This window comes from Misgurnus anguillicaudatus, chromosome 20, assembly GCF_027580225.2.
Source record: "Misgurnus anguillicaudatus chromosome 20, ASM2758022v2, whole genome shotgun sequence".
Lineage (NCBI taxonomy): Eukaryota > Metazoa > Chordata > Actinopteri > Cypriniformes > Cobitidae > Misgurnus > Misgurnus anguillicaudatus.
The window spans coordinates 34,804,502-35,340,615 of record NC_073356.2 but is presented as its reverse complement, the minus strand read 5'-3'; the positions used below and the strand labels follow the sequence as shown (position 1 = coordinate 35,340,615).

At 36.7% G+C, this 536,114-nt stretch overlaps 13 protein-coding genes and 2 long non-coding RNA genes across 27 annotated transcripts in view; 7 read left to right on the top strand and 8 right to left on the bottom strand.

The window, feature by feature from the left end:
- Positions 1-3,516: 3,516 nt before the first annotated feature.
- zc3h12ab (zinc finger CCCH-type containing 12Ab) lies at positions 3,517-16,461 on the bottom strand. Its single transcript, XM_055219356.2, has 6 exons — positions 16,307-16,461; positions 14,972-15,508; positions 11,808-11,947; positions 10,653-10,887; positions 10,470-10,570; positions 3,517-6,256 (listed from the first exon to the last, which is right to left on the bottom strand). The coding sequence occupies exons 2-6, from the start codon at positions 15,472-15,474 to the stop codon at positions 5,310-5,312; spliced, it is 1,926 nt and encodes a 641-aa protein (XP_055075331.2). The 5' UTR covers positions 15,475-15,508; positions 16,307-16,461; the 3' UTR covers positions 3,517-5,309.
- A 2,417-nt stretch (positions 16,462-18,878) lies between these two features.
- Positions 18,879-28,687, top strand: oscp1a (organic solute carrier partner 1a). Its single transcript, XM_055219355.2, has 11 exons — positions 18,879-19,020; positions 22,125-22,154; positions 22,445-22,599; positions 22,961-23,128; positions 23,306-23,386; positions 23,520-23,623; positions 23,815-23,943; positions 25,482-25,545; positions 26,027-26,172; positions 26,403-26,463; positions 27,899-28,687. Exons 1-11 carry the CDS (start codon positions 18,909-18,911, stop codon positions 28,016-28,018), a joined length of 1,170 nt encoding a protein of 389 aa, XP_055075330.2. The 5' UTR covers positions 18,879-18,908; the 3' UTR covers positions 28,019-28,687.
- A 604-nt stretch (positions 28,688-29,291) lies between these two features.
- lsm10 (LSM10, U7 small nuclear RNA associated) lies at positions 29,292-30,723 on the top strand. The gene is made up of 2 exons (XM_055219354.2): positions 29,292-29,436; positions 30,218-30,723. The coding sequence occupies exon 2, from the start codon at positions 30,224-30,226 to the stop codon at positions 30,581-30,583; it is 360 nt and encodes a 119-aa protein (XP_055075329.2). The 5' UTR covers positions 29,292-29,436; positions 30,218-30,223; the 3' UTR covers positions 30,584-30,723.
- A 4,128-nt stretch (positions 30,724-34,851) lies between these two features.
- eva1bb (eva-1 homolog Bb (C. elegans)) lies at positions 34,852-39,795 on the top strand. 3 transcript variants are annotated; one of them, XM_055219352.2, is made up of 4 exons: positions 34,852-35,064; positions 35,131-35,184; positions 38,131-38,244; positions 39,301-39,795. In XM_055219352.2, the coding sequence occupies exons 3-4, from the start codon at positions 38,178-38,180 to the stop codon at positions 39,711-39,713; spliced, it is 480 nt and encodes a 159-aa protein (XP_055075327.2). In that variant the 5' UTR covers positions 34,852-35,064; positions 35,131-35,184; positions 38,131-38,177; the 3' UTR covers positions 39,714-39,795. The 3 variants fall into 3 exon arrangements, with proteins under 3 accessions (XP_055075327.2, XP_055075328.2, XP_055075326.2); XM_055219353.2 differs by lacking the exon at positions 35,131-35,184; XM_055219351.2 differs by having other exon boundaries at positions 34,853-35,184.
- Positions 39,796-41,729: 1,934 nt separating this feature from the next.
- thrap3b (thyroid hormone receptor associated protein 3b) lies at positions 41,730-57,696 on the bottom strand. 2 transcript variants are annotated; one of them, XM_055219350.2, is made up of 11 exons: positions 57,612-57,696; positions 52,117-52,263; positions 49,144-49,911; positions 48,124-48,660; positions 47,863-48,038; positions 46,292-46,403; positions 46,117-46,192; positions 45,093-45,253; positions 44,665-44,953; positions 43,953-44,099; positions 41,730-43,012 (listed from the first exon to the last, which is right to left on the bottom strand). In XM_055219350.2, exons 2-11 carry the CDS (start codon positions 52,236-52,238, stop codon positions 42,767-42,769), a joined length of 2,634 nt encoding a protein of 877 aa, XP_055075325.2. In that variant the 5' UTR covers positions 52,239-52,263; positions 57,612-57,696; the 3' UTR covers positions 41,730-42,766. The 2 variants fall into 2 exon arrangements, with proteins under 2 accessions (XP_055075325.2, XP_055075324.2); XM_055219349.2 differs by lacking the exon at positions 57,612-57,696 and adding an exon at positions 55,067-55,326.
- A 3,597-nt stretch (positions 57,697-61,293) lies between these two features.
- On the bottom strand, positions 61,294-105,913 carry map7d1b (MAP7 domain containing 1b). Of its 4 annotated transcripts, XM_073858593.1 has the most exons (19): positions 105,559-105,913; positions 87,518-87,712; positions 86,235-86,303; positions 85,572-85,592; positions 81,891-82,054; positions 81,699-81,807; positions 77,790-77,894; positions 73,725-73,844; positions 71,729-71,871; positions 71,304-71,434; positions 68,202-68,436; positions 67,592-67,872; positions 67,354-67,513; positions 64,662-64,766; positions 64,537-64,587; positions 64,406-64,454; positions 64,181-64,259; positions 63,865-64,091; positions 61,294-61,843 (listed from the first exon to the last, which is right to left on the bottom strand). In XM_073858593.1, the coding sequence occupies exons 1-19, from the start codon at positions 105,623-105,625 to the stop codon at positions 61,833-61,835; spliced, it is 2,322 nt and encodes a 773-aa protein (XP_073714694.1). In that variant the 5' UTR covers positions 105,626-105,913; the 3' UTR covers positions 61,294-61,832. The 4 variants fall into 4 exon arrangements, with proteins under 4 accessions (XP_073714694.1, XP_073714696.1, XP_073714695.1 ...); XM_073858595.1 differs by lacking the exon at positions 77,790-77,894 and having other exon boundaries at positions 105,559-105,912; XM_073858594.1 differs by lacking the exon at positions 85,572-85,592 and having other exon boundaries at positions 105,559-105,912.
- Positions 105,914-110,407: 4,494 nt separating this feature from the next.
- On the bottom strand, positions 110,408-116,318 carry stpg1 (sperm-tail PG-rich repeat containing 1). 3 transcript variants are annotated; one of them, XM_055219339.2, is made up of 9 exons: positions 115,786-116,318; positions 115,597-115,638; positions 115,402-115,508; positions 115,209-115,307; positions 114,918-115,097; positions 113,198-113,309; positions 111,381-111,549; positions 110,834-111,024; positions 110,408-110,732 (listed from the first exon to the last, which is right to left on the bottom strand). In XM_055219339.2, exons 1-9 carry the CDS (start codon positions 115,874-115,876, stop codon positions 110,659-110,661), a joined length of 1,065 nt encoding a protein of 354 aa, XP_055075314.2. In that variant the 5' UTR covers positions 115,877-116,318; the 3' UTR covers positions 110,408-110,658. The 3 variants fall into 3 exon arrangements, with proteins under 3 accessions (XP_055075314.2, XP_055075315.2, XP_055075316.2); XM_055219340.2 differs by having other exon boundaries at positions 115,778-115,853; XM_055219341.2 differs by lacking the exon at positions 115,597-115,638 and having other exon boundaries at positions 115,402-115,531; positions 115,786-115,867.
- Positions 116,319-116,684: 366 nt separating this feature from the next.
- On the top strand, positions 116,685-124,162 carry meaf6 (MYST/Esa1-associated factor 6). 2 transcript variants are annotated; one of them, XM_055219343.2, is made up of 8 exons: positions 116,685-116,844; positions 117,398-117,513; positions 117,593-117,680; positions 117,771-117,816; positions 117,961-118,150; positions 121,664-121,693; positions 122,010-122,043; positions 123,771-124,162. In XM_055219343.2, the coding sequence occupies exons 1-8, from the start codon at positions 116,755-116,757 to the stop codon at positions 123,783-123,785; spliced, it is 609 nt and encodes a 202-aa protein (XP_055075318.1). In that variant the 5' UTR covers positions 116,685-116,754; the 3' UTR covers positions 123,786-124,162. The 2 variants fall into 2 exon arrangements, with proteins under 2 accessions (XP_055075318.1, XP_055075319.1); XM_055219344.2 differs by lacking the exon at positions 121,664-121,693.
- A 2,794-nt stretch (positions 124,163-126,956) lies between these two features.
- On the bottom strand, positions 126,957-161,826 carry fhl3b (four and a half LIM domains 3b). Its single transcript, XM_055219342.2, has 6 exons — positions 161,669-161,826; positions 137,313-137,504; positions 135,392-135,566; positions 131,285-131,454; positions 130,198-130,384; positions 126,957-127,613 (listed from the first exon to the last, which is right to left on the bottom strand). Exons 2-6 carry the CDS (start codon positions 137,466-137,468, stop codon positions 127,465-127,467), a joined length of 837 nt encoding a protein of 278 aa, XP_055075317.2. The 5' UTR covers positions 137,469-137,504; positions 161,669-161,826; the 3' UTR covers positions 126,957-127,464.
- Positions 141,946-146,843, bottom strand: LOC141351545 (uncharacterized). The gene is made up of 2 exons (XR_012359837.1): positions 143,399-146,843; positions 141,946-142,786 (listed from the first exon to the last, which is right to left on the bottom strand). It is a non-coding gene; the product is annotated as an uncharacterized lncRNA (long non-coding RNA).
- Positions 146,877-149,866, top strand: LOC129437082 (uncharacterized). Its single transcript, XR_012359836.1, has 5 exons — positions 146,877-147,210; positions 147,751-147,815; positions 147,899-147,932; positions 149,092-149,154; positions 149,572-149,866. It is a non-coding gene; the product is annotated as an uncharacterized lncRNA (long non-coding RNA).
- Positions 161,827-164,534: 2,708 nt separating the features above from the next.
- Positions 164,535-174,969, bottom strand: LOC129454760 (uncharacterized). Its single transcript, XM_073858591.1, has 13 exons — positions 174,295-174,969; positions 170,309-170,452; positions 169,851-170,021; positions 169,335-169,438; positions 167,831-168,983; positions 167,579-167,676; positions 167,361-167,411; positions 166,859-167,240; positions 166,585-166,761; positions 165,566-165,695; positions 165,374-165,459; positions 165,112-165,230; positions 164,535-164,974 (listed from the first exon to the last, which is right to left on the bottom strand). The coding sequence occupies exons 1-11, from the start codon at positions 174,482-174,484 to the stop codon at positions 165,444-165,446; spliced, it is 2,616 nt and encodes an 871-aa protein (XP_073714692.1). The 5' UTR covers positions 174,485-174,969; the 3' UTR covers positions 164,535-164,974; positions 165,112-165,230; positions 165,374-165,443.
- Positions 174,970-176,700: 1,731 nt separating this feature from the next.
- Positions 176,701-182,413, bottom strand: rragcb (Ras-related GTP binding Cb). Its single transcript, XM_073858592.1, has 7 exons — positions 182,005-182,413; positions 181,174-181,377; positions 180,740-180,939; positions 180,274-180,388; positions 179,200-179,335; positions 178,836-178,991; positions 176,701-178,520 (listed from the first exon to the last, which is right to left on the bottom strand). Exons 1-7 carry the CDS (start codon positions 182,188-182,190, stop codon positions 178,339-178,341), a joined length of 1,179 nt encoding a protein of 392 aa, XP_073714693.1. The 5' UTR covers positions 182,191-182,413; the 3' UTR covers positions 176,701-178,338.
- A 479-nt stretch (positions 182,414-182,892) lies between these two features.
- trappc9 (trafficking protein particle complex subunit 9) lies at positions 182,893-493,600 on the top strand. 4 transcript variants are annotated; one of them, XM_055219332.2, is made up of 24 exons: positions 182,893-183,035; positions 183,781-184,379; positions 188,182-188,327; positions 188,572-188,697; positions 191,530-191,556; positions 194,578-194,699; positions 196,984-197,109; positions 198,968-199,184; positions 208,109-208,252; positions 236,917-237,043; positions 240,634-240,779; positions 280,779-280,864; positions 291,904-292,030; positions 294,100-294,232; positions 300,097-300,248; positions 321,139-321,165; positions 322,107-322,259; positions 332,715-332,833; positions 354,374-354,516; positions 367,995-368,105; positions 381,974-382,127; positions 394,397-394,487; positions 490,672-490,895; positions 491,288-493,600. In XM_055219332.2, the coding sequence occupies exons 2-24, from the start codon at positions 183,796-183,798 to the stop codon at positions 491,462-491,464; spliced, it is 3,462 nt and encodes a 1,153-aa protein (XP_055075307.2). In that variant the 5' UTR covers positions 182,893-183,035; positions 183,781-183,795; the 3' UTR covers positions 491,465-493,600. The 4 variants fall into 4 exon arrangements, with proteins under 4 accessions (XP_055075307.2, XP_055075310.2, XP_055075308.2 ...); XM_055219335.2 differs by lacking the exon at positions 191,530-191,556; XM_055219333.2 differs by lacking the exon at positions 321,139-321,165.
- Positions 493,601-505,989: 12,389 nt separating this feature from the next.
- The window catches only part of kcnk9 (potassium channel, subfamily K, member 9), a 61,098-nt gene continuing 30,973 nt past the window's right edge, over positions 505,990-536,114 (top strand). Inside the window, exon 1 of the mRNA XM_055219604.2 lies at positions 505,990-507,478. Within this exon, the coding sequence (XP_055075579.2) occupies positions 506,902-507,478 (577 nt within the window). The 5' untranslated portion in view covers positions 505,990-506,901. The remainder of the gene's footprint in view (positions 507,479-536,114) is intronic.

Sequence of the window (536,114 nt, the reverse complement as noted above, 5' to 3'; positions counted from 1 at the left end):
TCTACGAGTCCGTAGGGGGTCCCATCTGTTATTTTTATGCCCCCGAAGTGTGCTCATCAGCACCCCCTTTGTGCACTGCTGCTAGATGTCGCCTTGGGGTTCTAAGCATGCGTCAAAACCGCCGCCATCTTGGAACAGGGGTCTTGTGTCATAGGAAGTAGCTAGGTAAACCTGCTATCTCCGCCTGTACTTCGAATTCATGGATGATGCCAGACTTTTGTGCTGCATATGGATGTTAGGCCTACTAGCACTATGCATTATAGTTAGAAAAAGTAGATTTTCAAAATATCAAAACTTTATTTTTTTCTGGATTCTATGCTAAATACATGTCTGACATGATGTCATCAAAGTGTGGACTCTGAGGAGGTCCACAAGTCCGGAGTGTGCCATTTGGGACAGGGCCATAGACTGACGCTGCCTATTGGGGCTGACATATCCGTACGGCCGCCATCTTGGATGGGTCCCCAATGGACAAATACCTAATGACATTTTGTTTATTTTAGCCCAGAGACATTTAAGTTAAAGTCAAAGTCTAGAAGCCACACAACACACCAATGCTCTTTTTGTAGAGATGTGACTGTATTGTGCACAGAGGCAAACTTACAATCATATGTGCAGAAAATAAAGTCAATATTTGAGTCATGTCAGAGCTTTTTAACATACACTGACATGACAGACAGGTTAGATTTAGCCACAGATAGTCTCAGCCTTAGATTTGACGCATATGTAAAGTACCACTGGCTGAACATCTGATGCATAAGGCCAAAGATATTGAATATAACACTATTGAGCACTGCTATTACGGTGCAAAAAGGACAATGCAATGCTCAATATGGCCGTTTTGGTGATTGAAGTCACGCCTTCCAGTTAAAAGAACCAATTATCTATCGATACAGACTGATAATTATCTGGGGGAGGAGCCTAGTACAGAATTGCATTAAAAATATTCCCCAACATAACATTACTGAAAACTGAGCCAAGATAAAAAATTATCTGAAGGAGAAATTGAGATACACCCCCTCAGTGGGTACAAGAAACCAGTGGGTACCTAACAAGACGGGAAATGTGCGTCATTTGGTGTTGTAACAGCTCTTAGGCCTAAAAACTTTTATAATAAATCCCAGAAGTCATTTACACAATCATGCGTTTATACTGACAAGATAAACAAACTAAGTAATTTGTGTTTGTACAGCGTTATCGTTCAACAATATGGATTAAACCAATTATTGGAGAAAGTTGGACAGAAAGAAGGGAAACAGTATAAAAAAAACAAAACTATCAGAAAGGTCAATGATGTAGTATCCAAAGTTTGGGACATTTTTTAAGGTGGTAAACCAGAGGAAGTGAGCATATCTGATACTGCTATGGTTTTAATCTGTTTGAATGTGATGTCTGTCAGTTTTTAACACAAAAAAACCCCTGCAGATAGGTTGTGCTAGTTTTAGGAAGTCTACTGAACATGAGAACTTAAGTCATGATCTCAATGAATCATTGAAACCTAAAAAGAAATGCTGTGTCATTTCTCTGTTAACCTTTGTAAGCAGCACATGCTCTGTCACATGGTAATTATTAAAAGAAAAGAAAAAAATTGTCGTCATAAATCTGGAACAGGCAAGCTGATTTCAATAAAAAACTTGACTTCCTCTTCATTTACAAGGAACAGAAACATTTCCGCTGATAAGCGTGTTATCAATCAGGACATCTGATGTTCTTCTTAACAAAGTTTATGACGTTTGGGTGCTTTGCGTTAAAATCACACACTCACAAAAATCATCTGAAATGACAGAAACAAACTTTTTTTAATTGTAACCTGATTATTCACACAAAGAAAAGCACATTTACAGAATTTCAGATTAACAATTGTAAGCAAAAAAACCAGCACTAAAACCTAAACAGGACGGAAAATTTCGATATTGCTCAATGATGGTTTGAGAAAGTCATGAGATAAACGTGACTATGAATAAGATGCTGAAATACATAGCAATGTATTGGCTAACATTTTGTATGTAACTTCTAACCAAAATCGGTTTCAATTACCATTTCTGTCATTGTAGCAAACATAATGAAATGGATGGTTCAGAGTAAAACAAAACAACAAATACAAAAACCATCACTAAAATAAATCTATAGGCTAGTTATGTTTGCACTCTTGTTTACCCACCAAGATGATTTTACTTTATGAACTCAATAAGGACCTGTGTAAGATTTGTTATTGTGACAAAAAATATATGATAAAAAGCATGATATAAGAAAATCATAATTTACAAAAAACCTTTTATGTTTAAAGTTAAAACTTAAAAGTTAAATGAACTTGAATTTACAATTCATTTCAACTTTTTGACTAATAAGAAATTGAATTGAAAGTAGAATTAGTTATTTCAACATAATTTTAATAATTAGTAACTTCATACTAATCAAGAAAGTTGAAATTAAGTGTAATTTTAAGTTAAACTTAAAAATTTAAGTGTAACAATGAATTTTTACAGTGTATAAATTGAATTGAACAAAAACATACGATTATTCAGTCAATTATCCTTAATCAGTCAATATTAAAGACTAAAGGTTATGTTTTCACAGAATGCTCTTTACATTATATATAGAATGATTTGTTGTAGTAAACAGTAAATCACAATAAATTACTTTAGCTGGGTTTTTCACAAATGATATCAAATTATGTTTTTCTCTTTAAAGGGGTCATATGTGAAATTTTTTTAAGATGTAAAATAATCTTTGGTGTCCTCAGAGTGCGTACGTGAAGTTTTAGCTCAAAATACTCCACATATGATAAATTACATGATGTTAAAATTGACACTTTGTAGGCCTGAGCAAAAGTGTGCCGTTTTTTGGGTGTGTCATTTAAAATGCAAATGAGCTGATGGAATGCAAACACTGATCACAATGATGGTGGTTTGTTGTAATTGAAACTCAATTGTGCTGTCAATATTTTTTTCTCTATCTTTCTCTCTGCACTACATTTTCAGTGCCGTGGTTGGATAGTGCAAATAAGGGGGCGGTATTATCCCCTGCTGACATCACAAGAGGAGCCAAATTTCAGTGACCTATTTTTTCATGCTTGCAGAAAATAGCTTACACAAATATTTTTTTACATTTTCTAGGTTGATAGAGGCACTGGGGACCCAATTATAGCACTTAAACATGGAAAAGTCAGTCTTTTACCCCTTGATGTCACACAAATACACCACTAAAAATAACAAATTAGGGACAAAAACGAACAAGATTACTGTCTAAAATGTGCTTTCTTTGCTCGTGGACATTTAACCAATCCATCATTTACGCTATATACTGTACAGCATGTACACAAGGTTGATTTTTAAAGAAAGTCAATGATTTATGTGAAACTCAACCTTCAAAGTTGACACACGTGCCCTACAGCCAATGCTTTCTAAAGGTTTGGCCTGTTCTAGCTTGTTTTCACACACGTACACAGAGAAAGATTTATATTTAAGGTCACACTGAATGATATACATTTTTATTTGACCAGAACACAAATATGTTTAGATAAATATGCAATTTATTTATTTTTTAGTTTTTACAAAACACAAGCATACAGATAACATATTCAGATTTACATGTTGCAAAAGCAGTTTAATGAAACAATGGCAAAATGTTGCCTACACAATATCATAAACTCCCTTTCACTTCAATCAATGCAAACTAATAAGGGCACTTAAAAGTCTTTAGTGTCCCTTATCTATACCGTTCAACTTCTGATCTGCAATTTTTGGTATTTACATTTGAGAACTTTTGCATTCTGTATGATATTTCACAAGTAAAAAGCAATAAAAAAATACACCAAAGGGTGTGTACACTTCTACCGTTCTGATAGATCAGATCAACAAATGTTAAAGCACACAGTGCCAACACATTTAACTTAAATGGTACTGCAGATCCACAGAACCACAATTCATTACACACAAAATACATTGTCCGGACATCACCTGATGTCATTTTTTTGCTAAAAAGCTGACAAAATTAAATATTAAACTTTTGAGAACTATAGTCAAAAAGGAAACACCTTGTTGGTTAATGCAACCAGTGGTTAATTTACCAAATACATGGGTGATTCTCACGAAACCAGTGAAACACCACGGCACTAATGATTTTAGCTTTAAAATGTGTAATATAGTAACATTAAAAAGCATCAGAATTAACACAATACTGTGTTCTACCTTGCACAATGTGTGATTTCAACGTAAGAATTTATAATTGTAAATTTTATATAATTTTCTGCTGAAATTCTCATTACCGCAATGTGTCCGACTGTGTTGGAACATGCGCTATGTTGTAATTTAATCAAATTAACACAAAAATATTAAGAAAAATAAATAAATGGATGTTTTGCTAGACTACTTTAGATGACAGAAAAAAATATTTACTAAATATTCATGTATAATAATAATGAAGAAAAATTAGGAAAATGATGTGTCCATGCCTGATGTTCTCATCCTCCGCAACACTTTTTGAGAACAGTTTAAGCACACATACAGAATTTTAATAAAGTTTGATTTTGAGTGACCAAGCACATGGACCAGTTACTTCAAGATGGCTACCAGGTAAGATCATTTTTTTACAGTTAATTTGAAATATTGTCTTGTCAGAATGCTTACACGACATTTTGATTATCATTACCGCAACAGATGCTTATTAAAATGTTATTTTAATTAATAGAAGCATAATACTTTGATTTTAAATGCATGTGCAGAATCTCCAAATTATGTTCTTTCAGGTTTGTCATGTCATTTTGAAAATATGTCAGTGTTGATGTTTTCTGACTGTTGCGGTAATGAGATTTTTTAGGACAAATTTTTTAAATTATGTTACAAAAAGTGTTAAATGATAAGTAAAAGTTTTTAAATTAATGTTCCCATTTACTCCAGACTTTGTTTTTCAATGCCTGGTGGGAAATAAAGTAAATTTAAGCAATTTTTACATTTTCATGCTTGACATTTTTAAAACCAAGTTTTCGTGAGAATCACCCACATGTAATAAAAATACATTCAAAAACCTTTAAAATAGCTTAAAAAGGTTTAAGACACGATTTGTATCAACAGTCCATTGTTTAAGATTCATTTTTTTATACAAGTTGGCATAAAAATGCCTTCATCATTATACTGTACTGTATTTTGTTTACTGCAACAAGACCTGAGCAAACATGATGAGTTTTCAGCTATGTAGGATTTTGGACCAATGAGGTTTCACTGTGGGTGGTGCTATCCAGTAGGACACAACAGACATAAAAACTAAAAGCTCCAAAAGTCTTAATAACATTGACTAGTCCTTCAACTTTATTAAAAAGCTCCACCCTGAGATTGAAGAGTCAAGATCTCTGCAGCAAGTCTTTGCGGGTCGAGGATGTAAGGAAACATTTCCATGGCTCGATCTACAAGACGTGAATTGAAAATTGCCAGCAACTTTTTCCTCACCTGCTCCCTCTCGGACCACTGAGGATTGGGCTGGGAATGAGACCAAGGTCCATGTCCTCTTTCTTCCTGCACTGAATTGTGGGACGCTGGAGGATAACCACCATAATGATCGGACCAGTAGCCATGATGAGGTGGAGGAGCACTGCTGTGATGAAACGAATACTGTGACATGTTGACGGATGGGTAAACCGGACCTCCTCCGTATGAATGATAGCGAGGTTGAGAGTAACCTCTGTGTTCTGGGTTGGGTAAATTGGGCAAACCCATGCTGTGGTGCATATTGCCTCCATTAATGCTTTGAGATTCATGGGAGCAGCAACTGCAGGGTTGTCTGTTTGCTGGAACGCTATGGTGCCGCCCACCGGTGGATGGTTTGGACTTCCTGTGGTCGATTTCATAGTGGCGCTCAAGCTGGGGTGCTTCGGGTAATTGACTTTCGTAGGAACCTAAACCAGAATCCAAAAACTCCTGAGATCCGTAAGTATAAGAGCCCAGACCTGGCGGTGAATGGCGGTGTTCTCTCTTCGAAGAAAACTTCTTCTGAGTCGGCTGAGGGGCTCCTTTGATGACGAGTACGTTTTCGCTAGCGTAATTTTTCATGAGGGATCCGCTCGGCTCCAGGGTTAGTTTGTGTTCCAGAACTTCCTCTAAAGATGGACTTTGACTGTGTCCAACAGAGTTCGACTGTGGTTTGTGAGGTGCGGCTGAAATTTTGGCTTTGTCTCGCAGCTCGTCGGCCAGGGCACGCTGGGATTGCTTGCTTCGCTCCGGGTGATGGAATTTACATTTGATTCCGTAAGTGCACTTCTTTCCTGCAGTAAGAAAAAAGAGGGTTCAGCTGTGCTCATAAAAATCATAAACACTTTGCAATCCTATACTCATATAATCAAAATACACAATACACAGTTTATTATAAGGTTTATGCCTTACAGAGGATGTTTATCATTTTCAGAAGACTTTAAGATGTTAAATAAATCTTTGGTATCCCCAGGGTACGCATGATGTGAAGTTCTAGCTCAAAATACCCAAAAGATAATTTATTATAACATGTTAAAATTGCCACTTTGTAGGTGTGTCCTTTTAAATGCAAATGAGCTGATCTCTGCACTAAATGGTAGTGCCTTGGTTGGATAGTGCAGATTAAGGGGCGGTATTATACCCTTCTGACATCTCAAGGGGAGCCAAATTTCAATGACCTATGTGTGCAGAAAATGGTTTACCAAAACTAAGTTACTGGGTTGATCTTTTTCACATTTTCTAAGTTGATTGGACCCAAATACAGCACTTAAACATGGAAAAGTCAGATTTTCATAATAAGTCCCCTTTAAATACAAGTAATTACAAGTAAATTTTTTCATTATTTTTAGCACTGCCTGATGAATCTGTCTGCCATAACAGATATTTACATATATTCTGCACGATAAAATAACACAAATTATGCTCTTTAAAAGTTTACACACCCATGTTCTTAAAGGATTAGTCCATTTTCTTACAAGAAAAATCCAGATAATTTACTTACCACCATGTCATCCAAAATGTTGATTTCTTTCTTTGTTCAGTCGAGAAGAAATTATGTTTTTTGAGGAAAACATTGCAGGATTTTTCTCATTTTAATGGACTTTAATAGAGCCCAACATTCAATACTTAACTCAACACTTAACAGCTTTTTCCAACGGAGTTTCAAAGGATTATAAACAATCCCAAACGATGCATAAGGGTCTTGTCTAGCGAAACGATTGTCATTTTTGACAAGAAAAATGAAAAATGTGTACTTTTAAACCACAACTTTTTGTCTAGGTCCGGTCCAGCGCGACCTAACGTAAATGCGTAGTGACGTAGGGAGGTCACGTGTTACATATATAAAACGCACATTTGCGGACCATTTTAAACAATAAACTGACACAAACAACAATGTAGGAACGGTCCTCTTTCAAAACACTTGTAAACACTGGGGCGGAGTTTCGCGTTCGTCCTCTTTGACCTCTTGACGTATTGCGTGGGGTCAGCTGGCGCATCACGACCGGATCTACATGACAAGAAGTTGTGCTTTTAAAGTGTATATTTGTTATTTTTCTTGTCAAAATGACAATCGTTTTGCTAGATAAGACCCTTATGCCTCGTTTGGGATTGTTTATAGTCCTTTGAAACTCCGTTGAAAAAAAACTGTTAAGTGTTGAGTTAAGTATTAAATGTTGGGCTCTATTAAAGTCCATTAAAATTAGAAAAATACTGCAATGTTTTCCTCAAAAAACATACTTTCTTCTCGACTGAACAAAGAAAGACATCGACATTTTGGATGACATGGTGGTGAGTAAATATCTGGATTTTTCTTTTAAGAAAATGGACTAATCCTTTAACTCTTTCCTCGCCAGCATTTAAAAAAAGTTGCCAGCCAGCACCAGCTTTTTTATGATTTTCACAAAAGTTTAATGCTTTTCAGAAAATTTTCTTCTTTAAATATATAAACATACAAATATATAAAATGAAAGAACAGACCCTTTGATTTCAAACAAACAAACAAACATTTCATCCTATTTCATTTGTTCTCTTTTATCAACTCTCAAATATGGGTAGGTTTCTTCAAAAATACCAAATTTTGAGCAAAAAGCTGAGATGATTGGATTTTTGTGAAGGACTTTTGATAGAGATCACAATCAGAGCAATGATCAAAACATACACAGAGTTCTTACTGTTTTCCCTATGGGGTTGCTTTCAGGTTTTTTAAGTTGGGTAAGAGTGCCACCTGTATTATAGATTCCCAGAAAAACTCATCATTGGCAGGGAAGCCTTTTCTCTTACAGGTTTTTACAGACGCTAGGACACATTTCTCAATACTTAGGTTACTTTTGCTAAACTCCTCACACAGTTCTTCTAACCAACTTTCAGCTTGCAAAGCAGTTCATTTCACATTCAAAATGCACTAAAACTACCAAAACACTTTATTCAGGTCTCAAATCAAATCATTCTTCCAGAACACTAGCAAAGGTTGACAGCCGACAAACACACTTTGTTATCCACAAAACAATGACCTAAAAAAACACTAATAACATGTAGCATTATACAATGTTTTCTTGTGTAAAACAAGGACGCATCTCTGTTTATAATTCACTGCAATATATGTTACTGGAACGAATCATACATGATGTAGAATTCTTCAATATTTTATGTCGTTTATTTCTTTACTTTTTTGCATTGCGTAATTCCAAAATACCATAATTTGTATACACACCATTCACTGATACAGATACAATAGTAATGCTAATCTACTCTGTAGACGCTGTGGCTGGTCCAATTGTCAAATAGTTTTATAGAATTTAATTTTAAGATTTAAACTATATTTCATTAAAATATTACTGAAGAAATATAGCAAATTGCTGTGTTATTCAGTTTTGTATTATGTTATTGTTTTGAACATAAGTTTAACAGTTTTAAAAACAGTATGTAAGCATGTGCAAATTGGCCGCTACGTACAAAGAGTTTTGGCAGTTGTGTCCGAGTGAGAAAAGAATTCATGAAACTTGAGAGATGTAGTCATTGAATGCATTTTGTGCCAAAGCAATGATGATTGATCCTCAGTTTAGCCCACATAGACTTCTGATGTGCTAACTATGTGAAGAGTTTTGCAAAAGCGACCCAAGTATTGAGAAATGTGTCCTAGCGTCTGTAAAAAATACCTGTAATTAACGAGTTAACTTGTCAAGCAGGGAAAGAGTTAATATGGTGTGTTGCCTTTCCAAGAATCTGTTTGCATGTTTGTATGCTTCGACTTTTTATGTTTGAAAAGTGATGCTGCCTGAGGTGCTTCACAAAATAACAATGTACACAATTTGTGCTTTTCAAATGTTACTTAATGCAAAGTATTTTTTTATTTATATTACTTATTAGGGTGGTTCCCCGGACAGAGGTTAGCTTAAGCCAGGACTAGGCCTTAGTTTAAGTAGGAAATATAACTAGTTTTAACACACATGCCTAACTAAAAACATTACTTGTGTGCATTTTGAGGCAAAACTATGGAAGCCCATTTCCGCCACATAAGAAAAAAAATCATGCTCTGATAAATCATAATTATGAGTTTAAAAGTAAAAATTATGACTTTTAAAGTCGAAATTATGAGATAAAAAGTCAAAATTATGAGATAAAAAGTCATAATTATGAGATAAAAAGTCGAAATTATAACTTCAAAAGTCATAATTATGAGATAAAAAGTCGAAATTATGACTTTAAAAGTCATAATTTCGACTTTAAAAGTCATAATTTCGACTTTTTATCTCATAATTATAACTTTGTATCTCATAATTATGACTTTAAAAGTCATAATTTTGACTTTAAAAGTCATAATTATGAGATAAAAAGTCATAATTTCGACTTTTTATCATCTCATAATTATGACTTTTAAAGTCATAATTTCGATTTTTTTATCTCATAATTATGAATTTAAAGTCATAATTTCGACTTTTAAAGTCATAATTATGATTTATCAGAACGTGATTTTTTTTCTTATGTGGCGGAAATGGGCTTCCATACAAAACAAAGGCCACTGATGTGTTTTAAAATATGTTAGTGCAAGTTGTTTTCCGTTTGGATAGCTCTTACATTTATTTTAGTCTAGGACTAGTTTAATCCCTGTCTGGGAAACCACCCAATTAAGTCTTAACTTTAATCTTTATTAAAAATGTTATTCTCTCTTATTAAAAAAAGCAATGCTAGCATCTTACAGATTATGTTTTTATAAGCATTATGTCATTGAATCAAATTGTTTATTTTTTTTTAATGTGTATTGTTATACTGGTCACATACACTTTGCAATTAAATATTTTTGAGGTTTGTTTCCTTATTTTGCTAGATGTTTCACAGAGGGTTTCCTGTACACATGACAATAAACTCCTGAATCTTGAATTACAAATCTCAAGCAGAAGTAAGAAGAAAAAAAAACATGACACACCCTGATGCTATTTAAAGTTTGATTTCTACAACAAGTGACTGCAAGACCTCGAAGCTACTGCATGCAAATCAGCACGTACTCACCGTAAGGACACGGCTGCTTCTTCGGTAAACGTGGAGTCTTCCTCAGAAAGTTGTCCAGGGTGGGACCATGTCTTCCCAAGGGGTCATCGGGGGGCATAAATCTATGCAAACAAAATGTGATTTTCTTAATTTTGCATGATTGACATTTGAAAAAAAAAAAGAAAGTTACGCAACATTACTTACTTATCATTGACGAACGAGTACATTAAAAGCCTCTCCTCGATGAAACGTTTCCATTCTGGACGTTCCCCCTGGAGATCTCGATAGGTGTCATTGGACACAATGATGCCGTCGGAGTCATACGCCAGCTTTACTATGAAACGGTCATCGTAGCAGACCACACGTTTTCCGGCCACCCTTCTGGACGGCGTGAATACTAGAAGTTTTCTCCTCTCGAGATCTCGTAGTATGTGCTGATCTGAACAAAAATATTTATAAAAACTCTTACGTCAGAAGATATTGTGCAACAAAGGGCTTTTAATTTAATCTTAAAGACCCAGCGGCTGCTACAGTCAACTTGCAAGAGCAAGTGTTATGTACACACGAAGTCTTTAAGAACTATGTAACTTCATTATCTCAGCAACAAACAGTGATGTATTATTTGCATTTCATTTGATTAAATAAACATTTCATTGTGTTCTTTTAATCTTGATTGCAATGTTTATCGTCTAACCAACTGCAAACAAGACATTTATCTATTGGCGTTTAATAACATGTTCAAGGTAAAACATTCAAAGCATTTCAATGAATTAACTTCTGGTTCCCACTGATCATGTGCCAATATTTACTCATTACAGTGTTAGTTGATTTCAAGGTAAGCAGGAATTCACACATTTGTTATGAATGTTTGCGTAGTAAAATAGCGACTGTTGAGAGATCACAACTCTGTTAGTTGTTTTTACAAACGTAAGATTGCATCATGTACCCTCAGCCTCTTCAAACTTTGCAATAATTGACATAAGATCAAACAAGCTGATAGATATTACCAGGTAAAACCAGCAGATGCCACAAGCAAAGCATTTTCACTGTCTGCCACTGCGTCACTTATTATTATTACAAGGAAGTATTCGAGGTTTCAAAAACCCCAGGTGCTTCCCAGATTATCTCAAGACGACCTCTTTTAAAAAGCCACATGAAGAATAATCAAAGAGGGGTTTTCTGCATTTCCACTTTAATATACAAGACGTCTACACTTCACTGGCTTTTTAGGAAAATATACTTATTTTATCCATCCATTCAGAAAAAAACAAATTTGCATAGATTATTTCCTGTTTATACATAGTACATACCGATCTAATTTACAAAACAAAAGGTTGCTATGTTTATCTTTTATCATACCTGTAATTGGCACATCAGGTCGTGGTTGTTCTTTTCTCCAGGAAGGCACAAACACTGTGATGTCAGTGTGACCTCGCTCCAGGAAAAAATTCACTGCTAACTGAATTCCCAGACAGGAGAAAACTTCCTTGTTCCCATGGCTAAGGGTCAAAGAAGGAAGTTCTTATCAGATTATTTCATTTATACATTTTATGTACAATAAAGTTGTTTTAAGAGTGCATCACAATACTCAAAGTTTTCACATTTAACTCAATTTAGGGTTCTAATGACTTTAAACATTTAATTCTGTTCAAAATAAATATCCTCAAATGAGTTGTATTTGACCATCTGTCTATTTGTCTTAAAGATCATCATCCAGCATCATAAAGTGGACTTTTTCCCTTTTCAGAGAGTTCGCATTCGCAACGTTTTATTTTAATTTGAACAGGAATGATGAATGTCAAAAAATTCACGTTTATACCAAACTTTGAGGTGGCATTCAACTTCTCTTATAAGTCAGAAATGAATCAAGCATTGCATACAACCATTAAACTTATTTTTCTTTTAAGGAGTCGGACAACAAGTAAATAACTATAATTGGACATCTGAATGAAACAATAATAAAGTGCTTTACTATATTACACTCGTGAATAACAACAATTAGGGCTGTCACAATGATTAAATAATCGTATTATCGTGATTTTTTTACCTCATCGTGATGATTTCAGATCACCGCAATGATTGCACATCTCTCTAAAAACACAAGGGGGAGCTGCAGGATTTTTTTTAGCCACTACAGGCATGTGGTCCAGAACTAATATGATCCAGTACTATGATAGTTTATTTTGATTGCATTTTTATTTTCAATTATTTTTCAAACACTTTATTGTGTTTATTTCTTATGAAATAATATATATTCATTAAGTAATTACTGATATGTGTTATGTTAACTAATTTTTATTATTTAAGTATTAATGTTCACTGCTAGGTAAACCTTCCAATATATTTCATTTAAATAATCACAATAATGTGTGAAAATCATTTCATGAACAAATAAAAAAATATGTAAATTAAATGTCAAAGCAATAAAACAGTCAATAATCGTCTTAATCGCCAAAGCCCTAAAACAGGCAATTAATCGTCACAATTAATTAGACAATTAAACGTCAGCAAAATTTCATAATTGTTACAGCCCTGACTACAATTATATTTACGCATTAGAAATACTACTGTGACTAAAGACTTTACACATACTGATGGATTAATCATTACAGAAATACTCAACAATACTGTTAGTTTAGGGCAGCTGTGGTATAACCCATTGCTTGGTAGTCTAAAAAAATTGTTTAAACACTGTATACAAGTCTTGAAATGCGTCATTCTTCAAGAATGTTTAAAATTATCCCAGCCCCACCTCATGCTGTTTGTAAAGTGTAAAAAGCTGTAATCTAGACTTGAATATAATTTCTTGCCTTAACATTTGTTGGGTCATTACATAATTTTTATACAAAAGTTCGTTTTAGTTTTAATTACTTCACTATAATTATAAAATGTGGAAAATATTAAATGATAAGGAAGTAGTAAAAGTGCCCAAACTAACTGGTAAACTTCCCCTACAGACCAAAACCATACAATAATCTTTTTTTAATGATTTTCCAAACAAAGAGAAATGAGTTCATCCTTATCCACTAATAAGTGCATGAACTAAAAATAAGAATAGAAATGGGCAGTGCCCTAAAACCAGACAGCATTATGCAATGCTGTCAGGCCTGTTCTAGTCTGAATGTACATACATTCAACTACAGGATAACAAGTGTGAGAGACGAAAAAAACCCTGATTTGCATATAAGATTATTTGCATACAGGAGTCATGACAGCTACAGGAGCCTGCAGGGATAAATCTGGACTCCACTTGCAAACACAGGCAAAAATGCAAAGTAGGGGAAATTAAAGAGAACAGTTTTAAAGGATGGTGTAACACACGTGCAAGTCAGATGATTTGTGATTCAGTCTGTCATTTTTTGTGATTTAGGGTTTTCTAGAAAAAAAATCCTCCTACATAATGCAAAGCACAGTGTGTGAAAAAATAATCGTGATACATGTGGACCACAAAACCAGTCATGAGTCGCACAGGTATATTCGTAGCAATAGCCAACAATACATTGTAGGGGTCAAAATGTTCATTTTTATTCCAAAAATCAGTAAAGATCATGACCCATGAAGATAGTTTGTAAAAATGTCCTACTTTAAATATCTCAAAACAGATTTATCATTAGCAATAATGACTTCATTTGGGCAACTTTATTCAATACTTTTTTTGGAACCTCAGATTCAAGATTTCCAAATAGTTGTATATATAGTTGCCAAATATTGTCTTATCTTAATAAACCATACATCAATGGAAAGCTTATTATTAGTCAACTTTCACGTGATTTATAAATCTCATTTTCAAATAAATTCCCATTATGACTGGTTTTGTGGTCCAGGGTCACATATTTAATATTGACTGAGTAGGGTCACGTCAAAGATTAAAATTAATATAAAATGAATGATTGAAATCAAACTTTGATGCTCCAAATCTCATTAAATTCATACTTTAGCCTGGATTTCACATTGTTACTCGATCCTCTGTGAGTTTCTATCGGAGCAGGAATAAAACATAGTTCCTCTAACTTTTAAAAAGAAAATGTTTGCAGATTCTTGTTGTGCAAGAATTAAAGTACATGTGCTCAATCTTCACTAAACGTTTCCAAATAACTTCCTGATTTATGGTTCAACAGACGGAAGAAATTCCCATGAATTATTAAGAAATGATTATCTCCACTGAACGGAGCATGCTATTCTTTATCGGTTTTTATTTAGTTATATAATATGCATGACTGTAACTGAGCATGTAAGTATACAGTAAGTCATGGAGCTTTAAATAAACACTAATCAGGATCTGAAACCGAGTAACCACCACCTGTGACTTGTTTTAGATCTACATTTGCATTTTACTTCTGGAAACGCGGCCTTTTAATGACAGGATCACTGAACGCTCTCAATTATTGTTTTAATTCATTAACTCTTTCCCCGCCATTGACGAGTTAACTCATCAATTAAGAGAAAAAGCTTCCCTGCCAATGACAAGTTTTTCTGATGTAATATAAAGAAAAGACAGCGATGTACCAGTACAGTAAACTCACCTCATGGCTACATTACTTCCATCTATAACAATCGGTCTGAGGGCATCTTCATCTTCTACAAGCTCTTCTGGAGAGTTACGAGAGTGTGTCTGGGCAATTCGGGCCTTACTGCTACCATCCCCACGTGGAACCAGCACCGGGGATCCCGTGGGTTCCTCAGTTTCTCCACCAGCCTGTATTAGCTCTCCCAAAACTTTATTTGTGTCTGCACTGAGGCCGAGTTTCAGGAAGGCAGCGCGGACCTGAGTCTGGGAAAACCCCAGTTTGAGGAACAAGTCGAGCTGGGTCTGAAACTCTGCGGCCAGTTCTGTGGACTCATCAGGAGTCGAGTTGGGCTGGTCCGGGTCCATTTTAGAGTTACAGGTAACAGGTGGGTCATAAACAGCCACGGGGGCTGTAAGCCATGGGGCGATGTCGTTTGAATGTACTCTATTGAACGGTTTAGACCAACAGGAATCCAAAAACGTGTGTAACGCTGGAATGGTATTAACTTCAGCACTCATTTCTTCATCTGGGAAATGTTCTGGTCAGTCACTCCTGTTTAATATAAAAAAATTTTTGATCAGTTTGTCAAACAAACAACATGCAGCCAATTTGTGTTATAAACTATACATTTGCGTAATCGGCTATAAAATCAAATTAATGTTATAAATAAAATTCACACACAATTATAATTATAATATATATATAAATATAAAATATATATATATATATATATATATATATATATATATATATATATATATATATATATATATATATATATATATATATATATATATATATATATATATATATATATAAATAAAAGATAATCGTCACTAACTCAAACTTATAATTAAAGTTGTATATAATCAATAGATTTTAACAAAAGTTTAAATACACAATCAAATAGTCATCAGTATCAGTATGACAACCGTATAAGCCAAATGCACATTTAAAAACATAATTTGATCATGTGTTTTTATGCTGAACGTGAAGTGTTAAATACTTCTTGATAAATGTGTAAAACTGTTAACTGCAAGACTCATAAAGATTACAAAACCACAACACCTACACTAGATTATTACAATGTAACGTATATATTTTCTTTAATGTTTAATTTAAATCAACAAAGTGTAATTTAAATTAAATTGCTAACGTTATACTCTTTAATTTTTACGATTTCTCTAAAAGTTTTAATAATATTTCTACATAAGACCACAATTGAAATAATTATTTAACATCCGACTCAGATAATGAACAATATCAACACATCGCAACTTCCGCTGTCCGTTATTGTACGGATAAATAAAGTCTTATAAAGTTAATTGTGTAAAATAAAACGAGACGAACCTTTAGTTTAAAATCCCATTTCTGCGTATGTGTCGAAGTTTCGAGCCGCTGTCTCTGTATCTCTGTCTCTGTTACTGAATAAAGTTATGCTTCTGTTACACCGACAGCTGTGAAGTACCGGAGAGTGACACGCGACACGCCTTTATGAAAGAAAACAAAACCCGGAAATAAGTCACGCGTTTCCTTACGTCACCGACTTTTATTATGTAGCGCAAAAATAAATAAACAAACAAACGATTAATTTATTATTTACTTTATATATTTTTTATATTTTACTCCTTAATGTTATTGTTTATTTTATTATGGGTCTTGCTATTTTATTTAGGTATCTGAACTGAAAGTTTGACGTACCAAAGAAAATGTCATGTTTCTTTATAACTTTATCGGATTCAGATAAAATGAAGTAAAAAGAAGTAAAAAAATAAAAAAAATTCCCTGATCTAGAATCTGTGGTAAAACATAAAGTTTCTCCAGAAAACAATATAACCAACTCAAGAACAGTGAACAAAAAAAAGATATAAATCAGAATCTAAAGTATATAATATATATATATATATATATATATATATATATATATATATATATATATATATATATATATATACACACAATTGATATATATATCATGTACACACTAGAAAATGTAATGTAAATAACATAAGATTAACAATAAAATTACTTTTTGGTTATTTTTATGATGTTGTTTTAATAAAGCATTTTTAACACCCCGAAACATCTTAAATGAAACTTGAACAAAAAGCAAACAATGAATAGTATGATCTCATTTATGGAGACCTAAAACTGAGAATTTCACTTCCTCAAATAGAACTTCCTCAGTCACATTGAGTGCCTTCCTTGGTGCTTTAAAAAAATTTCACACTACAAATTTGTTCCATCAAACCCCTCGCCTACAGTTACAATACATTCACACTTTCGCATTTAGTGGATGTTAATTTGGGGTCAAGACATACAAATGTCACAGAGATAACAAGGACAGAACTTTGAACATTTAGCTATGTGTTAAAAGTAGTTTCCTTTGTGGTTAAACAGGGAAACCCCTGTTATAACAGTGATTGGCTAACAGAACCTGCAGATCATCTGCCTTTACCACAAAACAAGATTTTTCCATAAATAACAAGCAAGTAGTAAATGACAAAGCACTGTGAATCATGTTTGTGCATTTCATTTTCGAGCAGAATTTGACTGACAGGAAGTGTTCGTGTGGCTTTTATCACACGTAGGGTATGCAGAAGTCAAAATGTGAAGGTATTTTACTTTTTTATGTGTTACTTCTGAAATGTTTCCGAGTCTTGTGATGGAAACAAGAAATATCACTTATTCACCTTTAAAGGCTATAAGATTCCAGGGCACAAATAATAAATCACCATATGTGTCTCAATGAAAATACAGTAGTGAAATAATAAACAAAGCCACTCATGTTCATTTCTTCAGAGGTCACATGAATCTATTAAACAAAAGCAGTTTTTTTAATCAATTTAAGGGTGCAGTCTGCAAATTATTGACTTATTTCTCTGAACCTGAACAAGGTAATGTTTTCGATATAAATTACCTGAAAGGTAACAACCAATCTGATTATGCATATATTTTGCAATGTTAAATTTTATAATGTATTTTCGGTATTATATTGGAATAATTATACCTGCTTGTCTTACCCAAGCTCACACTTTGTTGGCATTCAGTATTATAGGCCCTTTTTTGCTTGTATTTCTGTATTATCTCTGATATCTGTCTTGGAACCCTTGGGTCCCTGAGAGGCACTATATAAATCAAATGTTTGAGTACTTTATGAACCAGAGAAGATCATAATTACACTTACACGACATGGTCTATTTGTGTCAATGTTAGGATCAAGGAGGTCATCATCATGAACCTGTTTGTTGAGCAACAGCTCCCTCATCTGGAGTCACTTTAAGCAACACTATCACTTCTGTTTCACAAGAAAACTCTCAAAACATAAGCAAAGGTCTCTGGACACTTCCAGTTGTTATTGTAGGACATGTGCAAATCAAAAAATCTAATGCCTGCTGCAGCCAGTTGGCTGGGCAAACCCCATGTTTGATATATTAGAGGAGATGTTTTCGAGTGCCTGTTGCTTTGGTGTGTGCCAAGAATTGATTTAACTGATAAGAAGCTTATTTACTGTTTTTGTGGTTTGGAGATTTGAAATGCAAAGTTGAAGCTACAATGTTGTTTATCTTCACATCTACAGAATAAATGCACCGTTTTATGCTCAGATTAGCCTCTTACCTCTTGTACCCATTCATTTTAAAGACAAATTATTTTAATGAATCATTATTAAGGAATTAAATTATATAAGCATTCCTGAAAAGTCGAACATTGTTGTATGCATTTATACAGTGTTCGCACATGCGCAGTGACTCAGCGAAGGCATTACGTGACGTCATACAGGGATCTCCCTGATCAGTCTCGCGACTGGCGCATTCCGTTGCTATTACAAACGCTGCCGATTAAAATAAACGAATATGACAAATGAAGAGCGCATATAAATAGATGTTTCATTCATTAATAATCTGAATGATTAGATAATAATCCCAAAACTTTACTAGTTCTTATTGAAGGCATGTCTCAAAAAACGCTTCCTTTGCTTATAATAAACCTCGGCGGTGAAATGCTGTATATTCTGGAGCAGCGCCTTCGAGCGCAGGATGAACACGATGATGAAACTCAGAGAGGTAAACGAGAGAGTAGATTCAAACCCCATGTAGCTGACTAGCAAACTTAATCCCCTTTTTAGAAAACTACATCAACAGCCTGTGTTTTCGCATATTCGTGTGGTTTATTAATTGGCACAATGAGGATAAAGAGAGAGGGAAAACACATTTTTGAAACCCACTTGTTAACTGTTTTACCCACAAATTATACTGCTCATTTATTAAAGAATTATTATTTTTATCTGTTTAAATTAGTCTTCAATGAGATCTTGAAGTTTGGTATTCATTCCAGTTTAGATTTGCATGAAACGAATATGATGCACTGTGTTATTGTGTGTGGCGTTAAAAGGGCAAAACTGATCAAACTGATAAAGCCCCGCCCACAGCCACTGACTGACAGTCTTAGGGGCCGATCACACAGAACCTGTTTGTGGCATTGGTAGGCACATTTTTTCACATGGTTTTCTATGGACAGTTAGCGTTATCCGAGCTGTTTATCTTTGCGAATGCCTTGCGGGAGCGCTCTGAGTGGAAAAGCGCCTGATAGCATTTGCGTTCTTCCATGGTCCAATCAAATGAGGGGAGAGGCGGGCCTTCCGTTGTGGTGACAGAAGTTTACCGTTTTTTAACTCACTGTCTCCTGCATTTGTGCACCTCTTACCTTTGATTAAGGTCAAGCAAGGGCCCTCTTTTTAAAATTCCAACAGCAAAAGAACGCTTCAATATTTTATTGACAGGACAGCTGCCTCGGTGGTTGCCTTAGCCATATAAAAGCCTCGCTGCATTGCTCTTTTTTAAAGTGACCAAAAAAGGCAGTGCCGCGCGCCTTGCGTTTATAGGCGTTTAAAACGCGTTTGGTGTGATCGAACCCTTACATTACCATTGTTTGGGTTAACACTAGTTACAAGTAGCGTGCATTACGTAATAATATTACTTTTCTGAAGTAACAAGTAAAGTAACGCATTACTTTATTAATGTACACATTCATATTTAAGTTATTTTATAAAAAAGTAATGCAAGATACTTTTCAGTGTAATTAATTTGACTTAAAAAAGATAATGTATTGAATGAAACTAAACATAATCACGTAGATGAAGCGCGAAAATGACGTCATGCGGACGGCGCGCATACGCGGACGTCCCTAGTATACTTTCGGCTTAAGGCTGTCAATAAGCATTTACCCTTAAATACTAAAGTATTACCTTAGGTCTGCCATGCGTTGCTACAAAATCCTTAAGTCCCATTTTCCCTTAAAATAAATAATCCCTAGAGAAAAGTGATGCGCATTTATTAGGAGAATAGTGGTTTGATCGTCCGTGAATCTAAAATCCTTCAAGTTCGAATTACTTTGAGGTTTTATACATGCGGCACTTTACAGTCTGTTATTTGTGATGTTTCGTTGTACACAAATCCGCCGTCTGTTGATTTGTATATGCTGTGAGATTTTGTAACTAAAAAAAGAGAGATTTTGTAATTATTGCAACCGCTTTTCCGCTGCCATGTTTTGGCAGAGACTACTGTAAAATACTTAGTATAAACACTTGGGTAAGGGTGACAGTTAAAGGTGCTCTAAGCGAATTCACGCGTTTTAGACCATAAAACATTTTTTGTTACATACAGCAAACATCTCCTCACTCTCTACTTGCTACCTGACCGCTGATCAAACTGTAAAAAAACGCGATCTCTGTAGACAGCCCAGGCTCCACAAATGGCAATAACAACACAGTGGCCAAACCTAGCACAACGAAACATAACAAAGTGTTCCAGCCAATAAACGACAAGAAGGATTTGGGGGTTGGGCGCGTTCATGAAAGCACGGAAGGGAGAGGGAGGGGCAGGAGTTAGCTACGCTCCGCTTGTTTGAAAACAGTTCAAACATCAACAACAAGTGACGTCTCACAGATTCGCTTAGAGCACCTTTAAGACATTTGTTGCAACGCTCTTAAAGCAATCTCTTACATCAGGGATTTTTTTCTCCCTCAGGGAAACCCTCACTTAAGGAGTTTCATGCAACTGGGCACAGAGCTTGACATTTTTGTGACTGAAAATATGGAAATATGACCTCAGTAATAAAAAATACTCGCAAGACCTGAAAAAGGTGAAGCCTCAGCCAAGTAAGAAAAAGTAACGTAAAAGTAAAAGTTACTTTTTGGGGGAGTAACGTAATATTGCAATGCATTACTTTTAAAAGTAACTTTCCCCAACACTGTATATTACCATAGTACGCCGCCTGTCATGTCTTAAAGGAATAGTCTACTCATTTTCAATATTAAAATATGTTATTACCTTAACTAAGAATTGTTGATACATCCCTCTATCATCTGTGTGCGTGCACGTAAGCGCTGGAGCGCGCTGCGACGCTTCGATAGCATTTAGCTTAGCCCCATTCATTCAATGGTACCATTTAGAGATAAAGTTAGAAGTGACCAAACACATCAACGTTTTTCCTATTTAAGACGAGTAGTTATACGAGCAAGTTTGGTGGTACAAAATAAAACGTAACGCTTTTCTAAGCTGATTTAAAAGAGGAGCTACATTTTATGGCGTAATAGCACTTTTGGGAGTACTTTGATTTCTCCCATTATGAGAGAGAGAAGGAGCGGACTTTTCAGGTGAGTCAAAGTACTCCCAAAAGTGCTATTACGCCATACAATATAGATCCTCTTTTAAATCCGCTTAGAAAAGCGCTACGTTTTATTTTGTACCATCGAAGCGTTGCAGCGCGCTCCAGCGCTTACGTGCACGCACACAGATGATAGAGGGATGTATCAACAATTCTTAGTTAAGGTAATAACATATTTTAATATTGAAAATGAATAGACTATTCCTTTAATAGTGACATAGTATTGTATTCACAGGAATCAGATCTATTATAACTGAAAATGCTTAGTGTCTGTTTTGGGAAGGGAGTGAGGAGCAGTAGCTCACTTGCATTTAAAGGTACAGATACAAAAAAAATGCTTCCGCCCAAACGAGCATGCTTTAATAAATGATTTGTGAGGATATTTTGAGGAAAAAACAACACTTTCTGGACACGCCTGAGACTTATATTACATCTTGTAGTGCCACGGGAATTCAGTTCTGACTTGAAATAAATGTTCCTGTTCATCTTCTCTCTGTTGTAGGTTGTTGGACAGAAGATGACAGAAAAAGAGGTGCATAAGTGCCTTACCTTTATGATTTGATCCTGTGGTTGAACACTGTGTACCTAAATCTTGTTGATACCTGTTTAGATTCCTGGATTTCACTGTGCATGACAACAATGAATATAAGTAAACTATAGCAAAAAAAAAAACACATGAAATAGCTAAAATTAAACATTTATTTATACAAAATAATGACATATTGACAGAAATGTTAGCCTTCATTCAGTTTCAACATGTACGTCACATAGCTGTGTGGTGGTAATATTTCCCTTTTCTCAACTTTCTGTGTTTTTCTGTAGTTATAAATGATATAGTGGGCACTATGTTCAGTAAGACTTTTCTAGAGGAGATTTTAAAGCCTCAGGATGTGTTTACTCATCGAGCTCTACGGACAGTTCTCACACGGATTGCGCACGCCTCCATCATGTGCCTCAATCCAGCCAGTATGGACAGGGTACGAACTTAACCCAACCTTATCCTGGACACTAAAAGTGTGGATCGCATTTCATTATGTATCTATGAAAAACAGAGGAATTCACAAGAAACAATAATTACACATTCGACCAATGTTTACTTCTCAGGGGCATATTTTATAATTATACACATTATTATACACACAATTGGTGGAATTATTATTAATTCAAAATAAATAAGTGCATTACAAGCTATACATTTCAATCAGTATGTGCATTCCCACCACTTAGCTATAGGAACATAATATCTCTAATATGAAATATCAAGTTAGTTCATTTAGATATTTATGTTAAATGACAGTACTGCTATCGTGTTAAATAGTATACTTGTCTTTACTGTAGTTGTATGATTTGATGACTATGGCCTTCAAGTATCAGATTATTCTGTGTCCACATCCACGAGATCTACTTCTCATCACCTTTAACCACATGGACAGCATCAAAGACCTGGTGAGGAAAAGTCCCAACCTGGTTAACCAGATCAACGAAGCCCAGCGACAACTTATAGAGGTAAAAATCTATTGCCACCCATCGAGATATTCAGGGTCAAGGTCTGAAGCTGTCAAATCTATTGTAAGATGTTTTGTATTTTTTCTTTCATCCATCCAAATGAATATATCAGACATTATGTTTCTTAATCCAATGCTATTGTTACTTCTTATAGTAATGAAAAGCATTGTCTTTAAGGTGTACACACCCCTATCTGATGGTGAGTTTCAACTCATCCGACAAACGCTTTTGGTTCTCTTTCAAGATATGCAAATCAGGGTATGTGGCTTTTTGTTCTGTGAGTTTGTAGTGAATCTCTGCCAAATTGTACGCTTGTATGCAAATCATTTCATGAAATGTCTTGGAAAAACAATCAAGCGTATTGACGGCTTAAGATGTTTTCTTTCACCAGGTGTCAATTTTCTTAAAACAACAAATCCAGAACCCAAACGGACATTTTGTGCTGCCAACTTCAGGGCCTGTCCCATACGGATTTGAGGTTCCAGGTCTAATCAGGTAATCTGGATGTCAAATTATTAATGCAGTACTCCCAAATTCTTTAGCAGTTGTTCTTGGTAAGAAAACATTGAGGCTTCTTGGAAAAAGATTGACATCTATACACTTACACACACCCTCAAACAAACAGTGTCACTACGTTACATTAAATTTTCTTTTTCTTAAATTCCTTAAATTCCTTTGTCTTGCAGGTGGTTTAACCCTAAAGGTAGAGAAGTGAGGAGAGCAATGTTTCCCAATGGAGGAAACTACACAAAAGCTGTTCATCAGCCCTCATTTGACCTCTTTGGAGACAGGGTGACGCGTTTGGGCACTAACATGTAAATATAAAAACAAAGCTTGAGGTTAAAAATAAAGGTGCTTCATGATGCCATAGAAGAACCATTTCTGGATTAATGGTTTTAACATCCTTTCCACAAAAAGTTCTTTTTTATCAAAAAAATGTAAAAGATAAGAAAGAAATGGTGGTTATGGCATCATTGTGAAGAACCTTTTAGGCCCCTAAGCAATTCCAGTGTTATGGAGGTGACATTTTCAGCCAAAAATTTAAAGTTCACATTCTTTCTGATCCCATTTTTTAAACCCTAGTTAATGTGTAATGTTGGTATAATAGCATAAATAATACCTGTAAAATGATAAAGCAGTTTTTCGATAGAGGTTCGCCTTTAAAGCCTACAGCGAGCAGCCGGTTTGGACTTCAGCTCTCTTCTTCCTGCTTTAATGACATCAGTAGAACAGTTTTTTTACTAAACTCCGCCCACAGGAATACGTCAGTCGCCAGCTAAGCTAACAGCAAACTAAGCTGCTGTCGAATCACAGCACACTAAACAAACTACACAATCAGAACTCGTTACGTATTTCTGAAGGAGAACAAGGAAGACATCAGCCTGTTTTTAGGACAGTAAAAAACAGCACTATACAGATAAGTAAATTGTGTGAAAAATACAAAGTTTTTTTTACACGTGAAACATGAACACATGTTATGTTGCGCACCGTAAACACAATCAAAGCTTCAAAAACACAGAAAGAACAGGAGCTTTAAATATAATTTCTCAGAGAGTGTATTTATTACCAGTATATTGAACCATCTATTTATATTCTACTAAACCCCTGATGACATCATGAAAATATCAGTCTATACTCATGTTTTTAGTTTTAGATGAGGAACGTGTGACAAAAAGGTTTCTGTGAATTAAAATGCACAAAACGGAAGCAATAATCCTCGACAAACGGAGAAGGGACAGCTCTATAAAGACCAAATAATCATTATTTTATTTAAATTTTCATATTTAATATAAAAAATTTTCACATTTATGAGGAAGAAACAACATTATGGATGTGACATTTCTCCATTACAGATATGATCATTCTAAAAGCTGTCCTTGCCAGGAAAATAATTTGATAAAAACTCTTAAAGAGACCTCACATTTTTATTTAAGACATTAAATATTGACATCTGAAATATCAGAATAGTTTTAAAGCATTTGGTAAAAACTTGGCATGGATTTTGGAAAATTCAATTGAATCAACAGAATTGCTCAGCTTTATTTTTAATAAAGTGTAATAATGAAAAAAATAAGAATAATATTGTATTAAAGTATTATAATTATTTTAATTATATACATTATTGCATCTACGATAATTATTATATACAATAAAAATATGTTGAATATTAAGTAAACATATACTGTAATATCAATACATATAATAGATTATAATATCAACATTAAAAATTATAAAAAAAATATTCATTTCTTTCTTTATTATATACATATTAAAAGTCACCTCTTTGAATTATTGTACTGCACTGAGATTTCTTATTTCATGAGCATGTAAATCTCCATTTGCTTCTTTATAGGTACAGTGGAGCCTCACCTGAAAACTCAATCCCATCAGACAAAAGTACCAGAAAGCAAAAGCAGGTAGATCTTCACTTCTTAGAGTTTGGTGGACATTAAGTTACACTAGTATTTTAACATTTAACATCAGCATTGCAATTAATATTGAGATTTAGTAAAGAGGCATTTAAAGGGGATATATCACAAGATTTTTTTTAAGATGTCAAATAAATCTTTGGTGTCCCCACAGTAGATTTAGCTCAACATGACATATAGATCATTTATTATTATAGCGTGTTAAAATTGCCAGTTTGGGTGTGTCCTTTTAAATGCAAATGAGCTGATCTCTGCACTAAATGGCAGTGCCGTGGTAGGATAGTGCAGATCAAGCGGCGGTATTATCCCCTTCTGACATCACAAGGAGAGCCAAATTTCAATGACCTATTTTATTATACAACTTAAACATAGAAGAAGTCAAATCTTTTATGATGTGTCACCTTTGAAATGTGAGGACATAAAGGTCCTCTGGATGTTACTGTATATTTGTTTGGATGTTTGTGGACAGGTAGAGTCTGCACACAACCCTCTGGCCACCGAGGAACTGAACTTGCTGGCCAAACTAATGGGTGGGATGAAGGTACAGAATCTCTCAAAAGTGGACGCTGGTTACAAAGTGAACCTGTTGGCCTTGGAGAAAGAGGATGAGGGGGTGTAAGCATTACTAATCCAGATTTAATCCTGCCATCTCTATTATTATATACCCTAGTATAATTTGGGGATGAGCACTGTGACTTATTACCTAGTAACCACCTAGCAACCTCCCAGAACACCTTAGCAACAGCCCACAAGACCCAAGTAGAGGTGACTATGAGCAAGCCTTTAACTAAGACTCAAGGTAAATATGTTAATATAGTAAGTGACTCTCTCAAACTCTCTTACAGCTGTATTTTGGAAGGGTTGGAGCAACAATCACCCAAAGTCATCAAGATACAGGCCATACAGGTGACGTGTGTACTTCACAAACCTGCAGATCCTTGTGTTTTTTTTATTTTGTTGCCCATGGCAAAGAATGTTACGGGTGTAACGAGTGTTCTGAGTACAGTTGTATTTACTTAGAAAGGGTTTGCCCCAGGACAACATTAACATTAACCATTCAGGTATACAGTATATGCTTTAATTCTATTTAAATACATGTTACCTGCAAGTTAAAACTGAAAGCATCACGCACATGTTTGTTCAGCTGTACATTAATGATTTATGAGTTGCCACAATGAACGAGTGTTAGCAGATATAGGCAGATATGTTATGCTTGGGACAAAAGGCATCATACACACTGTGGTAATTATGGTTAACAGTCATGTAACAAGTCCAATATTAAAGGGACAATCCACTTTTTTTGAAAATATGCTCATTTTCCAGCTCCCCTAGAGTTAAACATTTGAATCTTACCGTTTTGGAATCCATTCAGCTGATCTCTGGGTGGCGGTATAGCACTTTTAGCATAGCTTAGCACAAGCCATTGAATCTGATTAGACCATTAGCATCGCGCTTAACAATAACCAAAGAGTTTTGATATTTTTCCTATTTTAAACTTTAGTCTTCTGTAGTTACATACTGACAGAAAATTAATAGTCCCCTTGGTTACTTTCAATAGCAGGGGACTATTTTCGGGCAGTGCATAATATCACTACACCTGCTGCAGCCATGTCACAACAGCAAAGTCCTTAATTATTACGCCAGTTGGATAGTATAGTTCCTAGCCATATCTGCCTGAAAATCGCAACTTTTAATTTTCTGTCGGTCTTAGTACATGATGTAACTACAGAAGAGTCAAGTTTTAAATAGGAAAAATATCAAAACTCTTTGGTTGTTTTTTGTGCGATGCTCATGGTCTAATCAGATTCAATAGATTATGCTAAGCTAAGCTAAAAGTGCTAGCGCCAGACCCGGAGATCAGCTGAATGGATTCCAAAATGGTAAAAATCAAATGTTGGAAAATGAGCCTATTTTCAAAAAAAGTGGAAAGTCCCAAATATACGTAAGCAATATACATAAGGTACGAGAGCCGTACATCACACGTAAAGTCACACTTATTCACGATACAATGCAGCCTCATGTAGCTAATTGCTTTTATTAAACTTTTACCACACATAACAAATATTAAAGCAAACAAATATGTATCAACGCAACTTTCATAAGGTAAAATCACTAAAGGCCTTCCCTCCGCCAGAAAAAATAGTCCCTATTGTACTATATTTGTTTACATTGGGTGCTGCAGAGTGATACACAGAATCATTCAGTGCAGCGGTCATAGCTGTGTTTTTATCATAAATATAACACAGCTATTGACCAATCAGAATCAAGTACTGGAACTAACCATTTGATAAATATAATTAGCACATTATTCAGTTTTTCACTTCATCTTCTGCGGTTGCAGGATGAGTTGGTCAGTACTGAACTGGCCCATATAGCAGGAGAGTTCACAGAAGATGGAAGTCAAACAAAGGGAACTTGGAACAAAGGAGATGACTTACTGGCCATGATGGATGACATCTAAAGGACAGGAATTTGGAGAAGAATATGGATTGTATACAGAAGCATGTGTTGAAAAGATATGGATGGTCACCATATGTTGTTTCTGGTCCTAGCAGGCCTAGCATAATAGCTTCTTAATTAACCTGTTTCTTACTGTGCAGCAGCTAGACTAACCACCAAACCAGCACTAACAATCAAACCGTCCTCAACCAGTTGTTTTGGGGTCTGTTTTTGTTTTGCAGTGGTCTGTTCAAACATCTAATCCAGTGGTTCACAACCTTTTTCACTTCAAGACCCCCTAGTTGCCCACAACAATATTTGAAGGCCCCCCCACTCACTCAATTTTTTCAGAATAAAATTTACTAGAGCTTGGAATGACTAGACATGTATATTCACTACTAAATGGCCAAAAAAATAAATATACTGCTTTTTGCTTGTTATAGCTAATTTTAATGCTTGTTTTGTCAAATTTTTTAAGTAAGTCATCTTGAGGCCCCCTTGGACATCTGCTGAGGCCCCCTGTGGGCCCCGGCCTTCTGGTTGGGAAACAATGATTTTATTGTTTAAGATTTCTTAAAAGATAGAAACATTTTGGTCTTTGTTATATTTTATAACAGAGATTTGGTAAACAAGTCCACCCAATGAAACAACACTGCACACCCTTACTGTTACAGTAGTGAAACCATGTTTTTTCTTATAGTAATTAATACACCAAAAAATCATGGTTACTACACTTTTACTACAAAAATTTTTTTTTAAAAAAAAGGTAAAAAAATGTACAAAAAAAGTACAAAAAAAAAAACAAGTTAGATTTATCATTCATGCAGCCTTGATTATGTAATAAAGACTGAAAGGTAACATTTAATTTGTTAGATACATACTTTTAGGTTTTAAATAATCTATAAGAAATAAACCTATAAATGAGAAATACTGAAAAAGAATTGTGTCAACTTGCCCCGGTCTTCCCTGTAGGTTTTTTATTCATGAATCTGTCGTTAGAGGGCGCGCGACAAACAGATCCCGTATTGAACGTTTTGACCTGTTGATATTAGAGAAAAAAAATGACTACAAACATAAAAAAGTGAACGAGGGCTGCTGTTTTCTGGATAAAAAAACGCAAAACGTTTACATTTTTTAACCAATTTCAGTGATTAGCGATCTAGAGTACAAAAACGTTCTGGCTTCTGTTACTTATTCATTGTTAGGATTTTTTTGTTGTTATACGGAAATGTTTAAATTCACGCCTGTCAACAATTAAAACCAGTTAACAATTAAAACCTTACATTGTGGTTTTTATTAAGAAAAACGACGGTCTTGCCCTGTCCAATATGGCGTCGTCTGTGTATGGGTTCACGTTCATGACGCAATAATACTGCGCTGCACAGAAGCGCGCCAGTGTGATGTAAACATGTGGGCTTATGTCAGACTCTACAAAAGAAGGTAACTACAGGAATATTTTTATTTTGGCATGTGTGCGTGTATATAATGATGGTCTTACAAAGCACAGTCTGTCCGATCTATTGCAACATTGCTGTATTTTAAGCAATAAAGTTGCATGAATGCTGGCAAGTTCCGTGTTTGCACGCCGTTTTAAACTTCCTAAATAAACCTAAATATTTTAGTGTAATTTAAATTATATAGTACTTTATATGTAAAGAACGACTCAAGTATCCATATTTTATACATTTTCTGAAAATGATTTTCATATTGGCAAATAAAAAAATAATAATTTCACAAAATGGGATCATGTATCAACAAAGAGTGTCAGAAACCTGTAATTATCATCGATTATTTTATATATGATTAATTGTCGACATCCAAACAAAAATGAACCATGGTTTTATTACAGTAACCACGTTTTTACTGTGGTATTTGTAGTAAAACTATGGTAATTAAAAGGTAATAAATCTGCAAAATAAGCATGTTTAATTACTATATATTTACTGTAATGAAACCATGGTACATTTCCTAAGGGAATTTAAATAGTAGTAACATGAATCATGTTGCTGTCAGTTGAATCAGTTGTGTCTATATCAAGTTTTTCTACTTTAACTGTTTAACGTAATAAGGAGAATGTGGTTTTCAAATTGCACACTTCTGAATAACTATTATTCCATAAAGACAGTTGAATGACAGCTGAATGGTGGCATCTTGATGGTATGTTTTCGTATTTTATGTGTTTGTGTGGTAAAGTTTGACTTTAATATCTCTGTGCACACAGGTGAGGATGGACGTGACTCATTCGCTCCGTGAGCGCACCATCGCTGAAAACAGTCTGGTGGTCCTGCTGCAGGGTCTGCACGGCCAGGTGACCACCGTGGACCTGAGAGACGAGAGCACGGCGAGAGGACGTGTAATTAACGTGGACGCCTTCATGAACATCCGTCTGGAGGAAGTTTTGTACAAAGACAGGCGTGGACATGTGTCCAGCATGGACGATCTCTTTATTACGGGTCGAAACGTGCGTTACGTTCACATCCCAGACCATATGAACATAATAGAGACCATACAGACTCAGCTCACCAAAATACACCGTGTGCGCAACTTCGGTGGTGGAAGGAAAGAATACTCGAAGAAAACAAAATAGAGATGACTTTTGGGGATATTATTTTGTAAATTAAGTTTTAACCAGACTTTAGTTTTGCAATGTTGTGTTGGAAAGGTTTATATTCTCTGTTTACTGCCCCCATGGTTTGAAAATGCAATAAACAAATTACTTCAACCAGAGGTTTGTGTTGTTCCTCACGTATCATTACTTTTAATATTTGTTTTGCTTCTTAGTTTGTCAACTCAACTCCAGTATTTCATAACATGCAACACCAAACTGTTGGAAAAGACATTGCTTTAATAAAAAAACATTAGTAGTAAGTTTGTTTTGCAGTCAGGAAGTTTTAGCGGCATCTAGCGGTGAGACTGGGAATTGCAACCAAGGCTAAAGGGGGTCGCACACCGGACTCGCGGCGCCATTCTAAAAAAATTAAACACTTTAGCCGTTTCTCAATACCAAGTACGCCAAACTCGGACTTGTGTCCTTCGTAGTTCGAACTTGCAAGTACAGACTCGGAAGAACGAACTCCTGACGCGAAATGCATTCTGGGAAACTTCGCTGTCATAAGTCCACACAAGTCTCCTCTGATGCATCCTCGATAAAATGGGCGGATCAAGAACACATCCGGGGATTTTATGTGAACTTGGGCTTGATGTGAACTTTGATTTGGAACAGTACTTGGTCCGCGACTGATGACGTTTCACAAGTCCACAAGAACACAAGTACAGACAAGAACGCATATTGAGAAACGGACATTGTTTTCTATGAGTATACGCACACCGGCGCCGACAGGTGGCGCCTGTCTGCGGCGCCCAGCTATGACTCAGGAAGTTTCTCAAATCCTTGTCGTGCCAGAGAGCGCCACTCACATAGTGTAACATTAAATAGCATCATATTTGTCCCAAATTATTAACAATGAACATTGTCTGCTAACGTATGTTTAGCATTTTGAAGTAGACGCTATCTGACTAAGCTTGCGCCATTTAATGTGAACTTCCGGTGTACGATACCTCCGAATTGTCCTAGACGCGACGTGGCGCTGAGCTGCGCATCCGGTGTGCAACCCCCTTTAGTCCACAGCTCACCCCTCCCTTTTGAAATGTATAGTGAAGTTACGGTAGCCGCCACAAGACAAAAATGTAATCGTCTGAGACCACGTAGTGACAAAATGCGCTCATATATTTCTAAGGTTGATTAAATTGATATAGTGTTGTTTATTTTAATCTACATTAACGTGTCATATTTTCTAAAATAAATGAATATTTTTCTGGTTCCATATTTATTTTAATAAATCAGAAATGTCTCCGTTGTGTCCCGCTGACAGGTGTGGTGAACACGTACAGCAGGTGACACAAATTATGGGTCCTCCAAAGGCTATATCGTCTCATTTCAGCTCTCTTCATGGACCTTGGAGGCTGCCACCTTCAAAGACCGAGTGCTCGACTTCTAAGGTCCCGTCCTTAGAAGGTCGCAGCCTTTAAATTGGGACACAGCTACTGTTTCGAAGCGCTCAAAACACCTAAATATGGATGCTTTTGTTGTTGAGCAAAACGACCCAAGAAAATAAGTCTAGTTTTTAGATCAAAAATATCAAATTTAAATGATTTTGTGAAATCTGCCAATGGGGTAAGCAAAAAAAACTTGAACATTTTTCTTAAACACAAAATTCAAGAAAAATTCAAGAAAATGTTGATATTTTTACTGAAAACAAGACAAAAATACTAAGAAATATTTTTCTTGAAAATAATTTTTTTTGCAGTGTGTGTGCATTGAAAAAAATAACTTTCTTTCTTGTTTTCAGTAAAAATATCTAAAAATTCTTAAATTAAGATGTATTTTCTTAATAAGCAAAATGACCTAGTAAAATAAGTCTAGTTTTTAGAAAGAAAATATATAAAATTTAAGCGAACTTGTGCTTAAAACAAACAAAAAAAATCTGCCAGTGGAATATGAAAAATTTTCTTGAATTAAGTGTTTATGAAAAAAGTAAACTTATTTTAACAAAATTTGTTCTTATTCCATTGCCAGAATTTTTTGCTTGTTTTAAGCACTAATTTACTTAAAGTTTATATTTTTTGTCTTAAACTAGACTAATATTCCTGGGTCATTTTGCTCATCAAGACATCTTAATTTTGGAATTTTTATATATTTTTACTGAAAAAAAGACAAAAAAACTAAGTAAGAGTCATTTTTTGCAGTGCGGCCATCACACTTCAAAAAATGATTTTCAAGAAAACATTGTCTTAGTATTTTTGTCTTGTTTTCAGTAAAAATATCAAAAAAATCTTAAATTAAGATGCTTTTTCTTGATGAGCAAAACAACCCAAGAAAGTTTTTAGACCAAAAATATCAGATTTAAGTGATTTTGTGTATTGTGTGTTTTGCTTACCCCATTGTTTGCTTGTTTTATGCACAAAATCACTTAAATTTGATATGTTTGGTCTAAAAACTAGACTTGTTTTCTTGGGTCGTTTTGCTCATCAAGAAAAAGCATCTTAATTTGGGAATTTTTGGATGTTTTTTACTGAAAACAAGACAATTTTTTTTCTAGAAAATCATTTTTTGCAGTGCACTAGTAGAAACATGGCGGCGACTTCCATGTATACAGAAGCCCACGGTGTATGTAGATAAAAACGGCTCATTCTAAATTAATAAAGACATATTTGTTTATTATGTAAGGTCTTTACACACCACTGTATACATAGTAATGTATATTACATTCCATTACTGTCAATAGATCCCACTATACATTTTTTTATATCCTCCTAGAAATTTTACACATTGCACCTTTAAATACGCAGTTCGAAAATGTATCCTGAAGTTATTATAGTGATCCGTACTAAAGGAATCTGAATGACTTTTGTCTCCTAAAATATCTTTTTGTTTTTGTTTCAGTTTGTGGTCAGTGTGGCAAGAGATTGTGTAGGCTATATCTAACTTTGGAGCAATAATATTTTGCTTCCGGTATGCAACAGGTTTTTCAGTCACCACATAATCACCGGTTTTAAAATGACTCAACCCTCATCATTGTCCATACACAGACCACACTCGCATGAAAACAAGAGGACTGGTAAACAATAACATTACACAACATGAAAATGATACAGCTAGAAAACTGAAGGTGCTACATATGATGAAACTTGACTCTATCAGCTACAATGCATGTCATTTACCTATCAATTTCAAAGCATAAATAAACCTTTTACACTAACAGGTGCATGTCAGATGCAGTTATTTCAACTTTCAAGTTTATACCCACATTGAGCTGTCATGTACATGTCCTCAATTTCCCAGCATGCACCTGCCCTAAGCAGGATATTGCCCATACTGAAGCCATTAAGCCAAACAGCTGCTTTATCTCTTTCATCAGGCCCTTAGGAAGCAAGAAGCATGACTCAGTTTACTTTCAAAGACAGCAGTTTTTAAATGGCTAGAAAAGCTCAAGATGACACACGGCTTCTCTTCAGGTTACCTCTCTTCAGACAGGAGCACAAAGAGCTCTTTAAATCTGATGTTAGCCTGAAGCAGACGGCCCTCTGCACACGTTTCCTGTTCCACCCCATCGGTTTAACCCTAAAAACACAAAGATCTCTCTGGTGTCGGACGTGTAAAACCTCTAAGGTTGGATGGTTCGCCTTTTTCAAGCCTACACAGGCTGAGAGAGACACAATTTGGGTGTCAGAGTAAAAATCTGAATGTTGAAAGAGACGATAGATATGAAAAGAGGAAGGTTGCAGGAGTTTCAGTACACATTTGTACCTAAAAGGTGATTATTAGTACCTCAAAGGCACATGTACCTCAGAGCTATATTGGTTCTTAAATGGTACATATAGGAACTTTTTAAAGGGTACCATCCCAGTGACAGCTTTTTTACCTTTATTTCTGACACCATACAATGAACACAAAATATACATATGTACAGAAATGACAAAATAAGGTGAAGTTACATCTACAAGTATAATAGGTTTAGGAGTTTTAACAAATCATTATGAAAGAGGAAGGGTACTGGATGATGCCTCGGTTCACTAAAGACCCAGGGTATGCATTTAAGGGTTAAATATTAGCTAAAATATATGGCATATGATTTCTTTATAATCCTCTGTATTGTATTAGTATTGATGCCTATTAGTTTTGGATTTGTGATATAATTTAAAGAAAAGACAATTATCATCTTCAAATTTACATGCATGGACATGAGGAAGAGGTTGAAATGGATCCGGTAGCGGTTGTGAAATGCGGCCTGGGATGTAAATTCTCATGCCGTGCACCCCTCCCTTACTATATTTTCTCCTCTGACAGGAAACACCTCCCTTTACCCAAACTGCTTTCCTATGGTCTGGTCTCAGGGAGAGAGAGAAGCTGTGTTTGTGTATGTGACCACAGAGGGCCGCTTCTGTTGCTGCACTTTTTTCACCCGGCGTCAGACTCAGATATGTGTGAAAGGGACGTTAAGGAGAGCGTGTGTCTCTGTTCCAGCTCGTCCGAAAAACTTTAACGCTCCTGCTTCATCTTCTGACGTGGTGAGGTCACATTATCTTTGCCCTTTGGATATACAACTTATCTTTCTGACAGTTCATGTGTTTTAGTTCTGAAAGTTGTGACCAACACAGAGGAACAGAGATGATGATTTGTTTGGAAAGGTAAGACATTACATTTTTATTCCAGATGTCTAGATTCATTTTTGTTAGAGGTCTAAAACATCCAAATTAATCTTAAAGTTGTCCTGATTTTGGTTGATGTCCTGAGGGTAACATTATAATGTAAAAAGTGAAAAGTTGGATCAACTTAAAAAGTTACTTCAATTGGTAACACCTAAAAAAATAAGTTAAGTATTTTTAAGTATTTAAGTTGAATAAACTAAAATATTTTAGGTGTAACCAACTGAAGTAACTTTTTAAGTTGATCCAACTTTAGACTTGTCCCTGTTGACCCTGGGACATCAACTTAAAATATTACATCAACTGGTAAAACTTAAAAAAAGTTAGTTTTTTCAACTTAAAGGACACATTTCACCAGACTTTTTTAAGACGCCAAATAAATCTAGTGTCTCCAGAGTACATATGTGAAGTTTTAGCTCAATAAAGATAATTTATTATATCATGTTAAAATTGCCACTTTGTAGGTGGCAATAAAAATGTGCCGTTTTTGGGTGTGTCCTTTAAAATGCAAATGAGCTGATCTCTGCACTAAATGGCATTGCCTTGGTTGGATAGTGCATATTAAGGGGCAGTATTCTCCCCTTCTGACATCACAAGGGGAGCCAAATGTCAATGACCTATTTTTTCACATGCTTGCAGAGAATGCTTTACCAAAACTAAGTTACTTGGTTTTTTATTTTTTATTTTCTAGGTTGATAGAAGCACTGGGGACCCAATTATAGCACTTAAACATGGAAAATAAATATTTTTTTAAGGTGTTACCATTGAAGTCATATTTTAAGTTGATCCAACTTTTCACTTTTTACAGTGAACTTTAAGTATTGATTTTGTCTTTCACCAATGCATTTGCATAAAGGATATTTTAAATTGGCTTGTTGAGGAAAGGCGAGCTATACTTTTTAACAACTATACCTTCAGTTTTTATGTGTTGGACAGAAAAACTGGTGAAAAAGTACTTAGATTGAAGCCATCTAAACCATAAGACACCAAAATATCATAGAGACTTGGCAGGAGCCAGTAAGCAATCTTTATAATATGTAAAAATACTTTAATGGCAAAACTAAAATCCTGAAATGTACCATTTTAGCTTTTTGCTGACTGAAGGCTTTTAAAGATGGGATTATGTACAAAAAGCACAAGATCAGCAATTTCCCAGGCATCTGCAGGCTTTTGCAAGTTTGCATTTCTGGGAAAGTTTAGACAGGTGGTTGATGCTGTTTCAGGGCTGTCTGATTTACTTTCTCTTTAATAGGAATATATATGTGGAGTTTATGGCATACGTCCCACAATAATCTGTGCCGGGAGCAAAACAAACATGTTGACAAGCTTTAACTGTAATTATGATATCATAGTTTGGCATTTGTTTGTTGTATAAGATTGTTGCTTGTGTTTGATAAACCTCAACGTCTATCCTCAAAACTTTAACAGAATTATACAATATCACTGATGTTGTGTCTAAGCGGAGACAGGAATATATCTGCTGACAATGATTGAAATTTGACTGTATTTTCACAGAAGAAGATTTTCTTATTTTTGTCTTGCTTGCCATTTCAGAGCTGATGAGATTTGGTTTTACAAAGTTCCCAGATATTTTTTGCTTTTAAAATTGCTTAAGGGAAATATTGCACCTGGAAAGTTCAGCCAAAAATGAAAATTCTGTCTTAATTTATTCTTATGTTGTTCTAGACCTGTATAATTTTTTTATTTTTTTAATGAACACAAAAGAAAAAATGATAAATGATGATAAGCTGGTGGAAAACTTCTCTTTAACTATCCCTTAAAACTTCCACTGCTGGTGATTGAGGTTGCCAGGTATTGAACCTCACAATCAATATCCAGTAGGACAATCATTTCTCGTCGTCCTTAACCTTTTGACATTCATGATCAATTATAAAAAAAATAATCCCCAAAAATCCAAATCGTTAGCTGGTATTCACCAGTGATTTCAATATGCGGTAAAAATGTGGAATCACTTTGAGTTTGGCCAATCAAATGTTAATATAACGAACAAAAGTACTTTAGTGTACTTGAACATGTGCCCTTGTCCTGCCAAGAGTGTGACAGATAGAGATCAGGGCGGTGTAGATTAAAGTACACTGTAATTACAGGCCTCGAGAGGAAACAAACAGGAAGTCAATAACAGGAAGTCCTCCGTGATCTCTGTGTGATTTCAGCCACCGTAGACTTTATAGTGTGGGCGCACACTGGTAGCCACTTCATTATTTTTCCAGTAGATTTTCCTCACTTGATGTTCAATGGATTTGTGCTCCAGATTCCCAGAGACTCATGTTACTCCAGCACATGGCGGCTGTTTGGGAAATCCTGATCCAGATGTTAAGCTTTAAACCCCCATCCTCTCTTCTTTAATGGAGAGAAGTGACACAATCTGGAATCTTCCCAGTTTCCCAGGGAAGAGTCCCACGCAGACCCCGAGCAAACATGTGAAAGTAGGAATTCTGTTCCTGTGGGAAAAGCAGAAAGTCTGTGGGAGCAGAGAGTGAGGCTCGGGTCAAAGCAATGACAACAACAGCAACAAATGGCCCGTGGGGAAAAACACGGATATATTACTGCTTTTCTCTTAAGGGTAACCGAATGGCACAATTAGAGCAATTTCAGCTTTAGGGGCCAAAGTAAATAAGTTGGGAAGTATTTGACGAATTATGCATGTGTTTGCTAAGAAAAGTCTCATTATTAGTACTGTTCACATGCACGGGTAACCCTTGACCTAAATGTTACTTAAATCACATTCAAAGTCGTTCCAAACAAACTGGTTTATATTTATGCATTTGGCAGATGCTTATATCCAAAGTGACTTAAAGTTGAACCCACAACCTTTTGTGCTGCTTATACAATGTCTCCTGAGCATCAGGAAGATTTACAGGCTGTTGTGCAGTAAGTGACTGTGATTTATGTATTTGTTTATCACAGGAGCTAAAGACGATTGTGGGATACAGTACAGAAAGTTTGGATTAAAAATGAACCCGGTTCGGAAAGACATGGAGCTGCTGAGTAACAGCATGGCCACTTATGCCCATGTCAAAGGTACAACAAAACATCACAACATAAACCTCTTATAACTCATTCACCGCCATTGACGAGTTATCTCGTCATTTATTAGTTCATATTTAACTAATAAATATGCCTTTCTGGACGAATTTCAAAGTGAAAGTGTAATACCTCTTTTATCCACTATATAAAAAAACTAATTTATCAAAAACGGAAGTTTAAAAGATTTAATGATTTATTTTAACTGCCTTTATGTTTGATAGTCATTCTGAGTCTGATCTCTAACATAAATTCCTTTACAAAAACGCAATTTTTTAAGCTTTTTGCTCAAAATGTTGTATTTTTGAAGGGAAAAATCCATATTTCAGTGGTTAAATTAAGTAGAAAAAGTAAATATATAATGAAAGTTTTTTCCCCATTTTGTTTGTTTGTTTGTTTGTTAATTGTTTGTTTGAAAGCAGAGGGTGTGTTCTTTAATTTGATATAATTTGTATGTTTATATATTTATAGAACCTGCAAGGAATTTTGTGAAAATTTTGTTAAAATCACAAAAATGCAGGTAGGCAACTTTTCTCAAAAAGGCTGGCAGTGAATGAGATAACTGTTTAGTGTAAAGGTCAAAAAAGCTAATCTTGAAAGGTGTCATTAAGAACTTTTTCAAGAAACCTTCACATCCTCAACCAAGAACAAAACAAAAATCCAATCCAAGGACTAAGTGTTCTGTTTGATTTGGCTTCACACCTTTGACTTCATGAGAAATGGCTTAAATATTTCCAGTTGAAATGTTTTGATTCACATTTTACTGAATTCCTGGAGGACATTAATACAAAATCCTTACACTATAAATACTGGGTTATTTTCAACGCAGTGTTGGGTCAAAAGGGGACAAATCCAATCCATTAGGTTAAATTAACCCAAATTTTTTTTACATTTGACCCAACAATAGGTTGAAACAACCCAGCTGTTGGATTCATCCCTTTCTGACCCAATAATGAGTTGAAAATAACAAGCATTTTGTAAATTGTGTGAACGTTGTGTTTTGGTTTAACTCAAGTTCAATGTTACAACCTCTGCATTTCCCCCCATATACAGCCAACATGGAAAGCTTTGCGCTGTACTTCATGCTGGGTGTATGTTCTGGTCTTCTCCTGGCTCTGGTCCTTCTCATATTGGGCATCACCTGCAGGCCACGGTCAAAGGCGAAGACACCCGACAAGAGACACCTTAAAGAGTCCAGTGAGGAAGAGGAGGACAAGCAAGAAGACAGTGAGGAACTGGACGATGAAGATTTAGAGCTCCCCACGGTTACCGTGAGCCCCGCCGCGAGCGAACAGAGTCAGCTGACCGGGACTATTAAAAGCATCAATGTGTTCACTTCTGCAGAGGAGCTGGAGAGAGCCAGGAGACTGGAGGAGAGAGAGCGAATCGTTCGGGAGATCTGGAGAAACGGACAGCCGGATATTCTGGTCACAGGCACGGGCACGCTGGGCCGAGTTCACTATTAGGTTGTTTTAAGCAAACTTGTGTGAAATGTACCTCCACGGTTTTATTGAAATGATTGAGATTTGATTTGCATACTGTTGAGGTTTCTGTTTCATTCTGTAACATTTTTATTCTGTCATCATTTTCTCATCCTCATGTTGTTTTCTTTCTGATGAACACAAATGTTGATAAATGATGGTGAACACACAGCTGATTGTAACCATTGACTTCAATAGTAGGAAAAACAAATACGATAAAATTCAATGGGTACCATACATTTTGTGCTTCCAATCAATCATCAAAATATCTTCTTCATCATTCATCACAATACTTCCATAATATTTGTTTTCCTACTATGGAGGTCAATGGTTACAATCAGCTGTGTGCATACCATTTTGTTTTTAAATATCTTCTTGTGTTGTTTTTAGAAAGAAGTATTCATACAGATTTTAAACAACATGAGGATGAGAAAATGATGACAGAATTTTCATTTTTTGGGGAAATAACCCTTTAATGGTGCATTTAAGATCCATACAGGTTTGTATATCTATTTTAATACACATTTCATTTTTAATAATATTTGTTTATATATTTTAAATGCTTTTGTATTTTCTATGTATTTTTTTAATTATGCATCTATAGCATTTTTATCTGTTAAGACAACTTAAGGTAATTTGATTAAAATTTTACTTCTGGTCCATGACGTGTTACACCAAAAAGAATGTGAAGCACAAAGCATTGTGGGATAAAATACAAAGTATTCTCCGCTCTATACTACACTATTTGTCAAAGACAAATTTTATTCACGTTCTCCGTGACTACAAAATTTTATATATGTACACTGTACACTATACTACATACTCTTAAAGGGGACATTACACAAAACTTTTTTAGGATGTCAAATAAATCTACACTCTAAAAAATATTGGGTTGTTTTTAACCCAGGGCGGTGTAACTATTGGACAGAACACATTTCTGGGTTAAAATGACCCAAATAATGGGTTGTTTTAACCCAACTGCTGGGTTATTAAAACAACCCAATATTTTTATGGTTTCCCAGAGTACGTATGTAAAGTTTAGCTCAAAATACACCACAGATTATTTATTATAGCATGTTAAAATTGGCACTTAATAGATGTGAGAAATGATGTGCTGTTTTTGGGTGTGTCCTTTAAAATGCAAATGAGCTGATCTCTGGATCGTTAATAAATGCAGATTAAAGGGCGGTGTTATCCCCTTCTGACATCACAAGGGGAGCCAAATTTTTTCACATACTTGCAGAGAATGGTTTATCAAAACTAAGTTACTGGGTTGATCTTTTTTTTTACATTTTCTAGGTTGATATAAGCACTGGGGATCCAATGATAGCACTTAAAAGATGGAAAAAGTCAGATTTTCATGATATGTCCTCTCTTCACGATGCCATAGATGAAACATTTTTGGCTGAAAGGCTCCATACAGAACCTTTGAAATCCGAAGAACCTTTTGGTTTCAAAAAAGCTACTTTAAATAATAAAAAGGTACCCAGACAGCAGACGACTCTGGGCCGGATCTGGGACAAAGTCAGTGGATCCGGCCCAGTTCTGGTCCATAGTCGTCTGCTGTCTGGATAAGTATTCTTCCAAGAACCTTTGACTGAATGGTCCTTTTTGAGGAACCAAAAATGGTTCTTCAGGCTCTAGACTGCCACCAAATTTGAAAGTGTGTCACTGAATTTAACATCCAGTCGCACATGTGCGACCAGTTAAATTGACATTTTTTTGTGATGTGACACTGAATTTGAAACCGCACATTGTACTTTCTGCATTTATCATAAAAGTATTTATTAGTAATACAGTGGAAATTAGTAGAAATGTGAATATTTGGTTAGCATGTTGATTTACGGTGCGTGCACCTAAATTTTCTGGTTGTGCCCATAACATTTTCAGTTGGGGGCCACTGTGCTCCTAGTGAAAAAAGTTTGTCTGGAGCCCTGTTCTTCTATAGCATTGCATTAAACACTTTTTAAAAATGAAATGTTGATGAAGCTGAAAACAAGATAACTTGGATGGGTTTTTATTTCAGATTCACCATGGAGATCAAAAGCACTGACTGAGCAGTTTGTACATGTTAACAGAAAAATCACAGGGTTACAGTATTATCATCTTTATAGACTACAGACAGCAGCACAGTCCTACAAGCTCATTTTATACCTTGTCTGTACAGTGCAGCATGCACAAATAAAAAAAATCTCATCAAATATGACAATGGCAAAATTTACCACAATCAGTCATTTTAAACACCGGTGATAACTATTTGGTTGGTTTAACAGTATTTTGTTGCAATAAATGCATCGTTACAAGCAAATTCTTGCACGTCTTTGAAATGTTACACTTTAAAATGGGATGAATTATCATCTAAAACTTTTTTTTTGCTTGACATAGAAAAGCCAAGTAATTACATTTCACAAAGCTATGTGTCTCTTTCGCATGTTTACGCTGAACGCTATCATTAGTCGCGTCATTCATCAGCAAAAATGTGTTTAAATTAGACGTTAAATATACGAGAACCAATTTAGTAAGAAATCTGTACATTAAAAAAAAAAAATAGGTCAAGTACACAGTGTACCTACAATGGGACTCAAAATACTAGTCAAAATAAAAGAAGGGGGAAATAATTCATGTTTGCATTATATATGCGTGCATTACACAAAATAAAAAAGCAAAATACAAGTTCAACCTAAGGCACAGGTGTAGTTTTTTAAACAAAAATTAATTTGCAATCTAGAATGATTAAAGCCAACATATGCTGCTCATACAGAGACATCCTCTGCAAGGTACCTTTTCCTTTAAAGACCAATTTCATATTTACCCCCCAAATTATTTTTACAATCACTCAAAGAAAACATCAAAGACCCCCTACACCCTTAAAAAAAAACATATAAAAGATAAAAATATGAAACAACGATGTTAAATCTACGCATAAGGTGATGCATGACAGACAATTAATCCTTCTCAAGGTGTCTCATGTCACACTAGCTGCTGTTGAGGACAGACATAAAGGACAGACAGATGAAGATAGATGCTAACAACAATGTCTATGGCTTGGAAGTAGGGCTGTCCCCAGACTTGTCATCATCTTTAAGGCTATGATCTGCACTGCTGTCTGCTATTTCTCCCTCTTCGGTGGTGCCCGGGAACATGTCGTGGGTCCATTTGGGGCTGCCGCCGCCGCTGCCACCCTTGCGAACCATGAATGTACCCCTGGTGCGCGGGAAACTCGCTCTGCCACGTCCCCGAGTGTCCAACCACTTCATCTCAGCTTCCTTGTCTCGGTCATCATGCTGCAGTCAGAAGAGATCAAATGGGAGGAAGGCAAAAAGTCAACCATTCATTTGATAGGATCAAGCCCAGTTACTACATGCTGTTAAGAATAGGATTATGAGAATACAATATCAGATTTTAATAAATCATCTATAAACTCTGAAGGTTTGTCAAGGTTCCCACACCTTAGTTAACTTCAAATTCAAGGACCTTTCAAGGACTTTCCAGGTCCAATACCCTCAAATTCAAGGACTAAATGTGGGGACACATTTCAAGTGAGAGCAAGGTAACATCGTGTTACCTTTTAAGATACATTGTTACAGTTCCCTTTCGAGGGAACATGCGCTGCGTCACTGCAGTGACACTTTGGGGACGCCTCCAGGGGTAAGTGCGTCTGAATGTGTATATCAAATTCAACCAATGGTGAGGCTTAACGACAAAGACAGGGTGACGCGAGAGCCAGGAAGTATATCACTATCTGAATATTACCAAAGACGGCGTTACAGGGACGCAGGAAGTATGGCAAGGGAGACGCAGCGTCTCGTTCCCTATTTAGGGAACAACAGTTACATACGTAACCAGAGACGTTTTCATGTGTCAAACACAACTATGAAAAAAAGCATTTTGGTATGAATCAACATTCCCATACAGAAGATATAAGCATTTAAAGCGAACAGTTTAGCACGTGTGCTTAAAAAGTCTAGAATTTTATGATATTATCCTACACTACACAGGGAATAATATGGATTTTTTTCCCAGAAAACTTCTTGCATAAAATAGATTCAAGCACTTTCAATGACCTGTATCTATGTATGTATATTTTCAAAAACTTCCCAGAGCCCTGAAATTTTTCCCCCAGATTCACAAACTTTCAAGGATTTCAAGGACCCGTGGGAACCCTGGTTTGTAAGTATAAGATGAACCCAGAAACGAGTGCATAATTGCAATATTTCAGCTCACCTGGAAGTACTTCCGACTTTTAGGGGTGTATTCTGGGTCCCACTCTTCCTCCGGGGGGCGTGAGGGACCGGGCATATTCAGAGGATTATTACCAATGTTGTTGCCAGGATAATTTCCTCTGTTCCATCCTCTAGCTCTTATTCTTGGCTACAAATGCAAGAGGACTACAGTTCAAATAAACATCATATAGTAGTGCGACAAACACAGAGGCTCTGTCCCAAACCCTAGTGTGCATTTAAAAACATCACTGTGCTCGCTGAATTGGCCATGACGCTGACAAAATTTGGCCAAATGGATTGCATTTAAACTGTTAAACTATGGTGCAAAGATCATAGGTTTGATTCCCAGTAAACATGCATTGAATAAATGTAAACCATCAAGCTGTTTTGAATAGAAAAAGTAAAACAATCCCAGAAGTGCAATGCCAGATAGATGCAAGGAAAATGTTATTGCAAATACGTTTTTATTCAGTTTTGAAAAGCATTCATGCAACAAAAATGTACTATTTCACACATTAACAAAATGTGCTTACAAGAACAGAAAGCAAAACACTGATGTTGTGAAATAAACTGAGGGTTAATCTCTTATTATTTACGATGTAGACGATGAGGTAGCTCACTAAGTTTTGGAACAGAGTCAGAACAAGTACAAAAAAAAACATAATTTAGGCTCAATAAGTCATGTCACTGTTACATAACGCTAAAGCACTTACAAATCCACGGTCATAACCCCCACGACCCCTGTCATATCCTCCACGGTCGTACCCTCCTCTGCCCCTCTCATAACCCCTGTCCATGTGACCCTCATAGTCACGGGGGCCACGCTCCATGTGCCCGGGGAACTCTCTGGGCCCGAGACGGGCCTTGTTAAAGCCTCCTCCACCCTCCATTTGATCATCCATGTGATAATCCCTCACTCGGTACTGACGAGGGGATGGAGAGGGAGAGGAAGATGAAGACGAGGAAGATGAAGGAGAACGCTCTCGTTTCTTCTTGCTTTTCCTTTAAAAAGAGGAGAACGTAGTTAAAAACAAACCAATTTATCACAGACTATGAAATGTCACAGAGAGCTCTGTCCTGAAAAAGTGATGTGGCCAAGTTCTGTGGGATGTTGAACAATACATTTCCACTAAACACATACTTTGATTTCTTGTGTTTGGAGGATCTTTCAGGGGAGAGATCATGGCTGGGCGTGCGTGACCCAGCTGAACTCTTTCCTCCGTCTCTTTTTGGGTCTTTTTTACGGCGTTCAATGGCCAATCGAAGGTCCAATGAATCGGCGTCATGTTTTTTACCATGATCCTGTGGAGACACAACAAAGTCCCGAAAAGTTAATACATTTTCTTGAATTGCAATAGTGTAAAGTCATTTTTCTTATGCATGTCCCTGAATTCAGCAATAATGGGTTTCTATGACCATGTTCATAATAAAACCTTATAAGGAAATAAGATCATTTTAATATGACATGAAAGCCGGAAGAGATACTTGTCACTCTTGAAACTACAATAAATGCAATCGTGTGTTGAACCTAAATTCAGTTGAAGGTAAATAATATGAAACTTAACTAGATTCAATAGCTCATATAAAATGAAAACAACCGTATGAGAACAGGCAGATTTCTATGACCGAGAATATCAAACCCCAGCTGAAAAGCGCCACCTTTTGGCCATCTTTAGGAACAAACTCAAATTTAATCTTTGTGACCCTTTGACCGAGTTAATTCATCTCAGAATATAATAAAGATACTTTTAGTACTGTGATGTATTAATGTAAAGATATAGGATACGTTGACTTGACAGAAAACTGCACAGATCTCATTGGAAAGCAACATGCTCCATGCTTCCCCATACTGATAAGTACTGAGCCCTACTGTTTTCATACAACACATTCTTGAGGAGATATACTTACTATGATATCGATTAGCGGTCCAGTGGACACAGGCTCAATAGTCACTTCCATTTGTTAAGCCATTTTGCTTGGGCAAGTACGCGCCCATGATTAATCATACGACAAAGGCTGAAAGGTGAGAGCGTAACGCTCGGTAATACAAGACTGAGATCGGGGGCTCTCGTGTATTAGCATTATACACTTCATAGCACATTTCTGCTGTTTCAGCTGGTACACATTTGGGCAGGAATTTCAGATTTGAAAACTCTCTGTGTCACCTTGTAGCCGCTCTCTTCAAAATCCTCAAACAGCTGAGAGTGCTTCTTAAAAGCACTGGGAGACACATCGATTCGTCTGTGGAAAAACATACAGAAAGATAATAGGATTAAATATAATAAGATTAAGACGATAATCAGGATTGTTTTACACTTATTTTAGGTATTTTACACCTACCTGTGGATCTCGGGACTCTTTTTCGCCTTCATGGTTTCCATCTCTGCAGCTTTTCTTTGGTAAATTCCAAATCGCTCATTCATAGTCAATCCAGCGGACTGGAAATGTTGCGCTACATTCATATTGAAAAGTAAACAGTGATTTATCATCAGATAAAACCATGCATAGAATTAAACGTGAAGAGTTAAGTTCACTCAAAAATGAAAATAATGTCATTAATGACTCACCCTCATGTCGTTCAAGAAAAAAAATTTGTATTTTTGTCTTGTTTTCAGCAAAAATATCAAAAAATTCTTAAATCAAGAAGTTTTTTCTTGATGAGCAAAACAACTCAAGAAAATAAGTCTAGTTTTTAGAAAAATATCAAATTTAAGTGATTTGTGCATAAAACACTAAATTCAAGAAAAATTTGCATACCCCATTGCCAGATTTTTTTTGCTTGTTTTATGCACAAAATCACTTAAATTTAATTTGATAATTTTGGTCTAAAAACTACACTTATTTTCTTGGGTCGTTTTGCTCATCAAGAAAAAGCATCTGAATGTAAGAAATTTTAGATATTTTTTACTGAAAACAAGACAAAAATACTAAGAATTTTTTTCTTGAAAAACTGTTGCCGCGTAAATAAAACACGGCAAAAAATTAATTTCTTACTTAGTATTTTTGTCTTGTTTTCTGTAAAAATATCTAAAAATTCTTACATTAAGATGTATTTTCTTGATAAGCAAAATTACCTATGAAAATAAGTCTCGTTTTTAGACAAAAAATATAGATAAATAAATAAATAAAAAGTAAATTAGTGCTTAAAACAAGCAAAAAAATCTGCCAATGGAATAAGAAAAATTTATTGAAATAAGTTTACTTTTTCATAAACACTTGATTCAAGAAAAATTTTCTTATTCCATTTTTTTGCTTGTTTTATGCACAAAATCACTTAATTTTGATATTTTTGGTCTTAAAACTAGACTTATTTTCTTGCTCATCAAGAAAAAGCATCTTGGTCTAGGATTTTTTGGATATTTTTACTGAAAACAAGACAAAAATATTAAGAATTTTTTTCTTGAAAATCATTTTTTTGCGGTGTCAGACCTCCGTTCATCTTCTGAACACAGTTTAAGATGTTTTATATTTAGTCCGAGAGCTTGTTGTTGACCCTTCATTGAAAATCTATGTACAGTTTCCATGTCCAGAAAGGTAATAAAAACATCATCAAAGTAGTCAATGTGACATCAATGGCTCAGTTAGAATGTGTTGAAGCCTAAAAAATACATTTTGGTCCAAAAATGTTAAGTAATTGGTTCAATTGATTCGAAGCTTCGAAAAGCTTTGTTTCTCCCATCACTACCTTTCTGGACATGGACAGTATTCCGGACGTAGATTTTCAATGAAGGGTCAACAAGCTCTCAGACTAAATCTAAAACATCTTAACCTGTGTTTGGAAGATGAACGGAGGTCTTACGAGTTTGTAACGACATGAGGGCGAGTCATCAATGACACCACCTTCATTCCTGGGTGAACTATCCCTTTAAATCACCTCACAAAAGCGACAGACCAGTTTAGACTGAATTTACCTTTAATATGATGTACTATGGTGACTATATGGTGAGCAAAGAGCTCTGAAGGGCTCCTGCGAAGCTGAGCAGACTGAACATGTTGAAAGATTGAACGAAACTCCTCGTGATCTTTTTTACCCTGGGACGAAAGTTCCCGTGATAAACGTCTCTCTTTAGCTAATGCACCTGATGAGCTGAACACAAGGAAGAGAGAGAGAGTCACATACTTGTACAAGGTACCAAAGCAAATAAATATGAAATCAACAAAACAAAACATACCTTTCTCCTTCATCCGCGAATGCTTTTATGCTGAAGTTAAACTGTGGGTCTTTCTTTCCCGAGGATTTAGTTAAGGGCGAGACCTCTCTTCCGGACGGAAAAAGTGGCCTGCTTTTATTCTCCAGTACTCTGGAGGGCGATAAAGCAGATGGACTTATCTTGCTTTTCTTCTTTTCTTTCTTCTTGGCAGCCTTTTCTTCCTTTCTTGCTTGCTTTCGACTGCGATAAAGTTCCTCATCCAGATCCTCCTCGACGTCTTCGTCCCATTTCCCGAAACGCTCTTCGGCTAAGTTTCGCACGGAGAGTGGGAGTTTGTCCTTGTATTTGGATTCTTCCTCGTTCTTCCTGTCTTTCATTTCCTGGCGGTACTCCTCTTCCTCTGCGTCCAGAAACGGAAGACCCTTATCGGTGTCCGACGCGTTGAAAAAGCTTCTCGACTTACCGACCATCTTCTCGTTGTCGGCGTCGCCTGAGCTTAAAGCCTCACCTCTGCCATTATCCCTGTCTGGCAAGGGCTTTTTCTTTTCTGCCAAAAACCTGGGATGAGCGATCAGACATAAATAAAAATTGCATGTCTAGGAGCAAACTGTATACAGAGTATGTCATAAACACACTATCCTTTGAATAGTCACAGTAAGACAAGAAAGGTTATTTGCAAAACAAAACACCAAATGACAATGAAATACATGCGCAAACTTAAGATTCAATTTTGCAGCAATGCAGACACCACTCATCAGGATGGGTTTTTTTCTTCCATACTTACTTCATTAAAACTTTATCTCCTAAATTATGGGATTGCAAACAACCTCATAGCACAGGAAAACTTCCAGCAAGATTTGGAATGATATTTGAGTTTGAAATTAGCTGGTTTCCATTATAAGCTCTATTCTTCCAAGGATCTGTGCTGCTGTACAAACGCTAAACACATTTAAGAGAATTTGTTAAAAACTGTCTGCCAGGAGGACAAAGGAAAGAGAGGGAAAACATCCGAAAGCCTAAATGAAAGAAAAATCAACATACTTTTTGAAAGCGGTCGAGATGGATGCCGATTTGTCCCCTCCCTTATTATCTTCCTTTGAAAAGAAGCCAAAGCCGGATGAGGCTGACGTCTTTGGTGGTGGGCTTTTAGTGGCAGGGCCGACGCTTCGCCAAAGTGGACCGCCATTGCCAGAGCCTCCAGACAGGGACACTTTGATCTCTGTAGGACCACCTGTAGATGCTGCATTGCCTGAGCGCTTGGGGCTGGCACCGTAATCACCTAGGCCTTCCCATTTACTAGAACCTTCCTCTGGAGGGCTCCCTCTAGGCTTGGACGATTCCTTGGCAGCCGTCTTTTCCTCGCCAGGTGAACCCCTACCCTTGCCATCTTTGGACTGGGGTCTTTTGGAGCTAGAGCTGCGTCGTCGTGGGGACGAGGAGCGAGAGGAAGAGCTGGATCGTCTAGAACGTCCAGAGGACGATCTGTCGGAATGACGAGAGTGACTTCGGCTTGCTGAACGTTTTCGTGGGATAGAGCGAGAACGAGATCGTCCCCTTCTGGGACTGTGAGAGTGGTCGTACGGCTGCTGTTGGTCTCTGTGGCCGTGCCAGTTGTTGGAGCGGTAACCGTAGGGGGCGCCACCACCTCTGTGGTAGTTACCTCGTGGGTAGAAGCCACGCCCTCTGCCCCGGTGGTACTGGAAGGGTCTCCGGTAGCCACGAAAACCACGGTTGTACCCACGATTGCCCTGAAAATCTCTGGAGGGATAGTTCCTCTCTCTACTTGGTGAACGGGACCTTGATCTAGAACTGTAGGATCAGAAAGAGAGAACAGTGTTGAAGAGACACATAAGTACATGAAAGAGATGCAGATATGACTCATGACCACTTGGGGGCACTACTGAATCAGTTATTAAAGGGATAGTTTAGGCAAAAATAAAAATTACCTCAAACTTTACTCACCCTCAAGCCATCCTGGATGTATATAGTTATCTTTTTTCAGACAAACACAATCGGAGTTATATTAGAAAATGTCCAGGCCGTTCCAAGCTTTACAATGGTAGTAAATGGCGCCCCTGATCCGAAGCCCAAAAAGGTCCATCCACCCTTCACAGAAGTAATCCAAAAAAAATTCTTACAAAATTGGATTGATTGCCCTTAGAAGGCCTTTATTAGTCCCCTGGAGCAGTGTGGATTACTTTTGTGAAGAATGGACGTACCTGTCTGGGCTTCGAATCAGAAGCACCATTCACCACCACCACAAAGCTTGGAAGTTTGTTATATTTGCAATGAGCGAAGAATGACCGTTCAGAAATATTAAATGCTTTTCATGATAAAGTGCTATATCATTTCCTGTAAATTTCAAAATGCACAACAGAATAAATGTTGTAATCATGTAAGATGGAAAGGCATGTCTAGTTTAATATTATGCCTGTTTTTATCAATTATTAACAACAGCCTGGAGCAGTGTGGATTACTTTTGTGAAGGATGGATGGACTTTTTTGAGCTTCGAATCAAAAGCACCATTTACTACCATTATAAAGCTTGAAAGTATGTAGTATTTGCAATGAGTAAGAACGACTGTTTAGAAATATTCAATGCTTTTAATGATAAAGTGCTATATCATTTCCTGTAAATTTCAAAATGGCAACAGAATAAATGCTGTAATCATGTAAGAACAGGGAGTTATAAATTGACTTTATGTCTGATAGTTGAAGGAAAAGTATATAGGCCTACTGTTGAACTAGATTGTAATCTATTTATGAGGACAATAAAATGTGCAATAACACCATATATTATGCCCTATATACTGTATATTGTGCATCATTGTAATAAAGCACTATATAAATCAATTTGATTTGACTTAATCATAACATTACGTTACAAACATTAACCCCAAAACATCATTTAGATAAAATGTGAAAATCAATGGAAACTTTCAAAAGAGGACCTGCAACTTGAATAAACCACATAAAAACCAACCCGTGAAGCTTAACCGTCTCCATCTACGACCACCAATTTCCGGGACACGCACCAAGAGCTTATACAAAGGTAATGTGACCCAAATACACATCAGAGAGCAACGTCTTTGCATCTTTTCAATGGAAAATGTGAAAAAATGTAACATTATTGACCAGCGTGGACTGCGGTAGTTACATGCTACGCTGTGTGAAATAAACAGGCTACGGAAAGAGGTAACTAACCACCCCAAGCTAGGGCTGTTATGAAATTTGGCTGGCGGTTAATTGTCTAAGAAATTGTGACGATTATGACGATAAATTGTCTGTTTTATTGCTTTGACATTTAATTCTCATAAATTTTTTTCTTTGTTTATGAAATATTTTTCACACATTGTTGTGATTATTTAAATCTTTTGCAAGGTTTGCCTGGCAGTAAATATGAATACACATAAAACATATTTAAAAGTAATCTGATACTGTCTCGTTTATACAGGTGTTGCAGCTCCCCCTTGTGTTTTTTAAAGAGATGTGCAATCATAGCGGTGATCTGAAATTATCGTGATGAGGTCAAACAATCGCATTAAGACGATTATTTAATCATTGTGACAGCCCTACCCCAGACGAAAGGGAAAAAATCACCCCACCGCTTACATATAGTAAAAGAACAACACAAAAAATTTGAATGAAGAAGAGAAAGAAGCAAAGTTTAGTAATTACAGGGTGATTTCTATGTGAATGTTTATTGACTTTATAAAGTCAAGGGCAGGAGAGAGGACTCAACTGCAGCTGTTTTCTGAATGATGTGTTATTCTCTGCTCTGTGACCTTATGGTGGATTAAAATCACCCCGTGTTACCAAGCTGCATGTTAAGATTGGATTGGGACGTTGGCAAATGTGAGTACCAACAGTCAAATGAATCTTATTAAAAAAACCTCGTTTTCTTTAAAATGTTATAAATATAAATACAAGTTACTTTCCCTCCATCCTCCCCAAAATCTACACCTACTGATTAAATCTATTTCTGAATACAGCTAATCCCTGGGATTTGTTTACCTGTAGCGGCGCTTTCTGGATCTTGAACGAGATCGGCTCCTTGAGTGTGAACGTGTATAGGACCGCGATCTAGACCTGGATTTAGACTGGGAATGAGACCCAGAATTCGGGGGCTTGGACATCTTTGTACTCACAGTATGTTTAGACCTGAAAAGAGACAGTGTTAATTATTACTGCAAAACTCTCAGTTAACTTTGCAGCAACATAAAATACAAGGTATATGAACCACATGAAGTATAACTGCAATCAAAAATATCTAAATCAATAAACTCCTAGAGACCCCACCATAAAATGTGCGATAAACCTTTCAGTCTTTTTAAAAGGCAAGTCTTGGTGTACTGAAAATTTCTAAATCAAGCCATGTTAAAATATTTTGCTCATATGTTAAAGCATTTTGAAATAGCTAGCAAGCCTCAAAAACATTAAACACCAAATGTAGCATTTTTCATGTCTTGCGTTAAAATAACCTTTCACTATTCCCCATCGAACTGGATTTCTTCAACATTTGCCTAAATCTCCATACATGCCTCTGTCAAAACTGGACTCATGAGACCCATTTCATCAGTATGAGAAAGTGGTTTAAAGGGGACATTCCTCAAGACTTTAAAGGTGTAGCAGAGGATTTTCTCGAATTTTAGAAAAGAACCGCCTTAGCCACTTTTTAAAAAAATGCAATTGCGCAACACTCCTGATTGACAACTAGAAGGACCAATAGTCTTGATGATCCACCCGGAAAAAGAAAATCCTCCGCAATACCTTTAAGATGTCAAATCTTTAGTGTCCACAGAGTATGTATGTGAAGTTCTAGGTCAAAATACCATATAGGTAATTTATTGTAGCATGTTAAAATTGCCACTTTGTATGCGTGTCCTTTAAAATGCAAATGAGCTGATCTCTGCACTAAATGGCAGTGCCGTGGTTGGATAGTGCAGATTAAGGGGCGGTATTATCCCCTTATGACATCACAAGGGGAGCCAAATTTCAATGACCTATTTTTTCAGACGCTTGCAGAGAATGGTTTACCAAAAGTTATTAGGTTGTTCTTTTTTACATTTTCTAGATTGATAGAAGCACTGAGAACCCAATTATAGCACTTAAATATGGAAAAAGTGTGATTTTCATGATATGTCTCCTTTAAATCTTGCAAAGATTTAATGTCTCCACCTTCATCTTTCCTTAAGTTCGACAGACAGACAAACAAATACAGCAGTATTGATTGTGGCTATCTGAAATAACTCACAGTAACACGAAAGTCCTCGTTTTACGTTAACTTACGCAACTGAATCAAAAACAATATTTGTCTTCAAACAACTGCGCTTCAAAACAAATGAGATAACAGCAGTCAAGTGTATACGTTTTACTTGACCTGCTCTATGGACACCAATATCTCAATATTTGTGGTTACAACTGCAGACGAATAGGTCTACTTTTGCAATGTGTGCACAAGAAAATTAAAAAAGCTAGCTAAATATTAATGAAAGACAACACAGAGTATACAGAAGCAGATAACCACAAGGATGAAACACAGGATGTAGTTTGCGACATGTGCCGGAAAGCCCCCCGGAATTGAGAGAGGGGTATAGATATCTAAACGTGCTAGGTAAAACAGACTTCCTTTAAATATTTTGCAACTTATTATTTGCAATAATCAGGTGGCGCACTCATGCATTATATCCGCCGAAGTAAAATAAAACAATGCAGATATATTAGTAGTTTGATATATTATCCACTACTGGTTAGTAATGGTCACATCTCTTTTACAATCAGCTTGCACTGCAGTGGAGCTAGCAGATGAATGCCCTACTTTGCTATCAGCATTATTATTAAATTTACTTAGTAACATAAGAACCCTAGTTGTATTGATCTTTAGTATTATTCAGTATGGGATAGATATCAGGGTGTGTCATTTTATATGGTCTCTGTATTTGCATTAGCAGCAGCAGAAGCAAAAACTGTCAACAGCTCTCATTAACCAGTTCTTCGGGGTTCTGTTTTTTTCCAATCTTGCAATCCAACCTAACCAGTACAAACAGTTTCTGGCCCGTCCAGGAAATACAGTGAAGACATTTGCATTAATTAAATTATCCGCTCAGTGGCTGTGTGTCACAAAACCCAGATAGCCTACTAGTTTTTAAAACATGTGATGCCCTACAATGCATACTAGATAGGCAGCCTACCAGAATCTTAAAACCACACAAATCCTGCAAGTCCCTAAAATGTTGTCTACACAAAGAGCAAAACTGCTATTTAGGAAGGCAGCTTAGTAGGTGCCCAAAACATGGCGTCTACTCTACATGCAGACAGCTCAGACAGCTTGAGATGCCCCAAAAAGCAGTTCAAATTGGCATTAAGTGCCTGACTAGGTAATCTAAAATGAGGGAAGGTTTAGGAAAACCACTAAACAATTTTACAGCCATTATACAGCAATAAATAATGGAGTATGAGAGCACTTATAAAACACTTTCGTTTTCACTTTATTTAAACTAAAGGGTGGAAACACAATGGGTGAATTAAAAGCTTAAGAAAAACTAACAACAACTGCAACTTAACATTAACGTTACGCAGTTCAACAATCCATATTTAAATTCAATGTTTTAAAATTAAAAAAATAGAAATTTAAAAATTATATTTAATAATATATACATGACATGCAATACAACCTCGAATGAGTTAAGGCATAATTCACCTCAAGATTAAACGACATCACTATTTATATTACACATTAAATTACCTTACAGTGTTAAAAATCGAAATTAAACTGTGATGCTATGCTGCTCTTAGCCGCTATGCTAACACTCGCCCCTATTAGCTTACATGACGCTGCTTAAAACGAGCGAAATCAAATTACAACATAAATAAATTATCGTTAAACAAAAACACGAGTGTTGAAAAAGTAACACGGTAAAAATCCTAACCGTTAAAAGATGTAAATGTGGAAAAATTGGCTTACCTGAAGGGCAAGTCAGATGCGATTAGCGCGAGCTCATGGACTGAGGCGAGGCGCGCACGCGACGGAGAAATTATATTAATCGATACGAATCAGATTGTGTTTATATTGATCTGTTTTGCAACCATATAATCTCATGTTTCAGTTGTTTAAGGTCTGGGCCTGAAATGTGTCCGTTTGCTTTCGGTCTCCTCAGCAAACATTAAGAAGATCTGCGGAGGGACTGAGCTTCCTGAACCTACCTCAGTCATTCACGCATGCGCATACGACAGACTCTCTCTCTCTCTCTCTCTCTCTCTCTCTCTCTCTCTCTCTCTCTCTCTCTCTCTCTCTCTCTCTCTCTCTCTCTCTCTCAGTTACACATAAATCAAATCAAATAAATTAGATACACTCTCAGTTTAATTAGGCCTCAAGCCTAATCTTTCCAAAATAATAACCTATAGGGTAAAACTGTGAATTCTCTCGTTTCCCAAAACGTAAAAAATAATTTTGAAAAATCTCTCTTAATGCAGTGCACTTTATTACTTTTGAGCTTTCAATGCAACATCTCCACGTGGTAAAGACGCAGAGCCTCCATACACACCTGTCAAGTCTTGTCATAGTGACAGCTGTATTCACACAGAAATCTGTCCAACCCCATGCAGCACTACATAGAAGCTATAACCACATGAAGAAAAGTTTGCAAGTAAAAATACTACAAAAAATTGATGTATGTTTCTATACATCAGAACCTATAGGTTTCTCATAAAGGTTTCCAAAAAAATAAATGCCATTTTGGTGGTTAATCTTTGGTGGTAAACTAATTGGGTCTGTCTGCAATGCAAATGCATTTCCTGATTTTGTTCCAGGAAGTTCAAGACTGTCTGATCCCTTGTTATAATGCAATCTAATTTCTCTTTTATTTCCAGTAAGCTAAACAAGTTAAAGAGTTTATTGGAATTAAAGATGATAATTTATAAGTGGTATTACATGTCTGCCAGCTGCTATTGTAAAAATAGCTTTTATAGGCCAGAGAAAGTTTCAGCTGCAGATCTATAAAGTGTGCTGCCTATGTAAAAGCTCATGTCATTATATCTTGTCTTTTCTCCTTTTTCACTTATATTAGAATAAATATTTTAACTCTGTTGCTCTTTAAATATATATCATGTCTCACGTAACTAGTGAAATTGAGTTTGAATTATTGCTCCACGACATAGCTCTGCATTCCTGACAGACACGTTGATGACCTGTTTGCATTCCCAATCTGATTTTAAGGCTGTGATGTGGGCTCAGTTCGTGTTGTAATTTATGATTGGTCTGTGAAACTTACTTTGTATGTTTAGCAGATGGGAGAGCACGGGTGTTAGCAGCGCAAATCATGAGTTTGATCCCAGGGAACAAACATAGGCTATATACCGACTTGTAATGCACTGGATTAGTCACTTTGGATAAAAGTGTCAGCCAAATGCATAATGTAAATGTAATGTAATTGTATATATACTACAATAAAACAACACTTTTAAACATAAAGGTGCTTTAAAAGTTCTTCACAGTGATGCCATAGAAGAACCATTTCTTTCATACCTTTTTATGATATTTTATGACCTAAAAAATAAAAAAATTCAAGACTCCTCCCTTAATGCTCATATATGCATATGCGTGTTGAAGCATAGGGAAGCAACATAGCTATAAAAACAATCAAAAGCACAGTCAAATGTCTCTGTAAATAAAAAAACAAAAGTCTTCTCTATTCGTTTTTCTGTTGTCTAAACTCCTCAGCTAAACATGCAAAACTTATAAGGTGGGTTATTTTAGTGGAACATTTCTGGCTTCCTCATTTTGTGGTTTTTGCATTCTGCTCGCAGTATCATATTTTCAGCTCTTTATTTCACACTTGACTTGAATTATGCACCAGAGCTCTATGCAATTTTTTAAAACTATGTTTCTTTTTCTGTGGTTTTATTGAGCTGCCATTGTACTAGAAGCACATCACATTTTCAATAGATCATAACAGGCAAGACATCTTTTTGATATTCTGGTGTAGCTTTTTGAAAAAACAGAGCATGACATGAACAATGTACAATGCAACAGACAAAACTAAACAGCAATAAAGAAAGAAAAATGCCATATTTACTAAAAGCTAACTCAATGTTTAATAAGACCAGGAACCAGATCGTATGCAAACATGATAGAGCCCTACATCATTATCATATTTTATACAACAGGCCTGCTGAATGCTTTATTCTGATTGGTTGAGAAATGTTCTGTGGGTATGCATTATTTTTTGATAAACGCACACCTGACCTGTCAAATGTCTTAAAATTACCACCAGAGCAATGTAACATGGTATAAGCGTAATAATTGACTCCTTTATATGAAAATAATGCACACCACGATGTAAGGACACTCCGCTTCGTGCGTGCCGCATGACCACATTTGGTGTGCATTATTTCCGAATAATTCAATGGACTGCCATCAATTATTCCTAACACAATCACTCTCAAATAAAAGAAACAAATGAGAAATTTAAGAAGAGAAACATGATTAAAAACAACAAGATCTAACTCACCTCTGCCGTTCACTGGTGAAAACAGGAGAAAATGAAAGTGAATTTAGCTCGGATGCAGTGTGGCGGGAACAAAGAACTTCCTGTCTACTATACTATGATGTCAGAAAGCACAAGAAAACAGTCAAAGGGTGCAAAAGCTTTCACCAAGACATTACTTTTAAAAATGTCCTAATATGTACCATTTAGGAACAGATAAGTAGGTGCCAATATGGTATTATTAATAATAAGCACCCTTTAGGTACAAATGTATATTTAGTACCTTTATTTTCTGAGAGTGTATGTCATGTGTACACTAAATACATGATACTGTTAGCTCATATAAATCGTTTCATACTACATTTCTACGAAGTTATTATATTTAGTCATTCATACTTAGCATAACTAATGTGTTCATATGGCACAGCTGGCAATCCCAGCCTGCAAGCCACATTTAAACATGCAGGGTTTATACCGTCCAGCAACACACACAGACAAAGAGACAAATGCAAATGAACACCATGAAAAACAAACACACACAGCTCTTACACACCCATGCACACGTTTACTGTCACATACACACAGCTTTTAAAAGAAAAGGAACCAAACCAGCACCAAAGCTACCAGTAAATATTCAGTTAACCTTACAGATTTTAATGCACTATGGGAAACAATAAGCCTTATACTGTTTTCCTGGTAGCAATGAAACAACATACTATTTAAAGGTCAAAGTTTAAAGACAAATATGAACTTTGCATCCAGATCTGTGGCAGTCATCCAGGTGACACATTTCAGCAAATACTACGCATTACTTTGAGAAGAATAACATTCACTGGAAACTTTGCAATGCAAAGCACATGCAATAAATATAAATATGTTTAACCCTAGCAGCGCCGAGAAAGGAATAACCATAGGTTGCTAACCTAAAAAGAAAATCTCTTTAGTATCTTATTTGGTTTTCTTGGAAAGCAACAAGATTACATGGGATCAAATGAAGTGGTTTGGCAAAGTCCCCTGCCTCTTAGATTTCTCTCTGGAGACACACCATCTCCTAAAGATGTATTCAGATTTCTCATATAGGTCACGCATTCGATTCCTAATGCACTGTTAGTCGCTTTGAATAAAAAACATTTGCCAAATGGATAATGTAATGTTTTATTGTGCTCATATAGTCTTGTTTGTGTCTGTTTCTACATAGAAATAATAAAAAAACAATCCGAGACAAAGATGATACTTAACTAAAGCATAACTGAGAACTTCAAGCTATAAAAAAGAAACCTTTAAGCAATAAAACTGTCGTCTTGGTTATTCAAAACTAATACAAGAGGTTTCAGTGTCCCCATGAAATAGACTGTCACTCATCTGGATCCTGTTCTTTAAGACGGGATCCTATTCGCTCCTGTCAAGTGAATTTAAACCAAGCTGGCAGTCCCAACCCTGAACATAATTCACGCTGTGTCTGTTATCACCTACCTAAAAATACAGAGCTAAAGCTCATAAGTACACATTGGTACCAAATGTTACATATTAGGACCCTTTAAAAGGGTACTGCCCAGTGACAGGACCATTTTTATATCATTTCCTATCCTATCCCTATTCTATTCTATCTTATTCTATCCTATAGCTATACTTAAAGTAAAAAAAATTGTTTTTGGTTTATATATTTGTAACCCTGCCTGTGAAAACCTTTTTTGTGATTTGCTTCATAAAATCATCTTGCATAAAGTAAAGAACATTCTGTGACAATACTTTGATATCTAGTATTGACTAGGTCAGATGTTCTCAAACTGGGGTCCGGGGCCTCCAGGGGGGCCCCAGTTTTATGACATTTTATAAAATACATTCATTTATCATGAATTCTGTGTAATTAAACCTAAAAAAATAAGGCTACTAACCAACAGCACTACTTTTTATAACGTAATATGTTTTGTTTAATTAAAATGTTAAATTTTAGAGCAGTGTTTTGTCATAAATTTTCTTTGGGGGGCCGCGAAGGAATGCACCGTACACAAGGGGGGCCGCATGTGGAAAAAGTTTGAGAACCACTGGACTAGGTCATCTCCAGTGTTGGGGAAAGTCACTTTTAAAAGTAATGCATTACAATATTAAAGGGGACATATTATGAAAATCTGACTTTTTCCATGTTTAAGTGCTATAATTGTGTCCTCAGTGCTTCTGCTTTACCCCTTAAACTCTGGAGAAATCAAAGGTTGATGAGTGGTTAACAAACCACCAATCTAATCTACCTTCAAATCTGATGTCAGATATATGTTGTTATAAGACAAACAGAGGTGTTGACCAACATTGTGCAAAACCAGGTTCTCCTATCTGATTTGGGCTTGAACTTTGGCCGACTCACTGTAACCCACCAGAGAGACTGAGACATGATCACCATAAACATGTAGAGATTAGTGCTCAATCAATATGGGGTAAAAATGCAAATTCTGTCATTTTTTACTGTCTTTGTTAAATACAAAGAAGATATTTTGAAGAATGTTTGTAACCAAGCAGGTCTGGGGCACCATTGACCTCCATAGTAGGAAAAATAATACAATGGAAGTGAATGGTGCCCTAGATCTGGTTATTAGCATTTTTCTAAATTTTTTATTTGTGTTCAGCAGATAAAATGTATACAGGTTTGAAAGATTTCGAAGATAAGTAAATGATGACAGTTGTTTTATTTTTGAGTGACCTTTAATACCTGCATGGTGGGACTATACCGCCTCCTGCTGGCTACAAAAGCAAAATGATTCTCTTGATGTAGATCCTGATAGAAAATCTATCTATTTTCTATTGATAGAAGAATTGTCAATCGGTTTTATTCTGTGTTAGGCTTTGGCACATACAACAAAATGGGTAACACTTTACGATAAAGTTGTATTTGTTAAAAATTAGTTAATGCATTAGCTAACATGAACTAACAATGCACAATACTTCTATAGCATTTATTAATCTTAGTGAATGTTCATTTTGGCATTTAATAATATACATTTATTAAACCAAGCATTATAACGAACCAACATGAATAACTGTATTAACTTACTATTAACTAACATTAACAAGAATTAATACATGCTGAAAAACTATTTTGTTCAGTGCACTGCAAAAAATGATTTTCAAGGAATTTTTTTTTTAGTATTTTTGTCTTGTTTTCAGTAAAAATATCCCTATTCTTAATACTCTCTCCTAATGAGCAAAACGACCCAAGAAAACAAGTCTAGTTTTTAGACCAAAATGGGGTAAGCAAATTTTTCTTGAATTTAGTGTTTAAGAAAAATGTTTTTTTGCTTACCCCATTGGCAGATTTTTTTTGCTTGTTTTATGCACAAAATCACTTAAATTTGATATTTTTGGTCTAAAAACTAGACTTATTTTCTTGGGTCGTTTTGCTCATCAAGAAAAAGTATTAAGAATAAAGATATTTTTACTGAAAACAAGACAAAAATAAAATAAAAAAATCCTTGAAAATCATTTTCATCTTAATTTAAGAATTTTAGATATTTTTACTGACAACAAGATAAAAATACTAAGAATTTTTTTTTCTTGAAAATAATTTTTTGCAGTGTGATTGTAAAATGCATTTACTAATGTTTATTAATATAACCTTATTGTAAAGTGTTACAACAAAATAAATATCCTGACACTAGGTATGTCATGTTTCAGAGGATTAATTTTGTATACATGACCTTAAAAATAAACGCAAACACCCTTTCATAAAGATTTATTCCACAGGTCTGTCATATTCAGGCAAATATACATTAAGATACAGTATATCACCCTCTCCACACGTTAAATAACGCAATATTTCAAGACACACTACTTAAAAGAACAATAACAATACATCATAACAACAACAATAACAACAACAATAATAATCAATATCATAATGATAGTCAATTTCCAAGTTTTATCTTCTTGCTAAAATTCATTATATAGAGACTCATTTAAGGTGCCACATAATCGGCAGGTGACTTCTTAAAGAAACTTGACAATGTTGCACCATGACACACAGTGAAATAGACAGAGACTTTCTGCAAACGGTTTATAGAAGTGTATAGAAGTGTTCAGTTTTTAGGTTCTCATTTCACTTTCTCAAAGTGCTTCCACAGAAACGTTTGTTTTCTGCTGTGCAGTGTTTTTAGTCTGTTTGTTTGTTTGGCACACGTGACAGGAGGAAGCAGGCGCTCTTCTTCAGCGGTAACGTAAGGCTTCTCCTCTCTCGTCTCTTCGGAGGGATTCACGCTTTCACAGAACCTCTACAGGAGACAAAGAAAGTACAATAAAGTAATGTCTCTAATAGAAACAAATATTATAACATTAGTAAGAAAGCCATCATCAGTCTTCTGGTCTTGCATGCTGATTGGTCGATAGCTATTCACAAGACCTCTTCATCTAGTTTCTATGAGCATCACTGCACCACATCCATAGTTGATGAGTATGTTTTTATATGTTACCCTGGACCACAAAACCTCTGGGGTAAATTGAAATTTAAATATCATCTGAAAGTTGACTATATCAAGCTTTCGATTGATGTATGGTTTGTTAGGATAGGACAATATCTGGCCGAGATGCAACTATTTGAAAAAATAAATAAATATAAATACTAAAAAAATTACATTTAACGTTCAAATGACGTCCTTTGCAACACATATACTGCAAAAAATGATTTTTAAGAAAAATGTTATTAGTATTTTTGACTTGATTTCATTAAAAATATCTAAAAATTCTTAAATTAAGATGCTTTTTCTTGATGAGCAAAACGACGCAATAAAAAAAGTCTAGTTTTTAGACCAAAAATATTGAATTTAAGTGATTTTGTGCATAAAATAAGCAATAAATTCTGCCAGTGGGGTAAGCAAAAAAATCTTGATTTTTTTTTAAACATTAAATTCAAGAAAAATTCAAGAAAAAATTGCTTACGCCATTGGCAGATTTTTTTGCTTGTTTTATGCACAAAATCACTTAAATTAGATTTTTTTGGTCTTAAAACTAGACTTATTTTCTTGGGTCGTTTTGCTTTTCAAGAAAAAGCAGCTTAATGTAAGAATTTTTAGATATTTTTACTGAAAACAAAACAAAAATACTAAGAAGATTTTTTCTTGAAAATCATATTTTGCAGTGTATTACTAATGATAAATACATTTTTTACATATTTACGGTATGTACAAAATATCTTCATGATCTTTCCTTAATTTTTGGCATAAAATTATGTCAGGAAGTATATCTCTGAATGATAGTTTATCTTTTATATTGGTAAAGTATGGCACTTTGTTTCAATATTGCTGCAGTGCAGGGTTAGTCAACTGGTGGTCCGCGGGCCAAATGCGGCCCGCCAGTCATCTTTATCCGGCCTTTATCAGATTTGTAATCAGCATGGTTACTTTACACTGTACATGACAAATGACGGCCGATGACCCTGAAAAAATGTCCTTATGGAGAGTCACAAAGGGGCTGTGTGGGGTGCCGACCATCTGAAGGTGCGTAATTTTAGTTTCCAATCTGAGCTCTGGATGCTTTAAAAAAATTTACTTGTGCGAGTACACGCATGCAACACATATAATAAGTAAAAGTATAGGGGTAAAAGTTTGGCCCACATCATATTTACATTTTTTAAATCTGGCCCTCGAAGAAAAGTGGTTGAAGACCCCTGCTGTAGTGTATGCTAGCACAGTACATACTTTAGCCTATTATAAAACGGCTGAAATTCCACAAGGGGGCGTATTTGTTCCTCAGACGTTGCACAATAAACATGACATCAGAATATATTCATTATAAATCGTGAATGAAAAGTGAGATTCGAACGAATGTCCGTTAGTGAACTAATTGTATACACTATTTATATCATAATTCGGTCAGAAACTTCAAGATTGTGAGATAAAGAAATCGTTTTAGATAAAAAGGCTTGGATATTCCATTTCCTTGGACTTTTGGGGATTTATGAACAATTTGTTTTGGACAATTTCACCGAAGCGGATTAAGGGAAGATTGTGAAGGTAAGTAAATATCCTAAATCGGCGCCGCCCGGTTCAGGTAACTAAGAACTAGATTACAGTTTTATGACTGCTAAAAATCATATTGTGCTTTGTGTGTGCGCTTAATGGAATCCCGAAAGTCTAAGCTTTACAACGATGTGCCACATGACCGTATATTTTGAAGATTTAATGCTTCAAAGTTACAATGACGTAATGCAGCCTCAGGTGCAAGGGAGGGGGTGTGCCGTGTACGGCACAGTGTTCCTTATCAGGTTTTAAGTGCATAGCATACTATACAATCATACCTGCCACATGCTGGGGTTTAATAGGCCCCGCCTTCATCCTAAATTCTTCCCCTGCCTCAAAGGCCATGATTGGGTCGGTCGGTTGACCCTGCCCATTGTTGCTGCTGCCACTACGATTGGACAGCTTGATGATTTCCTCATACTGTGCTGCGTCTCCATTGGATGACAGTCCATTCTGATGCTTGGTGGGCTGGACACCATTTATGACAGGGGACGAATCCCAGGGGCTGAAAGGACAGAAAGCACAGATGATCGCTCAAATTTTTGATAGTTTGGACATTTTCCACAACTTTGTAATGGACAGAGACATTTTTACCTTGTTTTAAAGTCTCCCTGTGATTGGTTAAAACTTGCTGCAGGAGTATGAAGATTGTCTGAAGGATTTTTCTGCATTACTGAAAAACAGCAAAATAACAGATTTGAATTATATGCGACATAAAACATCATATTTACTTTTCAAATCACAGTTCACTAAAGTTAAAAATGATCATAAGTGTATGCAACATTTAAACCTTGAAGAACTGAAAGATTTCATGTTTACCGCTGTCAGAGACTTTGCCATTGACCTGGGCTGGCGACCTCACATCTTTCTGCAGAGATAAATAAACCAGGTTAATATTTCTGTCTGTCTTCGTTTATATGCACGTATGAGATTGAGCAGACAGTTCTCACCTGTCCACCTGTGTCACTCTTACGTGTCCTCTTCATGATTTCTTCCAGACGCTAGACATGTGAACACATAAAGATTAGTCACAGATGATCACAAATAAGACTTTGTTTGTATCTCTCTTGTTTACCTTCTTTCTCTCCAGGCGCTCCTGTTCCTCCTTTTGAAAATGTTTCTCGCGCTCTATTCTCTGTTTTTCTGCTTCTTCGCGGGCTTTAGATTCGGCCTCCTCGCGCTGCAAAAACATGCGTGAGCTTATATTACCCATAATCCATCACACAATACACATTGAGATATATGCATTTAGCAAACGCTTTTATCCAAAGTGAGCTAAGGTGCATTCAACATAAATCTGATCGGTATGTGTGTTCCCTGGGTATCAAACCAATTGCACAATGCTTTACCTTTTGGGCTACAGGAACACAAATTACCCATATGTTCTATGATATACAACACTTATTATGTGTGTACAAAAATGGAGAGCTTTTAAAGGGACACTCATTTTCCAGCTCCTCTAGAGTTAAACATTTGATTTTTACCGTTTTGGAATCCATTCAGCTGATCTCCACGCTAGCACTTTTGGCATAGCTTGGCATGGTCTATTGAATCTGATTAGACCATTAGCATCACGCTAAAAATAACCGAAGAGTTCGGATATTTTTCCTATTTAAAATTTGACCCTTCTGAAGTTACATCGTGTACTGGATATTTTCTAGGCAGACATGGCTAGGAACTATACTCTCATTCTGGCGTAATAATCAAGGACTGTAACATGGCTGCAGGAGGCATAGTGATATTACGCAGTGCACGAAAATAGTCCCCTTGGTATCTTTTAATTGCAGGGGACTATTTTCAGGCACTGCGTAATATCATTGCGCCTCCTGCGGCCATTTTACGGCAGCAAAGTCCTTGATTATTACGCCAGAATGAGAGTATAGTTCCTAGCCAAAAATACTAAGAACATTTTTTCTTGAAAATCTCTTTTCATTTTTCTTCAAAATCGTAACTTTTAATTTTTAGTCTTAGTACACGATGTAACTACAGAAGAGTCAAGTTTTAAATACGAAAAATATCAAAACTAAGCTTGCGCTATTTAATGTGCACTTCGGGTGTACGAAACTTCTGAGTTGTCCTAGATACGACTCGACGCGGCGCTGCGCGGTGCTGCGCGTCTGGTGTGCGACCTCCTTTTGGTCATTTGGCTATGCTAAAAGTGGCACCGCCAGACCCGGAGATCAGCCGAATGGACTCCAAAACGGCAAAAATCAAATATTTAACTCTAGGGGAGCTGGAAAATCAGAATATTTTCAAAAAAGTGGAGTGTCCCTTTAACAGGCATCTGATTTGATAGTAAGTGCAATTTAATCTGAGCATTTTGCAATCCTGCCACCAGGGAGCAGCAAAGTTCAATTGTGATTAAAGATATAAATTCATGAAACATCCGACAAAATATACTTTAACTGCTTATGAAAATATGGATTATACACAATTTACAGAAAATACACTGCAAAAAAAGATTTTCAAGAAAAAATGTTCTTAGTATTTTTGTCTTGTTTTCAGTAAAAATATCTAAAAATTCTTAAAATTTAAGTGATTTTGTGCATAAAACAAGCAAAAAAATCTGCCAATGGGGTAAGCAAATTTTTCTTGAATTTTTCTTGAATTTAGTGTTTAAGAAAAATGTCCAAGATTTTTTAGCTTATTCCATTGGCAGATTCTTTGCTTATTTTATGCACAAAATCACTTCATAATCAAAATATCATTTTGTCTAAAAATTAGACTTATTTTCTTGGGTTGTTTTGCTTATCAAGAAAAAGCATCTTAATTTAAGAATTTTTAGATATTTTTACTGAAAACAAGATATTTTTCTTGAAGATATTTTTCTTGAAAATATTTTTTTGCGGTGTTAAAGTTCATTACAACTGCAAAGTGCAAAGTATAAATTCAGGCCCCGTGCCATGAGGGGTCAAAATGGGGCGTTGCCCCCTCAAATGTGATTTGTGCCCCCTTAGTTTATTTTTGGTATTTATGGCAAGATTTAACAACGAAGCTTTACGAAAAGTTAACTAATTGAAACTGTATTGTGTGTTTACAAGATTACCTGAAATAAACAAAAAATATAAAGAAGGTTTTGTTATTTTCTATTTAATTTATACACAACAGCATTAATAAAAATGAACGCTGCATTCAAAAATCTGCCAAAATCAAGTAATCTGTGTGTTTTTTGGTTTAAAGTTAAGCCCCTTAAAAATTTGATGTACCCCCTTGGTCATTTTATTCTGCAGCCGGGCCTGTATAGATTTATCTTGTGATATCCAGACATGACAAGAAGTTCAATCGGCTTTTATATAACAGTAAATCATCTGATTCTGTGTCACAGTTTAGATCTCAGAAAATCATTTTTGATACTGCACAGACATCCCCAATCTTTCCAGAGAGCCAGAGTCGGCCCCATTAAACCCATTCTGCATTATTAAATCAAAGCACACAACTACAAACAGACCACGGTGATGTGACATGTGACGTGATGGGTTGTGTGTTCAGTGACGTGACTGCTCTAAATGTGTTTCCACTGGCAATGTGATAAGCAGAGGTTAATAGAGACTGTAGATAAAACAATCAGATAAAAGTCTCAATGGCTGGAGGTCTGATGCACAACGCACATGAAATTAAAAACAAATCTGAAGTCGTTCTGGTTGGTTGAATCCTACATGATTTTCAGCAGACGTGAAAGTCTTGCGATACACATCTGCCTAAAAATAAAGCTGAGATGTAATTGGTTGGGGTTCAATATCCTCTGCTTCCCATGATGCATTGCTCACCTGTCTCTGAAGGCGCTGGTTTTCCTCCTGCTCGGCTCGTGCTCTCTCCTGCGCCTCTCTCTCCTCCTGCAGACGTTGTTGCTCGGCCATGAAGCGTGCTTCCTCTTCTCTGCGCCTCCTCTCCTCCTCCTCACGCCTGGCGTGCTCCTCGCGCATCTCCCTGGTTGAAGATAAAGCAGTTTAAGTGTCCACTCATAGATTTATGTCTTAAAAATGTGCATCTGTTAGACCGGCTGACCTGCTCTTCTGCTCCTGTTCTCGTCTCTCCTGCTCCTCTCGCTCTCTCTGCTCACGGGCCTGACGTCTCTTCTCTGCCAAAACCCGAGCCGCCTCCTCCGGGTCATTGGTACCGGCTGTCGGCTTGGCGACTGAAGGGCTCGGCTCGGGAGAGAGGGAACGCGAAGGTGTGGCGGACACTGTGGCCTCCGGTGTCTGAGGAGTCGTAGCGATTGGCGGATTGGCAGTGGTGGGCGTGGCAGGGGCAGAGGAGACGGTGATGTCAGGAACATTGGGGGTCTTAACAAAAAAGAGAGAGAGAGGATGAAATCTTTTTATAATATACATTAAAACTCATGTGCTAAGTTCATAAAACGTTTATTTTTCGGTTGGTTAAACATACTAAAAAGTCATTTTGAATACTCATTTTGAAAAAAGTTTCCAATTTTTTTAAAGATACATTTTCAAGGTTCATAAAGAATACCGAAAAGTCAAAATATGTACCAAAATGATTGTGAAGTGGTCCTTTAAAACTGAGCATCACATACTAAAACAATAAAAGTCAGATTTATCTGGCCCTTTGACATCATGGCCTGTCTGCTGTGGTCGTCATGACGATCAGACTCACTCTTTGTGTCCTTGGGAGGGTTTGCCTGAGCGGGCTCCTTTGTTTCCACGGCGACGGCAGCTACGGCAGGGGCCTGTACCCGGGCAGGGGTCTGAGCTCGCTTGGGCCTGGTTTTGGTGCCAGGAGGGGTCCGGCCTGAAGATGAGGGGGGCTTGGAGGACACGGTGGGGTTGGGTGAGAGAGGGCGACTCCTGGGCGTGGCAGGTGATGATGTTCTGTTTTTAGGTTTTATATTTGAGCTAAGAAGAAAACAGACAATATGTTCATTAATTTAGCAGACATTTCTATAAAAAGCAACCTTAAATGTGGAAAATGTACACACTTTGTACATTTAACAAAAGCTACATTGTTTCATGCTCTAAATAAGACGTAAGTGGTGCTATCTTATGTAAAAATTGCTGGTTGATGCTAAAGTCCAACCATATGTTTTATTATATTCCAGTTCCTAAATATGGGTCAGAATTCATTTAAAGGTGTAGTGTGTAATTTTTAGAAGGATCTCTTGACAGAAATGCAAAATAATATACAAAACTATATTATCAAGACCTTTCATAATGAACCATTATGTGTTGATTACCTTAGAACGAGACCTTTTTATCTACATACACCGAGGGTCCCCTTACATGGAAGTCGCCATTTTGTGCCACCATTTTTCTACAGAAGGCCTACACGGACATTTTTTTACTAAGTTGTCTCCGACGATGACATGCTTGTCCAGTGGCGGCTAACGTAGCTTCTCTATGTGTTTCAAAAGTGAGGGGTGAGCAGTGGACTGAGCCATTGGTTACAATTCACAACCTCACCACTAGATGCCGCTACAATTTACACACTGCACCTTTAATGTACATCTATTTTGACCAGCGTATACCCTCCGAAACTGACCTCTACCCAACAAACCACAATTTAAGGTATTATTATCTCTAGCAAATACTACAGACGGTTAACTTTATCCCTAATAGTAAACGTGATGCTTTCCTTACAAAGCACAACAAATAATATTTTGCTTGGCTGTGTCTTTGTGTTTTTGCACTTCCTTTAGCTTTCAAAATGACAAGTTAATGCTTCAAACTTGTTGCTTTGTGTCTGGTTAGAACAAATTATGATTTTTCACAGATGATGCCGATTGCCAATTTTTTTAGTCAGGCAGGACATAGGCAGCTCATAATGCAACTCTAATACATTAATAGTTCATTTATCACTTTTAATTTATCATTGAAGTAATGGAGCTCTATTAAAGATCGAACAGCTTGCTGGAGCCCCTGCTGGGCTGGATCAGAGCCTCTGTTTGCTTTGCGAAAAGACAACATTTAATCTCAACAGAAACAGATTTGGAAACGCACCACTTGGAGATAAAGAGCATGTGGTGTGCGTGTATGGAACTACACTGAACAAAATTATAAACGCAACACTTTTGTTTTTGCCCCCATTTTGGATGTACTGCCAAATTCTCTGTGACGCCTTTGAAAACGGCTTTTGGTAGAGAAATGAACATTCAATTCATGGGAAACAGCTCCAACTGCACGCTCCCTCAAAACTTGCGGCTTCTGTTGCATTGTGTGCAGTGTGATAAAACTGCACATTTTAGAGCGGCCTATTACTGTGGCCAGCCTAAGGCACACCTGTGCAATAATCATGCTGTATAATCAGCATCTTGATATGCCACACCTGTGAGGTGTGAAGCGAAGAGCACAGATTCTGGCCTAGGCCCTGTTTACATATACATGGTTATTTTGAAAAACTGAGATGTTTTCTTTTGTTTGCGCCCTTCATTTACAGGGCGTTAAGGCAGTTAAGGCAGCCAACGTCACAGTGTGCCCCAGAGCTTGCACCTACACCAAAAAAGCAACCTTGTTCAAAAAAGGAACAGCAAGTGATTTGTTGCTGTTTTCGGGATTCTGATTGGCTTTTGTGGGCTTAAACTTCTTGTTAAACCCACCTAGAGGTTTGGCATGCTCTTGGCGGGATATATACACGGGTACGTGTCAATGAATACTTTTCTGTGTGCACAAAGTTATTTTTGAAAACGGAGAGGTTGAAATGGTCCATTTATGAAAATAGCCACTCACGTGTAAACGTAGTCCTAGTCCACACAAACATTTTTTACGCGATTCGGCCGTTCATCCACGAGAAAACACAGTATCAGGGCACTGAAACCGAACATTTTTGAAAACCCCTGCCAGGGTGAGGATTTTAAGAAACGCTGGTTGCAGTGTTGTCGTGTAGACAGTAAAACCTTTGACCAAAATCACTTTTGTTAGGCTTCTTATTGGCCAAGGTGGCTGTACGATTTGGGTTATATCGCCGTCTGCTGGTGTGGCATGCTCTTGACAGCGCTTGATAACGTGTTTTAGCTCTTTTTCATGTGAACAGAGATTTCTTTTAAACCGAGCATGTGTGGACAGGATTTTTTGGGAGGAAAATCTCCGGTTATAAAAATACCCGTGTCCGTGTGGACTAGGCCTTAAGTGGGTCGCACACCGGCCGCGCAGCTCAGCGTCGTGTCGAGATGCGTCTAGGACAACTCGGAGGTATTGTAAACCGGAAGTGCACATTTAATAGCACGAGCTTCGTCAGATAGCGTCTACTTCAAAATGCAAAATATACGTTAGCAGCCAATGTTAATCGCTAATGATTTGTGACAAATATAATCTTATTTAATGTTAAAATATGTGAGTGGGGCGACTGGGATTTGAGCAACTTTCTGAGTCACAGCTGGGCGGCACGGACAGGCGCCACCTGGTGGCGGCGGTGTGCGTATACTCATAGAAAACAATGTGTTCGATTTTTTTAGAACGGCGCGGCGCTGAGCTGCGCGGCCGGTGTGCGATCAGCTTTAGACAGATTTGTGAACAATATGCGAGAGAAATACATAGAAAAGGTCTTTGAGGTCAGCTCATGAAAAATAGGGGCAAAAACAAAAGTGTTGCATTTATAATTTTGTTCAGTGTACTTAATCAACGGGGGAAAAGATTGTTGCCAGAAGTGAACTACATCTGACCATTTTTTTCTGTATAAATAAAGTAAATCAATTAATTTTTATTCTTATTTAAGGCAGTTATGGTGCAAGTTGTGTGTGTACAGTTTGTGTGTATTAAGTGTGATTTACCTGCTGTCTGTTGTTGTTCTGGTGATGGACTCAGACTGTCTCTTCTTCTGCACTTTCTCTTTAGTTAAAGCGCTCTTCTCCTTTATGTTCTCTCTTTCTTTGTCTTTCTTTTCTTTCTTCTTCTTTTCAAGCTAGATGAAAATAGTAATGCAATATTTTAAATCCAATTAAGTAATTTTTTATATTTTTGTTGCATACTTTCAAAAAATGTGAACTGGGAAGGTATCTTTCAATTAAGAATGATATCGTTTTACATACCCTGCTGAAAAACCAGCCTTACCAGCTGACAAGCACCCACCAGGCCAGGCTGGTAGACTGAGACTGATTTAAGCTGTTTGTTTTTGTTCAACAGGGTACTACATCATAAAAGCAGGTAAAATAGTTTTTATGACTTTAAGAGTGTGTTTTAATGTGGTTCATTTTACCGGTGCAGAGTTGCGTCTGGGTTGGCGCTGTGTGATGTCAGGTGTGCTTGCTGAGACTCTCCAGCGGTCAGTATTGTGCTGGTGAGGATGATGATGAGAGCAGGCGGTCAGAGGAGATGCTGATGCAGACCGGGAACACTGATCTGAAATTAAACGGAGATCATTTGACTCATATATGCTCAAAATGTTACATATACAATTATCTACTCAGTCTTGAAAATTATGTACCTATTGTCACGTAATTTTTTATTCTTTTTCGTGATACTGTCACGAATTTCCGCCTTTTTTTTGTGATATGTTTCATTGTCACGTATTGGTTACTCAACTGCTTTTTCCTATTTTCAAACCATTTTCGCTTCTGTTTAGGGTTAGATTTGATGTTTGCGTTAGGATGTCGCTTTAAGTATTGGTTTATACTATTTTTTTCTGATTCATTTTTTTATATTTTCTAAATTTTAAACCATTGTCGCCTGGCATTAGGGTTAGAGTTGGGTTTGGGTAAAAATGTCATTTTATGTAAATCTAACCCTAAACCGAAGCGACAATGGTAAGAAAATAGGACAAAACAGTTGAGTAACCAATACGAGACAATAGCTACGTTTACATGGACACATTTTGCCTCCATCGGATTAAAATCCTTCCGATTAATAAATCCTATCATAGCGTTTACATGAACACTTAATAATGTGATCGGATTGATGTGCGTGTTTATATGACACAAGATTTACATCAGATTTGATCATTTGACATGCGCACATTGCACAAATATAGTTTCACGCTGTTTCAAGATTTGCTATGTGTCTCAGCTGATTATGAAGCAGCAGCAAAAACACCCATTCACGTGTGCCCAAAAAGCGTATTTTACTTCACGCAGTGCTGCAGAGACCGTTCGCGAGAGCGAGTCCAAACACACGCGTTTGTGGATCAGAGAATAAATCATGGACTGACCGGACAACGCTGTCTTGTATCACTTTATGGGGAATTGAAGGATAATAGGAACAAGATTAACAAGACAATCACTTCTTGTGACTTCCTTCAACAAAACAAACTCAAGTTATTTGCGTCACATGTCATTACGGCAATTCTAGGTCATTGCACGTGTGCATATGCTCCACCACACTCTCGTCCTGTAGGTGGCGGAAATGCGCCTTTCAGTGGGTTTACCAACCGCCATTAAAAAAAGAAAAGATTGCACATGCGCAGAGCGTCCCAGTTTCAGTTATCCATCCGATCAAGTGTATACATGTCCTTTTGAGCGGATTACAAACGGTATAAACCACCCCTAACAAGCGGATTAGATTTTTAATCAGATTTGCACTTTTTAGTCCGATTGAGGTGTTTACATGGAGCATTTTTATTCAGATTGATAATTTAAACGGATTACAAATGTCCATGTAAACGCAGCTAATGACACATAAACAGAAATTCGTGATACGATCATGAAAAGAATCAATAAATTACTTGACTATAGCTACGTAATTTCGTGTGACTGGGCTGACGATTATCTGAATGTATGGGCATGATGGGAATGGCATACTAGCACTGAACTTAACGTAATTTTTTATTTTAAGCTAGCTGCAGCTTTGATTTTTACATGGGTAGTGTATCCCACCTAAACATGCTGCATGTGCAAATTAACTAGATTTATTTGGTTAATTTTTTTATTTGTAATGTTTGGGCAGGTAGAAATTGCTCCTTAAAGTACTTTCTATGTCACAAGCATGATTTAACCATTATCCAATCACATTACAGTGTTGACCCATTGGATCATGTAGTCAAAGCTGGTGCGATTGGAAGGAGGCGGAGCTGAATTTGCATATTTATTGTTGCTTGAATACTAAATGGAGCGTAGTGTTACATTTAAGCTTTTTTTTATAGCATAAAGAAAATTTTTTCACATGACAAACACTTAAGATAACGTTTTTTTTTATTATTTAAGCGCATGTGACAACGTAGCTCGACATCCTGATGTGATTCATGTATGTAGATAACTCACTGGTGTCGCTGCTGTTCTGGAGAGTGGCCACGCTCCGACTCCGAGCCAGAAACGAAAGTGTCGGAGTCATCAATCTCTCCACGATACGACTCTCCCACGGGCTCAGACGCAAACTGCGGGCTGACACAAGAGGGCGATGTTAGCATCCACAAACATGAACGCATACAGTACAGCACGTCACTCCACAATGGACCTCAGATGACGGTAACCAATCAGAGGACTGTAACAAAGAGCTTGATCAATCAGTGCAAGCTTTGATTTGGTTGGCAGTAAAACTCTGGATTTGTTTTGTATCACTTTACACCAAAATGTTTTGTGATGCTGGTGACAGACACACAGCACAGGCTTGCACGCACATAGACTTCACAAGCTATTGAAGTGTGGACCTCAAGTTTTAACATTATATATAGGAGACACATGAGACAACTGGCTACTGTCACTCGGGATGAAATTTTAAGCAGGCCTAGAAGGTTCAAGTTTACTTTTCTCTAGGTTGCATGCTGTGTTAACATTAAAAAACAACATAAAAATGAGGTCACAATGACAGATTTGGGTTTGTGGAGATGAAACGGAGCGAATTTCTTCTTTCTGCATGTGAAGAAGCTTCAATAAGAAAAACATGTGAAGATGGCGGAGATGAATCTGTGGTCTCATCTACACTCCTCCACAAAATCTGTCTTTAATCCCACGCTTCTTTACTACAAACAAACACACACACATGACAACCACGTAACGTTTCAACTACATTGTGTATTTAACTATTTTATGTTCTCTATGTATCGTCACACATAAGTATTAAGGTCAAGCTCTGGTCTGATGCTTAAGAAACACAACTAAATTTACAACATTTCGTGACGGACGGTCACCGGCGGTTGCTAGGCAACAGCTGCCTTCCTCTCCCCCACTGCGGCAAAATGCGCTGTTGCCTGAACTACTGTAACAAATGGTTTGATCACCATCTATTTTATAGATTCATTCGTCCAAACAGTATTCAACCAAAATAAATGCACAAGACGCGGAAACTCCAGGAAAATTCAACCACAATTGAGGAACTACTAGAATATATATTTTGTATATTTAACTATAGTATCATGTTATATCTCATGTCTCATTTCTAATGATAGAGTAGATTTCACCAAACACACTCATTTCAGACCATAGGGATACAGTCATAAACTCTCAATGCTGTAATTATTTATGTGTGTTGCGTAGCCATGATTCTGCTGAGATGTCTTATGTCAGCGTTCTAGGAAACCTTTCATTTCGGGCAGAGGAAGTTTTCAATGCTTTTTCAGAGTAGCAACTGTCTTACCATAGTATTGTTGCAGTACATGGTAGTCGGTATATAGAGCTTTGTATATATTATAATATACTGAGTGAGCAGGATATGAGATGAGACGATACCGTCGATATAAGTATGATCTGAAATGACCCTCCTGTGCAACTGAAGCTCTTCCAGAAATGTACACTAGTAAGGTCGGATGTAAACTTTCCAATCAGCTTGCATGTTGTGCAGATGCATATTTTTAATCAGGGAGGAAAACCCTATCTTTGAATTTTATTTTAATCATACCCTGTTTTATTTAAGGTGATTGTGACATGAGTATTTCACTTGCCCCTACTGAAAAATCCAGCTAAAACCAGCCATAAGTTGCTGAGCTGGTTTTAGCTGGTATTGCTTGTGTAGCAAGCTGGTCTAGCTGTGTTTTGGTCACTTTTTAAGCTGGTCTAGCTGGAAGACCATCTGAACCACCAGCTTGACAAGCTTTGTCAGGCTGGGAGGACCAGCCTAAACCAGCTACTGCCACCTTAAACCAGCAAAAACCAGCTATCAGCGTATGCTGGACTTAACTGGATTTTTCAGTAGGGCATGCACTGCAAAAAATGATTTTCAAGAAAAAAATGTCTTAGTATTTTTGTCTTGTTTTCAGTAAAAAATATCTTTATAAATACATTTCTTAAATTAAGATGCTTTTTCATGATGAGCAAAACAACCCAAGAAAATAAGTCTAGTTTTTAGACCAAAAATATCAAATTTAAGTGGTTTTGTACATAAAACAAGCAAAAAAATCTGCCAATGGGGTAAGCAAAAAAATCTTGAACATTTTTCTTAAACACTAAATTCAAGAAACATTCAAAGAAAAAAATAGCTTACACCATTGGCAGATTTTTTTGATTGTTTAATGCACAAAATCAAGACAAACAAGACAAGACAAAAATACTAAGAAACTTTTTTCTTGAAAATCATTTTTTTTTTGCAGTGTAAACATTTATTACACATAAATAAAACCCAGATGTAAATTTTGTTCAATATCACCCAGTCCCATTTGACAAAATCTATACTAGTATACTGTATGCTACTGCTGGTTAGTGTGACACCAAAACTTGGGTCGACAATACATTATTTGTTCAAATTAACTAGCTTTATTCTTGTTGTACAGACCTACAATCTAAAAAATGCTGGGTTACTTTAGACCCAGCGTTGGGTCAAAAAGGGACGAACCAAACCTTTTTGGGTTGTAATTTAACCAACACATTTTCATGCATAAATAGCACAGTTGAAAAGACATGCAATACATACGCAAAAGTCCAATTTTGCATGCATATGATACACCAGTCCTTCGCGTTCACTTATTAACACACTGCAAAAAAAAGACTTATTTTTGTCCTGTTTTTCACATTTGTAAATCAAGATGTATTTTCTTGATGAGCAAAATGACTGCCAATGGAGTAAGAAAAAAATCTTGAAGATTTTTCTTCAACACTAAATTCAAGAAAAATTCAAGAAAAATTTGCTTACCCCATTGGCAGATTTTTTTGCTTTTTTTATGCACAAAATCACTTAAATTTTATATTTTTGGTCTAAAACTAGACTTATTTTATTGGGTCGTTTTGCTCATAAAGAAAATACATCTTAATTTAAGAATTTTTAGATATTTTTACTGAAAACAAGACAAAAATACTAAGAATTTTTTTTCTTAAAAGAAATCTTTTTTTGCAGTGTACAATGACATCCTAACCCAAATCCCAAAGCTAACCCCAATCCCAAGCGACAATGGTTTAAAAAATAGAAAAAATACCAATACATAAAATGACACAAAAACATGTGTGGTATTAAGCAAACGTGAAAGTGTATAGTATAATATGCATGCAAAATTTGACTTTGGTGTATTGCACGACTTTTCAACGGTATGCTATTTATACACATTTGATAAGAAAGGGTAGAATTTAACCTATGTTGGGTTGTTTCAATCTGAAATGCTTGATTGTTTTAACCCATTGTTGGGTCAAATATAAACATTTGCTGGGTTAATTTATCCCAGCGATTGGGTTCGTTCCATTTTGACCCAATGCATTTTTTTGTGTAAACTAATTAACATAAACTGAAATGCTTATTGTTACAAAATGCATACTATTTTACATACTGTTTACAGTAAATAAATCATAGACATATTCAGTAGTGTGCAAAGCCAGATACGTTTCACAACCTTTTAAACGTGCACGTAGTGTTTACCTACTATAATAATTTTTCAGGATTAGTTAAATTAATTCAATTAGATCAGCCACTTTACTTAAGATCATATTAGTCTAAAATGCAAATATTGTTGATCCTATTAAGCATTGCAAGTCCTTAACAATCACTCTTCATCTCAAGTTATCAGTCCATTGGTTATTATTATTTCATAATTATATTATGACTTATCAATGATTTTCAGATCACACGCTCGCCACCTTCACCACGAGTTACATCAGAGTGAAAATGCTCAAAAATGAACTAAAAGGAGATATTTTACCACTTACTAGACCACAGATAAAAACCATTACAGACTATGATGTAACAAATGTAAGGACCAATCAAAAAGAGCACAGAAGTAAACGATTACCCACGATGCAACACAAAAACAGGGGGGTGGTGAATAAGGAAAGTGTGAGAATGACCAATCACCAGGCACAGGCTCAAGCAAGCAGGCCACCAAAAAATGAAAAGGAAAATTAATTCATGAAAAACTGAAGAACCAAAACACCAGACGGGGGTTTGGGGGAGGTCAGCCGCTCCGGTCTTACTTCTGCAAGGTGAGTTCCACAGCGTGGCCGAAGACTTGGACAGCCTGTTGCTAATGACAGACTCCGTCTGCCGCGGCAGGTTGACCGTGGAGGCCGAGCATCTGCCTGCAGGGCGCAACACAGAGAGCACAGCGTTCATACCGACACCGTGAGCGACGAGAGAGAGGGCCAAACACTGGGTGATTCCCAAAACAACTGGAGACTCATGCAGTTTGATCAGGGGAAAAGCTGGAGGGGCCGTTCATACTTACATAAACCTGACATCATGTAAGATGAAATTTCATACCATGCTAAACACCATTTAAAAGATGATATGCTTGTTCCCGTTTAAAATTCTTTATAATTACCTTGAAAACATTTCAGACCGGTACTCTCACGTTAAATATCTGGATAAACATAAATCAATAAGGACCGAAATAAAACCATTACCACACTAACATAATGTCCATTCCCAGACTGATTTAACGGAAGTCGCGTTATAGTCACGCAAAATTAGACTATTCATTCGTGTCCATGGCACAAAACTCACCCCTTCTTCGCGCCTTGAGCACGAATGTCCCCTTCGTGACACTCAAATTTCTATAAATAGTTGGAAGTGTTGCACGACTTTTTTTATGTGTCATTTTATGTATTGTTTTTTCCTATTTTCTTACTTTTGTCACTTGGAGTTGGGGTTACTGTGGGTTCACACCAAATTCGAGTTCAACGATTTGAGTGATTTGCTAGATTACATACAATGCAAAGACGCGACCAGACGCGTCCTCGCGTAGGGCGATGCAAATGACGCGATATGAGCGGCGCGTTTGCTGCGAAAACACACGCTATTCGACTCAAACGCGTCTTCGCCCAAGTTGAAAATATTCAACTCAGGCAAAAATTCGCAGGACACAAAGTTAAATCTTGCGAGTAATCTAGAGCGAGTAACATGATGCCCCGCGTTTGGTGTGTATGTAGCATAAGAATCAATTTGTGTTCACTTTTTAGACATCCAAACCCCAATTCTAACACCGACTCCAGACGAGAATAGTTTTAAAAGCGAAAGAAAAACATGTAGAAACTAATACATAAAAGTACATCCTAACCCAAACCCCAAATCTAACCCCAAGCGACAATGATTTAAAAATAGGGAAAAAAGGAGAAAACAATACATAAATTGACACAAAAAAGAAAGTCCTGTCACAAACACGATAAACTATTAATAGAAATTTGTGCGAGTGTCATAAAAAAGACACTCGTGCTCAAGGCACAAAAAAAGCAGAATTTTGTGCCATGGACACGAATAAAACGATAAAATTTTGCGTGACTATAACACAACTCTCTATGAGATCATGTTGTTAATTCCCATATTTCTTTTTGTGTGATTATAAAGTTTACTATTCTAAATTATTACTGACTTGATTGACAGTTACACAAAATTTACAAAAAAATATATTTTGATGTTAACTGGCTAAATGCTGATCATTGCAAAATGTTCAATTGTTGTCTGATTTATCAGGTTAGCCAATGGCTCAGACACACAACAACATTTACATATTAATTTTTAATCATTCCTATCTTAACCTTTATGATTGATTATGTAATTGCGGGTACATTTGGTGTCCAAAGTTGGATCTCATTTCTTAATAACTGCGTACATTTTCGTATTGATACTCAAACTTTTCACGAAAACTTTGCTAATTCACAACACGTGCATACACACATGAATTCATTCTTATACTCGCTCTTATGTTTGTGAATTTGGTTTTAAGGTAAAGTTCTCGTTTCGATTTGGGAGGTTTTGCTGTCGGTGGGGTCCGCCGGAGTAAATTGTATTGGTAATAAAGAAGTAGCCGATATGACATACGATAACAAAGACCTTTAATAACTTCACCAGAGATGCACATTTGTATCTAAAATAAAATAGACATGATGCCTGGATCAAGTTATTGACGTTTGGATTTCTCATTACATTTATATTACGTTTACATTAGGCATTAAACAGACGCTTTCCTATAGATTTAAAAGTGAAGAAGCACAGCGTGAAGAATTGTCATTACAAACATCTTTATGTGTAGAAAAAATTATATAGCCTATATAATAATATACAATATGTAACATATTATAATGTAAAATATGATCATGTAAATGCTGTATCAACATTATTATATACATTATAATTATAGCCTAGTATTTGATTATAGAGGCCTATGTGATTATTGCGTACATGTGATATAAGTTGTTCTTGAATTTTTTTTGTTAAAAACTTAGTTTTGTTTGTGAAAACGTCTGTATGCATATTTCACGCACAAATTCGTCCATTTTTTTTTTGCATTTTCAAATGGTTACATTATTAAGTATTTTTAGTATTTTGGTACTCATCATGATTTCGTGTTGTCTGAATTAGTGTCAATTCTGTTACTGTCAAACTTTGTTACCAAGTTAAGAGTAACAGTGTTGACAGTCGTGTGTGTTAGGGCTGCATAACAATTAATCGCAACTAATCGTTTGCAGAATAAAACTTTTGTTTATATCATATATGTGTGTATATTGTGTGCAAAAAATGACTTTCAAGAAAAAAATTACTTAGTATTTTTGTCTTCTTTTCAGAAAAAATATCTAAAAATTCTTAAATTAAGATGCTTTTTCTTGATGAGCAAAATGACCCAAGAAAATACATGTAGTTTTAGACCAAAAATGTCAAATTTAAGTGATTAAGTGCATAAAACAAGCAAAAAATCTGCCAATGGGGTAAGGAATTTTTTCTTGAATTTAGTGTTTAAGAAAATTTGTGCTTACCCCAATGGCGGATTTTATGCACAAAATCACTTACATTTGATATTTTTGGTCTATGAACTAGACTTATTTTCTTGGGTCGTTTTGCTCATCAAGAAAAATCATCTTAGTTTAAGAATTTTTCATATTTTTACTGAAAACAAGACAAAAATACTAAGTAAATTTTTTCTTGAAAGTCATTTTTTGCAGTGTATACATATTATTATATAATTTATATTATATATAAATATGAATACTTATTATAAACATGTATTTTTTTCTTAGAATATATGCATGTGTGTATATTTATATATACATAGTTATTATACATAATACACACACATATATGATGTAAACAAAACAATTATTCTGTAAACGATTAGTTGCGATTAATCGTTATGCAGCATGGACACTGACTAATTTGGGCAACAGAAAAATCACGATTTTCATCTATATAAGACTATATATATTCATTTATATAAGAAACTATTATATTGTTATGGCCTGTAACATCTTGTGATCCATGACCATGAGTACCAACTTTAAAAAAGCTGATAAAAATAATGAATTTGGACGCCAAATGTACCTGCAATTACATAATCACCCTTATGTATTTACAATCATAAACCAGTAATAAAACCAACGTCCATCGCCCTGTGCTGTCACCTCACATCTCCCATAACATCTCTTTGTAACACCTCGGTCGCAGACCTCAACCTAGAGTACAACATCCAGCACAGCTGCTAAAAACTACAAACATTCGTCAATGGTTTCAAAGGAAAGAAAATAAGAGAAATGATGTTGATGCCAATGATTAGCAAGTTCTGTGGTGGTGAAATTATCATAAGATGATTTTTCCACTCAGACCTCGGTGTAAAAAGATTGAATTAAACTTAAAGCAGATTACAAGGCAACGAAATTATAATGAGGGTGACGACTGTTATCCAACTACCTACAACAAACACAGCACTAGCTCAAACTCAAACTCGTCCTTACACAATGAAAACAAACTAATCATCCATATAGACACAGAACAAACAGAACTAACACATATGAAGTTAAATATAATGCTGTTTGTATCGTAGCACCAGATTTACTTCAGGTTTTGTTCTCATACTTTAGTTGTAATGATGTTTGGTTTTAACCAATGACACTTACTCTCTCTACGTGAGGTCTGGTTTAACCCGCCGGCCCATGACCACCTCTGCTGACGGATCTCTGCCCAGGTTTTTTTGGTTGACCTCTTAATAGCGGATTCATATCTCTCCTGTAGAGAGAAAGACATTGATCATGACTACCCCAGTTTTATATAGTGAAGTTCTTATAACATTTATTTATTTGTTTCCACACCTTGTTCTTCTCGAGTTTCTGTCTCTGTTTCTCCTCCAGCAGGGCTCTTCGTTTTTCCGTTTTCATTCGCTGCTGCTCCAGTTTCCTCCTGCGTTCCTCCAGCTGGCTTTCACGTAAACGTCTGGCCTTCTCCTCCTTCTCCAACCACTGAGCTTTCTTTGTCGCTGGGAGAAAAGAGAGAGGAAAAGCGGTGATGCTGTGTTTTTTGTCTTTCATTGCTCATTAATGGAGTTCCCAGTTATGTTTCTTCTCAAATACCGAACAGCATTCTGACACGAGCGTTCAGAAAAAACACAAAGGGAGGACCCAGCTTACAATTTTAAGTTATAAAAACGTTCCCGTAAAGTTTCACTTAAGTTTAAAACATTTATTTTTTAACATTCTTAGAATGCTTAAAACGTCCAGTTTTTTTAACGTTGTATTAATGTTATTGGTTGGTTACAAGAACATTATTCGAAACGTTTTTAGATCGGTTCAGTCTGTTGTTAGATTAATGTTCTAAGAACGTTTATAAAAACGTTAGTAAAAAGTTCAATTCGTCATTATATTAATGTTCTAAGAACTTTTTCCTAACGTTAATAATAAGTTATAAAACGTTTTAACATTTTTACGTTTAATGTTTAAATGTTCTTAGAAAGCTTATAACGTCTAGTTTTTAGACGTTGTATTAACGTTATTGTTGAAGTTATTCAAAACGTTTTTAGATCGGTTCAGTCTGTTGTTAGATTAATGTTCTAAGAATGTTTATAAAAACGTTAGTAAAAAGTTCCATTCATCATTATATTAATGTTCTAAAAACGTTTTCTTTACGTTCATAATAGGTTATAAAACAATGTTTACACGTTCTTAAAACGTCCAGTTTTTTAGACGTTGTATTAATGTTATTTTTTGGGTTATAGGAACATTATTCAAAAGGTTTTTAGAACGATTCGGTCTGTTGTTAAATTAATGTTCTAAGAACGTATATAAAACGTTTTTTAAAAAGTTTCATTCGTCATTATATTAATGTTCTAAGAACATTTTCCTAATGTTCATAATACGTTATAAAACAATGTTTAAATGTTCTTAAAACGCTTAAAACATCCAGTTTTTTAGATGTTGTATTAATTTTATTTTTTGGTTATAAAAACGTTAATTAAAATGTTTTAAGAACAGTTCGGTCTGTTGTTAGATTAGTGTTCTAAGAACGTTTATAAAACGTTATTAAAAAGTTTCATTAGTCATTATATTAATGTTCTAAGAACGTTTTCATAACATTCGTAATAGGTTATAAAAACAATGTTTAAACATTCCTAGAACGCTTAAAACATCCAGTTTTTTAGACGTTGTAGTAACATAATTTTTTGGTTATAAGAACGTTATTTAAAAAATGTTTAGAAAAGTTCAAGTCCGTTGTTATATTAATGTTTTAAGAATGTTCCACTAACAATACAACTATAACGTTTGCAATGTTAACGTTCTAAGAACGTTACATTCCTTACACAATGTTAATGTTTTCAATGTTATGTTTTTAGAACATTCTGCTATCAATGCAAAGCTAACATTTTAAGAACGTTTATCAATTGCAGATAACATTAGGGAAATGTTCTACTACTGTTATTGCAAGAATGTTTTTGATAACTTTAAGATAACCTTTAAGGAACATTAGCCAAAGTTTGGGGAACGTTCCCTGTTAGCTGGGGAGACGCAGACTGGTTTACAATTAAAAACCAATCAAAGTTCTTTATTTAAAACTGCAGGCGTGCTGGGCGACAGCTGGTTGCGTTCTGCTCGCAGGCCCGACTTAAAGAACACACAAGACATCACACTGTGGTATTTCCTGTTTTTCAGTCCCTTAACCACACATCTACACACACAGCAGGCCAGATGGGATTTGTGCTGAGGAACTACTTTCATTCAAAATATTGCTTTAGAGCCACTGTATTTACTGAAATATCAACTGCTTTATATCAAATAAAAAGAAAAAATATGACATATCTCAAAGCCAAAAAGGCTCCATTTAGCAAAACCATGTTATTCTTCATGAATATAATATATTATACTGTAATAACTCTGTTTATATTATTGAATATTAACGTCACTTTAAGGTTTCAGTTGCTTTAAAACGCTACTGAGCTTAACGCCGTCCGCTCATCCTATTAGTGTTACACAATATGATTTAGAAAAAAACTATTTTAGTCTGCACATTCATTCTTAAAGCTAAGATAGGTTTAGTCAGACACTGGATTTGCAAAACTTTGATTTTTCTAGTCTGAGCTACAATAAACCCATTCAATGTCAGACTTTAGATAACACAGTGGTTTATTTCTGGAGCAAACGGCGGGTTTATCTGCCTCTCTGCAGCTGAAGCGAACTGATTGTCGAGTTAATGGCAGACTTTATTATTAATCTGAGACAGATGTCGATCTTTAATGATGTGATGTCACATTTTAACTCTGTGCCTAAGGGTTTCATCAGATGGTTAAATGTGGAGATTGTAAGACGCGTCTTGATTTATGAAGGCTGATGAATATAGAATAGTGCTGGGCAAAGACCAATCGCGACCAATCGCATACAAAACGAAAGTGATTCCCGGCACAATATATGAGTATGTGCTGCGTGTAATTATTATGTATAAATAAATACACACACATTCATGTATGTATTTAAGAAACATTTACATGTTTATACATATTTATTTATATTTTTATATATTCTATTAAAAATAAATAAATAAAAAATTATATATAAGTAAAACAATTCTGAAATGAATATATGAATGTGTGTGTGGTTAAATATACACAATAATTAGACACAATACACGCACATATATTATGCAAAAAATCACTTTTATTTTGTATGTGATTAATCTTTGCCCAGCACTAATAGAAGTTATAAAATATTAATGTATTTTAAAATCTTTTGTTGGACCGGCCTATGTTATTAGGGTGCTTCCAAAAATGTTAAATACTTTTGCGTTTTGTGGTTATTTTAACAGTGCACACGCGAAAATGACACATCAGCAAAATGACTCAATGTGCAATAAAAATTGTTTCAATTATTTGATTATATTTTCAGTTACAAATGAGAATGCAGAGTACTCCCCCCTCTATAACTGGGATAGATATGCAAAGATATGCAGAGATGCTGCAAAAATGGATGCTTTCATGGAGCAGAGGTGAGGGATGGCTATATAGAGACTTCTTCGTGCTGATTGGTTCGAAAACATGGCCATGATCCTCCTGAACTTAGTTAAAAAAATTAAATTAATTTTTTAAATTTATTTTTGGACCTTTATTTGATAGTATGTAAAAGGAGGACAGGAAATTACAAGGTGGAAGAGGGTTAAGAGATCATCAAAGGACCAAAATGTGCATCTGCACCACTTGTCAGAGCACTGCCCACTACACCATAGGCTCCGACATTCATTTTATTTATTAAAGAAGAAAATTGAGAAACCAACGAGAACAAAAAATGAAAATTGATTTAATGGCACCAAAGAACCCAAAATAAAAACCGCTTTTGTGATGAAAAATGAATCTTTGAAAAAGAAACTGCATCACTTAATGATGATTTCTGAAACTGGGGACAAATAAATACTATTAAACAAAAATGGCCTCAACCAAGTAAAACAAAAAGAGCTAAGACGCAATGCACATGAATGAATGTAAATGATGCAGCGGATGAGATGACCGATCTTACCTTGCTCCTGCGTTTTCTGTTCTGCAGCAGTGAACACAAACCACAAGCAAATTTGTCAATCACATCAATCACTGTTTAAAAGAAAGCGCTGATTTCACGACATATGAACGAGAAGCATCTGCTGCGTCCAGCATCAGTACCTGTTAGCCATGTGCTGGCAGTTTAAAGGGATAGTTCACCCAAAAATCAAAATGTTCTCACCCTTAAGATGTTACAAATTTGTATAAATTTATTTGTTTTGCACAAAGGAAGATATTTTAAGCAATATTTGTAACCAAACCGACTTGACATCCATAGTATTTTTCTTCTCTAGTATGGAAGTCAATGGTGCTCCTGTTTCCAGCTTGACTACAAATATCTTCCTTTGTGTTCAGCAAAACAAAGAAATTAAATCAGGTCTGCAACAACTAATGGGTGAGTAAATGATGACAGATTTTATTATTTATTATTTTGGGTGATCTATCCCTTTAATTTTTTAGCTCACATGGGAATTGTAAATAATTTTGATTCGAGGTATTTACTGTATTACAGCTTCAATGGCTTTAACTTTTTCTTTTGGTGTACTTTAGGTGCTACTAGATTGATGTTTTGTGCAGGGTGACCGTATCATTAACTCTACAGGGCTGAACTTGTCCCAGGATAACAGTTGTGTTTATGTCTTACCCAGATATTTGGCTCTCTCCTCCCGTCTCTTTTTGGCTTGTTTCTGACGTTGCTCTGAACTCATTCCATCTGTTGAATAAAAAAGCAAATCGAATATACTTTTAAAGTCTCCTATGCATAGACTCTTAAAATAAATGCCATACAAGAACCATTCAGTGAAAGGTTCTTATAAAAGGTTTCACATTGATTTTAATCTTTGTATATATTGTGTATTGGTTACGCTAATTTTGTTGCATTGTAAAATACACGTTGCATGCTACATGTTGCACAAGTATTTCACATATTTTTAATTAATGTAAAGTAAGAAAAGTGCTGAATCGGATATGCATCCATTAACCTGAAGAAAGCAGCTTGATCAGACATACATTGGGTAATTTCTCCCTTTTAGTCTTCCCATTCAAATTAAAGGGCTTGTAAGTGACATCTTCTCTCTTCTCAATGGTGTATTGATTCAATCAACTTGATAGTGACAGCAGCTCTTGAAATGCAAAGGTGCTTTTCACCCAAAGCATTTAAGTGAAATGTGATGAGCCAGGGATTACTCTGATCACGTGATCCAAATAACATTGATCATCCAATAAGATACGTGCATCACTGTTCAATCTAAGCTAATGGAGGTGTTGTCATGGTAACCGGTCTGATCATAAAAACTCGACGTAGCCTCGCATCTTCAACAGTTTGCAAAAGGCATTCAGAGATGCTTATACATACATAAATATAAGATTCACTTTTGTTTTTTTGCATAACCATGTCGGGTTTTTCCTTTGCACAAACAATGACTTGGCCTGCAGCCATGATCGTCAGATCAGGACAAATTTAGAAAAAGCTTTTAGTCGACAGACCAAAACGGATATTCACATGCATCTCATCCGTGTTTTTGTTCTTTTGTATATTTATCATTCTACTGTCGGAAAAATTTATACTTTTATGTTTTATTGTTTCGTTTTATTATTGCAAGAACACTTGCCAAAACGCTTTTTCTGATTTTGAAGAGCTACTACAGCATTGATTTGATGATTTTAATTTAGTCCATTATGTGTCCTTTTTAGTCCTGTATCTATTATTTTAACATGAGACCACTATCACGCAAGAAAGAAAGCAACCATTATTTTAAATGGCTTAAGAGATGTGATGTTAAAATGCAGGCATTTTGCAGTCTACTTTCAACAAATGGTCTGGAAGTTTCTCTTTTTACTTATAATATTTAAACCTTTGTTTAATAATTTACTGTATGTAACATAGGAAAAGAGTTTATAAAAGTGTATGAGTCTCTCTATCAGTACCTTTTTTGGGAGGGGAGATGGCAGTGCCTCCAGGCGTGTTGGGTCTTGGGTCAGATTTGCTTGGTTCGATTTTTGACGGCGGGTCTGTTATGAGCGAAGAGTCTGTGATCGTCGTGTCGTCCGCTTTAAGGATCTCGCTGTCCATTTCATTGTCTTTCTGAATTGTGTCACTCATACCTGGAGGAGATGTGAGAGCTGATGGAGTAAGAGAATAAAAACAAGAGAAAGAGAGAAATTAGTTATATTTCACATAAAAAACTGAACTCGGATATTGGATATAACAAGATTGAGCACTGCTATTACTATAAATAGAGGACAATGCAATGCTCAATATGGCTGCTTTGGCGTCCCGTCACATCAAAACTACAGTGTAAGTGTACTGCCCCAAAAAAATGACAGCCTACTTAAAAATCAACTAGACCTCTTGACCTCTGATCATTTAAAGCCTTTTTTAACACTTATTTCATGATAAACACACAGGGTAAACATGAGGTCTAAACATCCTGTTTTCAAACATCCTGATCTCATCTGTGTTTCTTCAGTTGTTTCAGGGTCTTTGGTTTGCAGCTGCTGTCATTGCAGACCTCGTGGCGTCCATATAGGAAGACAATAAACTCGACTGCCTTCAGACATACGTGAAAAAGACAATTGCGGAGCTTTGCTACTGTACTGCCTTCTGTTTATATACAGAAGACTAAATATAAATAAGTCTGAGGAATACATTGTGCATTGTTAGCAACCACATCTAACATGGTGACCTAAAAGTGCCCAAGAAAAGAAACATGTTTAGGTTTAATGTTCAGTAAACTTTTTCATGTTATTTGCTTAGATTTTTTTTGGGGGGGGGGGCCTTAGAACCCTCTAGGGGTCCTCAGACCTAGGTTTGAAACCCCTGTCTTGGCAAATATTGCATGTCATTCCATAAATATATAACACGCAATGTTGTAGTATCTGTCTTTCTTTCTCTCTCTCACTCTCTCTGAGAAAGTGCAATAATAAATCCCTTGCGAATTTTCCCTCGAGCTCAGTTCAGACGTGCTGTGGTTCTCATGTTCTCACGTCTGTAAGTTTAGCAGCGGGCTAATGTTCCTCAGCTCTCATTTACTTTGACCGAAGGGAAAAACTGTCAGTATTAACAAAGCCCCTCCATCTGGCACTGGGAAGAAACAGAATGCATCCCATTTTTCTCCTGGTAAGAAGCCGATACGGTCAGATGTTAAATGACTTTATTTAGGAGGTGAAATTAATTAATTCATCCATCACATGAGTAATTAGGCTGGTACTATATAATACATGTAAATGTGAGATACAATGAGCAGATAGAAATATGGTAACAGACCAATACATTAAATTCGCGAAAGGGGGTTTATGTATCAGTAAACCTCTGAAATTGCTGACTAACCTGAGGGTTAACAACTTTAAGTGAAATGAGCAAAACTGAGACGGAAATTTAAAAGTAAAATGTTACATGTAAAATAGGTGTAATGTCTCTGAAAAAAGTTTTTAATTTTATTTCCAATTATGTTTTTACTCTACCAATAACTTAAATAGGCACTGCCGACCATATTTTTGACAAGGAGGATATACACTAGAAAAAATGTCTTTCACTGCAAAAAAATAATTTTCAAGAAAAAAATTCTCAGTATTTTTGTCTTGTTTTCAGTAAAAATATCAAAGGGTTCTTAAATTGAGATGCTTTTTCTTGATGAGCAAAATGACTCAAGAAAATAAATCTAGTTGTGTATTTGTGCATAAAACAAGCAAAAAAATCTGCGAATGGGTAAGCAATTTTTTTCTAGAATTTTTCTTGAATTCAGTGTTTAAGAAAAAATTTTAAGATTTTTTTGCTTACCCCATTGGCAGATTTTTTTGCTTGTGTTATGCACAAATCACTTAAATTTGATATTTTTGTCTAAAAACTAGACTTATTTTCTTGGGTCGTTTTGCTCATCAAGAAGCAGCATCTCAATTTAAGACTTTCTAGATATTTCTACTGAAAACAAGACAAAAATACTAAGTAAGAAAGACTTTTTTTGCAGTGTAACAATAATGGACAAGATTTTTTTAAATGTCCTTATAAAAATTAACCATGGCTTTACTACAATAAAAACATGGTTACTAGTTAAATAACCATGGATGTGTTGCAAAAAGCTATGGTTAAATTATGTTTACTTTAGTAAAACCATTTGCCAACACTATAAAAAATTAGCTGTAATTGTGCAGCTGGTTGCCAGTAACTTACTGTAGAAGATAAAGACAGAAAATGTTTCATTTTCATTTAACTTTGAACAAACTGTTGCCAGTAAATAACATAAATGTAAAATCTACAGTAAGTTACTAGAAAGAAAGAAAAAAGATAAACTGCATGTGATTCAAAATAGACAAAGGGTCAAAAAGATCAAAACTTAACTAAAGCATGAGAAAGGTTTAGGGCAAGTTCAGACAGATCATCTGAAGGGGCTATAAGAGGGAAATGGTCGGGTATTTCAGGAGAAAAATCTTTTAACAGTCTCTGTGTTGCAATACTTATTGCTTGGAGAAAACCACAAAGAGACCTCATTCAGATTGATCTGATAAAGTGAGTTTAAATTCAGTGCTGACAGGGGGCATCATAGCCAGATCCATTCGTTTCGCTGTGAGTTAAACACGCAGACACCTGCGTTAGTCTAAAGTTCACGTGATGGACTCCTCAGCCCACAGACACAGATTCATCAGGTTTCAAGTTTCTCCATCAGAGTAAAAATAGACCCAACAATCCATAATCAGCCATAAAAGGAGCTTACAGAGACTCTTTTAAGAAAAAGACAAATCTATCTACATAAAATAAGAATTATACAATATTATATTTATGCATTTGGCAGATGGGACTTACAGTGCTTAAGATATACATTTCATTAGTAAGAGTCTTGCCAGGAGCTCAAACCTATGAACTTTTGCACTGCTTATGCAATGGTCCAAGAGTTTAGGAAGAAGATTTTTATCATCATCCAGACAAAATACAAGTACACAAAAATAATGCTGCATTCATTTGCTGTTTTTTAACCTGGAGTTTTCAGTTAATCGAATAAAATGAATGTGGTATCATAGCTCAGATAGTTTAGACAATTAGAGATATTGATCAGGGGTTATCTGATACAGGGGTTCCAAAACTTTTCACCCAGATGACAGAATATTATTTTTTGGGTGAACTATCCCTTTAATCTATAGGACCGACTAACATATTTTTAAATTGTGGTTTTCAATTTTCCGTGTCATTTTATTAAAGATGTCACTTTTACAAGGTGTATGGATATAAATGTATGTTGTCAGTGTAAAAAAAATCCACTCTCTCTTTGTTTTATAATCCCCATTAAATCAAAGCAGCTTAGACATGCTGTTTTGATTCAATTGTTAATGTGATGTCACACAAACAAAGCCACACCCACAGCCACTGACCGGCTGGTTAGTTTTACTCAAAAGCTTTTCTAAAGGTGCTGTATGGCTAAAAATACTATTGTCTCATACTCTATTTACAGGAATCAGATATATTTTTAATCGAAAGTGCTCACTTTCTCTTTTGGTAGTTCATTTGCATTTAAAGGTACACACATGAAAACGCGTTTTTGCTCTGACCCAAACAAGGACATTGTGGATATGCTATAACAAATAATTCTTCACAGACACATTCTAGGCACACCTGAGACTTGGGAATGATATGTGCCCTTTAATGAAATGTAATTACAAAATCAAAATATGATATATCATATCAAAATAATTGTTTGTGTCATTCACCATAGCAGCCAAGCGACTTTGAGCGACCCACCTTATCTAACTGTGCAACCAACAAGTGGATCCAGACCCACCGTTTCTGATCATCTCATATGTAAGAAGAAAAATTTACACTTTGTTTTTAAATAAGTAGGGTCTTTGCAACATGCAGACATGTAAAATGGGAGGGCCTTTTCCGAAAATTGAAAAGCAGAAGTTCTCCAATTGATCTTATTGCTGTCCAGGAGTTGTATACAGCAAATATTAAATCCAATAAATCTATCAGATGTATCTCAACACATTTGCTGTGTGGATCAGTGGTAGATGTATAATGTTGTGAAGTGGGTCAGTGACCCCTTTATAAGAGATCTGTGTGAGTGGACAGCAGAGGGAAGAGCACATGGCTCGGTGGAATTGGGTCAGTCGGACCTCAGGCATGTGCGGTATGTCCCTTTACTGTCTGTGTGGATGGCAACAGAGCACAACATGAGCACAGGACGCCTGCATGAGAAGAGCAGCACGGCTAAACAAGGACACAGAGTTTATAGATCTTCCTCATATAAATGTATAAATTAATGATATAAAAAATAATGCTAAGTGTCTTGTTCACGCATGCAGTAAACTATTTATTTTATCATCTTTATAGGGCAACAGTGTGGGTCATATTTATGTATCCCAATGACCTTACTGGTATCATTAACAGCAAACTGAACTTAGTCACATCATACAATATATTTAATTCTGTTTATGCAAATGCATTAGAAAGTTACAAATATTAATTAAAATATGCTTAAGAGCCGATGGCGTAGTGGACAGCTCTCCGACATGTGTTGCTTTCGCACTTTCTGCAAGTCTGATTCCCGGCTTGTGGTTATTTGACAATCCCATACCCCTCTCTCTTTCCCGTCCTCTTCTAAACTCACTGTTAAATAAGACCAAAAACTGGCCAAAAAATATTTAAAATATATTTATATATATATAATTTCTTCTTATAATGTCAAATCCTGCTCTTATTATATATATATCCATGTAAGATGGATAAACATGTCTGTTATTTACAGTATTTAACTATATTAATCGACTAAGGGGTGGTTTCTCAGACAGGGATTAGACTAAAATAAATGTAAGAGCTGTCCAAACCTCTCAGATCTGCTACTGAATAAAGTCACAAAAGGACCTTAATGGCTGTGAGATTCCAGGGCAGAAAGATAAAGAAAGTACGGTTTTACATTCTGAAAACAAGACCCACACGGTCTTCACGGTTGCCCCTGATAACAGACATAGCAAACAATCTGTAAGCGTATAATATCACACCATTACTATCGTAATTGCTTCCCTATGGAGATGCTGTTTGTGTCCTGCTGTTTACTGAGCGACTGATCAATCGTCTTGAACTAATGAGCGGTAATAAATGTTTAACTGATTCAAGACACAATACGGTTATATTTTGTAGCAGAATTACAAGAGTTGCCCATGGTTTTATGGATTACAAGGCTAGTAAACATGCAAACGCATCTGACCTGAGATCAGTGCAAATAAATTTTTTTGAGTTGCGTTAAGGATTTTAGCCATATTAAATGTGCATTAAATCTGCCTCTGTGGTGATTTAATGGACAGAGCATCCAAATGTATATACGTCTTAGGCCACCACCAGCGTTGTGGTTTAAATGAGCGTCCATATTTATTTTTGGCTCACTTTATTAAGACACAAACAGAAAATAAAGGAAATATGTTTGGATGTGTACAGTGAAAAAAATGTGTTACATTGAATTTTAATAAATTTTTTAAGGTAAGTGGTTGCAATCAATTTATTTAAGCTACATTTAAACAAAAAAAATAGTAAAGTAAAATAAATTGTACAACTTTTGTTTAAATGTAGCTTAAATAAATTGATTACAATCACTTACCTTAAAAATTGATTAAATTCAATGAATCATTTTTTTCAGTGTAGCACATCAGGGTGATTCTCGTGAAATTAGACTTATGAGGTGTCATGAAACATTTTGATAAAAAAAGTAAATGTAAAGTATACATTAAAATAAGAAGCAGCTACAAACATCTCTTCGTGTACTATTTTGCAGATGATTTCAAATGACATCATACAAGCCACTTTTTTTCATATTTAAGGGGAAAATGTTCATTACCACAACGTGTCCATGACTGGATTTGGGTTCTTTGACATGGAAATATTTATAATAAAAAAATCTAAAAAAAATTAAATGCTTCAGTGCATGTTATACTATAAACATTTACAGTAAATAAGTTAAATATAAATGTGTCCAAGAAAAATGTTCTCATCCTCCGCAACAATTTTCAATAATTGTTTAAGTCCTTAATTAACTAACATTTTCAAAAAAAAATTGTTGGAAGGGACATAATTGACTGTGAAACTTAAGACGGCTTCCAGGTAAGCAGTTATTATTTTTTCTCTCCAGATAAAAGTTGAAATTTTGTTTGTCATAGTACCTAAACAACTTTTTAGTTCTCATTACCGAAACATAAGTTTGTAAATGCATATATTTATGTAATATCATGTTGCGGTAATGACAATTTTTTAAAATGATAATCTAAAAAATGTAAATAATTCTATAGGAAATATTTTTAAATGCTCTAAAAATAATGATTATAGTAAGTTCAGACCTTAATCTTATATGTGCAAAAAAATAGGCTTCAATGGATTTTTAAAAAAAATCTGATGCTGGACACCTTTTAAGTCTGGATTTGTGAGAATCATCCATTAGTATGTTGTTGTAGTGATTTATATATTTTTATGCACTCATTATTGCACAAGATAATATAAACACTTGTGACACCTTTGGAAACTAGATAAGTTACTCCAGGGCAGTTGTATACTGCTATTAAAGTACTATAATGTGCTGTTAACTATGTAATGCAACTGCTTAATAATAAGTAATTGTCTAAATGCACCCAAACAGAGAGCATAGCTCTTAAGAGGAAATGCCCTTTAAATTCCCAGACTTCCTTGCATGTTCCTTCCATTAGGAGTCACTTGATACCGAAGTCATTTTCACGAGGAAGGATGTGTTGTGGCTTTGACCGAGTCACTTCAAAGCCAAGACGAAAAGGAAATAACGCCACCTACCCAAGCCGCCATGACTCATTCTTTAAAACACACCCCAACATTACCAACAGAAAGTCAGGCCACGTCTAAAATTACCCACACAAGTGTACTGAGATGCACCGGGTGGTGTTCGCTTACCGTCCTGCCCCACGTGAACAAATGCCCAAAGATTTATTCGAAGACAACAGTGTCAAATCAAAACAGATGTGATTCCTGTCAGACTGAAAACATCAGGGAAAGAATCCAAGAAATTTTGAGTCATGTGACACAGTCAACATCTGAATACCCAACAGGAAAGCCATCTGAGATGACGACACATGCCCAAAATATTCCCATCAGGTTTAAACAGATGTTTCACTTGCACAATGCTGCAGTTGTGTCATACAGTATGACTCATACTGTATGTTTTATATTATAATAATAGCGATGAAATCAGATTTAAAGGAAAGTTCATTCTAAGTCAGGTTTGTGTGGAACAAATGCATTGAAAGCAAATTAATAAATAATCAAAACATATAATTTAAACAGAAATATAGAAGTTATGTGGGTTTGCAATGATAATAAAGACAGAATTTATATTTTTGTGAACTGTTTCTTTAAGGTGTTAAATGAATTTTATGGGGCTATATTAATGTTAAACAGAGAGTTTGTTGGGTCCAAACCCACGTCACAGCTGTGACTCTAATATTAGTATCTCAGTCCTGTGACCACACTGAAGCAGGCAGGTGACAGATACACACACAAGCAAATGCTAACAACCTGTTTTCTCTTTCAGACACACACACCCAAACACACATTCGTGTCAAAACTACATTGGTGGCTACAGCTGTTGGTAAATGCATTGAGACTTTAATTAGCAAGATACACTAAACAACATCAGAAACTAACACACGCTCCCCAACATACACAAACACACAGGGACTGCTCTGCTTAAAGGGATAGTTCGGCCAAAAATGATATTAAAACCATGATTTACTCATCCCCAAGCTGTCCGAGATGCATATGTCCATCGTTTATCAGACAAACACATTTTCAGTTATTTTAGAAAATGTTATAGATCTTTCAGTTAATTAAATGTGAAGTTAGGGGGTCCACGACCTTAAAGTCAAAAAATTGTGCATCCATCCTTCACAAAATAAATCCACACGGCTCCAGGATGATAAACAAAGGTCTTCTGAGGGTAATCCGCGCGGTGCTGTTGTAGAAATATTCATATTTAAAACTTTATAAACCAAAATAACTATACCTTCCGGTAGCGCCACCATCTAGGACTCCTCTGTATTCAGGAGAGAGTTTAGCGTAGTGTATGCATTTTTCTTAGTGACGTATGACAAATTCGAAGGGCGGGGGCACAGAGCAGCAGCAGAGTAACCTCCGTACGCTGCGTAAGCACTCATCCTGAATGCGGACGCGACTAAGATGGTGGCATTACCGGATGCGAGTTATTTTGGTTTATAAAGTTTTAAATGTGGATATTTCTACAACGAAACTGCACGGATTACCCTCAGACGGACTTTGTTTATCATCGTGGAGCCATTTGGATTTATTTTGTGAAGGATGGATGCACACTTTTTGGACTTGAAGGTCATGGACCCCGTAACTTCACATTTGGTTAACTGAAAGATCTAAAACATTTTCTAAAATAACTGAAAATGTTATCGTCTGAAAATGATGGACATATGCATCTCGGACGGCTTCTGCGTGAGTAAATCATGGGTTTAATATTATTTTTGGCCGAACTATCCCTTTAAGTTAGTTGGACAGTAAAAATCACTTTTTCTTAACCAACCCTGTCAAACTCTATATAAATGTTACCATCAATACATGCAACACCCCTCATTTTGGGGGGAATATTGTGACAATGAGCAATTAGCAACATGACCTAACTTTGAACTATCCAATCAATTCTCGATGGACGACTTCAAGTCCCGCCCTACCTTTTTTTTATTTCAGAAGCCGTTTTACTTGGATACAGTATAATCTCCACGGGGAAAATAAGACAATCACTACTTTCGTTTCATGGCGACTTTAAGCTAGGTACACATCAAGTCAGAAATTGGGCAGGTTTTGAGCATTGTCGGACTTCGTTTTTCTGTGTGTAATCTATAGTAAGACACAATCGCCTTTCTTCCAGTCGATTCAACATGTTGAATCAGTGTTGGAGCTCATCTGACTGTGCATTCACACAAGACATGGAAGAGGCTGCAAAAATGCGCTATTCGCGCGTAGTTGGACGCTTGAACATTTTGAGTTTACAAGCTTCATTCGCGTTGAAAGTCGCACTTGAAATTGTAGTCATTTGAGACATTCACGTGTAAATTTGTTTCATGGGAGGGGCTTATAAAGCCCAAATTGAGTAAAATTACCAGATTGTTCGACTTTCTTCCAAACAAGATCCTTTTAATTCCTGTAAAAGTACGAAAATGTCTCGTATAGCGAAGATGATTGTCCTCCATTGCTGTTTTGTTTTTTTGTCTCTGATCGCTTCCTGTAATCACGTCACTGCTAGAGCAAGCTCCTGATTGGTTAACGCAGCGCGAAATTACGCCAAAGTTCAGATTTTTCAATTCGCGTGGAAGGCGACGCTTCATTCGTGCAGGATGCCTTTTTGCGTCTTTGCATTGAACAAGTAAATCATTCGCGCTTGCCGCCACTTCGCCGCATCAGGTGTGAACGCAGTAGAGAGTCGGATTATACTGATTGGCTGTTCGCTTAGACAACCAGTGCACTAGAAGAAAAACTGGATTGACGAAGTCACTAAATAAACGACAAAGTCACAGAACATTTTTTTTTTACCAATCTCTCATTCAATATGTAAATATAACACAAAATATAAGACAAATATATCACTAATCTGTCTGTGTTAAGCGAGATTTGTGCAAACTGGTAATCAAGCACTTGTTTATGGTCTAGTTTTGTTTTCCCATTTTGAGTAATGAATACTCACTACTACCACCTGCTAATACCGAAAGTTACTTCATCTTACAGAGGCGAAATACAGACGTGTTGTTCGGTCATCGGGTCGAGCCATCTTTGGACCCAGATGCAGCCAACATGTAGCCAATGTGAGGCGACCCCATGGCATGCTTTCGTTGGCGCTACTTCATTGCTGTTGGTTTGGTGTGTCCTTACTCTTAACTGTGGTATAATATAACATAATCCCTTTACATCAAGGCCTCCAGTATTTTACAGTAAAATACTGTACTAATGGACACTCAATTCAGAAACTCTGAAAAATGAGTCGCAACTAAAAAAAATTTATTGTATTGCATGCTAATATTTTCAACTCATAAGACAACCCATATTTTGTTACTTTTGTCTTGCAAAAATGGTCCAAGCCCACTGGAATCTCACTAACCACACGACAATGATCTTACTTCCTTCCTAAGACCACTAGAGCACCTTTAGAGATGTCAAAAATAAACAATGGCCGCAGACCGCTGGTGTAAACGTCCAAAACACAATCCAGAGGACAATCTTGTTTCTGTACACTTTTATATAGACTTTCTGTTTAGATGATTCATCTAATATTTCAATAAATTTACATTCTTTTTTTCTTTAAAAAATAGAGAAAATAAAACTGCTAAAAGCTAAAACCCAAGCTGCTGGTATGTAAAACTTTGTAATTACAGAGAAAAATCCTGCATAAATTTGCATATTTAATGAATCATTTTCAAACTAGACGAACAATAAAATGCATTATGTAGATATTATTCATAGTTTGACCTCATTTTTAGATCATGCAGATATATTACACATTGTACATTTAACTCTTCAGTGCGTTGAGGAGATCCTGCTTTTCCATGTTCCAACTTCCAAGAAGTTCCAACACCAAAAGAATTCCCACACCCCACTTACGTAAGATCGAGACACATTTCCTCTGTTTTCCTGCTGCCAAAACATAGTCATTGTGCAACCATGTGCACAGCGTAGACGTGATTGAACCAGACAACTTCTTGCTTTGTTTACATGACAGCCACTGGACCATTTCAGGGTGCCGACAAAAACTGATTTCTGCAGACATCACACCTCATTAACAAAGTGTGAGCAGAACTACATTAAGATGAAATCACAACGATTTTAGGGTTCACACTGTTAGCTTAGAAAGAAATGATTTAGGGTGCATTTACACAACATGGTTCAAATGACTCAATTACGATTTTTTTCTGTCACGTGGGACAGATCAGATATGACCCACTAATGTGTAGCAGGAAAAGTGCAGATTTCGATACAACATGATCTCACGGAAATTCGTGTTATAGTCACGAAAAATTGCATAAATCTATTTATGTCTATGGCACGAAATTCAGCTGTTTTTTGTGCCTTGAGCATGAATTTCATGCCATCCAGCACGAATTTATAAAAATAGTTTTTCGTGTCCGTGGCACAACTTTTTTCGTGTCATTTTATGTATTGTTTTCAGATTTTTCCCCCCTATTTTTAAATCATTGTCGTTTGGTGTTAGATTTGGGTTAGGATGTACTTTTTTGTATTGGTTTCTACATGTTTTTCTTCCGCTTTTAAAACTATTTTCGCCTGGAGTTGGGGTTTGAATGTCTAAAAATGTAACAGAAAGTGATTCTAACCCTAACCCCAAGTGACAATAGTAAGAAAATAGGAAAAAACTATGAGAAAACAATACATAAAATGACATGAAAAAAGAAAGTCGTGCCACCGACACGAAACACTATTTCTAGAAATTCGTGCGACTGACACGAAAAAACTGAATTTCGTACCATGGACACAAAAAAATGTATACAATTTTTTGTGACTATAACACGACTTTCCGTGAGATCAGTCTGTTTCGATATTCTCCACTCGGTTTCAGATCTCATTCATATTTAAAAAAAGTCGTATATGAATCAGATATACATACAATGCAAGTGGAAAGATCGAATATTCCTGTGTCAAGACGCATTGTACGTCATTTAAATGCAACGTTGGCAAATGATGTCAACTCATGTGCAGGGCTGCAACTAATGAATATTTTCATAATCGATTAATCGGACAATTATTTTTTTATTAATTGACTAATCAGATAAAAACATAAATATTTGCGATATTTACGGTAATATTTACTATAGTTAGGGATGCACCGATATGGAAATTTTGTCCGGTGCCGATAACTGATATTTATAGGCCGATAAATATTCATATTATTTTCACAATGACAAAACTCTCAGACCGCGGACATCTTGTCTTTGCGCTAGACTAGCATACTCTTCTTAAGCCCGCAACACGTGTCATCTTCGTGCTATGTCACAGAAAGCACCAATCAAAACTCCACATGGCCAGCAATGAGCAAGTGAAGTGGTTTAACAAACCAAAATAATCCATCATTTATCGGCTTTCATTTATCGTCCTAAATTTGCTATCAGACGGATAACCGATAATATTAAAAATAAGCAGTTATCGGCTGATAACAATATGTCGGCCGATATATCGTGCATCCCTAACTATAATAAAATATTTTAATTAATCTTATTTTCATTTTCACTTATTATAGGCACTAAATTAGGGTATTCACCTGTAAAAGTGTTCGTTATTAACAAAAGAAATAATCCATATGATATAAAAGTGATATACATGCGTTGCTACACTAATAAAAACCTGGATTTACCGCTTACTTAAAACAGATGCTTAGCTTGTGGTTCATTACTATTTTTATAAAAACCCAACAAATACAAACTCACTTATATTAAAGGACAAAATTAAACTTTTATTAACCAGTGTTCTTTTGCACTTTTGCTTCAGTCATTGTCCTGTCAGGGTTGCCAGATCCCCGTAACAAAACAAGCCCAAAGGCCATTCAAAAATACCAACAACTAATGAACCAAATCCTTCCATCTCTAACCAGTAAAAAAACAAGAACCTGCGGAAAAAGTTGAAAACTCCACCAAAAGGCTGCACACCTGGCAAAGCTTTTTTTAAACATGGTTTCCGTGTCTGATAAACGTGCAGCTCGCATTCATTGTATAAAGAAAAAGTGATTGACTTTGAGCATGCAGCTTGAGCGATATGAAGAAATCCTGCAACGCCACTGACTTGGCAATGCTGCTTTGTTTTTAACAAGCTAGGGTCAGTAAATCTATCCTAAATTGCTTCGCCAAATCTTTAGTGTAATATCGAGTATGAGTTGCTTTTAAATTATGTAAGGTGGTTGTCCAAAAAATCTGATATAGTCATCAAATCGGAATTGTGCATTAAGACATTAAGCCTTAAAGGCCTAACACTTCAGCTGTCACCATCATTTTGAACTTTGGGGAAAAGTACAGTGGAAAGAACAGCAGATCTGCCAGATCCCTGCACTTCAAATGACTCCAGCGCTTTTATATTCCTGCCCGAGGTTGTTTAGAGGTTAGTGATATGTCTGATATTATTAGTATCTGAATGGGACCGGCAGGTCATTCTGATATCCAGGTGTCCTTGCAGTGCTTGATGTGGTTATGTACTACAAAAGCTAGTGGTCTTACTTTCTTATTTAGTTCTCTGAAGAACTTGGTCAACATGAAACATTGGGTTGCTAAAGTCAAATATACTTTTGTAATCTAATGCATTTAAAAGCGAAGCAGGATATTTGATAAAGAAGAATGTCTGGTGGATTTGATTTTATTATCCATCCATCAAAAAGTAACAGGATTGTGAAAGCAGACATTATATATGTCAGTCGTTGGGGGCTTGCTAAAAGATAAAAGGTCTCTGTGATGGGACCGATTAAGTAAATAGGGTCCATTTTGATTTCATGCCCACTTTAAAGTCGAAATGAAATTGAAATGAAAAACATTGTTTTGGAATAATATGGTATTTTTTTTTTTACAAATGATATATCTGTGAGCTTCATACCGAGCCCCTAAGGTGACATTGGAGTAAAAAAAATCTAAAGTTTAGTTTAATGTGCTCACATGAAACTTTCATGTGCTCTTGTGAAACTTTCATGTGCTCACGCGAAACCTTCATGTTCAAAATTTTTTTTTAAGTTTAGTTTTGCCTGCTCACGTGAAACTAAACGCGCGCACATGAAAGCGAAAGTTTCACGTGCGCACGCGAAAGTTTCAGGTGCGCACGCAAAAGTTTCACGTGAGCACGCAATAGTTTCACGTGCACACTCGAAACTAAACTTTATTTAATTTTTGCTCCATGTCCTCTTAGGGGCTCCGTAGCTTCATAATCAATGAACAAAAAAAGTCCCGCCCTCATTCCAGAAGTTAAAGTTAGTGTCTTGGGAGTATTTTGTGAACGTAAGCGTCTCTTTTATCATAAACTCTTTCGACTCGTGTGCAGCAGGCATGTATTTTGACATGACACATGATACACAAAGGTTCACATGACGCACCGAACACATATTTTGACATGACGAGCCACACACAACATGCCAAACACATATTTTGAATTTGCATCCCTAGTAAGAGAAGTCACCGGACGCCACTGATATGCAATAATGGTTCAAGTGAAAAGTTACCAAACCATGCACATCAAGTCACTTTAATATAACCTCCAGATGCAGGTCATAACAAAGGATTGGCTCAAAAACCAATGTTGTGACGTAAATATGTTTGATATTAACTTTAATGATATTGTTTCACCTTTAAGCATATATTCTGGATCACAAACCCGGCTGTTTTTTGCATGCGCTCTCTACATCTCGTCTTTTCCTCTTAAGTTGTTTCTCTTCCACCCACATCAATTTCAGATTTCTGGCCATGGAAACAAACATCTTATTTTCAAATGAAACCTTTCCTGCTGTTCATCTTAGTGTTCCTCCAGCCTCCCTTATAAATCTCTTAAAGATTTCTCTAAAAACAGAAGTCATTCAGTATCATTACTGAGTCTACTTGCACATGATAGCATTCAAAATAGTCACCATTACTTGCAGATGACACCAACGGCCTAGATCCTTGCAACATCAAATAGCACTTAAGCGACAACTGTGTGAGACATATTTTCCATTGAAAGCAGAAGTAGAAATATTGTTTTTAGGATCTATGTTTAGAAGGGCAAGGCCTGTATTGGTTATGACAAGAGTTTGTAAGATTTATAGATTTGGATATCATTACAATTACCACTGGAATCTCTGTAGGCGTTGATTTACACGTTGGGATTTAATGTAGGCAGATAGGAACATGCTTTATTATAAGTTGGCCTTCTGCATACTGTTGTGTAATATTATTGTTAGGAGGCTTTATAAAAATATGAAAACCGTCGCAAGAATCCCACTCAGTCTGCTGAGCTGGCAACGCTGGCCAGATATTGAAGTTTCCAACCCTTCAAGGATTCTTGGAAGAAAACAGGAAAAATTTCGTCATCGACTCTGTGTGTGTTTGAAAATGGCAACATCCATTTTATAAGATGACTAACACAGACAAGACCAATAGATTAACAATAGGCCACAGGAAACAAAAATGAGTTATACAACAAAAATGTGAACATGGACCACAAAACACAAGTATACAAATATGTAGAAATAGTCAAAAATACATTGCATGGATCAAAATGATTTTTTTATGCCAAAAATCATTAGGATATAAAGTAAAGATTATGTTCCATGAAAATATTTTGTAAATTTCCTACCGTAAATATATCAAAAATTTAATATGTGTTGCTGAGGACTTCATTTGGACAACTTTAAAAGCGATTTTCTCAATATTTAGATTTTTTGTCGCCAGCCTCCAAACTCCAACATTACAAATATTGTCCTATCCTTACAAACATACATTATGGAAAGCTTATGTATAATGTATAAATCTGATTCTCACAAAATTGACCCTTATGACTGTTTTTGTGGTCCACAAATGGTTCCTAAATAACTTGCATATGAATTCGTACAACCAAATTTGTAAATTTTTGTATGATTTGCTTTTGCCCCTGTGATGCTGGGTTTAGGAGCAGGGTTAGGGATGGGGTATCATTATAGTTGTTTCTAATAATTTAGCGAACTCGTAAATATGTACGAATTTCTGTGAGATCAGATAGCTATTTACAGTATATACAGAGTAAATTATATGATACTATAAAAAATGTATGTACATGTAGATATTGTAGATCAGAGGTCCCCAAACTAGGGCCCGCGGGCCAAAGTTGGTCCCCAATGACCTTTAATTTGACCTGTCATGCCATGTGAGATAAGGAAAAAGGATAAACGTCATTGACACAGGTACACTTTTTCTAAAATGTAGTGATGCACCGAAGTATCGGCCACCGATATTTATCGGCCGATTTTTGATGAATTTGAAACCATCGGCATATCGGCAATAGCACGAGAAAGGCCGATACCGATTGTTTATTAATTAACTGCATAAAGAAATCCATTATATGTAAAAAATGAGTTGATGTTGTTAATAAAATAAATGCTGAATAGCAAAAACCACCTTTGAAGGTTGTCATGCTGTCTTATTATATTTGTTTTAGCTTAATTTGTGCCTCTCTTATTACGTTGGTCAGTTGAATGTTAGTTAGATCAAATCCATGTTCAGTAAAAATAATTTGATGCAGAAATAAACTAGCTAATAGACCAACTGTATAGTATTGTATACAAGTGTTTAATATCGGTATCGGCATCGGTATCGGCCAGAAGTTGTCTGTTTAAATTGGAATCGATATTGGCCCAAAAAAATCCTATCGGTGCATCACTACTAAAATGTAAAAAAAAATGTATTCTACATTACAAAAATGTAATTTTTTTATGTACATGCATACTTGAATGTGTACATTAACTTTTGTCGCCCTGTTGTAGATGTTTTTTTTTTTTTAAGTACAACAAACAGACCAAAATAAAGTTTTTAAATCTTATTCCCCCACATAAAAAGGCAAAAACTGTCTTCCAGGCAGAAAATCTGATTCATCAAATCTGAGTCGTTGAAGAGAGATCAGTGTTGTCTGATCTGTGATGGGGAAACACTGTCCCTTTGAACAAGTTCAGTCTTGGAGAATCTTGGTGCAGCGCCCAAAACATTCACTACAAAGCTATCAATGTTGCCGTACAGAGGATGCTCTGGCCTGTCTGTCTGTCTTTCTCTGTATATGAGCCTCGGGCTACAAGACAGCATCTCTATAATTTCACACTCGTGTCAGTGATTCTAGTCTACATGAAGAGGTTGTTTAAAGCTCTCATACTTTTGTCTATTACATTTTAGGGTCTCGGAAGTGTAGCCTATATCTGTTTACAGCAGCCTAAGATGGATTGAAATTCATTAGTCTACAAATGCTGACAGACAGGATATCTTGCGAGATGATTGTTGGACGATGTCTGAGCAACATACTGATCTACTGACCACATTTGTCTTTGATCATGCACCAAAATAAGCATTTGACCTTGCCATTAGAAGGAATATAATAAAAAAATGTAAAGATGTATTAGTCAATTTAGTAGACTATTTTATCTAAAATAACTTACAGAGACAGTATCTCTGGATCAAGCTAGCTTAGATGTCTTGCTCAAGGACACAATGATTGTAGAAGCCAAGCTTTTTTGGAAATTAGACATCTTTAACCATAAGACAACATCAGCACTGTAAAAAAAGAATAATATCTAAATAAATCAAAATCTGATATCTGATATTAATGAAGCACACTTTACAGTTACGCGCATGCCTGTCATGCCAATGCCAAATGTATTTTTGACATACGCAAACTCAGTTTCCAGAAAACAGCACAGTCAGAAGATATGATCAGTACCAGCCTGATATATCACAGCACTAATTAAAATCCTGTGAGGTTTTTTGATAGATGTTTAACAGGTTATTAGGGCTGCGCATAGACGTGTTTTGCGCATACCGGTGCTGCGCTTAAACCATTAATTACATGTGAACACGCACCAGTGTTGTTTTGCAATACCGATATGATCAAATAAACAAAACTATGTAGGCAATATTCATATACAAATATATAGATAACAAATTGGAATTAAATACTGCCCATAGAAATGCGTAAACCGTTATCCAGGTCATGCGCAAACCGGCCACTGCTTATTGTTTTCTAATGACAGGTGGCACAAAAACAACCACTATAAGCACCAATTCGGTCATTGATAATATGAATACAATACAATAATAAAAATAACAAGATAAAGCGATTCTAGAGAATCTCAAAAATGTGCTTGAATATCTGTATACAGATGATATATCGCACGCAGTATGCGCCCTTGGACCACCCGTGTGTTCAACCGAGGGGCTTTCCGCGCATTCGTGGACGCTTTAATTCATTTAATTTGACGTACCTTTTTCTGACAGCGTCAGTTTTTCTTCAAAACCGCTCTCCAGTGTCATGTTCTCCATTTTGTTCATAGTTTGCAGTCAGTCATTCCATCACAGGGTCCGAAAAAAGAGGAACTCCAAGATCACGCACACACACCCGAATGGGGTGGCCCTTTAAATTTGTTCAGCAACAACCAGATGCGTTGAAAATGCTTGATTTAATCTGATGTACGAAGAGTTGTCGTCTTTATTTCCAGAAATTGGTGATATCAGTAAATCTGTGGGAAAACTGAATACGGGTAGAGAAGGAAAAATGAGGGGCTCGGGTCTGAGGCCCTGCCCATAGCAGACGAGCCGCTTGCGGAATACAGGCGATGTATGTATGCGGGACGCTCCCTGCCGATCCACCGGACTGTACCATTTCACCCGGCGGGGGTTACCAATACAACGTTTTCACCTTTCGCGTTATCGTCTTAATATCGAAATAACAGTTTTCTCTTTTATGTGACAAAATTGGTTTATAAGTAGCGTGTAAATGTGTTTAAATCATTCAGGCGGTGTTTGAGGAAATGTTTTTGTATGTTTTGTGTAGCACAGCTCCCCTGTTTTCCCTAAGAGCTGAATCCGCAGCAGAAGGATGGACTTCAGTTATGATGCGAGCTACACGTACTTTAATGTGTCCAAATGAAAAACTACTTCATTTAAAATCATTAAATATTCACAAATACAGTGTCCGTCGCTTTATTTAACGACATGACTGAATGTAAACATACACTTTTAAAAAGAAAGGTTTCATAAATGGTCGATGATCTTTGTCTGGCTGTGTGCTTTCTCCTCAGCATACTAAAAAAAGAGACAGCACAGCAGCATTGACCATCACCATCTTAAAACATAAAAATCACTACTGTTGTTTCTGGACTGTGCTGTGTGTAAATAATGTAAACAAGCTAGCAGAGTCTGGTCTTAGTTAATACTTTAACTGGAGCGGTTAAGGGTTGAAATCAGGCCATTATAGCAGCACGAAGCAAATGAGCCATCTGGTACTGTGGCACTATACAGTAACACAGCCAACAACACCAGTACTAAAGTACATTCAGCAGGGTTTTAAACACATAATCCATAAATATTTCTTACAGTACAACTAAAGGAAACAAAAACAAAATCAGGGCCAACAAACTGCATGCAATGCAGTCAGGTGGCGAGTTTACTCAGACTGGTGCTTGCGGGTCTTTTGAGAGAAATGTAGATCCAATCAGTCATGAGTTAAACAATTGAGATCTTTACAGCAGAGAAGCCTGAGGGTGCATGTTGGCACAGTTATTACGCACACTACCTAAAATCACCTCATGTTATGTCTAGCTGCTATATAGATGAACAGATGTGCATTGTTAAGACCTTAAAGGTGAACATAAGCCTTAAAGGAATAGTTCACCCCAAAATGAAAATTAGCCCATATTTTACTAACCCTCAATCCATCCTAGATGTATATGACTTTCTTCTTTCAGCCAAACACAGTCAGAGTTAAATTAAATAACATTGTGGCTCATTTGCAGCTTTATAATAGGGATTGGATAGTGCCCCATTTTTAAAGTGCCCCATATGTCTTCAGAGGTTAAACAATCGTTTTTTCTAAGGACACATTTATATTTTAAACTTTATAAACTACGGCTGTATGCATGTTCATGAGATTGATGAGTTGGGGCACTATCCAATGCCATTCAATTGCTTGAGGGTGAGTAAAATATGGGCTAATTTTCATTTTGGGGTGAACTTTCCCTTTAAAGCATGGTCTATTTAGTTGTCTTAGGTTTTTTCACATTTTCAAGGTTGATAGAAGCACTGGGAACACAATTATAGCACTTAAACATAAAAAAAATCATGATATGTCCCCTTTAGGTAATGTTGTGGCTCTTTTCAGCTTTAAAATTGCCATTTTTAAAGCACATCTCCCCATCATTAGGTGTCTTTCAAGGTGAAGCGAACTGTTTTTGTAACGAAACATTTATATTTCAAACTTTATAAACTACGGCTGTACGCACGTTCATGATATAGTTGGGGCACTATCCAATGCCATTCAATTGCTTGAGGATGAGTAAAATATGGGCACATTTTCATTTTGGGGTGAACTTTCCCTTTAAAGCATGGGGTATTTTGTTGTCTTAGTTACTGTTTTTTTTTTCAAATTTTCAAGGTTGATAGAAGCAATGGGGACCCAATTATAGCACTTGAACATGACATTTTTTTTCATGATATGTCCTCTTTAAGTAATATTGTGGCTCTTTTCAGCTTTATTGGACAGTGCCCCATAAAGCGCATCCATCCTTCATTAGATGTCTCCCGAGCTGAAGTGATCGGTTTTTGTAAGGACACATTTATATTTCAAACTTTATAAACTATGGCTGTACGCATGTTCATGAGATTGGTGAGTTGGGGCACTATCCAATGCCATTCAATTAATTGAGGGTGAGTAAAATATGGGCTAATTTTCATTTTGGGGTAACTTTCCCTTTAAAGCATGATGTATTTAGTTGTCTTAGTTACTGGGTTGTTTTTTTTCACATTTTCAAGGTTGATAGAAGCACTGGGGACCCAATTATAGCACTTAAACATGAAAAAAATCAGATTTTCATGCCATTTCTCCTTTAAGTAATATTGTGGCTCTTTTCAGCTTTACAATGGCATTGGATAGTGCCCCATTTCTAAAGCCCCATGAGCGCATCCATCCATCATTAGATGTCTTCCGAGGTGAAGCGAACAGTTTTTGTAAGGACACATTTATATTTCAAACTTTATAAACTACGGCTGTACGCAAGTTCATGAGATTGATGAGTTGGGGCACTATCCAATGCCATTCAATTGCTTGAGGGTGAGTAAAATATGGGCTAATTTTCATTTTGGGGTGAACTTTCTCTTTAAAGCATGGTGTATTTAGTTGTCTTAGTTTTTTCCACATTTTCAAGGTTGATAAAGCACTGGGGACACAATTATAGCACTTAAAGGCGGAGTGCACAATGTTTGAAAAACGCTTTGAAAAAGGAGACGGGCCGACAACCAAACACACTTGTAGCCAATCAGCAGTAAGGAGCGTGTCTACTAACCGACATCCTTGCCGGGGTTGTGTATGTGTGGGGCGGGTGTTTTAAAAGAAGGTCCAGATTCTATTGGGGTAGGGGCGTGTTTGTTTAGGTGATTTCAAATATCAACATTGGCTTTCAAACATTGTGTACTCCGCCTTTAAACATGAAAAAATCTGATTTTTTTTTATATGTCCCCTTTATAAACTACGGCTGTACGCACGTTCATTATATTGATGAGTTGGGGCACTATCCAATGCCATACAATTGCTTGAGGGTGAGTAAAATATGGGCTAATTTTCATTTTGGGGTGAACTTTCCCTTTAAAGCATGGTGTATTTAGTTGTCTTAGTTTTTTTCCACATTTTCAAGGTTGATAGAAGCACTGGGGACCCAATTTTAGCACATAAACATGAAAAAAAAACAGATTTTCATGATATGTCCCCTTTAAGTATTATTGTGGCTCTTTTCATCTTTATAATGGCCATTTTTAAAGCACATTAATCCATCATTAGATGTCTTCCAAGGTAAAGCGAACGTTTTTTGTAAGGAAACATTTATATTTCAAACTTTATAAACTACGCCTGTATGCAAGTTCATGAGATTGATGAGTTGGGGCACTATCCAATGCCATTCAATTGCTTGAGGGTGAGAAAAATATGGGCTAATTTTCATTTTAGGGTGAACTTCCCTTTAAAGCATGGGGTATTTGTTTGAATCTCCATTAAAACACATTCATTGCATTTCATCTATAAAAGCATTTCCTCTGGGTCTCAGCATGAAATTCTCACCAGATAAATCTGTATCAGTATCAGACAATGGTGAGGTCAGCATTTGAATCCATTCACAGCTGCTAATGGTCAGAACAGCTGAAGGGTTTGAGATCTCACCAACAGGCAACACACATTCTGAATCATCTGTCTCTTATTTCTGCGCTCTATTTTAAATGTTTCATCCACTGCACATCATTTCACTGATCTCACATATGAAAAATCTTAAAGGAGACATGAATGAATAAAAAACTATTTTAAGGCTGTATTACATTTACTAAACCTTACCTGTCATAGACCTGTACCAAGGAGTCCAAAATATCAAAGTGTGGGCTCTAAACACTTGCTTCAGTATAAGAAACCACCCCAACAATCGGCTTAGTAATGTGCTTACAACACAGCAACTACCAGCAATACCCTAATAACTAAACCAATGGCATTATGGAGGAGACCTTTGCACGAGCAAGCATCTAAACACCAAATCTGCTATGTTGTTACATAATAAACTTTGAAAACACCTTTGTTTGACTTTAACTTTAGCAGGCATTAAATTATCATTATGAATTTGATTATATGAACTTAAGCAGAGTTCATTTACTTATATCAATGAAAACTCCCACATGGACGTTTTCAAATTGTTCAGATGATCTAAACATCTCCACACCCTCCATTAGTCCTACAACAGCTGCTCTTACCCTGAAAGACACCACTGACCCAGGATCAGCTTGAAACACATCACTCAATTCAACATTTTAACTGTAATGTAAGTTCAGCAGGTCTAAGATCAGCTAATCTCAGCAGTGTATGCGTTGGTTTTCAGCTGTTCGGACCATAAAAAAAAAAACGTTCATTTGTTCATGACAGAATTTGGTAGAAGTTCATTAACGCAACTGGACGTGTTTAGATTTTAGTTAAGCCACTTGTTCAAATGCTGGTAGAGCAATGCGTTAGCAAAACCCACAAAACACAAACTGACAAAAAACTGTGCAAAGTACATTTTGGTGAATAAGAGATAATTATATTAGATGTTTGTGCAATCATGAGTGAATTTTAATGCAACAAAAATGCATGTTGTTATACAGTTCCTTTCTATATGTGATTAATAAATCATTCATTTTTATTACAGTAATTACACAAAATATATGTTTGACTTAAATAATCTCCATAGGGCTTTGTAAAAATAAGATCTAATAAATTTGATTGACAGCTTATTATTTTATTTTTTAATCTAAACATGCAAATCTTTTTTTTACTAAAGCATCTCTCTTTTGACATGTCTTTATGCCGGTATCCAGTTTTTTGCAGGATTGTACAAGAAGGATGTTTTTGAAAGGACCTTGGGTTCATAGTAACCTGAGGGGCAAAAATTTATTAAACTTTATTAACCACATTAAAGGTCTACAGTCACATAAAAATGTTACGCAGGTGTTTTTTAGAGATGAAGTAAATGTTACCTGGACCAGGTAGTTTCTCTTCTGTACTCTCTTGTAAACATCTGTGTGTACCAGACAGAAAGGCGGCGCTGGACACCGGGTATTTAACTGGACCGTGGTACTTGACTATATCATAGTGTCCTGGGCCGGGAAGGGGTGGATCTTTAGCAGGAATCAGAGGAGGTGCTGACAATCCCAAATAACATCTCCTTCTGCACGGATAATTATAATAATTATGATAAATATACCAAGATGTGAAAATAAATGTAAATATTTCACATTGATGATAATTTAAACTGAAACCAGACTACAACACACATTGTAGATCTTTGAAGTGCCTTAAAATTTTATGAAACCCATTATTTTTATTATTATTATTTTTTTTAGATTTTTCTTGAGATTCTTATACCCCTTTCAACATTACATCACAGGTTTATTCATTCAGAGTGTTGGTTACTGGGTCCTTGAAAGCATTACTTTATACAGTAGATGGCTTTCAAGATAACTAATATTTTTTGGGCCCTTAACCTTTAGCGTATAAGATATATGGTCTGTAATGAACACATACGGTAGAACGGTTCTTTTCACAGGTTCAGGAGTTTGATAGGGTCTGTAGGTCCCGGGGCCTGGGTTGTCGTTCCTCATTGGTGGTTGGACTCGAGCGGTGGTGGATTTAAAACAGGAGAAAGGAACTTTAGGAGATGTCTGGACCAAAACATCATTCACGTTGTAGTGGCCTTAAGAACAAAGATACATGAAAAGTCATTCAGACAAACCTATTCAAACTAAATACATCTATAATTAATGACATTATAATATGTGAACCTGGACCACAAAACCAGTAATTAGTTGCACAGGTGGGTGATTCTCAGGAAACCATTGAAACACCACGGCACTAATGATTTTAGCTTTAAAATGAGTAACATTAAAAAGCATCAGAATTAACACAATACTTTGTTCTACCTTGCACAATGTGTGATTTCAACATAAGAATTTATAATTGTAAATTTTATCTCATTTTCTGCTGAAATTCTCATTACCGCAATGTGTCCGGCTGTGTTTCAACATGCGTTATGTTGTAATTTAATCAAATTAACACAAAAATATTAAGAAAAAAAATAAATGGATGTTTTGCTAGACTACTTTAGATGACAGAAAAAATATTTACTGAATATTCATGTATAATAATAATGAAGAAAAATTAGGAAAATGATGTGTCCATGCCTGATGTTCTCATCATCCGCAACACTTTTTGAGAACAGTTTAAGCACACATACAGAATTTTAATAAAGTTTGATTTTGAGTGACCAAGCACATGGACCAGTTACTTCAAGATGGCTACCAGGTAAGATCATTTTTTACAGTTAATTTGAAATATTGTCTTGTCAGAATGCTTACACAACATTTTGATTATCATTACCGCAACAGATGCTTATTAAATGTTAATTTAATTAATAGAAGCATAATACTTTGATTTTAAATGCATGTGCAGAATCTCCAAATTATGTTCTTTCAGGTTTGTCAAGTCATTTTGAAAATATGTCAGTGTTGATGTTTTCTGACTGTTGCGGTAATGAGACTTTTTAGGACTAATTTTTTAAATTATGTTACAAAAAGTGTTAAATGATAAGTAAAAGTTTTTAAATTAATGTTCCCATTTACTCCAGACTTTGTTTTTCAATGTCTGGTGGGAAAAAAAAGTAAATTTAAGCAATTTTTACATTTTCATGCGTGACATGTTTAAAACCAAGTTTTCGTGAGAATCACCCGGGTTTATTTGCCGCAAAAGCCCAAAATGCATTGTATGGGTCATAATTATCTATTTTTATCCCAAAAATCATTAGGATATTAAGTAAAGATCATGTTCTGTTAAGATATTTTGTTAATTTCCTACCGTCAAAAATGAATTTATCGTTAGTAATATGTGTTGCTAAGGACTTCATTTGGACAACTTTAAAGACAATTTTCTAAATATTTAGATTTGTTTGCACCCTAAGATTTTTTTATATTGTCCCATTCTAACAAACCTTACATCAATTCAAAGCTTATGTATTCAGTTTTCAAATGATGTTGGGTTTTATATGATGACTGAGCCTATTTGATTGATTATAGCATAAGTATGGCATAATAACAGTACTGTACGCCTCATGCCTCTGCAAAGTCAAAAATACAACCTGTAATGCTTTCTATTCAGCATTTACAGTATAATTATGTACAACTGTAAACAAATATTCACACGTAATGCTTAATGATACACAACAATGTTTGTTTGCATATATATGTGTGTTTAAAAGGGATATTTACTGAGGTGTTGATGACAATATTCTTGAATAGCAGTATGAATAGCATCTTGAGCTTTCAATTATTTGGATTAAAATTACTCACATGGCGAAGGTCCTTTATAATTGTTAGGCAAGCTGGCGCTTCGTTTGGTTTTAGAGAGAAATGCACACCGTGCAGAAACTGTTGCATCTCTGTCCACGCTGGTATAGGACACCTGACAACGTAAAACACAAATCTATTCATAAAACAATGAGTAAACAAAAATGTTCTTTATTTATAAATAAACAAGCAAAAAAATAAGCAAAAAACATATTTTGTAATTGACCCTATATGTGACCCTGGACCACACTCACCTAAAGGATTATTAGGAACACCATACTAATACTGTGTTTGACCCCCTTTCGCCTTCAGAACTGCCTTAATTCTATGTGGTGTTGATTTAACAAGCTGCTGAAAGCATTCTTTAGAAATGTTGGCTCATATTGATAGGATAGTATCTTGCAGTTGATGGAGATTTGTGGGATGCACATCCAGGGCATGAAGCTCCCGTTCCACCACATCCCAAAGATGCTCTATTGGGTGAGATCTGGTGACTGTGGGGGCCATTTTAGTACAGTGAACACATTGTCATGTTCAAGAAACTAATTTGAAATGATTCGAGCTTTGAGACATGGTGCATTATCCTGCTGGAAGTAGCCATCAGAGGATGAGTACATGGTGGTCATAAAGGGATGGACATGGTCAGAAACAATGCTCTGGTGGGCCGTGGCATTTAAACAATGCCCAATTGGCACTAAGGGGCCTAAAGTGTGCCAAGAAAACATCCCCCACACCATTACACCACCATGACCAGCCTTCTGGGGTCTTCTGCTGTTGTAGCCCATCTGCCTCAAGGTTGTGCGTGTTGTGGCTTCACAAATGCTTTGCTGCATACCTCGGTTATTTCAGTCAAAGTTGCTCTTCTATCAGTTTGAATCAGTCAGCACATTCTCCTCTGACCTCTAGCATCAACAAGGCATTTTCGCCCACAGGACTGCCGCATACTGGATGTTTTTCCCTTTTCACACCATTCTTTGTAAACCCTAGAAATGGTTGTGCGTGGAAATCCCAGTAACTGAGCAGATTGTGAAATAGTTAGACTGGTCCGTTTGGCACCAACAATCATGCCACGCTCAAAATTGCTTAAATCACCTTTCTTTCCCATTCTGACATTCAGTTTGGAGTTCAGGAGATTGTCTTGACAAGGACCACACCCCTAAATGCATTGAAGCAACTGCCATGTGATTGGCTGATTAGATTATTGCATTAATGAGGAACTGAACAGGTGTTCCTAATAATCCTGTAGTTGAGTGTGTAGAAATGGACATGATCTTTACTTAAAGGCGGGGTGCATGATCTCTGAAAGCTAATTTTGACATTTGAAATCACCTAAACAATCACGCCCCTACCCCAATAGAATCTGGACCTTCTTTTGTAGACCTGCCACATACATACGTAACCCAGGCAACAATGTCGGTAAGTAGACACGCCCCTTACCGCTGATTGGCTAAAAGTGTGTTTTGGTACTCGGTCGGCTTCCTTTTCCAAAGTGTTTTTCAAAAATCATGCACCCCGCCTTTAATTTCCTAATGAGTTTTTGCAAAAAAGAAAAATCGATAATTATGACCCATACAATGTATTGTTGGGTTTTGCTACAAATATAGCCGTGTGACTTATAGGTCCAGGGTCAAATCTATTTTGTTAACATCTCTATAGTTTTAGGTGTTATACATGAAAAGTAATCTATAAATACTTCTATAAATTACAACAGCGTCACACATACGTTATATTGATTTGGTGCAGGATTTTGTATTTTTGGTGTCTCTCTCTTCACTGCGATTGGCAGGCGAAACGTTCTGGATTCTCCTCTGTTAAAGTCGTATTGGTGACGGAAAGACGTCTGCAGGTTATAAGCATCAGGACCTGGGTTTCCTCTCTTAAAGCTACGGGGAACTCGAGCAGCCTTAACCAGACACAAAAACGTAAGCAAAACATGACAAAACACAGTTTTAAGATCTTAAGCTGCAATTGTAAACCTTTTATGCAAACCTGAATTATCTGATCATTATTTTACCTTTGAAGCAAAGCTGCCAGTTCCTCTTTTTGAGAATGAAGGACTGCAGGTCTCTGTGGTTATATGTGAGTAATATGAGCCGGGTCCTGGGTTCTCGTTCTGATAAGAGAGAAATGAGATTATCTATGGAAGATACACTCAGCATATAAGCATTAAATGTAGTTTGTTTGGCAGGATTCGATTACAAACTGACCGTGTGCTCTTGAAACCTCTTTGACTGTGAAGAAAATCCTTTCTTTTCTTCATTATTGATGATGACTGTTTGATACTTTGTAGGAATGGAGGAGGCACATCCTTCACCTTTACATGACAACAACATGAGTCTGAACAGACATGGAATTATGAAAGCAGAACAAACCTAAGGACATTGTAGATATAAATCACTTACTTATTTCTCGTCCTTTGTGTAATTTACCCATTCTGTCTTTTCCTAAAAAAACATGCAATTTACTATGAGACAAGAAAGAAAGAAAGAAAGAAAGAAAGAAAGAAAGAAAGAAAGAAAGAAAGAAAGAAAGAAAGAAAGAAAGAAAGAAAGAAAGAAAGAAAGAAAGATTTTAGCTACATACAGAAATACCTGTGAAGTAGTTTTCATGCTGTTGCAGGTGAACGCAGTTTGTCCCGCGCTGACTCTGTGTTGTCATGGCAACTTGTAAACGCAATGCCATTGTAATCGTGGGTTCAGAGGAATTCGTTTACATTAACCAATAAATTACATGAATAAATCAAATAATACACTAAAATATTACAAAAAGATCAAATAACTAACTATTAATTAGTGCAGTGCTTTTTTTTTAAATAAAGTTGTCTCGTAAGTAAATTTAAGTCGTAACTATAAAAATATATTTATTACTCAATGGTTGTTTTTTCTCATTCGCCTTCCATCATTTAAAAGTTTTGTTCTTACTGAACTTTTATTTTAACTATTATGCTAATTAAAGATGTGGAATTTAAAACAGTGCTTTGTCGCCGCCCAGTGGCCACTGACTGTAAAAAGCCACATCCACTATATTAAATTTGCCAAAACACCACGTTGAACATATGGAATATTAAATAAAAACCTAACGTGCAGAACTAAGTTATGTATTCATAAAAGGAGACTATTTAATTCACAGAAGGTTACCCATTGTACCAATAAAGCTTGACTCTGACAAAACGCGGGAGAAATCGCGAGAGTGCGCGAGATGTCGAGCGCCATGTTATTTTCGATGGACAGAAATGTAACATTGGCTAGAACGGACATGATCGCATGGGTTTGTAAAAGAGGGCGGAATTTAACCCGTGGTTTACATTAGCTAAACACAAATAAAGCAGGACAAGTCCGTGTACGTTTGGCGTGTAGCGTTAGTCATGCATAATTACAATGGCACGACATAACATGTCTTTATACATTTAAAGCAAATGTTGGTTTGATGCTATTAGCGGTAGATTGATGCTCTGAAACGGCACGAGCTGCCCCCTGCAGCATCGGAGGCCGCGTTAGGTACTGCAGTAAAATGATCCGCTTCGGCTCTTCTCGGTCATCATTGAGCGTTTCAGTTCAATCATGGCGATGCACGCTAAAGCGACTCCGCCGCAGATTCCAGACACCCGCCGTGAGCTCTCCGAGCTGGTCAAGAGAAAACAAGAGCTTGCGGTAAATTTACGCGTTTTTAGTTATCCACAAACTCTAAAAATGTAGGCGCTACGTGGCGCTAAACGTTGCTTAAATCGACGAAGGTTGCCACATCTGCGCTAGCATGCTAACACGAAAATAAACAAACCCGCTAACATAAACATGATAAATAAAAAACAAATGTATTTGTTTTTTTATTTAGAGACTAAACGTGTTGGTTTTGGCTAGTTGTAATAAAACTTTCAAAATGCTTTTGAAATATATGCTTTATACAGCTTTATCTGTGTGTGTGCTAACTACGCTAGTGGCTTTTGTTATGGCGCGCGCCGCTCATATTATAAACAGACACAGCAACACAAACCAGTCACTGGTGCATGCAAAATACATAAATCATGTATGATTAAAAGTTTGCATTGACAATATAGAGTAATAAATATAACAAAAACCTGCAGATAAGCAGATACGGTACATGTAGCAAAACAAACAATCAAACTGTTTTAATAATGCATTATGTCTGCTTTGTTTTATTGCACTTTACATGAAACCTTACAGACTTTTCATTGGGTGTTTACAGGAGACCCTTGTTAATTTGGAAAGACAGATCTATGCTTTTGAAGGGAGTTACCTGGAGGACACTCAGATGTATGGAAACATCATCAGAGGATGGGACAGATATTTGACCAATCAGAAGTGAGTGTGAACTTATTTGCTTTTATGATGTGAACATGTCAAAGATATGCATGTGACCAACGACCTTCTTTTGATTTAGGAATTCCAACAGCAAGACCGATCGGAGGAACAGGAAGTTTAAGGAAGCGGAACGTCTCTTCAGCAAATCCTCTGTAACATCAGTGGCGGTCTGTATTTTATTCTCTATGACAGTAATGATTTCTATTTGAAGTCGTATGTAGTTCTGAATGTCATTGTTTTTATGCATTGTCAAATAGGCCGTTTGTGCTCTCGGAGGAATTCCTGATCACATGAACGAAAAGCGTAAGTTGTTCTTTACAATAGTGTATTTCCCAAAATATCATTCAGTTAGGCATCTTGTAGGTTTGTAAATTTCATAGATTAAGTTTATGTAGTCGGATAACCTTCTGTTTAGTGGAGATTTGTGATGAGGTTTCTTTATTACAGGTGAACCAGGCAGTGGAACAGAGAGCGACACGTCCCCTGATCTCCAGAACCAGGAAAATGAGCCCAGCCAGGAGGACACAGAGGAAGCGGATGGAGCCCTGCAAGACCTGAAACCCCAAAAAGCTGCTTCTTCTTCTTCCGGAAGCCACCACAGCAGCCACAAGAAACGCAAGAACAAGAACAGACACAGGTACCTGATCTCCAGCACACCCCACGGGTCCAGAAAAATCCTAGGGCTTTTAACTTACAAGCTTCTCCTTTCTAAATCATTTTATTAACCTCTAATTCTGAACTTTGAATTTGATTCAATCATTAAATGTTTGATTCTTATTTTCATTCTTTTATGTTCAAAGTACTAATACAAAACTTTGCACTGCCAGATGTTTGTTGTTGTTTGTCTTTTAAGGTTAAAGGGATGGTTTGGCTAGAAATGATTATTAACCTATGATTTACTCACCCTCGAGCCATCCGAGATGCGTGTGTCCATTATTTTTCAGACGATCATGTTGTTAGTTTTTTCAGAAAATGTCCTAGCTCTTCCAATTTTTATAATGTATGAATATGGGGTCCACCTTCTTCAAGCCCAAAGATTGTGCATCCATTCTTCACAAAAGAAATCCAAACAGCTCCAGGGGATTAAATAAAGGCCTTCTTGAGGGTACTGCATGTAATTTGTCATAGAAATATCCATATTTAAAACTTTACAAACATGAAACATTTGAATGCAGAGTGGCAGCGTTACCAGAATTTTAAATATGGATATTTTTACAAAAGAAACCGCATGGATTCCCATCAGAAGTCTTTATTTATCCGCCTGGAGCCGTTTGGGTTCCCAAAATGTGATTGTCTGAAGGATGATGGACAATGTACATCTCGGATGACTTGAGGGTGAGTACATCATGGGTTTATTATCATTTTTGGCCAAACCATCTCTTTAAAGGGACACTCCACTTTTTTTTAAATATGCTAATTTTCCATTTTCCCTAGATTTGAACATTTGATATTTACCGTTTTAAAATCCATTCAGCTGATCTCTGGGTCTGGCGCTAGCACTTTTAGCATAGCTTAGCACAATCCATTGAATCGGATTAGACCATTAGCATCACGCTAAAAAATAACCAAAGAGTTTCAATATTTTTCCTAACCATATCTGCCTAGAAAATCGCACCTTATACTTTTCTGTCGGTCTTATTACACGATGTAACTACAGAATAGTCACAATTTAAATAGGAAAAATATCAAAACTCTTTTTTAGCGCAAATGCTAATGGTCTAATCAGATTCAACGGATTATGCTAAGCTATGCTAAAAGTGCTAGCGACAGACCCGGAGATTGGCTGAATGGAATCCAAAACGGTACAAATCAAATGTTTAACTCCAGAGGAGCTGGAAAATAAGCATATTTTCAAAAAAAGTGGAGTGTCCTTTTAAGGTCCCTGTGCAGTTGTGATCAGTCGCACTAAGCCATCAAAGACTAGGGCTACAAGATATTGAAGGGAAAATGCAATATGCAATAACTTGTTAAATACTGTGACATGAAATATAATAATGCTTTAAGTTTGTAAAATCCATTTAAATATATTTAAAAAATTGAAAATGTTAAAAACACACACATGTTTCACATTCAATTTTTGGAGAAGAAAGCCTCACTCTGTCCCTCCAGTCCTGAAACAATCTCGATCTGCATATTGCAATATGAACATCTGCCATATTTGGATAATTTCCATATATCTTGCGGCCCTATGAAAGACTGACATTTTTGCAGTATGACAACAGAAATCTTTTATGATTCCCACAATGCATAGTCTAGGACAGGGGATGGGCAACTTCGGTCCTGAAGGGCCGATGTCATGCAGAGTTTAGCTCCAACCATAATTAAACACACCTGAAGCAGCCGTTTAAGGTATTACTAGAAACATTTAGGCAGGTGTGCTGAGGCAAGTTGGAGCTAAACACTGCAGGACACGGCCCTCCAGTAGGGCTGCACGATTAATCGTTTTTAAACCGAAATCGCGATGTGAATGGATGCGATTTTCGAATCGCAAGAAATGCGATTATTTCGATTCAAAACTATTAAATATAACAATCATCTAGTACGCAGCTTTTGACAGTTCGCTTCATGCGCATTTTACGTTTGATGCAGTTTAGACCAATAGAGTGCATGAACACTGAGGTGCTGACTACACGTCATCACACCATTTGGAAAACATGAGCGCGAGCAGCAGTTCAACCAACTCCTCAACAAAGTGTACGGCCATATGATTTCCGCGATGCGGAAAACACGGACAGAATCGCGAAATGCATACAAATGGAATTAACTGAACAACGCGGAATGTCATGAAGTTGGCAGATTTTGGATTCAGTCATTTTAAAAACGCATTATAACTCATCAACCGGCAAATGAAAGGACAGAAATGCGCGAAAACATTTCCCTTTTGTGTAATGTTGGACTTAAAGAAAGGTGTATTTACGTCCGTTTCTCGTCATGCATCGCAAACAATGACAAGCGCCTCATCAGACTGTAAGCAGGTTTCATTAAAGCCCGGAACACAGCAGACGAAACAGGTACATTATACTTTCTTGCACGCGCACATCTGCACCGCTTTGAATATTTACAGGCATGAGGGTTCATGAAGCGCGCACACAGAGAGCAGTCAGCACACGCGTGATCACTAAACTTAAGTTTTCTTTCTTGTCTAAGTGAACATTAACAGCTGGATGTTTATCAGTAGGCTATATTGAAGCAGAGCAGTTTGCCGTCTTGTGTCTTAAAGTGACAGTAACCTGGTGCTTTCTGTGTCAGAAATGTTTATTACACACCAAAAATTAAAATCAGTCCTTACTCTTAACTGAACAAGCTTCTGCAGCTCCACATTTAAAATCCTACAGTGAGGACTGTGCAGTCTTTTATTTGTATTTTTTGCTTATGTTAAATCATAGATTCTAATAACTAATATATTTACATTTATTACAGATGCCTGAAAAGTAAAACAAGATGAGTATAGTCTTATGATTAAAAGAGAAACTAAACATTTGCTTGTCAGAAGCATTGTTGTAGTGACAGCCAAAATACATTGGCCTATATGTTATTTTAAATAAAACTTTAAAAAAAAAAATTAAATTGTATTTTTTTTAATGTTCTTAGATTTAAAAAAAAGTTTGTCTGCAGAATAGCAAAGTCCTGCAGACAACTTGGTACAATGTTTAAGAGGTTTTAAATAAACAGTAGCACAGCATCTTTCTTTGGTGCTATTAAAACCACCACAACAAACCTGGATGTACCTCTTTTATTATATACTAATGAATCGCACTTTAAATCGCAAATCGCAATTTTGATCAGAAAAATCGCAATTAGATTTTTTCTCCGAATCGTGCAGCCCTACCCTCCAGGACCGAAGTTGCCCATCCCTGGTCTAGGATAACAAAATCAAGGCCAAGATCTTGCAGTGTGCATACGGCTTTAGTGTCCCAGCTCACCTGTCAGTTCACCCACGATTGATCATTAAAAGCATTTTTCTGGCCTTATCTGGAGGCAGTGATGTCGTACTATGCCCTAGTAGTGAGGGTATTTTAGTGTAGAGTAATTTGGGACTAAGCTTGTGACCGGTTCACAGTGTAAACCACCCTAACTATTCCTCTGTGGGATTGATGTGTAGTGTACTAACCTGTGATGCTCTCTTCCTCTTTAACGCTGCCCCCTTCAGCCCCTCTGGCATGTTTGATTATGACTTTGAGTAAGTCTGAATTTTTCTTTCTGTCTCTCTCTTTTCCTTTCCGTCTCAATCTCTTCATTATCGCGTGTCGTGTCTGTTAGCGGTGTACTGTATGGCTGCTCGTGCCGAGCGGATGGATGCTGTGATGCTTCTTGACCTTTTGGAGACGTGTCTTCTGTTTTGTTTTTGCTTGGCTTTTGTTTTAGGTTGCATGCTATGGTGTTAATAGATGGGTTGTGTGGGCAGTTGGGGTCAGTGCATGCGGAGGTTGCTACAGGTTTATGGGGGTTATCTGTTGACGGTGGAGCAGATTTTAATTGATTTATTTCCATTACAGATTTGACATGAAGATGAACAAGAAGCCAAGAGCGGTAAGTTTAGATGAGTTTGCATCATGACCGTCACCAACCTGAATATATTGGTTGAAATGCGTTGATGCAACATTATTATAGCGTGCCACATGGTGACGATTTTGTTTTAGACGATAGCTGTACAGACGAAATATAACACATGCACCTGTAATTATGGGTACATTGTTTTGTGTACACAGCGTGTAATTGCGTGTTTGTGTGTAAACCCCAAAGATTACATTTTTTAAATAAAAGTCACATCTGGCAATACAGCCTACTTTTTTTGGTTTTAGCAAGGCGTTCCTTATTCCTTATGTTTACATTCCTTCACTGCAATGCAATTTGAGCTTCTTCCCTGATATATAACACTAACACTGATATGTGCATATGTAGATTTGCCTCTATTAGGCTGTATTTATGTCGGCCTTTGCTTCTTTTAACTACATAATGCCTTCATAATGTATTTATTGCACAGTCTTAGACAGAATTTATGTGGCATTAATACATGATGCCTGAAATGTTTTGTTTTTAATTCTGGCACATTGTTTTTTATACTGCAAAATTTCATATGTTTTTTAGAAAATGAATTGATTCAATAAAAGTTTGAAATAATAATGGTAGAAGTTGCACTTATTAATTCTTGGCAAAGTTAAAGGATTAGTCCATTTTCTTAAAAAAAAAAATCCAGATAAGTTGCTCACCACCACGTCATCCAAGACGTTGATGTCTTTCTTTGTTCATTCGAGAAGATATTGTGTTTTTTGAGGAAAACTTTCCGGGCTTTTTCTCATTTTGGTGGACTTTGATGGACCCCAACACTTGACAGTTTTGATGCATTTTAAAATGACAGTTTTAACAGAGTTTCAAAAAACTCTAAACAATCTCAAACGAGGCATAAGGGTCTTAACTAGCGAAACGATTGTCATTTTTGACCAGAAACATTTAAAATATGCACTTTTAAAAAACAACTTCTCTTCTTCCTCCGGTCCTGAGATGCATTAGCGCGACCTCGCGTAATACATCATCACATCAAGAGGTCACGGATGATGTATGCGAAACTAGAAAGAGGACCGTTCGGTCGTCGTTGTATGTTGAATGATACTAATTAATGTCTTTGTGTCAGTTTATTGTTTACAATGGTCCGCAAATGTGCGTTTCATATATGTAACACGTGACCTCTCTACAACACTATGCAATTACGTGAGGTCGCGCTGGGTCGTCACAGGACCGGAGATAGACAAGAAGTTGTGGATTAAAAGTGCATATTTTTTCGTAGATATATTGTTTCGTGGATGGGACTCTTGTGCCTCGTTTGTGATCGTTTAGAGTCCTTTGGAACTGCGATTTTAAACTGCATTAAAAATGTTGTGTGTTGGGGTCCATTGGGGTCCATTGGAATAAAAAACTCCTGGAACTTTTTCCTCAAGGAACATGGTTTCTTCTAGAAAGACATCGACATTTTGGATGGCATGGTGGTGAGTGAATTATCTGGATTTTTTTTAAGAAAACGGACTTATCCTTTAAACAAAGTATTACTCGGCCAATGGAAATAATCTATAAAACAATGAATTGTTAGCCGCCGCCCTAGTTGTGATTGAAGAAACCTAATCTATAATGGGGGCCAATGGCTTAATTCTTGAGAGTTGTATGTGAAATATTCACATTTTAAACCTGTTCTTTTGCCCATAAGTCACAGATATTAGCCTGTGTGTGATTTACGTTGTGTAATTGTTTAATTTATTTTGTAGGATTACTCGAATTGACTGAACGGGGCAGGCCAGTGCGCAGACCTGCACAAAACTAAACCTCAGAGTTATTCATCTTCAGATTCGCTTCAGTCCAGAACCTCTAGATCATTCATACGCTGACCGTTGTGTGAATCTTTCATGTGATTTTCATTTTGTGATCCAGCTGTTCATGCATGATGTGTGTTTGCAGATGTGAGGTTTAAGCTCTGCTGTGTTTCATAATGTTGGACGTGATTTATGATGATGCATCAGGCCATTTAAACCTTTTCATTTTTCTTGAATATCAGTCAGTTTTGTTTTTTATTTGTATAGCTAATGTAAAAAGTCAGTCATTATCCTTTTTTCTGTTATTTTTTTACCATCTTGTTTTGAATAAAAGTGAAATAACAAAATCGTTTGTTTGAAATGTTTCCATTATTTGTACAGTAATTTTAGGTTTTTACAAAAGATCAGCATTAGTCGTTTAATAAACAGAGATGAATGTTCATGTCAGGCATGTGTTAGCCACTGTTTGCTTTGAGTTTTGAGACCTTTTACCCAGAGCCCAAAATTATCCGAGCGGTTCACATGGGCAGATTCCCACAGCCCGACTGAACCAGGACATTCAGGAATATAAACTCTTGAGAAATTCCTGGGATTAGCTTTAATTATAATATCATGTGAAGACAAACCAAGACAAATGTGTGTAGATTTGTAGGTGTGTAAGGTGAGATGATTTTAAGAATGTTCAGTAGGGGGTGCTATACTGTTTCCGAATACAGAATCTTGACAATGCAACTTTATAAAATTATTTGCTTAAAATAGCTAATTTTGATTTTTTTTTTTTAAGAAAAAAAAGTTAAGTGAGCTACATATAGTTTAACATTATTCCTGCTGTTTGTTAGTTGTTAAACAGTTTATTTCTAATGGGTTTAACAGAGACTCGAGGATAAATGTTCTGTCCGCTGAGGATTACAACACAAAACCATGCTTTCTTTGATAGGAGCGAGTGTTTCTCCTGGGACAAATGAAAGCACAATTTTGATATTTTTCTGAAGAGGGTCAATTGCATCTCTAAGGGAAAAGTCATGAGAATCTTTTAAACAAATAGCAATTTGTTTATTATAAGGGGATTTGTAAAGAAAGAAGCAAGGATTATTTCAGCATAGTCATGTTTGTTCTCACTAGGCTTTAATAATTAAAGCTTGAATGTGTATTATGTTGTATAATGGCCCAAAATGTATCTGAAGACTATAGCCATACTTAAGAATGTCATTAGTATATGAAACCAAATGCCATTTACTTTCAAGAAGAATGGTCGCAAGCTGTCACTGGGGCAGTAGCCTATAAAAAGGTCCAAATATTTACCATTTACATGCAGATATCTATTTATTTGATACCAATATGGTACTAATATGAACACTGTAAAAATAATTTGATGCCTTAAAAATTTTTGTTGAATCAACTGGGATTTACAGGTCATTTCAACTTAATATTTTTAATATCTTGACTAGAGATAAGTTTTTGTAACTAAAGGTGAGTTGTTATAACTTATAAAATTAAGTTAAGTTGACTTTTCTCAACTATATTTTATAAGTTGTGACAACTCATCTCTGTTGACATGACTTGTAAATCTGATTTGAACAAAAAATTTTAAGGCAGCAAAGTTTTTTTTTCACTGAAGTCTTTAGGTGTCATAGCAGAGAAAGTATTTAAAAACTTTGATTTTCAAACATTAGTTCATGTATAATATAATGAGGTACACCTGCATTATTCTGCAAGACGTCTCTATATACCTGATGAGGATAGAGACATTCACTAAAAAACATCTTGACACCAAATGGTTAAAAGTGTGAATGTATGAAAGGCTTATCAAGCTGAGGTTAGTTCCAAATATTGTGCATTATTTATAAAGGACATTTTGATATTTTACTCTTAGAAGGCCACATATTAAACATAAGACAACATGATCAAGGTTTTGCTTTTATGTAAGTGCTTAAATATTTCACATGGATGTATAGTCATTAAATGCTGCACTATCATTCCAATGTTTCTGGAAAAATCTTAATATTTAAAAGATATCACAGATCTCCATCACAGTTCATCTGTCTACCCTTGTGGTGTATGGACGGTCTGATTTGGTGCGGTGCGATGATGAGCTCATTACTTTTATTTCCTGCACTCTGTGTTTTAATTTCCTGCAGTGAGAAACTTTCTGAATAGTTTTTCTTTTTTTTGGAAATCACATGTTCCATAAAGATCTTTTAACTCTGTATGCCCTTATTTGGGCAAAAATGATCAGAAATATGGCAGCTGGTAAAGGGGTTTAAAATAAATGTTTAGGGTTCCCAGACCTTAGCTAACTTTAAATTCAAGGACCTTTCAAGGACTTTCCAGGTCTAATACCCTCAAATTTAAGGGCCAAATGTGGGGACACATTTCAAGTGAGAGCAAGGTTACATCGTGTTACCTTTAAAGATACATTGTTATAGTTCTCTTTCGATGGAACTCGCGCTGCGTCACTGCGGTAACACTTTGGGGAGGCCTCCAGAGGTAAGTGCGTCTGAATGTGTATATCAAATTCAACCAATGATGAGGCTTAAAGATCAAGACAGGGTGACGTGGGAGCCAGTAAGTATATCGCTATCTGAAATATTGCCAAAGACGGCGTTACAGGGACGCAGGAAGTATGGCAAGGGAGACGCAGCGTCTCATTCCCTTCTCAGGGAACAACAGTTACATACGTAACCCGAGACGTTTTCATGTGTCAAACACAACAATGCAAAAAAGCATTGTGGGAACCCTGAATGTTTCACATGAGATTTCAGATCTGTTGCGTTTACAATTAATAAAATATTTAGGAATAAAATATTTTGGAAGTGCTAAATGACAAAGAAAATATTTTGATAAATGATGCCAAGTACACAGTTGACGATACACGCTAAATTCTATCATATTTTTTATTCCTACTATGGAAGTCAATGGTCACTATCTGCTGTGTGTTTACCATAATTTCTCAAAATATCTTCTTTTGTGTTCATCAGAAAAAAGAAATTCTTACAGGTTTACAACAACATGAGGATGAGTAAATAATGACAGAATTTTCATTGTAAGGTGAACTATCCCTTTAAGCTCCACATATTTATACTAAAAGCAAAAAAAGTTAAATTTTAATTTGATGGGGGCTTTAACAAACACACGCATTGAGACCTTTGAAGCACTGGATGTATTTTGTAAAACATAATGCATAATGTATAATACAGCCAACTTTCCATATTTAATATGATTTCAGTGAATACATGCCTTTATATATGAAGAGACATTTGTGTAAGTGTGTGTTTCATTGAGGAATGTTGCTGTTGGAGGAAATGTAAAGGTTTGAAGATTATGCAAACACTGGACTTGATGGAAATGACTCAACTTTCAAAGCAAAACTATGCAAAACATGACTGCAATGATAGAAACAACAGCCTTTAAAAGAATGGTTTTGTTTACACAGGCCGCGTTCAAACATTTGATTTCAGATCTAAAATGTCCAAATATTATATATACGCCAAAATAATATTTAAACAAAGGAACAATAATACTAAACTATTTTGTATATTACAATTTCTGTTACACATATATCATTCATAAATGCATTTTTAAGTTGTTGTGTTTATACAAAGCGGTGCACACCAATATCTACAATTTATCTGTAGACACGAGCTGTTGGTTATTTGTTATTGCAGCTTTTACAGAGAACGTTTGCTCCATCAGGGAAAAACCCGGCTCCGACCAGAGACACCGAACATGAGGAGCACTTAAAACACGGCTGATGCCACTGGCGGTCCTCAAACGAAATGTACTTTCCTTCTCCAAAACCTAAGAGAAAGACAATGTCTTAATGTCTTAAACTGTATTCTTTATAAGTTAAATACCAAATACTTTCACTGCAAAAAATGACTTTCTTACTTAGCATTTTTGTCTTGTCTTCAATAGAAATATCCAAAAATTCCCAAATCAAGATGTATTTTCTTGATGAGCAAAATGACCTAAGAAAATAATACTAGTTTTTAGACCAAAAATATACAATTTAAGTGAATTTATGCTTAAAACCAGCAAAAATATCTGCCAATGGAGTGAGAAAATTTTACTTGAATTAAGTGTTTCAGAAAAAAAAAATCTTATTTCACATTTTTTTTCTCATCCCATTGGCAGATAATTTTGCTTGTTTTAAGGACAATTTCACTTAAGTTGTATGTTGTTTGTCTTAGGGCTAGGCTTATTTTCTTGGGTCGTTTTGCTCATCAAGAAAAAGCATCTTAATTTAAGAATTTTTAGATATTTCTACTGAAAACAAGACAGTAAGAAAGTCATTTTTTGCAGTGTTGTTTTTACTTTTATTTGCACTTTTTGTACGCAGCCCAGCTGCACATGCTTTGGCAATACAAAGGCTACAGTTTGTGTCATGCCAATAAAGCACACATAAATTGAAATTAAACAGATGTTTATATTTCTGTTTATATATAGTTTTCACAAGTTTTCAGCCCCTAACTAGAGTACTCTCCCCCACCACTTTAACTGGGATAGATTAAACTAGCATGGGGTGGAGGAGGGATCCTGCAAAAACTGTCACGGGACAGAGGTGAGGGACAGCCATTTAGAAATCTCTTCACACTGATTGATTGGATCACATGACCATGCTCCTCCCAAACGTAGTTAATTAGTCAGTCGCCAAACTAGACAGTCAGTCAGTCAGTCGCCAAACTAGACAGTCAGTCAGTCAGTCGCCAAACTAGACAGTCAGTCAGTCCGTTGCCAAACTAGACAGTCAGTCAGTCGCCAAACTAGACAGACAGTCAGTCAGTCGCCAAACTAGACAGACAGTCAGTCAGTCGCCAAACTAGACAGACAGTCAGTCAGTCGCCAAACTAGACAGACAGTCAGTCAGTCAGTCGCCAAACTAGACAGACAGTCAGTCAGTCAGTCGCCAAACTAGACAGACAGTCAGTCAGTCGCCAAACTAGACAGACAGTCAGTCAGTCGCCAAACTAGACAGACAGTCAGTCAGTCGCCAAACTAGACAGACAGTCAGTCAGTCGCCAAACTAGACAGACAGTCAGTCAGTCGCCAAACTAGACAGACAGTCAGTCAGTCGCCAAACTAGACAGACAGTCAGTCAGTCGCCAAACTAGACAGACAGTCAGTCAGTCGCCAAACTAGACAGACAGTCAGTCAGTCGCCAAACTAGACAGACAGTCAGTCAGTCGCCAAACTAGACAGACAGTCAGTCAGTCGCCAAACTAGACAGACAGTCAGTCAGTCGCCAAACTAGACAGACAGTCAGTCAGTCGCCAAACTAGACAGACAGTCAGTCAGTCGCCAAACTAGACAGACAGTCAGTCAGTCGCCAAACTAGACAGACAGTCAGTCAGTCGCCAAACTAGACAGACAGTCAGTCAGTCGCCAAACTAGACAGACAGTCAGTCAGTCGCCAAACTAGACAGACAGTCAGTCAGTCGCCAAACTAGACAGTCAGTCAGTCAGTCGCCAAACTAGACAGTCAGTCAGTCAGTCGCCAAACTAGACAGTCAGTCAGTCAGTCGCCAAACTAGACAGTCAGTCAGTCAGTTGCCAAACTAGACAGACATCAGTCAGTCGCCAAACTAGACAGACAGTCAGTCAGTCGCCAAACTAGACAGACAGTCAGTCGCCAAACTAGACAGACAGTCAGTCGCCAAACTAGACAGACAGTCAGTCGCCAATTAGACAGACAGTCAGTCGCCAAACTAGACAGACAGTCAGTCAATCGCCAAACTAGACAGTCAGTCAGTTGCCAAACTAGACAGTCAGTCAGTCAGTTGCCAAACTAGACAGTCAGTCAGTCGCCAAACTAGACAGTCAGTCAGTCAGTCGCCAAACTAGACAGTCAGTCAGTCAGTCAGTCAGTTGCCAAACTAGACAGTCAGTCAGTCAGTCAGTTGCCAAACTAGATAGTCAGTCAGTCAGTCAGTCAGTCAGTCAGTTACCAAACTAGACAGTCAGTCAGTCAGTCGCCAAACTAGACAGTCAGTCAGTCAGTCAGTCAGTCGCCAAACTAGACAGTCAGTCAGTCAGATGCCAAACTAGACAGACAGTCAGTCAGTCAGATGCCAAACTAGACAGACAGTCAGTCAGTCGCCAAACGAGACAGACAATCAGTCGCCAAACGAGACAGACAGTCAGTCGCCAAACGAGACAGAAAGTCAGTCGCCTTACGAGACAGACAGTCAGTCGCCAAACTAGACAGACAGTCAGTCGCCAAACTAGACAGACAGTCAGTCGCCAAACTAGACAGACAGTCAGTCGCCAAACTAGACAGACAGTCAGTCGCCAAACTAGACAGTTAGTTGATAAACTAGACAGTTAGTTGATAAACTAGATGTTGAGTGTCTCTCTTGGGTTAATAATCTTCATGCTCACTAACCTGTGATGGGTTTGTTGCAGGCGGTACATTTTTGGCCGTACAGGTTACTGAAGCACTTCACACAGTATGGATCTTCTCCCTGTGTTGTGAACGGCTGACCGGCGAGCTGCGTCTTACAACCGGTGCACAGAAAACACTCCCTGTGCCACGGCTCATCTCTGTATTTAACCCCACCCTGATCTAAAATCTGTAACAGAGACCATTCAAGGGTTTACAGTACATAGAAAATAAATAAATATATAAAAATACTCAAAACATACTCAGATATTCAACCAGAAGCATATTTGTGGAGGATTATAAACTGCTGTCTGATTTTATATTTCTCCACTGACTGCATTCTGATAAAAAATAAAATCGACCCATACAATGTATTTTTAGCTTTTGGTAATATACCCGTGCTACTTATAATGTAGGACCTAGTTTTGTGGTCCAGGGTCATTGTATCATTATATTCATGGTGAGAACTGGTTAATCTACACACAAGTTAATCCATACACAAGAGGATCTTCACACAAGTTGGATAAGGACACTTTGGCATCTCCAATTCCAATTAGACCCGAGTACTGGAGTAAACCCACAATCACTTATACGCAGTGGCGGCTCATGACTTCTCTTCCGAGGGATGCAAATTCAAAATATGTGTTCGGACTGTCATGCGTGTTGATGATATTTTCAAAATATGTATTTGTTGCGTCATGTGAACCATGTGCATCACGTGTTTTGTCAAAACAAATGCCTGCTGCACACGCGCCAAAGCCGTAAAAAAGACGCATACGTTCACAAAATACATGCAAGACACTCCCTTAACAGTAAACTCATGAGATTATGCGAGTATCTGGCAAAGTCTCTTTTATCATAAACCCTTTAGACGCATCTGCAGCAGGCACCCACCTTGACAAGACACGCGATGCACATAGGACCACCCGATGTGCAGAACACATATTTTGAAATTACGAACCACACACACATGATGGGCTACATACATCGTGCGGCCTCTTAAAAATAAGTCACCGGCCGCCACTGCTTATATGTAATAAATCGTCAAAGATTCATCAAATCTGTGAAATGAGATTATATACAGTCGCACCTTTTTGCAGTGAGCGCAGCGCGGGGCGAACCGACCCTCGTAACAGGGCACGCAGTAGTAATCGCCCTTATCCGGGATGAAGGCCTGAGGGCCGATGGGTTGCTCACAACCGCAACAAACAAAACATTCCTCATGCCAGGCACATCCATCATACTCCAAGCGCTTAGAGCCTGAAAGAGAAAAAGTTGTTTCATATTTATTCATTATTGCAGTGGACTTTGAAAGCAAGGATTTGTCATTTCATATCGCAACACTATGTCAAGTGAAATAAGTGAATGTGCTTCAACTTGTTCACCAGATAAAGTTTTTATCTCAAAGCAGCTCCACCTCATAGTTGTTATATGTGATTATATAACAACACACGAGCGTGTCTGATAAGCATTTATACATTTAAAGAGAATCAGGATAAGGTCTTTGTCACGTAACTATGACCGCATCTCAGGAATCCAAACGCATGCCACCATCTGCCTACGCAAATATGCACAACCTCACATTTGGGGTTAAAAAACCGACCGTGGATTTACAATGCATCAGTAATGCTTGGAATCTGGATTGCATGTGTTACAGATTAAACAGACAGGTTTGGTGGGAAAACGGTACATTTGATATTAGTATTATGACTTTTTGCTTTCACCGACGGGCGTGAAACTCGCCCAGAGGGGGACCGCCATGGCGGATCGGTTTTAAACAAACAAGAGAAGAGAGAACTGCCACTTTCAGTTTGTAATTGTATCCGTCTGCAACTTTCAGCATCTCTCATTTCTCTCTGCGAGTCAGGCGACGGAGTGTAATTATGGGTAACGTAACGCCCATGTGTTGGTGTCAGGCCCTGGGGCGTACTCGTGATCGTGGCCGTCGAGCTGAGCGTGTCTCTAATCACACCGTGACGTCTCCAGTGCCGCACCCTGACGCTCAATCAAAACTCATTAACTCGGTTTCTGTCTCGGTGAGAAACAGTGTTAAAATCTCATTTGCTCACACGTTTGAGCTTTAAGTGTTTCAGTGCATTTATTTGTGTGAATCTGGTACAATCAGCTGCGCCCTTATGAAAATGAATCATAGTTTTACTATAGTTAAACTATGGTTACTATAAAATAAGCATGGTTGATGCCGTAAGTGTGTGCTTAAAGTCCTCCTGACAAAACCAAGCAAAAGATGTTGCTTCTGCTTTTTCCATTGCAAAAATTTTGGACATAATCATCATTTTGCCATCTGTCACAATTTTTATTTAGTACAGGCAGTAAAGTAAAGGGGTTAAAGGGATACTCCAGCCAAATATCAAAATTACCCCATGATTTACTCACCATCAAGCAATCTTCTGACTTTAAACCCCAAAGGTAATCCACACAGCTCCAATGGGTTAAAGGGGACATTATACAAGACTTTTTAAGATGTCAAATAAATCTTTGGTGTCCCCAGAGTACGTATGTGAAGTTCAAGCTTAAAATACCATATAGATAATTTATTAGACAGTCCCTCTATAAAAACGCGATTATGCGATCGCATGATTCAATGCATAATCAGCCAAAGTCCACATATTTATGCAGGGGCCGAATTTTTTCAAATACGCTGCACTTTCGCCACATTATTACAGATTTCTGCGCGCAAAATATGCGGGGCTTGCACGATTTCATAATCCTCGCAATTTTGTAGCAAAAAGTCACTTATATCTTAAGACAAAATTGAAAAATGTCCCATGTTGCCATGGAAACGTTATGAAGTGACGTGAGCATCATTGAAAAGCTGCAAACAGTTTTTGTAAATTCCCACATTTTTTTGCAAGTTCCCACAATTTCATCGCATAAGATTTCATAAATATCCCGCATATTCCATCGCATTTTTTAAGAAAACGTGCCCGAAAGATCAAGGATTTTTGCCCGTAACAATCACAAAAAAACTGGTTATAACATGTTAAAATTGCCACTTTGTGAGCAAAATGTGCCGTTTTTGGGTGTGTCCTTTAAAATGCAAATGAGGTGATCTCTGCACTAAATGGCAGTGCTGTGGTTGGATAGTGCAGGCTAAGGGGCAGTATTATCCCCTTCTGACATCACAAGGGGAGCAAGATTTCTAAGACCTATTTTTTACATGTTTGCAGAGAATGGTTTACCAAAACTCCAAAAGATTTTTTTATCTTATCAGATTTTCAAAATGTGAGAGACCACAAACATGATGCAAAAAATCGACAATTTAACACGTTTGTTCCTATAGTGTGTGGACTGCCGTTATGTGGTCATAACAGCACACCACGCACCATCAGATTAACTTCACAAACAACGGGAGTCTCAGCTGAGAACACAGAAAATCTAGCAAAGATCTCGTGTCCAAACGTGACTTCACAGTTAACAAACATGGCAAATAACAGGCATAAAGAAATGTAATTAATACAATGGACTGCTTTTTTAAATCTCTAATGTCCATCTCACTTTGGACTGTGCATGCTGCGCCATGTTGTTGTAATGCTGCGTTCAGACTAGCCGCGTTAGAGGAGTCAAGCGCAAGTGATTTCAATGTTAAGTCAATGTAAAGACGCGTTGAAGCGCGTCTGGAGGTCTCGCGGCGCGAATGAGGCGTTTAGTTGTTCCCGTGGTAGAATGGCGCAAATTGAGCGCAAATTGAGCGTTGCCGCGGCAAACGTGCGAGTTACATTTTTGGTGAAAAAACGTGCCGCGTTAACCAAAAAGGAGCTTGCTCTAGTAGTGATGTGATTACAGGAAGTGAGCAGAGTCCCAGAAGCCCCTCCCATTACGTGTATTTCCGTGTGAATGTCTGGAAGACTAGAATTTCACGCGCGAATAAAGCGAGTAAACTCAAAATGTTCAAGCGGCAAACTCACACGCGGTAGACGTGAAATTTGACGCCTCAAATGCGGCTGGTGTGAACCTACGGTTATGGTTTTGTCTTTCACCTGCTCGCTTTCTGATTGGGTATCGTTTTGTTTCACATGACAATCTACAGCGTGTGCGCGTTTGTCCTTGGGGCTTCCTCCACTCAACATGATTTCTGATTTGCGATCAGAGCAGCCCCAACGTGCTCTCGAGCAGATTCAGATGCTCTTAACGCAATGCGCCCCACAGGAAAATCTGTTTAGATAATCGGTGTAACCACGAAGACAATCGGGACTTTAACTAGGATTGTCGTAAGACAGTTTTTAGCTTCCAGTAACGAGTCGACGCCATCTTGGACTGACGCTACGGAATCTAGTTATTATAGTTTATAAAGTTTAATATATGGATATTTTTCTTACAAAATCACATCGATTACTCGCAAAAAAAGGTTCTGGTAAAGGCAGCATCTTTGGACTTGATTCAAGAGATTCACTGCGCGACTTACCCATGAGAACCAATGCTCACTACGCTAAAACTCTTTCGTGAATGGTCCAAAATGCCATCGTTACTGGATGATAGTTATTAACGTTTATAAAGTTTAAAATCTGGGTGTTTTTCTTACAAAATCACACCGATTACCCGCAAAAGAGCTTTATTTGCTATGTGATTACTTTTGTGAAGGATGGATGCACTTTAAAGCCAGAAGTTGTTCCCTGATCCCTGTTTTCTATTATTATAAAGCTTGAAAAAGCAAGAACATTTACTAAAATACTGATAGATGATGGACATATGTATCTCGGATTGCTTGAGGTTGAGTAAATCATGGGGTATCAATAGGTACATTTGGCTGGAGTATGGCTTTAAGAGGCGGTTTCCCGAACCGGGATTAGACTAGACTAAAATAAATGTAAGAGCTGTCCAAACTGAAAACAACTTGCACTGACATATCTTAAAATACGTAATTTCTTTTTATTTTGACTCAAAATGCACACAAGTAATGTTTTTAGTAAGGCATGTTTGTTAAAACTAGTTATATTTCCTAATTAAACTAAGTCCAAACTAATCCCTGTGTGGGAAACCGCCCCTAAATGTTCAAGGAAATCCGACTGCTAAAAACTGATACACTTAAACTGCACATTCCCACTCCATCCTTGCCATGCACCATACACTGCTTCCTAATGCAACATCATCAACCCAAACCTGTCAATTAAGTGTACACTGTGCACTTCATGTGCATATTGTGTATTTCATGTGTTTATTGTGTGCATGCTGTCCGTACCTGGCATCACATTTTTGTTGCAGGCCACACATTTTGAGGAAAACTCGCTGCAGTAACAGTCATTACACACGAGAGCATCGTCCTGACAGGTGAAAGACTCATCGGCCAGTGAACGTCCACACCGTGAACAGCAGAAACATTGTTCGTGATAATGTCGGTCTTCATAATACAACTCCTGAGAAGAGACACACGCACAATTACAAACATCACATGACTGCAAGCATGCAATATTACATATCAAGAAAACAACGTTTTGCATAATCTGGAAACCATATGAGATATTTCTAAAATGAAGCAGTTAGAGAAATAAATGTATTTTTATTAAATTTTACTTTTCAATCTTGTACAAAGTGGATAAAAGACTTGATGGAGTGTGGAAATTTTGTATTCAGGCTGTTAGTATCCGATTGCCACTTTGTAGGTCTAAGCAAAAATGTGCCGTTTTGGTTGTGTCCTCTAAAATGCAAATGAGCGGATGAAATGCAAACACTGATCACAATGATGGTTGTTTGTTGCAATTAAAACTCAATTGTGCTTTTCTATGCACTAAATGGCAGTGCCGTGGTTGGATAGTGCAGATTAAGGGGCGGTATTATTATAATAAGAGCTCCTTATGACATCATAAGGAGAGCCAAATTTCAATGACCTATTTTTTCATGTGCTTGTAGAGAATGGTTTACCAAAACTAAGTTATTGGGTTGATCTTTTTTACATTTTCTAGGTTGATAGAAGCACTGGGGACCCAATTATAGCACTTAAACATGTAAAAAGTCAGATTTTCATGCCATGGCCCCTTTAATTCACAGCTCCCTTAACAAACTGTAAATTTGAGCAAGAGAGAAGATGCTAAATCTTTTATTACTCTTATATAGAAATATTTTGCTACTTTGTCTGATTTTTCCAAGTTCAAGCTTCACATGTGACATAATAAATGACCGAACAAGCTACATCATCACATTCAATGCCTGACGGAGGAAAAGAAAGAGAAACCCAGAGACTGTTATGTAGTGTGGATTTCTCCCAATGGATCTATAAGTCAGCGGGTGAGCGGCGCTCTTGTGGCGTCCCTGCAGCCTGCTCTGTTTTGATTGGCTGTCTGATTCATGGCTCTGTTATGGGTGACCATAACCAGCTGTGATACTAGACATCTATGATGAATGATGCATGTTAACCACATGTGTGTGATGATTTATTTGTGCTGATTAATAATGAATGTGTTTCATAAACACACCATAAATATTGGGGACTTAATTTTTGCAGTGTGAAGTCACATGCATCCATGCCAACATACTGTGGTGGTGCCATGGTACGGTAATATTCGAATATACGGATAATCTTCTTGTAAGGACCATTTCCGTAAGATGGAAAGGCATGTCTAGTTTAATATGACACCGGTTGCTTATCATTAAAATTGACCAAATGTCCGATAGTCAAAGAAAAGTACATACTATATAGCACCAAAAGTGGTTCTTTGCTCGTAATCATGGAGGAGCCGTTTTTGGTGCCGTGTAGCACCGGTGGGGCACCTGTGACGCACCCGTGTAGAACCATATAGTGCTATGTAGAACCCTATGTGGTGCTATATGGCCCCTATATGGTTCTACACAGGTGCTATACAGGTGCTTCACCGGTGCTATATGGCACTTAAAACGGTTCTTCTATGATTACGAGCAAAGAACCACTTTTGGTGCTATATAGCACCATTTGTTTTTAGAGTATATATTTCCTTTTTTAAACTTTTTTCTAACTATTTCCCCATTTGTTTTCTTTGTCTTTCATGTAAGCTGCTTTGAAACAATGCAACATTGTAAAAAAGCGCTATATAAATACATTTGACTCAACTTGACAAGATACATTATACTGTACATGCTCATAAAAGACACACGTTTACATTGACGGCATGTTTAAAACACAAGCTTACATGTGCATTGTGTCCGATGAGCTCCTTACACTGATGGCAGGTGTTTGCATACAGGCGGTCGTAACAGGGAACACAGTGGGGTACGTCAGTCACCTGGATGTATTTTTTGCCATACAGAGACTCTTTACAGCTCTCACAATCAAATGACTCTGACATGATGCTTCAATCCTGGTCCTACAGCGTAGTCCAGACCTAAAGGTTAAACACATAAAACTTTTCCCATTAGACGGAATGGAAGTGATTATTTATAAAGTCTTATCATGTCTTAATTTGGTCAATCTTTCTACAGCACAGCAGCAGGCCCAAAAGTTTTAAATTAAACAACTGAAGTGAATTAAATACTTCTGTGTCTCTTGTGCATAAGAGAGAGAGAGCGAGAGTGAGAGAGAGCAAAATGATACACTAGGGATCTTAGTCTATTTCATTGTCTCTGATTAAACGGATAAGATTCCAGTGGGAACCAACTGGTCACATGATATATGTGTGTTAAAATCTATGATCACGACAGTCGTCGTCTGTGTGTGTGTGTGAGTGTGTGTATTGCATAGAGCGTGAGAATAAGCATATTCCCACACTGAACATCGTCTCCTTTGCATCGTCCACAACCAATCAGAGTCGTTCTTAGACTTTAAACAATAAAGCTTAGACTTTTCTTGAACTAAAATGACATTTAGACCCTCGACCATAAAACCAGTCAGCATAAGTAGCATAAGTAGCAACTTCTCGTCTTGCACTAGCCGTGTGATGTGCCAGCGCGACCTCACGTAATGCGTCATGACGTATGCGAAACTACCACCCTAGTATTTATAAGTGTGGAGAAAGAGGACCACTCCGACGTTGTTGTTTGTAGAATGATACTAATTAATGTCTTTGTGTCAGTTTATTGTCACTGTCCCACAGGTGGGACGTTTGGCATTACATATTTAAAACAATAATTACATAGTCTAAACCTACACCAATCTTGACAAACTATATACCGTTGGAAAGCTCTACGAATGTAGTTTTAATATATCAAAAGTATGTAGTAAGAGTCATTTTCTAAAATGTCGCAGGCCAACAGGGGGCCCAAAATGTTATTACATATTTATTTGTAAATATCTCATTAACCTGAAATAACCTCGACAAACTATATATTGTTGGAAAGCTCTAGGAATGTAGTTTTCATATTTCAAGGCATTTTGTTATTTGTCACTGACCCTGTAGGAGTACATATGTATTTGTATATATTCATAATTCTAATGAATCTATGAATCTTCAAAAATCTTGACAACCTATATATCGTTGGAAAGCTCTAAGAATGTAGTTTTCATATTTCAAAACCTTTTTGCATTAAAAACAATGCAGAGACAGTAATTTATTAACTTGTGACAAGATAATGCAACTAACCATTGACACCTAGTGGCCTTGGTTGGTAAAACCACTAAAAGTGTGACGGATACTAAATTTTTTGTTATTTTCACTTAAAATTTGGTTCAGAACTAGTTGAGACTTGTGTCTTTATTGTTGTGGTGTTTTGAGAGTAAAACATTGAAATTTTTATATACATTTGATTAGAGAGTATATACTTTATTGCATTATTTTCATTAATTTAAAGGGTATAACTATTTTGTCATTTAATATTCACAACTTCAAACACCTCAGTGTAAAACTATAAATTGTCTTTTTTAAAAAGAGACCAAGATTTTGCTTCTAAACCAAAGAATGCCAGAGTTATAGTAATTTTAACGTGCAGATCACCTTTTCACCCCCCACTCAAAAGGGGCGGTGACAGTTATAGGGTTAAAATAACGCAAGTGTGCGTTTCACATGTGAAGAGTTTGGTTCGTTCCAAAATGCAATAAATCCATTTTGACTAATTTGGGTAAAAATGTGTTTTCTATAATAAGAAAGTGACAACATGAAAAATACTATTTTTTGTTACAAACTTTCACATGGCATCTTTAGGTTATAAAAGCATAAAAAATTCTAATCCATAATTTGATTTTCAGAGATTTATTATAAAAACAATGTGTTAGCATGACAGAAGCTTGATGATGTTGGGAGAACAAGCAACAGCCGACATTTTTCCGTCTCCCGAGTGCCTCTTGCTTAAATTATTAGATTTTGATGGTTTACGTTTCTTTCCCATCACAGAAAACCATCACAGGTTTAGCAATGCCATCAAAAGTATTATTTTGTTTTTGTTTGTTAGTTGATCATGAAGTATAAAGTATGAGGAAAACTAGGACTCCGTGTACTCAGCGCGCCGCCATTGTTTGTTTACATTGCGTGACTGGTGGGCTGTAATTTCAGGAATGGATTTATTGCGTTCTGTAAAAAAGGAGGAGTGGCGTTTATCGCATTTTGGGAAAAAAGGGAGAAAAGATGACAGAATAACACGGCGGATATTGGATTTTGCGTAAAATTAAGAATTTACTTTTTAATACTGACCAGGTACAATACTGATTTTGGCGGCAACTCATTTAAAAAAAAAGGCGTTTATCGCGTTTTAAAACCAAATTCTTCACACGACCTTTCGACGTCTTACGCAATACGTGAGGTCACGCTGGCGCATCACACGGCTGGTGCAGGACCGGAAGTTGTTGTTTAAAGGGGAAATTTTTTATTTATTAATCATTTTGCTAGATAAGACCCTAATGTCTCTGTTGCAATTGTTTAGAGCACTTTGAAGTTGTGTTGAAACTGCAGTTTTAAGCTGCATTGAAACTGTTGAGGTCCAATAAAGTCCACTATATGGAGGAAATGTATGTTTTCCTTCAAAAACTTAATTTCTTCTGAACTGAACAAAGACAGACATTAACATTTTGGATAGAGTAGATTATCGGGATTTGTTTTTTAAGAAATTGGAGTAATCCTTAAACTGGTTACCTCCTCAACTTAACTTGTAAGCAGATGAACTAAAACTTGTGTGATTAAAAGAAGATAACTTGACTTTCTCTTCCTTATGTAGGCATATTGTATTAACCTATGTGTCACAAGGACTTTCTCAGATCCCACACCAACTTTCTTTGGGAACATTAATATGGAATTCAACCCCCCAATGTCCTGTAAATGTTGCATTAAAGAGGCTGAAGTATGTGCGTAAAACCCTTTGAATAAAAGAGCTGTGTGACACACAAGTCCTCAGAGGAACACTACTGAACAATGACACAAAAATGCAAACTTATGGCTCAGTTGTTTGTCACGACTGCCTATTTTTCCTTTCTTCTGTCCCTATTTGTATATAAAGAAAGAACAGGCTGTTCGGGACTAGAAGTCTGATCCTGTAACCCCACTTTAAAGCAAACCACTGTCACAAAACATCAATAACTTCACTTCTCACCTCCTATAATGATAGCATTAACCAAAATCAAATGAAATGGTAAAAAAGGCACTCAGATTCTTTCATTGGAGGAGTGATGAGAGACTCCTGATATTAACCATCAGGACTTGAGATAATTATTGGTTTCCACATACCATGTCGTCTTTAACATTTGACTAACAAATGACTAACTGATGCTTAATGTTGACATAATCTTTCAGCCGTCCGTCATGACTACAATAAAGAAGCATGCTGTACAAATAACAGCATGTCTTTTTACAACGTGTTTGTTTGTTATATCCGGGAGTTCAATGTACTACACAAATCTTACACTGTAAAAAAAAATTTTTTTTTTACGAACAATTACTTTACATTTTTTACAGTGGTTTACCATTATTGAAAAATATAATTAAAACACTGTAAAATTACAAACATTATCTGTCAATTAACGGCTCGATTGTTATTTTAAGTATTTTGTAATTAAAGACAAAATACAGAAAATCTACGTTTTTAAACGGGAAAATACTATATTATTTATACAGTACTTTTTTTGTTTTCATGAATTACATACAAATTCATCTAAATTTACAATAAAAAATCTGTAATTAAATGTGTAGTTCATTATATTTAAAGTGCATGACCATACTAACAATTTAACATTTTTATTTGTAATTTTAAGGAAAATGTTCTTAGTTTTATATTTATTTGTATTTTTACAATTAAACTGTAATTCCAGACATAAGTTTTTACATCAAACAATGCTTGGACTTTTAAAGCTTGTTTTTCAGGATCAGATTTTGAGTCTTGTTGTGCCACTGGACACATACCTAATTCAGTAATGTAACACAGAAAGACCTTTCAATAAATCTGACAAAAGTCAGGAGTACAGTGAATAGCCCAGGCAAGTATTTTGTAAAGAACCAAAAGTTTTAAATCCCTTACAATATAAGCAACACACTTGAAATTTTTGTCACTTGCTTCAGTTTTCATTTACCATATGTACATTGAGAATAATTTGCAATAATACTAATATATATATATATATATATATATATATATATACACACACACACACACACGCACGCACGCACGCACGCACACACATATATATATATATATATACATATACACACACACATATATAAGTATTTTCCTACCATATAATGTCTATTTTATTTTATCAATTTCTATCACCATTATTTAAATTATAATTGTATGTATAGCTGCTTTACAACAATAAAAACTTTTAAAAGTGCTATATAAATCAAAATAAACTAAATGTGTGTGGGCTGACTACAAAAGTGTAAATGTCAGAATAAAGAATAACACAAATAACAGTGAAGTACACCATTTATTTTCTTTACAAACACATGAAAATGCGTATTAAAACATTATTTTGGTGTCTTGATATCAGGGGAAAAAAGTCAAAAACAGAACACACAAAAAGGTATAAAATAAATATTTGTTCCATGGCACGCACACACACACACACACATTCTGGTTTCCATGTTTTGTGGGGACATTCCATAAACGTAATGCATTTTATACTGTACAAACTGTATATTCTCTTCCCTTCCCCAAACCCTTACCCCAACCATCACAGAAAACTTTCTGCGACCTTAGATTTTCAAGAAACATCATTCCGTTTGATTTATAAGCTTGGTTCCTCATGGGGACCTCACAAATGTCCCCACGAGGTCAAAATTTACTGGTATTCCTATCTTTGTGGGGACATTCGGTCCCCACAACGTGATAATTACCAGGTACACACACATAAACATACTGGAACAAACATCTACATACTGTGTAGCTTCCATTAGCACTCCTGGAACATCACAATTATACATGGATAGACAATGCCAAAAGCACCGCACAATTTGTTAAAGGCGGAGTCCACGATGTTTGAAAAACGCTTTGGAAAAGGAGACGGGCCGACTACCAAAACACACTTATAGCCAATCAGCAGTAAGGAGCGTGTCTACTAACCGACATCCTTGCCGGGTTGCATATGTGTGTGGCGGGTCTATCAACAGAAGGTCCAGATTCTATTGGGGTAGGGGCGTGTTTGTTTAGGTGATTTCAAATATCAACATTGGCTTTCAAACATCATGGACTCCGCCTTTAATCACCACAAAACATGTGAAGTCAAGCTCCAGATCACGAACTGTAGTATCTGTAAGGAAAGGAAAGAAAAAAATTGTGAGATTGGTTATTTTTCTGTAATCACATTTTAATCAATCAAACATTTCTCAGCCAATCAGAATAAAACATTCAACAGGCCAGTGGTATAAAAAACATTAATTTATAAATATGCATGATTAATTGGTGACCCCAGGTAAATTGTGAAGTGTCATGCAAGATAACCCAGGATTAAACTGACCTAGGGTTTTGAGTGACTGAATGTTTCATATTACTTTCATATTTCACATGAGTGGCATGCCATAATATATGCCACTGTAGCACTCACACACAGACCAAGTTTGACAAGTGAGAAATTCATTACATACGAAACGTTGTCCGTAGATGGCAAGAAGTATTTGAGTAACCGAACTGATTAATATTCACATGCCGGTCAAAAAACACGTGTAACTTAATATGCAAGCTGAAATGCAGCAAACAATTATTACGTGAAACAAACTAACAGTTAGGCTAATACGCTAAATATAAACTAATACGTGATGCACATGGCTAAAATGTGGTTAATATTTAGCGAGCCAACATTATATTTTTAAATATAACGTCAATAAATTGGTTTAATAACTAGAGTATCTTTATCTGTTCTTACCTGTATTTACTCAGTCGCAAACTTGTCGTGGTAACCTTTGGATGCAGACACATGCGCACAAGCGGCTTCTTCTTCTTCTTCTTCTTCTTTTGTTGTTTAAATGGTGGGTGGCAAACCAACTTAAGGTGCATTTACCGCCACCTACTGGATTGGAGTATGGAGCACTCGCACAAGCGGCTCTTCCTGCAGACACATGCGTACTACGTTGTATTGACCCAGTGGCGCAAAAAAAAAAAAAAAACGTGAAACAAATTCAATTCTTGTAGATTTTTAGCACTTAATTACCACTGTATTTCACAGAACAATCAAACATTAAAATAAAGTAACTAAACTTTAATAAGTTGTGCTGTGTTTTTCTGGGTGGGGTTTGGGGGTTCATGTAAAAAGCTTGCACTGGGTGGAAGACAAACTAGTAATTTCTTATATTAGTGAGGACACTAAAGAGATGCTGACTTTCTTTTGGTTTTACTACTTCAGGTTAACCCTTTAATGTATACCTCACCTCGGGTCTTTGACCATGGTTTTACTACACTAAACGGCTACACTAACCATGGTTCTGTGGTTTTAGAAAAACATGGTTGTCAAAACCATGGTTATTTTGTGGTTACCATGGTTTTACTACAGTAACCATGCTTTTTTGGTTTTAAGTTAACTGTAGTAAAACCATGGTTAATTTTCGTAAGGGAAGTCACCATGAGCTCACAAGATACTCACTGTGTGGGTCATGATTTTAATGTGTAAGCACGCTGCACACTCAATGTGTGCTCATATGAAGGTCACAATATGAGATCACTTCACACTCACTGTACTACCCCATAAAGCCCACCATATGCAAGTACCGGCATGTTTTGGTGCTGGTTTGCTGGTGAACACCAGCTAAACCAGCATCAGCACCAGCATTAGCACCAGCTAAACCAGCATCAGCACCAGCATTAGCACCAGCTAAACCAGCACCAAACCAGCATTAGCACCAGCATCCCATGCTGGTCATTCCAGCATGACCAGCATATATTGTGTTTTGGTGCTGGTATGCTGGTGACCACCAGCTAAACCTGGCATAGACCAGCATAATTCCCATGCTGGTCCATGCTGGTTTGATGCTGTTTTTTTCAGCAGGGTGCTCAGAGAGCTAATATGCTAGCTTTTGCTATTGGAAACATGTCACTATTTAATTGCAACTGATATCGGGCAAAATAAAAGAAAAAGTAAAAAAGACATGAATTTCTCTCTGCATGAACCCATCCACTGCAAGTCATGAACACACAAAAACCACACACACAGATATGCACATCCCACACAGGGCAACTATCACTGCAACACCCCAACACTTCAATAACTTAGCTGTGGGATTGAACAAATAATCTCTGAGTTACAAAGTCTGACTCGCTATAACCACTAGGCCACAAAGTTAGTGTACATTGTAACAATAGTATGAGTGACCTCACATTGGTCACGATGTGAGTTCATGGTCCAACTGTGCTCTCATTCCATGGTCATAATAATGTAAGGTCACGGCACACTCACTTTGTCATAGCAGGACAACACACATATGTCTGGAAAACGTAGGTCCAAGAGTAGAAAGTCACCCTTCTTACCTGTAATTTTAAGAAATATAGGAATGATCATAGGCTCAAAATTTAGGACACTTTCTACACAGCATTTTATACAGCCCTGTGCATGGCGTGTATATACCATATAAAATGTCAACAACAAGGTTATGGCATCAAGAAGCCTACAAATAAAGATTCTAGAAAGCACAGATTTTAAGTAAAAGTGACCAGGATTGACAGATATGTGTTTAAGCATTGTGGCCTAGTGGTTAGAGAATCAGACTTGTTTGCAACCCAGAGGATGTTGGTTTGATTTCCACAGCTGGAAGGAAGTGATTGCAGTGTTTGGGTGATGCAGTGATACTTGCTCTGTGCATGTGTGTGTTCATGACTTGTTAAGGGTTCACTGTATGATTTGCAAATAAATGTTGACATCTCAGTGACCTGTTTTTCAAATAGCAAATGCTAGCATATTAGCTCTCTGAGCAACATCTTGATGGTACTTTGTAAATTGTGCCTGCTCACAGTGAGTGTGTCATGATCTCACATTGTGAACATAACATAGTAGTTGCGGCCAGTGACTTCTTTTTTTGAGGGCGCAAAATGCAAAGTTTGTCACATGTATGCAGCCGTCATGTGTGTGGCTCGTCATTTCAAAATATGTGTTTGGCGCGTCATGTAAACTTGTGTGCATCACGCGGGATGTCAAAATACAAGCCTGCTGCAGATGCTTTGAAGGGGTTTATAATAAAAGACACTCGCATTTGTCAGATACTCACTTAATCTCATGTGTAATCAGAGTTTACTGTTAAGTTAGTATCTTGTGAGTATTTTGTGAACGTGAGCTTCTCTTGTATCATAAAAACTTTTGATGCGTGTGCAGCAGGCATGTACCTTGTCAAGACACGTGATGCACACGGTTCACACGACGCAATGTACACACATATTTTGAAATGACAAGCAACACACATAACACTCCGAATACATATTTTGAATTTATGCACCTCGGAAGAGAGGTCAGTGTACTGTGAGTGCAACAATGTGAGGTCACTCAGGCTATTGTCACAATTTGAGGTTACTGCACACTCACTGTGCGCTCATACTATGGCCCTGAGGTGAGGTCACAGCACACTCAGTGTCCGCTCAAATCATATTACGACACACTTGCTGTTGCCATACTATGGTCAATGTGAGGTCATGGCACACTCATTGTGCACTGAACTCAACATTTTGAATTCACAAAGAGCTTGCACATAACTCACAAGATGAGAATGTCACAGTATGAAAATGATGTGATTTTACTGTGATTATCGCGTGATCTCACATGTTGACTGGGTACAGTACAGTGTTTAAGTCACTATGTCTATAGTGAGGGATATCTCGCATGTGTGTGCCTTTACAAAACTCAACCATGGTTACTGTAGTTAAACCATGGTTAGTGTAGTTTTGCTAATAGTAATCAATATACCAAAAAAAGAGAATACTACACTTTTACAACAACAAAAAATGTTAATTTTCATGAGGGGGTGTGTGCATCTGTACAGTAGGGAAAGAAGTGAGAGTTTTACTGTAGTGTTTGTGCATGGTGCATGTTCCTCTCACATAGGCCTAACATGTTTACAGTTCAGCCTCTGTCCAAAGCCACATTAATTTTTATTCAACTTTCATTTATGGACAGTAGACAGCAGTGATTTGTTCGTTAGCAATTCTTTCAGTTACTGATGTAAGCAGAGTGTGTATGTATTGGCCATATGTCTACTTAGACATGTCATTTGTAACTTCAACATCTCCCACCTCTTGCATACAAAAAAGACATTTAGGACTTTTAAAATATACCATGGGTGCATTGCCTTCTTAACAATATATATACACACGCACGCACGGTTTTTTGTAGTCACATAATACTTTAAAAATAACTATTGCGATGGTTGCACTATTATTACGCTATTGGGTGTCTCGCCTTGTTGTTATTAGCCCTGATTGGTTGTTTTGACCGTCATCCAGATCTCTGGCCTATGACAATTCAGCGCGCACTTTTCAACATTTCAAACTCCTGCAGCCGGTAGTATTTGCTGATGCTGCTGGAGGGAGGAGTTCACTCTGCAGAACTGCAGCAGTACATCGGTTGGTCCACTACTGACTTTTACTATAATTGGTTACCTCTATCGGGTATTTTTTTATTCGGTTGAACTTAAGTTAGAAAACATAATATGGACAAAGACTTTTACCAACGGGTACCGGACATATGGAAAACTGCAGCAGGTAAATACCTTTTACTTTACCATTTTTCTAATGACGCATAAAGAAAGTGTTCAAGTAAGATGCTAACCGCGATTAGCCCGAGAACGATATTTGCAAATATCAATGTAAGAACCGCTAATGTAATGTGTGTTGTTAGTCGTTATTAGGTCAAGCTCACATAACGTGATGTCTGAAATTGATGAGACGTTTATAGTAACGTTAAGGCTTCTTGTCGTGTTTTGTTTTCTTGTAACTACGCTAATAAAACCTTTGGTTAACAAGCTAAATGTTTCGCAGTTATACATGTTGTTCCAAGGTAGTTATATGAAGCATTTGACACGCTCTGTAGCTGATGTTGATAATATAAGCAGAAGTTTCGTCGAAGTTTTTAAGTAAACTCTAAAATCAATCTGCGACCGTAAAATCCTGACGTACTTTCCGTATTATGATTATCAGTGATACTAGTGCGTTTATTTTGAAGCATAAATAGTAATGTATATTTGGAATGTGTAAATTGATCACTGGGCTCTGTAGAAGATTATACAATCCTGTTTTTTCTAGGATCTACTGTGGATCGCTGGGACTTAAGTCAAAATGAGACCGAGAATGTGTTTTATCTCAAGCTGGTGAGTAACGTTTCAATTTTGAAAGTCCACATCCCATTAAATAAAATGACTAATATTGTTTTTGTGTGCGTTTCCCCCTCAAGCTCCAGAGAAGTCTCCTACCACGCCATACATAAGGTATTAATTTTATCCCAATATATAAAGACTGCGTTCGCATATTATTGGAAATTATTGACAAATACTACAACAACGTTGCCAAAAACGTTGGCAAGCGCTCACAATTGGTGTCTGCCTAGCGTTTTTAACAGCATTTACATGCTTCTGCACGATTGTGACTTCATGAGCAACGTCACTCTAGAATTTTTATGACACAATCCTAGACTTCATCTTCTCATCAAATTTCCTGTTCAGTCAAATGCTCTTTAGTTATATGCTGAAGTGTCCTGCCCCCTAAATTGCACAGAACATGATATCACACGCACATGAGATAAGACATACATTTACTAGTTCTTAGCATGAAGTAGGGGATAGGAATGATTCAGACAGTGTAAATATGCTTTCCATTGGGGTGAATGAAGTCTGCCACTACAATGCACAAACATACAGGGTGCTCCGGTCCAGCGTGACAGCACAGAGTGGATCATATGTAGGAGTCTCTGCCAAAAACAGTTTGGAGGAGATCAAACATCACAATCAGTTAGACGGCCTTAACATTATAAACAGCAGTAATGAGTAGAAGAGAAACACTGCTGCATACACACCAACAAAATTTACATATCACTGTTATCATTGTTTTTATTCTGTAATAACACTTTATATCTTAATTGTGATTTTATTTTAATACAACTGTGGCGCTCACAAGCTGTGAAATGCGACTTTGCTGGACTGTGCCATAAACACTATTGATCATTTAAAAAATAGGGAAGGTCTTCTCGACAGTTCGGTTGTGATTTTCTGTTTCAGTTAAAATGACCTCCACATAAAATAATGCTACATGTTCCAAGAGGGCAGGGTGCTTCAGTGTTAAAAAAGAGCATTTGATCGGAAAGAAAATTTGATGAAGAAGCTAAAGTGTAAGCTGACCCTAATTCATGTGTTCCTTATACCACATACATGTGGGGAACATGGGACATTTGATGATGGTAGATAAAAAATATATTTTGTACGTTCTACCATTTTTAATAATAATAATAGTAACTTCTCAGAAATGTATTATACAGCATGCTCGTCTTGAAAAGGTGATACATTTTTGGCTTAAACATGTTTTTAAATTCCATTTTCCAACAGTGATAACTGCTAAAGATGAAACACATTAATTCTTTCTTTTTTCTTTTAGATCAACATTGAAGCATTGTTTACAGTAAGAATAGGCACCAACAGAAAGACAAATCCAACACTAGTAAGTATTAACTGGCAAATATAAAACCAGCTTTATCAATTTTAAGGCATAGTGTAGAGAAATAAAAATTATCGTGCCATCCCTGATGTATCTGACTTTCTTTTGTTAGGGAAGCACATTTTATTTTACAAAAAATACTAATTTGTGGGTCTACATAATGTTATAAAAATGTTTATCATTATTCTATCTCTATATTAAAGGAAAACACCACAGTTTGTCAATATTTTACTATGTTCTTACCTCAACTTAGACTAATTAATACATCCCTATATTTTTCAATGCGGGCATCACTAGTTTACACTGCCAGAATGTTTCAGTGTCAAATTTGGTTAAAAATGTTAATAAAAAATAATCTTGTTTAAAGGAAAGGTACAATACTTTTCAGTGAATTATATTGTGTTCTTTTTTATCCCCTAGATGCACCAAGGATCAAGGTGATTTTTGGCAGCTTGGAGAATTTTTCTTTATCTGTCACATCTGGTACAGAATCTCTGACATTTTGGTATTTGTAATGTTTATTTTATTATATTTGTATACTTATGCTAGATATTAATATACTTGTATAGTTACTGTATGTTTCTGAATTAAAAGATAGCCCCAGGTAAAAATGTAAAACTGATATAATACTGATATTGAAAATACAAGCTAAAATGGCACAATTTGTTGCTTTCTCCACCTGTTTCACAAATGAAAACATTTTATATGCACAGATTCACTTGCCGGAACTGTACAGATTTTTCTTGTTTAATTTCAGGCCAATCTGTATTGTAGACACAACGTTTGTTATATGAATGCCCCATCTGAAGGGAACTGCCTTGAAAAAAATATTAATGGCATTTTCTTTTCGTCTTATCTCTGTATAGACCATGGCTCCTCCCATCTTACCCTGGAGAGCCGGTGCCCTGCAGAGTTGGCTTCAACCTTAAAGGAAAACACCACAGGTTTTTCAATATTTTTTATGTTATCACCTCAACTTAGACAAATCAATACAAATCCTTTTTTTCAATGCGTGCACTTCCAATCCCCGCACAGCGCATCGCGAATGTATCAGCACCTACCCAAGCCCAATCCATTCCTTAGGAACAAAACAAAAGTTTTATTTTGTGCCACCACACTTACTCGTGTAACTACTCATGTAACAGTCTTTAAATAGGAAAAAACATGGAAGTTTTTGGTGGCTTTTAAATTAATCCCTGTTTGGATCCTAAGGAATCAATGGGGCCAGGCTAAACGCCAACACATTCACGACACGCTGCACAAAGACCAGAAGTGCATGCATTGAAAAAAGATAAGTATGTATTAATTGATCAAAGTTGAGATAAGAACATAGCAAAATATTGAAAAACTGTGTGTCTTCTTTAATCAAACATACCTGAGGTAGATGGGTTTGATCAGGGTTGATGCTAAACTCTGCAGGGCAGCGGTTCTCCAGGGTAGGATTTGAGGAACCCTGTTATAGACGGTTTCAGCGACAGTAACATACATAAACGCTTTTGTGGCCCAAACCTAACTTCCGGGAGATTTCCGTGTAGAACCAATATAGGAAAAAACTGAAATTCTGTCATAATTTACTCACTCTCATTTTGTTGCAAACCTGTATACATTTCTTTGTTCTGATGAACACAAAGGAAGATATTTTGAGGAATGTTTTTAACCAAACCGTTCATAAGCCCCATTCACTTCCATAATATTATTTTTTCCTACTATGGAAGTGAATGGGGCTCATGATTAGGGCTGTGACGGTTGTCATAACCACACACAACCACGGTGGTGAAGTGCGACCCACGATGGTAAAGTGGGACCCGCGATGGTGTGCACGTCACAAACAAATTAATTACAATCTTCACAGCAAAACTTCCTTTTTTTCAAAGCATGTAGGTGCTCCAGAGCATCTGTCATTGCTAAGTAACCTAAGCATTGCTTGACGTTGTGACGAGCACCCACCGGCGGAAAAAGAAACTGGCGCCTGTGAACAAGCATGTTCGTTAAGAAATGTATATCTGATCATTGTTTAAATTTTTATTTTTTAAAATACAGTGGGGAGGGTGGGTGTTTGACACATCAGCATTTTTGTCGGTGGGGGGATTTCTAAGTGATATAGCCAGATGTGGCCATCAAGCCAGGTGTTGAATTCATACAAAGAAATCAGAACATTTAAGTATACACGTTGAGTCATGGTAAATAAAGTGAAATGACTAAGGGAATAAGTATTGAACACACATATTTAATACTTTATAGAAAAGCCTTTGTTGGTGATTACAGCTTCTAGTTGTTGTATGGAGAGACCAGTCGTCTTCATTGCTCAGGAGTGATTCTGTCTCATTCTTCCATACAAATGGTCTTTAAATCTTGAAGGTTCATTGGGCCTCTTTTATGAACTTTGATCTTTAGTTCTCTCCATAGATTTTCTATGGGATTTGTATCAGGTGATTGACTGACCACTTCATTGTTTCCTTGGCCTTGTGTGTGGGATCATTGTCTTGCTGAAATGTCCACCCTCTTTTCATTTTTAGCTTTCTGGTAGATGGCAGCAGATTTTTATCCAGAATGTCCCGGTACATTTCTCTATTCATCCTGCCTTCAATAATATGAAGTCTGCCAGTACCCCTTGCTGAAAAGCAGCCCCAAACCATTATGGTTCCACCCCCAAACTTAACTGTTTGTATGGTGTTCTTGGGGTGGTGGGCAGTGCCATTTCTTCTTCAAACATGGTGTGTAGAATGACTGCCAAAAAGTTAAATTTTGCTTTCATCTGACCATACTATAGTCTCCCAATAATCCACAGGCTTCTCCAAATGCTCTTTCGCAAACTTTAACCGAGCCTCAACATGCTTTTTGTTCAGCAATGGAGTCTTGCGTTGTGAGCGTGCATGGATGCCATGGCGGTTCAGTGCATTGCTTATAGTTTAGACCTTGATGCGAGGTCTTCCTGAAGTTCTGCCCGAGTGGTTCTTGGCTCATGGAGAACTCTCCTGATTATTCTTTGCACTCCTTGGACAGGGATCTTACTTGGGAGGACCTGATTGTAGCTGGTTTATGGTGAAGTGATGCTCTTACCATTTCTGGATAATGGCCCCCACAGTGCTCACAGGAACATTCAGCATTCTGGAAATGCGCCTATAACCATTCCCATCAAAATGCTTTTCAACAATAAGATTACGAGGATCTTGAGAAAGTTCTTTGCTTTTACCCATCATGAAGTCTTTCCTGTGTGCCTCCTGGGTAATGAGAAGCATTTATAGGCCATCAGTTGTGTTCAGTGCTTATTCCCTGTGGCATTTCGCTTTATTTATTATGAATCAACTTGTAAATGTTCCTTTGTATGAATTCAATGTTTGGCTTGATGGCTACATCTGGTAGAAATTTTGTGTCAATAGCCCACTTGGAAATCCCCTTGCTGGTGGGGATGCTGATGTGTCAAATACTTATTTTCCCCGCTGTATATGTATGCATTATATATATATAAGACAATATGCATCAATGTATATCATGCATCAATATAACGCCCCCCCCCCCACACACACACACACATTCTATGAACACCACGGTGATCATGATCCGTTTGGTTACAGACATTCAAAGTGTCTTCTCGTGTTCATCAGAACAAAGAAATTTATAACAGGTAGCAGCATGAGAGAGAGAGTAAATGATGACAGAACTTTCATTTTTGGGTGAACTATTTCTTTAACTTACTGTAATTTCACAAACCTGAAGTCAGACCATTCGTTTTTTATTTTGAAATTATAGAACAATTGTAATTATGATATTTACATTATAGAACAAACAAACAAACCAAATTTAAAACAAAACTTCACCTGATGCTACAAGTATGTTGCATCTTTGATCATTGTGTTTAAAATACACTTGTTGCCTCTAATTTCAAATAGCTTCAAATTGTTTTAAGGCCATTTAAGTCGGTTTACAAGTAAATAAACATCTTATTTATGTACTTTTTCTGTTGCCTAAAGAAAAAGAATCTGCCAATTTGCTTTACTAATTTATCACAAATTATATACATCATCATTACACAATAGTAACCATGCAGTCACAAAATGTCCTGGCTAATGTTCAACCCGGTATTGGGTCAAAAATGGGACGAAACAACCTAGCATTTTGGTTTGAACCTGCCAGGCATAGGTTAAATTCCAACCCAACGGTTTGGGTTTGTCCCTTTTTGATCCAACACTTGTTTGACAGAAACCCATCATTTTTTGTATTATATAGAATAGATAAATTATTTCATCCTTTACTTATGGGGGCTGTTTATAAAGAATTGGTTAATAATGCAAATTTACATCTGTGATAGAATCTGTAGTTGTGTGAAACAGTGAAAGTTTGTCACAATACAAAACTTCCTATATGGAATAAATGTAAAAAAATCTACCATACATTTCATTTTAATTTCTCTTTGCATGCGATGTCTTTATGTGTCCTATGCATTTGCTCTTGCTGACAAATTCCCAAGAAATAGAAAGAAGAGTGATGTGTAGGTATTGTGGAATGTACATAGTTCGACAGAAACATGTTAAAAGTCTGGGAATGTTTCCACAGTTCTCAGATCAGAGATGACACATACAGTACCAGGTTACACCAACATACCAGAGTCTGCATGTATGTTTATGTTTATAGTCATGACTTTATGAGAGCTTTAGTCATGTATTACTTTACACCACAATATCACTGAGAGAAAAAGATACTTTCTAAGTAGTTTAAGAAGGACCGATATGTATTTAGACGGTTAATTTGCTGCTTTAAGACAGCGTTATGGACTTAAGTGTGAAGTGACCACAGCTTCCTGACCTTTCAAGATGTTCAGCAGAGTTTTGCTTTTCAAACCCCTTGACATTTCACTGAATGTCACTCCATTTGGCAGGACTGTAAAACATAAGCTGATGTTTTTTTTAACTTGTTTCAAAAGCATCAGGTTTATTTCAATGCACAGTTATGGTAATTTTATGCAATAACTAAATACATTTGCACCATAAATAATTACATTTGCACCATTTTTATGAAAGTTAAGACTGAATGAACCTGAACCAATTGTGCCAAAGAATGAGAAATATTAAACATTTTATCCACCTAGATGGCATGTAAGCGTAATAAAAAAAAAAATTGTTATTTCTAAATGTAAATGTTTTATGCGTTTTTGTTATATTTGTCCTGACATATGCTGAAAACAGCTCTGTTTTCTAAATAATCTTTGACAAATGATGTAAAAGTTTATGTAAAAAATCATATTACACGAAACTAGATGATTATATTTTATTCCACTTTTTTATTATATAAAAATACGTATTATATAAAAAATACTACACTGTAAAAAATACTTTGGTGCCTCAAAACTTTCTGTTGAATCAACTCGGATCTACAAGTCATTTCAACTTACTATTATTTATCTTGACTAGAGATGAGTTGTTTTAACTTCAGGCGAGTTGTTATAACTTATAAAATTTTCTCAACTATATTTTATAAGTTGTGACAACTCATCTCTGTTCACATGACTTGTAATTCTGAGTTGAATTATAAAAAGTATTTTTTACAGTGTAGTTACACCAACACAGACCGGTTACACCACACTGACATTTTTGCAATAATCCCCCAAATATTCTTTCAAAATGAAATAAAACCAAAAATTTTTGACTTTGTCCTCAAAAAAGAGAATGTATGCAAGTAATCTGCTAATTTATTTTAATATTTTTACATTTTATTTATCCATACAGACACAAAATAATTAACGTCACGTCATTGACCCATCAAATAAATTCCACAGCATTCTCATATCTTTAAACTTGACTCCACAATGTGCAAACAGACGAATGATTTTGCACAACAAGAAAATGTTTCATATTCACAAACACAACTAATTTTGTCATCAACACAATCCTAAATACAGTAAGACCCTCAAGTTTCCATGATCAACACCTAAATTACACAGACCCCATGCAATCCTAAAACCAGGAAGGGCGTCTCTGTTCTGGTTCCACCTCATATATTCCACAAGCCACAGGTCTCTGAAGAAATATGCTGCTAAATGAGGTGTAAAACCCAACCCTAGAACAAAACTTTCTTTCAATGTGCTTTCCACAGGTAGGTCAAGCTTATTTAAGGCAACTGTAAGACTTAAACTCAAATGAAAGCAGCTGTTTAATTGTTTGTTCTGTTTTTGCGTATTTGTCCCCTGAGACTTATATTATACTGAATTTATTACTACTACACCCGCAGGCCAAACATAAACATTACGACATTTTTATGTTGCATTCTACGTAAATCTATTAATGTTTACTGAAGTGTTGTTTTGAATGAATCCCAGATTTGAATAGTGCAAAACTTCCTATTAAAGTCATTTTTATTGTATTCTACATAAAGGGGCAGGGATTAGACTAGTCCTAGACTAAAATAAATGCAAGAGCTGTCCAAACTGAAAACAACTTGCACTGACATATCTTCAAATACATCAGTGCCCTTTTTTTGCCTCAAAATGTACACAGGCAATGTTTTTAAGGCATGTTTATTAAAAAATTGTTATATATCCTAACTAAACTAAGGCCTATATCTCATAATAAGACTATTGGATTTCACAGACAAATTATAAGATTATGGTTAGAAATAAAGAACTAAGAATAAAAATCAATTACCAATTGTGTCGCTGGACAAAACCAGTCATAAAGGATTTATACATGTATAGTTTGTAAGGATAGGACAATATTTCAATATTGGATAAATTCAGGACAATATATATTTAAAAATCTAGAATCTGAAGGTGCAAAAAATATCAAAATATTGATCAAATTGCCTTTAAAGTTGTCCAAATTAAGTTCTTATAACTGCATACACTCAAAGTTTGTATGTATTTACAAAATATCCTGATCTCACGAATTTCCGTGGCATAGTCACGGAATTTTGTGCTAATTTTTCCGTGGCATTCTCACGGATCTCCGCATTTTTCCGTGGCCCTGCTACGAACTGTCTTTTTCCGTGGCATTCTCACGGATTGGTTACTCAACTGTTTTGTCCTATTTTCTTACCATTTTCGCTTTGGTTTAGGGTTAGATTTACATGAAATGACATCCCTACCCAAACCCAACTCTAACCCCAACGCCAGGCAACAATTGTTTAAAGTTTAGAAAACAATTAATCAGATATAAGAATTAATCAGAAAAAATTATATAATAATATAAACCAATATTTAAAGTGACATACTAACGCAAACACCAAATCTAACCCTAAACTGAAGCGAAAATGGTTTGAAAATAGGAACAAGCAGTTGAGTAACCAATCCGTGAGAAAGCCACGGAAAAAGACAGTCTGTAGCAGGGCCACGGAAAAATGCGGAGATCCGTGAGAATGCCACAGAAAAATGAGCACAAAATTCCGTGACTATCCCACGGAACTTTGTGAGATCATGTTGCAATATCTTAATGATCTTAACTTAATATCCTGATGAGTTTGGCATAAAAGAAAAATCGATTTTTGACCCCTAAAATGTATTGTTGGCTATTTCTTCAAATGAAGAGTTTCGTTGCAAAACAAGATAACTCCGTTTTTGTCAAAACATGTTTATTATTATGTTATCATGTTATTATGGTGCTACTTAGCTGTATTTTTTTAGTTATGAGGGTTTAAATCAAAACAAACCAACTGCAGTTGAATTGATATTATTGGAATGCACAACCAAAAAATGAGATTTCTGAAAAATAAAAAAATTATCTCGTTTTGCAACGAAACTCTTCAAATATACCCGTGCGACATATAACTGGTTTTGTGGTCCAGGGTCACAATTGTGGTTAAGATCTTGGAGTTTTTTTACTCTCAAGAACAAAGACTCTTCATGCCATTGGACATTTTTGATCGAGTCTTAAACTATACAGTCTTTATGAGCTGGCTTATAAACATATTTATATGGCAGGCATGTTTAATTGCTCTGTTTCCTCAAACTTCATAAAAAACATCCCTGCTGTGCAGACACATTTCTCTTATACCCACAATGGTTTTACTCAACTAAACCTGATCCAAGACAAAACATTTGTGTGATAACGCAACCATCTGCTAAATGTAATGGATGTATGATTAACATGTGGAGTATATTAAATGTCAGTTCAACAAGTTTTTGTTGTAAAATAGCCAAAGATATGTTTCAACATTACAGAAAGATCTCCCATGCATATACAGTAAACACCAAAAAAATCTGCAGCGAGAATAAAGAAGTGTGTTTATTTACCACCCTCACCCCAAATGAACCAAAGTTATTTCCAATTTGATACTCACTCAATAGTTTAAATTGCGGAGAGATATGCTATCATTTATTCTAAGCAACCAATAGCATTGATTTTTATCTGGCAAACTATTAAATAGATGAAACACACACACATAGCGGTTGTGCTGCTTGATTATGCAAAATCATAATCATAATTATTTTGCCAAAAATCAAGATCACGATTAATTAACACGATTACTCAGAAACATGCATTTATTTGACCTTTTTAAGCGTTACAATAGGCTACATGTGTCTAACCAGTGGTGCCTTTGAAGTGCCTTACAAAACACATCAGTCCAGCAGCACGCAATTTATATTTTAATTACACAATAATTGTTTTACATCGATTATCCTGTTTTGTAATTATTTGAATTAAAAACTTAACTTGATTATCAAAAACCATTAATTGCACAGCCCTACTCTTGACTTTGGCTGAAAGGAAACTACCTATTGCTTAATCAAAACACTTTTGGTTCATGGAGGATTTTGTTCAGAAATTGTTAAATTCTAGTTTACAACATTAAAACCTGGTTTAGTTGGAGCCGCTGGTGTAGTGGGCAGTGCTCCGACACATAGTTCAGATGTGCTTTCGGCAACTTGGGTTCATGTCCCCTTGGCGTCATTTGCCGGTCCGTTCTCCCCTCTCCACCCAGTACTTTCCTGTCTCTCCTCACTGTAGTGTCAATTAAAGGTGAAAAATGCCCCCCCCAAAATAACTTAAAAAAACACTTGGTTGTAGCCATGTCTTACTAAAAACTAAAATTACAAAAACACAGCACTTTACAGCCAGAAAATTTCGGTAAAACTGGCAGAGACGCTTTGTGAACATTAAAGGAATAGTCTACTCATTTTCAATATTAAAATATGTTATTACCTTAACTAAGAATTGTTGATGCATCCCTTTATCATCAGTGTGCGTGCACGTAAGCGCTGGAGCGCGCTGCGACACTTCGATAGCATTTAGCTTAGCCCCATTCATTCAATGGTACCACTCAGAGACAAAGCCAGAAGTGACCAAACACATCAACGTTTTTCCTATTTAAGACGAGTAGTTATACGAGCAAGTTTGGTGGTACAGGGTGGAACGTAGCGCTTTTCTAGGCGTATTTAGGGGAGGAGCTATATTTTATGGCGTGGTGGCACTTTTGGGAGTACTTCGACTGGGCGCAGTAACACCCTTTCTCTCCCATTATGAGAGTGAGAAGGGGAGCGGACTTTTCAGGCGAGTCAAGGTACTCCCAAAAGTGCTATTACGCCATAAAATATAGTTCCTCTTTTAAATCCGCTTAGAAAAGCGCTACGTTTTATTTTGTACCACCAAACTTGCTCGTATAACTACTCGTCTTAAATAGGAAAAACGTTGATGTGTTTGGTCACTTCTAACTTTATCTCTAAATGGTACCATTGAATGAATTGGGCTAAGCTAAATCCTATCGAAGCGTCGCAGCGCGCTCCAGCGCTTACGTGCACGCACACAGATGATAGAGGGATGTATCAACAATTCTTAGTTAAGGTAATAACATATTTTAATATTGAAAATGAGTAGACTATTCCTTTAACACGTCCTGTAAATGTTCTGGGATCGCTTACGTAAAAAGGACCAAATAACATTGCCATAACATTCATGAAAAGCATTTTGCATGAACAAGAGGCAAAAACAATGTCATAAGGAGCGTGCTGTAGTGAGGACGCACGTGTTATCGCAACAAGAAGTTATGGTTCAGCTCTTTGACACAGGGATTTAAATGCAGATCAACATTCACAATGAGAAATATAAGCAAACTGGACTGAAGTGGGAAGTGTTCTGACAGCATCACAGAACAGCGCATCACGCGCTCCTTATGATCTTGTCATAAACTAAAATGCACGGCGTGGTTTCTGAAGAGAGAGATCACAGATAATTAGCAAACTTTAGACGCTGCAGGACTTTAAATACGTCATGTGTCTTTACGTGATCTTTACAGTATGTGTGTGTATGCACACAGAGACTCTGGAAAATCATTGTGAATAAACCGAAAAGCAAACTATCCCGGAAGCATTTTTTGTGCATTTCCGGTGTAAAAAGAGAATTTGTCATCTATTTTCTGTATCACATATCAATCATAGGGTCAAATGGAGTGGCGGAGTTGAGATCTCATACTAATCTATACTGTAATTTTGATGAAACAAATGTATATGACCTCAAGCAGGGTTGTGCCCATGATGTGTGTGTGATGGGGTCACACTGAGATCATAGCGTTTCTATAGGCCTGGTGTTCTGGACTGGCGTTGCTCCAGCTATTGTCCAAGTCCCACCCTCTGTGCCCTGTACCACCCTGTGGGAATGCCATTGTGGTCAGAGCCATGGCAGAGAAGAATGAGATGGTTTAAAAAAGGGCAAACAAATGCATTTTCTGTTTAAAAATGGCACATTCCATTCTCCAGGAAAAGAAATGGAGAAAAACAGATGCATTTGTTAGAAGACCAACATTTCTGCCAGTTACGTATTAGGAAAGACCGCTTTCAGCGAGCCTGTTCTTGAGCAGACCATCAAAAATATGATGTGGTCACAGCAAACCAACCTCTATTTACACATCTATACAGACCTCATAACCATGTGTTTGCTGAATGTGAATGGAAACTATCCCACTAGTGCCAAATTCGCTGTATGTCTGGAAATCGCTGGTGTGACATCATGCACTTAAATGGTGGAAAAAGCAAGCCGTGTGAGTGTGGACACCACAGCTGCTCTGCCGCTAAATAATAAGTACTAATGTTAGTATAAATGACTTTTACAAGCCTTTCTTATAAACAGCCTTCATGTTTGGCGCCGTCTCTTAAAGGTTCCCCGACTATGAAGACTTTTGTGTAGATTATCAATGTCATTGGCTATACAGATGTAAAAAAAAAACAAAGCATGCATATCATAATTTTGATAAGCTTTAAAGAAAAACACTTTAACTTGTAAGTCACCATTGTTGGTTGCATGACATGAAATGGTGGCAAACCATTATTTAATAATGCTCTCTGCTTGACCCTTAGGAAAATTAACCATTTGTTTTATTTGCATGTTTTTGGGAGGGATTTCCATTTGTATTAACATAGTTTCCCTACAAATATTTTGATGCCACAATCTATCCATCTCTAATACCCTAATATAACCAAATGCCTTTCACAGAGAAGTCAAAGTTTGTGACTCTGTATTTAGCACCCTTCAGAAGATTTTCTGCGTGAAGAGTATCTTTAATAGCTAATTCAAGGATTTGTTTAACCAAATATTAGAATTTTGTCAGTTTTAACCCTTTAACAGCTCAGGCATTCTGCTAATGGCTTTCACACCTTTAGCACATTCACTGAGTTTCGGATTTGGTTAGCAGGAAAATCTCTCCAAATCCCAGCTGAGGTGGCACGAATGATGCTAAACTCATCTGGGAACCATCTGAAAACTCGGACTAAATAAATCATACAGACTGCCCACTAAACCACACTTCTCAAATTTATGTGGCACTTAAACCAGCAATGTGTGCTGTAGTTTAACATTGAATACATAACATTTCTGATATCCTTTGAGGGTTGCCACACAAATAAATGGCATGATCAATCATCTTGATCAAGACACCAAACAAAGACACCTGACAAAAGCTAATCAATCAAATACCTTGATGAGATCTGTGAATAAATAAATACAATCATTTTAATCAATTTTATCCATTCAGTGTCTTAGGAGGAAAGCATGGGAAAAGTTTTAATTTTGATGCTTGTGGAAAAACTTCCTGTGCTAAAGGAAACTATGGGATTTATTTACTTTTTCATGTTAGCTTTGTCCCTAAGCTCCTATGCACCACAAATACACACACTCCATTGCAACTATCATTGTTTGATACAAAACCTAAACTGCAATATCTGAGCCATTTCCCAAATTATTGTCTGTAGCGGAAACAAGCATGGATGCTTAAACAATAGGCAATTTATAATCCATAAATACATCAAACACACCAAACACATTACAGGATTTCCACTGCAACTGATAAAGCAGAAACAATAGACTTCCTAAAGTTACTGGGAAGGAGAAAAAGCCTCTTAAACAGACAAACATCACTCAGACACATGTCAGTCATGATGACAAACTTGTGTTTGACATTTGAAAGGCATGAAGACAACACCTGCACAGGTAAGATGCAGCGTTTTGGGAAACAAGAAACCAGTTTTCCCGCTTGTTCCTTTTACAAATGTTAAACAGAATGAGTCTATAGATAGTTTTACAGTAAGTTCAGATCTTACCAGGGATTTGTAGGTCCAGCTGATGTGTCTCGTCTGATGCGCGTATCGGACTGCCGACACACACGCGCGTTACTGCAAGGCAGGCTCGCTCAAACCACGCCTACATTTGGTGTACCATCTCATGCAAACTTTAACTCTATTGGTGCATAGCTTATAAAAAACGTCAGCCAAAGACTACAACGTGGCTATATAAAATTCCATTTAGAGTGACGTTTAATTATTTTAATGACAAAAAAAACAAATGATCATAAAACATGTCCCTACATGTGATTGGTGCACTCAAAAAATTACTTGGATGGTTGCGTTCAAATGCATCATTGAGGTTAAATACTATGCGCAAAATTGATACCTGAGAACCATAAACAGTAAGGATAACGAAACTAAAAGGCTTTAGCTATTACTAAGAACTACTTTACATTCTTGACGTATTACAGACAATGCGATTCTTCCGTTGTTAGCGCCCATGACATCTCCATCTCGTGACCCTTTACCTGACGTAACCAGTTTGAAGCAATCCTTGCTTTATCTAACTTATACGAAGGAGGATAAGGGCCAAGCTAAAATAAAAAATTAAACCATCTCGAGATTAAAGTCATTAAAATGTGAGAATAAAGTCGTTATTTAACGAGAATAAAGTCGTTATTTAACGAGAAAAGGTCGTAAAATTTCGAGAATTAAGTCAATTCAGTTTAGGCCTATTCTTTACGTTGTTTACTGCATTAAGACAGTGATATAAATACACTAAATTCACTACACACTAATATATTATTAATGCATCAACAAAACATCAACATTGAATTCACAGTAATATTCAGCAAACATTTTATTAATAAAACATTCTGTGTACAGGCAAGCAGAAGATACATTTCCTGTCTAAACTCCAGATCAAGACACAAGACACAAACCTCAAAAAAGTCAATGAGCTTGTACTTTTACAAGATGATCACGTACCACGCAATGAATGGAAGCTGGCCAGAATAACAGAAGTTTATCCAGGGTCAGATGATAGGGTGAGAAAGGTCAAATTGTTGGTTAGTGACACCTCATTTGATAATAAAGGTAAATCTACAACAAACACAGTGTTTCTTGATAGACCTGTACATAAACTTGTTTGCTTGAAGCAGAATAATGTTTAAATTAAGCTTGACTTTTATACTGGATGGCTGATAACAGGAAATGTTTCATTGAATGTTTAAAGTGTTCAATTGCAATAATTGTTGTGTTTAGAGAAATCCCACATAAAGATTGGTGTGATTTAGTGGGAGTGTAACTGTCACTGTTATATTTATTATTTTTTGCGTTTTAGTTTGTAATTTATTTGGTAAGCCAGAAGAGACTTTTATTTTGAAACCCCCGCTAAGCTGCTAAAATGCGAGTGAACAAAGAACAAGCCAGAAGAAGCAGTTAACACGAGAAACTTTATTTCATATGACTTTTAACATAGTTTTACAAAACTTAATGATGCACTGAAACCTATAGACTGTAAAAAATGATGGACGATGCAACGCCACTTACTTCCATTCTAATGAACATGTTACACAAAAACATCAGTTTGAAACCAGGGCATGCGCAGACGGAGCCGCGGTATCAAACTTACGCCCCAAACACTCGCATGCCCAATTCAACCATAGACATCATATAGGCTGACGCCCTATCGACCGCTACTGCCTACTCACGCGGTCGAGCCATGGGGCCGCCATCTTAGATCGGTCAACCGCTCCACTCAGTGTAATCTGTATGACAGACGTAATGAGCTATCAGCGCATTTAATCATATCAGTGAATAACGAACTGATTTTCACGCGGATTTTTTGCTGCAAAGGTTATTCATGGAGTTATGATACAGGACACATGGTTCGGCCTATTTTAACCCCTTATGTGCCGCAAATCCCGTTTGAGTGGAGGGTGACAATGTGATGTACATTTTTAAATGAATATTTCTCTGGGATTTTTTGGGCTAGAAGCCTAATCTTGGTCTTGTTTTAAAGAAGACAATTTAGGGTTTTTCACGAATGAGTTAGAAGGTAAAATATTAAATATAAATATTTTTATAGCAGTTTACCTTTATTTTAATATATAAAATAATGCAATAACATATTAATTTATAAATAAAATTATAAAAATGTAAATTTTTCATACAATAAATAATGTAAACATGAAGAAATATGCCTCAAGTAGTTGTGATCCAAATTTCAAGTTAAAATCACAAAAAATGAGGTTTGTTTCACACTCTTAGTGGTTTTACCAACAACTTCCACTAGATTTTGCCACATACTCTTGTATACTCACAAACTAATAAATTACTGTCACCGCATTATTATTAATGCAAAAAGGTTTTGAAATATAAAAACTACATTCTGAGAGCTTTCCGATGATTTTGTCATGATTTTTAGGTTTAGAGTAGGGGTTTAATGTTATATATATGCAAAAACAAATTTGGCCTACCTGTGGGCCCGTAACCTTCTAGAAACTGAATCTCACTGTGTCATAATTTTCCCCAAATGGTAATGAAATATGAAAATTATACTCTTTGAGCTTTCCAACAATATATAGTTTGTCAAGATTTAGGTTTAGAATAGGGTATTAGTGTTACAAAAACTAAAGTGGACAGCGCCACTTAATGTTCATAGTAGGAATGAATGAATATTCACTTAACAGTAATATAATATTCTGATATAAGATATAAAGTGCGCAGACGTTCTAAATCAAAATATGTGATGTTGGATATAAGATATTTTATAAATCACACACTATAAATATGATAAAGATGCAGAAACAGATAGTTGCAGTAAAATAAGATATTTTAATAAGGTGACGAAACAATTTAAAATGATTTGTAACCCTCTCTCTCTCTCTCACACACACACACACACACACACACACACACACACACACACACACACACACACACACACACACACACACACACACACACGCACACACACATTCTGGTTTCCATGTTTTGTGGGGACATTCCATAGACGTAATGCATTTTATACTGTACAAACTGTATACTCTATTCCCCTTACCTACCCCATTCCCTAACCCCAACCATCACAGAAAACTTTCTGCTACTTCACATTTTCAAGAAACATAATTTTGTTTGATTTATAAGCTTGTTTCCTCATGGTGACATCAAAATGTCCCCACAAGGTCACAAAAATACTGGTATTCCTATCTTTGTGGGGACAATTGGTCACCGCAACGTGATAATTACAGGTGCACACACACACACACACACACACATATATATATATATATTTATTTATGTGGTCTGTGGTCATGACGTCTGAGGCTGAAATATAACCTGAAGATGAGAAAGAAAGGAAATGTCAACATTTAATGTTTAGTCATCATATTTATAGTATATCTAGAACCTTAAAGCCACAATATGTATGATTTTTGTAATAAAATATCCAAAGACAAATGCAGTTGTGTACTTACATTATGCAGAAAGTTCCCAAAAATATGTTACTCCTGAGAAATTCCTGTTGTAAATAATGGCTCGTCTCTCGTCTCTCTTATAATTGTGGCCCTTTTAATGTCCATGCTATCTCGGTTTCCTGTTGTAGACACAAGAGGACAAATGCAGAAGTGTTGGTTAAACAACATCTAACACACAGCTGTTGTGCCTTGCAGCTATTTCATTATGATAGCATTAAATCATGTGATCAAACAGATAGTTAAAAAAGTATTAATTCATTACCTCATCCGCGAAAACAGCATCTCCCATCATTCCCCTCTCCTTCAGTCATTAAGCTTCATCCTTTTTATATTTATGTGTCTTGCGCCCTGTAGTGATGAAAATGTACATTTAAAACATTTTTACTATACAACTAACTACACAAAATAAAAAGCATGTAATCTGCAAAATGTAGTTTCCTACTCGGTCTGTTACCTCTTTTGGTAATAGAGTAGCTCTCCTTCGTAAGACTCAGTTTTAAACCAGTCATGATCTAAGATCTGCTCGAGCGTCAGACGATCACTTGGATTCTTGGCCATGCACTGTTTTATCAGATCACAGATTTCTGTACAAATTTTAAGAGAGAGCTGATTAGTCATCATGACACACAAATGGCAATAATAATCATGGCATAAAGAGACACTTTTGTTGTCATTTAATAATACTGTAAAAAAGTCTGTCTGTCTATCATCTAAAGGGACCCTGGTCACAGACAGACAGTACCTCAGGTTAAGATGATGGCACAGTGATGTAATACATTGGCGAGCCACTAAATGACTGTTTAGCTAATGTGACGAGTCCCTCTTTACTTCCACTAAGACCGGTCAGTGGGTGTGGCTTGAGGGCAAGTCAACGGAATTGCTTACACCTGTTCCTTCTCTATAAAGTCTCAACGCTGTTTGTTGTGGGGCCTGTTCTCCTGCTTGTTTGGTTTTGTTTAGCTCAGTGGTTCTCAACTCCAGTCCTCGGGACCAACTGCTCTGCACATTTTGGATGTCTCTCATATCTGACACACTCAGTTCAGTTCATGGAATCTATCCGAACGAGCTGACGAACTGAATCAGGTGTGTTAAATAAAGGAGACGTGCACAATATGCAGAGCAGTGGGTCCCGAGGACTGGAGTTGAGAACCACTGGTTTAGCTTATTTTGATGTTATAATTGGGTTACTCGGTTCTGTCTGACACTTATACCATTCGTGTGTTTGACGGGGTTGGTATTGGCTTTGTTAATTCCTTATTTTATGTTTTATATTTACATTAATAAATATCTTTTGTTGCAAAGTACCAACCTGACTTTGTCCTCCTTTACATTTGTCACGGCTTCGAGCCGGTCGTAACACTAAACACAATAAAATCTAACATCTTGCCAGACAGACCGTATCCTCTGATAATATTTATTGTGGATTTGATCAGAGGCTTTGTGTGTGCATGTTGATCAGTCATTTTCACTCACCGTTTGATAAACCCTTCTCATTTCTCTTCAGCTTCCCGGAATAAAAGGCGTTTAAAGGAAAGGGGACAGTTCCAAGCACCATGAAGTACAGCAAAACACCTAAGGCCCAGACGTTTGCTGGCATGGCGTAGTATGTCAATTCTGTTTGGATCTCAGGCGGGGTGCAACAGTAAGCTCCTGTACACAAAACATCATGTTGAGTCATTTTGTAAAAGATGACCCTGCACTGACATCAGGTTTCAATACTCTGCTATATAAAAAATATTCAGCTCACCCTTAAAGGCGTAGGAATAATATTCCTCATCCTTAAGATAATGTCCAAGCCCAAAGTCAATTAACTTCAGGTTCATTGTGAATTTCTCCACCAAGAAGTTCTTGGGATGGATGTCTGTATGAAAAACTCCATTATCCAGACAGTGTTTCACTGCCAGTACTGCCTGACGCATGAGATGTCTTGCTATATTTTCACTTAGTTGTCTTTCACTATTAACAAAATCCGACAAGGATTCGCAGTACTGAGGGTACTCCAACACGAGCATGTAATCGTATCTAGTCTCGTACCAGTCATACAACTGTATGACATTGGGGCATGAGGGCGCATCTTTTAACTTAAGCATCAGCGCCACTTCAGTAATGAGGGGTTTGGGGTATCCGGGCTGGAGAAAAAATAGTCAACAAATTACAATTCGATAAAACAAATATCTTGTATTGGTGCTTAATCGCTACACTGTCTATTTTATGTCTAGTTCACTTCATCAAAATTTATGACAACTTACAAAATAAAGAGTTCCTTCATTGACTCGTTTGAATATTCGCTTGATGGCAACCTGTAAAGAGAAAAAGCAACACTTAGTAAATTTCTCCTGAGCTGACTGAAGCGGCTCACCTGACACTGCACACATAACTTTAAAGTTTGAGAATCTACAAACTTTAAAACATGCTTTAGATCAAATTTCAGCAAGCATTTTGTTTGATATAAATACAAGTGCATTACCGGAATGTCATCTGATATACGAATCCCTTTGAACACTTTGCCAAAGCCACCTTTCCCAATCACTTCATTTAAGAGGTAATATTTAGAATATAAAGTCTCTGAAAAACACACAGAAAAATGATAAGGTTACAGTACATGTTAACACTCATATACTCACAGATGAAAGGTACAGCATACATTTCCAGGTACAGAAGAAACTATTTCACATATTGGTGCAACCCACCCTAGGAGTAATGAAGTCAGTACACTCACCTTTAGGCACTGGGGGATCAAAAACATTTAAAATTTTTGGCCTGACAACTCTATCATCTTCTGGATTTTCAGCAGCTTTTGCCCCAGGATCTTCTTTTGGTCCAGGACTTTTAGCTGTATTTGGGTCGGGATTTTCTGGGATTTCTTCTACACTTTGATGAACAAAAATAAAATGTGTGGGATTTTTAGTAGCTTTTGCCCCAGGATCTTCTTTTGGTCCAGGACTTTTAGCTGAATTTGGGTCAGGATTTTCTGGGATTTCTACTACACTTTCATGAAAAAACCTAAAATGTCTGGGATTTCCAAAATCTTTTGGCCTGGGATTTCTACCATCTTCTGCCTCAGGATTTCCAGCATCTTTTGACCCAGGATTTTTTGCTTTATTTGGGTCGGGATTTCCGCCACCTTTTAACCCGATATTCTCTGGAATGGCACCTATCTTCTGTAGCCTGGCATTAGCTGCAGCGGTGTCACCAAAACTGGCCAGATCAGCACCATCCATGGCATCAGGAATAGCTGGATCGGCATCTTTTTTCACTTTACTCTTCCCTTTTTTACTCAAAGGGTTGTGAAATAAGCGGCTCTTTGAAGCCTTTTGTTTTTGTTTCTTTAAGCCAACACTCTTTGATTGAGAATCCGCCAGATCTCTAACTTCCCTGGCATCAGGGATAGCTGGATCGGCTTCAATCTGTGAAGTCGGCATTGACTCCACTTTGCCCCTCTGGAAGCATCCAAGGATGCGTTGCGTCCATGTCTTGCGTTCATCCGGACGAATCTTTGTTTTTGATTGGGGGCCGGCCAGATCAGGAACATCCATGCCAACAGGAATATCTGAAATGGCCTTGGGCTGTTGAGTTGGCACAACAGTCACTTTTTTCCCCTGGAGGTTAGATTTGCGGCTCTTTGAAGCCTTTTGTTTCTTTTTCTTCGGACCAACGTCGGCCTTTGACTGTGGTGCAAGATCAACAACTTCCCTAACATCAGGGATAGCTGGATCCGCTGTAAGCTGTGGAGTCGGCACTGACTCCACCTTGCCCCTCCAGAGACAGCCAAAGAATGCCTTTCGTTTGTCCGGTTTGATCTTAGTTTTTAATTCAGAGCTGGCCAGACCAGCATCATCCTTTAGAGTAGGATTAGCTAAATCAGCATTAAGCTGTGGAGAAGACCAGAGGTGTGTCAGACAGACAGACAGACAGACAGACAGACAGACAGATAAATGTTTCCAGCGATGTTTACAAGCCATGTTTCCATCCAAGGCTTTTTTGCGAAAAAAAAGCATTAGAGAAATAAATAATTAGCTCAAGGTCAGATTTCTTTGCAATACACAAAAACGCATGTGACAATTCGCTTTCCTCATTCGTGACATCACCACGGACACCATTTCAGCGCCATTTGAATAAAAAAGCCTTTTTTACGCATATTCACTTGGTCGATAACAAAACCTGAATGGAAACATGTCTATAAATGGACAGATAGTTGTAGTAAATGTAATGATGTAACAAACCTCTGAAGGAATCAGTGTTTCCACTTTATCATTATGAAGGACTGGGTGCATAAAATTGTTCCACGCCTTCTTTATTGATGTCAAGATTTTATTCTCGCATTTTTCTACACCAAAAACAAACAAACAAAACAAAAACAAAAGATAAATTATTAGAAAATTCATTATAACAAAAGTGAATGACAAAGAACCGTGGTCAGTCATAATACTTAATAAACACATTTAACAAACTGGCCACCCAGATACTATTTTTTCAAATATGTATATGTAATTGAGTATCTAATTCTTTATAATAAATTCCTAAAAATACAACAATGATTATTTGATTAATTAATGATGTTAAATAAAAGAGTTTAAAACACACTAGAAAAACTGTCTAAAGCTAATTTCTTATTGTAAGATGCTTTATTTTACTGACTTTAATGTAATAAGATATCAGTATCTGCAAGGACCATCCAAACTTTTGAGGAACATGGCACAGATTTAAAGATTGTCAAGAACACAAAATTTCCATCTGACCTGTGGGGCTGTTCGCCTCCTCAAATGCAGGAGTAAACTCCTTTACTCCACCTCGTGGATGTGCACTACCGGCACGTCTGTCTAACAAATGTCCGTTGTTCGGGACAATGTCAGGGACAGCACTAGGAAGGACAAAATCCATTCCTCCATCATCACATCTCCATCCCAACACTGCAATTCAATAAATAATGTTATGAAATTAATGCTTTAACTGAAGTGATCAATATGTGTCTAAAACTTGTCAATTAATGTCAATGTATTGTTTATTCAACTGTATAAAATATGTCAACTGTATGTCAAAATTTGGCTGAGAAGTGATGTCATGTGTCAAAGGAAAAGTAAAATGAGGTAAAAAGTACACAAGCACCACCCAGTGTCTATCTGTGGACGTGCATTAAGAATAATGTATGTAAACTTATCAGCATTAAAGCCACATTTTGCTTTCATTTTCATCTTACTTGTTGGGATTTTCTCCTCTACTCCTCCACTTGGATTCAAACCACCGGCAGCGCATCCGACCTCTGACGAAAGTCCGATGTCAGGGACAAAGTCATAGGTCAACACAGCATTCGGTAGGAATGAATCCATCTCTCCTCCAAACACTGCAATTACAATTCAATAAATTATTGCCTTCATTTGAAATTATCATTTTTCTTTTGTCTAAATTGTATGGAAGCCGAGAGAGACCATGCACTATTATTATTTTTGCTTGCTTGTTTTCTCGTGATTAGGGATGTTCATATCAGTTAATTTTCCCGACCGACAACCGCAGCTTATGAACCGAACATTAACAGTTAACCTATAAGATTTTAATATTCAGTTGTCATTGAGTAAAAATACAGTTGACGGTTGTCTGTGACCTGGTTAACACAAAACATGTCATTTGAACGTGCAAACAGCAGCGACAGATCAACAACAGAACCAGGATTCATACATTATCATACATATCACGCAACATTACCTTATCAAAAAGCACGCGATCAGTCCAGATGATTAATATCCAAAGAAGGCAGATTGTCTCTTTTTCATCTACCACAGTGGTAATTTCTAAAGCAGGACGCTTTTTAAAAAGTTTTGCTTTTGCGTCGCCTTTCTCCGTTTTTGCAAAAAGAGAGATGTTCATGGTCAGGGTCAGAGGCCATCAGCGAACGTCTGTCCGGATGTGCGCGAGACGGACTGCGTCATCTTGCGCAGACCCGCGCGCGTCTCCGATCAGCTTCCAAACACGCACACAAATGATTTCTCATAGAAATGAATACTTTATCAGACCACCAGGGCAGCAATAATTTGTGTCATTTACAGGACATTCACAAATTAAAGATAGAAAAGTGGCGAAATGTCTGTCGGCTCATGAGGACAAGCACCGTGCGTTAACAAATATTTTTTTCTTTTAACTGATAATGTTAATCGGTCATAAATTCTTACCTTCGGTTAATGGTAAAACGGTCAATGTGAACATCCCTACTCGTGATCATGACTTAATTTTCTGGTGATCTCGAGATAACAAAAAGTTGTTTCCAGACAATCCAAATGTCATAATGTAATTTCCTGTCCATAATATTTAGTGTATTTTAAAGTGAACTGCTGATGCATACGTGTAGCTAATCATTGCAGATAAATTACAATTGGGGGCAGTTTCCCGGACAAAGATTAGACTAGTCTGAGGTTTAATAAATGTGAGCTGCAGGCACGTGCACACATAGATATCAAAGGGGGCTTGAGCACCTGCCCTTTTAATTCCTGGAGAAAAAGTGACCTTTTTTTCTGGGGTGCTTTTTTATTTTTTTTTAATAATATGATCTTTATTCATATAACAACTGATGTCTGTCTGTTTCTTGTGTTTTTTATTTGTTACTTATTTAATTTAACATGAATTTATTCAGGAATCATTTAAATGAGATTTAAACTCTTATAAAAAGAAAAATAGCGCTATTTGTGGTACACAAACGGTTAACAGATGAGTCCCGCCTCCAAAACTCACATCGCTAATATGATTGGCTTTACCTTTTCTAAGTCCCGCCTCTCTAACCTACTTCGCTTTATGATTGGTCTTGTCTTTACTCGTGTATGCTGCATTCGCGCTTGTAAGAAGCGCCAAATCTCAGCCTGAACGAGACGCGATGTGCATGATTATGCAGGCAGGCTATCGGTAAGTGTGTGAGGAAGAAAGCATTCTTATATTAACAGTTTTATGCACAAAATATGGGACACGTTATTACACATAACAATTCGGGGACATTGTTTTCCACGACAATCCCATATTAACCTGAAGAGTTGCAAACTTGTAACCGTATAGTGTATGTAGTTTAAACAGACTGCTCATAAAATAAGAAAGCACAAACAATAAAATAATTGCTAACTACAGTAGTAAGCTTTTTTTGTTTGCGTTTTTTGTAATGGCTGTTAAATTAGTAGCCTATAATGTGTTATACTGGAGTGATGTAGTAGTATTTTACTTGCCCAGTCTGAATTTTTACTAACATCACCAAAAAGTAAAATATAAAATAGGCCTAATCTATATTTGTTGTTTCTGACACGTGTAACTAACCCTAATAAATATGAAACCTAAGATTAAAGGTTCCAAAGGATGTGTTGCCATAATATATTCAATTGTTCTTTGACAAAGAATGCACTTTATTAAGTGCAAAAATTATCCAGAAACGTTTTTACATGTCCATTTACAAGCCTAGAATTTGTCATTTGAATGAAATGGTCTATTTTTGCCCTATTTGAAAGGGTCATGAATAATAATGTTGAGCTCTGCTCTGAGGCTCATGCCAGAAGCTCACATTAGTAAACAGACCTTGTATTCTGAGCCCTTATCAGACAAAAATACAGATTTTGATTAACAACTAATTGCAAACTAGTAGAACTTCAGCTAAACGCTAGCATATAGCATTTATTGGCATGTAGCACTACTCAGCAGTCACAATTTTGTTTTTAGCATTTTAACAAATTTGTAATTAATGTGTAATTTAATGTTTTCAAAACATGCACATTGTGTAATGGTTTCCTTTGCTGCTCTACAAACCTAGAATACTAAGGAGACCATGGTTTCTGTGTGAACTAATTATTTTGTAGACATCTTTTGAAAATGAAACAATTGCGTGAGTTTGAGGAAGATAAAATTAATTAACTTTTTAAATAAATTTTAAGGAAGTCAGAATTGCGTTAATATATACTTTTTTGTTTAAAAAAAGAAAAAAAATACATAATTATGAGAAGTGCCCTTTATTTCACTTGAGCCCCTGCCCCTCAAAATGTCTGTGCACGTCCCTGGTGAGCTGTCCAAACTAAAAACACTTTCACTGACACATCTTAAAATACATCAGGGCCATTTGTTTTGCCTCAAAATGCACACAAGTAATGTTTTAGTAAGGCATGTTTGTTAAAATTTGTTATATTTCCTAAATAAATTAAGGCCTCGTCCTGGTTTAAACTAATTTCTGCCCCGGAAACCACCCAATAATGTGCGTGAATTTAGGGACCATCTCTAAAGTAATAATGTATACGTTTCTATCTTCAATAGTATTTAACAGTTTATGTTAATATATATATAAAAAAGGAAAGTGTAAATTATAGCTGACAACCATATCAACACAGTTGGGTTTGTGACTGTTTGTTGACTAAAAGTCATTCCATTTAACTTAAATGCTGTAAAAAGTAGAAACGTGTATATTAAGGAGTAACTTTAGAGACGGTCCCTAAATTCAACATTTCATTTTAAACTAATCCCTGATCCAAGTAAAACCTAATTTCTTCATCCAATGCTAATTTAGCAAAATATAACCTTTCTATAAACAATAAAACACGTTCACGTACATATATCGACTACACATAAGCTTTAATCACATCTCATAAAAATACAACTTTTGTTAACTTGAGATAACGAGAAATTAAGTCGTGATCATGAGAAAACAAGCAAGCAAAATAAAAATAGTACACGACCTCGGCTTCCGTAAATGAACATCACATTTGCAGTCTGAATAACAACAGTAGTATGATCTACTGCTAACTATGTATTATGTTATATATCCCTTATAAAAATTAAACATAGTTTTACTAGTTACATCCAACAAAACATGGTTAACGGTACTGTTCCCACAAAATAACCATGGTTTTGCTAATAGTAATCAATACACCAATAAACATTACTACACTGTTATCACATTAAAACCATGGTTAATTTTCGTGAGGGATATGAAATAACAAGGCCTCATACGGCGTAATTCTTATCTTAAATTTCGGGGATGTTTTTTAATTTTGGTCGCTTTTTGAGTCAAAATTTGTCTGCGTATTCTGCCGGTCAATAAAAACGGCGGGTAATGTCAAGTTCACGAGCACCACCTGGTGTGTCTACATGTACGTACATTAACAACACAATAACTGTATGTAAACTTATCAGCATGAAAATCAGACTTTTTTGCTTTAACTTGCATCTTACCTCTTTGGCGTTTCGCCTCCTCTCCTCCACATGGATTAAAACAACCGGCAGCGCGCCCGACTTGTGACGAAAGTCCAATATCAAGGACATCGTCAAAGTTCGGCACAGCATTCGGCTTAATAAAATCCATGTTTTCAACATCTGCTCCTTCCATGTCCTTGTCAGACAATGGTGTTACAGGACGAAACATGATGTTGAAGAAAAACTGAAAGACTTAACTGTGCTTAGACTCGGTTCACAGAGGAATCTAAGTAAACTGTCTGTCCGTACACAGTGCGTCGAGCAGTTTAAAGTTGCGAACTTTTTTAAAGTCTGCAATATTCACTTGGTAATCTGTCAGTAGCGTTCGGAGTCAACCAAAGCCAAGCGTTCAGATTAGTCAAATGATACCGGTTTCATCTGGCTGAGCCTTTTATAGGCACCGAGTGTGATGTCATAATGTTATGTGATGTCATAATGGTTCCGACAACGAGGCGTTCTATGGTTGTCATGGAGTTTAATGACTTCTGTAACTGTTCTGTAATTACGGCTCAACTCTGATGAGTTATTTTTTTATGTCCCTTGTGTTGTTTAATTAAAACTATTTACAACTTTTGGACTTTTTATTGTAGATATATATGATCCTATCAAAACTCTTCAATATGTCTTAATGCTTATTGCTACTTTTAAAAATGTATTTTACATGCTAGTTTGTAGAAATATATTTAGACCTATTGTGTTATTTATTTAAAACCACTAGATGGCACTATGTTAAGTAATTACCAGTTAAAAGAATAAAAGTATTAGTCGAGAGTAAAACTCAGACATGCTCAGTTTGTATGGAGAATTTATTTAAATCATCAAAAAGCATCAAGTGTCATATATTTTAATGCATGATACGAACAAAAAGGTTTTTCATTGCTCAACAACAGTCATATGGCAGTCAGTAAAATCCCTATGGTAAAAACAGACAATTACAAAGGTAGATAATAATCCCTCATCCCTTACAGCAGTTAAAGCATCGGCAGAGTTACATATTGTTGGGGTTACTGCAGGGTTAAATTCACCAAACACTACTTAATATTTATTCCCAGACACATTAAAGGACCTTTGACATGTTGACTGATGAACAACCACCAGAGAGACTAAAGGGTCATGGACAAAATACTGTATGAGATAAGAGGAAAAGATTCAATATATATATATATATATATATTTAATATTAAAAAAATATATTCTGCCCCTAACCAATTTTATGCAACAATCTCGTATCTTTGGTAAGAAACAATGAAGCCTAGAGGTTTAATGTAGCATAATACAACTGTAAACAGAGATAGACCTTATTAAAAAATATTAACTTATTAAAGATATCAAGATTATATTTTTTACATTGTCGATTTTATGTAGAAATCTCTCAAAGTTGCTTCACTGATACTCTGAACTTTATTGAACTACATCTAAACACAGTTTAATGATTATCTTCATTCACTGTTATATTTACCTTTAAGATAAAGAAGACTGTACCATATACCATTAATCTATATAAAGCACTGTACCATACCACCCAAAACGTGTTGAAGTCAGACTTTCTGTTAATGCAATCCATTTTTATCACCACCAGGTGGCGACTGTAGATTAAACATGCAGTCACTGTTTCATTTCTTTGCAAAGGCTTCAGTGGAGATGAGCACGTGGACATGTGTGATAATAATAAGAGATTATTCAAAGACATATCACAATGATGACAACTTTAGTATAGGGATGAACATTCCCTTCTGAAAAACAGCTTCATACAAGTCAGTTGTCTGGTTTTAACAGGGGGTATTCCAGAAAGCTGAATGAAAGATACATTTCTGTTTCTGATGAACACAAAAAATATATTTTGATAAATGATGGTAAGCACACATCTGATGATAACCATTGACTTCCATAATAGGAAAACAAAAACAATGGAATTCAATGGGTACCGTCAACTGTGTGATTACCATCATTTATCAAATATCTTCCTTTGTGTTCATCAGAAAACAAAAATTTAAAGAGGTTTATAACAACATGAGGATGAGTAATGATGGCAGAATTCACATTTTTGGGTGAACTTTCCCTTTAAAAGAGGACATAACATGAAAATTAGATTTTTTCCATGTTTACTTGCTATAAATGGGTCCCCAGTGCTTCTATCAACCTAGAAAATGTGAAAAAGATCAGTAACTTTTAACCAAATGGCTAAATCGTATGAAATCATACGAGCTGGCTCGTACCAAATCGTACGATTAGTTCATCGCATTTAACACACCACTGTGTTGCAGGGAATTCGTGCTAATTAAGTTCAACACACCGATTCAGACAACTTACACGGAATAAAACTGTTAAACAGCGACCTTAAGAGGTAATACTGAGCATCTTCACAGAAAAACCAAAGCAAAGGGATGAATGAATATAGCTTTAATTTATCAGCGTGTTCTGAGACAAAATATACCATAAGTAAACAGTTTCTTGGTATCTTACAGGTAATAATCTATATAATTCGACCACAAAAATTAATATCTTATTTTCACACTTTATTAGAAAAAAGAAAGGACACACACACACACACACGCACACAAAACCAAAGCTTTCACAATCATACAATGCAGTGATAAGTTGGTCGTACGCACAGCCGTCATTATATATTCATACAAAATCTGGGATTTTTTTAAAACCGTGAATAGAAGAATAAATCACATAAAAGGAGAAATACGAATTATTCACATAATACCTTTATCTTGCATTCAACAAACTTCAGCGTCTTTATAATGTATTCCCCATGTATCTCATTACACCAGAACACTGTAATTACCATTTAATGGCAAACTATTGGGCTCATATATGTTCCCTGATTATTTCATATTAAATTAAGAAGATTTTAGGCAAGAAAATAACCATACATTCCATAACTGAAGTAAAAACCTCTGTATGTGATTCATTTATCTGTAAGGCAGTTCACAGAGACAGCCAGACATCCACAAGAATGTTAAAATGTAATTTGAGCCTTTTCTCCCTTTATATCCTCTTAATAGTGTCAGCAACTGGATTAACAGGTCAACATGAACAAATGTCCTCCTAAAGAAAGTGGTTGAGGATTTCTGCTCATTTTTCTGTAAAAGATTTCTGTTCTGTAACGAGTGAATCGACCTTAACAGATAACTAGTCTACCTAATGAAACTATCATGAATTTAAACCTAAACATGTACAGGACATATTTTACCCTAAAGTAAATAATTCCTGCATTTATTGTAATTTTTACATTGTGATATTATTTCCGCCAAAATGTGTCTCCCAAATTCTCATAACTGTAATTTGGAAAAAAAACCTGTATTAATTTATACCAATGTAAGAGAAAAATGTTATACCAATGAAAATATAATGCAAATAACCATTTTATGGAGGAAATTACAACAAAAAGTAAGACAACATTGTTAAGAAACAAATATACTCAATAGAAAATAATGTCATAATGCAAAACTTAAATAACCTCAATTTTCTTGGTGTATTAAATTAAATCGGAGTAAATCATAAGCTACACGTGTCTGTGTGAGATTCACCTGTAAAGTGGGCGGTTTCCCTAAACATAGCAGACTACTAAACTGCACTTCTGGGTATTATAGGTGCTTTATGACACAGCCGTAGTCCGTTTAGGACCCGTGGACGTACTGAAGTCAATCCAGACAATGTTATAGCACTGCAGTCTAGATCGGCTCAGTCTAAAACTTCAAGGAACTCATTTAATTGTGTTTCAATATCTTGGCTACATTGCACAGATTTTCCATTTGCCCCTACTACATTAGGTGATACTGTGCTTTGCACACACACATACAGTACATACACACGCGCGCACACACAGATCATAATATAATAAAACAGCAGCAATGTAGATCTCTGATCCTTGAGTCTTCTGGTATTGTCTCTTTGTACCTGAAACAGCAGGTGTAATCAGAGAAACGCTCCAGTAAGCTCATGTGTACGTTAGTGCATGTTTAGTGCACTAGTGTAAAGGCGCTGTGCTCTTAGTGGTCCATGTGTCTCAGGTTAAACCAGGCTCCTGGGTGTACCGTTCATCGCTGCTGATTTGAGCCGGGTCAGAACGTTGCCGCCGCTGCTGCTGGGAGGGCTGGACTCCACCTCTGCTACTGTCCTCTGGGTGGCGCTGCTCACCTCAAATACCTCGTGAATGGCCTTTCTGAAGCAGTGGAAGTTGTAGTCTATCAAACCTGTGGAAGAGAGTCATGATCGAGGGTCACGTAGGAACAATATCATACTTGTGTTATCAATGCGAGTACTTCTGCTTACTAAACAACAATTTAGGGGTTGTCATTTTGGTTTCTAAGAGGCACTGTATGTAAAGGATGAAGGACACTATATAATCGGGACAAATTTGTGCCAATTTTTTCCTCTAGTTGGCACAACTTCTCTAAAGGACTTTTTTGGGAATTGAGTTGTTTGTACACATACACCTGCCATCTAAAACGTTATATTCTCAAAAACCTTTTCAATAAATTAAACATGCCGATATTCTCCATACTCACCTTTCCTCTCAAAGCTCTCCTCTCTCAGGATGCAGACCATAGCCAGAAACTTGGTTACCTCTTTAAGGTAAAGGACTGTGGTGTTATTCAGTTTTATAATGGCCAGAGACTCTTTATCGTATGCGTTACCGTTGCCGTCGTCCTTCAGTCCGTAAACATCCCCAAAACAGATTTAATTTCACCTTCATGAGGACAGACAACCTGATAAATTCAGCATATATTGCACATTGCAAGCATAACAGATCATTTATTATATTATATTCATGGTGCATTCCAGTGGTGCAAACAAATAAAGCTAAAGGTCTTCAGTATTGACAAAATCATTTGTTTCTGCTTTCAAAGGTCACAGTTTCTCACCCGTAAATACACGAGACATCAATGACGACATCGATCATGTCACAGCAGAGCTCATATGACTGCATGTCCACCGGCGAACTGTCCGTGGCGATGTAGATCTTGCTGACCACGTCAAATAGAAACGCTTTCTCAATCCCAGAATTCTGAGAGGCAAAAATGTAATTTATGTTATTCAGGTAATATGAATGAATGACATTGCTTCTACAAACATCAATAATAGCATCTATTCTAGAGTTTATATACAGGGTTCCCACACCTTAGTTAACTTCAAATTCAAGGACTTTCAAGGACTTTCCAGGTCAAATATCCTCAAACTCAAGGACTAAATGTGGGGACACATTTCAAGTGAGAGCAAGTTACATTGTGTTAACTTTTAAGATACATTGTTACAGTTCCCTTTCGAGGGAACTCACGCTGCGTCACTGCGGTGACACTTTGGGGACGCCTCCACGGGTAAGTGCGTCTGAATGTGTATATCAAATTCAACCAATGGTGAGGCTTAACGACAAAGACAGGGTCGCTATCGAAATATCGCCAAAGACGGCATTACAGGGACGCATGAAGTATGGCAAGGGAGACGCAGCGTCTCGTTCCCTTCTCAGGGAACAACAGTTACATACGTAACCAGAGATGTTTTCATGTGTCAAACACAACTATGCAAAAAAGCATTTTGGTATGAATCAACATTCGCATACAGAAGATATAAGCATTTAAAGCGAACAGTTTAGCACGTGTGCTGAAAAAGTCTCGAATTTTTATGATATTATCCTACACAACACAGGGATTAATATGGATTTTCCCCAGAAAAAAATTCTTGCATAAAATAGATTCAAGCACTTTCAATGACCTGTATCTATGCATGTATATTTTCAAAAACTTCCCAAGGCCTTGAATTTTCCCCCCAGATTCACAAACTTTCAAGGATTTCAAGAACCCGTGGGAACCCTGTATATAGATATAACAAAACTAGATCTGGCCATTTCTACAAATTCATTTAGGCTACTTAAGTAATCTGGATTAAAGTTTTAAAAAGTTTGGCTGTAATCTTAATGAAGACAATAAAAAGATGCTGTATACGCACAGAAATAAATATGTTGAGGAGGTTTTCCAGCGTGGGCAGCTGAGGAATAAGTTTTTGGACCACCTTACTGAAGGCCTCAAAGATGGAGTGATCATAGATGCTGGTGAGATAGAAACTAAACCCAAACAAAATGTTATGTTTAAATCATATATACAATACATAACACACATTTGATCAAAATATGACTGGAAATGAGTAACAGATAAATCACAATAAGGAAAGAAAATGTAGGGCAGTATTGCATCCTAAAACAACTACATTTAAAAACCATGCACAATAAGCTCAGGAATAATTATTAAAAATGTGATATCATCAGATGACTTTGGTCTTATCACAAAAGATCTTGCTTACACATTTCTGAACACATAACCTGTGAGAGAATTACTATAGCACAGCATAATCCTACCAAATACCCAATTCAACTCTTTCTATCTCTTAAGAAACAGATGAGATCAAGATAACAAACCTCAGGTGAAGCTTTTCCAGACTGGCATCGATCAGATCATCATTAGCTCTCTGATGAATGTCTCTCTGCGTCTCAATTTTATGATCGTCAGATAAACCATCCACTTTGTGTATAAACACCTCGAAATTAATCTCTGGGTTCACCCTGAATGCCCGTGACACAGTCAAATGTAGCCGTCCTAATGCTTCTACGTAATCATCCTGCAAAGAGACACAAACAGAGAGAGAGAGAGAGGCAACATCAAGATAAAGTGAGGTTTATGTCAGGCACAGGGCCAAATGAAAATGAAAGTGTTTCTCTAGCCAGATACAATTAAAGAGACTGACTTAGATGGCAAACAATCTCACATCAGCAATCTAGATTTTGGTTAAAGATGGGAGAGTTACTTTCTTAAAATGCTGACATATTTCCAAAAATACAAAACTTCAGCTCACTTGTGCATCAATGACGAAGATCAAGGCACCCGTGCCCCTGAAAATCATCTCGTAATCGAACGTCGGATCGAAAAAGTCCACCTGTCCTGGAAAGTCCCATATGTGAAAGTTCACGAAAGAACTGGCAGAGATGTCGTCCTTGTGGATCTTGTTGGTGCTCTCCAGGAAGAGCGTCTCATTGGGGGACATCTTATGAAAGACCACCTGACAATAAAAACGTCAGCACATGTAAGCACAACACAAGATGGACTTTATTTCACTGGAAAAACACTTTACAACTCATAATACACACTGATAATCTGTGTATGACACACAACTTTAACCGTAGTGCCAAATGAAATGAGTGTCTGACTGCGTCACTAGACACAGACATGTAGACTGATGGAAAGTACAACACACATTAAACACGTATACGGAGAGCATACATCATAAAAAACACAATACGCAGACTACAAGTTGTTAGTTATCAAACATTATAACAGTACTGTAATAGTGCAAATGATAATATGCAAGGATAATAATGTAATCAATATCCAAATATTAAACATGATAATGTCTACAATGTTTTTGTTCAGCTGTTTCCCATTTAAACCATTGCAATATTCCAGTATGTAAGTACTGGATCCAGTAAGTTGTTCTCATTCACCAGAGATAACATCCATAGTTTGCATTAAAATCAATACACTTCCCATTATAACCATTAAAACCATTAGGTTTTTCCAGCAGGACATAGTCATGCAGATTACATAGAACTGCAATGCACATCAAAGATAGCATACGATTGCATTTTATTTTGTGTTGCATAGTGCTGTACTCTGGATCACATCTGACCTTCTGGATAGAGGATTTCCCGCTCCGTCTCAGTCCCATCAACAGAATTCTGGGTTTGTTATCGGCAGAAGGAGCGTTTTCCAAGTTTTCCTGCATCATATCCATGTTTTCCACGCCGTAGCCGAAGTCTTTAGGGAAAGAGTCCACCAGGCTTCCGGCTAGCTGATCCTCGTACTCGATCGACATTGTAGCGCGCTTTATAAAGCTTCAAACTTCTCCCAACTCTCTTTCTAGACTCTGGTGGTTGCGTTTAGGCGATGTATGTTTGGTCGGTATGGAATAAAGGTTTAGTTTGGATATAGGTAAAGTGGTTTCATAATGAGAAGCGGTTAGCTCGCATCAACAAATACAAACGGGAAGCTGATCATATGACAGGCGCACAGGAGGATGGCTGCAGGCGAGCGGAAATGCTCACGATGTGAGAGAGGCCTGTCGGATGAGCGGCCTCTGGCTGGATTAAGATCATCAAGTTACAGTTTAGACCAGTGTTTATCAACAAAGAGTCTTAAGATTATTTAGAATTATTTACATTAAGCATTAAAATGTGTCAAAACACATAATATACTTTTTACTAGATTAGACTATTTTTCTTTTAATTATAAATGAGTGGCTGGACCTTCAAATATTGTCGTGGACAAAAAGGTTAAGATCCATTGGTTAATAGAGCATTGAAAACTACCCTTTGTTAAAAACTATTATTGTATGGTTACTTCCCCACACTATTTAATTCAAACTGTGCTCTAAAATAGCCCTGATGCTGAGAAAAAAAGTACAAATAGTTTGCATCACAAATACCATTGTAAACCAGTATAAAATTTAAGTATGTACAGTTTTTCAGGATTTTTTCCAGTAGAATGTAATGGTGTTTTTATTATTAAAACCAATGTAATTCCCATTAAAACCCATAGGAGGACTTCCAGCAGGTGGCGCTCGTTAACAAGCACATATGAATCACACGCCGCTCACCGCAGGAGAAGAAGCAGCAGCAGCTGTGTTTTCAGGAAAAGCGCTAGTACAGTATATGACAATATGTAAGTAAAATAAACCTTCACAGTTTCATTCAAATTAAATGTTTTATGAAAATATCATAGTGATTGAAATATTATTGAGTCAGTTTAAAACGTTTATCGCAGTTTCGTTTTCGGATGTTGTTTGACGTCTCATTGACACCTGCTTCTGTTTTTAAAGATGCATCATTCTGAAATGTATCAAAATCAATGTTAATACAATCTATTCAAAAAGCACAAAACATGTATTACTTTAAGAAATAAGAGTGATTTAATATGAGAATGGTCTTCTTGGTTAGCTGTGGTATAGTATTGTTGACAAATAATAAGAACTGAACCATGCTGTTAAATGTATACTCATGAGAATGGTGCTTTGTTATTGTTTTGATTAATACAAATGATTAATATTTTATTTGTTGTGTCTTTGCAGCACATGTCTTCTATGTGTGTTATACAGAGTTTCAGCTAATTGTCAGTTTAGAAATGTATTGAGTAATTCATCATTTAATACATTAATGGTTTAAAGAGTAGGGTGGCCAATGTTCAGTCATCCCAGAAAGTACAGTATTTGGATACTTGAATGTTTTACTTTAATTTTTTTGTCTAGATAAGTGTAATATTAATATTAATGTTCAGTCTATATGGTTTATTTTTAATATGGGTCAAAACACAATATTGGTTCAGTGTTAATAAATTGATCTCAGCAGATACACAAAATGCATTGTTTAAACACAGATTAAATAAACAACATTGTGTCCTTTCTTTATAGTTTCTGTTTGCAGATATGAGTGTCCCAGACTACATGCAGTGTGCTGAGGACCATCAGACAGTCCTGGTGGTGGTTCAGCCCGTGGGCATCGTACCAGAGGATCAGTTCTTCCGCATCTACAAACGCATCTCTAGCGTGAGCCAGGTCAGCATACGAGACTCTCAGCGTGTCCTCTTCATCCGCTACCGGCATCATTACCCTCAAGAAAACAACGAGTGGGGAGACTTCCAGACGCAGCGTAAAGTCGTGGGTCTCATCGCCGTGACCAGCTGCAACACGGCCAAAGAGTGGCCACAGGTCTCGGATCGCTTCCACGGGCAGAAGGAGGTGTTCGGCTCAACTCTGTACGACTCGCGGCTTCTGGTCTTCGGGCTACAGGGCGAGATGGCAGAACAACAGCGGACGGATGTTGCTTTTTACCCCAGTTACGACAACTGCCCTGATGTGGAGAAAAGGGTGGAGGACTTTGTGGAGTCCATATTTATCGTCCTGGAGTCAAAAAGGCTGGACAGAGCCACTGATAAGTCTGGAGATAAGCTTCAACTGCTGTGTGTACCTTTTGAGAAGAAGGACTTTGTCGGGTTAGACACAGACAGCAGGTGAGTTTGGGTTTGGGTTAAATATTACTTTAAGTTTAACCAACTTGGTGAATAATGGGCTCATGTGGTTTTTACCCTAACCTTAACCCCAATAGTAAGTATGTGATGTTAATCATTATTACGCAATACCTAAATATATAATAACACTGTAACAGGGACAAGGTAAGATAAAGTGTAACCAAAATATTAATATAAAAGTTATTTGTTCAATAGAAAACTTATTTTTGCAATAATCACATTACACCATCAGTGTTGCATTTTTCTTTTTGTTTTATCATTGTTGTTTTTCCTCCCTTTTCGTTTGTTGCCTTGCTTTATTTGTCTTTCTTCTTTCTTTCACACTGTCCTATGAGTTTATTATTGGGTGTTAAAAGGTGAGCTGGTAAATCTCTACTGCTTTATCACTTTTCTTCGATCAGCCTCTTCCTCTCTCCTTCAGACACACAGTGGTTGGACCTCGATTGTCTTGCTTCTCACTTTAAAGTAGAAAGGTCAAAGTCATCTGTTCTTTTTGGGATTAAAGTCAATGGACAACAGCAGAACAAGACAGGGGTTCAGTGATTTGACTTTTAACAATAATATGACAGGGCTCCAGAGTCCAGACTAACTTTTTTCAATAGTAGCACAGTGGCCCCCAACTGAAAATTTTAGGGGTGCAACCAGAAAATGTAGGGGCACACATTGTAAATCAACATGCTAACCAAATATTCACATTTCTACTAATTTTCACTGTATTACTAATAAATACTTTAATGATAGATGCAGAAAGCACAATGTGCTGTTTTCAAATTCAGTGTCAAATCACAAAAAAAGGTCAAATTTACTGGTCTCACATGTGTGACTGGAAGTAAAATTCAGTGGCACACTCTCAAATTTTGGTGGCAAAATGCCACAATTTGGCGACAGTCTGGAGCCCTGTATGACAGTTTTGCCAGTAGTATGTAGTACTTGACTAACGGTGTAAAGATGAAGTCGTTGGTTGCAATTCCCCACCTTACCACTAGATGCTGCTAAAATTTACACACTGCACCTTTAACTGCAATTTACCAGTAAATTACCAGTAAAGACCATATGTGTGAAAGGGACTAGTAGTGACACACTTCATCTTTAAAATAAAAACATTTTAATGCCCTATAGTCTGTGACAATATGGGCAGGATTGTTGGGTGCCTGAAAGAGTCAAGTGTTTGATCAAGTCATCGCACACCTGTTATCCACAGAAGTGCACGGATGTCATACAGTGATTCATGAGTGATCGCTCGCAAAGCTTTTCAGCTCATTTCATCTATTCTCACTTTCAGCATGAATCTAAATATGGCATCCATGATCTAAAAATGTTTTGGTGTTTGAAATGTAATTCTCATTCAACGGGATATCGGTTCATCAAGAAGATGACATGATTCTAATATTGTTAGCAGAAATGACTTAAATGTTAAAATGTCCAACTTTACAGCAGAAAAAAGGTACGTATAAAATTAAGTATAAAATACGTTAAAGTATAGTTATACTATAAACTTTATATATTTTGACTTTAAAATAAGTAGCTTTCGTTACACACATTGACATGAACGTCAGAACCACCCGCCTCCCAAACGACCTGCGTTTGGGTCTAATGACGCTCTGCTTCACTCCTCAACTTGGTAGAACACATTTTAAAATGTATTGTGAAAAAAAGATGGGAATAGTAAATAAAATTATATTGGACAAATGTTATAAGAACGAATGAAATATTGTTAACAGTTGTGGTGTGCGTAACTAGGCAACCACGTTTTCGTTCACGTTGCATGACGTCATCGAAGTACGTCCCAGAACGTGCATACTCTTTTGCTACACACTCAAAAGTATGTACGTTTTCCTCACAAAACAGTACATACTTTTAGGTCGTAGTATAAGTAGGCGAATTGGGACTCAGCAAGAGTCTGGCCACACTCCATTGCAAGGCGTTACTTCCGTTAAGGAGGGTCCTCTGTTGAAGTTTAAAACTATTGGATCTGCCCAGAGTCACTCTGAATCTGCCATAACCAATCGCTAACGTTTGGTCGTGACGTATATCATGCATCGAAACCGGCTGGAAACAAGAAGTAAGAATAATCAGACATATAAAACTTAGCAAACCTGGTTCTTGCTCCAGCTTTAAAGGAATAGTCTACTCATTTTCAATATTAAAATATGTTATTACCTTAACTAAGAATTGTTGATACATCCCTCTATCATCTGTGTGCGTGCACGTAAGCGCTGGAGCGCGCTGCGACGCTTCGATAGCATTTAGCTTAGCTCCATTCATTCAATTGTACCAGTAATAGCACTTTTGGGAGTACTTCGACTCGCCTGAAAAGTCCGCTCCCCTTCTCACTCTCATAATGGGAGAGGGAGGGTGTTACTGCGCCGAGTCGAAGTACTACCAAAAGTGCTATTACGCCATAAAATATAGTTCCTCTTTTAAATCCGCTTAGAAAAGCGCTACGTTTTATTTTGTACCACCAAACTTGCTCGTATAACTACTCGTCTTAAATAGGAAAAACGTTGATGTGTTTGGTCACTTCTAACTTTATCTCTAAATGGTACCATTGAATGAATGGGGCTAAGCTAAATGCTATCGAAGCGTCGCAACGCGCTCCAGCGCTTACGTGCACGCACACAGATGATAGAGAGATGTATCAACAATTCTTAGTTAAGGTAATAACACATTTCAATATTGAAAATGAGTAGACTATTCCTTTAACTTCTGTATATTCGGCAGTTTTGCAACAACGAACCGAATAGATTTTCTCACGTCTCTCTCCGCTGCCATTACTGAACTACAACTCAAACTGACGCACGACCTCAACGTCATCGTTCTTAGCCACCCCCATCTGTTCGCTGATTGGACCTGCAGATTTTTGCAGGAGAAAACTAAACTCTACGGAGCAGTCCCAGACGTAGTACTGAAGTGAATTGAAAATTAAGCGGAAGCATGTAGGAGGGTGGAGCCAGGCTAGGCTCCGCCCACTTTGGGCTTCAAAAATGCTCTTTAGAAAAGTCACAGACACTACGTCCAATGTTTTATACAGTCTATGGTTATAGGTCAGAAATAATAGGTCACTATTTTGTCTGATTATTTATTAAAATATTCGTATAAATGTAATTATTAAACATAGTTTTGATCAAGTGCATCATTTAATTATTAAAGATGTGATACACCAGTATGGAAATGCTTGAAATAATCAGATATTGTTGATTACATTGTTATGCCTGTTTTAAATTATACACAAAAAATCTTAATATTAGACCGATATGTAAAAAATGGTATTATTGACAGATTAGAGTGTGATTAAAATAGTACATCACATACATTAGAGTTCAAAATAAGTTAGTTACCCCCTATAAAATCCCATTTACTACTCTTTCTTCTGTTAAATCTCACTTGAACAGCACTTGACTCTTTTAAACACTTGGTTGGGGTCCTTCCACCATTGTTTTACCTACCTCATGTTAATTGGTTGAATTGCCTCATTCCAGAATAGACGCCAAGCTTTAGTTAATACCCCTCTAGTCCTGCCTGTGCTTTTCCTTCCACTGCATTACTTCAGTCACTCAACACCTTGAACCTTCCTATCTATCTGTACAGACAAAAGATAAATAAATGCAAAATCGCCTCAGCATACATTGAAGGAGAACCAAATGATAAAAATAACCTGAATTAAATTTGGCTGACGTCACCTGCGCTTGGCTGCGAGCGTGGCTTGAGTTTATTAATGGCCGAGCTGTGTGCGTAAGCGATGAGCATTTGTCTGAATGAAAGCTTGTGTTTCTTTCGTTCACAGGCACTATAAGAAACGCTGCCAGGGCCGAATGAGGAAGCACGTGGGAGATCTGTGTTTGCAAGCGGGCATGTTGCAGGACGCTCTCGTGCATTATCACATGGCCGTGGAGCTGCTGCGATCTGTCAATGATTTCCTCTGGCTGGGAGGTGAGAGAGTTATTAATAAGTTATAGATTTTATTTTCAGATGCATTTAGGTGTGCAGGGGGAAGTGTCAGAGGGGTTTAGAGAAATCGTTATAAAAAAAATCATTTTTTCTTTGCATGCAATTTCAACTAAAGTAATAACATCGTAATAACATATAGTAATGCACTTTTGCTCAGATGTTTAATGTTTTATAAGACCTGCAGGCTTCATATGAACTGTTTTGTGTTTTTTGTTTTGTTCCTCAGCTGCTTTGGAGGGACTGTGTTCGGCCTCTGTCATCTTTCATTACCCAGGAGGCACTGCAGGGAAGAGCAGAGCTCGCAAACCTGGCGTTTCCTCTGCTGTAGACGCTGGCAAGAGACACAGACCTGGTAAGTTTATTTAGACTGATTACCTTTACACCTAAACCAAACCAAACTGTTGATTCACTGTATGATCAAGTATATCATCAACACTTTTATTTATGATGTCCAAAGAGGAAAACAAGAAAAGAGTTTTTTGACGTAGTGTCTGAGTGAATGTGTGATTTCTCTTCAGATGTAATGTAGCACAGTTTTTTATTTAATGAAACATCATTAAGTCATCAATTATAACTTCTCTCATCCACAGACAACAGCAGAAACATTCAGTCCAAACTAGAGACAGACATTTATTATAATCTTTTTCTGTACCTTTCTTTGTTACTTCCTTTCTCATTTTCTTCCTTTCTTTGTCCCTTCCTTCCTTCCTTCCTTCCTTCCTTCCTTCCTTTCCCCCTTTGATTTCTTTCTTTCTCCCTTTCTTTCTTTGTCCCTTCCTTTCTATCTCCATTTTTTCTTTTCTCCCTTCCTTCCTTCCTTCCTTCCTTCCTTCCTTCCTTCCTTCCTTTCCCCTTTCCTTTCTTTCTTTCTACCTTCCTTTCTTTCCCCCTTTCCTTTCTTTCTCCCTTTCTTTCTTTTTCTGTACCTTTCTTTGTCCCTTCCTTTCTTTCTCATTTTCTTCCTTTCTTTGTCTCTTTCTTTCTCCCTTCCTTCCTTCCTTCCTTCCTTTCTTCCTTTCCCCCTTTGCTTTCTTTCTCCCTTCCTTTCTTCCCCCTTTCCTTTCTTTCTTTCTTTCTCCCCTTCTTTCTTTGTCCCTTCCTTTCTCTCTCATTTTCTTTCTTTCTTTCTCCCTTCCTTTCTCCCCTTCTTTCTCTCTTTCTTTCTTTCTTTCTTTCTTTCTTTCTTTCTTTCTCTGTACCTTTCTTTGTCCCTTCCTTTCCTTCTCTTTTTTTTTCTCCTTTTCTTCCTTTCTCTTTCTCTTCCTTCCTTTCTTTCCCCCTTTGCTTTCTTTCTTTGTCCCTTCCTTTGTCCCTTTCTTTCTTTGTCCCTTCCTTTCTATCTCCTTTTTTCTTTTCTCCCTTCCTTCCTTCCTTTCTTTCTTTCCCCCTTTTCTTTCTTTCTCCCTTGCTTTCTTCCTTTCTCCCGTACGTCCTTCCTTCCTTTTTCTCTTTCTTTCTTTGTTTCTTTCTTTCTTTCTTTCTTTCTTTCTTTCTCCCTTCCTTTTTTCCCATTCCTTTCTCCCTTCCTTTTTTTCTCCTTGTCATTTTCCCTTCCTTTCTCCCTTCCTTTCTTTTTTCTCTGTTTCTAACTTTGTCACTTCCTTTCTTTCTCCTTTTCTTCCCCCCTTTACTTTCTTTCTTTCTTTCTTTCTTTCTTTCTCCCTTCCTTTCTTCCTTTCTTTCTTTTTCCCTTCCTTTCTTTCTCCTTTTCTTCCTTTCTTTCTCCCTTTCTTCCTTTCTTTCTTCTTTTTTCAATTCTTTCTCTTTTTCTATCTTTCTTTGTCCCTTCCTTTCTCCCTTTCTTTCTTTGTCCCTTCCTTTTTTCACATTTTCTTAATTTCTTTCTCATTTTCTTCATTTCTCGTTGTTTTTCTTTTTCCCTTCCTTCCTTACTTCCTTACTTCCTTCCTTCCTTCCTTCCTTCCTTCCTTTCTTCCTTTCTTCCTTCATTCCTTCATTCCTTCCTTCCTTCCTTCCTTCCTTTCTGTTTTGTCTGTTCCTTTCTTTGTCCCTTCCTTTTTTCTCCCTTCCTTCCTTCCTTCCTTCCTTCCTTCCTTTTTTCTCCCTTCCTTCCTTCCTTCCTTCCTTCCTTTTTTCTCCCTTCCTTCCTTCCTTCCTTCCTTCCTTCCTTTTTTCTCCCTTCCTTCCTTCCTTCCTTCCTTTCTTCCTTTCTTTCTCCCTTCCTTCCTTCCTTTCTGTTCTGTCTGTTCCTTTCTTTGTCCCTTCCTTCCTTTCTCGCTTTCTTTCTTTCTTTCTCTGTACCTTTCTTTGTCCCTTCCTTTCTTTCTCCTTTTCTCCCTTTCTTTCTCCCTTCCTATTTCCCCTTCCTTCCTTTCTTTCTCCCTTTCTTTCTTCCTTTCTTTTTCCCTTCCTTTCTTTCTTTTTTCTTCCGTTCTTTTTCCATTTCATTCTCCCTTCCTTCTTTTCTTTCTCCCTTCCTCCCTTTCATCATGTTTTAAAACCGAAACCAAAATGTCAGATGGACACACATCTTTGCATAGGTTAAGCATTTAGGACGGTACACCTCTCAGAAAGCATACAAATAAAGATAATTTTAGATGTTTAATGACTATTTAGAGCATTGGGATCGCTAGACGAGGGCTTAATGTACTTATTTTTATACATAGTCATGTAAAAAATAGTCATTGTATAAAATAGTTCCTTTGTCATATTGTCAGCACAGGTCACATATTTACAGTGGCTAAAACATTTCCCAGAAATCTAAGTGAACTTTAATGTCTAAATGCTTTGTTGTTACTCAACTTATAAGTCATGGCTTATAAAAACAATCATAGCACATGCCACATGGTTTGTTTGTTTATTTGTTGTACTGTATATTTTTAAATATTGGGGCCACTGTCTATATAAACCTCTGTACAACAGGCTCTAAATGAGTCATTTATAAAGTGTGTTTTCAAGCAAATAATTGTGTATGTTTTGCTCAAGCTTGCATGCCTGTGAACGTCTGCTAACAGCAGTAAATCGTAATGAATCTCAAACTTATCTGCTGCTTGTGTACCATAACAGATGCTGCACTGATGCTTAATCATAATAGAGGGATTTAACGATAATAAGCAGCCATTATGTGCTCTGATATGTGCTGTACTAACACTGCAGCTCATGCCAAAGAGTCAACCAGGTTCTGTCTCTCTCTCTCTCTCTTTGTTTATCTGTCTGTCTTCAGGCGCGCAGGAAGTTCTCATTGATCCAGGTACAGTAAAGCGCATGTAGCTGTAGTTATGGCTTTTATCCTCCCCCGGGTGTGTGTTTGTGTCGTGGTTATTACGTTGTGTTTGTGCATGTGTGCAGGTGTTTGGGTGTATTTTGGTTTTATGATCTGAAAGTGATTTCTGCTGTGATTTCTGTGGTTCTGGATTCTTTCTTGCAATCATTAGATGGGATGTTTGTTTTCTCTCCTCAGATTTCACACAGACAGAACCAATGATCAGACTTAATTGGCTGTTAGACTGATTCATCTAACCTCTATTAAACAATCCACAGCAGGGATACTCTGATTAGACTTTGATTGGGTTTTAAAAGTCGTTTTCTCTGATCGAAACAGTCGGTGCCTTGTGTTTCTTGTCCTTAGAAAGCTTGACTGCAATGCTGAGTGTTCCTATTAATCTGGCAACCCAGTTGTCGAACTGCTGACAAGACAGACTATTGACAGATCGTCTTTATTGTAACTTTACGCCTACTCTACCACCAGTTGTCTGTCTTGGTATAAACCAGAAAGATATCTAATAGGACAGGGTGATTTATTGAGTTTTGGTAATATATCAATTTTTTCCCAGGAGGAACTATCTCTGGACAATAATTCCCGTGGGGGCCTTGGTTTTTATGACATTTTATGTAATAATTTCATTTATCATAAATTCAGTTTAATTAAATCTCAGAAAAATAAGGCTAACCAACAGCACTAAATTGTATAATTTAATATGTTTTTTTTAATAAAAATGTTATGCTTTCAAAAGATTAATTGCGATAAATCACATACTAATATATTTATATATTTATTTATTTTAAATACATAAATAACTGTTTCTTAAATTTCTTATATATAATGTGTGTGTTTATATATACATAATAATTACACACAATACACACGCAAATATATTATGCAAACACAAACTTTTATTTTGTATGCGATTAATTGCAATTAATCTTTTGACAGCCCTAGTTTTATGTCATAAATTTTCTTTGAGTGGCCACGTAGGGACAAGTTGGGCTACACACGAAAAAGTTTGAGTACCACTGCCCTAAATATGTTTATGTTGTTTACATTATATGCCCTTACGCAACGATTTCCAATAAAACAGACATTTGATGCAGTTTTACTTACCGCCTGCAACTCATGACCCGGTTGGGACTGCCCCAAATTCAACAAAATCCAGCTTTAAACAAACAAACAAAAACTTGCACATACTCTACTACCTCCCGCAAAAACAAACTATAGCCATTGTTTCAATGCATGCACTGTTCCGGTTAAAGTGCCCATATAAGGACTTCCACTTTACTTCCTGCACAGAAATTGCCCATAAAAGGAGCTTTTTTGACACTTTGATAATGTTTAGCATAAGGAATCCAATTTTTTTACAGCATCAATAAGTCGACATGCATGAAATGGCATTAGACCCCCCCCCCCCCCCTTTTAAAAAGAGTCTTGAAACTCTGCAAAGCCTTCAGCTCCATGTTCTTGTTTACAAGGACGCTTTGAAGGGGTTTATGATAAAAAAAGACACTCACGTTTGCCGGATACTCGCTTAATCTCATGTGTAATCAGGGTTTAGTGTTAAGTTAGTATTATAAGTTAGTAAGCGAGTATTTTGTGAACGTGAGCGTCTCTTTTATCATAAAAACTTTCAACACATGTGCAGCAGGCACGTATTTTGACAAGACGCATGATGCACATGGTTAACATGAGCAACACACGACACTCCGGACACATATTTTAACCCCCCCCCTCCCCTAGGAAGAAAAGTCACCGGCCAACGCATGAGACTCTGGTTATGTCCATCTACACTTCAGTGGAGTTTACGAGGGTCAAAAACTCTGGAGTGCCCAGGATTGAGTAGCAAAAGTAATGTCAGCGTAGCCTTAAAGGGGTCATAGCGTGAAAATTTGATTTTTTCCATGTTTCCATAATTGGGTCCATTGTGCTTCTATCAACCTAGAAAACTTGAAAAAGAACAACACAGTAACTTAGTTTGGGTAAACATTCTCTGCAAGGATGTAAAAAATTAGGTCGTTCAGATTTCGCCTGTTTTGTGACGTAAGTAACATGTCTAATTACAATAATACCGCCCCTTAATCTGCACTATCCAACCACGTCACTGCCATTTAGTGCAAATAATTGACAGCACAATTGAGTTTCAATTTCAACACACCACCATATGGCGATCAGTGTTTGCATTTCATCCACTCATTTGCATTTAAAAGGACATACCCAAAAACGGCAAATTTTTGCACGCACCTACAAAGTTGCAATTTTAACATGCTTTATGATGTGATGTATATAGTATTTTGAGCTAAAACTTCACACGCGCTCTCTGGGGACACCAAAGACTTATTTTATATCTTAAAAAAAAATTCATAATATGACCCCTTTAATAGGTCCCATTCCCAGGATCAATTCCAAGAAGTGTTTTCATTCACACAGAAGGCACTCTGGCAATTTTATGGCAATTTTTATGCACTGTATGAAAGCAGTTATAGTTTATTGATTTCTTTTGGTTGTAATTCAGTTGACGTGGATATTTTACAGATTTCTGCAGTGCTGTTTTAATGTAATATGTTTGTTTACCATTAATTCAGTCACAAAACTTTTTTTTATATTTTTTGAGTAGATGCCTACAGCTAACATTATTAATAGGTAATGCAATTAAAAGTGATTTCAAAGTTAGATACGGTTATTGCAGTTTAATGAAAACCTTTCTTTGGTATAACATGCACTGGTAAATCATGCACAATAAGACAAGGAACATTTAGTTTAGAAAGTAAATGAAATCAATTCGATTTTCTTGTCTTCTTAAACAAATGCTGTGCGTGTAATTGTTTTCCTGTTAGCAGGATTATTGCTGAGATTGTGTCAGTGTTTGGTAAAGCATGGCTCATACTTCATAAACTCATTAGTGTGTCTTAGGGCCTGATGTGTACATGTATTTTTTTGAGTGCCATAATGCAAAGTCTTCGTACTGTATTCTGATGTTTTGAATGAATGTTACCTCTTCAGGTGCGCTTACGACCAACGGGATCAGTGCAGACACAAGCGCTGAGATCGGCCGAGCCAAGAACTGTTTAAGTCAAGAGGATATCATCGAAAAATACAAAGAGGCAATCTCATACTACAGCAAGGTAACTTACAACACAAACACAGGAGAATCTTTAAGTTATTCAAAGTTTTAAAATAATGTTATATAAACTCTTCTGGTGTGCGGTACATTCACACGGTGCGTAAGCGTTACCGTGGGTTCACTCCAGCCACGTTTAAGACGTCAAATTTGCGTATACCGCTTCTAGTTTGCCGCTTGAACTTTTTGAGTTTACTCGCTTCATTCGCGCGTGAAAAAAGCGCGTGAAATTCTAATCATTGAGAAATTCGCGTCATGGGAGGGGCTTCTGTGACTCCGCTCGCTTCCTGTAATCACGTCACTACTAGAGCAAGCTCCTGATTGGCTAACGCGTTGCGTTTTTCCGCCAAAGTTCAAATTTTTCAACTCACGCGCTTGCCGTGGCAACGCGCTATTCACGCCGCGGGACCTTCAGATGTGCGTCAACGCGTCTTCACATTGACTTATCATTGAAATCACTCGCGTTTGACACCTCTACCGCGGCTGGTGTGAACGCAGCATTAAAGCTTGACGGAAGGCTTGTCTGAAGCATGGCCAACAGCCAATCACAGTGGCCGCTACACATGCTCCGGTCTTTCATATACGTGATTGGCTGGATCTGCCTAGGTTATTTACATAAGGCGATCTGATGGGTTGACGCACGTAGGGCTGTGACAATGATTAAATAATCGTCTCATCGCGATTGTTTGACATCATCGCGATGATTTCAGATCACCGCAATGATTGCACATCTCTTTAAAAAACACAAGGGGGAGCTGCAGCGCCTGTATAAACGAGACAGTATCAGATGGTGCTCCTTAACAGACATGTGGTCTAGTACTAATAAACCATAAGTAGAATTGGCTGCTATTGAAGGCCTGTTCTGGTATAGTCAGTTTAGTTTTATTGGATTTTTAGTTATTTTTCAGACGCTTTAAAAAATACTTTTTTTATTTCTTATGAAGAATTTTCAGGTTTTGAATTTTTTTTCATTAAATAATTACTTTTAAATATGTGTTATGTGTATTCATATTTACTGCCAGGTGAACCTTGCAAAAGATTTAATTAAAAAAAATATTGAAAATATTTGAAAAAAAAAATTCATAAACAAACAAAAAATTATGAGAAGTAAATGTCAACGCAATAAAACAGACAATTAATCATCAAAATTTATTAGGCAATTAACCGTCAGCCAAATTTCATAATCGTGACAGCCCTAGACGCATGCTTTGCCGCTTCAAAAGTTGAGAAATGTTCAACTTCTGCCGCAAGCAACGGCTGTGACGCGGCACCGACGGATCCACAATTCAGTTCGGCAACGCATGACATCACCCATTAAAAGTCAATGGGAAGCGTTAACACTTACGCCCCGTGTGAATGTAACGTAAGGGTTGTGGTGTCATTTTCATAATGTAAATTAAACTTTGTTTTTTTTCTTTTTAAATTGCTGTGCAGAATAAGTCTCTGTCATACATGATTTCCATTTTTTTTTATACAGATACATGTGTACGGTTTCTGTTTGTGCCATTGTAATATCAATGTAATGCACAACCTCTTGTGGCTCAAAGTTTTGTTTTATTATTCATAATCTATCTCTGTACGGACTAAAGCAAGCAGTGAAAGCATTTTAAGGAGTCGGTTTTATTAAAATGACACTAGTAATATGTCTCGCGCACTGAGTGTCCCCAGAGATGGTGCACAGGTCCAGGCTGTAGTATTTTGTTATTTAGTATATTAAGCTCAGTCTTGCTGGCTTTGCAGGTAGTGTCTGACTCGTGTAATGAAAAGCGTTTCACTTCACGCTCGTGAATGGAGCTGCCCATTCAATATTTGAGTTATTGATCTCCAATGGCTCATTCTGCCACATCAGCTGCTCTGTTATTCTGTTACTGGCCACCAGGGGGCACTACAGCCTTGTATATTAAAATATTTGAAGGTTTGATTCTTGAGACTGTTCACAGCTAATGTATATGATGGGATGTCATGAATAGAGAAACATTTATATATATATATGTGACACATAGAGAACCTCTTTATACGTTTATTAAAACTACAAGGATAGATGTTACCTGTACACATAATTCAAGATTTGAAAGTCATTCTGTCTGTCACAGCTGTTATATGGTTTGAGGATTTGAAATGAACAGGTTGTTTTGGGGTTAGGAATTATAAAATTGTTAAAGCATGGTGTTAAAGATAAACCACTGAATGAATCAGGTGACCTTTACTGTGTCGTAGTTTGTACATTGCAATCGTGCTTTGTCCAAAACTATAATGAATTTAAAATACCATGTATTTCTGTCTCCTAGTATAAAAGCGCTGGAGTGATCGAGCTGGAAGCTTGTATTAAAGCCGTCAGGGTTTTGGCCATTCAGAAACGAGCCATGGAGGCGTCCGAGTTCCTTCAGAATGCTGTTTACATTAACCTGGGCCAGGTGAGCAGACACACTATAAAGCTGAAGCACTGAGCGGTTTGTGAGTAAATAAGATAGCAGGTGCTATTATTCAAAGTGACTTCATGTACTGGGGCAATCCTCTGAAACAAATTGAGCTGAGTGCATCGATCAAGAACATAATTCTAGTTAATGGATCATCCCTTTGTGTTATATAAACACATGCTTTAACCAGATTGCAAGCAGTGTTCAAATTAAAAGGGAGCTGCGGTGGTCCCGGACCTCCTATAAGCACAAACATATAAATTGAGGGGTCCCCTGTTTTTTATTTTTTAATTTAAAATACTACATGAATTTAAAATTCTGGTGCTGCGCTGCCACAAAGCGATACTGTCTATTATTTGTCCCAATTTCACATTAAAGGTGGGGTGCATGATCTCTGAAAGCCAATGTTGACTTTTGAAATCCCCTAAACAAACACGCCCCTACCCCAATAGAATCTGGACCTTCTTTTGATAGACACATACGCAACCCAGGCAATGATGTCGGTTAGTACACACGCACCTTACTGCTGATTGGCTACAAGTGTGTTTTGGTACTCGCCCGACTCCCTTTTCCAAAGTATTTTTAAAAAATCATGCACCCCGCCTTTAAATTTCACAAGACTTTTTAAGATGCCAAATAAATAAAAAAGTATGTATGTAAAGTTTTAGCCCAACATATCGTATAGTTAATTTATTATAACATGTTAAAATTGCCACTTTGTAGGTGTGAGAAAAAATGTGCCGTTTTTGGATGTGTCCTTTAACATGCAAACGAGCTGATCTCTGCACTAAATGGCAGTGCCATGATTGAATAGTGCAGATTAAGGGGCGATATTATCCCCGGCTGACATCACAAGGGGAGCCAAATTTCAATGACCTATTATTTCACATGTTTGCAGAAAATGGTTTACCAAAACTAAGTTAGTGAGTTGTACACATTTTCTGGGTTGATAGAAGCACTTGGTACCAAATTATAGGATTTACACAAAAAGTCAGATTTTCATGATATGTCCCCTTTAAACTAATTCAAAAGATTTCTGTCTGAAATAAATGCGAAGTGCACCTCACACTGTTTTCTGGAGGAATTGACGGACGGGTCAATGTATCTGCGTGTGGATTATTTTCACCTTTTTGACTTAAAATTCTTTAGTTATCTTAAGGGTTAGGGGCTTTTACATTTTTTTTAAACTTTTATTTTACACTAAGTTCAGGGGTAAAATTATTAGGGTTTGAATTTAGAGGATAATTTGGGGTTTTCGATTAAAACTTTGATCCAGGACCAACAAAAAATTTTGATCCAGGATCACATCTTAATTTGTGAAATCACAGCGACCCTATAATGAATGGGGGTGAGGTGGGGCTTACCCCCCTTAATCTTTGGGCAGATGCAATTATCCAAGGTGACCTACATTACAAGCTATATGTGACCCTAGACCACAAAACTAGCCATAAGGGTCAATTGATTTATATATCATCTTAAAGCTAATAAATATGCTTTCCATTGATGTATGGTTTGTTAGGATAGGACAATATTTGGCTGAGTTACAACTATTTAAAAAAATAAAAACTGAGGGTGCAAACAAATCTAAATATTTACTTTAAAGTTGTCCAAGTGAAATCATTAGCAATAGATATTACTAATGATAAATAAGTTGTTGATATATTTACACTAGGAAGTTTACAACATATCTTCATGCAACATGATCTTTACTTAATATCCTAATGATTTTTGGCATAAATAATGGATAATTTTAACCCATAAAATGTATTTTTGACTATTGCTATCGACATCACAAGTAAGTGTTTCAGAGAATGTGCATTGAGACTTTAGGAATGGTGTGTTTGTTTGTGTTCAGCTGTCAGAAGAAGAGAAGATCCAGCGCTACAGCGTCCTGTCGGAGCTCTACGAGCTCATCGGCTTTCACAGGAAATCTGCCTTCTTCAAACGGGTGGCTGCCATGCAGTGTGTCGCTCCCACCATCCCAGAGCCCGGCTGGAAGGCCTGCTACAAACTCTTGTTGGAGACCCTGCCGGGATACAGCCTCTCTCTGGACCCCAAAGACTTCAGTAAAGGTAACGCAACATTTGTAGAGCTTTGTTTTTGAGATCTACCAGAGATGTTTTAAAGTAAATCTTGAGGAGGTGGTATATAAACCACCCAGCTATCTAGATTTTTGGATTGCAAAAAATGCATGGGATGAAGGTTTTAGTGTCTGTTTCAAAACACATTCTTGATTTCCAGTTGCACAGTAAAATGCCCTGTTGACAGTATATATAAAGTGGGTCCTCATCCTCTTATTACTGCTGTTGGTTTTATCAATGCATGCCATTAATGGGTTTTATTTCATGCCGGTCCCCTCGACCCGTTTTATCGTCGTTTGTTTTAAAGGCATCTGTCGTAAAACGAGAGCTGAATATAAATCGATCGTATTTCTTCAAATAACTCGCTCTTAAATGGGCTCTGGTTTATTTGTAATCTAACCAGGCAGTGTAGAAATAACCTTGTCCTCTTTGTGTGCTCTCAGAAAAGCCTTGTGTTTTGAAGAGCACATCTCAAAGGGTGATAGATATTCTGTCTACTCTTTTTGTTGGAAAACTGCGCTGACCCTGAGCTATGATGTCAGAATCTTTAGGGTCTTTAACCATATTTTCTCATTTGAAAACCTCTCAATATTCTGCCTGACACACATGCGCATGTGTGGAATGATAAGGAGAAATGTTCAGCTTGAGTTTTATTACAGTAGCGCTGTTCGAAATGCACATATTGTTGCAATGCGGGCTTAACAGGAAACATTTTAGGACAAAGAATATCGGAAAATGGGAAATGATTTATAAAAGTAATGAAATTGTAAAAATTATAGACAGAAATGAGTACTTGATGAACATGCTGAAATGTCATAATTCAGCAATTATTACATCTGCATGCTTGTGCTGGAGACAGAAAATTATTAACGGTCTTTAACTCTTTCCCCGCCTTTGTCAAGTTATCTTATCAATTAAGAGAAATCCACTATATGGCGCTCTTACATAATTTATAAAAAAAATTGATGCAAAAATGAATTTAATCAATTTTAAACTCGGTGTATGTTTGGATAATTGTTCTAAATCCGATCTCTAAAATAATTCCTTTACAAAAATGCACTTATTTCAGCTTTTTGCTCAAATTTTTTTTTTTTTTTTAAGAAACCTACCCATATTTAAGAGGTTATAAAAAGAGAACAAATAAAGATAGGATTTTCCCCTGTTTTGTTTGTTTGTTTGAAAGCAGAGGGTCTGGCCTTTCATTTTGATATATTTGTATGTTTATATATTTATAGAAGAACATTTTCCAGGAAGGAATTTTGTGAAAATAACAAAAAATATGGCAAGCAACTTTTTAAAAAGACAACATATTTTTGATATTCACATTCAAAAAAATGTCTAGTGGTACCGTATAGCCATCCCTGTTGATAGTGACATTTAAAATTATAATCCTAAAAATAGTTTGAAAGAGTAAAACAACTTAACCATAAAACATGTAAGAACTATAAATTTAGGAACAATAACTTATTGTTGTGTTATTTGAGCAGTTTCTGGATGAAGGGAGACTGCTGACACAGCGAGTCTTGTTGACAGCGTTCAGGGAAAACGTCCTAATGTCAATTTTAAAATGAATTTGCATTTAAAATGCGTGACTAAAACACGCGCGCACTTCAGTTAGTGCGATATAGATGTGATTAAAGTGTTTACATGGCACTGCGATTACAAACTTTTAATACGATTAAACCTACTGCGGTTATGGGCTTAATCTCTTTATTTTTATTGATTATTGTGTTTACATGAGGTAAAGTGTATTCGCAAAATCCTATTATAATCGCATTATGAGGGTGGTCAATAATAGGACATGCATATTTTTGTGTCCTTGTGCATTATGTGCTATAAAAATAACCGGATTTATGACGTGCCATTTTTTTATAAAACATATTTACACACTAAAAAATTTCTGTAGAAATTACTGGGTATTACTGGCAACTAGCTTTTACATGTATGTTATTTACTGGCAACAGTTTGTTCAAAGTTAAATGAACATGAAACATTTTCAGTCTTTATCTTCTACAGTAAGTTACTGGCAACCAGCTGCATATTTACAGCTAATTTTTTACAGTGTAGTTTAAACATTTTCAGCCTTTTTTAATAATAAATACTGTGTTTAAGTGTTTTGGTATCTCAAACTTGTAAAATGGCTGGCGGGGCAACTGTTAAAAATGGTGTTTAAATTATTAAAAATCATACTTTTGCTTTATTTTATGTTCGAAAGGTTTCCTTTAAACAAATTTGACAAATATCAGTAGTTGTTGGGATGTTAGAATAATCAAAATTCATGACACATTTTTGTTTGAATAAATGCAAGCTAAGATTGTCGATCATTGTTATTATACTTTTTCTCAAATGTTAGTTTTATGGTAAAGTTGTTTTACACTTTCAAATTATTTTCAGGATTACAATTTGAAATGCCAGTTTAAATAGGGATGGTTATATGGTACCACCAGACATTTTTTTGAAATGGGATATGAAACATATTGGGAGAATAAATCCTTAAAATGTACTGAAATGTTGCTAAAAGTTTGTTAATAAACAAAAGTTTTTAAATGCTATTTATACAGCATTACATCTATTTTTAAAAGATTGTTTAAAATACATTTTTAGGAGCTTGTTTAGTCATTGACCCATAAAAAGTGCATTTTACCTATGTAGTGTGATGTGTTTGTAAGTGATCTTTCAGAATTCAATCGGACCGTGATATGCTGATATTGTAGGCCGTGTGTCCACCAAAGCGTTTTTTTCCAGAGACCAATCTATTTTTCCAATTGTTTGCAATGGGAGCACCTCATAACAAAAAACTCTGGCAGCTTGCAAGGTGATAAGCAGTGAACTTTTTTTTTTCTCTTCGATGACTTGAAAATGTTAAACTTGGTTAAAACGCTGGGCTCATCAATGCCACTTTTTTATGAAGCTGTCCACAATGGAGGCGTGCCGGTAAAAAAACATGCCAGCCAGCCGGTGCATCGTACAATCAACATGCGCAATGACCGATAAAGAAAACAGCAGTGTCATATCAACCAAAGTGCTCAGCTGAAGAAACGCTGCCATGCTGATGTTTTCAGCTGCATTTTAAGTGCAATTGCAAAGTTTCAGATTCGTTCCCCAACATTTGCAAATGATGCCTCAGATCGTGCAGCTTATGTAATATACCATGTTTAAATGCCAGGCTGAGATATCCAGGTGACGCTGAGATGACCCTGAGAGAAGAGAACTGAAGTCAATAGAGACTCCAGAGATTGCAAAGAAAGAAAGAGAAAATAGGTTTTTAATTGGCCTGAGAGTCTTCTAGCTCAACTCTCAATTACACAAAAAGAGAGAGAGAATTTTTCATCAGACTGTGATTGATTGGGTTTAGCTCGACCAGCGTGTGCATGGATTCTGAGGTTCCAGTTAACACAGAGGGCGCTTGAGAACCGTAAGCCAGATCCTAGAGGCATACAATGACCCGATCACAATCTGTATCATTTTTTATAAATTACAGCTATTGTTTCCACCAGCTGTTTGTTAATAGATTTTTGTTTAGTGAGATGGGCAGGTGAAGGGGTTACAGGACTAGTTTTGCTATCATCGTTGCTAAACGAATACATGTTAATGTGATTTAAACTCAATTTACTCTCTTTACCATTGTCATACACACGAGAGGAAATGTAGCAGTTCTCGCAGTGTTTTTTTCCTATAATGTTAAAAAATTATAACGATTAAAGCTGTTCAAACGCCTTACAGCGGGGAAAATAAGTATTTGACACATCAGCATTTTTATTAGTAAGGGGATTTCTAAGTGGGCTATTGACACAATTTTCCACCAGATGTAGCCATCAAGCCAAATATTGAAATCATACAAAGAAATCAGAACATTTAAGTATACAAGTTGAGTCATAATAAACATAATAATGTTAAATGCATTATTTAATATGTGATGCGATACTGCTTTTAGTTTGTAAAATCTTTGTTTGTAATATTTTATATTTAACAACATACGTTTTGCATTATTTCAAGTTAAATAAATCATCATTCTCCCGGTCTTGACAGTAGCTGTGTTTCCATTACAGAAATGTTGACAAAAGACTCTTGCGAAATGACGGTGTTTCCATAAACCAATTATATGTGACTAAAACTTAGTTTTTCGACTCGTGATAAGTCATTCCACATCACTTCGACTGATTTTGGTAGGTTTACTAATATCACATCCACGGCATTAGGCATTATTTTAACCGGAAGAAACTTATTATCCAAGCATTAATGCCAAGAAAAGCCACTTATACTTAGGAGCGACAATGTATGAGGTGTTTCTTTGAGGTAATAGTACATTTTACTTTGCAGTTTGGTGAAATATACCTTTTCCGAATTGCCTGAAAAACCATCTCACATGAGCGTACATTTTTTTTTTCCGATATATGGGACTTTTTGCGAAATTGACGTTTCGAAATTGACGCGAATTTGACGTATATTTTTAATGCGCAATGTCAGTCTGCGCAATTTAAAGGGTGTTGAAAATGTTGTGCTGCTGTGGTATGCCATTTTAGTTTTACACAGTGTGCAGAGCACCATTTTATTTGGTCTCTGCATAAAATATTCTCACACTTTTGATCGTGTTTTGGCTGTTGGGTTATAATGCCTATCAGTATCACCCGAGCTGAACCCACCATTGTTTCAAATTATAAACACTGCGACGCATCAGTGCATTTCCGGAAAATTGACGTAATTACATAATCGATGCAATCGACTAGTTCGACGTGTCATTCCAGCCCTAAAGTGAATTGAACTTGGTATTTCAACTAGTATTATAGTTGACATAACTTATAAACAAGTTGAAATTATGTAACTTACGTTTTTGTTTTACTTTAACTTAATTATGTTGATATGATTTTTTTTACAGTGGCATATATATTGTGACATGCACATTGAACAATTCTTTTTTCTTGCTGCCCTCTTATTATCAATAAAGGTTGTAGGTTTATACCATGCGGGATGATGCATCAATATGATGCCCTTGAAGAAGACACGCAATCTCAATTAACTCTGGGGGATTTACCCTGTAATTACTGTAATGTCACTTTTGTCTGCTAAATGACAGCTTGCTTTAAATTGATTGAATGCCTGCGGTTGTTTCTGGTTACGCTGGAATCGATAGCGACACTCCTTTGAGGTTTTATTTGAATACAAATGCAAACAAAATAAGCGAAGAATATAATCTGATGTCCGGAGATGCCACCTTTTTGTCTTTTAGGCCACCTGGATGCGTTGTGCTGTACCTGGAAGAGCAAACTAATTTTCTGCTGAATGTTTTTGCTAAATGCTAGGCGGATGCTTATTGGTCAACGGTATAAAGCCCTCGTCCCAAGTCGATGTAATATTTGTTATCTAAATATGGCTCAGTGCATTTCTTAAGAAGGTAGTCTGTACTGTATGTTTTACCCTATTTAGATTTAATAGCACAGCTCTCCCAAGCAGAACATATGTTTAAGGTCATTTGTAATCATTTCATTTATGTTGGTAGTACAAACGGCGCAGGAATAGTTATGTGTCAGATTGAATTAGTGAGATCTCTGAACAACAGTCTGTCTGACTGCCACAGTATTTTTGTGTATCGCTGCTGTTTCTGGTTTTTCTTTGCAGACATACTTTTCTCCGTGAGGCTTAGCGTGGATTTACATGAATTGAGTGTGAAATAGAGTAAAAGTGAAACGGTAGAGTGATAAATCCACACGAGCGACTCCCACATCCTTCAAGATCAGCAGCTATCAGCGTCATGTTGTTCATTCTCATCTCTGTCTTTCTCTCTGTCTGTCTGTCTCGCTGTCTATCTCTGTCTTTCTCTGTTTCTGTCAAACAGTCTCTTACCAATGGTTTCTTGGTTTCTCTTGAAAGCTGTGTAAGTAGTTTGTGGATAAATTTTGTATATCTATCTAATGATGTCATTTAAAATCGACACCTTTCTGACAATTTAGGAATATCTAAGGGGAAGGCAATGCATTTATGCATATGCAACAGCTCGTTAAAAAATCATCATGCTTATTTTTTAGATAAAATGTATATTTTTTTATTGTTTTAAAATAAATTAGATTCATGTTTCATCTATGATCTCTGTTTAATGCTGGATTTACTAGGGCTGGGTATCGATTCAGATGTTCCAGATCGATTTGATTTCGATTCACAAGCTGTCAAATTGATTCGATTTTGATTCTCGATCCGATTTTCAATTCGATTCTCGACTTGATTTTTATACCCGATTCTCGATTCAACTCAATGAATATAGATTATATAGAATATTATATTATATTATAATATATTAGAATATAGATTGAATGAATGAATGACAGGTTTGCCTCTCCCTCCTTGGTAACATCGCACAAGGCAAAAAAAGGTGGAGAAGACTAGTAATTAGATTAACGTTAATCTTACGTTCAATGTTTGCGGAAATAAAATGGGAAAAAAATCGATCCGTGGCCTGTGAGAATCGATTTTGAATCAACCACAGAAAAAAAACGATTAATCAAAATATTGAGACAAATAGGATGTACACTAAACGTGGTAGAGGCGGCAAAAACGCGTTATTTGCACATAGTTGGACGCGTGAATATTTTAAGTTTACTCGCTTCATTTGCTCTTGAATTTCTAGTCATTCGAGACATTCACGTGGAAATTTGCATCATGGAGGGGCTTCTGCGTCTCCGCTCACTTCCTGTAATCACGTAACTACTAGAGCAAGCTCCTGATTGGTTAACATGGCGCGATTTTCCGCCAAAGTTCCAATTTCTCAACTCGCCCATTTGGTTTAAGCAGATTCGCGTCTACCGCTTCGCACTAAACGCCTCATTCGCGCTGCGAGACCTCCAGATGCGCATAAACGCGTCTTTGCGTTGACTTAACATTGAAATCACTCGTGCTTGGCGCCTCTACCGCGGCTGGTGTGAACGCAGCATAAGAGTTGGATTCCTCATGCTAAACATAGGCAAAGTGTAAAAAAAGCAGTTAGATGTATGAGGGAGTATTACTGTGCCGAATGCGCTTGGCCAGGGTTCGTACAAGTTTCGGAAAGTTTTTTTTCGAACATGAAAGATTCATACGTATCAATCTTACTTTATTTTTTTATGGGCAATTTAAGTGCAGAAAGTACAGTGGAAGTCCTTATATGGGCACTTTAACCGGAATAGCGCACGCAAACACCACCAAAGAGTTGACATAAAGGGCCCTATTTTAACGATCTAAGCACATTGTCTAAAGCGCACAGCGCAACGTCTAAATGGGCGTGTCCGATTCCACTTTTGCTAATTTAACGACAGGAAAAATGGTTTGTGCGCCAAAAAGGGTTGGTCCTATTTTTTAACGATTAATGGGAGTATTTTGGGCGTATCGTGCAATAAACCAATGAGAGTCTCAGCACCAGCGCAACAGGCTTTTAAAGGGGATGAGAGCTATGTCTAATCCCTATTTAGATGACGGACTTTGTAAACTGAAAAACTAAGCGGAGGAAGAAGATCCCCAGTTTAAGATTAATGTTAAATAATTGTGTTGTTTTTCACTTGTATTGAAATTGTAAATTTTTCATTAAAACATTTAAAACCCATTTTCTTTTAGTCATGGAAGTAAAAAAGCATCAAAAAATAATTTACAAGTATGTAAGAAAAGGTTTGTACAATTTACAAACGACTCTCCCCACGTTTCAGCACTTGGACAGCGTCACAAGTTTTTTTTTAAGCATTACTTAAAAATGTTTCTCGTCTCACCATATCCACAGGTACAGAGTCATATACAATAAATCCGTGTGGTAGCATTTAAAAACATTTAAAAATTGATGCATTTGTTTAAAGCAAAGCATTTATTTACTTACCAGGCTGCAGGTGAAGCAGCTCTTTGTGCCCTCTAACGTCTCATAATTAGTCCTCATTTATGTCCAAGAGACTCAATAATAATCTTTTACATTCAATCTTTTAATCTTTCATATTTAAAAACGTTTTTGTGCTGCTGTGCATTCATGTGTGTGATAAGCAAACCCGCGTTGCCGTCCCGTTTATAGGCGCATAATTACTAACACGCTCTTTAAATAACAAAAAAAAACATATTGCGCCATTCACTTTAGACCAGGTTTTTGTTGTTCAATGGCGAAGTCTATTTTAGTTGCCTCAAAATAGCAACGCGCCAACAATGCGCCTGAACACACCTCGTTTTCAGACCAGAACGCCCATGGGCGCAAAATGGGGCGCAAATGCATTTGCTACTTAAACAACGTGGCGCTAAACGTGAAAATTATAATTGCGCAGGGTGGAAACTAGCTAAAGACACTTGCGTTGCGCATTGCGCTGCATTGCGCCGCATTGTGCCGGGTGTACGATAGAGCCCTATATCATCGTCACTTAAGAGGTGTTTTGTTGTTTTTGAAGGAAATTTAAGCTTTTATAGCTTTCCAATGAACCCAAAATTATGGAAACAATGGATATAGTTTGCTGGATTTCGTTGAAATGGGGCGGTCCCAACCGGGTCATGAGTCGCAGGCGATAAGTAAAACTGCATCAAATGTCGTTGTTTTGTTGGCAATTGGCGCATAAGTGCATATAATGTAATCGACAGTAAATCATAAGTTACCCAGAGATTTTGAGATAATGTTTTGTGTGTGTTGCCTGCTCGTGACTTACTCCTCCCGAGGTACACCTCCAGGAGCTCGCGCTTATTCGGAAAGAACTGGTGTACAGGTGATCTGCTGATCTTTTATAAATCTGATAAATACAGTATATGAATTATGTAATACTACTCTATAGGTACTCAAGATTAACATGATATAAGCAGAAACAGCGTTGTTGTATGGGAGCTTTAACTGTCTATCATCGAAACACAATCTGATCTGAATTGGAAAACAGAAAGGCCAATGTAAGTCACAAACTGTGTTGTATTGAAATGTTTTTGTATCTCTGTTGTAGGAACTCATCGTGGATGGGCGGCTGTACAGTTAAGGTTACTTCACGAGCTGGTTTATGCATCTCGACGTATGGGAAACCCAGGGCTGTCTGTCAGACATCTGTCCTTCTTACTACAGACCATGCTGGACTTTCTGTCCGACCAGGGTAAGACACAGACACAATTCACTGGTAATTCGTACTGGCAAAGCAACACTTTTAAAACAGCAGTGGTTTTATTCGTATCATCATTTCTTTTAGTTAGTTAGTAAGTGCAAGCATGTATGCATTGTCTATACGCTTGCTTGGTGTCGGTGTACGTTTCCTGGATTTTTTGAAAGCTTCAGTGTCTTTGAAAAGCGATTGATGTTTTTTTTATTGTTGTTCAACCACGGTCCGCTTCACAGCGTCCAGTCCCCACAGAGTTGTGCTGTAATCCTTCCTGCCTCGCACAAACACACACAAACACACCTGAGTGAGTCTAAAGCTCAGGGGTATTGCGCTCCGCCAGGCTTATCATTTTCTACCAGACAGAACAAATCCAAGGTTCCCTTGGCTGGGCTCTGGGATTGGTCAAACCCTTTTTAAAACATTGTGTCAGAGTAACAGTGGCATCTGATAAGACCCATTTCTATTTTCCTTCTGGGAGCCAAACGAATCACTCTCATTTTCTCTGAAGAGCTATGTGATCTGGGTCCAAGATATCTGGTATATTGTTTATTCTTCAGTGTGTAATGTTATAATGATGTGTATGTGTTAAAGCTGCAGTAATTTCAACTTAAAGGAATAGTCTACTCATTTTCAATATTAAAATATGTTATTACCTTAACTAAGAACTGTTGATACATCCCTCTCTCATCTGTGTGCGTGCACGTAAGCGCTGGAGCGCGCTGCGACGCTTCGATAGCATTTAGCTTAGCCCCATTCATTCAATGCTACCATTTAGAGATAAAGTTAGAAGTGACCAAACACATCAACGTTTTTCCTATTTAAGACGAGTAGTTATACGAGCAAGTTTGGTGGTACAAAATAAAACGTAGCACTTTTCTAAGCGGATTTAAAAGAGGAACTATATTTTATGGCGTAATAGCACTTTTGGGAGTACTTCGACTCGGCGCAGTAACACCCTCCCTCTCCCATTATGAGAGTGAGAAGGGGAGCGGACTTTTCAGGCGAGCTAGGTTGTTTTGTGTATTTGGCATAATACAATGTGTTCGAGTGGTTTTTGGTTAAAGAACACATTATTTTCCACATACCGTACGTTTTTGTAGCTCCAGATTTCACTCTCTTCCTGAAACGCGCGGATTTGAAAAGCTCTGTGTCCCTGATTGGCCAGCTGATCTGTACGTTGTGACTGGCCTGAATATCTCAGACGTCAGCTGGAAATGTGATGCTTTTTACCATGTTTGAAAGATTCGCTCACAATGCAACGCTAACAGGAGTTAACTTAAAGGCTGTGAGGAATTATGATAATGTCGGTCTTGTCTACATTACCAATCCCAGGAAGTAGACTGTTGCTTACAATATGTGTGTTTGTTGTAGTCTACGAAAAGAGATTTACGTTGGAAACGATAACTTTGCATCATCACATACTTTGGGGTTTGTACCTTTTGCATATCGGACAATAGGTGCTCTTTAATATTTAAAAGTTTTGTTAAGTGATGAATTGCCGTAATTTATAAACACAAAAGTTTACATTTAAAATAGTAAGTTATAGATACAATTGTAAAATATATACATTTAAAATATTGAGTTGAAATAACAAGTCAATTTGACTGTAAAGTCCGGAGAATAGTATGTTTTTTTCAGTGGTGGACAGTAACGAAGTAAATGTAATTCGTTACTGTACTTAAGTAGTTTTTTCGCGTATCTGTACTTTACTCAAGTACTTTTATTTTGGGAGACTTTTACTTTTACTTTACTACATTTTAAAGTCAAATATCTTACTTTTTACTCCACTACATTTTAAAAAAATCGGTCGTTCCTTTTTATTTATCAGTGGATAAAAAACGTAACTGGAAAACTAAAGCTGCACAAAAAAACCTAAGATGCACACGTGATGCGTCAAACCACCAATCAGGGTACAGCATGCGCTTCGTTTTGAACTTGTTGCCGCGCTGTTTCACGTAAGCTACGCGAGTCGCACGAGTGCAGCAGAGAATAAAACTGCATTCAAAAACAACGGAGGAGAATCCTCAGGAGATAACTGACCCGTCACAACAACAATGGCTTTATTTATGCAAGTTTTTTTAAGTCCTTGAATAAAAGAACGAGTCCTTCGTGTCTTATGACTGCCTTGAAACTGTGCTATTTCGTTTTAAAAGAATACTCTTTCAAATCTAAGGAAACGCGTAGAGGTAAGCCATTTTTATTCTGGTTATATTTTTAAATGAGCAATCTTAACAGTAGCTTGCAGAAAACTGTTAATTGTGTTGCTAAAATATATACGACGTTATCATGAATGAACTTTAAGCTATGCAGGCTGAAGCTATTTTTAGCCGTATAGTTAGCTGTTTCACTTAAGTTCATTGTATTTGAAGCTCAGTGCTCTGTTATTTTGAAATGACAATTAATCACTATCAACACTGTTGTAAAATATAAATGACATTTTGACTAGCCATGCAGTGTATGATGCTTAAACAGGCAGGTGGATTGGAGTGCTCCTTATTAACTGAGATTGTTATTAATATTTTCAAAAGTTTTGCTTCCAAAATATATAAATACATTTAATTATGTATTACAATCAGTGGTGTAGTCTACGTGATACGCAGGACTACGCCGTATAAACTAGAAATTGTCAAGGATTTCCGTATACCCACTAAAAATAGCGTCAGGATGCGTAACAGCATGGTTTTGTGACATTTCAAACTTTTAGTCATAATTTAGATGTGAAGCACTAACCATTAGCATGCTACACTTGCTACTTTAGCGGGTTTAATGGATATACATAAGCTATATATTTGATGACTTCCTGCCGAACTGCGCGATCCGATCGGCGTATGAAATCAAATTACTACTATAGCGGCGCTAGAGTGACTGGGGAGCAGACTGCTGTGGCGCCACAAGAACCCACAGGCGAGTGACAACAAAGTACCGCGAGAGCGATTGCATTTATCACATGGAGAAATCTGCTTTAAATCGCTCTCGCGGTACTTTGACATCACCAAGAGGTCTGCTTAGCGCCAAATAAAGTCGAACCTGCAGTGTAGCTGCTCACGTGACACTGTAAACAAACAGTCCCTGGAGAAGTGAACGAGAGTTATCCGGAGAGTTAACAACGCACATGTGAGTAAACAACATTTAAATCATCAGTCCAGTTTAATACTTTATCTCGAGGTAAGGTTTCAAGTGCAATAAAATAAGCCCGATTATGTCCTGATGGTTTTAAGCCTCTTTCAGCATGTTTGCTTGTGCTTCCCTTCTCTGTGTTCATTTATATATCTACGTTCAAGATATGATCTTATATATCTTAAACTTCTATGATATATGATCTTAAACTTCTGTGAGGAAATTCATGTCTGCGTTGATGTTCAGTTCAGACTTGCAAATTAAAGAGATAATTTTCTTCACTTGGTTTTGGTGTCTAGGCTACATGATGGTCTTGTAATAATAATTAAGTAAAAGCCTATTTTCATTTTTAGACAATGCTTGTGTTATATGCAAAAAATAAGCTTTTTATATCAATGACTATGCAAATTTAATTATTAGAATTTGCTGTATTAGAGTTAATTCATTGTCATCTTAAATGTGTATTAATAAAAAACATTTACACCATTAAATTACACATGGTAAGGTTATCAATAGTTATGCATGTGTTAGCCACGGATTGAAGATTGTAAACAGTTTATTTAATTTTAATTAACAGTTGAGTAAGTTTTGGCCCCGAGTTAGATGTTGATTAACACTAAACCAGTCTAAAAATCAGTCCAGTTTCCCCAGCTGTAAACCCATTGGCTGTTAAACTCTTTTTTTCTTAAAATAAACTGACATGTTGATAACACATTCAGTTTATGTGTTTATGAGTACACTTTCAGAATGCTTTGTTACATGAAGATCCATACTGTATGCATCTGTGAGTGTGGTGGTGCGTTGCGCTGGGACGAGTTAGCATAAGGGTGAGAGGGAAAAATCAGAGTATACTCACTTAGGGATGCTCACATTGACCGTTTAACCGTTAACCGAAGGTAAGAATTTATGACCGATTAACATTATCAGTTAAAATAAAAAAAATATTTGTTAATACATGGTGCGTGTCGTCATGAGCCGACAGACATTTCGCCCCACTTTTCTATCTTTAATTTGTGAATGTCCTGTAAATGACACAAATGATTGCTGCTCTGACGGTCTGATCATTTGTATGCGTGTTTGGAAGCTGAACGGAGACGCGCGCGTGTCCCAGACCATGTGAGCGAAGCTCCCCTAAATATTCCGCTCTACTGTTCAAGCGCTCCACTAGTCGCTCACCGCCCAAGCAAGCGTTCCGTTAACTTTCCGCTCACGCTAGCAAATAAACCAATTCCCGCTCAGATCCCGCTCCGACATAAAAAAAATTTAGTAAGCCTAATTGTTTTCTGTACTGACGTTCTTGGATAATTGCATTTAAATAAAGTATTAGCTGATAAATCGCAGTTATGTACAGTTGTGTGTTGGCTATTAGACCTAGTTAAACTGATACGGTGCTCCGGATATAATTCAAATTAACAAATTGTTTCCACGACATCCACGTTTTACTAATTCACAATTTTAAGTAATAATAAATGTAATAAGTAATTACGAAAAATTATAATAATTCGTTCCCCTTATGAGAAAAAAAAAATTAACAAACTATACTTTTATATAAATATATTATTTGAAAAAACTAAAATAAATTGAAGAACAATTTCAAGTGCAAAGTGCAAATTTACAGTGCATCAGTAAATACAGAACACAGCTGTGTCTTAAAGAAATTAAAATTAGACAGTATTTATGAACCTGTAAATGTACAAAACGAATGCAATACAGAAGGCCATGAGTATTTATTTATGGCATTTTCAATAGTATATTAGTAGCTAAATTAACGTGTATCTAATATAGTATGAAAACGAATAAATCATTATTTTGGCTTAATTCATCTGGATAGATCATTTAAGTCAGACTGATTTGTCAACATTTCAGAAGCTTAAATGCTTGTCTAAAACAACTTACATTTTATCCCGAGTGTTACTTGGTCGAAAATATGTAGAAATATAGCCTACGCGAGAGCAAATTACAGAACAAAAATGTTTAGCTCACGCGGACCAAACGAAAAGCCGTTAATTAAGCGGACTCTGTAAAATAGAGGACGTGCTGAATCAGTCGAGTCGGCAGATTATCATCAATGTTCATAATGTTCCACGCATGCTGTTGATGAAAAAAAATAATATCTAAATGTCCATGGAAGAGTGAAGTGTTCAGTCAGTTAATACTAAAGGCACCGGCGTTTTTGGCTGAAGCTTCCTCATCCACGGAGCGGAGAACTATACAGGTTTTTATTTTAAGTGGTTTAAATGCTGGTAAGCAATCAGTTATATTATGGCGCTTTGTATTTGTGTTGATCAGTTAGATTAAAGTAATTTTCATCTTTAAAACTGCATCTAGATGCAGACGACGCTACAGTTATTCTGTCATCTTAGTTTCATTTCTTTCATTTCTATATAAGGCTGGCGACTTCATTAAAACATTATTTGAACTACATAATTTATTGCTATAGATTCTCGAACTATCAAATTACCAAAGGGCATACTGGGATGAGCGAGCGGTGCTGCGTATTGAGCGAGCGGAGCGGAAACTTCGGAAATGCGCTCTGATGGAAATATTACCACTCCGCTCCCGCTCCGCACCGCTCACATGCTCTGTTCCATAAACATCTCTCTTTTTGCACAAACGGAGAAAGACGACGCAAAAACAAAACTTTCTGAAAAGCATCCTGCTTTAGAAATGACCACTGTGGTAGATGAAACGGAGACAATCTGCCCTTTTTGGATATTAATCCTCTGGACTGATTGCGTGCTTTTTAATAAGGTGAATATATTGCTTGAATATCTGATAATGTATGAATCCTGGTTCTGTTGTTGATCTGTCGCTGCTGTTTGCACGTTCAAATTAAATCTTTTGTTTTTACTAGTTCACAGACAACCGTCAACTGTATTTTTACTCAATGACAATTTCATATTAAAATCTTATCAGTTAACGGTTAATGTTCGGTTTAGAAGCTACGGTTGTCGGTCGGGAAAATTAACTGATATGAGCATCCCTATAAAATCTAGACTACACCACTGCTTACAATATACATATGACATGCTAAAGCACATGAAACGTTTCTGAAATTATATTCTGTAAGCCAAGGCTTGTTTTATTTGTCAAAGAAAGGGAGACTGATTTCTAGATAACGTTATGTATTTAATGTTTTGAAAACTATTGTGAACCTGTGCTTAAGTCAAGTTTTTATTACACTTAAACTGATAAATTATTTAACAAATAAATCTTGAAATGAGACTTACTGCTCTCAAATCCTGTTATTTCATTTGATGCTAAAGGAAATTTTTTGTTTTTAAGGTTTTAGGCTTATGATAATTTTAATAGACATCAGTGTCTGATTTATTAATGTCCTTTTATTAATTGATTGGTTAGCCAAGAGAGTTATTTCACATAATTTGAGTTTTGTGACAAAAATGATACGGCCAAATTAAATCACAGTACTTTTGTACTTAAGTACATTTTGAGGCAGATACTTTTGTACTTTTACTCAAGTAAAAATTTTAAGCAAGTACTTCTACTTTTACTTGAGTAATATTTTACCCTGGGTATCTTTACTTTTTTACTCAAGTACACGATTTGTGTAATTCGTCCACCACTGGTTTTTTTGTTAACGTCTACGCAAACTTACCGAACCTTGCAAAGTATGGTTTATTTGGCTCGTACATGTACAAAATGCAATGCATCTCCTGTGCTACATACTACATTTTTCTGTAGGCGCATACGTGACCTACGCATACAATTAAAGGCGGAGTCCATGATGTTTGAAAGCCAATGTTGATATTTGAAATCACCTAAACAAACACGTCCCTACCCCAATAGAATCTGGACCTTCTGTTGATAGACCCGCCCCACACATACGCAACCGGCATTTGATTTGATTTGATTGGCTATAAGTGTGTTTTGGTAGTCGGCCCGTCTCCTTTTCCAAACCGTTTTTCAAACATCGTGGACTCCGCCTTTAATACGCAGGTTTTCAAAAATCTGTCGGTGCGCGTAAAGTACGCGCGTACTGTTCTGATGACGAAAATTGCGTCACGCGCACTGTACGCAGACCTTAGCGTAGATGTAAAAAATTGGCTTAACTTCGGCCGTAAGGCAGCAAAAATATTTTTGGCTTCAGTTTATTGGATAATTTTGTGTTAAATTTTCACAGCAAAATATTTGTTGAATTGTTCACTATGAACACACAACTTGCATATGCATCATAAAACCAACCTTAGCATCTATGTGTCAGGAACTGCTGAATGTGGCATCTATGTACATAATATGTCTGTGGTCCGAGCTGGTGCTGTGGAGTAAAGGCGGGGTCTAATTTGCATATCATCACCTTCCTAAACTAATTGCCTAAGTATTTTTTTTTCAGGTTTCTCAGAAAACAATAAATGGAACTAACTTAAGAGGTTGAGTAGATTTGTCGTCGTCTTGATGCAGCTGCCATTTAGAAAAGCTTGTAAAATTGCTTGTAAAAGTCTCAATGTCTTTTGACTTAAAATAAAACAGCCTAAACATTTTTGTCAAAAAATTAGTTTAGGAAGGTCACGGTATTCAGATATCTATGTTCTTGCTGGTGCGATTTAGTGGGGGTAGGGAGTAATTTGCATATTCATTGTCCGTCAATAGAGACAGAGCGCAGTTATGCAAATTTGAAAAACACGCCCACCGGGGGGAACAATCCAACCGTCTCCATTGACTTTGTATTGCGAGAGTCCGCCTCCTTGTCATTTCTGGCTTATAACAAAAACAGAATAATGCCTTAAAGCTGCTGTGTGACAATATGTACAGCTAATAAACCAAAGAACCCAGAAATAAGTTTTTATAAGCTGTCGAGCCGTAAAACCCAGTCTTTAAGGAGAATAAAGTGGATCGCCGACTACGTTTCCCCCTAGTGGACGCATTTATAGTAGTACTATGAAAAGTTACCTGTTTCCACTTTTGTGTCTTTAAACACTTGTTTTTTGAGCTCGACAGCTTATAAAAACTTATTTCAGTTTTTTTGGCTTGTTAGCTGTACATATTGTCACACAGCAGCTTTTAGGTATTATTCTGTTTTTAAGTTTAATCTGTAAATAAGTTTTTATAAGCTGTTGACCTCAAAAAACAAGTGTTTAAAGACACAAAAGTTGAAACGGGTAACTTTTCATAGTACTACTATTAACGAAACTGCGTCCACTAGGAGAAACGTAGTCGGCGACCCACTTTTTTCTCTTCAAAGACTGAGTTTTAGGGCTCGACAGCTTATAAAAACTTATTTCTGGGTTCTTTGGCTTGTTAGCTGTACATATTGTCACACAGCAGCTTTTAGGCATTATTCTGTTTTTTGTTGTAAGCCAGAAATGACAAGGAGGCGGCCTCTCTCAATACAAAGTCAATGGTGACGGTTGGATTGTTTTCCCCCCGGTGGGCGTGATTTTCAGGTTATGACGCGCTGCGCTCTGTCTCTATACCTTTACATATGCTACTTTGATTCTTAAAGATGAGTTTGAAGTGATTATTTATAAAAAAAATCACTACATTGTCAACAAAGTTTGCCATTTATCGGTTTAAGGTGCAGTCTGTAACTTTCTGTAACTAAAATTACTTTTCACATGTTAAATAACCTACATTTTTATTTTTTGTACAAAGATGGCGATAGAGAGGCAAAAGGTAAAAATTACTTTAACATTGAGGTTTTACTTTTCAAATATTTTTTAAAAATCTGATGATTTGTGAACACTACACAAATTGCTTGAAGTAAAACATTAGAGAGAGTTCATCTAGAGAGGATTCGTCTGAATCGCATCTCTATCGCTGTTGGCCTTACAGAAATGGCCATTTGTTCGTTTACATGACTGCCAACTTCCCCGCTGTTCGTATGATTGATCTTTGATTGAAGAGAGAAATCAAATCTGTGCCATCTGTGAGGTGAAATGCTCTGTGCTTTCTCTTGTTTTGCTTGTTCATCCCTGAAATCAAATCCGCTGAATTATGCTTTTTTCTGAGAATTACAATGAGATCCTGTTCATTATATACGATCACATAATGATTACCTGTTAGCAGGGCTTGTTAGAAACAACCTCGACATAAAGACGATTTGCCAAATGGTGGTGTCTGGTTTAAACACATCCGCTGGATATTGATCGATGCTAAATGTCATTCTCAAATAGATGATATTGCAGAGCAGGACAAATGCCTCAGAGTTTCTTTAAAAATAGCACATGATGTACCGTCTCTTTGGGTACTGTTATATTTGAGCCCGGACTTTGAAGACGGTGTCCTCAAACGGGTCACTGGAGGAGGACTGTGTTAAAACGAATGAATGCAGAACGAGAGATAGAGGTGTAAAAACATATTTACAGATGTGACGGATGAAGAAAAATACATGTTTAAAGTAGGGCTGTCAATAGATAAAAAAATTAATCTAGATTAATCGCATGATTTCATGAGTTAACTGCGATTAATCGCAAATTAATCGCACTTTTTATCCATTCTAAATTTACTAGGGCTGTCAATAGATTAAAAAAATTAATCTAGATTAATCGCATGATTTCATGAGTTAACTGCGATTAATCGCAAATTAATCGCACATTTTTATCCATTCTAAATTTACCCTAATTTAACACTTTTCAGGTTTTTAATATTCTAATCATATATACATATATAGATGCTTTATGCAAATGTATGTTAACAACAGCCTGTTTACATTTTAACAGAATCACCAGCCATTGTTTTGTATATTAATTTTCCTTTCAGAAGATTTTTCTTTCTCCATTTTTGTTTGCTGCTGCATCATTTGTGACCTGTGCTGGCAAGTTGAGTCGGAATTAGCAAATTTAAAAAAAATAGTTGTTCATATTTTGACATTCTCTATTAAAACATAGAACAATGCATGATTTGTTGAAATATAACAAAATATGACAGAACTACACGTGTTTGAAGTTGAAAGAGTCAAATTACCACAAAAATTTCCACATCCATACATTATATTACCACATCAATACCTTAAAATCACTGGTAAAACTAATAGATGTTGCACACACAAAGCAAAAACATCATCAATGTATGTTCAACTTTTTTTCCTTTTGTTTGATTGACATTGAGACAGACTGCTTAAAATCTAAGTGATCTAATATAATGTTAGACATCAGATAGTTTTACCCAACAGTTAACCAAACATTTACTTAAAACATAACAGATTATAGAGCCTACCTGCGTGAATTCTTATCAAAGCAGATATTTGTAAAACTGTAATTTTGTGTAGATGTCTATATATCCGGGTCGCGCACTCGCGCGTCTGTGTGCAGTGCACGCGCTTCAGATATCAGTCAGTCAGCGTGAGGGGATCGCTTTTGAGTCTTGTCGCTCTTAATAACTCTTTAACATTAATCAGGTACCGAACTTTATCTCTCTTAATGACTATTTTAACATCAAGCAAGTCCTGCATTCTTTTTTCTAAGTCATGCATAAAAGAGAAACAAAAATGAATTGAGACGCATTTTTGTATTAGATTAAGCATTAGGAGGACGGTAACCTTACACCTCTCAGACGTATAAATAACGATCATATCAGATGTCCAACGAGCATTTAGAGCATTGGATTTGGTAGACGATTTATAATGTTCTTATTTCTATGAAAACCATTTACTCATTTAGAGAGAGTCACATTTGTCTGCGTCTCTGTTCATTCAACTATGTGCTGGACCAAGGGTCAAACAGAAATTGCGCGTTGCGTTAATCTCCGTTAATAAAATTAGTGGCGTTAAAATGAATTTGCGTTAACGCGTTATTAACGCGTTAATTTTGACAGCCCTAAAATTTACCCTAATTTAACACTTTTCAGGTTTTTAATATTCTAATCATATATACATATATAGATGCTTTATGCAAATGTATGTTAACTACAGCCTGTTTACATTTTAACAGAATCACCAGCCATTGTTTTGTATATGAATTTTCCTTTCAGAAGATTTTTCTTTCTCCATTTTTGTTTGCTGCTGCATCATTTGTGACCTGTGCAGGCAAGTTGAGTCGGAATTAGCAAATTTAAAAAAAATAGTTGTTCATATTTTGACATTCTCTATTAAAACATAGAACAATGCATGATTTGTTGAAATATAACAATATATGACAGAACTACACGTGTTTGAAGTTGAAAGAGTCAAATTACCACAAACATTTCCACATCCATACATTATATTACCACATCAATACCTTAAAATCACTGGTAAAACTAATAGATTTAGCACACACAAAGCAAAAACATCATCAATGTATGTTCAACTTTTTTCCTTTTGTTTGATTGACATTGAGACAGACTGCTTAAAATCTAAGTGATCTAATATAATGTTACACATCAGATATTTTTACCCAACAGTTAACCAAACATTTACTTAAGACATAACAGATTATAGATCCTACCTGCGTGAATTCTTATCAAAACAGATATTTGTAAAACTGTAATTTTGTGTAGATGTCTCCAGGTCGCGCACTCGCGCGTCTGTGTCACTGTGTGCACGCGCTTCAGATATCAGTCAGTCAGCGTGAGGGGATCGCTTTTGAGTCTTGTCGCTCTTAATAACTCTTTAACATTAATCAGGTACCGAACTTTATCTCTCTTAATGACTATTTTAACATCAAGCAAGTCCTGCAGTCTATTTTCTAAGTCATGCATAAAAGCGAAACCAAAATGAATTGAGACGCATTTTTGTATTAGATTAAGCATTAGGAGGACGGTAACGTTACACCTCTCAGACATATAAATAAAGATCATATCAGATGTCCAACGAGCATTTAGAGCATTGGATTTGGTAGACGATTTGCTTAATGTTCTTATTTCTATGAAAACCTTTTACTCATTTAGAGAGAGTCACATTTGTCTGCGTCTCTGTTCATTCAACTATGGGCTGGACTAAGGGTCAAACAGAAATTGCGCGTTGCGTTAATCTCCGTTAAAAAAATTAGTGGCGTTAAAATGAATTTGCGTTAACGCGTTATTAACGCGTTAATTTTGACAGCCCTAGTTTAAAGGGACAGTAAGTACGGTATTAAGTGTTTTATTAATCAAAATCAATGTCTTTTTTCATAAATATGTCCTTGTTTGCTGTCAAATGACCTCTGCCAGTGATCTGACTTTTCTTTGTAAGCTTATAATTTCTTCTCTTTACTTACATTGAACGGGAAAGTCAAAGGAGGCTTCCATGTCGTTCCGTCATACTGATAAACTATAATAGCAGAGAGGGATAAAAAGCACTATAGCCCAAAGCATTTTCATTCAGAACATGTGAACTAGCTGAAACGGACAAGGAGATCAGTGAGTACATAACAGCTACCGTAAATGCAACACGCATTTGGAAAAGCGAGGCGCTAGAGAGCACTATTCGTTTAAATGCAAAATACAATTTCACCACTAGATGGGGGTAGAAACTACTTATTGTCCCTTTTAAAGATGGCCACATTGACACTCTAATGCAGTGGTTTTCAAACTGGGGGCCGCAAGATGGTGCCAGGGGGGTCCCAGTTTTATGACATTTTATGAAATACATTAATTTGTCATGAATTCTGTGTAATTAAACCTAAAAAAATAAGGTTACTAACCAAAAGCACTACTTTTTTGTATAATTTAATGTTTATTTTTTTTTTTTTTATTAAATTGTTGAGTTTTAGAACAGTTTTTTGTCACAAATTTTCTTTTGGGGGCCGCGAAGGAATGCACCGCACACGAGGGGGGCCGCACGCTGAAAAAGTTTGGGAACCACTGCTCTAATACACGTTCTTGGTACTATTGTAAATTATTTATTGGTACCAGTGTTGGGTAAGTTTTAAAAAAAAGTAATTAATTCTAGTTACTACATCTTTAATCATGTGATTAGATTACTGTACAAATTACTCTCTCCAAAAAGTATTTAACTCATTCCCCGCCATTGACGAGTTATCTCGTCAATTAAGAGAAAACATTTGCGTTTTCTGATTAGTTTTTATGTTTTTTGTAATACCGCGACTATCCACTAGATAGCTTACCCAATTTGTAAAAACTGAATCAAAAAATTATTTATTAATTTTACACTTCGTGCAAGCATAGTTGTTCTGAATCTGATCTCTAACAAAATTCCTTAACAAAAATGCAATTATTTCAGTTTTTTGATAAAAAAATTGTATTTTTAAAGAAAATTACTCATATTTAAGAGTTTATAAACAAAGAAAAAAAAATTAAGATAGGATGAAACTTTTTCTCAGTTTGTTTGTTTAAAGGCAGGGGGTCTGTTCTTTCATTTGATATATTTGTATGTTTATATATTTTCCTGAAAGGGATTTTGTGAAAATTTTGTGAAAACCACAAAAAATGTTGGCAGCCAACTTTCAAAAAAAAAAAAAGGCTGGCATGAAATGAGCTGATTACTTATTCTTTTCTAAATCCTATTTAGTAAATAATACAAAGATAGGTTTGAAACGGCTCAAATAAATCATATAAAAATACATTAACTATTCTGGTCACACTTTTTAAGGTCCAGTTCTCACCATTAACTGACTATTAACTACTTTTGCCTCAGTGTACTCCTATTTACTGCTTAATACTTAGTAAAGTAGTTGTTAAGTTTAAGTATTGGTAAATATTGGGTAAGAATGTAGCCGGATAAGGCATTAATATGTGCTTCTTAAGTATTAATAAATAGACAATATTTCATTAATATTAATGCTAATAAACAACCAGTTAATAGTGAGAATTGGAAACTACACAAAATAATTAATAAGAATAATGGTAACACACTAAAGTGAAAAGGATACATAAAAAACATGCATTTTAGCATTAGACTACATTTTGATATTAAATTTGTATTAGATATAATTTTTCTACAGTCCATACAGTATTTAGTTCAATTACATCAGAAGTATCTGTAATTAAATTACTGGAAAATAAGAGTAATCCCTAACTTTACTTTTTCAAAGAAAAAGTATTTAAATTATTTAAAAAAAAAAAATATTTTTTAAGTTTAACAAACTTTTTTACATGTTTGAGTTCAGTTCACTCATTTTAAATGAGTACATTGTACTGTTCGGGTTTACAGTAGGCTGTAAAAATAATTTCTTTCTGCTGTAATGTTGACCATTTTAACATGGGAGGTTTATGGGAATTGATTCCCTTTTAGAGCCTGTCTCTAGCGGCCAGTCGCAAATTGCAGTTTAAGTCACTTCCGTGTTGGATTACCGAGAGAGACCGGAAGGTTGCCCTTTGGTGCATATTAAAAATGTGACTGTTAGATTCACAGTAAGACTATAGACAGAGAGATGACTTTCTGCAGAAATATAAGTGCAATTATTATTTATGAGTTTGATGAGTAAACATGAGTATGGCAATTCAAATTAAGCTCAATTTTAAAATTACAGAGTTCACAATGGAACATTTTTCCAATTTGTTTCAGGTTTCTCACAGGATCGCTGTATAAACATTACGATCCATTTACATTATTGCATTTGGCAGATGCCTTTATATACTTATATATACATACAGTATATACATATATAAATATATATATATATATATATATATTCTCTGGGAATTGGAACCTACAACCTTGTAGGTAGCTGATAACACAATGCTCAACCCACTAAGCTACATGAACACCAAAAATCCCAAATCCACCCAAGATAAAACGTTAATTTTGAACAGTAAAGCGAGCATATAATATGTGAGAGTATAGAGGGCCAGGACCGGGCGGGGAAGCGAGGTTGTCGGCTAATTAGCGTTTTGTCGAGTTTCATTTGCCAAAGCTCACATGTCGGCAGGGGTTGTGCTGTCTACACTGAGCAGTGTGAAATAAGCTATTTGAGGTATGTGTTCGACTGCTATTTTTGAAAAGATTTGTGAAGACATATCAAGAATGCCAAATAAAGAGCTTCATTTAGAGAACGCACTTGTGAAATTCTCGCCGAGTGAGAGGTGTAAATTGCAACACAGAGTTTTATTTTCAGCTCGGCTCGGATGTCTGCGCTGTTAATGTAGTTTCGTATAGAAGTTAGTAGCACGTTTTGTGAATGGATGTGCCCGGATGACCCGATGAGACTTTACCTGCAGGAAACTCGCTGCGTTTGAATTCTATAGAGAATATTTTAATTTACACCTGAAGATGGGTGAACGTCACTAAAACATCTGCGAGTCCCCATTTCATTTCAAAATGATTTCCAAAAGAAATTAAGCCTATTTTAAGGACCATCAACACTTTTCTTATTTTGCAACCTCATGTCATCTCTTGGAAATATTACGACCAGCTCTGTGAAGACAAAAATGGCGATAAGGTATTTTAAAACATTTTTAGCAATGATGAACCTGGTCAATATTTTCAGTCATATTTTATACCAAGGGTTTTTTAAACTGTGGGGGACCCACTTGGGGGTCACACTATGGGATAAGGTGGGTCACACAAAGTCACCTGGCTTTTTAGTCCGATTAATTACTGGCAAGGACAGTGATTTCGATGCGATAGACTATGGGGCCTATCATACACCCGGCGCAGTGCGCGTCGTAAGTGTCTTAAGAGTTTAAACTCGCCGCAATTATCATTTTCATATTTAGCGCCACTTTGTTTAAATGGCAAATGCATTTGCGGCCAATTTTGCGAGGTGTGTTCAGGCACATTGTTAGCACGTTACGATTATGAGGCAACTAAAATAGACTAAGAAAAGACTAACAAAACCTAGTCTTAAGTCAATGGCGCAGTATTGTTTTTGTTATTTAATGAGCACGTTAGTATGCGCCTATAAACGGGACAACAATGCGCGTTTGCTTATAACACACATGGATGTGCACAAACGTTTTGAAATATGAAAAATGTAAGGATTAAACTGTAAAAGATTCTTATTGAGTCTCTTGGACATAAATGAGGACCCATTATGAGCCATTAGGAGACGTAAAGAGCTGCTTCACCTATAGCCTTGTAAGTAATTAAATGTTTTGCTTTAAACAAATGCAATTATTGCATCTATTTTTAAATGTTTTTTTTAACTGCTTACCCCTCGGATTTATTGTATATGATGACTTTGTATCTGTGGAAATGCTGAGATGAAAACCTTTCTTAAGTAATGCTCCACATCTCTTGTTTGCTACAAATAAAGTATTTTTAGAGTACAAACCTTTCTTGCATATTTGTAAAAAAAAAATTGAGACTACACTGATCATGTAGGCTGTCCATACATTTACAGCAATTAAAAGCCTACTAGTTTTACTTCCATAACTGAAAGAAAATGAATTTAAAAGGTTTTAAAACAAAAAAATAACAATTTCAATAAAAATGAAAACCATGCAATTTTTTTACCATCAATCATAAACTGGTGGTCTTCTTCCTCTATTTAGTTTTTCAGTTTACAAATTCCGCCATCTAAATAGGAAATCGGCATGGCACGAGCACAACTGGCTTTTAAAGGGGATGTGAGAGTCTCATTGGTTTATTGCATATTACGCCCAAAACACACCCATTACTTATTACGAGAATAGGAACAACCCTTTTAGACTGTGTGCCTGGCGCACAAACCATTTTTCTCGTGGTTACTTAAATTAGTAAAAGTGGATTCGGACACACCCTTTTAGACTGTGCGCCATGCGGTTTAGACCTGGGCTTAGATTGTTAAAATAGGGCCCAATATGTTATTTTGATAATTAAACTTAAAACTAATTAATAAAATAAAAGGAAAATAAACATTACTCAATTATAAAAGAGAAAAAGTAATTCCTTTTAAAAAAATATGTTGGGTCCTGGGATAGATTATACCTTTTGAGTGGGTCGCAAAATTTAAAGTTGAACCCCTGTTTTAGATGATAAGCATTTTTGTGTATAACCTCTTTAGAATTTTTTTTGTATATTTGTTTGTCAATTTCAATATTTGAAGATGTGATTATTACCGTATTTTCCGGACTATAAGTCACACTTTTTTTCATAGTTTGATTGGTCCTGCGACTTATAGCCACGAGAGGGCGCTATATGTTGCTCCTGTAGCATACCCCTGAAAAAAATCTGTTAACTAAAACATTAACTTAAAGACAACGGAGAAAGACTTAACAAACAAAATGCCCCCAAAAGAATAATAATTTTCTAAAAAAATGCGACTTATAGTCCAGTGCGACTTATAGTCCGGAAAATACGGTACTTTTCTGTCGTTTTTTTGTCTTCTGTCATCTAGAATTTGTTTCTTGTGGACTGTTCCATCTCATTCGATACTCCATTCAAAATGTGTAAATCTATAAAGTTAGTCTACATGTCTTTGGAGGCTGTGCAACGTCTATAATTGTATCGCAAATAGCCGGCATTCAGTTATGTTTAACAGTCTAGACATGATCTGATGCATTTAAATGTCTTTACTAAAGAAAGACTACATGAACATCATCATTTGTCTCTCACTGTCCTTTCCTGTTGCATTCTAAAAAGTTGACAGTTTCCATAGAAACAACAACTTCCTACCGCATCCAAAACAGTGGGAGGACATTTTGTAAACCTTGACCAGAGTATCTGCAAGTCTGTTCCTCCTCACTGCAATTTTCGGAGTCGGATGTCTCTTTAACTCTTCATCTCTGGCTCTCAATTTATGACACTTTATGTCCTCTGCTTGCTTCTTAGGTTGAGAATCGTGGCACATTTGTAAACGCAGCATGTCTTGTAAGCTTTAGGACTCTGTCTGATGGGTAATTTCATTGTGGTTGACATCAGCGCCCCCTTCCTGTGTGGGTGATGAATAATTCATCGTTAAAATGACAATCATCAGCACTTATATACCGTCAGGAGCCTGGTCTGCGCTTTTCATTTTATGCGACGGCTGCAGGGTTGTCTTTCTTTAGTCATATTTTTTTGTCAAGTTGGTGACATTTTGCATTATGCCACACATTCTGAATCTGTCTGTCCCATCAAAATGCTTTTAAAAAGATTTCAAAGAAAGAAAGTAATTTTGGGAAAGTGAAATGTGGCAGCAAGATGCATCTTGCTGTGGTTAACTTCTGCGTAGAATCAGAATCACCTTTATTGCCAAGTATCGTGATTCATGCACAATGAATTGATAAATACAATACAATATTTTTTTATGAATATCAACAAAGAAAGGGACATTCACTGTTCATTAGCACAGAATTGGATATAAAATTCCCCAGTATTTATTCTGTAACTGGTAATGTTTGTATCGTTGTACATGCAGTTGAATAACTTTACCTGACATCTCCAAAACCTTTTATTTTCCAACCCTCTTCTTCCACTTTTTACAATCCAAACAATTCCCGCTGGAAAATATCAAGACTCTCACTACATTGTTTTTCTCTTTGAATATCCTAGTTGTTATATTGAATAGAGCTGCAAGATATTTTTGAATAACTCAAATGTGCATAGTGCAATATGCATTTCACAATGGTTAAATGATTTTAAAACTTTATTTAAACTTTATTTAAATTATTTATAGTCAGTGTTTTAGATCAATTCAGATAGCAGAGAAAGTGCTGCTTTCTTTGTCCCAATAACCATGTGAAAGTGCATGTTGTTATACAATTTTCACATATAAATACTTTTATTGTAATTTAAATGGATTGTACAAACCTAAAGCATTATTGCCCTGCATATTACATTTTTAGCCAGTTGTTGCACACCCAGGGTTTCCATGGGTCATGTCTTTTCCAGACATTGAAATTATATATTTATTTTGTTGTCCAAGGGATTTTTGTTTGTTGCTTTAAATTTTAGTTACCATTTTATTAAAATGTAATCCCCTTTTTAACTTGCATAAGGAATACCATTTCCAGGTCCTAGCCTCTGCTGACTACAATTTACAGTTCACACATTTAAGCTACATTTTTATAAACCCATAGAGACAGAGCGCAGCGCGTCACAACCTGAAAACCACGCCTACCGGGGGGGAAAGCAATCCAACAGTCTCCATTGACTTTGTATTGCAAAAACCCGCCTCCTTGTCATTTCTGGCTTATAACAAAAAACTGAATAATGCCTAAAAGCTGCTTTGGGACAATATGTACAGCTAACAAGCCAAAGAACCCAGAAATAAGTTTTTATAAGCTGTCGAGCCGTAAAACCCAGCCTTTAAGGAGAATAAAGTGGATCGCCGATTACGTTTCCCCCTATTGGGCGCAGTTTTACTAATAGGAGTGCTATGAGGAGTTGCCTGTTTCCATTTCTGTGTCTAAACGCTCGTTTTTTGAAGTCGACAGCTTATAAAAATTTTTTTTTTTTTTTTTTTCCCGTGTTAGATGTACACCTTGTCACACAGCATCTTTTAGGTATTATTATGTTTTTAAGTTTAATCTGTAAATAAGTTTTTATAAGCTGTCGACCCCAGGGGGCGAGCGTTTAAAGACGCGGAGGTGGATGCAGGCAACTTTTCATAGTACTTTTATTAGTAGAACTGCGTCCACTAGGGGGAAATGTAGTCGGCGATCCACTTTATTCTCCTTAAAGACTGGGTTTTACGGCTCGACAGCTTATAAAAACTTATTTCTGGGTTCTTTGGCTTGTTAGCTGTACATATTATCACACAGCAGCTTTTAGGCATTATTCAGTTTTTTGTTATAAGCCAGAAATGACAAGGAGGTGGCTTCTCGCAATACAAATTCAATGGAGACGGTTGGATTGAATTCCCCCCCGGTGGGCGTGTTTTTCAAATTTGCATAACTGCGCTCTGTCTCTATGGTGTACACTACATTATCCAGGCTCACGGTATCTTTAACATAGTCATGGAAATTCAGCTTTTTAGTCAGGGAAAAGTCAGGGAATTTGACATTTGACTTGGAGTGGGAACCCTGACACCTTAGTTCAATATCGTGCACCATTAGTATGTTGCACTGAATTAATATTGATTTTGTATTTTGAGTTTCATATTTAAACCAATAATTGAATCATAATCGAATTTCATAATTGCATAATACAATTCATATTTTTAACAATTTCACAACACTTTATCGTACCCTTTCTACAACATTCTCCTTTATTATTTTTCCTTTTTCCAACAGAGAAGAGTAAAACAGCCACATATATTTCTCCTGAAAATAAATTGGGGTGAAATCATATATATTTATTTTAACTTGAGTGTTGTGCTTAGAGATTGTCAGTTGGGACCGATAATCGAATGGCTTCCTGTTCACATTTATCTTTTCAGTATCATCTTTTTTTTTTGAAAAGCAAAAAAGCGGAGAAAATAAACACTTTTATTCAGTCGATCTGAGGATATTGTGGTTGCCATCTGAAAGGCTGAATGAGATTTGATTAATCAATACCTCTGTGAGTTGGTTTACAAAACACTTCATTTTTTCATCAACTTTGTTTCCTTTTTATTGATCTGGAAAGTGGAGACGACAGGAAATAAAGAGAGATTAAGGCATTAGTGTCTGGATTCAAACCCGTGCTTCCCACATGAGCACCATGGCTCAGTGTGTCTGGAGCATTTTAGTTTAACTCTATGTAATCATGATTTCTGTGTTGTTTTTTTATATGTTTATTTATGAAGTCACTGAGATATAAAAACAGGATCAAATTAAAGGGCCGGATGCAGGTTTTGATGTTTGGTTACAATATTTTACTAAATAAATTAGTTTAAGTGTTCTGCAAGTAGATGGACCCTGCAGTGTGGTTTACTTTGACTTCTCCTGTTGTTTTGTGACATCAGTGTTATAAAACTAAATTGTAGGTACAAACGCCGTCTACCAGACTACTTGCAATAAAAAAGAAAATCCGAGCTCATCTTTAATCTTGGGTGCACTTACATGTTTTTTTAAAAAATCAAAACAAAGCCTGTTTGTTGGTTTGTCCCAGCAGGCAATTTAACGAAAACATAAAACAATATTACCAATGAATTGTCCTATCAAGAGATTTTCCCTAGTTATGCAAGTAAACATAAGTACAGTGTTATATAAGCTTATAACTTAGCGAATATGATATATATCCTAATATGTCATATGAAGGTATATTCAACCATTTTGTGTTGTTGCTCTGGGGTTATGGGTCTTCAATGCGCAAATATAAAAGCACAGAGACATACCAGTATCTTAACAATGGAAAAGTCAGTCGAGTGTTTGTACATGGAATGTACCAAGAATTTGTGTTTTAAACATTTTCAGGCGATGGTTTAAAATGTCACAACAGTCCCTCTGGTGTGAGTTTTTTTAAATGGCAATTTTTTATTAACTTGTTTGAGTTTTTATGGCGACACATCAAGCTTCACGCGATCCGACAGTCAGCAGCAGTATCTTTCTCATTCAACACATTGTAAGTAATTTGAACAAACCATAAACATATTAAACGATTACATGTATTCAGTATTGTTTTCATTTTCTGAAAATATGATTGCATCCCTTCTTACGCACTAGATGGTACCAAGGAGGTAAGACGGAGACATGAGCTTATGAAATTATTTACTTATTTTAAAATTATTTGCTTTTTCATTTAAAACATAACAAAAGTATGCGCAAACACATTAACTGTGGGTTTACACCAGATGCAAGTTCAACGATTTGCACGAGTAGATTACATACATAGTCAATGCAAAGACGTGATCAGACCCCTCCTCGCGTAGGGCAATGCGAATGACGCGATATGGGCGGCGCGTTTGACGTGAGAAAACGCACTATTCGCCTCAAACGCGTCTTTACAGAAGTTGAAAATATTTAACTCGAGTGAAAAATTCGCATGACACGAAGTTAAATCCCGCGAGTAATCTAGAGCGAGCAATGTGATGCGATTGCACGCTTCGCGTTTGGTGTAAACCCACAGTAAGAACTGTTATAAACATTAACAAAGAAGCAGTTTATGTCGTATATATTCTGTACGGTAATCACATTTTCGTAATTATATATAGCAGTAGGGATCATGGCAGTAGGGATTGATGCCGTCGATATCATTTATTTTTGCAAGGTATCGTACCTTGGCGTTTTGGTTCAGTTTCTCTTTATAAGACACCTTCTCCAACTTTTTCTTTCGATCCATAACACTTTAACACTGGGCTTTTGAATTTCCGTACTATGCAGCGTCTGTTTGCTTGTGTGTAGAGTAAAATATGGCGGATCCTTCCCACAATGCATTGCTACGCAAGTTGCGATGACGTCGATTCCTGAGCTCTATAAATAAACCAGCTAAATCTGCATATTTTTTTCACCATAATATTAATTGTTTCTGAACAATTGTAATATTTATTGTTATTGGCAGTTTCTATGAAAGATTGTGTAAGATTGTGTAAAAGATGTGTAACTGTTATACAGATGGGTGATTCTCACGAAAACTTTGTTTTAAAAATGTCAAGCATGAAAATGTAAAAATTGCTTAAATTTACTTTTTTTTCCACCAGACATTGAAAAACAAAGTCTGGAGTAAATGGGAACATTAATTTAAAAACTTTTACTTATCATTTAACACTTTTTGTAACATAATTTAAAAAATTAATTCTAAAAAATCTCGTAACCGCAACAGTCAGAAAACATCAACACTGACATATTTTCAAAATGACATGACAAACCTGAAAGAACATAATTTGGAGATTCTGCACATGCATTTAAAATCAAAGTATTATGCTTCTTTTAATTAAATTAACATTTAATAAGCATCTGTTGCGGTAATGATAATCAATGTCGTGTACGCATTCTGACAAGACAATATTTCAAATTAACTGTAAAAAAAAAAAGATCTTACCTGGTAGCCATCTTGAAGTAACTGGTCCATGTGCTTGGTCACTCAAAATCAAACTTTATTAAAATTCTGTATGTGTGCTTAAACTGTTCTTAAAAAGTGTTGCGGAGGATGAGAACATCAGGCATGGACACATCATTTTCCTAATTTTTCTTCATTATTATTATACATGAATATTCAGTAAATATTTTTTCTGTCATCTAAAGTAGTCTAGCAAAACATCCATTAATTGTTTTTTCTTAATATTTTTGTGTTAATTTGATTAAATTACAACATAACGCATGTTGAAACACAGCCGGACACATTGCGGTAATGAGAATTTCAGCAGAAAATGAGATAAAATTTCCAATGATAAATTCTTATGTTGAAATCACACATTGTGCAAGGTAGAACACAGTATTGTGTTAATTCTGATGCTTTTTAATGTTACTATATTACACATTTTAAAGCTAAAATCATTAGTGCCGTGGTGTTTCAATGGTTTTGTGAGAATCACCCAGATAATGAGTGCACGTGATCCACATACACATTCAACTCTTGTGTGTGGATTAAGGTCAAAACAAATGTTTGGTAGAGATTTAGTGTGTTTGTACCGGCTACTATGGCAACCCCTAAGTGCACAAGTATGCAGGTCTTCCTGGATTTCATAATAAACATTAAAAAGCCAGTCAAAGGAGCACACTTGTGTACCTCGCAGTACGACTACCACTGTCAGGATCCTGCTGGAACCTTGTCTTGTTTTAATATTTAGTCCGGCATGGCAGGGTTCTGACAGTACAATGTTTTATGTGGGAAAGCGTGGTCTTAGTATTATTGTATTAGACCACGTTTTTCCCGTGTCTCGTCACTTTTACCCTGCTCCCTTGTCATCCTCTCCTCATTATTGTTTGATTTATATCACCTGTTCCCCCCTTGATTTGCTCCCCTATTTAATCCTCTTGTATTCATTGTCCCGTGATTCAGCATTTACGTTTGTGCCAAAGTGTTGTGAGTACGCTGTCTAAAGAAGTCTAGTCTTTTAATGTTTATTGTATTTAGTTGAGTTTATTGTTTAGTGTCTCCCTGTTTAGTGTTAAGTGTAGTTAATAGCTAGTCTTGTTTAGTGATTTCTCCCATTGTTAAAGTATCGTGTTTACGTTGTTTTGCCCCCTCGTGGGCTTTGTTTTTCCTGTTTTGTTATCCAATAAATGTCTTGAGTTAACCCCTTGTTGTGTGCATTTGGGAAGTCTTACACAAAGGAGCTAAAAATGGTGCCGCCCACATTTATGTAAAAAATAAGGTGGATAGACTGTGTGCAAAATATTTAATGTTTAAGATAAGACTAAAATATTACATACAAATATAAAATGTAATTTAAAACTAAAGTAAATATTTACAACAAAAGAAATAAAAATGCAAGTAATGTCAGAGGAAATTAAATGAATGCCACAATGTCTTCTTGAGCCTTTCTGTTTTGCTCATCGGACTATGAAAGCGTCTTCCAGATTGCAGTAGGCTAAACATTGAATTTCTGTGTTTGCTGTCATCTGGGGATCTTTACAGCTTTGCCTCTACGTCTTTTGGGTACGGATAGACCGAAAGATGCACTCAACTAAGCGTACCACTCTCTACAGGGCTTTGCTGTCCTGGGCTAAACAGTTCCCATACCACGATAAGACTCACTGACTCAATATACTCTCTGGGTGATTCTCACGAAAACTTGGTTTTAAAAATGTCAAGCATGAAAATGTAAAAATTGCTTAAATTTACTTTTTTTCCCACCAGACATTGAAAAACAAAGTCTGGAGTAAATGGGAACATTAATTTAAAAACTTTTACTAATCATTTAACACTTTTTGTAACATAATTTAAAAAAATTAGTCCTAAAAAATCTCATTACCGCAACAGTCAGAAAACATCAACACTGACATATTTTCAAAATGACATGACAAACCTGAAAGAACATAATTTGGAGACTCTGCACATGCATTTAAAATCAAAGTATTATGCTTCTATTAATTAAATTAACATTTAATAAGCATCTGTTGCGGTAATGATAATCAAAATGTCGTGTAAGCATTCTGACAAGACAATATTTCAAATTAACTGTAAAAAAAATGATCTTACCTGGTAGCCATCTTGAAGTAACTGGTCCATGTGCTTGGTCACTCAAAATCAAACTTTATTAAAATTCTGTATGTGTGCTTAAACTGTTCTCAAAAAGTGTTGCGGAGGATAAGAACATCAGGCATGGACACATCATTTTCCAAATTTTTCTTCATTATTATTATACATGAATATTCAGTAAATATTTTTTCTGTCATCTAAAGTAGTCTAGCAAAACATCCATTTATTTTTTTTCTTAATATTTTTGTGTTAATTTGATTAAATTACAACATAACTCATGTTCAAACACAGCCGGACACATTGCGGTAATGAGAATTTCAGCAGAAAATGAGATAAAATTTACAATTATAAATTCTTATGTTGAAATCACACATTGTGCAAGGTAGAACACAGTATTGTGTTAATTCTGATGCTTTTTAATGTTACTATATTACACATTTTAAAGCTAAAATCATTAGTGCCGTGGTGTTTCAATGGTTTCGTGAGAATCACCCCTCTATAGCCCGCTACAGAAAGTCTTATTTAAAATCCCTGGTGAGATCCTGAATTTCCTCAGCAGTCTCGTTGCCTAGATTTTTTCACCTGAGCTTGAATGTGTTGAGTCCACATTTCAAGTCCTCAGAGATATTTGAAGCTATACTTGCTTTCTCTACTAGGGGTCCTGTCGATCATGATGGGGCGTACATCAATACGTGCAAACGGGATGCATTTTGCTTTCTTGATTTCAAGCTACAGATTTAAAAAAAACACAATCATTTCTGTCCTTTCCCCAAACACTCTTAGGTTTATTCAATAAAATAAAACTAATCTACAATCACCCAATATGGCTTTATGTCCCAATTATGTCCAATTTTTAGTCTTTTAGAGCCAAGTGTGAAGCAGTACAGTCCATGCTATTCTGTTAATGTTAGAATCAATTTTATGATTTTACGATACCTATTTTTCCTCCGCTGTTGTAAGTTATTCACACCTCCCTGTACATGAGAGAGAACAGCGCTGCACCACAAACTCCTTCATTGCTTATTTTTTATTATGGCAGAACATTTATAATGGCCATTATTATAAATCTACCCAGCTGGTGTTCGTAAGAACAACAATAGAAAAACAATAAGCCTACTGTGTGAATTGGAAAAATAATGAGATGATATTTTGCTCCCATATCAACCTTATTGTTGGCCGATACGATAATACCATCAGATCCACAATATATTGCGCATCTATTGATCTCGTCTCAAATGAGTATTGTGCTTGTCCGATGCGGGAAGGAGTTCTATCCGAGGATTGGATCTGATTTAGACGGCACAAGGATCATTGGTTTTATCGGCAGCGGTGTGTAAATTGATGGCCGAGTGAGGCCGTAAACATTTTTATAGACAGAGCAGTAAGTCACTATGAATCTCACCTGTAGAGACTGAGCTTAAAATAGACCGGATCATTAGCCACGCTTGTCTCCGCTTGTGATGTACGGACGCTCAAATTATTTGCCTTGTTAAATTTATATCGTGCTGTGGGCTAGAGGCCTGTGAAGGAGGATTGTGGATAATTTTACCCCTGGGGCTCACAGTTGACTTGATGCATTGGTGATCTGCTAATTTATGTGATATGGGCTTGGATCACCAAAAAGCACTTATGTTTCAGGAAGAAATGTTTTAATGTTTTCCTGCAACTTATCACTGATGATAACTGGATGTTAATTATAATAACGTTTTGTGAATATTTATATAAATGCGCAAATGCAAAAGCCACTAAACGCCATCTTTGATAATGATATTAACTGAATTCTCTAGCGCACTTATTATATGTTCCTCAAATACCTTAGCTTCAAATCCACTTTATCCTGAATTCAGACCATTCCGAAAAATGGTTTGTTGGCAGAATAAAGTTGAAATTTAAACGACCGTTGATCACATTTAAACTTGCATCCCTTGTGAGTACTTGGACCTGAATACAACCCTAATGTGGCCGCCACATGCATCACAGTCCCCCCTAATGTGTGGTTTCAATTTACATTTTGAATTCTGAAGTATAAACACTGCATGGAAAGCCAATATGCGCATAAATTCTAAAAATGCACATAAAAATCTTTGAGTCGGTCAATTAAGTCAGATAAATTTCGTATCTGATAATAAAACGTGCACGAACCACGATGGAAACACTTTAATCAAATAAATCTCTAGATGCGCGCCAAAAAAGTAACGTGACTTTGCACGTTGGACGAAATAACTGTAATTTGGTAATATTACGTTGCAGGACTGTCTTACTCGACTGTTAACTCAGACAGCAGGAATCCACATTCGAAAGCTGATAACTGGTATATAGTGTTTTGTCTGCGCCCTGAGGTGATTATACACAAAAAATAAAAATATGGTGGCTTTTAAGCTTTTCTTAATGATATATGGTGCCAGTTTATCAGGAAGTGACGATTTTGCTCTCTTTAGCTCACTGGATGGAAATATCTAATTATCCCAATCTCACGGAAATTTGTGTTATAGTCACGAAATTTTTGATTAATTTATTTGAATTTCTATAAAGACTTTCTCTATCGTGTCATTTTATATTTAGTTTTCTCATTGTCTTCCCTATTTTTTTTTTTTTTTTTTTTGCATTGTCGCTTGGGGTTTGGGAGAAAAACTTTATAGAAATTCGTGCTGTGTGGCACGAAAAAGACATTCGTGCTCCAGTGGCATGAAAAACAGCGGAAAATTGTGTCAATAGTAGGGCTGTGAAAAAAATTGACCCAGCTTACTATCGTGAATTTTTTTGCCACGATAGTATATCGATATTTCAATCTCTACTATCGATATTTTAAAACGCATCAAATCCCTCTGCGTGCGCCAAACGACCTCTTCCGCCACTGCTGTAGTTGTCTCTGTCCAGTTGTCTGTCATATTCGGCCAACGTCTCAGAAGTTAGCGCGAGTGAAAAAATGGCAGAAAATTTAAAAACACCTGCAGCTTTCAATGCCGACGTGTGGAAGCACTTTGGCTTCAAAAAAAGTTTTTGATAAAAAAAGAAAAAGAAGTGCAATGTACCGCAACATGCAACGCATTGTATCGTGATGCGTATCGGATGTGAGGCCCTTGCCAATACCCAGCCCTAGTCAATAGTACAAATAAATTGATACAAAATTTTGTGACTATAACACGATGTGGCGAGCAGGATGGGTGAGAGCTGTTAGAGCGCCGTGAGAAGCATCCCACCTAGGAGTATCCCACGGAGAATTCCGGAAGTATAAATAAAGGAACGACGACGGTAGAGGACGATAGAGGACCAGGCCTGGAAATTGTTTTATAATGTGTTTGATGTTTTGTTTGTGACCGGCAATCGTCCGTGAGGGGCTGCCAGCTTTTACTTTCGTTTTGTTATTGTGTTTTTGTAAATATTAAAGTGTTAAATGTGCTCCGGTTTCCACATACATACTTTGTTACACACAACTTGTAGCAACATCCACATAAGTTTAATATGCAATCTTGGATGGAAACATAGATGTCTTTTTTTTGTAGTAGTGGAGGTTTTCGCCAAAAAGCTTGCATGCACTTAGAGGGTTTTGCAGTGAAAGACAGTCAAATTTGTTAAAATGCCAATGAAATGACTGATGAAGTGACATCTGTGAAAATAAGGCATTTCAATAACTGAGTAATAACTTTAACATTGCCATTAAAGTGAAATTGTTGAACCTTAACATCTCATTTACAAATAATATGTCAAAAGCCTTTCATATGTTATGCTTACAGTATGCATTCTTCATAGAGAGTGTTCTCTAACTTTATTTTGTTCCTTCGTGACTTGCATTGTAACTTAAAATCGTGTTTTTTTTCCACAGAGAAGAAAGAAGTGACCCAGAGTTTGGAGAACTACACATCAAAATGTCCCGGTGGAATGGAAGTGATCACCCTTCCCGATGGACTCAAACTGCCACCTGTTCCCTTCACCAAACTGCCCATCGTCAGGTGAGGAGATCCCAAAAAATGGGTCAGATTTTACACTTGTTAGTATACTTGCAATTTATTCCATTCTAGAAAGAAATATTGCGTTTTACAAAATTTGACTCCTGTAATAGCATTTTTCAAAACAAATAATTAATTAGTTTGAACGTATGCGCATTTGACCTTATGTGAACTGTTTTAGCCTTTGTTTGTTTATTCCCACCAAATGACTTACAGTTTTTAATATAAAGCAGAAAATGCCTCATCTATGCCTTCATCTTTCCCATGGACTTCACAGTCTTCTGTGTGTGTAAATATGTTTAGCAGATGCATTTTATTCTCACTAGGAAGTAATGTTTAACATAATTCACTTGATTGAAGTCTTCATTTCTCTGAGCATTCCTCTCTGAAGGCTTCTTTTCATTTTTGTTGTCAGAAAAATAAATTGAATCATTTCTTGAATTTATTCTTAAAGGGATTCTTAATTGTAAAGCTTCAGACAAACCGTGTTTCTCTTGATATTTGTCTCTCTCATGTTGTTATCGTGCAGTATCTCTTTGGTCGTCTTTTGCCAGACTTTCGGCAGAGGTGTAATTTAAAAAAGGCCTGTAATGGAAACAGCTGTCTCACAAGAGAGATTGTTGTCTTATATAAGAGAGTAAATGTCAGTATTAAAGCAATACGATTGCCATACTGAGATGTTGTTTCTTTTGTAGTTTACGAGGTTTTGGCTCCAATGCTGAATTGTTTGTTTTTACAGAATACAGTAAAGTTAACAGTGGTGTTGCACTAACTAGTTTGTCTGAAAACCGTGCGTTTAGAAATCAGGCCTTACACGATATGCAAGTGTTTCCCACGGGATTTTGTAAAACGATTGCGCTAGATGACATCACCCCCTAATTAGCATGCAGTATACATGATGTCATCACTTCGTATTGCATTTACTCTCTGAAGTGTAACATGCAGTACTGCTTTTAATAAGGACTGTCAGTCGATTAAAATATAATCGTGATTAATCTTAATCTAGACTTGTGATTAATCACAACTTAATCGCACATTTTTACCTGTTCTACGTTTACATTAATGTAACACTTTTCAAGCATGGACAGCAAAATAGTACAAATAATTTTGAAAAAAAACTAAGTTTTCGGTCTAAAAACTATAATTATTTTCTTGGGTCGTTTTGCTCATCAAGAAAAAGCATATTAATTTAAGAATTTTTAGATATTTGTACTCAAGACAAAAATACTAAGTAAGAAAGTCATTTTTTGCAATGTTTATACATGCACTGCAAAAAATGATTTTCATGAAAAAAAATTCTTAGTATTTTTGTATTGTTTTTAGTAAAAATATCTAAAAATTCTTAAGCAAAAAATCTTGACACTTTTTCTTAAACACTAAATTCAAGAAAAAAATCAAGAAAAATTTGCTTATACCCCATTGGCAGATTATTATTTTTTTTTGCTTGTTTTATGCACAAAATCACTTACATTTTATATTTTCGGTCTAGAAACTAGAATTATTTTCTTGGGTCGTTTTGCTCATCATGAAAAAGCATCTTAATTTAAGAATTTTTAGATATTTGTACCGAAAACAAGACAAAAATACTAAGTAAGAAAGTCATTTTTTGCAATGTTTATACATGCACTGCAAAAAATGATTTTCATGAAAAAAATTCTTAGTATTTTTGTATTGTTTTCAGTAAAAATATCTAAAAATTCTTAAGCAAAAAATCTTGAAAATTTTTCTTAAACAAGAAAACTTCAAGAAAAATTTGCTTACCCCATTGGCAGATTTTTTTTGCTTGTTTTATTCACAAATTCACTTAAATTTTATATTTTCGGTCTAAAAACTAGAATTATTTTCTTGGGTCGTTTTGCTCATCAAGAAAAAGCATCTTCATTTAAGAATTTTTAGATATTTGTACTGAAAACAAGACAAAAATACTAAGTAAGAAAGTATTTTTTTGCAATGTTTATAGATGCACTGCAAAACATGATTTTCATGAAAAAAATTCTTAGTATTTTTGTATTGTTTTCAGTAAAAATATCTAAAAATTCTTAAGCAAAAAATCTTGAAAATTTTTCTTAAACACTAAATTCAAGAAAAATTCAAGAAAAATGTGCTTACCCCATTGGCAGATTTTTTTTGCTCGTTTTATGCACAAAATCACTTACATTTTATATTTTTGGTCTAAAAACTAGAATTATTTTCTTGGGTCGTTTTGCTCATCAAGAAAAAGCATCTTAATTTAAGAATTTTTAGATATTTGTACTGAAAACAAGACAAAAATACTAAGTAAGAAAGTCATTTTTTGCAATGTTATACATGCACTGCAAAAAATGATTTTCATGAAAATAAAAATTCTTAGTATTTTTGTATTGTTTTCAGTAAAAATATCTAAAAATTCTTAAGCAAAAAATCTTGAAAATTTTTCTTAAACACTAAATTCAAGAAAAATTCAAGAAAAATTTGCTTACCCCATTGGCAGATTTTTTTTTGCTTGTTTTATGCACAAATTCACTTAAATTTTATATTTTCGGTCTAAAAACTAGAATTATTTTCTTGGGTCGTTTTGCTCATCAAGAAAAAGCATATTAATTTAAGAATTTTTAGATATTTGTAGTGAAAACAAGACAAAAATACTAAGTAAGAAAGTAATTTTTTGCAATGTTTATACATGCACAGCAAAAAAATTCAAGAAAAAAAATTCTTAGTATTTTTGTCTTGTTTTCCATAAAAATATCAAAAAATTTCTTAAGCCAAAAATCTTGAACATTTTTCTTAAACACTAAATTCAAGAAAAATTTGCTTGCCACATTGGCAGATTTTTTTTGCTTGTTTTATGCACAAAATCACTTAAATTCAATATTTTTGGTCTAAAAAGACTTATTTTCTTGGGTTGTTTTGCTCATCAAGAAAATACATCTTAATAGGCTTTATGCCCAGCTGCACTACTTCCTGAACTTCAGCCAGCTCATTGTTTCCTGTCTGTCATTATTGGACAAACTGATTATTACAGGTTTGTCTGATTATTGTTGTTGTGACTACTGAGGTCAGGCACACCTGGATTAATCCGTTTGTCAAATAATGGCAGACAGGAAACAATGAGCTGGCTGAAGTTCAGGAAGTAGTGCAGCTGGGCATAAAGCCTATTTAAGAATTTTTTGATATTTTTACTGAAAACAAGACCAAATTTTTAAGATTTTTTTCTAAAAAATGACTTTCTTAGTATTTTTGTCTTGTTTCAGTACAAATACAGTTTCTAAGGCGTTACTGAATGATTTTCAACACATTGCTATGCAGTTGCTACCAGATTTCTATTTTTACACTGCGTTTGTTATGTGATTGCTTACTGGCCATTGATGACTGTTTATAGTCTGCTGTGATTATTTCTTTCAATCCCGAGCAGTGATGCAAGACTGTGAATTCTTCCTCAAGGTGGCAATACATGATTTTGAACTTTTCAACTGGATAAATGGTGTAATTTATCAATTTGTGTAAACGATTTTGTCTTCTATACACGCTTCTCTACTATTGTCTCATTAAAAAAACTGATTCACCTCTTTGATTTGATTTGTTAAACTGGCCGAACTGTTATTTTGTCTTTATAGGTCTGTGTCTCTTTTGAACCTACCGGTGAGTTTGCGGCCTCATAAGGTGAAAGGTCTTTTGGGACAGGGGATGTCCACTGCCAGCCCTTTCATCTACTCTCCAATCACCATGCACAACAGAGGAGACGAGCGCTCGAAGAAGATCGGTACGGCACACCTGTTTTCGCTTGCTTACACTTTAACTTTAAGGATTTTCACACTGCACTTAACCTTGGGATATTGTCTTTTAAAAACACTTTTAAATGACATTTCACACTTGTGATTTTGAAAGATGATATTACCCAAAGGTTAACCTTGGGTTATGGATTTTTCTGGTGCACAGAAATCAGATGACAGTGATGTATGGAGTGAAAGGTTGCAGCATTAGGCAGCAGATCATAAAGCTTTTATGCTATGTTGACTTTCAGCATCTGAGAGGAAGACTGTAAAAATCTTATATAGGGATGGCAAATGCATTAAACGTGAGCGATAAAGAGACGCTTTTAATTCTGTGATTTAATGTTCTTCTGGGAGAAGCAGGTGTTGAAATGGATGCCTCTCTAATCTCCGATTTTATTGTAAATGTATATAGTTTATATAACTTATCGTTTTAACATTGCACGCTGTGTGTGTTAATGTCAAGTTGTATTGCTTTATTGTTTTAAAGATTACCAAACGTGCTATTGTAATTTCGCAGGTTCTGTTTGGATGTCTCTTTAACTGCTGGCAGTCAGAGGCTGTTGGATGGAGTTGAGGCGTTTTAAAGCAAAATCACATGGCACAGGCTGTATTTTTTATAGACTAATTATGGCAAATAACAGAATTTTGGCACATTGCAGCGTTGAAAAAAATACTATGTCATATGTAACTGTGAATAATACTTGCTTGCGTGCCTAGCACAGAGTAGTTGTGGTGTTTAGTGATGGTGTTCGGATGGTAGTAATGTAGTAATCTGGTTTCCAATTTTATAATCTGTTTGTATGGTATGTGTACTGGATATGTATGACTTGTAAAATGTATTATTTTTCCATATAGTAGGATATACACTGCAAAAAATGATTTTCAAGAAAAAAAAATCTTAGTATTTTTGCCTTGTTTCAGTGAAAATATAAAACAATTCTGACATTAAGATGCTTTTTCTAGATGAGCAAAATGACCTAAGAAAATAAGTCTAGTTTCTAGACCAAAAAGTATCAAATTTTGTACATAAAACAAGCAAAAAATATCTGCCAATGGGGTAAGCAAATTTTTCTTGAATTTAGTGTTTTGGCAGGTTTTTTTGCTTGTTTTATGTTTGATATTTTTGGACTAAAACTAGACTTATTTTATGGGTCGTTTTGCTTATCAAGAAAAAGCATCTTAATTAGGGTTGTGCCGATAGACGATAGTATCGTGTATCGACGATCTTCAGACATATCGCCAATGGCAGGCTTTCATGGCGATAGTCAAGACGATATATGGCGAATGGTTATTATTATTATCATCATAGTTTTATATTAACACCGACAATGCATGCTTTTCCTCACATGAGGGTTTGTGGGCTTCACTTTACGTGGAGAGCTTGTAAAGAGAGTATTCCTTCTTGCACGTACCTGCACTTAATGCGCACATCTTGGTCTCCTTCTACCACTAAATCCAGCGCGCCGCGTCATGAGCAGCTGCGCTTCTCTCTGTCTCACGTGCACGCGCTCTCGCCTCTGTCCGCAGTCTAAACATAAACTAAAGTAGTAATCCTTATTTGTTCAGTTTAATGCGTTTCATGCGAGCTGATGCAAACTTTACTTTTTGTTTAAAATATGACCCGCTGCATATTAGCGCCTCTCTCTCACTCTCGCGTACGTGCAGAGAGCTGCGCTCTGTCCGAAGTCAGATCATTAGGTATTAATCCTGTTTATGATATGCATTTCAATTAATTGTAGCAACACGTCCCTTGTGTTTAATATATGATTGTGTTTAAAATATGATCGCGTTCCGCTGGACCGATGCGTTTAAAAAGGCACCTCATGAGAGCACCACTGCTTGACACGTGTAGTCTTCTGCAACAGCACTAAATAAATGCATTGAATTGTTTGTATGTGCGCGCACGTGTGTGTGCGTGCGCAGATGCATGTTTTTACAGTTATTAAGTAATCATGGTTAGGGTTTTAATGACGCGCTCGCTTTAATGGCATCAGTTTTAAGAAGGTTGCGGCCATGACGGTGTTACGGTCTTGTTTTTTTTTGTCCACCCATCAACTGAATTGTTATAAAGAGTAAAAATGAACAAATAAAAAAAGAGTAAACTAATGCCACGCCCCCCGATAATATCGTGCATCGCCGATCTCACAGGCTGACGATAGGACGATCTGAAAATAGGGCATATCGCCCAACACTAATCTTAATTTAAGACTTTTAGATATTTTTACTGGAAACAAGACAAAAATACGAAGACATTTTTGATGAGCAAAACGACTCAAGAAACAAAAGGCTAGTTTTTAGACCAAAAATATGAAATTTAAGGGATTTTGTGCATAAAACAAGCAAAAAATTAAAAATAATCTGCCAATGGGGTAAGCAAAAAAATCTTGAACATTTTTCTTAAACACTAAATTCAAGAAAAATTCAAGAAAATTTGCTTGCCCCATTGGCAGATTTTTTTCCCTTGTTTTATGCACAAAATCACTTAAATTCGATATTTTTGGTCTAAAATCTAGACTTATTTTTTTGGGGTAATTTTGCTCATCCAGAAAAAGCATCTTAATTTAAGAATTTTTAGATATTTTTACTGAAAACAAGACAAAAATACCATTTTTTTTTTTTGCAGTGTAGTACTTACCATTCTGGGACAATTACACCAAACGTGACAGAAGTGCAAACGTTAAAACTTACCCCATAGGTGGTGTTAATTGTAACAGGCAAGGGGTTAGTTGTAACACTTTAGACAACTATTTTGTCTATATAGTTGAAGTGGATATTGTTTATATATCTGTCTATAATAGACAGGTATCCACACTGTATTCATTCATCCAGCCCTTTTCTAACAATAGTTCAATTATAAATGGATACAAATCAAATTCTGAGATAATGAGCATCAAAGTCTGATTTTAGCCATTCATTTCATTATGATTTCAATCTTTGACGTGACCTTATTCAATCAATATTAAAAATACGAACAAAAATAAAATTGACACACGATTTTTGATAAGACATTCACATTTATTTTGTTGGCAGCCAGCAATCATTCGTGTGCAGCCTATTTAAAACAACAGCAAGAATTACGCTAATGTTAGCTGTTTTCATATAGTAAGTGCTGAGGGGTTAGTTGTAACACAGTGTTACTGTGGGTTCACACCAACCACGTCAAAATCGCGTCTACCGCGTCTAGTTTGCCGCTTGAACAGTTTGAATGCATTTGCGCGTCAGAGGCGAAATCTGCTTCTTGTGGGAGGGGCAAGTGCTATGCGGTTGTCTGTTTGCAAGATGGCTGACGTTGATCGTGCATTCATAGAGAGAGTTACCGGTTTGTATTTGGTAACCTTACTATAAGGGGAAAATAGTAAAAAAAAACGGCGGGGATGCCATGGGTCGATAAACGTCAAGTGAAATTTGTATTTACAACTTACCAGGTTGCCCAATGTCCTTACTGACACTCTTCCAAGCGAGTTCGTTTTTATTCCTGTCTCTATAGAAATAAGAACTTATATGTTATATAGCTCCGGGTGACTGCTCACGGATAATATCAAGCGTTCCTCCATGTTGAATGTGTGACTCCGGGCGGGGCTGCCGCACAGCAGCAAGCAGGCTCCTGATTGGTTAACTCGGCGCAAAAATCCGCCAAAGTTCAAATTTTTCAACTTGGGCGTCAGCCGCAAATTCGGGTCAAACGCAAACTGCACAAAAAGCACCATTCGCCGGTACCGCGCCAAAAGCTCAGTTCACGCCATTCGCGCGGACTAGATGCGCGAATGAGGCGGAATCACATTTAGCACGCAGCGCTAACCGCCTCATTTGCGCCGCAAGACCTCCACACGCGCGTCATTGCGTATTTAAATTGACTTAACATTGAAATCACTCGTGTTTGACGCCTCTGCCGCGGCTGGTGTGAACGCAGCATTAAAATTAACCTAGTGGGTGAAAATATTTTCAAGCCCACCAAAAAGGTTGCCCCTGCGTTAGTTTTTGCCTAGTTTTGCGCACCCCTATTGTAAATATGGTAGTCATAGTACCATGGCACAGAAAAACATATACCATAGTAGTTTATGGTACTTTATGATTATCATATTCTTTCAAACAGTCAGTAAAATGTTTGGTTGTAGTTTAAGCTCCACTAGACCCAGACTGATAATAAGGGATCGTATCTGTTGTTGTGTGTTTTTGAATTTTAGTAAGAATCTGTCAGGAATCTAATGATGACACATTATGATTATCATATTACTCCAAACATGATCACTGTCATGTCAGTTAAATGTTTGGTTGTAGTTTTAGCTTTACTAGATACGATCCCCAGCCCAGATAATTAGGGATCGTATCTAAACTCTCCCTCTTATTTGTAACTTTTCAGTTCTATTGTTGTGTGTTTTGGATCTTAGGGATCGTGAGAATTTGGCAGGAATCTAATGATGACAGATGGCTGTTCAGTGTGTGCTTGCCCCGACTTTTCAAACAAATCATGTTGTATAAGAGTCAGATGGCTGTTTCCAGCCTGTCTTATTTCCTTCTGCCAAAACCCACCAACGTCTGCTGTGAATTACTTTTTTATTTTGTGTGATACTTTATGTGCTATCCCATGACCAATTCGAAACTCCCAATGGTTTAGATTTCGCTCTCGATTAGTCAACTGCTTCTGTCACAGGTTGTGGTTAGTTTCAGGTGGGTGTGGAGAATCAACACAGGTGGGCACTTTTGCGAAGATCTGCGTCTTTCTGTTGTTTGGAGGGCGTTTAGTGTTGCCTCAATTTCCGGGTGATTATACAAACATCTCGAGGGAAGGCATAAAGTTTTCCTGAGTGGTGGAATGAGAGAAATAATTCACATGGAAATCTGGTATTTTACATAATGAATTAGTTTCCAATCAGGATCCCATGAAGTAGGGTCACAGCAAGTGCTTTTTCAGTAAAATGACACTTGGATGTTTCTTTGGCTTTGGGCTTGGAGACGGCATTGATATCTAATCTCTTTAAATAGTTTGGTGTGTATTACTATTGTCTACACTTCGGTTAATGGGTTTGTTTATATCCTTCTCCCTAACTACTGAATTTAGCTGCGTAATTGTAAAATCAAGTTCACACTTTAGGTTGTAAAACACAGGATTTAATAGGAGGAACAGGATTAAGCAATCTTGCATAGCAAATTGGATCTTGCATTGCTTACCAGCGCTATATTTGATCTAAACATTGATGTGCAAATCTGCATATTTACAATCTGAGTGTGGTAACAAATAACACATTTAGATCATTTCAGGACTCAAAGATGTTTGTGGGACATTTGACATCTGTTATGTCACTCTTCTCAAACTTCACGCCAGATTATCACCAAAATCCTTCACCTCAAAGACATGATAGGATCAGGATGTCATTGTGATGTACAGTTTTCATATACCCCCCTTCCTCAAAAACAAACCATTGTGTCTGAAAGAGTTAAACTTAGCATTTAGGGAATCCTCCCTTCTCCCCGTAGTGGTGCAACTTAACATTTCTTGTATTATTACTCCACTTTCTTAAAAAAATCCTAATAATTTACTGTCCCCCATGTCATCCAAAATGTTGATGTCTGTCTTTGTTTAGTCGAGAAGAAATTAAGCTTTTTAGGAAAAACATTCCAGGATTTTTCTCAATTTAATAGACTTTATACCTCAACAATTTCAATGCGGTTTAAAACCGCTATTTCAACATAGTTTCAAAGGGCTCTAAACGATCCCAAAGAGGCATGAAGGTATTTTCAAGCAAAACAAATTTCATTTTCAACAAGAAAAATAAAAATTATCTATTTTTAAACCACAATTTCTCGTCTTGCACTAGCCGTGTTATGCGCCAGCACGACCTCACGTTTTGCGTAATGACGTCGAAAGGTCACGCATGACATATGCGAAACTACCTCCCCAGTGTTTACAAGTGTGGTGAAAGAGGGCCGTTCCGACGTTGTTGTATGTGGAATGATACAAATTAATGTCTTTGTGTCAGTTTATTGTTGTAAATGGTTCGCAAGTGTGCGTTTCACAAATGTAACATGTGATTTTTTGCCATTACGCATTACGTGAGGTCGCGCTGACGAGAAGTTTTGGTTTAAAAATGCCTTTTTTTTGCCAAAAATAACAATCGTTTTGTTAGATAAGACCCTTACCGTGGGTTCACACCAGCCGCGTTTGAGGCGTCAAATTCGCGTCTAGTTGGCAGCTTGAACATTTTGAGTTTACTCGCTTCACTCGCGCGTGAAATTCTAGTCATTGAGACATTCACGCGGAATTGGAATCATTGGCGGAAAAATGTGCCACGTTAACCAAAGTTAAAATTTCAACTCATGTGTTTCGCGCGAACGAGGCGGAATCGCGTCTACCGCGCCACACTAAATGCCTCTTCCCGCCGCGAGACATCCAGACGCGTGTCAACGCGTTTTTACATTGCCTTAACATTGAAATAACTCGCGCTTGACGCCTCTACCGCAGCTGGTCTGAACGCAGCATTATGCCTCGTTTGGGATCATTTAGAGCCCTTTGAAGTTGCATTGACACGTCAATTTAAAACTGCATTTAAACTGTCAACTGTTGGGGTTCAATAAAGTCAATTACATTGAGAAAAATCCTGGAATGTTTTCCTCAAAAAAAAAAAGGAAATTCTTCTCGACTGAACAAAGAAAGACATCAACATTTTGGATAACATGGGGGCGAGTAAATTGTCAGGATTTTTTTTAAGCAAGTGGAGTAATCCTTTAACTCAGTTCTTGCTAAACAGCTCCCACGCACGTTATTCACAAACGCTGCTCATAAACGAACCAGGTTTTGTAATCCTCCTCTGTGTTGCATTGCTACAGCTCGCCTAATAACGTCCCAGAATTCCAGTAGGGGGGATGTGTCAGTCTCAGGGTAAACTGAGCACCCAAGGCAAACATCTGAGTCACAGACTTTCTCTTGACAGAAAAATCTTTCGGTCAATGAAAAATGTCACTTGTTTGCTGTTTGCCGTCAAGGCTCCGTCGCTTTGAATATTTTATGCTGTGCTGACACGCTGCTACCCTTCATGCTTCTAAATTTGGCCAGGTAGAGGCGGCTGCAGGAATGAACACCAGGTGAAAACACCACAATCTGATTTGTGAAGGAAAATGACTGCACTGATTTTGGATGGTTGGTGTGTGTTTGTGCAAAATCACAGTACTGTATATGAAATATTAGATGGCTTTGTGAGTATTATTCTCTGTGTGCACTTGAGCGACTGTGTGTGTACCTGTGCAAGTGTCCCTGTGCGAGTGTGTATCTTTGGGTATCTTTGTGAGTGTGCGTGCCTGTGTGTGTGCGTGCCTGTGTGTGTGTGTGTGTGTGTGTGTGTGTGTGCTTGTGCATGTTTGCCTGTGTGAGTGTGTGCCTGTGCAAGTGTGTGTGTGCGTGCAACAGCGGAAGTGTGTGTTTTTGACCTCTGTGGGGTTGTGCGTGTCTGCGTTTGTGCATGAGTGTGCATCTGTGCTAGTGTGTGTGTGTGTGCACGCCTCTGCGCATCCACTGTGTGTTCGGGCCTGTGCGACTTCCTGTCTCTTTGTGTGTCTGTGTAAGTGCATGCGCGTGAGCCTGTGCGGGTTGTGTGTGCACCCTGCGTGAATCCCTGTGTGTGCATGCTGTATGTGTGTGTGCGCATTTGTGCGTGTGTGAATGTCAGTGTAAGAGTGTGCGCTTGGGCCTGTGTGTGCTTGCCTGTGCGAGTGTTTGTTTGCATCTGTGCGAGTGCGTGCAACAGCGGAAGTGTCTGTTTTTGACCTCTGTGGGGTTGTGCATACTCGTTTGTGTGTGTGTGTGTGTCTGTGTTTGTGCTTGTCTGCATTTGTGCATGAGTGTGCATCTGTGCTAGTTTGTGTGTGTGCACACCTCTGCCATCCACTGTGTGTTCGGGCCTGTGCGAGTACCTGTCTCTGTGCGTGTCTGTGTAAGTGCATGTGCGTGAGCCTGTGCGGGTTGTGTGTGCACCTGCGTGAATCCCTGTGTGTGCACCCGCGTGAATCCCTGTGTACGCATGCTGTATGTGTGAATGTCAGTGTAAGAGTGTGCGCTTGCGCCTGTGTGTGCTTGCCTGTGCGCATGCACATTTATGTTTGTTTGCATTTTTGTGTGTCTTCATTGCTTTGCTCATGCAGTCTTGCCAAAAAGTAATGAGTCACACACCAGATGTCTCTGGAGAGAGGACCTTTATCAAAGTGAATAGCTTACACACACACACACACACACACACACACACACACACACACACACACACACACACACACACACAAAGACAGGGGTTTGGGCTTATGTTTGTACTTTTGCTGTGGTATAATTATTCATGCATTTACTGACTCAAGGAGATACACTTTCATAATTGCATTTGACTGGGACTGATGAGGCTCATACAGACAAGAGACCTTTGAAGTTATACTAGTGAGGATCTCTCATAGACGGGGAGATGATGATGTTTACTACACCAAAACCTTCACACAAACCCGCTGACGTTATTAGATTTATAGCAAAACATTATTTGACAGATTTATGAGAACTTTAAATCTCCTCACAGTCAGTTTTTGACATATTGTGAGAAAATATTTGAAAACATGGCCCTCTCAAGTATATTCAAACCTGTACATGCACACACAAACAGACACATACATACATTTATAAGGTAGGAAATATTCTTCAAAGCATATGTCCAGTTAATTTTAAGGGAGTTATTTCCTTCTTGTCACACACATCACAGGTGCATTATGGGATTGGCCCTATGTCCGTTCCTCTAGTCTGACACTTCTGAAAGTATTTTTTATAATTTAACAGGAATGTTTGTCCTAATCATAGACTGTAAAAAAGATGGATGACGCCTTTTCACTGTCTTCCATTGGTGAAAAGTGAAGCTGTCAGTGTCCCGATACGGCGCTAACATCTTGGGTCTTGAGTCTGCGCACTAGCAATTTCGGGGCCAGTCCTGTGCAGTAGTGAGCAGTAAGTAAAGCTGCGAAAGCAAGGCCCCGCCCTCGCAGAATGCGCATATCACAGCTGTCAATCATGATGTGACACCACTGTTTTTATAGCGTTAAATAACTAACTGAACTACAGTAAATGACAGAAACCAGCTTTGGAAAAAAGATAATTAAAGTGTAATTAAATTGTTTAGTTGATCGCAAGTCCCATTGAATAACATGAGGAGGCGGGGTTTATGACCTATACTGGGACCAGTCCCCATGTTTTGGCTTCACTTTTTAGGGCTTGTGCGGCACGCTTGGTCATAACCTTGCCAGTTGTGGTCAAATAAAGTTGCCATTGTGGCCAAACCCTATGTTTGACAAATAATGCTATTTTTGAATTTGAAATTTAGTAGTTGTTGTTTTTTCTAAATTAATTTACAAAACCCTGCAGTCCATTCAAAGTTGGTGTTTGACATCTTCTGCTGACCCTATGTATGTATCATTTTTTGATTATTGTAAAATAAAAACACAAAATAAGTTTCTTTGCAACAAAAAAACCATTCACACAGCACTTTGATCCCAGAAAATGTCCTTAAAATTGTCAGAGAGCCTTTTTTGTGAACACAAACACGTCCTGTAAATTCTGGAATCACTCCCGTTAGGGCTGGATAATATGGCCAAAATTTTTATCATGATATACTTCTTAATTTTGGTCGATACAGTATAAATCCTATGCCAGTTTACATATTAAAAAAGCATGAGAAAAAAACTGCCAATAATGCCCACAATAAATGTCAGTACCAAAAACAAACCTCTGAAAAAAGAAGGCAAAGCTTTGGGAGAAAGAAGCGCCTTGACCCACGTTTAACACACATTTTTAGACATGCCGTGTAAACAGCCATGGGACGCCGTAATGTGTATCGAAATATCGGAAATGTGTTTAGAAACCATATCACCGATATTGAAAAAAAATGATATCACGAAATATATTGAAATTGAATTATTGTCCAGCCCTAACTCCCGTGAAGGGTACCTAACAATGCCGTAACATTTACGGAACGCTTCACGCGTGAACAAAAGACAGAAACAATGCCGTAAGGGCCGTGCCGTTGTGAGGACGCACGTGTCATCGCAACAAGAAGTTATCAGTCAGCTCTTTGACACAGGATTTAAATGCAGATTAACAATGAGAAATGTCTCCAAACTGAAATGAAACCGAGATTAGGGAGGTTGTCACTATACGTGCCCTCCCTGAACAGCGCGTCACATGCTCCTTTATGATCTTATCATAAACAAAACTACACACGTGTGGTTTTTCGAGAGAGAAATCACGGATAAGCGTCAAACTTCAGACGCTGCGGAAAGAACTGGACTTTTTACTCTTTGCCTGCCAGTGCCAACATTTTTTTCCTTTAAATATATAAATACAAATATATCGAATGAAAGAAAATAACCTCTGCTTTCAAACAAAAACAAATAAACAAAAAACCCCAGACAAAATTCATCCTATCTTCATTTGTTCTCTTTTTATTACCTCTCAAACATGGGTAGGTTTCTTCAAAAAAAAATTTTTTTAGCAAAAAGCTGAAATAATTGGATTTCTATGTGTTTGAATAAGTTAATGCTTCAGTTTTTTATAATTTGGGTAAGAGGGCCACCTAGTGGATTATAGCGGAATTATAGATTACCGTAAAAATTTGTCAGGGAAGAATCATTGGCAGGGAAGCGTTTTCTCTTAATTGTAGGGGTGTAACGATTAACCGTGCAAATGCGCGTTTTCTCAGTGAATGAATTTGAATGAATTTCGGTGAAATCCCGGCACATCCGAACGCCAGGGGGCACGCTCATGCAGAAACGCTCTTTGTGCCACTAAAGAAGTAGCATTACAAACGCTATTCCAGGAAATGTCTACAGGAATATTTATATTGCTGTTCTTCAAATTGTTTCAGGCGTTTTCATGGTAATAAAGAATATTTTGAATGATTTTTATTTAACGAGTGTTGCTTTTTTAAATGCACGTTATAAACGACTCCGACTCATAATGATTTTACATTAATAAGGACTTCCTACTGACCAAATGCCGTAGTACACGCAAAAGCTGTGCATGAAACAAAGAATCGCAGCCTTGCGATTCAGAATCGATTTCAGACAGGCATTTTTAATTTGACACGCGATTTCATCAATGGCGGGGAAAGAGTTAAATACGTCATGTGTCTTTTACGGCATGTTTGAAAATGTATGCACAGATTCCGGTAAATCGTTGGCAATGTGAATGAACCAAAATCAAATGATCTCCTGACAAATCTCAAATGCATTTTCCATAAATTCTGTGTGAAAAGTGCTAAAGAAAGACTTCTGTCTTAAACCCCTTTCACACGGTGCACTGGTCTCAGAGTGTTTTCTGTGTGAATGCAAACATGTCCTGTGATGTAGACCAGGTAACATTACTGTAGCATCCTACACGTTTGCATGGTGCCATTACAGACACAGTTAGTGTTTCGCATACACACTAAAGCAGTTAGACAGTAAATAGTGGTTTCCTGCTGTTTTATTTGACAGGACCTGTCTTTGGACATTACATGATAGACGTTGCTTACCACTGAAATAAAAATAATATTTTATTATATTCCTATAGTCCTGTTGTACTGTATTCTTGTCTTAGGACCTCTAATGTTACCATTGAAAATGGGTTTGAAGCATAAAGTCATTGGTCGGCCCAACACAAATAAAAATGAACCAAGTTGTCTCTGTGATGCTCTCCTATCTCCGCCCTAATGGCTTTCCAATACTGATTGTAATGCTGGACTGGACTGGAAAAGGCATTTAACTTCGGCTCTATCTCTCTCAATCAGATATTTGCATCAACAGCCGCGTCCGCCTGCTCATCCAGCATCACGACTTCAAACTAAGGAAATATTTTACATTCTGTGTTGCGCCTCCCCTTTCATGTCAGATTCTATAAACGCATTGAATGTTTGCTGTAATATAAAGAGGGTTATATAACAGGAGATGGGTTTCCCTGTAATTGCCTGGGCGGTGAACGCTGCCAAAGTCCTGCCTGATTCTGTTTGTGTCTCGAATCATAAAACGAGAGAGATGTCTTTCTTAACTCCTCACGATTGCAGGGAGAGTTAAACATCAAAGAGGGAGGAGAGATTAGATCTCTTGACATGTAGTCTATTTGTTTGCTTTCCGCAGTGTGTGGTTAGCCATGAATTGTGTTTATTTTGATCTTTTCCGGAACGCCGTTTTTGAGGAATGCAGTCAGGAGTTCCCAAACTTTTCATTTTGAGACAACGTAATCTATCTCAGGACCCACCACAATATCTTTAAATGGAAAGACGGAGTAAACACACAAACACACATATGTTCTGTTTTAGAAGATAGCAGTTCTTATTTTGGTAATTTAATGATTCACTCAAAAAAATAAACTTTGTTGGAGTCAGTTTTGCTAAATCATTTCTTGTTCACTTTACTTAACAAACACAAGTAACTGCATATAATTAATTTAACTTAGTAATTTCAACAAAAGACTGTCTTGTCAGCTTTACTTCTTCAAAATTATTTGTTCAGCCAATATAACATTGTTGCGTAAAAGTAACTGATTAATAAAACCAATACAGACTTGCATCTCATTGGCTGATGATGCTGCAGTGTATTATGGGTAAATTGTTGTTCTGGCACCTGACGCTGAGCGTCGAGAGTTGAAAGAGATTCAACTTTGGGTAAAAAGCTCCGCTCATCAATGTCCTTTCTCACACGGCCGTCCCATCACAGTGGAGGAGGGGGGGGACAAGTATCATAACAACCAACCGGCTCACAGCTCAAGTATCACAGCTAAAAAGCGCTCAGCTGAAAAAACAGCTGGCATTCACCATCCTCCAGGCGTTTTTACAGCTGCGTTTAAAAGTTTTGGTGTGCACAACCCCTTAAATAAAGTTGATTAATTAAAGGTGCAGTGTGTAATTTTTAGAAGGATCTCTTGACAGAAATACAAAATAATATACAAAACTATATTATTAGGGGTGTATAAAGACATTTCATAATGAACCGTTATGGTACAATGAGACGTTTTTATCTACATACACCGAGGGTCCTCTTACATGGAAGTCACCATTTTGTGCCGCCATGTTTTTTACAGAAGCTCTTAATGGACAAACTGTTATCTTCAACGGTGATATGTTTGTCCTGTGGCGGCTACCGTAGCTTCTCTATGCATTTCAAAAGTGAAGGGTGAGCTGTAAACTGAGTTGTTGGTTGCAATTTGGAACCTCACCACTAGATGCCACTAAAATGTACACACTGCATCTTTAAAGCAATGTTAGCATACTCAAAGCCCTTTTGCGTTACTCCGCCATCATATTTGCTGTGCATGCTGCTGTAGTCGTCTTTCCTCAGTCGCTGTGATGAAATGGTAGTCCAGCATGCAATTCTGTTTATCGGTCAATCCGATTTTACAAAACCGATACCAAATCCTTGAATATCAAGGAAAATATCTGGAAACAGATGTATCGGTTGATTTCTACACTTTAGGTAAAACGGTGTACTTTTTAAACGGGTACAGCCCCAGTGACGACTAGAGTACATGTTTTGACACATTTTGTTCTGAGATTTCAGTGTCTGCTCCCTGTATCATTTTGCTGTTGATAACTTTCAAATCACAGAGCCTGTAATCTCTTAAAAGTTTAATTATTGCTAGATTCATACAGATAGTTTTTGAAAGTAGACTCACCGGGCGCTTGCCAATAACAATAATGATATCGTAAAAAAGTTCTTCAACTTTCCTATAAAGGCATAAAATTGATGCTCTCTGGTGGTGGATTATATTAAATTGCATTTTTAACAACCAGACGATAGCTGTTTATTTAGAGCTCATTAGGTAAAACCGCATATGGCTGCAGGCTGTTGTGGTATATAAATGAAATATTCAGTATATTCTATCAGGAAAGTTTGCATATCTGTAGTTTAATCTCAGCCCAATGCACAGAGCCAGAACTCAATTTATAAATGAATAACTTGTTGTCGTCCCAGTGCACGAGGAGCAACCTTCTGCCTTCAAATCGACTTTCAGATACGGTGAATATATTTACTCTTATTCCCACCTCCTTCCAGGTTCGGTAAAATCGATGATCCTGTTGCTAGACTGTAACTACTTTTTTATGCTGTATATCTACAGCAAAATTGACTTCCATTCCCAGATGCTGAGAATATTCACTCGAGGCTTTGATCAAGAAATTGACTTCAATTACCTGTAGGGTTCTGTTGGTAAGAGATGTGCGAAATTGTATTTTTAAAATGATCCGGTTGGTTGGTTGGTTGGTTGTCTGAATGGCTGGTCTTAATGCACAATGTAATTAAGATGATTTGCATTTCTTTGAAGATTTTTACGTAAGACTCATTTTTGTGTTCAATAACATCTGAATGGAGAGCGAGGAATTGCAAAAGTCTAAAATGCTTATTAAATTTAATAGCAGGATGTTAAATATTATGCAATTTTAAGGGAATTAATTTAAAGACTACATTTCCAAAAAGGTCAAGCACAGTGTGTTATAAAATTTAAAATAGTAATCAGGGTTCCCATGGGTCCTTGAAATCCTTAAAATTATTCAAGGCCCTGGGAAGTTTTACAGGTCATTGAAAGTGCTTGAATCTATTTTATGCAAGAAGTTTTCTGGAAAAAAATCCATATTATTCCCTGTGTAGTGTAGGATAATAGCATAAAAATTCTAGACTTTTTAAGCACACGTGCTAAACTGTATATACTGTAAATCTTCTGTATGCGAATGATGATTCATATCAAGAATTTTTTTTGCATAGTTGTGTTTGACACATTAAAACGTCTCGGGTTACGTATGTAACTGTTGTTCCCTGAGAAGGGAACGAGACGCTGCGTCTCCTTTGCCATACTTCCTGCGTCTCTGTAACGCCATCTTTATTTCAGATAGCCATATACTTCATGGCTCCCGCGTCACCCTGTCTTTGTCGTTAAGCCTCGCCATTGGTTGAATTTGATATAAACATTCAGACGCACTTAACCCTGGAGGTGTCCCCAAAGTGTCACTGCAGTGACGCAGTGCGAGTTCCCTCGAAAGGAAACTGTAACAATGTATCTTAAAAGGTAATTTGATGTAACCTTGCTCTCACTTGAAATGTGTCCTCACATTTAGTCTTTGAATTTGAGAGTATTGGACCTGGAAAGTCCTTGAAAGGTCCTTAAATTTGAAGTTATGCTTGAAATCAAAACATTAGATCTGAATGTTTAAGGACCAATGTTTTTGTATTCAAGAACCATAAAACACGCTGAAAAGTTTTTCTTTCAGCTCAAGGCTGCTATTAACAAAACACCCGATGCATTTCTAAACAGCACATTCAGTGAGGAAACACAACTGAGCTGTGTTTTAAAAGTCTCCTGATGTAGTAAAAAAGAAAATGCATTTTTTTACGAGGCCTTAACCCTTTAACAACAGGTACTAATGGGAGACTTTGTTAAATGATCGCCTGGAAAATATTTTTGTGTCTGCTTTTCTGCATCTAACTGCAAAGGCCGTAATATCAAATGATTAAATGATTGGCGAAATGAAGCAATTATTCATCTAAATAATTGTTTTAGGCATTCAGATATGCAAATATTCAAACCGTTATCTCTAGGAATTTACTTATTTATACTGGAATTAGTCTTTCGTTTTAGTGTTTTTCTGCACAATTTGTGTGCTAGAGCACTGATTCCTTTCCAGGGGTAAGCGTACCTCATGGGGGTACATGTGGAGATTTCAGGGGTATGTGAAAAGATTTAGATTTTGCTTTGATCTAAATCGTTGCTGTTTCATTTTAACTCTTTCCCCGCCAGCGTTTAAATAAAAAAATAAAGCGGCAACATTTTTTATGATGTTCACAAAAGTTTAATGCCTTCAAGGAAATGTTCTTCTTTAAATATATAAACATACAATATATCAATGAAATAACAGACCTTCTGCTTTTAAGCACAAAATTAACGTTTTAGCCTATCTTTATACCTTTTTTATCACCTCTCAAATATGGGTAGGTTTGTTCAAAAATATTTTTTTTAGCAAAAAGCTGATATAATTGCATTTTTGTGAATGACTTTTGATAAATATCGGATTCAGAGCAATGATCAAAACATACACAGAGTTCTTACTGTTTGACCTAAAGGGTTGCTTCCGGGTTTTATAAGTAGGGTAAGAGCGCCACCTGATGGATAATAGCGGAAATATGGTTGCCGGAAAAACCCGTCATTAAGAGAAAATGCTTCCCTGCTAAAGGTGCAGTGTGTACATTTTAGCGGCATCTAGTGGTGAGGTTGCGAATTGCAACCAACGGCTTAGTCCACGGCTCATCCCCTGCCTTTTGAAGCACATAGAGAAGCTACGGTAGCCGCCACTGGACATACATATCATCGTCAGTGACAACTTAGTAAAAAAAATGTCCTTTAAGGGCTTCTGTTGAAAAATGGCAGCACAAAAATGGCGACTTCCATGTAACGGGGCCCTCGGTGTATGTAGATAAAAAGGTCTCATTCTAAGGTAATAAACACATAAAGGTTCATTATGAAAGGTCTTTATACACCCCTGATAATATAGTTTTGTATATTATTTTGCATTTTTTGTCGAAAGATCCTTCTAAAAATTACACACTGCACCTTTAATTGACGAGTTAACTCGTCAATGGCAGGAAAAGAGTTCATATGAATGCCTCTTCTCTTGTTTGTCTAGTCTTTCACACAGGTAAAACATTTATATGAGGTACTTTTATTTTGGCACTTTTCACATCTTCACGTATTGTCCGTCTATGCATTTCCGCCAAAGCGCACATTATCGCTTACTGAAAATACTTTCTGCCCGTGCTTCAGAAAGTAAACTTTGTTTCTGCTGCAGGACACTATCTAAATATTGATAAATTGATGGATATGTCCCTGGAAAAAAATCAAATGAAATCACAGGTATCGGCAAACATTGTATCGCTGGCTGAGGGATTTGATGCCATATTGCATTGTACCAAGATGTCCAATTTACATCCCTATAATCTAAAGCAATACAGAAACTGAAGCAGAAGGAAAAATCTAGAAAAATAGAGAAAGGAGAGAGAGCAAAATATGAAAAATGCATGATGTTTGAAGTGCTCTTTTGTGCACGGTCTCAAAGCTGTGTATGTCAGAAAAAATGGTCCCAAGCATCATTGGGGCAATACCCTTTAAGGAACAGATTTGTATACATTTGGTACCAATATGTTCCTGTGGGATACTAATGTGCACTCTTTGTTACCAATGTATACTTCTGAGGTACTAATATAAACTTTTCATACTGTTCTTTAATACTGTCAGAGATGTTGTTTCTGCGTGATGCTTATAAATATGAGTGGTGACGTCTTGTTTTAATAAACAGACCACAGGAAAATAAGTCATCAAGTGTCCCAATGAATTGCGAGCCAGTTTCCATACCGGTGCCTGAGACCCTGTATACAATATACTGATTCACTACCTAGGGATCTAGGGAACTGATTGAGACACACAGATAGACGAGCCATTCACACCCGGATTGGCACTTTTGCTCTTCTTCTCTTGGTCTCCATGAGTGTTTGGGACAACTTTCCTTTATATGCTGCGGTTAGTAACCCCAGCTTGTTATGTTCGAGTCTCGAGTATAGTGGGCTGTTGTTTGTTGCGTAGTGACCAAGGGGCAACCTTAGTATCTCAAAAGTATACTGATACCAAATGCATACATATATGTATCTAATTGTACATATTAAGACCCTTTCAAAGGGTACTGCCTCAATGACAGAATTTTTAACAAACACTGTTCAGAAAGTCAACTCGTACACTTTTCCCTACGGTCCTTCATTTCACTGAAATGGGATTAGAGAAACTATTTTTAACATCCAAAACACACATCGCCTGTAAAACATAAAAGCAGACTGATACAGAACAACATATTTTCAAACAGGTACATCAGGCTTGTGCCATTAGCATTGTGACAACATGTACTTTTAGAGATTTTGGTGTACGGTCTGATCGAAACTGTTCCTGCTTCAAAGCTTAAATCTAACATTTGACTCTTTGGTTTAGCGTGCTTTTAAGGAATTATCTGCAGGAACAGAATGTATCGCTCTGTACTAAGTGTTGTGTGTGACCGACACAAAATCATTTTTTTTCATTACTGAGAGTCTTTGCCTTTTAAATGATCAAATTGCATTAATAGAGTGATCACATAGAGTGACTTTAACATATTTTAAATTTTTCTGAGTTAAACATAATGTTCAACAGACAAAAATGCAAAGCACAAATTGATTAAGCAATATCCGAGAGCGATATTGCTTTTATACAACAGTTCGACGGCACACGTTTGAAAAACGAAAACTAGAAAACAGCAACGTAGTTATTTTAAAAGCCTCTTTGTTTGAGAACTACTTCTTCCGCCACGGATTTGAGGGCGCCCAGAATGACAGGTAACACTTTCGGCTGCTTTGAATCTCATAATAACTCAATGGACGTATAGGCGTTTCTTTATATTACCGTTTCTTGGTCACAAAGTGTAGTTTTAAGATTAGTTCAGTCGAGAATATATATTTATTATATTTAAATGTACAGTCAATTAGTAAAGATAGCGCCTGTTTGAACGTTTGCTTAGTGAGATTCGGTACGTATGAGAACCAAAGCATGAGCGGACGTCAGTGTTCACTCGCCCCGCTGACCACCACCCTCTCTGGGCTACATCTCTGACAGGGATTCCCTGGCTCTCATGTTGGCCTTGTTTGTTTATGATCGTCAAATGAGATCAAATCAGCAGTATTTGGTGTCATGATCAAACTATTACTTGTTTTCTTATTCATATTTAGTGTCTTTTGTGTTGTTATTGTTTTGGCGCAAGGTAAAAGTTAATAAAACTATACTTATAATGTTACTATTGGTTTACCATTTCATCTTAACGCGATACGAGCACTCGATTATTATTAAACTTTGTTCTTGTCAGTACTATATAAAACTGTTTTTTATAAGTGTCAGAGAGATGTTTTTGCATGCTGCTTATAAATATACCAGTGACGATATTCTCATAACATGTTTTAATAGTCACGTCGCGATTAAATAAATGATCAATGTCCACATTTAAAAGCTGCGGTGCTTACCTGCAGTTCCACTGTGTTTTCGCGTTCTTATAAGAGATATAGCTCCAGAAGAAAAACCGAGTGTTTACTTTCCTCTTTCCAAGTGTCCACACGATGTGACAAGACATTAATCCCATTAAGTTTAACGTAACATCCAAAAGCGCTGATCTTTAACGGAATAATAACTTCCGATTGGGATTCACCGACTGATTTATGAGCTAGTGAACTAATAAGACACACGGAGTGTTTAAAAACAGCGCGTCTGTGTTTTTCCATTCAGAGATGAGCCTGTTTAGGACCTCCATTCACTAGGTGGCGGAATGATACGAAAGGTGAAGCGGTTACTGTGCCGTTATCAGTACAATATCGTATGGCTCTTAGCCAATCAGATTCGAGAACCAGAAAGAACTGTTGTATAATATCGTATATCAACGATAGTCAAACATATGGCCAATGGCGGGCTTTCGGATTCCTTCTTCCATGCTCCTGGACTCTTGTTCGAACCTGAACGTGCGCGGCATGGACTCCTTCTAGCACCTGATCTTGTAATAGGCATGACTCTGACTCTTCCTCGCATATGAGCTTGTAATACATGACAATTTTTTTATGACATTTTGCACTAGAGAGGTTGTTATGTGTGCTGGGGTTTAAAACAAGTGAGTGCATTGTTCACACTCGAATTAATGGCATTGAGAAGGTTGCGGTCATGACTGTGTTGCCCTTAGAGAAAATCAGCTTCTTTTTGTCCACCAATCAAGTGAGAAAAAATGAACAAATAAATAAATGAGTAAACTATTGCCCCGCCCCCTACTATCGTGTATCGGCGATCTCGCAGGCTGACGATAGGACGATCTCAAAATGTGGCATTACCGCCAACACTAGTATGTGTTTTCCCTGTGTTCAAACCCATGATCTTAACGCAATGCTTTACCATTGAGCTATACAGTAGCACTTGGCTATTGGCTTTTAGAGACACATTAGACACATTAAATACTAAGAGACACATTAAATACTTAGTTCTGATTAGTCTGCTGTGACATTTTGTAGTCAGATAGTTTTGTATAATGGCTGATTTCTAGATGTGCACTCATATCGTTGTGCTTTCTTTCATGTCCATTTACTTACTTAGCAGGATAATGTACGGTCATTATCACAAAATAAACCTCTTTATGGTAATAAAACACTCCACTTTGCATCGGCGTCGTTCATCACGCTGTCAGAGTTTATTTTTGTGATGATAAGCGACTGTATAGTATATTATTCCAGTTCATCATTTTAACCAGCTGTAGATCTACAGTAGTGTATAGTTTCATTCTGGGGTAACATCTTGGACTTAGACATAGTACTTAGACTTCACTGTTAGTAAATTTAGTCCTAGCTGGTTAACACGTGCACTCAAAAAGATTTTTGTTTTTTTTTCAACCAGCGTTGCGTCAAAAAGAGACAAACTCAATCCATTGGGTTGTAATTTAATATACATGTATGCTGGGTTGTTTCAACCCAAAATGCTGGTTGATTAACCCATTGTTGGGTCAAACATAAACATTTCTGAGTTGATTTAACCCAATGGCTGAGTTTATCCCAAGCATTTGTTTTAGTGTAGGCAGTTTTTCACATTAACTATGTACATGTTTCCTTCTGAGAACCTCAAGTCTTAATTATTTTTGTCTTTTTTGTTGTATAATGTTAAGTTGAAAAGCATTATTTTGTCAAATTTCTTTCAATGATATTTCCTTTGATATTTACTGAGCTAATGCTTTAATTCAATTCAATTCAATTTTATTTATATAGCGCTTTTCACAATACTTAATTGTTTCAAAGCAGCTTTACATTAATAGAAGCAGTAAAAGCACAGAAAACGACAGATAGCACAACATAATACACGATAGCATAAGCAGTCAAATTTGCTGCGGCTATGACTCGACATTATAAGCGAGCCTATTACTAATGTAATGTCTAGAAGAGGAAGCTAAGTTAAGCCCAAGAAGGCTGCCTCCCCGGGGTAAAAAACCCCCTAGGAGAACAAAACCCCGGGCTGTTTAGCCGAGGAAATAAAAAGTCCTAGGAGGGAAAAACCCTTGGGAGATATATATCTATATACACGCATATAAACGGATAAGGAGATTAAGTGGAGATTGAGCGGGTTCTGCCGGTGATCGTTGGTCAGGCATCAGCTGGGCATCACGTTGAAGGACGACCAGTAGATCAGAGGTGTGCCGACTTTCACATCTACCGGAACTGGGTCTGTTTGTCTCATTGTCCTCGGGGTCGAGGACGAGACAGGGAGAGAAAAACAAAATCATATTAGCGTAGGGGCCGTTCACATGTAATGTAAGTGTCACACAGTGATGTGGTTTAATCAGTTTAGTTTCAGACAGACTAACTATTGCGGCATAATTATAATATCCACAGTTGAGGATTTTGCAAATTGGGGGCCCACTGCGACGGTATATATGGTAACTAAGGGTCACCTTCCGATCTTTAAGAGAAAATGAAACCTGTCGACCCGTTTGACTAAGGCCTGTAACCCCACTGTCATCATTAATGCAGGTTCAGTGGCAAACGGGTCTATATTGCATACTATTTACAAGACCACGAGAAAACGCCAACATCGCAACCTGACATAATAAATCGCAACCTAATAAATCCTCTTTAACAATCTGATATGTTAACTATAGGCTGCATACATATAGTGTACATTGGTGTATATTTTGATTTGCTTAGTTAGGGACATTTAAAGAGTTTGGTTCCAAAACGCCATTAAAGCCATTTAAGAAAAAAATTTACCGCCAAAATCAGTATTGTATCAGGTCAGTATTAAAAAGTCAATTCTTCATTTTACGCAAAATTCGATATCCGCCTTGTTATTCTGTCATCTTTTCTCTTTTTTTCCAAACCGCGACAAACCCCAGTCCTCCTTCTCCTTCAGAATGCAATAAATCCTCTTAACCAATCACAGCACGCCATTCCATGCATTGTAAACAATAAGGGCGGTGCATTTAATACACACATAATCCTAGTTTTCCTCATTTACTTTGTACTTCGTGATAAACAATCAAAAACAAAATAGTAATTTTGATAGCATTGATAAACCTGTGGTGGGTTTCGTTGGCGGGGAAGAAATGTAAGCCATCAAAATTGAATAATTTATGCGAGAGGCACTCGGGCGAAGGAAAATGCCGGCTGTTGCTTGTTCTCACATGACAGCATCAAGCTTCTGTCATGCTAACACATTGACCCCAGAGGATCTTATGAAAAAATTTCCATTATTTTACTCAAAGTCAACGAAAATGAAGCAGGACCAAAACATTTTACAGCTGATCGCTGTAAAAAATGTTAAGCGACGACGTCACATGGATGACAGCACTAATGACAGTGTTTTTAATATGACAAAGTAAGTGTTTTGATTAATGCCATTAATGTTTATTTTTTTTAATCGGTGTATTTCACTAGTCAACTTAATGAATATAACATGGCAAAGATTAATGCACATTTATACATTGATTCAAAAGATTTATAGCATTTTGAAAAATAAAAACTTGTCATGGATTTATTGCATTTTGCGGAAACAATATCTGTTTTTATAATAAATCTTTGAAAATCAAATTATAAATTTGAATTTTTAATGTTATTATAACTTAAAGATTCCATGTGAAAGTTTGTAAAAGAAAATAGTGGTTTTCATCTTGTCACTTTCTTGGTATAGAAAACACATTTTTACCAAAATTTGTCAAAATGGGTTTATTGCGTTTTGGAACCAAACTCTTCATTTACATTAATACATAGATTTATAGCAGATGCTTTTATCCAAAGAGATCGGTATATGTGTTCCCTCTGGATCGAACCCATGACCTTCTGTGCTGCTAACACAATGTTCTACCAGTTGAGCTACAGGAAGACAAGGGAGAGATTTCTGCTGACCCAGTCACCAAATGTTCAGCAGCAAATCGCACATTTTGACTCTTGTAATTTGAATGTTTCTCTGGGGAGACAGTGTGATGAAACTACACAGAGTGTGTTTTCATGGTAGCCACAGGGCAGATGTCCTCGGGCTCGGGAGCACAGACAGGACACAGAAAGCATGCAGGTGTCTGGAGTTGTGTGTCTTCCAGAAGAACAGCAGGGTTTTATCTTGTCTCCTGAGCGGGGAGATATTGTCTCTTCCTTCATTACGCACGTAATGAGGCGTGAAACGTGCTTTAACATCTTTATCAGAGCTTTTTCTTACATTGTCTTATGGCCTGATGCTGTTTCAGCGTTTTATTGAAGTTCTGTAGCTTTAGGAAGACTGAGAAAAGAAATGAATAATTTTATACACAACAGCATTTTTGCTGTGTAGAGGTGCTCACAACACAAAGCTTCATTATTGGGTGAGTCCATGGGGCCCTTAGCAGAATTTTATTTGGGGGCCCCTCAGTGTCAGTGCTTGATTATTTACACATTTATGTTATAAATCTAACATGCCTCATCAATTTTATTAACTGTAGCTGTATTTGTGATGTAGGAAGTGTATTGTGATTGTCAAAACATTTGATAAAATAATTTCATCCCTTTAAATTTTAGGTGAATGGTCCCTTTAAATTTTCATACTGTAGGGATATGGCATACAAAGGTTGTAGACATTTGGAAGATCTTAAAAAAAGAGACAATTTAAGAAATAGGCCAAATAAAGAAAATGTTTCTCTTAGAATTTATTGTTAAATAAAATTGTTAAAGAGATTTTTACTTTAATTGGCTTACCTGAACTTTATAAACAAACTTATGAAGCCACACAGTTTATTGATTTAGTGAAGGTCTGAGGATGATTTGAATGGTTTTTTTCACTTTGGCAATGTATTTACCTATCATGTAAATAAATGTAATTTTTATCATCCACACATTTATTCCTACCCTTATTAAAACATGGAAATTGCTGCATTACTGTTTCTAATGAGTTACATGAGAAAAAACAAGAAAAAAAATAATGAAAGACGTGTCCATTAACTTACTTCCCGCCAGCCTTTTTTCAAAAAGTTGCCCGCCAACGGTTTTTTGTGATCTTTTTTTTTAAGTTTCATAAATGCCTTCCAGGAAAACTTTCTTCTATGAATATATAAACATACAAATATATCAAATAAAGGAACATACCCTCTGCTTGCAAACAAACAAACAAAACAGGAAAAAAGTTTCATCCTATCTTCATTTGTTGAACCTCTTAAGTACACTGTAAAAAATTTCTGTAGAAATTACAGTATTACTAGGTATAACTGGCAACTAGCTGCCAGTAACTTACTGTAGATTTTACATTTATGTTATTTACTGGCAACAGTTTGTTTAAAGTTCAATGAACATGAAACATTTTCAGTCATTATCTTCTACAGTAAGTTACTGGCAACCAGCTGTATAATTACAGCAACATTTTTTACAGTGTAGGTTTCTTCAAAAATACAAAATTTTTAGTAAAAAGCTGAAATAATTGCATTTTTGTAAAGAAACTTTGTTAGAAATCAGATTTAGAATGATAATCAAAACATACACGGAGTTTAAAATGATGTTAAGTTAGTTTTTGCTTCAGTTTTTTTATAAATTGAGTAAAAGCGCCATCTAGTAAAAAATAGCAAAATTACAGATTACTGTAAAAACTCATCAGTAAAGCGTCATTGGCAGGGAATAGTTTTCTCTTAATTGACGAAATATATCGGCAATGGTGAGAAAGGAGTTAAAACAGAATTAGGCCTAACGCTAACGTAAAGTGAACACTTAAAACATTAAAATGTTACTAAAAATTACTTTCCATATATCCCTTCGCATCGTTACCCTTCTTCTTTTTCCATTTTCTGCGCCGGAATGATAGACTTGTTTAATTTTTTGCGGTTCAAAATGAATCCAGGGAAGGGAAAGGTGGCAGCAGCGGGCCATGCGAGCAAAAGTCGTATATAAGCGGCAATGGTGGGCAGCGGGCTTTGCTATGTATGTAATTGAAGGTCATCATTGTTGCCAGTTTTCCAGCGATCAAGCGTCGTGATCCTTGCTTGTCGCTCTATCAGCAACAACAAACATTTAAATACCAACATTCATAGGGTTGCCCAGGTCAGTCAGGATCGGGTAATGCTACAGGTCAAGGTCTATGGTGGCGGGGCGGCAGGACCCTAAGAAGCTACTTAATTTGCATATAGGCAGTCCTTCCAGAAAAACGTGTTTTTTTGTGATTGTTGCAGGCAAAAATCCTTGATCTTGCGACACGTTTTCTTAAAACAAATGTGGGAACTTGCAAAAACAGTTTGCAGCTTTTGCAGCTTTTCAGTGATGTTCACAACACATAATCACATCACTTCATAACCTTCCCATGGCAAAAGGGGACATGGCTGCGCTTATGTGAAGTAAATGCAACATTTTTCAACTTTCTGCTAAGATATATGTGATTTTTGCTACGAAAATGCGGCGATTATAAAATCATGCAAGTCCTGCATATCTTGCGCACGGAAATCTGCAATTTATGCTGCAAAGGTGCACCGTATTTGGAAAAATTTGGCCCCTGCATAAATATGCAGACTTTGGCTGATTATGCATTGAATCATGCAATCGCATAATCGTGTATTTCTGGAGGGACTGTATAGGGATGATTGCTGGGCGAGTCCAAAAGATGAGCTTTTAACACTCTGGGGTCGACGGTGGCGCGGGCGCCGCAAACTCTTTATTTTTCAATCACTCCGCAAAGAGAGTTAGATAACTCTGCTGATTTTGGTCATACAGATATGATTTATACATCATTTAAAACGTTAAAGTGTCTAGTTTTTTTCTGTCCACTCCCAATAAAAACAGAATGTTGTGCTTTTCGCAAAATTAAGAAAATAAACATGATGCGTGTTTTGTTCTCTCTCCCTCAGTGAAGTCCTTTCAGAAACACGTCAGAAAAATTAACTGTAACTTAAGGAATATTTGTCATATAAACAAAAGATACATATCTCCATAATGCTTGGAATGTCTGCTTTTGGAAGATGTAAGTGAAATCGAAATCAAATATTGTAATTCGTTGTTAACTGTGTTAGAAGAGGGAGATGTACCGTCTTTCTCGTGTTCCTGCATTATCTATAATGAGCCACGCACCGCTCCATTGAAGAGAAGAGCAGAGATCATCCATATTCATTAGTCAACCCCAGTCAATGGAGACTCCTCTGCAGCCATTCAGTCAGTGGCAGTGCTGTGTTGAGTTTTAATCCAAGTGTTGGTTACATGACATCTACTTGTTTACTCAGACTGTAACTTAAGTTATCTCCAGACGCGAGTGTGTGTGCTTCATCAAACAGACGCGATCGACGTCCAAACGCACACACAAATACCTCATATTTGACGCGCTTTGTGGTATCATTATAAGATATGCGATTGTAAACATCACATCTACTTGTTTACTCGCGCCTAAAGTTATCTCCAAACAGACGCGAGTGCGTGTGCTTCGTCAGTGACGCGATGTCCAAACGCACACACAAACACGATGCCTCATTTTGACGCGCTTTGTGGTATTCTTATAAAAGGTGCCATTGCAAACATCACATCTACTTGTTTACTCGCGCATAAAGTTATCTCCAAAAAGACGCGAGTGTGTGCTTCGTCAGTGTGACGGGATCGAGGTCCAAGCGCACACAAAAACACAAGATGCCTCATATTTGACGCGCTTTGTGGTAAAATTATAAAGTATGCTCTCTCGCCTGTAAATACAAGTCATCTCCAGGCGCTTATGTTTTCTTTGTGCTTCCGTCAGACGCGGTTGACGGCCAAACGCACACACAAACACACAATGCCTTATATTTGACGCACTTTTGTATTAAGACGGATCTAAACACATCTAAAACCCTGTTTGTTCGCGTATATCTCTGCACGGTAAGTTTATTTAACGCAGGATCACGCATGGGAAGGCATTTCTTTTGTGTTGCTTTCACAAACAAACACGTAACAAGGCGTCGTCTTAATGCCTAAAGGCTCATTAGCCTATGCAGCTCATTATGCAAGTGTTTTGTTCTTCAGCTGTCAATCACAGACTATTCAAGAGCTTCCAGCCTCCTTGCATATTGCCTTCCTAACCAAAAAGTGACTTTGAAATTGTAAATCAATATTATTGTCTTATGTAAATGAGTAAGCAGAATGATTTTCACATCATTTTAAAGAAAAAACTCTAGACTACTAGACCCTGTTTTGAAAAGTCTTGGGAAAACATGTTTAGTATGAGTTTTTTTTACTTATATCAGTCACTTAAACATTTAGCTTTTTCAAAAACCACGCATAAACATTTTTCTCTCAAAAATACAAACATGTACATACATGTTGATCATATAATATAGTAGCCCAGTTTGTGCTGAACACAGTGTTATAAGACTTTTGCCATTATTATGTTTTTAAGCAACTGAAAAAAGCACAAATGTCAGTGCATGTCAAAACTTCTCCAGGGCCCTAAAAACCCCTTAAACCCCAGAGGGTTAAAGAATATGTGATCCTGCCTGCATGAGAAAACCCAGCTAAAGTATTTTTTTGCTTAATTTACAGTTTTCTACATATAAATATAATCTTAATTATTAAAAGTAAAATTATATCAAAGATTGCAATGAATGAGTGAAATCTACCTTTGATCTAAATCTCATCATTATATTATTAGACTTTAACTAGGATTTCTCAGACAGGGTCACATAAATGTTTTTTGTAGCTGATCACCTCATTTCTGTGCTATATATGTATTTTTACTACTTATCAGCACTCATATGTAGGAATAAGATAACAATTTGTTTATCTGCACTCTGAAATTCATTTATATTTCGCGTGTTTATGTATAAGTGCTTTCTCTGCGTGTGCTCCCACTCATAATCAGCACGTTTCCAACCAGCCAAGTCATCTCACATTAACATTTATGACGACCTGCAGGAGTTCCTCACGGGGAGATCTCACCCTCCCGTGATTTTCAGGTTTACCAAAAATCGCTTCCCGAGGTTTCGCTACTCTGACTTTAATTTCCGCACCGCACTCTCGTTGTCGGAGCCGGAACGCTTGAGCGATCTCGCTGTGGGTGGAGCACTGTGTGAATGAAGTGCTTGTTAGTAATCAGATTATCATCAAAGCTTTACTTTACTGTTAAAGGCTTACTGTTAAAACCCCTGCAGATGGGTTTCTGCGACACTGACAGGTGCATCAGTATGATGAGTGGTCCACCTTAGGTCTCAATACGGCCTTACCCGTCACATCACCACACTGCTTAGAAAGGTTTATTGTGAGGGCAAGGAAATATTTGAAGTATTCGACTATGTGAGATGAAGCGTGCTAGCTCTCGCACCAGCATTTGATGGTCTGTCATGTAATGCTTTATACCACCTGTCTACCTCAAACCCTAAGCAGGGCACAATCTTGTACTGTTGTAGGATTGCCTGTAAAAACACAGCAGATGCACACAATCTCACCGAAAACCACAGGTGTCATATAGTGTATGTGGGTTATTCTCACGAAAACTTGGTTTTAAAAATGTTAAGCATGAAAATGTAAAAATTGCTTAAATTTACTTTTTTTCCCACCAGATATTGAAAAACAAAGTCTGGAGTAAATGGGAACATTAATTTAAAAACTGTTACTTATCATTTAACACTTTTTGTAACATAATTTTAAAAATTAGTCCTAAAAAATCTCATTACCGCAACAGTCAGAAAACATCAACACTGACATATTTTCAAAATGACATGACAAACCTGAAAGAACATAATTTGGAGATTCTGCACATGCATTTAAAATCAAAGTATAATGGTTCTATTAACATTTAATAAGCATCTGTTGCGGTAATGATAATCAAAATGTCGTGTAAGCATTCTGACAAGACAATATTTCAAATTAACTGTAAAAAAATGATCTTACCTGGTAGCCATCTTGAAGTAACTGGTCCATGTGCTTGGTCACTCAAAATCAAACTTTATTAAAATTCTGTATGTGTGCTTAAACTGTTCTCAAAAAGTGTTGCGGAGGATGAGAACATCAGGCATGGACACATCATTTCCCTAATTCTTCTTCATTATTATTATTATGCATGAATATTCAGTAAATATTTTTTCTGTCATCTGAAGTAGTCTAGCAAAACATCCATTTATTTTATTTTTTTTTAATATTTTTGTGTTAATTTGATTAAATTACAACATAACGCATGTTCAAACACAGCCGGACACATTGCGGTAATGAGAATTTCAGCAGAAAATGAGATAAAATTTACAATTATAAATTCTTATGTTGAAATCACACATTGTGCAAGGTAGAACACAGTATTGTGTTAATTCTGATGCTTTTTAAATGTTACTATATTACACATTTTAAAGCTAAAATCATTAGTGCCGTGGTGTTTCAATGGTTTCGTGAGAATCACCCATGTAGATCAACGTCACATTTCAGCACAGCAGTAACATTTCATACAAATGGCGTTCATGATTTGCTTGGTTAGACCTGGAAATGTCATGCAGTCTACAATTCTTGGTAGTATGTTGTTTACATACTGTGCACTGCTTGTGAACATCATGTATGTATTGAGTAGCATGGTGTTCTGCTGCATTTGCATGTTTGCTCGCTGCTTGAAATGATTTTCGTTGCATATCCCATACTGTTTTACATTTTATTTCGCATAAACAGTTAGCAGTATTTGTGTGAAATGGAAGACTGGCTACTGGTTAAAACCGGTTACTGCACAGTTGTGCAAATACATCCTTGTGTGAATTCTATATTAGATCATTTCTAATCGTGTAAATGATGTTTAACTCCACTTGTAGCGCTCCACACATAATAGTAAACAATTCGGCTTTTGTGTAGCTACAAAGTGTTGGAGAACGTGAAGTGAGTCATTCAGAAGAGATACTGGCACATGCACAATAGCAGAAATAATTGTAGAAAGTAATGGTGAATCTCTGGAGGAGGATTGAGTCATACACTGCAGCATGCGGGGTTTACTGTGTTTTACTGTGTGGGAGCTTGAACTGGGAGAGTGAGTATGAACACATTGGAGATGGTTGTGTGTACTTAGACTTGGATTAGAAGAACCGGTGGACTGTTATCTGGATTGATGATGAAATTTTGATTTCTTTAGTTTCTCTTATTCGTTCTTTCTGGGTCACTATCGTTTGATGGTCTATTCATGGCTGCCCACAATCATATAGATATGATTGAAATGGAAAGAAATCACAGTTCAGTGAATAACCTTTGACATTCAAACACTATGAGAATATCTCTCTTTCTTTTTGTCTTTTTCTTTAAATTGACTTTTTCTTTAAATTGACTTTAAGCTATAGACTCTAACAGTTTTTAAAGAAATGTATTGTGATAGAAGAGCTTCGTATTTACTTTGTTTAACAGTTTTTAAAGAAATGTATTGTGATAGAAGAGCTTCGTATTCACTTTGTTTTTTTATTACATTTATTTACACTGGACACGTTTACTGTTCCCGAACCCAAGTACGATTGTTGCCCTGGTGCATTTGAGTTCGTCTTACATCATCCCCAACGTGCACGCACAAAAGCATAAACACAACATGATGCACAATGCGTAATTAGGGTTTTAATTATTTTGGTCTAATATGCACAATTGGGATGTTTATTTCAGTTCAACCACAGCTTGTTTACACTTTTCCCGCCAGCATTTTTAAAGAAGTTGGCAGCCAGCGGCAGCATTTTTTTAGGATTTTCACTAATGCCTTGCAGAAAATGTTCTTCTTTAAATATATAAACATACAATATACCTACATTTGTTCTCTTTTTATCACCTCTCAAATAGGGGTAGGTTTCTTCAAAAATACCAAATTGTGAGCAAAAAGCTGAGATAATTGCATTTTTGTAAAGGACTTTTGATAGAGATCAGATTCAGAGCGATTATCAAAACGTACACAGAGTTTGAACTCTTTGCCCTTAAGGCCAATTTATACTTTTGCGTTAGGTGCGCGTTATAGGTACGCCGTAACATACGCATAGACGCGAACCCTGTCGCCGTAGCCTTTGCAGTACCTGACGTGCACCTCCTCAAAACTGTAACTACACGTCTAAACGACGCGGACCGCAAGATCTGTGATTGGTCGGCGTGAATGCATTATGTTTCCTCCTACGCATTTCGGCGGTGTAACTGCAGAGCAACACAAACGCAGAAGTATAAATGCTCATGACGGCGTTGCCTACGTGCGTAGCGTCTGGCGTACCCTACAGCGTAACCCCGACGCAAAAGTATAAATTGGCTTTAAGGGAATACTTCCAGTATTTTTAAGTTGAGCACCACCTGGTGGATAATAGCGGAAATGCGGATTGCCGGAAAAACTTGTCATTAGCAGGGAAGCGTTTTCTCTTAATTGACGAGTTAACTCGTCTATGGCGAGAAAAGAGTTATCCGAACATTTAACGTTAACTGATACGAGTTTAATATTAAATTGAAATTTATTAAAAATCTAAAAATACAGTTGACGGTTGTCTGTGATCGGGTAAAATCAATACACACACGTTATTTAATTTGAATGTGCAAACAGCAGCAACAAATCAACAACAGAACCATTCATACAATATCACATTTTTACACAACATTACAATATCAAAGAGCACATGATTAGTCCAGAGGATTAATGTCCAAAGAGGTCGTATTGTCTCTTTTTCATCTACCATAGTGGCCATTTTAAAGCAGGACACATTTTAAAAAGTTTTGCTTTTGTGTCTTATTTCTCTAATCGGGCAAAAAATGAGATATTTGTTGTCAGAGTCTAGGACAAAAGCGATCATCAAAGGTGTGTGAAATGTGAATAATAATTATTTATATATAAATATGCACACATGCATGTATAATTTTAAGAAAAAATGTATATTTATTTAAGTATTTATTTTTATGTATAATATAAATGATACATAAATATATAAAATGTATATACATAAGTTAACATTTCTTTAATATATACATGCATGTGTATGAACATCTCGTATGCACAGCAGAGCTAGCGACAGTCCATCCTGTTCGCATCATGCAGTTATTTTAGTCGTACTGCCATTTATGGTAATCATGCATTGTGGATACTAATGATGTTGTCATCAGCTAAATCACATGGGCAGGTAACTTTACTTCCTTTACGACTGTGCACCCGATTGCCAGCTGCTTTTAGATTCACACTAATTGCGCCACATCCCCAAGGTCAATAAACTTTGACCACCTTTCTGATATCCAAACACTACAATAATCTCTCTCTCTCGCTCTCTCTCTCTCTCGCACGCACACACACACACACACACACACACACACACACACACACACACACACACACACACACACACACACACACACACACGGGCATCATGCACTAATTTGTTTTAAGGGGTCACAGTGTGCACACTTCATACTGTAATCATAATTATTAACGTCCATTAATAGACTGCATTAAAACCTTTTTATATGCCACATTCTCATGGACTACACCAGCGGTAGGCAATGTCAGTCCTGGAGTGCCGATGTCCTGCAGAATCTGGATCCAGCCCTGATAAGACCTCGTCTACCTGTAGTTTTCAAGTGACTCTTTAGACCTTTATTAGTTTGTTCAGGTGTGCTTGATTAGAGCTGGAACAAAACTCAGCAGGATATCGGCACTCCAGGACCGACGTTGCCTACCCCTGGAATACACAGACAGAAAATGGTAAGAAGCATCTAGAAGTTAATTTAATTACTATTTTACACATTAATGAAAAACACACTTTTACACAGAGAACTCATTTAAACGTTACATTGATTTGCTCACCGATCACATTTGTAATGCTCATCGCTTCAAAAACAGGGAATAAAAGAAACCTTTGATGCAACATAATGTAAAGCTGTCATTTTTGTTTGTTTTCACATTTCAACGTTAAAAAAAACATGCACTGCATAAAGATACTTTTTTACTTTGCTTTTGTCTTGTTTTCAGTAAAAATAGAAAAAATCTTAAATTAAGATGTATTTTCTTGATGAGCAAAATGACGTAGGAAAAGAAGTCCAGTTTTTAGACAAAAAAAAAACTTAAAATGTTAGAATATAAAAATATATATAAAAAATATATAAATAAAAAATGTAAAATTTAAGTGAATTTGTGCTTAAAACAAGCAAAAAAATCTGCCAATGCAATTAGAAAATGTTTTGCTTGTTTTAAGCACAAATTTGCTTAAATTTTAAATATTTTTTATTGATATATATTTTTCTATTTTTTATATTTGATATTTTTGGTCTAAAAACTAGACAGATTTTCGTAGGTCGTTTTAAGAAAATACATCTTAATTTAAGAATTTTTTGATATTTTTTTGCAGTGTGCAACTTTTAAAAAAACACTAGCCTACACTGCAAAAAATGATTTTCAAGAAAAAAAATTCTTAGTATTTTTGTCTTGTTTTTAGTAGAAATATGTAAACATTCTTAAATTAAGATGCTTTTTCTTGATGAGCAAAACAACCCAATAAAATATTTCTAGTTTTTAGACCAAAAATATCAAATTTAAGTGATTTTGTGCATAAAACAAGCAAAAAATTTGCCAATGGGGTAAGCAAAAAATCTTGAAAAAAATTTTTAAACATTAAATTCAAGAAAATTTTGCTTATCCCATTGGCAGATTTTTTGCTTGTTATATGGACAAAATCACTTAAATTTGATTTTTTTGGCCTAAAACTAAACTTATTTTCTTGGGTCATTTTGCTCATCAAGAAAAAGCATCTTAATTTAAGAATTTTTTGATATTTTTACTGAAAACAAGACAAAAACACTAAGTGAGAAAGACATTTTTTGCAGTGTGCAACTTAAAAAAAAAAAAACTAGCCTACACTGCAAAAAATGATTTTCAAGAAAAAAAATCTTTGTATTTTTGTCATGTTTTCATTAAAAATATCAAAAAATTGTTAAATTAAGATGCATTTTCTTGATGAGCAAAACGACCCAATAAAATAATTCTAGTTTTTAGACCAAAAATATCAAATTTAAGTGATTTTGTGCATAAAACAAGCAAAAAAATCTGCCAATGGGGTAAGCAAAAAATCTTGAACATTTTTCTTAAACATTAAATTCAAGAAAAATTCAAGAAAATTTTGCTTATCCCATTGGCAGATTTTTTTGCTTGTTATATGCACAAAATCACTTAAATTTGATATTTTTGGGCTAAAAACTGAACTTATTTTCTTGGGTCATTTTGCTCATCAAGAAAAAGCATCTTAATTTAAGAATTTTAAGGTATTTTTACTGAACAATACTAAGATAATTTTTTCTTGAAAATAATTTTTTGCAGTGAAAAACATTTATATAAAATTATTAGATGAACGCATTTTAGCACCATATATAAACATATTTATATAAAATTATATAAATATAATTTTAATAGACTACATAGAGACCTTAGAGTTGGAGCACATAAACCTAATTCTGCGCCCTCTCTGGAGGTGAATCTAGATATAAACATTAAGAAATGTACACAGGTAAACTGAACATTGCGGTAGCTGCTGCGTTTTGAAAGTGTTGCGAGCATTTATTTTTAATTTTATCATATAACAAAATGCAGCAGCATATCCACGACCGCGCACAATGATGGCACCAGCGCTGTTTTTTTGCATCTGAATTTATATAATTCATTAACAATTCATTGCATCTAGAATGAAACACGTAATTAAAAGAAGCGAAAATCTCTGTGTGAAGTGTAGAACTGGTTATACAGTATTTTGCCTATTAAACAAAGTAAGAGATGAAAAAATCCTTCATTGATTTTGAGGTTGCATGCAAAATTGAATGTACATGAAGCCTCTGCTCACACATACATGTATGTTTCATATATTGTAGCCAGCCAGAAATACGTTTAATATATTACACAACTCCAGGCTGCTGTCTCCTTCAGGTCCTCTTGTGAAGAGAACTGCTGTAACAGTAACATTTGGTGTCTTTCACCCCTTGACAATGTTTTATTCCTCTAATTATTGTGTAATTTATTAAGTTCAACCTTATTTCATCCCATTAAATTGCAATTATCAAGATTAAAGCAATGCACTTTCTGAATTCTAAGTCTTTTTGTTATTATCAAGGTCACATCACTCGACAGGTACATTTCTTACTCTGTTAGCCTCTGGTCTCTGTTAACCACCCATAATGGACTTCACCTCCCTCAGAGCAGTGCTACGGGACCTTTCTGTGTCATCTAGCTCAAATGAAATGTTTTAAACTGCCTCCTGGGCTTTTCTCTTTAAAGTGATATTACATTTAATTGGCCTGGCCTGGCCTGACCTGTCACCATCTTATCCTCTCCGAGGTTCCTGCTCTCTTCTGAGGCATTCATCATATGGAAAGCCCTGTCCCCTGCCTCCGACTTTACAGCATCTATAATATAGACGCTACTCTCAGCCTTGCTTTAATTTCCCTTAAGACTTAGGAGCGAGACTTGGATTTTACTCTGAGTAAATTCAGTGTTGGGATTTATGCGCTGCTTAAGGAGGGATTAATAGATGCCTTGACAGAACTGGAAAATATTTATTATTTGGTGATGAAAAAATGACGAGACTTAGCAAACTATTTGTCCTGAATATGTCTGCATCACCATATGAGAGATTTTATACCATGGTAACAATATCATTGTATGCCCATATTGACATATCAGTGCTTATTCAGTATGTAGAAGCTTGGCCAGTGATCTATAATAAAGAAGAACTGTTATATGTAAGTCCATCCTCTGTCGGTTGGGCATACCAATATGGCCGCTCGAACACTTCCAGTGGGTTCACCTCTTGCTGTTAGTTTAGCGTTCAATGAGCGATTCAGTCATTTATAAAGATCAGGGCCGGGTTTCCCGATAACGATTGAACTTAGCTCTTAAGAGCTACTTAACGAACATTCGTTGTTCATTTACGTGCGTTTCCCAAAGATGCACGTTAAACGATCGCTCGCAGCTGGGTTTTAAGTGCTTCTTACGAGTCGCTATCCGTTTGTCAAGTGCTGAAATGTCACCTATAGAATGAACTCGAATTTTGTAGCAGAAGCTTGTTTAGGCTAATGATCTTCAGCTGATGTGCACTAATGTTTTTTTAATAATATTTTTCATTATTGTTTAATGACTAAATATTATAAAATTTAGTCATTAAACAATTATTTGTTTAAAATTATTTAAATGTTTTAATAATTTGTGCATAATGAAATATTCTTTTCCGTATGTAGTAAGGACTCGTCCCACTACGAAATGCCTTCTGCGTTTTATGTAACAGTTTATATTATTATTATTATTTGTTTTTATTATCTATGTTTATTTATTATTAGGGATTATTGAATTGTACCGTACATATTTATTTGGTTTCCTTAATCAGATGCCATTTCCCTTCAAAACAATTATTTTTTGATTTTAGATTAATTATAGAAGCAATTTGTAGGAACCATTTATCATTTTGCTAGTACCAACTTTTACCAAAATTTACCAAATATGTTTTCCTTCTTTATTAATTTATGTTTAGTAATTTAAATTTCTCATTTTAATTTTAAATATATTATATTAAAGTAATTTAAACAAATAAACAAAGAAGAACCCAATAAATAAATATACATTTAAAACATTACATTATCGTCATTGCAGGAATGCAATTTGCTACTTAAGTGCTACTTAAGCTACAAAGCTTTTGGGAAACGCCCTGTAATTTTAAGATGATTCGTACGATCGTTTTTACGATCAACTTACGATGCTTTTGGGAAACCCGGCCCAGTGGGTTTGGCCCACCCTGAATGACACGTGTTTTCTTAAAGGGACACTCCACTTTTTTTGAAAATAGGCTCATTTTTGAGCTCCACTAGAGTTAAACATTTGATTTTTACCGTTTTGGAATCCATTCAGCCGATCTCCGGGTCTGGCGGTTCCACTTTTAGCATAGCTTAGCATAATCAATTAAATCTGATTGGACCATTTAGCATCACGCTCAAAAGTAACCAAAGTGTTTTGATATTTTTCCTTTTTAAAACTTGACTCTTCTGTAGTTACGTCGTGTACTAAGACCGGCGGAAAATTAAAAGTTGAAATTTTATAGGAAATATGGCTAGGAACTATACTCTCATTCTGGCTTAATAATCAAGGACTTTGCTACTGTAACATGGCTGAAGCAGGCGTAATGATATTACGCACTGCCCGAAAATAGTCCCCTTGGTTACTTTCAATAGCGGGGACTTTTTTCAGGCGCTGCGTAAAATCATTGCGCCTGCTGCAGCCATATTACGGAGTTCATCCCAGTTCATCCTAGAGCTGACCTCTTTAAATTAATAACAATTATTGTTAGTGTTCTAATTTGCTTGTAATGTTTTTTTTAACCAAAATTTATTTGGAAATCTGCATGTTATTTAGTACTTTTTTATTTTTCAGTTATTTATACTTCAGTGCTCTTACACATCTTGTTTCAATGACTTTAAAATGTGGAATTTAAACGCCAAATGGGAATTTGTCTGGTTTGAACAATCATTATTCTTGATAAACTGCATGCTAGAAATATATAAATATTTTATATATAAATATTAGGGCTGTCAAAATAAACGCGTTAATAACGCGTTAACGCAAATTAATTTTAACGGCACTAATTTTATTAACGTGCGATTAAAGAAACACGCAATTTCTGTTTGACCCACAGCTGGATGAATTTAGACGCAGCAAGTGACCGCCGCTGTCTAGATGAGTCGGAGCTTGTCATAAAAATAAGAACATTAAGCTCTCGTCTAGCGAATCCAATGCTCTAAATGGTCATTAAACATCTAAAATGCACGTTTTCTGCACGCGCAGTTTTCTTTATCTGCACGTTTTCTGTGAGGTGTACCGTCCCAAATCCATATAAAGCAAAGATGCGTCTTCTTTCACTTTTTAGCTTCGTTTTAAAAAGCATTCAGAAACTATAGAAAATAGACGGTAGGACTTTCTTGATGTTAAAATAATTATTAAGAGAGATAAAGTTCGGGATCTGATTGATGTTAAAAGAGTTATTAAGAGTGACAAGGCTCAAAAGCGATGTCTGACACAGACGTCTGAAGCGCATGCACACAAACACGCGAGTGCGTGACCCTGATATATATATAGACAACACAAAATTACAGTTTTAAAAATATCTGTTTTGACAAGGATTCAGGCAGGTATGACCTATAATCTGTTATATCTGAAGTGAATGTTTGGTTAACTGTTAAGGAAAAGTATCTGTTGTGTCATTATATTAAACCCTTGCATTATCAGACCTACAGTATCTTAAAGTGGTCAGTCCCAATGTCAAAATCAAACAATAAAAGAAAAACATATATGTATATTGATATTGTTTTTGCTCTGCGTTAACAGGTATAGTTCTGTCATGCTTTGTCAGATTCCATCAATTGTTCCAATTGTTTTGAAGTTTTTTTAATAGAGAATGTTAAAATATAAATTACACATTTTTGAAAATTTGCTCATCCCAACTCAATTTGCCAGCACAGGTCACAAATGCAGCAAACAGAAATGGAGAAAGAACAAGGTCTTCTAAAGGCAAAATCATGTATAAAACTATGGCTGATGGTTCATTGAAAATGTAAACAGGCTGTTGTAGACATACATTTGCATATAGCATATCCAAACCCAGGCTGATTAGAGCATAAAAAACTTAAAAAGTGTTACATTTAGGTAAATTTAGAACAGATAAAAATGTGCGATTAATTTGCGAATAATCACGAGTTAACTCATGAAATCATGCGATTAATTGCGATTAAATATTTTAATCTATTGACAGCCCTAATAAATATATGTACAATAAGCAGCAGCAAATCGCTCGAAAATAGCTTTTGCCTCTGATGGGCCGCGAAAGAGCCGCCTTTAATATAACGGCGGCCATACGGCGGTTGGCCTGAGGGCCAGCCACGGAATGAAGGCGGTAGACAACCGGCTGCCGCTTTTAGCGGTGCGCCATCAGACGTGTTTGCGATTACATCTTTATGACGGTTCTACTGCCTCCAGAGAACCGCCGGCGGTCCGCCGACTCATTGCTATCTGGGGTCATGATTATTACGCAACTTTTAATTTTCTGTCGGTCTTGGTACACTATGTAACTACAGAAGAGTCAAATTTTAAATCGGAAAAATATCGAAACTCTTGGTTATTTTTTTATTTTGGCAATGCTAATGGTCTAATCAGATTCAATGAATTATGCTAAGATATGCTAAAAGTGATACCGCCAGACTCGGAGATCAGCTGAATGGATTCCAAAACTGTAAAAATCAAATGTTTAACTCTAAGGGAGCTGGAAAATGAGCATATTTTCAAAAAAAGTAGAGTGTCCCTTAAAGGTACAGTATCAAAAACAACCTGTTTGGTTTTAAAAGTATTTTAAAGATGATTGAGAACAGTGATACATGTTGGTTTTTACTTTTTGAAATTATTGATGCCTTCTGAATTTCATACGGCCCGTAGCGACGCTGGATTATTAGTGTCAGACGCGGCTTCGGTTAATTTGAGCATGAAATCTCCAAGCATACTGTAGATAATATTTTCTCCCTCGGGGAGCGTGGAGCCATTGTTTGGAAACGCTTAATCGGGATTAGACTTCATCTTCAGATTAATGCAGAAGGCTTTGCGAAGTTATTTCACTCCATTGGCTCTCATGTCTAAGAGATTTTTCAGCAAAAATGAAATTCAACTGAATGTTTTTAATAAAGAAGAGTCTCGTACTATATTGTGTTATTGTTTATTAAATACTCCAAGGATGAAAATTTTATATTCACAATAGCCACTGGCAGTGTAATTTGATCAAATTTACATTGCACAGCAGTGCGTAGAAACTCGCACAGCATAAAAGCGCTCGGGGCATTTCTCCAAATCTTTCCAGCTGTTGGCTGAGAGACGCAGCGCTGTTCTTGATCAGCCTGTCAACATCAACATGGCTGGATGTGTTTTGTTTTCTATATGAATATATAGCGAGTGGCATTTTTGATTGATGTCTGTATTTGTTTTGCATGTTTTGCAGATTTCCAGTGGGTCCAGGGTGATGTTTGTGAGGTGCAGTTAATGGTCTATAACCCCATGCCCTTTGAACTACGAGTGGAGAACATGGTGAGCATCACTCCTCACATATATACAATTTAATTTGTAGTTTTTAAACAAAAAATGGGAATGCAAGCAAGAGGGTTGTCCGGGGTGGCACTGGACCCCCTTGTCATCTGGCTCGCCACCTCAAATTTAATGGTCAGTTAACAGACAGTAAATCAGATGTGATAAATAGAAATGTTTAAAATTCAGCCTTGCATTATGTTTACATCTGTGCCAGTAATCCATGCAGTGCCATATAGGAATATCTAACGTGGGGTAATGTGAAGTAATCAGTGATCATGAGATTCATTCATGCTTTTTTATACAAGGCTACACATTGTTTTCCTTCATGGACTATGGTATGGACCACCTAATTTAGCCTTGGTCACCCCCTGGCCACCCCATTTATGAATCTCTAAATTCGCCACTGATGCAAATACAATATACAATTTGGCTTCATTCTTAATGCACAGTTAACCTGACAAGTGACGATTAGAAAGAACTGGATGAAGAACTGTACAGCGTTTTAATAGAAAAAAATATAGGTCACATTGCATTGCATTGACAGAGAGCGATAGAGAAACAAGAGAGGATCGAGTTCATTACAAAATTCGACCTCTTTTTCTGACCATTTAATCTTGCTAAAGTGCAAGGGCTCTTTACGATAATTACCCCAGTAAAACTCAGCTTGACACTTTAATGTCTTAATCACAGTTCAGAATCAGATCTTGTCAGGATGAAGATACAGAGGAACATCAGACCAGCATAACTCCTCATGTCCCTTCTGCCATCACTGTCAGAAACAACGCAGTTTAAGCTAAAAGAGATATGGATGTCTTATTTTAACTTTTACACTGCTGTCTACTTAATTAACTTATTAACTGTCTCTATCTTTTTAAGTGTGGGGTTGAGAGGTGATGTTCACCTTCAAATCAGTGTACCACTGGTATTCTTTGGTCTATAAGCCTAATCTTTAAAGACGAGATTTTTAAAGTTTTTCACCGAAATATTTGAAGTTGTTATTATTAATACGTGACTTATAGCAGTTAATGTTTATTTAACAAACAAAATAACGCTATAAAGTATATGAAGAGTTTGGTTCCAAAACGCGATAAACGCCATTTTTGAAAAAAAAATGTGTTACTGCCAAAATCAGTATTATAAAACGGGCAGTTCTGGTTCTTCATTCTGATTGGTTGAAACGCGTTCTAAGCCGTGATAAAATACACCGGTAACCTCACGGTTCAGACCACATTACATAAGTATCACTGCGCCACTGTTGCTGCGTACTGATTTATGAGAATAAACACCACAGTCTTTAATCATATTTTTAATTTGTCTACAATTGCACAATTAATGGCGATATCCAGATAAATGTCAATAAATACTGTTGAGTCATCTCGTCGATAAAGAGAAAACGTTGTCTGAGGAGTTTATAACTGAAGTTCACACGCCCGCTATTATCCACTGGGTGGCGATCTTTCCCAACTTAAACACTGACGCATTCACTGAAAACACCGTGTAGTACTATTCATGTCTGAATCTGATTTCTTACTAAAGTTCTTCACAAAAATGGAATTATCTCCGTTTTTAGCTGAAAATTTGAGAGGTGATAACTGATAAGAAAACAAATTAAGGTAGGATGAAACTTTTTGTTGTTGTTGTTGTTTGAAAGTGGATGGTCTGTTCTTTCATTTTATATTTATGTTTATTTAAAGAAGATCATTTTTCTGTAAGGCATTAAACTAAAACCGGGTGGCAACTTAAAAAAAAAACGCTGACGGGGAAAGAGTTCAGCATGCTTACAAGCATATTTGATCATCACTTCAACAGCACAATATAAATGTTAATGTATAAATTAGATGAATGGTGATTTATAAAATAAACACCACCGTCTTTAATCATATTTTCATTGTATCTTTGCTGCGTCTGTGTTGTTTGTGAACTGCGCTCTGTTTCAGTCACACTTGATTCTGAGGAACTACTTTGTTTGGCGGAAGAGTAATATTTATACTAATATAATTACAACTTATTTGTGTTTTATTTTATAAAATCTCTGTTCTTAATATAACAAAGTAAGTGTTTTGGTTAATGCCATTAATGTTTCTTTTTTAATCATTGTATACCACTAGTCAACTAAATAAATAAATATAATAAATATAAAAATCCGCCAAAGTTCAAATTTTTCAACTCGGGCGTCAAACGCAAAATGCACAAAAACCACCATTCGCGCGTACCGCGCCAGACGCTCACTTCGTGCCATTCGTGCGAACTAGACACTTGAATGAGGCAGAATCGTGTATACTGCGCTGCACTAAACGCATCATTCGTACCGCGAGACCTCCAGACACGCGTCAACGCGTCTTCGCAGTGACGTAACATTGAAATCACTCACGCTTGACACCTCTACCGCCACTGGTGTGAACGCAGCATTATAGTTTAGCAAACATAAGAAAACCAATTAAACAATAAAGAAATCTCTATAGTTCTCAACGACGGATTGACAATTTAACTTGTCAATCAAGAGAAAACACCTGCCAATCACGAGTTTTTCCGGCAATCTGTATTTCCGCTATTATCTTACCCAACTTATAAAACGGTTAGTTCCAATCCTTGATTCTGATTGGTCAATAGGTGTGCTTTATTCACAATAAAACACTGCTATGACCGCTTCACCCAACGGTTCTATTTAATATCACTGCGCCCTTAGCAACACCCTTAGCAACACATAAACATATAATGAGACAAAGTCTGAGAACAGTTTGTTGTTTTTATTTGAGCTTTCATGTTGTTGTTCGCAACCAGGGACTATTTTTTCTAGCGGAAGGAATGCTTTTAGTGATTTAACTTCATGAAAGTTGCACTAATATTTTTTTTACTTTAATATTGTGTGGTAACCGTTTTATAAAAGCAATAAGGTCCTCGAGGCAAGTGCTGTGTCGTGAATAAGTAACGGCTGAAGGGGTTGGGTAACTCCGCTTCGCGTCGTGCCTAACAACGCCCTTCGGCCGTTGCTTATTCACGATGCAGCACAGCCTCTCGTACCTTATTGCTTACTTATAAAACCTGGAAGTATTCCCTTAGGGCAAATAGTTCAATCTCCTTGTATGTTTTGATTATCGCTTTAAATCTGATCTCTATCAAAAGTCCTTCACAAAAACGCAATTATCTCAACTTTTTGCTCAAAATCTGGTATTTTTGAAGAAACGTACCCATATTTGAGAGGTGATAAAGGACAACAAATGAAGATAGGATGAAACTTTTTTTTGATAACCTGCGCGAGGGCGTGGATGTACTGAAGAGCTATTTATTTACATAATTTAAATTACTGTTAGTTTAAATGTACTTACATTAAACAACTATACATCATTAAAAATTGTTTTGATTTAAGATTTAGTTTTTGACCTTTATTTTAATCTGAGAATCCTAGTAACAGTAATTTCTTCATTTTTGTCAGGCGTTATGAAAATGAAAAACGGTACATACCTTTAATTTGAAATATAACCCTCAGCCGCACTCATTGATAAAAATACTCCTCCGTGATCGTCATGAAAGCATTTGATAAAACAACATCTATCGGGGCTTTTAATTCAAAGTATGCATATTTGGAGAAATATTACTTCAATTTTATATGTTTACTTCAAATTTCTGCAGTGGGGGTAATATTTCACCCATTTTTATTATAAACATGGCGATATGAGCAAGCCGGAGTCTGCAGTCATTCACACTCAGTTTGTTTCATTCATACGTGAAGCCGGAGGGCGCTAAAGTCTGAAAGTCTCATATGAAACTTTCATAGAAAGAATAAGACGTCAGAGCTCAGCAGCAGCTGTCAGTCAGACGTGAACTTGAACAGTGACCTGCAACGAGCGATCGCTGTTTTTATAATAACATGCAAATAAAGATGTTTTGATGTTTTAAAACCATGGAGACAATAAACACGATTAAGATTATATATGGTTTGTCTGTATTTTTAACGCTATGTCTGTTATTTTCATAACAGTACTGTATATTATAATGCTATGCTAAGCTAACAGCATAAATAACATAAAATTGTTTATTTTCGGTCTTATTTTATGAACCAAAGCCACATCAGATCACGCATGATTGTTTAAGCACTCGACTTTTGATGTTATAATGTGAGTTTTATTATAAATGCTTTTATTTGTAGTGTTTTGATGGTATGCTAAGCTAACGTACTAGCTGTTCTGTAAACATCTGCTGTCTGGAGATATGAGATATGTGTTTCTAGGAATAATTTTGACTGGTAAAGCTTTTTTAAGGTAAGTTTCTTTTTGTAAGAAAGGACTTTAATAAAAAGAAAGTGAATTTAGACAAAAGGAGGAAATAAAACACTAAATAGAAATTATGAGCAATTATTATATTGTTTATAATAATAAAATAAACATTTAGACAGCCATATCCCGGATTAAAAGTTGTTAATGACTCATCCGGATGCTTATTTAATGAGTCTGTTTAAAACACGGAGCAATAGGACAATAAACTGAAAGGATGTTGTGAGATATAAATAAACAAACATTAGCTTAGCATTTTTGCTGTTTTCTCTAAATAAATTTACATGACATGGGTCTAAAAAACATTTCATAAAATACAGAGTTTTAGAGGTATCATCTTCAGATTTAAAACAGAACATGGTCAGACCTGTGGCTTTAACTGCAGAGCATTTCTAGATTGCTCCAAGGCCAATTTCATTTAGATTTTCATAACAATATTTCATACATGTTTGGTGGAGTTTATAAAAAAGTATAATTTAAGCTCTCTATAACAACTTTTTTCATTATGACAGTAACTAATGTTCACCTCTTAATAAACTTCCAAGTGTCTGCTTTCAAATGAGACCAAACTTATGCTTTTAGTGCAAAGACTTCATAAACTGTATCTATTTTAGTTTGGCTATGACAGTTTTTGTGGGGGGGTTCGGAAAATGGAATGAGGGCTAACAGGTTGAGTGTCTGTTATTTATTTTATATATTGTATGTTAATATATTTAAAGAAGAACATTTTCTGAAAGGCATTAAACTTTTGTAAAAAATATAAAAAGTGCTGGCTGGCAATTTTTTTAAACACTGGCGGGGAAAGAGTTAATATCCAAAAAATTTTCCTGTTTCATAAGCTCTATATCTCTATCCTGAGCACATGTCCTCCTTAATGTTTAAACAATTTTCTAACCTGTTCAGATGTAACCATTTTAAAATGCTAGGTCATGAAAACATTTCTCTTCGAGGTATTAATTTCATTCTGGTCAGGGTTTAATTAAGTGCCTGTGATAATGGTGGCGTGCTTTGAAAATAGGTTGTACAACTTTTGTCAGGTGAAACATAAAAAAATCCACACAAAAGAGCACACATTTTTCTACAGGGCCTTTGTAACAGCGACTAAAAATTTGCCGTTGGACATCCAGGCCAGAAAGAAACACATCGTTAGCATTAGCTGTCAAGATAATTAACCTTTTCAGGAGGGAATGCAAATGAGATATTTCAAAATTCAGCTAACACAATAATGAAACCTTACACATAATATGAGCTGCAGTCTTTAGATAGTGGAGTGTGTTACAGGTTAGCTGCTGGTGGGTAACCTTCAGCGCACCAAATAACTTATTACTTCTCTGTCATTTTACCTGATGGCTAATTAAAGTTTGACTTCATAAAAACATCTCTCTTAAATTACTATGTAGCAGTGTTGAGTTTTATGGTTCGATTCATGATGAATTGCAGATGAAAGTAGTTTGATGCTGCAGCCCTAATGTTTTAATGTAATTGGGTAAAAATCTTATACTTTTGTAAAAGGAAAGGTGCTATAATGGGTTTCCTGCAGCAATGCCATTCAAATGCTATTACATTATTACCTTTTACTAGTTTGTAGAGCTTTTCTCCAATACATGGTGGGATGAAAGAGAGGAAAATTACACAACAACATTTTCAACAAAAAACTGCTAAGTTTTTATGTGGTTTTGTTGTTTCTTTACAAAGCATTTTGAGATGCTAAATATGCAAATGGTTTTAAAGTACAAGTTTTTGAAAGTGACGCCTTGTTGTCTCCATGTAAACCACGAAATGTCATCTATGATAACAGTGTAAATGCAACCTATTGGCATACGTGAGTATAACAAAACAACGACTAAGTTTACATGTACACCAATAATGTGATTACCGTTTTTTCCGGACTATAAGTTGCACTTTTTTCATAGTTTGGCGGGTCCTGGAACTTATAGTCAGCTGCGACTTATACAGTACGTCAAAATGTATTCATATGAACTAAGAGAAACCATTACCGTCTACAGTCACGAGAGTCCACTCTATGCTGCCCCTGTATTTATGTAATTCAATGGATTCAGTGATGCGGATTGACTTCGAGACCTTTTTGATCTGGATTTGGCTTGTTGTGTTAATTTAGCATTTTGTGTTAATTAACCCTGTATGCTATTGTGTATCATGTAAATAATTTTTTATGTCACTTTAACATGTCAGGACACCTATTCAGCCTGCTGTTCTGTGCTATTGTTTAGTTGAATAACTTGCATTTCCAGATTAAATGTCTATTCTTCTGCTTGGTTTTTGTGAAATCATTTTCTAAATAAACGTGACGTATAGTCCAGCTAAACTTTGTTTTTTTTTCTCTTCAAAACGCATTTTTGACTGATGCGACAGAGCGACTTATAGTCCGGAAAATACGGTATTTCCAATATTCAAATAAGGACTGTTTGCATGACTGGAGCTAACCTCTTCACTCCTGTTTACATTTAGTTTTTATTTTCTGATATTCACACATTTTAATTTACTTATGCTAAATAACAAACACGTTCTTATAGACGTATTTCGTTATTTGGTGTCGTGATGAAGACAGAAATATTATGACAGGGCCTGCAACGCTATTATACGGTACTGTTGCATTCAGGGCTTGACATTAACTTTTTGGCTTACCAGCCAAAGTGGCTAGTTGTTTTCCAAAGTTACTAGCCACTCAGAATTTTCACTGGCCACAATTTTGTTGCTGGTAAAATAAAATGTATATGATTAAACTTGACTTTAGGATCCTAAAATGACTTTAATTATAGCAAATTTACTTAGTTTAGCTAAATTAGATGCAGATTGAATTTCAAATGCAGTCTGCCACTCAAATTAAGACAATGTATTAGCTGGTATATACCGGCTATATCAGTATAGATCATATCATATATTTAGGTGCATGAAAAACATGCTAGTAAGGCATAAATAGATTAACTTTGAATTAATATATTAAAAGTGGAGCCGGGGTGTAGAAAATTAACTGAAAAGATACACAAAACCCCTCGACAACCACTTTAAATATTTATTAACAACAGCAGTAAATACTGTCAAGTAATGTACATGTATTTTACTGTCAACTTGTGTATGCAGATTGTATTTTATAAGCTTGATCATGGTTTCTGTTAAAAGTGATTTAAGACTTTTAATCACACATTTTGAGAAGGCATTATTGTTGCCCAAAGTAGCCTACATTAAAATGATGCGCGATTCCTTTGATTTCGTGTGCATTCAGGTATGCGCTGAATTTCTCTCCACTCTTGCCCTGAAATTGTGCACGCAATTTATATCTCTTCAGTCACTTCCATGCCATTGTTTTTTTTTTCCGAAGTGTGTGTGCGCCAAGACTGCGTCCTCTTGTGCATTTGCAAATCCATCAGCTCTCGCGCGCTCTCTGGAAGGTGGCATTTTGGTCCGCAACGCTCTGCTGAACGCACGCGCGTCTCAACAAACGGTCTCTGTGTGTTGCGCTGGGTGCAGAGTGCTCATGGGAGTTGTAGTTTCCCAGTGTCGCATTGCGCATCGTTTTTCATTTCGCAAAAGAAAACTACAATAAAAAAATTATCAACCTGCCAAAGTGGCTAGTGGCTAGTCTTACCCGCCACAGCCCAAATCTACCCGCATTTGGCGGGTGTTAATTTCAAGCCCTGGTTGCATTATTTGAGCCATTTCTGGTTGAAGGCAGACTGGTGACAGCGAGTTGTATTGACAGAGTTCAGGAAATAAATCATGTTCTAATGTCAAGTTTAAAACTAATTCGCCCTTAGTGCACATGACAAAAACACACGTGCACTTCAGTTAGTGTGGTATAAATGCGATTAAAGTGTTTACACAGCGATTTAAAATGGCGTCTGCCACCTGTTTTAATACGATTATACTTGCTGAGATTATGAGTTTAATCGCATTTTTTTATCAAAGTATTGTGTTTACATGAGGTAAAGTTTATTCGCCATTTTTTTTTAAAATCCCATTATAATCGCATTATGAGGGTGCATCTGTGTTTTTTAAAGCTTCTTCAACAAAGTTTACGAAATTTTGCCACTTTATTGTCTAGGGTCACTTGGTCACTTACCTCATTGTCCGTCTAAAGAAAACATCATAATGTTTTTTGCCATCTTGATTGTTTGTGTTTATCGTTCTGTGAAAAGAATGTGTATGTGCCCAGGTGTGTTTCTTTCTTTACAAAGTAACATCGCCATCTACTGGCCATGCACTCATAATACTATTTTTTTATTTTGCGAATGCGTGTAAACGCGGCTTTTATTTTTGACATTTTACAGAAACGCAAACTTTTCTGCTTTTTACCACATTGTTGTCACGTAAACGTAAACATTTTGGCCAAGTCAAGATGTGTAGTATTTTTTATCAGTCTCAGTATTTTGCGTAAGTACATTTAATTTGCTTTGGATAATGTTAAATAATTTCACTGAAAATTAGGACTAATATACTGATTTAAAAGATAAGTTGGATGCTTACTTTGGGAGTGAAGTAAAAGTTTCAGACAGACACCTTGACTGCTTGAATCATCTATTGTCCATTTAGAGGGGAGACGAGATAACAAAATATCATGATAAAAGAAAAATCCTCTTTCTTCATCCAGTTGCTGGAGTCTGAAGTGTAATGGCTTCATTCGGTCTAATATGATCAAAAAAAGTACATTTGCAGGCGTCTGAATGGTGACTCTGAGCTTGAATAGGGAGGTGAAGTATCTCAGTGAAGAGAATCTGGGTGGTAATAATCGTCCCCGTGCTCTCGATTTCAATCCGTCTTTGGCTCTGGTGCTCATCTGTCTCTGATTCCTGTAACGGGCGTTTCTTTTCACTGCAGTGCTGTGAACAAGAGCAATTTTCTCCATGCGTGATGGGAGAACATGCTGGGAAAGATTTCATCAGATATGGTGCAGGATGATTGATTATATGATATTTACAGTAAAAAAAAACACACATAAGAAAGAAACTCAAAAATTCTACAACCCTCACAATTTCTTTTCACGTTTTTGCATCATGCAGTCTTTTTAGTTTGGGTAATTTTGTTAAGCCTTGACTTTAAACCTTCTAATAAAAAATAAGGTTTTTATAGTGCTAATAAATTACATTATGCCATCTCAATCCAGTTATTAAATGTTATATGGAATATAATTTTATGATAGCTGAGTTTACAGTGCAATTTGACATTACAAGCCTTGTGCTAAAGGTTTCTATTGTTTTATAGAAAGAGCCTTACATTTGTCTCTACACTGTAAAAATGTGTATTGTTGCACTTAAATGTTTAAGTTTTGAATTAATAAGTCATTTTATCTTTTTATCTAGTTAGAAGTTGCTATAAATTATAAAAAATAATGCCAATTTTAGCCAATTCAACTTTATTTTCTACTCTTAAGAGTGCCTTTTTTCGCATTTGTTCAGTACATAGGGTGCAGTGAGAACTAGGTAGGGTCTTTGTGGATCAGAAGTTAGGTCAACCAATTATTGGTTTTTAAACTAGTTTTTATTTTTATGTTTTGTTAATTTTTTGCCATTGCTGGTAGATTTATGCTTTTCTCACCACAGCCGTAATGAAAATTCTGACAGATAAAAACACCACATGGGCTGTTTATGTAAATTGCCACCTTTATGCTCAATCAATCTGTTTTAGGTTTTAATTATGTTAACTCATTTCCCATCAGCCCTTTTTAAAAAAGTAGCCCAACAGCATTTTTTTTTATTTTCACAAAGGTTTTACAAGTTTCAGGAAAATTTTATTTTATAAATATGAAGAGTTTCGTTGCAAAACAAGATAAATCCATTTTTTAACATTTTTGAAAAAACATGTTTATTATTATGTTATCATGTTATTATTTTGTTTAATGGGGCTACTTAGCTGTATTTTTTAAGTTATGAAGGTTTAAATCAAAACAAACCTGCAGTTGAATTGAGATGAATTGGAATGCACAACCAAAAAAACGAGATTTCTGAACAATTAAAAAAACGGTGGTTATCTCGTTTTGCAACGAAACTCTTCATATATAAACATACAAATATATCAAATAAAAGAACAGACCTTCTGCTTTCTGCTTTTTCAGATTCTGTCAGAACAATTATCAAAACATACACATAGTTTTTGCTTCAATTTTTTTATAAATTGGCTAATAGCGTGGCTAATAGCCAAATTACAGATTACCAGTGTTGGGGTTAACGCATTACAAGTAACGTGAATAACGTAATAGTATTACTTTTCTGAAGTAACGAGCAAAGTGTAACGCATTACTTTTTAAATGAACACATTAATATTTGATTTATTTTTTCTAAAAAAAGTAATGCAAGTTACTTTTTTAGTTTCATTAATTTGATTAAAAAATGATGTACTGAATTAAACTAAAGTACTCACATTATGCACTCTATGCGTACACGCATGTGTGTGAACAGTTTGAGTCAGAAACTGAGATGGCAGGCCAAAGCTCGACATTTTTGTGATGAAATATGCAATTTCTGAATACAGAACTTTTCAGTCATAAAAAACACCTGCAAGGCCTGAAAGTAACTTAGTCACGCAATTAGTTACTTTTTTGGGAGTAACTTAATATTGTAATGCATTACTCTTAAAAGTAACTTTCCCCAACACTGCAGATTACCGTAAAAACGTCTCAGGAAAGCATTATTGGCACGGAAATGTATTCTCTTTATTGACGAGATAACTCGTCAGTGGCGGGGAAAGAGTTAAATGTGATGTCTCATGTCGACTGGCTGTCTAACTTCATTTCTCTGTGTGTTTGTGTGTCAGGGTCTGTTAACGTCAGGGGTGGATTTCGAGTCCCTTCCTGCTGCTTTGTCTTTGCCGGCTGAGTCTGGCCTCTATCCAGTTACTCTGGTTGGAGTTCCACGAACCGCAGGAAACATCACGATTACCGGTGAGTTTATCAACACTTTAAACAGTGATGAGAACTTAACTAGGCTCTGTGCACTTCTGCAAACATTTTAGTTGTCAATTAAATCAAACCTCGCAATAAATTCACAACCTCGCATCACGTTTATCACAGCGGATGTGGCTATAGACGGTTTCAGCAGTAACAACATAATCAGACGGCTTTCGTGGAACAAATGTTACTTCCGGTAAACTTCTGGAAGTTAACTACAGATCGACTGACAAACCTCCCTTCACATAGCAGTGATCCATGATCGCCGTCTCCCTTCGTTTTTAGGAAACCAAAACGTTTGTTATTTTCAAAGTGGTTTTAAGTTATGAAAGTTAAGTCCTGACAACATGCGTATGTCCGATGAAACTGTCTATACTCTGTCTGGTAGAAACAGCAGTTTTCCTATTGGGCAAGCATTTCATGGACAGCTTTCCTTTAGAGGTTTTCTCCGGTCCAAAGAAATGTACTCAACTTGAAATGACCTAAATCATTGACTAAATTGATTGACAGGTCTGTCTTAACGAAAATAACTTAACGGTAGCCATGCGCTGTCGTAAACGCTTGTGTCAAACAGAGGGGGGGTTGGAAAAGGACTCAATGGACACACGCGAGATAGTTCAGGTCTTCTCGGGTCCGTTCAGCAAAACCTCTTTCATTTAAAATTAACTGAGGCCGCTAATATTATACCCGACCTGTGTCCGAGGCACACGTGAAACTTTTTTTGAAACAAGACCTCTACTTTCCTTTGTGCATGAAATCACAAACATGCCAGCATTGCTTTGATGGCGTGCAACAACAAAGATGACCCATTGCAAACCCGTACCCAACATTTTTTATGTAAGGACATTTTTTATGTTAACATGAAGTAGCCCCTGAACTTAAAGGATTAGTCCATTTTCTTAAAAAAAATCCAGATAATTTACTCACCACCAGGTCATCCAAAATGTTGATGTCTTTCTTTGTTCAGTCGAGAAGAAATTATGTTTTTTGAGAAAAACATTCCAGGATTTTTCTCATTTTAATGGACTTTAATGGACCCCAACACTTAAGAGTTTTAATGCAATTTAAAAATGTAGTTTCAAAAGACTCTAAATGATCCCAAACGAGGCATTAGGGTCTTATCTAGCAAAACGATTGTCATTTTTGGCAAAAAAAATTAAAGCACAACCTCACGCAATACGTCATCATGTGAAGAGGTCACGGATGACGTATCGAAACTACGGCCAGTGTGGAGAAAGAGGACCGTTCCGACGTTGTTGTATGTGGAATGATACTAATTAATGTCTTTGTGTCAGTTTATTGTTTAAAATGTTCCGCAAATGTGCGTTTCGTATATGTAACACTTGACCTTTCGACTTCATTACGCAATTACGTGAGGTCGCGCTGGCGCGTCACAGGACCGGAGGAGGGCAAGAAGTTGTGGTTTAAAGTGCATATTTTTGTTTTTCTTGCCAAAGATGACAGTTGTTTTGCTGGATAGGACCCTTATTCCTCGTTTGGTATCGTTTAGAGTCCTTTGAAACGGCAATTTTAAACTGCATTAAAACTGTTAGGTGTTGGTGTCCATTAAAGTCCATTAAAATGAGAAAAATCCTGCAATGTTTCATCTTCTCAACTGAACAAAGAAAGACATCAACATTTTGGATGACATGGTGGTGAGTAAATTATCAGGATTTTTTTAAAAGAAAATTGACTATGTAATCCTTTAACTTATCCTTGTGTATGCCGATGGCTTGGATATGCAGAGCATTCACTTCTTGTGGACTGCATGGCCCTTATTTAAAAAACATGTGCATTTAATCCAAACAATAATGCAGTAATAAAAGAGAAATCAAGGCTGTCTTAAACTTAAAAACAAGTCAAGCATTTCACTGTTTAAGAAGATCCTCTCATTAAAAAAGGATAAACTCCATGATCCCTGTATTATGTCACTTTTTGTTAACGTTTACAAATCCAGCGCTTGTTTTCGATGACTTTAATGAGCTGTAATTGCTTTTATATCATTAGTGAAGTCTGTGATAAATGTTAAAGCCTTTAATGTGGTGTTTGTGTGTAATGTGCAGGTTATCAGACGTGTGTGTTTGGGGTGAGCAGTGACTGTCTGCTGGACGGGCTGATCGGGGTGAAGAGCAGCGGCTGCGCGCTGGAGGTGGTGCCGTCACTCCCACGACTGCAGCTTTGCACATCATTACCCAGGTTGGTCTCATCTTTCTTATTTCAGCACACTTATCGTCTTGTCTCGTCTTTTCTTTTCTCGTCTTTTGTCTTCTCATCTCTTTTTTTCTATCTCATCTCATCTTGTCCCATTTCTTTAACACTCTTCTCTTCTGTCTTTCTCTAACACACACTTTTATCGTCCCATCTCCTCTCGCCTGTCAGTCTTTCTGTGCTCACCGAGGTCTTTGACTTCTCATTCTGTTCTAGTGAGGGTTTGATGTGCAAACAGCAATAATAAAATCTATGATCTGTGCTTATAGTGCAGGGGTACTCAAACTTGGTCCTTGGATGGCTGGTGTCCTGCAGAGTTTAGCTCCAAACCTAATCAAACACACCTTAACTCTTTCCCCGCCAGCGTTTAAAAAAATAAGTTGCCAGCCAGTGCCAGCATTTTTTTTTATTTTCACAAAAGTTTAATGCCTTCCAGAAAATAACCTTTTTTAAATATATAAACATACAAGATGTCAAATCAAAGAACTGACCCTCTACTTACCTCTCAAATATTGGTAGGTTTCTTCAAAAATACAAAATGTTGATCCAAAAGCTGAGATAATTACATTTTTGTAAAGGCCTTTTTGTTAGAGATCAGATTTAGAACACAGAGTTTTTACTGTTTTTGGATCAGTGGATGCTTCAGTGTTTTATAAGTTGGGTAAGAGTGCCACCTGGTGGATAATAGTGGAAATATGGTTTGCCGTTAAAGCTCGTCATTGGCAGGGAAGCGTTTTCTCTTAATTGACGAGATAATTCGTCAATGACGGGGAAAGAGTTAAGCAGCTAATTAAGCTCTTACTAAACATACTAGTAACTTCGGGCAAGTTGGAGCTTAACACCGCAGGACACCAGCTCTCCATTACTGTGTTTGGGTACCGCTGTTATAGTGAGTACACGGATGATGCCCTCTTTCAACCGAATAAATAAGTGTGTGACGCTGGGCACTTCATGCACACAACAGTCACAGTTTTCCTTATGTGACAGCAGGACTTTCAGATGCAGTAAAATGAAAGTTTACCTACGGAGATGATTAAAGGTTTTGTTAAATGAAACAGATAACATTGACATTAAAATAACAATATAAAGATTTATGCCCTCACCTGGAAAAATGCTTATACAGTTTGTAAAAAAATATTAAAGGTGGAGTGTGTAAATTTTAGCGGCATCTAGTGGTGAGGTTGCAAATTGCAACCAATGGCTCAGTCCACTGCTCTTCCCTCGCTTTTGAAACGCATAGAGAAGCTACGGTAGCTGCCACAAGAAAAACTTTTCATCGACGGAGACAAATTAGTAAAAAAGTTTGTCCGTTAAGGGCTTCTGTAGAAACATGGCGGCACAAAATGGCGACTTCCACGTAAGGGGACCCTCAGTGTATGAGATAAAAACGTCTCATTCTAAGGTAATAAAAACATAATGGTTCATTATTAAAAGGTCTTTATACACCCATGATAATATAGTTTAGTATATTAGTTAGTATTTCTGTCAAGTGATCCTTTTAAAAATTACACACTGCACCTTTAAATGGATAGTTCACCAAAAAATCATTTACTTACCCTCATGTTGTTACAAATCTGTATTCATTTGTTTGTTCTGCTAAACACAGGAAGATATTATGTGCAGTATTTGCAAACAAACCATTTTTGAGCACCAGTTACTTCCATAGTAGTATTTTTTTCTATTGTGGAAATAAATGGTGCATTTGTTTACCGATCAGAGCCGTTCCTCTCTATACGCAGAGTATGCAAGGTGCGTAGCGCCCCGAACCACTAGGGGGCCCCCTTGCTCTTAACGTCATCAGCTGCTGCACAGACCAGATGCAGAGTGACATCATTGTGCCGCGAGAGCCATTCGAAAGCACAACAAGCAGTCTGATCTCACGATACTTTAATTACGTTGTCACTTGGTCTTTGCAGCTCCGCATGCAGTTGACGCGCCTAACGACATGCGTCTTGATATATGGATACGATTAAGAGCTATCCGTCCGGAGTAGACGGAAAGTAAAAAAGATTAGGAACACATTAATGTTTTAAATTCCTATTTAATTTTAAATAACTATGCAATGATTTATAACCCTCAGTCCAAATCCCCAAATTCAATATTAGTCCAGTGCGTTTTGTTAAAAATGTAAGTTACACATGAAAAACAAAATCTTTCATAACTTACGTGTTAAAGAAATAAACACATTTATTCATGCAAGATGTTTTGTGACTCCTGTTAGCATTTTAAAACATTGCACATTATGTCTGAAGAATTTAGAGTATTTTTATGCCTTGGTTGGGACCATTAAGAGTCTTTTGAAGCTGCATTGAAACTGTAAACATTTAAGGTCCACTATATGGAGAAAAATCCTAAAATGTTTATTTCTTCTCAACTGAACAACGAAAGACATAAACATCTTGGATGACATGGGGATGAGTATATTATCTGGATTTTTTTCATGAAAGTGGAATATTCCTTTAAGAGCGATTTCATAACTTAATGTGAAAAAAAAAGAATAAATATAATAATGTATATAAAGTATTTTTGGTTAAATGATTTAAGTATGATAGTGGGATGAATTGAGTTTTCATCTTCTGTGAGATCATTTTGAACATTCAACTAAAAACTTTTTGTTTCTTTAGGGCTGGAAGTTTCTTAAAGAGGACAATATTACCTCACGCACGATTTAATATTGTTTGTTTTAAGCAGATTTGGCAGGCTGAAGATTTGAAAAGGTCTTAAGCAAACAGAGCTAATTGCAGTAATCCTTACGGCTAAACACTAAACACACATGAACACAAATCCACACGTTTGGTCTTTATTTGACGGGATTGTCCGTCTTACTGTAATCACAGTTAGTTATGCAAAAGCTGTTGTGAATAATTGAAATCATTATTCTTCAAACCTGAGGATGTCAGCGTGAATGATGTGCTGTGGGTTTGTGTAAAATGATTTTTAATTTCTTTGTAAACGTGTGGTTGTTAAAAGCAGTCAATCTTAAGGACCACATTCAGACAGACGTGCGCACTGATTTATCATTACTTCTCTTTAATTCTTTGTTTGAAGTTACTAGAAGACTTTTGAGAGCCAAACATCAGAGCAGACAAAGTAAAAGAAGAGAAAGATGATGGGAAGTGGATTTAAACTTTGAAATGACTGACTGAAAAATGTTTTGACAACGTACGATGAAGGATTTATGGAACAGAATGTTAATGGCACACACACGCAGTCTTAATGACACATTTATGTGTTTTTGCAACAAAGTTCTGCTTTAGCTGCAGGCTGTTCTCAACAAATCTGAATTATGACACTAGTTACTTGACACAACTGACAGTCGATTTTATGAAGGACATTAACCACTATAAAGCCACTCTTTAGATGTACTACAGGCCACTAACAATAACTACTGTTCAAAATCTGTTTTTTATACTTCTTAAAGGCACAATATGTAAGATTTCCACCACTAGAGGTTGCTATTTCACAATAAACAATAACAATGGCGAAGCTTAAAGGATTAGTCCATTTTCTTAAAAGAAAAATCCAGATAATTTACTCACCACCATGTCATCCAAAATGTTAATGTCTTTCTTTGTTCAGTTCAGAAGAAATTATGTTTTTTGAGGAAAACACTGCAGGACCTTTCTCATTTTAATGGACACCACCACGTAACACTTAACTCAACAATTAACAGTTTTTTTTTCAACGGAGTTTCAAAGGACTATAAACGATCCCAAACGAGGTCTTATGTGTTGAAAGTGTGTTGAAAGAGGACCGTTCCGACATTGTTGTATGTGGAATGATACTAATTAATGTCTTTGTGTCAGTTTATTGTTTACAATGGTCGGCAAATGTGCGTTTTATATATGTAACACGTAACATCCCTACGTCACTACGCATTTACGTTAGGTCGCGCTGGATCAGACCTAGACGAAAAGTTGTGGTTCAAAAGAGCATATTTTTTATTTTTCTTGTCAAAAATGACATTCATTTCGCTAGATAAGACCCTTATGCCTCATTTGGGATTGTTTAGAGTCCTTTGAAACTCCGCTGAAAAAAACCGCCACGCGCCGAGCCAAGTGTCAACTGCTGGTGTCCATCAAAGTCCATTAAAACGAGAAAAATCCTGCAATGTTCTCCCCAAAAAACATTATTTCCTCTGGACCGAACAAAAAAGACACCAACATTTTGGATGACATGGTGGTGAGTAAATTATCTAGATTTTTCTTTTAAGAAAATGGACTATTCCTTTAATTGTTGTTTTTACCATCCAGAGATGTATGGAGTTCGCTAATTATGTTTACAGATTTTGTACATTACAAAGATGGATGGCGCCGGGGAACATCACTTGTTCGAATCAGCTATCGCATCTGTTTTAAGCGATTCAAAACTTTACCTTTTCGTAAAACCCGAGCAAAGAACAACACTCGAAGCCTTCATATCTAAAAAAATATGTTATTGCTGTCTAACCAACTAGATTTGGCAAAAGTCTTATATACCAGCTTGCCCCTTTGGTGGCTAAACGAATGGGTGATTCTCACGAAAACTTGGTTTTAAAAATGTCAAGCATGAAAATGTAAAAATTGCTTAAATTTACTTTTTTCCCACCAGACATTGAAAAACAAAGTCTGGAGTAAATGGGAACATTAATTTAAAAACTTTTACTTATCATTTAACACTTTTTGTAACATTATTTAAAAAATTAGTCCTAAAAAATCTCATTACCGCAACAGTCAGAAAACATCAACACTGACATATTTTCAAAATGACATGACAAACCTGAAAGAACATAATTTGGAGATTCTGCACATGCATTTAAAATCAAAGTATTATGCTTCTATTAATTAAATTAACATTTAATAAGCATCTGTTGCGGTAATGATAATCAAAATGTCGTGTAAGCATTCTGACAAGACAATATTTCAAATTAACTGTAAAAAAAGATCTTACCTGGTAGCCATCTTGAAGTAACTGGTCCATGTGCCTGGTCACTCAAAATCAAACTTTATTAAAATTCTGTATGTGTGCTTAAACTGTTCTCAAAAAGTGTTGCGGAGGATGAGAACATCAGGCATGGACACATCATTTTCCTAATTTTTCTTCATTATTATTATACATGAATATTCAGTAAATATTTTTTCTGTCATCTAAAGTAGTCTAGCAAAACATCCATTTATTTTTTTTCTTAATATTTTTGTGTTAATTTGATTAAATTACAACATAACGCATGTTCAAACACAGCCAGACACATTGCGGTAATGAGAATTTCAGCAGAAAATGAGATAAAATATCCAATTATAAATTCTTATGTTGAAATCACACATTGTGCAAGGTAGAACACAGTATTGTGTTAATTCTGATGCTTTTTAATGTTACTATATTACACATTTTAAAGCTAAAATCATTAGTGCCGTGGTGTTTCAATGGTTTCCTGAGAATCACCCGAATGAGTCTTAGCGAGAGATCGCTCTGATTGGTTTTTAGGTCTATCCAATTGCACCCAGAGGCATTTTGAGCAATGATTTGTCTATGCAGCTTTGCCAGACCATAACTCAGTTACTACTGAGAATGGTCTGGTTTTAACCAGGCTAGGGAACAACAAATTCTCATCTTGCACTAGCCTTGTGATGCGCCAGCGTGATCGTACGGACCAAAAATGTCCCAGTTGAACGTTTAATGCTAAAGAGATTGCTGTAGCTCAATTGGTAAAGCTTTGCGTTAGCAGGACCAAGGTCACATGTTCGATTTCAGGGAACACACATACTAATAAAATGTAATGCACTGTAAGGGACTTTGAATAAAAGGGTCTGCCAAATGCATGAATGTAAATGTAAAGATGTTTTTTTTTTGTACATGTCCCTGCCTGTTTACAGGTCTGCACATCTGATAAATGAAGATTTGTCGACCAGTGTGTCCCTGCAACTGTATAATGGAGAGACCCAGGAGCTGGTCATCACCCTGGAGAATATCGGTACTGAGGCGCTGAACACACTGGAGCTGTCTTCTAAAACCCTTAACACTAAAGGTACACACACACACATGGTACACGCACTAAACTCTCATAAATGCTGCTGTGGTTTTGAGACGACGCTCGTCTTGTAATGGGATGGCAGTTCAAAGGCTGCGCTTATTGTTTAGAGCTCGTAATAGAGTCCGTACATTAGTCTGATCACTCCAACCCCTATCAGATTTTCCCATGACTCCGGTGTTTTGATGTGCTCTCTCTCTCTTTGAATAAAGAAGTCTGCTCTTACGCACCTCGGTCTTTGCGCCTTTTGAGGATGGAAAATAAGATGCTCTTAGTATATGGCAGTATTCATCGCACTCACAGACAGACATGAAAAGCATGTCTTTGGGCTTGATGTGCATATGTGTGTCTTCTAATCCCAGCATTGGTGACTGAGCAGGTGGCCTCTGTAGGCATCGAGACACACACACCATCACTTTCACTTTGAAGTTCTTCTGGAGATGTCCTTTGGCTGAGTTGTTTGCTTGTGTGCATGCCTAGATTTCTGTATTTTTCTTTGCCGTGTAAAAACTTTTTAATAATTCAGCCGTTTCTGCAAGTGTTTCACTTTTAAAATGGCATATTTTGGCATTTCCTAAAGGTCTAACATAGGGCTGCACAATACTGTATATCATTTCAACATTGATATCGCAGTGCGTCTGTTCCCAATAGTCCCATTGCAGAACATGCAGTGGCTGGTAAGGTAAACATTTATATTTTGAGTTAAGTTTATTTTATTTTACTCAGAGTTTGTGGCATGCACGTGGCCAAATGATGAACATATGATGAATGATGAACACTGTTGATACAATTGGTACTTTTAACTAGAGGGCGGAACTTTGTCAAATCTAATAGCCATGTAATAATCTGGATAATGTACAGGCAGTCGGTTGTAATTGAAGCAATAAGCCCCAGGTAGCAGTGGGTTACCAGTGCATTTTATAACGGCTAAACAACCGCTTAGCTGTTATAAAATGCACCGCTGCTTCTCAGGGCTTATTGCTTTTATAAAACGGTTACTTTATATGCATAGCAGGATTTCATAAAATAAAACACAGCAAATAAGTTGTATTTGTATTAGTACAAATGTTACTCTTCCGCCAAACAAAGTAGTTTCTCAGAATCAAGTGTGGCTGAAACAGAGTGGCTGAAACAAGTAACACAGACGCATCAAAGACACAACGGAAATATGATTAATGACTGTGGTGTTTATTTTCATTACTTGACATTTATATACATTAACATTTATATTGTGCAACTGTTGAAGTGTGGATCAAATATGCTTAGAAGCATGCTTAACTCTTTCCCATCAGCGTTTTTTAAAAAAACTGCTACCCAGTTTTAGTTTAATGCCTTCCAGAATAATTATCTTCTTTGAATAAACATAAAAAATATCAAATGAAAGAACAGACTCTCCGCTTTAAAAAAAGAATAACGTTTCATCCTACCTTCATTTGTTCTCTTATCACCTCTCAAATTTTGAACTAAAGCTGAGATAATAATTTTTTTGTGAAGATCAGATTCAGAACTTAAACATTGTTTTTAGTGTTGAGTGAATGCGTCAGTGTTTAAGTGGGTAAGATCGCCATCTAGTGGATAATAGTGGAAATATGGATTTGAGGTAAAAACTCCTCAGGAAAGCGTTTTCTCTTAACTCTTTCCCCGACAAATGACGAGATAACTCGTCAATTAAAAGAAAACGCTTCCCTGCCAATGACGAGAATTTCCGGCTTTCCGCAATACTGCTATTTTCCACCAAGTGGCGCACTTCCGCAACTTATACATCCCAAAAGTAGCACCTCACGTGAAAGAGAAAGAACTCCGTGTATGTATTAAGGATCGTTCTGAATCTGATTTCTATCAAAAGTCCTTCACATAAATGGAATCATCTCAGCATTTTGCTCAAAATTGGGTGTTTTTGAAGAAACATAAAAGAGAACTAATGAAGGTAGGATGAAAAGTTTTTTGTTTGAAAGCAGAGCGTCTGTTCTTTCATTTGATATATTGTTTGTTTATATATTTTAAAAAAGAAGATTTTCTGGAAGGCATTAAACTTTTGTGAAAATCATGAAAAATGCTGGTGCTGGCTGGCAACTTTTTTTTAAAAACGCTGGGGAGGAAAGAGTTAATTGACGAGATGACTCGACAATATTTATTGACATTTATCTGATATCGCAATTAATTGTGCAATTGTAGAAATTTTTTAAATATGATTAAAGACTGTTGTGTTTATTTTCATAAATCAGTACGTAGCAACAGTGGCAAAGTTATACTTAAGCTATGTAATGTGGTCTGAACCGTGGGGTTACCAGGGTATTTTATCTCAGCTTAGACCGCGTTTTAACCATTCAGAATAAAGAATTAGAACTGCCTGTTTTGTAATGTGAATTATACCACGGGCCTGTTGAATGCTCTGTTCTGATTCTGATTGGTTGATGAATTGGTTGATATTTTTTTTTATAATACGCACACCTCACCGCTTTGCGTTGTGCCACATTACCACCTACGGTGTGCATTCTTGGTCCTGTCCCAAATGGTGCACTTCATGTTGCCTTTCGTTCTCGTGGTCTTAAATTGCGCATGCTTGCATAGTCTACGAGTCCGTAGGGTGTCCCATCTGTCATTTTTAAGCGTTACATAGTGTGCTCATCAGCGCCCCCTTTGCACCCTTAATGCGGCCTTTGATGAAGCCTGCAATGCTGCAGGCTCCACACACTTTCCTAACCCAGAATTCCTTGCGAAAGAGTATTCCTATTTCCAGCGTGATGCTCGATTCTGTCCCAAAATACGACTCTGGTGCGCCCTCGTGGACTTGCATCAAGGGTCCCTAAGATCTGCACTACATGATGTCAATTTCATAGTTTTCCATTTGGGACAGGGCCATTTTCTAATTATTCAGCGGCACATCGTCACTTATTCCTTACATATCCAATATCTTCAATTATAGTGAAGCTTGACTTTATCAACAAACACAATAGTAATATTAGGTTTTCTGAGAGGTCATTTTAAAATTGAGATAACATTTGTGTTATAAAACCGAATTGAGAAACAGACATGTTGAGCTAGTTAGTGTCTCGACATCCTGGTTTATACTGTATGCAACAGCAACTGCAAGAACATTGACAATTCGTGATCTAAATGGGACACGATTCGGTTTTTTACGTTGACCGTGACAACATTGAGAAGGAAACTGATATTTATAGTCCTACTGCAGTCTTGCTGTCTCTCTTCTCCTCATTTCCTCTAGTGAGTCTCTACATGTACTTGGGCTCTTTACAGCATTCTGAGCTTGTTTTCCAAGTTGCCTGAAGGTAGATGAACGAACACACACACACTAACAGGTGGAGTAGCCAGAAGTTTCTGGTTTATTTGTGGGTAAATATGATTGAACCGAGAGCTGAGGAATGAGATATGGGGAAGAACTGAATCCAGTGCTGCCCACAGAATTTATTTATGTCACCTGATACACAAACCTCAAACCTGAGACCCATATGCTGCTTTGCCGCTATATTTCACCTCTGACAACATGCCTCAAATGAAAAATGATATTTCTCAGGTTATTGTGCTGCTGGAAGAAAGCGTTTCACAAAGCAGTTCCCTTTGTTTCCTAACCTTAGTAATTGCTTGGTTTGACTTTTTTCAGTTTTGTCCTGGCCTCAAAACTCATAACATTATTTTGCTCTCTACATTGTCTACCTACGCGTATCAAAACAGCAGCATGAGACCGTTTCATAAATCCCACTGTCAAACATTCGCTTCTTCAACCTCCGCATGGAGCTTCTCTCTCTCTCTCTCTTTGGGGTTGGATGTCTGCAGTGATGTGATTCAGTCTGACTGAAGTTGACTGCTTTCCAGTGGAAATCCATGGACGTGCGTTGTGCAAAACTACACAAATGGCACTTTACCCCATGGTTTGGTTTTGGTCATGTTGGACCATTTCACTTTGGCTTGGTTAGCTTTCCCATCAAGTTAATTAACACTTTGGAGTCGGAGGGATTTTAGGCATGTCGTATTATTTGCGCTGCCTACTGCTGTGACATCATACAAGCGTTGTTGTACATTCCCATACATTTATTTATTTCTCAGTCCGCCACAAAATTAAAATTGACCACCACAAGTAGATGTTTGCACATTGCGTTTGTCACTACCTCTGTCTCACATGACAGTTTCTGTACAAACACCCATGGCGTCCGTCGACGCGCTCCGCTGATCCTCATTTAAGTTGCATATATGCAGATGTGCGCATCATGAATGTGCTGCCACAAACTGCAAGTCTGGAAAATACTATTGTGATGTTTCTGATTCTCAACCTGTGGATGTTTTTCATCGCTAAAAGGGAGTTTGGGAACTTACAGCAAAGCACAGATGACAACAGGTTTACTCGAGACAGCGCAAGCTAGCATGAAGCTAAAGCTAATCTTTTACATTATAGCGATGACACTGGTAGTGATGATTCTCTCAGACCAATCAGTGATCTACAGTGTTTTCGCGTCACGTTTTGGTATCAGCTCGGGTTGCTTGGAACCCCAACTGAGGTGGTACTAAAAAGGTATCGGGTACTATGTACTGCACCCAGTGGAAAAGCCCATACAAGGCAACACATAAAAGGCAAATGGAGACTAAAGGGGGTCGCACACTGGACGCGCAGCTCAGCGCTGCATTGAGTTGTGTCTAGGACTACTCGGAGGTATCGTAAACCGGAAGTGCACATTAACTCTTTCCCCGCCATTGACGAGTTATCTCGTCAATTATGAGTTAATATTTAGCTGATAAATATATCTTTTTGGACTAATTTCAAAGTGAAAGTGTAATACCGCTTTTATCCACTAGATGGCGCCAGACCGAATTTATAAAAAACGGAAGTTAAAAAGATTTAATGATTTATTTTAACTGCCTTTATGTTTGATAGTCATTCTGAGTCTGATCTCTAACATAACCTCCTTTACAAAAACGCAATTTATTAAAGCTTTTTGCTCAAAATGTTGTATTTTTGAAGAGAAATGTCCATATTTCAGTGGTTAAATTAAGTGGAAAAATAAATATATAATGAAACGTTTTTTCCCCGTTTTGTTTGTTTATTGTTTGCTTGAAAGCAGATGGTGTTTTCTTTCATTTGATATATTTGTTTGTTTAAATATTTATAGAAGATAAATTTTTCCTGCAAGGAATTTTGTGAAACTTTTGTTAAAATCACAAAAATGCGGGTGGGCAACTTTTCTCAAACAGGCTGGCGGCGAATGAGTTAAGTAGAGCAAGCTTCGTCAGATAGTATCTACTTCAAAATGCAAAATATACGTTAGCAGCCAATGTTAATCGTTAATGATTTGGGACAAATATGATGTTATTTAATGTTAAACTATGTGAGTGGCGCTCTGTGGCGCTTTGACAGGGATTTGAGCAACTTCCTGAGTCATAGCTGGGCGGCGCGGACAGACGCCACCTGTCGCCGCCAGTGTACATATACTCATAGAAAACAATGTGTTTGATTTTTTTATTTAGAGCGCGGCACTGAGCTGCGTGTCTGGTGTGCGACCCCCTTTACTTGCAAAGAGTAACTTTGAGGAATCTTGCCACGCTTCTATTCTTCACAGTGAACGCATATATTGAGCGGGGCCTTTGATTGGGCACCTTGGGTTTTGCATTGTGTATTTCTCAAAAGAGTTTTGACCAACATGAGTGTGAGTTAATGATGAAAACTTATACTTCTGAGTTAACAGTTCCTCTGACTATCACACCCAACAGTGTCGGGGTCTTTAAGGGACTCTAGAGTGTTGTAAAAGGCTCCAGTAGAAGCTGTGGGAGCGTTATGTGTGCTCCCCAACCATGTTCACACACCGGTTTTCTGGTAATAACCCTACCGTGAGATGCTTACGCTGCCTTCAAGGCCTTAAGCAGCATGTAGCAGTGAATGCTCTAATTAGGTCCCCTAATTACCCAGCAGTACCGTAATACGCAGGAACAAAGTCCCTATTAGGATAAAAAGCTCTAGCTGTTTTTATTGTTATTGTGTTGAACGTGCTTTGATAGGCTCTGTTGAACAGACCAGCCGCATAAGCCATGCATATGGATGAACCTGTCGAAATACAGCTTCGCTTCACATTTATCTTAGTTTGCTGTAGAGGAAATTTTGGAGGCATTTATCACTAAGATGTGACCTCCGAGCTGTGAAGACCAGCCACAGCTGACACCAACTTAGGTGTGTAACGCATTTCAGGCTTGGGTTTGTGATGGAGCACTTTTTTGTCTTTTTAGTCTTTTTAAAGCTCTGATGCGTATATCTGAGATGTAACCACTGACGTTTTGGTACATATTGCCTTATGTTACAACACTGTTAAAAAATGTTAAATTAAGATAACAATAAAGTAAGGCAAGATTTGTACAGGAAGATTTCTGAGTTTCAACGCCTGATTTAACATTTAGCCAACCTAAATTTGCTAATTTGTGCATATTTTTATTCAACTTTGTTACTGGATTATATATGTATTTAAACATAAACAGTTTGTGTTGAAGGCACTTTCAACAGCAGCGGAATTGCATTGTGCACTTAAATTTCAACACAGGAAACATAAATCACAACCATGGTGACCAGCATCAATATCATTTATTAAAAAACAACTCTATATACAACAGATAGCTAACAGAGATAATGACAATAGCATAAATAAAGCTAACAAATACTAAAATGGTAAACTTTTTAAAAATATTAACCGCTAAAATAAACATGCCACAGTGCATGATGGGAAAAAACCCTTGCTTAATATAAAATTGTTTGTCCAGTAAAACAATTAATTTTTTTTTATTTAGTTTGGACTGATTTTATTTAGTATATGCAAAACAATAAATGAAATCTTAACAGTAAAAAGGATATTTTTTCTTATTTGGGAAAGCATTTTGAAATCTGACTTTTTACAATGAAAATCTTTACTGTAGTTACTGTTTTTAGTTGTGTTATGCCAAAATATTTGTCTAACCATATGTTCACACCAGCCGCATTTGAGGCGCCAAGATCGCGTGTACCGCGTCTAGTTTGCCACTTTGAACATTTTGAGTTTACTCTCTTCATTCGCGCGTGAAAGCCGCGCATAAAATTCTAGTTTCCGAGACATTCACGCCGAAATTTGCGTTATGGGAGGGCCTTCTATAGGCCTCTGTGACTTTGCTCGCTTCCCGTAATCACGTCACTACTAGAGCAAGCTCCTGATTGGTTAATGTGGCATGTTTTTCCGCCAAAGTTCAAATTTTTCAACTCGCGTGGTTGCCGTGGCAATGCACAATTTGTGCCATTTACACAAACTAGAGGCTAGAATAAGGCAGAATCGTGTTTACTGCGCCGCGCAAAATGCCTAATTTGCGCCACGAGACCTCCAGATGCGCTCATCGCGTCTTTACATTGACTTAACATTGAATTCACTCATAGAAATCACTCACTTGACGCCTCTACCGTGGCTGGTGTGAACACAGCATAAGAGATTCATCTGCATTTTTAAATTGGGTAGTTTATTCATAAAAAATGCAATTCCTCGCCTTTAAAAAAAAAACCATAACAATTTTGTTAGAAATTTGTAAATTCAGTTTGTTCAGTCTACGGTGCATTTTACAATTGTGCACCAAAAAAAATACAGTTTTAGAGTAAATAATACATATTATTTAAGACAGCACAGACATGAGGAAACAAAAGAATGAAAATAAATAGAATACATTGCAGATTTTTTCATAAAATATGTACATATTAAAGGAGAAGTCCACTTTAAAGATGGGGCCCATTGACCTACCATAGTATTTTTTGTCCTACTAGAAAAAGTCAATGGACCCCATCTTTAAAGTGGACTACCCCTGTAACAGTGAAATTTATTTGCATATTAACATTTATATTAGAATATTAAATATTAGATTTGATTATTTAATTAGACTTTATTAGTTTTATACCACGGGTCTGTTGAATGCTTTATTCTGATTGGCTGAGAAATGTTCCATGTGTTGATTATTTTTCTGTAAAACGCACACCTAACCTGTCAAATGTCTTAAAAATAGGCACCAGAATGTTTGTGGTAACCGTGATATAAGAGGAATAATTTACTTCGGTCCTTTGAATTATTTAAAAATAATGCCTACCCGTGGCTTCGCGGCGTGCTGCATTACCACCTTGGGTGTGAATTTTTTTCTTATAATTTAACAGACCTTCGTCAATTATTAAAGGAACACGCCCAGATTTCGGGAATTTAGCTTATTCACCGTAACCCCCAGAGTTAGATAAGTCCATACATACCTTTCTCATCTCTGTCTGACGCAGCCCCCGCTAGCTTAGCTTAGCACAAAGTCTGGAAGTGAATGGCTCCAGCTAGCAAACTGCTCCCAATAAGTGACAAAATAACGCGAACCATGTAGCAGTGCTTCGTCTTCAGAGAATATAGTTCCCAGTATGTACACTGTTAAAAGATTGCTGTGTCTCATATCACCTTGTGATTTGTACACGGTGTGACTATACAAATCACAACACATAAATAGGAAAATGTTGGCGTTATTTTGTCACTTATAGGGAGCAGTTTGCTAACTGGACCCATTCACTTCCAGACTTTGTGCTAAGCTAAGCTAGCGAGGGCTGCGTCAGACAGAGTGACAGCATGCACGGAGATGAGAAAGGTATGTATGGACTTATCTAACTCTGGGGGATACGGTGAATAAGCTAAATTCCCAAAATCTGGGTGTGTTCCTTTAACCTTACATATTAACCAGTGGTCTCAAACTCCATTTGCTGCCCTCCCCCTCTATGTGGCCCGAGTCTGTTGTCAAAAATATAACATAATTCTGCCCATAGAAAGATTTTTATTTACTTAGTTTAATATTAATTTGATTATTGATGTAAATGTTTAAGGGGTCATTCACAGTCTAAAAAAAATATAAATAAATATATTCAGGAATTAAATTAGTTAGTTTAGTTAATATAAAGTTATTTCAGATAAGGTTAAGAAAAGATTTTCACTGATAAAATAATTTATAAAAAGAAAGCACTGTTTATATTTTTTAATTATTATTATATGTTAAATAATAGAAAAACTAATATATGTTAAAATAGGTCTGCGGCCCTCCGACGAGATGTCAATCTCAGAAATGGCCCCAAGCCGGTTTGATATTAACTGTAAAAATAATAATCTTCAAGATTTTAATCGTTTTTTTGCATAAAAAGATGACTGAAATTATGACAACTACATTAAATTTAAAACTTTTCATGAAATAGAGTAAATTCAAGTTAAAGTCTCATAATCTAATGATTGGATTAGGAACATTAAAGTTTGATTTCACATTGATTTCAATCTTCGACATGACCTTACTCAGTCAAATATAAAGAGGTTATATTTCCACTGAATGTTCTTTACATAATTTATAATGATTTTATCTAAAAACTTTAAATCACAGAAAATGGCTTTAGCTAGGTTTTCACTGGCTTGGACACTTACAGTATATCTATCTTGAAAAACATTTTGTTTGCCCCCAGCAATTTCCTGTGTATTCCAGCCGAGATCTTTTGAATCTCATTTACAGTTTCTGTACCTGTAAGTCGGCATTCCCAGAAGGTAGCGTACATGGCTGGGAGATTTTCAAATATAATTCAAAGACTTCTGAAATGTCTGTAAATGTTGTAAGCTGGAATTCCAGGAATGATTCTGGGGTGTCAGAGATGTTAAAGTCTCCTGCAGGGAGAAAGTTTGGACCTCTGATGTTCGTGGGAGGGTGTAGGCAGGTTTGGATGAAGGCCAGTGATGGATATAGGAAGAGCAGATGGCACCGTGTCTTAAGTAAAGGATTGAGGTCCACAAGGTCATGATGAACTCCAAAACACACACACGCACACACAAAATGAGTGAGCCATTGAGTTTAAGTCAATGAAGGTTGACTGCAGTCCATCTGAAGCAGACACACAGCAGTGCTTTTGCTGTGTCTGCAGCAGGGTCTCCTGTAGCCGACACAGGCAAACAATGAATTAAAGATGAGCCGAGAGCGCACTGATGAGACATCTGTGTACAAACACACGCGCAGGCTCTCTCGGCGCCGTCTCTCCTTTAGCCAACAGAGGGCAGCGATGCCAGCGTGTCCGTACCCGTGGCTCCATCGCTCAATGTGTCTGTACACACATATGGAAATGCATATTTTTGGCAAAATGTTTGTCTTTCTACCCTGCAATCTATCTTTGTACCTGTCTGTGGTTCTGACTCCAGATGGTACGCAGTGTTGGGCTGCCTGTTGGTTTTTTGTCATAGATGTTTTATTTTTGACCTTGGTAGTCAAAGTCTGTTTGATAACTGGTTTTGATTGATTGGTGTCAGATCGGAGATTAGTTGTCAGGCTGTTTTTAATTAACAGTGACGCATCTTTTGACATTGACGTTACTGCGTGTGACATATGGTGTTAGTTTGGGCAATGCAACCATTTCATAAACAAAAGCAACAGGACTTCTCAGAAATTAAATAATGGAAATTCCATGCAAATGGCAACCTTATCATGAAAAGTAAAGTTTTTACTACACAAGGCCGTAGTTCACTGAGGCTATTTCGCATTCATCATTTCATTAAATTCATTTTTTATTTATTTATTTTTGATTAATAGCCAGCTGATTGTTAATATTCACAGTCATAGTAATATTTTTAGCATTTTAGCATTAAATAAATAAATAAATAAATAAATAAAAGCTACTGGATGCCCTAAATTTCCTATTTTTAGCATTTTAAATAAATAAATAAATTCATTATTTCATTAAATTCATTTTTTATTTATTTATTTTTGATTAATAGCCAGCTGATTGTTAATATTCACAGTCATAGTTAATATTTTTAGCATTTTAAATAAATAAATAAATAAATAAATAAATAAATAAATAAATAAATAAATAAATAAATAAATAAATAAATAAAAGCTACTGGATGCCCTAAATTTCCTATTTTTAGCATTTTAAATAAATAAATAAATAAATAAATAAATATAAGCTACTGTATGCGCTAAATTTCCTTCGGGATAAATAAAGTATTAATTAATCAATCAATCATTATCGCGTTAAAATACTGTTAACAACTTGAAACATTTTTAAGATTATAAAACATTAAAAACAAGCCTATAAAGTCATTGTCTAGGCATGTAAAAAAATGGCCCACTTTCATCATCATTGCATTTGAACAAATACTTTCAAGGCAAGGCAATTTCACCGGTGTTGGCTTCAAATGTCTACCGTGATCTTCCCCAACAATCCTCTATCTTTTATTTGTTTGTTTTAAGTATATCAACTCTAAAGATGGTGACATCTTTAGGACGAGAGGCGAAGTACAGAAAACGTTCACATCCTCTGAAGTAAAGCACGCATTAAGAATCGATTCAGGGATTTCCCGCATGTGTATTAGTAGGCAGCATTTGAAGGCATGGAGGCATCAGGTGGTTTGCGTTTAAATGAGACTTTGAATTCCTGTGAAGGAAGACAAGATATAGATGTCAAATGCTGTTCAGTACAATGTGTGGAAATCTCAAGGCCTTACAGTTTGTGAGAGCCGCTGGGTTCAGGGATTTCCATCTGTCTACCGTGAGTCAGAGAGGAAAAAATACACGCATTAAATGACTCATAAACTCAAAAATGTGAGAATGAAGAAGCGTTTGAATAATTCTTGTCATATCTATAACTCTCAGTCCAGCTCTCAGTTAAACATGATGCCCTGCTGTGTTTTCAGATGCTTGTAATAATGTTGTTGCTTGGAGCAGGGTTCCCACAAGTCCATGAAATCCTTGAAAGTTTGTGAATCTAGGGGAAATAAATCGAGGCACTGGGAAGTTTTTGAAAATATACATACATAGATTCAGGTCATTAAAAGTACATGAATATATTTTATGCAAGAAGTTTTCTGGAAAAAAATCCATATTATTCCCTGTGTAGTGTAGGATAATATCATAAAAATTCTAGACTTTTTAAGCACACTGTTCACTTTAAATGCTTATATATTCTGTATGCAAATGTTGATTCATTCCAAAATGCTTTTTTGCATAGTTGTGTTTGACACATGAAAACGTCTCGGGATACGTATGTTGTTGTTCTCTGAGAAGGGAACGAGACGCTGCGTCTCCTTGCAATACTTCCTGCGTCCCTGTAACGCCGTCTTTGGCAATATTTCAGATAGCGATATACTTCCTGGCTCTAGCGTCACCCTGTCTTTGACGTTAAGCCTCATCATTGGTTGAATTTGATCTACACAATCAGACGCACTTACCCCTGGATGCGTCCCCAACGTGTCACCGCGGTGCAAGTTCCCTCAAAAGGGAACTGTAACAATGTATCTTAAAAGGTAACCTTGCACTCACTTGAAAAGTGTCCCCACATTTAGTCCTTGAATTTGAGGGTATTGCACCTGGAAAGTCCTTGAAAGGTCCTTGAATTTAAAGTTAACTAAGGTGTGGGTACCCTGTTAGAGAAACAAGTTTTTATATCTAGTGTATTGTCTGTCTTTATCTTCTGACTTTATCATTCTGTGTCTGTTCATCTGTCTACGTTGTGTCATTGTTCTTCTGTTTCTCTTTGTGTTTATACATATGTCTTGTCTCTAACACTTCTCTGTCTGGAGTATATGTTTATAAGTTTTTCTACACAGTGCATCTCAACAGTGTTTTTTGAACCTGCAAGCCTCTGAGAAATATTAATCCTTAAGATGTATTGAGATCTCTTCCTGTCTTCTCAATGTCTTGTTTGTCACCATGGTTTAACACGCGAGACGTAGAAATCGTTCCTGTCGGCTACTCTGTGTCTCTTAGCAACCGAGTTTTAAGCCTCACTGTACCACAGTGAATTATGGTCACTGCTCAGCTGTTTAAACCATAAAAGTACACAATGTTTTTGCTCTTTTATGCATTGAATTACACATTATTGAATATTTGTCTCCCTAAATGTTTTGCTCAACAAATGCATGTGTGGAGTTTGAGCAGTAGGCCGATCTCCTCCTCTTCTTACTCTTTTCTCTGAATTTCTTTCCTTTTAGGTTTGAGTTTTGTGCCATCAAGCTAGATGTTTGCATAATGTGATTTTCCTTATAGAGACTTTTCACACATACAGTAGCCGTACTTTTCACTACTGGTATAAAATGCATTGCACATCATTGTTCGCAGCAATAGCACACTAAGATACTCTTTACACTTGGTATTAAGATGCGTTTTGGTTGATCGTCATATATTTATATATATATGACAATGGAATATACATGCTTTAATGTTTCTTTACTTGATGCTTTTAAAAATATCTTTTAGGCTATTTATTTTTAAAGAGAACCTATATCATTGCTAAAAATTAATGTTATTTTTAGTGCTGGGCAAAGATTAATCGCGATCAATCGCATACAAAATAAAAGTGATTTTTTTGCATAATACATGTGCGTTTACTGTGTCTAATTATTATGTATATTTAACCACACACACATTCATATATTCATTTAAGAATTGTTTTATTTATATATAATTTTTTTATTTATATTTAATATAGATTATATAAAAATATAAATAAATATATATAAACATGTAAATGTTTCTTAAATACATACATGAATGTGTGTGTGTGTATATATTTATACATAATAATTAGACACAGCACACACTCATATATTATTCCAATAATCACTTTTATTTTGTATGCGATTAATCGCGATTAATCTTTGCCCAGCACTAGTTATTTTGTGTATTTGGTATAATACAATGTGTTTGCTTGGTTTATGGTTAAAAAACATGTTATTTTCCCATACCATACATTTTTGTAGCTCCAGATTTTATTCTCTTCCTGAAATGCACAGAAAAAACTCTGTGTGCCTGATTGGCCAGCTAATCTGTTCGTTGTGATTGGCCTGAATACCTCTTAACGTCAGCAGGAAATGTGACACTACTTACCATGTTTGAAAGATTCGGTTGCTAACAGTAGTTAACTTACAGGCTGTGAGTCCAGAGCAAGAGAAATTTATGATAATGTCGGTCTTGTCTACATCACCAATCCCAGGAAGTAAACTTTTGCCTACAATCCGTGTGTTTGTTATAGTCCAAGAAAATAGATTTTCGTTGGAGACAATAAACTTGCGCTATCGTTTACTTTGGGGTTTGTACCTTTTGCATATCGTTAACATGTACTAATACACACTTACACACCAAAGGAAATTTAAAAACGTGAATCTGACAATAGGTGCTCTTTAATAAATGCACATTTATTAAAACTTGCGTATTTAGCCATTTAATCAGTCTGGAGTCTGCAACTTTAAAAAACTCTTACAACAGTTTCGCAATAAAACTTGGTTGCCACCTGAAACCATTCATTAAAATGTGATTTTATGTGATGAAATGTTATAAGTACATCAGGTGTGGTGGTTTGATCAATTAAAATTCACCATAGATCAGCGTTGCTGCATAAATGCATTTAAAAAACTTTCTTCTTGCATCACTGAAAAAAATGTACCCCCTGGTTTTTGCCGTCTCATTATACCACATGCTAATTGTCAATGTTCTCTCTGGCAGTAGGTTACATCCCAGATATGAGTCACCCTTAGATCTAAGAGATTAAACTCACGGTTTGAGATCCCCAGTCTCCAAAAAACAGCTTGTAATTTTGGCAGGCGCGCGTGTTCGGGCTGGATGAAGTCTGCTGCCCTGATCCTTTCAGGACCGCTGCCAGGATGAGTCCCTCCAGGACGGCGGCCCGTGGGCCCGGGAGTGTGTTGTTGTGGAACAGGGTTCAACATCTGTCCGGGTTGTTTATTTTAAGCCATGTTGTTCTGAATAGACAATTGTGGGTCCAGACAGAGAGACTCGGTACTAGACACTGAATTGAAATGCTAGACCTGTTCATACAGCAATCTGGATTCTCTCCAGGTTCATGCCTAAAAAGCCATTTGCATTTGTGTTCGTGTGTATCTGTAACCTGAAGTGATGTTATGGATTTGTTGCCTTTTCTACTACAAAAACTTAAGGAAATTAGTTGATTAATCTGCGAGTCGCGACCTCAGATGGCTCGACTGTAATAATTATGAAAACAATGGATATAGTTTGTTTATCTGGGGTAGCAGTGTGTTTGTTTATCGCTGGATTTTATTGAAAAGTCCCAACCGGGTCATGAGTGGCAGGCGGTAAGTAAGAATTCTGTGTTATGTTGGAAATCTGTCCGTAAGTGCATATAATATACACGAACATGTAGTGAATCATAAGTTAAACAGTATTTTATAAAGTGGTGCGTGAATCGTGACTCGCTCCTCCCGCAGCTCGTAACTCCTCCTGAATTTTTTCGTACGTTATCGGAAAGAATCGGTAAAGCTGATCTGTCTTTTATAAATCTGATAAAACTAAAGACTCTTCAGAGATATGAAGGATGTAATACTACTCTATAGGTACTTAAGATTAACATCAGATACACAGAAACAGTGTGTGTTATGGAAGCTTTAATATTGTTTTCTGATATCTACATAGATGGCATGTGGCTTTATTAAGTGCAAAAATGGTCCAGAGATGGTTTTACATCTCCATTTACAACCCTAGGATTTGCTTTCAGAAGATAATTCTGATAATTTACTCACCACCATGTCATCCAAAATGTTGATGTCTTTCTTTGTTCAGTCAAGAAGAAATTATGTTTTTTGAGGAAAACATTGCAGGATTTTTCTCATTTTAATGGACACCAACACTTAACACTTAACTCAACACTTTACAGTTTTTTTCAACAGAGTTTCAAAGGACTCTAAACGATCCCAAACGAGGCATAAGGGTCTTATCTAGCAAAACGATTGTCATCTTTGACAAGAAAAATAACAAATATACACTTTTAAAGCACAACTTTTCGTCTAGATCCGGTCCAGCGCGACCTAACGTAAATGCGTAGTGACGTAGGGAGGTCACGTGTTACGTATAAAACGCACATTTGCGGACCATTGTAAACAATAAACTGACACAAAGACATTAATTAGTATCAGTCGACATACAACAACGTAGGAACGGTCCTCTTTCAACACATTTGTAAACACTGGGGCGGAGTTTCGCGTTCATCTTCTGTGACCTCTTGACGTCATGACGTATTGCATGGGGTCACGCTGGCGCATCACGACCGGATCTAGACGAGAAGTTGTGCTTTAAAAGTGTATATTTTTTATTTTTCTTGTCAAAAATGACAATCGTTTCGCTAGATAAGACCCTTATGCCTCGTTTGGGATCGTTTATAGTCCTTTGAAACTCCGTTGAAAAAAACTGTTACGTGTCGAGCCAAGTGTCAACTGCTGGTGTCTATCAAAGTCCACCAAAATGAGAAAAATCATGCAATGCTTTTTTCTCAAAAAACATAATTTCCTCTCGACCGAACAAAGAAAGACATCAACATTTTGGATGACATGGTGGTGAGTAAATTATCTGGATTTTTCTTTTAAGAAAATGGAATATTCCTTTAACTAGCATATAGGGCTAACTCAGCAGTCACAACTGTGTTGGTAACAAGTTTGTACTTAATTTAATTTTGGGGGCATACATCGCCATGTGTAAATTCACAGTGTAAAGTTGAGATTCCAGCGGTACGGTGTACAATTTAGGATATCTTCAGACCTCAGCATCAGTACTCAGGCATCAAATAAAACTGCATCGCCCCGCATCAGTTCCCAGAAAAACATGGTCTCGCACATCAGACATCAGGCAAAATGCCATCGGACTAAAAGGCATCAGGTCTCTCTCAATCAGACATCTAGCAGATCGGCCTCAGACTAAATGGCATCAGACGAAACGGCACAACAAGGCATCGGAAAAAACAGCATCAGACAAAATGGCCTCAGACAAAATCATCTGATGCTTTTCTACACGTGGCCCCGCCCCTTCACATGACGTCACGATCGCAAACTTCCCCGCGATCAATAAAGACTTATGAGGGCACTTTTGTTTCTTTAAATGTGTATTTAATTGTAGTCTTGACATAAATTGTTGCTCGATGTCTGATGTGCGAGACTTTAGTCCTGACCATGTTTTTCTGGGAACTGATGCTTTTAAGGCTGAGACGCTACGCCGTTTTATCTGATACCTGAGTACTGATGCTGAGACCTGAGGATGTCCTAAAATGTACACCGTACAGTGTTCTTTTGCATGCACGAGGTTTACATAAGAAGGAGGAAACAATCATGTTTGAGGCTCATGATTCAGAACTCGTATTATTCATCTTTGCCTTGATAAATACAGTTTTACATTCTGCGGCACCTTTAAAATCTGGTTTGGTAGACTACACTGGGATTAAAATGAAAAGCATGCTTCAAAAACAGATTTGAGATTAGAGTCAAGTGTGTTATTATCACTCAGAGTTTTGCTTTCAGACAGCTTGTGTTAAAATAGCTGGTCTGTATTATTCTCACTCACTCGGGTCAGACTCTTTGGCGGGCTGATGGCTGGCAGGTGCTAATGTGAGTCACTGACTTGATTTATGATGTTCTTCTTGTGAATCTCTTTTAATGGCCATTGTAACATCATTTTATTTTAAGTCTTTTATGTTGAAATCAAACACTTTGTAAAGTTTGTTTCCATACGCTCAAAAAATTATTATCTGACTGAACTAAAAGGTCCACTGTGTAGATTTTTAGCGGCATTTAGCAGTGAGATTGTGAAGTGCAACCAACAGCTCAATCCAAAGCTCAACCGTCCCTTTCGAAACGCATAGAGAAGCTACGATAGCATCACAGTACAAACATGTCATTGTCTGAGACAACGTAGTGACAAAACACGCTCTGTGGAACAGTTTGGTCATTTAGGGCTACCGTAGACACATTCATAACAGAATTCAAGTCAAAAATGTTGTTTAATGCTTTTTGAAGTGGTGTAATGATTCGCCATGAACAAGCCGCTCTAGAAATCGAGCAAGCAATAGCTGTCATTTCACCATCTAGGTTAGTCTAGTCTTCACTACTTTTTTCATGAGAGCCACACTGATGATAGGTCTGAGTCAAAAGTAGAGCCTACCACAAAGTCATAAATAGCATGTCTGCTTATCCATCTGTCAATCTGTTGCAATGCAATAAATACAAGGGTGAATCATTATTCATCATTTACCAGTTAAATTTGTAACTGAGACAAAATTATTTCATTAAAACAGGATTTTAATGCTAAGCATTCTTATGCTGCGTTCACACCAGCCACGGTAGAGGCGTCAAGCGCAAGTGATTTCAATGTGAACATGTGTTGACGCGTGTCTGGACGTCCCGCGGCATGAATAATGCATTAAGTACGGCAGACGCGATTCCGCCTCATTTGCGCGTCTAGTTCGCGCGAATGGCGCAAATTGAGCGTTGCCGCGGCAAACGCAAGAGTTGAAAATTTGAACTTTGGTGGAAAAATGCGCAGCGTTAGCCAATCAGGAGCCTGCTCAAGTATTGACGTGATTACAGGAAGCGAGCAGAGTCACAGAAGCACCTCCCATGACGCGAATTTCCGCGTGAATGTCTCAATAACTAGAATTTCATGTGCGGCTTTCACGCGCGAATAAAGCGAGTAAACTCAAAATGTTCAAGTGGCAAACTAGACGCGGTAGATGAGATTTTGACACCTCAAATGCGGCTGGTGTGAACCCACGGTTATAATATGCGTATGCAGTGACCTCCAAACCACTAGGGGGCCACCTTTCTCTTTATTTTATGCGAAACTGCACAGAAAGATTGGCGGGTGACATTACTTGCTCTTGAGCAATTCGAAAGCATAACAAGCAGTCTGATCTTACAGTACTTTGATGTCATATGACAATTGCTCTGTGCAAGCGCTGGATATGCTTGAACATGCTTATCAACATGCGTCTTGATACAGACGTATCATCAATAATGGTCTGACTAGTTGCTAAAACTGAACTCTTGAACAAATACATTGTCGAAAAAAACAAATATTTTGGTTTCCTAGGTAATGTATGTGTTGTTTATTTTGCTTGTTATATAAATAAACTACTTTAAAGGGACTTTGTTGTTATTTATTCTTAGCGGAGTTTACCGGAAGGTATGTGTTTTCCACGAAAGCCGCTTGTTTATTTTGTTACTGCTGAAACGGGTATGATTTTCTAACAAAAAGACAGAAAAAGTGCATGCCTGCATGATCATATCACTGTATTTTTACTGCCATGGGCAAGTAACACTGGTCCAGGTTAACTAAAGACCTGATATAGTAACCCACTTCTAGGCAAAATAAACTTGAGTTTGGTAACATAACGTTTTTGCCAAAATAACTTGTGAGAAATATGATATTTTTAAGGAATAATTGAGGACAGGCCGTTGAATTGTTAGAAAATAATGCACACCCAAGGTGGTAATTTGCGTTTTGCCGTGCATTATTTTCTTATAATTCAAAGGACCGGAGTCAATTATTCCTGGTAGTTATTTTAAGACATTTGACAGGTCAGGTGTGCGTTATCGAAAAATAATGCATACCCATGGAACACTTCTCAACCAATCAGAATAAAGCATTCAACAGCCCATGGTATAACATTATACGCACAACCGGCGCAACGTCATAGAATGTCTCTGAACAGGTTCACGCCCACTTTTGGGGGAAATCAGACTAGACCTTCCATTGGCTTCCATTCAAAACAGCGGAACAAAGCAACGTTCGTACACAGCCGGCAGGCGTAAATAACTTATGAAATCACTCAGATTAAACACGTCGAGTAACCATCTGTCCACACTGCCTGCCACAGAGCCCGAAAGACACACCAACACATCCAACTTGGTGAACACAAAAACATGTCTCCTTCATTCTCCCAGCATCAAATTTGTGTAACAACGCTCCCTATTGGCCAGAGGTGTCTTGCCCGGACATTTACTCGTACCGCATCGAGTCAACAGGGAAGCAAGTGAATGATTTTACTTCGTATTTGAAAGTTACTTCGTATTTATATATTATGTCTTTATATTTAGAGTAATGAGTGCACTTTTCCGTCCAGCCATACAACTAACTGGCTTAGCGATATTTCCAGCAATCACTGGATGGCGTTGTTACACAAATTTGACGCTGGGAGAATGAAAGGGACATGTTTTTATATTGACCAAATTAAATATGTTAATGTATCTTTTGGGCTCTATGGCAGGCAGGGTGGACAGATAAATGTTTAATCTGAGTGATTTCATAAGTTATTTACGCCTGCCGGCTGTGTAAAAACGTTGCTTTGTTCCGCTATTTTGAATGGAAGCCAATGGAAGCGCTGCTTTTTTATCCCCCAAAAAGGGGCGGTGACGAAATTTACTGTCAAGTTCCCGGATGTGCCGGTAGTCCGTATGTTAGCAAAGTCAAAAGTGATGACAAGTTGTTTAGTTTAATTTATTTATTTATTTTATTTTTGGGCTATGGTTAGACATCTATTGCATTTTCACTGACAGCCCAGGACATCTGGGCTGTGTTTGGATGGTTATTGGACATCTTTTAAATGCAAAATTGCTTGTTGGGAAAAAGTATAGTGCTAAAATAGTTAAATACTATCTTATGTGTGTTTTTGTATAACGTCATTAAAATTTTTATTTTTAAAGAAGCATTTTCATAAATATTCCTTTTGTCATTTAAATATGTCATTTTTCTAATAGCACAGATTTATGGCATTTAAATGATTATATCTCTGCAATGTATGTAATGGAAAAAACATTAGCAGAATGCTGAAACTGTCCTTTTTCACCTTAGTGCAAGTTTATTAGGTTAGGTTGTGATTAAATGAATAGAATTGCATTGCGTTGACTCATTTTAATGAAGTCGATTCGGCTGCCAGCAGATTTGTTTGGAGTGCAGGACCTTTGGAAATCACATGGGGACAATATGGTGTAGCAAACGTTTGACTTTGTTATGTGGCATATCTGTATTATTCATCCTGAGTGAGTTTTCAGTATCAAAATAAAGCTTTGAACAGGCCTTCCATGTCTTTTTTAACACACAGGAAGACAGATAAACAGAGAAAGAGTTGGTAAGTCTGTTTTCTTCCATGCAAACTTGTCACTGCACCTTTTGTTTGACAGCTATAAAGTAACCATATAATGTTATAAACGTTATTCACAGAGCAGGTGAACTATTGAAATATTACATGTTTGCATGCTTCAATCCACTGTTGTAACAGTTAACAAACTTTACCGTATTATACAGTAGTATTTTTGTATTTACCATGGTTTTTAGTTGGTGCTTAAAGCTATGATCAGGAATATTATGGTTCTGGCACTTTTTGCATGCACACAAAATCTTTTTGTTTGTGATTTTGGGTTATTTTGTGACAGTAGACACATAGATGTTGTCCAGTTATAACAGTGATATGTCATTATAAAACACAACCACTGCTGGTTCATTCAGTCACCTGCTGGGCATCTTCATGATCTCAAGTTCTCACCATTCTCACCTCTGCTGTGCACTTTTCTTCCTGTGCACCTCTCTTCCTGTGTTTTCATGAAGCTCATGAAGAATAGATATTGTCAGAGTTTGTATTTACTGTTGTATCAGAGAAAAAATATAGGAGACTTTATTTCACAAGTATACAGATGTAGGGATTTAGTGCAAGTATCAGCATTGATCAGAGCTTTTCTTCTGAGTTTTCCTAATGTTATTTGGGCTTTTCCTTAGAGATGATCTGTGTTAGGTTCATACATTTTAAAAAGAAATTTGTAGTTGCAAGGCAAGTGATTTAGCACCTGTTCATTTTTGTATAGTTTGGTAAAGCAAGCAGCCAAACATGCTGTACAAAAAAATGGGATGTTTTAAATTTTTTATAAATTATATTTTTTGTATGCTTGCATTCTGCCTTATAGAAAATCTTTTTAAGCTGATGTGTTTGATTTAGATGTTTACTTTAGGAACAGAACTGAATATCTCGTCTAAAGGTCTCAGTGCAAACAAACCTTTTCTTCTTTTTGATTTCAGAGAAGCTGTTTGGCGAGTTTATAACCTGGGACCTCCAGGATGCCCTGTCTCACCTGCCTCTGAAATCGGGTCAATCCGTCACCATCCCCGTGAAGATACAGGCCAAACTGGACTTTTCCGGTCAGGAGAACCTTCTGCACGACCTTAATGATGGTAAGAATCTACACTGCATACATGCAGGCACACAAAACATCATGGATGGAATCTGTTTGGCTTCGCCTATTCAATTTCAGCTTGGTTTCCTAAAGCACATTTCCAAAGCCATTGCACTGTAATGAAGAGTTGGATTGCTCTTTGATAGACAGAAAGCCGGTATTCACTATGCACTGTTATGGTAGATGCGGAGAAGGTGAATTGAAATGGCATGTATACCTTCATAGCACACAGACCCATCTTGGTTTACATTTATTTGAGAAACGTGAATCTGTATTTTACTCTACCTACCGTATCACTGTGGCCTTTCTTCATTTCATCTCTGGATTTCCTCTTTATTTTAGTTTGATTCCTGGCTGTATTCTTGTGTAACCTTAGTTAAAACATCTCTGGCAGACACCGGGTCTTGAAAGAAAACTTTAGCAAAAATGAAAATTCTGCAATTATTTACTTATTTGCAATTGAAGAGTTCAGATGCAAAATCTTCTAAGTGCATCTGCCATGTTTTCTTGTAAATTAGCTTTTTTAATTAGACTTAGTTTTGGGTTCCGTAATTTCACTTTAATGCCAGTAAAAGGGTTTTTTAGTCAGTAATTAAAATGCCTCATTTTCACAAATGTCACTTTAGTCATTTCATTGTTAAAGGGGACATATCATGATAATCTGACTTTTTCATGTTTAAGTGCTATATTTGGGTCCCCAGTGCTTCTATCAACATAGTAAACACGAAAAAGAACAACCCAGTAACTTAGTTTTGGGAAACCATTGTCTGCAAGCATGTGAAAGTGTGAAAAGTCACTGAAAATTGGCTCCTCTTGTGATGTCAGAAGGGGATCTTATTATAATAATACCACCCCTGATCTGCACTGTCCACAATTGACAGCACAATTAAGTTTCAATTTCAACAAAAACAGACCCCTTTAATTAGCAAACTTAACTGTCTTTAGCTGCAAAACCCTCTAAGTGGATGTCAGCTTATTTGCCAAAACCCACTACTTTTGAAAAAAAATCCATTCAAATCAAGTCATGCCAAATTACTAAAGATGCATCTAGAAACATTGCAAATAAGTGTAAAATAAAGAAACTGAAGCACACATTAGGGGGAGCTGTGGCCCATGTGACTGCCACAAATGGTACTCAAATTTGAATGTGATACACGGTCGTTTTGCACTTCTTTATCTAATTCATCTTTATCTATTTAAAGACCCCATGACATTACCGTATGTTGACTTAAGTAGTTTATGATGGTACTAATAAAAATTCATTATTAAAATCATTTTTAGGTATGGCGTTTAAAATAAAAGAAAAGAAAGAAAATAATTTTTAGCAGATGTGCATTAAAATAGTTTTTATACAGTAATACAGACAAAAACAACAACAAAAAATTCACCAATACTTACTAATTTTGACCAATAAATTGTTGTTTTAATGACTTGGTTTCTTGTTTTTTTTACCATGGTCACTTGGATTTGGAACAACTTTTTGTTGCATAAATTGACATCCAAGCGACCATGGCTTAAAAATAGAAAAAAACATGAAAAAAAAACTATATATTTAAAGGTGCCCTTCCTCTGTCGTTTTTATTGTTTTATACTGTTGTCTGAGGTCTGTTTTTTACATCCCAAAACATCAAAAGCAATAAGTAATAGGCCATTTTGTACCCTGGTTTTAAGGCTGGTTAGAGAAATGATCCGTTTTAATGGGCGGGCTGCATTGACGACGCCCACTGCTATGATTGGATAACAGTTTTTCGTTCAAACTAACTTTCAATTTAATCTCATGTGTAATCAGTTTAATGTTAAGTGAGTGTCTTAAGACACAGTGTCTTTCTTACACACGCATATTTTATCGTAAACCCTTTTGACACACACACGCGTGTCTTCTATCGTAATCACACAAACAAACATCTTTTACATTAACCCTTTCGACGTACGTGTAACGAACGCACAAACACACACACACATGTGTCTTTTATCACATTCGATGCGTGTGCATCATGAATTCGCGTGAATCGCGTCCCTCTGAAGAGAAGTCCCGGCCGCAACTGATAGTGACACATAGTACTAAAGTGTTTTACTCACACACACGTGTCTTTTATCATAAACCCTTTCAACGTGTGTGCAGCATGAATTCGCGTCCCTCGGAAGAGAAAACACCGGCCGCTGCAGTGACACATAGTACTAAAGTGTTTTACTCACATAAGCTGCGCCATTCTGTCCAGATCCAATATTGATGGAAGAGCATTGCTTTTTAATCGCAGTCTCTCTTCACATCCAGCGTTCTTTTGAACATCCAAACATGTAGCAACTGTTATGATTCCCTCGTTTAATAGGAATGATGTCTCTTTGACAAAAAACAATGGCCCGAATACTGTACGGTTGACGTTTAGCCATCCTTGCTGTAACTTGTTATGAAAACTAACTCAACTACACGTATTATGTGGGCGCGGTCTCAAGTTGAAGAGCTCATGAATAGTAATGAGCTCGATCAGTTCCACGTCACACTGATAAGCTTTTCAAACTGACCTGATTTCTCCGCTTATTTCTTTTCAGTGGCTAGAGCTGACAGAGGAGGTGGAAGTAAATTTTCACATTCACGACACAACACAAACACATATGGACCTAACACATATCAAAAAATACAAGTAAAAACGGTTTTATGTGGAAGGGCCTCTTTAATATCACCCTAAAGCAAATCTAACCCCAAACCAAGCAAAAAATGGTTAAAAAATTGAGAAACCAATACATAAAACGACACAAAAATGTTGCGTCATATTAAGTGAACAGGAATGACTGGCGTATCATATGCATGCAAAATTGCACAAGTTTTCACACTTTGTGTTATTGATGCGCATCTACATGAGGCTGCATAAAGCCTAAAAAATGAAGAAATGAAGTTTTGCTCTTCACACCAGTTACTGGAGACTTTTAAAAATCGTTTCTTTAATGCCGCTATTTTCTATACACACAAAAACAAAACACCTTAAAAGAAGTCTAGATTACTGATTTTCTTTATTCTGAAGTAAAGCTTTAGGCCTTTTATGCATTGCCTTTGGTGCGTTTTGAATCCGAAGCTTTGTGAACTTCATTTTAAGTCTTAAGTTGCGTTTCAGAGGTTTCTTTTGAGAAAATACCTTGGTAATCTCACGTCTTCTCAAGACTTTCCATTGAGCTCTCAGCCGTGTCTCAAACCAAGACTATGAGATTTCTTATAAAGCCATGTGATCTAAGCTTTATCAACACTTGTCTCATTCGGATTTGAAGGTATTTTTAGTATAATAAATGTTTAATACTTCATTGAAGTCTATTGAGAATGAAGTATTCCTCTAGTTTCTCTCTTTCTTTTTGTGTGTACATGTTGATATTAATAAAACACAGGGAGAGCAGACAGCATGAAGAGAAGTTGTGCCTGTCTGCTGCGTTTCTGCTTGAATTACAAACAGGTGGGAGATGAACAGCAGCTTTCCTCTCTCTCTCTCTCTCTCTCTCCTCACTGGGTTTCTCCTCAGAGGCCACTAAATGTTTTAATTATTGTTGAAATATTAATTTCTCTGAATTAGGCAGATAAGACAGCTTAAATCCCTTCCTATTACTGCTGCATGTAGAGGGCAGTGAATCGTAAACATTGCTGATGTTATCGCAGGTGCTAATACGTTATTGCTGTTATTTAATGCTAATGTTAACAACGACATGCATATAAGAAAAGGCGCCATTGTTTTTCTCGTCCTGCTTGATTGTAACCGTTTAAGAAAAGATAAAAGATTATGTGCATTTAAAAGACTTATGTGGTATTTCAGGGTTTATGATTGGTCCCCTTATCGCCCTTCACATTATGATGTCATAATGAGCGATGCACGATTGAAAATAACTTTAGGAGTCATCATATGAGATAAATGTGATTTTTAGGAAAAAAAAAGAAATATATTTTTGGCATCCTGGTGTTGAAAACCATATCCAGTTACTGATGATTGATGTTTCTTTTCTGTATTCTTCAGATGTATGGTACAGGTATACCTGTTTTGTTTTATTTGTTTTATGATTGACTGTTTTTGGGTTTCCCACCAGCATTTTTTCAAAGTTTCACAAAATGCCTTCCAGGAAAATTTTCTTCTAAAAATATATACACATACAAATATATCAAATGAAAGATCAAATTCAAATTTATTTTTAAAATTTATTATCAAATTTATTTTAAAAAGATTAGTAAATCATTTTTTTTTTTGCTACAGTTTTTTTAATAAATTGGGTAAGTGCACCATCTATTAGCTAATTGCTGTATCACATATTACCATAAAAACTCATCAGGAACACGTTTTTTTTTCATGCAAATGTTTCTCTTAAAGGCGGAGTGCAAAATGTTTGAAAAACGCTTTGGAAAAAGGAGTCGGGCCGACTACCAAAACACACTTGTAGCCAATCAGCAGTAAGGGGCGTGTCTACTAACCGACATCCTTGCCTGGGCTATGTATGTGTGGGGCGGGTCTATCAAAAGAAGGTCCAGATTCTATTGGGGTAGGGGCGTGTTAGTTTAGGTGATTTCAAATATCAACATTGGCTTTCAAACATTGTGCACTCCGCCTTTAAATAACGAGATAACTTGTCAATGGTGGGGAAAGAGTTAATCTAATGTGCACCTTAGACCAGAAAAGGTAACCAAACTTATTTTTAAACAACGAAACAAAAGGAAGTTATAAACAAATAATAATGTTTACAAATAATAAACCAAACAACTACAAAACACAACAAAGGCTTTTGTGACCTCATCACTTACAGTAAGCATCACTTTCTTTAAGTAAGATTTTATTGGGGGTGAAATATGACATGAACGTATTTATGACAATATTAAAATATTAATATCTATAATTTTTATTAATCTTAATATTTATTTTTTAATTACATTTATTTGCCATTCCAGAGGTATTTAATATTAACAAGATGCGTCACTGATATTGATTTGAGATCACACCGGTCAGTATGGCTGCTGTAGTCCCGCCTTCAAGTGTAGAGAACCAATCATCAACCGTTATAGAATGACGCCATCGCTGGCGGAGCGACTTTGTGCATGCCCAGTATATGACAGATCTTCCTTTAAGAAGATGCAAACATGGCGACACGGTGACATGACAAAAAAAATGGGCCATACCTTTTAGGGATGCACCGAAATGAAAATTCTTGGCCGAAAACCGAAAAACCGAAACCGAAACACCGAAATAAATTATTATGCCAATTATTAGTACAAATGCATTCATGGCTATCACTGTGTACTAACTTTACTAGGGGTGTGTGACGGATCACAAAACTCACGGTTCGGATCACATTACAGTTTTTGAGGCACGGATTGGATTATTTTTCAGATCAGCAAAAAGGGGGTGGAGAAAATCTAATAACAAATAAAAAAATTGCAAACATTTATAAAAAAGAACAAAGTTGCACATTAATAAGGGCTAACATTAGCATTAGGTACAGAAATTGAATTAAATGAGTCGTAACACTGTTTTTGTATTATTTTTAGAGCTACAGAAGTGATTTTCTCTTTGTCTTGGGTTGTTTGATTAACATTAATAGCACAGACAAGTAGGTTAATTGAGGTTACTGTCTCTTTAAGTAAGCAGAGACTGGTTTCTGATTGTAATCTATACATACACTTAAGACATAAACAAATGTTTTTATTATAAAAAGAATACTTTGGAGATAAGTTTGTTTATATGTGTTCTGTCAATAATAGAAAGATTTTATTTTCGCTTCTTTGCGTCTCACTCGTGTGTGCACTATTGAGGGCACTTAAACGCGCGCGCACACCGAGGGCGAATATCAAACAGCGCAGCATAAAAACGCTACGTTGTTTTTTATTGGTTTATTCGGCAAATGTATGTTAAATACATGCACACCGCATACATGTTGCTTCAGACAAGCACGTGAAGGTCGCGGTTTCTGTTTGCTTCATCACAACATTTCGGCTGTATTGTTTCGGTGATAAAAGTCTTTTCGGTGGCCAAATATTCGGTGCATCCCTAATACCTTTCTATTGATTTCTCTTTCACTCTCTCTTTACTTATCTTTTTCTTTACCTCTTTCTATATCTTTTTACCAGTCCCTCTCTTACCTCTATCGCTCTTGCTTTACCTTTCTCTCTCTCTCTCTCTCTCTCTCTCTCTGTGTCTGTCTCTACAGACATCATAACTCAGACTCTGATGCTGGTGATGTCATCACTGTGATGCAATGTCCTGGGGGTCTTTCAGAAAAGGTGGGCGCTGGGGGTGTTGGGTTCGGAGGGGCTATGACATGGACGTATTTATGACAATATTAATATCTATAATTTTTATATTTACCTTTTAATGACCTTTATTTGCCTTTGCTTTCCATTTATTTCTTTATAGCTTTTCCTTTACTTGCATCTCTTTGTCTTTACCTTTGTCTCTTGATCTCTATTTCTCTCTCTCTACATTTCAGTCTCTCTCTTTCTCTTACCTTAAGATCTCTCTCTTAGCTTTATCTCTTTACCCGTGTCTTTAACATTTTTCTCTCTCAATCTCTATCTCTTTACATCTATATCTCTCTCTCTCAGTGTCTGTCTCTACAGACATCATAACTCAGTCTCTAATGGTGGTGATGTCATCACTGTGATGCAATGTCTTGCGTGTCTCTCAGAAAGGAGGGTGGGGGCTGGGTGCGTTGGGTTCAGACTGCATGTGAGTTTTTTAATACATCGCAGCGCATGCATTTACTTTATTCAGCCGTCCTCTATAAATCTGTGTCTGCATCAGAGCGGGCGGACCAGACAGTCAGACTAAACACATTAGTGCCTGAATGTTAAAATGTCAGGACAAGAACAGCATAATGAAAGACGGGGTGGGGACGACTTTACCCAGCTGGGAGTCTGCTGGAGGTAAACATTTACCTTTTTTGCAGAGGGATGAACTCGCCACGTAGGGTAACATCTGGTAGTCGGTGGGTGCCGCGATTGGGTGCATGTTTCATGTGACGCATCCTGCTGCGCTGCTCTGATTTTACTTAAGTGAGAAAATAATTGACGTCTGTCTTTGATTTTCTCTCATCTGCGTTTAGGCAAATATTGTCTGTCCTGACATTTATGTTCCTTGCAAAAGTTGAAATTTAGTGTATGATTAAGAAAAAGAGCGTGAGGTGCTTTTAATGTAGTCCAGCTTTAGCTCCACCCCCTTTAATTCTCCTGATAGCATGTCATTGTCTTAGCCCGCCCTTATCTGATTTCATGTCACATTTTAGCAACACATTTAATTCTCTCAGCTCCTCCCCATTTCATTGTCCTGTGAACTTGTTCCTGCTTTAGCTCCGCCCTCCTCCAATCACGTCACTGTATTTGTTCCGCCCCCTCTTCTGACCCTGTGTCCGGGCGTCTTATAAAGTTAATAGGAGACATTACGCCATATCGCGTCAGACACCCTTGAAGGGGAGTGATGTCATTTCAGAGGCCCTGGGACTCATAATGAGGACTGTAAGTTTCTGTCCCTTGAGCGTTTAAACTCCCTCACCGTCTATTTGAGATCCCACGGCGGATCTGACCAGATCCATCCCGAAGTGGTTTTCTGTACCAACAAGGTCACAAAACAGAATTACTAACTATCTCGAACCACAGGGGGTTTTATCAGCAGCTTTCGGGCAGAATTTCAAAAAGCAGGCGTGAAAATCAGTGAAAAATCAGACTTTGCTTTCAGGATCCTTCTTTTCCACTCAGAAGGAAATTCTGTGTTTTCTCCATACATGCACATTTTCACCTGGCCTCTCTTCCTCGTTTCCTGAATGTCAGATTTCATGAGTGCATTGGCACGTCTGCGAAAAACCTGCGCGCGGCAAACGCTGCAATTTACCCTCATTATTCTCTCTCAGACAGAGTCAAAGCGATTTAAACCCAGAAATGTCAGTGCTATAGAAACACCTTCAATTAGACCGATGGCTTTGTGTGGCTGTGCATTTTATTGGAAAATACAGCATTGATGTCTTAACATTAATAAGGAATAAGAAAAAGTCAAGATAGAAATGACATTTCCAGTATTGAAGGCAATTATTTTTTATATTTTCAACCTTTGGTAATATTCAGTATACATTTTGATGTTAAAGTATTTGTTTAGGAATGACTAAAACAAACTTGACTTGTTTTTAGTAAATAAAAGTGTCATTTCAACCAACATTTTTGAAAAGTAGACTGAAAATGTTTAAAGGGACATAATATGCTCATTTTCCAGCTCACTAGAGTTAAACATTTGATTTTTACCGTTTTGGAATCCATTCAGCTGATCTCCGGGTCTGGCGCTACCACTTTTAGCATAGCTTAGCACAATCCATTGAATCTGATTAGACCATTAGCATCGCACTCAAAATTTTTCCTATTTAAATCTTGACTCTTCTTTAGTTACATCGTCTACTAAGGCCGACGTAAAGTTACCAAAAAAAAGTTACTACGTAAAGTTACTATTGAAAGTTACCAAGGGGACTATTTTCGGCACTGTGTAATATCTATACTCTTTGGTCATTTTTTGAGTGTGATGCTAATGGTCTAATCAGATTCAATGAATTATGCTAAGCTATGCTAAAAGTGGTATTGCCAGACCCGGAGATCGGCTGAATGGATTCCAAAACGGTAAAAATCAAATGTTTAACTCTAGGGAAGCTGCAAAATGAGTATACGCTCATCTAAAGGATTATTAGGAACACTTCTTAGTTTTCTCATTAATGCAATTATCTAATTAACCAATCAATCAATCACATGGCAGTTGATTCAATGTATTTAGGGGTGTGGTCCTGGTCAAGACAATCTCCTGAACTTCAAACTGAATGTCAGAATGGTAAAGAAAGGTGATTTATGCAATTTTGAGTGTGGCATGGTTGTTGGTGCCAGACGAGTATTTCACAATCTGCTCAGTTACTGGGATTTTCACGCACAATCATTTCTAGGGTTTACAAAGAATGGTGTGAAAAGGGAAAAACATCCAGTATTCGGCAGTCCTGTGTGCAAAATGCCTTGTTGATGCTAGAGGTCAGAGGAGAATGGGCCGAATGATTCAAGCTGATAGAAGAGCAACTTTGACTGAAATAACCACTCGTTACAACCGAGGTATGCAGCAAAGCATTTGTGAAGCCACAACACGCACAACCTTGAGGCAGACGGGCTACAACAGCAGAAGACCCCACCGGATACCACTCATCTTCACTACAAATAGGAAAAAGAGGTTACAATTTGCACGAGCTCACCAAAATTGGACAGTTGAAGACTGGAAAAATGTTGCCTGGTCTGATGAGTCTCGATTTCTGTTGAGACATTCAGATGGTAGAGTCAGAATTTGGCATAAACAGAATGAGAACATGGATCAATCATGCCTTGTTACCACTGTGCAGGCTACTGGTGGTGTTGTAATGGTGTGGGGGATGTTTTCTTGGCACACTTTAATCCCCTTTGTGCCAATTGGGCATCATTTAAATGCCACAGCCTACCTGAGCATTGTTTCTGACCATATCCATCCCTTTATGACCACCATGTACAGATCCTCTGATGGCTACTTCCACCATGTCACAAAGCTCGAATCATTTCAAATTGGTTTCTTGAACATGACAATGAGTTCACTGTACTAAAATGGCCCCCACAGTCACCAGATCTCAACCTAATAGAGCATCTTTGGGATGTGGTGGAACGGGAGTTTCTTGCCCTGGATGTGCATCCCACAAATCTGCATCAACTGCAAGATGCTATCCTATCAATATGGGCCAACATTAAGGCAGTTCTAAAGGCGAAAGGGGGTCAAACACAGTATTAGTATGGTGTTCCTAATAATCCTCTGGTGAGTATATTTTCAAAAAAGTGATGTGTCCCTTTAAGGCAAATAAATCATAATAAACATTACAGCACACAAACACCTGCTTAAAGGTCTGTGTATCTGATGTTGACATCTGCTGATGTGTTTCTGAATTTTGTTTTTATGTTCTTGCAAGCTTGCAGACTGTTCCAGCTGCAGGACAATTCAAGTTTGTTTCGATAGAAGTATCATTGGTCGTATAACATAACTGTTATGTTACTAAAAATAGCCAGAGCATTACTCGCTTGAAAGAATTTGCGTCTTTGTGAGTTTATGTGCTGTAGAGAGCCACTGCGGCACACTTTATCTCCTTATTTATTGCAAAGTTTTTCCACCTCATCATTTTACAGACTGTCACGTTATGGATTTTTATTTTCATTTCGAGCATTAAATGCTGGACAGATGTGTCAGGGGATAGAGAGGTGGATGAAGAGAAAGATAGGATTGAGAGGGAAAAGTTGAGTGATGGTCACACACGTTTAGAATATGAGAAATATTGCTTTCCTCTCTACATATAAGTCATATATTTCCTATCCAACTTCTGTCTTTCTTTATCTCTGACTTTCTCTGTTTGTTTGTGTGTGTGTGTGCATACTGATCTGTTAATGTATGTTGCTGTGTGATTTCAGATGGTATCAGCGTAACAGGTTTGCCTGTCTCCAGCCCATTGCGGCAGGTCCTGAAGCCACGCTCTGAAAATAAACCGGTTGGTGCTGATGGCAGCAAGAACGAATACAATCATGTTAAGGTGAGTTTTCTCTTCTGTAACTACATAGCCTTATACACTCCTATAGGGCTTTCTGTCATCTGTAGGGTGTGATGTATGGCTGTCAAACGATTAATCGCGATTAATCGCATACATAATACAACTTTTTTTGCATATTATATGTTTGTACATATAAATATATTTATTTATATTTTTATATCATTTATATTATATATAAATTAATATCTAAAAACATTCTTTCTAATAAAACTTTTATTTTGTATGCGATTAATCGCGATTAATCGTTTGACAGACCTAGAGTGTGATGCTTAATCTCAAGTGTTAAATTGCATCTCTTCCAAGCTAATTTCACATTTTCAGGTGTCAACATTGTCATTTTGACAGTTACCTGATTCCCATTTATGATCCATTATCCACAGTATAATCTTAGTAGTTCACATTAAACAACAAATATATATTCATTGGCTGTGATTTTTGTCTCTTCCCGCAACATTTTGCTTTCAGTGAAGTGAGGAAAATTACCTGATGCTCAAAACAAATTGCAGGTGTCTTGAGGTGTATTTAGACTTTTCTCTTCACTGCATCTCATGTTTTTTAGTAAAGAAGGTGTTCTTGTGAATGACCCTTTAAGCATGCATTATGCTTTTTAGCAGAGCCAGAGCTGGTCTGAAGACCTTGCCTTAAGACCGATTTTATCTTGGCTTCATTAGATGAAGAATCTGGGTTTAATCAGCAGGCCTCAGGCTGGGTGCAGTAGTCAAGGATAGTCTGGGTGCTATTTTGCATAACCACATTAGTGCATTGGCTCAAGATTATCTTGTAGAAAAGCAGTGCTGAACTATATGATCTCTGTCCATGGTGCTGAAGAGTGTGCGTGTCTCTGTCCATGGTGCTGAAAATTGTTGTGGGTCTCTGTCCATGGTGCTGAAAAGTGTGTATGTCTTTGTCCATTGTGCTGAATATTGTGTGTGTCTCTGTCCATGGTGCTGAAGATTGTATCTGTGTTCCTATCCATGCTGCTGGTTTTGTGGTGTGTCTCTCTGTGTGTGTGTCCGTTTGTTGTTGTATATTGTGCTAAAGTTTGTATGTGGGCATCTGCAAGTTTGTGCTGCAGATGTCCGATTTGAGTTAGTAATTGAGTTCTTAATGATATGGTGATGTTTGTATTAAAACATCCAATTCCAAGGGTCTATAAGTAAAAATGTTTTAATTCTTCATTATATTGAGAAAAGATTACGATCAGATTTGATCAGATTGTGGCAAATACAGATTCCAGAATTTATTAACACGTCTTTATTTTGCTTTCATGACAGCATGAACCTGAGTTGATTCAACAGGTTTGATCAAAATCGAAAGATTCATGTTGTCACAGCGTCCTATGACAGGCAAGGAATTCTGGCTTGTTGTGCGAATGTATTAACATATTTAGTCGCAAATTCACTTATTTGATAAGTGAAATAAAAACAGTCTCAAGTCTGACTTATTCATTTAAAGCTCACATAACACACGCTGTTTCTGTATTTCTGATGTTAATCTGGAGTACCTATAGAGTAGTATTACATTCTTTATATCTCTGAAGAGGCTTTAGTTTCATCAGATTTATAAAAGTAAGATTAACTTTAGCGATTCTTTCCGATAACGGGGAGGAGTTACTACCGCGGGAGGAGCGAGTACGAGTCATACAACACTATACAACACTGCTTAACTTATGATTCACTACATGTTTGTGTCATTTATATAATATGCACGCGCCTATTTCCAACATAAGACAGAAGTCTGTCTTACCGCATGCAACTCATGACCCGGTTGGGACTTTTCAATGAAATCCAGCGTATCAAACACACACGCAAAACTCAGCTGCTACCCCGAATAATAAACTATATCCATTGTTTCCATAAGGCTGACTTTCCTCTCCTTACATCCAAAACACACTTCTTCTTTCATGCCATTGTTGAGTTTTGAAATTAAACAAAGCTGTCGCGTGATAAGATGTTTGTAAGTTCTAGCGTCTCATGCTGATTAACGGGTGGGCGGAGTTTTCCGGGGGAAGTGCCCATATAAAGAAGTGATGTGTATAGAAACTCCTGAAATGTCAGCTGGACCCGTAATCTGAAAAAACTTTCCAAAACTTAACGTACGAACCCTGGCGAAGTGCATTCGGCGTAGAAATACTTTGTAACATGCCCAACTGCTTTTTTGACACTTTGCCTACGTTTAGCATGAGGAAACAACTCTTAAACAGTGTTAATAAGTCAGAATGCTTGACATACCATTGAACCACCCATTTAATGCAAATTTTCTTTGTTTTAACTAATTAACTTCCTTAAAAAGTTTTTTTCCTGGGTTTATATGAGATTTTGATTCCCAGATGTCAATGTGGCCTTTTGAATGCATTTGATGTACACAGACTGCAAGTCTCTGTTATGTCATGCATTCTGTGTTACTGTAAAGACAAAAAAGGATCTAAATCTATGATTGGTTGAAATACTTGATTTTTTTAAATACAGATAAATCTGTGTTTAGAAAGATTAATATTGCTGATTGCTAATATTTCAAGATTATGAGTTGGTACTGTATTTTCCTCTCACTTAATTCCAAACCTCAACACGTGACTCTTTGTCAGCAGAGAAGAGGAATTAATTTAGGCACAGTGACTGATGATGAACACTTTCTCCACTCACTGCTGCATAATTTAGAGCCATATTCAAGAGAAAGAAAGAGAGTTTGGAGTGACAGAATATATGTAAATCCCCAAAAATCTGCATTCTGTGAAATGGAAGCCGCAATTGAGAGGAGGTACAGATGAAACGAGAGGCCAGAAAGAGGGAGAGAGAGAGAGCGAGAGAGAGAGCGAGAGAGAGAGCGAGAGAGAGAGAGCGAGAGAGAGAGAGAGAGAAAGAGAGAGAGAGAGAGAGGTGTTGATTGACAGGTCAGATAGGCGCTGCAGGATATATCCCATAAGCCTGTGGCTCCTCTGAATGTTTCATTCTAAAGGACTGAAGGTAATCACTTCTACTGCTGGCTGACAGTGTCCAACTGTGACTCCACAACAGGAAGTGTCTTCACTCACTTCCCCTCTCCAAATCATATCAGCATCATACACACGCCGAGAGATAAACCATGTGCTGCCCTCGCTATCTCCAACACTCCAAACAGCTTAACCGTGAAGACTCCAGCTCAGCTGTTTCCAATACAGTCTTTCTCCCTCCCTTCCTTCCTTCCTTCCTTCCTTCCTTCATTCCTTCCTTCATTCATTCATTCATTTTTTTCAATCCATTCATTCTTTTTACTTACTCACTCACTCACTCACTTACTCAGTCACTCATTCATTAATTCCTTCACTTATTCCTACTCACTCACTTACTCATTCATTGTGTCACTCATTCACTCATGTATTAATTCATTCATTCACTCACTCATTCCTTAACTCGCTCGCTCACTCACTTCTCATTCACTCAGTCATTCCTTCACTTATTCCTTCTCACTCACTCACTTCTCATTCATTCATTCCTTCATTCCTTCACTTATTTCTACCCACTCACTCACCCACTCACTCACCCACTCACTCACCCACTCACTTACTCACTCACTCACTCACTCACTACTCATTCATTTATTCATTCATTCATTCATTCCTTCACTCACTCACTCACTCACTCACTCACTTATTAAGTCACTCACTCACTCACTCACTCACTCACTCACTCACTACTCATTCATGCATTCATTCATTCATTCATTCATTCATTCCTTCACTCACTCACTCACTCACTCACTCACTCACTCACTCACTCACTCACTCACTCCCTCACTCACTCACTCACTTATTAAGTCACTCACTCACTCACTCACTCACTCACTACTCATTCATGCATTCATTCATTCATTCATTCATTCACTCACCCACTCACTTACTCACTCACTCACTCACTCACTCACTCACTCACTCACTCACTCACTCACTACTCATTCATTTATTCATTTATTCCTTCACTCACTCCTTAAGTCACTCACTCCTCACTCCTTAAGTCAATCACTCCTCACTCACTCATTCACTACTCATTCATTCATTTATTCATTCACTCACTCACTCACTCACTCACTCACTCACTCACTCACTCCTTACGTCACTCACTCACTCACTCCTTACGTCACTCACTCACTCACTCCTTACGTCACTCACTCACTTACTCACTCCTTACGTCACTCACTCATTTACTCACTACTCATTCACTTATTCATTAATTCATTCCTACGCGCACTTGTTTGCTCGCTCATTCACTCCTTCAGTCTTTCATTCCTTCACTTATTCCTACTCACTCACTCACTCACTCACTCACTCACTCACTCACTACTCATTCCCTCATTCATTCATTTCTTCACTCGTTCACTCACTTATTCACCTACCCACTCACTCACTCATTCCTTAAGTCACTCACTCACTTATTCACTACTCATTCACTCATTCATTAAGTCATTCCTATGCACGCTCATTTGCTCGCTCACTCACTACTCATTCACTCATTCATTCCTTCACTTATTCCTACTCATTCACTCATTCATTAATTTCTTAATTCATTCCTTCACTCACTCATTCACTCGCTACTCATTCACTCATTCTTTCATTCCTTCACTCACTCACTCACTCACACATTCATTCTCTATTCTGTTGGGTTGGCGAAAGCATAATAAGCAGTGGGGTTATTGAAAAGGTCAAGGTCAGATATGTGTAAGGGAGCATATGTATGGGTTTTATCACTTGTGGCATTGTCATGTCGCACCTGGTTAGGACGTGGTGTGAGAGATTTTAATTTACTTTGTCAGGACTGTTTTCACATTTGGTTCTGTGGGTTGGTCCGAATTCAAGGTCGATCTTCCCCTCCAATGCAGGTCAGTCTTCACATTGTCACACTATATTTGCTGTGTTAGCCAAAAAAGCAGCCATGTGTATTTTACGACTGGCTACGAAAGAAAGTGTGTAATATTCTCTTCTGTCGAAGTCTTATTTGGAGTCAACAATTCATGTAAACACACGTGGCTCTGTGGTGCTCTGTTTGTTCGAGCAGCCTGACGTGATGTCCCTGTTTGCCTGACCAATGTGAGACACAACGTGTGTTTGAAAAATCAATATAGAGAGAACACATCAGAAAAAGATGAACAGAATGAAAGTTTCTGTAAAAATAAGATCCAATACATAATTGTTCATTTCTGTAAGTTTGCTTTCATAACTCTTGTGAACATATTGGTTGCATACCATTGACGTCCCATTCCTCTTCCTGGTTGTTTTCTTGCATTTGGTCACCTTGTTTATTTGGAAAGCCATTTGGAAATTCTGGAAAAACTTCCACACTGCCTTTCTTCTTATTGATCTCTTTCCCTAGGATATTTTCATTCTTTCTCTGGTTTAGAGAAGTTCAACGGACCATTAAAGAACATGAGCTGGTTTGTCATCGGAAATGAAAGTTCATTCAGCCAGACGATGAAAAAGCATTTTAATAATTCCCAAAATGCGCTTGAGGAGAAGTCGTCAATATGAGCTTCATTGTGAGGCTGATCTAAGCTCAGTTTAGGAGATTTATGGAAACAGGTGTCACTTTGGATTTCTTACAGCTCCCTTGTGTAAATGCGTATGATCCTAAAGGACCCAAACGCTTAAATTAAGCTGTTTACCGTCCAGAACGCTTTTGTGACTTTGAAGTACATACACACTGAGCTTTTGATGAATCGGGTTAGGGTGTAACCATGCATTTTTTCATCATCAGATGATAATCAGGAGTTTTATTTTCATAACTATGAACATCTAGACTTTTGCTAATGGCCGTGATGCATTAAACGGGAGAAGCTTTAAATCATAATCTCACCTATGAAAATGCCTCACTTGTTCTTAAAACCATATGCTGCAATTTGAAGTGAAACTTACAGCGTTCTAATATTGCAATAGTGTTGAATATCACGGTTCTGTATCTTTTGATCATTAATATTTTTGTCATTTGTGGTTGCTGGGAATTCATTTGATAGAGATTGTCCTCTGATGTTCTATCTGATGAAATGGGTGATTCTCAGGAAACCATTGAAACACCACGGCACTAATGATTTTAGCTTTAAAATGTGTAATATAGTAACATTAAAAAGCATCAGAATTAACACAATACTGTGTTCTACCTTGCACAATGTGTGATTTCAACATAAGACTTTATAATTGTAAATTTTATCTCATTTTCTGCTGAAATTCTCATTACCGCAATGTGTCCGGCTGTGTTTGAACATGCGTTATGTTGTAATTTAATCAAATTAACACAAAAATATTAAGAAAAAAATAAATGGATGTATTGCTAGACTACTTTAGATGACAGAAAAAATATTTACTGAATATTCATGTATAATAATAATGAAGAAAAATTAGGAAAATGATGTGTCCATGCCTGAGGTTCTCATCCTCCGCAACACTTTTTGAGAACAGTTTAAGCACACATACAGAATTTTAATAAAGTTTGATTTTAAGTGACCAAGAACATGGACCAGTTACTTCAAGATGGCTACCAGGTAAGATAATTTTTTTTTACAGTTAATTTGAAATATTGTCTTTTCAGAATGCTTACACGACATTTTGATTATCATAACCGCAACAGATGCTTATTAAATGTTAATTTAATTAATAGAAGCATAATACTTTGATTTTAAATGCATGTGCAGAATCTCCAAATTATGTTCTTTCATGTTTGTCATGTCATTTTGAAAATATGTCAGTGTTGATGTTTTCTAACTGTTGCGGTAATGAGATTTTTTAGGACAAATTTTTTTAATTATGTTACAAAAAGTGTTAAATGATAAGTAAAAGTTTTAAAATTAATGTTCCCATTTACTCCAGACTTTGTTTTTCAATGTCTGGTGGGAAAAAAAGTAAATTTAAGCAATTTTTACATTTTCATGCTTGACATTTTTAAAACCAAGTTTTCATGAGAATCACCCAAATACTTTACAGGCTGATTGTAACTGGAAAGCTTTTTTCTATGATTTTAACCTCCATGACTTTTCAGAGTCTTCGCCAACTGGACTAGATGTTTTATGTAATGCTGTATGTGTAAAACATTTAGTGTTGTGCATCAGAGTCTGAGCCCTTGTCGTGAGTGTGTGTTTGGTTTCTAGCTGGTATGTGTTATCAGTTGTGCTTTGCTCCTTTGTGCTGGAGGTTACAGTATAAATAGTCATCCATTATTAATATGAATTAGCACAGACGGTTTCCTTCCCCTCAAGCAGGTGTATATTTATTGTAAGTCTCTAAAAAAAACCTAGAGATGTGGGAAGATGATCTAGATATATGAGACGCACCGGGCTCGTGTGTGTGTTTTCTCAGATATACTTAAATAGCAAATCTAACAAAACTGTCCTTTGGGGACACTTGGCTTTGTAATTGTTAAACATGAATGAATGTAAATAATGTTGTTATTTAACTCTAAAAATGCCATAAGCTTTTATGTAGAGGTTGGTTTGGTGTTTGGACTCGTCTGTGGCGTTATATAAAATAAAATAAGTGTATGCATTGCATTAGACTTACTGAGATATTGGCAAATCCATCATCAGCAACAACCAGATTGTTCAATGTTTTAACATTTTACGTAACATATGAAACTTCTAATCAGATCACTGAGATTATAGAGAGATGCGTCAGACTTCAGCTCGAATCAGACCTGACAGCTGAAAACCATCATACTGTAGTTCATTTCATCCGTCGGCTTCTTGTAAAATTGTCCATTCTGGGAAGAAAAAGGAGTGAAAAGTTAATTATGATAAATGATGATCACTCTCAGCTGTCAGATTTGATTCAGTCTTTTGTTCAGATGATGATGATGATGATATTTATCCATAATCCAGAGATATCAGACACACTCTGTTGAAGGGGCTGTATATTTACAGATCTGATTTACAAGGATTCTGTCTGATGAGTGAAGAGGGGAAAAAATGCTCGCATGTGTAAAGATAAATCTGCATAAAATGGCCAAAAAATAATATTTGGAAACTTAATCCACTCCTTAATATGGAAGATAAACAATAGGGATGCACCAAATGTTCGGCAACCTAAACTATTCGGCTGAAGAAAGCATTTCTCGGATACTTTAAAATGCTTGCTGCCAACATGTTTGCTGCATCCTTATATGTTGGCTGCTTTTTGATCGGATCATCAAAAACATCATTGTTTGGTACGTTTTTATTCTGCCTTTTTGCAAAACATCAAAATGCTTTTTCTTACTGTTTTGGTTGTAAAACATTTTTTTTTATTTTTAAGTTTAATCAACTTATTCACAGTTCATTTCAATGTTATTGACTAGTATGGAATTGCTATTAGGCCTGAACGATACATCGAATTTTCATCGTCATCGCGATATGAACTCACGCGATGAACACATCGCAACAGACAGCCTTGACGCGATGAATGAAAGGAAAACGGTAAGCGCATGTAATAAACCTTGTGGTCTACTGATCTAAGGGATGATGATTGAATATGGTTATGCAGAATGAGGCAGTAATATGTGCCTTATATGCTAGTAATATGCTAATATGCTAGTAATATGCAAGCTAGTAGGCAACTGGTTAAAAGTGAGATTTTTCCCCTATACTTAAATGTTACCATCTCTGCTTGCACACACAGGTGGATAAGCACAATTTGTTTGTTCCTCCTGTCCGTTCTTATCAAATTTAAAGCTTATTTTCAATCAGAAGTCCAGTCTGGGCTTTGCTTTTAAGATTGTTGGACTCACAAAATGCCACCTTTCTCTGTCTCCACAAGTGTTATTACTTTCTGCTTTATTGATAAAAGGTTGAAGCGTAGAATGTTGCAAGCCTTCCTTTTTGTGTGTGTGTGTGGGCAGTTGGCTTCTGAAAGTGCTTACACAGTAGTCAGAGCTATAGGATAACTGCTATACATCATCACAGAGATGAGCTGACACACGCACACACAGGCAATTTTCCAGCTGCTGATACTGATCTTTGCGCTCACTCGCTCGCACTCTCTCAGCATTTACCTGCCCCCCAGTTCCACCTCTTTAAACCCTGTACCACCCCAGCTGCTCCCTCTTGTACCGACCTTGTGAAAGTGAATTATGTTAAACCGGACTGAGCAGATGTGAGAAATGACAAGAAAAACAATAGCATTGTTACATTTTACTGTGTTTTATTCAGACAGTAGCCTCTTTCACACAGTAATTCTGGTAAATTACCATGAATTTACCAGAATGAATTTACCAGTAAATACAAAAATGTGCTGTTCACACATGCAGTGACGTTCCGTCTTTTTACCAGTAAGACATCATTTACACATCAGTATCAAAATACCGGTAAACTCAGAGAGAAAGCGGAAGTTACCTGTGGCGCGCGGCCGGCGAGCTCCGTCCGTGTTGTATTTGTAAACGGCGGGTTATGACTTAATATCCACGGTCCGTATTTTGTTGTTTTCACATCTGTGGCAAACGGTCGCGAAGTTGCTCGTGACCAAACAACATTGCGTTAGGCGGCGTCAAACGGAACCTGCGCGTTTGCACATTAGGCTTCACAGATGGTGTGCTAAGGACGTCGGCAATTTGGCAATTAGATGGTAAGCTGTTTTAAACAACTTTGGTGAAGAAATGTGGATGTTAACTTCAGGTGTGCTCGACTTTTAAGCAACATGTGTGTGGAAACGTCCGTAAACAGTCTGGGGAAACCGCGTCACCTGTATAAAAACTTTCTGATTGGCCCGCCCGATCTGTAGCGCGGTCTGACGTCATCTAAATGCCGGTAATGCTATATTTTTCGTTCACACACAGCGCTTACCGGTAAATTACCGTTAATCTTACAACCTGTCTTACTGGTAAATTGGGAGCACTGATTTACCGGAAAGGTTCTGTTCACACATGACATGTTAACTGCAATTTACCAGTAAATTACCAGTAAAGACTGTATGTGTGAAAGGGACTAGTGTCTGTGTTTAGTAAGCCACTATCACTTGTTGACTACAGTAAGTTGAAACAAGACTTCAATGTTCTTTTAGTTCAACTGGTAAAGCATTGCCCTAGCAGTGTAAAGTGGCATGGGTTCGATCTCAAGGAATATACGTACTAGATGCAATTGTGTTGACGTGAATTAAAGTGTCTGCTAAATGCATAAATGTGAATTTTTTGTTTTTAATGTGACAGCAAAAAGTTTAATATTTAGACTGTAACAGTGTTTCTTTATTGAAAACCAACCGGTGACCAACACTCTGCCAAAATCTAAACTGAAATTCTTGATTTTATATATTAATTTATCTGTTAAGTAACATGTAATACATTTACAAAATACATTTTGTGACCATTTTCCACTCTCTTACAAGCAGACTTGCTATTGTACCTTTAAAGCCCCCCTAACCTAAAAAATGCACTTTTAAATGTGTTTCTAGCAAAAAATAATTTGCCAGTGTGTGTTCCGAAATATCCTGTTAATATACAAATCCATTAATACTTCTTTAAACCACAACAGTCACACAAAACGGGACACATTGATAACACCCCACCCATAACCGTTCACAGACTCCGCCTTTTGAGCGCGTAGTTCAACCTTCTGCCAGAAACACATGTTTTGATGTAGTCCATAGCACATGTGTAAGCGCTCTACCCCTTAGTTTGCATACGTGGAGGGGAACAGAAGGTTTCTTTGCATTTAAAGAGACACACACAAAAACATTGCAGCCACAAATGGTCTTGTTCAAGATCATATAATGAAAGATCTGTGGTGTATTTTGAGCTAAAACTTTACAGACACATTCTGGGGATACCAGCGGCCCTTTAACACTTTTTAATCAAATCGACTTTGTTATGTTTGCATTTGATGTTTTTTTTTGTAATTCAGTGCTTTTATGTAATATAAAATGTTTTACACTAAAGCAGTCTTATCAGATGGCATGTAGTCATATTTAATCTCAGATTACCACTTTCAGTTCCTTCATAAGCATAGACGACTTAATAGCAGGTTGTTGTGTATAAAAGTTTTGTTCGTTTGTGTAGATGTCACTCTCTTTACAACATCCCTTTTTCACTAACACACAAAACTGTGTTTTTAACAGAGTTATAAAATGATTAAATAATCAACTTTTATGATAGTTTGACCTCATTGCGATGATTTCAGATCACCGCAATGATTGCACATCTCTCTAAAAACACAAGGGGGAGCTGCAGCGCCTTTAACACAATACATTGCAAAGCCATTAAATACAGTGGAAATCACAGTATTTTAAAGAAATGCTGCAAAACTTTGATAAGCACTATGAACTGCCAGGTAAAACGTACATTTCCAAAACAGCAATTCCAAATTTAGGGAAATGAAGGATATTGTGATGTGGTCCAGTACTAATATGACCTTAGTAGCATTGGTTATTATTTAAGGCCTTTTATTTTCAGATTTTTTTCAGACACTTTATTGTGTTTATTTCTTGAAGAATGGTCATAATCGGCACAATTTATTAGGCAATTAACCGTTGGCCAAATTTCCTAATCGTGACAGCCCTAGGTAGAGGTGTTAGAGAGACCAGCAGGGTGTGCTCATCCTGTGGTCTGTGTGAGTCCTAACACCCCAGTATAGTAATGGGGACACTATACTGTCAAAATAAGCACCGTCCTTCGGATGCAATGTTAAACCGGGGTTCTGACTCTCCATGGTGGTTAAAAATCCCAGGATGGCTGCCGAAAAAGGGTAGGAATGTGGCATCCTGGCCAAACTAGCCCATTGGCCTACTAATCATCCCCTTATTATATACTTATTGGCTATATCCCTTTGTCTCCTCACCACTTATAAGCTGGTGTGTGGTGGAGGTGGATGCTGCACCTTGATGGTGGTTGAGAAAAATCCCCCTTTCATATGTAAAGCGCTTTTATGTGCTGCAGAAAAGCGCTATATAAATATAACAAATTATTATTTTATTAATGTGTAAAAGCCAGAAAACACTCTTCTGCCCGTTTGACATGCGAAAGGGGCTTTTCTTAAAGGAAACAAAGCCAGTCTGTTTATTTATAGAGATTAGAGACGGAAACTAAATCATGACTGTCGGTGGAGGAAAATCGTGACTAATTTTAAAAAGTGGGCCACAGGGAAAAAATAAATGAAGATGGATGTTAAAGGAAAACTATAAGCAGCAGGTCTGAAAATAAATGCATCGAAAGTCCTCCGAGACGCATTCGAGACCATCTGCGTCACCATGGAAACCCAGGCAACACGCCGCAGCGCTGGAAAGTTTTACACAAATCCAAAATAGTTGTTTTGTGTGTTAGAGCCGGCATATACAGTACACTGCTAAAGTTGTGTGTGTGTGTGTGATGTATGCCAACTCATACTGTAAATTGCCAAAAAAACGGAAACTGTTTTGTAGCACCTTCAGCATGTTTTTTCGGGGAGGGAGGTTTACAGTAGGACTTGATAAGCATACTTTTACCCATTCTTTTTTCATGAAACTTAGTTGGTGTAGAGCATTGCGATGGGTCTTTCATAAATGGTCACTTTAAAAGCAGTAATTGATCTTGGGTTAAGAGTTAAGAGCGATGCTTTGTAATGGAAGTAGGGCAAAGAAATGCTGATCTGAGATTTTTGCCGGGTGGGCATGTAAACAAGACCTAGCAAATGCTTTAAAGGTGACATAGAATGATTGAACGGAGTATTTATCCTTGTTCTGTGATGTGACATGTAGACAATTTTTTTTTTGTTTGGGTCTGTAATGCCTTAGAAGCTTCCTAAAAACCTCTTTAAGAAAGCTCTTTTAGGGTGGGGGATTTTAAACAAGTGGTTTTGCACCTATTTGGCTCCCCCTACTGGCTTAACTTACAATCTCATTACTGATTGGCTGACTTTGCTGCCACTCAAAAAATGTAGCCAATTATTTTAATGTGGAGGGGCAGTGAGATGCCTGTGACGTCATAAGCATCAGTTTTTCAGATTGGGACGTTTTCTGGCTGACATTTCTAAAAGAGGAATGTGAGATGTTTAGCATGTTTAGCACTTTTTGTATGTTTGTGAATGTGGGTAGACTACCATTATTCAACAAAGACAAGGTAAAAATGGTTTTTCATTATCTGTCCCCTTTAAAATCCTTGACCACCATCTACAACAGGGGTCCCCAACCTTTTTTATACCGCGGACCAGTTGGGTCGCTGAGTTTCTGTTCGAATAAAGTGCTGAAAATCAGTTCAGTTGTTTGGTATGACTTGGAGGGACATTAGATCTCCAAAGCAAAGCAGCTTCTCTTCACATTTATTTGAAGCTTGAATGCTTTATTTCACACCAACATGTAAAAACCACTCTCTCTCTCTTTTAAAACCCATCTCATTCATGAATCCCAGCACTTTATTACTTATTTATACTTTTTTCTTCCTCTTTGTTTCTCTCTCTCTCTATCAGAATAAAAGTTAGCAAGTATTTTAGAGTGAAAGTGTGAAAGATGTGATATGACTCAAGCAGAGACTCTCCTCTCGATCAGTACTGGATAATTTACACTCCGCGTTTGTAATTCCTCACACAGTTGTGCTGTTTACACTCCCTGTGGTGTTTTTTCTTATAAAGTGAACATCTAAACCTCTGAAGGTCACAAGCATCCTCTCCTCTGCTCTTTTAGACCTGCTGTTGACTACAGGCATGAATTCTTTTTCACATGGGAGCTGATGAAAGCGTTGCCTACGAACAGTTCACAGGAAGCCTTTGTTGTTGTGTTTAAATGCCTTTTTAATCTGACATTTAAGGGCGAGTAGTTAGGAAATGCCGATGTTTGATAGTGGGGTAAAGTAACTTGTATCTGCTCATACCGATTATAGGCCGATACATCAGTGCATCCCTACCCATAAGGCTTTGCAACCTGTGGCAGTCTCCTAGGGCTGTGTGATATTGAAGGATATATAATATTATAAAGGCATATATTATTCAGTATTCCATATGATGTTTTTTGGGTAAACGCTCCTTCCAGTTGAGCGGTAGCAGGAAACTGCAGGATCTCTTAAACCTAAATAAAATTAAATCCTAATTCCTAATTTTAAAGAAATTAGCTTTTTTACGTAATTTTGCTCAAAAACGCTCAATACTTACGCTAACGCTCAAGATGATGCCTAAAGAAGTCATTTAGTCCTGAAAATTTTAAACAAAATTGTGCATATTTCCTTTATTTTCTGTTTGCATCTTAATAAAATAGATTGAAAAATACATACATGGACATTAAAACTTCTAAAACAACAAGTCTGGTGGTGGTGGCCTTATGCAGGGTTCACACCAGACGCGGTAGAGGCGGCAAGGACGAGTGATTTTCATGTTAAGTCAATGCAAAGACGCGATTAGGCTTCCTGCGAATTTCACACGCGAATGAAGCTAGTAAACTCAAATGTTCAAGCGTCCAACTACGTGCGAATAGCGCGTTTTTTGCCGCCTCTACCGCGGCTGGTGTGAATGCACCATAAGACTTTTGCACAGGACTGTACATTTTTTTATTTAACCAACATATGAAGAACTTCGATGCAAAAGAATGCCACCTTCCATCAAAAAAAGGATAATGATATTAACCGAATGCTCTTGGCACATATTATGCATTCATCAGATACTCTTCATATGTTTCAAATATCAGAGAAAAGAAAGCATATCAAAAATATATAGCTGCTTGACCCCTTAATATAGGGGCTTGAAATATAACCACTACCATATGCAGTTACACATGCATGCATATCCCAACTAAAATCCACATCAACCTAAAACTTAAATATCACTTATTGCAAACCATTGCAATATGAATATGCATATATTCTAGATATTCTGATCACTTCTTTATATTGCGCAACTCTAAAAAAATGTCCTGAGTCCTGACATTGCATAAATTCAGCCAATCAGATTACAAATCTTTCTGACAAATCCCTGGCAATTTTAGTGTACAATTGACATCATTTAATAATCTGTGGGTTTCTGTCTGAAGACAAGAGTATATTTACCCCACTTCCTGCTTTAGACACAGCCTCTATTGCCTCTTGAACTTTCCTTTCTCATTACTTCTCTATTTCAATCTGTCTCAATTGAGTTTAGTTTCAGCTCAGTGCTGCTGTATTGACCCGACTGTTGAAGTACGATATTGCTAAAGCGTTTAAGGGTCGTCTCTCACGCTGTAGTATTGTGCAGTAATGGTGTTTAAGGAGCGTCATCCACCAAGAGGGTCTAGCGGCAGCACTTGTACTTGCACTCTCAGACACACTTTTCTGGCAGTGACGACACTAGCAGGCACGACCTGTATTCTCTGATGCACTTGACGACGGTGCAATGTCAATGTATTGTTGTCAATGCCTCTATGTTTTGATAAAAAAAAAATTTAGCTTTTGAAAATGTTAAGTAATTATACTGGACTACCGTTGCAGAAATATTACGCTATATTTAAAATGATTGTGGTATTACTGTATAACTTGCCAGCCATGAAAACATTTTGTCCATGTTTTTCCTTTAAAAAAAAAATGAAAGTGGGGATGATAGTGCTATTGATGTATCTATGTTAATGCATTGATGTACTAAACTCTTCCGTGCCATTGACGAGCTAACTCGCAATTAAAGGAATATTCAATTTTCTTAAAAGAAAAATCCAGATAATTTACTCACCACCATGTCATCCAAAATGTTGATGTCTTTCTTTGTTCAGTCGAGAAATTATGTTTTTTGAGAAAAACATTGCAGGATTTTTCTCATTTTAATGGACTTTAATAGAGCCCAACATTTAATACTTAACTCAACACTTAACAGTTTTTTTCAACGAAGTTTCAAAGGTCTATAAACGATCCCAAACGAGGCATAAGGGTCTTATCTAGCGAAACGATTGTCATTTTTGACAAGAAAAATAAAAAATATGCTCTTTTAAACCACAACTTTTCGTCTAGGTCCGGTCCAGCGCGACCTAACGTAAATGCGTAGTGACGTAGGGAGGTCACGTGTTACATATATGAAACGCACATTTGCGGACATTTTTAAACAATAAACTGACACAAAGACATTAATTAGTATCATTCCACATACAACAACGTAGGAACGGTCCTCTTTCAACACACATGTAAACACTGGGGCGGAGTTTCGCGTTCGTCCTCTGTGACCTCTTGAATCATGACGTATTGCGTGGGGTCACGCTGGCGCATCACGACCGGACCTAGATGAGAAGTTGTGCTTTAATAGTGGTTTTTTATTTTTCTTGTCAAAAATGACAATTGTTTCGCTAGATAAGACCCTTATGCCTCGTTTGGGATCGTTTATAGTCCTTTGAAACTCTGTTGAAAAAAACTGTTAAGTGTTGAGTTAAGTATTAAATGTTGCGCTCTATTAAAGTCCATTAAAATGAGAAAAATCCTGCAATGTTTTCCTCAAAAAACATAATTTCTTCTCGACTGAACAAAGAAAGAAATCAACATTTTGGATGACATGGTGGTGAGTAAATTATCTGGATTTTTCTTTTAAGAAAATGGAATATTCCTTTAAGAGAAAACGCTTCCCTGCCAATGACGAGTTTTTCCGGCAATCTGTAATTCCGCTATTATACACCAGGTGGCGCTCTTACCCAACTTATAAAACCCGAAGTAACAAACAGTTCAAACTATGTGCATGTTTTGATCATCGCTCTGAATTTGATCTCTATCAAGAGTCCTTTTTTTTAAACGCTGGCGAGGAATGAGTTAATAAAGTGAAATTGCAATTAAATTAAAAAAGCATAATGCATATTATTCATCTGTCCTGTTCTTACAGATGAACAGATCAATTTTATTACTGAAACCCCCGTGGCACAACAGTGCACATCAAGTTAAAAATGAAACCAGAGTAAAAATGTGCATTAGGTTAAACTATAATTTTGTATTGCACTTTAGATCTAAAAACCTCTTTGTATCTTTGAAAATTATTAAGCTTTGCTGTAAAACTAACTTAAAGGTGCAGTAATTTTTAGAAGGATCTCTTGACAGAAATGCAAAATAATATACAAAATGATATTATCAGTGGTGTATAAAAACTTTTTTAAATGAACCGTTGTGTTTATTACCTTAGAACAAGACCTTTTTTTCTACATACAAAGAGGGTCCCCTTACATGGAAGTCGCCATTTTGTGCCACCATTTGTCTACAGAAGCCCTTAACGGACACATTTTTTTACTAAGTTGTCTCAGGCGATGACATGTTTGTCCGGTGGCAGCTACCGTAGCTTCTCTATATGTTTCAAAAGCGAGGGGTGAGCAGTGGACTACGCCGTTGGTTGCAATTCACAACCTCACCACTAGATGCCGCTAAAATTTACACACTGCACCTTTAACTTAAAACTTTCTTTATTTAACAATTCCATCATCAATTGGCAACGCAGACTTTTTCGTTTTCTGTCAAGCTCGAAACTGCAAGTGACGTCACTGCCAGAAAGTGCAAGTGCAACTTCTGCAGCCAGACATCTGCAGTGATGTAATAAATGAAAATGTTTTATTAAGTTTATTGGATTTTACATCATTGTCTCTTGTAAGCTGTTAAACTCAAAGACCTTAATAAGTGTTAGGACAAAAAGGAGGGCATCTTCCGTTTCAGAGAGGTTAGAAGATCGTCCGAGTTAGAGCTCAGAGTATTTCTTTTGGTTTATATGTATGGGTCACTGAGTAATATCAGGTATCGTTCATGATTTAGGAGTGGTTGAAAGCGTTTAGAGGTATTTCTGCAGCAGTCACCTTCACAGTTGTTCAAAAATCATTCATTTTATCAGGAAGGTCCTGCTCTAAAAATCGCATTCATTCTTTTTTTCATTCATTAAATAATTTGTTTGTTTGTGCATTAGTTTTATTTATTAATTATTTTATTTATTAATTTGTTTGTTCATTTATTCATGTCTTTTTCTGCTGTAGTGCATATGAAGAGTTTTGTTGCAAAACGAGATAAATCCTTTTTTTTAATTTTTCTCAAAACATGTTTATTATTACGTTATCATGTTATTATTTTGTTTTATGGTGCTTCTTAGCTGTATTTTTTAAGTTATGAAGGTTTAAATCAAAACAAACCAACTGCAGTTGCATTGAAATTAATTGGAATGCACAACCAAAAAAAGAGATTTCTGAACAATTAAAAAACGCAACGAAACTCTTCATATGTTCATTAATTATTTGATTTGTTCATTAAATTGAATCTTTTTCATAAATGAATGAATTGATGGACCAATGAATCTCAATTGATGGAGTTGATTCATAAATTTTTCTGTCATTTATTCATTCATTAATTTAATCAATTCCTTATCACATTTTTATTACTCGTTTCTTTTATTTTTTTCCAGTTTCTTCATTCATGTGTTTGTTTATTCATTTTTCATCTACGTGCACTCTCTTAAGCAGATCAGACCACAGATCTCAAACTCACTGTGATTGTGTGTCAGCACATCTCTTGCTCTCTCTCTCTCTCTCTCTCTCTCTCTCTCTCTCTCTCTCTCTCTCTCTCTCTCTCTCTCTCTCTGGTTTATGGTATTTTTAGCTCTCTCTGTGATTGAAATAGCATCCCTCAGGGGTAAAGCTGCTTTCAGCTCACACACACATCATAGGGGGGGTGTCTGTAAAACACTCAGGTAGGCCGTACAGGAAAACCTTAGAAACCCAAGTACAAGCACAGACACACATCTAACACATGGTTTTTGTGATTCTCCAGAGTTAGTACAGGTCTGAGGTCAGTACAGAGTTTGTGAAACATGAGACTGGCAGAATAATGAGATATTTTATCCATTCTAGGCTCTTCTATTTTTTGTTCGTTTCCTATAGTTCAAAAGTAATGATGTCTGACCTTCATTCACTCAAGACCAGCACCTCCCCATCACTGTTAAGTGTGTGTCTTATACATGTTTACCTATCCCAGACCCCTCTGATGCGTATTACTTAAAATATGATTATAGCTTTCTCAAAAGTTGTGGACTTGCTGGCTTAATGCTGTTTGTAGACGTTGCTGGGAAATTAAGTTTTGTAAATCCTTTAGCTCTAGCAGTCCAAAATTTCATGTATTTGTTAAGTTACTTCTTATTTTCACATATTTATTATATTTCTCTTTGATCTCAAAGGTTGCTTCATTTCAGGTCTACCCACCACCACTAAATATCATGTAAACAGATCAAATTGTGGTTTGGTCGCATGGTCTCTCCTTGTCTATGTAGACAGTTTAATGTTTATACTAATAATCAAAGGTCAGGATATGTGAGACTATATCAAGTCTTTTATCATTTTATGGCTCATATTTGCATACTTACTTTGCCTTCTGGTCTCTTTTATAGAGTTTATTAAAGGAATAGTCTACTCATTTTCAATATTAAAATATGTAATTACCTTAACTAACTAAGAATTGTTGATACATCCCTCTATCATCTGTGTGCGTGCACGTAAGCGCTGGAGCGCGCTGCGACGCTTTGATAGCATTTAGCTTAGCCCCATTCATTCAATGGTATCAAACAGAGATAAAGTTAGAAGTGACCAAACACATCAACGTTTTTCCTATTTAAGACGAGTAGTTATACGAGCAAGTTTGGTGGTACAAAATAAAACGTAGCACTTTTCTAAGCGGATTTAAAAAAGGAACTATATTTTATGGCGTAATAGCACTTTAGGGAGTACTTCGACTTGCCTGAAAAGTCCGCTCCCCTTCTCACTCTCATAATGGGAGAGGGAGGGTGTTACTGCGCCGAGTCGAAGTACTCCCAAAAGTGCTATTACGCCATAAAATATAGTTCCTCTTTTAAATCCGCTTAGAAAAGCGCTACGTTTTATTTTGTACCACCAAACTTGCTCGTTTACTATTACTATTTACTATTCCTTTAAGGTTTAGTAAGATTAGGAGGGATGGTACTGTATAAAGTAATGAAATATTATTGAAATAAAGTTTAGTATCATTTTAAGTTGATTACAGATTTTAGAAAAATACAAGATAATGACAGCGATGCTCTCTCTCTCACTTTCTCTCTCTCACACACACATTGGGTTTCCTTTCACCCCGATTTTTTGCACATTTTAATGTATCGCATAAGAAACGAGTGATAAAAATGCCAAATTTCAAATAAAAATTCCTTATTTTGCAAAAAGTTTTTCATAAAACCCACATGACTGATCCAGTCATGGGACACTGATACCCCTGTCATTCGCTCAAACAATTTGATGGAAATGCACCTTCGTCTTTCCCTAAAAAAAATATGTGGATATATCTTGCCGAATTTCATCTCAGAGTCCGGAAGAAGAAATGAGAAGTTGTTGCATATTTTAGGTTCCTTAATATTTTTGGTGTTGTGGCATTCATTTCATGACCATTATCCACATTTCCCTCCAAACTCTCATTGTTTTAATGCAGAAAAAATAATGTATTACAGTCATGAGATTTGGGGTGGACATGTTTTAAATATGAAGAGTTTGGTTTCAAAACGCGATAAACACCATTTAAAAAAATAAGTACTGGTTGTTTTGCCAAATCTGATATCCGCCGTGTTATTCTGCCATCTTTTCTCCCTTTTTTTCCAAACCGCGACAAACACCAGTCCTCAAATGCAATAAATGCGCTTAACCAATCACAGCGCACCATTCCAAGCATTGTAAACAATAATGGTGGCACTTTAAATACACAAAGAATTCTAGTTTTCCTTATCTACTTTGTACTTCGTGATAAACAAACAAACCAAAATAGTAATTTTGATGGCATTGATAAACCTGTGGTGGTTTTCTGTGGTGAGGACAAAACGTAAGCCATCAAAATCGAATAATTTACGTGAGAGGCACTTGGGCGAAGGAAAAATGTCTGCTGTTGTTGTTCTCCTGACAGCATCAAGCTTCTGTCATGCTAACATATTGACACCAGAGGATCTTATGAAAAACGTTCATTATTTTACTCGAAGCCAATGAAAATTAAGCAGGACCAAAACATATTACAGCTGATCGCTGTAAAAAAGTTCAGCGACGACATTTCAAGGATGACTGCAGCAATGACAGTGTTTTTAATATGACAAAGTGTTGTGTTTAATGCCATTAATGTTGATTTTTTTAATCCGTGTATACAACTAGTCAACTAAATGAATATGACATGGCAAAGATTAATGCACATTTATAGATTGATTCAACAAATTTAGAGCATTTTGAAAAAAAAACTTTATTGCATTTTGCAGGATTTTTTGCATTTTTTATAATAAATCTTTGAAAATCAAATATGGATTAGAATTTTTATTGTTATTATAACCCAACGATGTCATGTGAAAGTTTGTAACAGAAAATAGTGGTTTATCTCTTGTCACTTTCCTGGTATAGAAAACACATTTTTACCCAAATTAGTCAAAGTGGATTTATTGCGTTTAAAAAACTCTTCAAATCCACTTGTAAGTTTTCTTTGAGCAAAATCTCATTCTTATTTCTTTCTTTTTCATTGGCATGCAATTTAAACTTGGATAAGGTTCACACACTAATCACTTCATCTCTGTTTGCTGTACTTTCACTAAAATTGACTTGATGAGAAATGGCTTTGCCGGCGATCAGCATCAATTATTGTTGTCTGCTTGAATTATTAAATCTGCTTTCCTCCCTATTTGTCTGTCTAGACACTGGAGGTGGTGTTGACCTTTAAGTACAGCGGAGGAGCCGGACAGGTGGAGGGCTACTATCGAGAGCTCAGTCTTGGGGTCCGAGTAGATGTTGAACCCTCAGTTTTCTTCACTCGAGTCAGCACGTTACCTGCCACCAGGTATGAATGTTACATTTATTGTTACATTTAGTCAAACTTTTTCATGTGTAAAAGTTACTGAATATCTGTTGATATAAAAACTTTGGCTGCAATATACCGATGCTCTCATGGGTGTGCTATTCCGAACTCTTCATTATTTCTATAAATAGAAAGCATTGCCTGGGCGATGATGAGTGATGGATATCATTTCTGAAGGAGACTTTATTAGCGAGGCTTTTGTTGTTTTAAGTGCAAAGTTTCGCTGACGCTAGCTACGAGGTCATGCGAGTTGAGAATGAGCTTTTCTGAAGGTCCTCAAGCTTTGATCATCCTGTAAGGAGGTGATAGGAGATAAAAACAGCATGTCTTTACTGAAAATCCTAAAACATCGAAACGGAGAAGGTGTCAGGTGGCATATAATGAAAAATCTGTGTTTAAGATACAAATTAGGATTTTTGTGCATGCAGAAACATCATAGTATTAATGATCTCTCTCACCTGCAGACATCTATATTCTGATCATTTCTAAAGAACCTAAACATTAAAGGAATAGTCCATTTTCTTAAAAGAAAAATCCAGATAATTTACTCACCACCATGTCATCCAAAATGTTGATGTCTTTCTTTGTTCAGTCGAGAAGAAATTATGTTTTTTGAGGAAAACATTGCAGGATTTTTCTAATTTTAATGGACTTTAATAGAGCCCAACATTTAATACTTAACTCAACACTTAACAGTTTTTTTCAACGGAGTTTCAAAGGACTATAAACGATCCCAAACGAGGCATAAGGGTCTTATCTAGTGAAACGATTGTCATTTTTGACAAGAAAAAAAAAATGCACTTTTAAACCACAACTTCTCGTTTAGATCCGGTCATGATGCACCAGCGTGACCCGACGCAATACGTCATGACGTCAAGAGGTCACAGAAGACGAACGCGAAACTCCGCCCCAGTGTTTACATGTGTTGAGAAAGAGGACTGTTCTGATGTTGTTGTATGTCAACTGATACTAATTAATTTCTTTGTGTCAGTTTATTGTTTAAAATGGTCCGCAAATTTGCGTTTTATATATGTAACATGTGACCTCCCTACGTCACTACGCATTTACGTTAGGTCGCGCTGGACCGGACCTAGACAAAAAGCATATTTTTTCTTTCTTGTCAAAAATGATAATCGTTTCGCTAGATAAGACCCTTATGCCTCGTTTGGGATCGTTTATAGTCCTTTGAAAAAAACGTTACGTGTTGATTTAAGTGTTAAGTGTTGGTGTCTATTAAAGTCCATTAAAATGAGAAAAATCCTGCAATGTTTTCCTCAAAAAACATAATTTCTTCTCGACTGAACAAAGAAAGACATCAACATTTTGGATGACATGGTGGTGAGTAAATTATCTGGATTTTTCTTTTAAGAAAATGGAATATTCCTTTAATGTCTCTCGTGACACATCAGAAGTGGATATTAATGACTGTTTCTCTTTTTGTAAGCTGTGAGAAAGAAACAGAAAGACGAAGAAAGAGACAGACAGATGGAGATAGAAAGAGACTGATCACACCTTAGTAATGACTACTTGAAGTGAATCATTAGCTGTAATAATATCTGCTGTCTCAGTCGTAGACATCGTCCATCATTTCTGATAGATGGATCAGCTACACACTTCGACTCTTTGAGTTTCACAGCGACTTTCCCATAAAAATCCTTATTCCGGACTTTATTGTATTTGAATGATGCCAGTGAACGTCAGGTTATGATTCCTCCATTTACATCCCACAGCGTGTGGAAACTGAAAGAGGGATTGTACAATAATCAGCAGCTGGTCGATGGGTGTTTCTCTCTGATGGTTTCAGCTGTTCTTAAAATAGCAGCACGGCACTAAATGCAAACACATTCATTTAGATCTGACACTATGAGAGAGAGAGATAGAGAGAGATTCCTGATAGGTAAATAGGTTCATCCAAGCAGTATATAATGTCCTAATTCATATTTAATAATGGCAAAAGGTGTTTTGTTGGGTTAAGGTTTGTCTTCAATTTAAATTAGATTATAAAATTAAACATGAATGGCAGGTCAGCGTGTACGTTTATATAAAGGTTGTTCTTTCTGCAACATTAAAGAATTTGGTAATACTTTCATGAAGCTTGTAATGAATTATAAAGGTTAGATGTGTCATTTCGGCACAACTGCTAACAAATGAAATTACAGCAACTGTGATTGTTACCAGAGAGTTATAATAGCCTGTAAATATAATAGGCATTTATTTAAAACAATGGACCAGATTTACTAACAGCTTGCGTCAGCGCAAACCATTAAATAAGTACTGTCAGGATTTATGTAAAACACACAGTGAAAAATTAATGCTGAAAAGGTAAAATAATTAGATTTTTTTTGCATATGCATTTGTAGGAGTTTCCCTTAAAGACACAAAATGTATGTGATGAGAGAATTTAAAGGAATATTCCATTTTCTTAAAAGAAAAATCCAGATAATTTACTCACCACCATGTCATCCAAAATGTTGATGTCTTTCTTTGTTCAGTCCAGAAGAAATTATGTTTTTTGAAGAAAACATTGCAGGATTTTTCTCATTTTAATGGACTTTAATAGAGCCCAACATTTAATACTTAACTCAACACTTAACAGTTTTTTTCAACGGAGTTTCAAAGGACTATAAACAATCCCAAACGAGGCATTATGGTCTTATCTAGCGAAACGATTGTCATTTTTGACAAGAAAAATAAAAATATATACTTTTAAACCACAACTTTTCGTCAAGGTCCGGTCCAGCACGACCTAACGTAAATGTGTAGTGACGTAGGGAGGTCACGTGTTAGATGTATAAAACGCACATTTGCGGACCATTGTAAACAATAAACTGACACAAAGACATTAATTAGTATCACTTGACATACAACAACGTAGGAACGGTCCTCTTTCAACACACTTGTAAACACTGGGGCGGAGTTTCGCGTTCGTCCTCTGTGACCTCTTGACGTCATGACGTATTGCGGTGACGTAGTGGGGTCAGCTGGCGCATCCCGACCGGATCTACACGACGAGAAGTTGTGCTTTAAAAGTATATATTTGTTTTTTTCTTGTCAAAAATGACAATCGTTTCGTTAGATAAGACCCTTATGCCTCGTTTGGGATTGTTTATAGTCCTTTGAAACTCCGTTGAAAAAAACTGTTAAGTGTTGAGTTAAGTATTAAATGTTGGGCTCTATTAAAGTCCATTAAAATTAGAAAAATTCTGCAATGTTTTCTTCAAAAAACATAATTTCTTCTAGACTGAACAAAGAAAGACATCAACATTTTGGATGACATGGTGGTGAGTGAATTGCCTGGATTTTTCTTTTGAGAAAATGGACTAATCCTTTAAATTAATCATGCAATGTGATTTGTCAATTTCTAGGGCTGTAACGATTAATCGTGTGTCCCATTAAAAATGGCTGTCTGAAATCAATTGTGAATCGCAAGGCTGCGATTCTGTGTTTCATGCACAGCTTGTGCGTATACTACAGCATTTGGTCAGTAAGAAGTCCTTATCAATCTAAAATCATTACGAGTCGGAGTCGTTTATAACTTGCATTTAAAAACCCTCTGCCTTCAAACAACAACAAAAATGTTTCATCCTACCTTCATTAGTTCTCTTGTAATCACCTCTCAAACATGGGCAGGTTTCTTCAAAAACAACCAATTTTGAGCAAAAAGCTGAGATAATTCAATTTTTGTAAAGGACTTTTTATAGAGATCAGATGCAGAGCGATCTTTAAAACATACACGGAGTTCTTTCTCTTTCACGTGAGGCGCTCCTTCCCGGTTGTAAAAGTTGCGGAAGTGCGCCACCTATAATAATAGCGGTATTGCGTAAAGCCGGAAATTCTCGTCATTGGCAGGGAAGCGTTTTCTCTTAATTGACGAGTTATCTTGTTAATGGCGGCGAAAGAGTTAATCGTTACAGTCCTACAATTTACTGGTGTTATTTATGGACCAAAAATTTGCATAATTATGAAATGAGATGTTTGTGTCTGTATTTTTGTAACACCTTGTCAGTAATTCACTCGCACAAATTTCCACTCCCATCTGCAAATTTTTTAAAGAGCACCTATTTCATTGCTAAAACAACGTTATTTTGTGTATTTGGTATAATACAATGTGTTTGCGTGGTTTATGGTTAACAAACACATTATTTGCCGCATACCGTACATTTTTGTAGCTCCAGATTTCACTCTCTTCCTGAAATGCATGGATTTGAAAAGCCCTGTGACCCTGATTGGCCAGCTAATCTGTACGCTGTGATTGGCCTGAATACCTCTGACGTCAGCCAGAAATGTGACAAGGTCCACTAAAGTCGACTGTATGGAGGAAAATCCTTGAATGTTTTCCTCCAAAAACGTATTCCCAACTGAACAAAGACAGACATAAATGTCTCAAATGACGTGGGGGTGAAAATAAAAAATGCGAAGAGTTTGGTTCCAAAACACGATAAACGTTTAACATTTTTAAAAAATTGTCACCGGCAAAATCAGTATTGTATCAGGTCAGTATTAAAAAGTCAATTATTTTTATGCAAAATCCCATATCCGCTGTGTTATTCTGTCATTTTTTTCTCCCTTTTTTTCAAACCGCGACAAAGGCCAGTCCTCCTTCTCTGCAAAATGTGACACTTCGTACTTTGTGATCAACAAACAAACAAACAAAAACAAAATAGTAATTTTGATGGCATTGATTAACCTGTGGTGGTTTTCTGTGGCGGGGAAGAAACGTAAGCCATCAAAATCGATTAATTTTCTCAAGAGGTACTCGGGCAAAGGAAAAATGCCGGCTGTTGCTTGTTCTCCCGACAGTATCGAGCTTTTGTCATGCTAACACATTGACAAACGCTTGGAACTTATGAAAAACTTTCCATTATTTTACTCTGTCAACGAAAATCGAGAAAGACCAAAACAATTTACAGCTGATTGCTGTCTAAAACATTCAGTAAAGACGTCCCAAGCATAGACTGTAAAAAGATGGACAACGCCTGTTCGCTCTCTTCCACTGGTGAAAAGTGAAGCCACCAGTGTCTCGATATGGCGCTGACATCTTGGGTCTTGAGTCTGCGCAGTAGTGATTTCGGGACCAGTCCTGCGCAGTAGTGACCAGGAAGTAAAGCCGCGAAATCAAGACCCCGCCCTCGCTCTCGCAGAATGCGCATATCACACGATATCACAGCTGTCAATCATGAAGTGACACCACCGTTTTTATATTATTAAATAACTAACTAAACACAAACTTATTTTAAAAACAAACGGTTGAATTTACATCAGCGTGATAAAAACTACAATAAATGACAAAAACCAGGTTTGGAAAAAAGATAATTGAAGTGTAATTAAATTTTTTAGTTGGTCTCAAGTCCCATTGAATAACATGGGGAGGCGGGGTTTTTGACCTATACTTGGACCAGTCACTGGGGGGTGATCGAGACGTTTAAACTTCACTTTTCAGAGCTTGTGCGGCACGCTTGGTCCCAAGTATAACAGCAGCAATGACAGTGTTGTTAATATGTTTTAATTAATGCCATTAATGTTTATAACGTATTTATTGCATTTTGCGGAAAAAATAAAACGTTTTTATATTATAAATCTTTGAAAATCAAATTATGGATTTTAATTTTTAATGTTATTATAACCTAAAGATGCTATGTGAAAGATTGGTAACAGGAAATAGTGGTTTTCATCTTGTCACTTTATTGGTATAAAAACACATTTTAACCCAAATTAGTCAAAATGGATTTATTAACTCTTCATATAGTAAATTAATGCATACAGTATGCGTTATGTACACAGGCTTCATTAAAAAAGTTACAGAGAGGCACGTAAAGACTCCCATATATCTGCTTATTCATCTCAATACCTCTGAGAAGATGAAATGAGTTCCCGAGATCAGAATCTTCTAGTGAATTCTGAACAGTAGGTCCAGACAAATGGCCCATCGTGTGCTCTGAATAATTTAGGCAGTGCCGAAGTCTGTTCCCGACCACAGATCTGATGAATACTTATTGAACTGCCTCGATTTTTACGTTTTAAAAGCCTTTTAAAACAAGAGAACAAAGATTGCCCACCGATCACTAAAACAAACTCATATAGCTCTCCCGGCTAATATCTCTCTCTCTGAATAACACAATTCAATTCAATTTTATTTATATAGCGCTTTTCTCAATTGTTTTCATGAATAAGAAACAAAGAAAACACAGAAAAGCTAAGAACTACACACAGGGTTCCCACAGGCCCTTGAAATCTTTGAAAGTTTGTGAATCTGGGGGGAAAAATTCAAGGCTCTGGGAAGTTTTTGAAAATATACATACATAGATACAGGTCATTGAAAGTGTTTTAATCTATTTTATGCAAGAAATTTTCTGGAACAAAAATCCATATTATTCCCTGTGTAGTGTAGGATAATATCATAAAATTTCTAGCTTTTTAAGCACACATGCTAAACTGTTCGCTTTAAATGCTTATATCTTCTGTATGCGAATGTTGATTCATACCAAAATGTTTTTTTGCATAGTTGTGTTTCACACACGTCTTTGGTTACGTATGTAACTGTTGTTCCCTGACAAGGGAATGAGACGCTGCGTCTTTCTTGCCATACTTCCTGCGTCCCTGTAACGCCGCCTTAGGCAATATTTCAGATATTTCGTTATACTTCCTAGCTCCTGCGTCACCCTGTCTTTGTCGTTAAGCCTCACCGTTGGTTGAATTTGATATACACATTCAGACACACTTACCCCTGGAGGCGTCTCCAAAGTGTCACCGCAGTGACGCAGCGCGAGTTCCCTCAAAGGGAACTGTAACAATGTATCTTACATGTATAATGTAAGGTAACACAATGTAATCTTGCTCTCACTTAAAATGTTTCCCCACATTTAGTCCTTGAATTTGAGGGTATTGGACCTGGAAAGTCCTTGAAAGGTCCTTGAAGTTGAAGTCAACTAAGGTGTGGGAACCTTGTACATAATAAGCATGGCAGTTTTTAATTATAGTTTAGGATGGAGTGCATGAAGTTATTCAAATGTATTTCCTCATTTAAATAATGTAATAAGTAGTACTTAATTATGAACATAGTCTAGGATGAATTGCATGGAGGTATTCAAAATGATTTCCTGATAAAATGATGTGTTGGGTAATAATGACACACACAGACACAAGCGCACACATGTGTGTTTGATGACATGAGTTTAATATGAGGTTGTAAAAAGCAACAGTGTAGTATCTAAACACGCACATGGAGCACGAGACCATTAAGATGCAAATGCAACAACACACAATTTTACGATCGTTTTTACACACAAACCATTAACTGAAAAACAAGCGGCCTTAAAAAAGCTTTTAACTCATCTGAAGTGTGAACAGACGAAGTGAGGAAAACATTCAAACAGCAGAATATTACAACCCTTGTTTAACATTTCAGTCTGTAAGGATTAGTCAATTTCCTTAAAAAAAAAAATCCAGATAATTTACTCACCACCATGTCATCCAAAATGCCGATGTCCCTCCCTGCTCAGTCGAGAAGAAACCACGTTCTTGAGGAAAACATTCCAGGACTTCTCTCATCCCAATGGACCCCAATGGACCCCAACACTTAAAGGATAATTCCGGTATTTAACACTTTGAGTCTCATTTCTGGTTTGTTTTGGATGAACTACAGTGATGGACACAGAAATTTTGACAATAGGTCGAGTCTTGACTTTTCGACTCATTTAGAAGCGTCTCTTGACTGCTTCAGAATGGAAGTCAATGACCATGCACAAAATGTCATTAAAACAACACTTAACGTTCATTTTCAAAACTGTACTACTCACCGAGTGGTTCGTGGTGTTCGTTGATGATAAAAAAAAAAAATATATTGGCGCAATGTATGATTTCAATCCGTGTTATTTGCTATAGTGGAACTATTTTTTCAGATACCTCACAACCGCGTATATATTTCCGCTCTATATTTGAGTCTGAAGCATGAATGAACGTAGTCCAACAAACTGTAATAAAACGTTAGCATACTTTCAAAATCAAGTTTATTTATAACAGTTACACCATCCAATATGTTTTTTTCATCGGCAGAACAATAAAGAAGATATTTTGCAGAAACCCCAGTGCTCCGTCATGCAAGTCAACAGATCCGCACACTTTAAGAGTTAATGCATATATATCCAATACAACAGTAATCCCCCATAACTCCGTGTGACATATTGACGTCTTGTGAAGCAAATCAATCAGTTTTTGCAAGAAACTGAACGTTATTTACAACACTATTAGCGTAAATGCCAAAGCAGGAAGCGCGCTTTACGTTCAAGGCGATCTCTTCCACTGGTGTCGTTTGGTGGCTGTTGGCTATGGATGTTGGTCTGTCTGCGCCACCTATAGAGCGGGAGCGTGAAGCGCACTTCCTGCTTGGCAAAAGCTCTGCATTAACGCTGTAAAATATTTATATATATTCGAATCTCAAAACTGAAAATCGAATGTCAACCCACGGAACAAATATTCGAATATTCTGGTCCAGCCCTACAAATATGGGAAAAAATTCTTCTGAGAGAAACCGAGCGAAAAAACTACAACCACATGTAAAAACAAACAGACCCTTTTCTGTTTCCCGGCGGCGGAGTGATATATCAGCGAGCAAACAAGAGAAGTCAATGGAATTTTACAAAATGCCAAATAAAACACGACAGAAACTGTATTTCGCTACACAACTTGTTTTTAATCATCAACGAACACCACGAACCACTCGGTGAGTAGCACAGTTTTGAAAATGAACGTTAAGTGTTGTTTTAATGACATGTTTGTGCATGGCCATTGACTTCCATTCTGAAGCAGTCAAGAGACGCTTCTAAACGAGTCAAAAACTCAAGACTCGACCCATTGTCAAAATTTCTGTGTCCATCACTGTAGTTCATCCAAAACAAACCAGAAATGAGACTCAAAGTGTTAAATACCGGAATTATCCTTTAACACTTAACTCCACACTTAACAGTTTTTTTCAACAAAGTTTCAAAGGACTCTAAACGATCTCAAACGAGGCATAAGGGTCTTATCTAGCGAAACGATTGTCATTTTTGACAAGAAAAATAAAAAACATGCACTTTTAAACCACAACTTCTCTTCTTCCTCCTGCTGTATGACGAGCCAGTGCGACCTCACGTAATTGCGTAGTGACGTTGAAAGGTCACGTGTTACATATATGAAACGCACATTTGCGGACCATTTTAATGGTCATTCCACATACAACAACGTCGAAACGGTCCTCTTTCTCCACATTTGTAAACACTGGGGCGTAGTTCCGCATTTGTCATCTGTGACCTCTTGATGTGATGACGTATTGCGTGAGGTTGCGCTGGCGCGTCACAGGACCATAGGAAGACGAGAATTTGTGGTTTAAAAGTGCATATTTTTTATTTTTCGTATCAAAAATGATGATCGTTTCGCTAGATAAGACCCTTATGCCTCGTTTTAGATCGTTTAGAGTCCTTTGAAACTGCAATTTTAAACTGCATTAAAACTAATAAGTGTTGGGCTCCATTAAAGTCCATCAAAACGAGAAAAATCCTGCAATGTTTTCCTCAAAAAACATAATTTCTTCTCGACTGAACAAAGAAAGACATCAACATTTTGGATGACATGGTGGTGGGAAAATTATCTGGATTTTTTTTTAAAAGAATGGACTAATCCTTTAAGGGGCAAGTTGACCCAAAAATATCATTTAGTCGCCCTCATGTTGTTTTAATGACTTTTTTATTAAAATGGTTTTAAATTAAGACAATATTGCTTGAAAGCCATGCTCACCATTCGTTTTAACTGAGCATAAACAGATGAGACATTCTGATCTGACACACATGAATTTTAAATTTTAAATAACTATTGTGTTTCACATATGAAAGTCAGTCATATAGAAGACACAAGTCAAAATTATATTTGTGAGCAGCAACACATATAATTCCCTGGATTGTCGCTTTAAATGCTTAATCTTATGCCGGTTGCAGCGGGTGAGTGATATTGTCTGGTAACTCTGAGGATGCGGCCGTGACTTCGGAGAGATTGATGGACAGAGAAAGAGAAAATGAGAGACGCTCATTGTTGAGTAAGCAGCGGTTGGCACCCTGCCTCACTTTCTCTCTGCTATTTAAAAATTGGCAACGTCTCATGAGATGATGCATTCCCCCTCAGATTACTGTGAGAAAAAAGAGAGACAGAGATAGAGTAGCATTGGCTGTTTTGGAGTTGACTTGGCTCTCAAAAACATTTTATAAAAATGCAACATACTACATCAGCCAGGCAGCACACTTATTATAGATGACATCATGATCATTAATATTTATTATACAACAGTTCTTTCTGGTTCTCGAATCTGATTGGCTAAGACCTATGCGATATTGTACTGATATCGGCACTGTAACCGCTTCACCTTTCGTATTATTCCGCCACCTAGTGAATGGAGGTCCTAAGCAGGCTCATCTCTGAATGGAAAAACACAGACGCGCTGTTTTGAATCACTCTCCGTGTGTCTCATTAGTTTACTAGCTCATAAATCAGTCTGTGAATCCCCAATCAGAAGTTATTCCGTCAAAGATCAGCGCTCTTGGATGTTACGTTAAAGTTAATGGGAGAAATGTCTTGTCACATCGTGTGAACGATTAACACTTGGAAAGAGGAATATAAACACTTTTTTCTGGAGCTATATTTCTTATCAGAACGCGAAAACACCGTGGAACTGCAGGTAAGCACCACAGCTTTTAAATGTGGACATTGATCATTTACTTTATCGTGACGTGACTATTAAAACATGTTATGAGATATCGCCACTGGTATATTTATAAGCAGCATGCAAAAACATCTCTCTGACACTTATAAAAAACAGTTTTATATAGTACTGACAAGAACAAAGTTTAATAATAATAATCGAGTGCTCGTATCACGTTAAGAATAAATGAGAAAGCAATAGTAACGTTATACAAGTAGTTTTATTAACTTTTACCTCGCGCCAAAACAATAACAACACAAAAGACACTAAATATGAATTAAAAAACAAGTAACAGTTTGATCATGACACCAAATACTGCTGATTTGATCTCATTTTGACGATCATAAACAAACAAGGCCAACATGAGAGCCAGGGAATCTCTGTCAGAGATGTAGCCCAGAGAGGGCGGTGGTCAGCGGGGCGAGTGAACACTGATGTCCGCTCATGCTTTGGTTCTCATTCGTACCGAATCTCACTAAGCAAACGTTCAAACAGGCGCTATCTTTACTAATCGACTGCAGATTTAAATGTTATACATATACATTCTCGACTGAACTAATCTTAAAACTACACTTTGTGACCAAGAAACGGTAATATAAAGTAACGGCTTTTCTGTCCATTGAGTTGTTATGAGCTTCAAAGCAGCCGAAAGTTTTACCTGTCATTCTGGCCGCCCTCAAATCCGTGGCGGAAGAAGTAGTTCTCAAACAAAGAGGCTTTTAAAATAACTCCGTTGTTATTTTCTAGTTTTCGTTTTTCAAACGTGTGCCGTCGAACTGTTGTATAAAAGCGGTATCGCTCTCGGAGTCGTGTGATATAGCTCTATATCATCACGGCTGTGATTGCCTCCGGCACTCGGCCTGCGGCCTCGTGCCTCTGGCCTAATCACAGCCGTGATGATATAGAGCTATATCACACTCCTACTCAAGCGATATTGCTTAAATATGACCGCTCGTATTTATATACGCCAACACCTGTTCAGTGTAACTTGGTCTGGTGTGAACTACTGTACTGTTTTCTGGTACACGGTACTGAGTCTTAAAAGTGCATTTTAAAGCACTTTTTACGGATGAGATACAGGGTGAAAGATGGTCGTGTACAGTTAAATTATGACTTGATTATTCTCTGTTTACATGAAGATGCAGGTACAACAAAGCTTTTGGTACATGAAAGAGACACTAACCTTTGATGTTTAGACAGAAGATGACAAATGCATCTGTGCCCATCTGTGTCTGTTTGTGCGCTTGCATAAATCTGTGGGCACATTTTATGCATTTTATTAACAAGATTAGTCATAATAAATATTTTATATAAATGTGTATAATATACTCAATCACGAACATTACCATTCAAAGGTTTAGGGTCACTTATTTATTTTCCATATTTGAGTATACTCATCAAAAGTATCACCCAATGTAAATATTATAAAAAATGGAAATTAAATAATTATTTTTCATGCTTTGTTAGCAGTATTGAAGAAGTTGACATCTATTCTGGGCTCTTATTGGCTGCTTGTCTTCTTTATTCAACCAAAGCATAAAGAATCCATTATATATATATATATATATATATATATATATATATATATATATATATATATATATATATATATATATATATATATATATATATATATATATATATATATATATATATATATATATATATATATAATATTTGTACTGTAGTTGGTAACACTATACAATAAGGTTGTATTAGTGAACAAAAGTAAGTTTTACAGTTTAAAAATGTATTTGCTAAAATGAACTAAATGCTCTGCAAAAAAAACACACTGCAAAAAAACTTTCTTACTTTTCAGTACAAATATCTAAAAAAAATTCAATGTGCATTTTCTTGATGACCAAAATGACCTGAGAAAATAAGTCTAGTTTTAGACAAAAAAATATAAAATTTAAGTGAACTTGTGCTTAAAACAAATGAATTTTTCTTGAATAAAGGGGTGGTTTTCCAGACAGGGTTTCCATTATTTCAGGACTAGGCTTTGGTTATATTAGGACATTTAAGTAGTTTTTCAAAACAAACCTTACAAAAAACAATACTGGTGTGCATCTTGAGATAAAGTAATTGTATTGATATATCTAAAGATATGTCAATACAAGGTGTTTTTAAAGTAAGGCAGCTCAAAGATGCATTATAGTCTGGTACTAAGCCCTGTCCGGAAACCGACCCTAAGTGTTTGAGAAATAAGTTTTGTTTTGCTTGTTTTAGCACAAATTCACTTACATTTTATGTTGTTTTTTGTCTAAAAACTAGACTTATTTTTTTAGGTCGTCAAGAAAATGCATTTTAATTTAAGAATACTGAATACTTAAGATACTGAAAACCAGACAAAAATACTAGTTAGTAAGTCATTTCTTTTGCAGTATACTGTTCATTAATAGTTCATGTTAGTTAATGCCTTGACTAATTATTAAGAAATATGACCTTATGGTAAAGTGTTACTTGTTATGTTGGCACAATTTTTGTTTTCTCCCCATCACTAATTTTAAACATTGACACATTCACCTTGAGATCAAAAGGTAATGAAAGCATTTCAGTCAAGTGACCCCAAGCCTTTAAATTGTATTGTGTATATCTCACCCCACATAACTTTATTGCATTAAACATATTATGATGATTGACAGCTTCACACATATGTTGTTGTATTGTGTCTGGTTATTCATGACCTGCTGTGATTTTTGTATATTATTAACACTCGCATGTTTGACTGCAGCACTCGCCAGTGTCACCTGCTGCTGGATGTGTTCAACTCAACCGAACATGAGCTCACGCTGTCTGCCAAAAACAACCAGGACCTTGTGCTTCACGCCAGCGAGTGTCAGAGGTACAAACACTCACACGCGCACGCACACACACACGCACGCACGCACACACACACACACACACACACACACACACTAGACATTTCACTGCAGGTTGTATATGCATATAACTGTATGTAACAATAAATCTTTTAGTTTATTTTGTACTGTATTTTATTGATGGGTCAGTGACAAAAACAGTTTGGCAAGATGAGAAATTCAAAAATCTTTAAAAAAAAAACTTTTTTAAAAGCATGCATCGGGTTTTATCAAAGCACATAGTGTATTTATGTTGATTTTATGCAATAAAAAATTACCATAATTTGTACCATTTTTATGAAAGTTAAGACTGAATGGACCTGAAAATGTCAAATGGTGTTACCGCCAATTGCGCCAAAGAATGAGAAATATTAAATATTTTATCCACCTTGATGGCATGTAAGCGTAATCATAAAATTCATTTTAAAATGTCATTTTATTAGTTATTCTAAATGTAAATTTTAATGCGTTTTTGTACTATTTGTCCTGACATATGCTGAAAACAGCTCTGTTTTCTAAATAATCTTTGACAAATGATGTAAAAATGTATGTAAAAATCATATTACACTAAAATAGATTAATAAAATATTTTTTATTATACCTTTTTTATGAATACATTTATATTTTCATAAAAAATACTAGTTACAGCGCATTCACACGGGGCGTCAGCGTTAACACTTCACATTCACTTTTAATGAGTGAAGTCATGTGTTGCCGATTTGAATTGTGGATCCGTCGGCATCGCGCCAGTGCCGTTGCTAGCGGCAGAAGTTGAACATTTCTCAACTTTTCAAGCGGCAACGCGTGCGTCAGCCAATCAGATCAGCCTTATGCAAATTAAAAGTTCTCAAACTTTTTCAGCGTGCGGCCCCCTTTGTGTACAGTGCATTCCTTCGCGGCCCCCCAAAAGAAAATTTATGACAAAAAACAGTTCTAAAACTTTACATTTTAATTAAACAAAACATTAAATTATACAAAGTAGTGCTGCCTTATTTTTTTAGGTTTAATTTCACAGAATTCATGATAAATTAATATATTTTATAAAATGTCATAAAACTGGGGCCCCCCTGGCACCATCTGGCGGACCCCCTGGGGGCCCCAGACCCCAGTTTGAGAACCACTGACCTAGACAGAGCCAGCCAATAACGTTTATGGAAGAACGGAGCATGTGTAGCGGCCACTGTGACTGGCTGTTGGCCATGCTTCAGACAAGCCTTCTGTTAAGCGTTAACGCTTACGCCGCGTGTGAATGCGCCGTTACACCAATTGACACAGACCGGTTTCACCACAGTGACGTTTTTGCAATTATCCCCCAAATATTCTTTCAAAATGAAATAAAACAGAATTTTAGACTTCGTCCTCAAAAAAGAGAATGTATGCAAGTAATCTGCAAATTTATTTAGAAATGTTGACCCTTTTACATTTAATTAAATCAAACGGACACTAAATTATTGACGTCACGTCATTGACCTAGTGCTTGCCAATTTTATTTTTTGCATTCATTATTACAGCAGCACTAACTTTTATGATGTTTACAGTAATACATATACATAAGGTGCTCAAAGTGTTATTTTCAAAACGAATTTTTATATTATAATACATCCAATTCTTTATCCGATTGGGTGCTTCTTTTGACATAATGTAGGATAAGCATGTTAGGGATGTTAGTATTAAAGGAATAGTCTACTCATTTTCAATATTAAAATATGTTATTACCTTAACTAAGAATTGTTGATACATCCCTCTATCATCTGTGTGCGTGCACGTAAGCGCTGGAGCGCGCTGCGACGCTTCGATAGCATTTAGCTTAGCCCCATTCATTCAATGGTACCATTTAGAGATAAAGTTAGAAGTGACCAAACACATCAACGTTTTTCCTATTTAAGACAAGTAGTTATATGAGCAAGTTTGGTGGTACAAAATAAAACGTAGCGCTTTTCTAAGCGGATTTAAAAGAGGAACTATATTTTATGGCGTAATAGCACTTTTGGGCGTACTTCGACTCGCCTGAAAAGTCCGCTCCCCTTCTCACTCTCATAATGGGAGAGGGAGGGTGTAACTGCGCCGAGTCGAAGTACTCCCAAAAGCGCCACCACGCCACAAAATACAGTTCCTCTTTTAAATCCGCTACGCTTAATTTTGTACCACCAAACCCGCTCGTACAACCACTCGTCTCAAACAGGAAAAACGCTGATGTGTTTGGTCACTTCTAACTTTATCTCTAAATGGTACAATTGAATGAATGGGGATAAGCTAAATGCTATCGAAGCGCCGCAGCACGCTCCAGCGCTTACGTGCACGCACACAGATGATAGAGGGATGTATCAACAATTCCCAGTCAAGGCAATAACACATTTCAACATTGAAAATGAGTAGACTATTCCTTTAATTTGAATAAGATTCTCGTAGTTAAAGGGGTAGGCAGTTTCGGATAGACTAGCCATAGCAACCTAGCTTTAAAAGCATCCCACCACCCCTGCAGATGACGGGATATTGTCTACGCAAGTCGGGTGCGTGGAGGTATTCAACTACATAATTTGATAGGAGAGATGGACGTCCTATAATTGGAATCGGACCTCATGCAATGATTGGACGAACCATTTATGCTCCTACACTTTTCACAGAAGATGCTGTATATAGTTATATAAATACTTAACTTAGTGACTGAGGTTTTTAACAAGAATAACCAGAATGTTTCTGGCTACCTTGCCTTAAAAGCAAATGTTTTTTCACTGCTTGATTTTCTAATAATTTTAACTTCACAAACACAGGCCTTGTGATGTTTTGCTCCTCCTCTCTCTCCTCTTTCTGCATTAAATCACTTGGGTATGATGTAACGCTGTCTGTCTGTCTGATTGAAGTCTATAGGCTGTCAGACCTCATTCCCTGACCCTTCTCTCCTTCATTTCATGAAAGCTACTTTCACGAAGCGCAGCTACAGCAGGTCACTGTTTTTTACTTTCAGACGCACTTTGCGTCTCCACATACGTAGTGGCGGCTTTTTGATATTTCACTCTGAATTTGGCTTGGGGCTTTGTTTTGAAGATGCTCAAAGAGATGAAAACATAAAGGGGCATGACACGCTTCTGTTCGTAAGGATGAAGGGCAAAATGCAAATGTGACGATATTGAGTTTCCAGACATGTTTAAGACAAATCTTTAATGCAAATGGCGTGGCATTTGTCACTGACATTAGTCATGGTGTGATGTGTGTTAAGTGAGTCACAAGTTCGAGTCAGGACCTCGCAGACGGCGTTTATTTTGTGCGTGCCGTACCCTCTTCATCGATCACCTGATTAATGACTCAATCAGAAAACGTGCAGGTTGGGATGATACCTGGATCACAGGGAATTGACTAACAGATTACAGAGTTCCAAAAGCCAGTGGACTCATTGATTCGGGAGGGTACGTGTAGGTACCGATCGATGCGTACGTGTGTCGTTCTGGATATCGATCCTGCGGAGGGCTAAATCGGGTCTCCCCACTTTAATGACCGGTCAGGCGTGTGCTTTTGCGTTGTCGCGCGTCTCATCTTGTGTGCGGACCGTCTCTTCTTCCGGCTCATCTGTCATACTTTACGGTGATGCTTTCAGGGAGATTTTTTTAAAGAGCGATTGCTGGCTTCGCTGCATACCAATTATTCTTGTCAATCATATCGCGGGCCGCTGCCGTGACTATGAGGCATCCAGCGGCGCTAGGGCTCACCTGCACTAATCGATTTCTCCAAGCTTTAGATCTGTCTAACTCTCTTATTCTTTTTGAAGAGACTGTGTTTTTTCTTTAAGGGTGAGGTACTGTCGAGTGACTCACTGTGTGATTGTATGCGAGATACATTTTCATATTTCTTTTCAGGATGTAGGTTTAACTGCTCAAGCAGTTTTGTTCGAAAGCTGAAATGTTTCGTTTCTGTTTTACTAGCGAACGGATTAAATGGATTTCCACAAATAGAAACAAGGCCTTTACTTTTTTATCCATCTTTTCACTCAGAAAGGTCCATGTTGTTCTGTGTTACCTAATCAAGATTTTTTTTTAACACTTTACTTTAAGACACCTTTATAATCATGACATAAGATTTTATGCACATTTATCAGGGTTCCCACGGGTCCTTGAAATCCTTGAAAGTTTTTGAATTTGGGGGAAAATTCAAGGCTCTGGGAAGTTTTTGAAAATATACATACATAGATACAGGTCATTGAAAGTGCTTGAATCTATTTTATGCAAGAAGTTTTCTGGAAAAAATCCACATTATTCCCTGTGTAGTGTAGGATAATATCATAAAAATTCTAGACTTTTTAAGCACACGTGCTAAACTGTTCACTTTAAACGCTTATATCTTCTGCACGTAAATGTTGATTCATAACAAAATGCTTTTTTGCATAGTTGTGTTTGACACATGAAAATGTCTCGGGTTACGTATGTAACTGTTGTTCCCTGAGAAGGGAACGAGATGCTGCGTCTCCCTTGTCATACTTCCTGCGTCCCTATAACGCCATCTTTGGCAATATTTCAGATAGCGATATACTTGCTAGCTCCCGCGTCCTGTCTTTGTCGTTAAGCCTCACCATTGGTTGAATTTGATATACACATTCAGACACACTTACCCTTGGAGGCGTACCAAAATTGTCACCGCAGTGACGCAGCGCGAGTTCCCTTGAAAGGGAACTGTAGCAGTGTATCTTAAATGGTAACACAATGTAACCTTGCTCTCACTTGAAATGTGTCCCCACATTTAGTTCTTAAATGAATCGGTATCTAAACGCAATAAAATATTATTATTATTATTATTATTATTATTATTATTATTATTATTATTATTATTATTAAATGATTGATTTTTATTTCTTAAACAAATGGAGGAAACTTAAAAAAACTTTATGAACTGAAGAATATTCATGACGTTGTTATAAAACTATTTGACAAAGTATTAACATTTAATGACATTTTAATGACAAATTATATTTGTACCACTGTAGTTGAGGTCAAGAAAAATATTCATGATGCTGTTATAAAACTTTATGACAGAGTATTAATATTTAATGACTATTTAAATTTGTATGGGCAGTTATGTTGTCTTGTTAATGTCAAGTTGTCATGACAAGTTATGATGTATTGGTAAATGTCAAGTAACAAAAACATCTCAAACAATGTCATCTTTACATTAAAAATGACATAATTGAACAAATTACACTTAATGACAGTTGCCATAAACGTGCATAAAATCTCCTTTATGTTCATGGCACGTGTCATTTAATGATTATGAAGGTATCATATCAGTCTTATGAACACCCTTTCAAGTAAAGTGTTACCAGCTTTATTTCTGTAACAAGACATAAAGCTTCAACAGTCTCCCATTGCACTGGTAAGAAGAGTCATGTGGTGTCCAACTGAGTTGACGTCATTTGCAAGCGTTTAATTTGTAATGACGCACAATATGTCTTAAAAATAAGCTTGAGATTTTAGTTCTGGAATAGTTGTTTTGATTGTTTCATTATGTGCTGATTAAATCTTTCTAACTCTGGATCGTACGGGTCAGAATACTTTCATATTGAGCGGGGCTGGTTGCTATCAAGTCTGTCTCTCTGTTCAGTCAGCTAAGTCTAACTAGACGTTTAATTAGACTAATTTCGCTCAAGGTTAGTGAAGAGTGGGCTATGAGGTGACACTTTGCTGAGATTGGCTTTGAGGCAAAAAAACGAGACAGCGGTACAACGAATATGCCTATTATAGCCAATTATATTTTAGGATGTTTTCCACCTGAAAGTCTATGAATAAATCAATTAGAGAAATAAATATGACTTCTCCAAACCAAATGTGCCCCACAGCTATTACTTTGTTTAGTCATTCATTGCTAATCTGTAATAATTGGCATGATTTCATTTTATGCCAGTTCCATAACACTTAAGAAATTGGCTATAAACTATTTTCAGACTATGAAAAATGTATTTGTTAAGGATGCTCTTAAAAATAAAGATGCTTAAAAGGTTCTTCAGTGATGCCACAGAAAAGAAACATTTTTGGCTCCTTAAAGAATAATTTCATTCATACTTCTGTATAAACCAACAAACCTTTATTTACTACAGAAAATCTTTATTGAAACAAAAAGGTTTTTCGGATGTTAAAGCTTCTTTATGAAACCATTTCGCCAAAACGGGTTAGTAGCCAAAAGCCGTGACGTACGTTTTTGACATACACCACAAAAACAAAGCAACTTCGCACGACCCACCTGATCCCACTGTGCAATCCACATCCACTTAAAAAATTGTCATGTTTTATTTTGTGCCTCCATACTTTCTCGTGCAAGTACTCATGTAACAGTCTTTAAATAATGAAAACGTTGAAGTGTATGGTGGCTTATAAATTCATCCCTGTTTGGATTCTAAGGAATGAATGGGGCTAGGCTAAATGCTAACACATTCACGACACGCATTCCAAAGATTAAGCCTGTAAGATGCTAAGAGCACCTGTACCCCCATCCCATATTCCAAAACATTATCACCTGTCCCTCATGCATTAAACAGATATTTGGGCAAACAAAGCCCAAACAAGAAAACAGTACCAGGTTAATATATTTTATAAACAATAAGATACAGATCATTTAAAATATTGCTACATAAATACTTTCACATTCTCAAATTAATAATTAATTTTCTAAAAATGTATTGAATAATCTTAAAACTTTGATTAAAACCCAAAATAGTATCAAATACATTTTAATCAATATTATATTTTGTTGCTACAAAAAAAAAAGATTAAAAAGTAAATTTTTAACAGTTTAGAAAGACAGCTAATTCATGTAATGTGCAAGGTGCACGTGTTAAGTTTTCCAACCCTTCAGACCCAACGTTGTAAAATTACAACATTGATATAACAAGCTCCAAATCTATTATAATCAAAACGTTGAGCTGTATCTTAACATCTGCATGATCTAGACACATAACTAATCACAGAAAAAAATATTTTAGGCATTTTACTTACGTGATTGTTGATTTATTTAGTCCATGTTCTTTAACGCAGGTTTGCAGGTTTGTAAGTTCACGGCCAGAAATACAAACCTATATACAAAGTCTACCATTCAAAATCATTGCAGGGTTAAAGAATAGGACTTTTTAGTTGTGTAAATGTGGTTTTAAAGAGAACATTTACAGGTATATTTTATTAGACCTTAAACTGAAGTTGTATTATTACAACAGAGGGTTTTACAGGGTTAAGTGCACACATTGAAAAAGATAGGTAGGTGTTAATAACCCTTCTAGGGACACATGTTGCAAATTAGCTTAAGCTACAAGCACTACGAAGCATGCATTGGATAACTGTCTTTTCAGTTTGTCTATGTTTGCTGTTTCTGTCCCTATACAAATAAACTTAAATAAATAAGATGTTTTAAAGGTGCAGTGTGTAAATTTTAGCGGCATCTAGTGGTGAGGTTGCAAATTGCGTAGTCCACTGCTCACCTCTTGCTTTTGAAACACATAGAGAAGCTACGGTAGCTGCCACCGGACAAACATAAAAAAATTGTCCGTTAAGGGCTTCTGTAGAAAAATGGTGGCACAAAATGGCGACTTCCATGTAATGGGACCCTCTTTGTATGGAGACAAAAAGGTCTCATTATAAGGTAATAAACACATAACGGTTCATTATGAAAGGTCTTTATACACCCCTGATAATATAGTTTTGAATATTATTTTGCATTTCTGTCAAGAGATCCTTCTAAAAATTACACACTGCACCTTTAAATATCAAATGACAAAATGTAGTGGTCCTATAAAAATACAGTTCCTAAATTAAAGCTTTAACAAATCATACCCCACTCTTTCCTAATTACCTTTGTGTCAGGATAACTTCAATGACTAAATAAATGATTATATTGTATTTGTACCTCAGGTTTTTATAATATAAAATTTAATTAGCTTTTATTTAATGTTAGAGTTTGGATTATTACTAATTAATATTATAAACATTGGATTGATTTTATGTTTATGTGTGTGAGAGAGAGCAAGAATAAAAGAAAGGTACACTAAATTAAATTTTCATTGTTTTATATATTTGCTCTCTTTTCTTTTATGAAGTGTGTGTTTGTTTGTGTGGGGTTGTGTGTGTGTGACATGTTTGTTATCGTGTGTTTGTGTGACTTGTTTGTTATTGTGTGTGCATACTTTTGTCGTGTGTGTGTGTGTGTGTGTGTGTGTCAAACTTCACTCAACTTCTTTTTTACCCACATAATTGAAACAAAAGCCTGTTGCTGTAGCAACAGCGTCTAAGTGCTTTCTACATAATGAAGGGCCACTTTTCTCTTGTAACTTTGTGTGTGTGTGTGTGTGTGTTTTCTGTTTTGCCATTACGGTGTCAGGATACAGTACAGTCTCATCTCTGTCTTTGATCCTCTACCCTGACGTCTCTTCACCGATCCCCTGAACCTCTCTTAATCCCCGGTCAAATCATGATGCAAGGGTTTGATTTGTGGTTGCTAGGGTGTTCTGGATGGTTGCTAGGACGTTTATAAAGCTTAATAGACACTTGCCTAATTAAACCCAATGCACATTTAGAAAAGTAATCAGTGATGCGGTTTAAAGGTGACATAAAATGATTGAAAGTATTTATCCTTGTTCTGTGATGTGACATGTATTTTAAACAAGTGGTTTTGCACCTATTTGGCTCCCCCTACTGGCTTAACTTGCAATCTCATTACTGATTGGCTGACTTTGCTGCCACTCAAAAAATGTAGCCAATTATTTAAGTGGAGGGGCAGGGAGATGCCTGTGATGTCATAAGCATCAGTTTTTCAGATTGGGCTGTTTTCTGGCTGACATTTCTAAAAGAGGAATTTCTATGAAACTGAGATGTTTAGCATGTTTAGCACTTTTTGTATGTTTGTGAATGCGGGTAGATTACCATTATTCAACAAAGACAAGGTAAAAATGGTTTTTCATTCTCTGTCCCCTTTAATATGTGCAATCTTTACATACATGTTCGATTCTTTGTCCATTCCTCAAAACTAATGGTCCTCTTCAGGGTCGTAGGAGGCAATTGTCTCCTAATTCACCTAATCTGCTTGCTTTTGAACTGTGGGGAAACTTGGCTACGCTGACACAGAGAAAACATGCAAACCCAAACTTGACGTGAGGCAACCGTGACTGTGCCACCCCTCCACATACATACAATAGTGCGAACACAATTTAAACCGCACACTTTTGTGAAATTGGTCTCTTGCAGACAGAAGACTTTAATAACCTGTCTGCGGTGCTCTGTCGTCTGAGGGAATTTGATTGCATAAAATTATAATTTCGATTTTATCTGTTGTAGTTAAATGACAGTGGGAATAGATTTCAGTTTTTATGCATTAGCTTTTGGTGCTGATGCTGGGGTGGGGTGATGCAGCGTTGCCGTGGTGCAGTGATGCTGCTGTGTGTGTGTGCCGGTAACCGCGGGTTACAAGGAGATAGTCTATAAATAGCTCAGTGTTTCTCCTCTGCTGGAGTCACGGGAGTGAACACACACGTGAGCTAAATATAACTCTCCTCTGCTCTCTCCATCCTTTCTTGCCTCTTTCTCTCCATCTTTCACTCTCTCTCTCACTCTCCAGTGGCATGTTGAAACAGCAGCATTAAGTCTTTATAAATGCTTTATGTGTGGATGTACTAAGCTGATTTGAGTTTCTGCTTGGCGGTGTTGAATGAAAAGAGAATTATTGATAGACTTTAGTGGAAATCTCTCATGAGTTTGGCGGTATAGTGATGTGTGTACTTCCAGTGACAATCCAAATCAATACGCTTCATTTACGAATTTAACAACAAATTGCAGGTTAGGTGCTGTGACTAGTTGCTGTTTTATGTTTTTCATCATACTTACAACTCAAATAGTCTTCAGTAACTAAATGAGACATGCCCTTGTAATGATTATGGTGGGATGTTCCAGTAATCACAAATAATAATGCTGTACCACACGATGACAATGTAAAGGACTTTGTGCTGTATTTGTACCTCTGCATTGATGCTCAACTGAAGATGTCTTTCAGATTTGTCCTCACAGAGAATGGAGAATGCACAAGTTATACAAGACAAAACTCTTTGATTTTAGGTTGTGTGGGGGTTTGCACAGCATAGTGTTGAATGTCAAAATGTAGTTTTTGGCTTTAATCTCGGTCTGTTCTGAAAGTCTGTTTTACTTTTCCAACTACTGTGCTCTATCTCTCTCTCTGGATCTCTGTGTTGTGCTAATGTGTAGATCGATGCAGTCAAGGGTTATGGATACTTTTGGGTCAATCTTGCATTTGTTTTTTTCTTTTGAATGTTTCACATCAATTAGAAATTCAGAATTTGATAAGTCAGTAGAGGTTTGGGCAGAAGTTTCACAATACTGTTTCTGTAAGGAGAGTGTTTCTCTTTTTTGGGGGGGCTGTGTTGGCTGTCACATCTCAGATGTGTCGTTGATTACTCTGGACGTTTCTGAAGAAATAGATTTTCTCTCCTCTCTTTTCTTCTCTCATCTCTCATCTGATAGATGCCCAGGTGCTGAGAGACTTTCTTTCCTTGTGTTTGTGTGCTAATGTATCTCCTCTGTGTGCGTCTGTGCATGCGTGCGTGTGTGTGTGTGTCTCTGTCTGTCTGTTTGTCTCTTTTCGTGTGTATATGTATGTCGATCTGTCTGTCTGTCTCTTTCCATGTGTATATGTCTGTCTGTCTGTCTGTCTCTTTCCGTGTCTGTCTGTCTCTTTCCGTGTCTGTCTGTCTCTTTCTGTGTGTGTGTGTCTGTCTGTCTGTGTCTGTGTCTGTGTCTGTGTCTGTGTCCGTGTCTGTGTCTGTGTCTGTCTGTCTGTCTGTCTGTCTGTCTGTTTGTCTGTCTCTTTTTCGTGTGTACATGTCTGTCGATCTTGTCTGTCTGTTTGCCTCTTTCATCTGTATCTGTCTGTCTGTCTCTTTCAGTGTGTGTGTGTGTGTGTGTGTGTGTGTGTGTGTGTGTGTGTGTGTCTGTCTGTCTGTCTGTCTGTCTGTCTGTCTCTTTCAGTGTGTGTGTGTCTGTATGTATGTTTGTCTGTCTCTTTCCTTGTGTATATGTCCGTCCATCTGTCTGTCTGTCTGTCTCTTTCCATGTGTATATGTCTGTCTGTCTGTCTATCTGTCTCTTTCCATGTGTATATGTCTGTCGATCTGTCTGTCTGTCTCTTTCTGTGTGTATATGTCTGTCGATCTGTCTGTCTGTCTCTTTCCATGTCTGTCTGTCTGTCTGTCTGTCTGTCTGTCTGTCTCTTTCCTTGTGTATATGTCTGTCTGTCTGTCTCTTTCCATGTGTATTTGTCTGTCTGTCTGTCTGTCTGTCTCTTTCCATGTGTATATGTCTGTCTGTCTGTCTATCTGTCTCTTTCCATGTGTATATGTCTGTCGATCTGTCTGTCTGTCTCTTTCTGTGTGTATATGTCTGTCGATCTGTCTGTCTGTCTCTTTCCATGTCTGTCTGTCTGTCTGTCTGTCTGTCTGTCTCTTTCTTTCCTTGTGTATATGTCTGTCTGTCTGTCTGTCTCTTTCCATGTGTATTTGTCTGTCTGTCTGTCTGTCTGTCTCTTTCCATGTGTATATGTCTGTCTGTCTGTGTGTCTCTTTTAGTGTGTGTGTGTGTGTCTGTCTGTCTGTCTCTTTCCGTGTGTGTGTGTGTGTGTCTGTCTGTCTGTCTCTTTCTGTGTGTGTGTGTATGTCTGTCTGTGTGTTTGTCTGTCTCTTTCCTTGTGTATATGTCTGTCTGTCTGTCTCTTTCCATGTGTATTTGTCTGTCTGTCTGTCTGTCTGTCTGTATGTCTGTCTCTTTCCATGTGTATACGTCTGTCGATCTGTCTGTCTGTCTCTTTCCTTGTGTATATGTCTGTTGATCTGTATGTCTGTCTGTCTCTCTCTTTCCATGTGTATATGTCTGTCTGTCTGTCTGTCTGTCTCTTTCCATGTGTATATGTCTGTCTGTCTGTCTGTCTGTCTGTCTATTTCCATGTGTATTTGTCTGTCTGTCTGTCTGTCTGTCTGTCTGTCTGTCTGTCTGTCTGTCTGTCTGTCTGTCTGTCTGTCTGTCTGTCTGTCTGTCTGTCTGTCTGTCTGTCTCTTTCCGTGTATATGTCTGTCGGTCTGTCTGTCTGTCGATCTGTTTGTCTGTCTGTCTCTTTCCATGTGTATATGTCTGTCTGTCTGTTGGTCTCTTTCCGTGTCTGTCTGTCTGTCTTTTTCTCATTGTTTGTCTGTCTATCTCTTTCTGTGTGTGTCTGTGTTTTTGTGTGTGTGTGTGTCTGTCTGTCTCTTTTTCATTATATGTGTCTGTTTATCTGTGTCTCTGTCTGTCTGTCTCTTTCTGTGTGTGTTTGTGTTTTTGTGTGTCTGTCTGTCTGTCTCTTTTTCATTGTGCGTGTGTCTGTCTGTCTTCCTGTGTAATTGTGAAAAAAATATTTTTTTTCATTGTGTGTGTCTGTCTGTCTGTCTGACTGACTCTCTTTCTGGGTGTGTCTGTGTTTTTTCTGTCTGTCTGTCTGTCTGTCTGTCTGTCTGTTTGTCTGTCTCTTTCCTTGTGTATATGTCTGTCGGTCTGTCTGTCTGTCTGTCTGTCTATCTGTATGTTTCTTTCTTTCTGTCTGTCTTTGTGTGTGTGTGTGTGTGTGTGTGTGTGTGTGTGTGTGTGTGTGTGTGTGTGTTTGTCCTAGATATTGTGTTTGTCAGTCTATCATGTGAATGCGTCTTCTCTCATCTGCATGTTGTTAAACAGGATCGATTTACACGCGAATCACTTCACATTTTCACACGAGTCAATCATGCTAAATCCGTGTGTTGTCTCCTGCTCTGAAAAACATCTGCATTACGTGCACGTTAACATCTGACCTCTAAACATCAGCTGACAATATGCGATAAACATGACCTCACACAGATCAGCTGTATTGTCTCAGGATCAGTGATTTCACCCAGGCTTGTGTGTGTGTGTGTCTCATCAACACAAAAGTTGTCTTACATTCAGGAGTCGAGCGGCTAAATCCACTACACTCTCTCTGAGAAATAGATGGATGAAAGGAAAGCAGGAATAAATAATTATTTTGTCATGCATGTCGGCCAGCGTGCCGCTGTCTGCTGAAACAGAGGGAAAAATGAGCCTGAGACTGCTTGTGTAGTCATTTGTGTGTGTGGTTGTGTGATGAATTATGTATGATGGTCTGAAGAGATCTTGGCCTGTTGCCGGTCTGTAAACTGGATAAATGAATGAAGTAAAACTCTAGGATGCGTCTGTGTCATATGTGAGGATCTTTCCCATTGACATTAAGTATTTCTCAGACCGGTGAGCGAAGACTCTTAGTGTAGTTTAATAAAATAGGCTTGATCTGTACCCGAGACAAACACATACTGTACAGCATCAAACTCAAAGACATTTGTCTCTTTTGCTATTGCATGGCAGCATATTTTTATCTCATATCTGTATATTTGTGGCCGCATTCTGAGAGATCTCCCACCGGTCCCGTCATTAATCCATCCTCTCTCTTTCTTTCTCCGCTCGCTGATAACGGACACCATGGAAATGTCAAGCATATTTTATTGACATTCCTATGAGCATGAAGAGGTTTCGGAGCGAGCGGTAATTTGGCGCGCATGTCCTTGGCATTTTTTACCTAGAGTTTATGACAAGCCTTTATGTTGATGGATTTTTGTTGTTTCATTTTTTAAAACGTCGTGCACAAAGAAACGAAAGGCTTTTCAGAGGTTGCAGACAGACATTTAAGGGAAGTGTATTTTAAAGCCGTTGAGCGTGTGTACAACAAATACAGCATTGCTTGCTGCGGATTTGGATGACTGCTCGATCTTTATTTGACCTTTGTGTATTTGTCAATATGTGTGTTCCAGGATGGCCATTCAAGTGGATAAGTTTGACTTTGACAGCATGCCGGTGGCGGACCACGATGCATTGCACCAGGGGACCGTACGCCAACAGGAAGAGAAAAAGCAGGAGGTTCAGGGAGGTCTTATCAGCAGCACACTGGACATTCACTGGACTATCATATCCTTTACTGTACAAATCTAAAGTTTCAATAAATTAATAAAAAAGCTATTTTAGTCTATGTGATGCAGTTAAAGGGATTGTTCACCCAAAAGTGAAAATTCTGTCATCATTTTCTCATCCAAATGTTGTTTCTAACCTGTAAGAATTACAAAAAAAAAAAATTCTGATGAACACAAAAGGAGATATTTTGATAAATGATGGTAAGCACACCGCTGATTTTAACCATTGACTTCCATAGTAGGAAAAACAAATATGATGGAATTTAATAGGTACCGTCAACTCTGTGCTTATCATTATTTATCAAAATATCTTCTTTATCAATTATCACAATGGTTTCATGATATTTCTTTTCCTACTATGGAAGTTAATGGTTATGACAGATGTGTGCTTACCATCATTTATCAAAATATCTTCTTAATAATTTATCACAATTCTTCCAAAATATTTGTTTTACTATTATGGAAGTTAATAGCTACAATCAACTGTGTGCTTATCATCATTTAGCAAAAGATCTTCATTGTTTATCTCAATTCTTCCAAAAAAAATTTTTCCTACTATGGAAGTCAATGGTTAGAGCAGCTGTGTGCTTACCATCATTTATCAAAATATCTTCATCGTTTATCTCAATACTTCCATGGTATTTGTTTTCCTACTATGGAAGTCAATGGTTAGAGCAGCTATGTGCTTACCATCATTTATCAAAATATCTTCATTGTTTATCTCAATACTTCCATGGTATTTGTTTTCCTACTATGGAAGTCAATAGTTACAATCAACTGTTTGCTTATCATCATTTAGCAAAATATCTTCATCGTTTATCTTAATTCTTCCAAAATTTTTATTTTCCTACTATGGAAGTCAATGGTTAGAGCAGCTGTGTGCTTACCATTATTTTTTTAAAATATCTTCTTCATCATTTATCATAATACTTCAACTATATTTGTTTTCCTACTATGGAAGTCAATGGTTAGACCAGCTGTGTGCTTTCCATCATTTATCAAAATATCTTCATCGTTTATCTCAATACTTCCATGGTATTTGTTTTCCTACTATGGAAGTCAATGGTTAGAGCAGCTATGTGCTTACCATCATTTATCAAAATATCTTCATCGTTTATCTCAATACTTCCATGGTATTTGTTTTCCTACTATGAAAGTCAATGGTTAGAGCAGCTATGTGCTTACCATCATTTATCAAAATATCTTTATCGTTTATCTCAATACTTCCATGGTATTTGTTTTCCTACTATGAAAGTCAATGGTTATAGCAGCTGTGTGCTTACCATAATTTTTCAAAATATCTTCTTCATCATTTATCATAATAATTCAACAATATTTGTTTTCCTACTATGGAAGTCAATGGTTAGAGCAGCTGTGTGCTTACCATCATTTATCAAAATATCTTCATCGTTTATCTCAATACTTTCATGGTATTTGTTTTCCTACTATGGAAGTCAATGGTTAGAGCAGCTATGTGCTTACCATCATTTATCAAAATATCTTCATCGTTTATCTCAATACTTCCATGGTATTTGTTTTCCTACTATGAAAGTCAATGGTTATAGCAGCTGTGTGCTTACCATAATTTTTCAAAATATCTTCTTCATCATTTATCATAATAATTCAACAATATTTGTTTTCCTACTATGGAAGTAAATGGTTAGAGCAGCTGTGTGCTTACCATCATTTATCAAAATATCTTCATCGTTTATCTCAATACTTCCATGGTATTTGTTTTCCTACTATGGAAGTCAATGGTTAGAGCAGCTGTGTGTTTACCATCATTTATCAAAATATCTTCATCGTTTATCTCAATACTTCCATGGTATTTGTTTTCCTACTATGGAAGTCAATGGTTAGAGCAGCTATGTGCTTACCATCATTTATCAAAATATCTTCTTTCATTAGAAAAAAGAAATTCATACAGGTTTAGAACAACATGAGGGTAAGAAAATTATGACATCATTTTTATTTTTGGGTAAACTATTCCTTTAACCATGGTAAAATCACGGTAAAACATGAACTCTTTAAAAGTAAAAAGTAACTTTCTCTATAAATAATTACAAATTGTAATTACAGTGTTACATTAAATTACATTTATATAAAAAGTAATGTCATTGATTAATCAGATGCTCATTTTGGGGAACATCTTGTCGCATTAATATGTAAGCAATAATGTGCTGCAAACAATATCAGCTGCGATAACAATCTGCTGGCTGTACATTATCTTACTTATTACATAACTACTTGACACATGAGTAAATATATAGACACAAAATATTGCTTTAAAATATTAGTTATTAGTTAATATTATATTGGCTCATTTGTAAGATACGCAAACCTTCTGCCATGGAAAGGTGTTTTCTATAGCAGAGGTCCCCAACCACCATGTCGCGACCCAATACCGGGCCGTGGACAAGTTGACACCAGGTCACAAGAACGCTCTTGAAAAAATGGTATAATAGCTACATAATAGCTTTTTTGAGAGTTTTGCCCTTTAAGAGCCGTTTCTACTTTACCAGCCCCCCCCCCCCCCTCTCTCTCTCTCTCTCTCTCTCTGTCTCTCTCTCTCTCTCTCTCTCTCTCTCTCTCTCTCTCTCAGCGCATCTGCAATCACATAGCATTGCTGTCATTTCTGAGTTTGATGCTAAGCATACTTCTAAATCACAATCAATCAAAAAATTGCATATATGGCTTCATGAATCATTTGCATGTACCCCACAAATCATGTCAATAGACCTTTTGCGAGTCGACGTCACAGTTACGTCACGCGCGCATGTGGTGGCAGAAAAACAGTGGAAATGAATGAGACACGAGTGAAACGAACAATATATCTCACTAGAAAATGTTTTGTTGTGCTGTTGAGTGTCAGAATAGGAATGCCAAAATAGATGACCTTCATTTTTATAGTATACCGTCGTCAAAGACACCATTTGAAGATAAACGTAGGTGTTTGTGGTTGCAATAAGCCCTCAACCGGACAGACTGGAGTGATGAAATCATCTGAAAATCTTTTAATCATTTGAACAGAAAATAATTAGAGAAGATATCCGGTGTTCTGTCGAAGTCTGATCCCTCTATGTGTTTCTTATAGCGTTTTCATCACGTTACGTTTATAATTTATTTAGAAAGATTAAAGATTTGAATTAGTTCATAATATCAATAATATTACCATTTATTAAAGTTTTCGTATTTTTTCCGTTTTCTATTACTTCTTTTTACCTTATATCTTAGTCTGTCTTCTTCCTGCTTGTTCTAAATTATGATGTTTACTAATAAATATATAAACATAGCGCACACACACACACACACACACACACACACACACGATGTAAAGTGTAAATAATATATAAACAGGCCTATACAAATTAATTTGTACGTAAACATAATAGTTTTAGAACAAACACGTAGGCTATAAATATAAGGAAGAAAACAGGAAAATGATGAAATGTTTAATAAATGATATTATACAGAATACATGATAGTATTGCTCTTAATGTATAAGTACTTAAGCGATTCATACTGTAAAAATAATTGATTTACCCATAAAGAACAAAACATATACAATACATACATGCACGCAATTAGTAGCCAAGCCATTTAAACTTTTAATTTATTTAAAAAATAAACATAACTTGGTGAAAACGTTATAAGAAACATTACACTTAAGAGAAATATAGGGAAAACAGACCTCTACAGAACACCGGATCCATAAAAATCACAGTTTAACGCTAAAGCACTTCACACAGCTATTGAGAAGCATTCAAGGAATATTCCATTTTCTTAAAAGAAAAATCCAGATAATTTACTCACCACCATGTCATCCAAAATGTTGATGTCTTTCTTTGTTCAGTCGAGAAGAAATTATGTTTTTTGAGGAAAACATTGCAGGATTTTTCTCATTTTAATGGACACCAACACTTAACACTTAACTCAACACATACAGTTTTTTTCAACGGAGTTTCAAAGGACTATAAACAATCCCAAACGAGGCATTAGGGTCTTATCTAGCAAAACGATTGTAATTTTTGACAATAAAAATAACAAATATACACTTTTAAAGCACAACTTCTCGTTTAGATCCGGTCCAGCGCGACCTAACGTAAATGCGTAGTGACGTAGGGAGGTCACGTGTTACATATATAAAACGCACATTTGCGGACGATTGGAAACAATAAACTGACACAAAACATTAATTAGTATCAGTTGACATACAACAACGTAGGAACGGTCCTCTTTCAACACACTTGTAAACACTGGGGCGGAGTTTCGCGTTCGTCCTCTGTGACCTCTTGACGTCATGACGTATTGCGTGGGGTCACGCTGACGCATCACGACCGGATCTAGACGAGAAGTTGTGACGAGTATTTGTTATTTTTATTGTCAAAAATGACAATTGTTTTGCTAGATAAGACCCTTGTGCCTCGTTTGGGATTGTTTGTGGTCCTTTGAAACTCCGTTGAAAAAAACTGTTAAGTGTTGAGTTAAGTATTAATTGTTGGTGTCTATTAAAGTCCATTAAAATAAGAAAAATCCTGCAATGTTTTCCTCAAAAAACATAATTTCTTCTCAACTAAACAAAGAAAGACATCAACATTTTGGATGACATGGTGATGAGTAAATTATCTGGATTTTTCTTTTAAGAAAATGGAATATTCCTTTCACTTTCTGCCACCAGTTGGGCTCCGCCCACAAAAAAACCATCATCTCTGTTTGCAAACACGCAAAAGGTCTATACATGAAAAGGATCAACTCTTTGACATCGCAAATGACTGAAAAGTATCACCCCTGCAAGCTTCTGGAAAACAAATACAGAATTAGACAGCGATAGCGGCACCATTATGAAAATAACAGTAACCATAGTTTAACTGGTACACTTTAAAGGGGACATACCATGAAAATCGAAACATCTTTTCATGTTTAAGTGCTATCATTTGGTCCCCAGTGCTTCTATCAACAAGAAAATGTGAAAAACAACAACCCAGTAACTTAGTTCTCTGCAAGCACGTGAAAAATTAGGTAATTGAAATTTGGCTCCCCTTGTGATGTCAGAATAAACAAATAATAATAAATTATCTCTATAGTATTTTGAGCTAAAACTTCATATATGTACTCTATTTTACATCTAAAAAAAGTTTTGTGAAATGTCTTCTTTACACAAAGTTATAAACGTAGTATTGGGAGGAACCTAAAAATTCAGTCCTGTGTCAATTATCAAGCATATAAAAGCATATAAGCAGCAGTCTGGAATGATGTTTCCTTGCTTGGTGGCATTTTTTCCAGCATCCCTTCTTTACTGCTCATTTTTTCCCCTTTGTGCAGTTCTCTTACTTGAACTTGGCCTCAGGTTTGAGTTGCCTTTGAGGACAGCAAGCCAAGTGTGTTTACCATTAATTATTAGGCTGAATAGGCAGACTAACTCGTCAAACAATGAAAGTAAAAAAATATGGTTTTACACTTCTACTAAAATAAAGCTGTTATTAACTTTCCTTATGGATGGTTTTTTAATCTTTACTTCCTTTTAAAACTATACATTTCGCAAAGAAAGATTTTCAGCACTAACAACCACTAAAATAAGTGATGGAGCAGGTATTTGCAACACACACCCTCTCTCTCACACACACACACACACGAAAAAAATTCAAGCCGAAACCGGTCCGTGATGTAAAAAAGGTTTGGGACCCCATAGAGGCATTAAGCCAAGATGTGAAGTTCTGTATTGGTAAAGTTGACTCGCAGTACTCAGACGAGGTTGTCTTATCCGTTCAGGTGGTTGTTATCTGTGAATAATAATCCTCGGAATGTCGGCCAATCAGAATCAAGCATTCCAAAGCGCCGTGTAATGTAGTAAGAAGAACTTTTGTTTATATCCAACTTTTTTCATTCAAAATTATTCTTTATTATTCGAAATTAATCTCTATTTGAAGTTGATTCACTCTTAGTATATCTTGATTTTCATACAATGAGATTCCAGTATGGAGAGGAGTAAAGCGGGAGTGTTTGTGTGTACTGTATGTGTATGTATGTGTTGTGATCGTCAAACAGCATCTGTGTCCGGCAGCTGGACCGTACTGGACGAGATGCATTTCCAGTGATCCTGATACACTGACATATGGTTCAAGCTTGTGATGTGTGTGTGTGTGTGTTTGTGTGAGCCTGAGGCAGTGTGTGTTGTAATCATGCCCAGGACACTGTGTTCTAGTCTGTTTTTCTACAGTCACCTTCACACAGGTGTATCATGGTTTGAGAAGCGGATTATTTTTTGTGCTTTGTTTTTTACTGAATATTAGGGCTGCAACTATTAATTGGAAATAGTCTATAATGTTCGCTAATTAAAGTAGCTAGAAATAGTTTGGTCTGTGACGTCACTTGTCTACCACCCTATTGCCCCATACAGCACACAGCATTGGGCTGTAAGAACAATTGACAGGACTATGGCGGAGATGTTTGTTAATATAAGTGACATTCGCTGCGTCCGAAATCGCATACTGGGACAGTAGGTACTAAATTAGATGAAGTACCTACTCATCGAGTGTTAAAACAGTAGGTACTATATAGCATAAATATGGATAGTGTGAATTAATTTGTACATAACATCAGCCCTGTTAATGCGCCTCTGTTTTGGATGTAGCTGCATTTCATCTGTAATTTATTGAGAAACATATCAAGCATAATCGCACAATTTATCGTCCCAGCCCTACAAGAAGTTAGTCGTTAACTGAAATAATGTTAACTCATTCCCCACCAGCCTTTTTTAAAAAAGTTGCCTGCCAGCATTTTGTGCTTTTCACAAAAGTTTCATGAAATGCCTTCCAGGAAAATGTTCTTCTATAAATATATAAACATACAAATAAATCAAATGAAAAAACAGACCCTCTGCTTTCAAACAAAACAAAACGATAAAAAAGTTTCATCCTAACTTCATGTGTACTCTTTTTATGACCTCTTAAATATGGGTAAGTTTCTACAAAATTTGGAGCAAAAAGCTGAAAATATTGCATTTTTGTTATTATTTTGTTATTACAGGGATTTTGTTAGAGATCAGATTTAGAATGATTATTAAAACATACACAGAGTTTAAAATTAGTTTTTGCTTCAGGCTTTTATAAATTGGTTAAGAGGCCATCTAGTGGATAACAACGGAATTACAGATTACCGTAAAAACTCGTCAGGAAAGCGTCATTGGCAGGGAAATGTTTTCTCTTAACTCATTCGCCGCCAGCCTTTTTGAGAAAAGTTGTCCACTCACATTTTTGTGATTTTAACAAAAGTTTCACAAAATTCCTTGCAGGAACAAACAAAACAAACAAACAAACAAAACGGGAAAAAAAAAACGTTTCATTATATATTTACTTTTTCCACTTAATTTTACCACTGAAATATGGATATTTCTCTTCAAAAATACAACATTTTGAGCAGATAAAATAAATCATTAAATCTTTTTAACTTCCGTTTTTGATAAATTCGGTTTGGCGCCATCTAGTGGATAAAATTACACTTTCACTTTGAAATTCGTCCAGAAAGGCATATTTATCAGTTAAATATTAACTCATAATTGATGAGATAACTCGTCAATGGCTGGAAAGAGTTAAACAAGCTCAATTTAACCACAAGGGACAGCTGTTATGTTATAAAATATGTATTTGCATTTAAATAGAGCCACGTTACCGCTTTCAGACATTTTTGAATAAAAAACGCCTCTCCTTCTTCTTCTTCGTTGGATAACACCGGTCCCGGTGGATCACGGGATTCGCCTACTTTTCGCCTACTGTTTTTCGAAAACTATGAATTTCGGACATACTACTCGCCTCACATACTGCAATTTACCTACTATAGACGGTTTCATCGGATGCACGATACGCGTCTGGTCCAAACTTTACTTCCGGTTTCAGTTTTTTTAATGGTGTGACCATTTGCTAAACTGAACTCATCGAAAAAAACAAATATTTTGGTTTCCTAGGTAATCTACGTGTTGTTTTTTTTGCTTGTTATATAAAAAACTATGTTTAAAGTAGTTTGTTGTTATTTATTCTAAGTTTACCGGAAGTTACGTGTTGACCACGAAAGCCGCTTGTTTATGTTGTTACTGCTGAATCCGTCTATATAGTATGAAAGTAGGTGGTTTCGGATGCAGCATTTGTCTTTGTTTGTATAAAATATTAAAAATTATTATTAAATACTCGATTAGTTGTATAAAAATATATATATATATATGCACCTGGAATCTGGTCGAGAGGTGCTCCAGGAGTGCATCAAAATGTTAGAAGTCGTTGCTTATAGACAAATTTGTACTTTTGTCATTTTCTGTGTGATTTTAAATGGATTCAGGCATGTTAAAATAGTACTAAATTGTGTTAGTACAACCTTCTTATTGCTCTGCTGAAAGCTTTATCATATTATGCAACATAATAAATGTAGATGCTAGCGGTGGGATGTATTTATAGCCTGTAAAGTGACAGGTGTTCCAATTCTGCTGAAACCTGCATATAACAGATGGCTTAATTTGGCAGTTTTGCTGTACTTTAATTGGTTTTCTGTGTTAAAGTAGCTATTGTTTCTGCACATGTTTTGTTTTTGCCATTCTCCATTTGGGACGGCCCAGTCACCCACTAAATATAGCTCAACGTTTCTGCTCCTGAACCACAAATTGCATGATTTTGGTCGCCGTACATTTCACCAAGAACACGAGGTTACTCTCCGATTTCTCCTGCACTCGTTCAGAGGTGTTGATCATCTCCTGTTAGTTCCAGGAGTGTGAAACCCTGATATCACTTCTGTCTGATCTGCACATCTCTGCTGCATCACTCCTTTATTTTAAAACCGTCCAAACGCCTCCGTAATTACTACTGCTTGTTCTTTTCAACAGATGCATACCGATGCGGAGGCTGAATTTAGACGTACAAGATAATACACATGTAAAATAATAAATAAAGAAGATAACGTGCCATAATATGTGTGCGTTTTGGTGACGTGAAGTCCACAGAGGAACATGGGCGTGATTGGTGAAAGCAGAGAGAGATGGAAGAGTATCAGATGAGTCTGTAATGCCCCAGGGGAGAAATTCACAGTTAGCCTGTGGGTCAAATACGCCATCATGGCAGTCAACCAACCGTAGAAACACACTGGAGATAAATGCTGTATATAAATAAATAATAAAGTGTTCCTGTAGCTAGAAAAAGGCACAAGACGGTTGTGGATTTTATTCCTAGGGAACACACATATACTGCTAATAATGGATATGGTAACCTATACCCCAAATGTGACTCGTGCATTTAACCAAAAATATTTCATATTACCAAGATGCGTCACTGGTATTGATATGTTGCCACGGTCAGTATGGTTGCTCTAGTCCCGCCTTCCAGTTAAAAGAGCCAATCGTCAACCGTTAAAGAATGCCACCTTTGAGGGGCTTTGTGCATGTGCAGTTTCTGACAATTCTTGATCTGGAGGCGTTGAAATTATGGTGTGGCAGTGATGCGACTTCCTTAAAAAGATTTTGATTTAACCCAATCCAGTGAGTAGTGAACAAGCACTTTGCAAGTCGTAAACACACACACGCTCGGGGAGCAACTGCGGTTAAGGTGCCTTGGTCAATGGCACAACACCCGCAACCCCATATGTCAAAAAATATATATTTTTAAATATATTGCTAAATATACAAAAAGGCCAAAAATATATTTGCTGAAATATATTTTGGAATATGTTTGCAAAAATATATTTTTCATTGATTTATTTTTTGGCCATTTTTTCATATTTTGAAATATATTAAAAAAATTAAAAGCTTTAAAAATTAGGGCTGGGTATCGATTCAGATGTTCCAGATCAATTCAATTTCGATTCACAAGCTATCAAATCGATTCGATTCTCGATTAAATTTTCGATTCCGATTCTCTGATCGGTTTTTATTAGTGCTGGGCAAAGATTAATCGCGATTAATCGCATACAAAATAAAAGTGATTTTTGGCATAATATATGAGTATGTGCTGTGTGTAATTATTATGTATAAATAAATACACACACATTCATGTATGTATTTAAGAAACATTTACATGTTTATATATATTTATTTTTATATATTCTATATTAAAAATAAATTTTAAAAAAATTATATATAAGTAAAACAATTCTGAAATGAATATATGAATGTGTGTGTGGTTAAATATACACAATAATTAGACACAGTACAAGCACATATATTATGTAAAAAATCACTTTTATTTTGTATGCGATTAATCGTGATTAATCTTTGCCCAGCACTAGTTTTTATATTCGATTCTCGATTCAACTCAATTAATATAGATTTAATACAAATTCTATATTAATAAAAAATAACAGTGAACAGAAGTTTACACGTGGGTAATAAATAAAAAGAAATTAAAAGCCACAACACTAACGTTGTCGTCTTGCTTGCGAAATCTAAAATACTTCAATACCTCTTACTTTTTATGTGAAGGTGGCATCAACGTTGATGAAGCACCTGAAACCACCATTTGAAGCACTGACAGGCTCGCCTCTCGCTCCGTTGTAACATCACGCAAGGCAAAAAAGAGGGTGACATCTAGTGAAGAAGATTAGTAATTTGATTAACGTTAATCTTACATTCAATGTTAGCAGAAAAATTTGGAAAAAAATCGATTCTGCTCTTTGAAAATCGATTCTGAATTGACCACGTTTTAAAAAACGATTAATCGAAAAATCAATTTTTTTGCCCAGCCCTATAAAAAATATATTTAGCCCTACATATATTTCAATCCGAGGAAATATAAAATATATTCACGTCGCAATTTTAAATAGTTTAAAATTAAATGTATATTTTTACTTTAAAAATGAGCTTCATAAAATTAACTTATTTAGCATATATTTCAAATATATTTTGGCAAAGAATACATTTTTGCCATATGGGATGTAAAATTAGAAATTGAAATACATTTTTAAATATATGTTCATATATGAAGGTTAAAACTAAATATATTTCCAAATTCAAAAATATATATTTAATTGAGCTTTACTTTCTACAAAATGTATTTAGCATATATTTAAAATATATTTTTGGCCAGAGAAATTAATTTTTTTTGCTGTATGGGACCTGCCGACCATGAGACCTTTGGGTTACAAGCCCTCTCTCTTAGGCTACGACCGCCCCAGGTTGTAAGTAGGGCTGTGAAAAATTATTGATACAGTTAACTATTGCGATATTTCGATCTCTACTAACGGTATTTTTACAAACCCATCAAAACCTCCCTGCCGCTGCTGTAGTTGTCGCTTTCCAGTTGTCTGTCATATACAGCCATTCGGCCAATGTCTCAGAAGTTAGCGGGAGGGAGAAAATGGCACAACATTTAAAAACACCTGCAGCTTTCAAAGTCAACGTGTTTTAAAAAAAAGTTTTTTTTAAAAAAGTCAGCTCTATTTTTTACATTTTTGATATATAAAAAAAGAAAAAACTATTGCAATGTATTGTAACATGCAACGTATTGTATCGTACCGCGACAAATTGGAACACGGCCATGTATCGTGATATATACCGTACAGTACCGTATCGTGAGGCCCTTGCCAATACCCAGCCCTAGTTGTAAGTCACTTTGCGAAAAGGGTCTGCCAAATGCATGAAAATTTAAAATGAAATCACAGTTTGGTTATTTACTGAGCCGACAGCCGGGACAAATTTAGGTAGGAGCAACCACATTTACATGAGATGTGGAAGATGTGTGCTGAACCAGACTGAAGGACTTCTTAGTAACTCAGTGATGTTTTGGCACATCACAAAAACAGATTTTGATCCACCAGATTTTGTGTTCTTTTCTAGAAATGTTTGTATAGCAAAGTTACGAAGGCATTGTTTTTTTCGTTTGCTTTGAAATAGGGTCAGATAAAATCTGGATTTACATTTTTTCTCTCTTCTGCTTCACATCGCAGTGTGTAGATAGTTGAAGTGCTCTCAGGCATGAAGGGCTTCAGCTCTTCTGCTTCATTCACTGCTGTTATGTAATGACACAAGTCACTCTAAAGTTCAGCTATCAAACCAAACACACACACACACACACACACACACACACACACACACACTTAATTTAATGGATAAAGCAGGTTGGCATTATTTTTGCGAATGCAGAGAGTTGAGGTTTCTAGTATGCTGTATAATCAGTGGTTTATTTTGGAGCATCATTTAGTAAAGTATAAACTTGAATTGTTCTCAGTCAAACTTTCTCTTTCTCCCTTTTTTAATTTGCATAAGTTGTGAGATGTTTTCCTTAACTCATCGTTCACTCATCATTACAGCGTCAGGGTGAGGCCAGTGTGGAGGGCATCCTAAATCAACTCATACTGGAGCACCTGCAGCTCGCACCTCTACAGTGGGGTAAGTGTCACCTCTTTACTCCTCTTCTCTTCGAGATTCAAAAGAGCTTGGCTTTGGTAGGGTCTTTACTTTGCCATCGTAAGTAAAACATAAAGGGCCAGATTTACTAACGGCTTGCGCCAGTGCAAACCATCATTTTGGCATTAAAGGCAGGGTGCATGATCTCTGAAAGCCAATGTTGACATTTGAAATCACATAAACAAACACGCCCCTACCCCAATAGAATCTGGACCTTCTTTTGGTAGACCCGCACCAAACATACGCAACCCAGGCAACGATGTCGGTTAAGAGACACGCCCCTTACTGCTGATTGGCTACAAGTGTGTTTTAGTACTCGGCCTGATTTCCTTTTCCAAAGTGGTTTTCAAAAATCATGCACACTGCCATTAAGTAACCACTGTCAGGATTTACTAAAGACGCACTGTGGATAATTAGCGCTGAAAATGTCACGTTACTCGCTCTAGATTTCTTGCGGGATTTAACTTTGTGCATGCAAATTTTTTGCTCAAGCTGAATATTTTTCACATTTGAGGCGAATAGTGTGTGTTTTCGCGGCAAAGGCGCCACCCATATTGCATCATTCGCTTCGCCCCACTTGAGGACGTGTCTAATTGTGTCTTTGCATTGACTTTGTATGTAATCTACTCGCGCAAAACTCGCGTCTGGTGTGAACCCACATTAAAAGGAATAGTCCATTTTCTTAAAAGAAAAATCCAGATAATTTACTCACCACCATGTCATCCAAAATGTTGATGTCTGTCTTTGTTCAGTCGAGAAGAAATTTTTTTTGTTGTTGAGGAAAACGTTGCAGGATTTTTCTCATTTTAATGGACTTTAATAGACACCAACAATTAATACTTAACACTTAACAGTTTTTTTCAACGGAGTTTCAAAGTTCTACAAACGATCCCAAACGAGGCAGTAGGGTCTTATCTAGCGAAACGATTGTCATTTTTGACAAGAAAAATAAAAAAATGCACTTTTAAACCACAACTTTTCGTCTAGGTCGGTCCAGCGCGACCTAACGGAAATGCGTAGTGACGTAGGGAGGTCACGTGTTACATATAAAACGCACATTTGCGGACCATTTTATACAATAAACTGACACAAAGACATTAATTAGTATCATTCCACATACAGCAACGTCGGAACGGTCCTCTTTCAACACACTTGTAAACACTGGGGCGGAGTTTTGCGTTCGTCCTCTGTGACCTTTTGACGTCATGACGTATTGCGTGAGGTCACGCTGACGCTTTCAGGACCGGATCTAGATGAGAAATTGTGGTTTAAAAGTGTATATTTATTATTTTTATTGTCAAAAATGACAATCGTTTTGCTAGATAAGACCCTAATGCCTCGTTTGGGATCGCTTAGAGTCCTTTGAAACTCCGTTGAAAAAAACTGTTAAGTGTTGAGTTAAGTATTAATACTTTCCTCAAAAAAAGTAATTTATTCTCGACTGAACAAAGAAAGACATCAACATTTTGGATGACATGGTGGTGAGTAAATTATCTGGATTTTTCTTTTAAGAAAATGGAATATTCCTTTAAGAGTTTCCCTTTTAGATGCAAAATTTATGGGAGGAGATTATTTAAATGATTTAACGCAACGTGATTTACTAATGTTTGCGCATGTGATATGATTGGTATTTGCGGCATTATTTAACGCCGAAAAAGCATGTCTTAAATCATTTTGCTCTTGAAATGGCTGCAATTGTTGCTGACAGAAATCAGAGAGTGCATGGTACAAAGATTTTTTTTACGCATAAGTTTTTTTTTTTTTTTGAATGCCGTTTTGTATTTATTTTTTTATATTTTTTGCCAAGCCATGTTATTTTTATTTGCTGGGGAAAGTAAAAAAGTCGTCACTAGGAGAAGTCACACAATATCAAGTGTTTCAAATGTTCTGAGGAGCATCAGCTCTGCTTATTTGCGACCCTGAACTAATTTGCGCTGCTCTTAGTAGATAGCGTTGGTCATTATGGAAATCAGCTGTTGCGCCTGTGTTATTTATTTTGCGGCTTTTTAGCAAATAACTCGCATATATGACCACTCCCATCTGCGCTTTTTGGAATTGCACTCTCACACTAAGTAAATCTGGCCCTAAATATACATATTCATAAACAATTAAACATAAAAAAATAAAGGTACCTGTATGAAAGTATTTATATGCAGTTTAAGTCCATAATATAAGATAATTAAGTACAGAATGATGTCATTCTCTACATTGTTATACATTTTGGTTATTTTCTGCCTTTTTAAAGGCAGGACTTGATGTACTTTGCAGCCATGTTTGAATTTGTTGAGCTTTCTCCCATTTTATGGTAGTTTGTCCTTTTGTTGAATCGGAAGTCGTTGTGGTGGTTTGAGAATTGGGTGAATAATGTTTCCCTAATTTGTGTTTAATTTGGTCATGAATCACGAGGTTAAAAACTGCAGTACTGTTTTTACTTCACCTTCTCTTCTCCTTCTCACTTTCTAATCCTAACCCTCCTGTGCTCCTATCTCCATCTCTCATATTACTGATAATTTATGGGTGATGAAATAAATGGAGGTACATCTGGTGTCCAAAGTCATTATTTTTCTGCTTTTTCAAATGGTTATATTTATATTGGCTAAAAAGACACATATGATGGTAATAATTTAACAGCAATCCATTGAGGGACGGATAGACAGATAGGCGGATAGATAGATGGATGGATAGACAGACAGAAAGATAGAAAAACAGACAGAAGGACGAAACGGAGCAGACCGACTGACACATTTTTTTGCTCGCTCGCCCCCCCCTCTCTCTCTTTCTCTCTCTCTCTCTCTCTCTCTGAGTGACCCTCAGAGATCAAAGCTCCAACCTGTATCTTTATTTATCCATAATCTGCTTCTCATGCGTTTCATCTGTTTCTGGATCTACATTAGTTGACACCTAATCTTCTTTTTCATCTGGGAAGGGGAGCACTGTTCAATACACATGACACGTTCCTCATGTTTATTCAATCCAGCAGACCTGCGTGGTGCTCCGATACATATTCATAAGCGTACATAGATGTTGAGCAGTGCACCAGGACGCTAGCATAAAACATGCTCAATATTACACTACGATCATTTATCTCAGCTTTTATCAGTGTTATATTTACATGTCACAAGCTGTCGTATTTCAGCATGCTAACTTTAGTGACTACGGTGATTTATCTCGCAAAATAACAGGCATGTGTTACATTGTGTGCCGTTCACCTAAGATGAGCTTTTTGTTATAACTGACAGCGGCAAGAGATTTGAGACAATAAATATTTTAATTCTATGCATATTTTTTGGAAATGAAGTATTATTTTTATGTTAATAAATGACTTGAGTTATAAATTGCAACTCATAAAATATCAGACCCATCAAAAAATCTATCATTGTATTGTATTCTTCAGATGTGCTTTTAACATCAGGACTGAGTCGCCAAATAAAGCTTTTCGTTCTCGCTTTTTACAAAAGTTTATGAAAAGCTTTTGTGAGGATGTGACATTTTACATTGTGATGTAAATCATGCATTATTCTGTGTGATACGTGGTGTGCATCTCCTCAAAAAGTTACTACATTTTATTTACTTAACAAAGCCAAATTTGCCTTAATATTTTTGGCACTTAATATTGGGCCCTGCAAAATCTCTTTCTTTTTCACCTTTTTAAAGATGTAAAAACTTCTCTTAATTAAAAACCCATCTGACTTTATTCTCCTGTCAGAGAGGAAAGAGTTTTTCATTGTGTGACGGCTCTTTCTGCACCTGGTTGTCTCAGAGTTGAGGTCTCATCATTATCTCGTGTCTTCTCTGGTGCTCATAAAGGCGGTCTTCTCATTTAACCACACTGTTAAGACTGAATTAAATTGTTCTTTGAAGACTGACACCTCACATCTTAAATTCATGCGCAATACTGTGATGCTGTTCTGGGTCGTTGAGTTGTAGATGGCGGATTATTAAAAAGTAACGACATCAGGTTTAAACTTTTAAAAGTTTTCTATTTCTAGAACTAGGCAGGGGTAATAGTTCTCTCTTTAATACTTTAATTTATTAACTTAACTTTACAGGCTGCTGAACTGTGGTCAGCCAGTGAATTGTTGATAGACCTAATAGACTTAATTAACTGAAGGACTATAATGTTAACAGTAATGATTTAGATAGACAGATGGACGTATTGACAGACGGACAGATAGATAGATAGACGGATAGATAGATGGATAGATATACGGATATACGGATAGGTAGACGGATATACGGATACATAGACTGATATTTGGATGGATAGATGGACATACGGATAGGTAGGCGGACATACAGATAGATAGACAGATATATGGATAGATAGATGGATATACATATAGATAGATGGATGGATATACGGTAAGTAGATGGACTTACGAATAGATAGGCAGACATACAGATATACGGATAGATAGATAGATTGATAGATACAGAAAGACAGACATAGGAGAATAGACAGGCAGATGTATTGACGGATAGACGGATAGATTGAAAAACAGACAGACAGACAGACAGACAGACAGACAGAGATAGATGGATGGATGGATGGATGGATGGATGGATGGATGGATGGATGGATAGATGGATGGATAGATAGCTTATATACGTATTTACAAATAGATAGACGGATATGTGGATTGATAGATGGACCTACAGATAGATAGACAGATATATGGATAGATAGACGCATTTACATATAGATAGACGGATATACGGATAGATAGACTGATATACGGATAGGTAGACGGATATACGGATACATAGACTGATATTTGGATGGATAGATGGACATACGGATAGGTAGGCGGACATACAGATAGATAGACAGATATATGGATAGATAGATGGATATACATATAGATAGATGGATATACGGTAAGTAGATGGACTTACGAATAGATAGGCAGACATACAGATATACGGATAGATAGATAGATTGATAGATACAGAAAGACAGACATAGGAGAATAGACAGGCAGATGTATTGACGGATAGACGGATAGATTGAAAGACAGACAGACGGACGGACGGACGGACGGACGGACGGACGGACGGATGGACGGACGTAGGTAGGTAGGTAGGTAGGTAGGTAGGTAGGTAGGTAGGTAGGTAGGTAGGTAGGTAGGTAGGTAGGTAGGTAGGTAGCTTATATACGTATTTACAAATAGATAGACGGATATGTGGATTGATAGATGGACCTACAGATAGATAGACGCATTTACATATAGATAGACGGATATACGGACAGGTAGACTGATATACGGACAGGTAGACTGATATACGGATAGGTAGACTGATATACAGTAGATAGATGGACATACAGATGTACGATAGATCGATGGATAGATGTATAGATTGATAGATACAGATAGACAGACAGACGAATAGACCGAAAGACGTATTGACAGATAGACAGATAGATCGACAGTCAGACAGACAGACGGACGGGCGGATGGATGAATAGATAGATGTATATACGGATATACAGATAGATAGACAGATATGTGGATGGATAGACAGACATACGGATAGATAGACAGACATACAGATAGATAGACAGATATAAATATAGATAGACGGATATATGGATATATAGACTGATATACGGTAGATAAACAGACATACGAATAGACAGTTGGACAGATGGACAGATAGACAGACAGATAGATGGATAGATAGACGGATATACAGATACATAGATGGATATGTGGATGGATAGACAGACATAAGGATAGATAGACGGACATACATATAGATAGACAGATAGATATACAGTACAGATAGATAGACGGACATACTGATAGACAGACAGACATACGGATAGATAGACGGATTTACAAATAGACAGACAGACAGACAGACAGACAGACAGACAGATAGATAGATAAACGGATATACAGATAGACAGATAGATAGATAGATAGATAGATACGGATAGACAGACAGACGTATAGACTGATGTACAGATAATTTGACAGACAGATGCACAGATAGACTGAAGGACAGACATTCGGACGGACAGACAGACAGACAGACAGACAGACAGACAGATAGATGGATGGATAGATAGATATACAGATAGATAGACGTACATACTGATAGATAGATGGATAGATACCGATAGACAGACAGACATATAGACGGATGTACGGATAAATTGACAGACAGACAGGTGCACAGATAGACTGAAGGACAGACATTCGGACGGACAGACAGACAGACAGACAGACAGACAGACAGATAGATGGATGGATAGATAGATATACAGATAGATAGACGTACATACTGATAGATAGATGGATAGATACCGATAGACAGACAGACATATAGACGGATGTACGGATAAATTGACAGACAGACAGGTGCACAGATAGACTGAAGGACAGACATTCGGACAGGTGGACAGATAGAGGGACGGACAGATAGATGGATATACAGATACATAGACGGTAGGGGTGGAACAATACATGTATTCGTTTCGAACCGAATCGGTACGGGGGTCACGGTTCGGTGCATGAATTTAAACGGAGAATACACGGTATGAAAATAAAAAAAACTTGCGTGCAAAATAATTAATGTAACGCGGAACTACTGTTAGATACGCGGGTTCTTTATGGACAGCTAATCTGTTGCCCCGCTTTAGCTCTGAAGCTCTGATTGGCGCCAATGCAGCCGAGCTCCGCCTATGTATGCGCTCTATCAGAGCCCGTCTACATTCTCTGGCACTCTGCATTGTTTTGTCACATCGACGCCGGTCGAGTCAGTGAATGAGCAGCCGACAGCGAGTATGGCAAGTGGTGTTCTACGTTCCGCCAGCCTCTTTAAGATCGCAAGTTTGGCAAAACTTCAGTTTTCCAGTCAGTTACAATAGTACAGGCGAGAGATTGGTGGAAAAGACGAGGACCTTGCATCGGCGTTGTTCAGCAGTTGTTAGGTATGTGAGTGGAAATACATCTAATCAGGGCTCTCAAGTCTCACGCATTCACCTTGAAAAACACGCATTTCAGTCAGTTCAAACGCCACACTTTGTATTTCTCACGCTGAGAAGTAGGAGATAAATTGTCCTGCTATATACAACAGGCATACGCAGGGCAGTTCTGTCGAGTTCAGCTGCTTTCAGTTTTTTAAGCGTGCTCAACTTTACGCAGCGCCATCAACGTCAGAGTACCGCGAGAAATCTTGCGGAGGAGGCTGATTTCAAATCGCTCTCGCGTTACTCTGACGTCATCCACTTGTCGTTTCTTGCAGCCCCTCGTGAAGTCGTACACAGCTAATAATTCATCCTACAAGCCTATTTTTTTGTTCTTTAGTACATTAATATGAAATAAGGCCAAAATGTAATTTTAAAATGTATTTAGGTAACACTTGTAATACATTTGAACCCATATTTGTATGAAAGATGAGTACAAGATTACTTAAAGAGGTATACATTTTTGAAATACGAGATAGTATGTTTAATGCATTTCAGTTCATATTCATGACATCTGAAAATAACACTGATAAGGACACCTATGTTTTTAAGATTATCTTTTTCATTTTTGTTTTGCTTTTCCCTCCATTGTACCGAAAGTGAATCGAACCGTGGCGCCTGAACCGAGGTACGAACCGAACCGGGACTTCTGTGTACCGTTCCACCCCTAATAGACGGATATGTGGATGGATAGACGGACATGCGGATAGATAGATGGGCATACGGATAGCTAGACGGATATACAGATAGACGGATATAAAGATGGATAGAAAAGGATAGACAGACAGATATATGGATAGATAGATGGATATACAGACAGACAGATGTATAGATGGATAGACAGATAGATAGATTGACAGACAGGAGCACAGATAGACAGAATGACAGACAGATGGATAGGTCGACAGATAGATGGACAGACAGACAGACAGACAGACAGACGCATAGACGGATGGACAACAGATGGACAGAAAGATAGAAAGCATGATGTTTGATGCATTTCCTGCAGATCATGGGTTTCTCAGAATTCTGTATTGGGTTTGTATTGTTTGCTTTATTGGTCGGTATGGAGTGATACAAGAAAGGAAAATGTTTGTAATTGTAAAGATCTCTCTCTCTCCCCGGCTCGCTCATAAAGGTCAGCGTGTGCAGTTGAGGATTAATAATGTTTTCCTTATAAATCTTTATCCTTAAAGCAAACTCAAGGCACATCTGTTTTTCTTCATGTTATTTGTATCTGACTGCAGCAGAGGACTAATTGGCCAGGATCCTTTTGGCTTTGATGTAAATTAGATGCTACCAGCAACTTCGTGTACACTTGTTAATGTTAATAAATGCTACTGCAACACATGAGATGTGTGTGTGCTTGAGAGGAACAACTAATCTGGCTCTACTCTATACAGTCACATCTGATGCGTGTCAAGCCTTTGTGTTGGTATGGCACAGAATTATCCAGTTGTCGTCACGATGTGCACTTCCTAAACAAGCTCTTTTCAGACGTAGAATTGAAAAAAACCTCATTTGGTGTAGATAATTTCCTTCTGATGCTTTTAAATGAGATTCTGTTATTGCTTTTCTCTGTATGATAATCAGCAACGGTATTGCGTCTCATTCAGTCAGCATCTCTGGAGTCCTATAGTGACTGTGACTTAACAATAATAGGCATTCTGTCCAGTTGCTTTCACCTATAGGTTCCTTTAACCTTGTGTGTGACTGACATGAATACTATGCTATTAAATTTCTGTATTAGTATGGTCAGCAGATCTTTTAAGCCCAAGGGATTGTAAATACACGAGGGAAGACATACATACATACATGATAATTACGCAGTAGGAACCTCACTGTCTTATTTGCTCGCAGCAGGTGCTGATTAAAGCTTCTGTAAAGAGAACAACCAATGTAAAGAGAAAACAAATCACATTTTAGTCAACCCGACACCCATTATCCAGGGTCCAGTTTCCCTCTGTCTCTCTATGCTTTAAATGACCCTGAGGTGTGTTTGATAATGAATAGGTTATCTTTGATAGAGGAAATGAGTTCTACATACTTCTTAGTGAGAAATTACTCTTTGTTAGATTAATTACAATATTGATCACAGACAACTGAAAAAGGCATAGAGATGCATTGTTCAAAAGATATAAGACAAAACTCTGTACACGCACACAAAATTCAGGGTTATTATGAACCCAGCATTGGGTCCAAATGGGGCAAGTCCAGCCGCTGGCTTAAATTAAACCAGAAAATGTTTACATTTGATCCAACACTGCATTTTTTGTTGAACAGAGATGGATAGATCAACAGATAGATAGGTAGGTGGGTGGATAGATGGACAGACAGACAGACAGATACATAGGTAGACAGTGACAGATAGATAGGTCGACGAATAGACAGATGGAAAGACAGACAGAAAGATGAATAGACAGATGGACAGACAGATGGACGGACGGACAGACAGACAGATAGACATATATAGATAGCATGATGTTTGATGCTTACATGGATAGACATACAGATGGATAGACAGAGACAAATAGATAGACAGACAGACAGACAGACAGACAGATGGATAGATCGATAGACAGAGACGGACGGTTGGATGGAGAGATTAAAGATAGACTGACAGGCATGTGGACAGACACACAGGTGGACAGAGAGATGGACGGATGGATGGACAGACAGATAAATAGATAGACAGTGACGGATAGACATATAGATCGGCAGACAGATAGGTGGACAAATAAACAGACAGACAGACAGATGGATAGGTCGACAGATGGACAGACAGACAGAAAGAAAGAAAGATGGATAGACAGATAGATTAGCAGATAGACAGACATACAGACAGATGGATAGACAGACATATACATAGATAGCATGTTGTTTGATGCTTAGATCGATGGATAGACGGATAGAAGGATAGATGAATAGATAAATAAACAGAGACAAATAGATAGACAGACAGACAGATGGATAGATCGATAGACAGAGACGACAGACAGATGGCTGGTTTAAGAGACTAAAAGATAGACTGACAGATAGACAGATAGGCAAGTGGACAGACACGGGCTACAGAGAGATGGATAGATCAACAGATGGATAGATGGATGGATGGAAAGACAGACAAATAAATAGACAGTGATAGATAGACAGATAAGTGGGCAAATAGACAGACCAACAGATGGATAGGTTGACAGATAGACAGACAGAAAGATGGATAGACAGATAGATCAGCAGATAGACAGACAGACAGACAGACAGACAGACAGGTAGGCATGTACATAGATAGCATGATGTTTCATGCTTAGATAGACAGACAGACATGTGGATGGATAGAGCGATAGATAGAGACATACAGACAGATGGATGGATCGATAGATAGAGAGAGACAGACAGAGAGAGAGATAAATGGATAGACAGTGATGATAGACAGACAGATCAACCGATAGACAGACAGACAGAAAGACGAATAGACATATAGATCAGCCGATAGACAGTCAGGCAAGTGGACAGACACACAGGCGGACAGAGAGATGGATAGATCAACAGATGGATAGATGGATGGATGGACGGACAGACAGACAGACAGACAGATAAATGGATAGACAGTGATGGATAGACAGACAGATCCGACCGATAGACAGACAGACAGACAGAAAGACGAATAGACATATAGATCAGCCGATAGACAGACAGACAGATGGACGGACAGACAGACAAATAGACATACACATAGATAGCATGATGTTTGATGCTTAGATAGATGGATAGATGGATAGACAGAGACAGACATATAGATCGATAGACAGAGACAGACGGATGGGTGGAAAGACTAAAAAAAGGCAAGTGGACAGACACACAGGCAGACAGAGAGATTGATATATCAACAGATAGATGGATATACAGACAGACAGATAGGTGGACAAATAGACAGACAGACAGATGGACAGATAGACAGATGGAAAGACAGAAAGATGGATAGATCAGCAGATAGATAGACAGATGGACGGACAGACAGACAAATAGACATACACATAGATAGAATGATGTTTGATGCTTAGATAGATGGATAGACAGAGACAAAGAGATAGACAGATGGATAGATTGATAAATAGAGACAGAGAGATAGACTGGCAGATAAATAAATTGATCGACAGACAGACAGACAGATGAATAGAATGATAGACGGCTGGATCAGATGGATAGAATGATATTGACAGATAGACAATGTGTCATTTTGGTATCAAATTACAACTCAACAGGTTGGATAAATCCCATTTTTAAGCAATGCTCAGTTGATATTTATGTTTGCATTTTAATGTATACTGTAAGTTTTTTCATAGATCGTACAGTGCATTGCAGTGCACAAGTTTACAAGTTTGGTGGTTTGAGACACTGTATACATTTATACATATACTGTGGGAATAAATCTAATCCATTTTTATACAAGATGAAATAATCTATATAAAATCTATAGGCTATATATAAAATTAGTTTAATCCTAAATCCTGAGTTTTACCTGTGTAGTGTTTGAAGTGCACATACAGGGACGTCTTTAAATGTCAAGCCATCAGACTTTCTGTTCTGCATTGATTTTATTTAGATGCGTTTTAAAGTAACAGCCGTTGTGGAGTCAGAGCTTCTGGGTTGTTTTGGTGAACTCACATCTTTGTACCTAAAAGAATAAGAAGGAATGTCTGTACAAATGTGTTTGAGTCTTGTGGCACTTCTGCATCTTACCAAACCTCATAAGCGGCTGTGGAAATCATTCCTGTGTTTGGTCTTAGCTCCAATAGTTTTTGAAGAACGTTAGGCTAATAATCAGTGACAAACGATTGTGTCAGCTCCAAAAACCAAGACGACCCTTTATTATCCACCAAAACCACGATGGATGTTCTGAGTGATGGACACAAGGACAGAGCCGCGGTTAGAATGTGGGGATTAAACGTGCGTAAAATAATTACGGTCATCATAATAATCTTCCTTAATGACTGACAGCAGAGCGTGAACCCAGCTGGTGTTCTTTAAATTTGTTTTTGCCGTAATTAGCTTTGCCACTTAAAACAGTACAAGACACTATCAGACCCAAAGATTCTCTCTCTCGTCTTTTCCCCTGAAATACGCTCAGCCGGGAGTCTTGTTAAGTAACTTAAGGTGAATATTTCATGAGTAAGTCCTAGGATGACTGATTGTCAAATTTTCAAAGTAGAGATATGGGCTGTTTTACCGTATAAATCTCATTACTTTAGAGATGAATCCGCCAGTGGGAAGACAGGATTGGGAATGGAGGCAGGCGACATAATTGAATTTTTGTAGCTTGAGTGAAGGGCCATCAACTGTACACATCAGGAACGAAGGGCTTCCATCAAATGGAAAGATGAACGTTTACTCAACCCCCCGACAACAGGCCGCTTGAGGAGAGCAGTCAATGTTGCTAACTATACAGTAATGGCGCTTTTTTCATTGCATCATAGTACTCCATGATTTGGTTTGGGTCAGTTCGGGTCAGCTCCCCTCACTTTGGCTTGGTTAGCTTTTCCATCGAGTTTAGTAACACTTTGCAGTGGGAGGGATTGTAGGCGTGTCGTTATATATTTGCGCTGCCTACTGCTGTGACATCATACAAGTCTTGTACATTCCCATAAATTTATTTATTTTTTCAGTCTGCCGCAAAATTAAACTCCAAAACCACAAATAGATGTTTGCACATCGTGTTTATCACCACCTCTGTCTCACATGACAGTTTCTATACAGAGCCTAATTTAATTTCCATTTAAGCATAAATGCGGATGTGCGTGTCACAAATGTGCCGCCACAAACTGCCAATCTGGAAAAAAATTGTTATGGTGTTCCTGATTCTCAACCTGTGGATGTTTTTCATCGCTAAAAGGGAGTTTGGGAACTTATAGCAGCGCACAGATGACAACAGGTTTACTCGAGAAAACGCAAACCAGAACTAAGGTAAAGCTAATCTTTTAGCGATGACGCATGGTAGTGACGATTCTCTCAGACCAATCAGTGATCTACAGTGTTTTCGCATCACGTTTTGGTATCAGCTCAGGTTGCTTGAAACCCCTACCGAGGTGGTACTTAAAAATGTATCGGGTACTACGCAGCCGGTGGAAAAGCTCACAAAAGTAAGCTGAACCAAACTGTGGGGTACTATGCAATTGAAAAGCGCCATACGGGACTGCAGAACAAGTTTAATTAATTAAAGGCTGAAACTAATAAAAAATTTATTCATTCCAGCCATGAGGACAAGGGCCTTACGTGGAGGTGATTTTATTTAGGTTATAAACATGTAATGTGTAAGATTTGATTTTGTCCTATTTAATTGAGCCTGTAACTTAAATATTCCTATGTGGTCTTATTGTTTAAGATTATCCACATTATTCTGATGAAACTTTTTAAGCTTACTACAATTTTTATATGTGCCAGTCATTTCAACTTTCGACTATAGTGATGAGTTGCTATAACTGATATAAACTGCTTGAATTTGTTTAATTTGATATGTAAAATTTTAAAGACTTTGTGAAGCGTTTGCGAACAATTAGATTTTACATAATAAGTAAGGAATTAATTTTTTTCATAATTTTTGTCTGGCATGGATATATTTGTAGAAATAGCCAACGATACATTGTATGGGTCAAAATAATCAACTATTTTATTGCTAAAAACAACATTATTTTGTGTATTTTGTTTAATACAATGTCTTCGTGTGCATGGTTTATGGTTAAAAAACACCTTATTTTCCACATACTGTACATTTTTGTAGCTCCAGATATCCCTGTCTTCCTGAAACGCACAGACTTTGTACAAAACTCATCGATTTGAAAAGCTCTGTGTGAAAAGCCGGAAACATGACGCTCCTTACCATGTTTAAAAGATTCGGTCACAATGCAATGCTAACAGGATTAACTTACAGGCTGTGAGTCAAAGCGAGAGGAATTATGATAATGTCGGTCTTGTCTACATCACCAATCCCAGGAAGTAAACTGTTGCCTACAATCTTTGTCTTTATTGTAGTCCAAGAAAAGAGATTTACGTTGGAGACAATAACTTGCGTCATCGTTTACTTTGGGGTTTGTACATTTTGCGTATCGTTAACATATACTAATACACACTTACACACCAAAGGAAATGTAAAATCGTGAATCGGATGTTAAAGTTGCTCTTTAAGTATCTCCTGTTCCATGAAGATATTTTGAAAATATCTGTAAAGCACTTTGAATGGCCATTGGTCTACGAAAGCGCTATATAAATGCAGCCCATTTACAATTTAAATGTCCTACCATACATACACCAAAAATGCATTTATTATTAGTAATATGTGTTGCTTATGACTTAATTTGTACAACGTTAAAGGCAATTTTCCCAATATTTAGATTTGTTTGCACTGTTAGATTCCAGAACAGTTGTATCTCGAAATATTGTCCTATCCTAACAAACCATACATCAATGGAAAGCTTAGTTATTTAAAGGAACAGTATGTAAGAAATGTATATCAATTAATCATAAAATGGTCCTGATATGTCACTAGACATTAAGAAATCGTTTTCATTTTAAATACTTATAACACTGACAACAGTGGTGTGGCCAGGATATTGTCATTTAAAAAGTGCTGCCCTCAACTGATGTTAATGTTGTCATTTTGTGTATTGGCCACCAGTTGTGTGATTGCAGTTCAAGTTTTAGCCACAAGTTTTGTGATTGCAATACCAGTTTTGGCCACAATCCTACATACTGTTCCTTTAACTTCCAGGTGATGTATAATCTTGTATAAATTGACCCTTATAAAGGTTTTGTGTTCCAGGGTCACATATAAGAACTTGATTCCTTTGAAACAGCGTTCCGTTGTTATGATGGTCTTTAAAACTAGGACTTGACAATATGGAGTGGCCGATGGCCCAGGTCCAACCTAAACGATGCTTGGGCTAGTTCTGGTCAGCGAAGGTTTATCATTTGCACGTGTTTTAGCCTTTGCCAATTTAAATATTCGTAAACAAGAATTCTCGAAAGAGATCTCAGTATAGGTGTTACCCACATGCCGTTTTCGAAATTTTGTATGTGCACATCAAATGCACACACCCGGAAAGCCACATATCAAGGCTTCAAACAGCAGCAAATACTGAGATTAGACACATAGAGATTAGAAAGTGTTCCTGTTGCTCAACTGGTTAAGCATTGTGTTCGCAATGCCAAGGTCATGGGGTTTGATTTGAAATGTATAGCATGCATGCACTGTATGTCTCTTTACATCAGCCAATGCATATTTGATAGTGTACAGATTTTTTTAGCACCACAGTAGATCAGGGTGTATGAATTTATAATTAATTTCTTCTAACCCGTTGTGTGTACCGTACTGTTCTGCCACTTTATGTACAGAGATAAATGTGGAAATGCCAGGACAATCCGAGCGTGTGCCTGCGCTGTTTCTAAAAATAGGACTCTGCACTTGCAGAAAAGCTGAAATGAGCTCTCGCTGTCACATAGCAACAGACACAGAAGCAAGCACTTGACTTTCTTTCCTCTCTACACACTCCCTTCTTCTCTATTAACCCTACTCCCTCGAAGTGATGGACAGCTGTCAGAACCAATCAGATGCCTCATCTCTGTCCTAAAGGGGTGGCACCTCTGACATAAGATCAGTGTACATTTTTACCCGTGAACCCAAACATATAAACACACCTGACCTGACCTGTTTTCTCTTTACCTGCACAAACCTAATCTTGAGTTTGTTAGACTCTTGCAAGTCAAGCACAGGTAGTGTAGTGATGTCTGGTCCACATTGCGTATTATTCTGTCTGAGAACCGTCCACTTATTTCTGTCTTTTAAGTAATGTTTATGGCCATATAAAATAGATCATTGTAATGGGCTAGTAATACATTTTAGTCATGGCTGACGATTTTATTGCTTTGGGGTAACATTAGTTGGCAACATTACCATTATTACCGATCCTCTGGTCTGACATGTGTCTGTAAGTCTGAAAGCTTGCCTTCAAATTGGGGCTAGTAACATCACGCAGGCACTAATGTCATTGGCATTTTTGAGCCACTTCTGCCTCGTAGTATAGGCACTGATAAAGATACAGTAGACTGAGGATTCAGTTGCTATGGTAATGATGCTTGACATAAAGTGAAATTATGGCCTGTTGTCGTGATGTGTGTCCTAGACAGTGTCACTGCACGGATCAGAGGTCAAACAAGTCTTTCCCCAAGAGATGTTCATGGTGGAAACAGTTTGTTTTTGCGATTTCTGCTTCTAGAAATGTTGGACAATCACATTTTATGGTGAAAATAAAAGGGATCATATCTTTATTTACCTTGATGCATTTTATAGTCCATTCATATGGGGGGTTTTCCAGACAAGGCTTAGAGGGATAGTTCACCCAAAAATGAAATAATGTCATTAATGACTCACCCTCATGTCGTTCCAAACTCGTAAGACCTCCGTTCATCTTTGGAAACACAGTTTAAGATGTTTTATATTTAGTCCGAGAGCTTGTTGACCCTTCATTGAAAATCTACGTACGGTATACTGTCCATGTCCAGAAAGGTAGTAAAAACATCATCAAAGTAGTCCATGTGACATCAGTGGGTCAGTAAGAATGTGTTGAAGCATCGAAAATACATTTTGGTCCAAAAACAGCAAAAATGACAACTTTTTTCAACTTCCACGTCTGTTGTGAAGTGCATGCGCGAGACTAAAGTCACGTGACTGCAGTGACGCGGCTGACGTGTTATCCTCAAACATGTTTGTGAAGTTTTTTTTTCAAACTTACAGCGTGTCTCTCTCAGACTGGAAACGAAGCCCGGGCGCACACAAAAAAACAACTGGGGCGCACCAGATAACACGTCAGCCGCGTCACTGCAGTCACATGACTTTAGTCTTGCGCATGCGCTTCACAACAGACGCGTAAGAGAAGACAATGCTGAATAAAGTCAAACTAAAATGCTTGTTTGAGGTGTCTAAACTGAAAACAACTTATATTGATGTATCTTAAAAAAAAACACCTACTACATTGCTAAAAACAACTTATAGCATTTCCAAATGCTCTTTATTGAGGGGGTGGCAAAAAGTGCCGTTTTCATGTGTGTACCTTTAAATGCAAATGAGCTACAGCTCCTCACTCCCTTCTCAACAGAAAGTGAGTGCTTTTGGTTTAAAAATGATCTGATATATATTCAGTCTGATACAAGAATATATTTAGCCGCATTAGCGCTACAACTTGCTAACAAACACATTTACAAGAGCTTTTGGGTCATATTACCCAGTCAGTCAGTGGCCGTGGGCGGGGCTTTATCAGTGTGACGTCACATTAACAAGAGAATCAAAACAGCATATCTAATAAGACTGCTTTGGTTAAATGGGGATTTTTTTTATTGTAGGGTTTTTGTGTTCCAACACACATTTTAATCCAAACACTTTGTAAAAGTGGATTTTGCGTAATAAGTGCCCTTTAGTTTAATTTTAAAGAGGACATATCATGATAATCTCACTTTCCACGTTTAAGTGCTATAATTCAATTATTGTATTTTTAAACCATTCTCTGCAACCATGTGAAAAATAGGTCATTGAAATTTGGCTCCCCTTGTGATGTCAGAAGGGGATAAATACCGCCCCCTTAATCTGCACTATCCAACCACTGCACTCCAATTTATTGCAGAGATCAGCTCATTTGTATTGAAAAGCACACACCCAAAAGCTGGACATTTTTGCTCACACCTACAAAGTTGCAATATGATATTCTGAGCTAAAAAAACCTTCACATATATACTTTATTTGACATCTTAAAAAAGTCTTGTAAAATGTCCCCTTTAAATTTAAATGTATGCATGAGGTAGACGTTTTATTCTTGCAGTGTATTACAAGCCATACATTTTTCAGTAAGTGTGCTCCCTGGGATTGAAGCCGTGACCTTCGTGTTACTAAAGCTACTGTGTGCACATTATTGCATGTACATTTAGTACATATCTCTTCAGGGTCTTTTAAGGACGCAGATAACAATACATTCAGCACACACACTAGGACACTTACACAGCACATTACAGACCTAAACAAATCAAAGCGATACCAGAGGCCTGTAGCCACGCGCAACTGTGTTAAGTTTAGAAATGTCAGGTAATTTGTCTTTAAAGGATGAAGAAGCAGCCTCAGGGGAGACTGTTGTTTCCTCTTAGGAAATCAATGGAGAGCGGTTTCATTTAGTATACGTTTACAAAACGTTTTAATATTGTGTTCGAGAGAGGGAGAGAGAGGCCTCAAAAATCAAATCACAACTTGAAGCGAGTTTGATCCAGATGTTTGCAGTAGGAATCTGATCTGTGATTGGACAAATTTATTTAGACGTGAACATACAGCTAAACACCAGAGGGAGAAGCTTCCGGCAATTTTGTTTTGATCTAATACTTTGATTTACAGCAACAGTCAGTTCCTCTCTGCACGTTTTAATCAGATCTGTTTACGAATAATCCTCTCGTCTATAATCATTCATGACTTCTGTGATTAAATACTTTAAATAGTCTGTTTTCTGGTATTGTGCCACGCTGCATTCCAAAAAAAAATGGCTCATTAGTTGAATATATTTTAATTAAGTGGCAAATTCCTTGTTAAATTATTACATTAGGACGCAAAAAAAAATTAAGATACAACTATATTAATGTCATTATTTTATGTGGAAATTTGCCACATAATTAAAATACATTCAACTGATGAGCCATTTTTTTGGGAAGTGTAACAAATCCAACTTGCAACTTGTTGGTGATTATAAAACTGCAAGTACATTTGGTCAATAGTTATATTTATTTAGTGATATTGGTATTCATTTTTATGGATCACAAGGTGCTACAGGCCATAACAATATAATATTTTATGTACAAATCATGTTTTCCTGTTGTCCATCAATATGGTCTGTCTTTAGTAGACAATTTTTGTAATAATAAAATAGTGTGAAAATGTAATGAACTTAAATAGAAACTCAGTCTATTGTGTTGGGTGGACTTTATTCTTTAGTTTAGTAAACTCACTAATTTGCGTATAAGTTAGTTCAACTTTTAATAGTGCATAAAAAATCTGGCCCATTTATGTTTAACCAACAAAAATATTTGGTTTGTGATTAGATAAACATAACTAAACATCTGATTTAACCATATTTGAGTTGGGTGGACCTCAGTCCTAATTTGTTGAGAGAACTTAGAGATGTGCTTGTGATAGATTTTCCTATTATTATAATTATAAGTTTCATCTTTTTCCACTCTAAGGAAGGATGCTTTTTTTACACAATTTTTGTGTTATGCTATTTAACATATTATGGGCCAGATTTAATGGTAACACTTTACAAGTTAATGTTTTACTTAACATGAACAAACCATGAGCAATACATTTGTTACGTTATTTAATAATCTTTGTTAATGTTAGTTAATAGAAATAAAGCTTTTAATTGTTTGTTGACGGTGCTTTAACTAACGTTAACACGATTTTAATAAAGTATTAGTAATTGTTGAAATTAACATTAACAAAGATTAATAAATGCTGTATAAGTGCAGTTCGTTATTAATTCATGTTAACTAATGTAGTCAACTAATGTTAACTAATGAACCTTATTGTAAAGTGTTACCAATTGAATTAACGCTGAAAAGTTGTGGTCTAGTTATTTTTGCGAGTGACTTATGCATTTCTAGAAGTTTCCCTTTCAGATGCAAAATTTATGGGAGGAGATAATTTAAATGATTCACGCAATGCGATTTACTAATGTTTGCGCGTGGTGTTATTTCTGGTATTTGCGGCATTATTTAACGCCAACAAACATGTCTTAAATTATTTTGCACTTGAAACAGCTGCAGTTGTTGCTAAAAGAAGTGGCATCAGAGAGCGTGTGGTACAAGGCAGAGGTTTCTTTTAACATGTAACAGTTTATTTGGAATGCCAGAGGAACATGTTATTCAAAAATATTGTTTGCTAACCCATGTTATTTTTTTTTTTTTGTTGAAGTCACACAATACCAGGTGTTTCTAAACTTCTTGTAATCCTTCACTTTTTGTCCTCCGGTTCTTTTAAGTGTCTTATGGCTTTGTTAGCTGGAATTTCTAACCCCAAATTTTCCGCTGCGATGTCCATGGTGCTGAACTCAAGCGCATCAGGTGTTAGTAGATCATCTGCACCTCATCAGCTTTGCTTATTTGCAACCCTAAACTAATTTGCACTGCTCTTGGTAGATAGCGTTGGTCATTATGGAAATTAACTGTTGCGCCTGTGTTATTTATTTTGCGCCTTTTTAGTAAATAATACGCAGATATTAAACACTCTATTAACCCTTTCTTGGAATTGCGCTCTCACGCTAATTTGCCCCATTTAATAAATCTGGCCCTACAGTATGTGTCATTTTGTGTTGATTTCGTATTAAAATAAATGAAATTGGCAACATACACTCTAAAAAATGCCGATTTGGTTTTAACCCAGGGCTGGGTCACTATTGGACAGAACACACTGCCCAATGACCCAAATTTTCACACTATTTTACACAGAACACCAATGACCCAACTGCTGGGTTGTTTTAACCCAATTACTGGGTTATTGTCAATATACCATCTTGAAACAACCCAGTAGTTGGGTTAAAATAACCCAGCAGTTGGGTCATTTTAACCCGGCAGTGTGTTCTGTCCAATAGTGACCCAGCCCTGCAAACAACCCAGCATTTTTTAGAGTGTAAGTTGTGTTAAAAATAACACAAAATGGGTTGTTCCAATAATAGCACAAATATGTGTCTATTATGGGCTAAAGCATTTAGTGTGTTGTCGCAAAAATAACACTGTTTGTTATTGTTTTTAACACATCCATTTTTAAAGTGTCACAGTACATCAACATTTGTATCCTGCACTGCACTGTATTTCTATGAAAAAATTCTTTGAATGCTTACCCTAAAATCTTAGATAGCTATAGACCCTTCAAGGTTTGTAAACATTGAATGACTATCGGTGCGCGTGCAGCATGGGGTTAACTGTTCATACTATTTAGTTTAATCTAACAGGGCTGAAAAATGATGACTTACCTCAAATGAAGTGAGGACTTCAAACACAAGCCTCTTTGATCTTTGCATTGTCCCAGTCTGCACGTTTAATTGCTTGCAGCCACAGATGTTGTATTTTTTGTTTTTAAGATTCTGGGGAATCCCGAAAAACTTTGTGCGATTTTCACAGCCCACGACGCAAGTAGGCATTTTTGACAATACCGAATAATACGCAACTCAATCTGCTGTAATAAGTTTTCTGACCCCGACATGCGCATTGGAAACCGCCTGTGACGTGAACTGTGAAGGAGTCGATAAGCTTTTTGCAGAATGTCAAATAAGCAAAGTGGAAAACGGGTCTCATCGCTTCCGCTTGTAGAAAAAGTGGTATTTATTCTACTAAGAGTATCCAATCGTCACTGAAAATAAAACAATAAATACTTAAAATATTCTGCATATGCAATGGACATCGTTTATACCTTTGGTAGAGTCTTTGAAGGCATCTTGAGTTAAACATCTAAATTTAATAAAACGCACGCAAAAGACCTGAAACGTCTGAAATGATGTGAGCTGTTTGTTGCGCAAACCTTGCATTTAAATACCTTGAAAGGCATATAGATATTTCCTGTAGACAGGTGTATGTTTAATCCAGTGTTGCATTTTTTTTTTTTGCAAAGTGAATCTGATTTGTGTTTGTATAAATTTATGGAGGGTGATGTGCCAGAGAAAGAGGGAGAGAAAAGCTTGTGTCACTTTCGTTTTGATCTAATTCTTTGATTAAATGCAACAATTCGTTCCATCGCCTCTCAGCACAATTTAATCTGAACTCTCTATAAAAAACCCTCTTGTTGATCTTTAATGACTGATCTCGGCGATTAAATGCTTAAAATCCTCTTATTTCTGGCATAGTGACGTCATCAGCCTCATATTTTGCACCTTACAGCATATTTCCAAGATCTGGCGTGTGCCTCTTTTGTCATCTCATGAATTATGAATGCTTAAAATGCATAGCCTAACGTAAAACATGCAAGTCCTCCGTTCATGCCCGGCAGTCAACGTGATCCGCAAACAAACAGAAAAGTAATGATCCTTACGTTCCATCTGAGTCATTGTGCCTGGCATTTTTCTCTCTCTCTCTTTCTCTCTCTGGACGATACTTCTGACGTGTTTCCCCCTGATATAGATGCATGAATCACACACCCCATATTAATGACTTCTGCAGGGAGGACTGTAAATGGATGCAGATTTTCTGTGCCGCTCGAAATAAATAAGCTCTGTGAAAACGTTTGTGCCGTAACACAGAGGATTAAAGGGAAATTACTTCACAAAGACACTTTCACTGTCTGGGACTCCACTGCATGTGCACTTTGCTAAATTAATCACTACATCTCTCTTCTCCCTCTTTGCTCCGTGTCGTGCATGGGTTAGACACCTCATCCCCATGTACTTAACACATCCTGACCTTTATCTTCTGTATCTTCATCTCTAAATCAGACTCGGAGGCGACAGGAGGATTTTCGGAATAGTCGCGCAGTATTTTCGTTCAGTGATGATGGCGTAACAAATCTTTCACAGTATCCATCCGTCAAAGTGAAGGGTGGCTCCAAACCCATCCCACCTGATTTACGCATCACGTGGGCGGTCGTCGGGCCATTTCAGGCCTCAGCAATGCATGCTAATAACTCACCCACTCACAATATGACTGAAAATAACCATCGCTGCCAAAGAAATTGTTTTTTTATATCTCAAAGCTTTTTATAAGTGTTTTGCAGTAACAATTTTCAGGCGTAATTAGATTTGGTGCTAACTGACTTGTTAGTGGAAAGCGTCTTTAGCATGGGCATCAGATCAGCGGTGAAAAGCATTCTGGGACAGAAGACGTTTTTAACATTTTGATTGGTGGGAATCAGAATAAAAGGGAAGCATACACATGGTCTGCAATATGCCATCTGTCAGCCCGGGCATCTGAATGCAAGAGCTGCCTCTTCAAAACCTCTTACCAACCTCCTACTGCCTTTTACAGCCTTGCTTTCATTCACTCCGTGGTTGCACAATATTGAAGCTCTTGATTCAATTCTACAAAATTTTTCATTTTTAAAAAGCACGACTTTCTTTTGATAGAAAGATGCATTTGTAAGTCAACTTAATGTTGGCTAAAGCATGCATTAGTATTGCTATTACTAGTTTTAAGAAATCTCTAACCTTAAAATTTGAACTGACACCTATAATAATTACTCTATGGCTGGATTTACACTGCAAATCTCGATGGCCAATTCTGATTCCGACAGATAAAATTTTTATACACAATTATAAAGCTTTATTTCTGTAACAAGACGGATCCGTCGTCCTTCATTGCGCTGCTAAGAAGAGTCATGTGATGGTGGGTGGTGTCCACCTGAGTTGACGTCATTTCCAGTGTCACATTTTTAACGATGCACGGCACATCTTGAGATGGGAATATTTGATCTGTCCCCTAACATTTTGGACACGAATGCATGTCTCCAATTCATATCTGATTTATTTCCACATATGAATGAGGCATGAAATAGATTGGAGAATATCTGATTTTATGCGCTTTTTTCCTACTTACACGTCCGTGGGTCATATATGATCCAAATTGGAATTGAGTCACTTTAAACAGGCAGTGTTAATGCAGCCTATGACCCACGGTACATTGAGGAAGGGTGCCACATGTACTGCCGAACAGAAAAGGAGCTGTTTTGTTTTGGGCCAAACTATTGTCAAAAATAAATGTTCCCAAGCTGTCACTGGGACTGTACCCTTTAAAATGATCCTTATATGGACCATTTAGGTACAGATATGTATATATTTGGTATCAATATGTAGGCCTACCTTTGAGGTACACTCTAAAAAATAAAGGTGCTTAAAGGTTCTTCACAGCGATGCCATAGAAAAATATTTTTTGGTTCCTCAGTAAACCATTTAGTCCAAGGCTCTTTGAAGAACAATTTATTTTATAATCTAAAGAACCTTTTTGCACCTTAAAGAACCTTTTGTGAAACAAAAAAAGGTTCTTCAGATGTTAAAGGTGCTTTAAAGAACCATTTATATAGAAAATGTTCTTCTACTGCAGTGTGAAGCACCTTTATTTTGTACTTATAAGATATTTGGTACCAATTATGGAAGTTTTTTCAGCCAATTAATTAAATGCTAAAATAAAAAATAAAATCGCAAAATATGTCCCAAATTTGAAAATTAAATGCTAAAATAAAATCGCTAAATATGTCCCAAATTTAAAAATAAAATGCTAAAATAAAATCGCTAAACATGTCCCAAATTTTTGTACTTCTATGCACTCTTTGGTACCAATTATGGACTTTTTTCAGCCAATTTTAAATTAATTAATTAAATGCTGAAATAAAAAATAAAATTGCAAAATATGTCCCATATGTAAAAAAATGCTAAAAATACAAATTAAAACATTAAATTAAATTATTTCAAGGTGATAATGCGTCTTTCCTGCTAAATTGAAAAATAAAATGCAATTGATGATTTAACATTTCGTTTTCAAACCAATCTCGAGGCAAGCATACCTCAATTTTTGACAGTTTGAAAATTAAATGCTAAAATATAATCGCAAAATATGTCCCAAATTTTTGTACTTCTATGCACTCTTTGGTACGAATTATATATTTTTTTCCAGCCAATTTTGAATTAATTCATTAAATGCTATAATAAAAAAATAAAATCTCTAAATATGTCCCAAATTTGAAAATTAAATGCTAAAATAAAATCGCAAAATATGTCCCCAAATTTTTGTACTTCTATGCACTCTTTGGTACCAATTATAGATTTTTCCAGCCACTTTTAAATTAATTAATTAAATGCTAAAATAAAATTGCAAAATATCTCCCAAATTTGAAAATTAAATGCTAAAATAAAATCGCAAATTATGTCCCAAATTTGAAAATTAAATGCTAAAATACAATCGTAAAATATGTCCCAAATGTAAAAAATTAAATGCTAAAATACAAATTAAAACATTAAAATAAAAATGCATCTTTCCTGCCAAATTGAAAAATAAAATTTAATTTTCAATCCAATCTTGAGGCAAGCATACCTCAATTTTTTAACAATTTTTCTGACAGTGTAGAACACCCTAGTAACCACATAGCAACATGCTAGCAACCATTCATTTTTCCTTTTTCACTTGCATTGTCTTCAATAAATCAGAGTGCTCGTTTCTATTCAGATCGCATCTTTATTATCTAATTAGTAATTTATTCCTGAAGCGTTTGACTTTTACATTTGATTTCAATATGTTTTTGTATTTTAGTGCACTTGGCACATAGTATGCCAGGCAGTATAGATTTGTAATATTGGCCAGCATATAAGTTAATGCCTATAACATAATATAAATATCATAAAATAAAAAACGTGCCTTGCTAGTTAGACATTTGCATCTGATAAAAATTCTGCACAACCTCATGTGCAAAAGCTGCAAAAAAAATTTTTCACAGGCTTCAACATTTTGCTATTGAGAATTTGTTAAGCACTGTTTATCGGGTGATACTTCACAGGATGTAAGGCATGTCTTTGAACACAATTTTATGAGGACATTCAGTCATTAATGAGATGTGTTACAGTGCATGATTGTTATCTATATGCTTAAGATAAGCATCTGTGTCTGTAGCACACAAATTAAGTTTCAGCCAGTTAATGCAACCATAAACTGCACACATTGTTCCCGAACTTTGTAATGACATTTTAACATGATATTGCCTGAAGCAAAGTGTATTACAGTTCAACACATGAATTACAAAACACTACTGCCTGTCGATGCTGCCGCGCTTCAGTTTTCACAGGAAGATTAACTAACAGCAGCGCTCCATGGATAAAAGGTGGAAAAGCCAAACATCTCTGCGTTTGAGTTAACCTCGTGTTTCTGAGCTGGAATGAGATGCTGTAAGTGAATGATGTTTAGTTAATCAGTGAGTGAATGAGAGTAATTGGCCTCATTAGATAATACCTGTTAGCACAGCAGGAGTCTAACAGACAGACAAGCACGCACAATTCTTATTTTTGCATTATTCCTCTATTATTTATTTGAATAAAGAGACCTCACCATCAGTGTATGAGCTGGTCTGGCGTTTCTGATCTTAACAAACCACGTGATGGTCGTTGATCACTACAAGTGACTGAAATATAGCAGTGCATCGATTACATACATTAATTAAATCCACCTGTCTGCACCCCAGGGTCTATTATTCGCTACAATCTAATGGTTAGACGGTCAGATCGATCAGTTGTTCTGATATCAGCTGCTGGTGGAGATGAGAAAGCACCTAGCATCAGCTGTTCACCATGTGCCTGTTTTACCCCCCGTGCTGGACCGGTAGATCAGCATCACCCATCAACGGGTCTGCATTGATGTGTCCAAGTTTGTTTTAAAGTAGGATGTCACAGTATACTGTTACTGTGTGTTCACACCAGCCGCGTTTGAGGCGTCAAATTCGCGTCTACCGCGTCTACTTTGCCACTTGAACATTTGAGTTTACTCGCTTCATTCTAGTCATCGAGACATTCACGCGGAAATTCCCGTCATGGGAGGGGCTTCTGCGACTCCGCTCACTTCCTGTAATCACGTCACTACTAGTGCAAGCTCCTGATTGGTTAATGTTTTGGCACGTTTTTCCGCCAAAGTTCAAATTTTTCAACTTGTGCCTATTCAATGGCAACGCGCAGTTTGCGGCATTCGCGCGAACTAGACACGCGAATGAGGTGGAATCGCGTCTACTTGCCGGGTACTTCTCTCCTCTTGTTATTTGAATATAATTAATTGGGAATAATGAATAAATCTAAATAAACAATGCTAAAAATATATTTGACGGATAGTATTGCTTTATTTTTTAAAATATATGCAGGGTTTCCCGCAGCACTTTTCAGTTCGGGCGGCCCACCTAAGCTCCTTAAAGGCGCTCTAAGCGAATTGACGCGTTTTAGACCATAAAACATTTTTTGTTACATACAGCAAACATCTCCTCACTATCTGCTTGCTGCCTGTCCGCTGATCAAAAAAAATGCGATCTCTGTAGACAGCTCAGGCTCGACAAACGGCAATATCAACATAGTGGCCAAACCTAGCACAACAAAACATAACAAAGTGTTCCAGCCAATAAACGACAAGAAGGATTTGGGGGTGGGGGTTGGGCGCGTTCATGAAAGCACGGACGGGAGAGGGAGGAGGAGGCGTTAGCTACGCTCCGTTTGTTTGAAAACAGTTCAAACATCAACAGGAAGTGACGTCGCACATTATTTGCTTAGAGAGCCTTTAACTAGGTCGTTCAAAAAAAAAATATTGCTGTAATAAAGGCCGTCAAGTGCATCTCGGAAAATAGTGCGGATGCTCTGCACACTGCGAGCGGGCACGCGCGCCACACGGCCGAAATGAGATAAAGACATGGTCCGTCCACTTTCTGGAGGATAGCTAGTTGATAAAACGCGTGTCCGTGAGAACTGTTAGTGAACTTGGTTTATTTAAGCCTGTTATTGTATTAGTCTATATTTCTTGCAAATTTTAAGTAAGTTACCAGGTGATTTTGTTGTTTGAGCAACCTGCTAGCTAGGTTTCACGTGCCTGAAATAATTGTTGAGCGCTGTTGCTCACGTTATGTATGTTCATTATTTATATGCTACAGTAGTTACACTCCTTTAAGATAATGTAATTAATAGTGGGAATAGTCCGTTTTTAGAATCTCATTCAGAATCTATCATCTATCATCATTTTCTTCAAAATTAAGTTTTGTTTGAGTGTTTTAAATAAAAATATTTTAATTTTCATCATGACGCGTACGTCCCGCCCCCCAACCGATCCTACCACCTTAACTAACAAATTTTCTGCGGGAAACCCTGATATGTAGCTTATTATTATTTATCTACTGAATGTTCAGATAAACACATCTCTTGTCCATCAGGAGGAGACCTTGATTTTGTTTCACCCTAAAGTGCTTTCTATTGCAAAAGCATCCGAGGGATGTAAAATTCCTGGAATGTTATGTTTTCCGTAAATTACGCGCTTCTCGGTCCCCAGGGCTTTTGATTTTTGCAACCGTGTTGTGAGCTAATGGCTCTTGGTTTTATTGACGGTAAATGACAGACTAATGCACTTCTATTAATAGACGTCAGATGTATTTGTAGTTTGGATTATATCTGCTCAATCTTCAGTCGGCGGTTTACACGGTTAGCAGTGGGTGTTCTGTGTGTTGGGTGAGTTTTTAATTGGATCCAGCAGGTGAGATAATCACTGTGTGCAGTCAGATCGATCACATCAACACACACACATACACACACACACATAGGGACCCAGAGGGATCTTTGCTAAATAACGGCCTTCTTGCTCGCAAAGGTTAAACTCTTAGTCACGGTCTCCCAGAGGAATCATATACACACTCACATCCAGAGTAAAGGCCATACACACTCGAAAAACAAACCAATATGATCAGTGATGACTGGAACATCATTAAAGAACAGCAAAGCTTTCAGCGTTTCTGGTAGGTGTTCGGTTGATTTGGTATTTGTCATTTAAAGTCTTTTATTGTGCACAGCCAGCAGCAACACTTGTCCAGAACAAGCTTGTTCTTAAAGAAACAGTTCACCTTGAAAAATTTGCTTGTCATTTCATCATGTGTTGAACCCATATCACTTTTTTCTGATAAGCACAAAAGCAGCCTCTGTCCCCATTCACATTGAATAACTAGTACAGATTTTAAATGACGCAAGGTCACCCAGCAAGCAATTTTGGCTAAAACAAGGCAAAATTTTGGCTACTAGTGAAAGTCTAATAGACGTCTAACCATAGCCCAAGAATAGACAATGCATGAAAGCAAACACATTAAACACCTTTTGACTTTGCGTAAGCGATGTAATATCATACATTTCTTAGTTATTTTGGCAAAAGCGACCTGTAATCAAATTCAAGTAGGGTGACCGATGTGCCATTCTTCCCGGATGCGTCCTGGCCAGAATTTCGGGTGCGTTTTCCGGAAGTTGTATTTGTCGACTGCATATGTCATAGAGGATTATTATTATTATTACAGAAAAGCAACTGTTACATTTTAAGGTAAGAATGAAACTATGATTGGATGTCTAATGTTTTTAACTGAATGGCATATGCGGTCAACAAATACGACTTCCGGAAGACGCACCGAAATCCTGGCCAGGATGCATCCGGGAAGAATGGCGCGTATGGTCACCCTAATTCAAGAGTATTTAGGGTAGAAGTGGGTTACTCATAGCTGAACTGTATTGGGTCTATAGTTAGCCGTCAATTCTCGTTTTTGTTTGCTGGGCATTTTTGAGGGGTTTTCTACCCTGTGTCTACGTTTACGTTTTTGCCTTTTTTATTAAAAGAGCACCTATTGTCTGATTCACGATTTTAAATAAATCCTTTGATGTGTATTTGTGTATTAGTACATGTTAACGCTACGCAAAAGGTACAAACCCCAAAGTAAACGATGGCGCGAGTTATCGTCTCCAACTACAACAAACACACGGATTGTAGGGAACAGTTTACTTCCTGGGATTGGTGATGTAGTAAAGATCGACATTATCATAATTTAACGACGCCCTTGAACATCTCATTTTACTGGGTTGCTAAAATTAAGTAAGTTAAATACAGTACAACTAATTTTGTCGATGTGAAATAACAGAAATCGAAAATTAATAGTTAGTTTAATCTTCAATCTTCCCTCGAAGCTCAGAGAAGCTGTCAATCACAACTGTCAATCATAACGACACGCTCTGTTTCTATAACAATTGAACATATATCGGCGTGATAACAACTACCTTAAAGGACCAAAATCATCTTTCAGAGAATTTTATTGGAAGTGTATTTTTTTTATTTTGACCCGAGTGCCGTTTGTTTGCATGGAGAGGGCGGGTTTATGACTTGTACTGCAGCCAACCACAAGGGGGCGATTAAAGAGCCAGCAACATCACTTTTTTAAGATGTATTAGGCACACCCGGTTTGAACCCAGGGAATATGTAATCATAAAAATTTATACTTTGTAATACACTGTGAGTCGATTTGTATGAAATCGTGTGCCAAATACATAAATGTAAATGTACAGTACATATGTAATACACAGCCATGATCAAAAGACAGCATCATAATTATTGAATGTGTGGTAGTTTTATTAACTGTAATCTTTCCTGCAGACCCTCAGCATTGTTGTTTTCTGCCCGTGGGCGATGATCTTCCATGATTTTGTTTCTGTTGCCATTCTTTGCATGAAGATGTCAATTCACCTTGTAAATATTTTATGCCTAAACAAATGCACTGAGCTTTTCACCAAATGATGCTAATCATTTCACCACTTGAAATATTAATGATGTCCAGTCACACATCTTACTGAAATCCTCCATTAGATGCTCAGCACTAAAAATCTCGCCACAGCGGTAGAATAAATGGCTTAGCACATTTGTGGTTTCCAATTGGTCAGGTACAATTAGTTTAATAATTATATACTAGCAACACTATTGCCCCTACAGTACAAGACTTTAGCCTATTCACCATATTCCTTAGAGTTAGATAAGTCCATACATACCTTTTTCATCTCCGTGCGTGCCATGACTCTGTCTGAAGCACCCACCGCTAGCTTAGCTTAGCACAAAGACTGGAATTAAATGGCTCCAGCTAGCATACTGCTCCCAATAACTGACAAAATAATGCCAACATTTTCCTATTTATATGATCTGATTTGTATCATCACAGCGTGTACAAATAACAAGGTCAAATGAGACAGCCATCTTTTACATACTGGGGACTGTATTCTCCAAAGGCGAAGCACTGTTACTTGGGTAGAGTGATTATATAGGTAATTGTTGCCGTTATTAAGTCGACGCGTTCCTTTAAGCCAGGACTAGGCATTAGTTTAATTAAGATGTTTAAGCATCTTATATAAACATGCCTTAGTTGAAGACATTGCTGGTGTGCATCTTGAGACAAATCTGTGGCAATGGCATATTTTAAGATCTGTCAGTACAAGTTATTTTTAGTTGAGACACCTCAAACGTGTGTCTTACTGTGGGTTCACACCAGCCACGTCTGAGGCGTCGATTTTGCGTCTACCGCGTCTAGTTTGCCGCTTGAACATTTTGAGAAATTCTAGTCATCGAGACATTCACACAGAAATTTTGCATATTGGGAGGAGCTCCTGCGACTCCGCTCGCTTCCTGTAATCACGTCACTACTAGAGCAAGCTCCTGATTGGTTAACGCGGCATGTTTTCCGCCAAAGTTTAAATTTTCCAACTCTATTTTTCCTGCGGCAACACTCAATTCGCGCATTATGCTACGTACACACCAAACGCATAGCATCGCGTTGCTCGCTCTAGATAACTCCTGGGATTTAAGTTTGTGTCATGCAAATTTTTAACTTGAGTTGAATATTTTCAACTTGCGAGAAGGGGTGTTTGAGGCGAAAAGCGCGTGTTTTGCGGCAATCTTGCTGCCCAACTTGCGTCATTCGCAACGCTCAATTCGCGTATTATGCTACGTACACACCAAATGCATAGCATCGCGCTGCTCACTCTAGATTACTGAGAGGATTTAACTTTGTGTCATGCGAATTTTTAGCACGAGTTGAATATTTTCAACTTGCGGGAAGGGGCGTTTGAGGCGAATAACGCGTGTTTTTGCACCAATCGCACTGCCCAACTCGCGTCATTTCGCAATGCTCAATTCCCAGCATTATGCTACGTACACACCAAACGCATAGCATCGCGTTGCTCGCTCTAGATTACTCCTGGGATTTAAGTTTGTGTCATGCTAATTTTTAACTTGAGTTGAATATTTTCAACTTGCGCGAAGAGGCGTTTAAGACGAATAGCGCATGTTTTGCGGCAATCTTGCTGCCCAACTCGCATTATTCGCAACGCTCAATTCGCACATTATGCTACATACACACCAAACGCATAGCATCGCGTTGCTTGCTCTAGATTACTCGCGGGATTTAACTTTGTGTCATGCGAATTTTTTGAACGAGTTGAATATTTTCAACTTGCGGGAAGGGGCATTTGAGGCGAATAGTGCGTGTTTTTGCACCAATCACACAGCCCAACTCGCGTCATTCGCAATGCTCAATTCCCAGCATTATGTTACGTACACACCAAACGCATAGCATCGCGTTGCTCGCTCTAGATTACTCCTGGGATTTAAGTTTGTGTCATGCAAATTTTTAACTTGAGTTGAATATTTTCAACTTGCGCGAAGAGGCGTTTAAGGCGAATAGCGCATGTTTTGTGGCAATCTTGCTGCCCAATTCCCATCATTCGCAACGCTCAATTCGGGCATTATGCTACGTACACACAAAAACGCATAGCATCGCGCTGCTCGCTCTAGATTACTCAGAGGATTTAACTTTGTGTCATCCAAATTTTTCGCTTGAGTTAAATGTTTTCAACTTGCGCGAAGGAGCATTTGAGGCGAATAGTGCGTGTTTTTGCGCCAATCGTGCTGCCCAAATCGCGTCATTCGCAACGTTCAATTTCCAGCATTATGCTACATACACACCAAACGCATAGCATCGCGTGCTCGCTCTAGATTACTCCTGGGATTTAAGTTTGTGTCATGCAAATTTTTAACTTGAGTTGAATATTTTCAACTTGCGCGAAGAGGCGTTTAAGGCGAATAGCGCATGTTTTGTGGCAATCTTGCTGCCCAATTCCCATCATTCGCAACGCTCAATTCGGGCATTATGCTACGTACACACAAAAACGCATAGCATCGCGCTGCTCGCTCTAGATTACTCAGAGGATTTAACTTTGTGTCATCCAAATTTTTCGCTTGAGTTAAATGTTTTCAACTTGCGCGAAGGAGCATTTGAGGCGAATAGTGCGTGTTTTTGCGCCAATCGTGCTGCCCAAATCGCGTCATTCGCAACGTTCAATTTCCAGCATTATGCTACATACACACCAAACGCATAGCATCGCGTGGCTCGCTCTAGATTACTCCTGGGATTTAAGTTTGTGTCATGCTAATTTTTCACTTGAGTTGAATATTTTCAACTTGCGAGAAGGGGTGTTTGAGGCGAATAGCGCGTTTTTTTGCGCCAATCGCACTGCCCAACTCGCGTCATACGCAACGCTCAATTTCCAGCATTATGCTACGTACACACCAAATGCATAGCATCGCGTTGCTCGCTCTAGATTATTCGCGGGATTTAACTTTGTGTCTTGCGAATTTTTCACTTGAGTTGAATATTTTTAACTTGCGCGAAGACGCGTTTAAGACGAATAGCGCATGTTTTGCGGTAATCTTGCTGCCCAACTCGCATCATTCGCAACCCTCAATTCGCGCATTATGCTACGTACACACCAAACGCATAGCATCGCATTGCTCGCTCTAGATTACTCGCGGGATTTAACTTTGTGTCATGCGAATTTTTCGCTTGAGTTGAATATTTTCAACTTGAGCGAAGAGGCGTTTGAGGCGAATAGTGCGTGTTTTTGCACCAATCGCACTGCCCAAATCGAGTCATTCGCAACGCTCAGTTCGCACATTATGCTACGTACACACCAAACGCATAGCATCGCGCTGCTCGCTCTAGATTACTCCTGGGATTTAACTTTGTGTCATCCAAATTTTTTGCTTGAGTTAAATGTTTTCAACTTGCGCGAAGGGGCGTTTGAGGCGAATAAGGCGTGTTTTTGCACCAATCACACAGCCCAACTCGCGTCATTCGCAATGCTCAATTCCCAGCATTATGCTACGTACACACCAAACACATAGCATCGCGTTGCTCGCTCTAGATTACTCTCGGGATTTAAGTTTGTGTCATGCAATTTTTTTTACTTGAGTTGAATATTTTCAACTTGCGTGAAGAGGCGTTTGAGGCGAATAGTGCATGTTTTTGCGCCAATCGCGCTGCCCAACTCACGTCATTCACATCGCCCTGCATGAGGACGCGTCTGATTGCGTCTATGCGTTGACTTTGTTTGTAATCTACTTGCGCAAATCGTTGAACTCGCGTTTGGTGTGTATGCCCCATTAGTCTAGTACTAGCCTTAAGCTTTGGCTGTGAAACCGGTGGTTGGTGTTTTAAACTTTACCACAGTAAATAATAAACTATACTGCAGAATTTACTACATTACAATTCACTAGAGGTAATACTACAGAATACTAGTCTGCTTTAACAAAGTGTAGTAATTAATATAATACACAATATCATTTCAATTTCCATTTTATTTTATTTATAAAGCACATTTAAACAACCTAGTTTACCAAATTGCATAGACCCTATTAAGATGAATACATCCTTAAACAAACACAATCACAAAATATAAAATGAAGCCCCATTGACTTCCATAGTAGGAAAAAGAATACTATGGAGTAAATGATGACAGAATTTTAATTTTTGAGTGAACTATCCCTATTAAAGCACAGATGAACAAAAGGTTTTTTTTTACTTTTATATTTTTGATAACATAGCATAAGATACATCACGTGGGATTGTGACCCTGAAGTTGAAATCCTTTGGCCGTGAAAGTCGGTAAACCAGAAGTCAGTTTGTATCAGAGTCAGTGTGTTTGAGTAAAAGGCCTGTATCGCTTCAGCATCAGAGCCTTTGGCTGCATTTCATCTCTAGGGTCAAAGATCTTCCCGTCGTGCTGAGTAATACTGAAATCGCCTCTGTATGATTTTCTCCCTCAGGACTGTAGACTGTGTCAGGCTGTGTGAAATGGCTCTTGTTCAAGCTGTAAAAGGTCCACTGATGGCTCCACAGACGCCCCGGCCTGCGATTGGCCAATCACTGATCCCCTAGCGGGCAAACGGTCGCTTTCTGGTCGGGGAAGAGGTGGCATAGCAGAAGGACGTGTGTCCATTTGTACATGGCCATCTGTAACGCACGCACATATGTGGGCATAGTCACGTTATCCGTCCTTCAGTGCGAAAAGTAAAGAAGATTGTGGCGTGATTGAAGAGAGACACTGATAGATGTTTGTCGGTCTCTGCAGGGTTTTAAAGCTCAAGCGTTGGGCTTTGAGATTTGATCTGGGGCTGAATGCGAAGTCTTTAACTTTAAAGTCCAAGGCCAACGAGGGAAAACTGAGTGATTTCAGGTCATTGAGAGAGAGAGAGAGATGTAGAGATATGATCTGTGCTCAAATCCGACCATCGGCTAAAACGCAATGCTGTTTCAAGTCAACGTGAAATACAAATGTACCCTGTTTGATATCTTAAGTTCAGGTGTTATTCTGAATGATTCATCAATGCACTTTAGCGTGTATTTGTGTGAGCACACAGGTGCGATGTCTATCTGGTTGTACCACTTAGTCTGCACTTTAGGCAATGAATGATGTTTAACTGATCTGTGACTAAAAACACCTTAGAGAATGATGTTCATATTTAGACAAAGATGATAAACAGGATGTTTGTGCAGTTTATGTGGATGCAGTGTTGTTTATATTGCAGGAGTGGAAACCGTGTTCTGGCTTCAGATATTTAAAGGGGTCATATTATGATTTTTTTAAAGATGTAAAATAAGTATTTGGTGTCCCCAGAGTACAAGTTTTAGACAAAAAATATTTATTATAGCCAGTGTTGGGGGTAACGCATTACAAGTAACGCGCATTACATACCATATTTTTGGACTATAAGCCGCGTTTTTTGGCTGGTGCTGCGTCTTATAGTCAGGTGCGCCTTGTCAGTATGAATTCATTTTGACATTTATGAGGCAAGAGACAACATTACCGTCTACAGCCGCGAGAATCCGCCATATGCTGCTCCTGTATTTATGTACTTTAATGGATTCAGTAATGCGAAATGACGAGTATGCGAACTTCACGCTAGTTGGCTTGTTCGGTTAATCTAGACTATTTAACCTTCCAGGTAAGTTCTGTATGCTATGGTTTATCGTTTAAAGGTGCAGTGTGTAATTATTAGAAGGAACTCTTGACAGAAATGCAAAATAATATACAAAACTATATTATCAGGGGTGTATAAAGACCTTTCATAATGAATCGTTATGTGTTTATTGCCTTAGAATGAGCAGTGTTGGCAACGTTACTTTAAAAAAGTAATTAGTTATAGTTACTAGTTACTTCTCAAAAATAGTAACTGAGTATGTAACTGCGTTACATCATTATAAAAGTAACTAATTACCAGGCAAAGTAACTATTGCGTTACTTAAAAAAAGTTCAAATATTTCAAATAACTTGGATGCCCCCAATATAACATTTGTTGAATGAATTAGACACTAAAGAGAAACCACTAATTTTGTCCCTTACGAAAATTAACCATGGTTTTGCTACAGTTAAAACCAAAAACATGGTTACTGCAGTAAAATCATGGTTAACACAAAATAACCATGGTTTTGACAACAAACCATAATTCACCATGGTTACTGTAGTAAAACCATGGTTTTACTGATAGCAATCAATACGTCAAAAAAAACATGGTTACTGCACTTTTACCACAAAAAGCCCTGGTTCATTTTCGCAAGGGGTGGCAGCATGTGACGATGTGGGGTGCTTTATTAGATCAGAATTACAGACGTGAAGAGGCTCTTTCTTACTCTGCATAAGTTGCACATTACATACACATTCTTGCGTTTCACCTCAACGATGGAAAAGTAGTGCTTATTATACTTTGTGTTTGCGACTGCTACCTTTGAGTTTGTTGTACTTGTCATCGCTCTGTCATTGCGGGTGTGGGACTCACGGACTGCAACGCGAGGACCGGGCTGCCTGTGAGTGGCTAGCAGCATCAACCGCTGCTCGTTGAGGAGAGAGAGCGATACATGCTCTCGCCTCAGTCTCCAACCACGCCAGAAAAGATCGCCCGATTTGTCCTAGTACGTTTTAGTAAATAAATTCGCTAAAGGGGTTTAGAAAGTTGCTAAACCTAGTAACAAAGTCACCAAGTTGGCAACACTGCAGTGAACTTCTCGGACTGTGCAGGTGTTTGCGTATGATCTCTGCCTGCCTCTGGTTGGCTAGCGATGGAAATTAAGCCAATCATCGCCGCTTATGTGGTTGTCCCACCCCCTCTAACACACACACACGCAACAATCAGCATCAATTATGTGTCTCTCAGCCCCCAACACACACACACACACTAGAGACAAACATTGCCTGTCTGCATGAGAGAACCTACTCTGGTGAAAATCGCTTTAGTGAGATTAATTATAGTAACGCGCAGCATTTATTGTCAATAACGATAACGGCGTTATAACGGGAGAAACAGTAATTTATTTGATTACTCGTTACTGAAAAAAATAACGCCGTTAATAACGCCGTTTATTTATAACGCTGTTAGGGCCATCACTGAGAATGAGACGTTTTATCTACATAGACAAAGGGTCCCCTTACATGGAAGTCGCCATTTTGTGCAGCCATGTTTCTACAGAAGCCCTTAACGGACAAACTTTTTTACCAAGTTGTCTCCAACGATGACATGTTTGTCTGGTGGCGGCTACCTTAGCTTCTCTATGTGTTTCAAAGCAAGAGGTGAGCAGTGGACTGAGCCATTGGTTGCATTTCGCAACCTCACCACTAGATGCCGCTAAAATTTACACACTGCACCTTTAAATAACTGATAATATTACTTTAACATACAGACATCTATTCAGCCTACTGTTCTGTGCTATTGATTAGTTGAACAGCTTGCCTTTCCAGATTAAATGTCTTTTCTTCGGATTTTGTGAATTTTTTTCTAAATAAACGCGACATATAGTCCACTGCGACTTGTATATGTTATTTCGTCTTGAAGCATTTTGAATGATGCGGCTTATATTCCGGTGCGGTTTATAGTCTGGAAAATACGATAATCTTATTACTTTTCTGAAGTAAAGAGTAAAGTAACGCATTACTTTATAAATGTACACATTAATATTTCAGTTACTTTAAAAAAAAAAAGTAATGCAAGTTACTTTTCAGTTTAATTAATTACATTTAAAAACAAAATAATGTGCTTAATTAAACTGAACAAATTAACGCCTAAGCGCGAACAGTTTGAGTTGGAAACGGAGATGGCAGGCCAGAGCTTGACATTTTTGCCATCATACAAAAAACACGCAAGGCCTGAAAGAGATCAAGGCTCAGCCAAGTAAGAAAAAGTAACACAAAAGTAACTTAAAAGTAACAAAATTAGTTACTTTTTTGGGGAGTAACTTAATATTGTAATGCATTACTTTTAAAAGTAACTTTACTCAATTGTGCTGTCAATTATTTTTTCTCTCTTGTTTTCTCTGCACTAAATGGCAGTAACTTTTAAGGGGTGGTATTATTGTAATTGGCCTTGCTACCTACGTCACAAAATGGGCAAAATCAGAACGATTTCATGTTACACATGCTTGCAGAGAATGGTTTAGCAAAACAAAGTTACTGTGTTGATATTTTCACAGTTTCTAGATTGATAGAAGCACTGGGGACCCAATTATAGCACTTAAATTATTATTAAATATAATAATTATATTATTAATTATAGCACATGGAAAAAGTCAGATTTTCATGCTATGAACTCTTTAATAGACACAGCACAGCATTACTACAAAGACTGACATACTCCGAAACCTCTGTCTTTTCAACACACTGTGTATTTTGAGTAAATAAGGCCACTACTTCAAATTTACTTTACTTGTGTTCACGTCTGTCTCTCAGTCAGTCACAAATTCAGACTGAATAAATGATCAGCCATCCATATGCAGTTATAATAAGCCTCATGGTTCAGTTAATGCTAATTCAGTGCAAATCTGTTTTTTTGCTCTATGCATTTTGTCTTGTTTTGCGTAATGAGTCTCAGAAATGCTTTAGAGTTGTACAGGTGTGCGTATAATGAATGCAACACTCTTAAGAATAAACCCATGCTAAATTAAATCTCACCTGATGAATAAATTATGAGCGTATGACTATAATAAAAGATGAATCTTGATATGCACTGCTTTTAGATAACACGTCTCAATGTATTAACCCAATCGTCCAACGATCATTCAGCACAGGTGTGACCACACACACACACTTTTGTATAGATGGGTGATTTTTATCACTTTGAATATGCTAAATGCATAAAAATGTAAATGAAATCACGTCTCAGTTCATAATTGTTGTATGTAATTTAAGGTGTATAGAGTGCATATGCTAATGAAGATTGAGCTAATGGTTTAATCAATGGATTATCATCTGCTGTGCATTGGCTAAACTTTAATGAATAATCGTTGTCTCTTTCTCTCTTCTGTCGGTGATAAATGCATATGAAATTCAGTTGCCAACTCAGTTTCTGACTTTGGTAAACATGTTAAATTACCACTGTCGAGTCCACGTTTATCCTTCCTCTCTCGTAAGCATCTCCTGTCGTGCTAATGTTGTAAAATACCCTGCGTGACTGGTAAAACAAGCCGTTTGTGACTAAAACCTTTCACATTCTCCATCTTAAGTTTCCTTTATTGTATAATCATTTTGTTTGTGTTGGCAAGTTCATGGTGTGAGCAGCTCAATGTAGGTAAAAAAAAATGGCAAAATGTGATGTGCATGCATGAAAGCAAAGTCTAAGCATTTGCGTGTCTGTCTCTTAAAGGGGACAGAGAATGAAAAACCATTTTTACCTTGTCTTTGTTGAATAATGGTAGTCTACCCACATTCACGAACATACAAAAAGTGCTAGAAATGCTAAACATCTCAGTCTCACAGAAATTCTTCTTTTAGAAATGTCAGCCAGAAAACAGCCCAATCTGAAAAACTGATGCTTATGACATCACAGGCATCTAACTGCCCTTCCACTTTCAAATAATTGGCTACATTTTTTGAGTGGCAGCAAAGTCAGCCAATCAGCAATGAGATTGCAAATTAAGCCAGTAGGGGGAGCCAAATAGGTGCAAAACCACTTGTTTAAAATCCACCTCCCTAATAGAGCTATCTGAGAGAGGTTTTTAGGAAGCTTCTAAGGCATTACAGACCCAAACAAAAACATTTTTGTCTACATGTCACATCACAGATAAATACTCCGTTCAATCATTCTATGTCACCTTTAATGAGGGAACAATATTGTGAAATTAAAAAATACAGCACAGTACGGAATGCTTTGGTCACTGGCCGGCACATTTCTGAGTGAGCGATACTAAGTTTGTAAAATCCTTTTATATTATATTTAAAAAATTTATCGGGCTGTCACGATTATGAAATTTGCCTGACGGTTAATTGACTAATAAATCATGTCGATAATCGCGGTTAATTGTCTGTTTTATTTTAATTCTCTAATGTAATTAAATAATAATAAATAAGTAATTAAATAATAGCCAATCCTACTAAGGTCACATTAGTACAGGACCACACATCTGTAGTGGCTGCAAAAAAAAGTCCCTAAATCTGGAATAGCTTTTTTGAAATGTAATTGTTTTACCTTTTAGCTCATACTAAGTTTTCAAAGTTTTTCAGAATTTCTTTAAATGCTGTTTTTTCACTGTATTGAATGGCTGGATTTCCTTTGTGATGTATCGCGTTACACTGTCAGTAGGGAGCGCTGATACCGTCTCATTTATACTGTACCAAGCGTGCCGCACAAGCCCTGAAAAGTGAAGCCAATGCGTCTCCATGGCCCCCTACTGACTGGTCCTAGTATAGGTCATAAACCCCGCCTCCCCCATGTTATTCAATGGGACTTGAGACCAACTAAACAATTTAATTACACTTCAAATATCTTTTTTCCGAAGCTGGTTTCTGTCATTGACTGTACTTTTTATTACGCTGATGTAATTCAACTGTTTGTTTTTAAAATAAGTTTGTTTTAGTTAGTTATTTAATGCTATAAAATGGTCGAGTGATGTCATGATTGACAGCTGTGATAAAAGCGAGGGCAGGCAGGCCTTGATTTTGCGGCTTAACTTGCTGCTCACTACTGCGCAGGACTGGTACCGAAATCGCTACTGCGCAGACCCAAGATGTCAGCACCGTATCGGGACACTGGCGGCTTCACTTATCACCAATGGAAAAGAGCGAACAGCTCCCCCTTGTGTTTTTTAGAGAGATGTGCAATCATTGCGGTGATCTGAAATCATAGTGACACCCCTATTTCACATTGCTTTTTGCAAAAGAAAACATCACTTGCTCTGTCTTTGCAAGTCTCTCTGCTGTTTGCATCAACCTAAAACTGTTGAAGTATTAAAGTCTTTCAGTTATTGCATGCCGTTACGAGATATCACTATTTGCGATATTTCCATTCGGGTTTTTTCTATAACATGCTGCCCTACTTATTTGAAATGATAAGCTCAATGTCCAAGCTTTATTCTGTGCGTCTTAAAACATTTACTGAAGTGTGTAATAAAGCCGATGCGCTGCTGTCTTATCCATGCAATTTTTTAAAAGTATGTAAGTCGTAGAATCAGTAATAAATGAGCTTTGGGCTTGTGAAAGTGTTAAACTCTCGATTGCAAAAGCTGCTTATGAATCAGTCACTTGAATCATAGACAGACATCTTTAACTGCTGCTGCTCACTTTACTGTTTATTTAGCTTTTCACATCATTCACAGTCTCGTTCAAAACCGTGTTACTGTTAAAAAAGTAGTTGATACATTTTTTAGTTGTGTTGTTATTTTCCTGTGAAGGTTGATTTCAATCTTCTAAACTCCAATCAGATCTTATTAGCGTTTCCCACAATTCCTTGGGGTCAATCAGACTTTTCCTCTGATGTTTTTATTGTGTAATCACCATAATGATAATTACATCCACATCCTGCGGTCATTACGACTTACATTCGGGCAAGAAATGCGCCAATCTGCCCGCATTCTAATGGTTGTATTTTTGTGCTTTCATTAGCATCAATAATGTGAGGATTTATTCAGCTCCATACTGTATGACTATATGGCTTTGTTTCTCTCGTTCATCTCTTGATACTTTTCACAGACGTGCTCAGACTTGAACAAAGATACACATATTTGCTTGGCTTTTTTTTTTTTTAGTGTTGAATGCTGTTTATCGTTGCTCAGATCTGTTTATTTATTCAGTGTGCTTTCTCGTAATTCTTTAACCAAGTTAAAATTCATTTACACTGTCGATTGCTATTTTTAAATGCTGGATGTCATGAAATTTCAATAAGATGCGATAAAAGGTTTCATTGGAAAACATGCGGTCCACAGCTGGAAGCCTTCTTAGGCAGAATCCCAGCTGAATTCAGGTGCTTTAAAAGACTTCAAACAGACTCTCATTTCAAGTCTCAAGCTCATATTTTACCTTTCTTAAGGTTTTTAAAGAATATTTGCTGTCTTACCAAGGCTGTATGCCATTCAGAATGGAGTTAAAATTGCAGATCAGTTCCTGAATTGAATTAAATTTGAATTGATGTTGCAAACAGGATACAAAATTATCGTTTAAATTTTAAAGGCGGAGTCCATGATGTTTGAAAGCCAATGTTGATATTTGAAATCACCTACACAAACACGCCTCTACCCCAATAGAATCTGGACCTTCTGTTGATAGACCCGCCCCACACCTACGCAACCCGGCATTTGATTTGATTTGATTGGCTACAAGTGTGTTTTGGTAGTCGGCCCGTCTCCTTCTCCAACGCATTTTTCAAACATCGTGGACTCCGCCTTTAATGAACAAAGAATTGCAATGAAATACAATGCAAAGAAAACCATACTTCTGTAAGTGAAGTTTTTGTTATTTTGCTATTTTGTAAATGTCCTAGTAAATTTATTTATCATTCGAAAATATGTGTTGCTAAGGACTTCATTTCGACAACTTATTATAAAGTTTTTATTTTTTCATTATATGTTATTCATGAACTTTATCACACATGAACCATTTGGTCTAGCACATTTTAGACCACATGAATTTCGCTCTTCACTTATTGTGTGACTGTTTTGAATTTCTTTAAATTATTATTCTTCAGCATTATGACAATTTCATTAAAAAATTGTTATATAATTTCTCAAAGAATGCATTTATTACATTAATATTGAACCATCTATTTATATTCTTCTAAAACCCTGGATGATGAGTCAAGACATTAAAAAAATATTAGTCTATACTCCTGTTTTCTATTTTAGATGAGGAAAATAAGCGTGTTATGGATGTGTTTTGAGGAGAAAACATACTTTGTAGGATTTAAAAATGCATAAAAATGCACAAGCCAGAAGTAATAATACCCAACAAATAGAGATAAAAAAGGGATAGCTCTTTATAGAACAAAAATTTTTTTTGTTATTTTTTGTGTGCGGATTTAAGAGAAAGAAACAACGTAATGGATTTGACATTTCTCCATTACGCATATGACAATTCTGTAAACTGCACTTACACAACTATGGAAAATAAAAAAGTTTGAAAACTTAAACGGATATCTCGGATTGGTATTTGATTATTTAAGCCACCAAATGTGACCCTGGACCACAAAACCAGTCATAAGGATCAATTTATTGAATAAATAAGCTTTCTATTAATGTATGGCTTGTTTATGATAAGACAATATTTGGCCGAGATACAGCTATTTGAAAATCTGGAATATGAAGCTGCCAAAAATCCAAATATTGAGAAAAAAAGTTGTCGAAATGAAGTCCTTAGCAACACATATTACTAATGAAAACACCATTTACCAAAAAACATAAAAATCGATAATTTTGATCTATGCTATGTGTTTTGGCTATTGCTTAAAATATACTCATGCTACTTTTAAATGGTTTTGTGGACATTTTGACACCTGAGATATCAGTATAGGTAAAAACTTTTGAGAAAACATCATGGTAAGGTTGACATTTGCATGGAATTATTTAACTTTGATTTATATTCTTGTTTGATCATTAAAACTAATGCAATAATATATTAATTTTATCAATAAAATTATAAAAATTGTAATGTTTTACGGCTTGAAATGCTATAAACATGAAGCAATGATTCAATAAAATTTACATCCAAAATATTAAAGTAAAATTTAGTCAGTTAAGGGGTTAACTTAATGGGGCATAGTCAGTTCAATCCAAATGAATTGAAAAGAAGCCAGCTGTTCAGTTTAAATATTTCCAGGCCTGTCTCTTGTGTGCATTGACAGTGAACATCTGTTGATACATGAAAGGTGGATAACAGCGGCTGAAATCATTAACCGGATGCTCATTTCTTTTGAACTTTTGTCCCTTACTATCTCACTTTCACTCTTTAGAACAACAGTGGGGAAAGGTATTGATTTTTGTTTTCTTTAAGCTAATATGCTGCGTTGGTAGAGGATCTGAATGCATATGTTCTTTCAGTCCGTAACTGTATTTCAATTGATTGAATGCAGTGACATGGAGAGCTGAACCCAATGGCCTGATATTTGGCTTTCCGTCCATTTGAAATGCGAAGATTATTCACATAATATAAAAAGTAAAAGTTGAAAGTGGGTCAGTGACAAAAACGGTTTGCAAGACAAGAAATACAAAAAAACTTGTTTTAAAAGTATGCATCAGGTATATGTCAATGCACACAGTGTATGTTAATTTTATGCAATAAAAAAATTATATTTGCACAATTTTTACGAAAGTTAAGACTGAATGGACCTGAAAATGTCAAATGGTGTAACCGGAGGTTGCGCCAAAGAATGAAAAAAAATTTGAATATTTTATCCACCTTAATGGATTTAAATTTATTTAAAATAAATACATAAAATATCTTTAAATTAGTTATTTCTAAATGTAAATGCGTTTTTGTAATATTTGTCCTGACTGGAAAAAAAAATTCCTGATTTTTTCTAAATAATCTTTGACAAATTATGTTAAATATATCTAAAAAATCATATTACACTAAACTAGATGATTATATTTTATTCCATATTTTTTATGAATATATTTATATTTTCATTTAAAAAAAATACTAGTTACACCAAGTAACACAGACTGGTTACACCACATTGACATTTTTGTAATTATCCCATAAATATTCTGTCAAAATGAAATAAAACCAGACATTTTAGACTTGGTCCTCAAAAAAGAGAATGTATGCAAGTAATCTCCAAATTATTTTTTTAAATTTTAAACTTTTTACATTTATTTTAACCATACAGACACAAAATAATTAACGCCACTCACGTCATTGACCCATGTACTTAAAAAAAGTTTTATCAACTTACATTTTATCACTTAAAGTGAAAAATTAGGATAATACACTTAAAAAAATACTTTAATTGGTAACACCTAATACATTTAAGCTAAATCAATTAAAATTAGAATATTTAATTAGAAAAAAATCTATATTTAGGTGTTACCAATTAAAGTAATTTTTAAGTTAATCCAACTTTTTAATTTTTACAGTGAATAGGGCATTTTTTTACTAATGGATGAATGGATGGATGGATTTATATTGATGTATACTGATGTACATATACAGCCGCAGAAAAAATTAAGAGACCATTTCAATAGTCCATTTTAGTTTTTCTAGATTTACTACTTAGAGATGTATGTTAAGTAAAATTTTAATTTTTTTTTACTAAAAATTGAAATGGGGAAAACGTGGTCAAAATATCAAAAAAGATGCAGTGTTTTCTTCAATACTGCAGAGAAAACAAGTTCAAATACATTTCTCAAAAACAAAATAGGGGAGAACTCCAACATCTCAAAAATCAAATAGCCACTTTGTGTGACGACTTCTTCTATAGTCAACTTTGTGTTCACATGTGGTCAAGATCGCTCTAATCTGACATTAGCACAATTTTCTTATTTTTTGTCTTAAAAAAGTTTTTAAAAAATTGCACTTGCAATACAACTTTGTTAGGTATGAATGTTAAAAATGATTATTTTGCACAAAATAGAGGAGACAATAACGTGTCTTTTGATACTTTTGCTGACGTGCTATGTTGAGCTAACCCCGAGATGTAGCCAACATTAGCACACATGTCAGTTTAGGGCAAGTTGCCTCAATAACTTTTGGGGCAAGTTGTCACAGTTCCCATTTACTGTTGGCTCTTTTCAGCTGCTTCTCTTACTTATATAAGACTACAAAAGAAATTAATTCAATAAAGATGGCTATATTATATCAAGTTGTGATCGTAATATCCTCTGGCATCATGAGCAGCTCTGTCAGAAAGGTTCTCCACTCCTCAGTGACATCCGTGCACCTCAGCATTGGTCCCGCATGACCCACGAGCCCCTCCACACGCACTGGAGCATCCATGCGGCTCTTGATTCACAATGACGTCTCTATACACGGGTCTGAGACAGACAACCTTGCCGGAGTATAATGGAGCATAAGGATAGCATTGTTAATTCTAGTGTTACAGTCAAGAAGACAGATGACTAGCTTTGCTTTGTTTCTCAAACAAACAAAAATAAAATAAAATTTTTTGGGTATGTGACATTCTTCAAAGATAAGAGAAGTTTGGAGAAGCTGTCACTCCGTTGAGGGAATTGTCTTCTTTGCAAACTAATTTTATAAATACTTTATGTATCAGTATCATTTTTAAAGGGGTAATAAGTAGGATTTACCCCCATCTAGTGGTGAAATTGTATTTTGCATTCAAACGAATAGTGCTCTCTAGCGCCTCGCCTTTCCAAATGCATGTTGCAACTACGGTAGCAGTTATGTAATCACTGATCTCCTTGTCCGTTTCAGCTGGTTCATGTGTTCTGAATGAAAACGCGTTGTGGAAACGCTTTGGTAGGTTAGTGCTTTTTGTCCCTCTCTGCTTTTATAGTTTATCAATACGGCAGAACGATATGGATGTCTCCTTGGACTTACACGTTCAATGTAAGTAAAGAGGAGAAATTCTAAGCTTACAAAGAAAAGTCAGATCACTGGCAGAGGTCATTTGACACCAACGAGGACATATCGATTTTGATTAATAAAACACTTTAAATCCTACTTACAGTTCCTTTAAAGCATCCTGGACATCATAAACCAAACGACATGGGGGAATCCAATAAGCCTCTTGTATTGAGATTGATTCTAAATAGTAATTTTTTCACCTGTTGTATCATCCTATGTTTAAACCCACCACACAATTTGAAGTATTATTTATATCTATTGCACAGACAGTTAATACCCACCATTCTTTTATTGTTTTGTTCAGATCGCTATCCTTAAATATAGCAAACACCATCAATTATTAGCATCTATTGAACATTACAACTGTGTTGCAAAAACACAATATCAACACCGACACGCGCGTTAGCAGGGCTCTCACATACCCCGAGACCTTTACAAAGGGTCTAATTACCACCGGCAGCATTCTTCAGACCACGCTCCAGCTATAATGTCTTTCTATAGAGCGACGCCTTGGTATTAACAATCTGTTGTCATGCTAAAAGCTCCTCTTCATGTGCTGATAAAAGTGCCATTGCGATGAAGTCTCTGCAGTAATAATCACCCAGCCTGACGTGATCGGGAAACCGCTACAGTATACACAAACCAACCGAATGCTTTCCCACAAAGCTTTTCCAATTAAAAATGCATACTTCTGATTGCTTGTTGGGAACACAATTGGCACACAAGCCTGAAGTCACGACCTGTGATTTGCTAATTCTTAAGAAATTTGATTGCATTTCTTTTCTATTTGTTAAATTTCCCTATAGAAAAGGCAAAAGTGTCCACCGGGCCACAGGAACCTAATGAGTTCAAACAATAATATAATATCAATCATAATATCACATCAATTATAAGATACAGGTCTTTTTTTTTTGCAGTACTATTTTGAGCTCTGCAAGTTTTACATTTATTGGTTAAATGCCTAGGTAACACTTACCAATCAGGTATTTGTTAAAGTCCCCCTGTAGTCTATTATTTTATCACTTAAAAATCATCTTTGAGCTTCATAGCATACGTAAAAGTTTTACTGTGACAGTCATTTCTTTTTGCTTTAAATGTAACTACACGTTTTTCCTCATTTAGTACACGCTCATTTATGAATATGCTAATTAGTCCCCGCCTCTACTGAATTACACCAGCTTGGACCCATAGAAATAAATATTTGCATTAGTCCATGCCTCCACTATTTTGCACCACCTCGAACCATAGATATACATGTAAATAGATGCTACATTAGGCAGTTTCGGACACATAACTGCTAAGTCCGGTTTCATGCATACTTAAACTGCGTTTTTCTGCTAATGTTAAAAAAACAGCGTTTTAAAAAAAAGTTGCCATCCGCGCCAGCATTTTTTATGATTTTCACAAAAGTTTAATGCCTTCCAGAAAATCTTCTTCTTTAAATATATAAACATATATATCAATATATAAAAAATGAAAGAACAGATGATTTGCTTTCAAACAAAAAAAACATTTTATCTTACTTTTACTTGTCCTCTTTTTATCACCTTCCAAATATGGGTAGGTTTTTTCAAAAATACCAAATTTTGAGCAAAAAGCTGAGATAATTGCGTTTTGTGAAGGACTTTTGATAGAGGTCAGATTCAGAGCGATGACATACACAAAAACATAACATACACAAAACATACACAGAGTTCTTACTGTTTGCCCTAAGGGGATACTTCCTTGGGTAAGAATGCCACCTGGTGGATAATAGCGAAAATACGGATTGCCAGAAAAACTCGTCATTGGCAGGGAAGCGTTTTCTCTTAATTAAGGAGTTAACTCATCAATGGCGAGGAAAGAGATCATGTCTATGCCTCAAACTACTGATCCACTCCTTCAACTATGATTATTTGATTGGTTACATGTTTGTAACGTAGGCAATTTTAAACAACACGAATGAGAAAATACTCAGCAATGGTGTTGAATGATGAATTTGCATGGTTTCTTAAAGCATATTTAAAACACCACATAGTAATATAAACAGCAATAAAAACTTGATTTTACCACAGCTAACATGAACTTAAAGGGCTCTATCTTACACCCAGCACAATGCAGCGCAATGCGCAAGTCTCTTTCGCTAGTTTCCACCCTGCGCAATTATAATTTTCACGTTTAGCGCCACGTTGTTTAAATAGCAAATGCATTTGCGCCCCCTTTTGCGCCCCTGGTCTAAAGTCTAAAGTCAATGGCGCAATATGTTTTTTTGTTATTTAAAGAGCGCATTAGTACAACGCGAGTATAAACGAGACGACAACACAGGTTTGCTTATCACATACATGAATGCGCAGCAGCACAAAAACATTTTTAAATATGAAAGATTAAAGGATTGAACTTTAATTACTTTTGAAAGATTATTATTGAGTCTCTTGGACATAAATGAGAACTAATTATGAGACGTTAGAAGACGCAAAGAGCTGCTTTACCTGTAGCCTGGTAAGTAAATAAATGCTTTGCTTTAAACAAATGCATCTGTTTTTAAATGTTTTTTTTTTAAATGCTACCTCACGGATTTATTGTATATGATGACTCTGTACCTGTGGATATAGTGAGATAAGAAACATTTTTAAGTAATGTCTAAAAAACTCTTTGCTAAAAAAAACCACTGTCCAAGTGCTGAAACGTGCGGAGAGCCGTTTGTAAATTCTTTATGTCCTGTTTGTTACAAATAAAGTATTTTTAGAGTAATAAAACTCTTATCTTACATACTTGTAAATTATTTTTTAATGATATTGGATAGCAATACATTTAAAGCAATTAAAAGCCTGCTTTTTTACTTCCATGACTAAAAAAAAAACGTGTTTTAAAGGTTTTATAAAAAAAATAAAAATTTCAATACAAGTGAAAAACAACACAATTATTTAACATTGATCTTAAACTGGGGATCTTCTTCCTTCACTTAGTTTTTCAGTTTACAAAGTCCGTTATCTAAATAGGGATTAGACATAGTGCCAGCGCAACAGGCTTTTAAAGGGGATGAGAGCTGAGACTCTCATTGGTTTATTGCACATTACACCCAAAATACTCCCATTACAATAGGACCAACCCTTTTCGACCATGCGCTCGGCGCACAAACAATTTTTCCCGTCGTTAAATTAGCAAAAGTGGATTTGGACAAACCCATTTAGACGTTGCGCTGTGCGCTTTAGACAATGCGCTTAGATCGTTAAAATAGGGCCCATAATGACCAATATAGTTTTTTCAGTGTTTACTGTATTGATCTTTGGTAATGTTTGTTAATGCCAATGCAATTGTCCATTAATGTTATGACTTAGAATTTTAAAAGGCTGATATTAACATGACCTAATCATAAAAATTCGGTAGAAATATTGTTCATTGTTAGTTTATGTTATCTATTAAGTAATGTTAACAAATACCACCTTATTGTTATTGACAAAAATGATCCACACACAGGCACAGTGTCTCTGTGAGGTTTTTGTCCTAAAGACTTCATGAACAGATTACAGCCAATCCTCACAACAGTAGATTATCTGTAGCTGTTCGCCCATTCCTGACACCTGTTTATTTTTTACTCTGAGCTGAGTTCAGTTTTCAGGTTAAAAACACAGAGAGGACGAAAGCACATCAGTCTGGTCACATAATCTCTCTGCTGTTGTTGTTTTGGCTAATTAATACCCCTTTACAGAGCAGCACAATTAGCCGTAATGAGAGACAAACTGTGTGCGTGCGTGCGTGCACGTGCACGTGTGCGTGTGTGTGTGGTGGGATCAGAGCATCACTCTTTTGCCCGGAGGGCATATCCTTGTCCCAGACTAAAATGCATGTGTGAGCTACCTGAATTTAATGGGGCGGTTTCCTGGACAGGGATTAGACTAGTCCTAGACTAAAACATTTTTAAGAGCTGTCCAAACTGAAAACAACTTGCTCTGACATCTTAAAATGGATCAGTGCAAGTGTTGTGTCTCAAGATGCACACCAGTAATGTTTATTTATAAATTATGCTTAAAAAATGACTTAAATATCCTAATTTAACAAAGGCCTAGTTCTGTCTTAAGCTAATCCCTGTCCGAGAAACCACCCCTGTATGTTTTATGTAAGTTTGTTTGTAAAAACTACTTAAATGTCCTAAAATAACTAAGGCATAGTACTTAGTCTAAACCTTGTCTAGGAAACCACCACTTAGAGATTTCCAGTATTGTATTTTATTAACTTTTTTTTAAGTTAGTGGCTTCTCAGTTCGCGTGGCCTCATAGGGTATAGTAAATTGTCCATCGAAGGCACACTTCAAAATTAGCCAGAAGTACAGTAGTAGGTCATCCAGGTACTTTTCGCCTACTGTTTTTCAAATACTAGGGATGCTCCGATTGGTCGACCGCCGATTGTTCAATCATCGCAATAAATGACTCGATCTGTTCTCGCTAAATTTGTATTTTCATCAGAGCTCCTGAATGCGGCCACAATTGGAAACCATTTTTACACATTGCGACCTGCAACTTTAAATGTATTTTTCTGTCTTTACAGAGATATATTTGTATTTTCTATAAGTATGCGCTCGGTTCTAACAGCACGTCTTCACATCCCCATCAAACAGAGTATATAACATACATGTATCAATCGGGGACATTGCACCTTCATGCCGAAAGTTTATTATTTGCATGCATTTTGACAGTTTAAACTTCCATTTTACTCGCCGCTGCTCTTGTCCGCATACATACTTATTTTCGCCTACTTTATAGTGTGGAAGTTGGTGATTTCTGATGCAGTGATAGTAATTCATTTTACAGAAAAATTTTGTTCTGGGTTGTAGCGCAGTAATGTTGTCTGTCAATAATGCGGTGTGACATTGGATGTATTTGTTAGTTAATTTTGTTGTTTGGCATGCGGTTGGTGTTGCGTTTAAATCAGACTGATCTCACGGTTGTGTTATAGTCACACAAAATGTATTTAATTTATTTGTGTCCATGGCACGAAATTCAGCTTTTTTTTGTGCCTTGAGCACAAATGTCTATAAATAGTTTTTCGTGTCCGTTGCACGACTTTTTTTTGTTGTATTTTATTGTTTTCTCATTGTTTTTCCTATTTTCTTACCATTGTGGCTTGGGGTTAGAATCACTTTCTTTTACATTTTTAGACATCCTTACCCAAACCCCAACTCTAAACCTAACTCCAGGCGTGAATAGTTTTAAAAGCCGAAGAAAAACATGTAGAAACCAATACATAAAAGTACAATCTAACCCCAACCCCAAGCGACAATGATTTAAAAATAGGAAAAAAATAGAGAAGCCAACACATAAAATGACACAAAAAAGTTGTGCCACGGGCACGGAAGACTATTTATAGAAATTTGTGCGGGTGACACGAAAAATTCATTCATGCTCGAGGCACCAAAAAAAAGCTGAATTTCGTGCCATGGACACAAATAAATTAATAAAATTTCCCGTAACTAAAACACGACTTTCCGTGAGATCTTATTGGTTTAAAGGTTTAAGTTGTTCCCTTTGCTCTAGTTTGTGTTTTGTTGAGAACAGGTGGTTGTGTTGTGTTCCACTTGAGGCCGCATCAGAAGACAATGATTAATTTTCTCTTTCTCTGCTGCTCTAGTTGAGCGACTCGGTGTGTATTGTATAGTGAACGCTTTGTATTCTAGTTGCGGGCACAGTTGAGTTGATTTGATTTGGCTCACCCAACAGTGTTATTCATAAGGGTTTTAGTGGAATGCAAATGGGGCGAATTGATCCTGAAATGAAAATGGACCCTGATACGCTAATTCATTCAGTCCTGGTGAAAGAAATTAAGCCTCAGATTACATTGTTTCTTGTTGAGCATCCTTTTTTACTTAAAAATACATTTAGATATAATTACCCTTCATATATTATTTAGTTTTGTGGTTAAAATACGCAATTTTCTTTCTGTATGTATTTTGTGGTTAACAGTTTGTGTGTTTATCTGGGTTAAAGTGAACAAAATTGTTTGTCCTGTGCTGACACACAGTTTTGTCTGCATTGCTCCCACTTCTTTCTCTTTCTCTTTTCTTTCTCTCTTTAAATAAATAAATGCAGTCCCTTGAGAAACCAAAGTCTTGACCGTTTTAAAGAGCTGTGCTATTTTGGCTCTTTGACCTAAACGTGTCCCATAACTCCCCAATCCTCTCTTCATTCCTACCCTGAGTGCCGTGAATAATAAACGCAGACAGGCTAAATCTGGAGCCTCTGTTCTGCTTTTAGCAGCCTGTGCTATTTCTGGACCGCTCGCTCTCACGTGCAACGCACGCGACCTGAATTATTCATGACGTGAGGGGAGGAGGAGGGAATGTGAGGTGAGGAAACTGCATGATTCCAGAATGTTCCCATGTAATACTGTGAATCGCTGTCCACTCCTTCACGATTTTATCACGCATTTCTCCCTCTCCTTTGAACGTCCTATCCTTTCCCAGATGTCCGCGCGCCGAGCAAATCTGTTCATCTCCATCAAAAGGCATCATTTATATTAATTAGCGTCATTACGGAGCAGCTGGTAAGTTTATCATGAGTCCAATCGATTCATCCAAAGGTCGCGTCTGCTGTTTTGCCGTTGCGTTTATAAAAGGCTGTGCAGCAGAATAAAGTCTTGCTAAAGCAAACCGAGTTGATCTGAACCCATCGAACTTAAACACATCATAATCGCAGTCGCATTGCTGTGCTGGCGGGAGTTTTTCCTCTTGGCTCAACGCTCCATGATTTGCATTTATGAAATGAGAGGTTTGATTGCCATCGGTAAATGATTTACTCTTTCACAGCGTACTCTTCAGACAGACAAATAGATGTTGATGGACACATCTAATGTATATAGGGAGGTGTGCTTTGACTTTTCTTGGAAGCGCTTTATATTGCATCACCAGTATGTCACCATGGCAATGCTCGTCTCCATCATATGCCAGGTTGGGCGATGATGAGGGCAGCCATTAGCTTGAGACCTGTGTGCTTTCTGCTGACTTCAGGCAGCGCTTGACTTTACAGGTTTTGACTCCTGAGTGGAGAGAAGTGTTCAAAAAAAAAAAAACCTGGGATGTACATCAGCTGGCCAGAGACACAGTGGGACTATTTATATGCAGATAAGGCATTTCTCTTAAAAATGTTAAATATCAATCCTGGTGACAGTCAGCAAGACGAGTTGAATCCACAAACATGTGGGAGATAACGTCTTCAGTGACAGATCAGGATGTCTGAGATGATAAAAACGGAAATGAATTTTCTTTATTCTCCTTCTACTTACATAAAATAATATATTACTGTCACTGAAGCATTTCTTTATTGCAAATAAATAGAAGACATTAAAATGAGCCATTATCGCTTCCTTATATGCCATTTCAATATCAATAAATTAAAGATGAAATGGTATGAAAATTTTACATCCCGGTATAGTGACCAAAATCACCAGTTATATCAGTATTATCATGGTTTTGCGAACAATTTCTAGAAATGTAAAAAAGAACCCCAATTTAAAATTGGCACATTTGGGGTCATGAGATAAATGTTCATCTGGTTCAGTTAATCAGATTTTCATATAAACACGACAAGACAAATCAGCAAGTCTGTCTGTGTATGTTGTGTGAAATCAGATGTGCTTTATGACCCAGGAGTAAACTGCACAACGTGAATGATCTCGCCGAAGAAACAAACAAAGTAAAAAGGAGCTTTAAACTCATCAGATCACATCATTTAATGGAAAATGAATAGAAAAGATGGATCCGTCTAAAGAAATATTAAGTAAACATGCGTCAGTACAACAAGATTTTCCTAAATGTGAAAAAAATACATTTAGTCAGTGAAGCACCGTCATCACAAACACATGGGAGCAGACGTAAATAAATGTGTTTGTCTCACGTTATTACTTAACTCTTTTCCCGCCATTGAGGAGCTATTTCGTCAATTAAGAGAAAACATTTGCATAAAAAATGTGTTCCTGATTAAATTTTATGTTTATCTGCAATACCGCGATTATCCACTAGATTGCACTGACACAATTTATGAAAAAACTGAAGCCAAAACGTTATTTACTAATTTTAAACTCTGTGTATGTTTTGATAACCATTCTGAATCTCATCTCTAACAAAATTCCTTCACAAAAATGCAATTATTTCAGCTTCTGGCTAAAAAAATATTTATATTTAAAGAAAAATACCCATATTTAAGAGTTTATTAGCAAAGAAAAAAATATAGATTGATGAAACGTTTTTTTCCCGTTTTGTTTGTTTGTTTCTTTATTGTTTGTTTCGAAAGCAGAGGGTCTGTTCTTTTATTTGATATATTTGTATGTTTATATATTTTTAGAAGAAAATTTTCAAAAAATGCTGGCAGGCAACTTTTCAAAAAATAGTTGGCGGGGAATGAGTTAAATTGGTTGATGTTGGTCAGGGCTTTTTTAAGCCGTGACACTGTCACGGTTAAACGGTAATTAAAAAATGATGCTAACCGTTACTATTAAACGTTGGACATTTTTTTTTACGGTTAACCACTAAACCGGTAATCGTTACATCTCTACAAAAAATTATAGCATCATTGCCTAAGCCCTGGGTATAGTCTGTTTTTTATGCATATGCACACTCGAATGCACAGCCTTGCAAGATGTAGTTAATTTAATTCATACACGTGCACTGATGTTCCACACATGCGCATTGCATGAAGGTTGCATGAAGTCTTATGCAAGGTCACAGAGTTCACGTATAGTCTGTTTTATGCATATGCAGCATACGAGCACACTCGAATGCATAGCCTTCCAAAACGTAGTTAATTTAATTCATACATGTGCACTGATGCGCACTGATTCGACACATGCGTATTGCGACAATTTGCAATACCTCTTATGGCATACAACATACTCCTGTACACGCGTGCAATGTATGAGGAGATTACAAAATCCGCCGGTGCGCGTACAGTACACGCATTTTTCTGATAACGAAAATTGCATCACGTGCACTGTACACAGCCCCCACATATGCATTAAAAATGTACCATACTTCAGGCTTTACCTGCTTGCCTACTTTTGTAAGATAATTAATGGAAATCACTGTGTTTTTGGTTGCATAAAGTCTTATGCAAGCTCATGGAGTTCACATATAGATTTTATGCATATGCAGCATACGAGCACACTCGAATGCACAGCCTTGCAAAACATAGTTAATTTAATTCATACACGTGCACTGATGTTCGACACATGCGCATTGCGACAATTTGCAATACTTTTCGTGGCCTACATACGACATACTCCTGTACACGCATGCAATGTACAAGGAGATTCAACAATCCTGCATTGCATACAGCCCCCCACATATGCATTCAAAATTGACCATACTTCAGGCTTTACATGTTTGTCTACCTCTGTAAGATAATGAATGGAAATCACTGTGTTTTTTGTTGCATAAAGTCTTATGCAAGGTCAAGGAGTTCACCTAGGTTGGACAGTACAGTAAGTGTTTATAAAGCCATGCTGATGGGACTCTCTCAGAGATTTGACTCGGGGGTTAAGTGAGTCTTTTCAATGATTCACCTCAGATCTCCTGAGCTCTCTACCACTGTGAGTTCAGATGTGCCGTGGCTTCACTTTCTCAGCAGCACTTGAGGCACTTTCACACTGGTGTGACCCTGACTGTGTCTGACACATAATAAGCTTTATTGTAATTTTAACCATATATAGCAGTACAATACATAGTGAAATCAGACAACGACTCTCCAGGATCATGGCGCTGCACGCAGACACTGAACTACATATACAACACAGAGTTAAGGACTAAAAAATACATTTTTAGCCACATAAAGTGCATATGTGCAACCATAGTGCAAACAATGCAAAAAGACAATGCAAAGCAGAAGATACACTACTGTGTGCATTAAATAAAAAATAAAAAAACTCACGCTGACCAGTAGAATATGGTGCAAAGGAATGCACAAAACAGCACTGAATTGATTGGATGTGCAGACACACACACACAGGAAGGAAGTTACCGCGGTAAGATATGTAAAGTGTGTGAGTTGCCCTTTGAAGACGAGTTTAGTAAAAGCCGTTCAATGCATGTTATGTTTCAGCAGTAAAACCAGAGCAAGAAAATATAAATATGAAATTGAAGTCTTTCCATTGTCGACTGTTTGTTCAAGCACGCTGCTGATAGCACTCAAGAGTGGTACTTATGTTGATGGCACAAATATACTGAAAAGAAAGAGAAAGTGGGGCTTAGTTTTTCATCCATGAGAAAGAGGTTGGATTGTAAAAGTGCTCTGTATACAGGGTTCCCACGGGTCCTTGAAATCCTTAAAAGTTTGTGAATCTGGGGGAAAAATTCAAGGCCCTGGAAAGTTTTTGAAAACATACATAGATACAGGTCATTGAAATTGCTTGAATCTATTTTATGCAGTTTTCTGAGAAAAAATCCATATTATTTTCTGTGTAGTGTATGATAATATCATAAAAATTCTAGAGTTTTTAAGCACACGTGCTAAACTGTTCGCTTTAAATGCTTATATCTTCTGTATGCGAATGTTGATTCATACCAAAATGCTTTTTTGTATAGTTGTGTTTGACACATGAAAACGTCTCGGGTTACGTATGTAACTGTTGTTCCATAAGAAGGAAACGAGACGCCGCATCTCCTTGCCATACTTCCTTGCATCCCTGTAACGCTGTCTTTGGCAATATTTCAGATAGCGATATACTTTCTGGCTCCCGTGTCACCCTGTCTTTGTTGTTAAGCCTCACCATTGGTTGAATTTGATATACACATTCAGACGAACTTACAACTGGAGGCGTCCCCAAAGTGTCACCGCAGTGAACTGTAACAATGTATCTTTAAAGGTAACACAATGTAACCTTGCTCTCACTTGAAATGTGTCCCCACATTTAGTCCTTGAATTTGAGGTTATTGAACCTGGAAAGTCCTTGAAAGGTCCTTGAATTTGAATTTAACTAAGGTGTGGGAACCCTGTGTATATGAATGGTGGTTGAAGGAGAAAGGGTGAAATTATGAAGGCTTGGTGACATTAGCAAAAAAACGATGACGGTGCTGTTTGAGGAAAAAATGTGCACGCTTAAAGCAACAAGCAGTGAAATGTGATCATCGAACCTTAGACTTTGATGTTGCGTTTTTATGTTCTCTTTATGTTTCTCTCTCTCTCTCTCTCTCTCTCTCTCTCTCTCTCTCTCTCTCTCTCTCTCTCTCTCTCTCTCATCTTCCTGTCTGTGATCAATTAGAGAAAGGGAGACCTTTAATGTTGTGATGTAATTCACTTAATCAAAACTGATTAAGGTCAAACAGCAAAGCTTAAACTGTCTGGAGAGCGAATAATGAAAGGACTCTGTGTTCTCGGCTTTCATCCGCCACCTCTGTTTGTGTCTACTGTTTTCTTTCTTGTAGTCTTGTAATTTCATCTTCCTCTACGTCAGCACATTTCCACAGGTCGCATCTGGACTGGCGTCACAGCTGATATTTCATCGTCATGTTTCCCAACCGCACACGAAAAATGTGTTGACATAACACCGCATCTTCCAAGTAGTTGTCATTTCGGCTCAAACACGCCTCCTTTCTGTGATAATTAGACTTAGTTTGGACATTATTTGGAAACGTATCACTGTTTACTTGAGGAAATTAGAAGGTAGAGGCATACATGTCATTCAATGGCAATGGTAATAGGTATTTATGTTGACTTTAAAGGTCATATATTCTGGTTTGATATGATGTAATATTCTAATGTAGCACACCGTTCAAGTCAGCGAGTCATTTCGGTGCCCTTAGGTCAAAAATGTCACTGTCAAGTCTTGTTCAGCTTTGTCCTGTAGCATCAAACAATCTTATATTAATCTGAAATTCATTCTGATAGGCACCCAATGTCATCTCACATAAACCACTTAACTTGATTTGTTTGTGGTTTCTCGAATGAAGCTAAAGGGGACTGATTAAGATTTCAACACGGCCAAGAGCAAACTTTGTGAGCGACATCAAAAACAGACATCTTGGTGTGTAGTCGTTGTCTTCTGATGTCATTATAAATATGTTAATCAAGACAACCACCCATCATACCAGTCAATCAAGCACAATGTGTATTGTTTTTCCATGTCTTTCTTTAAAGGAAACACTGGGTTTATTCAGACACATGCTTACCTTACTCTCTATAGTCGATTGTTGACTCTGGTCAGCGCAGACCTGGAGCACAAAAGCATCTTCAGTGATTTATAGTGGGACTCATTACAGACATAGATTAGATGAGTTGACGCTGTGATCATTATAAGCGGTTAATGGCTGTATTGTGATTATGAGGTTGATCAGTTTATGTCATCAGATGACTGGACTCTGATTAGTCAAGCTGGTTCAATGACTTCTGTACATTTACACAACAAGCAGTGATACAAAAATGGTGCATCTGTTTGAATGTACATTGATGAGAACATTTTCATAACATTAGTTTTTAAAATGAAATTGTGTGTTTGCGTGTTTTGCATGTGTTTGTGCATGTGTGGGTTTCTGTGCATGCATGTTTGTGCATATGCATGTGTGTATCGCTGTGTGTTCATATGCATGCATGTATGTTTGTGTGTGCTTGTGTGGGTGCGTGTGTGTGTGTGTGCGTGTGTGTGTGTGTGTGTGTGTGTGTGTGTGTGTGTATCTTTGTGCATGCATATGCATGCATTCATGTTTGTTTGCGCTTGTGTGGGTGCATATGCGTGGTTGTATCTCTGTGCATGCATAAGCATTATGCATGTATGTATGTTTGTGTGTGCTTTTGTGGTTGCACATGCGTGTGTATTTCTGTGGCTGCATATGCGTGTGTTTATCTCTTTGCATTCATATGCATGCATGCATGCATTTATGTTTGTTTGTGCTTGTGTAAGTGCATATGTGTTTGTGTTTCTCTGTGCATTCACATGCATGCATATGTGTGCTTGTATGGGTGCATATTATGCATGCGTATATCTTTGTGCATTTATATGCATGCATGTTTGTGTGCTTGTGTTGGTGCATATGCATGTGTGTATCTGTGGGCGTGCATATGCATGCATGTATATTTTTGTGTGTATGAATATGCGTGTGTATCTCTGTTCGTGCAAATGCATGCATGTTTGTTTGGGCTTGTGTGGAGGCATATGCATGTATCTCTGTACATGCATATGCATGTATGTATGTTTGTGTGTGTTTGTGTGGGTTCGCATGCGTGTTTGTATCTATGTGTGTGCACATGCATGCATGCATGTTTGTTTGTGCTTGTGTGCATATATTTGTGTTGTCTGCCCTTAAAGTGTTTTTCTTTTAAAGTGAATTCGTGCAGTTAAGAGAAGGCGTGCAAATCAAAAGAAATGCAGACCGGCAATCATCTGCAGTGCATCCTGTTTATTATTTACAAGTCATTCCTTATTTGACTTGCATTCATTCCTTATTTTGTTATTTTTTAAGTGAAAGACATTTATGTGGCAAGTTGCTCTCGTAGGTGTGTTTTAATGTTATTGTTTTTGCCAAAACTGATTGGCTTTTAAAGCTTATGTCAGTGGTTCTTCATCTTGTGTGTTGCAGGACTGTTGTGTTGTGTAAAAAATTGGATGCAAATTGTGCAGTCCACAGTGAATTTTATGTAGTGAAATATGTCATTTATTTGTGTAGTATTATTATTGTGTAGCTCGGGCTCTGTTTATACCTGGCATTAAGAAACGTTTTGGTTGATCAGATCACAAGTGGATGAGAGAGACACATTTACACGTGGTGTTTTAATCCATCTGTTTTGTCCACTTTGGACCGTTCTGTCTTGATTTTAAGTGGATGGTCTATTTTTTATTTTTATTTATGAGTCGTTCAAACACGAGCAGGAGAAATGACATAATATTATGTCAAAGCCGCCTGTGATGTTAACATGTTAACATGCTAAACAACGTTTTGCACATACATATGTAAGATTTTTCTCTGATATTTCTAGAGCAATTGAGGAAATAAGCTCACACAAAATTAAGCTCACACACTCGCAAAATGAAACAAAAATGACTAAAGATCACGCTGAAGAAAAAGAAATGCAAATTTAAATAAAAAAAATTAAATTATGAAGCACAAAACTATTTGCGTACAGTACGTCCATTATTTAAATTATGAATATTTAGGTCTGTGATCTTTTGGCATTTTGAAGGACACGTCCTGACAGGAACATGAACTCATTTTGGGGCATTTTGTAATGTAGCTCTCTGTACCCCTCTGTGAGACGGCATCATATGATGGATAATGTTGTTTTTGTCTTGCCTTTTAATATCCAAGGACACCAAACCCATTTAGAGACTTCATATTTTTAACCTGTCTGTGTGATGGTATAATTCTGTCATCTGTCTTTTTCTTCTGCTTGTAAACTGACGTGAGGGTTAATATCAGTAGTTCAAGTTCTTATTTTTAAGTCATTTGTTTTCTTTAAATGTTAAATGGGTTTTCTTGTACCTCTGCTTAAGGGTACAACAATGTCATAGCAGCATGATGAATTCATTTCTCTTTAACTTTCATTAAAGCAGAGTTTCTCAAAAAAAAATTCACAGGCTTCATTTTGATTCATCAGGTGTAGATGGGTTTGGTTCAAGGTTTTCAATGTTTCCTGACAGATCTTTTTGTAATGTGTATGGGCCAAAGTACTGGGAAATACACTTTAGGTAGTGGACAATCTGTTTTATTCCCTCATATCGCACAGCTTTTCACCAAGCCCCTGGCTAGTTGACACCATTTTTAAAAGCATTGCCTTGAAGGGATCATATCTTTTATTTATTTTTCCCTGAAGTCCATTTTTTATGTTACTGATGGTTTCTAGCACCAACAAAACAATTTATTTATATATATATATATATATATATATAGTTTTTTTCGCTATCGTGCCTTTAAGACTTCTGCTTTAAATGACCTCTGCTATGATTGGCTGTCTTCTCCACAGTTTGTCAAAACTTACGCTTTGCAGTACTTCATGCTGTCAAGTCGTTGAAATTTGTCACTATTACACTCATGATAGTTTCTGAACAATCGGTTTCTTTAGTATAGTTTTAGTCTTTCGTATAAAAATGTAAAGGCGGCAGAAAAAGTCTTTATAAGCCGAGCTGAAGGTTTTCCTCATTATGTCTGTTCCTGACAGTTTCACTCAAAAGATCTTCCTTCACCGTGTTCATCATCGCCAGAAAGTCCAAAATCTCTGTCGGGGAAAAAGTCTATTTTTAACTTCTTAAGCAGGTGTGTGCATGGAAACTGGCTGCTGACAAAATGGCAGAAATGTCATTTCTTTCTTTGGTCGAACATATTTTAAGCTCCGTGTCATCTGTACTGCTCTCTGAAGAGTGTTTACTCTCATTCCAGGTCAATGTGATATGATTTATTTTTAATGGAGTTTTTTCACAGTTTCTGTATGATGGACTGAGATTGAGGCTGCAATGGACAAGCACACAGTCTATATTTTTCTTCTTTATTTGTCACTAAGTGTCTTAAGAAAACCATTGAACATGATTTAGGAAGACTCACTGAATCCAATCACTACTTCTTACTTGGAAGATCTCATTGTAGCATAAACCCGAATCTTGAGGATTTCACTCGCTCGCTCACTATCTTTGTAAACCGTGTAAAGTGGTTAACTCATTAAAGTCATTGACATAACCAAGGACACTTTTTTGTGTCTGTTTGTGTGTTATAATTTTCACACACATTAGGGTTTAATGTCAGGAATAAGCATTTTATTTACATAATTAGGCAAACACTGAGATTGAAAATTTTGCTAAAAGATCATCCACAAAATTAATTTCTGCTCACCAATCTGTCCTGCAAACAAAAGTTGGCACTGGGACGGTACCTTTTAAAAATGTCCTATATGTACCATTTTGGTAAAGATATGTACCTATGAGGTACCAATATGCACCTTTTAGGTACAATTGAGAAGGTACTGCCCCAGTGACAGCTTTTGTAACTTCTCGATGTAAAAAAAATCTTTACTGCCTTAATTTTTTTGTTTAATCAACTCAGATTTATTATTTATCTTGACTAGAGATGAGTTGTTATAACTTATAAAATATAGTTGAAATATGTCAACTTTGTTTTATAAGTTGTAGCAACTCGTCTCTTGTCAAGATAAATAATTGTTGACATTAGGGCTGTCACAATGATTAAATAATCGTCTCATCGAGATCGTTTCAGATCACCGCAATGATTGCATATCTCTCTAAAAAACACAAGGGGGAGCTGCAGCATCTGTATAAACGAGACTGTATCAGATGGCACTCCTTAACTGTCAGCGTAACGGCATACATTGCAAAGCCATTCAATACAGTGGAAAAGACAGCATTTAAAGAAATGCTGCAAAACTTAGTAGTATGAACTCTCAGGTAAAACATTAATTTCCAAAACAGCAATTGAAGAGTTTCGTTGCAAAACGAGATGAAACCATTTTTTAACATTTTTGTCAAAACATGTTTATTATTATGTTATCATGTTATTATTTTGCTTTATTGTGCTACTTAGCTGTATTTTTAAGTTATGAAGGTTTAAATCAAAACAAACCAACTGCAGTTGCATTGAAATGAATTGGAATGCACATCCAAAAAACGCGATTTCTTAACAATTAACAAAACGGTGGTTATCTCGTTTTGCAACGAAACTCTTCAATTCCAAATTTCGGAAAGTGAAGGATGCTGTTGTTAAGGATCTGTAGGGAATTGATTTTTTGCAACCACTACAGACGTGTGGTCCAGTACTAATATAACCTTAGTATGATTGGCTACTACAGTATTTAAGGTATGTTCTGGTATACTGCCCTACAAAGGCTAAGTGCAGTAACCACGCAAACACTGAAACTGAGAAAAATGCCCTTAAAGTTTTTTTTTAAACCAGCCAGGCAAACATGTTACTGCAATTTTGGCACACACATTTCTCTGAAATGGGACAAAATTGAACCAGGAGACTTTGTCACAAGACACAACAGATCTCACAAAACACATTTCAACCATTAACTCAATTTTGACCAAATCCGTAGTTCCCTTTCGAGAACCGTCTCTCGACATTGCGTCAGTAGCTGATGCTACACTGCAAAAAATGACTTTCTTACTTAGTATTTTTGTCTTGTTTTCAGTAGAAATATCTAAAAATTCTTAAATCAAGATATATTTTCTTGATGAGCAAAATGACCTAAGAAAATAATACTAGTTTTTATACAAAAAATATACAATTTATGTGAATTTATTAAAACAAGCAGAAATAACTGCCAATGGGGTGAGTAAATTTTACTTGAATTAAGTGTTTAAGAAAAAATAAATCTTATTTCACATTTTTTTTCTCACCCTATTGGCAGATAATTTTGCTTGTTTTAAGGACAATTTCACTTAAATTGTATATTATTTGTCTTAAAACTAGACTTATTTACTTAAGTCGTTTTGCTCATCAAGAAAAAACACCTTAATTTAAGAATTTTTAGATATTTCTATTGAAAACAAGACAAAAATACTAAGAAAGTCATTTTTTGCAGTGTATGGAAGAGGGGAGGACATCCCATAGGGTCAGCTACAGACGCAATGTCTCGTTCCTGTTTCTTAGGGAACCAACGTTACAACAGTAACCGAGACGTTACTGCACTTTGGCTTTGTAGGGCAGTAAGGTCAGTTTATTTTGATTGCATTTTTATTTTCAGTTATTTTTTAGACACTTTATTTTGTTGATTTCTTATGAAGAATGTTCAGTTTTTGAAAGTATATTCATTAAATAATTACTTTTAAATATGTGTTGTGTAGTAATATTTACAACCAGGCAAACCTTGCAAAATCTTTAATTTAAATAATCACAACAATGTGTGAAATTTATTTCATGAACAAACAAAAAATGTAAGAAAATGAAATGTCAAAGAAATTAAACAAAGACAAATAATCGTCATAATTGTCAAACCCTTAAAGGGGACATTTCACAAGACTTTTTTAAAATGTCAAATAAATCTTTGGTGTCCCCGGAGTGCATATGTGAATTTCTAGCTCAAAATATCAGGTTATTTATTATAGCATGCAAAAATGTGCTGTTTTTGGATGTGTCCTTTTAAATGCAAATGAGCTGATCTCTGCATTAAATGGCAGTGCCGTGGTTGGATAGTGCAGATTATACAACAGTTCTTTCTGGTTCTCGAATCTGATTGGCTAAGAGCTAGACGATATTGTACTGATATCGGCACTGTAACTGCTTCACCTTTCGTATTATTCCGCCACCTAGTGAATGGAGGTCCTAAGCAGGCTCATCTCTGAATGGAAAAACACAGACGCGCTGTGTGAATCACTCTCCGTGTGTGTGTCTCATTAGTTTACTAGCTCATAAATCAGTCTGTGAATCCCCAATCAGAAGTATTATTCCGTCAAAGATCAGCGCTCTTTGATGTTACGGTAAAGTTAATGGGAGAAATGTCTTGTCACATCGTGTGGACGATTACCACTTGGAAAGAGGAATATAAACACACTTTTTCTGGAGCTATATCTCTTATCAGAACGCGAAAACACCGTGGAACTGCAGGTAAGCACCGCAGCTTTTAAATGTGGACATTGATCATTTACTTTATCGTGACGTGACTATTAAAACATGTTATGAGATATCGCCACTGGTATATTTATAAGCAGCATGCAAAAACATCTCTCTGACACTTATAAAAAACCGTTTTATATAGTACTGACAAGAACAAAGTTTAATAATAATAATCGAGTGCTCGTATCACGTTAAGAGTAAATGAGAAAGCAATAGTAACGTTATACAAGTAGTTTTATTCACTTTTACCTCGCGCCAAAACAATAACAACACAAAAGACACTAAATATGAATAAAAAACAAGTAATAGTTTGATCATGACACCAAATACTGCTGATTTGATCTCATTTTGACGATCATAAACAAACAAGGGCAACATGAGAGCCAGGGTATCTCTTTCAGAGATGTAGCCCAGAGAGGGCGGTGGTCAGCGGGGCGAGTGAACACTGATGTCCGCTCATGCTTTGGTTCTCATTCGTATCGAATCTCACTAAGCAAATGTTCAAACAGGCGCTATCTTTACTAATCGACTGCAGATTTAAATATAATACAGATACATTCTCGACTGAACTAATCTTAAAACTACACCAAGAAACGGTAATATAAAGAAACGGCTTTTCCGTCCATTGAGTTGTTATGAGCTTCAAAGCAGCCGAAAGTTTTACCTGTCATTCTGGCCGCCCTCAAATCCGTGGCGGAAGAAGTAGTTCTCAAACAAAGAGGCTTTTAAAATAACTCCGTTGTTGTTTTCTAGTTTTCGTTTTTCAAACGTGTGCCGTCGAACTGTTGTATAAAAGCAATATCGCTCTCGGAGTCGTGTGATATAGCTCTATATCATCACGGCTGTGATTGCCTCCGGCACTCGGCCTGCGGCCTCGTGCCTCTGGCCTAATCACAGCCGTGATGATATAGAGCTCCTACTCGAGCGATATTGCTTAATTATGGGGTGGTATTATCCCCTTTTGACATCACAAGGAGAGCCAAATGTTTGCAGAGAATGGTTTACCAAAACTAAGTTACTGACTTGATCTTTTTCACATTTTCTAGGTTAATAGTAGCAATAGGGACCCAATTATAGCACTTAAAGGTGCAATGTGAAATTGTATCGATGTCTAGTGGTGAGGTTGCGAGTTGCAACTAACGGCTCAGATCACTGCTCTCCCCTTGCTTTTAAAACGCATAGAGAAGTTACGGTAGCCACCACCGGAAAAACATGTCATCGTCGGAGACAACCTAACCCTAACCTAACAAAAGTTTGTCCGTTAACACTCTGGGGTCGGCTGCGGCGCGGGCGCCGCCAACTCTTTATTTTTCAATCACTCCGTAAAGAGACTTAGATAACTCTGCTGATTTTGGACATACAGATATGATTTATACATCATTTAAAACGTTAAAGTGTCTAGTTTTTTTTCTGTCCACTCCCAATAAAAACAGAATGTTGTGCTTTTCGCAAACTTAAGAAAATAAACATGATGCGCGTTTTGTTCTCTCTCCCTCAGTGAAGTCATTTCAGAAACGCGTCAGAAAATTAACTGTAACTTCACGAATTCATGTCATATAAACAAAGGATAAATGTCTACATAATGCTTGGAATGTCAGCTTTTAAATGATGTAAGTGAAATCGAAAACATATATTGTCATTCGGTGTAAACTGTATGAAAAGTAGGAGAGGGACCGTCTTTCTAATGTTACCTGATTATCTGTAATGAGAAGAGATCGCCACGCCCCCACGCCATTGAAGTGAATGAGCAGAGACATGCATATGCATAACTTGTGCCTCCTGTAGTCAATGGATACGCAATCCACAACCAAGTCTCTCCATTCCTTGATGTTTCATCCGATTGCACCAAAACATGACATCTAAATCCTTATTTACTTGCGTATGTGTGTCAGTATCTCCAGACGCGAGTGTTTTCTTTGTTCTTCCGTCAAACATTTCACGCGAGGGGAACAGACATAAACAAACACACCAGTCTGGAAACTCGACGCGGTTTTTGGTATTCTTATAAAATACGCGATTGAAAACAGTTATTTACTTGCGTATGTGTGTCACTATCTCCAGACGCGAGTGTTTTCTTTGTCTTCCGTCAAACAGTTCACGCGATGGGCAACGCATACACAAACACGCGAGTCAGGAAATCGACGCGGTTTTTGGTAATCTTATAAAATACGCGACTGCAAACAGTACAATCCTTATTTAGTTGCGTCTAAGCATATATCTCCGCACAGCACGTTTATTAAACACATGATCACTGGCATGTGCACACATAAGTTACTGCTTTCATGAGCAACACGTGAGGTAATGGCGGCGGCTGTAAACAAACATTGAGCAAGTTTATCGTGCAAGTTTATCATGCTTGTCTCTTGTTGTGTTTCTACTATAATGATATAATGATTACAAAAACACAACTAAGAGTCCAAACAACGATAGGCAGTTGTTCTTTTGAGCTTTTTGCTGCACACAAACCTTTACCATGATTAGGCTACTATGGTTTTTAAAAGGTAACTTATACTTGTGAAATTAATATTATATCTATATCTATATATCTATATTTATCTATATATCTATATATTTATCTATCTATCTATCTGTATAAATATCTATCTATCTATCTATCTATCTATCTATCTATCTATCTATCTATCTATCTATCTATCTATCTATCTATCTATCTATCTATATATATATATATATATATATATATATATATATATATATATATATATATAAAATGAGTGTGTATTTACATTTAAATTTAAAAGTAAACCATATCATTGGTAAACCATATCAGTAAACGTAAACCATAAAAGTAAACCATATCATGGTTTTACTACAGAGAAAGTTACATTCCTGTTGAACATCCTCACAAGCCTCATTATGTGGCTCATTTGCAACCCTTTTGTCTCTCAGCTGTCAATCACTGATTATTCAGGAGCATTCCCGCCTCCACGCATACAGCCTTTCCCAAGCAAAAGTGTCTTAGAAATTGTAAATCAATATCTTGCTTTATGTAATTGAGTAGGCCGAATGATTTTCACATAATTTTGAAGAAAAAACTCTAGACTACTAGATCCTGTTTTGGAAAGTCTTGGGAAAACATGTTTAGAATTAGTTTTGTGGACTTATATCAGTGACTTAAAATTTTTGCTTTTTCAAAAAGCACGCATAAACATTTTTCTCTCAAAAATACAAACATGTACATACATGTTGATTATATGATATTGTAGCCCAGTTTGTACTGAACGCAGTGTTATGAGACTTTTGCCATTAATATGTTTTTAAGCAACTGAAAAAAGCACAAATGTCAGTGCATGTCAAAACTTCCCCAGGGCCCTAAAAACCCCTTAGACCCCAGAGGGTTAAGGGCTTCTATAGAAACATGGCGGCACAAAATGATGACTTCCACGTAAGGGGACCCTCTGTGTTTGTAGATAAAACACCTCATTCTAAGGTAATACAAACATAACGGTTCATTATGAAAGGTCTTTATACACCCCAGAAAATATAGTTTTGTATATTATTTTGCATTTCTGTCAAGAGATCCTTCTAAAAATTACACACTGCACCTTTAAACATGGAAAAGGCAGATTTTTATAATATGTCCCCTTTAACAGCCAAATTTCAGACAAAAAACATAATCGTGACAGCCCTAGTTAACATGACTTGTAAATCTGAGTTGATTAAACAAAAAAATTTAAAGACGCAAAAAATACCTTTTTTATGAGAGTGCGTAATTAAAACCACACAAGTTGACCAATGTGCTTTACATCAATAAAAAATGAAATAATCATCTGTACACTGCACATTATTTAGAAGTATTTATTTTTCAGATAAAATATATATTTTGAATGAAGTTATTGACCTTATTAGCAAATTCTTTGTCTTATTTAAAGTATAAACTAAACAGATTTTATTAAAAAGATGATTTAAGAAAAAATAATTATCAAAACATTCATTATGCATTTTGCAAAAATGTTTTTGTTTTTTAGTATTTAAACATTAGTACATATAGGGGCAGTTTTCCGGACAGGGTTTAGGCTAATTCAGGACTAGACCTTATTTATATTAGGTAATTTAAGATTTTACAAGCATACCTTACAAAAAAACACTGAAGGTGTGCATCTAGAGACAAAACAATGTCACCGATTTATATAAGATTAGCCAGGACAAGGTATTTTAAAATTAAAGCAGCTCAAACTTGCATTTTATCTGGGACTAGGATAAGCCCTTTCTGGAAAACCGTCCCTAAATGTATACATTTTTATCAGTATGTGTGTTCCCTGAGTTCAAAAAAAATGTGCCACAGGACTAAACAACAAAGATTATTGTTACTGGAAAGAAGAAAAAAAATATTTGTAGCGTGCAACATTGCAAGCGTACATACAGAAGAAGTTAAAAAGTAGTTTGTGTATTTCATCATCTTCTGTATGATCTACACTGTTAAGTGTTGTCCGACCCCGACGTGTGCTCTGCATCCCGATGGCATAATTACACGGATTTGCGTGTAGCACGTTAAACAGCTTTTTTCAAGTGTAGAAGCGGCATGGTGCGGCTGCTTAATAGGTTTGTTCAGACTGGTTCCCGCAACAGTCAAATACTGTTTTTCCACTCCCATGTCTTTTCTCCGTAGACACTATCAGATGCTGTTTGACTGATAAGAGCCACCGTTGTGTCCCAGCATGTTTATCTCTCCATTCAGTCATCCCATGTCGTTAGAGAAACCACCATGTCTCTCTCTCTCTCTCTCTCTCTCTCTCTCTCTCTCTCTTCCTGCCAATTAGCAGGCATCTTTACTGAACTAACAAATACTACCAGAACGGCTTTGTGTGTGTTTTGTGGCTTAAGTGATATGAGACCATCAGAATAATGCAGTTGTCTGATGGCTCTGAATGGCTTATTGTGTTGTTCAGGGATCCATACAGTGTCGTTTGAATTGGTTTGCACGTGAGAGTGAAGAGAAAATGCATTATGATGTAGAAAGCTCTGAGCTTTAGCGTAATCTCACAGTTTGAACCCACACTCAGGACAGACCGTTTTAAACATTTGCGCTTCAGTGTTGTTGTAATGGAAAGGTTACAATATGTTAATTTTAGTTAGAAACAGCATTAGGTTGTCTTCTTGTAAAAAAACTGATTTACCAACATTATGGTATAAATTATATGTATACGTATACAGAAGAGTCTTTTCCTAGTACATATACATTTATTCATTTGGCAGGTGCTTTAATCCGAAGCAATTTACAGTGCTTTAGCATTGCTTAAGTTACACTGTGTATTGAATTATAGTGAGCACAGAATTGCAACTATGCATATTCCATATTTACAATTATGTTAATGTATGCTTTGCATATATTTGCATATTTGTGTTGCTTTGGATAATATTTCTAATTGTGAGAAGCAAAGCGATTGGAATTTTGGAAATAATCCAAGTTGGAAACTTGAGGAAGGAAATGATGGGTAATTTATACAAACAGTGTCACATACAAACATTAGCTTCCTCAACATCCGACTCATCTTCATCCGCGTGCCACAAATATCCATATTATTCCTGTGTGATTTCCTTTGAGATTTTTCAAAATTCCCAGAAGTTTAAATACTTCTTAAATGTATTGTGAGTGTACACTCACCTAAAGGATTATTAGGAACACCATACTAATACTGTGTTTGACCCCCTTTCGCATTCAGAACTGCCTTAACATGGCATTGATTCAACAAGGTGCTAAAACATTCTTTAGAAATGTTGGCCCATATTGATAAGATAGCATCTTGCAGTTGATGGAGATTTGTGGGATGCACATTCAGGGCATGAAGCTCCCGTTCCACCACATCCTAAAGATGCTCTATTCGGTTGAGATCTCGTGACTGTGGGGTCCATTTTAGTACAGTGAACTCATTGTCTCGTTCAAGAAACCAATTTTAAATGATTCGAGTTTTGTGACATGGTGCATTATCCTGCTGAAAGTAACCATCAGAGGATGGTTACATGGTGGTCATAAAGGGATGGACATGGTCAGAAACAATGCTCAGGTAGGCCGTGGCATTTAAACGATGCCCAATTGGCACTAAGGGGCGTAAAGTGTGCCAAGAAAACATCCCCCACACCATTACACCATTGCAATAATTAGAAATTGAACAGGTGTTCCTAATAATCCTTTAGGTGAGTGTATAGCGTGCAGATATCTTAAATAGCTTTGATTTGTCATGTTGAGTTTACTAAACATTACGGTTTTAAGATGATGGTCAGGACATTGAAATGGGGACAATAGTACAAACAGAACACATACACAGTGTATATCCCGGCTTATTTTCCGGACTATAAGTCGCTCAATCAAAATGTGTCATGAAGACAAAAAATATATATATAAGTCGCAATGGACTACACATCACATTTATTTAGAAAATCATTTCACAAAATCCAAGCCGAAGAACAGACATTTAATCTGGAAAGGCAAGTTATTCAACTAAAGGGAAGCACACAGTACAGCAGGCTGAAAAGATGTCCGTACGTTAACGTAACATTATCAGTTATTTACACGATACACAATAGCATACAGAACATACCTGAAAGGCTGAATAGGATAAATTAACACGACAAGCCAACGCGCATCAAGTTTGCAAGCCTGTTATTTTACATCACTGAATTCATTGAATTACATAAATATAGGAGCAGCATATACACCGCAAAAAATGACTTTCTAACTTAGTATTTTGTCTTGTTTTCAGTAGAAATATCAAAAAATTCTTAAATAAAGATGTTTTTTCTTGATGAGCAAAATGACCTAAGAAAATAAGTCTAAAGTGAATTTCTGCTTAAAACAAGCAAAAATATCTGCCAATGGGAAAAAATAAAATTTTGCTTGAATTAAGTGTTTAAGAAAAAATAAATTTTCTCACCCCATTGGCAGATATTTTTGCTTGTTTTAAACACAATTTTACTTAAATTGTATATTTTTGTCTAAAAACTAGACTTATTTTCTTGGGTCATTTTGCTCATCAAGAAAAAACATATTTATTTAAGAATTTTTTTATATTTCTACTGAAAACAAGACAAAAATTCTAAGTAAGAAAGTAATTTTTTGCAGCGTAGCGGACTTTCACAGCTGTAGATGGTAATATTGTCTCTTGGTTCATGTATGTCCAAATTAATTCATGCTAACTTACAAGTTGCGCCTGACTAGAAGTCCTAGGACCAGCCAAACTATAAAAAAGTGCAACATGTAGTGCGGAAAATACGGTAATAAACTTTTGGCTAAATGCCTACTTTTTACTTTATATACACTGCAAAACATGATTTTCAAGAACAAATGTTCCTAGTATTTTTGTCTTGTTTTCAGTAAAAATTCTTAAATTAAGATGCTTTTTCTTGATGAGCAAAATGACCCAAGAAAATAAGTCTAGTTTTTAGACCAAAAATATCAAATTTAATGATTTTGTGCATAAAACAAGCAAAAAACTGCCAATGGGGTTAGCAAAAAAATCTTAAAACATTTTTCTTAAACACTAAATTCAAAAAAAAATTTGCTTACCCCATTGGCAGATTTTTTTTTGCTTGTTTTATGCACAAAATCACTTAAATTTGATATTTTTGGTTTAAAAACTAGACTACTTATTTTCTTGGGTCGTTTTGCTCATCAAGAAAAAGCATCTTAATTTAAGAATTTTTTGATATTTTTACTGAAAACAAGACAAAAATACTAAGAACATTTGTTCTTGAAAATCATTTTTTTGCAGTGTACACTGTAAAAATGTTGCATAAAGTTAAAACAATTTGGTTTTGCAAGTCAATTCAACCTATTATTTAATGTTTTCTCCTGTGATAAGTTGACATAACTTATAAAAACAAGTTGAAGTTGTTCAACTTCATTTTTAAAATATATGTTGCTTTGACCAAAATGCTGCATTTTAACAGTGTACTTTTTATCTTGCTCAAAAACATGCAGAAGTTTAGTATTAAAGCACGAGGTCACAGGAATAAAATTGTAGATGAGTAGGGATGTGTTTGTTGTAGAAATGAGTTTTCTCTCCTGTGATGTTTTCACAATCATGAAAATCTCTGTGTTCTTTTCTCTTCCGCTTCTTAACCTATAATTACCCTGGATGGGGTAGTTACATTTAAACTCCACAGCGGGTCAAAACAAGACTCAAAATCAAATTGTAATGCCTATCGGATAATCAGGGAAGGCCACTCGGAACGACAAACGGCATTACCGATGATTAAGTCTGTCTGTGTTTGAACGTGTGGGGTCATTTAAAACGTTTCTTTTTAGATCCTCTCTCAGATCTTAGGTTGGGTTAAACATACCACAGATTAAAACTTCTAATTGTTTTGTTTTTTTGTAAGTGATAAAAGAGGATTTACGTTGATAAGCTCAGTGTTCACTTAACCTTCTTTCAATTCAAGACGCTGTGATCATTTTACTCGTACGTCAGTCCCCAGCTTAAGCACTCTCCACACGTAAACCTGCCCTATTATCTTTGTAGATAAAATTGTGTTTTTCACACGGTTTTCATCAAAGTGGTATTTGTTTCACAAAGTGTTTTCTGTTTTGACGCAGTTAGGGATTGAAAATGGATAACGTGGCTTGTCCACCATCTCTCCATCTTTTTTCAAAACAGAATTAAAGGTCAAATGTGTCACTTCTGTCACCATTCACTAAAGGGAATAAAAAAGATGGTGTGCCATTGGTAGAGATAAAAGGTGATCTTCTTGTATGTGCTATTGGTCAATATTGCAATATTAAGCTGGTTCTTGTGCACTTTTGGCTGACTAAAAAGTGTTTAAAGTAGTGTACACTTTTCTCTTCCCATTTCATCACTTGTGTGGATGTCGGACACCAGCATTCTTGAAGGGCCATACAGTTACATACTGAGGTTTCAGATGTACATTAGCGGTCTATGTTACTGTCATGCCTCCATCCTCCAACATCAAATGATTAATCAATCCTCCAGCAGTAAACAGGATTATGAAAAGCATCATCTTTTTGTAAGAAGTCCCTGTGGAGACGTAGTCCAAAACCACTCACCACCCAAATCCAATTCAGCATCGTTCAGATGGCCCACTATTGATTCACTGAAGATCTTTAGGTCGAGCTGGTGTATCTTGTGTCTTGTTCTGGTAAATACTTTTGTCCTTTTGACAGCTTCAGTCATTCTGTTTTCTCTTTATTGCTGTTGTTTAAAGATGACATGAAGAAGTCAATAGCTCATGCTAACAGTATTTAGTTTAATATGGTGTTAGGCTTGATTTTATTTATAATAATTGTAGTGAATTGTGGAATATTATATGATATTATTGGTAATGTACGCTGTTAGGAACAAAGGTACAACAGCTGTCATTGGGATGGTACTTTTTAAAAATGCCCTATTATGTAGGGGAGAGCGGGGCACAACCTAACACTTTTTGGTTTTGGAGTTTGATTAATTATATTTTTACACAAGCAACACACACATCTCTGCTACAAATGAACATTTGAAGTTTGTTTCTAGTACTTACCATCCTTAGACAATTACACCAAACGTGACAGAAGTGCAAACGTTACAACTTACCCCATAGGTGGGATTAATTGTAACAGGCAGGGGGTTAGTTGTAACACTTTAGACAACTATTTTGTCTATATACTTGAAGTGGATATTGTTTATATATCTGTCTATAATAGACAGGTATCCACACTGTATTCATTCATCCAGCCTTTTTCTAACAATAGTTCAATTATAAATGGATACAAATCAAATTCTGAGATAGACTGATTTTAGCCATTTATTTCATTATGATTTCAATCTTTGACGTGACCTTATGCAATCAATATTAAAGATATGAACAAAAATAAATTTGACACACGGTTTTTGATAAGACAGGCACATTTATTTTGTTGGCAGCCAGCAATCATTCGTGTGTAGGCTATTTAAAACAACGGCAAGAATTAAGCTTACGTTATCGTAAGTGCTGAGGGGTTAGTTATAACACAGCGTTACAATTAACCTGCTGGGTGAAAATTGTTGCTAAGAGCTGCAGACATATTTCAAAACGATGTTTTAGTCAACAAGACACTGATTAATATGACATAGCGTTGGATTTGTTATCTTACACACTCAACTTAGAAACCGAAAAAAAAAACATATAATTTAAAAAAAATTTACTTACATGCCACCAAAACACTCGTTCATCAATAACTCTCTGGAAAAACATTATACTAGGGATGCACGGTATATCGGCCGACATATCGTTATCGGCCGATAACTGCTTATTTTTAATATTATCGGTTATCGGTCTGATAGCAAAATTAGGTCGATAAATGAAAGCCGATAAATGATGGATTATTTTGGTTTGTTTAACCACTTCACTTGCTCATTGCTGGCCATGTGGAGTTTTGATTGGTGCTTTCTGTGACATAGCATGAAGATGACACGTGTTACGGGCTTAAGAAGAGTATGCTAGTCTAGTGCAAAGACAAGATGTCCGCGGTCTGCGGGTTTTTCATTGTGAAAATAATATGAATATTTATCGGCCTATATATATTGGTTATTGGCCCCCAAATATAAAGAGTTATCGGTTATCGGCCAAAATTTCCATATCGGTGCATCCCTACATTATTTGCAGCAGTGTGAAATATATCGAAAAAACAAAACGCTCAACCTTGTGCAACAATGTAAACAGTCCACGTTACAACAAACCCTGCGTTAGTTTTTGCCTCGTGCACCCCTACCATTTAGGTACAGATATGGAGATGGTCCTCACTGCGGAGCGCGGCATCCGGGGGGCGGGGTTGGATCTGGATCCAACTCCTCCCACTTTATATACTTTGTTCCGCCAAATGAACCAGTATATTTGCGTTGTTGCAGCCCGCAATTAGTTGCAACCTGTGGTCGCCAACGTTTGCTCTTATCAATTTAAGTGTATGTTTGATTAATAATATAGTTGAGAAAGATTCATAGTTTAGAAAGTATCACAGTTAGGTGTAAGGAGAGGTACGGAGAGGTACGGACAAGTTCCCGACAGTTTGATATCACTGAAGAGATTTATTTGTACATTATCCCACTTGTTATAACACAGCTATTCCTATACGAGTAAATATAAAAACAAATTTATTTGATATCTTTTATTAGCAAATAAAAAAAGTAAACCATCTACGAGGGAAACCTGTTTCCTAATGGCTGTAAGCAAAGACACGTTAAAACAAGTTCAAAGTCCATACAAGATAAACATTCAATTTATCAATTTCTAAATAACATGCCATAGACTATATATTTTAATAATTATTCATATTTATACTGTATCCATTAATAGGTCTTAAACTGCATGTGGTAAGATTACTCATAGTAGGCTTACCCGAAATGTTTTACTCCAAAACATTATAGCAAAAAACTTACATTTCACCCTAAAGGCACTACTTTTATTGTAGTCATAAGTAAAGTTAGTTTTTATGTCAAAATAATAACTTAATTTAGTTACGACTTAATGCGGAAATGGTAACGCAGCAACACGTGTATGACGTGTCTTGTGGTAAAACTGCCGACCAATGGGATCTCTGGGTCGGGATCCAGCTCCGCCCCTGGATCTGGGTCCAACCCCGCCCCCTGGATGTCGCGTTCTGCAGTGGGGCGCTACTGCAGATATGTCTTAGAAGTACCAATATGTACCTTTTAAGGTACAAAGGTGTATACTTTTTGAAAGGGTAACACCCTTGTACCTTTATTTTTGAGATTAAATTTTTTTGCCTGCTGATAAGACTATCTGTAATTTTTAGGAAAGTAAAAACATTTTCTTGGCTATAGGCACTGTCTCATAAATATGATTACATCTTGGCTGAGGCCCTTTATTGGTTTTAATATTAATTTTCTTCATGTTGCTCTTTAAATGAAATGTTTACCAACATAAATCTGCTCCTATGTCTCCATAGATAAAAGCTTTACCACTGAAGTATTAAAACGGTTTATTCAAGCTCATTCTCAACAGAATCATGCTGTGCTTTAGATAAAGAGGAGAAACTATTGAAACACAAAGATGATTTGGTTTGTGATTGGTTAGTGTACTGATCTTTCTGTCTTTCCTCAGGCTTTGTGGCTTTATTTTCACTGTACAGCACAGCTTATAGATGCTTGTGCCACTAAACAGTCGGCAGATAGTTGGATAGCGAGTTGTGGTCGACAGATATGGGTTTTTATGGACGATATTAAGAAAGCTGATTGCCTGATATGAGGTCGATATAACACAAATTTTATTACAGTAAATAGGAGACAAACAGACAAATTGGTGAAAGTGAAAACACATAATGTTTATAAATATACCCTTTTAAAGTACTTAAAACATATTTACAAGACATAATTCATGTGGATCTGACATCTTATTGTAATATTTGAATAAGTGTTTTAAACTATTGTGGTGTTGTGTGTGACACAACATAACGTCATGTTAAAACGTGAATAATGATTGGTCATTTTACGGTCTGTCAGACTTGTGCTTTACATTGAGTTACACTTTTGTGTCTTTTTTATTACAAAGATCAAAGTAATAGAAACATTTACTGGCCGATTGAAAAAATGTATCGACCGATGCCGATAAAAAAAAGTCAAAATAATGGCCGATATTCTGGCCTCTGCAAAATATTGTCCTATTACGAATAGCGAGTGAATTACTTTTCTTTGACTAAATGATCATTACATCATAAAAACATACATGACTGACCCTTAATTGTTTTGGGAAATGCACTTTTAACTCTTTCCCCACCAGCATTTAAAAAAAACGTTACAGCCGGCAAAAGTATTTTTTATGATTTTCACAAAAGTTGAATGCCTTCCAGAAAATTTTCTTCTTTAAATATATAAACATACAAAATATCAAATGAAAGAACAGACCCTCTGCTTCAATTTTTTTTATCCTATGTTCATTTGTTCTCTTTTTATCACCTCTCAAAAAAGCTGAGCTAAATGCATTTTTGTAAAGGACTTTTGTTAGAGATCAGATTTAGAGAGATGACCAAAACATACACTGCAAAAAATTATTTTCAAGAAATTTTTTTTTTTTGTATTTTCGTCTTTTTTTTAGTAAAAAATATCAAAAAATTCTTAAACCAAAAATATTAAGTGTTTTTGTGCATAAAACAAGCAAAAAAAAAAATCTGCCAATGGGGTAAGCTAATTTTTCTTACATTTTTCTTGAATTTAGTGTTTAAGAAAATTTTTCAAGATTTTGTTTGCTTACCCCATTGGTCTAAAAACTAGACTTTTTTGGGTCGTTTTGCCCATCAAGAAAAAGCATCTTAGTTTAAGAAATTTAAGATATTTTTACTGAAAATAAGACAAAAATAATAAGAATTTTTTTCTTGAAAATCATTTTTTGCAGTGTATACAGAGTTTTTACTGTTTTTGGATCAGGGGATGCTTCGGTGTTTTATAAGTTGGGTAAGAGTGCCACCTAGTGGATAATAGTGGATTATATAGATTGCCGTAAAAACTCGTCATTGACAAGATAACTCATCAATGGCGGGGAAAGAGTTAAAGATGAGTTCTTCACAGCGATGCAATATACAGATATAATTTTTTTTGTTCTTCAAAGAACCATTCAGTCAAAGGTGCTTTTTCATTTCTTTTGATAGTCTAAAGACCTTTTTTTAAAAAAAGGGAAAATTCTTTAGATATTAAAGGTTCTATATGAAACCATACAGCCAAAAATAGTTTTTCTATGGCATTGTGTATCACCTTTATTTTTAAGAGTGTATGGCGTGGGTCTACAACCCTGCACTGTAAAAAAATATGCAGCACACCACTTGGTTTTGCAAGTCAATTCAACATACTATTTTATGTTTTGGCTTAAAAAAAGATGACACAAAAAAGATGAAAAAATCAAGTTTAAGGAACATAAAAATATGTGTTAATTTGACAAAAATGCTGTGTGGTTTTTTACAGTGTGTTCCTGGAGGGCACCTGTCCTGCAGATTTTAGCTCCAACCCCAAAACACACCTGAACCTGCTAATCAACATGTTTTGGGTTTCCTAAAAGTTAGAGACGGGTGTGTTGGAGTAGGGTTGGAACAAAAATATGCAGGACGGGTGCCCTCCAGGAACAGGGTTGGAGACACATGGTGTTTGGGATCTGATGTCCATCACGGTAGCAATTTTCACCATCTTTCTCTCCGTATGACTCAGATATTATTTACCACACAGTCAAGAGACAGAACGACGGCAGCGTTTGAGAGTGAAAGTCACGCTGGGCGACTCTACAGTCTGTAATTAAATCAGTTTTCCAACTCCCCAACACGTCTATTCACGGCCGAGTGTAATCTGAGCCACTGCAGTTTTGCCTGCTGCTAAAGCAAATGACACCTCACTCATTAGAGTTTGATTCCTGAATATAATAACAATCATTTGTGCGAACAGTTACCGAAAGCCGAGAAGACGATCTTCATTCTAACGAAGATCCTCGCCGTTAGATAGTTCCTGTAAATCTACCTCTCATAATTATTATAGTTTGAGTATCATTTTGTCTAACAGCAATGCCACGAAAAACTGCACTTGGCCGCACATAACAACCGTCATGGTGTGGCGGGAGCATGCAAGCGATAGAGACAACAGTTAAAGCTGTCACTGAGGCATAACCCCTTCAAAAAGTATACCTTTGTACTTAAAGGGTTCATATTAGTACCTCAAAGAGATTTTAAAGATACATATTGGTGCCTCAAAGGTACCTAAATGCTACAAATTGGGACATTTATTTCTGACAATGCCCAGACAGCACATGACTCCGGGCCGGATCTCCACCAGAGCTGCTAACTTTGGCGCAGATCCGGCCCAGGGTCGTACACTTGTCTGGTTGTGTAGTAGGTTATATTGACTTTTTCTTAAACCCAGTTCTTGTCTTTAAGGATTTTTAGTCACAATGAAATTGAAATTGAAATGAAAAACGTACATTTTTTGTGTGCGCTCATAATCCATATATATCTCCCAAGGGTTTTTCCCTCCTAGGATTTTTTTTATTTCCTCGGCTAAACAGCCCGGGGTTTTTTTCTCCTAGGGGTTTTTTTACCCCGGGGAGGCAGCCTTCTTGGGCTTAACTTAGCTTCCTCTTCTAGACGTTACATTAGTAATACGCTCGCTTATAATGTCGAATCATAGCCGCAGCAAATTTGACTGCTTATGCTATTGTGTATTATGTTGTGCTATCTGTTGTTTTTCTGTGCTTTTACTGCTTCTATTAATGTAAAGCTGCTTTGAAACAATTAAGTATTGTGAAAAGAGCTATATAAATTAAATTGAATTTAATTGAATTGAAATAATGTTTCATAAACCCAAATCTCCTCCCCTCTTCAAATTGATCTCTCTTTACTTCCGGTCATAAGCTATGGCACGAGGAGCCCGGGAAAAGATCGCAGTGATTAGCAATTAGCAACATGACCCAACTTCCAACGATCACTACTTTTTTCTCATTCCAGAAGCTGTTTCATTTGGAAATAAGACCTTAAAAGTAAACTTAAAATATTTTGTTTTTGTAAAACTGTGAACTGAGCAGATTTTTATGTGATTCACAAATTTAAAAAATGCAAAAAAAAACCCCCCCAAAAAACAGTAAAAGAATCATTTATCACAGTGAATCAAGTTTAAACAAATAATTTCTCAGACCAAGAAGAAACCTCCAACAGATATGGGCTTCCCACAATCCAGACTCTTCTTTCTCTTTTTAATATGCTCCTTTGCTCATTCTGTGTAGAGCCGTTTAATGCCGCAACCTTGCCAAGCGCCGTTTTCCTTTCGTCATTGATCGACTCTGTGGGTTGTGTTGGTAAAATGGCCCATATTTTCACAGCTGAATTGACACCGTAACCCGTGTTTGAGATTCAGGCATTGCTCGGTATTGATTAGTCGGTCAGCGTATTTGAGCACAAAACATGATACACAATGAGTGAGCGCTAAACTGCTGGAGTCTCCATGAGTATGGGTTTCATTGGTAAATTTGACACTCCAAAAAAAGCCATTCTCACTCAACAGTAATTATGGGAATTCCTGTTATTTATGTGAAAAATTGGAGTCCAGATCAGTCATTTCACAATCTTCTCATGGCTGTGGGGCCAGATTTACTAACAGCTTATGCCAGCGCAAACCATCATTTTGGGAGTAAATAACGACTGTCGGGATTTCACTAAAGACGCGCAGTGGATAATTAGCGTTGAAAAGTTGTGGTCTAGCGATATATACATTTCTAGGAGATTCCCAGAGGCAAAATTTATGGGAGGAGATTATATAAATGATTCACGCAATGCGATTTACTAATGTTTGCGATTGTGATATTACTGGTATCATTGTGATTATTTAAGGCCAAAGCATGTCTTAAAGGAATATTTCATTTTCTTAAAAGAAAAATCCAGATAATTTACTCCCCACCATGTCATCCAAAATGTTGATGTCTTTCTTTGTTCAGTCGAGAAGAAATTATGTTTTTTGAGGAAAACATTGCAGGATTTTTCTCATTTTAATAGAGCCCAACATTTAATACTTAACTCAACACTTAACAGTTTTTTTCAACGGAGTTTCAAAGCACTATAAACGATCCCAAACGAGGCATAAGGGTCTTATCTAGCAAAACGATAACAAAAAATAACAAATATACACTTTTAAAGCACAACTTCTCGTCCAGATCCGGTCGTGATGCGCCAGCGCGACCCCACGCACTACATCATGACGTCAAGAGGTCACAGAAGACGAACGCGAAACTCTCCCCAGTGTTTACAAGTGTGGAGAAAAGGACCGTTCCTACGTTGCTGTAATTCAACTGATACTAATTAATGTCTTTGTGTCAGTTTATTGTTTACAATGGTCTGCAAATGTGCATTTTATATTTGTAACACGTGACCTCCCTACGTCACTACGCATTTACATTAGGTCGCGCTGGACCGGACCTAGACCAAAGGTTGTGGTTTAAAAGTATATATTTTTATTTTTCTTGTCAAAAATGACAATCGTTTCGCTAGATAAGACCCTTATGCCTCGTTTGGGATCGTTTATAGACCTTTGAAACTCCATTGAAAAAAACTGTTAAGTGTTGAGTTATGTATTAATTGTTGGGCTCTATTAAAGTCCATTAAAATAAGAAAAATACTGCAATGTTTTCCTAAAAAAACATAATTTCTTCTCGACTGAACAAAGAAAGACATCAACATTTTGGATGACATGGTGGTTAGTAAATTATCTGGATTTTTCTTTTAAGAAAATGGAATATTCCTTTAAGTCATTTTGCTCTCGATATGTCGGCAATTGTTGCTGATAACATGCATCCGTTTATTTGGAATGCCAGAGGAGCATATAATTCAAAAATATTGTTTTTCAAGAGGAGTCACTAGAAGTCACACAATACCAAACGTTTGAAAACTTTTTGTAAACCTTCCTTCCGACATATTGATGTCCCAAGACACGAAACAAATGGTTTGTGTGAGAAACTGAACAGTATTTATATCATGTTTTAACTCTAATACAAACCTATCCCCAAAGCATTAGAGGTAAAAATGACTGTTGCTTTAATTTGCGCTTTTTTAGTAAATAACAAAAGATTTATTGGCATTTTTGGAATTGCACTCTCACGCTAATTTAACCCATTTAGTAAATCTGGCCCATGGTCTGTTATTGGCAAGTAACAATTAGAGATCCACCGATATTTATTTTTCCCTTAAAATACTGAAAGCCAATTTTTTAGATTGATGTCTGCCAATACTGATAGTTTGGTGGATATACTAACTTGTGTGAACTTGCATGAAGATTACATTTTCTAAATGTTATTCATTCAAATAATGACCATTAATGTTGAAAATTAAACTAGTGATGTTTTTTTACATTTTCTATACACAGAACTCAAAGTCATTGCATTTTCTGTTCTTTTTTAAATTGACAGGATATGGGTGATTCTCACGAAAACTTGGTTTTAAAAATGTCAAGCATGAAAATGTAAAAAAACAAAGTCTGGAGTAAATGGTAACATTAATTTAAAAACTTTTACTTATCATTTAACACTTTTTGTAACATAATTTAAAAAATTAGTCTTAAAAATCTCATTACCGCAACGGTCAGAAAACATCAACACTGACATATTTTCAAAATGACATGAAAAACCTGAAAGAACATAATTTGGAGATTCTGCACATGCATTTAAAATAAAATTATTATGCTTCTATTAATTAAATTAACATTTAATAAGCATCTGTTGCGGTAATGATAATCAAAATGTCGTGTAATCATTCTGACAAGACAATATTTAAAACTAACTGTAAAAAAATGATCTTACCTGGTAGCCATCTTGAAGTAACTGGTCCATGTGCTTGGTCACTCAAAATCAAACTTTATTAAAATTCTGTATGTGTGCTTAAACTGTTCTCAAAAAGTGTTGCGGAGGATGAGAACATCAGGCATTGACACATCATTTTCCTCATTTTTCTTCATTATTATTATACATGAATATTCAGTAAATATTTTTTCTGTCATCTAAAGTAGTCTAGCAAAACATCCATTTATTTTTTTCTTAATATTTTTGTGTTAATTTTATTAAATTACAACATAACGCATGTTCAAACACAGCCGGACACATTGCAGTAATGAGAATTTCCGCAGAAAATGAGATAAAATTTACAATTATAAATTCTTATGTTGAAATCACACATTGTGCAAGGTAGAACACAGTATTGTGTTAATTCTGATGCTTTTTAATGTTACTATATTACACATTTTAAAGCTAAAATCATTAGTGCCGTGGTGTTTCAATGGTTTCGTGAGAATCACCCATATATCGGCCATGACTAACGGCTGTTTTTAAACTATCGACCGATACCAATTATTGGCAGTTATACCACGGGTCTGTTGAATGCTGCATTCTGATTGGCTGAGAAATGTTCTATGGGTGTTGATTATTTTTCTGTAAACCGCACACCTATCTTTTCAAATGTCTTAAAAATAGGCACCAGAGCAATGTTTGTGGTAACCGTGGTATAAGCGGAATAATTGACTCCTCGTGCCGCATTACCACCTTGGTGTGCATTATTTTCTTATAATTCAATGGCCCGTCGTCAATTATTCCTTACATATACTGTATCGATGCATCTCTGGTCTCCAATTTTTTTGTTTTTTAACAACTGGGTAACAAACTGTTTCGTGAGGGTCAAGAATTGTTTCCTGCATTGGGAGATAAAGAAAATATCAAATAATTCAAAGGTTCACGGAGCAGAACAATACTTAATAATCAAATGCAAACATATTGCTTCGATGTATAAAACAGGAATAGCAATGCCTTTCCATCTCATCTCATCTCAGACTGTTTCAGTCAGCTATATCACAATCATTTCTTGCAAATATTTAGACAAGATATCAAAGGACATAGACATTTATTTTCACACATCCTGAAATATTTTATTGTGTAGTACTGAAATCAGTATTAATAAAATATGTTTAACAAAATATGATTGTTCTTTCATTATCTTTCTTTTAAAATCAATGGCAGGGTCAGATATTTGCAAAAACACTTTTTTTATTATTATAAATATTAATATACCATCTAATATTGATTCATTGAGATGTGTGTTTTCCCAGAGGCTTTGCTAGAATCCATTGTTACACCTCGAAGCAATATGTTTGTATTTGATTCTTCATATTGTTCTGCTTGGTAAACCTTTGAATTATTTGTTTGCCAAAGTTTCGGCCAGAACTTTCTTTATCATCCAATGCAGGGAGACATTGGCTTCATCTGTGAATCTGTTTGTCACTCGGTTGATTCTGAATAAGCAGCCAGATCACGTGTAGCTCAGAAATAAGCGATGATAGCCATAAGAGAACCGTGTGATGGCTGATTTGGACGTAATCAGATGGATCCGATCCAATACAAAAACTCCACCAAACCAGAGTGCAATTATGTCTGGAAATGAATTGGAATGATTTGGATGAATTAAGATGAATCCAGTGGCATTCAAAACAGAAAGTTGAGGTTTAATCTGGCTCTCAGGAGTGACGGGTATTTTCAGCCACAGACTTCCAGCCAAGTTTGATGCCAATTTCTGTGTGTGGTGTTATCACCCTGAAACAAATGCTTTTCAGCATCATCTGTTGATTGTTACAGCACCATGAAAGTCATCCAGTTGACTTATGTGATAGCACATCTAAGGATGAGATGATCTAGAGCAGTGGTTTTCAAACTGGGGGCCGCGAGATGGTGCCAGGGGGGCCCCAGTTTTATGAAATACTGAATTCTGTGTAATTAAATCTAAAAAAATAAGGCTACTAACCAAAAGCACTATTTTTTTATTAAAATGTTGAGTTTTAGAACAGTTTTTTGTCACAAATTTTCTTTGGGGGGGCCGCGAAGGAATGCACCGTACACAAGGGGGGCCACAGGCTGAAAAAGTTTGGGAACCACTGATCTAGAGCACTAGTGTGCCCGCCCGGAGTCTGAGTTGGCCACCAAAGCACATTCTGTAAATAGCCTCAATTTTTATATTTATTTATTGCATTTTTTATTGATATAAAATGAAATATTAAATAAAATAAATGAAATGAGAAATTAAATAAAAATATTAGTTGGCCGCCAAAGCACATTCTGTAAATAGCCTCAATTTTTATATTTATTTATTACATTTTTTATTTATATAAAATGAAATGAAATGAAAATATAAGTTGGCCGCCAAAGCAAATTCTGTTAATAGCCTCAATTTTAATATTTATTTATTGGATTTTTTTATTTAAATAAAATAAGATAAAATAAAAGTATAAGTTGGCGCCAAAGCAAATTTTGTTAATAGCTTCAATTTTAATATTTATTTATTTATTGCATTTTTTATTTTAATAAAATAATTAAATAAAATGACTGAAATGAAAAATGAAATAAAAATATTAGTTGGCCGCCAAAGCACATTCTGTAAATAGCCTCAATTTTTATATTTATTTATTGCATTTTTTTATTTAAATAAAATAAAATAAAATACAATTATAAGTTGGCAGCCAAAGCACATTCTGTTAATAGCCTCAATTTTTTATATTTATTTATTGCATTTTCTATTTATTGATTGATTTTTTTATTTGTATGTAAACATTTTAAACAATGATAAACCATATCAATAAATGAAATAAAATAAAAATATAAGTTGGCCGCCAAAGCAAATTTTGTTAATAGCCTCAATTTTAATATTTATTTATTTATTTATTGCATTTTTTATTTAAATAAAATAAAATAATTAAATTAAATAAATGAAATGAGAAATGAAATAAAAATATTAGTTGGCCGCCAAAGCCCATTCTGTAAACAGCCTCAATTTTTATATTTATTTATTGAATTTTTTATTTATATAAAATTAAATGAAATGAAAATATAAGTTGGCCGCCAAAGCAAATTCTGTTAATAGCCTCAATTTTAATATTTATTTATTGCATTTTTTTATTTAAATAAAATAAAAAAATATATAAGTTGGCCCCCAAAGCACATTCTGTTAATAGCCTCAATTTTTTATATTTATTTATTGCATATTTTTTATATATAAAGTGAAATAAAATAAATAAATAAAATAAAATAAATATAAAATGAAATGAAATAAATATATAAGTTGGCTGCCAAAGCAAATTCTGTGAATAGCCTCAATTTCAATATTTATTTATTACATTTTTTATTTAAATAAAAAAATAATAAAATAAAATAAATGAAAATACAAGTTGCCGCCAAAGCACATTCTGTTAATAGCCTCAATTTGTATATTTATTTATATAAAATAAAAATTAAATTAAATTAATTAATATTTATTTATTACATTTTTTATTTATATGTTAACATTTTGAATGATGATAAAACATATCAACAAAAAATGAAATAAAATAAAATAATAAATGTTTTATCCATTGTGGTAGCCCTTGCTCATAAAAAGTCTGGAGACCCTTGATCTGGAGACTTGAATGAAGTTTAATAAATGAAAAAAAGTTGTATGTAAGTACAGATGAAGTATCTGAAGAGTTCTGCTTTGAGAAGCCTGTAATTAATGTATCTTACAAAACCAAACCGTCTTAAAACACAGATTCAATAATTCAGCCGTGACAATGAGTGATGCTCCTCTTTACCGTGGCATAATAGCCAGGCGTCGACCGTGCTGAACTCTGTTTGAAGGACGGCGCTCTGTTGAACAGAGATTGAAAAGCTCTTTTGCGTCCTTTAAACCAGATTCCCGTCGGCTTTTCTTTCAACGTCGAGTAGTGCACTTGACAGCACGTGCCCTGATCTTGAGGTAGACAAGATGTTTCCCTCAGCCTTGAGAAATGAAACTCTTGAACAGGTACGACACTGGTGCCATTGAAGTGTCCCCGAATCTCTGGATGCCTTTCGGCACGGCGTCCTCTGACATAACACAGGCAAAGCATCAGCGCTAATGTGAAGAAAAATTTGACCTCTTCCCGAGGTCACCCTGTGCTCTTTCGGTGCTTTTAAGTACACTTTGATGTAAAATTTATGCCAGGTTAGATGATGGAGGTCCACCTAAGCATAAATCTGTTGAATTATTCATCTGAATTAGCACGCGGTTACACATTTACAGCAGAACTGAAATTACTGACATTCATGTTCATGCAGGATTTCAGAGGAAATCTACATTTAGTGATTTAGTTTAAGATGTGTGGATAGAAAAACAGGATTTTGTTAGTAACTCACAGCTGAATATTAGTTTGTAAGCGCAGCCTTGTAGGAACAGGTGACAGCTGTAAATGCTTTTTGCTTTTTCTCACGGTGCAAATTATACAATGGCTTCCGAGTAAGAAAACTTTGTAAGATTTAACCTCCAGGTGTGCAATCTGTCGCCATTGGTGTCGTGCAAGCCCAATTTTATTTTTTCACCCCCACTAGCCAAATGCTGGCCATAAATCTGACTCATGCATACCAGGTGAAAATACACACTTTAAGGACATCATAATTTAATTTTGTGTTTGCAGAAACGTTTGAAAATACTGTATGTCTGATGTAATAAGTACAATTAATACGGTTTAGTATAAGTACCCTTTAAGCTTTTGTTTTGACCCACTCATGCAATTCTACCTTTACTCTGTCCTTCACGCAAGGCCGGCGAGTTTGGTGTGTGTGTGTGTGTGTGTGTGTGTGTGTGTGTGTGTGTGTGTGTGTGTGTGTGTGTGTGTGTGTGTGTGTGTGTGTGTGTGTGTGTGTGTGGAGGTGATTTTCTTCTGAGCCGGACGGGTTCAAGCTATCTGCTGCCTGGTACCACAACTGTGGTATGGACAGGCCTGGTTACCATGATGACTTCCTCGTTTCGTGCATATACAGTAATAGGACAGCCAGACCACCTCTGTAAACCACTGTAAAGCAAAAGTCAGCCAAACAATGCTGCCATGGTAAATTAGATGGGCATACAGTACCTGTAAATACTGGAATTTATTGCTTTATTTTAGGGAATGAGCTTTAGTGCTTCTAGGACAATAGGGTGATTCTCACGAAAACTTGGTTTTAAAAATGTCAAGCATGAAAATGTAAAAATTGCTTAAATTTACTTTTTTTCCCACCAGACATTGAAAAACAAAGTCTGGAGTAAATGGGAACATTAATTAAAAAACTTTTACTTATCATTTAACAAAAAAAAAAATTTGTCCTAAAAAATCTCATTACCGCAACAGTCAGAAAACATCAACACTGACATATTTTCAAAATGACATGACAAACCTGAAAGAACATAATTTGGAGATTCTGCACATGCATTTAAAATCAAAGTATTATGCTTCTATTAATTAAATTAACATTTAATAAGCATCTGTTGCAGTAATGATAATCAAAATGTCGTGTAAGCATTCTGACAAGACAATATTTCAAATTAACTGTAAAAAATGATCTTACCTGGTAGCCATCTTGAAGTAACTGGTCCATGTGCTTGGTCACTCAAAATCAAACTTTATTAAAATTCTGTATGTGTGCTTAAACTGTTCTCAAAAAGTGTTGCGGAGGATGAAAACATCATGCATGGACACATCATTTTCCTAATTTTTCTTCATTATTATTATACATAAATATTCAGTAAATATTTTTTCTGTCATCTAAAGTAGTCTAGCAAAACATCCATTTATTTTCTTTCTTAATATTTTTGTGTTAATTTGATTAAATTACAACATAACGCATGTTCAAACACAGCCGGACACATTGCGGTAATGAGAATTTCAGCAGAAAATGAGATAAAATTTCCAATTATAAATTCTTATGTTGAAATCACACATTGTGCAAGGTAGAACACAGTATTGTGTTAATTCTGATGCTTTTTAATATTACTATATTACACATTTTATAGCTAAAATCATAAGTGCCGTGGTGTTTCAATGGTTTCGTGAGAATCACCCAATAAGTAAATCATTTTTCATCATCATAAGATGTTTAAATAATTCGTTTTCCACCCTAGCAACGACTTAGCCTCATGCTAAATCAGAACCATAGATGCATATAGACGGTTTCATCAGACACACACGTGTTGTCAGTTACATGCTAAACCGAAGTAAACTTTCCAGTCTGTATTTATTTATCAGTCTGGCTAGTGGCTAAACTGATCTCTGAAACAAATACCTTGTTGAAAATAAAATGTTTTGGTTTGCTAAAGACAAGGAGAGATGAAGGACATGGATCACTGCTGTGCGGAGAGGTTTGGCAACCAGGCAAGAATTCAAGGACCTGAAGCTAACACTGTATACATTAAAGGGGCCATGGCATGAAAATCTGACTTTTTTCATGTTTAAATGCTATGATTGGGTCTCCAGTGCTTCTATCAACCTAGAAAATGTGAAAAAGATCAACCCAGTAACTTAGTTTTGGTAAACCATTCTCTACAAGCACATGATAAAATAGGATGTTGAAATTTGGCTCTCCTTATGTTGTCATAAGGAGCTCTTATTATAATAAAACCGCCCCTTAATCTGCACTATCCAACCACAGCACTGCCATTTAATGCAGAGAAAAGCACAATTAAGTTTTAATTGCAACAAACCACCATCATTGTGATCAGTGTTTGAATTTCATCAGCTCATTTGCATTTTAAAGGACACACCCAAAAAATGCTGGGTTATTTTCAACCCATTGTTGGGTTAAAAAAGGTACAAACACAGCTGTTGGGTAAATTAACCCAGAAAATATATTTGACCCAACAATGGGTTGAAACAAGCCAGCATAGGTTAAATTACGACCCAACAGTTTGGATTCGTCCCTTTTGACCCGACGCTGGGTTGAAAATATAGGATTTTTTAGAGTGCACATACAAAACAAACCAACACACTGTCACATGTTAACTCTTTCCACACCATTGACGAGTTAATTCGTAAATTAAGAGAAAAGGCTTCCCTAGTGACGGCCTATGCCGAGTCCGAGTCAAGATCGAGTCTTTGAAGGGTCGAGACCGAGTCCGTTGGTTTTCAAATACAGTTGAGTCTAAATCAGGACCAAGTCTTTGAGGAAGCAAATCTGAGTCGAGACAGAATCCTGTAGGAGTCGAGACCAAGACGATAAAAACATGTCAGTTTTCATATTCATGATTTAATATCAACCCATTTAATAATCAACACTTAGGCCTACAGACTAAGCGAGATTGGGAATTGTTTAGAGGAGCAGTCTTAACGTCTTAATATGGATGCTTTTACTATCATTATTTTCTAGAGATAAATAAACAGCTCTGATGGCAGTATCTTTGCATTGCACCATGGGATGTCATTTTTAAATAATGCCCGTCAACATTGCATTTTATTATTATTGTTATGTGTTGTGTGCTTTTTTATATGAACATAAAAAATGGGTTGGTCTCGAGGACTCGGTCTGAAATTATGAGTCCTTCTCCTCTCACTGTGGTCAGAGACAAGACCGAGTCTTTGAAGGAACAAGTCCGAGACAAGTCCAAGAAAGCAGAAATCGGTCTCGAGACCGGACTCGAGTACAACATCACTAAGCTTCCCTGCCAATGACAAATTTTTCCGGCAATCTGTATTACCGATATAATTCACTATATTAATCCGATATTAATCACTCTTACCCAACTAATAAAACCCGGAAGCAACCCCTTAGGGCAAACCGTAAGAACTCTGTGTATGTTTTGAATCGCTCCAAATCTGTTCTCTATCAAAAGTCCTTCACAAAAATGCAATTATTTCAGCTTTTTGTTTAAAATTTTGTATTTTTTAAGAAACCTACCCATAGTTGAGAGGTGATAAAAAGAGAACAAATAAAGGTAAGATAAAGCATTTTTTTATTTGTTTGTTTAAAAGCAGAGGGTCTGTTCTTTCATTTGATATATTGTACGTTTATATATTGGCTGGCAAAAAAAATGCTGGCTGGGAAAAATTAAAGGTTATCCAATGATGCGCAATGTTCTGGCATCTTGGGAAAAAAATGTTGGGTTGTTTTAATTCATAGTTGGGTCAAAAACCCAATTTCAACCCAAATGCTGGCTTGTTTCAACCCAAACCAGCATAGGTTTATTTATAACCCAACAGTTGGGTTTGTCCATATTTGACCCAACTATGGGTTGAAACAACTGACCGTTCTCAGATGGCGGATGCGTCAGTGTGTATGGAGCAGTCGAATGTGGCAACTACTCAAAACACCCTCGTAACTCGAAATACTGACGTGATGTCAGTGCATTTGTATGGTGCATGTTTTGATTGCACCATGCAAATCTCTCTCTCTCTCTCTCTCTCTCTCTCTCTCTCTCTCTCGCACCAGATATACCTATAATTTTCACATCTCCTAGCAACAGCTTTTAAAAAATACTAAATATATCCACTTGGTAAGGTGTCGTACCAAAGCTGTGCATGCAGACGTGTGTGTGTGTATGCATACGATGCAGTTGTGCAACATATTGTTTCCATGCATATGTAATTGTATGTGCGTGTATCCAACGGCAATTGTCTCTGAAGCTCACATGTGTGCGATTCCTTCAGCTCTGTCTTTTCCGATTAAGGCTGTTCTTGTGAAAAAATCTTTGAAGTACGTTCACCCAAAAAATCAAAGCAAAAACATTTTGCACGAAACCCTAAGGGTTTGTAGAATTGTGACCGTACTATCATTATAATTATGCACGTTTTTGCTGTAACGTCTCATTACTTTGATGTACCTTCATTTTTGACAATGGTTTTAATTGGCGTTATTTTCAATGATGAATCTCATTAGACTGTGAAATGGTAAAACGGCTTCATATAATAGTTTTCCTGGTTGAAGTATGACCCTGAAATGTTCTCAACAGGTTATATGAGATTATGTGCTTTAGTAGATTCGTGGTCAGTTTAAAAGAGCTGTATGTGTGTGAGAGAGAGAGAAAATGCAGGGCTATTATTTATAAAGAGATTCAAATAAGCCAACATTTCAGAAAGTGGACACTGTGCTCTTTTTAATACAGACTGAACGTACACACAGACATGCTCCTATATTGTGAACTCAAATACAGCCGATCACTTGCATTTCTTTGCATTGCGAAGCTAAATGAGGAAATGTGCTCGGTGTTTTCAAATGCATGAAAAATGATATGCACATATGTGATAGACGCATTAACAGCTCAAGTGTAGCTCAAAGTCTTGTATGAAATAATTTAAAGTTATTTTCAATAGACAATCTGACCTGAGCTCCTGTCTTTAACTCTGCATTAGATGTATTTGGTGGTTTCATCTTTTTAGGATTCATATGCAAACCTTTGAATTAAACAGCTTGTGTTAAGACCATTATGTTCCCAAAACACTTTCTTCGGCTTAATTGCTATTTTAAGACGCATAAAGCACTCAAGTCTTTGCATACTGAAAAACGTCCCCGAGTCTAACGTCAGTCAGAAGGCATCGTGAACATTTGATGACGCAAAGCAAAACATTCAAGTTGCACTTTATAATAAACCTTGACATTCAGTTTCAAAGTTATGATAATCGCTGCTGTTAAATCATTATTACCGGCACAGACGTCTGTACCCGAAGCTTCTCGGAGTTTAACAGAGTCCACAGAGATCAGCGTCGCAAGTCTTGATATCTACAGCTGTTCTGTCGGTGACAGATTATTTATCCGAGTGGGTCGCGTTCGGATGGGGTCCTCGTGACGCGAGCTGCCGTCCTCCAGGGTAGAGCTGTCTGTCCGTGCGTCTTTGACGGTGCCCGTTGGGACTTCATCTCCCAGCATGCCGTTCTCCGGGGACAGGGCTCGTGTGACAGCTCAGCCTGCGGCTCTTAGAGTTACACGAGAACTTCTCGGAGCGCTTCACCGTGATGGACAGAGACAGCTGGGTGCAGATGTGCGAGAGAGAAATGAACTCGGTTCACACTTAAACACATCTGTATGAAACGTGCATTGTATCCATTACCTCTTTATGTTTTGTGAATAATGGTAGAGGATAATTTTGGGACTTTTAGACTGTAGAACAGGGAGGAAAACAATAAAGTAATGTATCTTAGGGAGATGCTGTGCATTTTAACTGAATGAGGATGAAAGATGAACAGGTTGTGCCAGTCACTTTTGGTAAATGAGTGTAGTAATGATGTTGACATTGATACAGAGTAAAGTATATTGCTTATGTGTGAAGAAAATTATTGCTTGGAGAGCAAGAGTTCAACTAGACCATCATCTTCAGACTTTTATAATACACTGGTGCATTATGGGATTACTTGTGTCTTCTCGGTACTGATGATTTTTTGGAGTTTGTTTGGATAAATGTGAAAGCAATGGGAAGCTATTTATTTTTTGTTGATAAGAGTATTTGTATTTATTTTGGCTCTCCTGCCTGTGCTTGATTATCTGGTAGCTGGATTTTATTATTTGCAGTTACCTGTAGTGTTGTTTTTCTCTGTTGTCTTATCAGAGCAGACCTGTGACCTGCTGTGACCATGTCCTACACTGAACTCCACTATAACAATCATTTAGTCAATGTTTTAGTTTTAAATTACTTTTTGGCCAGAGTACTTGTAAAAATTTATGTAAATGAGCTGTGTTTTGATTAATATCATCTAAGTACTCACTCACAACTCTCACATCTCTCTCTCGCTCTCTCTCTCTCTCTCTCTCTCTCTCTCTCTCTCTCTCTCTCTCTGACACACACACACACACACACATTTATACTCTTTCCATTTATTCTCAACGTCAATCATACACTCTCATACTCACTCACTTTTACTCACTCTCACTCACTCACTTTCACTCACTCTCTCACTCACTTACTCACTAACTCATTCACTCACTCACTCACTCACTCAACCACTCACTTTCACTAACTCACTCACGCTCAATCACTCACCCAATCACTCACTCACTCACTCTCACCCAATCACTTTCACCCACTCACTCATTCGCTCACCCACTCACTCACTCACTCTCGCTTACTCACTCACTTTCACTCACTCAATCACTCACTCACTCACTTTCACTCACTCACTCTCACTCACTTTCACTCACTCAATCACTTACTTTCTCTCACTCACTTACTCGCTTTCACTCACTCACTTTCACTCACTCAATCACTCACTCACTTTCACTCACTCACTCTCACTCACTTTCACTCACTCAATCACTTACTTTCCCTCACTCACTTACTTACTCACTCACTCACTCATTCGCTTACCCACTCACTCACTCTCACTTACTCACTCACTCACGCTCACTCACTCACTCACTCACTCAATCACTCACTTTCACTCACTCACTCTCACTCACTTTCACTCACTCAATCACTTACTTTCACTCACTCACTTACTTACTCACTTTCACTCACTCACTCACTCACTCACTCACTCACTCACTCACTCACTCACTCACTCTCACTTACTCACTCACCCACTCACTCACTCACTCTCACTTTTCAATTCAATTCAAACATCTTTATTGGCATGACAAAGTAAATTTGCATTGCCAAAGTATTAGAATTTAACATTTAAACAATAAGTAAAGATAAACAAGCAAATAAATAAATAAGAACACTTACTCACTCACTCACTCACCCACCCACTCTCACTCACTTTCACTCATTTACTCACTCACTTTCAGTCACTCACTTACTCACTCACTCACACTTGCTGACTTACTGTCACTCATACACTCTTATAGACGGTTTCAGCAGTAACAACATAAACAAGCGGCTGTCGCGGTCCGCATGAACTTCCGGTAAACTCCGCTAAGAATAAATAACAAAAAAGTTCTTTAAACGTAGTTTATTTATATAACAAGCAAAAAAACAACACATAGATTACCTAGGAAACTAAAACATTTGTTATTTTCGACGAGGCATTTGTTCAAGAGATCAGTTTAGCAACTAGTCAGACCATTAAAAAAACGAAACTGGAAGTAAAGTTCGGATCCAGACGTGCATCACGTGCGTCCGATGAAACCATCTATAATCACTCTCATACTCATACTCACTAGCTCACTAGCTCACTAACTCACTTACTCATTCACTCACTTACTCACTCTCATACTCACTCGCACTCACTCACTCACTTATTTGCTCACTTATTCGCTCACTCACTTACTCACTTTCACTCACTCACTCACTCACTCACTCATTCGCTCACTCACTCACTCACTCACTCACTCACTCACTCACTCACTCACTCACTCACTCACTCACTCACTCACTCACTTTCACTCGCTCACTCACTCACTCGCTCGCTCGCTCGCTGACTCACTCACTCACTTACTCACTCACTCACTTTCACTCACTCACTTTCACTCACTCACTCACTTTCACTCACTCACTCACTTACTCACTTTCACTCACTCACTTTCACTCACTCACTCACACTCTTACTCACACTTGCTCATTTATACACACTCATACTTTCTCACTTTCTCTCACTCCCTGTGTCTTTCTCACTTCCTCACTTATTCATACTCCCCACCTCTCTATCTCTCTCTCTCTCTCATGTCTCTCACTGTCCCTCACACACTCTCATACTTTTACACTCACTCATTTTCTCTCTCCCTCTCTCTCATACTCTCATATGTCTCTCACTGTCCCTTATACACTCTCAATCTTTTACACTCACTCATTTTGTCTCTCTCTGTTTGTAGATGTTGTGGTGAACGGGAAGCCTTGTGACACTGACATGGTCGCAGACTGCATGGTCGGAGACGCCGTGTCATTAGAGGTGAAACTGACCAATCGCAGTAAGAGTGCTGTTGGGCCGTTCTCTCTGACCGTCGTCCCCTTTCAGGATTTTCAGAACGGAGTCCAAAACTACGACCTACACGATGCCGTCACGTTCATCGGCTCCAACACTTTCTACATCAGTGCGGTGAGTATATGACGGGTCCATCCGGGTCATTCCCTAAAAAGGCACAAAATTAAAAAGCCAACTTCTACATAAACAGTCTCTCTCAGGCTCGGTTTCAGCTGTCTGCTTCATAATAACAATAATAATAATAATTATATCCTCAAGGGGAAGGTAGTTCAATTGGTAGAGCAATGCGTCAGCAGCGCAAACGGTTCCCCAGGGAACACACATGCTGATAAAATGTGTAACTTGTATTGCCAATACCTGTAGGTTTTCAAAGACCTGTGGGAATTTTTGGAAAAGAGATAAAGTTAAGGTGATTCATCCACTTCTAGCCCGCCTCCTCATAGTGATGAAATCAGCAGGTGTTTCACAGAAATGTGATGCAGGTGTTTTTTTGATGTTCCCTCCAGGTGAACCCTGCTGAGAACTCTGTGTGTGTGGGAGCTTTGCTCTTCTTATACACTGGAGATTTCTACCTGAACATCAAGTTTCAAGACGACAGCACGAACCGCAACCTCCCGCCCGCCTGCTTCTGTCTTCCCAGCGTCCACATCAAAGCGCAGGAGCCAATCGAAGCGGCTGCCTGAGTCGGTGAACTCTGACCTTTAACCTGTCAGGACCTTATACTATCTGCTGTTGTACTATCAGATGTTTTTGAATCTGGAGTCAAAACTAGTTTTGAAGCTTTTTAAGTGTGGAAATGTTTAAATGTACGCCGAATCCAATCTTTTTCATAATGTCACTGCACTTGGATGCTTATCCAAGCAAAAAGGAGCAACTGTTTTACAGGTATACCTGTTAGATGAAAACATTAGGCACTTTCCCAATTTAGTCATGTAAATAAGAGTCGTTTAGAGAAATAATAGATACTATAATCTTCTGATTTGAATGGGTTTCTCACAATAACGTTTTACATTCAATCTAAACCAATTATGTTTTGATCGAAGAAAATGAAGCCTATTTCGAGGATCCTTGAGGTTTGCATTGTGGCATTGATTTCATGACAGCTCTTATTTTAAATCCTATAATGCATCTCTGGACATTTGAGTATTTTTATATTTGCAGTCTGTAAAAGGTGATTCTTATTTCTGTAATACTGTATTATTGTTTTACAGTAAAAAAACTGCAATACCATGATCTTGTTTAAAGGAATAGTCTACTCATTTTCAATATTGAAATATGTTATTGCCTTGGCTGGGAGTTGTTGATGCATCCCTCTGTCGTCTGTGTGCGTGCGCGTGGGCGCTGGAGCGCGCTGCGACGCTTCGATGGCATTTGGCTTGGCCCCATTCGTTCAATGGTGCCATTTGGAGATGGAGTTGGAGGTGACCAAACACATCAACATTTTTTCTATTTAAGACGAGTAGTTATACGAGCAAGTTTGGTGGTACAAAATAAAACGCAGCGCTTTTCCAAGCGGACTCAAAAGAGGAACCACATTCTATGGCGCAATAGCACCCCTGGGAGCACTTCGACTCGGTGCAGTAACACCCTCCCTCTCCCATTATGAAAGTGAGAAGGGGAGCGGACTTTTCAGGCGAGTCGAAGCACTCCCAAAAGTGCTATTACGCCATAAAATATAGTTCCTCTTTTGAATCCGCTTGGAGGGGCGCTGCGTTTTGTTTTGTACCACCAAACTTGCTCGTATAACTACTCGTCTTGAATGGGAAGAACGTTGATGTGTTTGGTCACTTCTGGCTTTGTCTCTGGATGGTGCCATTGAATGAATGGGGCTGGGCTGGGTGCTGTCGGGGCGTCGCGGCGCGCTCCGGCGCTTACATGCACGCACACAGATAATAGAGGGATGTATCAACAGTTCTTGGTTGGGGTGGTGACATATTTTGGTGTTGAAAATGAGTAGACTATTCCTTTAATGAATAGGCCAGTAACGCACAAACTACCATAATATACCGTATATATAAATAAACATATAAGAATAGGCATCATTTTCTTTACTCAGAATATAATTTCATATTACTTTATTTCGACCTTAGCCTGTTTTTGAAGGGTTTTGTTAGATGTAATGTAAATATTTTGATTCATCTATATGTGTACATAAACAAGGTTTGGGACACTTTAATATTTTGGGGTTGATGCATAAAAGATTTAGTTATTGTTGGTGGCATCCGTACTTTCATTTGACTTTTATCCAACTTGTAACTTTTCCAAATGTAAAACTTTATTCGTCCGAGAATTTGAGCGCACTGGGGTGTGAATTTGTTCGCCCAGGTGCTCAAATATATGCAGGTCACACAGATGAGCTTTAAGGTTTCTAGCAACCAATGATTGCTGTAAATGTCTTATTAATTTTGCTATATTGCAGTCCAGCGATGAACAGCGTACAAGAGGATTGTGTTATTTTTGACTGTAGATGCATAAATTAAATTAGCATTCAACATCTACTTATATATTCTGAGATGCCCTGAAGTCACACAACTCATCTCCAGACATTTTATTATCAGGTGATTTTCTTTAACTGATTCATGTGAAGGTATAGATGATAAGAATTCATTTGGAGAGCTCATATAAAAAAAAATGAAATTTGAATAATGAATAATTTATGTGACTGCCCCTTTAAGATGTCCTAACTTTATGTCCAGTCAATGTATGGACATTCATGTGGACATAATACAAACTTGTATTTCTTGTGCACAGTCTGAGTTTATTTGTCAAAAGAAATGTAGTGGCTGTCTTTTCTTAATACACTGCAAAAATAATGAAAATTTTGTTGTCTTGTTTGCCAATGTAAATAACTTTATAATATATTTACTTGACTAACAAAAAGACCTAATTCTAGTTTTCTAAAAAAAAAAAATCAAGTAATTGTATGCTTAAAACATGCATCTGCCAGTGTGGTAAAAATATTTTTTATTATTTTTTAATATTCAAAAGATAAATTTAATTATTTGTACAAAATTAATAATTTTTTTTCTTTTAAACATTTTTACCCCACCCAGACGACCCAGATTATGCTGCATATTATAATTGGTAACAGCAATGATATAAAAGTAAATAAGTTTAAAATAAATAAATTAATTAATTAATAAAATAATACAAATATACAAAAATGATTTAAATGATGTAATAATTGAAAAAAAAAAACATTAAGAAGGAAAACAGAAAAATGATCTTAATTCAAGTTTTAACTTAAATCACTAAACTTAATTTAATCTAAATTTATTTGAATAATCAACTTGATCTTTATAATATAGAACGTTGCTGGAATGGTACAAACAAACAAACACTTGATTTTCTTTTTTGTCAGGATTTTAATATCTTTGGTAATTTTTCTGATTAAGTGAATATATTATGATTTAGGATTTATAATGGGGCGGTTTCCCGGACAGGGATTAGCTGACTCCAGGACTAGACTTTAGTAAATTTAGGATATTTAAGTCATTTTTAAAAGCATAATTTATAAATAAACACTACTGGTGTGCATAGTGAGACACAACACTCGCACTGATATATTTTAAGATATGTCAGAGCGAGTTGTTCTTTAATTAAGACAACACTAACATTTAAGTTGGTCTAGGACTAGGCCTAGTCTGGGAAACCTAGTTGTTTATGATTAAAATTAAGACAAAACGAGTAGTTTAATCTTTAAGATCTGTTGGTTTAAGATTACCAATATACCAGTGATGTTAAAGGGATAGTTCACCCAAAAAATGCAAATACTGTTATCATTTACTCACCCTTATGTTTTGATAAATGAAAGTAGGCACACAGTTGATGGTTATCATTGACTTTCATACTAGGAAAAACAAATATACTATATAAGGCAATGTGTATCGTCAACTCTGTGCTTACCATCTATGATCAAAATATCTTCTTTGTGTTCAACAGAATAAAGAAATGTATGCAGGTTTAAAACAACATGAGGGGGAGTAAATGATGACACCACCCATTTTTGGGTGATCTCTTTAATATTCTTGAAAATAAAGCATGAATGGATGGGTGGGTGGATGGATAGATGGGAAGATGCATGCGTGAATGACAGTCTAGATGGATGGATGGACAAAACTGCCAAAAACTTTACTTTTAACTGCAAGAAAAACAGCAGTAGTGTTTAGAGAAATTAATCATTTTAATGTGATTTAAGCTTTTCTTATGTATCACAATTAGTGTGTGTCAATGAGCCATGGATGATAACGCACACACACACACACACACACACACACACACACACACACGCTCTCAATATAAACACTCTTAAACAGTTTTGTTAAAACAACACATTTTGTGTCTACACTGAAAAAAAAATAATAAGTCAAATTTACTTAATTTTTCTTTTGCAAGTTTTTGCACTCAGTTTTTTCAAGAAAATGTCACACGTTTTGAAATTAAGTAAAATTAAAATATAATAAAATTTACTCAGAAAAGCTGATTTAAATGAACAAAAATCAACAAGTAGAACTTACTTAAGTTTGAGTAAAAACTGGCAAAAGTTCAATTAAACTGTGAAAAATATCAGATTTTTACTTAAAATATTATGTATAATATTGTTACCAAAACAGTATTTTTAAAGGAATACTTATTTAATGGAACCTTCCTGATTTAATCACTTTTCTTTACATATTTATTATTACATACCACATTATGTTGAGCAAGTATAAGGGACTGATCTCAGTACTGGTATTAGCACAGTTATTGCTCATTGAGTGAATTAACACACATCATGATTTTCATCGTGACATCTATACACCAGCACCACATTTCTGAATCTAGGTAAAAACAGAACTTAAAGAAGAAACTCTTTTAAATATCAAAGATAAATGAACATTAAACACTAACAAGTTTTTCATTTTAGTTAAAATAGCATTTAATTTCGAATTTTACTCTCCAAATGCAGTCCCATGCAAAGCATGCTGCATAGGAACTACAAGTGAATTGCCTAGTTAGTTATAGCTACTAAAATCATTCAAGTAGTTTCAATACAAAATTATTAAGTTAATATCCTTCTTACAAATCGAAGTGGATTTTACATGATAAAATTAAGCAAAATGTACTCAATAATGGGTTCATTTAGAACTACTTAAATTACTCACATTTTTGTGTATACTCAAAATTTTGGTTCAAAAACAAGAATTAATTATTTAAAGTAAAGTCTACTTATTTTATTTAGTTAAATTTACTAAGGCACATAAACATTTTTTACAGTGTAGTTAAGGACAACAAATTGTATGTGTTGTTCTTAACTAGACATATTTCTGTGTTATTATTGGAACAACACATTCAATCAATTTATTTAAGCTACATTTAAACAAAAGTTTTATATTTTATTTTACTTTACTAATCTTTTTTTGTTTAAATATAGCTTAAATAAATTGATTGCAACCACTTACCTTAAAAAAAAGATTTAATTCAAAGAATCATTTTTGTCAGCGTGTGTTGAGTGATGCTGATGTGCACAGTGAGTAAGATAGAGTCGAGTCGAGAAGGATTTGTGTTTATTTGTGTGCGTCTATGGAGTTTGATCCTGATCTTTCACAGTGAGGGTCCAAATGCTTCGGGTTTATCTGAGTGGTCCACCCTGCCTCTTTGTTTCCTTGACAACCACCAGTGAGTGAAGCAGGAGTCCTATCAGTCACAGCATCATCCAAGCAGGGTAGAGTCTCTCTCTCTCTCTCTCTCTCTCTCTCTCTCTCTCTCATTACTTAACATTACTTAAAAATTCAGAAATTGTAATATGTTTTAAAAGCCTAAAGTTATTATGTAATGTCTTTTTGATGGTAGTTTTATTGTAACTGCAGTATTTTTGGCAGAATCTGTGGTTAGTTCAGCAACATCGAAAGAGGAAAAAAGATTTTGACATGCTTTTAGTACTGTTTTATATACAAATTGATTGATTTCATAACCACAAATGTTTTTAAATCGAATTATCTTTTTAATTTTAAAAGCAATACATGTGTCATTCCACTCGTCAAAATTGAAGTTGATATTTTCTTTTTTTAACACTAAATCTAATAACATACGTGTTTTCATTTTCAAAATCAGTATTGGTCAATCTCAGGTAACTAGTTTATTTTTAACGTGGTTTCTTAATGGAGAACGGATGCATTTTGATAACAGGACTGAAAGTAACAGGACTGAGTTTTTAGCATATAGATGAAATATAGCTGCAGTAAATATGTGCTAATAGCATGAAGACACTTAGCAAATTCTAGTGATTAAACGATTAGTCCATTTTTTTAAAAAGATAACCAGATAATTTACTCACCACCATGTCATCCAAAAAGTTGATGTCTTTCTTTGTTCGGTCGAGAAGAAATTGTGTTTTTTTGGGCAAAGCATTCCAGGGTTTTTCTCATTTTGGTGGACTTTGATGGACCCCAACACTTAACAGTTTTAATGCAGTTTATAATTGCAGTTTCAAAGGACTCTGGACGATCCCAGGCGAGGCATAGGGGTCTTATCTAGTGAAACGATGCGCCAGCGCGACCTCACGTGATACGTCATCACATCAAGAGGTCACGGATGACGTATGCGAAACTCCGTCCCAGTGTTTACAAGTGTGGAGAAAGAGCAGTGGCGGATTTAGCAAATTGGGGGCCCAAGGCGAAGGTATGTATGGGGCCCCCTTATCCAATCTATGAAAGAGAACAAACATTTTTGTTTACTCCGAAATGAAGATGGAAAGCAGAGAACACACAAAGTGTAGGACTACACAAACCAATATAGAGTAAGTTAATGGGTCAGTAAATGAGGGAGAAAAAATTTTAATCTGATGCTGCACAAAAACTAGCAATGCATCAAAGCCAATGTTGTTACTAATCTTTCACATGCCCAAGACTGTGATAAAAGGTAAAATAATTCAGTCCACAATCACTTTTTATATTGAAAATAAGTAATTGTGTATGTATGTTTCCCCAAATCAGTTTTGAGTTTTTGAAAGAATCATTGGCAATTAAAGAGTAAAAATACTGGATTTTTTATTAAACATTTAGCATTTATTTGAGCTGCTTGGGTAAAATTGTTTCATTTTCGCATTTATATTTGTCTTGATTCGTCTCTGTTCGTGTACTTTCCCAGTCCTACTGTCACTCTGTGTTTATCTTTCGCGCCACGCAGTGCGCAGCGTTCCGGACTAGTCCATTTCATTGTGAAAGAAGGGGGTGTATGTGTTGTAGTGACAGATAAACATAAACTGGACATTTTAAGTACTACGTAAGTTTCAACGTATTTCTTAAGAATTTTAATACAATTTACAATGCTTTTGAAGTGTTTATGATGATAAGGGTTTTATTTATTTATTTATTAGGTTGGTTGGGGGCCCCCCTAAAATGACTGCTGGTAGGGGGCCCCAAGCAGCCGCCTACCTATGCCTCTATGTTAAGACCGCCTCTGAGAAAGAGAACCGTTCTGACGTGGTTGTATGTGGAATGATAGTAATTAATGTCTTTATGTCCGTTTATTGTTTAAAATGGTCTGCAAATGTGTGTTTCATATATGTAACACGTGACCTTTCGAAGTCATTACACAATTACATGAGGTCGCGCTGGCGCGTCACAGGACCGGAGATAGATGAGAAGTTGTGGTTTAAAAGTGCATATTTTTTATTTTTCTTGTCAAAAATAACAATCGTTTCACTAGATAAGACCCTTATGCCTCGTTTGAGATCGTTTAGAGTCCTTTAAAACTGTAATTTTAAACTGCATTAAAACTGTTACGTGTTGGGGTCCATTCAAGTCCATTAATATTTGAAAAAATATTTTTCTCAAAAAACATAATTTCTTCTCGACTGAACAAAGAAAGACATCATCATTTTGGATGACATGGTGGTAAGAAAATTATCTGGATTTTTTTTTAAAGAAAATGGACTAATCCTTTAACCAAAATGTTTTATTTGAAAATAACCTGATAACATCAAATAACTATAGGTAACAGGACTGAACATTAAGATTGACATGCACAGTCATAGCATCAATATCATAAAATATACAGAAAAGAAAATGAGAAAAGTGACTTTTGATCTTCACATGCCCTTCAGAAGATCCAGATGATGTCACTTCCTCTTGAAAACGTGACTTGTGGAATTGTGCATTTTATCTCAAATATTATGACTTTTTCAGTGGTAAAAAATATTTAAAACAACGATGGGATATGGACCCACACAAAAATGCAAAAAATAAAGATATCTAAACAATTGTTTCCTTTATATTTAAAGGTAAAGTATAGAGATAGAGAGGGACAGATAAAAATGCTATTTTTTAGTGTTCTGTGTAGTTTTTTATTAATGTTTTAAAATATTTAGTTTAAATTTGGTGTTATAATAAAATGTTTTTTTTGGAGTTAGTTTTCATGCATTTTTAAACTTCTATTATCCTGGGGACGGCAATGTTACTCATTCGGAGAATGACCCACATGCAACAATTTTTAACACTTATTAAAAACATCAACAAGCATTATTGTTAGGATACAGAAAGTTTTGGATCATATACAGTAAGTGACCCTGTCTGTCTAGGATGAGTTCATGGATCACAAAAAATAACTGTAGCTGGGTTTTCACAGGCAGGGTCATGTGTGTGTAGAAACATTTTCAAAAGGCTAGATTTACATCAAAACTTTATAATAGCATAATTAAAAACATTAGCGTGACATTAATAATGAGTTGTGTTTTAAACGTTGTACGTGTGCTGCATGTTTTATGTTTTGATATATGATGAGAGTTTCTCTTCAGGGCGAGTCTAGAGCATCAGTCCTGTGAAGTATGAGAGCTTTTGTGTGTAAATGGCCTGAAAAAAGAAAGCAGAAATGTTTTCTGTTCGTGCGTCTCTTTCTGTTTGTTTGTGCCATCTCTCCCCAGAGGTAAACGGATAATGAGAAACTAATTTACCAGATGAAAAAGAGAGGAAATCATAGTCTGGAACAACGTTTTCTGTGATAGTATTTTGTGTCAACAATCTCTTGTGGTTGCAAGTAGATATTATCATCTCGTATTGTTGTTACAGCGATGTGTTTTTTTTTTCTTAAATTGGAAATAATTTATCAGCCAGTTAAAGAGCACTCACAATGTCAAAGAAACGCAAATCCAGACAAAAGGAGTGTAGCAGGTGGAGCATGTAGCTCTCATGAGTTAAAAGAGCTGTGTATTGACCCTACTGTTGTGTTAACATTGGGATACTGAGGCATCCCCTCAATAAACACTGACTGTACATTAAAGCTATTTTAGCCAAAGTTGCATTAAATGATTGATTTAATGCTGCATGGATATGAAACACATTTGGGTGATTCTCACGAAATCCAGACTTAGAAAGTGTCCAGCATCAATTTTTTTAAAAAGCCATTGAAGCCAATTTTTTTTGCACATATAAGATTAAGGTCTGAACTTATTATAACCATTATTTTTAGAGGATTTAAAAAATATTTCCTATAGAATTATTTATGTTTTTTTAGATTATCATTATAAAAAATTATCATTACCACAACATGATATTACATTAAATATATGCATTAACAAACTCATGTTTCAGTAATTTCAAAATTTCAACTTTTATCTGGAGAGAAAAAATAAGAACTGCTTACAGACATCTTGAGTGTCACAGTCAATTATGTCCCTTCCAACAATTTTTTTTTTTTTGAAAATGTTGAGGGCTTAAACAATGATTGAAAATTGTTGCGGAGGATGAGAAAATTGGTTTTGGACACATTTATATTCCTTATTATTGTCTCTACATTTACCAATGATCACCAAATACCACATGTTTCTTTACTGTAAATGTTTATAGTATAACATGCACTGAAGCTTTTGATTTTTTATTTATAAATATTTCCATGTCAAAGAACCCAAATCCAGTCATGGACACATTGCGGTAATGAAAATGTTCCCCTTAAATTTAGAAAAAAACAACAAAGTTGGTTTGTATGATGTCATTTGAAATCATGTGCAAAATAGTACATGAAGAGATGTTTATAATTATGCTTCTTATCAAAATGTTTCATGACACCTCATAAGTCTAATTTTGCGAGAATCACCCATTATCATACTGTTGTTAAAGGATTGCAAAACTCATTCTTCAGTTTTATGCATTTACAATAATGCACTTACAGTAAGTCTATAAACAAGGTAAAACTGGGATGAACAATACAAACTGGAGTTAACCCTTGTGCATTGTTCAAATTTACTATCCTTTCGTGCCGTTAGTGGATGAAAACATCCACCAAACCCAACGGCTACAAAAATGGATCAGATGAATATTTTTTCCAAACCCTTTTACATAAATCTGTTAATCAACCTCAGCACTGATCAAAACCACCAAATCCTCACAAAAACTCCAAGACTTTAACTCCTTAATTGCCAAGTCTACAAGTGGTGTCACCGATCTGAGGAAAAAACACACACAAAATGACAGATCCTCAACACAAAAAGTGATTGTAACCTGGATTTTTTTAAACTTTTTTCTCAGTCTTGGGCATGTTAAAGATTGGTAAAAACATTGGCTTTGAAGCATTTTTAGTTTTTGTGTAGCATCAGTTTTTATTTTTTTTCTCTCTCATTTATTGTTAGTGGCTGTTTTTGCCCCATTGACCTCCATTATAACCACATTTTTTGATTGCAGAGCTATGACACCTTTTTATCATGCATTTTTGAATGTTGGTGTTTTTTCCTTTTGCTAAGAGGTCAAATTTGTCATTTTTACTGTTGATCACCATGTGGCACTATTAACCCTTTAGTAGCCCGGTGCAAAAACAAAGCTTAATTTCTAGCTTGTACGTTGTGTTTTATGGAGTGTAACTCCATAATAAAAGCATATTTGTGTGTGTGTGTTTGTGTGTGTGTGTGTGAGTGTGTGTGTGTGTGTGTGTGTGTGTGTGTGTGTGTGTGTGTGTGTGTGTGTGTGTGTGGGTGTGTGTGTGTGTGTGCGTGCGTGAAAAAAAGATTTTCTGTAAAAATCTTCTCTGCATCAGATTTCTGAACATCATATTTTATGAACACAAAAACAACTTTAAATAAACTGAACAATGAACTCAATAGCACACGCACACACACACACACACGCACACACACACATACACACACACACAATAATATGATTTTATTATGGAATTATACTCCATATAACTCAATGTACAAGCCACAAATGAAGCTCTGTTTTTACATAGGCCTACTACAGGGTTAATAGTGCCACATGGTGATCAACAGTAAAAATGACAAATTTGACCTCTTAGCAAAAGGAAAAAACACCAACATTCAAAAATGCATGATAAAAAGGTGTCATAGCTCTGCAATCAAAAAATGTGGTTATAATGGAAGTCAATGGGGCAAAAACAGCCACTAACAATAAACGAGAGAGAAAAAAAATAAAAACTGATGCTACACAAAAACTAAAAATGCTTCAAAGCCAATGTTTTTACCAATCTTTAACATGCCCAAGACTGAGAAAAAAGTTTAAAAAAAATTCAGGTTACAATCACTTTTTATATTGAAAATCTGTCATTTTGTGTGTGTTTTTTCCCCAAATCAGTGACACCACTTATAAACTTGGCAATTAAGGAGTTAAAATCATGCAATTTTTGTGAAGATTTGGTAGTTTTGATCAGTACTGAGGTTGATTAACAGAATTGGAAAAAATATTCATCTGATACATTTTTATAGCTGCTGAATTTAGTGGATGTTTTCATCCACTAACAACACGAAAGGGTAGTAAATTTGCCCACGGTATATCGTTGAGTTTTTGAAAAAAATCAAAGCATTTTCTTAAAATATATGTAAATACAAGATTTGTCACCAAAAATCATTCAATTTGATAACAGAGAGAAAGTTGTGGCCAAATTAAGATTAAAAAAAACCTTGCAGTGGATGAAAACATCCCCAACAACACATAAGGGTTAAAAGATTTATGTTGAAATGCACATTTTTTTATATTTAAGTTTAAAAAACTTGAATTAACAAGTCATTTTAACTTTCTTGACCAGTGAGGTGTTGGTATAAATAAAAAAAATAAAAAATTGAATGTGCTAAAGTTCTTACAACTTTAATTTAACAAATTACTTATTTATTCCAGTATTTAAGTGCAGCAAGGGCTTTTTACAATGCAAATATATAGGTCAAATATTGCACATTGTACACATTTTACACATTGCACATTTTAGGACAGAATAATTCATATTAAGTACACTGTAAAAATGTCTGTAGAAATTACAGTATTACTGGGTATTACTGGCAACTAGCTGCCAGTAACTTACTGTAGATTTAACATTTATGTTATTTACTGGCAACATTTTGTTCAAAGTTAAATGAACATGAAACATTTTTAGACTTTATCTTCTACAGTAAGTTACTGGCAACCAGCTGCAAAAATACAGCAAATTTTTTACAGTGTACCTTAACAAAAATATGTGCTGCATGTTTGCTTTTAAATGTTTTTCGTATGTGAATTGCATGCAATAGCTAGGCAAGGCAAGGCTATAACACATTTCATACACATAGGTCATTCAACATGATTTACATAGAAATGAGAAAAGTATATATAAGAGAAAAAAGTAAAAATGTGAGAAATAAAATCACAATAAAAATAAACATGATAATAAAAAAATAGCTAACAAAAACTATGCTTCTGCAGCATTTATTAATCATAGACTCTAAGATTACATGGTTGATTAACAATAACCCTGCAGTTGGGTAAAAACAACCCATTATTTGGGTCATTTTAACCCAGAAATGTGTTCTGTCCAATAGTTACCCAGCCCTGGGTTAAAAACAACCCAATATTTTTTAGAGTGTAGTTATTAATACATTAAATCAAATCAAATGTTGTAAGTGTTAATATTACTTCATGCACAATTAACTAAAATGAACTGTATTGACATTAAAGGTGGGGTGCATGATCTCTGAAAGACAATGTTGACATTTGAAATCACCTAAACAAACACGCCCCTACCCCAATAGAATCTGGACCTTTTGTTGATAGACCCGCCCCACACATACGCAACCCAGCAAGGATGTCGTTTAGTAGACACGCCCCTTACTGCTAAATGGCTACAAGTGTGTTTTGGTAGTCACCGACTCTCTTTAACAAGGATTAATAAATGCTAATAAACTACACTGCTCAATGTTAGTTGCATTTACTAATATTAACAAATACAACTTTATTGTAAAGTGTTACAAAAAGTTTTTGCAAACTGAGGGATAAATCAAAATGTTTTTTTTTTTTGTTATTAAATTATATGTGACCCTGTACCACAAAACCTTGAGCAAATTGAGATTTATGAATAGCTGAATAAATAAGCCTTCAGTTGATAGGACAATATTTGGCAGGGATACAACTCAAAAAAAAATCTGGATTCTGAGGCTGCAAAAAATCTAAATATTGAGAAAATCACTTAGTCATTAGCAAAACACATTCCTATTAAATGCATTTTTATATATTTGGCTATAGGAAATATTTGCATCTTTACTTAAAGGCGGGGTGCACAATTTCTGAAAAACACTTTGGAAAAGGGATTTGGGCCGACTACCAAAACACACTTATAGCAGTAAGGGGCGTGTCTACAAGAACGACATCGTTGACTGGGTTGCGTATGTGTGGGGCGGGTCTATCAAAAGAAGGTCCAGATTCTATTGGGGTAGGGGCGTGCTTGTTTAAGTGATTTCAAATGTAAACATTGGCTTTCAGAGATCACGCACCCCGCCTTTAATATCCTAATGATTTTTGGCATAAAAGAAAAATCTATCATTTTGACCCATACAATGTGTTGTTGGCTATTGCTACAAATATACCCATGCGACTTAAGACTGCGGTGCAGGGTCACATATCTCTCCTAAATGTTCTCTCTCTGATCCACACAAATACTACAAGTGTACCCATGAGCTCTCCTCTCTATTACTAAAACTGAGGCGGCGACGAGTGCTTCTGAAAGAAAAGCATCATTTTACTTCATTTATTCGTTTCTCTGCCGGCTTAAATGAAACCGTTTCTCCTCGAGGGATTTGTCCCATTCTTCACTGTATGCAAATAAGCACCAAGGAACCACAAGTTCAATTAATTTCCATGTTTCCAGCACTCTCTCCTGCACTCTAATGACTGCCGTGTGTTCAAGAGCAGAGAAAACTGACCCACATATCATTAAAACAAGTGTGAGGAGACCAAAAGGTCAAGAGCTACAACCGAAAGGAGACCAGGATGAGATATAAGAAAACATTCTGACATCAAGTACCTCACGAGACAGACTGCTGTAAATGCTGTGCTGGTTTTTATTCTCAAATCCATTTGTTTTCCATCCAATCATTAATTTGATTATAGTTTTAATCCATTAACAGCTTTAGTAGCAAGTGCAGGTATTAAGTTGGACCGATTCCTCTAAATTCAAGAACAAATTGCTCTTCGTTACGCACATCTCTTTCTGTCTCTCTTCACACATCTAGAAATACTCTCTCTTTCTCTCTCTCTATGTGGGTGGGTGTTGAAATGTGAGAAAATGAAACTAAACTTAGCAGCAGTAAATAAGACTGAACTTTTTTACCCCTGATTCTCTGTTTATCCTGTAGGTGCCGAATGTTCTGTGATGTGTCTGTGTCCGTGTGTGCCAAACCCCCACCATGTACGCTTTGCATAAAGGATTCATCGTGTTTGATATTGATGCATTTGCTGAACTTCTCGACAGACGGTGTGAATGAGAGGTGAGCAGCATGCAAGCTCCCTTGATGCAGATTGCATCCAGTATCTAGATTGAAATTGATTTTTTGGGGGAAATCAGCCACTGATAGTGTGATTGGTTTTGGATGAGTTTCAGTCTGTGTGTGGGTCTTTGAGAAGCCAAGATAAAAAATCCAAAAGATCAATGTAGAATTCACCCCACAATAGGAGATTTGGTGATTTGTAGAAGGACACAGGCATGTTTTAAAGAGATAGTTAACCCCTAAATGAAAATGCAGTCTTGTGCAGAAATCGGAAGCAGTAGTGTATAATAAAGTGTGACAACTAGTCCCGTTTATCTGCTGATGTGCGGCTTTGCGCGCAGACTGCTGAGCTGAAACTAAACAGACAGTGATGTAGGTGCGCATTGAGGATAAGGATGATGCCTCATATTTCACTGCTTGGCCTTTCAGGTGAGGTAATACTTGCCCACGTGCGCGTAACGTGTCGTTCAGTGGGAGTGGTCACGGTAGATGGAGAAACACCGTGTCACATCACAGACACACACGGTGACCGGTCATGTCCAAACCCGCCAGAGCACAGTGACCAATGCAATATACCCATGCTTCTGACTACATTATAATAAAACGAGCACCTGCGTATCCAAGACGAATTCTTTTCTTATTTTTAACAGGGCTCACCTGTTGAGAATGTGTAAATTGCACGAATCAGTTCAAGCTGAGACTGTTAAACACTGCGCGCGTAGTGTGCGCGTGTTTGCTCACGGGACCGTGGGGTTTTGGTGATGCGCGTATGTGTGGCGGGTCTCATTCTGCTCGCGGTGGCATACCGTGACAGTGCACGTTTACCGGAGCGTCGATCTATGCACCCATCCATCCGCGCGTCACCCGGGAAACAGATGGACACACCGGCGCCCGGACCTGTTGTAAGTGTGACTGAGTTGGTTCATGTGACCGTGCGATTGTCGTGCCGGTAAAACGGTCACTTGCTGTAAGCGTAACGTGTCCGTAGATGCACGGGAGTAAGCTAAGTGAGTCTCTCTTGGGTTTCGGAGCATCAGTCGTGCGCTGCGCATCTCCGCCGCTCATCATATGATGATGCGTGTTCACGGGTCCTCCTCCGGTATCACCGGCATTACTCACGGACCGGCGGAGTGAGCGAGCGGAGATCTCCAGGATAGGCAGCTTAATATGATCCTCAGATGAGAAGGTCGTGGAAACTTTTTATGGAAAATGTTTAGAGGAGCTTCACCTCTCGTTTGGATATTTTCATCGTCACGACAATGAGTTTGTTTGAGTATTCCAGAGGAGGAACATTAAGTTAACAGGTGCGTAATCGTTATACAGTGTAGCATGATTCCCAGTAGCTTCTGGCACCTTCTCCAGTTCAGAAGCTCTCTGGAGATCGCGGGGAGAGCGCGTTAGTTGATGGCACTGTGCGTCGGGAGGACTTTGGTTTGGTTCGGGCAGGTTTTGCGCAGAGTCTCACGGCTGCAGGGTTTGTGGTCCCGGCGCTCCAGCAGTCTGCTGTGTCTCTCCACCAGCCAGGAGCACGATCAGGGGACCTGTTACAGCCGCAAGCAGTGTCCAAAGAGTCATCAGCAGCAGCAGCATCAGCAGCACTCTCGGGTTTGTCCCTACCCGCCCTTTCCCGACTGCTGCTGCGCCTTCCCGGGGGATACGAGGGGACATGAACCCCTCAGCCGCCGGTTCCTGGTGGCCATGAAGAGGCAGAACGTGCGGACGCTGTCCCTCATCGTCTGCACGTTCACCTATCTGCTGGTCGGCGCCGCCGTGTTTGACGCGCTGGAGTCGGACTTTGAGATGAGGGAGAAGGAGCAGCTCGAGGCTGAGGAGAAGAGACTCCAGGGCAAGTACAACATCAGCGAGGATGACTATAGAAAGCTGGAGACAATCATCATGGAGGCCGAGCCGCACAGAGCGGGGGTCCAGTGGAAATTTGCAGGGTCCTTTTACTTCGCCATCACAGTCATCACGACTATAGGTGAGCAACTCTCTCTGTACTCTTGCTCTTTTGTTCAGGGTGGTAAAAGTGTGTAAATGCACCTGGTTCAATATGGCTTATTGTTTATGATTGAGCTCTGTTTAATTGCGTTTTTGCCGTTTGTCTCCGTGACGCACGAGTTAATCTCTTTAAAACACCGTGGATTATTTTACCTGGAGATATGTCTGTGAGGAACAACGCAAGGCGAAAACTCCCGGGTCCTAATGAATGCGCAGTTTATAACTTATCTCACTACAGGTGTGTCAGTTGTTGCATGCGTAATTTCAGGATTCACAATACTTGCACGAATAACTAATAGAGGCCTTTTCACAGTCACACGACTATTGCTATGATCTGGTATCCTACCGTAACTCCTACCCTGGATGAGTCTTGTGATAAAGAAAATTGTCTCATAGTTGCAGTTGGCATAAAATTATATGTATTTAGTGGCCTATATTAACAGAACATTTCAACTCTCCATTATATCATATCATATAGAAAGTTCCTAAGTTTTATACTTAAGCTTTCAAAGTCATGAAACGTTTATTGTAGTGAAATTTTTGCGAAGCTGATCTGTTTTATTCGTGTTTACTAAAGACATTATGAGGAAGATAAGAGTGTGCAGATGTCAAATATGTGGCAACCCATGGTCAAGACTGCTGTTGAATATAAAGTTGTATTTATTACATGCAACTGTGTGCACTGTAATGTAGTTTAGTCTTGTGTAGTGCTGCGCTATCATGATGCACCTGTGCGCACACACGCGTCACTGCGCACGAGCAGGCATTCGCGAATACTGCACGAGCTGAAACATTCATAACGCGTCTTTATGGGGCTTACAAGCTATTTCACGCCTTCGTGACAGTTCATATGGGGACATAATACGAGGTGACTTGACATTGTGAGTCTCTCTCCCTCTCTTACACACACACACACACACACACACACACACACACACACACACACACACACACACACACACACACACACACACACACACACACACACACAAAGGTCAGATAGAGGCCACGATTTTGCAATGTTGCAATATTGTCTCTTGCATTAAGACTCACTGTCATGACCAGATCATTAGTAACACTGTTACCAAACCAAACCTGAAAAGACCAACAAGTGCCGGCTCATAAAGATCAGAAGACACAATTTATAATAGATAACACTTGAATTTTCTTATATTTGCAAGCTTAAATATGTATAATGTCTGCATAAAGCATGCTGTCTGTTTTTTTTTTATTTGATATTCAGTATTGCAGTCTTTTTTTATTTAAAATCTAATAGACAGAGATGATGGGTACATTCATACCGAATAGCCATTGTTATTCTTTCTTGCATTAATTTTGCACTTTGAGCTGTGATATTTATTTAATCATCTATATACACTGGCAAGAGTCATTACAACAGGAAGAGTCGCTGACGTGGCATTTATTGGGTTATAAACATCTAAAAACATAAACTACTGTACCTCAACCTTGAATAGTTGTCTTTTACATAAATGTGCTTGTGCTAAAAATAAGCAAAACAGATGTTTGTGTATACACATCTGTTTTCTTTAGATTTTGAATAATTTATTTCCAAATAGAAATTTCAATGTCATGACACTTTTATTCATATATACGAATTTTAGAGTAACTCTGTTTCATTATGTCGTGTTTATATATCTATACAGTAAATCGAGAGATAAAGCTCGGCCAATTAAACTTTATTAATTATGACTTGACTTGAATATTTATCATGTTGTTTCAAGCCTTTATTGGTCTCACTTTTTAGCTTATGTAAGATATATTAAAGAAGATGAACTTGATATTGAGGACAAAAGGAAAAATATGAAGTAATTACTAATTTAAATGCCCAGGAAACATTTCAAGTTAAGAAAGTAAAGCGTTAAATAATGAATAAATGATAAGTTCAGAATATTCAGCGAATATTATCTAGGGAAATGGTAGTGTAAAAGTAGTAAAAAATACAAACAAAAACAAAGATGGTACTGTAAGAAAATCCTTGAATGTTTTATGATCGTCTGTTGTGTTAGTGTAGTGGTCTGCAAACAGCAGCTTTAGTGCATAATGAATGAACATCATGTTCTGTGAAGACACTAATGCACAATGCCTGTTTGACTGTGTGTGTGTGAGTGTGTGTGTGTGTGTGTGCGCTCATGAAAAACATGTATACTGCATATGCTGGCATGCACGCTCTCTCTCTCTCTCTCTCTCTCTCTGAATATGAATATGCAATCTATTGCTTTATGCTTGTAATTGCTGGTCATTTATCGGGTGTAGATAAGTAGAATGTAGCTATTGGTGTTGATTTAATTTTCTTTTTTTTCTTTTTTCTCTTTTTCTTTCTTTTCAGTAACATCCTTCAGGATAAAGGTGCATTAAGAGAAAGATTTACATTATCTCACCTGCATTATTAAGGGGCAATGTGTTTGTGTACATGTGTGTGTGTTTGTGTGTGTGCGTGTCTTCACATGAGCCGAACATTGACAATACTGCATCATGCTGTGTGTGTGTGTGTGTGTGCGTGTGTGTGTGTGTGTGTGACTGTACTTGTTTTGCTGTGTGTGACATAAAACATCATACTGTACACCAGGTTCCAAATTATTATGCACATGCCATTTTTTTATTTTTCCAATAGAGTCAGTAAGTTTACACATTTTTTTTACCCTCAACAGTTATATGACAGTGTGGATGTTATTCTATTTAAATGAAATACATATGTCAAAAGATACTTTAATACTTTGAAAAATATGCAAAATATGTTGTTGCAAATTATTATGCAGAATGTACTTTAACCAAATGTATGATGATATAATGGATTATAATCATCCAAAACCAGATATCTGTCAAATGTGCTGCATGGACACAAAACAAACATTGTCCAAAACCAAACACGATGTAAAATAAATAATGTATTTACACAAGTTACATAATAATATATGAGCATATCTTTGACATGACTAACTCTCACATTCATTAAACGTAAGTATAGGTTTTGTCTTTTTTCACTTGAAGATGCTAGTATTGCATCCCTAAGTTGATTTTTTTTTAATTATAGTGCAGTCCATGTCATATATATTTCATATAATGATGCACAACAGACTCTTAATAGGACTAAGATCAGAGGATGATGGGGGTCACACCTTGGTTTCTTTTTTATTTTGTGCACATATGAATTAAAATAGTCAGTGATGCTTTTATTTATTTCAGAGGACATGATTCCCTTTATATCCCATTGTGAAAAAACATCTTTTAGGAACTCTGTTACAGTCTTGTTTGAATATAGTGGCTATTCACCAACAATCCATAATGACATTCATCTACATTATTCAGTGTATTAAGGAGAGGGGTAAAAACAGCTTTATGCACTAAAGGATCCTGTATTAAAGAGGTTCTTGAGACACCAGAGGGTTTAAATACATGTTTGCTTCTTAACAGTGGCTTTTTATTGCTGCCTCTTCCTAATATTTTCCTTTAAAATTATTTTTAAAAGCCTTTATATAGTCAAATCTTTCTGTACTGTGAATCACTCAAAAATCTTATAATAGTTCAATCATTTCTGTTTAGATCCACCAAATATAAATTGGAAGTAATTTGCTTTTTTAAGATAATTCACACTTTTTGTCTTTAGAAAGATCTTTTTCACATCCATATTGTAGGAGAACTACAAGTTGCATAATAAATTGAAGCAGAGTATTTTTCATATAAGTATTAAAGTATCTTTTAACATTTTTGTTTCATTTAAATACAATAACAGCCACACTGTCATATAAGGGTTGAGGGTAAAATTTGTAAACTTACTGACTGTATAGGAAAAATAAACAAAAATTTGCATAATAATTTGCAACGCATTGTAGATCTGATGATGTGCATTGAGTACTATATTAAAGGGACATTTAAAAAAAAAAATGCTCATTTTCCAGCTTCTCTAGAGTTAAACATTTGATTTTTACCGTTTTGGAATCCATTCAGCTGATCTTTGTTTTTTTTTCTGATCTTTGGGTTTGGCGCTAGCACTTTTAGCATAGCTTAGCATTATCCATGAATCTGATTAGACCATTAGCATCACACTAAAAAGTAACCGAAAAGTTTCAAAATTAAAAGTTGCGAACTATACTCTCATTCTGGCTACCTTTGGTTACTTTCAATAGCAGGGGACTATTTTCAGGTGCGGCGTAATATCATTGCACCTGCTGCAGCCATGTTACAGCAGCAAAGTTCTTGATTATTACGCCAGAATGAGAGTTTAGTTCCTGGCCATATCTGTCTAGAAAATCACAACTTTTAATTTTCCATCAGTCTTAGTACACGATGTAACTACAGAAGAGTCAAGTTTTAAATAGGAAAAATATTGAAACACTTCAGTTACTTTTTTAGCGCGATGCTAATGGTCTAATCAGATTCAATGGATTATGCTAAAAGTGCTAGCGCCAGATCCGGAGATTGGCTGAATGGATTCCAAAATAGTAAATATTAAATGTTTAACTCTAGAGAAGCTGGAAAATGAGCATATTTTCAAAAAAAGTGTAGTGTCCCTTTAACACTTTTCCACATGTTACGTATTCCTATATACATCCTACTCCATGTACTGTTTTATTCTGTATACAATGATTACGGTCTAAAAATATATACTATTAGATGAACACATAACACTTTTAAGCATGTGTAGTATAGTGTATGTTTAAGAGAGATTTGCATCTAAAATCCAAAGTTTTGGGCTGCTTGCATTGTCACAATGATTTTAATCTCTAAACATTCAGCTAGAGTATTTGACAGGTAAAATGTCAGGTTGAGCAAGTAATTTATTCTCTTTTTAAAAACGAATTCGTTTGGCACGTTAAGTTCATCGCCGCTGAATCCATCTACACAGAAATAAAGAGATGTAAATTGCAGACTGTATTTTAATGGATCTCTTGAGTTTGGAATTTGAAATGGACTTGGCTCTATTCTCAAGAGACCAGGTGGTCCAGCCTGGGACATAAACACGTCCATTAGCAATGTAAAGGCCCAGCAAGAACACAATGTTACCTTTTTTAATCCAATAGACCATAAACACTCAAGCTTTGGAACAAGATTAAGACACACATTTAATCCTTGAATACAATTTCAGTATGCTATTGTTGTATTCTATTGTACATTCTAAAAATACCGGGATATTTTTAACCCAGCGTTGGGTCAAAAAGAGACAAGCTAACCCCCTGGGTTGTAATTTAACCCATTGCTGGGTTATTTAAAAATAATATATTTATTGTATTTTCTTTCAAATGACCTGAGCTAAGACTGTGGCTTACTCTCTCTCTCTTAAAAAGGGACGAATCCATGTCTGTTTCAGCCTAAAATGGTAAGTTGATTTCAACCTGGTTGGATCAATTATGGAAATTGTCTAGGTTATTTTAACCCAATGGTTGGGTTTGTCCATATTTTACCCAGCCAGAGGAAATAACAACCCAGCATTTTAAGAGCAGTGGTTCTTAAACCGGGCACCATGGTCCCCCGGGGGGGCCACTAGATGGTGATGGGACCGGTATTATGAAATTTGAGGAAATATGCACTCAAAAATGTTGTGTTATTTTCAATTTTGGGGAATTTAGGTCAAGAAGGAGCGAACCCAATCTGTTGGGTTTTAATGTAACCTTTCTCTCTGTCTGTCTGTCTGTCTGTCTGAAAGTCCATCCATCCATCCATCCAATCATCTAGTGCTATAAGTAATCTATCCATCCAGACATCCATCCATCCATCCATTTACTGCTAGAAATAATCCATCCATCCATCCATCCATCCAGTGCTATAAGTTATCTATCCATCCATCCATCCATCCATTTACTGCTATAAGTAATCTATCCATCCATCCATCCATCCATCCATCCATCCATCCATCTAAATATCTAGCATATAAGTAATCTATCTTTCCATCCATCCAATCATCTAGTGCTATAAGTTATCCATCCATCCATCCATCCATCCATCCATCCATCCATCCATCCATCATCTAGTGCTATAAGCTATCCATCCATCCATCCATCCATCCATCCATCCTCTAGTGCTATAAGTTATTTATCCATCCATCCATCACTCCAATCATCTAGTGCTATAAGTTATCCATCCATCCATCCATCCATCCATCCATCCATCCATCCATCCATCCATCCAATCATCTAGTGCTATAAGTTATCTATCCATCCATCCATCCATCCATCATCTAGTGCTATAAGTTATTTATCCATCCATCCATCACTCCAATCATCTAGTGCTATAAGTTATGTATGTATGTATGTATGTATGTATGTATGTATGTATGTATGTATGTATGTATGTATGTATGTATGTATGTATGTATGTATGTATGTATGTATGTATGTATGTATGTATGTATGTATGTATCTATCTATCTATCTATCTATCTATCTATCTATCTATCTATCTATCTATCTATCTATCTATCTATCTATCTATCTATCTATCTATCTATCTATCTATCTATCATCTTATCTATCTATCTTATCTATCTATCTATCTATCTATCTATCTACACTTTTACAATAATGGTGCTTTAACATTGGCAGAACCTTTCTGTTTTGCAAGAGTATTTTTAGATTATAAAAAGTTAAATAAATAAAAAGTTGACTGAATGGTCCATATATATATATATATATATATATATGTGTGTGTGGGGGGGGGGTGGAAATGTCAGAGTAGCCTCGAGCTTTGGTTTCCGTGGAGACACTGTGTGTCTTGATCATGTGAGCGTCGCTAACTCGGCGTCGAGCAGATTGCGCAGTGAGACGCTTCCAGTCGCCGTGATTAATTGCTCGGAATGTTTCCACCTTTCTGCAGAGGCTGAGTGCGTCTCCGTTTGTCCGTGCAGGATGTGCCGTTCCTTAAAGTGCACCACCTCTGTTTTACCCACAATCCACTGCCTCATGCAATTTGTGAGGGCTGGAAAGGGTCATCCTTGGGGTAGATGTAGAAAAAAACTGCTGTAGGTTTAACCTGTTGGTTTGCATCCCACTTTTAAACACAAACTCAGCTAAACTGGAGACGGTTCATGAAGCCTTTGAACTACACTTTCAATAAAAGGTGCCATTCTTGGCGTACCTTTTTAGTTTCCCAGAGAGCCCTTGAGTAAGAAGTTGTTAAAAAACACTTCTTTCTTGTCTCTTTATAGTCTGGAGGACCTTTTAATACTACACTGTCAGAAATGAAGGTAGAAAAACGTTCACAGGGATGGTACCTTATAAAAGGTCCCACTATGTACCATTTATGCACAGAAATGAGTCTTCTCTTGTCAAAAAAAATTTACCCGACCCTAAATGACCCAAATCTCTTTTTACCCGAACATAATTTTTTGTTAAAAAAGACCGAAGACAAACCCGAGAAAATTAGACCCGAGTCCAACCTGATCCAGTGGCAATTTTTTTTACCCGTTTGGACCCGAACGTAAAACGTCACAGGCATTAGTGCAGTCTGCGGCCCCGTATGCACCAGTCAGACAGAAAGAATTTGGCCTTCTGCTTCATGTATTTTATTTGTTATCAACGAACGGCTAAATGTGCATTCAAGATTGACAGTTCAGGCCACGAAAATGTCGCAAGCGCTCTTGGCAATGCAAGTTGGCACGTTGGAAAATGACTCAATGCACTACCGCGAGATAGTTTGAGTCTTCACGGGTCCATTTGGCAAAAATACATTCATTTTAAATTACCCGAGACCCGGTGCCGCTAATATTACACCCGACCCGTGTCCGAGGCACCCTTGAAACTTTTAGACCCGACCCCGTCTTGGGTCTTACCTCGGGTTTTTGGATCTAAGTGGCCCCGTGAAGACCTCTACTTTGAGGTAACAATATGCACCCTTAAGGTACAAATGTGTACTTTTTATGGTCCCTGGCTCTTTATGGTCACCATTTCAAAAAGTTACACTGTAGCATCTAAAGAGTTCCTCAAAGGTACATATTGATACCAAATGTACACACATCCGTAGGTACCTATTTTTTTCTGCCAGTGCATTGCCAAGACTTACTCACTTTTGTAGAAAACCTCTCCCTATTTTTTTCAAATTTTGGTGGTGCAATGGGTACACACTTTAAAATAACTCTCTGTAGTTGTTTTCAATGCAAAAATGGGCTAAGACTCAGTGGCGGCTCGTGACCGAGGGGTGCAAATTCAAAAGTAAGTGTTCGGAGTGTCACGTGTGTTCCTTGTGTTTTCAAAATATGTGTTTGTTGTGCCATGTGAACCATGTGCATCACGTGTTTTGTCAAAATAAGTGCCTGCTGCACAGGCGTCAAAACCGTTTATGATAAAAGAAACGCTCACGTTCACAAAATACATGCAAGACACTCCATTAACAGTAAACTTTGATTGTGCATGAGATTATGCGAGTATCTGTCAAACGCGAGCATCTCTTTTATCATAAACCCTATAGACCCATCTGCAGCAGGCACTTATTTTGACAAGACACTTGACGCACATAAGATCTCTCGACACGCAGAACACATATTTTGAAATTAGGAACCACACACATGATGGGCTACATACATGTTGTGACGAACTTCGAAAAAAGAAGTCACCGGCCGCCACTGCTAAGACTGTTGGCTAACAAAATGGCTAATGTCATTTTACCTCAAGAGCATGGCATGTAAGATTCACATCACAAGCGGTCTCCATCAGTAAAGCATGCTTGAATGCACAAAATGTAAAGTTTGCAGTGAGAGACCGAGTTCTCACTCGTCCTTTCATCAGCTCTCTCTCTCTCTCTCTCTCTCTCTCTCTCTCTCTGTATCTATTTTTAGCTCCAGCTTCACAGTCACACTCAGTTGCTTATCCAATAAAACTAAATCGATTTTCCACTCATTTCCAAAATGCCCTGTATATCAATAACTCATATAGACTGTATCATCTCAAAGACCGATCCAGCAATAAAAGCAAGATTTATTGTACAAAAAGGCATTTTTAGATGTAGACTAATTGTCTCTTTTTTATGCATGTATAAGAACATGTCAATGATGTGTGTGTGGTTTTTGTGTAGTCCTGTGTGCAGGTTTACTACTCCAAACAAGTCCTAAACATGTTGTGTCTCTAAAGCAGTGGTCTCCAACATGGTGCTCCAATATATGTATTTATTACATATATTTTATATTAGCTTGGCTTCTTTTGTGTATGTTAACTTTTTAACAATGATAAAACATATCAACAAGTAAAAGAGAAAAGTTTTGATTAGACTATATCAAAAAATATATAATTAATTGTGTTAGCCCTTGCTCACAAAAAGTTTGGAGAACCCTGCTCTAAAGAATGCACAACATTTGTAAGCTGAGAGTATGGCACCTCATGATTGCTTTCCTGTGATGAATCGCTTTGCTGTTTTCCTTACCTTTGTAAGTTGCATACATACAGGCGTCTGCTAAAATAGGTGCCGTGTGTAACTTTTAGTAAGAATCTCTTGACAGAAGTGCAATATAATCTATTATACCACGGGTCTGTTGAATGCTGCATTCTGATTGGCTGAGAAATGTTCTATGGTTGTTGATTATTTTTCTGTAAACCGCACACCTAACTTGTCAAATGTCTTAAAAATAGGCACCAGAGCAATGTTTGTGGTAACCGTGGTATAAGCGGAATAATTGACTCCGGTCCTTTGAATTATTCGCGTTGTGCCGCATTACCACCTTGGTGTGCATTATTTTCTTATAATTCAATGGCCCGTCGTCAATTATTCCTTACATGTAATGAATTAAGCCATTTTTAGCTACATACACTTTAGGTTTTCTTGGAAGTCACCATCATGTTTCTACAGTAGCCCTAAACGGACAAACTGTTATCACCGTGTTGTCTCAGACGATGACGTGTTTGACCTGTGGAGGCTACTATAGCTTATTTATGCGTTTCGAAAGGGAGACGTGATCTGTGGACTGAGCCATTGGTTGCAATTCTAATCTCACCACTAGATGCACAAAAAATCTGCAAACTGGACCTTTAAAGAGTAACTAAACCCTTAACCAACTTTTTTTAGTTAATGATCTGTAAGAATGATGCTTTATTAGTGCCGTTCATTGATTTTAGTAAGTTTTTTGACATTTGGATATAAAGTGTTTCAATACTACATGGTGTAAAAACGTCTAACCTCTTCAGGTTGAACGGTGGCTACTGCAGTTGAATTACTATTGGATGTTGGGTCCAAAAAATGACTCGTGACGTAAGCAGGTTCAAGCTCACCACGCCCTTGATACGATCTCACAACACACTTCGTACGAGCTTAGTTCGTCCCCTCTATCTCTGTTGGGATCTGCCCACTTTTGTTGCATTTTTCAAATATTGCCAGTGGGTGGAGTCAGGCTCTGACCAGGGGTTTAGTTACGCTTTAAATGTAAATTTAGATTTAAAAAAATCTGAATAAATTCATTTCTAGATAAAAAATAAAGAGTAAAGGGTCCAATGTACTACCATGTTTTTTTTTAAAGTTTTTAAATATGTTTTATAAGTATGAAAATATCAGTACACTGTAAAACCTAACAGTTAACTTAACTCAAACCATTTAAGTAAACCAGTTGCATTAGGCCATTTAAGTTGTAAAACACATAAATTTAAGTACTGTGAACTTGAGTCATGTGCAATTATGCACTTATGGTAGTGTGAACTTAAATATAAGTGCATAACTGCATATGACTCAATTTGTTTAAGTTCACAGCACTCAAATGTATGTGTTTCAAAACTAATGCAACCGGTTTACTTAAATGGTTTGAGTTGAGTTAACTTTTAGTGCACTGCAAATTACTTTCTTATTTAGTATTTTTGTCTTGTTTTTAGTAAAAATATCTAAAAATTGTTAAATAAAGATGTATTTTCTTGATGAGCAAAATTACCTAGGAAAATAGGTCTAGTTTTAAGACAAAAAATATAAACTTTAAGTAAATTAGTGCTTAAACAAGCAAAAAAAATCTGCCAATGGAATAAGACATTTTTTTAAACAAGTTTACTTTTTTCATAAACACTTAATTCAAGAAAAAAAGGCTGATTTTTTTTGCTTGTTTTAAGCAGAAATTCACTTAAATTGTCTAAAACTAAACTTATTTTCTTGGGTCGTTTTGCTCATCAAGAAAAAGCATCTTAATATAAGAATTTTAGATATTATTAATGAAAACAAGACAAATTATACTAAGTAATTTTTTGCAGTCTTGATCTGCACTTACCTCACCTGCACTGCAAAAAATGATTTTCAAGAAAAAAATCTTAGTATTTTTGTTTTGTTTTCAGTAAAAATATCTAAAAAATCGAATATTAAGATGCTTTTTCTTGATGAGCAAAACGACCCAAGAAAATAAGTCTAGTTTTAAGACCAAAAATATCAAATGTAAGTGATTTTATTCATAAAACAAGCAAAAAATCTGCCAATGGGGTAAGCAATTTTTTTAATTACGTGTTTAAGAAAAATGTTCAAGATATTTTTTCTCGTTTTAAGCACAAATTCACTTAAATTGTATATATAAACTAGACTTATTTTCTTAGGTCATTTTGCTCATCAAGAAAATACATCTTGATTTAAGAATTTTTAGATATTTCTGCTGAAAACAAGACAATACAAAGTAAGAAAGTATTTTTCGCTGTGTAGGGGTTTCAAGTAAACTTCCACTTCAAGTGCATAGCCTAAACTTTGGATAAAAATACCATAATAAATTAATTCCAGTCCTAAGGTTTACCCCCTGAAACACCACAGTACCATCACAGAAGTAAGTAACAGTAACTGTATGAGACATTTTAATAAGGCAAGTTCTGTTATTCGCTGAAGTCCATTTGTCTTGACATTAAGGTCTCTCTCTCTCTCTCTCTCTCTCTCTCTCTCTCTCTCTCTCTCTCTCTCTTTGCTGACTACATTGTTCTTGTTGTAGGGAAATGCATGTCGCCCTTTAAATGCTGTAGTACATTTTTATTGATGGAGGTTTTAACGGGTCAACTGCTAAATGCTGAGCGGTGCTGTTTTTATTGCACCTCACCGAGGGTCCGACCGATCGCCAGGGCTTGGAAATAAATCAATGAAATGACTTGAGTATAGATTATCGATTCAGACGAGCATTCTCTTCAATCTTCTGGCAAATTAAAACAAGCCACAAACTCATTTTTGACCTTTACCTTGCAAAGACGAAAATAATCTCAGCGAGAACTGATTCAGCATTATACGTTCAGTTTATTATGTTTAAATGTTCCACACACTTTATTTTTCCACACCCAATAATGGAAGTTTATAACACACGACAACTGCCTCAAAGATTTTTTTATTGTAATTGTATTGTTTGTCTAGGTAAGATATTATTTATTAAAACTCTGTGGTCTGAGTGTAACTTGTTTTAACCAAAGATATTGAATAAAACAGGATTGAGCTCTGTTATTACTATGAATGAGGGACAGTCTAACGCTCAATATGACTGTTCTGGTGACAGAAGTCCCGCCTTCCATTTAAAAGAACCAATCAGTAATTGATAGATTCTCTGGGGGAGGAGCTTTGGACTTTTTGGACTCATAAAAATGTTTTTCAGCACAAAACTTATGTTACAGCTGATGTCAGGTTTAATGTTAGTGAGAAATATGTTGTAAAATTTTAGAGATATCTGTCTTTCCCTATTCAATAGCCTTCAGTAAATGCTTTTTAGTCCTGTATGACTGAAATCACTGCCTGGGGGTATTGTCAACATGACCGCTGCGTAGCGCAACCCTGCTAAAGGCAATGTTCCTACAGTAGGCTATGTGGATTCTGCAAACTCTGTCCATCTGTCATTGGTCAATCTAAAATTGGCCAACAATCACACTTGTTTCTGCAAATTAAGATGCATAAGAAACGTAATTGATTTAACCTGGAGAGTGACATCTCTATGACCATCTTTGTGGGGTTTTTTATGCATTAAAGTGCACCTATTTCATTGCTAAAAACAACGTTATTTTGTGTATTTAGTGTAATACAATGTGTTTGCGTTGTTTATGGCTTAAAAAACATTATTTTCGTACATTTTGTAGCTTTAGATTTCACTGTCTTCCAGATTTTATACAAAACTGTCTCTGATTGGCCAGCTAATCTGTACGTTGTAATTGGCCTGAATAATTCTGATGTCAGCCTGAAATGTGACGCCTCTTACCATGTTTGAAAGATTCACGCACAATGCAATGCACCAAAAAAATTATTTTCAAGAAAAAAAATCTCACATTTTTGTCTTGTTTTCAGTAAAAATATCTAAAAATTCTTAAATTAAGATGCTTTTTCTTGATGAGCAAAATGACCCAAGAAAATAAGTCTAGGTTTTAGACCAAAACTATCAAATTTAAGTGATTTTGTGCATAAAACAAGCAAAAAATCTGTCAATGGGGTAAGCAAAAATATCTTGAAAATTTTTCTTAAACACTAAATTCAAGAAAAATTTGTTTACCCCATTGGCAGATTTTTTTTTTTTTTTTTGCTTGTTTTATGCACAAAATCTTTTTTGATATTTTGGGTCTAAAAACCAGTTTATTTTCTTGGGTCGTTTTGCTCATCAAGAAAAAGCATCTTAATTTAAGAATATTTAGATATTTTTACTGAAAACAAGACAAAAATACTAAAAAAAATTTCTTGAAAATAATTTTTTAAAATTACTTTCTTACTTAGTATTTTTGTCTTGTTTTCGGTAGAAATATCAAAAAAATCTTAAATTAAGATGTATTTTCTTAATGAACAAAATGACCCTTAGAAAATAAGTCTAGTTACTAGACAAAAATATACAATTTAAGTGAATTTGTGCTTAAAACAAGCAAAAATATCTGACAATGGGGTGAGAAAATGTTTACCTGTTTTAAGCACTTATTTACTTAAATTTGACATTATTTGTCTAAAACTAGACTTATTTTCTAAGGGTCATTTTGCTCATCAAGAAAATACATCTTGATTTAAGATATTATATATATTTCTACTGAAAACAAGACAAAAATACTAAGTAAGAAAGTCATTTTTTGCAGTGTAACAGGAGTTAACCTTTAGGCTGTTAGTCAAAGCGGGAGGAATTATGATAATGTCGATCTTGTCCAGGAATTAAACTGTTGCCTACAATCCGTGTGTTTGTTGTAGTCCAAGAAAAGAGATTTACGTTGGAGACGATCACTTTCGTCATCGTTTACTTCGGGGTTTGTACCTTTTGCATATCATTAACATGTACTAACACACACTTGGGAAATGTACAATCGTGAATCGGACAATAGGTGCTCTTTAACATACATCTCAGTTTTTAGCAGAATGTTGCAGTGCGGCTAATAATCTATACAGGGCTCATTGGATATACATAATAACATGCGTGAAGATCATGAAGAACATCTGTTTCCATGTTGGAGCAGAGGTGAAAATCTGATATGCTATTTATTTACATATGATCATAATGAGAAAAGATGATGTGTAATATGTCATCAGCTCTGTGATTACTGGTAATATAAAGTCACAGATCAGCGAAGTATGTAAGCTAAAGTGATCCAAAGAGGTGACAGAGAGATTTGTGTGTCTGATCTATGTGTTGTCTTTGTGCGTGTGTGTGCTTGGTCATGATGAGAGTACTGAAAGCATCTCTCACTGGAAACCTTGATATATTCAAAGTGAATATTTGATTGACAGCTCTTAGCAGCCTCTCTTTTACATTGGCTTTAATGTTTCTTTCACCATTTGTCTTCTTCAGTATTGAATTAAACTATTGTTCACAATAAGTGGGTGTGATTATATATAAGCCTGCTACACCATAGCATATCATGAACATTTAAAAATTTTGGCTGTTTGGACAGTGTGATAAGTAGACAAAAATGCCAGGTTGTTACAACTCATGCTGAGGTTAAATTAACCATATTTTGTCCATATTTTACCCAACCATGGGTTGAAACAACCCAGCACATGGTAATCTATCATCACTGTTTTCTTAATATGGTATTAGTTTAATCCCAGACACATGTTTAATATAACAAGATGTGGCACTGCTACTTTGAATAGGGGTCAAATGCACTTTTGGCTAGATGGGATGAGATTTTGGCCATTGCCGTATCCCTTCTAGCCACAACCGAACAATTCAGCCCTCAATATAGCCTCTCTGTCAACAGAAGTCCCGTCTTCCAGTTTAAAGAGCCAATCATCATTCGATAAAGACTGATGATTCTCTTAGTGGAGGGGCTCTGTACAGTCAGCTGAAATTACCTCTAAAAAGTTGTTTAGCGCAATTTGGGGGCTTAAACGATTAGGCCATTTTCTTAAAAAAATATCCAGATAATTTACTCACCTCCATGTCATCCAAAATGTTGATGTCTTTCTTTTATCAGTCGAGAAGAAATTGTTTTTTGAGGAAAACATTCCAGGATTTTTCTCATTTTAATGGACTTTAATGGACCCCAACACTTAACAGTTTCAATGCAGTTTAAAATGGCAGTTTCAAAGGTCTCTAAACGATCTCAAACGAGACATAGGGTCTTATCTAGCGAAATGATTGTCATTTTTGACAAGTAAAATAAGAAATATGCACTTTTAAACCACAACTTCTCACCTTCCTCCGGTCGTGTGACGCGCCAGCGTGACCTCAGGTAATTGCGTAATGACGTGGAAAGGTCACGTGTTACATATATGAAACGCACATTTGCGGATCATTTTAAACGATAAACTGACACAAAGACATTAATTAGTATCATTCCACATACAACAACGTCGGAACGGTCCTCTTTCTCCACACTTGTAAACAATGGGGCGTAGTTTCACATACATTATCCGTGACCTCTTGACGTGATGACGATGTAGAGGTTGCGCTGGCGCGTCACAGGACCGGAGGAAGACGAGAAATTGTGGTTTAAAAGTACTTATTTTTTATTTTTCTTGCCAAAAATGACAATCGTTCCGCTAGACAAGACCCTTATGCCTCGTTTGGGAGTCCTTTGAAACTGCAATTTTAAACTGCATTAAAAGTGTTAAGTATTGGGGTCCATTAAAGTCCAATGAGAAAAATCCTGGAATGTTTTCCTCAAAAAACATAATTTCTTCTCGACTGAACAAAGAAAGACATCAACATTTTGGATGACATAGTGGTGAGTAAATTATCTGGATTTTTTTAAGAAAATGGACTAATCCTTTAAGAAACAAAAGTTAGGGTACAGTTAGGTATGTCAGGTTTAATTGTTGGTCCGAATGATGTATTTTAACGCACAATTTTAGATATATCTATCTTTCAAGTAGATAGGACTTTAGTCTTGCATGACTGAAAAAACTGCCTGGAGGCGTTGCAATCATGGACGCCTACTGGCGTGGCTTCAATGGTATACACAATACAGTATATTGCGAACACATCTGATACCTACACTATTGTATATTTTCTCATTTTGAAAGCTGCACTAACACACACAAACTTTAGTTTTATAAATGAGGACAGACGTCTATGAATCATTTTTCTAAATATGTCCCTAAATTCCCAAAAAGCAGATTTTGTCATATTTAGCGTTGTCTCATAGCTAGACAATTTTATCTCCAGATTACAGACAAATACATCCACAAAAATATATATAAACATTTCTGGTGCACAGATCTCTGTTGGCATCTTCAGACCCTCACAGGTGGTAAGGAAGGTATTTAAACCTCGTTAGCTCTGTGTGTGTGTCTGTTGGACTCAATCTGCTAAGTAGGAAGAAGATACCAGAGGCGTGTTTGAGATTCATTTAGATAATGACACATTATCCACTTCTTTTTCCCATCATCATTATGTTCTATCTTTTCCTCGGGCTCGACAGGAGCGACGCAAGCAAGAAAGCAAATTCTCTCAGTCTTACATGCGTCAAAAACCTTATCTGCCGTAATATCTCGTGCGTCCGCTGCATCTTTGTTGAATGCAAATTACTTCAAATGCATGCAGAGGACACGGGCCCTTCAGATCACTTGGCGGTCTGGAGTAAAAAGGTTATTTTAATGAGCTGTTTTTGCAATGAAACATTAATAAAAGTAAGCCCGGAATTCATTTACATGGTGGAGAACATGGTTATGAATCAATTCTGGAGTTGATTCACTACAAGCTGGGAACGAATTAAATCGTGGATTTAATTACGGGGCATTTACATAAAGGCTGCAATTTATTTCAAGTAATGAATGGCGTAATGTGATACATACATCATTTCTATTCACTCAGAAGAAACGAAAGGCTTGTTTTTGGTCACCAACCTGATGATGAAAAGAAAATGGGCACTTTCATGCCAGAGGAATTAGTATGAAATGAAAAAGCTGCTTTGCTACAGCTGAGGTCTGATTTCTGTCAATTTTTACAATAGATGTAGTAGCCCTGAAAAGGGTTTGGTTTCTTAACAAACACATAAAAATGTCACAATGTCATTGCATTTACACTCTTAAACACAGGGGCGTAGTTGGCATCATAAAAGCGAGGGGGACAGGGACATGCATATGAATACACTGCCAAAACATATTTTCAAGAAAAAAAATTCTTAGTATTTTTGTCTTGTTTTCAATAAAAATATATAAAAATTCTTAAATTAAGATGCTTTTTCTTGATGAGCAAAACGACAAAAAAAATCTAGTTTTTAGACCAAAAATATCTAATTTAAGTGATTTTGTGCATAAACAAGCAAAAAAATCTGCCAATGGGGTAAGCAAATTTTTCTTGAATTTATTGTTTAAGAAAAATGTTCAAGATTTTTTTGCTTACCCAATTGGCATATTTTTTTGCTTTTTTTATGCACAAAATCACTTAAATTAGATATTTATGGTCTAAAAACTAGACTTACACTGCAAAAAATGACTTTCTCACTTAGTATTTTTGTCTTGTTTTCAGTAGAAATATCTAAAAATTCTTAAATTAAGATGCTTTTTCTTGATGAGCAAAACGACAAAAAAATCTAGTTTTTAGACCAAAAATATCTCATTTAAGTGATTTTGTGCATAAAACAAGCAAAAAAAATAATCTGCCAATGGGGTAGCAAATTTTTCTTGAATTTATTGTTTTAAGATAAATGTTCAAGTTTTTTTGTTTACCCAATTGGCATATTTTTTTGCTTGTTTTATGCACAAAATCACTTAAATTAGATATTTATGGTCTAAAAACTAGACTTACACTGCAAAAAATGACTTTCTCACTTAGTATTTTTGTCTTGTTTTCAGTAGAAATATCTAAAAATTCTTAAATTAAGATGCTTTTTCTTGATGAGCAAAACGACAAAAAAATCTAGTTTTTAGACCAAAAATATCTCATTTAAGTGATTTTGTGCATAAAACAAGCAAAAAAATCTGCCAATGGGGTAAGCAAATTTTTCTTGAATTTAGTGTTTTAGAAGAATGTTCAAGATTTTTTTGCTTACCCCATTGGCATATTTTTTTACATGTTTTATGCACAAAATCACTTAAATTTGATATTTTTGGTCTTAAAACTAGACTTATTTTCTTGGGTCGTTTTGCTCATCAAGAAAAAGCATCTTAATTTAATATTTTTAAAATATTTTTACTAAGGCAGGGACTTTAACGTGTTAATTAAGATTAATTAATTACACAAAAAATAACGCGTTAAACATTTTTAACACATTTTAATCGCACTTATTTTTGCACCGCGGAACATTTCTCATTGGATTCTGCGATTTCGGCAGACCGATTATACTGGAGCACCAACTAGCATTCATGACTTCAGACAACAACAAACCACAGTGAACATGAACGAAGAAGCTGATGAGATCGCTTTGGTTGGCCCCGTGGATGGGAATTTTTTTTTTAGAAAAAATAACGGATGGAAGCGTCGATAAGAGCATGGTTGTGTGTAAGCTATGCAACAATGAATTCACATATCACCGCAGCACATCGAGCCTCAAGTATCATCTCAATGCAAAACATATAGCAGCTAGCGTGGACGTTAGCCCGACTCCGAGTACAACGACTTGGTTGAACAAAAATAAACAATATTTTGTTGCTTAAGCTTTTGAATTCAGTCATTATTCATGGTATACTAAAATCCATGTGAAAAAATAACTTCTCAATGTTCTCAGGTTAAATATTTATATGTGATTAAAATGTGATTAATTGTGATTAATTAATTACAAAGCCTCTAATTAATTAGATTAATTTTTTTAATCCAGTCCCGGCCCTAATTTTTACTGAAAACGAGACAAATATACTAAGAATTTTTTTCTTAAAAATAATTTTTTGCAGTGTGCAGGAAGTCACTTCATTTATAAGACTACTTCACATCTGTTGAGCACAGTACAGAACGTCTAACTTCTGCGCTTATGATCCATACAGCCCGAGAAAAACCCCTTCAGAAGCCTATACTATATGATCTGTATGCTGCTATATGTTTCTCAGTTAAGACCGCACCTTTAGCCCATAGTCATTAAACTAATAATGAAATACTAAGGTGATGGAGGACTAATTAATGAATTGGTTAACAATTAAATGTCACTAAACAAGGTTCAGGATGATGGAAATCAGGTTAATAGGGTTTGGTACAAGAGCTTTTATGCTGAGGTTATATTTATTATGATAGACTGTGTGTCATAGTTAGATATGGAGATTTATAGCTACTCCGAAATAATGGTCAAACAATGGACTCAAGCATCACTTGGGCGGTACCCTTTACAAAGGTCCTAAATTTAGATATCGTATTTTCCGAACTATAAGTCACACTTTTTCATAGTTTGGTGGGTTCCGATGCGACTTATATGTCAAAATGATTTCATATGAACTAAGAGAAACCATTACCGTCTACAGCCGTGAGAGTCCGCTCTATGCTGCTCCTGTATTTATGTAATTCAATGGATTCAGTGATGTGGAATGATTTCGGGACCTTTTGAACTTGATTTGGCTTGTTGTGTTAATTTAGGCTATTCAGCCTCCCAGGTATGTTCTGTATGCTATCGTGTATCGTGTAAATAACTAATAATGTTAATGCTAATAAACGCGACGTAGTCCAGTGCAACTTATATATGTTTTTCCTCTACAAAACGCATTTGTGACTTATACTCCAGAGCGACTTATAGTCCGGAAAATGCGGTATGTATACATTGGGTACCAAGCTGAATCTTTGAGGCACTAATATAAACTCTTTAAAGCCCTTTTCACACAGACATTCTGGAAAATACACAGGAAAGGCATCCTGGATTTTCCGGAATGGTTAGATTTTTTGTTCATTCACACTGCCATGATTAGCCGGCATCTGATGGTCCCGTAAATCTGACACGTGATCTGTTGAAAGTCTCGCCCTCTCTTCTACGCAGCGGCTGAAGTTTGCATATTATCTATTATTTCTCTCTCCAGAACCACTCGCGTGCATTATTGTTTATGATAAGATTATAAAGGAACGCGTGACGCACCGTTCTAATGCTGGTGAATGATCTCAGCTTCAGAGTGGATATTTGACGAGCTCCCTGATCTCTGCTTTAATACAGTTTTCAGACATTTCTAATCATGATTGTTAATATGCATTTAAAACCCGCATTTTGAGGAGCTGAACGATATATCTTGTTGGGATGACGTGCGGGTATTTTCGTTTATTATAGCTCAAATGAACATGTCACGCGATATTCTTTTATGCTGCTGAATGATCTCCGTTTCAACGCAGTAAGTGATGAGCTTACTTACCTGATATCTACGTCAGTCCAGTATGCTGTCATTTCTCGTCGTGAATGTGGTAAATCCCTCATTTTAAAGAGCTGAACCAACTTTATGGTGCCATGACACTCGCGTCATTGTTTATGCGTCTCATTTATCATTTCCTGATAACTGCTTCAATCTAGTTTGCAATATTTCTCATGGTGAATGTTTATACGCATGTTATCTCTCGTTTTAAGGAGCTGAACCATAACTTTTGTTGTGATGACGCGCGTGTCCTCACTACGACACGCCCATAACGTCATTGTTTCGTCGTCTTGTTCACACAGAGGGTTTTCCGTGTATCATACTAGGTCCTCTTTCCAGCAACTATCCCAGAATATTAACGGTACGAGTTTGTGTTCACACAGACGCTTGTCTGGCAATTCTACGGGTATTTTCTGGGACCAAAGGTCTGTGTGAATGGGGTTTAAGTGTAGTTTTTGAAAGGGTACTGGCACCAGAGACAGCTAGGGAACATTTTTGACCATTTCTGACAGTGTAGCTGTAAAATGATGCTCATGCTAGGTGGAGCATCTTTAAAGGAGACATTTCACAAGACATTTTTAATATGTCAAATAAATGTGAAGTTTTAGCTCAAAATATCATATAATTTATTAAATCATGTTAAAATTGCCACTTTGTATGTTTGAGCAAAAATGTGCCGTTTTTGGGTGTCCTTTTAAATGCAAGTGAGCTGATCTCTACACTAAATGTCAGTGCTGTGGTTGGATAGTGCAGATTAAGGGGTGGTATTATCCCCTGCTGATATCACAAGGGGAGTCAAATTTCAAGTATCTATTTTTTTTACATGCTTGCAGAGAATAGTTTACCAAAACGAAGTTAGTGGGTTGATCTTTTTCACATTTTCTAGGTTGATAGAAGCACTGGGGACCCAATTATAGCACTTAAACATGGAAAAGTCACGATTTTCACAATATGTCCCCTTTAAAATTGTTCTGTCATTGCTTCTTAATGAAGTATTAACGCAACAGTAAGTTTTAACATGCTGTTTATAAGTTTGCTGAAGTTTGAGTTGTCGTAGATTGACACACAGTTTCGGCCGAACACCCTCTCGCAGTTTTCTATGAACTCATAAAATATTCAGCACGCCAGAGGACCAGCATCAAAAAATGTCCATTAATAAAACATTAAAATGAAGCAGTTTTTTCACTTCAATATTGATCTGTGCATTCTGTTTAATGCCGAAATGTGTAGGATTAAACACTGAAGCCTGCGGTACTGATGTGAGATCAAAGACTGGATGTTGTTTCTGAAAGTGTGATGGGATGTTGTAGTGTGTATGTATGTGTGTGGACTCTATTATTATTCATGGACGCTGGAGAATTTAAAATTGTATTTTAAAATTTTTATATGCTAGTGATTAAAATATGATGTATTAATGATTTTATTATAGGTCACAAGTTTTACAGAAAAACTGATTAAACGCCCTTTATAACTGCTCTACCCATCTTCTGGAACTAACTTATTTTGTAATTTCTGTCCTGTTCTCATTTTGTCTCCTTCTCATCTCATTTTGTCTCTTTTTTGTAAAATTTTCACCTGTAACACTGACCCTCTTCTAGTCTTGTTTTCTTTGTCATTTTGCCTTTATCATCCCCCCTCGTCTCTTGTTGCGCTGTAAAACACATTCTCTTCTTTGTCTCATCTCATTTTGTCTCTGCTCTTTTAAATCTCCTCAATTTAAAGGGGATATATCATGAAAATCTGACTTTTCCATGTTTAAGTGCCATAACTGGGTCCCCAATGCTTCTGTCAATTTAGAAAATGTGAAAAAGATCAAACCAGTAACTTAGTTTTGGTAAATCATTCTCTGCAAGCATGTGAAAGAATAGATAATTGAAATTTGGCTCCTCTTCTGATGTCAGAAGGGGATAATACCGCCCCTTAATCTGTACAATCCAACCACGTCACTGCCATTTAGTGCAGAGATCAACTCATTTGCATTTAAAAGGACACACAAAAACAGCGTACTCTGGGGACACCAAATATTTATTTAACATCTTAAGAAAGTCTTGTGAAATGTCCCCTTTAACTCTCATCCTCACTTGTTGTCCCTTCTCGTCACGTCACGTCTCGTCTCGTCACGGCTCGTCTCGTCTCGTCTCTTGTCCTGTAGGAAGCCAGCAGAGGAAGTTCTAGTTCATGAAGTTAATATCACAATTGCGCTCTATCTCTCTCTCTTCCACTCCTTTCTAATTCACTTCTTCCTGTGAGTCAGCAGAACCATGAATATTTGGCTCTGTCTTTCTCCTGCATTCATTTTCTCCCACTTCTTTTCGATCTCTCTCTCTCTCTCTCTCTCTCTCTCTCTCAATTTATTGGCATGATTGTGTCACTTACAATATTGCCAAAGCATTATACATAAAACAAGAAACATACAATAACACAATAGTAATGAACATTAAGGTGGAATTAATCTTTCTCTCTCTGTGTGTGTTCATTGACAACCCATTGCTTCTGTGTTGGGTAACTAAAAACTGTAGCTGGTGTTTATGATGTCACTTCCTAAATGAGTATTGTCATAAAGCGATGAACTTTACAGTTTAACGTAGATAATAGAGGTCTACATGTGTCTACTTAGATCTGAAAACCCAAGGTCTGGCACGAGCGGGTTCGGCTCTAAAAGTTTCACGTGTGCCTCGGGTCGTGTATAATAATAATGGCATCAGGTCTCGGAATATTTAAAATGAATGTGTTCTTGCCGAACAGAGTGTGTGTCACGTGTGTGTGTCGATGTCCTTTTTCAACCTCCCTTCTGTTTGCCAAGAGCACTTGTGACATCGCATGTCTGGCGGTAGGTCCATTTTCGTTGAGACACACCTGTCAATCAATTTTAATATACATTTTAGTGGTTACCTTGGTGTCGTTGTTAGATAACAAAGTAAAATAAATGAAGCAGCGGGCCAAATTGGTTGCGTGGCCACTTTCTGTATGACTGGTGCAGGCAGGGCTGCAGACTGCACACACGTAGGTGCCATTTACATTCGGGTTCTGGTCGGACTCGGGTCACATTTTCTTGGGTTTGTCTCGGGTCTTTTTTTGTTTAATAAAAATGATTTATGCACGTTGTGTTCGGGTAAGGTACATTTCTTTGGACCCGAGAAGAGCTCAAGTAGGTAATCTGGAATTTAGTTCCTAATTCTGCAATTGTTTGTCACTTACCTATACCAAAACCTGATGTCATGGAAATCCGTGTTATAGTCATGGATAATTTGATCACTTTTTCTATTCAATTCAATTTTATTTATATAGCGCTTTTCACAATTGTTAATATTTTCAAAGCAGCTTTACATTAATAGATGTAGGAAAAAGCATAGAAAAGCGAGCGTAGTAACAATGTAACGTATACAGTAAAGTATTAAGTTAAGCCAATGGTGGCCCACTCTCCAGGGGATTAAAAAAAACCCTAGGAGAAAAACCCTCCTGGCTAGTCCAGAGGGAAAACTCCTAGGAGGAGATGCATATATATTTATATATATATGAATACTATTGGGGTATGTGAACGGGTAAGCGAATTAAACTGGTTCTGCCAGTGGTCGTTGGTCAGGCATCGGCTGGGCATCACAATGAAGGACGGTCAGTAGATCAGTGGTGTGATGACCTTCACAGTAGCAGGAACTGGGTCTGTTTGTCTCATTGTCCTCGGGGTCGAGGACGAGACAGGGAGAGAGATTCAGAATCCAATTAGCGTAGGGGCCGTTCACATGTAATGCACGTGTCATACAGTATTGTGGTTTAAATCAGCTTGGTTTCAGGCAGGCTAACTATTGCGGCATAAGTATATTACCCAGATGAGTTATGTGAATGCTTTGTTCTGGACAAACTAACTATTGTGGGATAAGTACATTTACTGGACATTTTATGTGAATGCTTTGTTAAAGAAGAATGTCTTAAGTTTAGACTTAGGGATGCTCACATTGACCGTTTAACCGTTAACCGAAGGTAAGAATTTATGACCGATTAACATTATCAGTTAAAATAAAAAAAATATTTGTTAATACATGGTGCGTGTCGTCATGAGCCGACAGACATTTCGCCACTTTTTCTATCTTTAATTTGTGAATGTCCTGTAAATGACACAAATAATTGCTGCCCTGACAGTCTGATAAAGTAATCATTTGTATGAGAAATCATTTGTATGCGTGTTTGGAAGCTGAACAGAGACGCGCGTGTGACCGCGCAAGATGACGCGGTCCGTTTCACGCACATCCGGACAGATGTTCACTGATGGCCTCTGACCCTGTCCATAAACATCTCTCTTTTTGCACAAACGGAGAAAGACAACGCAAAAGCAAAACTTTCTGAAAAGCGTCCTGCTTTATGACCACTGTGGTAGATGAAACGGAGACAATCTGCTCTTTTTGGATATTAATCCTCTGGACTGATCGCGTGCTTTTTAATAAGGTATCTGATAATGTATGAATCTTGGTTCTGTTGTTGATCTGTCGCTGCTGTTTGCACGTTCAAATTAAATCTTTTGTTATTAATAGTTCACAGACAACCGTCAACTGTATTTTTACTCAATGACAATTTCATATTAAAATCTTATAAGTTAACGGTTAATGTTCGGTTTAGAAGCTACGGTTGTCGGTCGGGAAAATTAACTGATATGAGCATCCCTATTTAGACTTAAAGTGATCGACTGTGTCTGATACTCGAACATTATTAGGTAAATCATTCCAAAGGTTAGGGGCTAAGTAGAAAAATAAATGTCACGGAATTCAGTTTTTTTCCGTGCCGGCAGCACGGATGTCTTTTCTGTGTCACTCCCACGGATTTCTCGTGTCATTTTAAGTATTCTCATTAAGCATTATATATTAAGCATTCTCATTGTTTTTTTCCTATTTTGAAATCATTGTCGCTTTGGGGTTGGTGTTAGATTCTGGGTTTGGGTTACTTAGGATGTACTTTTATGTATTGGTTTCTACATGTTTTTCTCCCGCTTTTAAAACTATTCTCGCCTGAAGTTGGGGTTAGAGTTGGGATTTGGGTTAGGATGTTTAAAAATGTAATGGAAAGTGATTCTAACTCCAAGCGACAATGGTAAGAAAATAGTAAAAAAACAATGAGAAAACAATACATAAAATGACACAAGAAATCCGTGGGAGTGACACGGAAAATACATCCGTGATCCCAGCACGAAAAAAGCTGAATTCCGTGACATGGACACGAATAAAGTGATCAAATTTTTCATGACTATAACACAGATTTTCGTGAGATCAGGTTGATCCTAGTCTCAGCCTCAGACGCCACGCCCACAAACTGTTGGCTGAACGTCTGATGTTTTTCGCACACTTTTCTGGAAACCCTGTGAGAATGTCTAAAGTCGTCTTTTGATTGGTTGAAATAAACCGGATTTCCAGGAGACGCGAGTGTCGCGATTAGTTTCGGTCCCTGGAAAACAAAGCTCTGGCGTTCCATTGATGCAGAGAATCAGTCATGTCCATGTGGATAATAATGACCAGTTATCATGATCAGCTAAACATTGGACTCTCAAAAATATGCAAAGTTCGCAGCATAGACTCTCTAAAAGACGTCCAAGAGTTTTGCTTGAGGCAGTTAGTGGAGTCAAAAAGTTTGGTTCTCCTGAATTGCTTGTATGTGCTAAAAAGTGGAGAGATATGCTTCAAACAGACATTTAACGGGAGCGTCTCATTGGTGTGGCTGTTGATGAAGTGCACAACGTTGTTCTATGGTGAGTAATGTTGTTTATTTAGATGCTTTTCGATTGCGGCTGGTTATTTCAATAACTGACTTGTTGCCAGCCGGCTCGTTATTGTGAGGAGTCCGAAACGTGACGCTAGACGAAACAAACTGTGATTGGTTGTTTGACATGTCGGTCAAACAGCTTGTGGGTGGGCTTTGTCCAGAAAAAGCAGCGAAAAACACCAGACCTTCAGTATGAAGGTCTGGCTACGCGAGACTAGGTTGATCCCAACCCTAACATAATAGTTGTTTCACCGCTTCGGCCTGCCCTAATGCATGACAGTGCCACTGAGCTAGAAATGGTTTTGCCAAGTGAGAGATGTACTCAGGACAACATTTTTGTAAATAAAACTTAAACCCACCCCAAACCCAAACCCTAACTATTTCCGAACCCTAAAATCAGAGGAAATCAATGATCTAGAAGCAGCTAATCCTGGTTGTAAGCTTAAACTTATAACAAACTGTAAACTTATTTCTGAAATGGTTGATTGAATTGTTGTCCCAGGGTCAATATAATGTTGCCCTGAGGACATCAACCACTTGGCAAAATCAGGAGAGCCGTGTGGCTGACACAGAGGTCAACCAATCATAACAGAAGACTTGCAAAAACAGCCTGTTTATTTCTAGTGGGAGAACTAAATAAGATTGTTGGTGCATGAAACCTTACATTTACATTTGGGCTTTTGGCAGATGCTTTTATGCAAATTAACTTACATTGCATTCAAAGCACACATTTTGATCAGTTTGTGTGTTTCCTCAGAATCGAATTTATAACATTTTGCACTGCTAATGCTATGGACTACAAGTTGAGACCTTACATCCTTTGTTCATAACAGTGCTTTTTGAAACAGAACGAGCAGATATTAAAACTGAAGCTTTTTGTGCAGAAATATAATAGGTCACTGTTTGAAAGTCAAGCTTTGAATGTCTCCTCTCTCCTGAGGATATTTCTGCCTCCTTTATGCTGTTATTTTCTCTGGCTCACTTGACATCTCATGAGCAAGTCTCAATAATCTCGTTCTCCTCCATGAGCGATTCTCAGAGGTAATCCAACAGTTTAAAGGGCTTGTGCTCGGCTCGGAGGCTGAGCTAACAAGGAGGTGAAAAGAGGTGCTCTGTGTGAAGTGGACAAAAAGATGTGACAAAATAAAGAAATGTTAAAAGAGGTTTTTGTCCAGAATAGTCATGATCACGTAGTCACATGACCACACGACTGCCACAGCTGGCAGGACAGACGGTGTCTGTGTATGTGTGTGTGGTTAAGATTGGTTAATTGAGTTGTTTCTAACCTAATTGAGGACTGAAGATGTCCTTCTTCTACAGTTTGGAGCTTGCGTGTGTTTGTACGCGTGGGAGCGTGTGTGGCATCTGTGGTTAAATGCTTTTTGGCAGTGCGGCCCCGTTTAAAATAGACCTGCTTTTGCTGCAAGATGCAATAATGTGATCGCCTGTTCTTTTGAAAGAGCAATTGCTTTGGCAAACACAAACACACACGTGTACTCTCTCGCTCTTTCGTGCATGTTTTGCCAAATCTTCATCAACATGTGGATTATATTTCCGAGGGAATATTTCTATAATCATTTTGCTTTTAATTGTGTGTGTGTTTATTTGCTTTGTTTAAATGCTTTCTTTTGTCTGTATGGTTCCATAAGTTCTTCATATAAAGTTATCTTATACCTTTAGTTTGCAATGCAAGTTTAAAAGTTTGTTATACTTTCATACTCCGTGGCAGCGCACGATGCGAAGCTCGTCACAACATGTATTTAGCCCGTCATGTGTGTGGCTCGTCATGTCAAAATATGTGTTCAGTGCATCATGTGAAACTTTGTGCATCATGTGTCTTGTCAAAATATGTGTTCAGTGCATCATGTGAAACTTTGTGCATCATGCGCCATATCAAAATATGGTATATGATAAAAGAGATGCTCTCATTTGCTAGATACTCACTTAATCTCATGTATAATCACAGTTTAGTGTTAAGTGAGTGTCTGTACGTAAGCGTGTCTTTTATCAGAAACTTTTTTTACGCGTGTGCAGCAGGCACGTATTTTGACATGACGCATGATGCACATAAGTTCAAATGATGCAACGAACACGTATTTTGACGTGATGCATAATGCACAAAGGTTTACATGACGCACCGAACACATATTTTGACAAGACACATGATGCACATAGGTTCAAATGACGCACCGAACATGTATTTTGACATGACTTATTATGCACATAGATTGACATGACGCACCGAACACGTATTTTGACATGATGCATGATGCACATAGGTTCAC

Coding starts and splice junctions, on each gene's coding strand:
- zc3h12ab (XM_055219356.2), bottom strand. CDS start 15,474: ATGAGTGCTGAAGTTAATACCATTCCAGCGTTACACACGTTTTTGGAT. Junction 11,948..14,971: donor GGAAGTAATGTAGCCATGAG/GTGAGTTTACTG, acceptor TTTGACCCTTAG/CCATGGGAACAAGGAAGTTT. Junction 6,257..10,469: donor GAAGCAGCCGTGTCCTTACG/GTGAGTACGTGC, acceptor TTCTTACTGCAG/GAAAGAAGTGCACTTACGGA.
- oscp1a (XM_055219355.2), top strand. CDS start 18,909: ATGTCTCAAAAAACGCTTCCTTTGCTTATAATAAACCTCGGCGGTGAA. Junction 23,129..23,305: donor CCCAGCGACAACTTATAGAG/GTAAAAATCTAT, acceptor ATTGTCTTTAAG/GTGTACACACCCCTATCTGA. Junction 23,944..25,481: donor ACGCGTTTGGGCACTAACAT/GTAAATATAAAA, acceptor GCTTCTTTATAG/GTACAGTGGAGCCTCACCTG.
- lsm10 (XM_055219354.2), top strand. CDS start 30,224: ATGGACGTGACTCATTCGCTCCGTGAGCGCACCATCGCTGAAAACAGT.
- eva1bb (XM_055219353.2), top strand. CDS start 38,178: ATGAACCCGGTTCGGAAAGACATGGAGCTGCTGAGTAACAGCATGGCC. Junction 38,245..39,300: donor CACTTATGCCCATGTCAAAG/GTACAACAAAAC, acceptor CCCCATATACAG/CCAACATGGAAAGCTTTGCG.
- thrap3b (XM_055219350.2), bottom strand. CDS start 52,238: ATGTCCAAGCCCCCGAATTCTGGGTCTCATTCCCAGTCTAAATCCAGG. Junction 48,039..48,123: donor TTCGCGGATGAAGGAGAAAG/GTATGTTTTGTT, acceptor CCTTGTGTTCAG/CTCATCAGGTGCATTAGCTA. Junction 44,100..44,664: donor GGGGTTATGACCGTGGATTT/GTAAGTGCTTTA, acceptor TTGCATTTGTAG/CCAAGAATAAGAGCTAGAGG.
- map7d1b (XM_073858593.1), bottom strand. CDS start 105,625: ATGAACAAAATGGAGAACATGACACTGGAGAGCGGTTTTGAAGAAAAA. Junction 73,845..77,789: donor GTGGAACTCACCTTGCAGAA/GTAAGACCGGAG, acceptor CTCTTGTGTCAG/CCCGCAGTTTGCGTCTGAGC. Junction 64,092..64,180: donor CAGGGAGACTTTAAAACAAG/GTAAAAATGTCT, acceptor CTGTCCTTTCAG/CCCCTGGGATTCGTCCCCTG.
- stpg1 (XM_055219339.2), bottom strand. CDS start 115,876: ATGGCATTGCGTTTACAAGTTGCCATGACAACACAGAGTCAGCGCGGG. Junction 113,310..114,917: donor CTGCACCAAATCAATATAAC/GTATGTGTGACG, acceptor TTACGTTGTCAG/GTGTCCTATACCAGCGTGGA. Junction 111,550..113,197: donor TTATAAAGGACCTTCGCCAT/GTGAGTAATTTT, acceptor TTTGTTCTTAAG/GCCACTACAACGTGAATGAT.
- meaf6 (XM_055219343.2), top strand. CDS start 116,755: ATGGCGATGCACGCTAAAGCGACTCCGCCGCAGATTCCAGACACCCGC. Junction 116,845..117,397: donor AGAGAAAACAAGAGCTTGCG/GTAAATTTACGC, acceptor GGGTGTTTACAG/GAGACCCTTGTTAATTTGGA. Junction 118,151..121,663: donor AAGAACAAGAACAGACACAG/GTACCTGATCTC, acceptor TGCCCCCTTCAG/CCCCTCTGGCATGTTTGATT.
- fhl3b (XM_055219342.2), bottom strand. CDS start 137,468: ATGTCAGAGTCATTTGATTGTGAGAGCTGTAAAGAGTCTCTGTATGGC. Junction 131,455..135,391: donor CAACAAAAATGTGATGCCAG/GTACGGACAGCA, acceptor TTTCTCTTTCAG/GCTCTAAGCGCTTGGAGTAT. Junction 130,385..131,284: donor GCTGCGCTCACTGCAAAAAG/GTGCGACTGTAT, acceptor TCTCTGTTACAG/ATTTTAGATCAGGGTGGGGT.
- LOC129454760 (XM_073858591.1), bottom strand. CDS start 174,484: ATGTTTCGTCCTGTAACACCATTGTCTGACAAGGACATGGAAGGAGCA. Junction 170,453..174,294: donor GGAGGCGAAACGCCAAAGAG/GTAAGATGCAAG, acceptor TTGTAATTGCAG/TGTTTGGAGGAGAGATGGAT. Junction 166,762..166,858: donor TTATTCCTACGCCTTTAAGG/GTGAGCTGAATA, acceptor TTTTGTGTACAG/GAGCTTACTGTTGCACCCCG.
- rragcb (XM_073858592.1), bottom strand. CDS start 182,190: ATGTCGATCGAGTACGAGGATCAGCTAGCCGGAAGCCTGGTGGACTCT. Junction 178,992..179,199: donor CGTCATTGATGTCTCGTGTA/TTTACGGGTGAG, acceptor GTTTTGGGGATG/TTTACGGACTGAAGGACGAC. Junction 178,521..178,835: donor GGAGAGCTTTGAGAGGAAAG/GTGAGTATGGAG, acceptor TCTCTTCCACAG/GTTTGATAGACTACAACTTC.
- trappc9 (XM_055219332.2), top strand. CDS start 183,796: ATGAGTGTCCCAGACTACATGCAGTGTGCTGAGGACCATCAGACAGTC. Junction 294,233..300,096: donor CTTTGCACATCATTACCCAG/GTTGGTCTCATC, acceptor GCCTGTTTACAG/GTCTGCACATCTGATAAATG. Junction 394,488..490,671: donor GCTCGCACCTCTACAGTGGG/GTAAGTGTCACC, acceptor CTCTGTTTGTAG/ATGTTGTGGTGAACGGGAAG.